Below are 542,438 nucleotides of genomic sequence, written 5' to 3'. Positions count from 1 at the left end.
TCTCTTATGATTCTTTGTATTTCTGTGGTGTTGGTTATAACTTCTTTTTCGTTTCTGATTTTATTGATTTGGGCCCTCTCTCTTTTTTTATGGATGAGTCTGGCTAAAGATTTATAAATTTTGTTTGTATTTTCAAAGAATCAGCTCTCAGTTTCATTGATCTTTTAAATTTTTTTTTTGGCTCTAGTCTATTTATTTCTACTCTGATCTTTATAATTTCTTTCCTTCTACTAGCTTTGTTGTTTTGGTTTTTTCCCTTCTTTTTCTAGTTCCTTTAGGTGTAAGAATAGGTTGTTTATTTGAGATTTTTCTTGTTTCCTGAAATGGTCTTTTGTTGCTATACACTTCCTTCTTAGAGCTGCTTTTGCTCCATTCCATAGACTTTGGATTATTATGTTTATATTTGCAATAGTTTCCAGGTATTTTTTAAATTTCTTCTTTGATTTCTTCATTTGTTATTTAGCAGTATATTGATAAGCCTCCATGTGGTTTTGTTTTTTTGCAGTATTTTCCTTGTAATTAATTTCTAGTCGCATAGCACTGTGGCTGAAAAGATGCTAGATATGATTTCAATTTTCCTAAATTTACTGAAACTTATTTTGTTGCCCAGCATGTGATCTATCCTGGAGAATGTTCCATATGCACTTGAAAAGAATGTGTATTCTACTGCATTTGGATGGAATGTCATATGCACATTATATATGCGCATCCATTCATTTAGTCTAGTGTGTCATTCAAGGCCAGAGTTTTCTTATTGATTTAATGTCTGAACAACTTGTCCATTGTTGTAAGTGGAGTGTTAAAGTCTCCTACTATTATTGTGTTATTGTCAATTTCCCATTATGTCTGTTAATATTTGCTTTAGGTATTTAGATGCTCTTATTTTGGTGCGTATATATTTATAATTGTTATATCTTTTTCTTGGATTGATCCCTGATCATTATGTAATGTTTTTTTTTGTCTCTTATTATAGTCTTTTTTTTAAGTCTATTAGGGAGATTGGCTCAAGACTGCAGAGTAGAAGGACATGCGCTCACTCCCTATTGCAAGAACACTGGAATCACAATTAACTGCTGAACAATCATCAGTAGGAAGACACTGGAACTCACCAAGAAAGATGCCCCACATCCAAGGACGGGGAGAAGCCACAATGAGATAGTAGGAAGGGCACAATAACAATAAAATCAAATTCCATGGCCACTGGGTGGGTGATTCAAAAACTGGAGAACACTTCTACCACAGAGGTCCACCCACTGGAGTGAAGGTTCTGAGCCCCACGCCAGGCTTCCAAACCTGGGGGTCCATCAAAGGGAGGAGGAATTCCTAGAGAATCAGACTTTGAAGGCTGGTGGGATTTGATTGTAGGATTTTCACAGAACTCGGGGAAGTGGAGACTCCACTCTTGGAGGGCATGCACAAAGTAGTATGTGCATTAGGACCCCAGGGAGGGAGTGACCCCATGAGAGACTGAAGCTGACCTACCTGCTAGTGTTAGAGGGTCTCCTGCAGAGATGGGAAATGGCTGTGGCTCACTGCAGGGACATGGACACTGACAGCAGAAGTTCTGGGAAGTACTCCTTGGTGTGAGCCCTCCCAGAGTCCACCATTAGCCCCATTAGGCTACAGTGCTGGGCCACCTCAGGCCAAACAACCAACAGGGAGGGAATCCAGCCCCACTTATCAGCAGACAAGCAGATTAAAGTTTTACTGAGCTCTGTCCACCAGAGCAACACTCAGCTCTACCGACCAGTAGTCCCTCCCATCAGGAAGCTTGCAAAAGCCTCTTAGATAGCCTCATTCACCAGAGGGCAGACAGCAGAAGCAAGAAGTACGATAATTCTGCAGTCTGTATAATGAAAACCGCATTCACAGAAAGATAGGCAAAATGAAAAAGCAGAGGGCTATGTACCAGATGAAGGAACAAGATAAAACCCCAGGAAAAAATCTAAACGAAGTGAAGATAGGCAACCTCCAGAAAAAGAGTTCAGAATAATAATATGGAACATGATCCAAGACCTCAGAGAAAGGAGGGAGGCAAAGATCAAGAAGATGCAAGAAATGTTTAATAAAGACCAAGAAGAACTAAAGAACAAACACTTAAAAGAATTAAAGAACAGACAAACATAGGTGAACAATACAATAATTGAAATGAAAAATACAATAGAAGGAATCAATAGTAGAATAACTGAGGCAAAAGAATGGAGAAGTAACCTGGAAGACAAAATGGTGGAATTCACTGCCACAGAACAGAATTAAAAAAACAGAATGAAAAGAAATGAAGATGGCCTAAGAGACCTCGAGCACAACATTAACTGCACCAACATTCTCATTATAGGGTCCCAGAAGGAGAAGAGAGAGAAAAAGGACCCGAGAAAATATTTGAAGAGATTACAGTTGAAAAATTCCCTAACATGGGAAAGGAAATAGCCACCCAAGTCCAGGAAACTCAGAGTCCCTGGCAGGATAAACCCAAGGAGAAACAGGCTGAGACACATAGTAATCAAATTGAAAAAAATTAAGACAAAGAAAAATTATCAAAATCCACAAGAGAAAAATGACAAATAACATACAAGGGAACTCCCATAAGGTTAACAGCTGATTTCTCAGCAGAAAAACTACAAGCCAGAAGGGAGTGCCATGATATACTTAAAGTGATGAAAGGGAAGAACCGACAACCAAGATTACTCTACCTGGCAAGGATCTCATTCCGATTCAGTGGAGAACTCAAAAGCTTTACAGACAGGCAAAAATTAAGAGAATTCAGCACCACCAAACCAGCTCTACAACAAATGTTAAAGGAACTTCTTTAAGTGGGAAAGACAGAGAAGGAAGGACATACAAAAATGAACTCAAACAATTAAGAAAATGGTAATAGGAACATACATATTGATAATTACCTTAAATGTGAATGGATTAAATGCTCCAACCAAAAGACACAAGCTTGCTGTATGGATACAAAAGCAAAACCCATATATATGCTGTCTACAAGAAACCCACTTCAGACCTAGGGACACATACAGACTGAAAGTGAGGGGATAGAAAAAAGATATTCCATGCAAATGGAAATCAAAAGAAAGCTGGAGTAGCAATACTTGTATCAGATAAAAATAGACTTTAAAATAAAGAATGTCACAAGAGCCAAGGAAGGACCCTACATAATGATCAAGGGATCAATCCAAGAAGAAGATAAAACAATTATAAATATATATGTACCCAACATAGGAGCACCTCAGTACATAAGGTAAATCCTAATAGCTATAAAAGAGGAAATCGACAGTAACACAATAATAGTGGGGGACTTTTAACACCCAACTTACACCAATGGACAGACCATCCAGACAGTATATTAATAAGGAAACGCAAGCTTTAAATGACACAATAGACCAGATAGATTTAATTGACATTTATATGGTATTCCATCCACAAACAGCAGATTACACTTTCTTCTCAAGTGCACATGGAACATTCTTCAGGATAGATCACATCTTGGGTCACAAATCAAGCCTTGGTAAACTTAAGAAAATTGAAATCATATCAAGCATCTTTTCCGAGCACAACGTGATGAGATTATAAATAAATTACAGGGAAAAAACAAAAAAACACAAACACACTGAGGCTAAACAATACATTACTAAATAACCAAGAGATCACTGAAGAAATCAAAGAGGAAATCAAAAAATACCTAAAGACAAATGACAAAGAAAACACGATCATCAAAAACCTATGGGATGCGGCAAAAGCAGTTCTAAGAGGGAAGTTTACAGCAATACAATCCTACCTCAAGAAACAAGAAAAATCTCAAATAAACAATCTAATCTTACACTTAAAAGAACTAGAGAAAGAAGAACAAACAAAACCCAAAGTTAGTAGAAGGAAAGAGATCATAAAGATCAGAACAGAAATAAACGAAACAGAAACACAGAAAACAATAGCAAAGATCAATAAAACTAAAAGCTGGTTCTTTGAGAAGATAAACAAAATTGATAAACCATTAGCCAGACTCATCAGGAAAAAGAGGGAGAGGACTCAAATCAATAAAAAGGGAAATGAAAAAGAAGTTACGACAGACACCGCAGAAATACAAAGCATCCTAAGAGACTACTACAAACAACTCTATGCCAATAAAATGGACAACCTGGAAGAAATGGACAAATTCTTAGAAAGGTATAACCTTCCAAGACTGAACCAGGAAGAAATAGAAAATATGAACAGACCACTCACAGCTAATGAAATTGAAACTGTGATTAAAAATCTTCCAACAAAAGTCCAGGACCAGATGTCTTCACAGGTGAATTCTATCAAACATTTAGAGAAGAGCTAACACCCATCCTTCTCAAACTTTTCCAAAAAATTTCAGAGGAAAGAACACTCCCAAACTCATTCTATGAAGCCATCATCACCCTGATACCAAAACCAGACAAAAATACTACAGAAAAAGAAAATTACAGACTGACATCACTCATGAATATAGATGCAAAAATCCTCAACAAAATACTAGCAAACAGAATACAACAACACATTAAAAGGATCATACATCATGATCAAGTGGGATTTATCCCAGGGATTCAAGGTTTCTTCAATATATGCAAATCAATCAATGTGATACACCATATTAACAAATTGAAGAATAAAAACCATATGATCATCTCAATAGATTCAGAAAAAGCTTTTGACAAAATTCAACACCTATTTATGATAAAAACCCTCCAGAAAGTGGGCATAGAGGGAACCTACCTCAACATAATAAAGGTCATATATGACAAACCCACAGCAAACATCATTCTCAATGGTGAAAAACTGAAAGCATTTCCTCTAAGATCAGGAACAAGACAAGGATGTCCACTCTCACCATTATTATTCAACATAGTTTTGGAAGTCCTAGCCACGGCAATCACAGAAGGAAAAGAAATAAAAGGAATACAAATTGGAAAAGAAGAAGTAAAACTGTCACTGTTTGCAGATGATATGATACTATACATAGAGAATCCTAAAGATGCCACCAGAAAACTACTAGAGCTAATCAATGCATTTGGTAAAGTTGCAGGATACAAAATTAATGCACAGAAATCTCTTGCATTCCTATACACTAGCAACAGAATATCAGAAAGACAAATGAAGGAAACAATCCCATTCATCATTGCAACAAAAAGAATAAAATACCTCGGAATAAACCTACCTAAGGAGGTAAAAACCTGTCCTCAGATAACTATAAGACACTGATGAAAGAAATCAAAGATGACACAAACAGATGGAGAGATATACAATGTTCTTGGATTGGAAGAATGAATACTGTTGAAATGACTATACTACTCAAAGTAATCTGCAGATTCAATGCAATCCTTATCAAATTACCAATGGCATTTTTTACAGAAATAGAACAAAAAATCTTAAAATTTGTATGGAGACACAAAAGACCCCAAATAGCCAAAGCAATCTTGAGGGAAAAAAAACAGAGCTGAAGGAATCAGACTCCCTGACTTCAGACTATACTACAAAGCTACAGTAATCAAGACAATATGGTACTGGCACAAAAACAGAAATATAGATCAATGGAACAGGATAGAAAGCCCAGAGATAAACCCACACACCTACGTTCAAGTGATCTATGACAAAGGAGGCAAGGATATACAATGGAGAAAAGACAGTCTCTTCAACAAGTGGTGCTGGGAAAACTGGACAGTTACATGTAAAAGAATGAAATTAGAACACTCCCTAACACCAGACACAAAAATAAACTCAAAATGGATTAAAGACCAAAATGTAAGACTGGACACTATAAAACTGTTAGAGGAAAACATAGGAAGAATACTCTTTGACATAAATCACAGCAAGATCTTTTTTTGACCCACCTCCTAGAGTAATGGAAATAAAAACAAAAATAAACAAATGGGACCTAATGAAACTTCAAACTTTTGCACAGCAAAGGAAACTATAAACAAGGTGATAAGACAACCCTCTGAATGGGAGAAAATATTTGCAAACGAATCAATGGACAGAGGATTTATCTCCTAAATATATAAACAGATCATTTGGGTCAATATTAAAAAAACAAACAACCTATTCAAAAAATAGGCAGAAGACCTAAATAGACATTTCTCCAAAGAAGACATACACATGGCCAAGAGGCATATGAAAAGCTGCTCAACATCACTAATTATTAGATAATTGCAAATCAAAACTACAATGAGGGATCACCTCACACCAGTCAGAATGGCCATCATCAAAAAACCTACAAACAATAAGTACTGGAGAGGATGTGGAGAAAACGAACCCTCTTGTACTCTTGGTGGGAATGTAAATTTATACAGCCACTATGGAGAACAGTATGAAGTTCCTTAAAAAGCTAAAAGTAGAATTACCATATGACCCAGCAATCCCGCTATGGGGCAAATACCCAGAGAAAACCATAATTCAAAAAGACACATGCACCCCAATATTCATTGCAGCACTACTTACAATAGCCAGGTCATGGATGCAACCTAAAAGTCCAATGACAGATGAATGGATAAAGAAGATGTGGTACCTATATACAATGGAGTACTACTCAGCCATAAAAAGGAACAAAATTGGGTCATTTGTAGAGAGGTGGTGGACCTAGAAACTGTCATACAGAGTGAGGTAAGTCAGAAAGAGAAAAACAAACATCGTATGAACTCTATTATGTTCTGATATAAATTTTGCTATCCCAGCTTTCTGTTGATTTTCATTTGGATGGAATATCTTTTTCCATTCTCTTACTTTCAGTCTCTGTGTGTCTTTAGACCTGAAGTGAGTCTCTTGTAGGCAACATGTATATGAGTCTTGGTTTCATTTTTATTTAACCACTCTATGTTTTATGATTGGAGCATTTAGTCTATTTACATTTAAAGTGATTATTGATAAGTATGTACTTATTGCCATATTAAAAAAAGATTTGGGGCTGTTTTGATAGTTCTTTTTTGTTCCTTTCTTCACTTGTTCTCTTATGATTTGATGACTACATTTAATGTTATGTTTGAATTTTCTTTATTTGTGTGTGGATCTAGTATAGAGTTTAGGTTTTTATTACCATGAATCTTATATATAGCAATCTCTCTCTCTTTCTCTCTCTTAGTATATATATATAACATATATGATATATATCATATAAAATATAAGATGTGATGTGATATAATATATATTATATATGATATATATGATAATATATGATATATATTGTGTATATATATGTATCATACATATATTATATATCATAATATATATATTTTTAAAATATATATTTAAAAATGATATATATCAAACATGATATATATGATATGTATATAATGATATATGATATATATAGTATATATCATATTTGTGATATATTTATTATATTATTATGTTGTATTATTATGATATATTTATTATATAATAATAAATTATATATTTATTTTATTATTATGAATAATAATAATGATAGTAATTAAATTATATAATTCAATATATATTATAATTATTATAATTAAAAATACTACCAATAGAAATTAAATAATAATTTTTATTATGAATACATATTTATAATGTTATATTTATTGTATATATATGAATATATATTTATAATGTTATACTTATTGCATATATAATAAATATATGTATTAATATATGTATTATATTATTATAATAATAAATAATTATATTTCATTTATATATTTTATATATGTATATTGTACATATATTTATAATATATGTTTATATATTATACATATATATTTTAAAAATATTTATTTTTATATTTGTAAATATATATAATATATATTTATGTATGTATATATATTATACATATGATTATTTGCTGATGTCTTAATTTCAAACAAATTTAAATAACCCTACATTTCTACTCCCTCCACTGCAGTTACTGTTCTACCATTATATAATAATATATATACATATATATCATATATACATATATACATATATATCATAGTGTATAATATGATACATATATAATTATATATTTTATTATTTATTATATATAATATATTATATATTGTATATTATAATATAATTGTATAGTGTTTTATAATAATATATGATTATTTTATAATATAATACTAGAAAATTGTTATATATTATATATATTATTATATTATTACATCATATTATAATATATATATAATTATACAATTAATACTATATTAATATTAACAATCTTATGTATAATATGATATATAGTTATATATAATATTAAATATTATACTATTAACTTTATAACTATATAAATTATAAATATTAAAATATTGTATTCATAAATATATGATTTATAAATATACCAATATAATATATTATATGTGTTATAAGATATATAATAATATATATTGCAATATTATATATTATATATTAAATTATTTTATTAACAATTATATAATATATTATAATAGCATAGAATATATTATATTAATATTCATAATATTATAAAATTACATTGTTATATAACATATCATATATTATAAATGATATATGGTACATAATTTTTATTTATTAAATTATTATCATTATTACTACATATTTATTATATAATAATAAATTGTATATTTATTTTATTATCATTAGTATATATTTATTTTATTATATTTATTACGTTTTTATTCACATATATTTATTATATTGTTATAAATATATATATTATCTATATGTTATATCTACATATATAATATATATTATTATATATTTATTTATGTTATACATATATATTAATATATACATATGATATATATGATATACATACCATATATATATGATAATTTGCTGATATCTTTATTTGAAACAATTTTTAACAACCCTGCATTTGTACTTCTACCACCACCACAATTACTGTTTTTGATGTTATGTTTTATAGCTTTTTGTTTTGTGCCTCCCTTAACTACTTATTCTGGAAATAGATGATTTTACTATTTTGTCTTTTACCTTTCTACTGCTAGCTTTGTACATTATTAATTTACTATGATTACTATGTATTTATCTTTACCAATGAGCCTTTTCCTTTTGTAATTTTATGTTTCTAGTTGTGACCTTTTCTTTTTTCCTTAGAGAATTCCCTTTTACATTTCTGGTAAATTACATTCTGGTAAATCTGGTTTGCGTGCTAAACTCTTTTAGCTTTTATCTGTCTGTTAAACATTAGATTTTTCCATCAAATCTGTAAAAAGGCCTTGCCAGGTGGAGTATTCTTGGTTGTTTTTCCCTATTATCACCTTATATATATTATGTAACCTCCTTTGGTCTGGGGTTTCTGCTGAAAATCAGCTGGTAGCCTTATGCGGGTGTCCTTGTATATAGCTTTTCCCTTGCTGCTTTTAATATTCTCTATCTTTAATTTTTGCTATTTAAACTACAATGTGTCTTCGGTTGGTCCTCTTTGATCAATCCTGTTTAGGACTCTCTGTGCTCCCTAGACCTAGAAATCTTTTCCTCTCCCAAGAAAATTAGGGAAGTTTTCAGCTTTTATATCTTTAAATATGTTCTTTGCCCCTTTCTTTTTTCTCCTTTTGGTATCCCTATAATGCAGATATTAGTATGCTTGATGTTGTCACAGAGGTCTCTTAAACTGTCCTCATTTCCTTTTTTTTTCTCGTCAGCTCCAATGATTTCCATTACTCTATTTTCCAGCTCACCTTTCAGTTCTGCTATATCTTCTAATACACTGCTGATTCCTTCTACTGTATTTTTTATTTCAGTTATTATTTTCTTCAGCTCTGTTGGCTTCTCCTGACTCTTTCTTAAATTAGTCACTTTGTTCATCCATTCTTCTCTGAATTCTTAGATCATCTTTAAATTGTTATCTTGAACTCTTTCTCAGGTAGATTGCCTGTCTCCTCTTCACTTAATTCTGGGGTCTTATCTTGTTCCTTCATTTGGAACATGTTTCTCTGTCACCAAAAATTTGCCTAATTTGCTTTTTTTTATTCCTATGTATCTGGTAAGTTGGTTATATTTCTCAACTTTGAAGAAGTGGCCTTTTGTAGGAGAAATTCTATGAGTCCTAGCAGTCCACTCCCCTCTGGTCACCAGAGCTATGTGCTCCAGGGGTACCCCCTGTGTGAACTGTGTGTGACTCTCTGTTGTGGCAGGCTGACTACTGTAGGCTCTATGGTAGGTGTGGTAGGCCACTGACTTGTGTTTGCCAGTCCTTGCCTTGTGCAGAGGCTGCTGGCCCTTGGTTGTTGGGGCTGGGTGACAAAGTGGCTGGCTGAGGAATCCTGGTGGGTTACAGGGCTAGTGCTGGCTCACTTATGGTCAGAGCAGGGTTCTGGGGTGGTTTTAGTGCCAACGTTCTCAGATATCCTGTCAGCCTGCTTGTCAAGCGGTCACTTCCTGACATGGATGGCTGCAGGTTCCAAGGTTTCCCAAAGCTGGTGCTGGCTTGCTGGTGGGTGGGGCTGGGGCCGGGGCTCAGGGGTTCTGGGGCTGATGTCAGCCTGCTGGTGGGCAAAGCTGTGTACTGGGGTCTCTGACTGCAGGGCCCTGGGGGTCCCAGGGCTGGTGCTCATATACTGGTGTGTGGGCTTGGGTCCCCGTTCCTCTGGTTTATACAGCCATGTCCCGGGGTGGCTGTGGGATCAGGAGGTCTTACGGCAGCCTGCCTTCAGGTGGGTGGCCCTGTGTCCCCTCCTGGCTAGTTGCTTGAGCTAAAGTGTTCCAGTACTTGTGACTAAAGGCCGGTGGGGCCGGGTCCCAGTGCTAGTAAACTAGAGGAAGGATTCCAAAATGACATTTGCCAGCACCAGTGTCCATGTGGTAGAATGAGCTCCCCAAAATGGCTGCCATCTGTGTCTTTGTCCCCAGGGTGAGCTCCAGTTGCCTCCTGCTTCTCTGGGAGACTCTCCAAGTTCAGTAGGTGGGTCTGAACCTCCTTTCAAATTACTGCTTCTGCCCTGGGTCCTGGAGCATCTAAAACTTTGTGTGTGCCCTTTAAGAGGGAGTCTCTATTTTCCACAACCCTCTGGATCTCCCAAAAGTAAGCCCCACTGGCCTTCAAAGCTAAATGTTCGGGTAGCTCATCTTCCTAGTACAGGACCCCCAGGCTGGGGAGCCAAAGTGAGGCTCAGACCCATTGCTCCTAGGGGAGAACCTTTGCAACTGTAATTATCCTCCTGTTTGTGGGTCACCCACCCAGGGTTATGGGTCTTGACTATACTGTGACTCTGCCCCTCCTACCCAATTCATAGCGGTTTCTTCTTCATATCTTTAGTTGTAGAAGATATTTTATGCTAGATTCCTGTCTTTTTCATCAATAGTTGCTCTGTAAATGGTTGCAATTTTGGTGTGCCTGTGAGAGGAGGTGAGCTCAGGGTCTTCATACTCCATCATCTTGGCCTGAAATCTGAGGAGCTGGAAGAGTTTTGAGGTGCTTGCTACAAAAAGCGTACATTGCTTTGAGTGGGCCTTTAAAGGCAGTTCTGGTGAAAGCTCAGAAAGAAAAGAGAAGACTCATAGAGAAAGCCTTAGTCTTTTTAAAGAATGCATAAGGAATCCTTAACAGAATGGGTAGAAATATGGACAGTAAAGGTCATTTTAATGAGATCTCAGACACAAATGAGGAATGTATTATTGGAAAATGGAGGAAAGGTGAAGTGGCAAAGAATTTGGCTGGTTGTGTGTGTGTCCTAGTTTTTTGTGGAAAGAAGAGCTTGCAAGTGATAAAATTGGATATTAACCTGAAGAGATGTCTAAGCAAAGTGCTGAAGGTGCAGCTTGGCTTCTGACTGCTTATAGTAAAATGTAAGAAGAGAGAAATGACTTAAAGATGGAATTTTTTAGCAAAGCGAAATAATAGCTAAAAGATTTGGAAAATTCTTAGTATCCATATCGTGAAAAATGAGAAAGTATGTTCAGAAGAAAACAGTAAAGATGTGGCCAGCATCTGGTTGACAAGATTAATATATATGTGAACGATAGACTCAATCAGCCACCCCAGCAGGAAACTGCCAGTTTGAACTGAAGAGGAAGTAGATAAGAAAGAATGAAGGAAGACTGTTGGACTTCTTGGATTTTATAGGACAGGATCATAGAGCTATTCAGCTCTGAATTTGCACTATTCTTCAGGACAGGGAAGAATGACCCTGAAGGTGATTCAGAGATCATCAGGCTGTGCCCTTTGTTTCAAAAAGGAGACTGACCATCATCTTGCTTTCAACAGGCCAGTTGGCTCTGCCCAAATCCCTGGGGGCTGGGCCACCTGGCAGAGTTCTGGTGGGTGCAGTACTACTGTTGCAGGACTACCACCTCAGTGGGCCTGGAAAGCAGAGCATCAAGCCAAAGAGGTTTATTCTTAAGCCTTAAGGTCTAATGTATTTTGCTCTGCTAGGTTTTGGACTTGCTTGGGACCTGTCACCCATTCTTCTTTCCTGTTTCTCCTTTTTGGAATGAGGATATCTATTCTATGTCTGTCTTATCATTGTATTTTGGAAATATAACTTATTTGGTTTCACAGGTTCTCAGCTGGAGAAGATGTAGATGATATTTATATGAAACTTTGGACTTTAGAGTAAATGTTGGAATGAGTTAAGAGTTTTGGGGTCATTAGGATGGAATGAATATATTTACATGTGAGAAGGACATGAATTTTGAGGGGCCAGGGACAGAATGTTATGCACTAAATATTTGTGTCCCCCCAAAATTCATATGTTGAAATCCTACTCCCTAATGTGATGATATTATGAGGTGGGGCCTTTGGGAAGTAATTAACATTAGATTAAGCCATGAGGGTGTAGCCCTCATGAGTCATATTAGTACCCTTATAACATCATGAGAGTGCTTGCTTCCTCTCTCTGCTCTTGCTATGTAAGGATACAATGAAAAGTTGCAGTCTGCAACCATAGAGAGGGCTCCCACCAGAATGTGACCATGCAGGCACCATGATTATAGACTTCCATCTTCCAGAACTGTGAGAAATAAATTTCTGTTGTTTATAATCCTACCAGTCTATGGCACTTTGTCACAGGAGCCTGAACTAGGATGGGTAACCATCATTTAGACATAGACCATGGTATTTTGGTTTCTGATCTCTCTTCTTTTGCCCATACCCCAATAACTCTGAAATAATAGGTGAGAATAGTAAGACAATCCCCTTAATCTTATCTTTATCAGCAGTCTCACAAAGTTTTGTAGATACTAGTCTCTAAGGATGGCTTCAGTTTGGGTATAGATATTATTGGTTATTTCATGCACTAAGATTTCAAATTCCTGGATTCTCAGTCAATTTAGACTATAGGCCAGGGGCAGTATCTTTCTTAACAAAGCTTTATTTCCCTTTGTCTCTGCTTGCAGACTAGTTCACTCTAATGTGAATTCATTGCAGAAATTTTTTGATTAATTTGTTTACTGGAAGTATAAATTGGCAGCCGTTACATAAGGCCATTCTGCTTTTTTCACTAGTTATCTACCTAATGCTACAGTCTTGGCTGGCACTTGATCTGCCTTCCAAAGTACTGTACATGATATTTTGAACAAATGCTTTGCCATTTCTTAACAAGAGTTACCAGGTTTCCAACCTCCAATATCTATCTCCTCTCTGCCTCCACTAAGTTGATGCTAACTTTTAGGTTGGTTATTTGTTATATTCTACTCCTAGTTATCAAATATTGTAGCTGATACAACTAATAAACAAATATATGGAAATTTTTCAATTTTGTTAATTTTCAAATATCTTTTTTTAAAATACTGGAACACATCATCTTTCAAATTACAAAAATAATTTTTAATTATGTTATGTGATAAAAACATGCAGCAAAACTGGTACTTTCATACATGCATATTGGGAAGACCATGCTTTAGTTTAATTAGGCAATATAAAATGACTATAATTTATATTTTAATAAAGTAGTAACATTTGTGAAAAACATTTTAAGAAATAATTAATAAAATGAAAATGATGTGCATGATTTGTTTCCTATTGCTGCCAAAATAAGAACAACTTGAATATTAAAATGAAGAAAAATGGATGAGAAAATTATGATACATCTATTAAATGGAATAGTATGTAACTGTTAAAATAATTAGGAAAACTATGTTGCTACATGAACAAGTAAGTGTAAATGCTACAGTGTAAAAATCACGATATAAAATTACATGTGTGTAAGGATTGCAAGTAAGTGAAGTAATATATGGAGAATTATTAGATTGGATTATAACAAAATGATTGTAGTTAGATGTTCTGTTGGGTGGTGAGATCATGTTGCTCTCCTATAATTTCCAATTTTCTGTCCGGGAAAAAAAACCTAAAGATTTATGACCTATAAACTGACATGACTTACCTTTAAAACATAAAAAAGTGAACCTATGTTATTAAATAATAACTTAATAAAATTAAATTATTAAAATTAAAGATTAAAAGCGGCACATCATTATAATCTGGTGGGTAAAGTTAGATGCAACATACTATTGTTTGTGTTGGACATTGTGCTATTCACAGAACAGCTGTCTTCATCATTCTATCCTTTAATTATTCTTTACAATGTATTTATTTAAATTCTTAAACAAACTGCCAGTAATTAATTATCTGAATTAATTCTTATCAGATCTCCTTTAAAAGTGTTCAGAATACAGTTAAAATTATGTTTATTTAAAGATACAAAAATTCCACAATATTTCTGTAACTTTTTATGAAATAACTTTTCATTTCCTATTCTTATTATTTATTTTTCTTACATTGGGCTGCTTCCATTTCCATAATTCTGCCAAACTATGTCTATGGTATTTAAAACACTTAACATGTTCACAAAATGATTTTTTTATAGGTAATGGGGGAGAATGTTAATATAAACTTTATAGGTAGAAGATTAAAAAAAGGCATGTTTTATAAACACATATTAGTAAATTCCCCCCATTCGGGATCCTGTTACCCAAGTTTAGTTAGGTACACATTCTTTTTGTTTTCTCCATGGACCTCTGGTATTCACTACATGAGTCTGTCCTCTATTTTAATGCTTTACTAAAAATAATTGTTGTAATGATTTATGGTGAAGCTTGTGTGCCACACATATTTTCCCTTCCAACCATGTATCTCAAGATAATTTTTTTCCTTTGAACAAATTATATTACCTTCCTTGAAAGAAGATTGCTTTTAGAAATTTTGCAGGTTGGATTCTGGATTATGTTCTAATAGTTGTGGTAGCTTCCTCAGGAATAACTATAATACTTGAGTTCACTCACCATTATCTCTCCTTTACGTTATATCTTACTACTTTTAACGGTCTTTTCCATCTCCAACCTGGGGGAGTTTCTAAAGTCTGTCTTCAAGCTATTGATTTTCATTATTACTTCATTTTTTAGTAAATTAAAAATTTTTTTTCCTCTCCCCCATTTATGTCTATCACATCTATATTCTCTTATCTGTGAACTTTGAATCTATACCTGCTTTTATAATGTTTTCTGCTCCTGAGTCTGGGTCTTTTTTTCTTAATTATGATGTCAATTTCCTAAAATTTCCATCTGGTTTAGTAAACATTGGTATTCCCCTGAATCTTTATGCTGCTGGACCTTTTCACTTGTTCTGCAATAATTTTGCATGGTCATTATGTATGGCTTTTTAAAAACTCATCCTTGGCTTCACAGAGATCATTACAGAACATGACACAGGCAGAAAACTGAAGTTAGTGATTTGCTCTGTTCATTTGGTTGATATGGACTCTTGTCACTTAAGTGATGATCACAACTAGTCAGATATATTGCTTCTGGATATCTACAGCTCCAAACCACAAAATCAATGCCTAATTTATATCTGAGGGGCAGATATGGAACATCTTAGAATTTCTTAGCATGTTACTTTGACATAAAACAAAAATATATATTAAAAAATTACCCCCTCACTGTTAATATTTCCACATTTTTCCAGTGTCTACTCTACCTATATAATTTTCTTGTGGGAACTCTGTTTCCAGAGTTACAACATGACATCACTAATATCATTCCTTCCTACCTACCTATCTCCCTTCAATAACATTGCCTTTTTCCACCAAACTCCCAACTCAATCCCCACCACCCCACATGCTTTATATCAAATACTCTTGGAATTTTAAGCCCCTGACTAGATATAGCAGGAAAAAAAAAAATGTTTAAGGGGAAAGAGAAATATGGCATTGAAGAATTAGTACCCAAGAAATTGAGGGTCAATGGTTCATTTTTTCTAGTTTATCACCCCAACAATTAAGCTTCTCTATATGCCAGGGACTGAGCTAGGTGGTAGAAATACAGCCTTAGCAAAGTAATAATAATAATAAACCAAAAAACTATGATCTCTGTGTTCGTGGACCTCACATTCTAGTAGGAAGTAAACATGAATAATTAAGATCTATTTTTCTATTTCTCAGGTTTCCTTTTATTTTTTATTATAAAGTGTGGTAAATATGACAAAGGGAAAGTATAGAATGCCATTAGAGAACAGAGTGTTAAATAGATTAGTGGTTCAGAGAATGATTCTCTGGGTAAATGGCATTTTAGCTGAGGACTAAAATATGAAAAAGGGTTAATCATGTGATGAGTACATATGTGCTTGTTAGGTGAGAGCTGGGATGGTGAGCAGGCAGAAGGAACACAGCCTGCTAAATGTCCTGAGGTAGAAAAGAACTTGGCACAAATCTCATGTCTGTGAAACAGAAACCATTTAGTGAAGGAGATAAGAAGCATGATTTTCCCTGCAAGTGAACCTGATACACATAGACCACCATCCTTTCACTATTGCTTTATTTTGTTACTTCTATTTCAACAGGTAGATTATAAATTCTGTTTAGTGATATCATGGATTTTCAATTTTTAACAGAATATTTATAAGTATTTTTGTTGACAGTTGGCAGAATTTGCAGCACAGCTTGCTAACCAGCTGGCATTTTAAGAAGACTCTATCAAGTGGTCAAACATTCCAAAAGCAGCATAATGGTTGTAACAGGCCACAGGTTGCCTTGTTACCCTACCATCAATTTGGCCAGTACAGAGTCAATGGCCCCAAATAGATTTAGACAGTTTACTACTTATGTCAAAGCAAAGTGAGATCAGCATGGTCCCAGCTCCCCAAATTCTCAGTTTCACATTATGAATCTAAACCAGAAATGTCAGATGACAGACAACACAGGTGATTGGTCACTCTGACATTGGGGATCGGTTTCTAAACCACAGCCAAGCAGTTTTGTAAATTTACACAGAAGCCTGCAGCTATACTACAGAGGATGAGGTGCGGTGGAAAGTCCTGTGCTCAGCTGAAACTAGGGAGATGACCAGGAATTAGCTCTGTGTCAGTCTTTCACAAGATCAGGATGAAAAAATGCCTTGTGGCAATTTCTCACAAGGCTTACCTCTGGTTGCTCCAAAAGGAGTCACAGGACTCTGGATCAAAACTTGGGTTAGACTATGGTCACAGTTGGCCACATGGATTATGTGGAGGTAAAATCACTAGGGCACCATGGCGGAGCCATTTCCTTATAGAATCCCCAGTCTATTTTTAATGTTGCTTTGTGTCCTTGTGTCTTTATAATCATCAGAAAAAGTATATAGAAGTGACTTACAGAAAAATAGTGTAAACTAATATGATATCAGACTAAAATGCCAACTCTCTATCTAAATATCTGTGTATTTATCTTTTTATATTTCTAAAGTAGAGGCATTGGCCCTAAGTATTTGTTGTTCAAGATGATTATATTGGATCTCTGTCCTCTTATTAGGGAGATATGAATAATGCCTAAATAATTTTAAGGCTACAGAGTAATATACAGGCAGTAAGTATAGAGGTTTGTACAATTATCTATAACCCAGAGAAGAGAAACCTTAACCTTGTTTGAGGAACTCAGGAAAGCCTTCTGGAAAAACATGACAACTAGGCTAATACCTAAAGGAAGAGGATGAATCCAGCGTGTAGTTCCCAAGCTTTATTCTTGGCATATGTTGTGGCTGGAAATGAAGTAAAAAATAAGTCAGTATATGGTCTTGCATAATAGTCTAACAATCTAAGTATTATAGATTTTATCTAGAGGGAGTGTAACTTTAGGAATTAAAATTGAAAGGGTGATATATTTGTGTGTCAGATAGCTCTGGGGGCAGGGACTATAGATTTAATACTGCACCCCCTCCCTCCCCAAACTAAATCAAACCAAAATAGAACAAATAAAGCAAATAGATTCATGGTTTTTCAAAATGGAAATTGACAACCTTATTCTAAAATTTATTTAGAAATACAAAAAACCAAGAATAATTGAGATAATCTTGAAGGCAAAGAAAGGGTAGAAAGGCTTGCTTTAATGGATATCGATGTTTGTTATAAAGGTAATACAGAGAGTGTGACTGAAGAATAGACAAATAAGCCAACGCAACAGATTAAATAACCCAGAAAGAAATCCACATTAGATATAGACATTTGATCTATGCAAAAGTTAGCACTTCCAAGAAATGGGAGAAAAATGGTCTATTTGATAAAGTGTTGAGTCAATTGGATAGCTATGTGGGGAGAAAAAATGACCTCTTCCTCATGCTTTACTGAAAAAATTATTTCCAGATAGATTTTAGATTTTAAGGATAGATGTGAAAGGAAAAACAAAGATAAAGATAACATAGGAAAGGGACTTCCCTTGCGGTCCAGTGGTTAAGATGTTGCACTTCCATTGCAGGGGGCGTGGGTTTGATCCCTGGTTGGGGAACTAAGGTCCCACAAGGCACATGGTGTGGCCAAAAATTAAAAACAAAACAAACAAACAAAAAACAATAAGAATATCTTCATGATTATTGGTAGGATATCGGTTTTTAAAATAAAACAAAAAAGCATTATTCATGCGTTTGTTAAACTGACTACTTCAAAATTAAGTAAATCTTATCAAAATATACCATTTGAGAGTGAAAAAGCAGATTATAGCGTAGGAGAAGTATTTACATCATCTATAACTGAATCCCAAGGTAATATAAAATATTCCTACCAATCAATAAGAAAAAGACAACTCAGCATGGAAAAAAGGCAGAAGGCTTGAACAAGCCCTTCACAAAAAACTCTCAAGGGCCAATACATATGCGAAAGGGTATTGATACCATCAGAGTTCTGGACAGGAAAACAGAAGCCACATTATGTATTTGGGGTATGAAGGGTTTTATTATCGTGAATTAGAAGCTTAAATAGACATTTAAAGAGTCTGAGGAGTAAAGCTCAGGGAAGCTCCCACATCTCTTCCTCTGCATCAGTAAAGTGAGCTGTGCTCAAGAGCTCATCAGAAGCTGCTGACATCTCATGTCTGTCTGTCAGTCTGACTACAGCCTTCTCTGGAAAATATGACCTTTCCTTCCCTTCTTAAAATTCTCTCAATGTCAGACTTTAATCCAGAATCAAACAGACAGGAAGTTCTTGGAAATACAATCTCTGGCTTCTCCTCTGTAACAAAGGGAACATCTTGGTAGTGATGCCAAGTTGAGAACAGGTAAATCAGAACAATGCCCAACCTCACTGGTAATTGGAGATATAAGAGCAAGCCTGCAAATAGGTTTACTACACACCCACCAGGTGGCTAGAAATAAAAAGACTGGCAATTGGAATTTTTGGCAAATATGTGGAGTGAGAGCAATTCTCCTACATCATGGGTGAAAGTGTAAATTGGTAAAACCACACTGGAAAACCATTTGGCATTGTCAATGAAGTTGAGCATAGACATATCATATGACTCATTCTATTTCTAAGTATGTATCCAACAAAAACGTGTGAAATGTGTAGCAAGGACCATGTCCAATAGTATCCACAGCTACCTGACATATTTGAGGAAGCCAGTGTGGCTGGAGTGAGGTTGTAGGAGATGAAGTGAAATGAGGAACAGGGTGAGATTGTGCAGGGCCATGTTGGCCATTGTTAAGACTTTGAAGGGTTTCCCTCAAAGGGTTGACGTAACTGTATTGTTTTTATAAAAGGATCATTTTGGCTCTGTGTTGAGAAGTGACTGAGGGGGTACAAGGGCAAAGCAGGGAGACCTGGTAGGAGGCTGTTGCAAAGAACCAGGTGAGATTGATGGTGTCTTGTACCTGGGTGGTGGGGGTGAAAGTGCTGAGAAGATGGGCAGATTCTGAATATACTTAGAAGGTAGAGCCAGGCAGGATTTATTTACGGTCTGGATGTGGGGTGAGAAAGAAGGAGAGGCTCAAGAACGACTCCAGGTTTCATGTACTGAGCAACCAGAAGACTAGAGCTGCCGATAACCAAGATGGACAAGACTGTGGAAGAATAGGTTTTACACTCCTGGCGAGCTGGGTGTTGGGCATAATAAAGTTTGAAAGGCTTATTAGGAGGCCGAATAGTCACAGAATAGAGTGTAAGTGATATAATACCTTCATAATGTAATAAAAAGCAAAATACCATCTAAACAAACAAGAAACATAGACAGTATAACAAATGTTTAGCTATGTGGAAGAACAGGAGGTAGGTGGTAGCAGGAGGAATTCGAATGTTCATTTCTTCACCTTAATAGGCAGTCAGTTACTACTCCCTGAACCTGAGATATTTAGTTCAAAAAATGATATAACATCTTTAGGTTTTCATGAACATTTAAAATTGAATTTGGAAAGATATTTTAGGATATGCTATCTTTTTTGGTGAAGAAACAATTACCAAAACTTCAATAATTCATTTAGTTTCAATTCAGCTTTTCTCTTTTAAATTAAAATAAAATGACATTGATAATTTTTAAAATAAAAGAAGCAAGTACAGTTCCGTTTTAATAACATTATTTTGGTCTCTCAATCTAGATATCTGTATCTCTATGTTTATGTAGGAATAGACAAATGTCTGGATTAAGGTCACTTAAATTTAACAATGATTATATACAGGTGATGGAATAGTTTGTTTTTTTTTAGACTTTTTTTTTTTTACACTGAATGGCTTGGATATTTTTTAAACATGCAAATTTTATCTTCAAATAAACGTACAGGAGTTTCTATATTTAAGGGTAATAACAAAGTACAGATTATACAAGTGGTTTTCTTTTATTTCATATTTTTAAAATTTGCAAAATATTAAGCAAAATATCTGACAGTACTTCTGGGAAACCCATCTCCAAGCCAGATTCATGCCTAGGTGTGTCTATATTTACCACATCGATGGTGGTAAACTTATAAACAAACACCTCTGTTATCTAAGGTGATTAATGTATTATTTTGTTTGAGAAAGTAAGTGAATATAATCACTTTTGTTGACCAGTAGTTTATCACATTAAATAATGAGTCCTGATTATTCACTAGCAGAATGTTTGACACCAAACAACATCCAGAGGTAAGAGTAAAGCAGTCAATTGGTTTATCCATTTTGGGATGAATTAATCCATTGTCTATCCATTCCTGCCCAGAGGAGCTGAGTTGCTTCAATTAGTTTCACTGTTTCTCTTTTCTTATAATTAAAAATAATTATCATTCCTTTGGTTGAGTAGGTAGGCTACAGCCTATAGCTGCAATGTCCAACATAGTAGTCACTACTCATGAAGTTATTTAAATTTAAATTTGTTAAAATTAAATAAAACCTAAAATTCAGTTTCTCCTTATACTGGCACATTCCAAGTGGTCAATGGCTAGTGGGTACCATTTTGAACCTTGAAGATACAGAAAATTTTCATTATCTCAGAATGTTCTAAAGGACAGTGCTTTGTTCCATGAAGAAAGTTTTTTGAAATGCTTCTCTAAAATGTGTTATCTCTCTTTTATTTCTCTAGATCACTTTTTTAAAATTGCCTTTGCAAAAAAATCAAGGTATGTTATGCATTATCCAGTGATTTAACTATTGTAAGAATTTGGAACAAAATATGAAAAATAACTTCTTGTGAGCAGGCGTTAAAGTTGACTTTCAATTGATGATGTCACTGTAGAAAGAGCTCTGATCCCAGGGTTAACAAGGATCTGAAAAAATCTTCAAATCTGAATATAAAAATATTGGCCATAGGGGTTTCCCTGGTGGTGCAGTGGTTGAGAATCTGCCTGCCAATGCAGGGGACACGGGTTTGAGCCCTGGTCTGGGAAGATCCCACATGCCACGGAGCAACTAGGCCCGTGAGCCACAACTACTGAGCCTGCGCGTCTGGAGCTTGTGCTCTGCAACAAGAGAAGCCGCGACAGTGAGAGGCCCACGCACCACGATGAAGAGTGGCCCCTGCTTGCCGCAACTAGAGAAAGCCCTTGCACAGAAACGAAGACCCAACACAGCCAAAAATAAATAAATAAATAATAAAAATAAAGGAATTCCTTAAAAAAATATATATATATATATATTGGCCATAGAGTTGCATATAGGGTTAATCTAACAACAAAGGATCATGAAAGTTATAATTCAGAATAAATGCAAAAAATTTTTCATTACTTTAGGTTTGTTTTTGAGGCGTTTTATAAAGCTTATGAAAATATTAATTGAACACATCGAAAGTTCATTCTTAGATGTATTGGCATAATTTTTCTATTTCTGGGAATTTAAATAGTGCCTGCATCAAGTACATTACTTTGGAAGATGACTTTTTTCTTTAACAACTCAGGATCTGAGCTAATAATGGCAGTCAGCCAACCAATTTCATAGATTAGTTTAAAATATCTCTTGCTTACTAAGCAAAATGTCAAGGCCTTAGATATTAGCATTTACTTAATTTCCTCTGCCTAAGAATAATCAACACCTCTCCCCATAACTTGGGAAAAGCATTTATATTAATGAGTTACTCTGTTGACACCCATTTAATACCAATAATTTATATTAATTGCTTTTCAAAAATAATAGTGTTTGTGGTTTCCAGTACCACATATATATCATTATTCATCAGCATTTAAAACGCATTTTTCTGTGAACTTGGAATTGCTTTCTGTAAATGTTCCAAGAACTTGTGATGAGATTGATGTTGCAAGCAGCTATGCTTTGCACATTTTAGTTCAGAATGATTCCCTCTTCTGCATTATTTCAGGTATTTGGTTTCACATTTTCCAAGTTTTAAAATATGTGCTTGCAAACAAATTCCCATCTTGTTGCATGAAAGTTGAAGACACAATTTAAGCTTTATGTTGTATAATTGAAAATATAGTCTTCCTAGTTATATTTCAGGAGTTAAGAATTTTCTTATCCGTCTTAGTATTGTTTATAGAGTAAAACAAACAAACCAATTATAAAACACAAAAAATAAAATCAGGGTGTATTAAAAAAAATCTACTCAAAATATTTGGTTGATTGATTATTGGTCTTATTTTCTAAATTGCAAAATTTTATATACACATTTTCCATCTTGAGAATTTTTGAATACTCAATAAATACTACTTGGGGTAAATACTACATTTACATAATTATCACTTTACTGCTGAAGTAGAAGTTTAGCCCAGACAGAAAAAATGTCTTCATGTCTTAAAGGTTAAAGTTCCACATGCTTGTGGTCTTCTCTTTCCAAAGATGTCATGGAAATAGTGGAATAAAGTCAGTGTTGGACAAGGGTGTTTGGGAGTGCACATGGATTCTTTAACCTAATACAAGAGGCTTGGTAGGATTCACACATTCCTGGAATCTGGGAATCCTCAAGGATCAAGACTGACCCAGTGAAAGATGTCTTCTGTGTATTGCTATTTACAACATGGCAGAAGGGAAGAAGGCGCTGAAGACCAGTGACTTATGTGGGACCTACCTCTCTGTTGAAGCTCTGAGTGAAGTCCCCGACCCTTAGCTATTTTGGATTGCCCAATTAGTTATCTCCTCAGCATATTGGAGGCTCTGCTTCCATTCTCTAGCTGCACTGAACCCAGTTATACTAACTGATTTCTGCCTTCTGAGCTTAATTGCCTTTGATCTGTGAGTTAGGAGATCTATATGTTTGACAATATCAAAATAACAATTATCTATATGAAAAAGCACCATGTAAGCAAAGATAAAAGTAAAATCATTGACTGAAAAAAGTATGCAACAACATATAACAGAAAATAAATAGCCAGAATATTCCATAATGTCTATAAGAAAAGACAAAAACACAGCAGAAAAATAGGCAAAATTTTGAACAAACCATCTGCAAAAGAGGAAATACAAATGAGTAAATACATATAAACGATGTTTGCCTTAAATAGGAAGCAAGGAAATGCAAATTAACGCAACTGTGAAAAATCTTATTCTCCCATCAGATTGAGAAAAAAAGTGGTAATATCAAGTGTTGATGAAGATTCTGGGATATTAATATTCTCGTATCTGTTGATCAATTTAAATTGCTTTAGTTTTTTTTAATCCTAGGAATATCCTAGTTATAAGTAATAATAATGAACTTTTTTTACCCAATTGTCTTGATTATTCAATATCCATGCCCCCTTTTTTTTTGTAATAAAATTCTGATATTTCTTTGGGAAGCCAACTCATTTTCATTGGATTAAATCTTGTTGGAACTACCAATCACCCTCCCCAAGGACAAGGGATTATCATATGGTTTAAGTAAGGCTCCTCAGTGCCCTCTTTGGAATCTGAATCTCAATCAAAATTACAAGGACCTAAAAATATAGGAGTGCTAAAGACATTTCAGATTTTCAGATTTCATCAGTTTAAGATGCCATACATGCGAGATGCACCATTATTGCATGTATCACCTAAAAAGGGGCACAATTACACAGATAATGCTTTCCTTTCACTTAGAAATTTTTATATTTAGTAAACAAGCTCCTTTAGATACACTTACAAATTCATTTTTGTCATATTTCACTATTGAACATAAAAAGAAAAATATAAGTGAAATAAATTGACTAAGGAATACCTAAATCCTCTTCATTTTGTGAATCACTTTTTTTCTCAGACTTATCAGTATTCTTGATTCTCTGGGCTAATTGAGAGAGGGTAATTGATGGAGTACGTTTTAGTCTCAGATATACTTTTCCAAGCCACTGCTACCCATTCATCACATGTTGGTGCCTGTAGTCATTTCTTCAATGATGAATATTAAATTCACTAATAAAACATTTATGCACTGCTGTTGCTTTTATGTGTTTTTGCATACACAATCATTTAAAAATAAATATGAATTCATAGTATAATCAAGATATTTTAAATGTAATTAAACCAAATGTGTAGGGTGTCAATCAAACTCATTAATTAACTGTAGTGAGAACAATATTGACAACATGACCAAGTTCTCGCATGCTCAGACAAGGTCATCTACTTTAAAGTGCCTCTGTCCAACCAGAATTGTGATACTTCATTTAAAATATATTAAATTATAGGGGCTTCCCTGGTGGCACAGTGGTTAAGAATCTGCCTGCCAATGCAGGGAACATGGGTTCGAGCCCTGGTCCGGGAAGATCCCACATACCGCAGAGCAACTAAGCCCGGGTGCCACAACTGCTGAGCCTGCACTCTAGAGCTCACGAACCACAACTACTGAGGCCCACGTGCCTAGAGCCCGTGCTCTGCAACAAGAGAAGCCACCACAGTGAGAAGCCCGCGCACTGCAACGAAGAGTAGCCCCCGCTTGCCACAACTAGAGAAAGCCCACACACAGCAACGAAGACCCAATGCAGCCAAAGATAAATAAATAAATAAATATTTAAAAAAATAAAAAATTCAAAGCTTGATTTGATAAAAAAAAAAAGCTTGGAAATGATTAAATATGGCAATTTATTCAGATATATCTGTATGCTGCCTAAAAGAGATTTTAGATTTAAAGACACACACAGACTGAAAGTAATAGGATGGAAAAAACTATTCCATGCAATTGAAAATGAAAAGAACGTGGGGGTTGCAGTACTTGTATCAGATAAAATATTCACCCAACTTAGGAGTACCTAAATACATAGAGCAAATATTAACAAACATAAAGGGAGAAATTGACAGTAACACAATAATAGTAGGTATTGTTAACACCCCAGTTACATCAATGGACAGATCATCCAGACTAAGAACAAAACAAAACAAATAAAGAAACAAAAAAACAAAAAAACCATTAAGAAAACACTGGCCCTAAACAACACACAAGATCATTTGGACTTTACAGGTGTATACAGAACATTTCATCCAGAAGCAACAGAATACACATTCTTTTCAAAAGCACATGGAACATTCTCCAGGATAGAACACATGCTAGACCACAAAACAAGTCTCAATAAATTTGAGAAGATTGAAATAACAGCACTATGAGACTAGAAATCAACTGCAAGACAAAAACTGCAATAAAACTACAAACAAATGGAGGTTAAACAGTATGCTACTAAACAACAAATGGGTCATTGAGTAACAAAGAGAAAAAAATACCTGGACACAAATGAAACTGAAAACAATGATCAAAAATCTATGGGACAGCAAGACCAGTTCTAAGAGGGAAATTTATAGCAATACAAGCCTACCTCAGGAAAGAAGAAAAATTTGAAATAAACAACCTAACCTTATACCCAAAGGAAATAGAATAAAAACAAACAAAACCCAAAGTTAGTAGAAGGAAAGAAATCATGAATATCAGAGCAAACATTAATGAAATAGAGACTAAAAAAGAAATAGAAAAGATTAACAAAGCTGAGAGCTGCTTCCTTGAGAAGATAAAAAAAATTAATAAACCTTTAGGGAGACTCATCAAGAAAAAAGAGAGACGGTTAAATAAATAGAATCAGAAATGAAAAAGGAAAAATTACCACTGACACAAGAGAAATACAAAGAATCATAAGAAGTTACTATGAACAGTTATACACAAATAAAATGGACAACCTAGAAAAAACTGGACAAATTTCTAGAGACATACAATCTCCCAAAACTGAATCAGGAAGAAATATAAAATATGAAAAGACTGATTACCTGTAATGAAATTGAATAAGTAATGAAAAAAAATCCCAGCAAACAAAATTCCAGGACCAGATGGCTTCAGAGGTGAATTTTACCAAACATCTAACGAACAGTTAATGGCTATCCTTCTCAAAGTGTTCTAAAATCCTGAAGTTGAAAGAACACTTTTGAAATCATTCTATAAGGCCAGCATCACCCTGGCCAAAACCAGATAAAGACACCACACAAAAAGAAAATTACATGTCAATATCACTGATGAATAGGAACGTAAAAATCCTCAACAAATATGAGAAAACCAAATCCAAGAATACATTAAAATGATCATACACCATTATCAAGCGGGATGCATTCCAGGGATGCAAAGATAGTTTAATATCTGCAAATCAATCAATGTGTTGTACCACATTAACAAACTGAAAAATAAAAATCATATGATAATCTCTATAGATGCTGAAAAATACTTTGACAAAATTCAACATCAACTTATGGACAAAAAACTCTCCAGAAAGTGGATATAGAGGGAACATACCTCAACATAATAAAGACCATATATGACAAACCCATAGGTAACATCATACTCAGTGGTGAAAAGCTGAAAGCATTTCCTATAAGATCAGGAAGAAGACAAGGTTGCCCACTTTCACCACTTTTATTTCACATAGTATCAGAAGTCCTAGCCATAGCAGTCAGACAAGAAAAAGAAATAAAAGGATTCCACACTGGAGAGGAAGATGTAAAACTGTCACTCTTTGCATATGACATGATACTATTGATATATATAGAAAATCCTAAAGATGACACCAAAAATGATTAGAACTAGAGTGAAATTAGTAAAATTGTGGGATACAAAAATAATATAAAGAAATCTGCTGCATTTCTATATATAACAATGAACTATTAGAAAGAGAAATTAAGGAAGAAATTCTGTTAAACATTGTATTCAAAATAAACAAAAAATACCTAGGAATAAATCTAACCAAGATGGTAAAACACTTGTACTCAGAAACATATAAGATTCTGATGAAAAAAGTGTAAGACTACACACGCAGATGGAAAGAAGTACCATGCTCATGGACTGGAAGAATTAATATTGTTAAAATGACAATACTATCCAAGGCAATCTACAGATTCAATGCAATCCCTATCAAAAATACCAATGGAATTTTTCAGAGAACTAGAACAAATAGTTCTAAAATCTGTATGGAAACACAAAAGACCTCAAACAGCCAAAATTATACTGAGAAAAAAAGAGCAAATCTGGAGGTATCTTGCTCTGATTTCAAACTATATTACAAAGTTACAGTAATCAAAGTGGTATGATACTGGCACAAAAGCACACATGTAGAATAGAGAGCCCAGAAATTAACTCACATTTATATGGTCAATTAATCTATGACAAAGGAGGGTAGAGTATACAGTGGGAAAAAGACAGCCTCTTCAATAATTGGTGTTGGAAAAACTGGACATGCAAAAAAATCAAACTGGAACTCTTTGTCATAACATATGCAAAAATAAACTCAAAATGGATCAAAGACTTGAAACAATAAAACTGCTAGGAAAAATAAAACAAGGCAATATGCTCTTTGATGTTGGTCTTAGCAATATTTTTTCCTTTTCAGGCAAAGGAAACCAAAGCAAAAATAAACAGTTGAGATCACGTCAAACTAAAAAGCTTTTGCACAGCCAAGGAAACTTATCGGCAAATGAAAAGACTGCCTACTGAATGGGAGAAGATATTTGTAAACAACGTATCTGAAAAAGGGTTAATTTCCAGAATTTACAAAGACCTCATACAACTCAATATCAAAAACCAAACAACTTGATTAAAAAATGGACAGAAGACCTGAAGAGACATTTTTCCAAAGAAGACATACAGATGGCCAACAGGAACATGAAAAGATGCTCAGCACTGCTAATCATCAGGGAAATGCAAATCAAAACCACAATGAGATATCACCTCACACTTATCAGAATGACTATTATCAAAACAAAAACAAATAACACGTGTTGGAAAGGATATGGTGAAAAGAACATTTGTACATTGTTAGTGGGAATGTAAATAGGCAAAGCCACTATGGAAAACAGATGGAGATTCCTCAAAAAAGTAAAATAGAACTACCATACGATCCAGCTATTCTACTTCTGGTTATTTTCCAAAGAAAACAAAAACACTAGAAAAGATATATACATCCCTATGTTCATTGCAGCATTATTTGCAATAACGAATACATGGAAGTAACTAATGTGTCCATCAATAAATGAATGAATAAAGAAGATATATATATATATATACACACACACATACATATATATACACAATGGAAAATTAATCAGTTACACAAAGAATGAAATTTCATCATTTGCAAAAGTATACATGGACCTCGAGGGTATTATTGTAAGTGAAATAAGTCAGACAGAGGAAGACAAATACATACAATTTCATTTATACGTGGAATCTAAAGAAGAAAACAAATGGATAAACAAAACAAAATAGAAACAGACTCATAGATACATAAAAGAAACAGATGGTTGCCACAGGTGCAGGGGGTGGGGGAATGAGTGAAATAGGTGAGGGAGATTAAGAGGTACAAACTTCCAGTTACAAAATAAATGAGTTATGGGGATGAAATATACAGCATGGGGAATATTGTTAATAATATTGTCATAATTTTTATGGTGACACATGGTAACGAGACATTTTTATGATTATTTTGTAATGTATAGAAATTTTGAATCACTACAATTGGAACTAACAATGTGTTGTAGGTCAGTTATACTTCAATTTAAAAAAAGCAAAAACATGTAATTACAGTGTTCTAATAGGTTCTGCAGTGGACAACATTTACATCATCATAATGATGCAAATGCTAATTACTGATGTAATTAAAAGTATGATAAAATGGTTAGAGAATGAAGAAGGACAGGTGGAGATATTAAATCTTCATCTCATACATTTATAAATTTTAAAATAGCTTTTTTCTTTTTATTGTATCTATTTGCAATGATAGATGTTAACTAAATCTATTATGGTAATCATTTCACAATATGTGTTATCCAAACCATCATGCTGTACATTTTAAACTTATACAGTGACATATGTCAATTATTTCTCAATAAAAATGGACAAAATAGCAATATGTTAAAATGATAATACATCACACCCAACTGGTATCATCCCAAGAATACAAGATTGGTTTAACTTTTACAAATCAATCAATATGATTTACAATATTAGTAGAATAAAGAAAAAACATGACAATTTACTAGTCAGCCCCTCTCATTTTATTGTATGCAAGAGCCCTCATTTCTTCTCTCATTTCTCCTTCCTTCCTCCCCCATTCCTCTCTCCTTCCCTCCCTCCCTCCCTCCCTCCTTCTTTCCCTTCTTCCTTCCTTCCTTCCTTCCTCTTTCCCTCCCTCCCTCCCTTCCCCCCTTCCTCCTTTCCTCCCTTCCTTTGTCCCTTTCTTCCTCCCTTCCTTCTCTCCTTTACCACCCTCTCTCCTTGTCTCTCTCACTCTGTTCCTCTCTCTCTGTCTCTCTCTTTTCTCATTATGGGCTCATGGATACCCATTTTTTAAGGATTTGTAATTCATTTAACTGTTCTTAATTGTCTTGTTCAAATTGTCCTGGATTTGACTACTGGTGCTGCCAAAAATCTTGGCTCCCTGTGCACTGATGACAGATAGAAATATGGAGACAGAGATTTGGAGGATGAGAAATAGAGAGACTTTTTATTTTCTTTGCAGGCAAAGGGAAGACACAGCAGGCTAGCGCCTCAAGAACTGTGCCCCCCTTTCCTGGGGAATTACAGGGATTCTTATAGGGGGAGTTCACAGTCCGAAGTGAGTGATAAGGATCAAAATGGTGAAGGTCTAGCCTTCTTCTTCTTCTTGCATTGTTTCAAAACAGTCACCGCTGGCATCAGGCAATCCAGTAATTGGGTCTGGCAGCCTGGTAATTGGGTCCGTTAGTTTCTGGATTATCTGCCTGTGACCTCCTTTCTGAAATGTAAACAGCTACAAGGAGTGATTTGCTACAAGAGATTACAGGGAGAGTGAATGACAGGTTCAGCATGTAAATTACACAGAATTAGGGGTGACAGGTTAGCTTTGTGAAGGACTAATCTAGTTAGAGAAACTACAGATTAGTAACAGTTAAAATAAAACTAGGATTGATTAACCCTTTCAGGCCAGTTTATGTTTCTTCTCTAGCCTGTTCACTGTCTCCTTTACTTTCCTTGTTTTCAGGAGAGAAAAAAACTTCATTTCTATTTTTGTTGCAACAAATTCCACACTGCTAGTTCATTTCCTCCATATCAATGGAGGAAGGGAAACGCTCATCGTTCTTGTCTGGTTGAGGACAAAATTTCAGTAGTGTAAGCATCTGCATTATCTATAGTTTGGACTTGGTTCTTTAAATCATTCAGAAACAAAGATATACTTCCTGATTCATCTGGTATGAAAGTGCAACATTCAGTATGTATGATAGCACATGTTCCCCCCTGGGCTGCAGTTAGGATATCTAAGCCCATCCGGTTTTGTAAGACAGCTTTTCACATTAGTGTAACCTCAGTATTCAATAAAGACAGACTTTTTTGAGTACCATTGAGGGCCTGCTTGGTAAATTTAGCTAATGCTTCTATATGTAATGGCACACTTTCTAGGCTGATATTTGGGACAAAGAAATTTAGGTGATCATACCATTTAAAAATGGATCTGGCCCATCTAGAGTGGATATACTGTAAATTAGCAATCTTGGTTTTGGTAAGGACTCTTGTCGGTGTCCTTGGGCCCATGGAAATCCTAACGTACATTTGCCTATCCACCCTAGAGGGAGCCAGCAGGTTCCACAAAGCCAGCGGGTCCCACTGGGGGCTCTCCAATAAATACCAGGTCTTAGACCCCAATGTGTGGCAAACCAGTCACTATTCCTTAATAGTATGATGTTTTGACAATGTTCTAGAGGCATTCAACCCAGATGTCTAGTGGAATTTATCCAGTGCTGGTATGAATGGTTTCTCTGTTCCCAGCACAACAGTGCCTGTCACTCAGGCGGCCATATTCAGGGGTTAGCCAAAATAGTCCATACCAAATTTGGGTGTGCCCTTCTATTATATGCTATAGGTTTTGTACTGACCCAGGCTTTTTTTTTTCTCTAGTTTTTTTGCGGTTGCCACATCTAAGTATATTGTGGCACCACGAGAGAAGGTGAAATTATGGCCTGGCTGATTGATTGTGTCTTTAATTGGCCATTCAGTGGGGAGGAAATTGGTGACTTCAGAAGTGACATCCCCAGCTTCCATTACTTCAAGAATGAATTCTGCCAAATGTTTCCAATCAGAGCCTTTAGGGGGAAAACCCACCAGGGCAATCTGGAGGACGCAGACACAGGTAGTTGGCAACATATCCAGCAATTAGAGTGCTTAAAAGAGTCAGCATATGAATAAGCCCATTGCAGAAAGATACTTCTTAAACTAGGAGAGAACATAGTTACCAGTATAATGCAAAGCTCTAGCCATCATTTCTTTTGCTTAAAGTGATACTTAAGGTCTCCAGTGGGATGTGAAGTCCACTCCTGAGGCTTCCTTTCAGTGGTTGAAGTCAGCTCTGAAGTCCCGGGGTGTGGGCCCGTCTCTGGAGGTCTTTTCACCCGGGCGTGGTGGATCCACGGCTTCACCCCTTCAAGCTCGAGAGACGTATGAGTGGTTAGAAGAACGTCGTATGGTCCCTTCCACTTTTCTTCAAGTTGATGATCAGGCCCTTGTTCTTTTCACACTTTTAATAGCACTTGATCTCTGGCCTTGAAGGGAGGTAGAGGAACTTCCAGGCGCAGAGGGGACCTGTAAAATATAAACTCATTCATAGAAGTTATAACATCATTGAGCTGTTGGACATAGTGTTTTACTTTGGACTCATGTAAGAGAGTAACATTTCCTAATTCCCTATGATGAGCAAAGAATGGTCTCCCATAAAGAATTTCATAGGGGCTTAAACCTAGACTGCTTCTAGGGGCCACCCGTATGCGGAGGAGAGCAATAGGCAACACTTTGTCCCATTTTAGCTGAGTCTCTTGGCATAGCTTGGCAAGGTTTTCTTTAACGTGTGGTTCATCTTTTTTGTTTTTCCTGTTGATTGGGGTCTCCAGGCTGAGCGAAGCTTCCACTTTATTCCTAGAATTCTACTTATGGTTTCAGTTATTTCTGCTATAAAGGCCGATCCATTATCACTTCGTATGGATGAAGGAAGGCCATACCTGGGTATAATTTCTTTAAGTAAGACTTTTGTCACTTCTTGAGATTTCTCAGTCCTGGTTGGGAAGACCTCAACCCAACCTGAAAAGGTTTCAACAAACACAAGTAAGTATTTTATGCAGCCCCTAGTCTTTGGCATTTGGGTGAAATCTACCTGACAGTCAGCATCTGGGTGTTCTCCAACATGTTGGGTTCCTTCAGGTAATCCTAGCTTACCTGGTTTAGGATTGTTTTTTATACAAATGGGGCAGCTTTCACTTACCCTTTGTATAGTTTGGTGTAAGTTTGGTCCACATATATGAGGTTTGATATAATCCATTAGTGCCTCTTGGCCGTAGTGAGTGTTGTCATGTAGATGTTTTATTATTGGCCACACTAGGGCAGCAGGCAGCAAGATAAGACCATGTGGGTTAATTTTCCATTGTCCACTCAGGTTTGTGGAATCAAAACCTCACTCTTTTGCTCTCTGATTATCTTCCACAGTATACTGGGGATGGTACTGTGACCAGTCTATTTGGGGAAGCAAGGGTCCCACCATTACCCTTTTTAATGCAGCTCATTTTGCTGTGGCATCTGCGTTTTGGTTCCCTCTGGCTATGAATGATGTAGGTTTTTGATGTCCTGGGCAGTGCGTTATAGCTGTAGCCTTTAGCTCAGTCACTGCTCTCAAGAGGGCTAGAATTTATGGAGCATGTTTGCTGTCCTTATTGTTTGAATTCAGTAGCCCTCGTTACTTCCATATGGCTCCATGGGCATGCAAAACCATAAAGGCATATTTAGAGTTTGTATAGATGTTGGCCCTTTTCCCTTTTGATAAGGTTAGGGCTCCGGTTAGAGCAATCTGCTTTCTGTGCAGAGGTGCCGGGAGGACTGGGGTAGGGTCGACACCTCAATTACCTGTTGTTCTGTAGCCACCATATATCCTGCATATCTTTGTCCCTCCTTCACAAAACTACTGCCATCAGTAAACAGGTCCCAATCAGCCTCGCTCAGAGGTTTATCAGATAAATCCAGTCAGCTAGAATAAGCAGTCTCTAATACCTTCAAATAGTCATGGAGGATGTCCTTTTCAGGGAGTGAGGGAAGCAGGGTAGCAGGATTTAAAGAGCTGCTCACTGGAACAGTGACATTGGGATCATCAAGGAGAATTGCCTGATATTTTCACATCCTCCCTGATGTCAACCTGTATCCACCCTTTTGTTCCAGGAGCACTAAGACTTGATGTGGGACATATACTGCTGTTGGCTGACCCAAAGTGAATTTTTCTGCCTATTTTAGCAGATCACAGGTGGTGGCTACTGAGCGTAAGCAAGGGGGCCAGCCGGCGGCTGTGGTATCCAGTTGTTTTGAAAGATAAGCCACTGGTCTGGGGATGTCTCCCAGCGGTTGTATGAGTGTGCCCAGGGCCAACCCCTGTCTCTCATGTACATACAGTTTAAATTCTTTCTGAAGGTCGGGCAGGCCCAGGGCCGATGCAGTCATGAGTTTGAGTTATAAAGTCTCATAAGCCTTTGGGCAGTCTTCTGTCCAAACCAAGGGTTCAGAATCTGCGCCTTTCAAAACATGATATAAAGGCTTTGCAATTAACCCGAAGTTGGTTATCTATATGCGACAAAATCCAGCCATCCCTAGGAAACCCCGGAGTTGCCGGCAGCTTTTTGGAATGTCTAAGTTACAGATAGTCTGTTTTCTGTTGGCTAACAAGCTCCGAGGTCCTTCTTGTAATTGGAATCCTAAGTAAGTGACCTGTCGTTGACAGATTTGAGCTTTCTTTTGCGAGACTTTGCAGCCACACCAGGCCAAGTGATTTAATACTGTGACAGTGTTAGATAAGCAGTGCTCTATATCTGAGCTTGCTATTAACAAATCATCCACATATTGTAGGAGGACTCCTTGGTTTAAATGTTGTCCCTGTAAATCTTTGGCCAGAATTTCACTGAAAATAGTTCTTAAATCCTTGGGGCAGTACTGTCCAGCAGTACTGACTGATTGCTTTTGTTCTCAGGTCTTACCATTCAAGTGCAAATAGCAACTGTGATTCCTCCTCTACCGGTATGCAAAAGAAGGCATCTTTCAAGTCAGGTACGGTGGAGTACTCATAGTCTCCTGGAATGTTAGTGAACAATGTATATGTGTTGGGGACCGTGGGATGAATATCCTCCAAGATCTCGTTAACGGCTCTTAGGTCCTGAACTAACCAGTATTCATTTGTGTGGGGTTTCTTTACCGGCAATATTGGCGTATTGCATGGGGATCTGCAGGGTCTGATGAGACCATGTTCCAAAAATCGTGTCAGCAGTGGTTGGATTCCTTGAGTTGCTTCCCTTTTTAATGGATAATGTTTCTTTCTGGGGCATTTTACTCCATCCTGTAGGGTGATGGAAACTGGGGTGGCAAATCTGGCATGCCCGGGCACCCCATTGGCCCCGACAGCTGTACTCACTTTTTCTTTGATTTGCTCCAGAATCGGTTCCGTTTTATCTTCTTCCTCTTCCAGTGATTGGTGAAATCTCAGGGCACTTTCTGGCATTATCTCTAGGCACAAAAGCCACTTTTCAGGTGAGAAAGTTATTTGAGCATTCATTTTGCACAGCATATCCCTCCATAATAGAGGAATGGGACAATCAGGCATGTAGAGGCTTTTTGTCTCCAATCTGACATTCCAGTGGTTTCAGGAACAGACAGTTTTGCCCATTCCTGCCCTGAGACTCCTGCTACTGATATTGCATTTTTGCTCAGGGAAGTCAGTTTGCAATTGAGAACTGAGTGGGTGGCCCCAGTATTCACCAAAAAGTCCATCATTTTGCTCCCCACTGCTAGTTGTACCCAAGGCTCCTCTTTTGCTGTGTTAATGGGAGCTGTTAACATAGCTAGGAAACTGAGCTCCTTCATTCACAGTCACTATACTCTTCCTCAGAGCTTTCTTTACTCTAGACCCCAATTGTTTTGTTTTCCCCAAGCTTCTGGGTCTCTCTGTATTGTCTGTTCAGCTTTGGGCATTCCTTTTTCCAATACCCTTTTTCTTTACAATATGCACATTGACCTCAGTCTAATTTGTCCCTATCCTCTTTATTCTCTTGCCTAGGCTCCCGTTTTTGTTCTTCGACAGGAGTCTTTTCCCTTGTATTTAGAATTGTTTGATTTGTCAGTGCTTACTTTTTTTTTAAGCCAATTAAATAGAGCTCATTTACAAATTAACCTCGACAATATTACCCAAAGACAAAGACACATACTGAGACATACACATATATCCAGACAGACAGAGACCTCATAGTTTCCACTTGAGATTTAAAATGTCTCTTTGCCTCTTTTTTTTTTTTTTCTCTTGGCTTGAAGTTCTACTAAATAACCCAAGGCTGAAGTCTCAGGCAAAGTGGGCTGTGTTTGTAGCTCAAGGACAGGATAAGCATTAACTTCAAGCTTTGTCCTAGGCATATTTTTGTTTTCTCAGGGCCAGAATTTTGAAAAGTATTTTAACAAGCTAACTTTTTCTAATGGCACATGCAAAAAGAACTGGTTTTGCAATTTTAAAAAAGTTTTATTTTAACCAATTTTCTCCGGAGTTTAACGAATATTGTTGCCATACTGTCAAAAATCATCTTTCTCTTTCTGTGGTCATGGTTTCATAGCTAAAATGTAAACCAGATAGTGCTCAAATTGACTCTGATAACAGGGGCAGACTGGCTGATAAAATGTTGTCCCAGCAGGAATTTTCCCTCTAGGGAGGTGGGGTCTTAGTTTGGTCAGAAGAATCTGAAGGAGGAAGGGAACTTTCAGGAGTGGGGGAAGCTTTGTTCCCTGCCCCGGAGAGTTGGGAGAAGTTAGAAGGGGATCATTTAGAATGTGAGGAGAGTTTTTCTGATTGTTCAGGCTTTTGATTATAGGAGAAAGTCCTAGACATAAGGGAGCCTCAGTCCATTTTTCCAATCCTGTGGCAATAAAGATCTAATTGTAGGAGACCTATTTTCAGGCCATTTTTCTTTGTCGTTGGGTCATAGCTATAGGACGACCAGTCATTTAAAATTTTCCCCAAGGGTTCCCAGGTAGCGGTGGAACCTTAGAGGAAGCGCTTCCCATTTTAGCTGGAGTTAGTACCAGATGTCTGCGCGCTGAAACCAAAGTAACCAAACCAAACCAAAACCTCTCCAGCAGGAAGTCACAAAGTAAAACAAACAGCAAAGAAACGCCCAGAAATCAAAAGCCAAATGGCAGAAATGCTCCAAACGTGACTTCCAAGTCCTGCTAAACCTGTGACGTTTGTCCAAAGCAGCACCTTGCAAATGGAATTTCCTTTCACAGGGAGAGTTCCCCAGATTGTAACCGAAGTAACCAAAATGGACAAAGTCAAAAGATCTCGGGGTGCACCCCCGGGGACTTACCAAAATGCTGGCGGGTGAGTCGCGTTGTACCAAATGCCCTCCTTCTGATCCTCCAAGAATTAATGCCTTCTCGGAGTAGAAGTCCGGGCCGATGTGGGGAAGGGAAAAAGAAGGTGTCCTCCAAGCAGAGAAAGCCTCAGCAGCTGCTAGGGCAACCTCTCCAGCGTTCCCCGCCGCAGACTCGGAGTTCCGCAGCCGAGTAGGCAGGTCGGGTGTGATCGAGGCAAGGTCCTGCCGCAGGGAGTCCCTGGCTATCTGGCTTCAGAGAAATCCCTCAACCCTGTGCTCTCCCAAAGGAGGCTGGTGTGGAGAGGAATCTCCAAGCATCTATTCAAGCCGAGGGGCCCTGTGGGGCCACCTGCCCGTGATCAGATCCCAGACAAGCCCCCCAAATTTTGTTGCCAAAAATCTTGGCTCCCGGTGCACGATGTTGAATAGAAATATGGAGACAGAGATTTGGAGGCCAAGAAATAGAGAGGCTTTTTATCTTCTTTGCCAGGCAAAGGGAAGACACAGCAGGCTAGCACCTCAAGAACTGTGCCCCCCTCTCCTGGGGAATTACAGGGATTCTTATAGGGGGAGTTCGCAGTCCGAAGTGAGTGATAAGGATCAAAATGGTGAAGGTCTTGCATTCTTCTTCTTTTTGCATTGTTTCAAAACAGTCACCACTGGCGTCAGGCAACCCAGTAATTGGGTCTGGCAGCCTGGTAATTGGGTCTGTTAGTTTCTGGATTATCTGCCTGTGACCTCCTTTCTGAAATGTAAACAGCTACAAGGAGTGATTTGCTACAAGAGATTACAGGGAGAGTAAATGCCAGGTTCAGGATGTAAATTACACAGAATTAGGGGTGACAGGTTAGCTTTGTGAAGAACTAATCTAGTTAGAGACACTACAGATTAGTAACAGTTAAAATAAAACTAGGATTGATTAACCCTTTCAGGCCAGTTTATGTTTCTTCTCTAGCCTGTTCACTGTCCCCTTTACTTCCTTTGTTTTCAGGAGAGGAAAAACTTCATTTCTATTTTTGTTGTAACACTGACAGTCTTAAAGCCAGTTCCCATTTCCTTGAGAAGTACACCATGTCATTTATTGGCTATCTTCTTACTTTCCTGCATAACAAGTGTTCCAGGTGCATCTTTATCTACTCTGCCTTAGCCCTGGAATTAGCCATTAGTCGGAAGAGCTCTGGTCCCTTTTAAATTTGAATGGTGGTAGAGACTAAAATCTGGGAGCTGAACATGCTCCTTGCAGTCATTGCTATTGAGGTGTCTTTGTCCTTTCAGTAGAGAGGGCTAAAAATATGTGCATGCATATTCACATACATACACACTCACATACATCATATGTATGTTCATGTAGATAATCATACATGTAAAGACATACTCATATACACACATACACAGGTAGATAAACACATATACACATTCATACATATGTATATATGTATTTATACACACACACGTATATATACATTATACACGTATTTTGGAAATCATGAATTTACACTATTATATGCAATTCCAATCCATTCCCATGGGGTTCTTTCTTGCCTTGCCCCATATCATATTTATATGTCCATTCTTCTAGGTGGGAGGGCATTTTTGTGTTTTGGTTTCATTTTTGGTTTCTAGCTGTATTCATTAAGATCAAAGAGTGCTTCTGAATAGTTCTAATTCATGGAATTTACTGTTTTTCTATGTGTGTGTGTCCGAATAGCAGTCAATTTTTGTGACTATTCAAGTATAGTTGAGAAAAAGATATATTATCTTTTACTGAGGTATAGTATTTGATATATATCAAAAAAATCTATAGTACTACATTGTGTAGAACTTATATGTCTTTATTTATTTTTTGGCCGCTTGATCTATCTTGTACAGAGGAGAATATGTTAAAGTCTCCTATAATTAGTATGTTTCTATTTAATTCTCATTGCATCTCTTGTAGTTTCTGTTATATATAGGTAATTGCTGTGTTACTTGTTGCAAAATATTCATAACTCACATCTTCATTGTAGAATATCCATGGCTTTAATACTAAAATGGGTCCTTTTAGTCATTTGGCTAATGTTGGGTCATTTGGCTAATGTTTTTGTCTTGAATTCTCCATTTTATGATTTCAAGATCTCCACTCCTGGAGGACCTTCAAGATGGCAGAGGAGTAAAACGTGGAGATCACCTTCCTCCCCACAAATACATCAAAAAAACATCTATGTGTGGAACAACTCCTATAGAACACCTACTGAACACTGGCAGAAGACCTCAGACTTCCCAAAAGCCGTGTGGCTGACAGAGTCTTGGTGCTCCGGCCGGGTGTCAGGCCTGAACCTCTGAGGTGGGAGAGCCAAGTTCAGGACATTGGTCCACCAGAGACCTCCCGGCCCCACATATCAATCAGTGAGAGCTCTCCTAGAGATCTCTGTCTCAATGCTAAGAGCCAGCTCCACTCAATGACCAGCAAGCTACAGTGCTAGACACCCCATGCCAAATAACTAGCAAGACAGGACACAACCCCACCCATTAGCAGAGAGGCTAAAATCATAATAAGTTCACAGACACCCCAAAACACACCACCAGAGGTGGTCCTGCCCACGAGAAAGACAAATCCAACCTCATCCACCAGAACACAGGCACCAGTCCCCTCCACCAGGAAGCCTACACAACCCACTGAACCAACCTTACCCACTGGGGGCAAACACCAAAAACAACGGGAACTATGAACCAGCAGCCTGTGAAAAGGAGACCCCAAACACACTAAGTTAAGCAAAATGAGAAGACAGAGAAATACACAGCAGATGAAGGAACAAGGTAAAAACCCACCAGACCAAACAAATGAAGAGGAAATAGGCAGTCTACCTGAAAAAGACTTCAGAGCAATGGTAGTAAAGATGATCCAAAATCTTGGAAATAGAATGGGAAAAAAACAAGAAATGTTTAACAATGAACTAGAAGAACTAAAGAGCAAACAAACAATGATGAACAGAACAATAAATGAAATTAAAAATTCTCTGGAAGGAATCAATAGCAGAATAACTGAGGCAGAAGAAAGGGTAAGTGACCTGGAAGATAAAATAGTGGAAATAACTACTGCAGAGCAGAATAAAGAAAAAAGAATGAAAAGTATTGAGGAGAGTCTCAGAGACTTCTGGGACAACATTAAACACACCAACATTCAAATTATAGGGGTCCCAGAAGAAGAAGAGAAAAAGAAAGGGTCTGAAAAAATATTTCAAGAGATTACAGTTGAAAACTTCCCTAATATGGGAAAGGAAATAGTCAGTCAAGTCCAGGAAGGGCAGAGAGTCCCATACAGGATAAATGCAAGGAGAAACATGCCAAGACACATATTAATCAAACTATCAAAAATTAAATGCAAAGAAAAAATATTAAAAGCAGCAAGGGAAAATCAACAAATAACATACAAGGGAATCCCCATAACGTTAACAGCTGATCTTACAGCAGAAACCCTGCAAGCCATAAGGGAGTGGCAAGACATATTTAAAGTGATGAAAGGGAAAAACATACAACCAAGATTACTCTACACAGGAAGGATTTCATTCAGATTCAATGGAGAAATTAAAACCTTTACAGACGATCAAAAGCTAAGAGAATTCAGCACCACCAAACCAGCTTTACAACAAATGCTAAAGGAACTTCTCTAGGCAGGAAACACAAGAGAAGGAAAAGACCTACAATAACAAACCCTAAAAAATTAAGAAAATGGTAATAAGAACATGCATATCGATAATTACCTTAAATGTAAATGGATTAAATGCTCCAAGCAAAAGACACAGACTGGCTGAATGGATACACAAACAAGACCTGTATATATGCTGTCTACAAGAGACGCACTTCAGACCTAGGAACACATACAGACTGAAAGTGAGGGGATGGAAAAAGATATTCCATGCAAACGGAAATCAAAAGAAAGCTGGAGTAGCAATTCTCATATCAGACAAAATAGACGTTAAAATAAAGACTATTACAAGAGACAAAGAAGGACACTATATAATGATCAAGGGATTGATCCAAGAGGAAGGTATAACAATTGTAAATAATTATGCACTCAACATAAGAGCACCTCAATACATAAGGCAAATGCTAGCAGCCATAAAAGGGTTAATCGACAGTAACACAGTAATACTAGGGGACTTTGATACTTCACTTTCACCAATGGACAGATCATCCAAAATGAAAATAAATAAGGAAACACAAGCTTTAAATGATACATTGAAGAAGATGGACTTAGTTGATATTTATAGGGCATTCCATCCAAAAACAATACAATACAGTTTCTTCTTAAGTGCTCATGGAACATTCTCCAGGATAGATCATATCTTGGGTAACAAATCAAGCCTTGGTAAATTTAAGAAAATTGAAACATATCAAATATTTTTTCCGACCACAACGCTTTGAGACTAGATATCAATTCCAGGAAAAAATCTGTAAAAAATACAAACACATGGAGGCTAAAGAATACACAACTTAATAACGAAGTGATCACTGAATAGATCAAAGAGGAAATCAAAAAACACCAAGAAACAAATGACAATGAAAACACGATGACCCAAAACCTATGGGATGCAGCAAAAGCAGTTCTAAGAAGGAAGTTTATAGCAATAAAATCCTAACTTAAGAAACAAGAAACATCTCAAATAAACCATCTAAACTTACACCTAAAGCAATTAGAGAAAGAAGAACAAAAAAACCCCAAAGTTAGCAGAAGGAAAGAAATCATAAAGATCAGATCATAAATAAATGAAAAAGAAATGAAGGAAATGATAGAAAAGATCAATAAAACTAAAAGCTGGTTCTTTGAGAAGATCAACAAAATTGATAAACCATTAGCCAGACTCATCTCAAAAAAAAAGGAAGAAGGCTCAAATCAATAGAATTAGAAATGAGAAAGAAGTAACAACTGACACTGCAGAAATACAAAGGATCATGAGAGATTACTATAAGCAACTATATGCCAATAAAATGGACAACCTGGAGGAAATGGCCAAATTCTCAGAAAAGCACAACCTTCCGCAACTGAACAAGGAAGAAACAGAAAATATAAACAGATCAGTCACAAGCACTGAAATTGAAACTGTGATTAACTTCTTCCAACAAACAAAAGCCCGGGACCAGATGGCTTCACCGGCAAACTCTATCGAACATTTAGGGAAGAGCTAACACCTATCCTTTGCAAACTCTTCCAAAATATAGCAGAGAGAGGAACATCCCCAAACTCATTCTACAAGGCCACCATCACCCTGATACTAAAACAAGACAAAGATGTCACATATAAAGAAAATTACAGACCAATACCACTGATGAACATAGATGCAAAAATCCTCAACAAAATACTAGGAAACAGAATCCAACAGCACATTAAATGGATCATATACCATGATCAAGTGGGGTTTATCCCAGAAATGCAAGGCTTCTTCAATATATGCAAATCAATCAATGTGATACACCATATTAACAAATTGAAGGATAAAAACCATATGATAATCTCAATAGGTGCAAAAAAAGCTTTTGACAAAATTCAACACCCATTTATGATAAAAACCCTCCAGAAAGCAGGCAGAGAGGGAACTTACCTCAGCATAATAAAGACCATATATGACAAACCCACAGCCAACATAGCTCTCAATGGTAAAAGACTGAAACCATTTCCACTAAGATGAGGAACAAGAAAAGGTTGCCCACTCTCACCACTATCATTAAACATAGTTTTGGAATTTTTAGCCAGAACAATCAGAGAAGAAAAAGAAATAAAAGGAATCCAAATTGGAAAAGAAGAAATAAAAATGTCACTGTTTGCATATCACATGACACTATACATAGAGAATCCTAAAGATGCTACCGAAAACTACTCAAGCTAATCAATGAATTTAGTAAAGTAGCAGGATACAAAATTAATGCACAGAACTCTCTTGCATTCCTATACACTAATGATGAAAAATCTGAAAGAGAATTAAGGAAACACTCTCATTTACCATTGCAACAAAAAGAATAAAATACCTAGGAATAAACCTACCTAAGGGCACAAAAGACCTGTATGTAGAAAACTATGACACTGATGAAAGAGATTAAAGATGATACAAACAGATGGAGTGACATATTATGTTCTTGGATTGGAAGAATCAACATTGTGAAAATTACTATACTACCCAAAGCAATCTACAAATTCAATGCAATCCCTAACAAATTACCAATGGCATTTTTCACAGAACTAGAACAAAAAATTGCACAATTTGTACGGCAACAGAAAAGACCTCAAATAGCCAAAGCAATCTTGAGAAAAAAAAACGGAACTGGAGGAATCAGGCTCCCAGACTTCAGACTATACTACAAAGCTACAGTAATCAAGACAATATGGTATTGGTACAAAAACAGAAATATAGATCAATGGAACAGGATAGAAAGCCCAGAGATAAACCCATGCACATATGGTCACCTTATCTTTGATAAAGGAGGCAGGAATATACAATGGAGAAAAGGTAGCCTCTTCAATAAGTGGTGCTGGGAAAACTGGACAGCTAACGTAAAAGAATGAAATTAGAACACTCCCTAACACCATACACAAAAATAAAGTCAAAATGGATTAAAGACCTAAATGTAAGGCCAGACACTATCAAACTCTTAGAGTAAAACATAGGCAGAACACTCTATGACATAAATCACAGCAAGATCCTTTTTGACCCAGCTCCTAGAGAAACGGAAATAAAAACAAAAGTAAACAAATGGAGCCTAATGAAACTTAAAAGCTTTTGCACAGCAAAGGAAACCATAAACAAAATGAGAAGACAACCCTCAGAATGGGAGAAAATATTTGCAAATGAAGCAACTGACAAAGGATTAATCTCCAAAACATAAAAGCAGCTCATGCAGCTCAATATCTAAAAAACAAATAACCCAATCCAAAAATGGGCAGAAGACCTAAATAGACATTTCTCCAAAGAAGATACACAGATTGCCAACAAACACATGAAAGGATGCTCAACATCACTAATCATTAGAGAAATGAAAATCAAAACTACAATGAGGTATCACCTCATACCAGTCAGAATGGCCATCATCAAAAAACCTACAAACAATAAATGCTGGAGAGGGTGTGGAGAAAATGAACCTTCTTTCACTGTTGGTGGGAATGTAAATTGATACAGCCACTATGGAGAACAGTATGGAGGTTCCTTAAAAAACTAAAAATAGAACTACCATATGACCCAGCAATCCCACTACTGGGCATATACCTTGAGAAAACCATAATTCAAAAAGAGTCATGTACCACAATGTTCATTGCAGCTCTATTTATAATAGCCAGGACATGGAATCAGCATAAGTGTCCATCAACAGTTGAATAGATAAAGAAGATGTGGCACATATATACAATGGAATATTACTCTGCCATAAAAAGAAATGAAACTGAGTTATTTGTAGTGAGGTGGGTGGACCTAGAGTCTGTCATACAGAGTGAAGTAAGTCAGAAAGAGAAAAACAAATGCCATATGCTAACACATATATATGGAATCTAAGAAAAAAAAATGGTTCTGAAGAACCTAGGGGCAGGAGAGGAATAAAGACGCAGCTGTAGAGAAAGGACATGAGGACATGGGGAAGGGGATGGGTAAGTTGGGACCATGTGAGACAGTTACATATATAAACTACCAAATGGAGAATAGATAGCTAGTGGGAAGCAGCTGCATAGAACAGGGCGATCAGCTCGGTGCTTTGTGACCACCTAGAGGGGTGGGATAGGGAGGGTGGGAGAGAGATGCAAGAGGGAGGGTATATGGAGATATATGTATATGTATAACTGATTCACTTTGTTATACAGCAGAAACTAACACACCATTGTAAAGCAGTTATACTCCAATAAAGATGTTTAAAAAATTAACATAAATCATTAACTGTATAAGGCTCAAATTGCTTATGGGAATCTATTTATTGGAATTGTCACTCTTAGAAAAGAAGTATAAGTTGAAAGAACAGATGATTTTTCTTGTAGGCTGGTTAATGGCCCCCAAAGATGTTAGATCCTTATCCCAGTAATCCAAATTTATACTTGTAAATGCTCATTTATACAGCAAAGACTTTGCAGATGTGATTAAGGATACTGAGATGGGAAGACTATCCTGGATAATCAGAGTGGCCCTACATGCAATCCCTTACGAGAGGGAGGTAGAAGGGCATTTGACTACATATAGAAGAGGAAAAAAAATTTTTTTTTAATTAATTAATTAATTAATTAATTTTTGGCTGTGTTGGGTCTTTGTTTCTGTGCGAGGGCTTTCTCTAGTTGTGGCAAGTGGGGGCCACTCTTCATCGCGGTGCGCGGGCCTCTCACTGTCGCGGCCTCTCCCGTTGCAGAGCACAGGCTCCAGACGCGCAGGCTCAGTAGTTGTGGCTCATGGACTTAGTTGCTCCGCGGCATGTGGGATCTTCCCAGACCAGGGCTCGAACCCGTGTCCCCTGCATTGACAGGCAGATTCTCAACCACTGCACCACCAGGGAAGCCCCTAGAAGAGGAAAATTTGATGTGACTGTGGAGGCAGAGATTGGTATGATGTGGCTATAGGCCAGGAAATGCCAACAGCTACCCAAAACTGGGTAAGGAATGTACAGCAAGGAACGTACCCTCCACTAGGGCCTCCAGAGGGAGTATGGCCCTGACAACACCTTGATTTTAGTTCAGTGATATTGATTTAGGACCACGGGCCTCGATAATTGTGAGAGAATAAATTTATATTATTTTAAGCCCCCAAACTTGTGGTAATTTGTTATAGCAGCCACAAGAATCTAATACAGTTATCAAAGGAGATGGTAATTATTTTCTAAAGAAATATCAATTTTGCCACCTAAGACATTATACATTGGAAGTTATCTAATGAGCTGTTACTATATGTCATCTACAATTGTATAATTCTTGGATGCCACTGGTTGCGGGAAAAAATAACAGAAATTCACTGTGAAAGTTTAAATAAGTCTATGTTTACCTTTGCACACCTTTTGGATCAGCTTCCCAGAGATAATAACTAAAAATCTAACCAAATCCTACCAAATCTGGTAGACTCTTTAAATAAATAAAGAGAAAATATATTTGTTTTAAAATAGTCTGCATTCAAGTGTGTCATGAGGTGCCCTTCAGCTCATGAGACGCAAATGTTGCCTATTACTCACCTCTCCACCCTCCCTTGATTTTATGGGTCTGCTTCTTTAAAGCCAGAACAGTCCAACCTCCAATCTTTTAAAATTTATTTTCCAAATAGCAATTGCCAGATTTTCTGTGGTTTAGTTTTTAAAGTGGCTGCATATTTAAATAAAATATTGACATCATATAAGCCCCATAGGAACTTTCTAGAACACTAGGTTCTTTAGTAGTATTATGAAATGACTCAGGTAAATGAAAGAATGAATGTTAAGATCTCCTTTTCGATAGCAGATTCTAAAGAATGCGCAGAAAACAGAAGCTGCTTAGGCACCCAATCTTAAGGCGAGCCTGTTTCAGTAGGCAGAGGCAGATGGGACAAGCTGGAGATCAAAGAGCTTCCTGAGACTATTCCAGGCCACTGAAATCTGAGGCAACGCTTTGCTTTTGGTGTTGCCTACCCACGTGGCATTTTATGCTTCTCTAGAATGGCCACCCAAACTAAGCTTTTCTGAGTGCCAGACAACAGATTATGTCATGGAAAAAAAAACGGAGATCTAACCATCTTGGTTTTGTTTGCCTTGGAGAGACTCCAATAGGAAAAACATTGTTACATTAATTAGAAATTTTAAAAAAAGGAGTTAGGGGGGAGAAAAGAAAGAAAAAAAAAATCAAAATAAAAAGCCAAAACAGATTCTTAGCAAGGAAATATTTTAGGAAGTTGGAAAGGTCACATTCTTTATTTGATCATTAATGAATGAAGATTTTGTATAGTTCTGCAGTGGCCTTGAGTCACCATTCCTCTGGTGAAAGAGAAATGATTATGCTAAATAAACAGGAAAATAAATTCATTGTAGAGTCCTGGGGATAGGTTCTTTTCCTGGGGGTGGCAATAAAAATGACCAAAATGATTTTTTTTCAAAGATTGAGACAATAAAAACAGCATTATTATATAGTGTATTTCTGCAATTGAAGCACAGAAGTAGCTTGTTTGTCAGTTAGGATTTAGCACACAGGCTCTTAGGAGCAAGCACATTTTTAGGGTGTGATGGAAATACTCTTTATATGATACGTGTGAGATCCAATGGAATAATTATAGGGAGAAATAATTTATTTCTCTTTTTGTTTAATATTAATTTTTGAGAGGTTTACTATGCGGATTAAAAGAAATTTCTTTAGCTGTAGGTTTAATGATACAGAGGAGTTGAGCCCGTGATTATTTTTGCCAACTTCCTCCTGCTACAGGGAACAAAACTTAAACCCATAGGAATCGTGAAGCTAGCTCAATATCACTAGATCTGGGACTCAGATTTGTGTTTTAAGACTCTGGTAAATTATTTGTGTCAAAGAACTGTTGTATTTCCTAAGATTTTTCAAATGGTAAAATCCTTCCCAAACTGGACTGCTTGGAATATTCTATTTCATACCAAATTAACAATTTCTAAAGTATATAATCTGTCAGTTCTTAATAGTATTTAAAAAATAAACATTTCTGTTCAAATCAAAGAAAATCATGAACATGCAGGTTCAATGGCATTTCATATGCCAAAAATGCCAATCATTAAATCTTTTCTGAAAGCTTGTTTGCCTCAGTTAGCAACATAAAAAAATCTCTCTGAGGATTGAAACTGTTTATTTTAGAAGTCTACCTCTTTGCTTTTTTGAGTACTTTAATTCTATATCAGCATGGCTGAATTGAATAGAATAATATACTGCATCTATAATATTTACTAATGTCACAAATTTTTTTAAGTATCCATATTATGCTTTACATTCTTCCTCAGATCCTTTTTAATCATCTTCTTCTCTCTCCTGTATTATGGTCACTTTGGTCTCTGTTACCTAGTGCCTTCTAGTATCTTCCAAAAGTTTCATATCATCATTATAAATGCTTTACTTACAAATGCTTTAATTCCTAACCCCTTAACTCCAGCCAAAGAGGATTGTCTTTCCTTTTCTTGAAGGTCTTTCCCTTCTCTACTTTAATTGTTTAAGTCAGAGTGTGAAAAGATCTGGTGTGCTATTCTTTACAAATATTGAATAATATTTGCATTTTAGCTCTTGCCTATCAAGACTTAATCCAGTGTTCCTCAAGCTGGGTCAAGTCAGAGAAATTGCTTTTCACAAATTCTGAGAGTTCTCAAGGAGAATGTAAAAGTTTTGATCATCTTTGGATGATAGCTTTAAAAATACTGTAAGCATGTTCTGCATCCTCTGAATGACTGCTGGATAGCTTAATATTTCCTATAATTTTAGCCCTGGAATTTGTATTTACAAGTCCATTGGTGCCAAGTGGTACTATTTTGTTGTCTCTGGATAATAGGAAATAAAGAGATATGCACTTAATGGTGTATGATGAGCTTGCACTAAGTGATGCCCAAATGTCAGCACTGCTTGCCAGAAATCTTTATTGTAATTAGCATTGAGAAATGGCCGAAGAAGTCAGTCATCTGGTACAGGGCTGCAAGCAGCAAATTAACTTTGGCAAAACAACATCAATGATCATATTAAATCAATTATTAATTTCAATATTGCTTGCCTTGTATCTTTGTTTATTTATTTATTTATTTATTTATTTGTGGCTGTGTTGGGTCTTCATTGCGGCGCGCAGGCTTTCTCTAGTTGCGGCAAGCTGTTGCTACTCTCCGTTGCGGTGCGTGGGCTTCTCACCATAGTGGCTTCTTTTGTTGCGGAGCACCGGCTCTAGGTGTACAGGTTTCAGTAGTTGTAGCATGCAGGCTCAGTAGCTGTGGCTCACGGGCTCTAGAGTGAGTGCAGGCTCAGTAGTTGTGGCACACAGGCTTAGTTGCTTCACAGCATGTGGGATCTTCCCAGACCAGGGATCAAACCCATGTCCCCTGCATTGGCAGGCGGATTCTTAACCACTGTGCCACCAGGGAAGTTCATTGTATAATTTTTAAATGTACTTTGGTGTGAGTTATAAGTACAATAAATTTATAACTAATTTTGTGCTGTATATATTTAGGTAACATTTTAATAATAATAATTTTAGTTTACATAGCTAGCTGTGGTTGTTTGATTTTAGCTGTGCTTTTCTCAAGTTTAAGGGCCACAAAGCCAAAAGAATAAATAATACAGAAGTCTAAGATTCATTAGACAGATGTCCTTCTGGCAGTTTTCAAATCACACAGTACTAGAAGCTGCCTTCCAATATTTAGCTTTGGAAATGGCCAACATGTAAGCAGTCGATGAATGTTTCTAAGGACGGCAGATTAAATGAGAGAGGGAATGTTAACTTACTCTCTTTTAAAGTATCTGTATGACCATGTTCTCAAGAGAGATCTGAAAGCTCATCATGGACAAACCACAAAAAAATTAGAGAAACTTTGGGACAATCTGATTTATCTTTGCTCACGTAGGCAAGTCTTTCCAGTCTCATGAAGGTATTTCAGACTTTTACTTTACTTCAACAGATTATCATGCATTAAGTTGTCTTCCTCCAGATATTGTATTATTTTTTTCTAGTCATGGCCATGAACAGTATGAGCATAATATAAATGCTATAATTATAAAGATTCAGTGCAAATATTTAAAAGTATTCAAAATCATTTCTGAAGTCATTTGAAAGCATTGGTTATTTTTTAGGAAAAATAGCTAAACCTGAAACAAGTAAATAATTCTCAACATTTTTCATTTCTTCTACTTACCATATCCAATCAAATGATGAGTTCTCTTAATTTGGCTTATTAGACATCTCTAAAGTCTGTCTACTTTCTTTATTTTCCTCCACGACAAAAGGATTTCAGGCCACCATCCTTTCTACCTGGATTATTGCTACTACTGGCCTCTAACTGGTTTCCCTCACTCCAGTACTGCTCATTTCCAAGCCACTGTCTACACTGTAGTCTGAACTAGGCTTAAAAGGCAAACCTTATTATTTCACCCTCCAATGTGGTAAATTAAAGCACAGTTTCATTACCAGGACTCAAGGGCCCTCATGATCCACGAAGATATCACTCCAGCCTGGGTCCTCATACATTTCAACTTCTAAATCTCACCGAGCCACTCTCAACTTGGTCCCTTCACAGTGACTTTCCCTTGCCAGGCACACTCTTCTCATCTCAGTGTAACACTCTCTCCCAGCCTCCCCCCGCTGCTACCCCACACACACCAGGTAGTACCTTAAACACTATCCTCTCTGAGAAGTTTTTCTTGATTCCTGGTCTGCATTGCCAAGCCCGCTCTACTCTGATAGCTTCTTGACTTCTCCCTATCATAGGACTTATCATACTTGATTATAATTTCTTCTTCAGTCATCTTTCTTTTTGATTAAGAATAACGCGTTATAACTCCTTTGTGGGAGATATATGTGATAGTCACATTTCCTAACAATGTTAATTTAAGACATAATGAGAAATGCAGACTTATGCACAATTAGGTTTATTGAATTTTTAACCAAATCTATTTTTTGAAACATACTATGCATATTGAAAAATGCATGAGTCCTAAGTGTAGAGATTAATGAATTTTCACACAGTACAATTACCACCAAATCAGGAAAAGCCATCACCCCAGAAGTCTCTTCATATTCCCTGCCAGTCACTACCTTTACCCATCTTCTCAAAGGTAACCAAATATACTGACTTCTAATGAAACAGATCAGTTCTCAACACTTTAATCTTGAACTTTTAAAACAGTACAGCATGTATTCTTTTGTGTCTAGCTTGAAAAACATGTGCATGTAAAATTCACTCTTATTGTGTGTAGCAGTAGAATATTCATATTATTTACTGTATGATATTCCATTATATTAAAAATACCATAGTGAATTTATCTAAGCCACTATTGACGAGCATCTGGGTTGATTCCAAGTTTGAGTTATATGAACAATGCTAACATTGGTACTTGCTAACTTGGTACACCTATGCACACATTTTTCTATCACATATACCCATGAGTGAAATTGCTTATTCACAGGATATGCATATCTTCATCTTCAAGGTTTCTATAGACTGTTAAGATTTTTTTATAGGCAATTCATAGGAGAAGAATATATGTATAATAATCATGCGAAGAGATGCTCAGGATATTTAGTCATCAGAGAAATATAAATTAAAGCACTTCACACCTGGTTAGACAAGCTAAACTTTGTATCTATATAACTTTAAGTTCAGATGGGAAAATGGAAGCCATCAGGTGCTGGAAGAAGAAAAATTGGAGCCACCATTTTAAACTGGTGTCACTTTCTTTTGTTTATTGCTATACCTTCAACCACAGGTATAAGACAATATAAGTTATATACTATAACTTAATAAACTTCCACACTGAATATATACCCTAGGAAAGTTCTCCCAGAGGCACATAAAAAAGCATGTAAAAAGATGTTTATTTTCAAATTGTTTTTAGTGAGGAGATTTTAAGAGAATGGCAATGAAGGAATGAAATGTAATAAAGGCAGCTAGAGGAATAAACTAAACCGACATAGAACAACATGGACAGATTAGAACAAATAATATTAATTGAAAGAACTGAGAAGCAGAATAAAATATGCAGTGAAGTATAATTTATGTAAATAAAACCAAATATAACAATACTACTTATTGTTCATACAACATGTGTAAATAAAACAAAAAAGATGAACTGAAGTGACAGTGAAGGCATGGCAGGATATGGAACTGGAGTTAAATGGAAAAAACATAATACAATATATAAATAAATACATAAATAAATAAATGATAAGTATGAGAGACATTGTGCTCAGACAGTACTTAGTGTGTGCCACAAATTGCAGAATATTATTGATCATATCAACCTGATCCTGTGCTCCTGAGGTGTGAACATTTAGAAATAAAGTGTTACAGAAATAATACTCAGAGAAGGAGGTACTGGCTATTCCCTGAAAGTACAAGTGTAGGTGAATTTCTTCCTCTTTGGTGATGACCTGTTCCCCACCCAGATGTTTTCACAAACTCAGACTTGTAAACACAACATTGTCAAAAGCTTATTATTCTCTTGTAATATTAGAATATTCAAATATTGCAATATTAGAATATATGTAATTATCATTATTATTATTATCAATCAAGCAATATGAAAATTATTTATAGAAACATGTACTGAAAACACTGAAAACTTAAAAATTTGTTTTTCATTCAATAATCCATTCAATATATATATATATATATATGTACTGAGTTCTTATTACATACAAGGTCTTATGCTGCTCTATGAAGATGAAAAGAAACACACTTCAGCCTGGTGGAACACTTTGAGCTGTAATCTTTATGGCAGATGTAAATGTAGAGAGGCTATTTCCCTTGGCAGCCATGCTCATCTCAGCTCACCACTGCGATTCCAGCCACCTAAGCTGGCATCTTGCTTCCTCAGTGAACTAAACAAATGAAATTCAGCATCCTAACCTAAACATAACTCTCATCTTCTTTAACTCAAATTTGGTCCAGAAGCTGTAAGTATTCATAAGGGTTGTTAAATACCATATTTTATCATTTCTAGTACACCCAGTGATTTTTACATGTTAATATCTCTGAAAATGGAATGCATCTTACAATTTATGGCATCTCTTAATTGCCGTCAGCCAGAAGACAATAATGACTTAGTTGTCACTGCCTGCGCGTATGTGACTTTGGTCATAGCTGTTTATATTGGCATTACTTCAGTTGAGTTAGGAGTATTTGGGGGATAACACATGTTGAGTTTAATTGCTTTTTAAATGTCTTATGATTCATCATTAAAACCAAAAATTTTTTTATGTACAGAAATTTACGGAAATAGAGCATCTGGACATATAAGGATAACATTTTTTATTCCTGTTGGCCAGATCAGACAATTTCATTTGCTTAAAATTCTTGTCAGCAGGAGTCTTTATTTTATTCTATGTATAACATACTACCCCCAAAACTTAGTGGCCTGAAACATCAAATATTTGTTATCTCATGCAGTTTCTGAGGGTCATGAACCTGGGAGCATTTTGGTTGGGTAGCTCTTGCTCAGTGTCTTTCGAAGACTGCAATTAAGCTTTTAGCCAAGGCTGCAGTCATGTGAAAGCTTGACTGGGACTGAGGTGTGCTTGCAAGATGGCTCACTCACATGCCTGTTGGTAGGGGTCTCAGTTTCTCACTATGTGGTCATCTTCATAGGGCTGCCTGAACGCTTCCTCAACATGGCAGTCAGCATTTCCCAGAACAACTGATCTGAGAAAGAGAGAGAGACAGACAGACAGACAGACAGACAGACCAAAATGGAAACCATGGAAACCACATGGGCTTTTTATTACCTAGTTTCCAAAGTCCTGCACTGTCACTTCTGCTTTATTCTATTCACTAGAAATGAGTCCTTAAATCCAGCACAACCTCAAGAGGAGGAGAATTAGTTTCTACCTCCTGAAGGGAGAACTATCAAAGAATTTATGGACATATTTTTTAAATGGCCCTAATAACTGTCTATTAATGCTTGATAAGATTGAGAAAGTACTGGCAGAATGAGCATCAGAAGCTTGGAATAAATACTGGAGCATTCTTTTAAGAAATGATGCATATACCAATACCACCAAAGAATAGTATTTTGTGGCAAAACACAAATATCAATTACTCAGAGTTTAAGATTGATTTAGAAGAGTCATATTCTGAATGTGGAAGTATTTAGGACTATATTACACAATTTATTTTGTACATAGTTTCCTTCTTGTCTATGCATAAGAATCACAAGTTATAAAAATTTTTGTGTAAATAACTATTTCCATAAATATAAAATAAAATTCTACATGATAAACAAACGTTGTGTTATAATTTAATTAGGAGTATTTTTTCTTTCTTAAAGGTAAAATTAATGGCCTTTTAGATCCAATGGGATTTGGTAAATGTCTGTGGTAGACTGCATCGTTTGGCTCCAATTCGTCAGTATTCCCTATATCCACACCCTTTGCTTGTAGCTATAAAGTACCCACCCACATACGTGAATGACCTGCCCTGCTCCTAGGCTCTGGGTTTTATAATGTGACTTGATTTGGTTAATAGGATATTAGCAGTCATGAGGCAAGAGAAGGCTTGAAAATGTACATGCACGTTTCCATTTGCTTCCTTGCACCTCTGCCATTGTCATGACAACATGTCAGAATTAGCCTGCTGGAAGATGAGAGAAAAGTGGAGCAGATCCAAGTTGCCCTAAAGGCCCCAACTCAAGGCAGCCTCTAACATTTGACAGTCAGCCTGCTCTCAAGCGAGTGAGAAAGCCCAGTTCACATTAGCAAAGCCACATTTCTGATCTGCTCACCCTGATGTGTAAGCAATTAATGTTTATTGTTACATGTCACTGAGGTTTTGGGGTTGTGTTTCTGCAGCATTATTGTGGCGATAAATAACTAATATAGTTCACTTAAAATGGTGTATGTGTTTTCACCACTTTAATATGGTATGCCCCTTCCCATTGATTAATTGGCATGATGATCTATGTGGATAAGATTTTCCACTGAAGTTCTAAAGTCCCTTGAAAACTTGTGCTATGTCTGGATATACACATCATTCTTTCTTAGAAATAATGAAAAAAGTGTAGACAGGACTGCTTGACAGTGGTTTCTCCTCACACCTCATCATTGAAAATGTTATACATTTAAATGTAGTAAAAGGAAGATTTCAGAGCCAACAGACCCTTTTCCTTATTCTTTTAAATTCTGCTATTGCGTTCGGTTCAACTAAATCAGCTCTACCTGACCAAGGATAGGTGACTTTGAGTTGACTGAATGCTAAGCTCTGTTCTAGATATAAACAGACAGCTATGCAATCACCTGAGTTAAGATTTTTAGAAGCCCTAAATGCTAATTTGCATATATCTGGTGAAAAGTCATGGTGGGAGAGGAAATTTAAGATTTTGGGGGAATATATTAATACTATATGCTAAGCATTTTAACTCTATCATCTTTTTAACTCATAGAATTTTAGGAAGAATAAGTGGAGTGGAGAATGTTTTTGTCTGTCCAATACCCTCCTTCTGTTAATAGCACCTGATATTTCTTTTAGGGGAATCATCCCTTTCCACTCCATGTGGCCCTGGTGGAATTTCTATTACAGTGCTCTTGTCACCTTCCAATTATTCAGAAGGACAGGCAGGAGGCCAGTGATGGCCCCTGATGGCCAACCTCCTGGGGATAATATGAGTCTTTAATGAGATTTGGTATCTGTATTAGCTCAGAAAAAGAGTCCCTATTTCTTTGGGGCCACCAGCCAGCAGAATGTAGGCTTGGAACGGTCAGCACCTGTGATTCCTGTCACAAAGAGATAGCCTGCCTAAAAATGAAATGTGTGCACAGAGACAACTAGAATCAGTGGATGGAGAGACAGTCTGCTGAGAACATTATTTAAGCCTTTAAATCCTGCCCTTATATCTGGCAGATGCCATTATTTGAGCCAATAAATTCCTTGTTTTTCTTAAGCTTATTTGAGTTGAGTATCTGTCATTTGCAACTGAAACGATTCTGAATGATTGAAAAGTGTTATCCTCACTTTATGGGAAAGGAAACTATCTTCCAAATGTCACATTACTTGCCCAAGGTCTCACAAGGTATCTCACAAGGTAATAACAGAGTTAGAACATGATCACAGGTTTGTCCAATGCCCATGATCTTCACATAACTGCATTTTAAAAGTTTTTAAAATGTACACGTAGTAAAACTCACCCTTTTGTTGTACAGTTGTATGACTTTTGACCAATAGATTTGTGTCCCTGCCACCAGTTTTGGCACCCCCAAGACTTCCCTCATGCTGTCCCTTTGTAGTCAAACCCCCCCTCCTACTCTTAATGCTTGATAACCACTGACATGTTCTCTGTCCCTAGAGTTTTGTCTTTTCCAGAATGTCATATAAATGGAATCACACAGCCTTTTGAATCTGGCTTCTTTTCATTTAGCATAATGCATTTGAAATTCATCCATACTGTTGTATGTTATCAACATAAATGTTTTATGAAAGCACGCTTAGAGCAGCTTTTCAATCATATCCTCATTAGTGTGAGTGGGGCATATACAGGTTTTAAAAAGATGAAAAGAATGTATACTGGGTTGAATAATATTCTACCAAGATTTATATCCAGCTGGAATCTATTTGGAAATAAGGTCTTTGCAGATGTAATCAAGTTAAGATGATGTCAGACTCGATTAGGGTGGGCCCTAATCCAATGACTGGTGCTCTTATGAGAAGAGAGAAATTTAGACACAAAGATACAAAGGGAGAATGTCACATGACAATAGAAGCAGAGATTGGAGACATGCAGCTGCAAACCAAGAAACACCAAGAATTGCCTGCATCCACAAGAAGCTACAAGAGAGGCACGGAACAGACAGACTCTCCCTCAGAGAACCAACCTTGCTGACACCTTGATTTCTGACTTCCAGCTTCCAGAACTGTAAGAGATAGATTTCTGTTATTGGAAGCACTCAGTTTGTGGTCATTTGTGTGGCAGCCCTAGGAAACTAATACAAGAAGGTATGAAGGTATAGGGGATTGCTTTTAGGGCAGCTTCCATCAAGCAAAAGAGCCTAACTGAGGAGATAGGATAGATGAAGACCAAGTTCTTTCACTTTACAGTTTTGCCTTAGCATGAGCCTGACTGAATTCTAAAGCCAAACTGTAATAGCATCATGGGTACTGGTATATTTCCCCAAGCATCAAATCTATTACTGGTAACTGAAAAGTGAAACCTGTTTTTAAAATATGATAAACAATGTAGAAACCTAATTTTGGCCTCCCCATCAACTAATTTTAAAGTCAACTCATTCAAAACCACCATGTTTCCCATTGTGAAGAAAAAAAAATGTTCAAGTTGGGGAGGGGGCACCTTTCATCAATCTTTTTATTAAGCATCTCCAGAAGATTAGAGACTCAGGAAATTAGGTATTAAAATTTAATTAACTTTCCAAGTTACTTGAAGAAAAAAGAAAGAAAAAAGTAAAATCCACATTCCTCTAGAGAAAAAAATCTTCTGAAGTGCATTTCAGTCTGCTGCTTGGATTTTAGACACAAACAAATTAGGGGATATTTTTAATAGACAAAAAGTATATAGCCTTTTGATACTTAAGATGTAGAAGCAAAAGAGAGCAAATGAACAAATTAGCATTTTAGACAAACCAAGAGAATGGATTTTTTTCTTAAGAGATATTTAAATTATGTGTCCATGATGTTAATATTGTTGATTCAGTTTAAAACATCAGTTAATCTACCTTGTAATAATGATGAAAATCTGTGATTCTCAAACCTGGCTCCTTTTCAGACACTCCTGAACAACCTAGAAAGATCCCTATGCCTCACTGCCCAGATTCTGATTTGGTAAGTCTGAACTAACACCTAAGGAATCTATTTTATTTTTTCAAATTCTCCAGGTCATCCTGATGGACGACCAGGTTTGAGAACAGCTAACAGGGAAAATGCTCTCACAGAAAGAAGCTTTGATCTCCCAAAGCCTGGGGAATTAGAGATGGGGTCAATCCAAGGTCAAATACCAAAAGCTAAATATTAGAATGGAAGTAATATAATCCTTAAGGTCAAGAAACAGAGGCAGGGTCTAAAAGGGAAACCAGGATGCAGGGTGGAAGCAAGCTTCATGAAACAGGAAAGGAGGTCAGAATGCCAATGAGAAATCACAATCAGAACACAGGGGAGGATTGTAAGCCAGAAACACAGGAAGCTCTGGCATTCAGAATTTGGGGCTCAGTCTGGCTCAGGACTCAGAGAAAGCTTTACCTGAACCAGATTCCTGTCTGTAGAGTTATGCTTTTATGTAAATTCTTCTATTAAGGGTATCAGTTCATTCAGGGTTTATCTAGTCTCTTATTTTTTCAGCATCTAGCAGCTTGCTTTAGTGTCCAGCATTAGATTGAGTGAAATGCACTGACCTCTCCATAAACTGAAGTTATCTCCCAGGCGATAGTATTTCACTGTAATAATGCCTGTGTGTGTGCGTATGCGTGTAGCTCTATGTTTGTGTGTATATTTTTTGTAGAATGCTTCAAACATTGAACTGCTGTTTAACATGTAATGTTTTTTTCCCATGCTATTAAACCTTTAATGAAAACCCTCTAAAAATGAATTTTCAACTTCAGGTAAATTGAAAGGACAATTGTTGTTTCTTGGGTAACAGTAAGACATTTATTTCTTTATAATTTGTTTTCATTCATAAAAAGGACAAAGCACAGTCCTATACTACTCCATTGAAAAAATGATAAAAAATAACTAAAAAAATCAATTCAATATTTATCAGTATCAAATAAAACTACTATCACCTTTCCTTGAAATACAAAGAAACAACAGATGTATCTATATCTATATAAAGTTTAATTAAGAATCTTGCGTCTTAAAGCAGATGATACATTAGTTAGTTTGACAACAGTTTAAAACTGATGGTCCCAGTCAAATTTGTACACTTGTATGAGGAAATGAAAAGCTTGAGTTATTGGTGTATGAGAGATTTTAATCTACCTTATCTCTGCCACAAATTTAAAATTAAACAAACAACCTCCAAAGTCTGTTTTCTTCTTACCTTTCAGAACCATTTCATGCAAAACCAGTTTTGCTCTTTATTATCATACATTAGAAAATAAAAGGCAAGCATGCATTTGGCAAAAGATTTAGTTGTTGACTATATAAAAATGCCCAACATGGGTCACATTGCAAAAGGAAAACCCCAAAGTGTAACAATGAAAACACAAACATTTGTACAGAAGGCTCACAGAGTATTCGTTTCCCTAAAGTATGAAGAGATTTTGTTTTTCTTTCAAATAATTAAATATTTTATGAAATCTGGTAACGATCTCAAGACTGTTGACATACTTCCACTGGAGAATCACCCCTTTCACTTACTTTTAAAAAGTTTCATTTTATAACAAAGAGTTAAATGTAAACTAATGAAATATTTATTGGTATTTTCATAATGAAAACCCTAAACATTTATACATAGATATATAGTACAAAAATTATACAAATTAAAGAAAGGGGGGTAAAATAGTAATAGATCTATTTTGCTTCCTGTAAATATTTTTTTTATGAACCTATAAGGTATCCTTTCTAAAAAGATAAACTCTATCTCTAATTAGCTAGCAAGGTTGTGCTAATAAAATAGGATTATACCTCTTGAAGCATCAGACATTGCACTATTTCATAAGCCAGCTAATCCTTTATTACTCGATTTCTTTCACATCCACACTCAAACACATTTCCGTGCACACCATGGAGAATGAAGAAATGTGCATCTTCCTTTTCACAACTTATAAAAACCTAAAGCACCAACACTTGGGAGACCACTGGACAGACACGTTATTTGTCTCCTCCCGGCCTTCCAGTTTTGCATACTCTTCAAAGTACCATTAGCAACATCTTGATTTGGTATTCATAGCCAGTTTTCGGTATTGCATTGAAGCAGGAAATGAGTTTAAAACTAAATTTAAAAAAATAGGGAATACTGTAGTTTTTCCAAGCTACAGGTGATTTCTTGATTCCATACCTTTAATAAAGAGAGGCTTTACTTAGAATGAAGAACAAAAACAAAGTCACTAGAATATTATTTAATTCTGATATTCACTTAACTGTCATTTATTCCTAGCTGTGTAAAGACTGTCACATCTCAATTAAAAAATTGAAGCACTCTACTTCTCAAAATTCATCATTTCACATATGAATAAATACAGCAACATGATGATACTCTAACACAAGAGCTGTGATTTTTTGAGGTTTGAAATTGATGATAAGAAAAGCATAAAATAATGTCAGAGTAGAATACAAAAGTAAAAAATAACTTCATGTAGTATATTAATTTTACTATTAAAAAACTAACTTAAGAGTATTACTGATTCTGAAAACCAAATATTTAGAAAATTACTTACTTCCAAAATAAGAATACTGAAAATAAGTTCTAGAATTTGGTTTTCAATATTCAAAATCATCCAACTCATTCAGTAGAATGATTTGCTATTGGAAATTATGTTAAATGCTTTAGTTATACTTTTTTTTTAAAGAAAACTCAAAATGCCATGAATGATAGGGGCCATTCAAAAATATGCAGGACCCAAAACAGAGAGGATAGTACAAGAGACTGTATTACTCTTATATTTACCACATACAATCAACGTTTCAACCTCTATTATATTTCACAACTTGTTATTAAATTTAAAGCACCTGTGTATGGTGATTTTACTTTCACTCTACAGCCTATGGTATTGAATTGAACACTGTAAATTGTCCCATTGGATTAAATCATGCAACTGTCACAGAATTAGGTTAAGTGGTGTTTATAAGGCATATTGGAACGAGTTAAAAATCATTTTACACCCATTTAAAAGTTTATTCTTTTGGATGAAGGGGTTCCTGAATGCCTCAGTCATAACATATGTTGTAAATCAGTTGGATAGTTTGTTAAAGTATAATTTATTTGGCTTAGGATGGAGTTGCAGGAATTGGAAGGAACTGTAGTCATCACAGAGATGCAGGGTGTCCTCTGAACTGGGCTGGGAGCAGCAGTTGTCACGCCACATTCAGAATTCCAAGTAGACAAGGATGCCAAGGGCAGGCAGCAGGAAGCCAAGAAGACATGGTGATAGGATGGACGCACCTATAATGTAAACCAAAAAAGTGCATATTATTTCATTGATAACAGTCACTGTTGCTCATTTACCCTACTATGGGTATTATGAAACCCTGAAACCCAAGTGGTTCCTTTAAAAAAATACTAGCTTCACTTAGTCTTAAGTGACTTAAGAAAAACAAAAATATTTGATCAAGGATTTTGCATGTGAGACTGTGTGGACTGTTTATACCAAAAGCTCATATAAATCATTTACGATAATAAGATCGCAAATGTTTCTGTTTTTCCTGTGATCCAGCAGTCCCAAACTCCTACCAGAAGGCACTAGGTCAGGAAACATGTATAAATAAGTGAAAAATCGTAAGTAAGCTGTGAAAAAATAAGATAAAGAGATGCAGCAAAAATGTTAATAACATTACATGGGGCAATGTAATCATAGGTATACTGGAAGATCCTACATGATTTCATATCCTAATGGTTTTAAAACATTTAGGGGCTTATATGCAATGATTTTAGAAATGTATTTTTGATAATAATAAATAATCTATTCAAATTTTTATCCAAAGAACAATTGCCCTGAGAGATGTTATGTAAATGAAGAATAAAAATGATGTAATATTCTACAGACTTAAATTATGTCTTGAATGACGCCTAGAAGGGCTCTTCCTGTGGTCAGGTAAGTTTATGGGTCCAAGTCCAGCTTCACTGGAATTCTTGAGAAAGGGCTGAAAAGTGGGACCAAGAAGGTACACTCTTCCTTTCAACTCTCCACAATTATTAGGTGCTCTCTTCAACGAGCAAAAAATACAGCTTGTAAATATAATAGACTTGTGTCCATTTTGGGAAATTTATTCTCTAAATTTGAAACTTTAAATCATTGTTATCTACTATATCAATAGTTGCCTAAATAGACCTTTCTTTGGAATATTCCTCTTACGTTTAGGAAGATTCAAGGCCATTTCTCTCGAATTTGGTCCTTGAAGGCACAGTCATACTCCCTGTAAGGTGGAAGATGATTGTGTCTACCTGCATTCCGCTATTGCCCTGTTAGCAGCATTCAGTGCTGCATGGAAAGTATAAGAGATTAAACATTATCAGACACTGATAAAGGGGTTCTTAGAAATGAGCAGGACAGTGAAGGTAAAAGTGAGGGCAGAACCGCAAGCACAATATAAACATCCCTCGAGTAGCTGCTTATAGCCTCTTTATGATAATGCATAACGGCATTATCGGTAGCAATGATGACACAAATAATGACCATGATAGCTGCTATTCACTGTTCTACAGCCACAAGACAGACACCACACTGGCCATTTATATGTATTATGACATTTATACAATAGCTTATGATGGCAGATCTTATTTTCCTGACTTTATAGATTATGTAACTCAGATTCAGGTAAAATGACTTGTTCAAGGCCAGTGGCCAGTAGAAGGCAGAGCCAGGATTAGATCTCAGATTGGCCTGGCTCCAAAGTCCATGCTCTTTCTACCTCTCTGGCACTTTCTATAGATAGCTTTGGAAAGGTACCAGTTCTGGAAAAGCATTAGGACACTACATCTCGCACTTAAAGTGTCAAGGCAAGGGCACAGGGGGAAAATAAATGACATATGGGAAAGCAGAGCACCTAAGATGTTTCAAAGTGTCTTTATTCTTGTAGTATTTTTCCCTCTATTTTTCTACACAGATATTTAAAAACTATGCCACAGCCCACGTATTATTTTATTCAATAAGATGACCAATAATAAACCTTAATCACACAGAAAAACATTAGCTTTCATTGTTTGACCTAATTTAAAAGATCTTTCCTGAAGACCTTTGTCTGAGAATGACTACAGGGTCTCTGCAATGCTCTGTCTTTGACCACGAATTACATCAATGATGGGTACACATTCATGTATTTGCCTGAATATGTGGGTTGGCTAAGTACAAACTGTGGCCACGGAAAGAAGGTTAGTCAATTGTGGATGCCATTTTGAAGTTTTGGTGTTAGTATGAAAACCAAACACAATTTCATAATTTGTGGCTTCAACATCAGGATATTTGATTTATTTAAAATAAAATCTTCATGTTTATGTGTGTTATATTTAATTTCTCTAATGGCTCAAGCTTATGTAATTGTGGTCTTCATCTTCAATTCTCTTCCACATTGCAAACACAAATTAGAGACCTGACTGAATTACTATTTAAAGTCATTTTAAATGTGGGATCCCTATATTCTTGAGGGGTTTAAAACATATATTTGTTTTCCATCTAACAAAATGTATATCAAGCATAATTTCAGTACTTAACGTGGTATGTAGTAAACGTATATTTTGCTTTTCACATAGCTACTGAATATCAAACATGAAAAAATCATCAGTCTGGTTAATTACTTTTGCCTATAAGAACAAATGTAAGGCCAATTTAGAATACTATGTCTCTTCCATTGGATTTCTTGATTTTTTTTAACCTAAACTGCCCAGATTTATTTTTCCCTCAGGAAGGATTCCTGCTAGAGAGAGTTATATATTGAGAAGAGAAATTTAATTAAAAATTAAGCAGTGCTTAACAATCTCTTCAGGTTTTATGCTAAATAGACAGCCCCTCTAGTCAGTTTTTAATACAAATCTCTTTTCTGATGCTTAAGTTTAGACACCATGGTCCAAACCAAATTGCTAATGTTTACTATTAATACTTGGAATTTTCTCCTTGTGGTGTCATGTTTATAATCACACCTGTTAATATATCTAGATTGTGAACAACTTCAGGACAGGGAATATATCCAAATCATATTTTCAGGTGTGTTGTCTAATACCAAGCCCAGCATATAGTGAGTTCTTGAACCATAAAGTTATAATATGAATAATTCTTCCAGTTAAAAGCCCTGAACCTTTTCTGATTGCAGAGCACAAAGTGGGAGAGAGAGTGAAGGGGTAGGACACGGGGATTTAAAGAAGACAAAGTCAACCACTGCGACCTGCATCTCTTATCAGAGAGATGATATTAAAAATCTGCAGTATCAGAAAGGCCTTATTTTACTGCTCAGTCCAAGGGGTTCTCCAGCTTGTCTTAATAGGATGTTACTTTGGATTCCTTCAAAGCCTTATAACCCTGGGCTGAGGGAAGAAAGCGTTTTGATAAGACGATTGATCCCCATGCCTAGGGGTATGCTTCATATATACTAGGTGTGTTAGGTACACATCAGTGGGTGTTTGCTGTTGAAATTTGTCAAATCCAATAAAACCCCTGCTGGGATAGCAGCAAGTTTAGAGAAATATAAGAGTAAAAGTCTGTTTGGGATTGAGAGTAAAAATCAGCTCAGAGGGAAAAAGAACACAGTCACCTGCCTTTATTCAGGTTAGTAGTATGACAGACACAGATAATGCCAGCTTGAACTTAAATGGAGACACTGCCAAGGTCATGCAGCAGCTGGAAAATGCACAAATGACCCCTTCATTGAGTGGCTAGTGCTGTGTTACCAGTGATACTCCATACCTGCTTTACTCTTCCCATCTTTCACTAGGAACACCCAATTGCTTAACTACTCTCCCCTTGAGACGGCTCCCAACCCTAGTTCATTCCTGATACTCCTGTCCTCATCTTAGAAACAGCAACTGATCCAGAACTGATTGCTTCTTCCCTTAGACCTTCCTCTGGATTCTTCAGTAAGAACTCAAACCTTACATAAGATGTTTCTCCTTCCCACTTGAGTGGTGTTCCACGACTGCTCTGGGGTACGTTTCCTTGTTACATCCAGTCAATTACAGGTAGTCCAACTATCTATCAGACTACAGCTTTGTAACTGGTCCTTGGTTGTTTAGATTTTGAGAACAAACAGGGAAATATGAGGGTCTGTAAGCAGGTCACTGTCCTAGCAGGAGATGTAAGGGAATACTGGGAATAGTGTAATGGGGCTCTAGAACCAGGCAAAGAAAGCGAGAGTCCAAATACTGCCTCTGCCTTTTACTGGCTAGGTCATCTTGAGCATGTTCTTTAATATTTTTATGCCCTAGTTCCTTCAAGTATAAAACAGGGGTAATATATCTCATGACTTTATTGTGAGTATGGAGAAGATGTGTATCAATGGTTGTTATATATATTTTAGCAGCATAACCTTTCTTCAGAAACAATCACATGTGGAAGCCCATTTACTGAACAAGCAGGGAGAGGGGATGCTTTATTTAAAGATGGGCCTGGGGCAGGAGACCACAGATTTGTTGCCTCCTTTATGTTCATGCTTGTACCTGTACTCCCCCAAGCCCATCACTTCAGGCAATGTGTAGGGCTCTGCATATCACAGTTTGAAAACAGCTGCTTTATGTAGAGCACTTCAAAAAGTGCATAGATGGTAGAAAACTTCTGTAAATGATAGTGATTCATACTACATTTGATGTTGTTCATCTCTTTATACAGTCCTACACTGTATTTTTTGAAAAGTAGTTGGATAAAAACAAAGCAAAACAATAGATAAGGCAGGTGTCCCCTGCAGACAACTTACATTTGAGACATATATGTCTACTTACTGTTCCCAAGTCACACATTGTGTCCTTTTAGATCACAAACATTCCTGAAATGTCCTTTCACCTATAAACATGGGGCATATTGGACTTTTCTGTAGTAGTCTAGCTCAAGTTGATCTCCTCTGTGACATGGTAGTCTGGGATCTTTGGTTTTAAGTAACTGGAACTCAACTGAAGAAAAAGCTGATTTTGCACTGCTTTTGGACAACTAGAGCTAGTTAACTGAATACCTGTGTCGTCTGCCACGTTTCTGACTTTCATGTCTTCTTCCTTTGCAGATTGCCTCACATTCTCAGACTGACTTCTCAAGACAGACAAGAGAGTCAAGTTCACAATCATACATTCTCAAGATCAAAGAGATGATATTTTTTTTTACCCCAATTCCAGTGACAAAACTCTCAAGTAAAGATCCTTATTTGCAAAGTCTGAGTCATATACCTACTTTCAGACCAATACTGTGGCTGAATTAGTGCATTTGTGTGATTGAACTAGCTTGGAACAGGTTCCCATCCCTCAACCAATCACTGTGGCCAACGAGGAGGGTCGCTTAAGAAGACGTCAACACTTTCTGATCTCAGGTATTGATTACGAGCTTTGTTTTTGGAGTTAGCCTGACCCATTGGCAATTCTGGGTCTATCATTTACTGGCTGTGTACCCTTTGGAAAATTATTTGTGTCCGTTTACCCATTAGATTGTTGTGAGGTTTAAATGAGAAAATGGCACTTATTTTCTTAAATTTTGTGGAAGAAATGGGTGAAAACAAAGGTTAAAGGAGGAAGAGCTGCTTTTTACTTTCAGATATTGACACATAATTTAATGTATGAATGAATTTTCTGACCAAGAAAATTTTAAAAAAAACTCGTGTACTCTAATTTTCTTTCAGGACTTAACACTTGAAGGATGTGAAGCCATTGAGGCAAAAACAAGTATTTCAAAATTTGTCTTGACTATTGGGATTTTACAGAATGTCTGAGACAAAACAATTATAGATTCTTTATTGGTTAATTCATTTCTGGAATTTCTATCTTATATGTCTCTTCTCCCTTTCATATTTTCTTTTTCATGATTCCCCCCACCCTTTTCCTGATTCACACCTGATTTTTTACCCTTGCCTAGAAACTGGTATAGAATTTGGAATAAAACTCCTGTAACTCAGTGAGGTTAATGTTAAAATTTTCTTTGGGTCATATATCAGAATTTTTATTTTTATAAATTGTCTAATGCTTATTAAGAATTAAAAGACGTATCTTTTTAAAAAGTTAGTTGGCTCTGCTTCAAATAGGTCTCTTGGGGAAAATGCTGTTACAGTATTCAATTTTAAATCCATTATTATAAGCAAAACTACCTGCTTTTGACAAAATGGAGTTATGGATATTTACCCCAATCGGTTTTAAGAGTTTCTGGAAACGAAAACAAAAGAGAAATCAGAAAATAAAATGGATTTTTTCTTTGAGATACAGTAGACTTTCTATATTTGATGATTTTTTTTGCCTTTGATATCTATTATATTATAGTGTCTATGTGTATCAGCTTGCTTATTCTGTGTTTGAGAATTTTATCTCCTTATGCTTCTTTGAGATAACAAAATACTAAGCTATGTGAAGAAGAAGAAAAAAAAAGATAATTTAAGACCTATTTGCAGTTCTGTCAATAGCTAGTTGTGTAACTTTGGGCAAAAGAGAATATTTGGACTCAATATATGGCTCTGAGGCTGGTGTGATCTTTGGCCATTTTACTTGTCAAGGCTGTGGATTTTTCCTTCTGTAAAATGATAGGGTTCAATATTATAACTCCTTAGGTTCCTAGCATTGCCATCAGCCTATGATTCTATGCAAACCATAATGTGTTTAAGAATATCAAGCACTGAGCCTAAAATTTGCAAAGATATTTGTTATATTTCCCCTTATTTATGATAAAGTTGTTATTTGTTTATATATATACATTAAAAGCTTGATCATATAAGTGATAGTGGTTATGATGGTTTTTTTCAAACTGGTGAAACCCACTAATCTTGCTGCTCCTACTTATTTGGCAATTATGAACACATATGTCAAACAAAATAGTTTTTTGGGTTTTTTTGGGCAAGGGTGTATGGTTTGCTGACAGCTTATCCTGGCAGTCATATACTTTCCTTACTCTGGTCCTTTCCCTATCAGGAAATGTTAGATTGCAAGGATGCATTTCTTCTTTGAGAAAGGATCAAGCATCTCCAATAGAGTGATGACCAATTATTTGCTGGGAAATATAAAAGTAACTTCTAACAGTCCATTCGCTAACAAACACATTCTAAATAACCTAATTTTGATATAATTTTTGGGCAAGATGAGACTATAATTCTGAGGACTTTTAAAACTGGTTTACCTACTTTTTTAGAAATGCAAGGTAAGATTTTCACAAAAGCTTGAGACTTGGCATTAGAAAGAATTCTACTTGAATACTGTTGCCCTCACTTGAGTGTGTGACCTCTGCAAGGTACTTAATCTCTCAGAGCCTCTATTTCCCTATCTGTAAAATGAGGAGTACAATATTTCCACAGCAGGATATTTGTGATAATTAAACGAAAAAAAAGTTAAAAATACATAGTAAACGCCATCTGATAATTGTGAATTTGAAATATGAAATTTAGTGTGTTCATTTAAAAATTATTATCTAGTGAATATGAGAATACACTAAGCATGGGATGAGACATAAGAGACTCAGAACTCTCTCCTATTCTATAAAATGGTCAACATACATATAATGGATTTCATGGGTTTAATATTTTCCACAACTTATACAAAATCTTTAACAAATAACACTCAAGTTCTTTATTCACAAACAACCAGAGCCAGCTTATTAGATCATCTTCTCATTTGGTATTGGAAATAGCTGTTTGGCAGAATATTCTTACGTGGCTAGCCCTGGTTTTGCGGAATGCATCAAACTAGGACTGGAATCAGTTTTTCTCAACATCAATAAAATTTAGAGAGCCTGGGGACTTTCAGATGCTCATTCTATTTTGCAATATTCATAAAAACAAATATTAAATTATTCCCTCCACTGCCCCAGCCTTGCCTTTCCCCAATCAGTTTTTGAGGCAAAGCGATAACAAGTAGAGCCAGAGAAAAAGTTGAAAAATTTGTGTGTGCTCCATGCCAAGGCTAATGGTTCCTCTTTAGTGCTAGGCTTGAGGGCCCAGTTGAGCACATCTATGACTAAGACTTCCTAGACATCTTCAGGAGCTACAGACACATACCCTACCAGGTTTACTTAAGAAGAAGTACTGCTCCCTGCACCTCTCCTACATCTGCCACAGACATACTTGCTTCTTCTATAGTTTTGCCACTTTACATTTTTAGGAGAACAACTGGTGTTTTGCGGTACTGACAATGAAGACTAAGAGTAAAACTAGTTGGTCATGACAGTCAATTTTCCTTAAACTTATCAGTGTATGTAATCAAAAGAAAGCTAAACAAAGGGAAGCAGGCAGGTATGTCTTCTCACAAAGCCCACTGAAGTTTTCTTAGTTGTTCTTTTACATAAATTTGAGTAAAGGATCTTTTGCTGATTTTAATACTCATGCTCAAGGTCATGATGGGCACAACGTTTGCTTGTAGGTGAGACCATGGAACTAAAAAGGCTTAGTCTATCATGCTCCTGGACATCATGACTATTTATTCATAGAGGGTCTATTTTGTTTAGGCATCCCTAAAATTATAGGAGAGATGACATATTTTTAGCAGACACATATTTGCATGCCTATTTCTAGTACCAATATTTGTGGGACAAATCATTCCCCAGTTCTAGGAAAGGATAGGTATTTTGCCTTTTAAATTTGCCTAGAACAGCAGGCTTTTCAAGAGATGAGAGGATGGGATGACACAGAAAAGCCCCTGTTAAGCTTTGGCATTGTGAGCCCCAAAGTGGCAACTATATCCAGTTTCATGTGACTCTTTTGTGGGACGGAACTAGAAGCCATCATTCACCCAGCTGGCCTTCCTGGGGGTGGTTTCCAATTCACATGTCAGGTTTTATCAAAGTATAGATGCAGATTAATTTCAATTTAAGTATTACCTCTGCTTTTCTTTTAAATCAAATCCTCATCTGTGAGGAAAACTCCAAAAATTTAAATGTACAGATAGCTATGATATAAGAATAATAAGAAGATTTCTTTAAATCATTTATTCATAAGTTTTCTGGACAGTCTGGTCTACAGCATGTCCTCAACAAATATTTGTTCAATGGATTATTATTATTTTTTAATTTATTAAGTGCCTATTCTGTCCAGGGAACTTTTGCAACATGTTATTTTGTTTAATTCTTATAATACAGTTGAAGTATGTCTCATTATCCTCATTTGCAGATTAAAGGTCTAAGAGTCAGATTTGCCCACCTAGCACAAGGCAAAATTTGTCATTGAACTAAAACCTGGTTCTAAGCCCAGTGCTATTTTCTCTACCCCACAGATGCTTCATGAATCCTTCTTAATAAGGCCAGACAATGCAGTGGTCCAACTTTCCTCAATGTAATGAGTTGAGAGTTGGATTTTATTATCAGTATATAAACACCCCCATGTCACAACAGCCAAGGATCCTAGTCCCCCACTGGTTTCATGTGGTGGTTCAGAGTCACAAATACCTGGGAAGCTTTCCCAGGGCAAACCAGAGCAAAAGTCCCATTTGATTTTTCTTGATTCAGCTTTGCTTTGGGGCTATGACAAATGAATGACTCACCTGTTTGAGGTGGTATTTTGTTATTTAAGATTTTCATCCCTAATATAATCCTGAACTCATTTGTTTGTCAGACCTCGGGGCCTTACTGTAGGCCCCCTACTTACTGTAGGATTCAGTGTCATCCATCTATGAGCAAGGATTAATTGGTGCTTCTCTGTTTTTCCACATGCACATGAAGTTCTTATAAGAAACAGTCTGAATTCATTGAATCTTCACAACTATTAAGAGTATCAAAATCAACTGAATCTTCTTTTTGTACTTTCACAGAAGAAACAATTTCTCAGCTATTTTCACAATAGTCTGAAACATGTAAGGAGGTACTGGCTGAAATCAACACTAATTACTCCAAAGGATTTCTAAGAGTTTGTGCTTATTCAGTAGAAGATATAAAATAATTTCAATCACTTTGGATGGCATCTACATGGAATTTTTGTTCTTTTTATATATTTTTCAGAGTTTCCAGAAGGCTCATTCTTAGTCATGTTTTCATGGTGTTAAACCCTGAAATTTTAAGTTCTTTCCAAATTCTTTTTAGGTTAAAAAAAGTGGAAAAAAAGAAGGTTGACTTTCATTACGTCTGTAAGGAGTTTATTTTAAAAAATCAACAGAGTAGTTACTCCTTGCTAACCAACAGGAATTCTGGGGAATGCTTTAAGAAACCATTTTGTTTATACTGAACAAGTCAAATTCTCTCACTGTGAGGGGAAATTGAAATTCTTTTGTCAACATCTATACTTCTAACCAGTAATATCAGTCTTCTCCCAGTCATTTCATTATAAAATTTTGGTAGTCATTATTGACTATCTCTCCATAAGACTTGTGCCTTGTGTCTCTATGACTCGTGAGAGTGTGTTTTATACAGAGGGACTTTTGGATGTTGATTGATAATGATATACTAATATGCTTAAAATAACATAATTAATTTTCAAGATATTGAAAGAAATATAAAATCTAGAAAGAAGTTTGAGACCAATGATTTGCTTTGACATTTATTTCACCTGTACTGTCTTACCTCTTGTTTCCCTTCCCTGGCTTTTCCATATTAGGTTCTTCAGAGTTTGTCAGGGCACCACTTCTCTTGCCCTTGACACCATCTGTTCCATCCTTATTCTTATAGCATTTTCCCATCCTTCTAAATTACTTAGCTCAGTTAATGATTGCCATGAAATCAGAATGTTAAACATAGAGTCATTTTCAAAGTGCTTTTTCCCCTCACTTGCAATACACTGTCTTGGTCACCAAGTACAATTGATTCCGTCTCCAACATCGCTCTAGAATCTCTCTGCTCCACTTTCTCTCCTCTCTCTGCCATAGTGATCCAGGACCTCGTCACCTCTTACTTAAACACAAGAAAAAGTAAAAAGATGAAAAAACCAAAACCCACAAATCCAATCTGCTCCCTTTTCACAGTCTGTATATAACCTATACTCCAATTATACTATCTCCCTCTACTTTTTGAATCCTGCATTAGAGACTCACTGAATGTGATGCCATTTTTACGTATTCTCAGAGTCAACACTTGTTTCCTCAAACTCATATGCCCTATTACCCCTGTTTATGACTGGAAAATGCTCATTGATCTTAAAAGAGTCATCAAAGTATCATTCTTTTAGGTAACTGTGCATGAATTTAATGACTTCCTCCTCAGTGCTTGCTTGTACAACACTTAATACATTGTGCTGCCAATTATTTTTTCACCTGTCTTATTTATCTGTGACTTTATGGTTCCTTAAGAACAGGGACCATGTTCTTATTCATCTTCCAACCTCCAGGGACCAAGTCCTACCTAAGACACGTGGTGCTCAGTACATTTTTGTTGAATGAGTTGAACTAATGGTCCTTCTTCGGACCCCCCTCTGCTGTCATTCTAACCATGATCTCTCTTTCTCTAGGCATGTATGAGAAGGACCATTCCTGAGAAAATGTGGTGCAATGAATTGTTTTCCCTATCAAATCTCCACTTCTTTGTAGACTCAAAATCAAGCAATCATCCCATTTAACCAACATCCAGTAGAGTGCTCAAGATGTAAATATGAACAAACAAGGCCTTTCACTGATAGTCCATATTCTGAGGATGACTGTTAGCCAGAGGTTATTTTATAATTTGGATCAAAAAAGAAATAGAATTCACTGAGAGAAATTAGTTGCACACTAAAACTTTGCTATTTTTTCCTCTTGTGAGAGTTCTGCTAATAAACTTGTGAGCTTTTAAGTGTTATTTAACATCTTTCTTGCTTTCTGTAGTGTTTTGGCCAATTTTAAGTTGCAACTATGTTTAGAATATAATCTTGGACCAGGAAAACAAGACTGTTCCTTTAAAGGGACATATTTAGATAATATTTTAATTTGAATACATAATTTGTGCTTTAAGAATTTTAACTTTAAATCAGATGAATTTTCCACTTGTACAGATAGAGTCTAAATAATTAAAAGAAAGTAATCTGAGTTTATTTAACTTTTTCAATGACCATTTGGATGCTGCCTCATTAGATAATGGTAGAGGCTGTGACAGGTCCTGTCTACCTAGTTAACAAAATGTGGTTTGTGTTTGGCTGCTGGAAATCTCAGTTCTTCCTATCTGGCATTTATTACTTATTCTGCAATAATGAATTACTTATAGAAAGACCTTGGTATTTCTGGTGTTTTCATTTATCCTCCATTGTGCCATGTCATTTCCCAGTATCAGGTTTTTGTTAAAAATTGCCACACAAAATTAATCTTCTCTGGACATAGTATAGAGATTAAGAGTACATGTATTAGAGCTATAAATCATTTAAATCCTGGCGTCTCACTTTAACAGCAATGCGATTCTGGGCAAGTTACTTAAACTCTGATGCTCAGTTACTTCATCAGTCAAATGAGGATAGTTTTACCTAATTGTGTCTTATAACAATAAAAGGTACAGAAAGTGCATTGCTATTATATAAAAATACTTCAGAGTTGGAAGCTCTTCCTATTGAAATTACTGGGAAGTTGTTTTTCTGATCTGTTCCATTTGTCAAGGAATAGATTGCCACTTATCTGTGGTAGCTGCAGGCCACATTCCAAAGAATTCTTTACTTGACTCAGGAAGGAAAAGGTACTGGGCCAAGCCCAAACTGAAGGGCATTTGCAAGGTAACAACTAAGATCTAGAAAACCTTTCAAGACTAGCCATGAGGCATCACAGTCTACTGACTACAATTTAACCACTCTGGATTTCCAAGGTTGTACAAACTTGAAAACCAACCTTAGGTACTGAAGTGAGGCCTCTGCTTCTTTTAAAGTAAGAGCAGACCCTAGGAGATAATGCCCCAACTAGAAGCTGAGAAGACAGAGAAGGAAGTCACTGATGAGAAAGGTACACAGACATGATCTACCTTGTAGTTAGAGTTACTGGATGTCTTAGCTAAGTAGGCAGTAACCATCTGGATGTGATTGAAATTTAATTCTGATCAACTCTGCTTCTATTTTTTTTTTCTTTTTAAGATAGCTTCTCTAAGTTTTCATAGAATAGAAAGAGCTTAACTGCCTAATATTTGTTCATGAATTCAATTTACACATAATGAGAGCCTACTACTATTTTGCCCAGTGCTAGGGCAGAAACAGCCTTTCTTCCCCCTGGAGATCACAACTGAATCACAAGTCAACCACACTGCAGTGTTTTTTGTACTCAGAATGCCCAAGACACCATGGACACAAAACTGAAATGAGGGGCAGCTGCAGGTGGTGGCACAAATGGAGTTTTCTGGAGGAAAAGGGACCTGAGCTAAGAAAGAAGAGATGGGACAAAATATATGTATGTGCTTCGCAAATGCCCTTCTATTGTGATAATAAAATGTTTACCAAGAAATGCATACTAAAAACAGAGAATCTAATGAAAAGTAATCCTTGATATTCAAAAGGAAATAAACTCTTATTCTAAGCCACTGCTTTATAATAATCTAATTTAACTTAGTTATAGTTAATCCCCTCAGAGATATTAATTTCCATTTCATTAATCTATAGAACACTCCAAAATTATAAAAACATGAAAATCCTTTAAAATTTAAGAAGATATTTCATCATGATCTTCTTGAACATAAATTTAATAGAAGATGAATATATATTTTGTTAGACTGTATTTCAAATATAGTTGCTCAATGTCAGAGAAGTTATTAACCTGGGAAAATAGCCACAACAGAAACATCTGCTACTTGGAAAAATGCAAAATCTTTTGTTTAAAACTGGCGATGTTGCATTCCATCTACTTTTTAAAAGCCTGAGGATAAGCCACAGGGGATATACTCTTCACTGACCATATAGCATATCGGTATAGAAAATATATTAAACATTAGAGACGTGGTATTTTAAAATTAACACAAATAAATAAGAATTTATCAAATTTGCACAAATGCATCCTATGACTTGACAATCTCTAAATATAAATCTAAATGTATATAAATACATTTAGTTCATCTTGTCACTAAAAAAATAATTCTCTAAATATGACATAGCAATTGATAATGTGGTATGAAGACATTATTCTGTGTAAAGTACATTATTCATGTACTGGCTTGTACTGTTCACTGTAACTGCTGAAGATTAAATAAAATTATTGAGTAATTTCTATGCACTGTGATAAGCATTCTTGCCTATGTTATCAATAGGTTAGTTTTAAAGACAAGAAATTTGCTCAAGTTTAAAGGAGAGAATACCATTTCATTTCTTGCTAAAGCAAAAACTGTCTGATCATATTCTCACTGTGATTTTCCATCTTTTACCTAGCTAACATTGCCTCATACATCTGACATGACAGCAAAACATATAATCTAGAATACTAGGCATTGACAATAATCATTGATTTATAGAGAAATGATTACAATCTAATGTGCTCTAGGAAATACTTATAACACTGAATTTAATATTGCCTGTAAAATATATGCCTTATTTTTCTTCCCAATATCAATGCTGGAACTCCTAGCATAATTTATTACTAATTACTAACTTTATTAATCTCAAATTTTAGTCAAATAAATATTCATCATTTAACTCTATGTTAAATAATTCTCTTATTTTTTAACTGAACCTAAAGTTCTACAAAAGTGTAATAACTGAATAAATATGAGATATCTTTTTTTAATGTAATTTAAATATACCTTAGTTTAAATATATTAATAATCATTTAAAATTTTTTGATAAACAGTTTTTTAATCCTAAGAAAAACACAAAATAATATGTGGCTTCAAAGAGCTGCAAAAAGATGTGTTCAACTATCAAAATCATCCATATAAAAGGCAAAGTTATTAACAAAACCATAAAATAACCAGGGTTCCCAGAAATGAGCAATCTTCTAAAGGACCAACGCTGTGTTATCAGCAGAAAAATATATTCAGTGAAAACATAAGAGACAGAAGCTAAATAACTTATCCGTGTAGTACTTTATTCTCTACATCAAATTCACTTTGGATATTAGGTACCCATGACAATATATTTATGTTTGGAGGGTTAGGCAGCCACTTATGGTGACAGTATAAAAAGAAAGAACATGTTTTCATTTATAAAAACCAAAGATTTCTCAAAAACCTTAGAATACATGAAGTTACTAAATTACTTGATGTACTTGGAAGAATATAAGAATTATGATGGCTATGTATTTCAAACGTGGTGGCATTATTTTTTTATGCTTCCAATCTTTTTTTCTTTTAAATGTGTTTGCTTTATGTTTTGGGTTGCTCCTTGGATTACAATATCTTTGTAATTTTAGAATCACATATGTCAGTTCTCCATTTGTCATGAAAATTATTATACTAAAAATATAAGCACTTTTAAATTGCGTCAATTTTTCTTCATTTTTTAGCATTTTTTCTTTAGATTTTATTGGCTCTTACATTTTACAATACATTCTTTATGACTTTATATGTTTTAAGAATTCTTTTTAACTTACATTTTAATCATAAAGCATATATTGGGAATCAGATACATGTGTCTTATAGTTCTAGAGGGCCAACACATGTTCTTAAGGCATTTATGATCTAAGTCTTTGAAGCATTTTAGTACATCAGTATTAATTTAGATCACTTATTTTTGCTAGTTTAATTGAAAAAATAAATATTGAGTCAAAATTCTTTGCCAGGTTCTTTGGAGAATACAACATAAATATTTACTTATGAGTTATATGCTACCTCATTTTAAAAAGGCTTTAAGATAGTTTACAAAGATACATAAATTATGATAAAGAAAAAATATTAATTGAGGGGAAGGGAAATAAGTTTAGGAAAAATGAGACAAAGCCGAGATAATGATACATAAATAGCAACAACACACTAATGCTACTATTAAAAAACACTTTACCCATATTCACCTATATTCAGTTAAAATATACAATGCTCTATGTACTGATACTTTGCTGAAGGTATGTTGGAAATATGGCACTGAGTTTTGGCCAGGCAATTCAAATAGAAAAATAGATCAATCATAAAGTTGATTATCTGAAAGATAAAAACAAGTATTGTGCTCAAGAAAAGTGTTCTACTTCTGGTCCTCAGACCAGAGAAAGGATGCAGATTAAGGGACAGTCTAGCTGGGCAGTACCTGAGATAAAGGATGCTACACAATACTGGAAATGCATCTTCTCCCCCTCCCATCACCCCTAGATCTTCTAAAGGAGAGTACTGTATTGAAGGAAGATATTGATAACCTATTTAGAGTATGTATGTGTGGAGAATAAGGTTCCTATTAAATATGGTCCAGTAAGTAATCTAAGGTGCCTACAGAGGACAATGGATTTATTTAGCTGTATGAATTTTTCTTGTGTGTGTGTGTGTGTGTGTGTGTGTGTGTGTGTGTGTGTGTGAGTGAAGCATGGGGTGGTGTTGAGGAGATAAATTTTTCTAGTATTCAGAAAGAAGCGGTCTTCCTTCATATACTTCCTCTAATAAGATCTCACCTTCTCCATTAAATTGTGTACAGGAATTTGAAAAATACTGATTTAATATTAAATATCAAACATTTTTTAAAATATTTATTTATTAGCCTGGCCCAGTGTGTTCACTTCTCTAGGTTCAGCCTCACCTGAGAAAATTTTCAATAATGTTTCCATAAAAGGAGGACACTGTAGTACAGCAAAACATATCCTCAACTATCAAGGAATAATATGGTAGCAGATTTCGTGTAACTGTTTTTTGCTTTTGTTGGTTTTTTCCTATAATGTTCCTCAATATAAGCCAATAGCACAATACCAAAGTACAATTCAACAAAAATCAATCCTATGAAGATGGAAAACACTGTCTTCTAAAGACACAGCTCACTGAAGTTTTGGATTGATCAGTTTATAAAATTGATGGATCTCCTGGGAATGGATGGAAGGGGGTATCTCCATAGTCCATGCATTCTCTACAGGGATAATATGGCTTCCACGGAGGTGAAAATTGGTTCTTGTGAGGTGAAAAATATCTGGGCTATTACAATGGTTTTTGCATCTCCAAAGGGCTACAGTACATAAACAGATATGCAGTATTTCTGTGGTATTAAAATTTCACGGGTGGTAACAGCTGCTAAGAAAAAACATGTAAAAAGGCTTATTAGGGAGAAAAATAATGAAAAAAGATTGAGAAACTTTGGTACAGAGTATTATCTCTCCCAATCATTCTTCTGTTTGGAATTGGGTGGCAAAGATGTAAGGTACATGAAAATAGATTTTAATTAATTTATTTATTTATTATTATTTATTACTCACAAAAAATACGGACACTATTGTTCCCATTCTACATGTAAAATATAGAACATACCTATGCTAAATAATCAAACCATATAAATAATAAAAATATATACAAATATATAAGAATATTGTAGGCCTCTTGATTAGAGGAGTTAAATTTGCAAATTTTCAAGATATTGGAAAACCAATTTAAAATCACACAGAAACAGATTTATGATTTATGAGCTAGAAAGTTAATGGCAATGACCAAGGTTGACAAAAATCAGACAGAATATAAGTATGAATATGATCTAGTCCCATTCTGAGAAGATGAAAGTCATTGGAGGTTTTTGCACAGATAAGACCTGACATATTTTAAAATGATCACTGTGGTCGTTCTTCTGAGAATGAATTGTAGGGTTGTAGCTAAGCGCAAAGCAGAGAAAACAGTTGGATGGCTAATCAATAATCCTGGAGACAAAGCATGATGGCTGGATCATGATGGTGGCAGCAGAGGTGGAGGTTTCTAGATATATTTTAGTGGTAAAACGAATAGGATTTCTTGATGAAATGAAACTAGTATATAAGAGGAAAAAAGAAGTCAAAGATGACTTCCAGGAAGACTGGAGATGCATTGTTGAGACAGGTGAAAGTGTAGGAAAAGCATATATATAAAGAAAAAAGTTTAATTTAGATATCTAAGTGGAGATAGTGATTAGACAGTTGGATAAATCAGAGATTTATGTTTGAGAGTTTTTAGCATTTATAGTCTTGAAACAATAAGATTGCTTATGGACTAAGAAGGAAAGAGTTATTGGAAGGATGATCAAGAACCAGCAAAAGAGACGTAGAACAGCATCCTATTAGGGAGGAGGAAAATCACAAGAGACTGGTGCCCAGAAAGACAAGAAGGAGAAAGTGATCAACTGTATTCAAGCTGCTAAGAAATGGAGTAGGAGAGAACTAACTCCTACATTAAAAACATGAAGGTCATTGGTGATCTTGACAAGGGCTATTTTGATAGAGTGTTGGGAGGATGCAAATTCAAAATATGATTTGAGAAGGGGAATTAGAAACACTGAAGAGGGACAAATTATTTTTGCATTTTGCTCTATAGAAAATCATAGAACAATGCATTAGTTACAAGGGGAGATTTTCCTTTTTTCTTGTTGTTGTTGTTTGTTTGTTTTTGTTTTCCCTGAACAATGGGCAATATTGCAGAATGCTTGCATAGTGATGAGACAAATCAAACAGAAAAAAGAAAAATGATGCAGAAGAGAAAAGAAAGAATGGCGGAAGCAATATTCATGAATTAACAAGAGGTGATGGCATCTGGCTCACATGTGGATGGCTGACATTAGATAAGAATATGGAACTCAGCCAGGGCATTATGAAGGAAGGCAGAACACATGGACACATATTTATGTGTTGGTTGCTTCCAATTCCTTCTATTTTCTCAGGGAAACAGGAAGCAAGTTATTGACTAAAAAGGGAACATAGGAAAGATACTTTGGAAATTTAAGGAAGGAGAAGGATGTATGTAATTGTTGTCTAAGGGAGAGAAGAATAAAGGTACTAGGAAAACCTAGTGGAATGGCCCAAGAGCACTGTGGGTCCACTTGACATGGTCATGAGCTCAAGGTGTAACCAGTCTTAATTTGGGGTATTTTTCTCTAGCCACCATTAAATATGAGAGTGTAGGTTTTGAGTAAGTGGACAGTTAGATTTAATCCACAATTTTTCCAAGTGAGTATGATGAAGTGAGAGAAGTAAAAGGGTACCGGTATGTACGCCAAGGAGTAATGATAATTTATGGCTGTACGATTTCAGTTAGATATGGAGAGATTGAGAAAGGTAGGGGACATAGGAAAAGTGGTGAGATAAAGGGTTTGTGGTTCCTGGTGTGTCAAAATATTTCAGGAATCTGAGTACTAAAAAAAATGAGAAGAAAGATAGGTGTCTTTCAGAGACGAGAATATTTGAGATTATGAAGACAGCAGTGATAAGGGTAAAAGTGGAGCCATGGCAAGGGCAACACAAATTGGAGTAAGTGTTTCAAAGAACTGAGAGAACAGTGTGATGTAAGGATCATCGACATGTATATGGAAATCAGCAAAAGGTAGGAGAGAAGAAGTGTTGGAGAGAGTGCCAGTGATCTGTGCACCAAAATCTTCAAGGAATGAGTAGGAAAGATCTCAGGTACTCATAGACAGCTTCAGGAAGGGGAAATAAGTGAGAGAAGCAGATGATATGAGGTTCTAAGCAGGGAACTTGGGGCAAGAAAGAAGGAGGATACAATGGAAGCATCATCAGGAAGGAAGGAGAGCACCTATCTTGCCACGAGGCCCAGTGTTCAAGGTGTATGAATAGACTGCAGGAGGGGCAACATCATTGGGAGTGGCGAGGGGGGGGGGCGGAAGTAAGGTTTCTGATAAATTAAGAAGGTAAAGGAAACATTCAGTGAAGAGATGAATATTATAGGAGACTACTGATGACTGATAATGAATTCCAGAGGCAGAGTAGGAAGGTTTTAAGAATTAAGTTTGGACAGAAATGATGCCAGAAAATGGGGCACAGGGTAGTATTAATCTGTTAGACTTGAGGGTCTCCAGGCAATAGTGCTGGGGAAGTAGTTAATGTTGGGGATGGGGATTGAAGAGGAGATCTTGGTGGGAGCACATGGAGTTCTGCTTGTATGCAGGCATAAAATATGAGGAAAGTTGTGTTTAATCAAAATTTGGATTCAACCATGTGAGGAGCATAAAGAGAGAATGAGGCAAGGTACAGTGGTTTTAATTATGAACTATGGAATCTGAGCTCTTTAAGGACTCAGCTGAGGACATCAAGGAGAATGAGGTAAAGGAAAACAAGTGATAGGGTCAATGGCAGGTCTGGGTGGGGGAGGGTGAAAGAACTGTTGGAGATGGAAGGAGATTTGAAGGAATAAACTGGAAAGATAACAGTTAGTGGTCAGAGAATAAAAGCTTAAATTTAAATTTTTAATTTTTTGTAGCTATTGGTAAAGCCAAGATTTGAGAGGATATTTGTGTCATAGACACCTTGGCATCCTGTGAATCTCTGAGAACACTGAAAATAATGCTTTTATGTACATAAAATACAATACATAGAGTTAAAAGGAAACACATTATATTAAAATGCATTTTTAAAATATCAAGAAAACAAATATATGTTTGTTAACACATGAAATAGTGTGCTTATTAGAACATTACATAATAAGAACTAGGATACAGTCTAATAAATATATTTTTTGAAGAAGCGATATTGCAACAGGTGAACTATTATATGAGAATATCTGGGATTGTTACTGGTGATACTGATTTGTAGCTTAAATTCATATTTGAAGAAATCATAAATTTTACTTAGAAATTAATAAAATTTTTTATTAATTCTTTCTCAGTCAAGTTTCAAGGACCATTCAAGTTCTAATTCACATTCAAGTCTGTGAAGCCCTGTCTAGACTGTAATCATGGGTGGGTGGCTGAGGCAGGCAGAGGGCAAGATCACCAAGAAACAGGAATTAAGAGGCCAGGACATTGGAAGGATCATCTCCACACATGTTGATATCCAAAGATTTCAGAACTTCCAGGTATATCTAGACTTTGAGGCAATGACTCTGGGCTAAGTGTCTTGTTGCACTACTCCTTTGTAATCTACAGTATCCTTGACTCTTCCTGAGTCCTCTGTAATGTACAACAAACACCCTTCCTTCTTTCTGCTTCTCACAGCCACGGGAGGAAGGCTGGCGATTTGCTTTAGAGATGAGAGGCAATTATTCAGGGTCTGCCTGGAGTGATAGGTTGTAGAAGAAAGACTACTGGATGGAGAAATTCATACTCTTGGATTATGTTCCAAATGATTTATTTTCTCTTTATCTGGCTCATTTTGCAGAAGGTGTCTGTAGAAAGTGCCCTTGGAATGTCATTTGCTTCATTACATTGTGTTTATACTGTGAATAACCTACCAAAGAATCTGGCTTTTAGCCGTACTCAACTATGAGAAGTACTTTGAGACCTAAACATTCCTTCATCAATCACTAAAGCTGGTCCCTAATGTATTATCAAATGGACCATTTTAATATGTTGATATATCACTTTCCAGTTTAAGAGTTATATTCTCTCTTATTGGAGCATTAAAGGTTTCCTGTTCTACTTGCGAGAATTTTGTAGGATTTTATTTTTAAAAATAACAAACTCATTTTCTTTTCTAAATGGTTTTCAGATTTATGTTACAGTGAATAAGTGTCAAACCTCAGGAGAGAAAATTTAAAACCCAACTCTCTTTCTCAGCACAGACAATTGCCTCTATATTTTCCTAAGAAGATTACAAATTTCAAGAGAGCTTATAATTTTTCATAGGAAAATTAATTTTGAAATGGTGTTTTAATGGTTGATGTATATATCATTTTAAGATAATATAATTATTTTAATTCACTTATTTGTTGCTCTTCTTTCAGGAGAGAATATAAAGTAATATCTTATAATTTGAGGGGAGGTACATTTATCCTAATATTCCTCCCTTAGGATTATAGAATATTTCCAACCCATTTGAGTGTACAGAACAGATATCTTAATGTAATATTTTAAGCCACCAATATATAAACATTCATAAAATGCAAAATTGAGTTTACTAATAATTAAAACTATACATTTAAGATATACCATTGCACAAGATTACCCATCTTATGACTAATTTGTTGATGCATAATATTATGACCCATTATAATATTTGTTGAAACTTTATATTCCACAAAACTTGGTATATGCAAACAAGGTAAAATAAACAGATTACTATTTAGTAAGACTGTAATTTTGCTGATACCCAAAATTCAGAAAAAGAAAGCCCATTTTGAATGCACCATTGGTTCATTTTCTGAAACTTCTTCAATGTACTTACATTCTTCAAAAATGTTAAATTCCTTAATTTACGACTCTGCTTTGGAAAGCACTTATTACATATGGAAATCCCTTCTCAAGCTAGGTTCCAATTTTAGTTACATCAACAGTATTCTTTCCAGATTCCATCCTCCTAGTATAATTTCCTAAATGTAGAAAATACCACCAAATGCAGCTCTTGAGGGGAAGGGATTGTCTCACAGATTTAAGTATTGTGGAGTATATAATCTAAAATGCAAAACAAAGCAAAGACATGTAGAATTCTCCTGTGACAGTAATAACTTAAACTGTTCCTATGCCTATTTACCTACTTATATGTTCTTTAACAGTGGTAGTGACAAATATATAATTTTAAGGATAAACTTGTGTTTACTGACTTTGGATTAGAGTTCTCTCAACTTAGTTTATTGACATACTCTTTGGTTACTTGTTTGACATCATAAATCTTTGTTTTAGATTTGACATCATAAATCTTTGTTTTAGTCTCAGGATCCATGTTGGTGATCACCGCTTATTACCTAAATAAAAAATAACCCTGCCTAAATTTTCTGCTTTTGAAGCTAACTTTCTATCCTTCCTATAACTTTCCCCTCTTTTCTTCTGCATTTTAATGAAGTTGCTCTTTGACCTAGTTTCTTCTTCTTCCTTTTCCTATATCCACATTTATTTACCCTGCTATTTAACTTTTAATATTAAGCAGAAATCTTTTTCTCTTTGCTTCCTTGTGAATACAGTCTCCATTTTTTGTTCAGATGTTCATTCCTCAAGGAAGATTTTACCATCCTCAGATTTGTGGTAAATTTTATCACATTGAGCAATCATGGAAATGCCATATTATTTATTTAAGGGTAGACTTGTGACTCAGTTCTAGACAATATGGGAAATATTTTCTGAGGGCCTTCTGGGAAAGGTCCTTCATTTTAAGAATAGAGTTTGAAAAGAGAGAGACCCCTTCTTTCTTGGACATCATCAGGCCTCTTTGTAATAATTCCTAGCACTGCAGCAGCCATCTTGATATCACAGAGAGCCTTAGATGAGCCTTAGAATGAACCTGATTCTGAGACCTCCCAAGTAGAGAAAGCTGGGGAGGGGGGAGGGGGAAACTGGTCCTTGATTATATGTTTGAGACACTGATTCCACGAAAGACATAAGGCCTACCTATCTCTCAAGCAATTTTGAGTTGAGAGTTTGTTACTGACAGCTGAAAATATTCTAATAGATACAAATTTTCTGTCCAGCTATTTAAATTTTTCTTAAACTAGAAGTAATGCATCCTTTTTTCCCTTGATCTCCTATTATATTAACAATAACTTTGGGCAACACCAACAACAATCTGCTATCTCTATTTCTGTATCAGGCTGGTATGGGTTGTAGATACTTATACAATTATGCCAAGTGGTTCTCTGACAAATTTATTATCTGATCTCAGCTGGATTCTCAGTTTTGCTAGACAATTTTTTTTTTAATCTATATACACCTGGATGTCTAATAGATGTAGCATGAGCTAGCATGTCAAAATTTGAACTCCTAATTATTTTCTCCAGTTATCTATTTTCAGTAGATGATTCTGTTAAGTAGATATTCTGTTGGCCATTTAAGTAGATGATTCCATTGGTTAATCTAAATTCCTAAGAGTTATGCCAATTCCTTTTTCACACCCCTTATCATCAGAAAATATTGTTAGGTCTTCTTCCAAATAAATCCTGACTATAACTATTTCTCACTTCTTCTACGGTGACCACACTAGTCAGAGCTGACTTCATCTCTTACTTGGATTATCACCTTTTGGCTGCTATTTCCTGCCCTCCTTATTTTCTGATACTTACAGAGATTTTCCCTACAATTCACAGGATTTCTGCTTCCTTCCAAAGAATAGCAAACATACAACTTGTATAATATAAATCTGATCATATCAGTCCACATTTTAAAATACTTCAATAGTTTCTTGTCACATTTAGAGTAAATTCCAAAGTCCTTAACCTTGTTATGATTCAGGTCCTATCTACCTCTCCAGACTCGTTGTGCCCACTCTCCCCATGGCTTGCTCGGCCCCAGTCACACTGGTCTCCTTGCTGGAACATTGAACATTCAAACCTACTCCTTGCTTGGGGCTTTTTAATGTTCTTGTAGAAATACTTTTCTTTCCAGATTACTGCATGGACAATTTCCTCACTTCATTTGATTTTCTTTTCCACTGTTACCCCATCAGAGCAGGCTTTTCCTGCTACTCTTACTGAAAAACATGTTTTGAAAGAATACATGTACCCTAATGTCCATTGCAGCACTGTTTACAATAGCCAAGACATGGAAGCAACCTAAATGTCCAACAACAGATGAATGGGTAAAGAAGATGTGGTACATATATACCATGGAATATTACTCAACCATTAAAAAGAATGAAATAATGCCATTTGCAGCAACATGGATGGACCTGGAGATTATCATACTAAATGAAGTAAGTCAGACAGAGAAAGACAAATATCATATGATATCACTTATATGCAGAATCTTAAAAAAAATATGATACAAATGAGCTTATTTACAAAACAGGAACAGACTCACAAACTTAGAGAATGAATTTATGATTACCAGGCGGGAAGGGTGGAGGGGAGGGATAGACTGGGAGTTTGGGATTGACATGTACACACTGCTATGTTTAAAATAAAATGCCTTTCCATGGGAAAAAAAAAGAAAAAGAAAACATAGGCTCTAGCCCTCTTCCATCCCTCCTTACCCACCTGCCTCTGCTTTATTTTCTTCATACATTATCTCTATCTGACAAAATGTTATATATCAATAGCTTGATTTTACCTCCTCCCTATAGTATGTAAGTTCTGTGTGGTTTGCTTAGAGAAATAAGACTTTCACCCACACTATTTTATGGAAGTTTTTCTCTTGAAATTACCAATGATTTTATTATGGGCTGAATTTTACCGCTGAAAATTTATATGTTGAAGCCCTAATACTTAGTACCTCATAATGTGACTGTATCGGGAGACAGAGTCTTTAAAGAGGTAATTAAGTTAAAATAGGTTATTGGGGCGGGCTCTAGTCCAATATGATTGGTGTTCTTATAAGAAGGGGAAATTAGGACACAGACCTACACAGAGGGAAGACCATGTGAGGACAGAGGGAGAAAATGGCCATCTACAAGCCAAAAAGAGAGGCCTCCAAAGAAGCCAAACCTGCCAACACCTTCATCTCAGACTTATAGTCTTCAGAATTGAAAGAAAATACATTTCTGTTGTTTAAACCAGTCTGTGATACTTTGTTATGGCAGGCCTAGCCAACAAATACAGACCTATAAAATACCAAATTCAATAGTCTTTCTCCACTCTTCAATTTCGTCAAACCCCTTTTTAGTCTTACAACTTTGAAATAAATTATGTAAATTAGTATTTTTTAAAATACTATTTAAAAACAACAGAAAACACCTGTATACTTATCAGCAGGCAAACAAATATTGATAACATTGTTACCATCCTATAAACCTCTTCCTGATTACCCCTCACAACACTGTGCTGAATTTTGTGTTAATCATTCTCTTTTGGGGGAAGTTTTACATGTCATATATGTACCTCTTTAAAGGTTGCTTTATTATATTCTTTTTGAACTTCATATAAATAAACTTACATTGTATCTATTATTCTATTACTTCTTGTTTATGTACATTAAGTATTTGAGAATTTTTATAACTATTCATTATTTTGCTTAAAAATAAAACATATCAATCTAGTGTCAATAGCATTTAAATACAAGTTTGAAAAATATTTGCTACAAATATGGCATGAAAATGTTAAAAATCTTGCTTTATAAATTGGTCATAAAAATTTAAAGAAAGTTATTAATAGCAAACAAAAAAGAATATAAACAGAACTTCATAGAACTGAAACTAAATCACTATTAAACGTTAATATATTCATCTCAATAGTAATTAAATAATAAAAATTATGAGATAATATCTTTCCTTAATTAATGAAAATTTTTTGAATAGCAAGATGCTAGTAAAAAAAAAGACTTGTTTAATGATAAAATGTGGGCATCGCTATTTGGATAGCAATTTGGCAATTGTCAAGTGTTTGCCAAGTCTTTGAAAGGTCCTGCCCTTTAATCCTGTATTTCCACTTCTAGGAATCTTTTCTAAGAAAAACTTGGAAATTCAGAAAAAAGGTCTGTATACAATAATATCCATTATGATATTATCATAATACTGAGAAAGGAAATATGGGGAGTGACTAAATATAGTAGCCACGTTGTTATCTGTGAGTCCTAGTGATCAGGTGATATTAATAATTATTTTCCATATCTTGGGCAAATCTCCCTTTTAGATATTTTCATGATATAGCTTTAATATCTGCAGCTTCTCTTATCCTATAATTTTAATGGTGCTTCTAATAATATGAATTTCTATATCATGAAGTCAGTTTAGAAGTTAAAACATATTTATTGTCTCTCTTTTATTTAATTTAACTTTCCCTAAAAATCCATATTTAGGTTGGTTCTTCTTGTTAGTTTTGATGTAAACCTACTTATTTTTGGAGGACGTATTTTTCTTGGAATTTCAGCACCATTCTTCTTGCTCCCTATGATCTCCTGACTATCTCTGGGGTAAAAATGTGAAAACAATATTTCCTAGATTCTCTTGCCACTGAGAGGCACTAGGGGGGTGAACTGGAAGGTCATAGAAAAGCAGAAGCCACTGCTGCTCTGGCTGTGGTAGGCAGGACTGTGGGCCTCAGCTGATATCAAAGGAAGGTGGTGCCACTGCCTTTGGGATTCATCTGTGGATCCCCTACTTTAGGACCGCAAGCAGATGGCACATCAGTGGGGGTTCCTTTCAACTATTTTGCTTTTCTTAAAGCCAACAGACATTCATTCTCACAGTTCTTATAAAAGGTTTTCTTTTTTAAGACTCTAATACTTGATTAAATTATCCAGAGAGGTTTCATTTTTCCTGAAAGCTGCACCATCTTTCACTGACAGAAGAGAGAGAGGAAAGAATTTTATAGTATATGTGGGTTGATCCTGATTTTATTGGAAACTAGTTCAATCATTATAGAATTGATCAGAGATCTGTAATCTGTTGATTAAAGCTATTGATTGTCTAAGGGCTGCTTGTAAAATGGGTGAATTCCCTCCTTATCACCAACAGTGTTTAAGCTGATGTTGAGAGAGCATAAGTCATCAATGTCCTGCAGAGAATTCCAGCCCTTGGGAAGGAGTTGCACAAGATGGTCTAGACATTTTCCTCCAGCAAGCCTATGAATACTTTTATAATATTTTTATCTCTAACTTTTATATTCCACCTGAAAATTCTTACAAGAAACATTCTAAAATGTACATTTTTACCCTCTGAATAGTATATAATGTCTTCTTTAGTCATTTATCCTCAAAAAGATCTTGTAATTTGCTTTGCTTTGCAGAGCAAGAAAAAACTAAACTATCCTATATATCGATTCTTTCTGAAGAAGAATCTGCTTGTGCTGATTGAGTTTCAGACTTTCTCTTTTCTCACCAGCCCCACAAATTCCCCTTTTGTTCCACTTCAATTTATTTTCTGCACTATAGCAAAAATGATCTTAAATCAGATTGCATCACTCATCTCCTAAAGGCTCCTCAATGTTTTCCCATTGAACATAGAATAAGGTACAAATTTCTGACAAAAGCCTTTAAGGATGGGATGAGGGAGAGAGTTAAAATGAGAGGAGAAGGGTATGAGATGAGTCTGAGATGGAATCAAGGCCGTTCATGGCTTTGCCCCTCTCATCTCTCCAACTCATCCCACATCTCTACGTAATGGTCACACTGGTCTCCTTGAACATGTCAGGCTCCTTCCCTGTACCTGGGACTCTTAGCCCCACTTGAGTGGTCTGGCTAGTTCCTTTTCTTTAGGCTTCAGCCCAAACATTTCCTGCTTAAGGGATGCTTGAACTGATCATCTCATTTAAATCAGTTTTACCTCTTTTATTCTCTATATTAGCCACTTATATTTTCCTTATAATCCTTAATAAAGCTAAATATAAATAAACTTTATTATTTGGTATTAGTTCTTTATTTTCCAGATATCTACTAGTTTTCTTATTTTTTTAAATTGATTTACAATGTTGTGTTAGCTGCTGGTGTATGGCAAGGTCATTCAGTTTTATATATATATATAGTTTTATATTTTTTTCCATTATAGTTTATTACAAGAGACTGAATATAGTTCCCTGTGCTATACAGTAGTTACTTGTTGTTTATCTATTTTATATAGAGTACTGTGTATCTGTTAATCCCAAACTCCTAGTTTATCCCTCCCTCACCCCCTTTCCCCTTTGGTAACCATAAGTTTGTTCTCTATGTCTGTGAGTCTTTTTCTGTTTTGTAAGTAAGTTCATTTTGTATCATATTTTAGATTCCACATATAAGTGATATCACATGATACTTGTCTTTCTCTGTCTGACTTAGTTCACTTATATGATAATTTCTAGGTCTATCCATGTTGCTGCATGTAAGCTTCAGAAGGACTTGCCAATTATTGTAACCAGTAACCTAGCAGAATGCCTGACATATTGTAGGTGTTCAGTAGATGTTTATTGAATGAATCAATTTCCTGGAGAGCAAAAGTATTATACAAATATGGAATATTTTAAGAGTAAGGTTTATTTATCAGAGGAAAAAACTATTTGCACATTGTAACACTAAAGTATAGCTTCAGAGACTAAGACCAAATTTTATAAACCAAAATTATTTTGGTAGTAAGTAAATCTTGGAGGATTATTTTTAATTTTCCCTTCTATTTTTATAATGTATTCCCCTGATTAATTTTCCTATCAAAATATGTCTGAATCTAAGTAAATGAACAAATTATGTTGGGACTGTTGTGTGAATTTACTAGTAGCTAAAAAAAACATTGGGGAAGATTCAGGAGAACCCGAGTTAATTTAGACACAGAGATGCCATCCATGGCCTGACAAAGTGGCAAAATCCGCTTCCAGAACTACTGCTCAAAGCTTCTGAAGAGTAAGTAAACCTCTGAGAACTCCCTTTGCTGGGAGTTCCTAGCCCTGTCCATCAACTGCTGAAATAACCCTGAGTCATTTATAGAGCTACATTAACAAAAATCAAGGCAGTGAGTCACTGTCCTAAGTCAAATTTAGAAATGTGAAAAAATATTAGTTTGTTCAGATAACTTATCATCCTTTTTCAAGCTTTTTGTAAAACGAGGAATGCCAAGTACTGCTTTACAGTTGGAAAGGTTTTAAGTGTGTAGTCAGGACTGAATGGTAATAAAAGGAATTTATATTTTAGAGGTAATTTTGAATGTAAGCTACTTATCAGCCTAGAAATACAGAGGTTGAATTCACCCTCTTAAACTCTTGAATCCCACACAACATGTAGCAAAGTAAAACAAAATATTTGATAATTTCAAAATAGTTATGGTGATAGCATTTCCTGAATGATAGTATCTGATTGTGTAATAATCACAAATACAAGACTTTAAAGTTATGATGGTGGACCTATAAGAATGGCATGCAACTGTAATATTATTGTCATATAATATACCGTTCCAAAATTTTAGGTTAGTAGTTAATTTATTTATGGAAATCTATTTTTCCAAATGATACAGGACATTTACAAAGTTACAGATTTGGGGATCACTTAATTATATAGCATCCTGTCATTAAAGAAGGCAGGATAAAGTAAACCTAAGACCACCATGCATATTACCCTCTCCTTCTATATACAGGTTATTGTACAAAATTAGATGCTCAAACTATTTTTGGTTTTTGAAAATGCTTACCAAGGATATATTTGCAAAATTGCTGACATTAATTCTTTATGAATTTTAATTTCATAAAGCATGAATTAAATCTAAACATTCCGACTATCCTCTTGTTCCTTTTATACCACACTACTTACACGGGTAATGGAGAAGGGAGCATGTGAGTAATGGAATCAAACATCTAAAGATTCCACCTAAAGACTGGTTTCCTAGCCCTTTGTCTTCTGCTACTGGGAAGAAAGGACAAAGTGAAAAAAAATGTGTTTTTCATCAGTGTTGAAGTCAGTGGCTTTGGTTATATATATAGTTTAATTTAATAGCTTGGAGATACCAAAAATAGTAGGTTAAATGTTTAGATTACATCATCTATGGTGACATCAGGATAAATTACAGATTTATTCGAAGACATGAAGTCAACAAAATAAATATATAGTACCTTTAAATCAAGTGGAAAAGATGCCTTGTTCTTTTAGAACCTACCCTAGACTTTACCACTACCCACTTTCCAGTCCAGACCATCATCATCTTAATCCTTCTATGACAATAACCTTGTAATTCATCTCCTTATATCTACTCCCCTACTATATATATTTTCCATAATCACAAAAGTGATTTTTCAAATGCAAATATCTGATCATATTACTCCCACCTTAAAGATGTCAAATGACTACTTTTTGCCCTCAGGAAGAAGTCCAGACTCTAAAATGTCCTTGAAAGTCTTCATTTGACTAAGATAGCTATAGTGTGTTTAAAACTAAAAGAAAAATAAAAGCTCAAAATATGTACATTCACACATTAGTAATGAAATACACGCTTCTCTGTGGACATTTATTTATGACCAAAGATCCTTGTTAATCTATATTCTAACATTTGTAAGTGAATATGTCATAAGCTAAATTAATTTATTAAAATCTATATTTAAAATATTGTAGCTATTTCACCAGATTCTTAATTTAACTCACAATGATCTATAAAAACAAAAGATTCTTAAAAGACAATATAGAATGTATTAGACATAGTATGTTTGTGACGAAACATTTACAGTATTATGTTTGCCTCACTGTGAACTATAAACATCTGATAGGGAACAATTTATTAAGACAGCAGATGACAGTGTTCAGGTCAGAGATAAGTGGAGTTACAGATTACCATGTCTAATAAGTTTTCTAGAATATCTCTAATACTGTCTTAATCTTTGTAAGAATCAAATTGTGGGTGAGTATGTCATAATGTAAATCATGTACCCAATGGGAAAGCATATCAACATTCTAGACATCTAAATTATAGTTTAATTTGCCAAATTATTCTTACTCTATACAGAAATCATGAATTCATTCAAGAATTATTTGTTAAAACCGTTATGTGCCAGATATGTACTCTGAGTGCTGGGGATTCAAGGGTTGAACAAGGCAGGCAAGAATTTGCTCCCTCAGAGCTTACATTCAAGTAAAGATAAAGATAGATAATAAACAGTATAAACTAATAAGATAATTCTAAATAGCTATAAATATTATGAATAAATTTAAAAAGTGACACAATATGACAAAACATTGGAGTAGAGGGTTATCTTACATTGATGGCTGTATAATAATTCTTCATTGAGAAGGTGACATCTGAGCAGAAACAAAAATGACAAGAATGATCTGCTGTGCCAAGAGCCAGAGAATCCCAGGCAGCAGCAAGAAAAAGTACAGGTGGTTAAAGGTAATACGAATAATGTTGGTATGTTCAAGAAGCAAAAAGAGGTCAATGGACCAAGGGTGAAATCAATTAACTGAGGGGAGAGAGTTTGGCAGGGCCAGATTATAAAGGTAGGTGGTGAGGAATTTAGAATTCATTTTATAGGATATCTTTCTAAGAGGAGAGTTATATGATTTGACATGTTTGAAAGGATCAGTCTGGCTGCTGCATAGGGAATGGACTATAGGAAGTCAAAACTGGAAGCCTAAAAAATTTTTAGAATTGTAATAGAGCCAGCGAGGAATGATAGTGATGTGGACTCGAAGGCATCTGGAAATATACAAACGGTAGCACATTTTAAGTATGTAAACTATGCCTCACATATTTTAGGCATTTAATGTATATTTGTTGAATGAATGAATGACAGCATAATGCATATAAATATGAAAATGTAGCAGTGTATTATATTCATGGCTACATATATTAGGCATGAAAACTGAAACAAAGGAAAGTACTGGGAGTCTTTTAAACTTATGAGAAAGCCTAAAATTTTCATTTGTATTTAAATGCTTTTCTCACTACAAATAATTTAAACAATTTGAAAATAAATCCAAACTTAAATGAGACAATTCTAGAATGGTGCTATTCATCAAACATCTGACATTTCCTAATGTTAATTCTACAGTTTTGTTTTTTGTTTTTTTTGGTACAGTTATGGTCAGATTGAGATAAATAATAGAAATTCTGCATTAATAAGAATATTTTCCATTACTTAGCAAAAAAAGAGGAAACTATGTTTGAGGTTTCTAAAAAATCATACTCTGTGTCTTCTGCACATGGGCTATTTACACTGGGCAATCAGACTATAAAGTTGGTGTGCTGCAGCTGGTCCATACTACCTTCCAAAAGGCAACCATTACATTTTAAGGAAGTTTATGAGTGAGTTGTTGAAAACACTGTTATTAAAATTGAAATTATGTAAACTTATTAGTTAAATGAAAAAGTTTAAAACAAAGGTAGTAAGTATTCAGTCGCTTCACTTCCTAATTATTTACTACATTTTAATTATCATCAGTGCTCTTGAGGTTATACCTATTGCGTCTGTATGGTGACAATCCTATCACAGTGTGCTCCTAACCACCTCTTTCCAACTCCACATTTAGTGACATCATGTGGGAAACTTGAAATCGGACATGATGAAATATTTACATCACAAAAATTGGCAAACACTATAAACCAGGGCTTCCTCCTACCCAGGACAGTCAATTGTTTAACATTTACCAGCACACCACTAGTTATAACTGTACTAATGCTACTGTCACTGCTACAGCATCTGTCCCTGCTACGAACTTCTATAGTCTAAATTCCAGAAACTGTGTTCTGCTTTGCATTAGGAATGAATCAAGGGTAAAAATGAAGAGAGCAACAGTGTGCCACAGCTGGCTTTTAGACAGGGAAGGTCAGTGTTCAAAAGTACTTTATTTAGTTCGTTTGTATTTTACCACCCTCAAAATAATATCCACATTTGCCTCTCATTTCCTTTAGTGAAACAGCCCTGCTAAGTGTGAAACTATTGAAGCTGTGTGTTATCAAAGTTCAAAATTTAGAAAAAGTTTCAAAAATAAAAAAGATGCCATTTTCTTCTATTAAAATAGTGATGACTTAAAAGAAAGAGACTAATGTTGGAGTGGTGCAACATTAGTACTCATACACAATGATAATAGGAATATAAGTTGATAAATATTTTAAAATATATTTTGAAATATAGAAGTAAAACTCTTTAACTTATTGTTTAAATTTAACCTGCAGAAAGATTATTTAAATTTAACCTGCAGAAACATTTATAAAAATGCACTCAAAATAGTGTTATTTATGATAGGAAAAACTGAAATGGGTAGATAACTTTTGTACATTTGAGAGAATATCATGTATAATTTTAAATAAAATACATAAAGTTTTCAATGACATGGGGGATGTTCATAAAACATAATTGGTAAAATTTGGATATGACACAATATATTCAATAGAAGCCAACACATGAAATTATATATGTATATAGGGTAACTAAAAGTAAATTCCACTGAACATTAGTTAAGCAGTTAGAGTATTTGGAATATGACTATTTTCTTTTCCTTTCATATTTTAGCAATTTTCTAAAAAGACATAATAATGTCTAAACTAAAAGTGTTTTCAATGTAAATAATTTGAATTTATAAGAAAACCTAAAATTTCCATTTGTATTTACATGCTTTCTCACTACAAATAATTTAAATAATTTGCAAATAAATCCAAACATATTTTAAAAAGTCTAGAATGGTACTATTCACCTAACATCTGACATTTCCTAATGTTAATTCAACAGTTTCTTTAGATAACCATGATTGGACAAAAAACACTGCAATTGTTTTAAAGGATTTTTATTTTAGGTTCATATGTAACATACTCATCTATTTAGCTATAAATCACCAAATTTTCTTCTACATCAATTATTACCATCTTTGTTTTAGCATCTTCTAGCACTTCATAGTCTCATAAAATTCTCAAAATGACCTCAATTTTAATTCAGTATAATTAAACTATACCATGCATACAGGGTGAGAGAAAATATCAAAATTTTTAAAATTAGTAGAGTTTTACAGGAAGAAATAACTGCCTTAAATATTTATTTCAAATTAACCAATGCTGTGAGAAGTAATTAGAGTCTGCAGAAAAGGAATAGCTATACTGAGACAAATAGACATACTGGTAAAGGAAGGAACTATCATCTACTGTCTTTCTATCTTATTATATTAATATGTGTAAGATAAAGAAAAGGGGGTGAGAAGAATCCTGATAGTTGTCCAGTGAATTTCCTTTTGATATAAGAGAAGTTTGGATATTATTATCTAATGATCTAGTATTATGTACCATTTTAATGCATTATGGTATTTTAATTGTGCTTTGCCGCCCAGATAATAACCAATAGGTATCTGATATGTTGCAAATGTACTTTTGTGACTTATAAAGGGAGAAGTTTCAAGTTTCAGGGCATCCTTACCATTTCAAATCTACTTACAAGTGATACTGATATTAGTGTGAATATCAGTCCCACATTTACCCTTGAGAAGCCATATGGGCCTAGAACTTACGAGTACTTAATTAAAACGTGCCTTAAATGATTGGCTTACCTGAAATTTTGACTTGAGACACCACTCCATCTCCTCCATCACTGTGTGCACGAACCTCTACAACATATTCTCCATCCCTGGGGATTGGGACTTCTATGGAGTGTTTATGAGTTGAATACAGCTTGCCATCATGCTGGCCATCAGGTCTATAGAGTACCTTTAAAAGTTTCAAAATATGTATATTTAATAAACTGGCAATAAGGAGCCAATGCCCTAACATTAAATAAAATAAAAATGATATACTTTTATTAATTAAAAAAAAAAATCTTAGGGAGCTGTGTGTAATACTAGCTGGAAAATTCATGTTATTTTTAATTCACAGAATTGATTTCATCTATTTTTAGGGTGATCCAAGAGGATGCATCTTAAGCATCTAAACTTTATTTTTTGAAATTACCAAAATAGAGATAAAGAATGTCTTTTATGAAAAAGGTAAAAAATGAGGGCTCTTTCAATATATTAAATTAGTCTAAAAATTGCCTAGCAATTAAAATTTTTTCACACTGTTTCTAAAAGTTAGTGTTGACTGAAAACTGTGGTAGTGTGATATAGAGAATATATAGAAATAACCTTTTTTCCATTTTTGTTCATTTACAGAGGGTACCTCATACATCAAAGAATTCACTGTGTGCTTGGTGACACTATCTTAATCATTGTCAAACAAAAATGGATTCTTTCTTTCTCTCTTTTTTAAACACTAATTATTCTAATAACTCTATTCTTTAAAGCAGTTATTCTATCTATCTTGCTCATTTGATGTAGCATTTTTCTAGAATTCACTGAAGATCGTTTCTCATTTCAAAATTTATCATGTCATCTGATTCTGCTACACAGCTAGATTAAGAGAGAGCTGGATGGGTTTTGGCAAAACAAAAAACCAAACATCAGTTGCTCTTTGTAAGAATGAAGCTTGTGTGGGAAATAATCTAGTAATCTTTTATATACCTTATATCCTGTCACTGTGGATTCATTTGATAGTGCAACCACATGATCCCAGGTGATTATGTAGCGTGAACCAGACCTTATGGAACTGATGATCCTTGGAGGCTGGCTTGGAGCTGTGAAAGTAATAACATGCAACTGATAGTCACCATATCCAATTTTAATTCTGCAAGCTGTATCACATTGGGAATTATAATACTGATAATGATGTGACAACAACAATGGCTAATTCTGATGTTTGTACTGTATGCCTGGCACTATGGTATGCACTTTACATCCATGGGTTCATTTAATGCACTCTGTGACCCTGGGAGGTAGGTAATAAAATGATCTTTTATTCTCTTCTCATCAACCTTCACTTGGATGTCTCTCTCCACCAGTCTTTTGAAACTTCTGTTTTTCAAGGTCATCAATCATCTCCACTTGGCCAAATCTAATGTCACTTTTTTACTCTTTTAAAACTTAACATCTTTGCAGTATTTCACAGAGTTGACCTTCCAATTCTTTCTTGAATATCTTTTCTTAAATTTCATAATCTCTTATAATCTTTCCTCCTATCTCTCAGGTTGTTCCTTCTCATTAATCATCCTTTGCTAGCTCCATGTCCTCTTCCCAGTTTCCAAATGGTGGAATGACTTAGGACTTGATCCTGAGCACGCTTCTCTCCTCTATATATGAATCTTCCCTAAACCTTACACCTGGGCCCATGGTTTTAAGTACACACAATTTTATCTCAAGCTCATCTCTCTCTCAACCTCTAGACATATATGTGCAACTTCCTATCTCCTCCTAAATGTCTGAAAGGTTTCTCAAATGCAATATAATCAAGACAGAACATTTACTATGTACCCCCAAATCTGCCTTTCTTTGAAACTTTCCCATATTTACTAAACGGTACAACCAAACCCCCAATTTCTCAAGCCAAAATCGATTCAGTCTTCCATTCTATTTATTGCCAACATCCAAATTAGCTGCAAATTGTTAACTCTGCCTGCAGAAAATTTTCCACTTCTTTCTATCTCCATTATCACCTAGTGTTGGTCACCAACGTTTCTTCCTCAAATACTAGAAAAGGTCTCCTAATCTGCTATTCTGCCTCAAATACTAAAAAAGGTCTCCTAATTTGCTATTCTGCTTTCACTTTTATTCCATTGTCTACCCAGAACAATTAAAAAAAACATAAATTAGATATCCCTCTCTGCCTTACTATCTTCCAATGATTTCTTATCACACTTAGAAAGAATTTTAACTCCTTACTATGATCTATAAGACCCTTCTTATTATGACTCTAGCACACTTCTTCCTCCTCAACTCAGAGCCTATGCTCTGGAACTATTGGCCTTTCTACAAGTAAAGCATACCACACTCTTTTCATATAAAGGCTTTGTGCTACTTATTTTATCTGCCTGATAGAATCTCCTCTGCAAAGACCTCCTTCTTATTACTCATATCCTAGGTCAAATGGCATCTTCTCTAAGAGAATATTCCCAACCATCAGATTGGAATTTGGCTCCCACCCAGGCAGTTTTAAATTGTATTATCTGTTTTTTTATTGTATTTTATTTATTACTTAATTCTAATTGAAGTGTAGTTGATTTACTATATTATATTAGTTTCAGGTGTACAACAGTGATTCAATATTTTTATTGATTCTACCACTTTAGAAGTTATAAAATATTGGCTATATTCCCTATGCTGTACAATATAGCTTTGTAGTTTATTTATTTTATATATAGCAGTCTGTACCTCTTAATCCTACCCCTATTTTACTCCACCCCCTTTCCCTCTCTGCACTGGCAACCACTGGTTTGTTCTCTATATCTGTGAGTCTGCTTCTATACTGTTATGTTCATTCATCTGTTTTATATTTTATTCCATATATAAATGGTAACATTAAGTATTTGACTTTCTTTGACTTACTTCACTAAGCACAATACCCTCCAGGTCCATCCACATTGTTGCAAATGGCAAAATTTCATTCCTTCTTTAATGGCTGAGTAATACTCCATTGTATATATATACCACAACTACTTTGTCCCTTCATCTATTGATGGACATTTAGGTTGCTTCCATATCTTGGCTGTTATAAATAATGCTATGAATGCTAGAGTGCATGCATCTTTTCAAATTAGTGTTTTTATTTTCTTCAGATATATATATAGGAGTGGAATTGCTGGATTTCAGTTTTTTGAGGACCTTCATATTGCTTACCATAGTGACTGCATCAATTTACATTCCAACCAATGATATACTAGGGTTACCTTTTCTTCACATCCTTGCCAACATTTGATATTTGCAGTATTTTTGATGACAGCCATTCTGACAACTGTGAGGTGATATCTCATTGTGGTTTTGATTTGACTTTGTCAGTGATTAGTGATGTTGAGCATCTTTTCATGTGCCTATTGGCCATCTGTATGTCTTTTTGGAAAAATGGCTATTCAGATCTTCTGCCCATTTTTTTACTGGGTTGTTTGTTTTTTTTTGATATTGAGTTGAATGAACTTTTTACATATTTTTGATATTAATTGCTTATCTGTCATATAATTTGCACATATTTTCTCCCACTCAGTAGGTTACCTTTTCATTTTTTCAATGATTTTCTTTGCTGTGCAAAAGCTTTTAGGTTTAATTTGGTTCCATTAGTTTATTTTTGCTTTTGTTTCCTTTGCCTGAGGAAACAGACTCAAAAAAATGTCAAATAGTGTTCAGCCTATCTTTTCTTACAGGAATTTTATGGTTTCTGGTCTTACATTTAGCTCTTTAATCCATTTTGAGCTTATTTTTGCATATGGTGTTAAGAAAATCTTCTAATTTCATTCTTTTGCATGTATTTATCCAGTTTTCCCAGTACCACTTATTGAAGAGACTGTCTTTTCCCCTTTGTATACTCTTGTTTCCTTTATCATATATTAATTGACTATAAGAACATGAGTTTATTTCTGGGCTCTCTATTCTGTTCTATTGACCTATGTGTCTGTATTGTGCCACTACCATACTGTTTTGATTACTGTAGCTTTGTAGTATAGTCTGAAGTCAGCAAGCATGATACCTCCAGCTCTGGTTCTTCATTCTCAAAATTATTTTGGCCATTCAGGGTATTTGTGGTTCCATAAAATTTTAGAATTATTTCTCCTAGTTGTGTGAAAGTATCATGGATATTTTGATACGAATTGCATTAAATCTTCTCTATTGATTTGTTTTGTTCTGAATTTTATTTATTTCCTCTCTTATCTTTATTATTTCCTTCTTTCTGTTGATTTTAGGCTCTGTTTCCTCTTCTTTTTCTAATTCCTTTAGATGGTAGTTTAGGTTGTTTATTCAGATATTTCTTCTTTCTTCAGGTAGGCCTGTATGGCTATAAACTTCCCTCTTAGAACTACTTTTGCTGTGTCCCATAGATTTTGGAAAGCTGTGTTTTTATTTTCATTTGTCTCTAGGTATTTTCTGATTTTCTCTTTGATTTCCTTCATTGACCCATTGGTTTTTTAGTAGTATGTGTTTTACTTTCCCTAGGTTTATGTTTTTCCCATTTTTCTTCCTGTAATTGATTTCTAGTTTCATACCATTTTCACTATAAAAGATGATTGATATAATTTTTATCCTTTTAAGTTTTTTGAGATTTGTTTTGTGGCCTAGCATGTGATCTATCCTGGGAAGCATGCCATTTGAACTTGAAAGAAATGTGTACTCTGCTGTTTTTGGATGGAATGTTCTATAGATATCTATTAAGTCCAACTGGTCTAATGTGTCATTCAAGGCCACTGTTTCTTTTTATTTTTAATTTTTTTTTAACATCGTTATTGGAGTATAATTGCTTTACAATGTTGTATTAGTTTCTGCTGTATAACAAAGTGAATTAGCTATATATATACACATATATCCCCATAGCCCCTCCTTCTTGCATCTCCCTCCCACCATCCCTACTCCACCCCTCTAGGTGGTCACAAAGCACAGAGCTGATCTCCCTGTGCTATGCAGCTGCTTCCCATTAGCTATCTATTTTATATTTGGTAGTGTATATATGTCAATGCCACTCTCACACTTCGTCCCAGCTTACCCTTGCCCCTCCCTGTGTCCTCAAGTCCATTCTCTATGTCTGCGTCTTTATTCCTGTCCTGCCCCTAGGTTCTTCAGAATCATTTTTTTTTTTTTTTTTTTTTTTTTTTAGATTCCATATATATGTGTTAGCATACGGTATTTGTTTTTCTCTTTCTGACTTACTTCACTCTGTATGACAGACTCTAGGTCCATCCACCTCACTACAAATAACTCAATTCTGTTTCTTTTTATGGCTGAGTAATATTCCATTGTATATATGTGCCACATCTTCTTTATCCATTCATCTGTTGATGGACACTTAGGTTGCTTCCATGTTCTGGCTATTGTAAATAGTGCTGCAATGAACATTGGGGTGCATGTGTTTTTTTGAATTATGGTTTTCTCAAGGTATATGCCCAGTAGTGGGATTTCTGGGTCATATGGTAGTTCTATTTTTAGTTTTTTAAGGAACCTCCATACTGTTCTCCATAGTGGCTGTATCAATTTACATTCCCACCAACAGTGCAAGAAGGTTCCCTTTTCTCCACACCCTCTCAAGCATTTATTGTTTGTAGATTTTTTGATGATGAAGGCCACTGTTTCTTTATTGATAATCTGTCTGGATAATCTACCCATTGATGTAAGTGGGATGTTAAAGTTCCCTACTGTTATTGTATTAGTGTCAATTTCTCCCTTTTTGTCTGTTAATATTGGATTTATATGTTTAGGTGCATACATGATAACAAATGTTATACCCTCTTCTTGTATCACTTCCTTTACCATTTTATTATATTATGCACTTCTCTATCTTTTGTTATAGACTGTATCTGTTATGAGTATTGCTACCTCAACATTCTTTTGGTTTCCATTTGCATGAATCTCTTTCCATCTCCTCACTTTCAGTCTCTGTGTGTCTTTAGCTCTGAAGCGAGTCTCTTGTAAGTAACAGATAGATGGGACTTTTTCCCTATTTAATCAACCACTCTATGTCTTTTAATTGGAGCATTTAGTGTATTGACATTTGAAGTGATTATTGACAGATATGTACTTATTGCCATTCTGTTACTTGTTTTCTGGTCATTTTGTAGTTGTTTTTTAGTTTCTTCCCTTGTGGTTTGATGATTTTCTTTACTGGTGTGCTCGTGTTCCTTTCTCTCTAGTTTTTGTGTATCTATAATTGTGGGTTTTGACTTGTAGTTACCATGGAATCCATATATGTTGACCTACAACTATAACTACTTGTTTTAAACTGATAATCATTTAAATTCAAACACATTCTAAAAGATCTACTTTTTAAACTCCCTTCCACACATTTTCTGTTTTGATGTCATATTTTGCTTCTTCATGTTTATCCTTTAACAGTCTATTGTGGTTATAGTTGATTTTATAATTTTCGTTTTTTAATCTTCATAGTTGCTTATGTAAGTGGTGATCCACAGCCTTTACTATATATTTGCTCTTACTAGTAGGGTTTTTTCTTTCATATCAACTCTTACTACTTGTTGTATCCTTTTTTTTTCCATTTAGAGAAGACTCTCTAAAATTTTTTGTAAGGTTGGCTTTGTACTGATAAACTCTTTTAGTTTTTGCTTCTCCTATCTCTCCTTCAATTCTGAATGATAACCTAGCTGAGTAGAGTATCCTAGTTTGTAGGTTTTTCCCTTTCAGCACTTTAAATATATTATGCCACTCCCTTCTGGCCTGCAAAGCTTCTGTAGAAATATCAGCTAATAGCCTTATGGGGGTTCCCTTGTAAGTGATTCTTTGTTTTTCTCTTGCTGCCTTTAGAATTCTTTCCTTATCTTTAACTTTTGACATTTCTTTATGATATGACTTGGGTCTCTTTGGGTTCATCTTATTTGGGATCCTCTGTGCTTCCTGTATCTGGATATCTGTTTCCTTCTTCAGGTTTGGGAAGTTTTCAGCCATAATTTCATCAAATACACTTTTGACCCCCTTCTCTCTTCTTCTTCTGGGACCCCCATAATAAAAATGTTAGTATGGGGGCTTCCCTGGTGGTGCAGTGGTTGAGAATCTGCCTGCTAATGCAGGGGACACAGGTTCGAGCCCTGGTCTGGGAAGATCCCACATGCCGTGGAGCAACTAGGCCCGTGAGCCACAACTACTGAACCTGTGCGTCTGGAGCTTGTGCTCCACAACAAGAGAGGCTGTGACAGTGAGAGGCTCATGCACCGCGATGAAGAGTGGCCCCCGCTTGCCACAACTAGAGAAAGCCCTCACACAGAAACGAAGACCTAACACAGCCAAAAATAAATAAATTAATTTAAAAAAAAGTTAGTATGCTTGATATTGTCACAGAGGTCACTTAAACTGTTCTCAATTTTTTTTTAATCTGTTTTTCTTTTGCTGTTCTGATTGGATTACTTCCATTATTCTATCTTCCAGATTGCTTATGTGTTCTTCTGTATCATGTAGTCAGCTGCTAATTCCATCTAGTGTTTTTCATTTCAGTTATTGCATTCTTCAGTTGTAACTTGTTCTTTTTTATATTTTCTAATTCCTAGTTAAGATTTTCACTGTCTTCATCTATTCTTTTCCCAAGTTCAGTTAGCATTCTTATTACTAATGCTTTAAACTCTTTATCTCTGCTTCATTAGTTGTTTTTTATGGAGGTTCTTTTCTTTTTCTTTTGTTTGAAACTAATTTCTCTGTCTTCATATTTAACTTTCTCAGTCTCTTTGAAATTAGGTGAAACATTTAACTATTCAGTTCTTGAAGGGGTGTTCTTGTGTTGTAGTGCCCCTATCAATCTCTGTGTGTCCAGCGGCTTTGGTGGGGGAGCAGGATCTGAAGTGAGCATGGGTCACATCTCTTATGGTGTGCTGGTAACTATCACTCTGCTGGAATGTGGGGCTGGAGACAGAAGGACTAGTTCCAGAGCCAGGTGTGTATTGGAGCTTCTCCTATGCTCAGTGGCTATCACCACCCTACTGGGGGCAGTTTTGAGTCCCAAGGTGCTGGAGCAGAAGCCCTGAGGGTCAGGTCTAAGCTGGTTCCATTCCCTCTAAATGTGTCCTCTCCCTGCCCACAGCAACAGAATCATTGCCTCAGAGGGGAGCAGTGCTAGAGCAAGGGGGCCAGAGTGGGGCCCAGTGCAGGCCAGAGCATGTGATAAGACAGTCCTGGCAAGCCAGTCAGAGCTTAACACAGCTCCCAATTTGGAGCCTCTGTGAGCACAAGTAATGGCGGCCCTTGACCCATTCAGATGCAGTGCTGGTTCTTTTCCAGTTCTTTCCCCCACAACTGCACACTCTCCTTGGCAATGTAGCCTTTGTCCTATCTGGGAACTTTTCTGAATAAGGCAACTCGTGCAGGTTGGGACACATGCTGGGAAAGTCCAAGGAAAGCCATCAGAGGATTTTCAATCTGATTCCTCTATCTTGTTCCCAGGAGTAAGCAACTGTGTGTGCACACTCTTCATGAGTGGAGTCTTGTTTTCTACAGCTCTCTTGTAAGTCCCACTGGTGGTTTAATCTGCTATGGGGACTCATCTTCCTGGTGTTGGACCCCAGGGTTGGGGTGTCTGATATGTGGCTCAAACCCCTCACCCCCCAGGAGATCTCTGAGTCTGTGATATCCCCCTCCTCTTTTATGTCCCGTACTAGGGGCATGAGTCCCAACCTGATTACTTCTTCTCCCTTCCTATTTGACTCCATGTGGATCTTACTTTACAGCCTTGGTTGTAGAAGAGTATTTCTGCCAATCTCCAGTTTGTTTTCAGTGAGAATTGCTCCATGTCTAGATGTATTTTTAATGTGTTCATGGTGGGGAGGTGAGCTCAGGTCCTCTACTCTGCCATCTTGGTCTCCTCATCCCATATTATCTGTTTATTCACTTTATTGCTCCGTCATCTGATGTTATACTTATTTATTTGTCATATTTATCTCCCTCTCTCTCTCTTCCTCTCTTTCCATTAGTTTGTTAAACCCTGTGAGAAGAGGATCTGGGTCTTTCTTCATCATTTCTGTATTGTCAACACCTAGACCTGTTCTGGGCACATAGCATATTTTTGATGAATGAATAAATTGATTTGATGTAATATGTCTACTGTCACACATTGAGTAAGTGCTAGAGACAGATTTGAAACCCCTGTCTGATACCAAAGCATGTATCTTACCACCATGTTCTATTATTTCATTAGAACTTTCTTTTTCCCCAAGTGAATTTCATAAATTTTCATACTCTAATGGTAATCATGTCTTCAAATTCTTGTGAAGTTTCCCTAAATTCTGAATATAAGTTCTCCTCTTCCATCTGTTCAACTTGGGTTCAAAAAAGAGCTATCATAGTGAAGCCAGGGAGATGGGTATGACCAAAAAATGTGAGCAGGGCAGGTGGTCTTGTTATATTAACAATGAGAACATACAGTACTAAGAGAGTGAACATAATGCTACAACATTTAACTTGCATTTGCATTGTGCAGTGACGAAGGTTTATAAATCAAAGCATAGAAAAATTATAGAATTTTCATTTTCTCATGTTGTTGATGCATTCCTATAAAACCAAGTTTAAAACAATAACAAATTAATTGTCTAATGATACAAAATTTTGTGGGCAGTCTTTACAAAGGGAGGTTCTGTAATGGAACATTAAATGTGTGAAGATATTCTCCACATTTTTTCATCATCTACAATAACTATCAATGTTTTTGTTTGTTTTTGTTTTTGTTTTTTTAAATCTTGTGTGATTTTAAAGGTTAAAATTGAAAACCAAAAGTGCTCAGACTGCTAGGTAGTAATTTTCTCTCAAATATACCTGCATCATCACTGAATCAATTGGGAGTTTTTGACAAGTATAAAATGCAAATATTGAGACTCACGTGCTTTCTTGGTGAAGGTCTCAATCATATCACTGGGAGGTCCACACCCTGCGCTATTGCAGGCCCTGACTTCCATAAAGTACTGGGTGTCAGGCAGAAGGTTCTCCAGCCTGGCAGAGTATTCTTGGCTAGTGACTTGCACTCTGTGTGCAGCTGCTTCTTTATCATGGACAGCCCAGTACCGAATCTGCAAACATACAAGTTGAGTAATATTTTTTCATGATTCAGACAGTTCAGTTGCAAATAATTCTTTTCAAGTTGTTCTGACACTTGATGTTGGCTGAGCATCATATTCTCAAATGTTACTTAATGTTACTTACATTTCTATCAGTCTTAGAAAATGGCAAGGCACACAATGCAGATCTGATTAGAAGTGTCAAAAGCAAATTAAAGGCTCACCTCATTGCCTGAAATAGTCACACACAGACGAAAAAAGAGAAAAAGGCAAAAAAATGTGCATAAGATTTGCTCTCAAACTATAAAACTGGTTTCTGTTTGGAAGTATTTGCCACAATAATTTATATCATTTATTTCCAGCTTTATTTCTGTTTACATGATTGCAAATTTGTTAAGGGCCATTGATAAAAATAGTCATGTGGCCTAAAACATGCTAGCTTAATTACTTTCTGCCAGCTTATTTCAGAAGTATGTATATAAAATTATTTCCTTTGAACTTATATAGAAGCCAGATATCAAAGAAATATTATACCTAATAACTTGATTAGTTGTAGAAATTATCTTTAAAATAAGTTTTAAAAAATTTCATTCATGTTGTGATTAGAAATGATTACTTTTACCAACCAGCATATCAATGACAGCCTTCCTTGTCTCTTAAAGTTTAAGTAAAAGCTATGAATTATAATATTCATTCTTCCAAAAAGGCTGTTTTATTGGTTAAAAATCTATAATTACATCTCAGTTATAAATAAAAAGGAGAGGATTGCTTATAAGTATACTGCAATTTTATATTTTAGATGCCCTGTCTATAAAACAATGGTATTTTAATTTCACAATTAACCAACATACTAGAAGATAATATCTAATATTTATATAATCCTGAAATTTTTATTTACGTAAACACATAAAAAACATTATAAAATGGAACTGGATGGCTCAAATTCCCTTAGTAACAAAGTGAGGTTTATATGAAGAATGAGCACATTTCAGAACAAAGGCTAGTTACTAATTGCTTATTGGTTTCCTTTGCAATATTTTTATTTTGTTTACTAGGGCTCATTTTTTCTGATGCCAATAATATATTTCCTAATAGTTTTGATGGAATCTCTTTGACTTTTCTGTCCTCTGACCAGAAGGATGACTTCAGAACCAAGGAAGTGGAATATTACAAGTGGCTCCAAAGACAGATCTCAGTTGGCAGAGAAAAGACTTTATGAGGATGGGGACCCTCCTTGTGAAGGCATGAGTTTCCTGGTGCTGGAAACATCCAGGCAGTGTTTACATTCATCTGAGAAGGAGGAAGACGGCCTATATTTTAGTGGAAATTTGAACTGTGTGACATGTAAGGCCTCTTCCACTGTTTGACTGAAGGGAAATAAAATGAACATTTATATTCTAGTGAAATGCCAGGTACTAAAGTAGGATCATCCACGTGTATTATTTTCTCAACAAACCAATAATGGTAGTATTTAGCCTGTTTTATAGCAATCAAAACTGACGTCCTCGAGGTTCAGACATTTTTATGTGGATGCTTGTTGACTGAGAGCACATTTTAAAATTTTCATTCATTATAACAACTTTTCTATCCCTTTAAAGAGGAGAAGATTTTTAATTAGACCATTTCTAAGACATTAAGTATTAAAATGAGGACTTTTAAAGTGACAAAATTTTTTGACATCTTACCCAAAATTCCATGAGGCATTTTGGTGATACAAAAGGGAAGAACAATATTTTCTTTAATTTACACTTTGCACCTATATCTTAAATGGCCAATTATTTTATTCATCTGATTTTGGCAGGGATCTATATTACACAGTCTCCATCGAAATTCACAATAAATTAAAGCAGTGCCTTAGTTACGCCCTGGTAACTAGGGAACAGAGAGAGTTATTGAGGGTATCAAATAATCTCTGACTTTCTTATTTTAGAATATGAGATTTTTTACAGACACTTTTACAGTATTTTAAACCTCCACTAATGAAAGCATCTGATAAAAAATTATTTTGGTTGAATAATCTGTCTCTCCTTAATTTAAAGCATACATTTAGATTTAACTTGCAATACTTTCAAAGAATTCTAAAATAAATAGTGGATATATGTGAAATGTAGCATTATTTATTTATTTATTTTTCATCTGAACTAGGCACTGGCCATGCACTTAGAAATAATTTCCAAATAGATAATTTGGACCACTGTGTTTGATCCCTTCAGTGAGTTGCCCATTGTGGTGAAGAACCAATATTAATCTGTGAGAAAATTGTTTGGAGTGAAGGGTTGAACCCGTAGTCATGGAGCAGAACAAATGCACTCCTTTTGATTAATCACTAGGGAGACCAAAAGGCAGGCTGGATGAACTTGTGGAAAAAAATAAATAAATGAAGCAGGTCCTGCTTTATGGACAGTAGACCATAAATTCATTTTCACATGCTAGAGCAACATATAGTGTATTTATTTCTATTTAACGCTGTGACATTATATAAATTTAACTCTATTTACATGTTCCTAAAATCTCCACAACACCCCATGTCTAGTGTTAACTTATCTTAGTGCTTATTAAACAATTATGGAATTACCTCATTACTGGTCTCCACTATTGTTAGGTTATAAACTCCTTGAGGACAGGTATTCATTATTTCGAATGCTGTGTACATAGGACTGCATTTGATGTATGGCACTCATTCATTCATTGAAAAAATATTTACTGGGTATCTACTTTGTACCAGCTATGTGCTAGATGCTAGGAATGTAGTAGTGAACCAAGCAAACATGTTTTTTCCTCCATAGATCTTATAAATAAAGTAAGAAATCAAAATGTTTAAGTTCACATAAAATTACTAATATATTTGATGGAATGATCTAAGTGTATAATTTTGTCCCAAGAAAATTTACTCTTTATAACAGTATTGGGAAGCTGAAAAGAAAAGCCTCAGAAAAAGGGCTAACTCATATAACAAAGAATAATTATAATTTCCATACATTTATGAACTACAATAACACCACTTTTGTACAAAGATAATAGTTATATCCCTTCCGAGGAAAATTTAAGAAATGTGTCTGAAAAGCAGCTCTTTAATCTCATTTTCTCCAAAGAAGCTTAGAATAAAACCTGAATGTTACAATTATGGAAGTATTTAAAGATACTTAGTACTTTTGAAAATTAGGCTTGCTCCATTTTATTATTTTCTACTTCAGTAAACTTTCGTATCAGATTTCCAAACTTTCTTCTTCAACTTCTGAATTTTCTGAAAAAAATATCTTCTGGCAGCTGAATATTCTTTTGTTATGGATTTAATACAGTTTTTAGGAAAAAAATCTAAATACGGTTATTTAAGTGAAAAAATATCTAAAAAGATATTATATAATAACTTTATATTATCCAGATCCCAGACTAATTCAAGTATTAGTACATTCTATGGGTTAGGAATAGTAATAATATATATATCACTGAAAATCTGTATTCTCACACTTTTTGGGACCTATTCAAAGTTCTTTTTTATTCTAGCCATTGGTGCAGGAACCAAACAATTCTATGTAGGCTTCAACCAGCTTCCCATAAGTACTACCAGTTAGCATTTTTCCTCTGCTATTGCTGCTAACTTCTCACTCCCTGTCTTGGGTCATCCTTGATGCTGCAGTGTGAACCTTGCCCTGTGATCAATGCAGGGAGGGGAGGTGATGCCCCTGGGGCCACTGTTAACCAATGGGGAATAGCAGTGGATGAACGCTTCCCCTTTCATTCTATGTGGGGTAATTCTCAACCACATTTATGAAGCTCCTTAAAGATCACAAGGGATGGAGTACCAGTGCCCACAGTGGTTGCCAACAAGATAAAGCATTTTTCTAACCCTCTCCTGTTCATTCTGCTTTTTCCTCATATCTGCTCCCTGGGATCATATTTAAAACAAACAAACAACAATAACAACAAAAACACTAACTTTTTCTATACCTGTGTGTCAGACTTTGCTTTGGGGAGATCCAGATGAAGATAGATGCCTTCTCCAAAATAAGAAAATACAGCACTTCCTAAATATGAACTTATGCTCACCATAATAATTTAACTTTTAAAGACATCTGTGTAAACTACTCAGGATGGTTAATCTTTTAAGATAATTGTGAAATCAATCATCTGTATTAATCTCCAATTCAGCTGCTAAGAGGTTTTGTATTTATTATTCCCGATAGAATACTTTGCTTGTTTTCATTAAGTGAATTCTTTACCTGCTGGGTGAGTAAACTAAGTCTTTTGTGGATTCCTGGGCAGGAGCCTAAATTTCTAATAAGCCTTTGATAAGAAATACTTCTTGCATTCTTCTAGTTCACCTACACTGCAGGAAATTAAGAATAAAAGTGGGGAGCTCTTTAACTAGGTCAGGGGGGGAAAAGAATAAAACTTAAACTTTCTACAAGATACACTTTAAAACCACAAGGGATTTTTTTAAACCCAGTTGCCTGCAGTTCTTACTTGAAATGTCAGGAAATTAACCTTGAGATGGGGTCAATCACACAGGACTTGGGCTTTTCCAACTTTTTATTTATCTTATTTTATTAATGTCCTGCTTTTTTTCTCTGTTTCTTTATAACTTAGACCCATAGTACATTTTCATGGGAAGTGCAGTAGGATATTAGTTTTCTTGATCGTCTATCTTGTTAAACCATCGGCTTCTTCCTTCATATTTAAAAATAGTAACAATAACGGCATTATAGTGAGTCAAGATTTTCCCCCATAAAGGGGCATTTTCTTACAGGAGAATAAATGTTACAGATTTTCTCTTTTAAGCTTTCATGCTTGTCTCTTTGATATTCAAGGCTCTGTGTGAAAGACTTAAAAGCTTTTTAAAGAAAGAATAAATGGAAACAATAATTCTATGATTTATTTCCAACATTTTTAATTAACCATTCTCTGGAGAGGCAAGACCTAGGTTCAAGTCAGTTTATACCAATTATTACTCAGATAAATGTTTTTAACTTCAAGTTCTTCATCTTTAAAATGGAGAAAATAATAGTGTTTATCCCCTGGGATAGTGTGGATTCAATACGATGAGCTTAATTAAATGTTAACATCATAGGGCTCAACAAATATTATCATTCTTATCATTATTAACATTATCATCATTGTCATCGTCATTATCATCATCATTGTCTTCAAATGTCCAATGATATAAAACAAGGAAAAGCATTAAACACAGGTTATTTCATTTATTCCACACAACAGGATATGAGGCATTGATTACTCTCAGCTTTACAAGTGAGGAAACTAGGGCCCAAAAAGTTTGAATAAATTTTCCACAAAATTTCGAAGTGACAGAGCTGAGAGATAAACCCATGTCTGTTCAGCAGCAGAGCTCATAATTTTCTAGTATGGAGTTGCAAAACGTCAGAAATCTGTGAAACTAAACTTCTCCATGACATACAGTTTTTGATTTAAGAAAATCTTAGCTGTTAAGAGTATTTTTTGCTATTTAATTGAGAATCCTCTACTTAGCTTATTCCACATCAAGAGCATATATTCTGATTATTGTCTAAATTCACTGGTACCAGTGCATTGTTTCACATTTCATATTTCCTTTTTACTCTGCATGTCAGAAGTTATAAAATAGTCAACATATAATTCTCAGACAAAGAAAATATCTATTTCTGTGGCATGTTTTTAGCAAAGTAATAATACATCTTTAGCACTTTGAGTTAATGAATGGGTTATATATTAAATAATCATTTTTTTCTCTTTTTTATTGCTTACAAATGAATAATATTAAAAAAGAAGAAATCCTATGTCCAAAATATGGCTTGAAAGCTCTAAATATTGATGTGTTCTCCCAGGATACCTCAGACTTATTTATTACAGGGCTTTCTAACATGTAGTGAATTTCTCTCTCTTTTCCATTTCCATTCCTTTTCTACCAGCTGCAAATGTAAGTTTAATAAGCTATGAATATTGGAACTTCACAGTCCACTCCTATAATGCCGCTCTCTTGGTGACAACTTCAGCTGATCACTTGCAAAGATGATCTGAAAACACTTTGATGTCTAGCCAAATCATAACCTATGATACCAAGATAAAAAGCTTCCTGTTAGCTTGTGAGTTTAAAACTTAAGATCTTGGGCTGCTTTTGTGGTTCTATCTCAGAAACATGGTCTTGAGAAAGCCAGGTTGCAGCACTTTATTTGAGCATACTTCATTATTTCTATCAGCACTCGGTGAATATTTCTTTAGTGACCACTCTTCTTGGCACTGAGAGCAAAATAGACAAAATCCTGCCCTCATGAAATGAATATTCCATGGACAGATGATGAAGCACAAGAACTGAGAGGGCAGCTCACCAGCCATGGCTCCAGAAGGCCACTCACCGTCCACTCACTGAATTAAAAAAAGGGAGTCTGTGATCTGGCAAAAAGCACTGAACTTTGAATCAGGACACCTGACACTTTTACTTAGTGCTAAGGCCAGTTGTTGAATCTCTTTTACATCCATTTTCTCATCTGCAAAGGTAGGACGATGTCAGTTCCACTTAATTTTCACTCTTTGTGCTTAAAAATATGAGATGACTTCACTTTTCCTACAAAATCAAGTCTAAATTTCATATTAAAGATCCCAGCAGAACTAGCTTCAATTCCCTAGGTCTTATTTCCGTTGACTAAGACAAGTCCTCCCCTATGCTTCTGGCTAAATCCTTCTACACTTTTAAGACTTATTTTGAAGGAAGTTTCCTTTAAGACGTTTTGAATGTTGCCAATTTTCTGCCTTCATAGATAACATAATGGGATACATACTTAGTATATTTAGAAGTGTTTCCTTTGGAGGGCTTTTTGGAAGTGGAACTAATGAGTCAAATAGGGTAAAAAAAATTAAATTACCAAATTACCAAAATGATTTCCCAAAAACTTGAGATTCACTAGCATTTTATGAGAATGTTTGTTTCAGAAGATTGTGCTTAAGCCCGAGTGTTATTACCTTAGTTTTTACTTTGGCCAATTGTTTACCTACACACAGGACTCTACATCTCTTATAGATAAGTCAGTTGGGAACCCCTGCTTTACGCATGTTAGTTAATAAATGTCCAACATATTAAATACAGAGAATATAGTGTTAGTTGTCACATAAATCAGAAGGACACAGAATGTTGAGAGATGCAACATATTTGAAAAGGTATGCTGATAATTATGAGCAAGTGTATTTAGTTTGGTAAAAATTGAACTCACCTGATAGCTTTCCACTATTTTTTCTACAACATGCTCCCAATGAACAGATATCTCAGAAGATGATAAGACTTTTACACCTACTGCTGTTGGGGCTTCACTGGGAGCTGAAATTTGATGAGAACATTACATTCTTACATAAGATGCTTATTTCGTGGTCATCAGTAATACATGCACACACACATATTCATATACATGAATATTAATACAGATACATATACATACACATGTACACACACACTTTTACAAAATATGGAAATCCATAAGGATTTCTCTGATATCTGTGAGCAAGAACCATACTAATATTTTTGTATTTCTTTTAACTAACCTGTTTATGAAAGCCTGTGGATGCAAATTAAAATTTATTATGTTTAGCTTATCAACTCTATATTATCAAAGATAGGAAATTTGGTATTTATTATAGAAAATTAGTCATTACAATTAATTTTCAACTTTCTCACACTTCCTATTTAATATGAGCTAAAGATATACAGCAATACTTCCCTCTTTCTCTTTTATATTTAAACTAAGTTTTTTTCTTTTGTTTTTTTTTTAAGATCCTTTGAAACAAGTTGTGACATCCACCGCTTCTTGTGCTCAGGAAAGCCTTTATAAGTCTAATTGTCCAACTGGGCATCTAGTCAAATATGTATCAAAAGGCTCTGTTCAGTGAAAAAAAAGTAATTTACATCCCTTACAAAAATTACACAAAGCAACTAAGGAAATCTTAAGCAGGAGTGATCAATTTTTATTGTCTTTTATTAATAAGCCATAATCCTCTTTTATGCTAAAATGTCCTGCACATGAACACTGTCGTCATTCCAAATCAAGGTAAATGTGTGGCACTGTGACTGATTTCTTAGCAGTAGCAGTGAAGATGAACACTTAAAGAAGTTTTGTCACATGCACGTTTTATGAGACTCATGAAACATTTAGGAAAGAAATGTAATTAAATACAGATGGCCATAACCAAAGAGATGACAAGCATGGCCTTTGCCTGATCACTTTAGCATCGAATAAAACAGTAAAAAAAAAAATCATATTGGGTGAGAAGGTAACTTGTAAAATGCTTTACACTTTCATTTTCTCTGTGAGATGTACTTAAGTTGTTCAAACTATTCAGTCAAGTTATCATACTTCTGCCGAATCAGAATGAGTGTGGAAAATGTGGGATTAATTACTCAGGATTAAATAGTCCTGAATTGATTATTAACTTAGAAATTTCTACTTGTTATTCTTTCTATGTATTTAACTGAGCTAAGTTTAGAAAAGTATGCACGTGTTTGTGTGTGTGTGTGTAAACATATATATGTATATATGATTGCCTTTCATGTTTGTATTGAAAGTAAAGATCATGGATGATTTGAATAGATATTAAATTTTTAACAAATATGAAAGCTAATAACTCTATGACTGAAGAGCATAAATTCTAAGGGATAGCTAAATGTTTATTGTGGACTAAAATTAGTGTAAATTGGGTAAATTAATAGATAGTGTTTTTCCTCTAAGAGATCAGAAGAGTATTTCACATAGTTTTAAGTTTTAAAACCCTTCCATTTTTGTTTCTCACACATGTGCAAAGGGAAACTTGTCCAAGCACAAATGTGTTAGGTCAGAAGACAATGAAAATCTCTACTTGCCTTTCTAGCCATTAATTATTTACATAATGCACGTGAGTACAAAGGTATAATAAGGAAGTCTTACCTTTTTAAATAGGAAAATAAATAATAAAAAAAGTGTAGCAGCTTAAATAGGAAATCATAGAAGTCAATGTAATTAAGGTTAATATAAAAATATGTATAATTTAGCAGAGATATATAAAGTCCTCCAGAAGCATGCTCAGTTCAGTTAAAGTTTCTAGAAAAACAAAGAGCCAGTATCTGTATTTTTTTTCCCCTGAATAGCCTTTCAGATATCTTTTTTCTTTCCAAGAAAAAAATTTCAACTGGCTTTCTGACTCCTTTTTCATAGAATTATGCCTAAGTTCCCTTTAATGAAATTCTAGCATGCTACTGTAATGACCAAAGAAGTTACATAAATGATACAATACACAATTTTGAGTTAAAAGGAGAAATCGTATCCAAAAAAAGTGTATGTTAAGGAGTTTGTAAAGTAGTGAATTTTATGAATGCACAGACATACTGAGATTCCCATCGAGTCTGGAGAATTTCTGACTGCAAAATTATAATCAAGAGTCCAGGAACAGGGGTCTAAGCCAAGGAATTTAATGGAGATTTCCTAACTACCATAAACATGATCTAAAGGATGAAAGAGATTTTGGCAACGTTCCTGTCATTTAAATAAAGAGATTGACACTTTAATTTGGCTCAAAATTTACTAACTCATTTACTAAATGCGTGGTATCTTAAAAAGATCTTAATAAGTAGGCCCAGAAGACAGCAAACAAAATGCCTACTGGAGAAACAGAATCCCTCATCAGGACAGTGGGGTCTTTCTTTCACCTACCGTCTTGCGCGGAGTGGATGACGGCTGTGAGGCTGTATGGTCCATCTCCTTTGTTGTTGAAAGCTTTGACTTTGACTTGAAATGCAGTGGAAGGGCGCATGGTCTCATCTTTATGAACGTAGCGGCCAGTATCTGGGTTAGTAACTGTCACTTTTTTCCATTCTTCCCCATCAAATGGCTTAAATGCCACTATGTAACCAAAATTGTTGCCGTAGTGGTATTCTCTTGACAAAGGCTGAATAGAAATTGAAATATTTAATAGGTTTAAGCAATACGGTTAACACGGGGAAAATCCTATGCAAACAATAAATATGCTACACATGGAATCATGCTTTCTGTAAAAACATTCTTAGTTCGTAAGTGAGAGCTGCCTGAAAAGGCCAGGGCACAAATGTGCTCCAACATGTGGTGACTTTATTTACCAAATTCGTTATTTCTGGAACACCCCATGGGGGCTAAAACCTTGGGCTGCTTTTGTGGTTCTATCTCAGAAACATGGTCTTGAGAAAGCCAGGTTGCAGCACTTTATTTGAGCATACTTCATTATTTCTATCAGCACTCGGTGAATATTTCCTTAGTGACCACTCTTCTTGGCACTGAGAGCAAAACAGACAAAATCCTGCCCTCATGAAATGAATATTCCATGGACAGATAGCGGCCAGTACTCTGGGCTTTTTTACTTTCAGTTCCTTCCTTCTAGGATGTTTCACATTTGTCAGAAGCTCCCTCTCTCACTTTCTTGAGGTTAAAAAGCCACTGGTTGCTTTCCCTGGCCACAGGATCTGCCATTTCAAGACTCTTTCTGCAATAATCCATATAGAATCCCCCCACTTTATTTTTTTCTCTTTAATACAATAATAATGATCTACACTACATATTTTACTTATTGTCTACTTTACTGTCTCTCTCCACTAGTATAACATAAGTTTCATGAGGGCAGGGTTATTGTCAGTTTCATTTACCTAGACTCTAGAACAAAGCCTCAAGTAGTATTTATTCAATGGATAAGTAAATGAATTTCTTTAGAGTTGAAAGGCTATGGTAAGACAGTTAACAATGCTCTGGAATATCTGTATTGTAACCAAGCAATAGAAACTGGTCAGAGGAAAAAGAATGCAAAAGGAGGAAGGGATAACATCACACTCAGCTTTAGGAGGCTGGCTATGGGCCCCGTGTGACTCCAGTGCTGAAGTAAGAGCTCTGTTTTGCATTATTTCCTCAGAGTTATTATTACGTAACAATTGCTCAATAAAGAAGTTTGTGTCAGCCCTAACAATCCATTATTTATAAATACCGACTCAAAGCAAGTTCTACTGAGTATCCATCATTTAGTCATTTTTAGCCAATAAAGTAAATGTGCCCATTGTATATTGAATTTTTTCACCAGAATATCAAAGTTAAGGTGTCTTGAGGAAAAACCTTAACTAAATACAACACAGTAGCTTGAATATCCATAGGTTAAACAGGAATGCCTGCAAATGTACAAAGTTAAAAGGGAAAAGAAGTTGTTCTTGGTTGCACGATATAGAAATCCTGAAGCATGATCACAAGGATGTACAAAATATGATTTTACATTATTAATAGAATAGCCTAACATTCCCACCATAATTTAAACATTTTTTCTTATTGATAGTTCTATACTTAATTTTTGCAATTTAGTAGATCAGAATTAGCTACGGAGTTTTCAAAAGTTAGTGATTCTCAGGCCCTAGTCTCAGAGAGTTGATTTCAAATTTTTGGAATAGTAATTTCCAATTCTGAATTCTTTGACAAGCTCCTCATCTTATTGTGAGGCAGATACCTACACAGTTTAAGAAAATCAAGCCTAAAGAAAGGAGTAAGATGTTAAAATTTTTCCAATATCTTCACTTTTGTGTGATACACTGACACTAAAACTGACAAATCATTTGAGATTTGAATGAAGAAAAGGCAATTTTTTTCTAAATCTTACTTAAAAATGTGATTTAAATGCCAAGTATAAAATATGACTACAGAGCACAGAGTGAAGTCAATTTCTGCTAAATATCCATTTATTATATAAATCAACTTAACTCATGTAAAGAATAAAACCTGTCATTTTTCCTGTAGTTCTCAGAATCCTTTGGAGCCTCAGTTGTGTTCTTTGACTTTCTGCAGTGATTAAATACTAAAAATATTTAACGGATACATAGAGCTATACAAAACATGTTACCTAGATAAATGCCAGATATCTAATTCAGACAAATCTATGCTACCAAAGCCTTCCCCACCCCCAATATCTCTCTCACTTCAAAAATTCAGCTAAGATGCATTGTTTTCCAGACATTATAGTCTCTGAAAAAAAGCTCCCTTTGGGTCATAAAAATTTAATACAATGTTTTGGACACCTCAATAACAAGTCATTTGGGGGGACTTCTAAGACTGACTAATGATAGATTACACATGGTGATGAAAATAAGTCTCAAGTGAGAAAGTAAGCTCCAATTTAAAAACAGATGATGATACAAAAGATTTTTTAACTGAATCTTCGGAGTTTTGAAAGTCCAGAGCAAATGTTATGAATTGCAATTGGGTTACCAGGCCACAGTGAGTACAAACTATCTCTGGAATGAGAGAGTTGAATGTTTGTTTAATCTTTAAACTTACAGATACTTTAGCATCAATAATCTGTTTTGGTATAAGAACTGTACTAAGCCATAGTAAGCCAGGTAAAATCTGGCATGCATTTAAGAAAAAAAAATCATTTTAGTAATTTATTCTTGTTTAGGTTTGGGGCATTGTCTTCTATTTCAATTTATTTCAGGAAGCAAAATGTGTTTGAGATTAAGTGTAGGTAAAGCAGCCTATTAACATATGTAACTTCTTAGCACTTACCGCCCATGTTATGGTCAGTTCTCTGTTGCTTCCACCCCCACCTCCTACATCTGAAGGAGCCACATTAGGTGCTGAAACAAATAAACAAATAAACAAAGCTACAAATGAGAGGCCCTGTAATTATTTTCTGACATTAGAGTTCTTATTCACTTAGAAACTGTACATTTTTCTTTCACCAGGAAAGACAAGTTGCACACATGATCCACTCAGATATACTAACAATGCCACATAGTTGCTGTAATAATGTTTTACTGCCAAGAAAAGAATTGACTCAGTGCCATAGGAAATGTACTAGTTTCCTTCAACAAAGTAGTGAAGCAAATTTGCCTTCCCATCTTTTTTTTTCTGTGTCTTTTTATTTAATATGGTTTTGAAAGATTAGACGTATTTTATTGAGAAAATATTTCACAGCTCGTTTTGAACTCTATGACCTAACAACTCACTGTTGTGTTAGTTTTATGCCTCAATCTACAAATAACTGTTAAGAAACGGTGCATGTGCATTAACATAGGATTATGCTTCCCTGAGATATTTGGAAACAGAAATCTAATGCTGTTCTTATGTTCTTATTTTCAATGCCTAAATCTCTTCTGGAACCCTGTCCCATCAGTGACTCCAGTTCTCCCCTACTCCTATCTTTTTACATCATCCTTCTATTTTTCAGTCTCTACTGTAATGACTATCCTTTTCAGTCTCTCCAGCCTTAAAAGTTATCCTGTAATACTGTTTTCCTCTTAATCTCACCCTTTCCTGTCACTGAACTGCAAAGAATGATATATGACTATTTTTATACTTCTCTCCATAATCACTTTTTAACAACCCATAATCTGTTTCCACTTCTTCATATTACTGAAATCACTCTCTCAAAAATCACAAAATTGCTTTTAACTACCAAGTGCAATGGCCTCTTTGCTTTTCTCCGAGTTATTCTCTCTCCTTGGAAGTCCTTCAAGGTGGGTGCTGTATCTTATCAGATTTGTATACTCTATCTTATTGTAGGCTTTACCTTATTGGATTTACATCTAATTGGAGTTGTACAGATAATACTAAATCATAGTTTGTTCCTGCACCCCAGGCGGTTGGAGACCAGCTACCCAGCTATGCAGATGAAGACCGTGTTTTTATTGAGAACATACATTTTCCCACACAACCGCTGTGGCTCAGTCTGAAATATCATTCCCGGCTCTCTTAACATTTTAAAGAACAGATGAAATGTCAGTTCTTCCATGACTCCCCAGATTGTCCTTCCCTAAAGGAAACAGTCACACCTTCTACAGAGTATTCATTTACTGAATTACAGATCCTAACAAGTAATTGTGATTCACAGATAAATACTTCAAAACTTCCTCTATGTTAGCCACATAAATTCTTTGCTGAACTATGTACATTAATTGCACAGAAACAAACAAAATACAGGCTTTTCTTTACATCTATAAAACTATATGGTTTCCTTTCCTGATTAAGAAATTAATGTGAAGTTTGAGAGATTTTATTTTATTATTGTATTTTATTTTATTATTTTATTATTTATTATTAACTGTCACCACTTGAGTGTTAGAAATTAAATTGAGTGCATGGGGGTGTTAAAAGGTAATTTACTTGTAGCACTTTAGATGAAATACATATTGAAGGCTGGGACATTAAAATACTGCTGGAAACCCTTTAAGCCCCATAACTCATATTCTGAGGTTAAAATTTTACATGCTATACAGAAACAAAGAACATGTTGTCTTATAATCAATGAATAAATCAAATTTTGTGTTTAAGTACAAATATTGTGGGTACAGGCAAATAATTTCAAAAATAACTCTAGAATAATTTATTATATTGCAATTTGTTGAATCAAATATTGCCTCCATCAGGACAAGTATTATTTGCCAAAGCATTTCACTATAATCCTTTTAATTATAATCAATATTAACCTTTGTTATTTAGAACAGAGCTAAAAATAGAGTATGTTTATGTTAGAGTGAATATTTTTCCCATTTCATCACTTTTAGTTTCAGGTCTAACACACTTCAAATAAGTAATTCAAGATTATTTTGCTCTTCAAAGATCATCCATTGAGTTCATGATGCTGAAAATAAGACAAAACAAAAGCACAGAAATAAAGGTAGCTATATGTCTTAATAGAATGTTTTATATCTTACTTGGAATAATAAAGTGTTTTATATTTTAATTTCCTTCTTTAAGCTTTGAACGTTCATTTGTAGCTTTAGCAGCTAAGGGACATTTTTTCACAAGTGGAATCGGCATATAACCTACATATTTGACATGAATCTGAGTACCTAACTACTCTGTATTTGTATTCAGCCCTGCAGAAACAGGAGGACTTGGCCAAATACTGATTCCTTTCAGGGAAGTAAATCACCCTGAGCACAAGGAAGTTTATTTAACTTTAGGCTCCAGGGCATCTGACAGTGAGCAAAATAGACTTTCTCTTAACAATAAATTATTAAAAAGAATTTAAACAAATATTTAGGAAAAATACAAAATTCTTGAATTAACAATGAATAAACAATTAAAAATAGTGAGGCTTTTAAACTTGTCTTTTTGCCATGATTTCAGTCTAATAATGATTCCTTAATGATGTTTATAGGAAGGCTTTCGTATTTCAGTTGTAGATCTAAAAAATATTTAAAAAGAAAATCAAGCCAATGTCATGATTATTCTTTCCTATGAAAAGAAACTGTTGCCAATTTTACTTGTAAATTTGAATGCTTAAATAATTTGCATATAAGTAACATTTGGGGCTTTGGCGTTTTGTTTAATAATGTACAAACTGCCTTGTGACAAATCCTAAATTATAAAAATCATGGAGTATAGGAAGAAAAGCCCTTGATTTAAAATATATGGACTACTCAGTTTTTGTTAATTATTGCTTTCGAGTTTTACAGAAATAAAGTTACCATGAATGTAGCTTCTCATTTCAATTTGCATCAGAATTTCACTGTGATTTAAAACAAATTTTTAGTAAGAGATTCAAAATGGTATGTAAGTAATGCTCTAGGGTCTAGATAAACAAAGGGATTAAAGCCTTACATCTGCTTTTATTCTATCTATAAATATATTTTCTTTCTGAAGAGTCATTAATAAAATCAAATGAACTGTATAATATTTGGATATTCAAATGAGTTCTTCATAATTCTTATGATCTCCTGCTCTGATGGTGGACCAGATTGCTAACATTCTTTATGCATCTACCATGTTAAAGTGATGCTCTTCCCAGGTAAAAATTATATAGGGTCTGAAATAGTTCACAAAAACATTAATGTCTTTAGATCTTATCAGGCCAAAATTGTAGTTTGCTTATTAATCTGGACTGTGTTCTCAAACAGGAAAGTTAAATGGGCGTAGCAGAGTAAATCCGTTAACTGCTCAATAGAATGATAGTCTAAAGACAAGTCATCTGGGGGAATGTTTAGTTGGGCAGAAAAGAATGCTACAAACTGAAATAAGCATAATGCATAGTAAATTTATTATAAAGAACCCAAACCGATTACGGATTTTTCACTTAAGTGAAAGAATGAACACTTCCTAGTTTATCTCAGTGTATTAAAAACAAAAGCATCTAATGCATATGTTAACCTTGTTTCAAACAAAACAAATTATATTTGGTAATGTATTTTTCTAAATTTTAATATGCAAATATCACAGTAGCTTTGATCACTACTTTTCATTATCCTCTATTAACTTACAATTGCAAGAACCATCCTCTTTCCCTTCTTGTTCCTCTCTTTTCCTTCTATAAATAATTTTAAGCACCAATTATAGACACTGTGTTGTGTTAAGCACTAAAGTTAACAATATGAATAAAATCTGATTCCGGTTCTGAAGATGCTAATGTAGTAAAATTAAATATGTACAACTGGTTTTAGTTCAAAGTGTTAAATATCCCCAATGTGGTAAAAATCCCTAGTAAAAATTTGCTGGATGAATGGATGAATGAATGAATGAATAAAAAAGCTCAGCTTACTAAAAGACTCATCTAGAACTTAGAAATGATTTTTACATATCGTACCTAATGGGATACTCAGGTAAGCACTTTAAAATAAATATACAGAAAAGTAGCATTATTCTCTTTTTACAAAAAAGGCGAATGAGTCCCAAAAGTAGTTAGTTAACTAGCCCAGGTCACACTACTCACATGTAGAGAAGCTGCAACTTTAACTCAGGCCTCCTGATGGCTTAAAAATCTACACTCTTTGCTTCTTTAAAAAAAAAAAGAATTTTCTATTACATAACTAGTGACAGCTACTAACATTAACATAGCACCTTACTAGCTATAAAACATGTTCTTAGCACCATCCGCCTCCTTTATCAAACATATCTAAAAAATAAAAAATAAAAATAAATGACAGAGCTGAATAGCTTCATTAGACATGAAATTAAAGCTCTCTACATAGTAAGAAAGTGCTGATTACAGTGTTATGTTATTTTTTCTCTTTTCCTTCTTAGTTTGATCTGGCAAATAAATGGCAAAGTTGTCAAAACAAACGTGAATGTACCATTTTAGGGTATCGACTTACCAACTGCACGTGCAGAGCTATTAGCTATGGGGGTATATCTTACAATGACACATCACTTTGAAGGATGCTTCTGTTATCTCTTATTTACAGTCAAAATTAAATGGGTTACAATGATTACAAACACATCTTCTAATTCTTCATTTGGGGCCATCCATTTTATAATGCACTTGTCTGAAACCAAAGAGTATACCCAACTGTGCCTGGCAATCTTAAAATTAAGTAATTGGACAATTAAGGGCATATGCCTCACTAGATAATGTCCTGTCTTTCAATCAGTATAATGAGGCACAGGAGCAACCTTTCCATCAAATGGGAACCAGCCTTTATCCCACATAACATATGCTGGCATCTCTTAGAGAGTTGTTATAACGGTACATGACGAGACAAACATCCCCCTGTTTCAGAAAGTATTTTTATTTTTTTGTAAGGATAAAAAATGTAAATGTCCAATTTTATGAATATTCAATTTTTCAAAAACAGGATGAAATGAAAAACAGAAATTAAAGAGAAAGTCTGTTGGATTGTATTGTATTAAATATATAAATTATTCCTTTAAGATGATTAAAATTACATGAAATTATATGATCCTCTTTTATGTTAATAAAAATGCAAATATATTGCCAAAAGAGGTGATCTATTAGACTAGACAATATTTTCTTATAAGCATATTAAAGCTTAAAATGAGCATTAATGGCATAATAAAAATTTTATTCAGCAAATACTATGCACTAGACAGCACTAACTTTGCTTTCCTTACATGTTTTTAATCATAAAAAAAATTCATAAGATAAATAATTTCCACTTAGAGGTGAGAAACCTGAGGCTCAGAGAGGTTAAGTAACATGCTTCTAATCACAGAGTTTTAAATGATGGAACCAGTATTCTACTAAAGGATCAGTGTCCCAGAGCTTTAATACTGCGTATTGCCCTCCTAGAAAATTATTTAGGAATGAAGCTTTTAGAATTGCAAAGCCCTGAATTTGAATCCTAGCTCTGCTTCACATTAACCAAGTGTAATCTTGACTTCTTTGTCTGTAAAATTAGGAACAATAATACCAGTTGCATAAAGTTATTGTGGGAATTAAGTGGAGCAATGCAAGTAGAGAGTTTAGCACTCTGTGATAACATACAGCAAGTGCATAAATGATAGTAGCCATAAAACTTGATTAATAAAGGATCCAAAAATATTTTCTTATGAAAGATTAACAAATGTATTAGAAGTTATAGGATTTATTTTTTCACAATTGAAAGGAAGGCATCATCTTACTATATCATGATTGGGCCAAATCTTGCATTGTGAATAAGACCGTTATCACTTCATATGTTTGTTTTGTGTCTGAAGGCTTTTAAGAGAAGTTATTTTCCAAGTACACTAGAGAGAGAATTAATTCCTTAACAAAATACCATTTGAGCAAACATGTTAGAGGTCATGCTTAATGAAGGTGAAGCCAAAAGTTGTTAGTTGAAAGTAACAACCTTACCAAAATTTTAGGTTTGATATCACTAAAACAAATTTTTCCCAGCATTTCTAAAGATAAGAAGACATTAAGGTTGGAAAGTCTTCAGAGTTACCTACAAACTACAGGTAGCAAGCACATCAAAAAGTATTCTTATCTTCTAAATATGATACTAAATATAAATTATATTTATAGATTCACAGATGAAAGAATCAGATTGAATCTTTCTTTCTGAAACATGTTTTGCTGTTGTTGTTCTTAAAAACATATTTAATTTAATCAAATATACACTGAGATTAAAAAAAAAATCCAAGTTATTATAATTCTGTCCAAATGATCAACTGAAGTATACTAAAGCAATCATTTTTGAAATAAATTATACATAATTTTTTGGTAACAGAGTTCCTACAATTTTTTGGTAACAGAGGGGAGGGTCTACTCCTATCATCAATGCCAGAGAAAGTATCTTCCCTCCCCATGAACAATGTTGTCTTTGGATCAGAATTAATTCATATTGTACTAGTCAACAGATCACAGAAAATTAATCAAGCTCAATGAGATAAAAAAGGCCTATATCTGAGATAAGCATGTTATAATTTTTAACTGAAATAAGTTTGCTTAGACCAACTTAATCATTTAATATTTTTGCAATTTTATTTTGAAAATGAATACTTGTTATATCAAAGCAAGTGCATGATCTCTCAGCATGGATTATGTGGTTGAAACCACCAGTCAGATAATGTGCCAGTTCCTTTGTATTTTTGTTTTTCAAGAAAGGGCAACTGTGTTCAGTCCATCACACAGAAACTTCTATTACAAACATAGGAGGCTCTAAGGAATAATCAAAACCAAACAAACACAAGGATCCTGGTTATGTGGTATCTGTGTTCTCTAAAGCTGCAACATATATTACCTCCATATCCTAATGAGATTTCTATGAGGCAGAGAAAAAGGAACAATTGTTTTCATTTCACAGGTGGATATACTAAAACAAAAAATGGTGTTTAAGTCATATCTAGCTCTGTAACTGAGAATGAAATATGAGCTTCTACTAGAACGTAAATAAAGGTTCATATAAATGGCTGTGTGTTTAGGAGTCCTGCTTGGGAAAACACCTTTAAGAGAGAAAGTTGAAGGTATCAGGTCTGTGTTTGAATTCTGAATCTTGCAAGTAGTTATATTAACCTAGGTAAACTGTTTAGTGTTTCTGAGTCTACTGCCTATTAATGAGCATTAGATTGTAATACCTACCTCAAAATATTATTGTGAGGATTAACTGAAATGTATCTGAAAATGCTCAGCACAGATCAGTATTTTAGTGTTTCTGTTATTCCTTTATTACAGAATCATCAGTTTTATCTGATAAATTACATGAAACTTTAAGAGATCGTTTATTGATGGCAGTCTCTCTGAATAACTTGGCTTTAAAAACTAAAGACAGTACAATTCATAGTTCTATTTAGAAGTTAGGCCAAGGAATTGATGTAGCCAGAAATGTGGATAAGTGATATTAAGATATCACAGCAGAATTTTAATGGCATTCTGTCATCCATTTAAAATATTTTCCCCCAAATAAAGCACTGAAGTTTGGCGAGGCACAGTAAAAATAAACTCAGAGAGTCTACAAAACATTTTCTTTTTCATAGACAGGGAATAATAAAGAAGAGTTATTATTAGAATCAGAACAATATTTTTGCCTAGAAATTCAAGGGAAAAGGAAAACAGAGTGGGGTATTTCTTGTATAAAAGGCTATTAAAATGGAGTTGGTATTCAGCATAAAAATGTGAACCTAAATTGGAAGAATAGCCATGGTTGAGCTGTGATAAAAGAGCACATTTAGAGTGACATCTAATATTAAAAGAACACATTATAGCTATTTCTGAGATGCTCTGACTCCCCAGGTGGTATAGATCTAAGAGACCCCATCACATTCCCTCCTTGCCAGGCTCACCCTAGTCTCCCGCCCATACCCTCCATCCACGTGGCTGTTCGGTTATCCATGTCTTTGAGAGATACAACAAACTGTGAGCCTTCTAAATCATGCAATCTGCTTAACCATGACTCTGCCCGGTTAAGATTCACAATTTACATTAAAGTTTATATTCTAAACACCAACTTCATTTAAGTGATGTTCAGTGGATCATATAGTTGCCTCCATTTACCTCTTTTCCATTAATTATGTAAGAATATTCTAAAGCTTTATATTTTCTCTTTTGGTTTTTGACTGTCTTGACACAGAATGCACACACCTGTGTGAGATACATATACACACATTTTTTAGATAAATTACTTACCTCAGAGCATTATTTCCAAATACATTCAATTATATGCTAAAGTGTCACTGAATTTATAAACTTTTAAATTTTAAAAAGTTTCTTCTACATACCAGCACCATCTGTTTTAATTTTGCTTGATGGTATACTGGGCTCTCCTATACCCAATGTATTGGTTGCTAGCACACGAAATTCGTATTCCATCCACGGGATTAAATCCACTGCTCTTGCTGCCTCCATATTTCCTTCAATAATCGGGGGATCTAAATAAAATAAATATTAAATAGAGAATATTAGTTGAGTAGCATCATTCTTATAATTCTCTATTTTTATTTTACTGTTTTGAGAAAATGGCACATGTTCCACTGAGTTGAAATAAAAATAAAAAGTAGGAATGACAAAATGTTAAGTTCAAGGGAGTAAGAGGAGAGGTCCTTAATAGATAACACGTTAGAAAAAGAGATGTGCACATGTATCATTTATTTATTAAGTATAGGGTGGGAGCACTGAGATTCTGCATTTCTAACCGGCTCCCAGCTCTTGCTTCTGCTGCTAGTACACTGGCTACAACCTGAACAGCGAGCGGCTGAATTCTGAATACAGAATCCAGAAAGATTTCTTGAGGCAAAGGTACAACTTGTGCAGTTAAAATTTTTATGGACTGCCACTGATATAGTGTATGGGTAGTGAATGGTTTATTACTAAGGTACCTATATGTTTATACTATTTTGTAGTTAGATTTTTAGATCTATACTCAAATCATTTGGGGCACTGATAATAAAGGTTATAATAATTCATTCAGATTTATTAAGTATTTCTCAGAATTTATGCTACTAGATACTAACAGGAAAATTATCACTTAGGGGTAAGATATGTTCAAGATTGCTTATTTAATTGAGGTATGATAAAACATACAACCAAGGCAGGACTATACATTATTTTAAGCTCTCCTAAAATATTCTCACATGTGTTTTTAATAATTAACCTACACATACATATGCATGTAAATACCTGTACATCACTTATTGGAAAATGTGTTCCCTTAGGCTTATATATGACTCATTATCTTATTACTTAAGGAATTTTTATCTGGCACTGCAGACCATGAATAAGTAGCTTTTTAAGATGTTGTACCCATCGTCACAATAAATGTTAAGCATCCCAGTGTCCAGTTTCTACTTTTAGACAAATTCTTAATGGCTCAGACTATCCCATGCCTCACACTGTCATGTGTGGCACGTGTGGCATAACTCTCCTAGACACTAATTTTGCCAACCAGTCTCTTATTTTGTTAGGAATTTGTTTTATACATTTGACATATATTTTTGACTTTCTGATTAAAAGTTTGGCTTTCCTTTTCCTCTGTTTTAATTCTGCCTCTTTATCTCCTGTTTTCTCTACCCCTTCCTCACACCAAATTGGGATTTGTTTGTCTTACTTCGTATACATAGGAAGTTATTTTAGGTAATTGGAAGAGGGAAGATGAAGTTTTGATTTGCGAAGGACTCTTCACGGAGAAAAGGAAAACACAGAACTGGTTGTATGACACTGGGTAGAGTGGCCCCCTTCTTCATTAGATACCTTTTTATGATTTTGAGCCTCCTGTAGAAGGAGCCATTGTAGTGGCTTGAATGGTGACTCCCCCCACAAAAGATATGTCTATGTCCAAATCACCAGAACCTATGAATGTGACCTTATTTGGAAAAAGGATCTTGTAGACCATTTTAATTTTAAGACAAATTAAGTTAAGAATCTTTGGATAAGGTATCCTGGATTATCTAGATAGGCCCTAAATCCAATGGCAAGTGTCCTTATAAAAGAAACACAGCAAAGAGACATATAGGAGAGTGACATGTGACCACAAAGGCAGAAATTGAAGTGATGCAGCCACAAGCCAAGGAGTATTTGGAGCCTCTGGAAGCTAGAAGAGGCGAGGAATGGGTTGTTCCCTGGGATCCTTGGAGAAGGTGCAGCCCTGTCAGCACCTTAGTTTTGTACTTCTGTTGTTTCAAATCATCAGATCTGTGGTAATGTGTTATGACAGACATAGGGAATTAATACACAGGTTTAGAGGCTGAAGCTGATGGAAATGTTTGTGAGTTTGTGAGCCTGGGGAGTCCAAGTAAAAAAGTATAATAAAAGGGTCAAGGAGGCAGTCTGGTCCTCGCTCCTGCTTCTTATGCTGCAAAACCCTAGCACCATTTAAATGCTTGAAGAATGGAAATGAGGGAACCATTCTAAAGGGTCCCTCTTGGCAAGGGCATGGTGTTCTCATGATGGTAAAGGCTACCCTGGCGCTTTTCCAAGCAGCTGGGCAGTCAACAGGTAGGGGTAGGTGAAGGCTGGGTCAGAACAGGAAGAGCCAGATGGATGTGCAGTGAAAACTGCAGCTGATAGACTGATTCTGAGCATGTATGAGGATCCAGTATGAAAATATCTCCAAACAAATGGAAGATCAGGAATATGTTCAAAGAGTAGAAATTCATACTTTACTACAGAAAACATTTGGAAGAATGGTGAGAGATAAAGAAAGAAAAGTCAACTGGAGTCATTTTAGGGTAGGTTTTAGATTCCAGATGTGGAGTAAGGCCTGTGACTAAATGAAGTCTGAGATGAAGAAAGGAAGAAGAATAAGCAGAAAGCCTTGGAGTTAGAACCATGAGAAGACAGACCTCATTGAGAAACCCTTGACCCAGTGATGCAAACAACTTTCAAAAGGGGAAGCTGGAAGTGGATGTTAGGAAGATGGACTTCCAGAATGTACCTTCTGAATGATTAAGGAAGGAATTTGATATCTATAAGTTTTTGTTTTTTAAAAAAAAAATTTATTTATTTATTTATTTAATTTATGGCTGTGTTGGGTCTTTGTTTCTGTGCGAGGGCTTTCTCTAGTTGTGGCAAGTGGGGGCCACTCCTCATCGCGGTGCGCGGGCCTCTCACTATCGCGGCATCTCCCGCTGCGGAGCACAAGTTCCAGACGCGCAGGCCCAGCAATGGTAGCCCACGGGCCCAGCTGCTCCATGGCATGGCATGGCATGCGGGATCCTCCCAGACCAGGGCTCGAACCCGTGTCCCCTGCATTGGCAGGCAGACGCTCAACCACTGCGCCACCAGGGAAGCCCCGATATCTATAAGTTAATAATATATTCTACAAGGATAGCTAACAGTTGTGAACACTTCTCTTTTTAGAACAAAACCAGTTATGATCATTCTTGTTAATACACATTAACATCAGTACTTACGAGAAGATAAGTATCTAAAACAAATAAGTTTTTGGCATATCTTTATAATACCCCCTCTATAAAACCATTTATATAAGTAGTAGGGCTAACTTAGCAAAAAATGACTAATGCCAATCATTTTAGAAAAATGTATTTAGAATTAAAAATGGTTCTGTATCTGGCCTGCTTTCCTTCCCCAGAGGGGGACAGGACTTTGGACGCATACCACATCATAAGAACAGGGTTTAAAAGTTTGCTTTCTTACTTTTTTCCAGTCCAATCTTGAGCTCAGTAGACCATATCACCACTTTACAACTTGAACTTCAAGACCTGCTATGTCCATACCAGGACACACCTATAACATGTCTCTATGTCCCCCCTTGTTTGTTCCTGGTTATTATTTATGGACATACATATGTTTCTTTTACTTCTTATTCATGTTTGGGAACCACTCAGTGCCTGGTACACCTAGAATGATGTTTTGTAAGTAGAAGTACTTAATAAATATTTGTAAAAATTAAAAATAAACTACAAATACAAAAGTTGTGCTTATTTAGAGTCGACAATGTCTTAATGCAAGAAGCACAACTGTGTGTATAACTTTATTGTCTCCTTCAACCCTGAATCAGGCAGGCAACTGGTAGAAGAAAAGAGGGCACTCTGTTACCTTGTCCCACCACAAAATATCCACGCTCTATGGCTCTTATGCCTGTATTTAGTTCATAAATCATCCTGCCTTGTCTAAAGCAGAGGGTAGACCTCGTCTCCATCCTCTTAAGCTCTCTCCCACCCTCTTTAACTCTGAGTTGATCCTTTTCAATTTCTCTCCTCCACTGCTACTGTGTTTTACCTCTAGTACACATTTTTATGTATTTTATTCTGAGCCCTAAATGTCCCTATAAAAGGATTTGTACCTTCTCCAACCCCTTCAGCCCTGGTAAGAACTAGTGGATGTATTTCATTTTTCCAAAACCACCCACACAGATAGGTTGGAAGCAAAGGTCATCTTTGCTTTGGAGAGAGATTCTTGCCCCAAGCCAAATGCACAATAACCAGGAGCAGAGGGACTTTGTGTTCCCTCTCTTCAGCCAAGTTCCTTGCAACCTGTTTGCTATTCCTGGAGTCAGAAAGAGAGGAGAGTACTTGGCAAAGTAGTGGCAAGTACCACGAATCAGGACTGTGGTCTCAAGTTCCTGAGTTTTAACTGGGTCATTTCTGAGTCAGGCCACTTTTTACAGACAATCTCAGTTTTGGAAATCAGATTTTAACTGTATAAAGGCTGTCAGAGGCTTCTTTCTATAAAAAACTAAAATGTTGTATATTAACCTGGTAGGTATTTAAATCTTGGTTTTACTTCTAAGTGTAAATTTCAAGCAAAGGGATACAGAATAAGAGACATACTTCTTACTTTAATATTCAGGTCAAAAGACCCCCTTTAGAAGGTTTTATTTTGATAACCAGCCATGAGCACTAATCTACAGATCTATTTTCAAATACCTTTAGTCCATAAGGCTCAGAATAAAAAATATTCTGAGTATTCTTTGGAGGAAAAGAGAAGCAAGCCTCATGGGTATCCCAAGGCCAATAGTCACAATTGCCTGGCAACCATGCTTTGTGGTGCTCTGCCTTCAGACCACAACAACTAGTTCCCTGAGCAGCTTCAGAACTAGGTAGAATGACCTCCAGACTAAAAAGCAGATGTTTCAAAAGTAACTCCAGGTAATATAATCACACCTGTTCTAGGTTCTTGGAAGTTGCCATAGCGAGTTCTGTTATTTCCTCTGGGTTTAAATACAGTTTGACTCCTTAGGATCCTCCATCTCAATCTAAAACCCAAGTATTTGAAACTACCCAGAAAGAATTATCCACTTGGGGATCTAGCTGAAAAAGCTGGTCCATTGTTTCAGAATGAAAATGGACAATTAAAGGTCTCTCTCTGGCTCTGACACAACTAATCAGTGTGATGTTAGAGGCTCTAGACCCAACCTGTACATCATCTGGCAGGACTCAGAGAAGAGCCAGAGTTACGACAATGTTCCTTGCAGAGAAAGAGAATCGGATTGTTCTCTGAATTCCCAGAAAGTGTGATTCATTGATTCTTCTCTATGGAAAGTCTGCATGCTGCCTCATAAAAACCCAGAAGTTTATCTTTGAAATAAGAGCAACAAAAGTGAAGCTATGGAAAGGCAAAAAATAAAACAGTAAATTCTAAAATGTAAATCTCCTACAAGGAGCCTAATGCTTTTTCATTATTTTAACCTATCAATTTGACAAAGATTTAAAAAGAAAATACTAAGTAAAAGTATGGTGGAAGAGACGCTTATATACTGTTGATTGGAATAAAACTTATTCCACCTTTCTACGGTGTAATTTTGTAGTAAGCTCATGGGCTTAAGCATGCTTACACTAAATAATTTAACTCACAAATGTCTATTCTGAGGAAATAATCTAAAATTCAGAGGAACATTTATGTGCCGTGACGATAATTGCAGAGGATTGGTAACAATTAATTCTAGTGTTCCACAAGACAGAATTTTAAATATAAAGACACTTTTCTTCTCCTTTTTCAAGAACATATCTGAGGTTCTCTCAATTGCTCCTCATAGCACAGTTTCCAGGCCATTTTATTTTCTGGCCAACATTCCTTTTCCACACAAACACACACACACACATACCATCACCAACAATATTCTATAATTTTTCCTCTGAAAGTAGCAGCATAGAATCCAGCACACATTCTAAACGTGACCTGAGCATCTTGTAGAACACCTGGAATGGTATCAGGTTTCTGTTGTCCATCCCCAAAAAAGTTCCAGAGAAGTAATACTTACAATAGATTGTTTTAAAGATCTACAGTCTATTATTTCATCTCATTATTCTAAACTTAATCACTGGAATGTTGAAAGTTGGTATGTTTGAAAAATATTTATTGGACACCTTAACTAATTACCTGCATGAAACTGAATTTAATCCTATACCTTCTTTTTTCAGTGGACACTACAGTAAATAAGAACCATGTGGTTTTTATTTCTGCAGTGGTTGTAAATTTTTTTTTTTTTCCACTTCCACTTAGAACACAGTCACAAGAACTTTACTGACCAACTAACAGGAAGAACATGCAAGATAATCTACAAAATAATAGTTTTTTCAGAGCCCAACGGAGAGCTGAGTTTGTGAAGAAATCTAATGAACTAAAGTCATCAGCAGCAGAGTCATGGGGAGAGGAGGATTTAGTCATAGACGTTCATAAGAAAAAGGCAGTTTAACTTTTCATAGATATTTAAAGATAAAGTGCAGGCTGGCATGGCTAATTTGAATCCCTGGGAGCCCCAAATCAAGGAGAGTCCTTACCTGTTGACTAACTCTTTCTGTGTAGGCTTTAACAGATGCATTCAAGAAAGTTTGGAAGCCGGACAAGAGTGCTGAGAGACCACCCTTAAAGGCACAGACACCTCAGATCTGCTCAAATCTAAGAGCAGAGAAGGAAAATTGAGACCCTGCATGCACTCTGAGGCTTACACTGGATATAAGTGAGTGCCCATGTGTGGCTGGGTGAGTGGTAAGAGGGTAACAGAGATTTGCCTCCCATCTGAGGAGCAGGTGCTTTGGATCTGTGAAGTCTGAGGGAAGGATAGGAGAACTGAGAAAATTCTCCCCCACCGCCCCAGCACTCTGTTCTTTAGACTGATTATCAGACAACAGCTGTCTGGGGCAGGAGCAGGGGAGGAGCAAGAGCCCTCCCTGATGTCCAAGCTGGAGAAGAAAGCTGAAGTCTGATAGGAAGACTGGAAAACCTCCAGACATGCAATATGGTGGGAAGGTTGTGATCCTGTACTCAAAACACTTGAAGCCTGTATAGAACTGTATTTAACAGCAAAGCTCAGATCATCTCAATGACAGATTAGATTGACTCAACCCTTGAAAGAATGACATGAATTTTCCTGGGAAAAAAACATTTACTCAGCCTCTACTGTTCTTTTACACACAATGTTTGAAAATCAATCAACATACACACACACACACAGTGTCCACAATCTGTGGAACACATCAAACAATCTAACATGTATTTCACTAGAGACCAAGAAGAGCGAGAGTGGGACAGAGGAATATCTAAAGAGTTAATGTCTGAGAATTTCCAAAGCTGAAGGAAGATATCACCTCAAAGGTCTAAGATGCCAGTAAACTGCATCTGGATAAATATATTCTCATCAAGCTGAAAAGCAAATACAAAAAGAAATCTTGAAAGCAGCTAGAGAATATGGACACACTAAATACAGGAATATAAGGTAAAAAGAATAGTTGACTTCTTGTCAGAAACAATGAAGGCAAAAAGACAAAGACACTTTATTAAGTGCTCAAAAAAAGCAGCTTAGAACATATATCCAAAAAAAATCACTTAAATATTAAAAGAAAACTATTTGTTAGTGTAAAAAAAAGCTGAAGGTCTTTGACTCCAGCAACCTGAAGAGTTAGACATGTTAAAAGAAGTTCTTTACTTAGAAAAATTATAACAGATAGAAATCCAGTTCTACAGAAAGCAATGGAAAACCCAGAAATAGAAAATATATTGGTAAATATGAAGGACTTAGAAACAGCTGTCAACCAAGAAAATAAAACTACCTTTTAAAACTGAAAGCAAAATAAAGACATTCCCAGATAAACAGAAACAGAGAATTTGCTGGGAGCAGACCTGACTTACAAGAAATACTCCAAAAAGTTCTTCAGGCTGAAAGCAGTTGACCATTGACAGTAATTTGAAAAAACCATCCAAAAAAATAAGGAGCACTGGTAAAGGTAATTATGTAATTAGAAAAGTATAAATACATATTTCTTCTTTCTTCTCTTATCTGATTTAAAGGCCATTGTAGAGAATATCTATCTATCTATTTATCTATCTTTATCTATCTACTTATGCATCTACCCATACACATATACATATGTATAAATGTATATATATGGTGTGTGTATGTAATAAAATTGTGTTGTTGGGCTTACAGCATAGAGAAATGTAATATATTTGACATAACTTAAAGGGACAGGTAGAAGCGAAGTTGTATTACAGTAAGAAAATAACATCAGATGATAATTCAAATTGACAGGAACAAATGAGGAGGATCAGAAATGTTAAATATTTAATATGTTACTTAATATAACAAACTATAAATATATACTTGTTTTCCTTCTCTTAGCTTCTTTAAAAGACATTAAAATTATAGAAAGCAATAATTTCAGCAGAAGTTTATTGAATTTGCAACATACATAGGTGTATAATATGTACAATATAGATGTATGAATAATAATCCATAGCACAAAAAAGGGGCAGAATGGAATAGTGCTGAGAGTAACATTTCTATATCTCACTGATATTGTTGGTAAAAATATGAAGTTTATTGTGATAAATTCCATTATACCAGGTAAGCTCTAGAGTAATCATTAAGTTTTTATATTTAGAGAATTTCATTAAATTAGTTGAATTTTTACACTAGAAAATATTCACTTAATGCAAAAGAAAGCAATAAAGAAGAAATAAAAGGACATAAACAAATGAAACACTTAGAAAGCAAAAATACAGTGGCAGATATAAATTCAGCTACATCAATGATAATATTAAATATCAATGGATTAAAGAATCTAATCAAAAGGCAGAGATTGTCAGACTGGATAAAAAATAAGATCCAAATATATGCTGTCAACAGAAAATATACTTTAGATTCAAATATACAAATAGGTTGGCAATTGTAAAAGATATAACGTGCAAACAGGAACCGTAACAAATTGGAGTGGCTATACTAATATTAGAAGCATCCTATTTAAATGCAACTCTTGCCTCCCCATCTCCCTTCTCTGTTGTTTTTCTGTATCACTAATCACCACGTGACTTATTATAAATTTTAATTAGTTGTTTATTACCATCTCTCCTACTAGAATGTAAGCTCTTTGGAGGTAGGGTTGTGGCTTTTCTTTTGACTTTCTTTTTTCTCTCTGTTTTATTCACTGCTGGTCAACTATGTATCTAGGACAGGTTCAGGCACACAGTGGGAGCTCAATAAATATGTATGTAATGAATGAGCACTATGGGCTCTGATCTAGTTGCTAGGGATAGCACAGTGAATCAAACAAAAGTCTTCGCCCTCATGGAACTTAATTTATAGTGGAAAAAATTTTTTTAATGGGAAGCATATTTTAATTGAGCCATATGGTAAGCAAATGTGGTAAGCATGGTAAGCACTAATGGAGATGATTGCAATCATTATTCCTTTTTCAAAGCCAATCCAAATTTTAACCATATGCTTATTTATTTCATTTGCTCTCTAGTATCTATAATTAATGTAAATTTGGCTAGATATTTATTATTATCTATGGTTTTATCATTATCATCCATTTTCATTCTATTTAGAGAAGTAGAAACTGCTCATGCTTTATGTTTATCTAATATCTAAACGGTTTTTAAAATTGTTTTTCAAAAGGTCTGATTTTGCCAAGTATATTTACAGATAATTCTTACACTCACAAGCATAATGTAATAGAAATGTTTCACTTGTTTCTAATTCATTTGAACTTCATACACTTATGTGGAGAATTACTTAATGCTAAAATATATCCTAAACCCTTGTAACAGATTTCAAGTTTATATTTCATTTATTTCCCATGTTAGGAAGAAATTATCAGAAAAAAAAGGTGAATCTAAATTAAAACTTCTCAGGGAGCAATACAAATAAATTCTGTTATGTTAAGATTAAAGTGAGCAGGTTTAAGATATGCTGGGATTAATTCTTTTTCATTTTTTAAAAAAGAGGAGCATTCTATTCACTTTTGTCTTTTTTTCTCCCCTCTGGTGACAACTGAGGACATATTTCTATGCCTCTTCTTTATGCATGTAAAAGAAATTCTGACAACTGCAAGTTTGGTTAAGAATATTGTCAACAATGACAAAGATAAACAGGTTATTTTATCAAAACAATCCTCTATCTTCTTTCATGTTCTATGAGAAAATACACTGATGTGTGATATTTGAAGACTAGTGATGACAAATGGCAATGGTAATAACTTATACACAGGGAAAAGTACCCACTTGCTCTTAATTAGTTTTTGTCTGTTAGAAAATCTTAATATGAGAGAAACAAAAAAGGTTGAGGTACTAAACTTCTTTAAAAACCTGTTTTTGAGGAAATTCAAGCCAGATAAGAACATATTCAGAAAGTAAAAAGTTATGGTGGTAAGATTTAGGTGCTTAATCTTTATGATCAATTGTGTCTTTTTTTAGAATGCAGAACTATAGTGCCTATATAATTGGATAAAAAGGGTCATAAATAATGTTATAGATGCCATTTGCCAAATCCACCTTCCTTATAATTTTTTCCTAATACATCTTAGACTTAACACATAGCTCAAATAAGAAACCCAGGAGACCTCTCTTTACTTCCCCATTATAGATTAAGACATACTGCTTCTTCCCCTATAACTTTAAAACATTTAGTTTGCTGTGGTTTTCTTTACTACTAAAACATTGGGATTGTTTGTTTTAAGAAAATTTTCAGGGTCGATGATAAAATTCTTAAAACATCCAGTTTTTTTGTTTGTTTTTGATGAAAGAATTCATCTCAAAATATGAACAGATTAATCAAACAAATAAAACTCACCCGTCTTTGCATCTTTCCAGTCATCTGAAAGAATAGTCTTGGTCTGGATAGTGTATTTAGATATAGGACTATGATTGTCTGAACCGCGGCTCCAAGTAAGTCCCACAGAAGTGGCCCTAATGTCTTCTATTCGCAGACCACCTGGAGGGCCTGGAGGGCCTGGAAAGAAAATTTGAGTAATGAATCAATGAATCCCAGCTAGTGAATTAAGTGCACATTAGAATACAAAAATGCCCTCTTTGCAATTAATCTAAAGAACATTTACACGATGAAATCAGTGGTGTCACATTCCATCTAAACATAAACTATAAGAAGCAGTAATAATGGTATTTATGGTTTTTACTAAATGATTTCATGATGTCTCTTTTTATGAAAGGAGATAAATTCTGTCCTTTAAAAATGGCGTTATTATTATATCATACATACGATACTCTTTGACTCATAAAATGCAGTTGGCATCAAAGGAACCTGACATAACCGATTGTAGCATAGCGATAGTTAATGAATGTTTGCTGAATGCATGGATCAGAGCTGACAGCACAGTCCAGATACGAGGATAGTCAGTCGTATGTTTCATTCTGTCTACCCAAAAGGAGGCAGGACATAGAACTCTAAATGTTATAGACAATTTATGTTACTTGGAGTAGAAATTTCTGAGAATGATTGTATGTACCATTTTGGATAATACATTTCATGTTAGTTAAACTAATAGAAATAAATGATATTAAAAGAAATATTTCTATTTATATAAAATGTAGAAAACAACTGTCAATTCAGGTATAAGAGGAATGATCTGAAAACATCAAATAATATACTGAAGAGTCTTAGGCCAGAAGGATTATTACTGCAGAACATAAAACAATGTTAAAAATAGGCTTTCAGAGATGCTTCATAATTCAGTATTAATATTATTCTCTAAACTGAGAACACCGTTCTGGGTGGTAGAGATGACAAGATAAATGAGACATAACTTTTAGGTTTTGAACAGCACTTTGTCTTGAAAAGGGTGAATTGGCCCGGTAAATAAATAACAGTAATAGACAGTAGTTAATGCCAGGATTATGGCATACATGGTATACAAGATACTTATACTTTGCATCATGATTTCTTCTTTGTAAAAATGTAAAAAAAAGTCCTTTAGGTGGTAATGTGGCATCTATCACTTACAATGCTAAAGAAGGCTCTCAGTTGCCAGAGAACTCCTAGAATAGACATTTCAGACAATGACATCACTTGTTTTCTTTGCACCAGAAAGGAGGCCATCCCCAACTGAATTAGGCATAGTGGATATAATAATCAACAACTTTGTTAAGTGGCAACTTTTGTTGTTGAAAAAGTATTAAATAAAACAAAGTTTTAATCTTTTAGCTGAAAATAAGTGCCTTCCTATTTAAATGTCAGATCAGATGCTTTGTCTACTTGGCCTTTTTTCTCCACATGGGCTTTGGTCTTTGCAAAGGATAGACAACACCGCAAACCTTTACCAATTTCCTTGCGGTTGGTCCCAAGGAGGAAAACGTGCGTGTAGATCAACACAACTGCATTACTACTAACATTAAAATAACACAAGACACAGCCTATTGATGGTAGTAAATTTTATTTGGAATTATGTAACAAATTAATAAAGGTAAATAAATTTTTGTAAATGTATAATCTGTAATAGTATTCTTATACTTCCTGATGTTAATTAAAAGTAATAATAATACACCATCCACAATTAATGAAAATAGCCACATAAATTATATAAAGCACATTTGATATTCAGAAAGAACACATTGTATTTTTCATATGTAAAAACCACATTGAAATACAATGCATATTCTTGATCAGAACCGCGAAGTTCCTTATTTCACATGAAGTATCATTCCAAGTCAATTACTGAGTGGAATATTTCAGAGTATTAAAATTAAAAATTAGAAATGAAATATAAAAACGATAAATTTTAAAAGGAAGAGAAAGTCTTATAGTGAAGGCATTCAGACACTTTTTCTGAGCATAAAATTATGGCATTCAGAAAATGTTAAAGGGAATTTAAGACAAAATTGCCAAAGGTTAGTCTTTTACCATTAAAGTGAAAATCATTTCCCTGCTATTATTCTCTGAAGTTCTTTGGTGGCAAATGAATGACCTTCGCAAAGTCAGATTAAAGTCGCGTACAATTAGTGTATCTGTTGGGACATTATATGCATGATAATTTATCCAGTCACCCATTCACTGAGGAACAATATTGTTGAGCAAAAGATTGTAATTATACTTATGCATTTTTTTCTCTGATATATGCCTGGCCTATAGTGAGTTCTTAGTAAATATTTGGTGAAGACATAAATAAATTTAACACATTGACCTTCAGACAGTTCTGTAAACATAACAGTCATCCACAATACAATCTGTATTGAAGTACTGTATCATCATAAGAAGGTGAAATTGAGAAAAAAAATGGAAAGGAGTTGGTTGATATTCCCAAAACCACCGTGTGGCAATGTTATTTGGTAATGGTTCACTTTGATATAAAGTAGATTTTTCCATCTAGTAATTAACTACAAATATCCCCCAGAAAATACCTGAGAGAAAATATACTATTAAATAGCAGAGATTTTAGAGTTAAAAAAGGCTTGACTTTAAATCCAGTGCCTTGATTTATCTTGGGCAAGTTTCTCAAATTTACTAAACTTTCATTTTCTCATCTATAAAATCAGAATAATAAAAATTGACCAGATAGGATTGTTGTTAGGATTGAAATAAAATCTTTAAAGAATGTAGTGTTAGGCCTGGTCCACAGGAAGTCCTTAGTAAATTTTAGCTATTAATGTTATTACTGTTACACCTGTAAGAGCTTTCTGGGCATCTGAGCGATAGGACAGGAGTAATACTTGTTAATAATTAACAGGGATTTGTTTACCAGATTGTTCATTTATCACTTGTTTCCACTCAAAAGTAAGATGTTTCTAGTAAATTTGATGGAGGTAAGGAATGGCTGGGGATGTGAAGGTCCTCTAATGTGTACTAAGGAATCAAGATGCAGCATAAATAGAGTGGTTCTATGGAGACAAACTGGGCCAGCCTTGCACTGTCTCCCAGAAGGAAGGTTTTCTAAGCAGTGTAGCTGATGTTACTTGTTCAGATTTTCTGTTCAGAATGGAGAAAAAAGTGTTGTGGTAGAAAATGAAATAATGCAGCCACTAGTTCCTCAGCACAAAGGCAGGCATTTAGGAGCCGGCAGTCCTTCTGATTCTTTCTTCAGTGACAAAAAAGCAATACATAATTCTGACTCAGAGTTTGTTTGTTTCTTTTTTAAGCTCTCATCACTGTGCAAACACTTTCAAGAAATCTTTAAGGAAAGAATTGAAGCTAGGGAAAATGTAAGCGAATGGATAGCTAGATGCAGGTTATTTCACTATTACTCTATCGGTATACCTTTCCAGTTTCTTAGGTGTCCTCAGGCAGATAGCTAATGATCGCTAAGAACACTATTTATACCAAATTTAAATTATCATGAAACAGAGCAATTGGTCAGAGGGAAAGGACCTTTGGAATTTGACCTGTATTTTAAATGCCTAAGTATATTAGATGACAAATTATTTTATTCTTCCATTTATTTCTGTCTTTTGTTTTTATCATTAATGATCCATAGTGGGAATAAAAAAAGAAGGAACTGGAATATTTTTCTGACTAGCCCTGGCAAAGGCTTTTCATCAGTTCTTCTCACTATTAGTAAATACTAAGGGAGTTGGAAAGAGAAGAAAATGAGAAAAAGAGAAAAAGAGATAAGAAGGAGAGGATAAAAAGTTATTCCAAGTATGCTTTTTGTTTTTAGTTTTTATGAATATGGTTTTATCTATACCACTTGCTTGTCGCTACATACCCCCCATGCCCTGGAGTTCTGAAATTCATTTTATTAAGCTTATATATCGTGTCCGTAAAACAGTGCTGCTATTTTTGTTTTCCGATTCTTCCAAATGCTGACAGATGTCATTAAGTGTGGACATCACTTACTGTGTTAGGCCCGTCCAGCTGACTAAATTCCTCCTTTATAAATTAACAGTACAGACTTCAATGTTGATTCTTTGCATCTTCTTTTCCTTTTCAATATCACAGTGTTCAACCACTACCTTTCAGTACTTCTTCAGGTAGAGGCTGCCACTATGGACTGTTTTTCCTTTTTTATTTGCATTACCCTCTATCTTTCAATTCTTGTTTTTCCCACATTATAACCTTTCTCTCTGGCTTTAAATATATCTCTCAGAGATTACTGACTGAGAAAGCTCCAAAAAACCTCACCTATGGGGGATAATTAGTAGTCTATCAAGATCCTCGTTAGTGTTATGTTTCTACATTGTGAGTTCTTCAAAATCAGGCAAAAGGAGTCTATAATTACTGAGGCTTTTTTCTGTCACTTTTTTTTACATAGTGGAGGACTTTGGAAATAGCCAGAATGGTCCTTTATCATCTGTGGTTCAATGCAGTTTCACATCCATATTCTCTTTTCCTAATTTTTTCTAGGTTCTCAGTGTTTTTACTATTAAATCACTGACTACAGGCAAATATTGAAAACATTTGGCTATGTAATGTAGATCACACACACTTTAGAGATCACTGAAGCCAATACCTGTACATTTTACAAAAGGATGCTGAAGTTAAGAAAGGTTATTGCCAGAATCACACAGCTGGTCTGTGACAGAGTACAGAAAAAGACAAGAGACTGGCTTTCCTGGTACAACCCAGGCAAAGCGAGAAGAAGCCCGTTTGAAATTCAAATCATGTAGCCCAAACGTGTCTGTACACAAAAAGCCTGCAGAGAACCACCTGGTAACTGACACATTTATACTGTGGTTCTCTTGGATTTGTCTGCATTTTTTAAAAAGTATGAACTCATAAGAGCATAAAATGTTAGTGAATCCAAAAAAAGAAATTTATATTGTCTATTTTAATAAAAGTAATTTATTTTACTAAGTCCTTATTATATCTGAGTCATTGCTAAATCTTTTATAATTCTTACAAATAACCCTATGATGTAGGCACTATTATTTTCACTATTTTACAAATGAGGAAACCCAGACATGGACAGATTAAATAAAATAACCACAGTCATCCAGCTAGCAAACGGCAAAGCTAAGACTTGAACTCAACTGATTTGCCAGGAGACTTTTCATTAACTATAGTAAAAACAATCATTTAAAAACAGCATTATCAGATTCAAATTCAAAAATTGTATTTACTGCTTTCCTTTAGAGACCTTTTTTGTTGGGGAGAATATGAATTACTTGGGCACTAGTGTATATTGTGGGAAAAATGACAAAAACTGTGATATATTGACTACAGCTCTTTAAATCTTTTTGTGATCTGTTAATTCAGATAAGTGAAGGTAAAGATATCACCCATTTATAAATTCCTACTACATGCCCAGTTTTTTTATTATCATGAAGGGATTTGTTAAACTTTCCTGAATTTTACTAGTGTTTTTAGAAAAAAATACCTATGTGTGAACAAAATACAGATGTGATTTCCACTCAGTTTTCTTTCATATGTAAAGTGATTAGAAGGAAAAATGAACATAAATACAATTATTTCTCGATTCTGCTATTTCCTCTTTAGGAATGTAGTAACACTCAGTGAAGTAGTTTTTAGACATTTGAGGAAAAATAGCCGGAAAATATTTTTCAAAATGATTATTCACACATTATAAGCTGACTATATTTTCTCAATCAATAACTGAGACTAATTTTCCCATAAGTCAAGTGGGATAGAAGATTTGAAACTGGGATCCTCCAGGATTAAACACGATGCATAGTAGCCATGACTATACCCCAGGCGTCACTTGAGTCAGCGCCAATACTTAGGCAGTAACCCTAACGCACTTTCTCCCTCCGAAAGGCTGACCGGCTCTCTAAATAACTGTAGTTGGAACTGGACCCAAAAAAATTGCTGGTCCTTCTGGGACTCCACTCCACATAGCACACATTTAATGCAAGCCTTGGCGCTAAGCAGGAAAGACATCTCAGTGTCATCCTATTTCCATTTGTAATTGCTCCGTAAGTAATTAAAAGCAAAGCACCACATACGAATATCCTCTGGTTCACTGTTTATTTTTACCAAAAAAGCAAATATAATGAAAAGTTTAAATGTTAAAAAAACAAAAAACTTTCAGTACAAATTACCATCCCTTTTAAAATAAAATAATCTGAAAATAGCAATGCTGAAAGAACATCAGTTATATTAAGGCACATGGCTTCTTCTTTACCAAAATATGTCAGTTAGAGTCTCTTTATTACTACCTGCCCATTCTTGCGCTGAAAATTAGTTAAGACAACAGCTTTATTATAAGGTAATAAAACACAAATTTGTGTGCTCTTGTTAAAGCGTTAAGACTGTACTAAGATGAAGCTGAATATTAAACATCTCTACCATTTAATAGGAATATAGTAGTTTTTTAACCTCTAAAATTGGTATTTTAACCTCGTACATTGTTAAAAATGAACGTAGATCCCTATTAGAAATGAGAATGAGGATAAAGGAGCTAAATGAATCTATGTAATTCTAGTTGATATTGATGCAGTTTATCTAAACAAAAATATTCTCCTTTTCCTGTCACTTGCCATACTTGTCATGTGGTTTCCTTTCTAATTTTTATTCTTTCTTTCCCAAACTATATTCCTATCTGATCTTGGTGGTATACTTTCAGTGATGGACTATGGACCACAATGCTGGTTCGTGCACATCTCCATGGCAATATTTATGGATACATGACAATCTTGAATTATTTTAAAATATCTTATTAAAATGACAATTGCCCTAGATCTCCAGTCTAAATCCTAAGATGCTTCCTTCTGTGACAATAATTAACACTAGAAAATGAAAAATGGTGGAAATAAGTAACATTTTGAGCCAGAGACATGTATTCTTTTATGATGACTAATCAATTATTTTTTAACTACATACATATTTAGGGGTCATTACATATCTCTCAAAGCTTTCCTAAGAGTTCTTCCAACCACACATGGGAATTCTAGAGTTACTAAATGAGAAGTTCATATAATATCCCACCCTTAACCATAAACCTGTTTAAGAAGAACAAATTATTTCTTGTGAAGAAATAAGAATTTTAAGCATGTCTCTTTGACCAAAGGGGGGGGAAATGAAAATATTTTCAAAAAATGAAATTTAAGCAGTTCCAGAAAGAATTATATACACTTCAATTTTAATCTGCCATTTCTGTTCATGTCCTTCCAAAAAGTCTTGACCTTCCTCTCAAAACAAAAGATCCAAGAAGGCTAATGCTAGGAGTTAACAGAATTAAATATGCATACGTGCTGTTAATGGCTTAGTCATCTTCACTTAAATCTTGCTACTGAGATGACAGTTTTCTCCACATGCTGACCAATTTCACTTCCCAGTCCCAGGAATTGTTCCAAAAACCTTACAGAGCCATGGGCAGTCTTCAGTTGTTTATTGCTGTTTTTCATCTTTTCTTGCCAAAGAATATATATGGCACCAGGATACAAAAGGCCACTGGAATAATACCCCTTAGCTTACATCCTAATTAAGATGACTCATTAGTGAATTTGACAACAACAGTGTTCATTACCTGCTTGGGTAAATCAAACAGTCCATTCAGTGGCAACACTCCTGTATTATAATTCACCAGTTCTTCATTTTTTTTTTCAGATAATGAGCTAATTTCTGAGATATGTAATTTCAAAGAAAAACAGGACATGAAAACACGAAAATTTTACTTGGCCATTATATGATGTACTGGGTTAGTTCAGTAGGCATTTTTCAGATATTAATGAAGCTATACAATTATATTTTTAAATATCATTCTGCTCAAAGTATGTTTAGATGTTCAAAAGGGAAAAAAAATCCTCTAAGAACTAGATTTTGGCAGGGGAAACTGCAGAAGCTACAAGATTGAGTTAATTAGTAAAATCTAGTATAATATGTTAAAAAAAAAAAAAAAAGGTTTTCCCACAAAGAGTGAGTGTCAACGATCACCAGGTTGGAGGCAGGCTTGCACAGACGGGGAGAAAAGGATCCGCCATGTTTTTCTCTCCATCTTTTCTGTTTTTACCTGCAAGAGGAAAGATCAAGGCTGAAGGGCAAGTGTGGATGCCCATTTAGGAGCAGGAAGCCATATACTTCAGGAATTTGCCAAGTATCCTTAATGGGTAAGTTGAAATAACGAACAAAGAAAAACATCTTCTAAACACTGTAGATGGGAGTCCAAAAAGGAGAAGGCTGAAGTGACAAACTTTGGCCCAATCAAACCTGTTTCCCTCAGAAATAGTGACTGACTTTGTAAAGAACAAGAGCTGTAACTGGATCCCTTCCTCCCCTTGAAAAAAAACTCAAATTCCTAGAGCCTTTGTAATTCCACTCCACATAGTACAAGTCTACCTACCCAAACATATGCTCATGCCTTCAAGGCTTCTAAGTAAGAAAAAAATCCTGAGGATAAATTTAAGCAGAGATTTATGAAATTTAATCAGAGGTTGGGGCTGGAAGTCATGGGAACCTGTGTCTTGATTAATATTATATTTATTGTTTATGTCTATATAGACGTTAATAGCAAAAGGGAGGGAAGTAAAAGAAAATGTTTATAGAAAGTCAACATGGGCAACGTGTGAACTGGAGTTGTTATTATTCTCTCTCATAAATATGGACTCTGAGGCTTATGATGATTAACTGACTGACCTAAGACCACAGGTTATTCAGCAGGTGAAGTGCGTTTCTAATCTATGTTTGCCTAATGCCAAAAGCCATACATTTTCCATTGTGCCATGTGGATCTTTTAATGACTATATGCATATATTAGTATAACTATACTATTATAGATAAGTATGGTATTAACAAGATGATCATCCTCTTATGTTCTCTAACCATAACTAGGGATAGTTTGATTATTATAATTAGACCACTTTATAACTACTAGCGCCCCCCTGGTTATAGTTATTTAAGTAGGAGAAATAGTATCTAGGAAAACTCCTGACTGCTTATTGCAAATTTAGTCCTATGATAAATGGTAACAAAGGTCACAAAACGCATTTGTCTCTTACATTTGTCTTTCAAACGTAAGAGATTTCCAAGTCTTTTGATGAGAACTGAAATTGCTAATTTTAAATATATTCTTTTTTTCTCCCTTTTAAATGAAGTTTTGGTAGTTTTGCAGAGAGAGGGGGCTGTGAACAGTCACACAGGAAGCCTCCCCAAACTGTTGCACATTGGAGCGCCATTTCTTGAATTAGTAACAGAGGCTTCCAACCTCTGCAGGAACATATCAAACAGTGGTCCTCTAACTTGTTTAAACCACAAACATCAGAAGTACCTGGTGTGTTCCAAACAGGAACAGTCCCTTGCCCCACAGAAATTCTCAGGGATGTGCAGGGGGGCTCAAGCACTAGCTGTTGAGAGCCACTAAGACTGTAGTGAGACGATGCTCAGAAGTGTAGTCCTCAGTGTGACAGAGGCCAGACTATTCAGTGACACACCAGGGATCACTACCTTTTAGTGGGTCACAAGTTATTTGCTACTAATAATATTGAAAATTCATAAGTTTGTACATTATTTTTTTGTCTAAAAATGAAGTGGATTCAAGGTTATCCTTTTAATTATGCTAGCTCTTGTTCACTGTTCACTTTCATCCCAATGCACTTTCAGATAAGGGAGTTGGTATTCCAGCAGTGCCCTGGGAAATGCATGTGGGCCACAACCAAGTCCCTCACCTCATCCCATGTCAACAGAGTGACCATGACAAGCATTGGGCAATTAGAAATTAAAATGGTGTTTTAATCTTTTGGAGAAAAAAAAAAACCTTTGCATTTATTCCAGAATCTGCATTCACTCATGAGTGTATTGGGCAGTTAAACATTATAATGGAAAGGTGCTGTGGCAGAGAGAAGGTTGGGAGCTCCCCGCTGTGTTGATCTAATGAGATGTCCTAAGCCAAATTTAGATAACGGATGGGAGAGGAGGTTCTGTCACACAAGGACCGGATCCTGTAGTCACCTCTGAAGAGGAAATAGGGAAGGTGCAAACTATGAAATAGCTGGATTTGTAGGATACCAATGGAGATTCCATAGTTGGTTGTATTATCCTTTTACATTTCTCCCTTTCCCTTTGAGCATGTCTCTGTTAATCCCAGTGATGATGGTAGTTTGAGGACCTATGTGATAGGAATTTAAAAGGACTAAAATCTCCTCTCTACAGCTTGTTAAACTGACCACAGGTTTAGAGGGTAAAAGTCTTCTCTGAGTTTCCTTCATTTTCATTTGCTTAGGTGTAAGAAATTCTGTGACCCAATCAAATTCCCAGGGCCTGGGCTGGTGAGGTTGGCTGGTGGGAAGGAGATAGATGGTGGTGGCAGGAAACCAGTCTGCAAAAGGCACCATGAGGAAATAATTGCACATTCCTGAGACTTGAAATGGCAGACTTTACAAAAATCACACCAAAAAAATTGTTTTGCTTAAAAGAGATTTTATACCATTGAGTCTTCTGTTGGTTATTTTTTCAATAATGAAGCTAAGGCATTTTCTCTTCTTTTTTAAATAAAATGAACCAAAAAGAGAAGATATTATCAAATTCTAATTTCAAATAACTTAAAATTTTACTCTCTGAATTAACTTTGAATTATCAGTGCTTCAGAGTTTTTGGGTGGACAATTTAACAAACAAACCATATAACAACGTGAAACAGATGTACAATAAAATTATCTGATCTGATTTTTATATTTGGACAGTTAAACACTAAAGAGAAGTGAGAAAAAGTAAGTTATGTAGTGAATTTGAAACACTGATAACTGGCCAAGTTCTGGCTTGATCATGTGAACTCTGAGGAATATTTTCATTTTCTTTTTCTTCCTCTGTTTTAAACTTCCTTAACCTATGAATGGATTACCAGTCCTTGCACGACTACCACACAGCAGTTTTGTTAGGATGACATTATAAAATTTATATGAAAGTCCTGTAGACACATACATTCTAATCTAAAACACTTAAACATTTTGAATGTACTATTTTTAAGGCCAAAGAACACATTATAAAATCAAGCTTAAAACCATCTACTATGATTTATTGTTTTTGCTGTTGTAATTATAATTGTATGACATTGACTACATGAAAAAAAAATTTTAATTATTATAGCTTTCCCTTTTTATTAGACCACTCATAAATATATTATGGGCAAAAATAAAATTGCAAAATCTGCATCAGTAACTTTTCTATAGAATAAACATTTCTTACCAAGAAAGAAAAAGGCCTACATTTTAATTTTTCCACATTGATTATTTTATCTCATTGAATATATCTGAATTAGTGTTTGATTATATTATGTTACAGCAATGAACTGGATGTTATATGTGAAGCCAGACTGCCTATATTCAAATCTTGTCCTTTTACTTAGTAACTAAATGATCTTGGGCAAGTAACTTAGCCTCCCTGGTGCTCAATTTCCTTATATGTAAAATGGGGATAATGATAGTACCCATCTCTTAAAATAGTGCTGTTAAAATAGCCTTTAGAGACTTCCCTTGTGGTGCAGTGGATAAGAATCTGCCCACAAATGCAGGGGACACTGGCTGGATCCCTGGTCTGGGAGGATCCCACATGCTGCAGAGCAACTAAGTCTGTGCACCACAACTACTGAGCCTGCACTCTAGAGCCCACGAGCCACAACTACTGAGCCTGCATGCCACAGCTACTGAAGCCCGTGTGCCTAGAGGCCATGCTCTGCAACAAGAGAAGCCAATGCAGTGGGAAGCCTGAGCACCACGCGAAGAGTAGCCCCCGCTCACTGCAACTAGAGAAAGCCCATGCACAGCAACAAAGACCCAACGCAGCCAAAAAATAAATTTAAAAAAATAAGGCTTTAATAAATATTATGTATCCTAACATAATATAATAAATATATGCTACGTAATTTGTATTTTGTTATAAAATATACTATATAATTATGTCATATATTATACATTAACTTATATAATTACATAACTTTATTTTTTTATTTTATGTTCATAATATATGTCTTTTCACAGGATAAAGATTAGAGTTGGAAACATAATATTTTGCCAGCATAATTTAAAATTATTTTTTAAAATATGAACTAATTGCCATTTATTCATGTCCGTAAAGACTTTTGGATATCACTGGTTATCTGTACTGCTTGTAATTTGATGTAATTGTCAGCTTAATTTGACACTACTGTCTGGTAAGTAGACACTGATGTATAAAGCCCATGATGGGCCAGTGAAGTGGAGTGTCTAAAACCCTGCTATTAAGTTCTGTAAATCTTTCCTGCTTTCTCTCCTGGAATCAGAGTGAGGAGAAGCAAGTTTGCTGATTATTTTTTAAGGGAATCATGGATACAGACTGACTGTGTAGCAAAGAATAAATTCCAGTTTGCCAAAAGCTGACCAGTTTGATTATAAGACAGAGAGTCAGGAGCAATTAATTGAAGAAGATAAGAAATCCTACAAGGAAACTTCTCTCACTGTACTCCAGTGAGGAAAAAGAAAAGTAATCTAAATTTATATCAGTGCATCCTTCACAGTGTCATCTACCAGTTTATAACCCTCACACAGTTATGTTTCAATTTTTGAATTTGTAAAACAAAGGGTTAAACTAAATCACTTTCAAGATCCATCTTAAAGCTTAAATATCATGACTCATTCTGAATGAACTACATACTTTGTTGATATATTTGAACACTTCCTTGAATTTATGTCAATTTACATTGAACTGACTTTGAAAAATACAATTTCAAATTATTGATGTACTTCATAACTTTAGTAGTAATTGGGAAAGCTGCTACTTTTACTAGAACTTTTATCAAATAAAACTACTTGTAAGTTCTAGCTTTGAAACAATCAAGCTACCTTCTAAATTCTGTATTTATTATAAACAGATACGCCTTTCAGCTCATTATTTCAGCTTTAGCTTACAACAGTTATGGAGAACTGGCCCTTAGCAGCTTTTGAATTTGTTGATTCTCAACGGAAATGAGAAAGCTTAATTTCTGGGCAGGCTTCGTTATTAATAGATGTATAGCTGTGGTTTAGTGCCAAGTGGGGTCAGGATGCCTCCGAATGGCGCCCTGTCAGTCGTTGTTCCAGCCAATGTGGGCAGCGAGGGCCATTTTCCTGTCTCAGTCCTGCAAGGACTGACGAGATGGAATCTTGAGTCTGTCTCTGTGGCAAACTTTCTTGGCCAAAGCAAGTGGAAAGCAGAGGCAATTATCCAAGTATCTGAGGTAAATGTGTGTTTTTCTGACCCAAATACTTGAAAAACTACCTCAACTATTCTCTTTGATTTGACTCTGATGATCTGGACACATCTTTCTGCTTGTATAAGTGAATCTCTTTTCTGGATGTCTTCACATATGCATGTGTGTGTGAGGCGGGTGGAGGTGGTAAGCTGTGTGTGTACTCGTGCATCTGTCTGGTTTTATGTGCGCACCACGTGCAACTTTTTAATCTGTTCTTCCTAATTTTATAGTGATTAAATTAATTAATTTAAAAGTCCTTTTGAATTAATTTAGGCATGCCATGCTTAAATAATAATTTCGAACATAAATCCACATTTGGTTATCTAATAATAACTTGAATATAGGAATTCTTGAGCACTGGGTAAATATTAATGCCAGATACCGCAGAAATCTAAATCCTGATTTAGCACCAAGAGTTCCACTAACTTTTAACGTGATGGCAGACTCACCGTCCTTTTGCTTTCACAAATAACCAGGGTCCCTGAGTTAGCCATACAAATAGAATGCTAAATAATCCAACAGGTGGTAATTTAACCCTTTTAAATAAATGTCTTTGGCTTTATTTTTCCCACAATGTTTTAAAAACTCAACTACTATTTATTAGCATGTGCTGGACAATGGATGGGAAAGCGAGAAGAGCAGAACTGCAGTCAGTAACTTTCACTATTTAGTAGCAGCAATTCTAGAACAGACTTGGTAATCGTTTGGGTACTATACCAAATTAACTATTGAAAGTTTAGAGTATTAAAGTATTAAAATTTTAAAGCACTAACTACAGAAGTTTTAGAAATTAACTATAGATTTTATTTATTCCTACTGTCTGGAAGAAGCCTAGGTTCCAAAATGATTGTCACAAAATAGATGGGTAATAGAAGACAAGTCTCTTTCTCTTGAAGTCTAAATTTTGTAGTATAAAGGGATGGAAATTTTCTAGATGACCTCCAGGATTAACTCTAGATTTAAAATTGTATATTCCAATTTTAACATAAATGCATATATTTCATGTAGCTACTCTGAAGAAGTTGGAAGGAAAAAAGATGTAACTTGTGCATGATTTTCCAATAATAGGACCATTAGAACCCTTTTATCTGAGACAAAGAAAATGTTTACTTCATATTTTTTAAGAAAGAGTACTAATTAATCTGGAACAACATCTCCAAGTAAGTGGTTCAAAATTGTTTGCCTGGATAGCGAAGAGAGGTCTGTTCTGGATATGAACTCTGCTAACATAGATCATCTGGGAGTAACAAATACTCAAGAGCATTTTCTGTAGAAAAGACCATTGGCCAACCATTATGATTGTTTAAAATACAGCAGTATTATTCAGACTAAAAAGTATATTGACAGCTTCCAGCAGGTTATTTATTTGGCTATATTACCTTAACTTAGCCAACACAGGATTTAAAAGTGGGTTAGTCATCAACCAAAATGACCTCCTTAAGAAAGAATCTGGTAACCATGTCATTAGGCCAAGTAATAAAACTTCAGGGGATTACATCAAATAAAGATGACATCTAACATATCCATTTCCATTCTTCAACTGTATTTTGGCATTAGAAATACACTCACACACACATTTTGGCATTCATACATACACACATGCACACACACAATATTCTAATCTAAATAAAAATCTACATAAAACTATGAATATAAGCTTCTAATATAAAAATATAAACAATACAAACTTAATTTGGGGGTACAATGATTTACACAGTTTTGTATTATCCACTGGACCTTTAGTTACACTTTTTCCTGAATGTTTCCAAATTTCACATAGCACAGGTTAGTGTTGAGAATCAGACTAAAAGTTTCAGAGAGTGAAAGTCTTTTTCCTTTTGTTTGTTTTTAAATCTCAGCCTTGTATTAAGAAATTTTGTTTAATATGGTATATAAGATGCAAAAGAGGGGGCAGAGGTGAAAAGTATAATCATGATTGCATTTTCTGTTTTGGCAATTTTAGTGACAAACGTTATGTTCAGCCAGGTGTCAGGAAGGTCCTCCTAACAGTCGGTAGCATTGCCAAGGATATTTATAATACAGCAGAAATGCCATGGAAAGTAGTAAAACACAGATGTCAAAGCCTCATTTCTTGTTTTGTGGCCTAATTTTATGGTCCATTTTTGAATGTTGTCCAAAAGTGCACTCATAAAAGAGAATTTAGATTTGGCAAGCTACATAAATGTTCCCACAAGTGCTGTCAGATAAATCCTGAAACACCTTTCCTTCTAAATGACACTTTTGTTTTAACTGAAAAGCACTAAGTCCTCCAGAAACATCTTTTGCTAAAAACATTCATACAGGGCTGTTGATGTGCACCAAAACTTACTTGATGAAACAACCCAAAATACACTTTTGTGGAACCTATTAAGTACAGCCTTTATTACAATAACAACAACAAAAAGGATATTTGTATCAATCCTCTTGATTTGGATTTTATTTTATCTATCACTGTGGCTTTAAATGTGCATTTCCCTAATGGTTAATGACATTGAACATCTTTTATGTGTTTATTTACCATTTGTATATCATCTTCAATGAAATGTCTGTTCACGTATTTTGTCTTTTTTCATATTAGGTTATTTTAATTTTGAGTTTTGAGAGTTCTTTATATATTTTACTTACAAACCTTTCATGGATACTTGGTTTGCAAATATTTTCTCCCAGTCTGTTGCTTGTCTTTTCATCAGCTTCACAGGGACTTTCACAAAGCAAAAGTTTTTAATTTTGATGAAGTTCAGTTTATCACTTTTTCATTTTATGCATTATGCTTTTGGTGTCAAGTCTAAGAACTCTTCATCTAGCCCTAAGAGCTGAAGATTTTCACCTATACATTTTTTTTTTTCTAAAAGTTTCATAGTTTAAAATTTACACATAAGTCCATGATCCATTTCAAGTTAATTATGTATAAGGTCTGAGGTTTAGATCAAGGTCCTTTTTCTTTTTTTTATTTTGGACTATGAATCCTCATTTGTTCTAGCACCATTTATTGCAAAGGCTAATCTTCCTCCACTGAATTAACTTGCATTTTTGTTAAAAATCTTTTGAGCATATGTGTATGGGTCAATTTCTGTATCCAGTGTTGATGCACCATGGTTCACCAGGCCAATCTTTAATCTAGCTTTGCTAAACCCATCCCAGAGCTATTAATTTAGAAACTTCCAAGAGGGGCTTAGAATTGTGTATTTAAAATTAATTGTAGTAGTAAATCTGATGTACAGCCAAGTCTGGCACCTGCGCCCAGAGGTTACACAAAGATTTTTCATGAATCTTTGCTGAGAAGGTTGGTGGAGAGGAAGTAGGGGATAGCAGGTCACCCTGTTTAATTAAATTAAATATATTGAGAAATATTTAACGTTTAGGTAAAGCTGTATAAAATAAGAAATGACCACCTACAAACTCACCATTCAGCTTAAGAAATAAAACATTACTTATTCAGATGTAGCCTTTTGTGGGTCCCCTCCCTCCTTAACCACACTCACCTCCTCTCCTATCTCCAACCCAGAGGTAACCACTCCCCTATATTTCGTGATTATAATTTTCATTCATTCTCTATATTTGACCATATAAAATATGCACACATATTCTATACATACATACATACATACATATATATGTCAGATTTGTTGTTTTAATAGAAACTTGAAGTAAAAGCAACTATCAACTTGATCAGTGTGCAACTTATTCTTGCCAGTTCTCAAACACAGACCACAGCATATTCTGAAGTCTAGTTTAGCTCTGTTTGCTTAGATTTGGATATGTTTACTGTTTTCTTTGTTCATCATGCTATTTGATGTCTCAGAACTTTACTCTGGCATTATTTTCCTTCTTCCTGAAATTTACCCATTAAATATTCCTTTAGACATAAGAGTCTCTTGGGAAATAAACTCTGTTTCTGTTGGTCTAAATATAACTATTTTTCCTCATTATGAAATGATAACTTGTCTGTATATATACTTCTTGGTGCAGAGTTATTTTTCTTTCAGCACATTCCATGGTAGTATTAGTTATCTACTGATGCATAACAAATTACCCCAGGCCTGAGTGGCTTAAAACAATAGTAAACAGTTATCTCTTTTTTTTTTTTTTAACATCTTTATTGGAGTATAATTGCTTTACAATTGTATGTTAGTTTCTGCTTTATAACAAAGTTAATCAGCTATACATATAAACAGTTATCTCTTACAGTTTCTGTGTATTAAGAATTCTTGAGTGGCTTAGCTGAATAGTTCTTGATCAGGGTCTGCCATGAAAGTTATAATCAAACTGTTGGCCAAGGCTACAGTCATCTGAAAGCTTGACTGGAAGATCTGCTCTCTAGATGACCCATTCAAATGACTGGGAAGTTGGTGTTGGTTATTAATAGGAGGTCTCATTTCCTCTTCATGTGGGCTTCTCTACAAGATTGCTGAAATATCCTCATGACATGGCAGCTGGCTTCCTCCAGAATGAGAATTCCAAAAACCAAGGCAGAAGCAGCAATGTGATTTATGACAATGTTCAGCACTGTCACTTCTGCTGGCACATACACCAACCCTAAGTGTTAGAGAGATTACACAGGGGCTGGTTTATCAGAAAGCAAGGATCACTGAGGGTCACCTTGAAGTCTGGATCCCCCAATTACCTTGTGACTTTTATTATTGCTGCTGAGTAGTTGGCCATCAGAATTGTTATGTCTTTGCAAAAAATATTTTTTACTCTTGCTGTTCTTATAATCTTCTATTTGTCTTGAATGTTCTGCAGTTTTATTTATTTTTATTAATTTTCTTGTGTTTCATTGTGACCCTTGAAAAGAAGTCATAATTGTCACTAATCCTCCCAAATCTATAGTCATTATCTTTTTGAAAATTATTCTGTCTTACTTTCTCTAATATTTCTTCTGGTAATCCAATGGGACTAGCATTACTTTCTCATTGTGTCATTAATGTCATAATCTTTTTTTTTTCATAATTAGTCTTTGTTTTTCTGTGATGAAGTATGATGATTTCCTCATATCTGTCATTCAGGTCCCTAATTTTTTCCTAATTGGTCTCTAATTGTTGTTTAACCCATCCATTGATGTTTTTTATTTTCAATGATTGTTTATTTTTTATAGTTCTTCCTTTTCCCCCCACACTGCCTCATTTTATAGTATCTTATTTCCAACTCATTTTTATCATTTCCTCTCTTATTTATCTAAATATTTAGGCATGATTATTTTTATTCTTATTCTGTTGATGAGAGTATCTGATGTACTCTAGACTCTAACTATATTGTTTTGTTTTTAACCCTTCCTGATTCTCTGTTGTTATGGCTTGTCATTTTTTGCATAATTCCATATTTGATTTATCTAAATTTGTTAGAATCCTAAAGGGGCTATGTTGAATGCTCACTATTTCAGGGAGTGTAATCCTTTACTTTTGTCAGGGCTGTGATGAAGAATGTTTATTGATTTATCTAAAATCTTTGGTGCTTTTAGAGCAGTGAAGTTTTTAGAACAGTGAATGAACATTTTGCCATAAGAAACAGTTTTCACTTCTTTCAATCAGTGCAGTTTGAATTCTATATATTAGGCTTCCAGGGCAACTTTGTTTAAATAAAGGTTACTTTTACAAAAATAATGTCTATACTATAGAAATACTAGGAGAAATATTTCCAAACTGAAAGGATAGAACTAGTATAAAAGGCAGTTTTGGACATCAAAAGCGAAAATTACATGGCCAGTACTACCTCATGACTTGAAATTGTTTGCATAACTGGAGAAATAGGCAATGTATGTCAATTTTATGGTCTCTTTTCCTTGAGCACCTGTGGACTCAATTAGTAGGTAAATAAATTGAAGTACTATAGGTTTTTACAAGTAAACACTTAAGACTACTGCAAAAAGACAATGGCTTATATTTGATTATTGGGCCAGTTTTTTATAAATTGTTTTTAGTTGACAACAATTGCTATTGTCTTCCTTGGTTCTCTGTTCTACCAAACATTAAACAGATAAGTGGGGGAGTGAGTTTTCTCTGGGTAAAAAGCTCCATGAAATCAGATGCAATGTTACAGAAGCACTCATATTTAACTAATTCAATGCCTCCATCCTAAACTCAATTCAGTTCAATTTCAGGAGATCCATGAACCCCTTGAAATCTGTCCATGGACTCCAGGTTATGATTTCCTAGACTAAATGAAAAAACATAATTAAGTGGATAAATGGACCAATAATATTACATTAGGCATACTATGCCATTTTGTATATTACTCATCATTATTATAAGAAATAAAGAAAACTTTATTTTTATATTCCATGATTTAAATATACAAATCATATTTGAAGGTCTACTTCATATACATTTTTGACACAAGCTATGCAGAAATGTATTTGACTATTTGAATTGCAAATTTCTCTTGATATAAAATGAATATCTTTTATATTATTAGAAATAATGTTTGGAGAATGATTACAACTTTCAGACTTTTATCAGTATTAAGCAATACTTTTTATCTACCTGTATAGTTTTTTCAACATCCTGCTATAGTGCAGGGACTTAAAATGCTATATCATATCATATTTCTACTAAGTGCACTTGCCAGGTTGCATTGCTTTAAGTTATATTTCCTATGACTAAAGGGCTTTAGAACAAAAAACAACTTTATATTTTCACATAATACCTGCTATACCTTTTTTATATTGGTTTTACTGTAAAAAATACAGAGTATGATGATTATTAATTACCTAAGTATGAGTGGATAAGATTATTAATATTCTTTGACTACATCTGTAAAACTTCATCTTCCCTGTGAATACTGGGAGCTTACTGCAGTGTAGTTATATGAAGACACTGATGCATTGTAATATAACCCTTATTGTAACACTAATGATAATCTTTTAATATGCAAATAATTTCAATTAAATATAAGCATAGACTATTGCTGGAAGTGGCTTAACAGCTAGTGGTCTGACTAGAAAGAACAGTGAATAGTCCCTCTCCCTGATAACTCTCACAGACAATAGATGTCCCAGATAACAAAATATTCCTAATGGAAATACTGAACCTAAATGAACTTCCTTTAATTTAGTATTTTGTAGCCTTGGAGTTTTATTAATTTTCAATAAGGGTTGTGTGTAATAAATGCCTAAGTTCATTTGGATAAAGAAATTTCAGCTAGACTTCCATTACTCTACTGAAGAATATATTCAACTGGAGTAAGAGGGTTTTCAATATTTTCCAATGTGACTGACGGACTCCATATTACCATTGTTCTAGAGGAAAATGCAGGAGGTGTACGAGATTAAGTGAAATTATGTTGATCTGGATCCAGAATGGGTATTAAGACAAACCATGAATATCATCTCATTTACTAATTGTTTACCTGATTGTGCAAAAGCTGACTGAAAAAAAAAATGGTCAATAAATATTTCTAGTAGGTAAAATGTGAAAAAAATACAAATTTTAACATGTCACTGAGACAGAGGGAAAAAGAGAACAATGAAACTATGAGATAGAATTCTGCAACTCACTAAATATTAATAAAAATGCATATGTGAATTTCACAACTTAGTAGAGAAGGTAACTCATATGTACAGATTGCTATAAAACACATTAGAGAAAGTAGTAATTGTTATGAGAGTTTAGAAGAGAGGGCTCATATTTGGGACATCAAAAAAATGACTCATGAGTTTGTTACTTCTTGAGCCAAGTCTTGAAGGATGGATAAGATTTGGGCAACAATCAATGAAAACAGCTTGTGGAAGGAATGCTGTGAACCAAGGAAGAGAGGTAGAAATCCTAGGGTATTTCTGTGGCCTAGTTGGTCAGGAGGAATGGTGAGAAATTAAAGCTAAACAGGCCGAGGTCACCACACCTCATGGAACTTCTTGGGCGCTTAGCTAAAAGGAATGGTCTTCATTCTGTAGGCAGGGAGTAAAGAGCCGATGAATGATTTTAAATAAAGTAAGGCATGTTCCGAGCTGGCCTCACAGCTATATAGCAGAGACCAGTAGCAAAGGCGTTGTATTTTCAATAAGCATGTATCCAAGCACATTCTCAATCATTTATAAGAACAAAAGCACTAGTCTGAAAATCAGCAACAAATAGAAACACGATACATGTACCAATCATTTTTTATTCTAAGATGATACTGGTAAATGTATAACACTTGAGGTTATAATAAACAGTACCAGTATATTTTTTCCATAAAAAATAAAAAAGGAAACAAAACTCTACTCAACACATGAAAAGTGTTAGCAGGAACTGAGAACTTCTGCTAAGTACCAAGTTTAAAAGCACAAACATTTAGTAGGAGGTATGCGGTGTAAGTTGCTAAAAAATACGTAGTTAGTAAAACAAAATCAGTTCTGTTTACTACTTGGCTGGCATAAATCAGTCTTAGGCATGGGTGAAGAACTGTTCTCAAGGATCGAGACTCTAAATATATAAGAATTCATACCAGAGTTACCAGAAGATTATACATATTTATGTAAATCAAATAGCTTTGCTTTTGTGATTCCAGAATGTTGAAACTCTTACCTCGCACAACAAGGTCAGCTGAGGCTGAAGAATTGTCCACAATTGTCTGAGCGGTACACGTGTACCTCCCAGCGTGTTTTAGCTGGGCATTTCGGATAAGCAGCTCCCCATTGGAATCCAGCTGTCGGCAAAAACAGCAGTCATTCGAATCAGTACGTTTTTTTCACCAACTAAATGGTATTTAGGATATGAGAGGTACATTTTCCCCTAAGAAAATGAACACCTGTTTTAGATGTGTTAACTGTCTGTGTGTTCTTAGGTTACTTAAACTCTGGGCTTTGGTGTCTCAAGTGAAAAATAGAGTGAATTACCTAAGGTCCTTTTTAGCTTTAATTTCTTTAGTATTCTATTATTTATATAATCAGAGGGCATTTTGAGGGAAAACACAGGATGAAACTATTTCATTGATGTCTTTTAAAAAGAAATGTGAAGGTCCAAAAATCTTGATGCTGAATATCAATGAAGATACATAAATGCTGTATGGCTAGGAAGAATTATTAATTTGGTTATGTAAAACCAATCTAAACAACTAATTTCAAGACATGCCATGGTTCATTTTACAAAGATACTAAAAGTGTGCAGAAACTGTCAAAATGGACAATTCTACTAACACGTTCTGTTTTGGCCAAGTATAACCTCCTTGTGGGCAAGGATTTTTGTCTTGTTCACTGCTCTATTCCCAGTGCTTAGAATAGTGTTTAACATATGTTTTTTTAAGGAGGCTTGAGGGAATTTTGCTTGTGAATGATAAGGCACCATCCCAATGCAATTTCTAAAAATAGCTAATATTTATCGAATGCCTCCTCTATACAGATCCTGGGATTCTCTTCTGAAAACAGTCCTATGAGATAAGTCCTATTTTGTCCATTTTACTAAAGATAAAAGTGAGACTTAGAGTATCCAAGTAATTTAACTATGGTTACTCGGTTTGCTTGGTTGGAGGAGCGTAACATAGTCCATGCTCATTATCTCCAAAATACTCTCTTAAGAGAAAAATTTGGAAAACTCGATTTTTAAATAGACATTTGGTTTTCCTGAGAAACAAAAATATTGATTTACTATTGCAATTATAGATATCCAGATAGATTAAAGGATGAAAAACTAATGACTAGGTTAATATTTCACGTAATAGATGAAGGTATTGTTTCTGTTACATGACAGACCTGCAAATTTTAAAATTTTGATTATTTAATGACTATATGTGGAATAAATGCTCTGCTCCACCATTGGTTCTGCTGGTGGCCCCTTCACATATTAAATTCCCTGCTGGTCTTGGAAAGTATTTGGGTTGCAATCCTTGCTTTATTAATAAGATTAATTAAAAATAATAGATAGTTATCTTCTGAGCAGATTGATTCAGTTGGTTGTAATAGAATACTACTATCTCCATATAAAGAACTGGTCAGTGGCCACACACCTTGTTCCTTGGTTTCAGTAATTAAAATCTCTGTAAAAATGAAACTAGAGGTCATACAATTTAATGTTAGTTGGGGTCTTCCTGTCCCTTGCGGTCTAAGATTGGGTAAAAATCCAGTTTCCAAAATTTCTTCAAATTCCTAAGGTAGGGGAATTCTTTCCTTCTGTTCTCTTGACCAAGGAGCTCCAGACCAGCCTTTTCTCTATTTTGCCATGAAACCTACTAGCACGAAGTATTCCCTAGTAAAGTAGGTGTACTAAAGAGTTAAAGGTCATGGAATTGGTTGTATCCCACAAAGTAGGGCAATTATCATCCACTGTATATTTCTATTTTTAAAAGTCCTGTTGGTCATACCTTTACTAAGGATTTCTCAGTGACCTTCACCTCTCTCTGTTCCCTATCATCTTGTTGGCACTCACTCCCACTCCCATATCTTACCTCTCTCTGCTCTTCTCTTCTTTCCCTTGGAAACAAACAACTATTCTTCTTTCCTCATGTTAAGCTGCTTAATTGTTGGGTGGTTGCTTGGATTCTGACAATACTTCTTCCTCAAACCCTTACTTTCTGTTTTTAGCTTTTGCCGTTTCTTTACCTCTTACCCCTCAGCCCATTTTAATCTGGTTCCCAACTCTTCAACTCATTTTACTTGACTTCTAATAGCATTTGACCTTCCTTCCCCAAACACCCAACTTTTCTAGTCATCTGTGATGGCACATTTTTCCAGAAAGTTTGAGAAAATTCTTAACCTCTCATCTTCTTCAACTTCCTTATAATTCCATCATAAATTATTGAATTTATCCCTTCCTTTTCTTCAACACTTCCTCTGTCCTTGTCCAAGCTACCAACATCTCTCACTGAACTACTATGTCCCATTTGGTCATGACCCTCACCCCTGTCCCATCTATTCTTTTCTCCACTTAGCACTCAGGGTGACCTTTAAAAAATGCAAATTATGATCAAATCATCCCTTTCTATAAAAAGCAAACTAAAACCTTTAAAAATGTTTCACTTCTTGGAATAAAAGCCGTAAGTGTTATGATAGTCAACTTGGCTCCATTCTCTAAATTCTGTCCAATATTCCAGCTCAACTAGTGCCACCATTTCACTTACACTCCGCTCTCCAGAAGAACACTCCCTTTTTAAGGCCTTAAATGTATCTTGTTATCGCCTATCTCTGGTTCTCCAAGGTGTTTCCTTTCCTGGAATTTGATCTCTTCATACCCCACCCTCTTACCACCTTCATCTAAATAACATTTACCATCCCCCACCAATATCAGTTCAAATCATTTCCTTAAGCAAGTCTTTCTGTTTTCTGTTGTTATATTTTGCCATAGCACATTTTACTTAATGTGATATTTATTATATATCTCATTTACAATAAAATATTTTTGCAATTATATGATTAAAGTTGGTTTCCCTGAAGGACTGTAAGTTTTATGAGAGGAGGAAACATGCCTGAATTCTTCAGCATTGTATCCCTGTGTTACATGTGTACAGCTGTATGTGCTGTATCCCTAAGACCAGCACAGTCCCAGGGATATAATAACACCAAATATACATTGTTTGAATGCACTATTCAGCATGCTTATTAAGACTTCTGGCATCTGCTCTTAAGATAATACATGTTTACTTCTTTTCAGGTACAAGCAGAGTTAGGATAGCAAGTTCATATAGCTCATCACAATGGCAGAATTTTGTAAGCACATAATGAGACACTTTGATGTCAGGACACACTCTTGCTACCTCTTTTCCCACTTCCTGTGCCCCATAAACTTACATTTTACCATGTGTTCTCTTTCCTGCAGACCTTTGTACATATCACTTGCATTGCCTGGATTCTCCCATCTCCCACTGCTATCACTTGGCTAACTTCAAGTCGTGGTTTAGATGCCCCTTTCTTCTCTAGAATCCAAAGTCCTGGTTAGGTGGTTGCCCCTTGCATATTTTCATTTTAACTATCCCTTTCTATTCTAATTATTTAGTTGTCCATTTCTTCTACTAGACTGTAATTCTTTGAGGAAGGGACTAGGTCTTATTTATTATTACATACAAATTATGTATTGTGATATCTGACATACAGGAGGAATTCAACAAATAAATATTGCATAAATGAATTAAAATACCTATTATCTAAAATGTTTTTATTAAATTCTTTTAGTAATTTCATATGATTTTTCAGGTAAGATAATAATATTATAAGATAAAATAGCTGAATTGAGAACAACTATAGCTATCTATATACCTGAGATCAGCTATCAATTAATAATATATTTCAAATTATTTGTAAACTAATTTCATGAGTAAATATAAACGTTTTAGGAATAATGTGTAAATTTATAGAGAAAAGAATGCAGTTGACATATAAGAAAATGGACACTTTTAAGTTTTTCAACCACCCATATTTGTTGTAAAGGATTAGGCCTTTACAAATTCAAAATTTGTAATACAAATCACAAATTTACAGAGAGATCTGCCCTTTCCCTCAGCTTCTGGAAGGTAACCTGTAGTATTCTTTCTTTGCCTGGGTGTCTTGGGTCATACTGAATAGTTCTAATCATGTGATTTAGGGTGACAGTTAGCCACACCTGTATAGTTTTAGAGTAGGGACTGACCATGCCAGAAAGACTAACATTGTGACTTAGGGTAGGGGCTTTGGGTCATGTGTTATCAGTCAACCTAGATATTGAGATTAATCATTTGGGCAATCAATCAATCAATCAAGGCCTACATGATTAAGCCCTGGTTAAATCTCTAGATATCAAAGCTCAAGAAAGCATCCCTGGTTGGCAATACTCTGTGCCTACTGCCACAGACCAAAGCTGATAGAGTAATGCATCCTGACTCCATGGGGAGAGAACAATGGAAGCTCTATGTTTGGTACGTCTCTTGGACTCTGCCCCATGCATTTCTTCCCTTCGCTGATTTTAATCTGCATGCTATTTGGGTAATAAATTGTAACCATGAGCATAATAGCTTTCAGGGAATTCTGTGAGTTCCCTCTAGCACAAGGAAACTGAGGGTGGTTTTGGCAACTCCTGGAACTTGCAGTTGGTTTCAGAACTGAAGATGGTCTTGAGGACTCTGCCTGACTTTGTAGTTGGCCAATACCACATATCATACTAAATAGAATTCACCTAAGGGGGGTGGTAAAGAAATATTATTTTATTACCTATAGCTCTCTTTTTTAAAATATTTAAAGTAAGAAGAGAGTAAAGTTGTGTATATGGGGAAGGTAATAATAAAAGAGTTTTTCTTGAGCCATTGTACACGCTAACTGACAAATATTTCTGAGAAAATTTCTAGTGAGAAAAAATAAAATAATATAAAATAATTATAGTAAAATAAAATAATTTAAACACTATATATTAATAAAACAGACTGCTTTAATGTGCTTTAACATCCTTAAAGTTCAATATATCATAGTACTGAACTTTGACAGTAAATATTCATTAATGGAAAGATATTAAAAAATATTTTTAAACTATTATGACACAAGATAATAGCTATATTTGAGAAAGAATAATGTTTGCATAAAATGAAAAGCACTTAGCTCTATTGCATGCTTTTATTATGTGAATTCACTATGTGGGTTGCTTCATGTATCTAAATGAAAGATAATCCTGTTGCTAAACTTCCACTATTTCAATGAACCATGGGATTAGATTGGAATTTAAAAAATAAAATACTTCAGAAATTAAAATTAAAAAAAAATTCAACCTTAAAAGAAAAAAAATTCAACCTTATAATAAAAAAATGAAAGCAGAAAAATAATATAAAAATAAACATTTGCGACACCATAATTATCCTTTGTAAAATATTTGAATGCTGTACACCTAATAATCTTCTTTAATGAAATTGCTATAATTTCCCCCAAAATCTCAGTTTGAAATACAGTGCTGTTTTCATATTCATTTATTTAATCCTGAGAGAAATAATGTGGTCATGCTTTTCATACTTTTCACATGTAATGAAAAACACAAACTATTTTGTCTTAAAATATCATATTAAAGTTATACTTATTGAATCTTCAGAATAAACTCCTTAAAAACTTTTAATTAAACTATTCTAAAAGTTTAATGCTAAACTCATTTTAAAAGTTAGCCTTGTTTTAAACATTAGGACTTAGGTAAGTAATGATAGGCCGATTTGCATAAAGCAGTAATAAGCGACTTTAGCATTTATTCTCATTCAATCTATATTTGGTGAAGGTGTGGCACTGAAACACCTCAAAAGGAAAGTAAAGAAAAAATATGCTATATCATTTCCAATAGAGTTGTGTATGTATAAAAGCTTTGCTGAAATTTTTATAAATGGCACTAGCACTTTCCATACCTCAGGAGAAGTTGAGGTTCTCAGTGGTCGACAGAACGCTTACAAAGCAAGTAAAGATCATGGCTCTCAGCACATTCTAGCCACAAATTAGATACGAATGCTCTCTATATTTTCACTAAAAACCACAGCTTGGCTGAATTACAAAATGCTTCCCTTCATATGAGGAGAGTTGAATCACATACTGGAAATTGTGATAGCACAGCTCAGGGATGTTCCAAAGTGTATATGTGGTTTACCACTTAGAAATTTCCCAAGTTTAAATCAAAAGACTTCCAAAATATAAATGCCTATTCCTTCCTTTCCACTCCCTCATGAACTAACTTTGAAAAATCAGTCCTGCAGTACAAATGAGTCTGAATTACTAAGTTGTATTAACAAATTCAGTTAATCATAATGAACAAAGAAATATGCCATAAGGTATATACAAGGTCTAGATAAAGCTTAGAGGTCATAATGGCTCTATAAAATCATCTCTTTTGTTCCATTGAAGTTCAGAATGAAGAGACAAATATGGAAGATTGGAGGAAAGCATAGCCTTTAAAGAGAATACTCTAGAAACCTGTAAGCAAAAATTATTAAATATGTATGATACATGCTATATCCATGAAAAATAAACATTTTTCTTTTTTACTTTTGGCTTGCTAGGTTAAAGAAAGAATAACTGTAGCAAATTCATCAGATGTAACTGCAAACTTTAACGCCACCATCACCAACACACGAGCAAAAAAAAAAAAAAAAAAAAAAGAAAGAAAAAATGTAAGGGTTTTATAGGTGCCAGGGACTATTATAAATATTTTACATGTGCAAATTCACTTATACCAACAACCATGGGAAAGAGGTACTATTCTTAACTGTATTTTAGAGATGAGGACACAATAATACTGTAACTACAACCACTACTACTGCTACCACTGTTGCCGTTAATAGGATACTACTACTGCTGCAACTAGTATCAATATTAAGATTGCTACTACAACTTCTGCTATTGCTACTGCCATTGCTGTAGCTACTATGAACTCCTACTAATACCTGATCTAGCTTATTAAATGCCCTTAAGATGCCTTGCAATGTGCTAGCTACTTTACATATATGTTTCCTATTTAATTTTTATAAGACTCAGGGAGATATGTTTAATCTTTCCATTTTACAGATAAGGAATTTTAGATTTTAAGTTAAGCTACTGGTAGAAGGCTCAATAGTTAACCTGTTTTCCCCAAGTTAAGCTGTTGCCAAAGTAGTGCTTCATGGATCAAACAATTGAATTTAGATTCATAGTTTGGTAGGTAAAAGTGGATATTTTCTCATAACAAGAAAAATACAATATGTTATATTTTCTTTCTTTCTTTCTTTAATTTTTAACCTATTTAAATGTTCAAACATAAGAAAATAGAAAGAATAGTACAATGACCACCCATATACTAACCAGTTAGATTCAACAGTTGTAAACTTCTTGCCATATTCACTTTATCTAATTATCTAGCTGTCTATCTATTGTTGAACCCTTAAAAAACAAATTACTGATACCATCATAATTCATTTGTCAAAACATTAAATTGAATCTCCAAAACGGTAAGACCATTCTCTTAAATAATCACAGAACCATTTTCACACACAACATAATTAACATTAATTTCCTAATATGATCTAATATTCAAGTTAGTGTTATTTTAAGTAATGCATCAGCATTAAGTTTACCTGAATGTAAAAAAATTTAAAAAGATATAACTTACAAAATCTTATGAAAATGAGTATTATCATTACAAATATACACACTTAAATATATTAGAGAAATAGTTGAGGATAATTACTGAGAGATCACCCCGTACTTACACGATCAATGGAGATGTTGAATATCCCTAAATTTGGCTATTTTGATGGCTGAAGAGTTCAATTTTGATCAATCGGACCATTTTAAATGAAAACTCACAAGGAAGGAAATTTTCTTTTAGATGTCTACTAAGCATTTTAAATGATGGACAAAACCATCAAACCCTGGGTTTAGAACCCACATTTTCAAGTTGAAAGAAAACTTGAACACTGTTTAATTTATATGGTTTTTAAATTGGTTTCCATTAGCCTTAGGGTTCTGAAGACCTTCATGGATCACTTGGTAGAAAGAAGAGATCAGAATGGGATGTGTTTTGGGATAGGAAGATGTGAGAGGCCCTACAGTTAAGGCTTTGGTCTCCTACATATGCTCACAAATGTGGGTACAATTTCTTTAGTCAGACCAACTTTACCTTCATCTTTGAAATTTATTGGGGTTCTAATTTAAATTTTCTTTGCAGAAAGAATTCTGCTGCTAAAAACCTTCTGTTGTTGTTTTTCAAAACTTCTGCTGTGGCCCAACTTCCTCATATGACATATAAGAAGCCTGAGACACAGATTGACTGTTTTGCCCTATATCATATAACTTGTCAAGGGCAAAACAACAACAAAATCCCAGATCTTTAGATAATGTTCTGTTTTAAAAACTAGCTTTTAAAAATATTAGTTAGGTTTTTGGGAATATGAGAGCTAATGACAAAATAGTATATTTCTAGTGTTATATAGTAAATAAAACATCAAAACTGACAACGTAAAATTATAAAATAAAATTCCTAAGACACCAAAAGTTTATATGTTTATTTCCCCTTCTTTTTATTTTATATACATACTGTATTTTGCAAGCATAAAGAGCCAGAATAATTATTCCAGTGATGATTAAGTATGCAAGGAGTTCTATGTAAAACAAATGGGACTTTAATTTTGAATGAATTTTTGGAAATTTCTCCAAACCGGTACATTTCTGAAAAAAAAAGACTTGCTGCTATATGTGCTTAATTCCAATTATTTAACATTATCTTTGACAAATGCTTCCTAAAGGCTAGACTCTGGGAGTCTCTGCTAGAGAATAACTTTAGCTGGCGTGATCTCTGCCCTGGAAGTGTGATGATCTAGAAGAAGCCAATCCAAGTATAGATACCTCTAGTGAGCATAGGTGCCTTCCTCCCTCCATGTTTACTGGTGGAAAATAGCAAAATAAAATAGAATAGTTAGGTGTAAGTAAAGTTTTATTAGGGTAATGAAAGGGAGGTAGAGAAAGTTCAGACAGAATGAGGGATGATAGAATTCTCTCTTTTCCAGTTAATTACTCTTAGTAGAGAAACAACTTGGGCACAGGTAGCCTGCCTTTGTGAGTTTTGTGTGGACCACAGAACTATGTCAGGGGACATTTCACACACTTCTTTCTTTCTTCCAAAATTTAAGAGTCTTGAATTCGCAAAACACATGCAATCTATCCTCTACTACTGATACTATTTTGAAAAATGTTTTATCTATCCTCTTATAATTTCTTTTTTTGTCTTCAGCACTCTCATTTGCTCAAAATAATATAACTTCTCTTTGTTTCCAACATACTATGCTTAAAACTTTTCAGTCCCTTTATTCTTAAGTCGTTTTTTTTTTTTTTTAATCTCCCTTGAGAACAGCATTTCTCAATCTTGACCCTATGGATAATTTGGACCAGTTAATTCTCTGTTGTGGAGGATTGTCCTCGGCATTATGGGATATTTAGCAGCACCCGTGCTAGACAGGTGCCCATAATACACCACTTGCCTGCAGTTGTGATAACCAAAAATGTCTCCAAATATGACCAAATTTCCCTAGGGAGAAAAATTGTTCCTGGTTTAGAACAACCATTTTAGGGCTTACATCATCTCACTGTGCCTGCTTTGTTTTCTGTTGTTTCTTCAGCTCTAATTTGATTCTTGTCTTAGTCTGGATTATGGCCTAATACTCCATTTCTGCTGTAACCTGTTGCCCCATAACTCTGGACAATCTTTACCTTCTTGTTCAATAATGACAGGGAGCCAATGAAATTGAAAAAAAAAAAAAAGACTTCTGTTTATTACTGCTTCTCTTTCTCTCTTTTTGCATGCACAGAAGCAAAACATCTGTTCAAATTCATAACATCTTCTAGTATGAGATACATGTTTCAGATTTAAACACACTTTTGTGACATGTTCAGTAGAATTAATATTTTCTTTCAGTCTTAGGGTAAGAAGTCTGTCTACTTTTGTTTTGAATGCTGTCTACACAGTCAGAACAAATGCATGTCCACACACCTGCAAACACACACATAACCTATCTCTCTAAAGGAGATCACTAACAACTGCCTAGAATTTTATAGTTAGACAATCTGAAACTCTGTAGACTTGACTTCCAATGTAATGCAAAGGTTGCTAATCGTGTAGGGAGAATAAAGTAATTTGGATAACTTTGAACATAAAAAGTTCATTAAACAAGATTATAGAATAAGTTAGGAGTTGAACTGCTGTTCAACTACTGTCTTATGGTGTTTCAAATAATGGGAGGGAGGTTATTTAAATAGATATAGACATGAGCACCAGTCAATGGATTAGAAACAAGTGGTGAAGACCACAGGGTCTACAATCAAACCACCTTGGTTTCAAATCCTCTCTCTGCCACCAGCAAGTTGTATGACTTTAGACAAGTTACTTAACGTTTCAAATCTTGTTTCCCCACCTCAGAAGTTGAGAAACAATCACAGTAATATGTGCTCCATAGAGGACTGCTATTAAGATCACCTGAGAAATACATGAAAATCATTTAATCCAATGCTGGCTAAACAGCAAGCACTCAGTAAAATGTTGACTATTATTACCTCTCCATTGCCCTCAGCAAAGAAATACCTAGAATCTTTTGTCTCAAACTAGACATCCAGTAGAGCAAGCAGTGCAAAATATAAATCATGAAAAATGAGATCTATAACCAGAAAAAAACTATCTGGCAAAAGCTTCTGGAATTTTCGATGTAGAATGTTTGCTCTATTATAAAAAGTATTAGTAATAACCACTTACAATCTGCCAGATCTTGTGCCAAGCACTTTATAGGCATTCTCTCATTGAATTCTCACAAAAATATTATGAAGTAACCAGTATTGCAAACCCAATGAAGTAACCTGAATGAAATAAGTGCATTACTAATAAAATTTTACAGAGGGGGAAATCTGAAACTTAGAGAGGCTTAATCACTGACTCTAGATTAAGCCTAATGGAGCCTAGAGCTCTGATTGTGGCAAAGTCTCTGAACAATTCATATGATATTTATGAATTCAAAGCAGGTATGTAAAATCTTCTAACTGAACTATAATTTTAACATTTATTTGTAATCAGAAAAAAAGCTATTATAGCAGCAATACCAGAATTAGAAAGTTTAAGAAAGTCAACGTGGTTAACTTAAATAATGGCTCTGACAGGGAGAACTGTCAAATAGTTGAAGGAAAATGACTCAAAGTGGGTGTCAAAAGTTAGGTAGCTCCTGAAAAAAAATTTCTGCAGATCAGGTACAACCATGAGAGAGGCATAAAATGATATATTACAAATACATATTTTTTGGTGGATAGTCTTACATCCTTTATAGAACAAAAGGGATTATAAATTAAATTGGTAAGTAAAATGACTCTGCTTTTGTATTTACTCTAAACGAGTAAGTAGCTATTGAACTGGAAAATCAAAATAGAAATCATTTTATATTTGGACTTGAAAAAATAGGTATTTGCCATATAAATTTGACAGAATAAAAGAATGACAGATAAACTACTTATAAGCTTATTGTATCAAAGCTCCAAAGTTATGAAATTTGTAATTCATATATATATGTATATATACATATATATACTTAACATCAACACATAAATTCAAGTTCAAATGAAACATTTACTGACCCTATTTACATAATGATATAACACTCAGTGAACATTTATTGAATAGTGAAAGAATAAATAACATGACAGGTAAATTAGATATTTAACTTCTTAATATTTTTCTATAATCGGTATTATTTACTTACAACTTAAAAATTAATAGCTACATTTTAAAACTAATTAATTCAAAAGAGTTTTACATAAAACAGGATCATAAATGTAATAGAAATGTTATTTATATATTTAAATTTTATAGGTCACTATAAATTCTTAAAAGAAATGCACATCTTCAAAAATATATACTTACTTTTTTCCTGATAATTATATTAATATAATTGGAAAAAGTATAAAGAAAAAAGTTTAAATCACACGTCTTAGATATAATTAATTTGATATAGATATATTAGATATATATTAGATATATTATAATTTTATATATATAATAGATATATTATAATTTGTTTAATTTCATAAAGCTTCAAGTTCCAAGTAGGTCAGGCTGTGAAATTTGAAACCTTATGCACGGTTGCCACATGGTGGTCAAGATCAAGAATAGCAAGCTAAACTCACAACATGCTTGATTATTGAATATAACGTATTATTGAAGCCAAACTTGAAAATAAAAACTTAGGTTCTTAAAATTAAAAGTTTAAATTTTTATGTCTATATTCTTCATGAATTAGAGTTTCTGATATTAATTTTTAGGAATTAAAATTATTAAAACATGATGGTGATAATGACATCAGTTTTGTTAACTGTGATAGCTACCAAGTCATTTATATTTAAATTTTAAACTCATAGGGTACCTCTGATTTATTTTGGATCAGAGCCTGTGCTTGTCTTTTTTTCCTACAAAAAGTGTAAAGGTTTTTTTTTTATTATGTGTAACACAGGCAAAATTATTTAAGTCAATAAATTTTTAAGGAATTTCACATGTTCTGATTCCTTCCACTGCCAATCACCTTGATTTCTCCAATGTCTGATCCATAATTTTCAAGATAACACTTTCAAAAAGAATTTTGTCTCAATCCACAGTAGTCATGTCATCGGTCCACAATTCTTTTAGTTGGCTTTCTTTGATCTCACGTGGAATATGGACACACTTCAAAATTCCCCACCTGTAATCTTTGGGACCCAATTTCCTCAAGCAATTTACTTTAGGACCATATTTAGGGTCAAAGGAGACGGATCTGCCTGGTACTGAATTTTAGACACCTTCTAAACATGCATTAAGTTCAAACCATATTCACTCTTAAGCTATCACACCTTAGAACAGTACAGATCGTTGGGATATGCCAATACCCAACATAAAAAGTTTGACTGTTAGGTTTTTCATAGTTTATTAGCAGCTCTGTCTTGAAGTTCTTTCCCACAGATCTAACACATAGTTCTCTCAGTAAAGGAAACCACACAGTTACTCTGTGAGGCATTTCCAACAATATAGGTCTGCAGAAAAAGTCCCATTGGGATAGACCTCAACAGTGCCTGTGTTTGTCTTATTCACTGTTTTATACACCCTAGTGCCTATCACTGTTCCTGCTGTGGTATGGGTTCAGTACTATATTTTTAAATGAACAAGTGATATTCAATAATTGAAATGTTGCCAGAATTAAATAAAATATAGAAACATGATTTAAAATACCAAAAAATTATATACTGATGTATTTGCTAGTGCAATTTGAATAACAGACAAATGCAGGCAGCAGCGTTCCTTCCTTCGAATTTGCTTTCCCCAGTACCTGCCATCCTTGTTATGTTTTCATTCACTGAGCTTTAGGTTGGAAGAGCCCTTCCTTCTGAGTGTTCTATTAGTGACCCCAGAAGCAATTACTAGCCATTAGGACTGTCTTCCAAAGGGTGGATCAGACACATATGGTGTTTTACTCAAATTTGTGTGGTACATTTAGCAGTGAAGTGTGACTGTGAAGTTTGCTTTAAAAGAGAAGGAGGATGCAAGGGAAAGCTTCAAAGATCTTTCTTAGGTTCAAAAGGCAGAATTAAGTTTAATAATTTAAAATACATTTCTTATCTGGGTTTTTTAATTATTTACAGAGTTAAATCGGCTTGTCCATCTACAAAGTGCTAAAAATGTGTCTCTGATACTTTTACTCACTGAAGTTGCCTACTTAACCAGTGAGTATGTTTTATGCCGCTGATTGTTATTATGCTCCTTATTTGGTGGAATGAAGCTGAAACTGAGCCCCTGAAGCCAGAGCATGGGCTCACAGTCAGGGTCTGCTCTGGCTTCCCTGAGGGGCAGCAACCTGAACCCCTGTGGCTAACATCCACAAAAGGAAGGAGTACAGTTAGTGATGACCAAAGTCTCTTACATTGTTATGACCTAATTTAATATTTATTTCTTAATTAGTCTTTCAGTGGTTTACTTTTCTCTTTTTTCAAGCCATGGGTCTCTTTTATCTTATTTCTCTTTTTTTGTGTGTTTTTCTCTCTTTTTTGTCTTTTTCTCTCTCATTCTTTTTCCCTCTCCTCCTCCTCCCCCTGCACCTCTCTCTTTCTTTCTCTTCTTTCCATCCCTCTCTCTCTCCCTTCCTTCCTTCATTTCTTTTTTTGAAATGTTTATTTATGTCAATCAACATAAAGTAACTTATTTTAAAGAACATAAAGAGGTTCCACATATGAAGTTTCAGCTTCATTTAGGGTCTATTTTCAGAGACTCTACTGCAGCTATAAGTAACTACTTGTATAAACTATGCTTGTTGCATTTTAGAAAATATTCAATATATAACACCAAGCAAATTCAAAAGTCTACTTTTTAAAAATAAAATCTCTGTTTAGCTCACTTTTTTTCTTCAAATGAGTAAAAACTGAGTGGTATTTGCTTTTCTTGCAAAACAAAACACAATTTGAAGAAATTATTAAGGACAATGGTGCCAAATTTATTAATGTTGGGCATTCTTATAATTAAGCACATCAAAATAGACATATAATGAAAAAATATCACATGGTATAATGTTAAAATCATTCTCTACAAATTCCCAGTTGTTTATTTTTAAAATATAAATTTGTTTCAGAAACTGAAAGACAGTAGATTCACTGTAGATGTACAGTTTTAGCTAAATCTGTTAGATTAAAAAGAAAGAAACTGGAAATACAGTTAACATATAGAAGGCACAAACATTGATACTGTATTGATAATTGTTCTATGAATCTATCTAATAAAAATTTAAGAATAAATGTTTCCATCCAGTTAAAAACCATCTTACCCTGACTGAAAACTTGTTTTGGCTTTTTAAAGTGGAAAGTTCTAGAAGAATTTTTTTAAAAGAGTTAGACAATTTGAAAACATAATATTATAATAGATACATATCAAACTTCAGAGTTCATAGGACTTGAAAATCTTAAATATTCTACTGAGTTAATTCAAACTTTTATTAATAATTGACTTCTAAAATTAGAATTAAAGTTTTCTTAACTAAGCATATGTTCTAAATAGGTCTTTAGGTTCCTGAATGATTGCCTTTCTAAAGAACAGACTGGCAGGAGCAGTGATCAGTTTGCCCTTTAAATACACTGTAATTTAGGCAGCCCTATCAGCGCAATAAGTGTGTTCCTATGCAAGTTGTTATACTTGCGTTACTTCCCAGTCTTTTTCCTCTATTTTCATTTCTATACAACGATACCACTATGCTTAATTATAGGACTTGTATCATGTAAGCTTTCTTATTCTTAAAATACAGCCATTTAAGCCTTTTAAAAATTGCATGGACTAGTTCTCCAAACACTCCCACATATATAGCTTGTCTATTTCTTACCCTCAAAGAATAAAATAAATGCCATAAAGTCATCACTATAACAAAGGATAAGTTCTGTGCTCTTACTTCGTTTAAAATGAATGTGAAGGCACTCAGAACCTGTAGTACAGATATAATGAGGCAGAGTAGACATTAATATAAAAATTGTATTATAATAAAGAGGAAATGGACCTAAAGCACAACGAATATTTATTGATTAATATCGCTACCAAAATCCTCAGGGCTAGCCATTTTTAGAAAGGTTCAGGAATACTACAATTAATATAAGGAGACCCATGAAAAAATTTTGCCTGTTTTCCAGTCTCATGTACATGATTATGGTAACAGCAGTTGCAATGCAGACACATGGTGGGGGGGCGTTGGGATGTTAATAAGATGAAAAATAAAACACATACCATAAAATTCCGCTGGTAATGAATGTTCTCTTTGTTAAAGTCGATCACATAGCCATTGAAGGACCAAACAAATGTGAGATCTAGTGCAGGATCGAAGGAAGCAGCACACTGCATGGTTGCATTTTCTCCAACAGTGATGTCGGCATTAATTGGAGCCAATATAATTCGTGTGGGATCTATACATTTTTAAATAAAGGAGTAAACCACAATTCAAAAAAATACGAGACACCATATTACCTGGTACATTAAAAAATAAAAATCAATATAGTTGAAATCTCTGTGCAAAAGAATAAGATGCTTACAAATTCAAATTCCAAGAATAGTTTCATCAAACAAGAGATTTGCCCAGAAGGCTTTTGAAATGGAAACATCAAAATGTGGATTGTCTTAGAAGCTTAGTGCTGAATCACATCTTATAGTACATTAGAAATTAAGCACTGTCAAACTTAAAAAAAAAAAGTAAAGTTAATCTAATGGTTTCTTACCTGTGATAACAAGAGTCCCAGTGCTATTAGCCTTCCCTTTATTATTTTCTACAAAGCATGTATAGACACCTCCATCATTCCTTGTAATGTTATTGATTTCCAAGCTGCCATCTTCCCAAATGAGTATTCTATTGAAATGAAAGAAATACATATTTCACAAAATTAATTTAATGAAATACGTTACTATTCTATGTCTTAGATTAAAAACACTAACATCTTAGTATCATTAAAGTTTTACATAAATTGCTTGACAGAGACTTTTTTCAAGATGAAACATTCTAGACTTTGTTTAGACTATTCTTTCTCAGCATCAAGTTTTTTTGGAAAACCACCTTCATCTTTTTCTTGGACTTATCACAGTAATCTCAAACTGCCCTCCTGCTGCCAACCTTGCCTCTACACAGTTTCTTTTCCCACATGTCAGACAGACATGAAGACATACATCGCATAAGTAATACAATGTCACTCTTTGGTTCAGTGATGTCACTCTACAGCTCAGAAGCCTCCAGTGAGTTTTCCATCTCATGCATAGTAAAAGCCACAGCCCTTGGTTTGCCCTTTTAGGCCTTGGTCATTTTCACAATCTGTTTCTCACAGTCTTCAGGGTTTTGCACAGTGACACCTTCAGTAAAGCTTTGTCTGATAATTTCTAGTTAGTATGGCATGCACACACCCACCCATGGCACTGCTGCTGTCCTGGCATTCCCCATGCTATCCCTCTTCCCAGATTTTTCTTCCTAACACATATTTCATCAGACATACTTCAGTTTTACTTATTAATCTATCCTTGCATTAGATGGTAACATCCTGATGTCAGGAATTTGTATCTGCTTTGTTTGTGGTCCCATCTCAAGGTAACATATTCATTAATGTATACAATCATTAGGAAAAAACCAAAAAACAAAAAACTATGTTCCAGGAACTCCTTAAGGAGTGAGACACAAAACAATGAGTAGGCACTCGATCAACCTGTTTTTGGACGTATGAACTACATGGAGTTTAACTGAAGCAGTGGCTCTCTACATGCCACCATAAAATGACTTTTAAACCACTGTGAGACAGACTTAGATCAGTCATAGGCCTGAAAGAAATGAGCCCAGATCTTCCAAGAACGTGACCCCAGGACTTCAGACTTGGTAGTTAGAACAGACTGTCATTTCCACAGCCACAGAGGAATACAAACATATTTTAATTTTAGGAACTTTCAAAGAATGATACTGTAAAACCTACCTTAGTAAAAGCTTCTGTAACAGATTACTTTTAGGAAATTCTTCTATGAACAGAAACTAAATGTTTCATACTAATAGAACTTAAATGTATTCCCTCTGCCTGTCTGCCTCTTCCTTGGAGTCAGGAGACCCAAAACTTATTATTTGTAACCTTATTATACCTAACTCTTACATATAATTTATATTACATTAATATTACATATATTACGATATATTACATATAATTTATATATTTATTATATAACTTTACTATATAATGTCTTGCACTTACATTCAATATTGGATTGCCTGTCATTGGATTTTACTTTATTTTTAAATTTTTGATGTTCTTTTCCATTATGGTTTATTACAGGATATTGACTATCCCGTGCTTTACAGTAGGACCTTGTTGTGTATCCATCCTATATATATACTTTGCATCTGCTGATCCCAAACTCCCAATCCATCCCCCCCACATCTCCCTCCCCCCTGGCAACCAAAAGTCTGTTCTCTATGTCTGTGAATGTGTTTCTGTTCTGTAAATAAGTTCATTTGTGTCATATTTTAGATTTCACATACAAGTGACATTATATAGTATCTTTCTCTTTTTCACTTACTTCATTTAGTATGATAATCTCTAGGCCCATCCATATTACTGTAAATGGCATTATTTCATTCTTCTGTATGGCTGAGTAATATTCCACTGTATATATATACTACATCATTAGCCATTTATCTGTCGATGGACATTTAGGTTGCTTCCATGTCTTGGCTATTGTAAATAATGCTGTATGAACATTGGGGTGCATGTATCTTTTCAAATTATAGTTTTGTCTGGATATATGCTCAGGAGTGGGATTGCTGCATCATATGGAAACTCTATTTTTAGTTTTTTGAGGAACCTCCACACTGTTTTCCAGAGTGGCTGCACCAATTTACCTTCCCACCAACAGTGTAGGAGGGTTGCCTTTTCTCCACACCCTCTCCAGCATTTACTATTTGTAGAGTTTTTAATGATGGCCATTCTGATCAGTGTAAGTGGTACCTCATTGTAGTTTTGATTTGCATTTCTCTAATAATTAGCGATGTTGAGCATCTTTTCATGTGCCTATTGGCCATCTGTATGTCTTCTTTGGAGAAATGTCTATTTAGATCTGATTTTTACTTTCCTTAAATATATAATTTCTAAAACCTTAATTTATCTCTGAAGCTTCGTATAAACACATGCCAACAATTCTCCATATATTCCATTTTAAGAGCAGAGTTTGATAAAGGAAAATTGCTACATACATACCTTATTAATAAAAATCTCCATATAAGAAAACACCAAAAATTTCACCAATAATATATTCCATAATTTCCTTGCTCATCTTTAACTCTCCAGTTCCAACTTAAGTTCATTTCAGAATACTTTTTACTTATTGAAGAAATAATGTAGTATCATAATATAAACATAAACATAAAAGTAATTATTTGATTTTGTGGAAGCTATGCCAATGGCCCTCTATGTTCTCCAACTGTGAGGAGTGTAACTGATCCACAGCTCCAGCTGCTGCACTCAGAAATCCATCACTGTGTTTGAGCCAAGACAACACTTTCCACAGGTTGCTCTCAGCCAATGACTGAGTCCAGGAGGAATTTTAAGGCTGCATATTCCAGGTAGACATCAGGCTCCTCTGACGGGCATTTTTAGCTGGAACGCTTTCCAGTGGTCTTACCACACTCTCTTAGATCTGCACTGCAGTCCATTTCTACCCAGCCTTTCTTCCTTCCTTCCCTTTCCCCTTCATTCGGAAGCAGACCTGAATCTCAGATGGCTGTCCCAGCCTTCACCAAGAGTCTTCTCTGTTTTCCTTCCTAGGCATTGCCATTAATAAATCTCTTGCATGGTTAATCCCGCATTGTCATCTGCTTCTCATAGAACTCATATTAACACAGTACTAACATTAATGTGTCTCATTTTTTCTCACTAAGCTCTAGTGTAAGTCCTTAGCCAATTTTCCATCCCCGCCCATTTAATTATTTTGTAAGTAAAGCAATGAAAATTATCATCAAGTTGCAATGGAAACAATAGCAACAATTAATCTTTCTAAAACCCACATTATATTCTTAGTTTTCTCACATATATTAGCTCTCAATTGATCATTGTCATCTTTAAAGGGTATACTTCCTTGTGTTGTTCAGCTCACCTACACTTTCAGGTACTTTGTCCATGACATTAAAATTAATTTCAGTAAGAGTATTTAGGGAACTTGATGTTTTTGAATAATGATCTATATTCTAAAGTCAATGTAGTTAAATTATCAGAATCTTACCCTTATTTTCAGATTATATCATATAGATAAACAGTCAAACAAGCCAGGAACCATCTGGTCTTTAATAAAGTAGTCACTTATTGTTGCCAAAATTATTCCAGTATAACCTCCATCTTATTTGTTAATGTTTAAAGCACACCAACTCTGGGGTAGAAAAGAATCTTGGAGAGACTCTCATATAAATGGCTCAGATAAAGACCATTTTAGAGTTGATAGCAGTCCATTGGATATAAATGAACAGCTACAAAGAAATTCTGTTGGAGAATGCATATCATTTTAACCTTAAATAACATCATACAGTTGAGAACTTAATTACAACTTATCAAGATTTATGTTTCCTCTCTCCTGATTGCAAGTACTGCATATGCTATTTTACAAACCATTTACCAGGCACAGAGATAACTTAGTAATGTGGAACAGTTTTTAGGTAATTATATTAATCAGAATGAGATTATAATTATGCTCAAAGATAGTTATTCAGTTACTCCTTGAATATTATTTTCAACAGAAATATTTCTCTAAAAGTAATTATTAGTTTAACTTTTCTTAATACATACTATTTTATAACATTCAAACTTATTTTTACATGAAATACCAAATCTATAATAAAGAGATACTTAAATAATCTGAGATACTAATGGGTTAACATAGTGAGCAAAAATTAGATTTATAGACTCTTTCATCAAAAGGTCATACAATTTGATTCAAATACTTTAAAAATATTAAGACAGGACTAAAATAATAAGATTTTAGGAGCTAGACTTTTCTTTTTTTGAACACATGTTGGTGTTTAGGAAAAACAAATCCATGAAGCATGGTTCTGAGAAATTTGTGGTTGCAGAGGCTCATGGCATGAGTCCTCATTAGAATCAGAGCAAGATTCTTTTCATTAAGGAGAGAGAGCTAATAGTGCAGCCAACAGGGAATTCTATGCTTGAGGTTGTTGCAGTATGAATACCTAAAATTGGAACTACCTTCTGATCGTGGTCTGCATCACTCATTATCTGACTGCTAAAGCTTCAACCCCGTATTGCACAGATTGACTTTTCCTTTAACACTGATTCTTCTAGTATCATTTTGTTAAAGTGTTAGTATATCTTAGTCAGACATATTACCTGTAGAATTTAATGTATTCAGGGAAGCAGCTGCTGTCCTTGCACACCCCTCCCCAACCACAGCTTTGTCTCATGCACAACCATACTTGTGATTATCCTAATAAGAGAACTGTGTTGCCATATGTTCATTCCATATCAGCATGGCACAAGTTCGAGTTCTGGCTTGGAGATTACTGATATATTTTCAGAAGGTCACTTTAACCTTTCCAGGCTTTAGATACATCAAAACAGAGATAACACCCACCTTACATTCTTTATTGGATTACTGTAAAGATTTATCTTTTATACTTTTGCTAGAATATTTTTTTAAAGGCAAAAACTACTTTTTTCCTCCCTTATTTAAGCCTTTAGACAGATTTCTATTACTCTTAGATGAAGCCACAGAAAATGTTGTTACTGATGACCTGGCTTACTATGTGTCATCCCTTAAAACTGTTCTCCATTTTACTCTAAAGACAGCCATGTTGGTTTTAGTTCTTACATTCCTTATACATCCTCTGCTCTCTGCCTTAGGGCCTTTGCACATGCTGTGCTCCCTGCTTGAAATATTTGCTGCTCCCCAACCTTCACATCCCAATTCTCCTATTTCCCAACATTCCTTCTCCCCATAGATAGTTAGGAAGATTAGAAGTTCCTGTTCACTTCAGAAGAGGGAAGAGGTGATTTGTACTTTAAAATCACCTTTTATTTCCCTACTGAAATATTTAATAGGCTAATTGCATAAAATTAAATCAAATATGAATGGCTATAGAAGCCCTTATTAGGGGAAAAATTAGAAAGACCCTATTTTATTTCCCATTGTTAATTAGTTTTGTGGCCTTGGGTAATTTGTCACAAACCTCTGAGCCTCAATTTTAAAAATTCCTTATAAACTCTAGAAGTCTAAAAATTGAATTCTGTTTATAATAGATACTGACAGTGATGGGTATTTCTGTTTACCTAAGAACTGTGATATCTTCTGGGGAGAAAAGTTAGAACAAAAAATATTTATATTATGAATATGGAAACAAGTTCTCTACAAAGTAAACTTTCCCAAGTACTGAGTTGCAATTGGATTTCTAGTTTCTGGACTGACCTGCTGCTATTGACAAGCCGCTCTGTACCTTTACTCCATAAAAATTTTGGTTTGGGTGCAGCTTTAGGTTTGCATTCAATTATAACTCTTCCTCCTTTAGCAGCCAGGATCTTTTTCTTCATAGGATTCATTTCAAAAGTTGGAGCCAAAGCTAAAAGAAAGTAAACTATTATTTGTCTCTTTTGCTAAAATAGAAACAAAAGTTTCTTCTATACTATAGCATCTTTTATTCCCTTTTGATTAATAATCAATAGAAAAGATTAATCTCACCAAATGTTATCAGCAATGACCAACAGACATGCCATGCCTAATAATAATAACTGTTTTCTTTTATTTAAAACTTTATTGAGGTATATTTTACTTGTCAAAAACTTACCCATTTTAAATGTACAATTCTTGGTGATAACTGAATTAATTATTACACATTTAAGTTGTAATCAAATGCTGTATGCATATTTACCTTGAAGGTAATACCTAATTCAATTGTCTTGACTCAGTTGCTCAAGGGAAGTTAAGTGAAAGGATAGAGGAGTTGAGCAATTATTAATATTGACACATATTCATAATCAGTAATCGTAGCCACAATTTGAATGAACTGTACCCAGCTTACGGATGAAAGAACTGATATCTATTAAGATTATATAATTTGCCAAAGGTGCCACAGGCAGTAAGATATCAGATGGGATTTACATTTGAATCTAGATCCGTCTGATTTGCAAGCATGCTCTTTTCAGTAAACAATATGACTCCTCCTTCATTATACAAACATTTATTGAGCACCAACTGCGTGCAGACACTATGAGAGGCCTTAATAAACAGAGAGACCCCTGCCTTCAGGACCAACCTACAAACAGTTATGGGAATGATGTTTTCAATTAATTGAGAAGTACATTATGCACCTGTAGCTCATCCTTACCTCAAAGTACAGATCAATAATTATGAAAACAGGCTATAGAGTCTCATAAAATGTTACTCTCTTGATGATATGCTCTAATTTTCTTTAGTGTCCCCACATCTAGCTCATTTCTCAATCTCTTTGTCATTTTGCAGACTCCAGGGGGATTCCATCTTTTTATTTCCACACATCCCAATCATCTATAAAACTGTCCTTTCTGGGGGCTTTTCTAGGCCTAAATATATCTTTATCCAGGTCTTTACCCTTCATCGTCTAGTCCCATGATTCTCAAATTTTATTTGTGCATCATAATCATCTGAGGATCTTGGTAAAATGCTATTTAATAGATCTGGGGTGGACCTGAGATTCAGCACTTCCAACAAGCTCTGAGGAACACACTTTTTATAAAAATGATTTAGGTTATCCCATTTTTCTTTTAGTCTGAGTTTTTATAATTGGAAATAAATAAGTAAACAACCAACCTGTGTTGTACACCTAACACAGCATGTGGTATTTTGTATAGGCTCAATAAATATTGTGGGTGACATATTGCTTATAAAATATGAGAGAAATTTTAATCAGATTATATTTAGAAAGTCTAAATTTATCTAGAAAATAAGACATTTTTCTGAATCTGTTCAGTCTTAATAAAATCGTTGATTTGGTGCAGTCATTTAAATGACCCATGCTTATCTAATATTTGAATTTCTAGTGACAGAATCTAGAGCATGTTCATGTATACATATATATATATATTTTTTTTTTTTTCTTTTGTTCTTTATTGAGCCTATTACAGACTAGTATCTGGTGCAGAGTAAGCACTCAGTAATCATTTGGTGGATGAATATATGAATTAACTAAATAACTCAGGAAAGAAGAGAGAGAAACACTGTTCCTAAAGGTAATAAACAAAACTAGACTGAAACAAATATAAAGATGCTCAGGAATTAATCTCAGTCTCAAAATGATCAATTTGCTTAATTACTACCTTAATAGATTAATGATTGCAAGATTTAGGTTTGAAGACAGAGAGATCTTTCAGTCTGAGCTGTTAAATTTTCATTTTATCTTGTAATATATAACAATTAACAAGAAATTTTAACAGAAAACAAAAGCGTTTACATTTGGAAGGAATTGAAATTCACCTCATATCTTCTCTAAGAGTCAAAATGATTTTATTGCACTTCATACCAAAGCGATAGGGTATGAAGCTTAAGCCTAAACGTTTCCTTGATACCCAAAGAAACTAGATTAAATATATTAGCAAGGAATTTTGACTTTAGGGGGAAGAAATGGAATATGATACTCAGCATTATAAGAAGAGGCAGGAAAAGTTAAAATCAAGAAGGCCTCAACTCTTTTTAAAGATAGCTTTCTTTAATACTTTCTTGTAACTATCTCACTGTCTTTCATGTTCTTTTAGTGTCACTCAATTTGTAGTGATACCAATGTTCTAAAATATTTCCCTTTGGTGTCTCAAGAATAAAAGAGGCTGCGCTGAGTCATTGTTTTATCTTTTCAGTAATCATTTCTAGCAGAGAAATCCTGCCCACCTGGATTCATTACTTACAATATGACTAAACTTGGTGACAGACACTTCAAATAGTATGAAAAGAACATGATAGTATGAAAAGGACATGATACTTTTAATTAAAGTAGTTGTAATGAAAATAAGAAGAAAGTAAAAAATCTCAGAGAGATTTATGGGATAAAAATGAGAAATTTAATAGATGTAAAGTGGGGAAAGTATGTAGTGGATTGTGTCATTCTTTAGAACAGTAAATATTTCAGGAAGAGACAATGTGAATGAGTGAGAAATAATGAATTCGGTTTCAGACATGCTGAGTTTGGGATATCTGTGAAGTTACCCAGATGACCATTTCTACCAAGAAGCTTTTATAGTGAGCTTGAAGCTGAGGATAAAATTCTGGGCTAGAGGTATAAATTAAGGGGTCCTTTATAGTTAATGGGCAAAGAAGAAGATATCATCCACGTTTCTTAAAAAATTTAATAATAATAATAATTGAGGAATAATATTATAAAATACGTGAAAGAATGAGTAAGAAAATGGAATGCAAGCAGAGGAATGGATCTCTGGAAGAGAGCAAGATTTCCAACTGAGCAGGGAAGGGGTAAAAAGGAAACTGAAGGCAATCAAGAAAAAATAATCTGGGAGGTACCAGAGCATGGCGTCACCAAGGACAAAAGAGAGGAGAATTCAAGAGGAAATCATGACCAGAAACAGAGGCAGCTTGAGAGATATGCACACACACTCACACACACACACACACACACACACACACACACACACAGAGACACGAAGAAGGGATGTCTGTTGAGGGCAGAGATAAAGGGATTATTTTGGGACAAGATACATCATCCTCTGGATAAAGAGTATTGAAAGGACAAGTGTAGTAAAGATTCAGATAGTTTTGAAGAGGGATGGGAAGTTGAAATATATTATTTCAATGGTTTTCAATTTTCATGGAGAAGTAAGAAAGTAATATGAAAGTAGGAGTGAGGGTGGGGTAAGGGGGTTGAGGAATGTCTTGAAGGTTTTCAATAGCAATTTTAACCCAGGGACCCAGGGAGTGATAAAGCTACCAAGTGCTAAACACTCATCTGAGGCTGGCTCACAGGCCTTGCGGAAGCATCAATCTTCACTACGTGATGTCCTGGCAGCGTTTAGCTGCCCAAACATAGGAGAGAACAAGACATAAAAACTGGCACGTGTAAAGTTTGCTTTACCATTCAAAAAATCTTAAAATCCTTTATACTCCATGTTGCCTCCAATTTATTTACTGTTCTTTAATGAAAGGAAAATAATAATATCATTCTATTCCAAACCACATTTTAGAAATGTTTAACTTTTAATTCAAGAAAGTAATGTGAAATTAAATATAATCTGTATATAACGCAGTATCATTTTAACATGTTGCTTTCTTGCTGATTGTTAACAGAAACCAGAAATAATACTGACCCAAGATCTTCAACTCCGCGTTTGCATAAATGGCTCCATGTGTATTTTCAGCTATGCACTGATACATGCCAGCATTTTCAAAGGTCACATCATACAGTCTCAATTCCCCTCTATGATACTGGAAAGAACACAAAGTAAAACACATTTTCTTGATAGACTTTAATAGAAATGGTTTCATTTGGTTTTGGGCTTGGTTGTCTTTCCATTTAGGTACATTATTTTTGCCCCCACTGTTAACTAAGTCTAGTGAAGTGGGGTTTTCATGGTATGGGGAAGTAAAACCCACTTACCATGCCCAGTGGCTCTTGTTCTATTCATCCTACAGAGCAGAGAGTCCACCTTTTTCCCTCTTGGCCCAGCTGGGAGATTACAGTGGGAAGGTAGAGAAGGACCCCACTGCTGCTACTTGTCCCCAGGGCTAAAGGTAGGACCTTCATTCTTACCTCTGTTTCTGTGGGGTCAGGGAAACAGTGGCAAGAAAAAGAGGACAATATCAGGTAGTAGAGATGGATGCATAGGAAGAGGGTGAAAAGTGGAACAAAGGAAACAATAAGGAGAGAGAGAGAGAGAGAAGGTAGACATAAGATTACAGAAAATTGTTTAAGCTGAAAAAAGACACTTTATGTTCACTTTCTGTTTTTTTCTTTTATATTTCAGGGGCTAGATGCCCTTAATCTATTGACACTCCTGCTAACTTTATCCCAGGATCACCCAGAAATGTTACCTGAACATAGGCTCAAGAACTGCAAAGCACTTGAACATACATACCGAATATCCATTCTTCAGCCATCGGATGGTAGGGATGGGCTTCCCTGTGGCCACACAAGGCCAGTAGAGATCACTACCTATATCCACCTCTGTGTCATTGATGTGTTCTACCCACTCAGGAAATGCTAAAAAGTAAAGAACATTGTAAATTGTCAAATGCAAGTCAACATTCATCATCATCTCAAGAGGACAAATATTACACTTAGTTGATCTTCTTCTGGAAAATACATCAAATACTCTGTGTGTCTTAAAATCAATGATAGAGTCAGTGAAATTGAATTTCTACAGGTCAGCAGGTAAACTTTATCCTACATTATTACAGCACTAGGTAACTGTAATTCAATTCATAATTGTTTTTCTACTTGTGAACCATGTTTTGTTGGAAAGCTAATTCATGAATAGCACTAAAATAATTGATCTTTTTCTTATAATGTAAATCTTTCAAAATGACACATAAGGTTTTAAAGAATTATGTGTTAATTTATTATGTAAGAGGGGTAGAGTGTAGGGTACAAGTGGAGATGTTGACCTCAGAGAGCAGCTGAATCTAGAGTATAAAGAGATAAGGGTAGAGATGCAGGTGTCAGTAGATGTGGAGTGGGAGTTTGTGAAAGCTCCAATTTAATTACTACCATTTTCTCTGTGAAATAGGAAGCCAAGTTATTAGCTGAGAGGAATATTGAAGGAGGAGGTACTGTGGGTTTGAAGGAAATCACGAAGGCATGAAATGGTCATCTAAGAGAGTGAGAGAGTAAGTGAATCTGGAGAAATGCAGTCTAGTTGCCAGGCAACATTAAGGATCCATTTAAAGTTAATGATGCTTAATTCAAAATGGGCTAATCAGCCTGGTAGTGCTGATCTCAAGTCATATTCAAGTTCCTTGGTTCTGGCACTAAGGCAGAGAGCTAGATTTTTCCAGGATTAGCCTTTGCCAAGGTAGTAAAGAAAAGTGGAGAGAGGAAAGTGAGCTGAGCAGGTGGGCAAGGGAACGATAATGAATGAACCCAGATTTAGGAAAGAGATGGGCAGGGTTAGGGGACATCAGAGAAAGTTAAAACAGAGTAAGATTAACTGATTATAGTTGCTGGTAGATTCAAAGGATTGTAGGAACCTGGGTATTGGAGCTTGAAGGTGGTGATCAGAGTGAAATGCTTGAACTTGAGATCGTAAAGGGATTGTAACTTGGTAACAATAAGGTCTGAAGCATGGCAGTGGGAGTGAGTTGCTGAGGAAGGTTGTAGGACAAGATCATTGGAGGAAAGGAGTTCAAAGGAACTGAGAAGGCACACTATTGGAAAAGTTATTATAGTCTACATGATTTTATGTCACCAAGAATGAAGTCAGGAGTAGAGCTGTAGTTGGTGACAGTTGTCAATAGTGAAAATCTTAGGGCAATGGGGGCTGAGGAGGGGCGACCTGACATAATATTGTAAACTGGATGATTAAAGGAAAAGAAAGATAGTCTAGCAATGGCAGTGAAGAGCAGGGAGGGCAGGTACTGGCAGTACTTCCAGTCACTCCTGGGGATGAGGGCTGTGAAAGAAAAATCAGCCACTGCTTGCATGGTCTACAGGGGAAAGTGTCTTTAAGGGAGAGCCAAGTTTCAGTTAGAGCAAGAGAATAAAGGGAATGTTCAAAGAAGAAGTTAAGAATATAAGGGAATCTGATAATGGACTATGTGCTCTAGAAGCATAGTATAAAGACTTCAGAAGCTGGGAATGAAGGGGAAATAGAGACTAAGTAGGACATGTGCAGAGCTCTGTGGGTATTAAAGTGTAGGCCATAAGGAGGCCCTGGGGTCCAAGGGCATCTTAAGGCAAATGAAATGCAAAAGGTGAAGGTAAAATGATCCTAATCTTAGTGGACTTTATGAGATGGTGGTGGTGAGGCTGCATATCCTGGGTCATCGGAGACACTTACTTTATTCTGATATAGACAGAGGCCTGGGGTGTGAGGGATGGGGGTAGGGGTTGGTCTTGACCCTGTCACAGTACCCTTTCAGCCTTCTGGTATTCCAGTTCAGCTGAGGCATCATCTCCAGTTTTTCTTATCATCCATCTTTTTGATGAGGCTAAGGTACCCCTTTGCCATATGTTTTATCAATATCATATGTAATTTTCCATATCGCACTCTCACTATTTTCTTTATAATTATATATATTGGGGGTATATATTTATTTGACTGTATATGCTTGTATAACTTTGGGGGTTTTGTATGATATGACTAGAGTATGAATTCCTCAAGGACAGAATATTTCCTTTAACTTTCCTTGCTCCTATCATAGTGTTTGCCTCTGAGGACACACTCAGTATACACTTGTTGAAGCCTTAGATGTTTATTTAGATGTGACCTGCAAATTTCACATTGTGGAACATTGTAGGGATGATTTCAGTCTGAAAAGTTTCAAGCATTGACTGAGAAACAACATTCTCTCCTCCCAAACATAAGCTTATTTTAATGTGTGAGAATCAAACACTTGTGCCAAGATAATTGTATTAAAGAAAAATTTTCCTTAGACCATTCGTTCTCTAAGTGTGGCTCCTGAACCAGTAACATCAACATCTCCCAAGAATTTGTTAGAAATACAAATTCTTGGGTCCCAAATAGACCTTCTAATTCAGAAACTCTGAGGGTGGGAACCAGCAATTTGTGTTTTTAATAAGCCCCCAAATGATTTTAAAACATGCTAAAGTTTGTGAACCACTGGGTTAAACTAAGTCATAATGCATAGGTTCTTGTACAAATAAAAAAGAGAGCTTGAAGAATGTCTACAAACTATATGAATTATATCTTCTGAAAATTATCAATAACACTACTATTGATCCATTGGTGTTCCTATGATACCAGTGGCATAAATTCTTAACTTATATACTCATATTTGTGACTTAATTAGCCATAAAGATGAATATTTTATCCTTTTGCATAATGTAATGCACATCACTATTTTTAAACTAATCATTTTATGCTAGTTTTTCAAGTATGAAAGTGGCTTTCAATGAGATATTGATTAAATGTATGGAAAATTAAAACAATATCTCTACCTTGAACATAAATTCTTGCCTGGTGTTTATCCTTTCCTCTAATGTTCTCAGCCTCACATTCATATGTGCCTTCATCTTCTAGCTGAATATTGAAGATCTTCAGGACAGCTCCAGAGGTGCTGATCTCAGCCGTGCTTGGCATTGGTTCTAGGACCTTCCGCCAACGGATATCAGGAACAGGACTTAAATAGGAGAAAGTAAGAACTAATGGTCCACAATGCTTAAAAGACAATTTACTCTATGTTTATAACTAAACATTTAAAACATTTATTTCCTAACAATACAAAATTTAATGTATTTCTATATATGTTAATAAAAACTGTGAGTATACTTACTTGCCAAGTGCAAAACACTCTAAAGTCACATTTTGGCCCATCAATGCATATATGTCCTTGAACTGAACTACAATATCAGCAGGATATGGTTTTGTTGTTCCTAATTTAAGAAAAACAAAAATATCAACTAATTAGTAAGCAGAGTAGTGTTTGTTTAACATTGTGGTTTTTATAGGATTAGAATTGCTTCAGTATGGAAGACTTTTCTCTGTACAAGTACTGGAAAATATCTGATCATGTCACAATGTATAGATTTGTTTATTTATGCATAGTATGCATACAGTATGAATTTTATTAAGCATTTTCAATCATATTGGCTCATTCTGACAAAGGTGTAACCAATTTGGCTCAAATCACTAAAAAAATCAACAATTCTTTAGGAAGCATCAAATAGGTATAAAACAAGCATCAAATAGGTATAAAATGAGCATCCCAGGAGATTCTGATGAATTGGATTTTTGATCTGTACCTTGAGAAAACATTGATCCAAGGGGCATTCCTTTTGATTCTGCCTCTAAAATACAACTTGGATCTGCCAGTTACTCTATGGGAATCAGGAAAAAAGAGAAAAAAGAAAGGAAATGAGGGATAAGGGAAGAAAGAAGAGAGAAGAGTGCAAAAGAAAGAGGCAAGGCAAGAAAGAGGAAGAAAAGAATAAAGGAGTGTCCATGGAGATGAAGGCAAAGAGAAAACAATTTTAAGAGGAAAGGAGAGAAGGAAAGAAGAAAATTGTTTATTTAAATATCACCGTGTTCATCAATGGCAACATTTATTTAGCATATCAGTATTGAAAGAGGTAATTCCCTCTATCTTACAGTGGAAGAAATAAGCTCAGAAAGGCTAAATACACTGTTTAGGATCACAACATGAGTGTGTATTTTACATTGTATAACACTAGAAAGACAAATAGATACACAAAGACCTGAAATACCAGCCAAAACAAAAGTAAATGCTCTGAAAGAGTGGCAGCCAAGGAGGATTGTTGGAAGTATATAGGGGCCAAGGGAATTTCAAGCAAAGAGGGCATTTGAACCAGACCAGTTCAAGTTGAGGAAATACCATATTATGACACAACTTCAGGAGTGTGCAGGGAATTATAAAAGGTCTAAGAATCAAAATGATACTGAAGCATATGTAGTTGAAGGTGAGCTTGAACCTACAACATAGAAGACTTGAAACTGTGATATGAAAGATTTTGAAGCTAATTTCCTCAATGGGTAACTACTAATAGGTTATGATAAAAGAAGTAATATGAATCTTAATTTTGGTTTAAGTAGAAGATCTTGTTGTCAGTTTTAAAGGAAGGAATATGGAGAAGAAAAATAGCAGAGAGTCAAAGATCTAAGGGAGTGTGTTTCATAAATTCAGAAAAATAGATGAGGGACTAAACGAGGGCACAGTTGCAGTGGGAACAGAAAGGAAAGGGCAGATCCAAGTTGTATTTTACAGGCAGAATCAAAAGGACTGCCCCTTGGATCAACATTTTCTCAAGGTACAGATCAAAAATCCAATTAATCAGAATCACCTGGGATGCTCAATGAACCTGCAGATCACATCCTAGGGGTCTAGGATGGGTCACATCCTCGGTCTGCTGAATCAGTATCTTTGGGTTCCACATTTTCCTCAAACTTCCCAAGTGCTTATGTCCTAAATTGGAACCACTGTGTTCACTGTCCTGAGGATGGCAGTGGAGAGGAGTTGATGATTAAAAATGCTCTCCCGAGTTATTGCTAAATGAGAAATATGACAGTATTGCTAAATGAGATGAAGAACACCAGAAGAGGAGGTTTAGAGAGGAGATAAAAGATGTACTTGGAATATTTCAAACTTAACATCCTTGGGAACTTTCTGTGTGTCAAGCCCAGGATGTAGGTAGAATTCAGGATTAAATACAGGGAAAAGTTTTGGAGATGCAAATTTGGAGTCATCACATAGGGCTACTAGCAAAAAAGGTGTAAATGAGTGAGAATATCTGGGAAGAGATTAGAAAGAAATATTAGAAGGAGGAAAATCTGATGAAGGATACTGCAGAGAATTTGTCAGCTAGGCAGGTGGGAGATGAACGGAGGCAGAAGTAGTCAGAAAAAATAGGAAAAGAAGGGAGAGTTCAAGAGAGGCAGAGAGATCAACAAGTGTCAAAATTCATACAGTATCACGCCTGAAAATGTCCTTTGGATTTAGCAAATAAGAAGTGGTTTCGCTTATTCATTGAATACAAAATAATACGCAGAGGGAAAGGAATGGAGGAGAGTTTGAAGATTCAGAAAAGAAAGGAAAGAGTGATGTAGTGATGTCCTTAAATGAATCAAATGGACTGTGAACCAGGGCAACTGGAGGAAGCAGCCTGAGCAGCAGGAGAAACACTTCTTCCACCGAGAAAGAAAGAAGCACTGAATTTCGAGGGAAGCATAGGGAAGAAAATTAGGGAAATTTTTACATGATGGCTCCTTTTCACTCTGTGAAGTAGTGGTGAGAGTATCTCCTAAGATTTGGGAGGGGAAAAAAAGCCAGAAAATCAGAAGATATTTATTGAATTCTAACCATGTGACTGCTATCTTGAGAAGAATAATAAAAATAGAATCTTTGTGGTATGATGGACTTTTCCCCATTGCTATACACAACTTAGGGGTAGAGGTAGGAATCAAACCTAAGTCTGCCAACAACAGTACCAGTATTTCCTCAGAAGCTTGAACTCAGTGATATGAGTGTAGCAGCAGGACTGAGATAAAAATAATGTGAAGTAAGGAAACATATTGTGATCTGATTTTCTCAGGAAGTGGTACATTAAAAAATGGAAGGTAGTTCATTCAATTGAAGCCTGAGAAAAGGCCAGTCAAGAATGTTAGTGGTCATCAAATATGGCTCCACGGTAGTCATACCCTACACTACTTACAGTAGAAAGGTAATTTATATACTTATTTGCTTCATGTAAATAGTTCCTTAAAAATATCAAAATAATCCAATTGCCTTCTTCCCCCTGCCCCCCAATTCTGTAATCACAATAGTTTGTTTTGATCTAATCATTCATTCTCTTTCATGAATTTACTAAGAAGTAGGATTGGACATGAAACAAAAAGCAGTTGCTGGTGATTCCCATTGTAAATGATATACTGGTATTTTGCTAATGAATTGATTGGTTCTCGATGCATTCCCTGAGCTAGAGGCAACCAGTCCAAACTCAACAACCTTAGGACACTTTTATGATGTAAATCTTCTCTATGGGAAAAACTAAGGAAGGGCAAGGCTTACAAAGTACATATCCTCTGTTTGCACCTACGGAGCAGTCAGCTGTTCTCCCCACTGGATATTTCTTTTCATTATTGTAAGTATGCCATAAGCAGACAACCTTGCAAAAACAGAGGAACAAATATGATACTTACGTTCAGGTAGTGGAATGAGAGGGATAAATTTGCTGAACACACTCTTTGTAATAGAGGGACTGGATACAAAGCAGGAATAATTCCCTTTGTCTGATGCCTCAACATTAGCAATGTAGAGATTGCCATTTGTCTGAGACACAAATCTTCGTTTATCCATTGTGATAAACACAGGAAATTCATTTAGAAGCCAGCGGTAGCTAAGATCATCTAGAAGAAAATATTGTTGACTAAGTGTTAAGCTCTTCTCCAAAAACAAAGATTTTATTTTCTAGTAATAAGCACATAATCTAATCTAGGCTTTTGTAGAGCCAAGAAGTTGGAAATAGGCCAAGATAAACTGCAAATTTTCTAAAAGCTACTGTAGTTTGAGTGAGTATAAAGTGATTCTAAGCAATTATATCTATCTCTCTCTCAATTATTTATGGATTACTAATATTTTTTTATTTCATTGATGGGCAAAATGAAACTCAGAGAGGTTAAATGACTTGCTTAGAATTTCATGGCTAAGAAGAATTAGGATTCTGAATCCAGGTCTAATAATTCTAAATTCTATCTTCCTTACTGCATTTAAAAGATAAAATCAAGATTACTAACCATACTGTGGCTCTATATCATTTTATTTTTATACTCCTATTTTAAATGATTGATTTAGGAATGAGTTTACATAGCCTATTCTGGCCACATTAAAAAGTGAAAACTACAGAAACAGAGGAAAGCATCTTACTTGTTTTCTTAAATATTAGGAAGCAGATCATATGGTAACTTTTAACTGTAGGAAATTCCTTTGGTTATACATACTGGCTGGCTAGGCCAAAAGTTGAATTTCCTCATTAAATTGCTGCTTTTCATGCAGTTTTCTATGCCTATCTCCCCTTCCAGCTTTGAGGAATGACCCCCCCAGTAGTCATGTGCAGCAGTAATGTGCAAGAGGGAACTCTGTGCAATGCATATTTCTCAGTCACAAAATGCTGATTCCCTTTAAAACATCATAACCATGTGAAGACAACTGCCACTGGGAATATCACCTCAGAAAAAGAGGGGATCTCTTAGTTCAAGTTAGAAAGGATTTTAGATGTAAGATGGTGGAAAGTCACGATCTTTTAAAAATGAAATAATCATGACATAATACCCTTTTGCTTTAGGGAACTCAAGGTGATTGGTGAAGCTGCTAAAGGGAATGTGAAATTGAGCTGAATATGAAAAACTATAAGAATTGCACACTATATACATCCAGCATGCTTGAGAACAATAATCCAGGGGATTCCATTTAGATTAGCTATGTAATTTTGTCCAGCAATATACAATATCATAAAAGCAAATGAAGATGATTATTCTGTTTTTTCATCTTAACTTTTTAATTATAGAAGTTTATTTTTATTAAAAAAATTGGAAATACAGATAAAGTTAAAAAGAGAAAGAAAATTAAACCACCATAATTCTCCAACTCAGAGTTATCATTGTTAGCATACATCTTTCTAGGCATTTATATCTGTGAATGATTCTGTTATCTTAATTGTTATTCTTATGCTGATTTAAGGTCAGGTAAAAACCACAGGAGAAACAAAATAAGAAGAAAATTGGGGGGCTGCTTAAATTGCTGAAATCAGGTTCTTGGAATTGGACAACAAATAATTCCATGTAATCTTTGATCCAAAATAATATTTATATGTTAAAACTGTAAACCTGTCTAATTTTGAAATAATTTTTTGTATTCTCACCTAAAAAGAAAATTATTAGTTTCGTAATGATTTCTGCACAAAACTAAATTCCAAAAAAGTCAGAAAGAGTCAGGAAAGTATAGATTTCCTTACAGAAGAAGGATTTTCTTAGTTATACAATGATTTCAAGATACCACACACAAAATGCATTCAGAATAGTCTGAGTACTCCATAGTTATGTGAATATGGAGAAGTGTATTTTAATTCTAGACTAAATATGACTTTGGTCAGTCTATTTTAATTACTATATTACTCAGTTTCTATAAATTTTAAGAAAGTTTTCTGTTTACCACTCATTAGAAAAGAGGAATGGGATAATGTTTTACCATCTGAATCTTCAAGGGAAAAAAGCTAGGTCAGAGAAGTTATTGCCATGATGTTGATAGAAACATAAGTCTTGGACTACAGAACAACTGGTCTGGCTGATTTAATGCCCAATGTGGATTCTCCAGTTTACTGAGTTATCTTCTATGTGTCACTAAACAAGACAGATTTGGTCTTTGTCCTTATGGGACTTGTAATATTAATAATTAATCTAAATTTATTTAACGAATTTTTGCCTACTGATAAGCCATCTGCTTGGATGAAAGAATAATTGCAATATGTTGGAAGCTATCATTTCTCATTAAAACAAAGGTAGGAATTGCTATTGCCATTTTTAAACAGGGACACAGAGCTTTAGCTAGTTGACTTGCCCAGGGATATAGAGCAGTAGGGAGGCAGAACAGATCTTCTAACTTCCCTTTCCACCCCAGAACTACCAAAACGGTTCCACGACTGGTGTGGTAGTGGCCCTGCTGCTCGGACTTAAGAATGAGACTGAATTTAGGCAATCAAGAGCCAAACCCTGACCCAGTTCTCACAGGGACTCAATGGATTATCTGTCTTCCCCTGCCCCATGCAGATGGTAAAATTAACCATCTCTGAAAAAGCCAACACCTGCTTTCTTCATAGCCCTGCTGTTTGGCTTAAAAAATAAATTATTATAAAATTACTTTTTTAGAAAAAGTAGTAAGTACCAGCACCTGTTTCAAAAACATTACTTTTATTGATAGATGTCTGGGATGTTTTTTCCTTTGCCTCAAGAGAGTCTGGACCATATTACAGGGGGATTTGTTTTGGCCAATTATAGTGCATCTGACTAGTTTCATTGTATTACTTTGAAATACATCACTTATCTAACCTTTATAAATACTATATATTTCTCCTTGAAATAGATTTAAAGTACTTAAGTGTTCCCTGGATGAATAATTCACAAACTTTTTAGAAGATGTTTGTATTTTTTTTGTTAATTAACCTCAACAGAACAGAATTTACCTATACCAATAAAATCACTATAGCTTCTAATTTTTCTTTGATACTCACAGTAAACTATACATTAAACTCTTTTAGAAAGAAATTTATACCAAGTTATACCGTGCGCTCATATACTCCCTACCATGCTCTGGCATTCGTGTCTATTTTTGTGCTTACCTTTTTAGTCTATTGAGATTCATTCAGTATCATATTCAACATTTCATGAGTTATTTTTCTTAGGAGTATTCCCACTTTCTTATTCATTTAAAAATTCACACCATGTCTATTACTAGGTATTCCATATTTTGTCAATAGTATCCACCCTTTGAAGATGGATTTCAGCTTTATTCTCTCACTTAATATACACATATATGATTTCTATTTTGTGAGATGTATAACTCAATTTCTGATGGTTCTGAAAATTGGCCAGAAACAAAGCATCATGTTTTCATTTCCTGAGGGTCTAAGGGTTTAGGAAGTCTTACACATTCATGAATTATTGATTGCTATTTAATAAAACAAAATCTTAACAGGAAAATTTATCTTTTCATGAAATTGTAATCACTACATATCCACCAATTTAATGAACACATTTATTTACTCTTTCACTCTCTCATTCCTCACATATTTTTTGGACACTTATTCTGTGCTAGGCATTAGGCAATCCGTTGTATATCAAATGTTGTTATAAAATTGAATCAACATCTGTACTGATATAGTTATGTATAAGTATTCTTGATAAATAAGTAAACTGGTTCAAATCAGAGTTCTCCTCTTTGCAAGAAACTGTAGAACACCGAAATCCATAGAAAAATGTCATGGATTGTAAACAATGAGACTTCTCTCCTAGATCTTTTTCCTGTGCATAAATGAGAAAGACAACATTGCTATTAATAGTGAATAAAAACTTCTTCGTAGAGTAAGAAGTACTTTATTTGCTTTAATAATAAGATTCAAAATACTAAATGTACTAAATGTATTTTATTTACTTTAATAATAATCCATTTTAATTATATATCCATTTTATCATTTTAAAATATATTATTAAATTTGAATCTCATAACAAGGTCTATGAAGTAGGTGGCACAGGAATTATTATTCCCAAATTTTAAACAAGGAAATTGAGATGTAGATATGTTTAAGTTGACTTGACTTAGTAAGGACTAAATCCTAGGTTATAAGATCACCAAGTAGAGCAACAGGGTTTGACAAATATAAATAGTTGCATATATAACATTCTTTGAGGCTCAGAATCCAAAGGCAGGTTCCTTTACACCTTCAACGCCATTAAGTTTTAAACTGCAAACACAAAACCTTAACTTAACTGCATATAGGAGGAAGATAGATTTATGGCATGGAGATGGTAAACTAGTACACATACATACACACATTATGGTTTTGAAGCATATGTCCATTCTTATGTTTGAAGATGGCATGTCTAATGTTCAAAGGGGTCATAATCCGCTAAGAACACAATTGGACAAAAGGAGATGAAGAGCTGCTCAGATTCTATTCTATGATTAATGATGTTTCTCCAGCTTATTTAAAAGACCTACTTAGTTCCCTGTCCTGCCCCTGCCCATATAAACATATGTATCTTTATCAGGATGAAGAGGTAATTCAGTCATTTGGCTTAATGATTTGAAGCTTCTATCAACCTTGTTTTGGTCCATGAAATTCTTCATTCGGCACAGTAGTAAAGATGTCACAGAGACTTGAAAACAAGACTGATCTCAGAAAAATCTCAAAGCCTGTTCCCTGGACATTTCCCCCCTTTCTATCTATACTAATTCCCTAAGTTATCACATGCATTCCTATGGCTTTTAAAACTATATAATGATGTATCACAAACTGATATTCCTAGCTCAGATGTTGCCCCTGGGTTCCACATTCACAGAACTGCCAATTTGCCAACTCCTTTTGAAAGTTTAAATCAGGCACCTCACTCTTCTGTCCATAGCTATTCCTCCAGGCAATCGCAGCTCCATCCTCTCAAGAGCTCATGACAAAAACTCTGATGTCATCCTTGACTCCTGTTTTTCTCTTATATCTCATAGAAAGTCTACCAGCCAGTCCTCTTGGCTTTTCCTTCAAAATATATCCTGAATTTAACCATTTCTTCCCACCTCCAGTGCCACTGCTCTGGTCCACCGTTCATTGCCTAGATGATTGCAATACCTTTTAACTGATCTCCTGGTTTCACTTTTACCCTCCCCTGAGTCTTTTCTTACAACAGTAGCCAGATTTAACTTTCTATAACTTAAGTGATGTCATATGACTCTTCTGCTTAAAGCCCTTCAATGTAAATCTCACTCAAAGTAAAAGCCAATGTAATTGCTATGGATTATAAGGTTCCACCCAATATATCTCTTGTATCCCTTTGATTTCATTTCTTGCTACCCTGTATCTCATTCACCATTTCAGCAACCTGGCTCACTTTATCTTCCTCCATACTCCCATTTCAGACCTTTGTTCTTGCTGTGGCATATATCTGGCATGTCCTTCCTTCAAATATCTGCATTTTAGCTTCTTCATTTCCTTCAGGCTTTATTTCAAAGTTACCATCTCAGTGATGCCCTTTATAAAAGTTTAGCCATCCCTTCAACACTTCTTCTCCACATTTTCCTGGATTATTTTTTCTCCCTTTCACTTATCTATTCATATCTAACATGCTATGTCTGTTAACTATTTATCTTGTCTATTGTCTCTCTCCCTGTAGAAGGTCTCTGAGGGAGAGTGGCTTTTTCTATTTTGCTCACCGAGGTATTTCTGTGGTGTAAACAGTGCCTGATACATAACAAGTGCTCACAAGAGATTTGTTGAGTGAATGAGTGATTGAATGAAGCCCATCCAGTGTTGAATATGGTCAAATGTAGACACTGGTGACTTATGATCATTCGGTTTGTGGGAAACACTATGAACATGATAGAATTTTTTTCAGAGTTTTGTCAGTTCTTCAAAAAAAAGACTACTCCCTCTTTGAAATATTTCTACAACATTTTGGATTCATAAATTCCTCCTATGTTTATCAATTATCTTTTTCCCATAGTTATTAGAAAGAAAATGATCAATAAGCAATCTGAATTTATATATACATAATTGGAATAGTATATATATATATGTATATATATGCCATATTAATATATTCTGTACAAAATGATTTATACTAGCCTGTTATGAATCATTCTCTATGGAGATATTTAAAGACAATTTCATGACACAATATTAAAACTATAAGAACCCAAAACATTTTTTTCTGTGAGAAAAGTGGTATTAATATATTGTTTGAAGAGGATATTTGATAAATAAAACAAGTGAAATGTAGACAGTGTTCATCTTTTAATTAACACTTTGGTGGCTTTTCTTTTAGCCATATCAAATTACTGAAAACATGTATTCAAAAGTTGAATCTTGTAATAGATGACACTTGATTTAGCCCCTTTCTAGTGGATTGGTACTCCTACAGAGATTAATAATTTATTATGTCTTTATTCCTTTCTAGTGTTTAATTACAGTTCACAGTATACTGTAGATGCTAAATTGTTAATAAAATGATTGATTATATATTTTTCCTTGGTACTATTCTATTTCAGGAGTCATTTGTAGAAAATCTACCGTGTTTTCTCCTGTGTAACAGGAACTTTAATAGGGACATAATCCAACATATATATTGTTTATAAACTGAAATGACCATAGATTTTTGGAGTTAAGGCCCAGTTATTAAGAACTTAAAAAAGCAAGCATCTATAAGCACTAGTAAGTCATGCATTATAAGGTTATGCAAATATTGAGTCTTATTTAATTATAAATGTTCCATTATTATTAAGAAAATAAAAAAAAAAAAAGAAAATAGAAATTTCCCCATTTCATTTCCTAGGTGCTTATAATCACAGAAGAGATAAGTTTACCTGGGAAATGGTATGGAGGATCACAGAGCAACACCATTCCTTTCCCTTCTTTCACTCTGACCTCGGGACGTTCCTCAGGTGGGAAAGGATCAAGATCTAATCATGAAAACAAAAAGGAAAACATTCACTCTCTGGGCAATAGAAAGATTGATACTCATTAAAGTTTATTTTTCAGCTACTAACTCACTTTTAGATACAATAGTTCTCTGTTGGTTTGGTGAAACCTATCAAAGTCAATTAATTTCCTTGTACACACACTGGGATGTGCACACACTACAGAAGAGTATGGACATTGGTAGCACCTGATAACTATTTGGACAACCCCGAAGATTGAGCATTTCCTAAACTTTGTTTCAGATTTAGGAAGAATCTCCATAAGAGTATCTGGAAATAGTGTGTTCAGACAAACCCAGGGCTCTACCAGAGAAAGTCTAAGGGAGGACTCCAGTGGAGAGAAGGAATAAAGATGAAGGGCAGGATCCTAGTTGAGGAATGTTAAGGTCAACAATCTATTGCTCTTTTTCAAATTCTGGGTTTTCCTGTTTTTATTTCCTCTACTCTCTCCTGTGTATTTGGAACTCACATTTTGCTTTTTTTTTTTGATAGCCTACTATTTGATTCTTCATTTGTTTTACTGGTTCTCATTCTGTTTCAGTCTTGCCTCATCTTCTATTCCTTACATGTGATCAGTACTCAAATTATAAAATCTAATTTTTACTTCTCTCAGTATAATTATGTCCCTGAAAATTTATCATTCCAATAACCTTTTTGCAAAGAATGCTTCAAATCTACTTTTCTTGCCCTGATGCCTCACTGGAATGCCATCCCTGTCCTCAAAACTTAGCTGACATCTATCTCACTGTAGATAACTTAATGTCACCTCTGCATGTGAAGCGACAATTTAAATGCTTCCTCCCATCCTTGAAATTGGTTTTACTTGTGCCCATTCCATTTTAAAGAGAGCAGAATGTTTCTGCCTTTTGACTAGACTTTCCTTAAGAAAATATTGAAGGTCTTTTTCTTTCAATGCAATGCAATCTGTTGTGTATTTCTTCAAGGACTGAGTTTATTATTTACATTCCCACTGTCACCACACCAATTTAATCTGACTGCACTTCCTGACCCTGTCTCACTCCCTCCTGGTAATCACTACCACTTGAGTCCTTTTAAAATGTCACTTTCATCCTATAATTCATTTTGCAGAATATTTAAATGCTGACATAAAATCACGCATGGAGAACACCCAGTCCAGCTCTTCTCCCAACACACATTCTTCTTTCAGAATAACCTCTAACTTTTAGTTTAGCACAACGTTTCTCAAAATATTTTTCATTATTATTGTCTCCAAAATGAGAAATTTTATTTAATTTAAACTTAAAATTAATTATTTAATTAATCAATTAAAATTTTTATTTAGTTTATTCCTAACAAGAAAAATTAAATACTAAGGAATAAGATTTTGTTGGGTGGGGCTGAGCTTTGGAGAGCCATAGACCATTATGTTGTAATATCTAAGATGGTTCCCCCCACTGCAAAATCCAATTTTCACTCCCTTGGGGGTGATATCACCCCCACTGAGAATGCATAACTTAGCATTTCCATTGATAGTAATCTTTAGAAACTCATTCAAGACCATTTTGAACATGGCCTTAGTTTATTTTCCAGTGTTATCTTTCACTACTTCAAGTACGTTCATAATACCCCTCGTGACATTTTGCTCTCCTGAAATTTTTTCTTCTCCACACAATTAAGGCCCACTAATCTGGTAAGACCCACCTCATCTACGGAGTCCTTCACTTTCTTTTTTTTCTTGATTTCTCCTTTTGTTAAACTCTTATGATAACATCTAAGTTTTACTTCGCCTAAATGCATCTGCCCTTTTTAAAGTTACAATTACTTACATCCAAAGCTCAAGGTTGCTTCAGTGCTTCTGACCATTCCGTAGTTATTTGATGCTAAACAGTAATATACTCCAGCATCTTTCTGTTTGTCAGGATTGTTGATCACAAGATTTCCTCCTACCATACTGTACCGATCACTTGTCAGATCAATATCCCCATTATTCATTCTCCATCTATGACAAAAAGAAATAAATGTTATATCAAAGGCCAAGAAGACTGCAAACAGTGTACCGGGCTAACATTGTTCTAAAATAATATGAGTATAGCTCCATGTGAAGTCAGATGATTAAGTAGTTGACTCAGAGTAGTATTTCTTCACATCCTATAATTCTGTGCCTCTGGGCTCATGATTTATAATTCATCTCAGGCACAGAAAGGTAAATGTTCAAGTGTATGAATAATTTCCTTTTTTTTCATGAGGCATCCCAAGGGACAAATATTTCATTGAATTTTGCCACATAAACTGGTTTCTTAGCAGATATACATGGATTATAAATGATAACCATTTATGCACTAGTTTAGATTCATGCATATAGATACATTGTATAACATATTAAAAACATTCTTATAGCAGAAATAAAAATATAAAAAATCAATATCTGATTCTAAATATGAGTCATTTTTGAAAAAAACATACTAATTGAAATCAGGATTCTTCTCAGTAAATGTCATATTCTGACCACTAGAGGTCAATCACACTATTTGAACATGATTAAAGTCAACTGGGTCTTCGTTTCCAAGCCACAAATACACTATTGCAGGTATATTTATATGGAGATGATGTTATGAATACACCAACTAGAAACAGGAGTCTAACTTTCTTGGTGAGATGATGAGAAGATTGCATATATAAAATAGTTGTCAATTAAGTTGACCACCTGCATAATTTTATAATCATGTTCTATCAGGGTTAAGGTTCCATGTCTTCTGCAATGTTATAAGACAAGAGCCATGGTCAACCAGTGGGCTGTGGTCCCATCATTCATTGCCTGGCTGCACAATTCTGATTAGGGTCAGAATCTTGCCAAAAAGGTCTATTGATTTTAGAATATTTTTTAATAAATCAAATTACTGGAACATTTTTAGTTTTAATTTTTACTGTGTAGGAAGTAATTCAAAAGTGAACAACAGAAAACTGTGCTTTGCTTCTGAAAACCTACCAAATACCAACCCAATGAGTAAATCATCCCCCTCATCCCGGCTGATGGCAATATTGTCCCTGACTGAACCAGCCAATGTCAAGTCACTTAGTACTTGCCAAGGCAATGGGTTTCCTTGTTAGGCAGTTCCAATTGTTAGGCTTTATGCCCCCTCATTATATTTACTTTAAATTTTTATTTCTTGCTTTAACTTCTTCCAAGTGGGTCTGATTCTGCCCTTGATGTCATATAATGATTAAATTTTGCTGTGTTTGGGTAAGTTCACCGGTCTATTTTATTTTTAGGAAGATTCACCTTTGTTGTAATTCCTTTTACACAGCTTTAAACACAATTTTTATTGGAGTTCTTGTTATTGTGGGAGACAAGGCAAGATAATGAAAGCCTCAAGGCTGATGAGTGAAAGGTAAAGTTCCCTGTTGTAACTTTCATGATGTTGTCACGAATAACAAATTATCACAGAACATGCCATAAATATAAAAGTACTATGTGAATGACAAATTGCATGATTACCAAGGTAAGTATGGCTTGCCCTGAATATTAAGTAAATGTTCATAACTGCAAGTGTTCTTCTGTCTGACAAGCTGCATCATGAGCTGAATATTTTTTATTTTGCTGTCAGATGCAGATCACCTTCCTAACAATTAAATGTCTACTTCTCCCTTTCAGCTCTCTAAATTAACGTGTAGATAATCAGGTTGTACTTGCCCTGGGGACTTAAGTGCCGATGCAACCTTTGGGAGGGAGTTGGTGATGTATTTGCCAAGCAAAGTTTTGCTTTTCATTGTTCTTTTTTATATTTTAATGAGAAGACTAAGTGGGACTAGCAGGAGGGAGCTAGAGAGAGGTGCTAATCAATATGTACAAAATTTTATTGATGTAAAACTTTGCTTCTTACTGCCTCTGCTGGATGGTGGTAGTGGTGGCAGCAAAGAGAAGTACATGTTCGTAGAATACTATCTGAGAACAACCTCTGCTGTTCTTTTCTCTCCCATTGGAGCCTGGAGGCTGATTTGCTTAGGTTCCATGTATGAATGTCAAGGACAGACTGTCACAGAATAATTGTCACAGAATAACCGTCACTGAAATAGCTTTTGAAATGCTATTGACCCGTCTAGATAGATAAATACTGAAAAAAATTATATGTTTCTTTGAAAGTCATAAAACCTGTATTTCAGTCCTAGATCTGTGATTTACTAGCCCTGGAGCAGAGCAAGTCAACTTACTTATTCAGGACTCAGCTTCCTCTCCTATAAAATTTTGTATTTGGATTAAATCTTCTCTAGATCCTCCATTAGTTATACTATGCCATGTCCATGGTTATGTACATAAACTCCCATTATATATGACTTAAGGGTAGAAATAAATGAAGCCCATCAAATATTTTCAGAACAAATGTGTTATTTATAATTTATAAAATATCTACTTCTACTTTTATAAAATTATAAAAATGATTTTAAAGAGATGGTGATTTTATATATAAATTTATATTTATTTTAAGAAAATTTCTGTAATTATAGCCAGAGGCGAGAGAAAATGAGTTCAAGTATAATTAAATGGGGGGAAGGGGTATTCTCCATGACAACAACTTTTTAAAACAATGGGAAGTTATTTTTCTATCCATGAAAAGAAAAATCTAGTACTAAAATCAACTTTGTTGAATGACAACCTTCAATTAACTCAGGTGACATTAACACACTAGAGCCCCAATTTCCCCATCAATCACTTGCTTTGTTTTCCTGGAACCAAAATCCATTGGCATTTGCTTAATTTTTAAATGTTATTCTTTGCATCAGGCTAGAAACTGTTAGTATACTTTTCTGAACACTCTGAAGCAAGAGAACCAAATGTTACTTTTTATAAAGTTATTTTTGATAGCATAAATATGTACTCCAGAAAAACATAAAGAGGTATGTTATATAGATTGTCCAATATGTAGAGACATTTAAGGAATTTGCTTTGTTGTCTGTAATATAGATTTGAGACTACTGAAAAAATGGTGCTTTCTAGAGTTATCTATGTAAGAAGATCTTTAAATGTAGTTAATATAGAAATACTATCCATCATCTGTAGGTATGAGTTATCCAGGCCAATACATACAAAACCAGTTTATCCTCAAATGCATATATTTAAATTGTGCATATTATTCATATAACCATTTTCTTACTTAATAGCATGATCTCCATTAGCCAGTTTTTAAGTGGATAATGTCAAATGACACTGGCATTATCTGTGCAGGAAATAGGAAGTGAATTATTTGCATATATTTGAGAAAACTGCTTATTTGGGTATTAATAACTTTAAAAAAATAACCTGTATGACAATATTTTTGTTAATGTTCCTGGACTCCGTAGAAAGCTTTATGCCATAGCTTTCTCTATAGATACAGGGTCATAGATGCTGATCTGTAATCTTTAGTCCAACACTTCATTCTGAAAAGAACAACGAGGTACATTACTTGTAAACTGGGAAAGGGCTGGCTCGTGCCCTACAGTTTAGTGAAACTTTTCCTTCCGGTGACTCCTCTGGATAAATGGTATTGATTGGTTGTTCTTCAAAAATTGGTCCAAATCCTTTGTCTTCCTCAGAAACTATAAGAAAAATACAATTATTTTACATTGTTCTATTTTACAAATCAAAGATAATTTGGGTGCATTAAAAAGTTTTTTGAAAAAAAAGGTCAGAAACATGGAATCTCCATTTTCATTCAAACCAAAGATATTTGCCACTATAATCCTGAGGAAAACGTTTAGGTTCTTTATTCAAAATTCTTTTCTGCCCATCTCTCATCATTTCTCCAAAAGCACTCTGCATTGCCATGCTTTGGCAACTATTTACGGCTCCTCATACAAGTCATGCTGTCATGCCGACACTTTGCACATACTTTTCCTCTTTCTGGAATCACCATCTGACTTTTCCCCTCTTATCAAAATTTGTACACTCCTTTATGATTTAGTCATAGAGTTAGTTCCTTCATGAAACCACCTCTCCAACCCCTCCTAGCTTTAGTTGGTCCTCATTTATGTTCTCATAACTCCCTATCAGGCTTATGACACTTAACACACCTGCTGTGATTCTTGATACAACTTTCTGTTTCACTAGATTGCAGATGCTTGGGGACAGGTCTGGAACATACTAGGTGCTTAACAACTTTTGAACAATATAATGAATGAATTTCTAGATGCTCTGGGGAAATGAGTCCTTTTTTGGGGTCAGTTCTTGTTTTGTTTTTGTTTTTATCTTGAAACATGTGACCAGCACTAGTACTTAGCAACATCTAGAACAATCAATAAACTAATTACATGATATGGGATCTGGCCAACTCGTTTAAAATCTACCACAAAAATACCAGTGTTGAGAAGCAGTTGTTCCTGACTGTGTATCCTCTCTGGAGGGCAGGTGTGACACCTCATAGCAGGATGAGGAGAAGAGAATCACTCCCATGTCATCAATGTGGCACCATTTACAGAACACAGCTAACAGCCATATGACCCAAATGAATTAATACTGATGTATATGACTAGAAATGAGGAATAGTCTTACATGGGATCATTGTAATGTCTCTGCTTGATCAAAAGCTATGGTTCAAGCCTCCAATTTATTTTTTTAAGAGAGAGTGTAAGGCAAATGCTACACTGAAAGTTTGGTTGTTCTAACATTAAACTTAAGGATAAGAGCTTTCTCCCAGTTTCTCTTAACAAGCAGTTTAATTACGTCTTTAAAATCTTGCTTTAGTACTGTTTAGCAGTGCTTTTGGAAAAATTATTTAATGTCTCCAAGACTCAATATCATGCTTTATAAAATGTGGATAATAATAAAATCTATCTCATTGGACTATTGTGAGAATTACATTGAGACAACCCATGTAGTCAGTAATCAATAACTACTGATTTTACCAACGTTCTCATGAATTTGCCAATCCTTTCAAAATTTAATTTAAATATCTTATGTATATCAGCTCTTAGACTAATTCCAAAAGCTTCAGGAGCCAAATTTTATTCATTCTTGTAGCTCTGGTTCCATAAGCATTATGTCAATACATATTTCTGTGTATATAGATGACTAACAAAAACCTTCAGTTAGTTTCTCCCAGTATGAAGCATTAATTTTTCTAAACTGACCTGAAATATTTCAAAGGGAGAAGCCTCATTTTTAGTTGGAATGTGCTGAAATTGCCATTCAAGAATTTATAGACCTTAGTTACATTCCAAAACCACCATTCTATTTCAGACCGCAGATAAATTTCTGGATCAGAATTGGAGGAACCAGAGAAACTGGGATTTAGCTCTGGCTGTGCAGTGTTCTAGCCGTTGTTTTATACAAGTTGTTTGTTCTACATGGTATCTACAGTTTAAAAAAAAGAAAGGAATAGGGGCACGTGCCCTAAGGACTTCACAGGCCTACTGCAACCATAAGTAAGACAATGAGTGCAAGGTGTTCACAGAAGTCCTCTGCTAATGCTTTTGAAGTCCTGCTCTAAGCTGTGTCTCGTTCCATATCCCTGAGGTTGTAAAAACTAGAAATGCATATAATGTTTTCTGCTTTGCTTCTGTAATTTTCCTGATGATGTCCAATGTTTTCTGGCCTTTCAGGATGTAATAGCACACCAGGGAAAAATGAGGAATGAGACCCAAATCCTTGATAACTAGACCTTCGTTTGGATGTAGGGTCTAGATTTTCTAATCTCTGAAAGAAATGACCTTGTGCTTATCTATGATAAAAATCATGTGCTATTTTTTCTTCCCACTTGGACAATCTCATAAGCTCTTCCTTGAGTCTCTCCCATTTGCACAGCTTTTCTGACTGGAGCAATTTAGTAACACTGCTGCCCTGGAGAGTCTCTTGTTTCTTCCCAATTACCAAAAAAAAAAAAAAAGCTTACAAAGACAAGCAGAGGAGTTCAATTTTATTAATATATTTTGATTCTCTTCTGGAAGGTAAGATGACTTCTATTCTCACTTTACCCCATGATAAATTATGAGCTTTGTATGAAATTTTTGAGCAATTAAAAAAAAAACCTAAATAGACTAAATATTTAGAATACTAAAAATAAATAGTGTTTAGGGGAGTTTAAAGTTCATGAATATCTTCTAAGTACATTGTATTTATATACAAGCCTGATGATTATGGTATTACTATCATTACCAATAGAAAAGATCATCAAATTTAAAGAGGAATGGATGTTTGGTGCAATTATGCATATAATTTAAACAGAAGCCCACTGATCTGCACTGGATTAGATCTTGAGTTTCCATTTGTTACATCAGTGGCAGCATAAGAATTTTAGATGGTCATCTGCGAGGCTACAGTTTGGTGAACTAGAGGTGTTGGTTGTCCTTAATTCAGTCAATGACTTGATTCTGACTTTGCATATGGTGAAGTTTTGAGATATAATGCCAAAAGCATGATCCATGAAAGAAAAAAATTTGATAAGTTGGACTTTATTAAAATTTAAAAGTTATGCTCTGTGAAAGACACTGTTTTAAAAAATTTATTTTTTAAATTAGCTAATTAATTTATTTATTTTTGGCTGCCTTGGGTCTTCGTTGCTGAGTGTGGGCTTTCTCTAGCTGCAGTGAGCGGGGGCTATTCTTTGTTGCAGTGAGCAGGCTTCTCATTGCGGTGGCTTCTCTTCTTGCAGAGCACGGGCTCTAGGAGCATGGGCTTCAGTAGTTGTGTCCCATGGGCTCAGTAGTTGTGGCACATGTTAGTTGCCCCGTGGCATGTGGGATCCTCCAGGACCAGGGCTCGAACCCCTGTCCCTTGCATTGGCAGGTGAATTCTTAACCACTGTGCCACCAGCGATGTCCCCTATGAAAGACACTTTTAAGGGAATTTCAGGTCTTTAAGGTTAAGGGTTTTTCTTTAGGTCGACTCCAACTTGCATTGGAGAATTTTGCATGAAGCAGCAAATTGAAAAGACTGTCAACTAATTAAGTATCTACTTCATTTAATAATGGTGATTACACACTATTTCACAAAATTTGAACTCATCTCAATAGGTGCAGGGTTTCATTACCTAAAGATTCTTCAACAGTATTGTATTTCCAATGTAGAAATAGTTAATCCTGGCCTGCTAGCACCTGCTTCTAGAGTGCCCTCTGGTAGTGCCAGTATAGGGTTTGTAATAATCCTGAATTCTCAATTTAATTTATAATTTTATTAGCCTTCTTGAAATAAATACTTTTATCACTTTGAAATAAAGTGAGTTTTGTTCATTCCAAGTTGTCTTGATTATTTAAAGTACTGTACAGTGCTTTGAAATCCAACAAAGACAGCTGCACACAAACACACATCAATATGGAGGTAGAGATTAGTAGATTTGCCTATTTTCATAAAATGCATGGTTTTAATGTTTCTTTTGATAGTGTATCTTTTTTTCATTTTTACTTTATTTTATTTCTTAATTTTTTTTATTGTGGTAAGTCTCATAGTATAAAACATACTATTTTAACCATATTTAACTGTACAGTTCAGTGGCACTAAGTACATTCACACTGTTGTGCAACTCTCACAATCATCCATCTCCTGAATTTTTCACATTCCTAAGCTGAAACTTTGTCCCCATTAAACACTAACAATTCCCCATTCGCCTTCCCCACCCCCTCACCTCCCGGCCCCTGGAATCTACCAATGTACTTTCTGACTCTATGATTTTAAGGTATATTCCTTTGAGATAAAAATCGGTCATCTTTTAGTAAACTGAAAATATGTTTATAGTTTCTTCATCATGATCATAATGCTTAGTTTTTTTTTTTTTTCTGGAAAAGTTACCAGCAATGAATATTTCCATTGAAAATAATGGAATGCCACATGTTAATAATGATGGGACTATATCTATTGATAGGCAATCCCTCAAAGGATAGATGTAAAGATAAAACACTTTTGGGATGAGCTGGGTTGAAGTTTATAGGCCAAACTGGATATTATCAGTGCCCCATGCTATTTTTTTCTCAATGACAAGTGCTTTTCCAAAATTATATGCAGATATTTCCTAGTACTCCACTTCTATCTGCCCTTTATAGGAAGAGACAACAAAACATTTAAGGGATAAAAACATGAAGCTAATTTCCGATAAAATATTTAATTTATTTTTCACTTTGAGAAAATATTACATTTAAGATATTTCCCTTTGCCCACTTTCTAGATCAAAAAGAAGAATGTGACACACCACATCACATTAGTGTTTCTACTCAGTATATTTTATAAATGTACATTTCTAGCTTTTGTAAAATTTTCGAGCCTGATTAAAATAATGCATAATATTCCATTAGGTGGTTTACTAATTACTCTATACATTTTATTTTGAGAACATATTTGGGCTCTGGGAAGATAAATTACTCAACACAAGGTTTTGAATTGTTGTGGCATGCTCAGTGTGAACTTCTGAATGTGAACTTCATAACCCCCTTGAAGACTATCTGAGCTCATTGCTCTGTTAGCTCAGCTAGGGAGCCCAGATCAAGGAAAAAGAACTTTCAGGGGGAATACAACACAAGGTTCAGCAAAGGATCCATTAATATAAGCATTATAATCTCCATCAACAAAAATTAAGCCATCCCTTGCTTTTCTTCTAGGGCCATGGAAATGATTAGATGACAAATTATCATGCTTTGGAAGTATTATGGGGTTAAAGGGTACAAGAAACACATGACATGGATAATATGTTAAAAAAAATAAAATTATTTTTAAAACACGTGCTCTTTTTTGTACTCGATATATTCTTCTAAAAAGGAGCACACAATTATATAGATGACTTCTCAAGCTAATTGAAGACAGCACTTCACTCTTTTTTTGATCTACTCTTAATGAAAATTTGTGTATTTTCTACCATATAGTGGTAATATATTGCAGAAGTAAGTTCACTTCTTAAATGTGATCAAGAAGATTAACAGAAAAAAAGAAATCATGTACGAATATTTGTTGTCAAATTCACAGATGTGAGCAACAGGCAAAAACTGCTGCTTTTTTCAGTAGCATTCTCAGTTTCATGGTTAATGTAATCAGTTAGTTGTATGATCTTAAATGGTATTACTTCACCTCTCACTATATAGAGATGGTCCACTGTAACCTTGCTATCCTATTTTATCTCTGGAAATTGAAAGTATAATAACTATCTGTGCTTGAGAGTTATTTTTTATTCATTTTATATTCATTATGAATCAAATCCTATTTCTCACTCTGTAATATGTCATCTCAATTTGTTAGTTTTCAAACATAATTTTATATAAGTATGCTGTAATAAGATTCTTAGGAAAAAATCTATTAGAAAAAAGCAATGAAAACAAAATTTTAATGCAGTCTAATCTTAGAATTTTTACAATATTTACAATGCTACAGTGGTTATGGGATAGGGAGTGTTGTAGGCTCTCTTGAAATACAAGAAACTCTCCAAATGAAACAATATTTAAATTGGCTCAAAGCATGCTTCTTGTCTTCATTGTCAATCGTTCCCCACTGATAAGAGAACAAGGACATTTAGGTCTTAGGCTTTGAATACTCTGGTGCCCTAATTCTTTAGTCTCATGGGTAACAGGTAACATTGCCGTAATTTATCATAACTAAAATATAAGGAGTTGGCCTTGAGAATGTGCAGAAATCCAATAATTAGAAGGAAGATTAGGATCTGGTTAGCAGAATGGTTAAGTTGACTAAATTTTCCTTAGCATGGCATTACCTGCCTAAGAAGAGCCTATCACATTTCTTGATGGCAACAATTTCCTTGACCTATGGTCCAACCCTGAAGCTCTAGACACTGTGTTTTGCATAACTATCTGGGCATCTGTCCACACTTACCTTATGTCTACCTATGTATGCTGCCACAAGCCAAGGAATGATGGGGGTACCAGAAGCTGAAAGAGGCAAGGAAGGAGCTTTCCCCTACAGGTTTTAGCAGAAGCATGACCCTGATTGATATCTCTTTGGTTTGGGACTTTTAGAACTGTGAGACAATAAATTTCTGTTGTTCTAAGCCACCCAGTTGGTGGCACTTTATTATAGCTATAGCTGTCCTAGGAAACTAATACATGTATTACACTTAATAATAAACTGTCGAACTTCAATGAACTAGCCTTTCTCAAATTTATTTGACAATGAAGTCTTACTAACATCCTGCAAAACAAGAGTTCTTTGAATTAGTGATCTAACACAGCCCATATTTGCCCACATCTGTACTTTATTTGTGCTACTGCCTCTAAGAATTAGCTCCATTTCTAATAATTGAAATACTTCAAGTTTCCCTTACCCACTAGCTCCATCATTAAATACTCATTTATTCCTCAAAGTAATTGTTTTAAAATGCTTATTTCTCTTATAAATCTGTTAATCTACTTACTTTTATTATTCCCTATTATATGTAAGGTTCTTGAAGTCAAGAAACATATCTCACTGATCTTTATATAGCCTAAATGTAGTTATTCCTAACTCACAAGGAGGAAACAGAAATAGCTTTGATGTGCTTCATGTTAGGACTGTCCTTTTTCTTAATCCCCTACAGATGGAAATTCAGACCCACTCTGGCATGAATATCTTGCTTTGACATGGAACTTGTTGCATTGGTTGCTCAGTTATTCTTCCTAATTATTCATTCTCCTACCACTATGCTGTGGCTTTTATCAGTTACCAGTTTTACTATGTTTACTGAGCACGTACTATGTAGGTCACTGTGCTGGAAGCTATTGTAACATTATTTTTTTAGTTCTCAAAAGAATCCTGTGATTTTTACATATTGGAAACTTGAGTCTCATAGAAGTTGAATAATTTGCACAAGATCACATAACTAGTGAATACCAGGTTGACTATATAAATCCAGGCTGGCCTTACTCTAGATTCTTTTTTTTGCAGTCTACTATATTGCCTATATATCTGGCAAGAACTGTTCAGTGGTTGAAATAGAATCTAAACTAGCAGGATTGTTAATTATACTCAATAAAAAGTAAACAATAAATTTTGCAAGGTCTTTGGATTTCTAATTAAACTGAATCTTAAGGTTCCAAGTTCATTAACTTTAGTTAAAGTGATGTGTGCAGCAAAGCAGGAGGCTTTCAAAATAAGCTAGATTTTTACAATATTGAAGATATTGCTTCAAAATTTAGTAGCATAGGATTGTTACAAAGCATGCAGGAAAAAATACAGGTTGCATTGAATATATTCCATCTGCTACAATCTTCTAGTTGGATATTTGTTTGTGGTGTATCCATTCATTCATTCCGGCAATCAAACAAGTTGCCTGAAGACCCTAGATACATCATCTTACAAAATTTCCAAGTACTCTAACATTAATCACTTGATTTAAGTTTGGAGAATTAATAGCTTAAAGAGGGATGAAATATGATTTATTTGAGGAAAGCTATTTAAAAATTAACCCTTTCATCAACTTACCTCCATGACCATACCTTCTGTGCCATGTAAACTCTAAAAAGAAAAAAAAGAAAAAGAAAATGAAAAATAATTAATCCCCAAAGCAGCTCTTCAGGTTGTGGTTTCAAACATTACTCAGATAACTGAGATATTAGTTAATGAAATAAGATTATTGGCCTTTCATTTTAAGGCTGAAGTATCACCATATCTTTGCAAATATTTATTTCTCGTCTTTGCAATTTTATAGTTGTAGCACTAAAATTTATGGTCAACAGAATTAGTATGGATTTTCAGTACTAATAAGATTATTTTTGTTTTATTTTATTCATAAAGGTAATACAGCAATAATAACCTTACCACAGAATTTTTCTTTCTTACATTTATATAATATATAAGCATATAGTTATATATGTGTGTATATGTGTGTATAATTATGTGGTTATATCAATGTCATTAAAATTCTTAAGTACTGATAAAATTGTTATATTTTTCTTGATTTTGAAGTCATCATAATAAAAATTACTCCCTAAATTAAAATAGCATTTTTATTTCCTTAATAATAAATAAGAAATACAATAAGATGCCTATCAAGTTCATCATTAAAGCAATCAAGGGGGACTGATAAATATAAAGATGATATCCAGCTAAGTCTTGAACTTAATAGCAACTCAACAAGCACTGACCTAAGGTAATTGAGACAAAGGTATCAGAAAAACCTGATTGTTAGAAAACATGCTGCTTCAGATAAAAATACAACGTACCTCTCCTTGTAGAAAATATTTCTGAATCTTTCACACTTGCCTTTGAAAGATAGAAATATAGTATTTGTTTGTCCTAAAACTACAGCATTCTTAAAACTGCTTTGTTATTCTTAAGTCCCTGAATACACTGTAGATTATTTCTGAATTGTTTTTCATAAGATTGACCAGCCAATAATAAAAATTAAATTATATTAACTTATAAATAAAAAAGAACAAAGGTAGCAAAAGCTTAAAATCCTTTATTTTCTAATAATTTTACTATATTTTACTTTTATGTATGCTAATGAGGTTAAGTCTATTATAACTATATAGTGAACATACTGTATAATGGTGAGCTGTTACATATCTTTTCTGCCGCCACATTAAATGATTTCAAGTTGAAATTGAGAATAGTAGGATGATTTACTCTCTAGGAATTGGCAAATGCTACACAACAGGGATTTTTCTTTTCCTCCCAGAGATCCAGATTTTAAACATTTACCAGCACATCACTATATAAGACTGATTGACTAAATCTTGTGAATAATTGAAACTAAAAAAACAAAAGAAAAGAAAACAAGGGCCAACCTTAATATATATGAATTTACTTGTCTGACCCAGGTGTCAAAAGAAAATTCTAACTTTATACACCAGATTCAATGAAGTGAACAGCATATCGTTTACATTGCAATAATTTATGGAGGTTGTACAAAGGATATTTCTTACCTGATAGACAGGTTGTAAAAGATACAATCACAAGGTGATTGACCAGCAACCACATTTTCATCTTGTGTTCAGTAGAGGTTAGGTTCAATTTTCAAAAAAAAGCTTTAACTTTATGGCAATTGGAGAATATGAAACACCTGCATAAAAAAGAAGAGACGAGAAGAGAAGAGAACGAAAAGGGAAGAAAAGGAAGGGAAAATGTTCATCATTTGGGGTCAACAACATTATCAATTCTATTTTATTTTATATTTCTTATTTGTAGAACGTTTTAGTTTATTTATGTACATTTGTAAACCCCATGTTGTAATGAAAAGAGTAGATTCTGCATCAGGGCTTCAGCTGCCTCCCAGTATTGCATTGGTAAGAAACATGAGCAAGTCACTCAATTGATATGTTTTAGTTTTTAACTTTTTAATAATTGAGCATAGTAATATCTTTTTTACAAATAGCACAGTTGCGAACATTTCAATGTCAATTATTTTAATTGAAGTTTAAATTTACTTGAAGGGCTGGTAGATTTAATAAAAGATATATTTGTATAAGGGCTTTGTAAATGCATAGACACTGTACAAGAGTTATATGTTAGCATTGCCTGGTGGTGGCTTATGCAAAATTTTTGCCAGAAATGCTAATTTTTAGACATTAAAATATATTGATTAATAATATATTCATTCCCTTTCCCCTTCTTCATTTCTTTCTTTTATTCATTTAACAGAAAGCAAATAATTACTCCTTATAAGGAAGAATCTAGGTTTTGTGTGGTCAAATCTTTAAAATTTGGAGAACCATCTTTAAAGATAAGAAGACAAAATTACTAATATAAACTAAGCTACGAAACTATGCAGCACTCTAAATAAAATATCTTGCTTTTATAAATTCTGCAAAAACTTATGACCACATGATTATACTGGTGAGGTATCAGGGCGCTGAAATAGCCCCATGTAAGTGAGGGGTCCCATGACTTAAGCTTCGTCATCTTCTTTGTAAATCCATCTGCAACCAAGCATACAGATAAAGGAATCTATAAGAAAGACATAGTCTGCTTACCCTTAAGAAGTTCACAGATCAATAGGAACACTTATGTGTACACAAGTCAGTGCAATGAAACTTTTTTGGATCTACATGCTATTAAACTTGAAAACATGTTAATCATTTTAATTAAAAGCATTGCAAAATACATCACAGTGGGAATGGGCCTGGTGGTGACAGGCAGGGCATTATGGTGGAGGTATAACAAATTTTCTAATGTTCCAGGGCATTAGAAAGAGACTTCTTCAATTGGGACACAGTAGGCCCTTCAATTTGAAAGGATATTGAATCAAGTTTTCAAAGAATATATAAGAAATAGGATAGAAAAACCTCATGACATAAAATTGAATGTAAAATATTAAGATAGAGCATAAAAGCAATTCTGAAAAGAAAATATGTAATGTTATGATGATGAATATATAAATATATTTAAATATTATCCAAAACAGCAAAAATAAAACTGTACTGATTTGTTGCATCATAATGACATGTAAAGGACTACTTATTTTTTTTAATATGATGGATTTAAAGACTATATTTACCCCCCCTAATTTGCCAGAATCTTAACATTTGCAGAGACTGGTAAAAATATTTAGTTGGTACTACATGGACCAGGAAAAACATATTTGTCCCTTTTGGTGTATAGGTTATTTTAAAGTGAAAAATCATTTATTTCTAGAAAAATTTGTGTTGAATTCTTAGAGAAAACATAGCAGAAATGGGTCAACTTAACAACAGGAGATATTTAAAATATCTTTGCAAGAGGAAAAATATTCAACAGATAATTTTTACATGCCAGGATTGATTTATGACCAATTTATTTCTCTTGGACATATGTAAGAAGGTGAGAACTACACATCTGTATAAACTGTATTAAGTCTACACTTCTAAATTTAAATTTTATTTTATTTCTTTTACTAAGCAGAACCTATCAGAGAGAAAAAGAAACAGGTAAATAAAGGTGAAGAATGAAAAAAAATTCCTTCAGGAGGCAGGGAAATCAATGAAATGATCTATGGAAGGATATTAGCTTTTTATTTTGTTATCATTAATATTTAAATATAACCTAAATTAAAATTATTGAAACCTGTGCACATTGTTTATGTCTCCTAAAGTTTGTCTCAAAAAATGTACATTTCAACATTTTCTTGACCTATTGGTTTCTAATTCCTTTCATTGAGTTATGCACACTAATTAGGACAAGTTCCTTTAATGAGGAGGAAGGTAGAAAGGCAAACATAAATTGTGCCAAAACTGCTGTGTCAATCAAACAGTTATTTTTGTAAAGATTAATTTAGATAATATATTTGCAAACATTTTGCAAATTACAAAGCATGTTCGGTTTCATGTGGCAGTAATTATTGGATTTTAAATAGTTCAAATTTATCAATTAATAAACTGTTATAAATTGATAATTCTAAAGTAATTCTAAACAGTAACTCTACATACTAATAATATTCAACGAAAGAGCAAGGAATGTTGCTGCCTTTTTTGTATTGTGTGTAGAGGAAGCAGTACTGACCAGAAAGAAAAAGAATCAGGTAAAAATGAAGGACAATTACAGTGAGAGTATCCTTCAGATTATTAGTTTTGACGAATTGTGTGAGTGAGATTTTGGTCTGTTTACCTCATTGAGTCTACAGGGAATCTGGGAAAGAAAGAGGGCAGGTCTAAAGGAAGGTTGGCTGTGTCTACAGAGAGCAAGTGATTTCAGGAAATTGTAAATAAGGTACAGAAGGAGTTTCTAGGTCAAGGATATTATTTTACATTTCCTTCTTAGACAACACCCACAGTATATGGGAAAGTGAGGTAAGGCATAGTAAAAAGAGATCAGGGGAAGTCAGCCAGATCTTGTCTGAAGTTTGGCTCAACCATTATTTAGCTTGTAACTTTGGGCAAATCACTCAAGCTCTGACTCTAATTTTCCTCATGCACAAAGTATGAAAAAATGTCTATTTCATAGGACTATTACAAGCATTGCATAAGATTGTGCAATGTGAAATGTTTACTGTGAAAATATTCGATAAATATTAACTATTGTTCTACAAGATCTTAGGCCCATCAGGCTACAGGAGAAAACAACATGTCATTGTTTATTGTTATGCCTCTAATGCCTGGCACATAGAAGCCATTTGATATATATTTATTGAATAAATGAAGAATTGACTGGACCATTCCATAACTGTATTCCAAAACACTTGCCACAAAAAAATTGAACTTTAGTTCCTTAGAATAAAGATAGGATGCTGACAATAGGTAATAAGGAGTATCTCTTACTGGGGCTCTGGTCTTTGATAGGGATTATTGCTGCATATAAATACACTCTAGAAGAGGAATATTCTAAGTAGAAATATTTTAAAGCATTTTTAATATGCACTTTATTGAGTGTTGTTGGAAGTCTCTGTCTTCTGATTTGAATATGCTCACTCTAGTCAGAAGGAAACGTTTTTCATTATTTTGAGCCACACTATCTTTTCCTTCACTCCAAAATATTGCATATTTCAATAGGATAGTGAGTCCTCATTCTGACAGCACGTATTTTATTTTATTTAATGGGTTTCTTGCTGTTTCAGTATAAAAGCATCTCTCGCATGTTGTGCACCCATTTGTTTTCTGCTGCTAATTTGTTTTCTTGTGTCACCAGTTATCCCATCACTGTGACTCCTGATCCTATCCTCTCAGCAGTGCAGTAGAGGAGAGAGGCAGCAAGGCTGTGCCCATGCTTCCTAGTGTGGAAGAAATGGCTCTTCTTAATTGTCCCTTTAGGACCTGCCACTCAGTAATCCACAGACAGATCCCAGCCCCCATGGGCCTGAAAGTGTTGCAGCAAGTGAAGTGGCATAGGAAGAAAACAAGTCGGACAAAGATGTGCCAGTTAAAAGAGTAAACATTTTCCTTCTCAATAACCAGAAGAACAGAATGGCCAGCTCCTGGAACCCGGGGATGCTTTCCTGTCCCCAGGCCATGCTGTGCTGGCTAGTTTCTCCTACTCTCAGCCTAGGCCTTACACCAGGCAGTGCAGATGCTTCCCCCCAAAACCCATCACATCTCTATAGGTGTCCAGTGACTGGTGTTTGTCTAACATGTATTGCAACTATACTAATTTCCAAAGAACTTAACTTCTTTTCTCCAACATCGTTTACTAAATCTCTTACTCATGTATTTAAACAACTACAACAACAAAAATATAATAAGGCAACACAGGGTGACAATCTTTATTCCCTTCCTGCATTCTCTCTTCTGTCTTTCCATGCTTTTCTTTCTCCAACTTTTCTCTCTTTACTTTAGATGATGTTATGGTTCTCCTTTGAGAAATTTGGTCCATATCTATGTATACATTTTTCTCCTGGACAGACATAATCTAGTTCTTGCCCTGTTTTGTTCTGTCATGAGATAACCATATAATTATTCAAAAAAGCTTCAACAGTACATTAGCAAACATTTAGCCACTAACAATTATTCACAAAGTATTTAGTGCTGCTGTATAATCAAAGTTTGTTCCATCAATATCAATAAATCTAATATTTCATTGAACCGATGTCTATACAAACATTTACATTGAGAGAGAACAAAATTTTAGAAATATTGAGAAAATACTAATATGTATTAGCAAATTGTCACGTCTCTTTCAGAAAGAAAAATGATTTGGGGGGATATCAGGAATCTATTCTGATTTATCCTCAACACAGCTCATGAAAGGCCATGTCAAAAAATATTTAACCTAAAATTTTATTTATGATACTCATCACTCTGCTCTGGTTCTAAAGAACATTTGCTATAGAGTTCAGTTTCCAGAAAATAGAGGAAGTTTGCTGGTGTTGAGCACAGATGATCCTAGGTGAAAAGACATCAATAGCTCTTACTCTACAAAACCAGGGGACATTTTATCCTCGACTCAATCTGAAATTCTGCCTTTGCGGCACACATCACTTCATTTTCCTGAGGTGTCAGTCACCCAGTCTGTAGAATGGAAATCCAAGCCCATTCTTCAGAAGATTTTTGTGAGGAGTAAATTATGTATGCATATGGATACATGTGTGTAAGTAAAAGCCCTTTGACATCTGTACATAACAGAAGTCAAAACATTAAAGTGAAATTTACTAAAATTTTCCAGAAATAAAATTAGTTTTTTTTTTTTTTTTTTTGGCTGCGCCACGCAGCATACAAAATATCTTAGTTCCCTGACCAGGGATTGAACCCATGCCCCCTGCAGTAGAAGCACGGAGTCTTAACCACTGGAACACCAGGGAAGTCCCAAAATCAGTTTTGAATTTAAAAAATGGGAATCTTTTAAAAAAGGAATATTATATATTTAAAAATTCTTATCCTTTAGAAAGGAGGTACTGTATATACTACACATTAAGCATTTGTATATCAATATTTTACAGCTCCAGTTAATTTTCAGATTATTAAAAACAATTTAAACATAGCTATATAATTGCATACTTTAGATGGTCTTCTCCAGCCTCATATTGACTTCTTTAAACTCTATTATCAAATTATTATTGTCTCAGTCTAATAGTTTTTAACAGTGTTTTAGCAGCTTACAGATGTAAAAAAATTTGAAGAACATGCTGTTCTAAGCCAAGGAATAACAGTACACAGCCAAGAAAAACACCACATTTTCTGAAAATGATTATAAACATTATCCTTCTTTTCCAGAATAGAGTCATACACTGCTCATCTAACAGGTAGAATGTGATGGTTTTCAGATTGCAACTGCCTTAGCTGCTGAAGCAGCCTGCCACTTGATTATGTGTGAAGTATATGTAAAAAGAAAAGCAATATAATAAATACATTTGAAAACATTTCAATAAATATAAAATTATCAGACTGTGAAATTAATGACTTGGAGGCTGCTGAAGGAAAAATATCTGAAGGCTTTCTGAAGATATGGGTATTTATTGCGTGCTGACAGCACACCTTGCATTTTACAGAAAACTGAATGCTCATATGTTTAGATAATTGGATTTATGATTAAATTAATTACTTGCTTATTTCTAAAATGATGTAATGCCTGCAGAAGGACTAAAAAATAATGGAACCCTGTTTGTGATATTTATAGCACATATTTCTTGCCAGCCCATGATGTCATGCAAGATTATAACTGATGTAGTCATGCTTTTTGTTGGGATAGTTTCAGGAAACCATCATTTTTATATGATAAATAAACAGAGAGTCCTACAGATATTTTGTCCCACATTTCAGGAGTATGTGTATGTGTGGTTAGATATCTCTTGAAATTCAAGAAAATGCAGAAAGTTCCTGCTGATTCTAAACTATCTCCCCAATGGAACTGACATGGTACCAATACTACATAATTATTTTGCTTGAAATTACAAAATTGAGATGCTAATGGAAAATAGAAATAGTAATAATAAGCAAATAATGCAATATGATTTCTTCATTATTTGCAGTTCCAAAAATCATTGATTCAGTCAATGAATAAGGGAGGGGCTGCTTTGTCAAGCAAGATTTAAAACTCAAACATATACATGTGGGATTCCACTCAACCTCTTTCTCATCAGTGTACTAATAAGAATCAGTTTATGAGGGAGATCAAGATGACAGGGCAGGAGGATGCTGGGCTGACCTTCCACCATGAACACTTCAAAATACATCTACACATGGAGCAACTCTTGCTGAAAACAACCTGGAGACTGGCAAGAAAGTCTCTTCTACAACCAAAACTTTAAAGAAAGATCCACATGCAATCAGGTAGGAAGGGAAAGGAAGTGATTGGGTCAGGGTCCAAGCACCTAGCAGGGGACACAGAAGAGGGATGAGGATATCACAGGCTTGAGGATCCTCCCTGGGGATCAAGTCACATATGAGGCACCCCAGCCCTGGAGTCAGACCCTGGTAAGATGAGTCCCCTTAGCTGGTTTGAAAACCTGTGAGACTTACCAGAGGGCTATGAGAAACCAAGACTTTTCTTGTGAAGAGTGCATGCAGATGTTTGCTTACTCCCAGGAGTGGTGCAGAGGCTGTAGATTGAAAATTGCCTGGGATTCTGACCAGTTTCCTGTGATCATCCCAGCACGCACCTCAGCCCATACCAGGCACTGGATCCAGCCTCTCTTGCACTGGTGCTGCTCTCCAATAGGGTGAAAGCTGCCATTGCCAAGGAGACTTTACACAATTAGAACAAAACCAGCTCAGATACAAATTTTAGGGCTTCTGCTCCAGCACCTTGGGCACCATCCCTGCCCTTGATAGGGGGCTGATTGCCACTGAGCACAGGAGAAGCCCTGGCTTAAACCTGGCTCTGGTCCTAGCCACTCCATCTTCAGTCCTACCTCCCTCCAAGGTGGTAGTTGCCAGCACACTCCAAGGGAAGACATGACCCATGCTCACTTCAGATCTAGCTCTCCCACCAAAGTCACTGGATACATGCAGACTGCATAGGAATGCTCCCACACTAGGATAACCCTTCAAGACTGGGGAAGGTAACTGTTATACCTAATATCGTAGAGACAGAGAAAGTTAAACAAAATGAGAAGACTGTTTCAAATGAAAGAACAAAAAAAGAAAAAAAAACCCTAATGAAATAGAAATAAATAATTTACCAGTTACAGAGTTCAAACAAGTAGTAATAAGAATGCTAACTGAACTTGGGGAAAGAATAGATGAACACAGTGAGAATTTTAATAAGAACTAGAAAATATAAAAACCAAATAGATCAGAAAAATATAACAGAACTGAAAAATACACTAGAAGGAACTAACAGCAGAATAAGTGATACAGAAGAATGCATAAGTGATCTGAAAAATAGGATTATGGAAATCACCTAATCAGAAGAGCAAAAGAAAAACAAACTTTAAAAAAATGAGGACAGCTTAAAGGACCTTGGGGACAACATCAAGTGCACTAACATGTGTTATAGGGATCCCAGGAGGAGAAGAGAGAAAGGGGTAGAAAATGTATTGGATAAAATTATGACTGAAAATTTCCTGAAGCTGAAGAAAGAAACAGATTTCTAGGTGCAGGAATCACAGAGAGTCCCAAACAAGATGAACCCAAAAATACTCATAGTTAAAATGGCAAAAATTAAAGATAAAGAGAGAATTTTAAAGGCAGCAAGAGAAAAACAAAGAGTCACTTACAAGTGAATTCCCATAAAGCTTCAGCTGATTTTTTCTGCAGAAATTTTGCAAGCCAGAAGGGAGTGTCATGATATATTTAAAGTGCTGAAATGAAAAACCTAAAACCTAGGATTCTCTAACCCGTAAGGTTATCATTCAGAATTAAAGGTGAGAAAGATAACTTCTCAGACAAGCAAAAACTAAAAGAGTTCATCAACACTAAACTGATCTTACAAGAAGTGATAAAAGGTCACCTTTAGTTGGAAAAGAAAAGGCTACAACAAGAAGAATTTAGAGGAAAGGTAAAATACCACTAGTAAAGGCAAATATATAATAAAGGCTGTGGATCAACAATTTAAATAAATTAGTATGAAGATTAAAAGACAATAAATGTAAAATCAATATAACCACAATAAACACTTAAGGGATAGACATGATAATGTAAAATATAACATTGAAAACATAAAGCATGGGGGAGGAGAGTAAAAACTGTACCTCTTTCAGAATGTGTTTGAACTTAAATGACTACCAGTTTAAAACAAGTAGATATAGTTACAGGTCAACATATGTGAACTCCATGGTAACTGCAAATCAAAAACATACAATAGATAAACAAAAAACAGAGAGAAAGGAACCAAAGTATAACACTAAAGATAGTCATCAAACCACAGAGGAAGAAACTAAAAAAAGAACAGAGAATAACTACAAGGACAAACTGAAACCAAATAAGCAAAGGCAATAAGTACACACTCAGCGATAATCACACTGAATGTCAACAAACTAAACGCTCCACTCAAAAGGCATAGGGTGGCTGATTGGATAAAAAAACAAAACAATGTCCTGCCTGCTGCCTGCTGTACACTGTCGGGTGTTGCTCCAGAACCCTTTGTTTTAGACTTGTAAGATCCCTCTCTCCAAAAAATCATTGATGTCTCTGTCAAAACAAAAAACAACAACAAAAAAGTGCTGCCTACAAAAGATTTACTTCAGAGCTAAAGACACACACGGACTGAAAGTAAGGGGATGGAAAAAGATATTCTATGAAAATGGAAATGAAAAAAAGTTGGGTTAGCAGTACTCATATCAAACAAAGTAGACTTTAAACCAAAGTTACAAAACACAAAAGGCAAAGAAGGGCATTATGTAATGATAAAGGGATCATACAAAAACAGGGTATAACATTTGTTAACATGTATGTACCTAATACAGGAGCACTTAAATATATGAATCAAATATTAATAGATAAAGGGAGAAATTGACAATAATACAAAAATAATAGGGTACTCTAATACCTCACTTACATCAAAGGACATATTATCCAGACAGAAAAACAATAAGGAAACAGTTGTTTTAAAAGACATATCAGACCAGTAGGAATTAATAGATATCTATAGGACATTCCATCCAAAACCAGCAGAATACACATTCTTTTCAACTGCAGATGAAACGCTCTCCAAGATAGATCACATTCTAGACCACAACACAAGTCTCAAGAAATTTAGGAGGATAGGAATTATATCAAGCATCTTTTCCAACCACAATGGTATGAAACTAGAAATCAATTACAGGAGGAAAAATGTGAAAAACACAAACGTGTGAAGCCTAAACAACATGTTACTAAAAATCCAATGGTTCAATGAAGAAATCAAAGAAGAAATCAGAAAATACCTTGAGTCAAATAAAAACGAAAACACAACTTTCCAAAATGTATGGGATGCAGCAAAAGCAGTTCTAAGAGGGAAGTTTGTAGCAACACAGGCCTACCTCAAGAAACAAAAAAAATCTACAATAAACAACCTAACCTATCATCTAAAGGAATTAGAAAAAGAACAAGCAGAGCCCAAAGTTGGTAGAAGGAAGGATATAATAAACATCAGAAAGGAGATAAATAAAATTTAGACCAAAAAAAAAAATAGAAACGATCAAAGAAACTAAGAGCTAGTTTTTGAAAAGAAAATAAAATTGATAAACCTTTAGCCAGGCTTATTATGAAAAAAAAGAAAGGACACAAATAAGCAGAATAAGAAATGAAAGATGAAATATTACAACTGTTATCACAGAGATACCAAAAATAATAAGGCATACTGTGGCAAAAAATGGACATCCTAGAAAAAAGGATAAATTCCTAGAAACATACAATCTTCCAAGACCGAATTAGGAAGAAATAGATAATCTGAACAGATCAATCACAATAGTGAAATTGAATCAGTATACAAAAATCTCCCAGCAAGCAAAAGTCCAGGACTAAATGGCTTCATAGAGGAATTCTACAAAATGTACAATGAAGACTTAATACCTATCCTTCTCAAACTATTCCAAATAATTGAAGAGTAGGGAACACCCCAAATTCACTCTATGAAGCCACAATTATTTTGATACCAAAACCAGACACAGGCACTACAGAAAAAAAAGAAAATTATAGGCCAATATCTCTGATGAATATAGATGCAAAAATCCTCAACAAAATATTAGCAAATCAAATTCAAAAACATATAAAAAGGATCATACATCATGATCAAGTGGAATTAATTCCAGGGATGTAGGGATGGTTCAATATCTACAAAACAATCAATATGACATACCATATTAACAAAACAATGGATAAAAATCACATGATCCTCTTGATAACTCTGAAAAAGTATTTGACAAAATTCAACATCCATTTGTGATAAAAGCTTTCATCAAAGTTGGTGTAGAGGGAACATATCTCAACATAATAAAGGCCATTTATGACAAAGCCACAGCTAACATCATACTCAATGGTGAAAAACTAAAGGTTTTCCTCTAAAATCAGGAAGAAGACAGGGATTTTCACTTTCACCATTTCTATTTAACATAGTTTTGGAAGTCCTATCCAGAGCAATCAGACAAGAAAAATAAAAGGCATCCAAATTGGAAAGGAAGAGTAATACTGTCACTATTAGCAGATGACCTGATACCCTATATATAAAACCCTAAAGTCTCCACCAAAAAACTATTAGAACTAATAAATGAATTCAGTAAAATTGAAGGATACAAAATTAACATACAAAAATCTGTTGCTTTTCTGTACACCAATAATGAACTTTCAGAAAGAGAAAGCAGGAAGACAGTCTTGTTTAAAATCACATCAGAAAGAATAAAATACCTTGGAATATACTTAACCAAGGAGGTGAAAGACCTATACTCTGAAAACTATAAAACATTGTTGAAGGAAATTGAAGATGATACAAAGAAATGGAAATATATCCCATGTTTATGGATTGGAAGAATTAACATTGTTAAAATGTCCACACTACCCAAAGCAATCAACAGGTTTAATGCAATCCTATCAAAATACCCAGGACATTTTTCACAGATGTAGAAAAAATAATCCTAAAATTGATATGGAATCACAAAAGACTGTGAAAGCAATCTTGATTAATAAAAACAGAATAAAGCTGGAGGTTTCACATTCCCTGTATTCAGACTATATGGCAATGCTGCAATAATCAAAACTGTGTGGTACTGGAACAAAAACAGGCAAATAGATTAATGGAACAGAATAGAGAGTCCAGAAATAAGGCCACACATTTATGTTCAATTAATCTACTACAAAGGAGGCAAGAATAAACAATGAAGAAAAGACAGTCTTTTCAACAAGTGGTGCTGGGAAAATGGAACAGTCACATTTAAAACAATGAAATTAGAACATTCCCTCACACTATATGCAGAAATAAACTCGAAATGGTTTAAAGACCTAAAGTAGGACCTGAAACCATAAAATTCCTAGAAGATCAGAGGTGAAATACTCTTTAACATAAATTGTAGCAGTGTTTTCTTGGATAAGTCTCTCAAGGCAAAAGAAATAAAAGCAAAAATAAACAAATTGGGCCTAATTAAACTTAAAAGCTTTTTCACTGCAGAGTAAAAATTCAACAAAAGAAAAGATTTCCTACAAAATGGGAGAAAATATTTGCAAATGATATGATATTATATACATATAATATACATGTATAATATAATATAATATAATTATATATAATATAATATATATATTATATAATACATATTACTCAGCCATTAAAAAAATGAAATTTTGTCATTTGGAAAAACACTGATGGACCTGGAGGGTATTATGCTTAGTGAAATAAGTCAGAGAAAAATAAATACTCTATGTTATCATTTACGTGTAGAATCTAAAAGATAAACAAGTGAATATAACCATACAGAAACAGACCCACAAATATAGAGGACAAACCGATGGTTACCATTGAGAAGACAGATGGGGTAGGGGATAAGAGGTACACACTGTTATGTATAAAATAAGATACAAGAGTATTGTACAGCACAGGGAATATAGCCAATACTTTATAATAACTTTAAATGGAATGTAATCTATAAAAAATATTGAATCATTATGTTGTACACCTGAAACTAATATAATATTTTAAATCAATGATACTAAATAAAAAAAGAATCAGTTTATTATTCAACTCCATAATTTATTCTACTTTGAATCCTCAGAATCTAGTGCTAGTTGTGGCAAAGAATTGCTGCACAAAATATCAGATGAATATTAAATGAAAAGTAAAACATAGCTGGTGAGTTTTAGTAAGACTTAGGGAAGGACAGTGGGGAGTGGAACTAATAAACCCTCTGTGGTCAATGATTTACATTATGGTACATGTTGGAAGGAACTGAACAGAGCCAGGTGGATGAATAAGAAAACTGAAGGTAACAAGGTAACTTCAGACACATGGGAACAATTAAGGAGCAATAACATGTAAATGTGCTAAAAACTTTACAAATTCCCAATCTACATATTATCTCATTAGAGCTTGCCAAATAGAACGAGTTCTGAGGATCATGGCGATTGCCCAAAGACACACAGCTGGTAACAGAGCCGGGTCTGAATTCTATTCCAGGCAGATTTAAATACTTTATTTTCTACTGTTTAATTTTTTTAAAAGATACTTAGAATCTGTTCTTGCTCTAAATCATAAGAAATGATATTTTGTACACTCAGTGATTAACATATCTTTCAAAACACTGTCAGTGTTTTCCAAAATATGGTCTAGGGACCACCTACATTAACAGTATTTGGTGTGCTTGTTAATAAAGCAGATTTCTGACAACTCCCAAGAATAATTAGAGTCTCTAAGGGAATAGTCCAGGTATCTGCATTTTAATCAAGCTTCCTAGGTAATTTGTAGGCATACTAAAGTTCAAGAACTATTGCAGTTAATGTGTTAAGTGAAGGTTGGAATATTTCCACTACTCGCAGAGAACATGCAAATGTGTTCTGAATTCATTAGGCCACATCTTTAGCCAGTGCACTCTCCAAATCAAAAGATATGCAACACTTAATAACCTACCTCTTAAAATTATGTCTGCACTATACCTTGTTGTGGCATTTGGTCTGGGTGAGAATTGAATATCCTCTCTGTCTACATCTGATTTACTTTACTTCTGATTTATCATAATGAACAAGGCATCTTGATATATTGCTTTGACAAATACCTGGAAGTTTTCCTATTTTTAAATAAGATTCTCTTGTTGGACTATAATGACATGATTGAACGTTCTATTAACCTCTCCTGTTGCCTAACTGAAGTCAAACTGATCTGAGATAGCTGGACCACTACAAAGAAACATGCTCTGTGATACCTTCCCTGTGAATCATATCTAAAAATCCAAAGTAGGATTTAATAAGTCTTTGACAGCAGAAAAAATTCCCATGCCAGCAAGATAGAACTTTTGCTTTCCCACACATGCACCAAAGGACAAGACCTGTGAAGAAAAGGTGGCAGGTTGAAACCACTCACTCAATTTACACTGGGAGTTTTATTAAAGACTTCCTGGACCCTAATCTCCCCTTTGTGTGGCTTTATTCCTCTGTGGAAATGGCCATGTCTAATAACAAGACTTCATTGCTGCTGCCACTCTGCTATTGAGGCTCCACTCTAAGTCCTTCTCCCTAAAGCAACTGCAAAGGCCCATGATGTGAGTGACTGCTCCTTACTGCACAGATCTTTCTGTATGTCCTGCATATAAAAGAGCAGACCTTTGTTCTACCTCACCAATCTAAAGGTACATAGAATTTCATACTGTTTTCTGACAAGTGACCCATCCATGATTGCAGAATGAGGCTGATGATCTTGTAACTCCTATTAGCTGCTGTTCAGGTTAAGAGAGATACCACAAGGAAGGCACAGACCTTCTGAAATAACAAGATGTAACCGCTGACATTTTATTTTAAATAACAAGGAAGAGTCACTGACTCTTGTCATTTCATGAGTACTTAAACTCATGACTGATTTCTACCCAGATAATTTAGGCCCTTATTTCTAGAAACAGCATAAGAGAATCATTTTTTAATGTGCTTCAATTCAAACAATTCAATAAGTATTTATTTTTGAAACACATGTAAGAGGATGTCTTTGAATGTTTGTGCAATTTAATAGAACTTGTTTTTTATTGAATGCTGTTCAAAGACCGAGAAATTTGTTTCATTTTCTTTTGAAGAGTATAAAATAAAATAATCATATAAAGGTAGCTGGATGGTAATTTTTAATTATTCATTCATTAATTCCATACATATTTGTGAAGTAGCTACCAAATTGAGACATTTCGCAGCAGCAACATAAGTACTGTTAAATCAAAGACGTATATTCAGTGAGGGAATTTCTAGGTTATAAATACCTCAGTAGAAGATTGTATTTTTCAATGTCCCATATTACCTGATGTGATGTCTTACACATTGAAGATGCTCAATTTAACATCTGTTGAATAAATTTATTGAGCTATTACTAAAAGTAAATCACTGGTGTACATTTGGCTCACAGAGCCAAGCAAGCAGGAGGATGTAGCAATAGTAAAAGCATAAAGTAGGAAAGTATATGTCAAATTCAGGGAACTCAGGTATTTAATATGGCCAGGGCCTATGCTCATGGGAGCATTTAAGAAAGATAAGTGGGGAGAAAATATCGTCAAATTATAGGACCTTAAATGTCGTGTGTTGAACTTTTGGTTTCTTCCACAGGCAGTGAGTAAGTTTCCATTGCTGAATTGTTCTGAAAGAAAATGTCATCATAATGTTTAATCCTAAGTGCTTTCTTTGGTTGAAGAACACTGTTCTTCAGGCTCCTTTTCAGTGTTCCATGACCAGAACAGTTATTGGTGAAACTCCCTAACTCCTGCATCCTTATGTCCTCACAGCATCAAGGTTTCAGATTTATAGTGACAACAAGGTCTTGGGCTATACCCTTTTTATTCAAATTTTTATCAAAGATTAATTAAATTGCCAGTAAGGCAAGAGTGAATATCTCTCCATTTATATGAAATTACAGAACAAAGATGTGGATTATTAAAAAACTGAAACATAAAAGAGGGATCTATAACTTCTGAAAATAATTTTATGCTCTCTTAATGTAAGTAATGACTTCTTTGTATCAAACCCAAGTCTTATCAATCAGCAAATACTGATTGGGTACCTAATATGGGAAAGTCCCTATACAAGGCCCAGATGCAAATAGAAGTAGAGGCAAGTTTTCAAACTTCAGAAGCTTTGAGTCTAATTAAGCACAAGAATCAGTGCAGTCTCAATGGATCTGCCTTTGATCCCTGCTACCAAGAGGAACTCTTGCCTGTGCGCTTGTTATTTTAATGAACATGTATCCAAATATCTGAAACCTAGTGAATAATGTAAAATTAAATTTATCTTTAGAAAATTTAACTTACTTGTACTCTCTGCTTCAAAATTTATCAGTGATACACCATCACTTCAACAAATAACTATTGAGTATCTATTGTATGTGGTACACATTATACTATGTTACAGAAATAAAAAAACTCAATTATAAGTTTTTAGCTTAGTAGTTAAGATATCCACACTCTATTACCTCTCATTTTGTAAGCCAGGCTTTGTTCTAGAAGCTTAAGCATTAACTCAAGTAATCTTCACATGAACCAATAATGTAGCTACTACTATTAACCTCAGTTTATGGATGAGAAAACTAAAACCTCTCCTATTATCAAGACCTAGATCAAGATCATCTTTGTAAGAAAAACTGTCCTCTGACAATATCCTTCTGTGAGGTCCTATCCCTTGTCTAAAGTCTTGGAGCAGCTGTTTGACTCACTGATACCTTATTATTATGTTCTTGCTTGTCTTCCAAATGCAAGGCCACTTCCAAATGAATATAGGGACATTTGATTATTAAACATTTGAAGACAATTTAAGAGGTTGAGAAAAAAAGTATTTTGGAGAAATGGTTTCTTTGCCAAAATCTGCTATTTCTTTCTTTCTTTCCTTTCTTCCTTTCTTTCTTTCCTTTCTTCCTTTCTTTCTTTCCTTTCTTCCTTTCTTTCTTTTTGGCTACGTTGGGTTTTTGTTGCTGTGCACGGGCTTTCTCTAGTTGTGGCGAGCGAGGGCTACTCTTCGTTGCACTGTGCGGGCTTCTCATTGTGGTGGCTTCTCTTGTTGCGGAGCACGGGGTCTAGGCACACGGGCTTCAGTAGTCGTAGCACATGGGCTCAGTAGTTGTGGCTCATGGGCTCCAGAGCGCAGGCTCTGTAGTTGTGGTGCATGGGCTTAGTTGCTCCGTGGCACGTGGGATCTTCCCAGACCAGTGGTCAAACCCGTGTCCCCCGCATTGGCAGTCAGATTCTTAATCACTGTGCCACCAGGGAAGCCCCAAATCAGCTATTTCTGATAGGTCTTGATGGCTTATGAAGATAATAAGTAGAGCAAAATATCTGACTATGAAACTATCCTGGGAAATCTATACATATGGTCACAGTATTTTAGATTTTTGTATTATCAAAAGGCAATGAGATTGAGAGACAAAAGTGTGGATAAAGTCAGAACTCACTCATATAGCTAGTCCATTTTGGGCAAGTTATTCCAGCATATGTCAATTGTGAGAATTATTTGAAAACTGTACACAAGACATCTGTGCTAATTTCTAATTACCCCGAACTAGATTAGAAGTTAGGGAACAGAACATACCTTATACATATATTTGTATTCTTATTAAGGATTAAATACTTTGCATGGAAGGTGTGATTAATAAATATATGTGTGTGCACTTGTGTGTGAGTATGTGTGTGTATGTGTAATGCCACAGAAGGTTAACATGTCGCAGAGAAAGCTGATAACTAAAGAAAAATCACCACAGTTATGAATGGCTATGAAGCTGCCATCATTTAGAACACTTAAAGCACAAGAATCACTGTTAAACAGTTAACCCTGACTTGAGGATAATTCCATGCATTTATCCAATTGGGAGGAACAAAATGATACCATTTCTCTTCCAAGACCTAATGACTTCTCTAATGCAGTGCAGCTGCCAATACAATTTGCAATATAGGTAGGTAAAATCAGCAATTTACTTAGCAGTAGTAGTAGTAGAAGCAGTTATATAGGCAACTTTGTTTTAAAATATTTGTGTCTATCATGTACACTGGGCTAGATCCTAGAGATTTAATAGAGCCAAAATATGTGGTCCTTGGCTTCAAGTATGGACCAGTGAGAAATTAACACTGATTAGAAGTAGGAGGTGAGCAAAAGGAAAGAGTTCAGAGATGAGTCCTTATCTTTTGGCTTGCCCATGGGAGTGGAAGATGCTTCCATTTGGCAAAGGGGAGGTAGCGTTTTGGTGGGAAAGTGAGTTGACAAAGAATTTACTTTTGAATGTGCTAGGTTTTAGTTTCCCATTAGACATCCAGGTTGTGATATCTAGTGACACTTGAGTAAATGAGACCAGAATTTGGAGACAAGCTGGGGGAGGGAACAGGTATTTGAAAGGGATCTGCATAGAGATAATATTTTTGAAGTTCAGTAATTGGTAGAACCTCCTTACCAATTTGTTTTATACAGTGGAGAAATGAAAAGAAGATAAATTAAACAATAGAAATATAAACCTGAGATTAATTTTTCACCCATCATGGCCTGCTCACTGACTTAAAAATAAAATAAAAGAACAAAGCAGCTACAGCTGTATATTGGCAGGAATCTTGCAGCTCTTTGCACTCGTGCCAGAATTATTTACTTTCTTTATGAGGTTAAAAGAAATATTTTTTTTTTTTTTTTTTAAGATTTTTTTTTTTAATTTATTTATTTATTTATGGCTGTGTTGGGTCTTCGTTTCTGTGCAAGGGCTTTCTCTAGTTGTGGCAAGCGGGGGCCACTCTTCATCGCGGTGCGCGGGCCTCTCACTATCGCGGCCTCTCTTGTTGCGGAGCACAGGCTCCAGACGCTCAGGCTCAGTAGTTGTGGCTCACGGGCCCAGTTGCTCCGCGGTATGTGGGATCTTCCCAGACCAGGGCTCGAACCTGTGTCCCCTGCACTGGCAGGCAGATTCTCAACCACTGCGCCACCAGGAAAGCCCAAAAGAAATATTTTGGCTTTTGTTCAAAATCTCTTGCTGAAAGCTCTATTTACAATAGCCAGGACATGGAAGCAACCTAAGTGTCCATCAACAGATGAATGGATAAAGAAGATGTGGCACATATATACAATGGAATATTACTCAGCCATAAAAAGAAATGAAATGGAGTTATTTGTAGTGAGGTGGATGGACCTTGAGTCTGTCATACAGAGTCAAGTAAGTCAGAAAGAGAAAAACAAATACCGTATGCTAACACGTATATATAGAATCTAAAAAAAAAAGAAAAAAAAATGGTCATGAAGAACCTAGGGGCAAGACGGGAATAAAGACACAGACCTACTAGAAAATTGACTTGAGGATATGGGGAGGGGCAAGGGTAAGCTGGGAAAAAGTGAGAGAGTGGCATGGACATATATACACTACCAAACGTAAAATAGATAGCTAGTGGGAAGCAGCCGCATAGCACAGGGAGATCAGCTCGGTGCTTTGTGACCACCTAGAGGGGTGGGATAGGGAGGGTGGGAAGGAGGGAGATGCAAGAAGGAAGAGATATGGGGACATATGTATATGTACAACTGATTCACTTTGTTATAAAGCAGAAACTAACACACCATTGTAAAGCAATTATACTCCAATAAGGATGTTTAAAAAAAAATTTCTTGCTGAAGATTTTTTAAAAAGATTTACAAAACAGTTTCTTGGGTGTTTTGAAGATTTAATAAATAACACTAGTGTCGTTTCAGTTTCTTAAAGATCTCACAAGTTTTAGAATGCAGAAATGTATCTGCTGTTTTATGAACTAATTTTGAATGCATAATATAAGGTTTATCATGGCTAATCAAGCACTTTTAGTCTTAATTAACTATCAGTGTTGAATTCAATATGTCCATATTTCTGTCCAAAATCTTGAATTATCTTGACATTTAAGGGATTTTTGATTTCACTTGAAAATTAAATTCCTTACATGACTATCATATAACGATCTCTACAGTTAAGGTGAAAAGGAAGGTTTTGTAATTAATCAGGAAACTTCAGGCAAAAGGCAATACTTTTACTTGAATTATCTAAGTGACCACTCATTCTTTATTTGTATTTGAACAATATCTGAAATCTTTAATAATAATAATAACCAGAATCTTTATGCTTAATTTTTTTGTATCTTAATAAGTATTTTTTTCCAATCAATAAATGCATTATGTTTTCAACTCCATCATATTTTTCTTTATTCACCCTCCAGTTGTTTTCATTTTTGTTACATTTGTTTTGATTGATGTCTTGAATTTCTGGGAAAGGGTATTTGTAATGATTTGTATTCTGCTGAACCAAACCTCTCAGCATTCTAGCAGAAACAAAAAGTACCATATAAAGTACCTTTATATTTCTTTAAAAATACATTATATAATGAGATGTTGGCAAGTTGCCTCACAGACAGCTCAGCTAAAAATTTACAAAATATCAGATTGCAAATCTCTTGCCCTTGGAGAAGTGAACTTCCACTTAAGAAACTATAAGTATGCAGTTGTTGAATAAGTTATGTCACAAAAATGATTAGCATTTCCATCAAAGGACAGTCAATATCTCAACTAAATCAGGTGTTATTCCTGACATACACAAGAAGGTTGGTCAGTTATTATAGGCATTCATCCTCAGGGCTTCCTTAAAAATGCCAATAGTAATGATTATTTAGTTATGGTTCTATTATCTCTTCTGTTGGTGTGTTTCCTTTTATGGGAGGATGCCATTTTGTTTTCTGCAATTAATATTTTTGAGTAGGAGTCAATAATATAGCCTTTCACAGAAAAAATTCTTAGTTGGTAAACAATGTTTTGTTGAGAATGAGAAGCTCCCCTGACTCTTCTGGAGTGTATGTAATCATATAGATTTTGAACCTGAGGTAAGTTCAGCTACACTGTAATTATGTTCTTTCTCACACTTTCTGCTAAATACTTCTAATCTATACATCCTTCACCCTCAGACAGGCCTGATGCAAAGATGCAGACTCTCAGTGGTAGAACTTTGTTTAACCTCATTAGCCAGCTGGTTATTTGGCCAGTGTTAAACTGTGGAAGGAAGATAAACTTTTGAGATATGGCTGTGGTATGGAGGAGTTCAATTTATTCTTTTATTGAACAAATATTTTAGCAAATTTTCATGCAAAGATGAAAAGATAGGGAAGAAGATTCAGTAGTGTCAAGATGTCAGTTCTTCCCAACTTGATCTATAGATTCAATATAATCCCAATCCCAATCCCAGCAAGTTATTTTATGTTATTTTGTGTGTTGACAAACTGGTTCTGAAGTTTATATGGAGAAGCAAAAGACCCAGAATAACCAACACAATACTGAAGAAGAAAAACAAAGTCAGAGGACTGACACTACCCCACTTCAAGACTTAGTATATATCTGTAGTAACCAAGACACTGATATTGGTGAGAAAAGAGACAGATGAATGGAACAGAATACAGAGCCCAGAAATAGACCAATATAAATATAGGCAACTTTGACCAAGGAGCAAAGGCATTACAGTGCAGCAATGATAATCTTTTCAACAAATGGTACTAGAACAATGAGGTATCCACATGCAAAAAAATGAATCTAGACACAGACTTTACATTCTTCATAAAAAATAAACTCAAAATGGATCACAGACCTAAATATAAAATGCAAACTATAAAACGCCTGGAAGCTACCATAATGCCTAATTACAGAAGAAGTGCTTAATAAACTTTAAAATAATCTCTGAATGTATAAATTAACAAATGCCTTAAAAGTCATAATCTATTGACCTAAAAACAAGCATAATTAGCTAATATTTGCACAATACCTGAAGGGATAAAATGAAGACTGAAAAGTAATGACATACCAAGTGCCCTTTTCCTTTCTTCAATCACATTCTAACTGTACCACCATGTTAAACTGTCTTAGTAATTTTGTTTTGTTTTAAACCACTCATAATATTCAAAATTTTTGTTTTTTCTGCTTCACATTATGGTCTAAAATTCAGTTAATGATGCCAGTGATTCTTATTGTAGGCCTAGTTACTTCTCACCAACCTTTTAATGAATCTCTCTCCTACATTAAGTGGATAGATAGGAAGTGAATTTCCTAAGACAAGGTTGAACCCTTACAGAGAATAACCTGAGAAGGAATTTTTAAATGCTTTAATTTTTTACAGCTCTAGTCAGAATACTTAAGAAATTTCAAATGACCTGCCCCATGAAGCGAATATCTGCAGGCCCAAACCTGTGCCCTCACTGGAATATTGTGGAGTGAACTGAGAGGCAGTCAGGGAAGGAAGACTTGTTCTTTGTCCTGATGCATTCCCTTCCTATGAAGGTTTTCTCCTAGCTGCTAAATCAAGAAAGGTGATCTCTTCCCTCTGATGCATCTCTCACAGGGCTCGATCTTGTTTGTTGAGAGCCACTTGGCTTATTCACCCCTTACTCTGATAAAGTGTTCCCATAGTCTCTCCAGCACAACCTGAGAAAGACCTCTGCCTTCCCTATGAATCAGGCAATTTTATTAGAGAAAATACTTTCTATCTTTTCTCTGTTTCAGCAATAGAAATGTGAAAAAGAACAAACACACACAAGGCTATTTGTATGGTTTTTATTTTATCAAATACATTTCTTTACAATTCTATTGTCTAGAGCCACAAGTTATGATTGAAAGTCATACCCCAACTTATTCCTCTGTTTCTTAGGAAGCTTAACTGATCAATCGGTGATTATGCACTTGAATTATGTTTTCAGTATTATCTTTTAACATTCAAATATTATTATTTTTACATTTAAACTAATGTATCTATAAAGAGTCCTTTTTAGGTTATTTTGGAGTTCTGCATAGGTTACTTTACCATATTTCTATGGAAAATCAGTAACTGATTTTTGAGAATGTGGATTATTTTTAATATATATACCTATAAGGAAACTAGTAGCACTATACAGGTTCTTTCACATTTAAAAAGTCTATAATAGAGAATAAGAACATTTAAATCATCATGAAGTAAAATTAATCAGGCTATAACTAAGGCTACAACTTATTGCTATACATTAAGGTTAATGGTTCTTAACTTCTTATGGCCATTAACTCTTTTGTTTATCTAATGGAAGCTATGTAACATCTTCTCTAAATAATGTAAACCCACATAAAACATTTGATAGATTGATACCATGTTAAGACCACAGGATTAGATTTAAAGTTTTATGAGGACAAGCCCTTTGGCTTTGCTGTCTGTTAGTTTATCCCAAGTGCTATCCACAGTATCTGAAACATGGAAAACACCCAATGAATATTTGTTCAATGAATTTAGCACTATTCTGGAAGCTTAAGCAAATACAGTTTAAAATGAAGTAAAAATCGGATTTCAACAATTAGAAAAGAAATAGGCAAAACTATTATTTGCATACAGTATGATTATATACCAGAATAGCAAAGAAAATGGATTTAAATGAAATACTAGAATTAAGAGAGTTCAGCAAAATGGTTAAGCAGAAGATAAATATAAACCAAACAATGGTTTTCTTGTGTACCAACAATTAACTACTTAGAAATAAGAAAAATAGATGCTATTTACAATATTAAGAACACATAATTAATTACCTAGTAATGCTCTTAATTAGTGTGAAAAATAATAACAAGCTATAAATATCTATTAATAGATCTATATGAATCACTGAAAAACTCAAGAAATATACCATTTCCCCTGATAAGAAGACTCAGTATTATTAAAATTTTCCAGAATACTGTACAGTTCAATCAAAAAAAAAAAAAAAAGATCTCTCTGAACTTGACAGAATATCTCAATTTCATTAGAGAATATAAATGGATGAAAAGGTCATTAAGAACATCTTGAAACAAATAATAGCTAATGCTACCATCACACTTACCACTAGCAACTTTAAATATATTTAATTCTCATTTAATCCCCACAGTAAATCTCTGAAATAAATGCCATAAATATCTCAGTTTTACAAATAGAGAAATTAAAACACAAAGATGTGAAGTAGTTTACCTAAGGTCACACAGTTAATTAGTTTGGATATTGAGATTCACACTGGGGTAGTTTAACTCTAGAATGCATGTGCTTAAATACTGTGCCAAATTGTTTCCCAAGGCTAATAAAATGAGAAAAATATCAACAGATAGAAAATTATAATAAAGCTCCATTAATAAAAGTGTGATGATATTCTAATATAAACAGATTCAATAATAGATAGCATTTTTCTGAGCATTTACTATGTACCAATACTTTAGATACATTACATCACTTACACCTCACAATATCTCTGTGATTTATACTTTTTCTTTGTGTTTATTTTCAGGATGACACAACAGAGACACATAGATTAAGCAAATTGCCCAAAATGATGGTGTTAGCAAGTAGTGAAGTGAGTTTGAAACCATGCTTACATTTCATACTGCTATATTCTCCATTTGTAAAAGCACTAACAGATAAAGATATGAAATATGATTTAATAAAAGGCACTAGGTAATCAGATAGCTAGCTGGAAAAATCAGTAAATGTTCTAATCTTGCTTCATACATCAACATGAACTCAGATGAATTAAACATTGAAATATAAAAATCGAACCCACTTTAAAAAGCTAATAGAAAAAGGAAATAAATGTATTAGTCCCTGACTAGAAGAAAACACAAAGAAGAATTTTTAAATTGCATATACAAAAAGGGATGAAGACATTTAAAAGTTAAAATACAAACGGGAAAAGCTTCAAAAAGATTATAGGCTCAGCTATAAGGCACCCACAGTAACAGACGTGAAAAAATATTAACGTCACAATAGATAAATTGATAAAGGACATGTTTACAAACTTATAGGAAAGACTAAATATGAATGACTAATAAATTAATCAAAAATACAAATTCTTAAAAATGCTATGTATATTTTATTTGATCAAATTTTCACAGCATTAAAAATAATAGTACTCAATGTTGGAATAGATACAATGATTGATATTTTCCTGTATTGATTCAAGAAGTAGTAACTAAGAAAATCTTTTGAGAAAATAATTTTGTACTATACATTAAAGGTTTTAAAATAGTTCAGATATTTTGATACAGTGATTCTCTACAGAGAAATCTACTATAATTAAATAATTTGAGTTATTTACATTATGATAAGGTGATATGATGAAATATTAGGGAGGCCTTAAAATTATGCTTGCAAGTGCTTTATAATAATAAGAATCAGAATCAGAGAAAGTTTATTCTATTATATTATGTGAAAAAGCAGAACTAAATATTATAGAGTATGACCTCAAAAATACAAGGTATAAAAAGACTTTCAATCAAATAGAAGACAGGAAAGGAGAAAAAAGAGAAAAGAAACAGTATGGGAAGTAAAAAAATAAATAAATAGATAAGAATGTAGAAGTACATCAAGGTGCATAAGAAATTGCAATACATGTAAATGGATTAAATTAATTTATCTGCTAAAAGGCAGGGAACATACTTTATTTTTTTTGTTTGTTATTTTTGAATTTTATTTTATTAATTTTTTTATACAGCAGGTTCTTATTAGTTATCTATTTTATACATATTAGTGTATATATGTCAATCCAAATCTCCCAAATCATCCCACCACCACCACCACCCCCACCACTTCACCCCCTTGGTGTCCATACATTTGTTCTCTACATCTGTGTCTCTATTTCTGCCCTGCAAACTGGTTCATCTGTACCATTTTTCTAGGTTCCACATATATGCGTTAATATACGATATTTGTTTTTCTCTTGGGGACATACTTTAAAAAAAAAAAATCTTTATAAACCCTAGCTAAGATGTACTGAGTATTTAGAGGAAATAAAGTATGAAGAAGTAATGCCAAAATATGGTTATTTCTGTGTGGTAGCATTATGGATGATCTTTATCTTCTTTATATTTTCCATATATCCAAATTTTCCTGTGATAAATTGTCAGAAAATTATTATTAAAGCAAAAATTAAGATGAGTTTATTTTTCATTTATGTGTATTTCTTTTAAAAGTGATTATTTTGACAAAATATTATTATATGCTTACATTTTTATCCTTACACACACACACACACACAAACAGAATATCTGGAAGTTTCAGTGTAACATAAATAAACCAAAACTATTTCCTAAATGGAACTATAACAGATTCCCTTTGGTTACACTTTAACAGATTATTTTTCTACTTTTTAAATCAGGACATGCTACCACTTTACTTTCTTGTTATGGGATGATAGACAGCTCTGTAGGACATTTCATCTGCAAACTGTGTTTCTTAGCAACACTCTTTAAGCCAGAGTGTCTTTTTCATATCTCTCACTTCCTTCTGTGGAGAATGCCTAAAAACATTTCTTTCATCCTGTGAAGAAACAATGCGAATTAGGCTAGTAGGCAGCTGCAAAGGGAGAAAAGGAATATCAATTCTGTAATCACTAGCATTCTCTTATTCACTTTGGTATACTATAATGCTTTAAGTTTGGGGGAATATATTTGAATTTTTCATTCATAGTTAGATAATTTCAGTAACACTTTTCTTTGTCAAGGATTTGGACTGAAAAAGAACAGAAACCATAACTATGTCATTGCTTTTCTCTCAAGACCTGAAATAGCCACTGATCCTAAAAAATCAACCTTCTCATTAGATCACTCACTCTCTACCTTAAATACAAGGTAGAATCACCTAGAAATCTTTTAAAACATACCAATGCCCTGGTTCAAAACCCAACTTATTATTTCTGGAGTGAGGCTTGACTAAAATCTCCCCAGGTGATAGTAATGTAGTAGAGCCTGGATTGAAAACCACTGCATTATTACAGTGTTCACAGTACCAGTGTTTGTTTCCCTAACAATGTGCAAGGCATTTAGTAAGTGATGAATAAAGTTTCTTAAAAAATGAGTGAAAGATGATACCTGGGCATATCTCAAGTATATTAATTTAAACACAGATTTGCTACAATTACTCAAATGTAAAGTTCAAATAATAAAACAATAAAGAACCCCAAATAAAAAAATCAATGCCTCATATGTTAAAAGCAAGTAAGAAATGAAGAAATAGTTTTAAAATGTCTTCATTTTACTATAAACTATTTTACTTATACTAAATATGGAGTATGTTAAATTCAAAGCATTTTAGAAGGAGATTATGTGTGCAATTGTGTGTTAATATTTATATTGGCTATAGAAAGGTGACCATACCACATGGGTTTATTGAAGATGGAATATTATTTTGAGCTCTAACATACAATTAAATGTGGCACAGATCCTAAAGGGTGAGCAATAGGAGAAAGAGGTCCAGATGACATTGTTTCCTCTGATAGGGTTAGATCCAGTGGTCTTAGAAGAGAGAAGATCTAGAATAGTGTTCATATTACTCAGTTTTCTGGGTTGCACATTCCAGCCAGTCTGTTAGAGAACTCTTTAGGAAAGTGAATTGAAAACAAAAATCATCTGGGACACTACACCATTTATTTTCACTCTACAGTGCTTTAGAGTTTTCTACTTTTATTGTTGTTAATGACGTTTCTTCTCATATGTAATAGTCTTTGAATCAAATTAAGAAGGGACACAAATAAACTGATGAGGTTTATTTAACTCATGTGTTTAAATAATCAAAAGGAATCACTAAGAGAGTTTAAAGGATTTAAAAATGCTTGTTAGTTCAACTTTTTCTCTATATATCATTCTGTATGCCTCTTTTCCTGAAACTTACTTGGCTCTTTTCTTGCCTTATCCAACCATAATCAAGGTTAACTCTTAGAAAACTAAGAAGTGACCCAGGTTACTCATAAGTTATTCTTACTCTACTTCTGTGTATCTTTCCTGTCCCTGTGCCCCTTTATCTCACCACCTATTGCCCATTGTAATGAGCCATCATCCTCCTATCCTTTGTTTCTCTATTCCCAACAAAAAACTGTTTTCTGATAATTTACAGTAAGTTATAAATGGCATAAAAATAACTTCACATGTCCAAAAACAAATCACAATTTGCAAAGGGGGGCAAAATGGTCTAGACTAATTATATAGAAAGGAAATCAATTTCTTCTCCAACTACAAATGCCTTACTTGTAAAATTAGTTTTATCAACTTTTACTTTCTAATCAGACTTCATTAACCAGAACTTAAACTGGGAAAAATTGGACAAAATAGTATATACCAATTACCTACTTAAGATCTGCATAAGTGAGTTTGATACTCTTTTATACACAATGTTACTGAACTAGTATCTGTGAAACTCTTGTACTATCTAATTTTGATTTCCTGATTACTCTTAAGAAGTAATGAAACACTTTTGTAAGTCAATAACTATAGCTGTGGTTCAAAAAAGATGGGTCCCATGGGGCATTTAAAATTTTTGGAGTGAAACCCAACCATATTATTTCTCAGACCTAAATACTTATTAAACAGATCTCTTAGGTATTTATTTTGGTGTAGGGATAACATACAAAAAATGACTCAGATACTAAGGCTGCTGTAATTTGAAAAGGTTTGGGAGCCTCTGGGCCATAGTATAACTCTAAATCATGTATAACTATGAAAATACCTACTATTGGAATAGCTAATGGATCAACAAGCTAACCATCATCATCATCATCATCACCATCACCACCACCACCTTCATTACCACCGGTAGCTAATCAATTAACAAGTTATACCAAGTCATCCTTGAAAAATTTTGCATATCGATATTACCCTTTCCATTCCAATTTATATAGATTGGATTCATACAATTTATGTCAATGGTATTTGGTCTTCCTGTTTTGGGGCTTTCTTTCTTCCAATCCACTCTACAACAACATCCTGGAGTGGTATTTTGGCACCAAAATTCACATTCCATTCTCTCTCTCTCCCTCAAGAAGAAATTTGCTCTGAGAAACAAGCCTTCCTTGATTCTTATTCATGTGGAAGTGGGGAGGGTACACAGGATCTATGCCCAATCACTCATAATAATGAATTATTGAATTATTTTATTCACAGGAGGTATGGTTCAAGAATAGGTCTGTGATCCACACCTGGTAAATCTATATAATTCTGTCCTTTTAGCCATGATGATTGGCTCAGAGATAAGTTTGTGACTCTAGAAGTTTCAAGCATAAAATACAGTAACATTATTCAGGAGTTAGATATTTCTCTCTCTTTTCTACTGGACTTAATCCTGGGAGGATGTGAGCCTAAAACTGAAGGAAATTACGATATGGATCCTGAGAATGAAAACAATGTCAAGAAAAGGATAAAAACTAATTCCTAATTAAATCACTCCCAGGATATTCCTGAAACCCTGTTTACCTTCGAATTTTTCCGTGATATGTACCAGACAAACCCCTTCTTCAGTCAACAGTAGTTGGGTTTTCTGTTCTAAGTGATGCACACTCTTTCACGATGCCGTTTACTTGCTTAAGAGTAGATTCATTTTTGCCCATAACACCAATTGCAAATATCCTGGCTAGTGATTAAAATTTGTCTTTTCTAGAACTTTCACTTCTATATTATTTTAACACAAATCTATTTGTACCCTGCATTCTAGCCAAAGTAATTTACTGCTACTAAACCCTGAGAAAGCAATGAATTTGCTTTACTCAGTAAATGTACACATACTCAGAAAGAATGCTCTCCCACTTCTTCTTCTAACCAACCTACCCATAAGAACTCAGCAAAAGAGAATCCTTCTCCTAAAAGGCTTCCTAAATCGTATAACTCACAATGACCTTTCAACCTCTAAATTCTAGTTGATTCTGGATTTTTTGATACTCAACAACAAATAGTTGTTGAATTAATGACTATACTCAGTATGTATTATCTAAATAATTTGCCTTTTCTTTATTGCTATTCTGTCTAATCTCTGTATTGCATAAATTTTACTTTATCTATGAATATTTATCACCCCAAGTAAATTTGCTCCTAAGGAGAACACTCTGTATTACACTGTGTTCCTTACATATATTAGCTCCCCAGAGCACAGGTATAATTACAGGTATTTTTACAATTATCACTAAGAATTTCTTGCTTCTACAGAATTAACTGTTTTTTTATTCTTTCTCTTGTTACAAAATTGAAGATTCCCAACAGATGGACAAACTATGAAGTAAAGTTGTATTCAAGGTAAAAGTCACAATATATGTAGAATTAATTGTAACAAAAAATTATGTATCTCTATGACCCTCTTATTCTCTCTTATTATAGGAGACTGTACTTTCCTCCTATACATGGGAAATCAAGAACAAGACTGAGAGGATTCTCTTATTCCATCCTTCAGCTAGTTTCTCTATATCCCTTCCTGCTTCCTGGAACATATGTCTTGTTATTTTGGAGTGGTAACACTAGTTGCTTCCTCAATTCTAAACTTCTCACTTCTTTCCTGATTTTCTTCTCTTGTTCCTAATCTCCAACTCTTGGATTTATTTTGCATAAATGTAAAGAAAGGAGAGGAGAACCACTCTGGGGGCGACATAAAATATTTCTCTTCTTGGGAATCCCGTATCTGTTATTTCTTCTAGCAGCAGGATCTTTGTTGTTTTCTCAGAATTTTTTAATAAGCTAAGAGATTCCAAAGAACATATGCCAGAGAAATGGAACTTTCTTTATTGTAGGGGGAATATAAGAAAATCTTTTAGAGAAATAGTAAATAAAATACTAATTAGGTGAAGAAAAGAGCAAAATGTGCTGTGTATAATATTTGATAAATGATTTAATACATGTAATTAAGATCATCTTGGTACTTTAAAATCTCAACTTGAAAAACCATTACATTGATTTAATTCCTGCACATGAGCCAACTCCAAGGCACAGTTAGTTATTAATCAATCTCTGAATAAACCAAGGCTGAGAGTTCTGACCTTACCAACCTTCAGAATCCCTGGTCATGTTGATTTTTTTTTTCATAATACTATTAATTTTAGATGGAGTACAAAAGAATTAACCTAAGAAATCTCATAGGAAGCTAAATAGTGTGAACAAATCTCATTAACTGATAGAAAGTGCATTAAGCATGCCAACTTCATAAAGATTAAGATGATTTCTTCCTTTGAATGGAAAGACTTAAAAACATGTTTAGGTTTCTCACTTTCATTCTTTCACAAAAAGAAATTCTAGGTTGAAAAACCAGTGTTCGATTAAAATTAAAATTTTAAAGAATTATAGCAAGATGGTGTGGTTGTATTTGCTAATCATTCATAAGTCTATTTAATTGAACACACCATTTTACCTATTAACCTGGAATAGTTACTAAAGGCACAGCAGCAACTGCAAGGAAACTCAAGGTATAAAATTTCAACTTTCACATGGAAAATTCTGATTAAATATCCCTGACCTTCACTGATCCCAAAGCAGGAGAATTAAACTTAAATGTTAGGCTAGTTATCATGGCACATTGGCAGATGATGAGGGCTGATGAAGGGGAAACAAGCGAAGATGTCATGATAAGAAGGTCACAAAACAAGAGAATTCACATTCACAACTATATTGGTGAAATTCAGTTCTTAGAGCAACTCAAAACCAGGTGATTAAATTTCAATAGAAAATTAAGATACACTTGAAACTTTAGGCTTCAAAACATTATATATAGGTAAATAGTTCATAATTATCTAGGCTAAATTTTAAAGAAAAATAATGCACAGAGACAAACACATTGGATTTATCAGTTCCTTTATAAATATGCTAAACTCATGAAAATGATAGCATCACAAAGCTCTTCTATTAAAGTTTTGTTAAAAGAGGAAAATAATATGTTTCCTATAGAGGAAGATAATACAATTATGTTTCTGTCTTGACAAAGCAGAGAAACCTCTGTTTGCAGCAGGTAGGAAAAGAAAAGCTAACAGCTAATATATGTTCATATATTTAGTAGGAAATGTTTTGGTATAGGAATAGACATATTAAAATATTTAAATAACTGTAATAAATTTTAAAAATTTCTGTGATAATTTAATTATATTTCCCATACTATGGCATTATGCTTTATTTTTGTTGGCTCTAGTGTTATAAAAAAAACCAACTTTGATAATAAAGGTGGCTTTATTGATGGATTAGTCAAATTTAGCAGAAGATACTACATGTTTCTAGGATGTGAATATCATTCAATGCTATTCAAGTTTTCCATGAGATTCTATAAAGTTTAAATGTCATTTTATATCCAGTTTACTCTAAAAAGTGTTTTTTTTTCTTCAAAGCATCCCTATTATTTTGATTTCAAGTCAATGAACATATTATTAGAAAAATACACTTCCTTTAATTTTGTTGTAGGAGAGTGAACACTGCTTAAGCATTTAGATTGTTTTTTCTCTCATCTGCTATATCTAGAAAACAAAGGTAGGAAAATGAATGCATAATGATATTAATTTTCTAGTAAACTAGTAGTATGCATCATAAATTAGAAAACCTTAAACAATAAATTCTGTTTTTTCATTAACTAATGCTAACAGTATTTAACCTGTGGCTATTTCATGTTTTCCAAGATCTTAGAAATAACATTTATACTCAAAATTAAAAATAAAAGGTTGGTGATAAAAAAAAAAAAAATCCTCAGAGTAAAAAAACTTAATTTTACCTTGAGATAGACACTGAATTTTACCTTCAAGTGTGATCAAAGAAAGAGGTTGGCGAGCTAACATAATTTTTTTAATGTCAAGAATAAGTCAGGATGTCTGCTTCTATTCCTTCTATACAACTTTATATTTGAGACTTGAGCCATTAGCTCAGAAAAATATAAAAGACAGAAGAACTAGAAAGGAGGAAAGAGTGTCATCATTATTCAAAGAGTATGACTGTCTACACAAAAATATCTAAAACAAAAATTACTAACTATAGCTAGTAATAGTAATAGTACAGCAATTTTTCTATAAGATCAATTATATAACTTAGTTGCAATCCTATAGACAAGCAGCAAGCAGTTAAAACGTCATAAAAATAATATTTATGTTAATAACAAAACTATTATACATCCAGGATAATATTTTACAAAAGTAGTGTGAAACCTTTCTGGAGAAAATTGCAAACTTTTCTAAAAGATTTTGGAGAAGAGCTAATTTAAATTTAGAGTTAGTATTAAATATCCTTGGATAGGAAAACTCAATATATTAAAGATTTCAATTTTCTCCCAAATTAGTCTGTAAATGCAGTACAATTCCAGTCAAAATATCAACACTATTTAGTAGAGAATGTAGTAAGATGATTTAAAAACTTACGTTGAAGATCAAATGACTAAGAATAGTCAAGACAATTTTGAAAAAGAAATTAGTATTGTAAATAGTACTGCAGTGAACATTGGGATACATGTGTCTTTTTGAATTATGGTTTTCTCAGGGTATATGCCCAGTAGTGGGATTGCTGGGTCATATGGTAGTTCTATTTTTAGTTTTTTAAGGAACCTCCATAAATGCCCATCAACAGACGAATGGATAAAGAAGATATGGTACATATATATAATGGAATATTACTCAGCCATAAAAATAAATGAAATTGGGTCATTTGTAGAGATGTGGATGGACCTAGAGTCTGTCATACAGAGTGAAGTAAGTCAGAAAGAGAAAAGCAAATATCATATATTAACACATATATGTGGAATCTAGAAAAATGGTACAGATATACCTATTTGCAGGGCAGGAATAGAAAGGCAGGTGTAGAGAACGGACATGTGGACACGGTGGGGGAATGGGAGGGTGGGATGAACTGGGAGATTAGGTTTGACATAAATACACTATTATGTGTAAAATAGATAGCTAGTGGGAACCTGTTGTATAGCACAGGGAGCTCAGCTCCATGCTCTGTGATGGCCTAGTTGCATGGGATGGGGGGAGGGAGCTCCAAGAGGGAGGGGATGTGTGTATGCATATGGCTGATTCACTTCGCTGTGCAGCAGATACTAACACAACATTGTAGAGCAATTATACTCTAATAAAAAAAAAAAGAAATAAGTGGAGTCCTTACCTCAGCAGATCCACAATTTATTATAATATTATAAGAATTAAGTCAACATAGTAACAGTGCCAGGGTGGAATAATAAGCCAACAGAACCAAATAGAAAGTCCGTAAACAGACCCACCATACAAGGAGAGCTGATCAATGATAGAAATATTCCTGCAACTAGTAGGGAAAAGAAGGATCATTTAATAGTTGGGAGCTGGGACAACTGATGATCCAAGCAATGGATGATTACCCTAACCTCACATTAATTCCAAGTTTAGTTTTCTTTTAATTTTTCTTTAAAAACATTTGAAGCATAAAACTTCTAAAAAATACAGAAACATACTTATGACCTCATAAGGGGAAATAATTTTTTTAAAGAAATAAAAGCACAAATCACAATGAAAAGAGATTATAAATTTGGCTATGTTAAAAAAAAAAAAACCCACAAACTTCTATTCATCAAAAGACACCATGAACAAAATAGAAAAATAAAAACAAGCCACAGCTCAGAGGAACCTATTTGCAATTCATATAACTAATTAAAGTTTCATGTCCAGAACATGTTGAAAAAAGTCACACTAATTAGTATAGAAAAAGACAAAAGAGAAAAGAAGTAGACAATTGGGCAGAGACTTTGACCAGGAAGCTTAGAAAAAGATGCAAAGTTGATAAATGTATAGAAAGATGTTTAATCTCACTAGTAGATTGATGCAAAACAAAACCATAGTAAAATGTCATTAAACACTCATCAATCTGCAAACATTTTAAGGTTTTGAAAATACCAAGTGATGGTGAGGAGTGAGCAACAGACTCACACACAGGAGTGTAAAAGGTCACTTTCATTTTGGAAGCCAATTTGTCAAATTCTAGTAAAGTTGAAAATGTATATGCCCTATGCCCTAGAAATGTCACTCCTAGGTATAAACCCTAGCACAATGATACCCAAATTATGAGAAGCTATGAAAATACATCAGGGCTGTTTAGAAGTTAAAAAATTAAACACATAACTACTATATGACCCAGCAATTGTATTCCTGGGCATTTATCCCAGAGAAATGCAAATATATGCTCAAGCAAAATTTATAAATGAATATTCATAACAGTTTTATATGTAACAGCCAAAAAACTAGAAATGATGGAGATGTCCTTCAACAGGTGAATGGTTAAACAAAACAAACCGCAGCACATCCATACCATGGAAAACCACTAGCAATAAAGAGGAACAAGCTATTTTGATACATGCAACAACCTGGATGAATTTTCAGACAATTATGCTAAGTGAAAAAAACTCAATTCCAAGTGGTTTTATATTGTATAATTCATTTACATAATATTCTTGAAATGACCGAATTATAGAAACGGAGAACAGAGTTGCCCAGGCTTAAGAGGGGAGTCAGTGGGAGGGAAATGGGTGTGGCTATAGGTGAGCAATAGGAGGGATCTTCATTGTGATGGAAATGTTTTGTGTCTTGACACTATTAATGTCAATCCTGGTTGTGATATTGTACTATAGTTTTGCAAGATTTTATCATTGGGGGAAACTGGGTAAATGGTCCATGGGATTGCTGTGTATTATTTTCTTACAACTGCATGTAAATTTACAATTACCTCAAAATAAAAATTTAATTTAAATTAAGATTAAAAAATATTTATCTACAGATCCTATCCCTAGAGATTTTGAGTCAACTTATCCAGAGAGAGGATTGGGCACATGTCCTTTTTAATTAAGCACCTAGATGATTCTAACTTGCAGACAGGACTGAGAGCCAGTCTTAGACCTGCTCTCACTTGTGTGCCTAAAGAGATATATGGTTAAGAGAACTGACTCTTGAGCCAAATTTTCTCATTTGATTTCTAGCAACATCATATACTAGCTCTGTGATGTTGACTCAGTTTCCTCATATGTATGTGGTATAAAATATTAATACTTATAAAACTGCTGTGGAACTAAATGATTTAATATATGTAAATTACTTAGTGCCTAAAACATAGTAAGTACGAGAAAAGTGTTTTATATTACTTTCATCATTTTATTATTTCTGTAGCAGTTTATGAAAAAGTAAAATTTTGAAAACAAATATAAATATACATCAGTAAGAGAATAGATGAAGACATTTGTTTCAATCATGAAATAGAACACTAGATAGTAGTGAAATTAAAGGAGCCAGAACTTCATATAATAATTCTGATGACTTACACAAACATAATATTTATCATTAAAATCTGGGGTACTGAATATAGTTGGTCTTAGTCATTATAAAATTTGAAACCATTTCCATATATTGTTTAATAATTTATACCCCTGTAGCAAATGAATACAAGCATGCATTAGAAGGATAAATATTGAAATTTTAAAAATAGCTATATCTGCAGAAGATAAGAGGTGAATGTAGTTAGGGATGAGTACATTTATGTTTCAAATGATTTATAATGCTCTATCTTTTCAGTTTCACTGTGACTACTTTGATATGTATTATATTATCTTTATAGCTTTTGTATATCTGAAGTATTTCACATAATTAACTTATTTAATCCTTACAGCAAATGAACAAGAAAGTAGGTATCCTTTAGAAGATATTAATGCTGAAGATGGATGGGGTAACAAACAAATAAATAATACAAACCAGAGAAAAATCTAAAATTCTTACCAGTAAAAATACATGAAATATTTATTATTTCATTGACACTTGATAGATTAAAAAAATCCTGCGTAAAATAACTACACATCCCTTGTAGTTGGTTACACAATCCTCAGATTCTCTAGTTTTCACTTACACAGCATTCACATTCTCTCTGAATTATACCCTGACTTATTTTAGAAATTAGGTTTAAACTACTATTTTTTTTAATATAAATCTTTTAATTGAAGTATAGTTGATTTATAATGTTGTGCCAATCTCTGCTGTACAGCACAGTGACTCAGTTATACACATATAGACATTATTTATATATATATATATATATATATATATATATATATATATATATATATATATATATATATATGTATTCTTTTCCATTATGGTTTATCACATGATATTGAATATAGTTCCCTGTGCTACACAGTAGGACCTTGTTGTTTCCAATTTTTATTTTAATGCAGACCAATCTGGTTACTTGAACACTCTCTGGTCTATTAATTGGATGAATTAAAGTGATAGATTTCTCAATATTGATTTACCTTTCCTAATTTAAAAAATGAATTTGAGTTAGATGTGGTTAGAAATGTTGTACATATTTTGTTTTGATTGACTGATTTGTGGAAATATCTCTATGTGTATTGGCATATTTAAATAAGGCAAGCATAGAAAATATTGGAATCATTGACTTATTTGAAGATATTTGGAGATGAATGATGTCTTAGTCCATTTGGACTACTATAACATAGACTGGGTGGCTTATAAACAACAGAAATTTATTTCTCACAATTCTGGAGGCTAGGAAGTCCAAGATCAAGGCACTGGCAGATTTGGTGTCTGGTAAATCTCACTTCCTGGCTCATAGATGGTGGTCTTTTTGTTGAGTCCTCACATGGTGGAAAGCGAAAGAGAGCTTCCTAGTGCCTCTTCTATAAGGGCACTAATCACATCTGTGAGGGCTTTTTGATCATTGACCTAATCATTTCTCAAAGGCCCAATTTTTAAAAAAAAAATCTTAAATTCTCCATTTATAACTTACACACCTTACACAAAGGAAATACAGTTTTCCAACTGATCTCTTCACAGTTCAGCATGTCAATGATAGCTGCTGAAGCCTGTGACCTCACGATAAGAGGGCTTAAAAATATTTACGTCACTAAGTACCTTGGCATAATCAGCGGGCTCTATGTAAGATATTACTTTGAAAGGAAGGTGGGGTAGATAACTTTCAAAGTTCCTTCAAATGGCAATAATATAAATAGATACACTCTGTAATCCTGTTTAACAAATTAGATCATAGGCTTTGCTTTGAAATTTTACTTACGAATTACAAATATCTGTCCCAATTAAAATCTTAATGCAAGAGGGAGGAGATATGGGGATATATGTATATGTATAGCTGATTCACTTTGTTGTAAAGCAGAAACTAACACACCATTGTAAAGCAATTATACTCCAATAAAGATGTTAAAAAAAAACAAAACATAAAATCTTAATGGCTTCTGTATAAAGAAAAGTTAGCATTCAAATGAACACCTACTAATTAATATAAAATTTCCATGGGGACAATTATTTTGGTTTATGGAGATAAAGATCTTATCTACTGGAAGAAAGGAATTACATTATAAATAAAAACTAACAAAGGAAACAGGAGCCATCATCTCAAGAAAGAATGGAATGTAAAAAATCTTAGTAAATTGTGACTTTTGCTTAATGAAACTTTTAATTCCTCCAAGCAGGTAATTTTTCAAGTAGTTATTAATAAAGGCAAAGCTATAAATTACGAGTCCATAATGTTTGAAGTTAAGAAATAATCCAAAGGTGTTTCTATTCATACTAAAGTGAACATAAAAGTACCACCAATGATATCACCAAGAAAAATTAATTATAATAAATAAATAAATAAATAAATCCAGAAAGGCCACCTCTATTCTTCTCTCCCTTTACATAAAGGAGCCAGCATTGATCCTTTATATATTATTAAATATTTAACAAAGAGCAAAATACAAATTTGAAGAAAATAAATTTTGAGTATGTTGATCTTCAGTACTAGGCTTCTACAAACTACTAACATTTTTAAAGCACTCACATATTTCTATATGCTCTAATCAAGATGACTGGGGAAATTCATTTAAGGTTTATAGGATAATTATAATTAGATGCATGGAGCTGCTATTAAGTATATACAAGTGATTCATAACTGCACAATCAAGAACATGATCCATTCAGGAGCAACTAAAATTTAACTTGATTTATTGTTTTAAAATCTGACTAGGCCACAATTATTTTCAGCCTGGAAGGCCATTATCCTTTCTCTATCCAGAAAGACAGGATTCATGTGTCACTTCGTTTGACTCTGAGAATTAAAACCTGAACTTCTCCAATAGCCCAAGGCAAAGTTAAACACTGTCTCTTCTTGTATCCGTCTAGCATTTTGGATAATGATGTACATATTATATTACCTTCTGATTATTTATATGTCTGTCCCCAGTACTCCTTATCTTTGTTTTCTAAGTGCTTCTATTGTTCTAAGCATATTGTGTGTGCTAAATAAATATTTTTTTAATAAAAGCATTAATTAATGAATAGATTAGAAAGTCAGTACTGTGCTTGACAGTACTGTGCTTGAAAGAAGGCTTTGGTAAAATAGTAGGTTCATATTGATTTTATGATGATAAAATGTTTTAATAATTGGCAGAGACTACAAACACTATCTTTTTGCTCTTCTCTTCTGCATTTATAAGTTTAGAGCCTTATGACTGCTTCTGGCCAATGAAATGTAGATAGCAATGACATAAGGCCTTTTTCTAAGCCTGGCCCTTAAAATTCTCTAGCCATCTCTCTCCCTAACACAGTGGCCTTGGAGGCCACATATTCCAAATGGCAAAGTAACAGATGTGATGTGAGTAAATAAGCCTTTTAGGTTGAAAGAGCTCTTTAGATTGTTTATAGCTACAGCATAGTTTAACATGTCTGACTAATAAAGAAATTGGTACCTTAAAGAGGGATGCTGCTGCAAATTCAAAACTCTTCCTAAAGTGTGAGACAAGAGTATAATGGTCAGATTGTGAGCAGTGGGGAAGCTAATACTGGATGCTAGAAAGACCTTGATTCGTGTTAAGCAATGGCAAATTTTGGTAAAGATGTTTCTTATAGAATCCTGGGAAGCAGATCACATGAGTACTGGCTTAGCATATAAAGTGTTGTAGTGAGTGTTGATTATTGCTGGTTGTGTTTGGCTAAGTATTATCAAAAATAAATTAGCTCAGGAAACAACTGGCCAATTTGCAAGAGGAATATAAAGGAATAGAGTAGGTCCAGAAATGCATAGTCTTTCTTGGTTGAAGAAGACAAATGCTTGTAGATACCAAATGATAAGATAAAATAATAAAACAGGTTTTAAATGACAAAGGCCCAGGAAAACTTCTCATTTAAATAGAGTAGAGAAAAGCTTGATTAAGGGTGTGGCCTTCTCATCAATTGTTCCAGATACCCTTGGTAGCTGCCATAGAGTTGATAGGCAGATGAAGGAAGTGTCATGATAAAGGGAAAAAAATAAATCAGATTTCAGAACAATGCTTAGAAAATATTTTGAGGTGTGTTTACTAGAACATGGTCAAACCAGAAGTAAAACATCAGGTCTTACTAAAATTGTGGAGAGAATTTTGTTCCAAAGATTCTAAGAACTCATGCCAACAAAGTTTCTGAATTTGAAAACCTAAACCAAACTGTCCATAAACTATGAAAGTTTTGTAGATTCCCCAACGGTATGACTCCAAAACGTGCACTCAATGAGGAAGAGGAAGAGGGCAGAGCAAGGGTCCAGAAAGGAAAACAGACAAGAAATTTTCTTCTGGACAGCAGAGCATGAGTCTTATCAGGGGACTCTCCCCACTTCCAGGGCAGAGAGACTGCACAAATTGTCAAGTTGCCACATTTCTGTAGGCAAGTCATCTTTGTATGTTATCCAGGCTTCCATTTTCTGAATGGTACATGTGGTTATACTTTTTCTGCCCCCACCCCACTGTTTATGCTAGGTGAATTTATGAATGCAGAGGAGGGGAGAAAGACCTTGTCTTTTTATTTTTCAGATCAGTAGACCAAGCAGATGCATATGCTGACCTGAGAGTTCCTGGAGTTTGAACTGGATGCAGTAATTTTGAGTGGACCCCCCCTAGAGAAGAGGGTGGTGGGCACACGTGTGTGGAAAAGGATGACTGGAAGATTGGACTGTGGCAGAGATTGTTGACATTCACCAAATAACACTAATTCTCTACCTTTCCCAGCCCCTCTGGCACTTAGGTTTGGGTCACGCATGTGAATTCTGGCATTTGGGATTGGGGCAGATGTGTATATATACCTTTTAAGTTTGGTCTTTTAAACAATTCTGCACAGAAGTAGATTTCACAGAATATTTCAACCAAGTCATTAAAAAAATAAACAAATGTCCCCCCAAATCCAAACAACAACAGTAACAACCTCCTGATAGGGGAGATTGGTATCCAGAGTTGCTATAATATTATTACCTAAAATATCCAGTTACCAACAAAAGTTTATGAGATGTGAAAAGAAACAATGTGACCCTTAAATGTAAAAACTATCAACAAAATACTAATAAAATGAATCCAGCAATATATAAAAAGGATTATACATCATAACTAAGTGGGATTTTTCCCAGGAATGCAGGTTGGTTTAAAATCCAAATATCAATAGAAACAATACACCCTATTAATATACTAAAGAACAAAACCACGTGATCAATTCAAAAGGCACAGAAAAATACATTTGAGAAAACCCAACACCTTTTACAATAATAATGTTCAATTAACTGGGAATAGCCAGGAACTCTTCAATTTGTAAAGGGCAGCTATGAATCATATTACTGCTTATATATTACTGTAATGATTAATATTACATTTTAACACTGCTAACATCATATTAATGATGAAGGATTGAAATGCTTTCCCTTTGAGATCAGGGACAAGACAAGGATGTCCGCTCTTGTCACTTCTGTTGAATATTTTGGTCAAGGTTCTAGCCAGGGCAATTAGGCAAAAAAAAAAAAAAAAAAAAAAAAAAGATTGTAAAGGAAGAAGTAAAACTAGCGGTATTTCTCTGTTTGCAAATGACTGATCTTATACACAGAAAATCTCAAGGAACCCAACTAAAAAAAGCTATAGAATTAATAGATGAGTTCAGCAAGGGTGCAGAATACAAGATCAACATATAAAAATCAATCACCACTGAAAATGAAATTTGAACAGTTACATTTATAATAACATCAAGAAGAATAATATATTTAGGTATAAATTAACAAAAGTGTAAAAATTTTCCATTGAAAATTACAAAACATTGTTTAAGAAACTAAAAAAGACCTAAAATAATGGACACCAATCTTGTTTTTGTGGATCAGAAGTCTTAACATCTTTAAGACGTTGATATTCCCCAAAGTGTTCTACAGATTGAATGTGATCCCTTTCAAGATCCTATCTGGCTTTTTTGCAGAATTTGACAAGTCAATCCTAAAATTAATATGGAAATCCAAAGGACCCAGAATAGTCAAAGGAACCGTGAAAATAAGCACAAAGTTGGTGAATTCATAGTTCCAAATTTCAAATTTACTATAAAGCAACAGTAATCAAGACAGTGTAGTCTGGTATAATGATAGACACATAAATCAATAGAATAGAACTCAGAGTATGGGAATAAACCTTTACCTTTATGTCCACTTGATTTTGAAAAGAGTGTTACGGAATCGTGATTTGTAAGTAATATACATGTGGTCATTCAGATGGCCAAAATATATTTTTCATTTTTATTTGGTCTTTGCCCACAGTTCCAGGCTCATAGCTCCCCAAACAACTGATATTTCCAAAGTGTTGAAAGTGATACAGGTGTCTTTTGCTACATTAATAAGGTGACTTTTGGAAAGCACCTGAGAATGGGGGCTGGTTGCCAAAGGAGCCAACAATGTGATTAAAGGGTTTGAATTCGATGCTATCTCCAGGGTGATGATAGTGTCAAAATTGAGTTGAATTCTTGGATACCCAGCTAGTATCTGGAGAATTGCTTGTTTTACAAGAGCTATTTCAAATATTTTTAAATGAATAATGATGAGCATGGACTCTGAATACTCTTCAGACTCTTAACGGATATATTTAGGAGTGAAACAACAGATTTATTTTAAAATGTCAAAATTTACAATATGCTGAAACTTACATCTTTTGCAACTGTTTAAACTTATGATGAGTTTGTAAGTCAGTTCATAAGTATATGAGAGAATATTTAACTTTAAAAAATTCTTTAGGGAGTGTTTAAGGAAAAAAGTTTGAAAACCACTAGTCTAAGCCATTATTATCTCTCACCAAGGTTACTGCAATATCTTCTAGTATTCTTCCTGCTTGGCAGCCATTCCCCACTCAAAAATGTCTTCAAAACTGCAGCAAGAGTGATCATGCTTAAATGCAAAAATTCAATCAAGTCACTACTTAATACAATACATGGTTTCTCAGTGTCTTTCCTTGTGTACCTTTCCAGTTACTGTTGCCACTGATGCCCTTTACCACCGTCCCATGGAAACTGAACTACAAGACATCCCAGCATCCTGTCTCTGGGCCCTTTCTCAAGTTCTTCTCCCTTTCTGATTCATTCTCACTCCCTTCCTCCTCTTCCCCTGCTTCCACCATCTGCCCTTCTCCTAATTCGCTCCTAATCATCACTCTGGTCTCAATTCTGAAATCACTTGTTTTAGAAAATATTCCTTGGCCCTCCAATTATGAGTTAGAAATCCCCTTAATGTGTTGGCATAGCACATGACTTCAGATTAAGAAACAGAAATTATAATGGAAGAGTAACACTTTCACTTGCTCATCTTGCTTTGGCTCCTTGAATCCTCATATTTTAAATGGTTAGATGTTTACATGGTGGTGGTTTTTGTTTTCTTATTTTTCCAGATGATTTCTGATCCAGGTTTATAGACAGGTAAACTTAAGTTAATTCATATCTTCATAAAACAAGACCAAATTTGTAAATCTAGAAGTATGAGAAGAGGGACTGAGGCTAACTCCTAATTATTCCCCCATGTTCTGGCTTGGAAAAAAATCCTTACCCTTCCGTATTCAAAATAATTGAATTCACACTTCCACCAAGACTCTTTCTACCTTCATCTAAATTAGGTGACAATCTATAGAGAAAAAGGACAGTATATCTATTGCTTAGCACTGAGGTTCCAATGCCTAGCATAAAATCTCACATATAGTGGGTGTTCAATAAACAGATGTTGAATGAATCAATGAAATCATACCAAGACAATAAACACATGAATGATTTCTGTTTTGTTAATTGTTGAAAATAGTTTTGACTTCATATGTGTCTTGGATTGAGCCCTCAGTTGAGTTTTTCACTAACATTTACCATATGGGTAGGTCCATTCAACAAGGACTCATCCTCAGTTTCCTATGCTATGCTTTAATTTGCCACCCAAAATACAGCCATTCTTTGAGTTTGAATGAGTGCAATCATTTGGAATCTTATCTACGTCTGCTTTCCCCCTAATTCTTAGGATCATTTGTTTGGACACTTTAATTTTTTTCAACTCTGACTTTCACTCTGCTCAGGTCCTGTTATCCCTGCTAACAAAACCTACAAAAGTTAAGGCAAAGATAGAAAAGTTCAGCAAGAAATTCTAAAGCTCAGTTTTTTTACCTATATTTTCCCCATTAATTTGAAAATGTACTGGGGAGATATCATGAAATACAGGTAAGTTTCAAGATAGGTAATGTTTACAATAACACAATGGAGGAGACTGGTTCAAGATGGTGGAGTAGAAGGAGGTGCTCTCACTCCCTCTTGTGAGAGCACCGGAATCACAACTAACTGCTGAGCAATAATCAACAGGAAGACACTGGAACTCACCAAAAAAGATACCCCACATCCAAAGACAAAGGAGAAGCCACAATGAGACAGTACGAGGGGTGCAAACACAATAAAATCAAATCCCATAACTGCTGGGTGGGTGACTCAAACTGGAGAACACTTATACCACAAAAGTACACCCACTGGAGTGAAGGTTCTGAGCCCCACGTCAGGCTTCCCAACCTGGGGGTCCAACAACGGGAGGAGGAATTCCTAGAGAATCAGACTTTGAAGGCTAGCGAGATTTGATTGCAGGACTCTGACAGGACTGGGGGAAACAGAGACTCCACTCTTGGAGGGCACACACAAAGTAGTGTGCACATAGGGACCCAGGGGAAGGAGCAGTGAGGCCAGGGGAGACTGAAACAGACCTACCTGCTAGTTTTGGAGGGTCTCCTGCAGAGGCAGTGGGTGGCTCTGTCTCACCATGAGGAAAAGAACACTGACAGCAGAAGTTCTGGGAAGTACTCCTTGGCGTGAGCCCACCCAGAGTCTGCCAATAGCCCCACCAAGGAGCCAAGGTAGGCTCCAGTGTTGGGTTGCCTCAGGCCAAAAAACCAAAAGGGAGGGGACTCAGCCCAACCCATCAGCAGACAAGCAGATTAAAGTTTTACTGAGCTGGGCCCACCAGAGCCACAGTAAGCTCTATCCACCACCAGTCCCTCCCATCAGGAAACTTGCACAAACCTCTTGGATAACTTCATCCACCAGAGGGCAGACAGCAGAAGCAGAAAAACTACAATCCTGCATCCTGTGGAACAAAAACCACATTCACAGAAAAATAGACAAGATGAAAAGGCAGAGGGCTATGTACCAGATGAAGGAACAAGATAAAACCACAGAAAAACAACTACATGAAGTGGAGATAGGCAACTTTCCAGAAAAGGAATTCAGAATAATGATAGTGAAGATGATCCAGGACCTCGGGAAAAGAATGGAGGCAAAGATGGAGAAGATGGAAGACATGTTTAGCAAAGACCTAGAAGAATTAAAGAAAAAACACCTAGAAGAATTAAAGAACAAACAAACAGGGATGAACAATACAATAACTGAAATGAAAAATACACTAGAAGGAATCAATAGCAGAATAACTGAGGCAGAAGAACAGATAAGTGACCTGGAAGACAGAATGGTGGAATTCACTGCTGCGGAACACACTAAAGAAAACAGAATGAAAAGAAATGAAGACAGCCTAAGAGACCTCTGGGACATTAAACACAGCAACATTTGAATTATAGAGGTCCCAGAAGGAGAAGAGAGAGAGAAAGGACCCGAGAAAATATTTGAAGAGATTATAGTTGAAAACTTCCCTAACATGGGAAAGGAATTAGGTACCCAAGTCCAGGAAGGGCAGAGTCCCAGGCAGGATAAACCCAAGGAGAAACACGCCGAGACACATAGTAATCAAATTGGCAAAAATTAAAGACAAAGAAAAATAATTGAAAGAAGCAAGGGAAAAATGACAAATAAAATACAAGGGAACCCCATAAGGTTAACAGCTGATTTCTCAGCAGAAACTCTACAAGCCAGAAGGGAGTGGCATGACATAATTCAAGTGATGAAAGGGAAGAACCTACAACCAAGATTGTGCTACCCAGCAAGGATCTCATTCAGATTCAATGGAGAAATCAAAAGCTTTACAGACAAGCAAAAGCTAAATGAACTAAGCACCACCAACCCAGATCTACAACAAATGCTAAAGGAACTTCTCTAGGTGGGAAACACAAGAGAAGAAAAGGACCTACAAAAACAAACCCAAAACAGTTAAGAAAATGGTAATAAGAACATACATATTGATAATTACCTTAAACATGAATGGATTAAATGCTCCAACCAAAAGACACAGGCTTGCTGAATGGATACAAAAACAAGACCCATATATATGCTGTCTACAAGAGACCCACTTCAGACCTTGGGACACATACAGACTGAAAGTGAGGGGATGGAAAGAGATATTCCATGCAAATGGAAATGGAAAGAAAGCTGGAGTAGCGACACTCATATAAGATATAATAAGCTTTAAAATAAAGAATGTTACAAGAGACAAGGAAGGGCACTACATAATGATCAAGGGATCAATCCAAAAAGAAGAAATAACAATTATAAATATATATGCACCCAACATAGGAGCACCTCAATACATAAGGCAACTGCTAACAGCTATAAAAGAGGAAATCGACAGTAGCACAATAATAGTGGGGGACTTTAACACCTCACTTACACCAATGGACAGATCATCCAAAATGAAAATAAATAAGGAAACAGAAGCTTTAAATGACACAATAGACCAGAGAGATTTAATTGATATTCATAGGACATTCCATCCAAAAACAACAGATTACACTTTCTTCTCAAGTGCACACAGAACATTCTCCAGGATAGACCACATCTTGGGTCACAAATCAAGCCTCAGTAAATTTAAGAAAATTGAAATCATAGCAAGCATCTTTTCTGACCACAACGTTATGAGATTAGAAGTGAATTACAGGGAAAAAAACCTAAAAAACACAAACACATGGAGGCTAAACAATACCTTACTAAATAACCAAGAGATCACTGAAGAAATTAAAGAGGAAAATAAAATATACCTGCAGACAAATTACAATGAAAACACGATGATCCAAAACCTATGGGATGCAGCAAAAGCAGTTCTAAGAGGGAAGTTTATAGCAATACAATCCTACCTCAAGAAACAACAAACATCTCAAATAAACAATCTAACCTTACACCTAAAGAAAGTAGAGAAAGAAGAACAAACAAAACCCAAAGTTAATAGAAAGAAAGAAATCATAAAGATCAGAGCAGAAATAAATGAAATAGAAACAAAGAAAACAATAGCAAAGATCAATAAAACTAAAAGCTGGTTCTTTGAGAAGATAAACAAAATTGATAAGCCATTAGCCAGACTAATCAACAAAAAGAGGGAGAGGACTCAAATAAATAAACTTAGAAATGAAAAAGGAGAAGTTACAACAGACACCACAGAAATACAAAGCATCCTAAGAGACTACTACAAGCAACTCTATGCCAATAAAATGGACAACCTGGAAGAAATGGACAAATTCTTAGAAAAGTATAACCTGCCAAGACTGAGCCAGAAAGAAATAGAAAATATGAACAGACCAATCACAAGTAATGAAATTGAAGATGTGATTAAAACTCTTCCAACAAACAAAAGTCCAGGACCAGATGGCTTCACAGATGAATTCTATCAAACATTTAGAGAAGAGCTAACACCCATCCTTCTCAAACTCTTCCAAAAAATTGCAGAGGAAGGAACACTCCCAAACTCATTCTATGAGGCCACCATCACCCTGATACCAAAACCAGGCAAAGATACTACAAAAAAATAAAATTACAGACCAATATCACTGATGAATATAGATGCAAAAATCCTCAACAAAATACTAGCAAACAGAATCCAACAGCACATTACTTGATCATACACCATGATCAAGTGGGATTTATCCCAGTGATGCAAGGATTCTTCAATACACGCAAATCAATCAATGTGATACACCATATTAACAAATTGAAGAAGAAAAACCTATGATCATCTCAATAGATGCAGAAAAAGGTTTCGAAAAAATTCAACACTGATTTATGATAAAAACTCTCCAGAGAGTGAGCATAGAGGGAACCAACCTCAACATAATAAAGGCCATATATAACAAACACACAGCAAACATCACTCTCAATGGTGAAATATTGAAAGCATTTCCTTTAAGATCAGGAACAAGACCAGGATGTCCACTCTCACCACTAATATTCAACAGAGTTTAGGAAGTCTTAGCCACGGCAATCAGAGAAAAAAAGAAATAAAAGGAATACAAATTGGAAAAGAAGTAAAACTGTCACTCTTTGCAGATGACATGATAGTGTACATAGAGAATCCTAAAAATGCCACCAGAAAACTACGAGAGCTAATCAATGAATTTGGTAAAGTTGCAGGATACAAAAATAATGCACAGAAATCTCTTGTATTCCTTTACACTAATGATGAAGAATCTGAAAGAGAAATTAAGGAAAGAGTCCCACTTACCATTGCAACAAAAAGAATAAAATACCTAGCAATAAACCTACCTAGGGAGAAAAAAGACCTGTAAGCAGAAAACTATAAGACACTGATGAAAGAAACTAAAGATGACACAAACAGATGGAGAGATATACCATGTTCTTGGATTGGAAGAATCAATATTGTGAAAATGACTATACTACCCAAAGCAATCTACAGATTCAGTGCAATCCCTATCAAATTACCAATGGCGTTTTTTACAGGACTAAAACAAAAAATCTTAAAATTTGTGTGGAGACACAAAAGACCCTGAACAGCTAAAGCGGTCTTGAGGGAAAAAAACAGAGCTGGAGGAATCAGACTCCCTGACTTCAGACTATACTATAAAGCTACAGCAATCAAGGCAATATGGTATACTGGCACAAAAACAGAAATATAGATCAATGGGACAGGATAGAAAGCCCAGAGATAAACACACCCACCTATGGTCAACTAATCTATGACAAAGTAGGCAAGGATATACAATGGAGAAAAGACAGTCTCTTCAATAAGTGGTGCTGGAAAAACTGGACGGCTACATGTAAAAGAATGAAATTAGAACACTCCTTAACACCAGACACAAAAATAAACTCAAAATGGATTAGAGATGTAAATGTAAGACCGGACACTATAAAATTCTTAGAACAAAACATAGGAAGAACACCCTTGGACATGAATCACAGCAAGATCTTTTTTGATCCACCTCCTAGAGTAATGGAAATAAAAACAAAAATAAACAAATGGGACCTAATGAAACTTAAAAGCTTTTGCACAGCAAAGGAAACCATAAACAAGATGAAAAGACAACCCTCAGAATGGGAGAAAATATTTGCAAATGAATCATTGGACAAAGGATTAATCTCCAAAATATATAAACAGCTCATGCAGCTCAATATTAAAAGAGCAAACAACCCAATCCAAAAATGGGCAGAAGACCTAAATAGACATTTCTCCAAAGAAGACATCCAGATGGCCAAGAGGCACATGAAAAGCCTCTCAACATCACTAATTAATAGAGAAATACCAATCAAAACTACAATGAGGTATCACCTCACACCAGTTAGGATGGGCATCATCAGAAAATCTACAAACATTAAATGCTGGAGAGGGTGTGGAGAATAGGGAACCCTCTTGCCCTGTTAGTGGGAATGTAAATTGATAGAGCCACTATGGAGAACAGTATGGAGGTTCCTTAAAAAACTAAAAATAGAATTACCATATGACCCAGCAATCCCACTACTGGGCATATACCCTGAGAAAACCATAATTCAAAAAGACACATGCACCCCAATGTTCACTGCAGCACTTTTTACAATAACCAGGTCATGGAAGCAACCTAAATGCCCATCGACAGACAAATGGATAAAGAAGATGCAGTACACGTATACAATGGATTATTACTCAGCCATAAAAAGGAACAAAACTGGGTCATTTGTAGAGACATGGATGGATCTAGAGACTGTCATACAGAGTGAATTAAGTCAGAAAGAGAAAAACAAATATTGTATATTAACATATATATGTGGAACATGGAAAAATGGTACAGATGAACCGGATTTGCAGGGCAGAAATTGAGACACAGATGTAGAGAACAAATGTATGGACAGCAATGGGGGAAAGTGGGGAGGAGTGATGGTGTGATGAGTTGGGAGATTGGGATTGACATATATACACTAATATTTATAAAATGGATAACTAATAAGAACCTGTTGTATAAAAAAATAAATAAAATAAAATTCAAAACAAAACAAAATAACACAATGGAGAAAAGAGACTCTAATAAATCAAGCTGTTATTGAAAAACTTCAGTAACTATTCAGTGAAATCACTGAAAAACTGAGATATTAGATCAAATTCTCTCAGAAAAGAAAACTATACAATGAGAATTACCTTCTCAGGAGGAAATCAAGTAACTTAGAAAAACAAGTTTAGAAGATTATGAAAATTAATAAAGTAAGATTTGACAGTGGTTTGGGGGAATTATAAGAACAGAAATAATGAAATAGTATTTGAATCTTCATATAAAGATTTTATGCAAAAGCAGGGAGAGGAGAATCAAAGACATTTTATGTATGTTCCTAAGCACAGGGACACAAAAAACTGCCTTCTCAGATCTTTCACATCATTTGTTTTAGCAATTTAATTTCAGATTCTGTAAAAATGTCATTGTGACATTAATTTTTGTGACATCTTAATTTTAATAGCATTAAAATGGGGGAAACATGCCATTAAGAAATGAAGAAAACATCATGTTAAAAAAAACACATGTGCTTCATAAATATTAATAAACATTTTTGGATAAATAAAGTGAAATCTAATAAATCTGATAAAAAGCTTGGAAGCCAAGCCACAATCATACCATGTACAGAAAGAGCAGTGATCCCAGGCAGAACTGGTCTAGATTAAAAATAATTATTGCTTCTCGGTCTCATGACGTTTATGATGCCAACTTCTCTGAATCTGTTTCCTCATCTATGAAATGGTAATAAAAATATCTTTCACACCAATCTTAGGAATAGTTGAGGAATTATTATGAGAGGATAAGATATATATATAACAACTTTACAAACTAAAGCTTGATTTAACGAAAATGAGCATGTAGCTCTGTAGCAAGATTAAGCCCAGAGAGCCTAAGATGTGAAAGGTTAAAAGTCAGATGTCCCAGGGGGCTCCCAAAATGTTGATGGAACTTCCTTTTTGACTGGTTATTTCACATGAGTATCTACTCTTTTGTGAAATATGATTTAAAGCATACACACGTGCATGCAAATACACGCACACAGGCACTGCACGTGTGTGTGTGTGTGTGTGTGTGTGTGTGTATATATATATATATATATATATATAAAAGATGTTTTTTAGTTAGGGCTTTCATCCCTAATGCACTGGAAAAGCAAAGAGCATAAGAAGGAAAGAGAAAAGTGAAAAGAGTACATGCAAATTAAAGACCAAGTCATCTCTATTTCTAAGCCTTGTTTTTGCATAAGTATTCATTGATACTCCAGGTACATGGGAGCTCTGTCAAAACCTTTCGCTAAGAGCTTGATCTGAAGAGCTCCAGTTTCCACCAGTACTAGAAGTCTATTTTTTTATTGAAGTATAGTTGATTTGCAATATTATATTATTTCCAGGTGTTACAGCATAGTGATTCAGAATTTTTACAGATTACACTCCATTGAAAGTTATTACAAAATAATGGCTATGATTCCCTGTGCTTGTATACATACATCCTTCTTGCTTATCTATTTTATACATAATAGTTTGTATCTCTTAATCCCATACCCGTATCTTGCTCCTCCCGCCTTTGCTCTCCCCACTAGTAAAAACTACTTTGATTTTTATAGCTGTGAGTCTGTTTTGCTATATACATTCATTTGGTTTATTTTTTAGATTCCACATATGAGTGATATCATACAGTATTTGTCTTTCTCTGACTTATTTCACTAAGCATAATATTCTCTAGATTCATCCACATTGCTGCAAATGGCAGAATTTCACTCTTTTTTAAGGCTGAGTAATATTCCATTTTATGTATATATGTGTGTGTGTATGTATGTGTGTGTGTATGTATGTGTGTGTGTATGTATATATATATATATATATATATATATATATATATATATATATATATATATATATATATATATATACCACATCTTTATCCATCCATCTGTTGATGGACACTTGGGTTGCTTCCGTATCTTGGCTGTTGTAAATAGTGCTGCTATGAACATTGGGGTGCACTATCATTTCAAATTAGTGTTTTTTGTTTTTTCTAGATATATACACAGGAGTGGAATTGCCGGACAACATAGTAGTTCTGTTTTTAGTTTTTTGAGGAGCAGTCTATGCAAAGCCTTTGGAAATGACTTTGTAGAAAATCAAAATTTCACTGTATGATAAATACAATCCCAAACAGAATCCCAATTGGAATATTTCCCTTTTATGTCATACAGTCTGAAAGTGATCTAGATGAGTGATGTCTAGATGAATGGTCTAGATGTCCTTGTTGAAGGCAACTAAATGGACATAACCATTAACACTGAGTTCGATTTATCATCCTTATGCCAAAAAGGGGGGTATTTTAAAGCTAAAAATGAAAAATAATAAAATAGGAGACTGGATAATTTGTAATCGGTTTTAGTTTAGTGCAGTAATAATGCAAAGATGAATAAATAGCCTCATCCACAACTCCCATTAACAAATACTTTACTCCTATAAAAAAATACTTTCAAGTCAATTGGTGTATATCTGAACCAAGTATAATCTCATAGACAGCTGAAGAATACAAAAACTATCTATCTTATTTATCTAGACAAGCAACTTACTCCAGACAAGCTCATATTTTGATATCATCACTTTGGATAACTTTGATTATGTCAGCTGAAAAGGAACAATAATAGATTCAGACTGTGTGTCTGCATTTGTGAAAGCTTCTTCTAAAATACAATGCATAATCAAGGAATAGATTGGAGGCTTTAACAATTCCATTCTGTTTTATGACACATAAAAAAGCAGAGCTTTTAGTTACTATTCACTCCTTTTGCCACACTCCTTCTGGGGAGCCCTGCAGGACTTTGGATTGCAGCTAATGCAACATTTGAAAAGTATTGAATCAATTCAGACTCTTATCTGAAAAATCAAGAGAAAAAATAATTCTGGCCAAGTTCTCAAAAACTTTAAGCTGACAGTCTTTTAAAAATATGAAATGAACAATTAGATTTGTTGTGAGTTGATTTCATAATGAACAGTATAGTATCCATAGTAAGGAATATCCATAGTAAGAATGTTAAGAAAAAAATGTGCAAATTGTGAGGTGCCTTTGTATAAAACACAATTTAATTTAAATAGAAATCAACAAGCAGCACTTATAATGCTAAAGTTGTAAGCATCAACAAATAGACAACTTTAATATCCTCTAAAGAGTTGATTGGTTGATTGATTGATTCTTTACTAATTCATCTATACATTTCCCACTAGGATAGTACTCTATGTCTCACAGCAGAAAAAATAGAGAGAGTCTTCCTAATTTGAGTTTGTTTTGCTTTGGTTGTACCTGACATGGCTGAGAAATTGTTTGAAAATCTTTATTTTAATAATACAAATCACTATTAGGTATTAATAATTATTACAAAAATATTTACAAAGGTGTTATCTCTGTTTCCCCTTGTAAATTCCAACCAAGCGCTCTTATTAGTATTTGTGAGGATAAGGAGGACAAGAGGATAGATGGATAGACTGGATTGGAGCATAACTGTGAGTCAGTTTTGCCGGAAATGGTTCAAAAATTGACTATGATTTCCAACCTACAATACACTTGTTTTGGGGGTCAATTATTAATGTAAATTTTGCATTTGTTCATGTTTTACTTTCCCTGAATGAGACTATATATATATATATATATATATATACACATATATATATATGAACATATAAATATATGTAATGATGATATTAAATTATCCTTCTTTACCAAGAGTATAAGTTTTATTGCTGCTATTAATGTTAAGTTTACTTTTTTGGTTTTTATACCTTTTCTTTTAGAGGTGTACAAATTATTAACAATTCCATGAAATTTTTATGTGTACTTCACAAGCAGTCTGAGAATTGGTGAGGCCAATATTACTAATTCACATTTTAAGATTAGTAACCTGAAGCTTAGAGGGATTAAGTTATTTGTCTAAAATTTCAAAGGGAATACATTCAGGTTTTCTGGTTCTTAATCAGTCCAGTAGTTTGATGATACTACCACATTCGTATTTATTGATACTTTTAACCGCACAGAGATGTTTTCTTTTGATACTTCATTATCTATTGCTTAGTTATATGGATCTATCACAAATGTTATCATATTATAGTCTTATATTACATTTGATTATTTTGTCTGAGAGGTCAATTCATAGAGAAAGAAGTGATTTTTCTCCTTTATAACCAGTCCCTACTGCCTTTTTTTCTTTTCCAGATGCTCTAGATTCTGTCTGTACTACAAAGCCATGATATATAATTCAGTACTGTACAACTTAAGTAGGAGTTTCATCTTTGAGAAGCCCTAAAGACTATACTGGCTGCCAGACATATGAAACACATCCAGCAAAAGTCCTGAAAAAAAGTTATAATTAATCAGAAAAGCATCTTTGAAGTATTCTTTCTTCATTTTATTACATTTTATCTCTTTTAAAGAGAACTATATGTGGTCAGATTAGTGTTGTTCATAAATTCCAAAGTAACACTTTAATCTCTTGACTCAATCAAAACCAGTGAGGTCTAGATGCTAACTCTCATAAATTGTTCACATATTTATTTGTTCATTATATATTCACTAATGCTTCCAAAAGGAATCTGTTACAGCTTACATAGTAAATGAAGCTTTTAACACAGTGATAGAAGAATGAGATCCCAGTATGAAGGAAATCATGTAACCTAGCTTAGGGCACATTACGTATTAACTGAATGGAATATTTAGCTAAAATCTGCCTAGCTGACAATGCAAAAAAAAAAAAAAAAATTCCTAACATTGAACACTAAGAAAAATTTTGATGTTATAGAAATGTCATTGGGAAAAAAAATAATTTAAAAGAAAAAATCAGATGCATTCTTCATATACATATTCTTATCTTAATTCTGGTGTCAAATTGCAGCTGTGAGAGTTCATTCTATGCAGGCATAAAGCTTTCTTCTCCTATGACAATATATGTGTATAGTTTAGAAGTTTAGAAGCTCTGGAGGAACAACTCACTCCTTCAAGCTTTAACTCTACTGCTCCCTATTTAGGAATGTGTCTGTGGCATAAATAGTAAGATATAATTCTAGTTGTTAGTCACATTATTAACTCACTATTTTTCAAGCTTTTCTTAAGATCTTTGCAAACAATAAAATTCAAATAATTTTTAGTTCACATTTTTAGTTAGCATGAGTAGGATGCACAATGTTTGAAAGTGACACAGATTGAAAGAAGGAGCAACCACTAGTAAATTCAATTTTCATTCTGAAATATGCAAGTAGAAAACAAAAAAGAAAGCTTCGGCTGATTTGAATTACTTTGTTAGAAATATTGAAAATGAAAAACTGCTCTATGGGATGATGATCCATAGGAAGAAAGGAAGTGGATACTTAAGTCTTTAAGGAAACTTAATGGAAGCATTTGAGTTGTTAACACTCTCACCCCCAATCCTTTCCATCTTTTTTTTTTTTTTTTCCAACTACTGGTAGATTTGCTCTCTTCTTTTTATATCAATTATCAAATCTCAATATGTTTTTCTAACTTCAACTGCAGTGCATTGCTAAAGTAATCTCTTCTATCATCAATAAACTGGATCTTTTCCATTGATTTGTCTGCTGAATTCATTTTATTTAGACCAGGCTCTAAAATTAACACATGATTTAGGTTCCCCAATTAACTCAATCTGTGTATAATTATTTTTACTGCCTATGTGGAATATTTGATTTCCATTCTACTCAAATGCATTTTGATATGTTTCTTTAGAGCTCAAACTTAATTGCTCTATTCTTACCAAAATAATAAATAAATAGGAGGCTATATTTCTTTGTAATTTGTCTCATATGCAGTTATGTATTGCATAAATAAAGACTTAATACTAAATTATTTTTAAATAACTAATCACCTATATTTGACACATATATGACAAAAATATCATTTCTTATACAAAATTAAAATATTGGGTTTTTTTTAAAACATTTTAAATATTTATTGTTACTCCAGTGATAACATTTTAATAAATATGCAAAACACTTATCACAATGCCTAGCACAAAGTGAAAAATGAATAAATGTTGGTGTACCAATTTCCCTCTTTAAATTATGCTTTATTCTGTCAACAAAACACAATAAACAGTAATTTTGCTGTGAAACAGTAACATCTACAGGCAATTAACAAATGTGTGTTCTTCATTCTCCCTATTTTAGCAGTTGCTAGGCACTATGATCATCGTTTTTCTGCATTTAGTATCTATTGCATATCTACACTTTGCTGGGCCAGTTTAATCCTAATCAATCTTCCATATGAGCAATAGAAATTCATATGACCTCCATTTCAGCTTTAACACATTTACTCCTGTTTCTTCCTAAGTTATAAGCTACTGAAAATTCTGTCTTTAAGTCATATAACCAAAGCATTTATTTTCAGCACATCGATTGACACATGACCAGCTCTTTTAAAGAAGAATTAAGTTTATATTGATACTGAACATGTCTCAAGGGGTGCCCATTTCCTAATCAATGTTCATGAATGAGCATTATAGTTCTGTGGTTAAGATCTAAGAATTATACATGTTCTGAATCACAGAGAAATAATTTTCTTTCATTTAAAATTTCTTTTCTTAAGAATGATTCTTGAGATAGATAATTTAGAGAAGCAAAAGCAATTCATTAAAAATATTTTTCAGATGAACATGGAGACTGTCATACAGAATGAAGTGAGTCATAAAGAGAAAAACAAATATCGTATGTTAACACATATATGTGGAATCTAGAAAAATGGTACAGATGAACCAGTTTGCAAGGCAAAAATAGAGACACAGATGTAGAGAACAAACGTATGGACACCAAGGTGGGAAAGCAGTGGGGGGTGGGGGGGATGAATTGGGAGATTGGGATTGACATGTATACACAAATATGTATAAAAGAGATAACTAATAAGAACCTGCTGTATAAAAATAAATAAAATAAAATTCAAAAATTCAAAATAAATAAATTCAAAAAATAAAAAAACAAAAAAACATTTTTCATTAAGCTAAGAAATTAATTACATGAAGAACATTACATTTGAACAAGAATTCTACAGTTAAGGGAAAAAATTACTGCAATTTTTATGTTATTATTGACTTTTTAACCATGTATGCTTTGAAACTTGTTTTTCTATATGTAGGTATGTCTAAATAGAAGGTCTTAAATTGTAACTCTCAATCATTAGAAACTCAGTTTCCACATGTAAAAATTAAGGATTAGTCACAATTTCATTTGACACATTCTAACTCTAAAATTTCATTTTATCCTTGATGAGGGACTAGACAGACAAATTCTAAATAATCTTCATCTTGGATTACCAAAAATATTTTCTTCATTACTGCATGAAGCATCTATTTAAGTTCAATTTAAATAAAAGGAGGGCTTCACCTGAAAGCATTAACATTTGCATAGGTGAGGGCTATATCCTACTGCAATAAAAAAGAGACAGAAAATTATTAGATTAGATTTTTTTTTTTGCATTTAATAACTTCAAAATAACCACTGTGCCAAAGAATTTTCTTTTTTGCTACAAAAATGATTAAAGTATATCATTTATTAAAAAATCAACAGTATTTGGTATTCATCCTCTTCTGTAAAGGTCTTATCCAAATATATCTATGCAAACAATTGGCCATGTTTTCTCTCTTCTAGCTGAGTATTCTGGCACAAATAACCACTTCTCTCAGTATCTTTATTATTATTTCTGCTTAGTTCTACTCCCCTCAAGAATTTTCTATGTATTTAACATCTTGAGTAAGTTCCAAAGAACCAATGTACAATTTCAAGTCATCTTTAATACATGATACAAATCCAGACTCAACAAGACACATTCTTTTTGGCTTGGATCTCTACTTATCTTGCAGGTCACTTACATCTAAATATTTGTTTTATATAATTTGTCATTTAGCTGTGAATAGGTCACAACATGGAATACACACACTGATATTTTAAATACTTTCTTAACATTCTTACTGCCTCAGTGTAGTCCATTTCACTATTACTATTATGAATTAATTATGTGAATGAAGAAGACCTTATTATCAATATATTAGTGACAAATATTTACCAGCTGTTTACAATATATCAGACAATGTGCTAAATGCTGGAGATATGGACATAAACAGAACAATTGTTCCCATGGTGTCTGAAAATATGTTGAACATCATTAAAAATAATTTAAAACATTTTTTATTACTTTCATCTCTGCTATTGACATAACTTCTGCATAAGCCATAATTTATCTTTAATTAAAATAGCCACAGCACTTTTGATGGACAGAATATTTGTTCAAGTTTTAAAGCACCAAATATTTTTGCATTAATATTCTAATCAATAATGTAAAAAAAAAAAAAAAACACTTTGTTCATTCTAATCACCTGAACTTGCCAATTTCAACATAGTTTTGTAAAAACTATCACAAAATACACTCACCTATTGGTGAGTGTGGTGGTGGAGGTGGGAAAGAAGGGGCTACAAGATAGAGAGATATCTAAATCTTGGTAGCCAGGTATGTTTCCTAAGGCATATATCAAAGTTGATCTTCACTGAGATTGAAAACCACACTCATAGAGAAGTTGACACTTTTGACATGACAATCAGATATCCAGGTACAGGTATACTTTAGGTCCAGCTACATCACAACCCATCCTTCCCAACATTTGCTTGTACAGCCTTGAGTCACATGACACCATATCCTTCCAATAAATCTCCCTTTTTGCTTAAGCTAGTTCAAGATAGATTTTTGCCATTATTTTATAATAACTTTAAATGGAGTATAATCTATAAAAATATCACTATGTAGTACAACTGAAACTTGTGTAATATTGTAAATCAACTATACTTCAATAAAAAAAAAGAAAAAAGAGAAAAAAATCTTCTACTACAGGATTCATCTTGCATTTGATATGTATAATTAACATAAAGAATATTATCCCCAAAGTCTATTCATTTGATAGTGTGACTTAAACAGTAGTGTCTTATAATTAATAAAATGTGATAACATTAATTCATGTGAACATTCATTCAACACAGATTTATTGAACATCTACTATGTTCATGGCACTGTGCTAGACACTGGGAATGCAGGCACCCTTTCTATTCTTCAATCAAATACAGAAGACTCCCCTGGTTAATATCATTTTTTCTCCTGAAGGAGTTAAGAAGAAGAAAAGGGTTCTAAAGCATTTCCCCCAACAAAAGAATTTTAAAATTACTCATCATTAATTCATATTTTAGAGGAACTAATAATGAACTAATTAATATAAATTTATTAAAAACATTATTCATCAGACTACTCTGCAATAAGCTGGGTACATGTATTGGACATCTTGTAAAATTTATGTATTTCTTCAAGTGTCATTTTGTTCCTTATCCACTAGTCAGATTTTCCATACTTGAGCAAAGTGACCATTTTTGACCTTATATTATGCTTATGGATAGTTTCTTTTTCAAATTAAACTTGACTTTCTTCTAGTAAATCAAAATAAAAATTAATTTTCAATTTTTCACTGCCTCCATTATGCCCATTTTAGTTAAAATGAAAGGAAGATGAACAAACTTATGAACATAGGGGTTCAAAATGTCACTGATTATATACATGCATTGACATTTGAAGATTCCTGCAGAGTGCCAAGAAAATTTAGTAAAATTATGGGGATATAGAAAAGAAACTTTAATCTCCTAATCCTGAACCTAGAGTTTTAGTAACAGTATAACCTTTATCTCTCAGTTTTCCCATCTTTAAAGCGAGGATCTCATAGTCTCCTAGAGAGGATTAAATGAGATTATTCATTTAAGCATGATCTCAGCAAAACCTTTTTTCCTTTCAAGTTGTACTTTAACTACCTATCTCTTTTTAGTGTGAACCTCTGAAATTTACAGTCAACACCATTTATTTCATAATACACTGACTAAATCATTATACCAATATTTCTAAACTATTTTAAGTATCCTTTTACTACCTCATTCAGGAAGTTATTTTTGATACCCTCCCTTAATTTTAGCTAGAGCCCAATTTATATGCACTTACTGTACCTGCTTCTATCTTTACAAGTGTTAGCTTTGTCCAGTGAGCTTTCAGTTATTTTCTCTCCTTCTTTTAACAGACTATTCTGTCCGTGGAAACAGGTAATATAATTCCCTTTGCATAGCCAATGCACATAAAAGGAGCTTAATAAAAATTTGCTGAATTAATAAATTAGTGTGTTCCTTGACCTCAACAGATTCACAATCATGTAGGGTAATATACATATCTATTACATATGAATATAACAGCATTCCATCAATTAGATTGTACCGTAGTATCTGGTATATATAAATCTATTTATTCCATCTGAATATAAACTCTTTGATGGAAAGGTTCATGTTGTACTCATTTTTGTATCCCCAAAGTCTGGCATAGTAGCTAGCATATGTGCAAGATTTGCCAAATATGGTTCTTCAGTTCAGGAGAGTTGTGTGTGTGTACACACACACACACACACATACGTACACACACATATACACACACACATGAAGTGGGCACTTGGAACTTGGGAAGATACTGCTACTAGCTTTGTGCTCAAAAGTTTAATTCAAGGGATTGAAGTTGCAACTAAATGCATCACTCAAAAAGAACAGTCATACAGTCTAGACAACTGTTGATAAATGATCTTTGCTTCTGTGTGTGGGATTAATTGGAATGCAGATATTTTAGAAATAATTATGCTGGCAATAAACATAAGCATTTTGGGCACAGTGGTATAAGTGCTTTGGCTAGTAAAATAGATAGCAATAAATTGGCCTGAGAAATATAGTTAATGTATCAGAAAAATAAGTTTATAGGTTAGATTGGAGAAAAAAGGAAAGAGTGGAGTTAATTCTAAATTTATAAACGTGGCAAATGACAGTGTCTCTTGCACTTAGAACCCATGTATCTATCTGAAGATCAATCAAGATAGCCATAATGCCAAGATTCTCATACAAATGTTACTGTATACGGCACTTTTATGTTAGTCTATAATGACAAATAAAATTTTAAAGTACTTAACTATGTTATATAATTTTACCAAGTGTTTGTAAGCATGGATAATTGTCCATGAATATACTGATTTAAGGATAGATAAGTCCGAAGACAAAAATGAGGCAAAATGACTTGTAATCATCTTCTTAATGTTCACTGAGACAGAGCTACTATCACTTTTAACAGGCAAGGACAACATAAGAAATTTTTTCTAAGGATAATATTATGTTCAGATTTTCCACAGCCTGATAAATCCTCTTTTGGTAAGGATTAAACTTCTTATTCTCTACAGGTATAACCTCTCAGTATTATTTTCCAGCCAAATCCTCCAAGCCAGGGCCAGAACTCAAATTATAGGAAACACAAAACTAGTAAATAATAAATAAATTTTATGTTCATGATAATTTCACAGAATACATTTCCTCAGTAGTAAGCATCTCAGAATTTTCTACTAAAACTGTTCCTCTGTAGAAGACCAGTGTTCATCATGATTTCAAAGCACTTTAAAAATTATAATAAAAGTCATTTCCTAGGTTCAAGAAAAGGAAAAAATTGCAGTTTTCCATTATTCTTACCTATTTATTCTGGAACTTGGGTGCCCTCATGCTGACCTACTTAGTTTATCACTAGTCTGCCTAATTCACCTCTTGGTTTCCTGCTCACTCAGTTCTTCAACAGATTTCTTCTGTTTGTCACCCAGCTTCTCGTGTTGCCAACTTTATATCATCTTCCATCTGTTTAAATTCCTATGTTCTTTCTGGCACAGCTCCGCCTCCAGATTCTCTCCCAGCCACCTACCTTGCTGCCCTTCCATCTGCTAGCATGACTAGTGTCTTTTCTAACCTGTTCCCAATCTAAATTGTCTCCAATTATCTACTTGAATTTCTTTATCAAAAGTTTATCTCTTAAAGGACTATTGTGATTGCAATAGTTACTTATAATCACACAATCTTGGAGTAGATAGGGAAGTTAAACGCCAAAACCCTCAAACATGCATTTAATGTTTTAATTCTTCTACCCTTTAAAGTCATTTACTTTTCTCAGCTTCTTTTAATGATAATGTTTTGAAGGAATAGTGTGCACTACTGAAAGATACCACTAATGTCTTTTCATATACATTTCTTCTGCACACTACTTCTGTGTGGCTCAACTCTTCTTAGTCCTGTGGTTAAGTGCATTTGTCATTGTTCCAAAGTTCTGCATTCACTGATTACCAACAACCTTTTCTTGAACACCACATTCTCAAGACAGTTCAATTCAAATTTTTAGGCTTAATGTAGCAGAAATATTTTTTTATTTAGGATGTGTGTTATAGTTGCCTACTGGATGCCAAAGAGGTTATATAAACAACACTAGTATTCGATTATTAGAGTTTCAGAATTTGATATTTAAGGAGCATAAGGTGGCATTTTCCCTTGACATTGATTTAGTTGTTTGATGAGGTAGATGCTTATTTTCATGTAGCAGATGTAACATACTACAAGTTAAAGTGGACTCAGGAAAATATTTAAAACTTTAGACCTATGTACCTTGTCATGAGACTAAAAACTAATTGTCCACTCACATTTCTGGAGTAATACCCTTCCTCTATCAACCACAACTTAGAAAAGAATTAAGCTTGTGTTTACAGGAGGTTCACTTAGAAATTACCTTTATATTCAAAATAATATTGTAACGGAGCAGGACCCTTATGCGGTCTTTCAGGACAGGCCTTCCCCCCATATCCTCTGCTTTAGCTCCTCTCTGGAGTATGTAGATTACAGTATCTGATGCACATTTCCTGAGTTGTGTTACAGATGTGAAAAACCCTTACCAAATGGAAAATATTAACTGTTTGAAGACCACAAGCACATAGCCCCCAAGCCTACTGGAGCCTGAGGATTGATAATGTTAGCCCCTGTGATACGGCCGTTACCTCATTCATCAGCCAAACAAAAGAATTGTGCACTAGCTGATCACACACCCTGCAATCCCCTTCCCTCACCTGGCTTTTAAAAATGCTTTGCTAAAACCCTTTGGGGAGTTCGAGGTTTTGGGGACATGAGCCATCCATCTCCTGTCATGGCCCTGCAATTAACCTTTCTCTGCTCCAAATTCCGACGTTTCGGTTTGTTTGGCCTCACTGTGCTGCAGGCATATGAACTTGTGCTAACAATATAGCAGTTTAATAAAAAGGTAATGATTTCAGAAAGACTTGACTGATTTATTTTAAATACTAGGAATGTAATACTTCTATTGATGTTAATTAAGATTAAAGAAGATGTTGATAAGTTTTTCATGTTTATTTTAATATGTTTTATTGTTATCTAGGTATGGTAAAGCCAATAGATCTGGTGATGACTGTCATTGAAAAAAATAGCTTGTTATATTCACAGATCCCGAGAAGGCGGGACATGCCTGGGGACACACAAGGAAGCATGAGGGTGCAGGTTTTGTCAAGAGGCAGAGGGAAAAGGGCAACTGTGGGCAAGAGCCTTTATTATGGTTTTCTCGGGAAGAAGGCAAGATAAAAGTGGATTTAGGATTGGCCAGTTTGAATTATTTTAAGGAGCTCTGGGGCATTGGGGCTGTACCTAGTTGTCTTGATGTGAGAATTCTAATAAGAAGGTTAAAGGCAGGGCTTTGGATTGGTTGGTTTGCATTTGAAAAGGGAACTTGAGGGCCAGTGGTTTACTAACTCCCATGATTGGCTCACTCTGGGAGGTGCAGTCCCTCCAGGGTTAGCAAGGCAAAGCATTAGAATACAGGAAAAAGTATATAGTTAATACAATATTCAATTCAGGATTAACAATCATTAACAAGAAATGTTGAGAATTCATCTGATTCAGAGATTAGAAATATCTTTAGCATTAAATGCCTCCAGTGTGATTAAATAATGTCTGTGAGTACCCAATAACTATAAGACCCACGTCTAAACAAGTTATTCTGGTGGTTAAGTTCTTAACAACCTGCTCCCACCTTGTTTATTCTCGTCTACACCTATACAATTCCTCTATTCCAGTCCTGACGCCAGAATATATAATATTGATTTTTGTTTCCACCCCTTTATGCACATTCTTCTCCTGGACTCCATTTAACATTTCTGAGCTTGGTTCCTCCTTTCTCCTGTGACACTAAAACTTTTAACCAAGTATTTGACCTGATGCTATGCTCTAATTTTTTTCCCTGCATTTGAACTATTTGTTCTATTGAAAGCATAGCCCTTCATCTTTTTCTTGCATCTACAGTGAGTACCTAGAAAAAGCACACAAGAAGACCTTAATAAATGCTTCTTCATTGCACCGAGTTGTCTTAAAGTGATTAGGAAACAATAAATAATTGGGTAAAATGTATACTTATAATCAGAGGGAATAAATTGGTGAAACATGCATGAAGCTTTATTAAAATGACACACTCAACAGTGTCAACTCCTAAGAGCATATATAAAGGGAAAATGTTTCATAAACTGTAATTTCTTAGGGAAAATATTTTAAGGAGGAACTAATTTTATCATTTTCTCCAATGTAAGAGAAAAGAATACAAAATCTCTTGGTATCACTCTTTGTTATAAATTCATACTTGAAAAAGTTTTCTGTGTATTTTACAAAGCTTGTAGCACATCAGGACTATTTACTAAAGAACCCTATAGGGGATTACCTTGTCATATAAATGTAAATTCAGATTTAATCAATTCGTATGTGTGTTTTAGGTTTGGAAAATGGGCATATAATCTCTCATCTTTTACTCTTCCAATCTTCCATAAATGATTCATAACTTTTCTATAATCTTATTTAATGCTGAATATAGTATAGATAGAGATACAGTTTTCTTCTTAGATTTATTATAATGTAGGTGAAAACATCCCTTATTAATATACATATTTATTCTCTGTAAGAAAATTGCTTGTTTACCAGTTTAAAATATTCTTCTCAACTGATTTATCACTCTGTCACCTTTAAAATTCATTTTTAAGATAAATTACAAAACCATATATTAGTGAATCATAATATTTCAGAATTCTTATAAATTGATTTTAGAGGCATTAATAATATATATCAACTATGAATTAAATTCACTTTTCTTTCAAAAATTTTACATTTGATATTTCACTACTATATAGGTTTCTCATTCCATTTTCCTTCTTTCCATTATACCCTTTTTATATCTTCAGTTTCCTTTCCAACTGAATTTAATACTATTATACTTTGCCATAATAATCATTATCTAAACTCATTTTGGTGTTTCACCTCATATATTGTGGTTGATTTTCAAATATTCTCATTAATCTCTTGTTATTTTCTCCCAATTGATAACCTATAAAAAATTACTTGCAACTAATGGGGGAATTGGGAACTGAGCACATCTCATTCCAGATTCCCCTCACATGACCTGGGAAATATTCTTTATCAAAACCATTAGGTAATTTCAGTGAGATTGATTAATGGCCTGGGTTGAGACTAGAACAAAGACAAAGAGGCTTAGGTAAGTACAAGTGCAATGTTACATAGACCCCTTTGTCTATAAAATCTCCCCAAGTTGGTCCATTAATTTTACTGCTATGATCTTGTCACCCACCATGGGGGCTTTTCTTCTACTGTCACCTCAGCCAGCTCCAACAAGTAGCACGTCCATTATACTCATTATTCAGAATATAGTATGTCATTAGGTAGTAAATACCTTTAAGTTTCTGTTCCCTCCATTCTTTCTCATTTTCTTTTAGATTCCATTTTAGTAGCCGTTAAGGGGCCACCTCATCCAGGAGGCATTTAAGCAGAACTGAACACCATGACTCAGCAACGGGAGACCTCTAAGACGTATAGGCAGTTACCTACCCTCCCTTTCTTCCCCTTCCTAAGTAAAAACTCCACTCCACGTGTGAGTGTCCTCATAAAACACATTCTACAGTGCTGGGAGCGCAGTGCCACACCACCACCAGACAGTTGACAGGAAAGCCAAGTAACAGAGTAACACTGTAGCAGAACTGAAATGCACTGTGAAATGCTTGAAGGGTATTTTTCCTGTGGTCTTACTATCATTACCCTATTTCCTTTTTTAATTTTTATTTTTTAATAATAATCCTTATATATTATGTTTTATAAATTATATATTATAGTTTATATATGTATGTATGCATATGTGTACATATATGCATATGTGTATACATATATATACTAGTATACATATATATACTAATAGTATAAATGTACTGTTGAAAAGCATCCTTAAAAATTTTTACTATATCTAGAGTTTCTTGCTGAATGTTTATTAAATGCTATTTTTCCACCCTAAAGAAAGGTTTAGGAATTTATATCATACTGCACATTATTTGCATATTTATTAATTATTTGTCATGATATTTAAGCAAGCAGCTTTAATTCACAAAGACTGGCAAATATAGTAGTAGATAGAACTATATTTTTCAGTTTTGCAGAGTTTTTGTAAATTTTATTTGGCTTTTATACAGTGGGTTCTGCAATTGTATAAGCTTAATTTTTAAAAGACCAAGAAAGAAAGAAAACTTTTGGGGGGGGGCATAAATTTCAAAATATTACATCTATGCATTCTTTTTGGAGTAAGGCATTCTGGACAAGAGAGAAAAAAAACCAAAACACTACAGGTAGAAGTCAAACTGTTTTGTTTCTGACAACAAGGTCTTCCTTCAAGGACAAACTAGTCCAAATTATTTTAATTCCATCTGTTCCATTTGTATGCAACACAGTATTTGAGTTTGAGTACCTCAGTGCTTTCCTCTGCTTCTGGGGAAAGGATTGAGCATTTTTGGTGTTTACCAACATTTTTTTACCATAATTTGAAATTATTGACATTAAGGAAATAATACGAGCCAAAGGAATACCACAGCCCTGCTAAAACTTCTCCACGGGAGGTAATTTTTGATTCAGCTCATACTTTCAGTGCTGCCCCTCCCCAATCTGCAGGTTTCTGTCTATCAGATGCACACATCTGAGCTCTGGTACATTCTTGAAAAGCTTTTGCATGCAAAATAAAATACCTTACGGCAACTTGTCAAAAATATAAAATAAAATCAGCTTTCAATTAAGATAAAAATTGAGAACCCTGACACTGCATAGCAATACTGAGGTGTGAGTCAATCCTACTAATACTGCATCACCCTTATCCTAACTCAGCACATTCTCCCTTGGAATTTACTAACCTAGAGAAAAATCTCGGACTTACCTCATATGTTGAATTATCTGACGTTCTGGCTATAGTATTTATCGCAAACTGTCCATTTGAATGAATGCAGCGACAGTTACACCACAGTACGTCTCTCTCCTGCAGCAGAAAGCAAGTTAAAAGGACTTCAAGCTGTGACCTCAGAGGCAGGCACAGCCGCTCCCATCCTTCAGCCAACCTTCTGGGGAGAGCAGGTTAGATGACAGTAAAGCTGGCTCTCTACATAGCAATACTTTCAAATAAAGCATTCTGTGCTGGGAGCTGTGGGATTTACATCCAAATTCAGCTGGCTAGAGTCAATGCTGCTTCTATGCCTGAAAATATTAAGCATTTCACTGCAGTCACTTAATGCAAGAAACTATCTGAGGCGACTTCACAAACCCTGTCATTCTGTTCGGAGACTAAAGAATGAGCACCGCATGCATAATTCATGCATTAAAATCTTCAATGCACTTCCTGTAGCCTCTGTTCTATCCAGTAATGGGCTATTGATCACCTCATCGCTAAGACAATTGGAGGTACACGATTGGTTTATTTCCACAAATAAAATTACAACCTAAATCACAGGCAGAAGCCTCCAACCCTGCAGCATCCACTCGAGTAAAACATTCACATAAACGAGATGGCATTTGCATACTGCAGAATGTTTAAACTGGACTCTTCCGCAGAAATGCTATTGCATCTATTTTCTTTTATTCAAAATACATACTTTCTGTGGGTTTAGGCTGAATATTTTATATTAGAAGTGAAGTATACAGAGTTGATCTTTTCCTACCCTTTCGGGAAAATCAACAGGGCTAAACGGAAAATTAAGAAAAAAATAAAACACAAAGAATGGTGTATTGGTATAAATCATAGAAGTTTTTCTCTGGTTTCATTTGAATAACATTTCTTAGAAGACTTTAACTTAAAAACAATTAATTTTTATTTCAATAATGTGGAGGAGGATTTCTTTTTTTTTTAAATCATCATAGTGGGTACATCATTGTTCCTCACTGTTAACTATTTTGGATCATGAGCACCTGTGCTCTGGGTGTGTCAGTAGTTCTGAGAGCCCTTTCTCTCAGAATTTAAGCTCCTAAGAACACGCCATGATTTCTACTAGTCTTTTTTCACTGCCTCAAAAAAGTAAGCTTTAAAACAAATTGTGCTTTTTATTATGCTAATATTCATCAGGAGAAAACATAGGTAGCATTTTAAAATATCACAGTAGTATAATATTTTTTAAAATTACCATAATGGGAGATCCATGTAAAATAGCAAATGCATTTATGTACAAGAAATGTTTGTCTATTTCCCAAAGTATCTTAATTGTAAAAACGAATTAAGCTTTATACACCAAAGAGGACTGATGTTATTGAGATCATTTAGAAGCCTAATGCCATGTCTTTCCAAAGCCTCTTCAATGGTGATTTGCAGTCAATAAGCCAGTAACAACTGATACCAGCATGAGAGGGTAGTAGGAGCCCTGATGACAATAGCAATGGAGTTCAGGGATGTTCAGGGAGACGGCTCTTCCTTCCAAGTACAGTAAGAGCATAATCCCTGCTAGGCCATTGAGAAAATAGGTGCACCTAGCTGATAAAGATTATGCTAAAATATTCTAAAGGTGTCTGAGAAATTAACTATCCAATTACTAGGTACATTATATATTCCATATTCTGCAATGTTTTGTTTTGCCCAAGCCAGATTCTTTTTGTGTGTTTACATATATACATAATAAAATTTACATAATAAAATTCAAGTAAACTACAAGACCTTATTTTATAACATTTATCAGAGTAATATTCTTTATACGGAAGATCTCAAACACTTAAAAATTACAGAAGGTATAGTTAAGGATTAATTTCCTGCCAAGAGTTGTATCAATTTAATCATTTAGAGAAGCAATTTTATATGAAGATAACATCTCTTTTAAAAATAGTAGAAAATTGAAAACTTTGAAATTTAAGTTATCATGTGTAAGGATATAGAGTACATTCATTTAAGAGATATAGATTGCTGAAAAAACCAAAAATAATTACAAACGTAAGCATTGGAAATTTAAGTTCTCTGAAATGACATAATTCAATAGTGCATAACCAGGTGGATAGGAAAAGCATTAGCTTTGTCCTTCTCTTCTTCTGCAGTGAGTGAGAGGAAGGAAAATATCTTTTCTCACATACAAATATCCAAGACCCAAGTCTAAAATGGTGATGGCAACTTTTCATCTACTTCGTGAATTTTCAGATTCAATCGTTTTAAAGTTGAGGAGAGAGATGAAACACACACACACACACACACACACACGCGCACACACACACATCATCAACCGAGAAAAGACCAAGATTAGAGTCAGCAAAGAAGAGAAGAGTATGGCATAAGAAAGGCTATGGAGATAGTAAGTCCCTAAGAAATCAGAGTGGGGGCAGCAAGTAAACCTTGAAGGGAAACACCTGAGTAAAAATAATCAGTTGTACTCCCAGATAAGATGAAGCCTGAGAATGTAATAAGAACCAATTTCCACTTTCCAGAAGTCTGGCTATGCCTGAGAAACACACTTAACCAATCTTTTCAAATGGATGGAAAACAGAGATGGCTCTTTTAGATGAATTTGATCTCTTTGCAGATCTAGAGGATTTCCAATATTTTAAATTTATAATGCATGTAAAATATGGAGTCAACTCTGTAATGTACAATGGGTCAATAAAATGAATCAAAATTTGTGAATAAATCAAAACATATTTAGTTGCTAATTTTGCAATATCTCTATATAATAAGATATATACTTAGCCTGCCTGTCATTTGGAAAAAATGCATAATTTATATCCACTATAAGAATACATAATGCCATGTAGAAGTAGGAAAATAATTTAGCCTGCCAAAGTTTCTACATTTCTGAACTCAAGGGTTGTGGGAGCAGACTGCATTTATTCTCTGAGATTTAAGACATTCTTTCCTCTTTTCTCAAGCTGTCCTACCCATAACATAGTTGTCCCCTAATCATAACACATTCATTCAATCAAAAAATATTTATTATGTACTTTCTGTATGAAACAAATTGTACTATATGCTAGGAAGACAAATATATATAGTGGTTGCCCCCAAGGTATTCATTCTTTAGTGAGGAAAACAAGAAAAGACATAGATACAGAATGATGAATACAATTACCTCTGATACATGTTAAGGTATGCAAATGAGGTAATTACTAAAGTATGCTGTGCCTGTATGCTAAGTAATTGATAGATAAGTGTTATATACGAGGCATAGAAGCAGAAGAAATATTGGCATCACCAACTGCTCATAGGGCATTAGGAAATGATTCATGGAGGGGGTGCTATTTAAAGAAACTGTGTGGTAAATAGAACTAACATGGGCTTTAATGTTTGACAAATTTGAAATTAAGTTCAAGCTTCCTCAGTTTGCTACCCAACCAAACTTGGGTCCGTTTGCCCTGCACAGTAAAGCCAAGGTTGACACTGGGTTATAGTGAAGGAAAGTGTAGCATTTATTGTAAGGCACCAGACAAGGAGTCTGGGGCAGCAAATGCTCAAAAAACTCAAACTCCCAGATGAGTTTCAGGGAACATTTTTAAAGGCAAGGTGAGGGAGGGGAGTCCTGGTGTATGTGATCAGCTTGTGCACAATTCTCTGATTGGTTGATGGTGAGTTAAGAGGGCAGTGTCACAGGGGTTAACATTATCAATCCTCAGGCTCCAGTAGATCAAGGTCATCAAGTAGTTAACTTCTTCCATTTGGTGGGGGTGTTAGCATCTGTTAGAAAACTCACGAAATATGTTTCAGATACCGTTATCTAGGCATTTCAGGGAGGAACTAAAGAGTCTGTGAATGCCACATGGCTGATTTACTGTTAAAATTGTTACCAGTTCTCCTGGTTCAACTGCTACTTTTGTCACTACCTGTTCACATCTTTTTGATCATTAATTCTTTTTTTTTTATTGGAGTATAATTGCTTTACAATGTTGTGTTAGTTTCTGCTGTACAATGCAATGAATCAGCTATATGTATACATGTATCCCCTCCCTTTTGGACCTCCCTTCCACCCACCCCCCCCCCATCCCACCCATCTAGGTTATCACAGAGCACCAAGCTGAGCTCCCTGTGCTATACAGCAGGGTCCCACTGGCTATATCTTTCACACATGGTACTGTATATATGTCAATCCTAATCTCCCAATTCATCCCACCTTCCACTTCTCCCACTGTGTCCACCCTTCTGTTCTCTATGCCCGTGTCTCTATTCCTGCCCTGCAAATAGGTTCATCTGTACCATTTTTCTAGATTCCACATACATGCGTTAATATATTGTATTTGTTTTTTCTATTTCTGACTTACTTCACTCTGTATGACAGACTCTAGGTCCATCCACATCTCTAAAATGATTCAATTTCATTCCTTTTTATGGCTGAGTAATATTCCATTGTATATATGTACCATGTCTTCTTTATCCATTCATCTGTCAATGGACATTTAGGTTGCTTCCATGTCCTGGCTATTGTGAATAGTGCATAGACATTTCTCCAAAGAAGACAGACCAAGAAGCACATGAAAAGATGTCCAACATCACTAATTATTAGAGAAATGCAAATCAAAACTACAATGAGGTATCACCTCACACCGGTCAGAATGGCCATCATCAAAAAATCTACAAACAATAAATGATGGAGAGGGTGTGGACAAAAGGGAACACTCTTGCACTGTTGGTGGGAATGTAAATTGGTACAGCCACTATGGAGAACAGTATGGATGTTCATTGAAAAACTGAAAATAGAGCTACCATATGACCAAGCAATCTCACTACTGGGCATATACTCTGAGAAAACCATAATTCAAAAAGACACATGTACCCCAATGTTCATCAATCATTAATTCTTGAGCCAGGCCTTTGTGACTCAGGGGATGCCTGGAAGACTACAGCTTTTCAACAAACAAAAGGCAGGGAGAAAATATGGGCGGAGGGATCTGTTGCAGGAAAGCACAATAAGGTCTTGTTCATGTGACCTTCGACATGCTACCCATACTCCATGAGCATGAGTTTTATCATGTAGAAATCTAGTTAAATATCTATCTCTTTATCTTTTTATAAGAATTAAATAAATGGCTTACAGAACAATAATTAAAAATACAGTTTTTGTAGTCATCCAGATGAGAGTTTAAATCTTGCCTTAATTTCCTCATCTCTAAATGGAAATTTCATTGCCATCACAGAGTTATTAGAAAATTCAAATATTAAAATGTCTTTGTATCACTTAACACAGTTTCTGACACAGTGAGGACTTTAGAAACATTAATTTATTTTCTACAAAATCTTAGTCTTGAAGAAAAGGCTTGAAGGGAAAGCCATTTTTAGTAAAGAGAAAAGTATGCATTTGTAGAGACAGGACATCACATGATATGCTTGAGAAACTGAAGTATTTATATTATGACAATTTTGGATACAATAAACATTTTGTCAGGTGATGAGGCAAAATTATACAAAATCCGATAGTATAGGACTCTTTTTAAAAACTGTTAATATCATGATTATATACCACATTTTTAATCTGGGAAGGAGTTTGAAGCTATTCTACAGAGAAAGAGATATTTAAAGATTTCACCAAGAGAGTAAAACGACTAGATTTTGTGGCTAGAGGATAGATTGGATGCAGTAACCAGATTAAAAAATGTGTTTAATAAGATATGATTTTAGTCTACCAGAAGTGATGAGGGCCTGCACAAAGCAGAGATAGGGATATTCTAGAGATATTTAAACATTAGAGCATAGGACTAAGTAGGATTAAGAGACAGGGAGAAATGATGGAAGACTTTAGGACTTTAGGACTTGAGTCACTCAGTGTCCTTCTCTCATCCTTATCCAAGAAAAAAAAAAAAAGAAGAAGAAAAGAAGAACCACCGATATTATGAGAAGATGGTGAGGTAATGAGATTATAATATTAAATGAAACAAAGGAGAGGCAAACCAGAAGAAAGATGAAGAGTTGGTAAAGAATTGGACACTTATAGAGCTTCCAGTAGACACTTGGATAACGAAGCTATAGCTCACTAAATAGGTTTGGAAGTGGCCAGAATTGTTTAAGCTATGGAAGTGGAGGAAACAACTCAGGGTTGAAGGTGTACAGAGAAAAGAAGGTGGAGGATGAAACCCTGAGATGTAGATAAGAAAATGTACATAAAAGCCTTAAATTAAATAAATATCTTGACATAATTAATAAGTTGACTACAAAAGGGAAACCTGTTAATATATGTTAAACATATACTATAAGGCTAGAACATGCTTAGTACTTTAATAAATTTTTTTGATTTGATCATCACAAAGCTCTCATGAGATAAGTAACATTTACCTCCACTTATCAATGAAGACTCTGGCTCAAAGAAAGGCTAAGAAATTTGACCAAGTCACATGACCAATGAACAGGTAAGCCTGAAGTCACATCTAGATTTTCCAAGTTCACAATTCACACCTTAAACCACATCAAGCTGCTGAACCACTTCTAAGAACCACAGTCCTAACAGAATGCATTCTCTCCATCTCTGCTTTTATACATCCCAGAAGATCAACAAAAAGTAAGTTTTGTATTAAAAATATACAAAACAAGTATGTCTGGTAATCACTACTTGTTTTAAAAATAAGAGAAAAAAATTAAAATATGGAAAAGAAAAATCATTTATTATTGTTCCAAATACATAATATTTTATATATCTATATATTTATCTCCAAATGCACAGTATGTAATTATGTCTAAACTAGTTTATAAAGAAGACATTACCATTGCTTTCGATAGGTAAGAAAACAGGCTGAAATAGTTTTCAGTAACTTTCTTAAGGGTACATAGATTAAAGAATAAGACAAATTTCCACATGACCAAAGCTCAGGGTTATTACACTGTAATATCCTTTAACAACATTGTTTTTTAATTCACCAAGAAATGAACAAAATAGAGCTACAACCATCAACATAGATGGAGCTTGCATGCTTAATGCTGAAGAAAAAAAGTGCAGAACTCATATATCATAATTCCAATTACATAAAATTTAAAAATAAGCAAATGGTATGATATTATATTTTGCCTAAAGGTATATGTAAATAAGATACATGAAAATTAAGGTCTGGATATAAATTCCAAATTCTGGATTGTACTTACTTCTGGGGAGAGGAGGAAGGGTATTATTGGGGGGGGGGAGGGTATAGAGAATTTTATTTGCATAAATTACTTTTATTTATTAAGCTGGTAGTGGGCACACATCTTTCAGTTAAATAAAGAAGAAAATAGCTATAGGGAACAGGTATCCAAACATGTCCCCAAATTTGAGATACTTGTACATTGTCCATACAACATTAAAGAATTCTTAGTTCCATTAATATACCCAAATTTTCTCAATATTTCAGTTAGCGTACAGCGCTTAATATACCCAAATGATTTCCAAGGTCTCATACAAATCACCCAACTGTAGTTCAACTTGCATATAAAATGAACCTAATAAGATTTCTGCTAATGGTTACAAGTATAATTGAAAAATATAACTTGAAGTTTTTTCAGTCTATGAAGTTTTTTAAGTCTAAATAATTATAATAATCCCTATTTAATTATATTTACTTTTAGTTACTTTTAGAGAAGCAGTTTTCCTTTTTAAGGTACTAAATACCCTTGGAAGAAGACATATTTAACTTCAAGTCAGAGATACCAGCAACCAGTTCCATCCCATGAGATTCACTGAACACCTCAGTGAACATGCCAGTATGTATCTCTAGATACACATTAAAAAATAATTTTACAAGTTTAATCCTGCTTCTTTTTTCTAGTAACAAATTTAAATATTTGCAAAATAGTCTGGTCTAAATAAATATCTAGTCTCAAGACAATTTAGATTTACTTCATTATGTTCAATTTATTTTATTCAAGAAAAGTGTGTACTCTCTTAGGTCTTTAAGATTTTGAGCTTTTGAAAAGAATGACTTGACTCGTAAGTAACTTCTTTAAGAAGGTTTAGAAAAATAAGGTTTATTGTATGAATTCACAAATGAATAAATGTCAACAACAAAATAAATGACACATTCACTACAATAGTTGATCAACCCATTAAAAACACAGACTCCTTTTATGGACTTTATACAAGTTTTAGCCTCACTATGACTAAAAAGTACTTAATTAAAAACTTCTAAATAGATGTATTTTAAAAATTACCACATCATGATTATACTGCAGAAGTTTACATTGTGTGCGTATATGTGGATGTGCATATGTATACAAATATTAAAAAAAATTAATGGCAGTATACTATATTTTACATTAGTGTACATGTAACATCATACAACTTGTTGAATTGTCACAAACCAGCACAGCTATGTCACCGACACTCGGATCAACACACAATACATTACTAGGAGCCCAGAGGCCCTGTATTCTCCCTTCCATCCTCCACCACCCACAAAGATAGCTATTGTCCTGAAGGCTAACATCCTAGATTAGTTTCACCTGAATTTTTACACAACCTTTAAAAACCAATGTCTAGTGCTGTAGAATTCTCTAGATAGAAAATCATTTCAGAAATAAGTTTGGACAGAAGTTTTTATTCACACTCTTTCTATTCTTTTTTGACCACAGGTTCAATGTAAAATGTAAATGTTATACTTTCATTTAATAAGGCAATTTTGTATAAGTTCTTTTTTATATGAATATTTTGCAATGCATTTTATTTTTCTACCAAAACTAGGTCTCATAGCAGGATATTAATATTCCAGCAAGTCCTTTTGTAAAATATTGGTTTTCATAGAGTCATTGCATAAGGCAATCAACTTTGCTTCTTCATAAGGAGTTTTATCTTTAAACTTGCAACTGTAATTTCCTGAAAAATATTTCGTTATAGACATTTGTCCTGTTAAATTGAAGAGGCACTCATAAAGTATCTTTAAAATATAACTAATATTTTATTTGTAGGGAGTGGGTATGGGGATCTTTCTGAACAAAGTGACACTTAACTGAAATAAACAAGAGTTTAAATTAAAAATAGATGATTGATTGAACATAGGGATTGAAAGTCTTATTTTAAATATAAGAATAACATATGATCTAGACTGACCCTTGGTGCAAAATTGTCAGATGCAAAACTCTTATCTAGCATATGACCCAGTAAAAATTATGTTGAAAAATCATCCAAATAAACAATACAAAGAAAAACAGGTATATGAAATAGAAGGAAAAAAACTGGCTTGGGGCATGCAGGTATTAATGCAAAAACACCTTTCTTCCAGTCCAGTTAACATTGACTTGAGCACTTGTTTTTTCTAAAAATATTCATTGACGTGGGAAATATTCACTGACATGGGCTATAGGTCAAAATCTAACTTAGAATCAGTAGTCTGTTGGAGCCAGCCCATTGTTAGATACCATTTTAAATTTCAGGATTTTGCAAGATAGTTGTTAAAGACAGTCATCATTAATAATTAACTGATATAGACTTTACCTTATGTACTTGCATAACTTGACAGATAATGTATACTGAATTTAAACTTATATCTCCATCCAAAATTTCTTTTCTGAACTCCAGACCCATCAGCCTACTTTTGTACTTGATGTTTTATACTTGTATATCTCAGGCAGTTCACAAATGAACTCGACTTCCTTTCTCTAAATTTAGTTTTCCTTTTTCTCCTCTGTGCTAGGAAATGGTACCATCATCTACTAATCTACTCATTCCAGAAACTGAGATATCACCTTTTTTACTTGAAAGATCATCTATATGCTGATAAACTCAAATTTTGTCTGTAGGCAAGAGATCTTTTCTGAAATTCAACACATCAACTTCATAGTTCTACTTGGTTATAGCTCACTCTTAGATAACTGAATTCCCAATATTTCCCCCAAATCTGATCATCTCCAGTCCTTCCTATCCTAGTAAATGATATCACCCTACACCATCCTATTTATGCTTAAAGCCTACAGCTTCAACCCTCTTTTCTACCACCTAATTATATACTGTATCCATCTACTTTTTCCTGTCTTTATTGTCAATAGCAAAGTTCAAGCTATCATCATCTCTCACTTAGACTATTGAACCAGTCTTATAAATGAGCTCCCTATATCTACTCTGCTGCTGTCTAATCCATACCAAATACATAGTGAGATCACCTAAAAGGATATGTTAAAAATGCCAATGTCATCATATTGTTTACTGGTATAAAAATATTCAGTGTTTTCCTGAGCTACAATTAAGATAATATTCAAAATCTTCAACATAGCATATAATGTCCTGTTCGTCTCTAGCCAACCCTATAGCTTCATCGTGTTCTCTTTTCCCCTTCCTTCACTGTATTCTAGCAACTCTGGCCATCTTCCTGTTTTTCCTAACTTTAAGACTTTATTCTTCCTCTGTCAGGAATTTTTTTTCCAAATATTTGCTTGGCTAACTGACTTATCTTTCAGGCTGTATATTCTACTTTACCAATTTGCAAACTTGGATACTTCCTTCTGTAATTCACTCTTGCAATACTCAGTAACTTTCCTTTATAGCTGATCAAAATTATAATTAAAACCACACTTTTATAATTGTTTAGTTAATGTCTAACTCTTCCACTATAATGTAATTTTCACTACAGCAAAGATCATATTTGTTTCATTTGCCTTTCATTTATCACAGGTATGATGTGCATCACTGTGATTACTACACAGGGTACCAAATATGTGCTGAATGCATGGAAGAATGAATCAATCACAGTGTGTGCTTATATTAGAGGGTCTGATTCTTTAAGTTTGAATTATCAGGCACTATGATAGAGTTGAACAGATAGAACTGAGCTGCTTGCCTTTGAATAAATGTTTCATTTATTTCAGATCTTTTGCTAAGAATTCTTGTGTATTAAACTGCTTTCTAAAATTCTGCACCACTTATCTCTGTCCCAGGATTTTGACTCCCTAGCTTGTCAAACCTGTACCGGTCAGTAGACTTTGACCTGTTGTTACTCATGCTGGACATTCTGCTCTGATTTTGTGTCCAAACTCATTTATCCTAAGTGGAGAAGTTTTATTATCTCCACAACCTCACCTATGTCCTGACCTACTTGAATTCTCTGTTGTCTTATATACCCACTTCGGTTCAGCCTAAAACAGAACACTGATTAACTTCTATTAATTCTAACAACTTTAGCTGTTGTTTTAACTTTACTTTCTCTAGGGAGATTCTCCTTAGCCTTTTGATAATTTTCTTAGCTGGCTCTTAAATTTCTAGTAGTTTAAAGCTGATGTGTTCAAATTTGGTGTGGCAATAACTGCCAGAGATGTTGAAAGAGCCTTGATGGCTTGAATATATCTAACTTATGGTTTTCAGGGTGTGATCTATTTCTGTACTCTCACTGATTAAGCTGTCTGTTTCCTTCTTCATTAAAACTGGGAAAGCCCTAGTTGCTGAAGATGCTTATTAATAATATTTTTCAATTTAATAAGTTCACAAGTATTGCTTAACAGTAGAGAATGTTGTCTAAACAAAGAAAAATAATAGAGTATTTTTTCTCCTAACTTGCATTGTTCATTGTTTTCAAATATATTTTTCCTATGTGTTGTAAAGAGAGAGGTGGTGGATCTAATAGTTGAAAGCATAAGCTTTAATTTCTTACACCCTGGAGTTTAGTATCATGTTTTACATTTACTTGCTGTTTGTCCATAGCCAAGTTACTTAAGCCCTTTAAATCTCAATATTTTTATTTGTTAAATGAAATAACAATAATAATGCCTCCATAATAGGAATACTGTGAGATTTAATTAAATGAAAGAACATGAAAAAAACTTACCTCATATAGCACTTCAACATAGTGAGTGTTAACATTTGTTAATTACTTTTATCGCATAAACTCCTTGCAATCTAGCATCATGCTTTATACTGCTGATAATAGGCATCTAACACAGAGCTTACATAAAATAGGTTTATGACAAATTCTTATTGATTGATTGATAAATTCAACCAGATTTTCTTTCTGAGTCTTTTTGTTTTATCAGATTTTAATGACTCAGAAGATGCTATCTCAGGAAAAGGCCATCACTCAGATTTGAAAGAGAGATTAAAAGCTAGTTTACAGGAAACAAAAGCTAAAAGTGTTCAGCACCACTAAATAGGCCTTACAAGAAATGTTAAAGGGACTTCCTTAAGTGGAAAAGACAAGACTACAACTAGAAATATTAAAATTTTGAAAGGAAAAATCTTATTGGTAAAGGCAAATATACAGTAAATGTAGTAAGTAAACACCTTTAAAGCTAGTAGGAAACTTAAAAGACAAAAGTAGTAAAATCAACTATAGCGACAATAAGTAAAGGGATATACAAAACAAAAAGATGTAGAATATGATGTCAAAAACATTAAATATGGAATGGGTAGTAGAAATGCAGGGTTATTAGATGCATTTGAACTTAAGGGATCATCAACTTAAAATAATCATGTATACACATATATAGGTTAGTATATGTAAATCTCATGGTAACCAAAACCCAAAAATCTGCAATAAATACACACAAAAAAAAGAGAAAGGAATCCAAATGTAACACTAGAACAATCATCAGATCACAGGGGAAGAAAGAAAAAAGAAGAAATACGAAAATAAGCCCAAAACAATTAACAAGTGGCAATAAGTACATACCTATCAATAATTACATTAAGTGTAAATGGACTAAATCCTCCAGTCAAAAGACATAAACTGGCTGAATGGATAAAAAAACAAGATCTATATATATGCTGCCTATAAGAAACTCACTTCAGATCTAAAGACACACAGACTGAAAAGGAGAGAATGGAAAAAGGAATTCCATGCAAATGGAAACGAAAATAAGCTGGAGTAGCAATACTCATATCAGACAAAGTAGGCTTTAAAACATAGAATGTAACAAGAGGCAAAGAAGGTTATTATATAATGCTAAAGGGATCGATCAAAAGAAGATAAAATAATTGTAAATATATATGCACCCAACATCGAAGCACCTAAATACATAAAGTAAATATTAGAAACCATAAAGAAAGAAACTGACAGTAATAAAATAGGGGACTTTAACACCCCACTTCCATCCTTGGGGAGATCATTCAGAAAGAAAATCAATAAGGAAACAGTGGCCTTAAAAGACACATTAGGTTATACGGCCTTAATAGATATATAAAGAACACTCTATCCCATAGCAGCAGAATACACATTCTTTTCAAGGGCACATGAAATATTCCCCAGGAGAGATCACATGCTAGGCCATGAAACAAGCCTCAATAAATTTAGGAAGACTGAAATCATATCAAGCACTTTTTCCAACCATAAAATGCTATCAGACCAGAAATCAGCTACAAGAAAAAACTTACAAAAACCACAAAAATGGGGAGAGTAAACAATATGCTACTAAACAACTGAAGAAATCAAAGAGAAAGTCAAAAGATACCTGGAGACCAATGAAAATGAAAACACAATGATCCAAAATCTATGGGATGCAGTAAAAGTAGCTCAAAGAGGAAAGTTTATAGTGATACAAACCCACCTCTCAAAACAAGAAAAATTTCAAGTAAACAGTATAACCTTACAGCTAAAGGAGCCAGAAAAAGAAGAACAAACAAAACCCAAAGTTAGTAGAAGAAAAGAAATAATAAAGATCAGAACAGAAATAAAGAAATAGAGACCAAAAAAATAGTAAATATTAATGAAAGAGCTATTTCTTTGAAAAGATAAACAAAAGTGATAAACCTTTAGCCAGACACATCAAAGAGAGAGAGAGAGAAAAGAGATGTAAATAAAATCAGAAGTGAAAAATGAGAAATTATAGCCAACATCACAGAAATACAAGAGATCATGAGATATTACTACAAACAATTATACACCAATAAAATGGACAACCAAGAAAAAATGGACAAATACCTGGAAATCAGATCATTTACCAGTAATGAAACTGAATCAGTAGTTAAAAAAAAAAACAACTCCCAACAAACAAAAGTCCAGGACCAGACAGCTTCACAGTTGAATTCTACTAAACATTTAAAAAAGAACTAATGCCTGTCCTTCTCAAACTATTCCAATATATTGAAGGAGGGATGCTTCCAAACTCATTCTGAGGCCAGAATCATCCTGGTACCAAAACCAGACAAAAACACTACAAAAATAGAAAATTAAAGGCCAATATCACTGATGAACATAGATACAAAAATCCTCAATGAAATATTAGCAAACTGAATGCAACAATATATTAAAAGGATCATACACCATGATCAAGTGGGATTTATCCCAGAATGCAAGAATGGTTCAATATCCATAAATTAGTCAATGTGATACACAAAGGATAAATGAAGGACAAAAATCATATGGTTATCTCAATAGATGCAGAAAAATCTTTTGACAAAATTCAACATCTATTTATGATGAAAAACTCTCAACAAATTGGGTGTGGAGGGAACATACCATATAATAAAGGCCATATATGGCAAACCTAAAGCCAGCATCATATTCAATGATGAAAAGCTGAAAGCCTTTCCTCTAAGATCAAGAACAAGACAGGGATACTCACTCTCACCACTTTTATTCAAAATAGTATTAAAATCCTAGCCACACAATCAGACAAAAAATATAAATAAAAGGAATTCAAGTTGAAAAGGAAGAAGTAAAACTGTCACTGTTTGCAGATGACATGATATATATATAGAGAGAAAATCCTAAAGATGCCACCCTAAAACTATTAGAACTAATAAATAAATTAATTAAAGTTGCAGGATAAAAAATTAACATACAGAACTCTGTTGTGTTTCTATACACTGAAAACAAACTATCAGAGAAATTTAAAAACAATCCCATTTACCATCACATCAAAAACAATAAAACACCCAGGAATAAATCTTAAGAGGTAAAAGACCTGTACTCAGAAAACTATAAGAGGGTGATGAAAGAAACTGAAGGTGACACAAATGACTGGATAGATATATCATGCTCATTGGAAGAGTTAATATTTTAAAAATGACCATACTACTCAAGGCAATCTAAGATCCAGTGAAATCCTTATCAAAATACTAATGGCATTTTTCATACACTAGTGCAGATCATTCTAAAATTTGCATGGAAGTACAAATGACCCCAAATAGCCAAAACAATCTGGCAAAAGAAGAACAAAATTGAAGACATCACATGCCTTGATTTCAACCTATACTAGACACATAGATCAGTGGAACAAAATAGAGAGTGCAGAAATCAACCCACACTCATATATGGTCAATTAATCTACTAAAAAGGGGGCAAGAATATACACTGGGGAAAAGACAGGCTGTTCAATAAATGGTGTTGGGACAACTGAACAACTACATGCAAAACAATTATACTGGGCTACTTTCTCACACCATATAAAAAAATAAGATTAAAATGGATTAGAGTTAAATCCATTCAGTGAGACCTGAAACCATAAAACTCCTAGAAGAAAACATAGGCAGTGTGTTCTTTGACATTGCTCTTAGCAATAGTTTTTTGGATATGTCTCCTCAGCCAAGGGAAACAAAAGCAAAAATAAACAAACAGGACCTAATCAAACTAAAATGCTTTTGCATAGCAAAGGAAACTGTCAACAAAATGAAAAGGCTGCATATTGAATGTGAGAAAATATTTGTAAATGAAATATCTAATAAGTAGTTAATATCCAACACATACAACTAAATATGAAAAAACAAACAACCCTATTAAAAGATGAGCAGAAGACATGAATAGATATTTTTCTAAAGAAGACATGCAGATGGCCAAAAGACAAATTAAAAGATGCTCAACATCACAAATCATTAGGGAACTGCACATCAAAACCACAATGAGATATCACTTCACACTTCCCAGAATGGCTTTTACCAAAAAGACAGCAGATAACAACTGTTAGCAAGGATGTGGAGAAAAGGGAACCCTTGTGTACTGTAGGTGGGAAGGTAAATTGGTGAAGCCACTTTGTAAAACAGTATGGAGATTATTCAAAAAATTAAAAACAGAACTACCATACAACCTAGCAATTCCACTTCTGGATTTTTTTTTTTCCAAAGGAAAATACTAATTCGACCAGAGGGCACAGAGCAGAAGTAAGAGAACTACAATTCTGCAGCCTGTGGAAGGAAAACCACATTCACAGAAAGATACATAAAATGAAAAGGAAGAGGACTTTGTACCAGATGAGGGAGCAATATAAAACCCCAGAAAAGGGGGTCTGGGCAAGATGGCGGAAGAGTAAGATGCGGAGATCACCTTCCTTCCCACAGATACATTAGAAATACATCTACACGTGGAACTGCTCCTACAGAACACCCACTGAACGCTGGCAGAAGACGTCAGACCTCCCAAAAGGCAAGAAACTGCCCACGTACTTGGGTAGGGCAAAAGAAAAAAGAAATAACAGGGACAAAAGAATTGGGATGGGACCTGCACCAGTGGGAGGGAGCTGTGAAGGAGGAAAGGTTTCCACACACTAGGAATCCTCATCGCGGGTGGAGACTGCGGGTGGCAGAGGGGGGAAGCTTTGGAGCCACGGAGGAGAGCGCAGCCACAGGGGTGCGGAGGGCAAAGCGGAGAGATTTCCGCACAGAGGATCGGTGCCAAGCAGCACTCACCAGCCTGAGAGGCTTGTCTGCTCACCCGCTGGGGCGGGCGGGGGCTGGGAGCTGAGGCTCGGGCTTCGGTCAGATCGCAGGGAGAGGACTGGGGTTGGCGGCATGAACACAGCCTGAAGGGGTTAGTGCACCACAGCTAGCCTGGAGGGAGTCCGGGAAAAAGTCTGCAGCTGCCGAAGAGGCAAGAGACTTTTTCTTGCCTCTTTGTTTTGCGGTGCGCAAGGAGAGGGGATTCAGAGCGCCACCTAAACGAGCTCCAGAGACAGCCACGAGCTGCGGCTATCAGCGCGGACCCCAGAGATGGCCATGAGACGCTAAGGTTGCTGCTGCCACCACTAAAAAGCCTGTGTGCGAGCACAGGTCACTCTCCACACCGCACCCCCAGGGAGCCTGTGCAGCCCGCCACGGCCAGGCTCCCGTGATCCAGGGACAACTTCCCCGGGAGAACGCACGGTGCGCCTCAGGCTGGTGCAACATCACGCCGGCCTCTGCCGCTGCAGGCTCGCCCCGCATCCATACCCCTCCCTTCCCCTATCCTGAGTGAGCCAGAGCCCCTGAATCAGCTGCTCCTTTATCCCCGTCCTGTATGAGCGAAGAACAGACGCCCTCAGGTGACCTACACGCAGAGGCAGGTCCAAATCTAAAGCTGAACCCCGGGAGCTATGCAAACAAAGAAGAGAAAGGGAAATTTCTCCCAGCAGCCTCAGAAGCAGCGGATTAAAGCTCCACAAACAACTTAATGTACCTGCATCTCTTGAACACCTGAATAGACAACAAATCATCCCAAATTCAGGAGGTGGACTTTGGGAGCAGGATATATTAATTTTTTCCCTTTTCCTCTTTCTGTGAGTGTGTGTGTGTATACTTCTGGGTGAGATTTTGTCTGTATAGCTTTGCTTTCACCATTTGTCCTAGGGTTCGGTCCGTCCATTTTGTTTTGTTTTTTTTAACTTAAAATTTATTTTTTCTTAATAAATTTTTTCTTAGTAATTTTTTCCTTATTTTTTATTTTAAAAAATTAAAAAAAATTTTCTTAATAATTATTTTTTATTTTAAAAAATTAAAAAATTTTTTTCTTAATAAATTTTTTCTTAATTTTTTTCTATTTTTTATTTTAAAGAATTTAAAAAATTTTTTTCTCTTAATAATTTTTGTCTTAATAATTTTTCTTATTTTTTATTTTAAAAAATTTAAAAAAATTTTTTCTTAATAATTTTTTTTATTTTAAAAAATTTAAAAAATGTTTTTCTTAATAATTTTTTTCTTATTTTTTATTTAGCTGGAAATAAAACAAAGCAAAAGGACGTGTTAGCAAGTGGGAAATCTACCTGCTGGGTTATAGTCTGCTTCTGAGTGGACTTGACTGCTCTGTGGGACCCAAGTGAACCTGTAGGTTTGTTTCTGTTTTTGTTTTTTTAAGCTGCGCCGCACAGCTTGTGGGATCTTAGTTCCTCAACCAGGGCTTGAACCCTGGCCCTTGGCAGTGAGAGTGATGAGTCCTAACCACTGGACCACCAGGGAATTCCCGAACCTGTAGGTTTGACTCCAGAGGGGGGTTGAATATAAATGTTGCCAGCACTTCATGGCTGCTCTTCACTGGTATTGGCCACTTGCCAGATTCTGCCCCCTCAGATCACAGTCTCCCAAAAAGGAGAGTCATATGGGACCTACCAGGCTGCACTGAATTGATTTGGTTGTGCCTTCCACACACAAACACACACAATGATTGATTGCTTAGAATGAGTTCCTCTAGGATTACTGTTTTTTAAATTAGTTTTTTCTTTAAATTTAACCTTCAGTTTTGAGTCTCTTAGTTGGCTGCTGCGTCAAATGATTCTTTGGTTTTATAGATTGCCACCCAGTGATGCCAGCTGGGACCAGCACAGCTCCAGGTGCTAGTTGTTAATTCCTATAAAATACCACCCTCCCCCACCAAAGGAGAATCATTTAAGAGTTCTTTGGACTTCATCTTCAAAAGTAGTCAGAGAATTCAAGTGACAGGGTATCCCAGAAGATCTTTTGCAGTTAGTGAAATTAGGGTATAACTAAGAAGATTCAGAATACTACACACACAGTTTAGGTGATCTTGGTATAGTGGTGGGACAGCAGTGATTATAAAATTTAAGTAATAACATGTGCATGCTCTGTTGGGGGACACTAAAGGGAAAAAGGTGTTCAGCCTAGAATAACATTTCTCAGTGTACTTCCTATGAAGTCAATGTGTCTTGTGTTTAACTTTGAAACAAATTAAAAAATTTAAAAACTGGAAAAAAAAATTAAAAAAATTTTTTTCTCTTAATAAATTTTTTCTTAATAATTTTTTTCTTATTTTTTATTATAATAGCTTTATTTCATTTTATTTTATTTTATCCTCTTTCTTTCTTTCTATTTTTTTTCCCTTTTATTCCAAGCTGTGTGGATGAAAGGCTCTTGGTGCTCCAGCCAGGCAGCAGGGCTGTGCCTCTGGGGTGGGAGAGCCAACTTCAGGACACTGGTCCACAAGAGACCTCCCAGCTCCATGTAATACCAAATGGCAAAAATCTCTCAGAGATCTCCATCTCAACATCAAGACCCAGCTTCACTCAATGACCAGCAAGCTACAGTGCTGGACACCCTATGCCAAACAACTAGCAAGACAGGAACACAGCCCAATCCATAAGCAGAGAGGCTGCCTAAAATCATAATAAGGCCACAGACACCCCAAAACACATCACCAGACGTGGACATGCCCACCAGAAAGACAAGATCCAGCCTCATCCACCAGAACACAGGCACTAGTCCCCTCCACCAGGAAGCCTACACAACCCACTGAAGAACCTTAGTCACTGGGGACAGATACCAAAAACAATGGCAACTACGATCCTGCAGCCTGTGAAAAGGAGACCCCAAACACAGTAAGATAAGCAAAATGAGAAGACAGAAAAACACACAGCAGATGAAGGAGCAGGGTCAAAACACACTAGACCTAACAAATGAAGAGGAAATAGGTAGTCTACCTGAAAAAGAATTCAGAATAATGATAGTAAAGATGATCCAAAATCTTGGAAATAGAATAGACAAAATGCAAGAAACCTTTAACAAGGACCTAGAAGAACTAAAGAGGAAACAAGCAACAATGAAAAACACAATAAATAAAATTTAAAATGCTCTAGAAGGGATCAATAGCAGAATAACTGAGGCAGAAGAATGGATAACTGACCTGGAAGATAAAATAGTGGAAATAACTACTGTAGAGCAGAATAAAGAAAAAAGAATGAAAAGAACTGAGGACAGTCTCAGAGACCTCTGGGACAACATTAAACGCACCAACATTCAAATTATAGGGGTCCCAGAAGAAGAAGAGAAAAAGAAAGGGACTGAGAAAATATTTGAAGAGATTATAGTTGAAAACTTCCCTAATATGGGAAAGGAAATAGTTAATCAAGTCCTGGAAGCACAGAGAGTCCCATAAAGGATAAATCCAAGGAGAAACACGCCAAGACACATATTAATCAAACTATCAAAAATTAAATATAAAGAAAACATATTAAAAGCAGCAAGGGAACACAACAAATAACACACAAGGGAATCCCCATAAGGTTAGCAGCTGACCTTTCAGTAGAGACTCTGCAAGCCAGAAGCGAGTGGCAGGATATACTTAAAGTGATGAAGGAGAAAAACCTACAACCAAGATTACTCTAACCAGCAAGGATCTCATTCAGATTTGATGGAGGAATTAAAACCTTTACAGACAAGCAAAAGCTGAGAGAGTTCAGCACCACCAAACCAGCTTTACAACAAATGCTAAAGGAACTTCTCTAGGCAAGAAACACAAGAGAACGAAAACACCTACAATAACAAACCCAAAACATTTAAGAAAATGGGAATAGGAACATACATATCGATAATTACCTTAAATGTAAATGGATTAAATGCTCCCACCAAAAGACACAGACTGGCTGAATGGATACAAAAACACGACCCGTATATATGCTGTCTACAAGAGACCCACTTCAGACCTAGGGACACATACAGACTGAAAGTGAGGGGATGGAAAAAGATATTCCATGCAAATGGAAATCAAAAGAAAGCTGGAGTAGCAATTCTCATATCAGACAAAATAGACTTTAAAATAAAGACTATTACAAAAGACAAAGAAGGATACTATATAATGATCAAGGGATCGATCCAAGAAGAAGGTATAACAATTGTAAATATTTGTGCACCCAACATAGGAGCACCTCAATACATAAGGCAAATACTAACAGCCGTAAAAGGGGAAATCGACAGTAACACAATCATAGTAGGGGACTCCAACACCCCACTTTCACCAATGGACAGATCATCCAAAATGAAAATAAATAAGCAAACACAAGCTTTAAATGATACATTAAACAAGAGGAACTTGATATTTATAGGACATTCCACCCCAAAACAACAGAATACACATTTTTCTCAAGTGCTCATGGAACATTCTCCAGGATAGATCATATCTTGGGTCACAAATCAAGCCTTGGTAAATTTAAGAAAATTGAAATCGTATCAAGTATCTTTTCTGACCGCAACGCTATGAGACTACATATCAATTACAGGAAAAGATCTGTAAAAAATACAAACACATGGAGGCTACATAATATACTACTTAATAACGAAGTGATGACTGAAGAAATCAAAGGGGAAATAAAAAAATACCTAGAAACAAATGACAATGGAGACACGATGATCCAAATCCTATGGGATGCAGCAAAAGCAGTTCTAAGAGGGAAGTTTACAGCAATACAAGCCTACATCAAGAAACAGGAAACATCTCGAATAAACAACCTAACCTTGCACCTCATGCAATTAGAGAAAGAAGAACAAAAAAACCCCAAAGCTAGCAGAAGGAAAGAAATCATAAAGATCAGATCAGAAATAAATGAAAAAGAAATGAAGGAAACAATAGCAAAGATCAATAATACTAAAAGCTGCTTCTTTGAGAAGATAAACAAAATTGATAAACCATTAACCAGACTCATCAAGAGAAAAAGGGAGAAGACTCAAATCAATAGTATTAGAAATGAAAAAGGAGAAGTAACCACTGACACTGCAGAAATACAAACGATCATGAGAGATTATTACAAGCAACTCTATGCCAATAAAATGGACAACCTGGAAGAACTGGACAAATTCTTAGAAATGCACAACCGGCTGAGACTGAACCAGGAAGAAATAGAAAATATGAACAGACCAATCACAAGCACTGAAATTGAAACGGTGATTAAAAGTCTTCCAACAAACAAAAGCCCAGGACCAGATGGCTTCACAGGCGAATTCTATCAAACATTTAGAGAAGAGCTAACACCTATCCTTCTCAAACTCTTCCACAATATTGCAGAGGGAGGAACACTCCCTAACTCATTCTACGAGGCCACCATCACCCTGATACCAAAACCAGACAAAGATGTCACAAAGAAAGAAAACTACAGGCCAATATCACTGATGAAGAAAGATGCAAAAATCCTCAACAAAATACTAGCAAACAGAATCCAACAGCACATTAAAAGGATCATACACCATGATCAAGTGGGGTTTATTCCAGGAATGCAAGGATTCTTCAGTATATGCAAATCAATCAACGTGATACACCATATTAACAAATTGGAGGAGAAAAACCATATGGTCATCTCAATAGATACAGAGACAGCTTTTGACAAAATTCAACACCCATTTATGATAAAAGTTCTGCAGAAAGTAGGCATAGAGGGAACTTTCCTCAACATAATAAAGGCCATATATGACAAACCCACAGCCAACATTGTCCTCAATGGTGAAAAACTGAAACCATTTCCACTCAGATCAGGAACAAGACAAGGTTGCCCACTCTCACCACTATTATTCAACATAGTTTTGGAAATGTTAGCCACAGCAATCAAAGAAGAAAAAGAAATAAAAGGAATCCAAATCAGAAAAGAAGAAGTAAAACTGTCACTGTTTGCAGATGACATGATACTATACATAGAGAATCCTAAAGATGCTACCAGAAAACTACTAGAGCTAATCAATGAATTTGGTAAAGTAGCAGGATACAAAATTAATGCACAGAAATCTCTTGCATTCCTATACACAAATGATGAAAAATCTGAAAGTGAAATTAAGAAAACACTCCCATTTACCATTGCAACAAAAAGAATAAAATATCTAGGAATAAACCTACCTAAGGAGACAAAAGACCTGTATGCAGAAAATTAAAAGACACTGTTGAAAGAAATTAAAAATGATACATATAGATGGAGAGATATACCATGTTTTTGGATTGGAAGAATCAACATTGTGAAAATGACTCTACCACCCAAAGCAATCTACAGATTCAATGCAATCCCTATCAAACTACCACTGGCATTTTTCACAGAACTAGAACAAAAAGTTTCACAATTTGTATGGAAACACAAAAGACCCCGAATAGCCAAAGCAATCTTGAGGACGAAAAATGCAGCTGGAGGAATCAGGCTCCCTGACTTCAGACTATATTACAAAGCTACAGTAATCAAGACAGTTTGGTACTGGCACAAAAACAGAAGCATAGATCAATGGAACAGGATAGAAAGCCCAGAGATAAACCCACACACATAGGGTCACCTTATCTTTGATAAAGGAGGTAAGCATATACAGTAGAGAAAAGACAGCCTCTTCAATAAGTGGTGCTGGGAAAACTTGACAGATATATGTAAAAGTATGAAATTAAAACACTCCCTAATACCATACACAAACATAAACTCAAAATGGATTAAAGACCCAAATGTAAGACCAGACACTATCAAATTCTTAGAGGAAAACATAGGCAGAATGCTCTATGACATAAATCACAGCAAGATCCTTTTTGACCCAACTCGTAGAGAAATGGAAATAAAAACACAAATAAACAAATGGGACCTAATGAAACTTAAAAGCTTTTGCACAGCAAAGAAACCATAAACAAGACCAAAAGACAACCCTCAGAATGGGAGAAAATATTTGCAAATGAAGCAACTGACAAAGGATTAATCTCCAAGATTTACAAGCAGCTCATGCAGCTCAATAACTAAAAAACAAACAACCCAATCCAAAAATGGGCAGAAGACCTAAATAGACATTTCTCCAAAGAAGATATACAGATTGCCAACAGACACATGAAACAATGCTCAACATCATTAATCATTAGGGGAATGCAAATCAAAACTACAATGAGATATTATCTCACACCGGTCAGAATGGCCATCATCAAAAAATCTAGAAACAATAAATGCTGGAGAGGGTGTGGAGAAAAAGGAACCCTCTTGCACTGTTGGTGGGAATGTAAATTGATACAGCCACTATGGAGAACAGTATGGAGGTTCCTTACAATCTACAAAAAGAACTACCATACGACCCAGCAATCCCACTACTGGGCATATACCCTGAGAAAACCATAATTCAAAAAGAGTCATGTACCAAAATGTTCATTGCAGCTCTATTTACAATAGCCAGGACATGGAAGCAACCTAAGTGTCCATCATCAGATGAATGGATAAAGAAGATGTAGCACATATATACAATGGAATATTACTCAGCCATAAAAAGAAACGAAATGCAGTTATTTGTAGTGAAGTGGATGGCATACAGAGTGAAGTAAAACAGAAAGAGAAAAACAAATACATTATGGTAACACATATATATGGAATCTAAGGAAAAAATAAAAAAGGTCATGAGGAACCTAGTGGCAAGACAGGAATAAAGACACAGACCTACTTGAGAATGGACTTGAGGATATGGGGAGGGGGAAGGGTAAGATGTGACAGGGTGAGAGAGTGGCATGTACATATATACACTACCAAATGTAAAATAGATAGCTAGTGGGAAGCAGCTGCATAGCAGAGCGAGATCAGCTCGCTGCTTTGTGACCACCTAGAGGGGTGAGATAGGGAGGGTGTGGAGGGAGGGAGATGCAAGAGGAAAGAGATATGGGAACATATGTATATGTATAACTGATTCACTTTGTTATAAAGCAGAAACTAACACACCATTGTAAAGCAATTATACTCCAATAAAGATGTTAAAAAAAAAAAAAACAGAAAAACAACTAAATGAAGTGCAGATAGGCAAACTTCCAGAAAAAGAATTCAGAATAATGATAGTGAAGATGATCCAGGACCTCGGAAAAAGAATGGAGGCAAAGATGGAGAAGATGCAAGAAATGTTTAACAAAGACCTAGAAGAATTAAAGAAGAAACAACAGAGATGAACAATACAGTAACAGAAATGAAAAATACACTAGCAGGAATCACTAGCAGAATAACTGAGGCAGAAGAACGGATAAGTGACCTGGAAGATGGAACGGTGGAATTCACTGCCGTGGCACAGAATAAAGAATAAAGAATGAAAGAAAATGAGGACAGCCTAAGAGACCTCTGGGACCACATTAAATGCACCAACATTCGTATTATAGGGGTCCTGAAGGAGAAGAGACAGAGAAAGGACCCGAGAAAATATTTGAAGAGATTATAGTTGAAAATTCCTTAACATGGGAAAAGAAATAGCCACCCCAATCCAGGAAGTTCAGAGAGTCCCAGGCAGGATAAACCCAAGGAGAAACACGCCGAGACACATAGTAATCAAATTGGCAAAAATTAAAGACAAAGAAAAATAATTGAAAGCAGCAAGGGAATAATGAGAAATAAATACAAGGGAACTCCCATAGGTTAACAGCTGACTTCTCAGCAGAAACTCTACAAGCCAGAAGGGAGTGGCATGATATATTTAAAGTGATGAAACGGAAAAACCTACAACCAAGATTATTCTACTGGGCAAGGATCTCATTCAGATCCAATGGAGAAATCAAAATCTTTAAAGACAAGCAAAAGCTAAGAGAATTCAGCACCACCAAACCAGCTCTACAACAAATGCTAAAGGAACTTCTCTAAGTGGGAAACACAAAAGAAGAAAAGGACCTACAAAAACAAACCCAAACAATTAAGAAAATGGTCATAGGAACATACATATCCATAATTACCTTAAACGTGAATGGATTAAATGCTCCAACCAAAAGACACAGGCTTGTGAATGGATACAAAAACAAGACCCATATATATGCTGTCTACAAGAGATCCACTTCAGACCTAAGGACACATACAGACTGAAACTGAGGGGATGGAAAAAGATATTCCATGCAAACGGAAATTGAAAGAAAGCTGGAGTAGCAACATTCATATCAGAAAAAATAAACTTTAAAATAAAGAATGTTACAAGAGACAAGGAAGGACAGTACATAATAATCAAGGGATCAATCCAAGAAGAAGATATAACAATTATAAATATATATGCACCCAACCTAGGAGCACCTCAATACATAAGGCAACTGCTAACAGCTATAAAAGAGGAAATCGACAGTAACACAATAATAGTGGGGGACTTTAACACCTCACTTACATCAATGGACAGATCATCCAGACAGAAAATTAATAAGGAAACACAAGCTGTAAATGACACAATAGACTAGATAGATTTATTTGATATTTATAGGACATCACATCCAAAAACAGCAGATTACACTTTCTTCTCAAGTGCACACGGAACATTCTGCAGGATAGATTGCATCTTGGGTCACAAATCAAGCCTCAGTAAATTTAATAAAACTGAAATCATATCAAGCATCTTTTCCGACCAAAACGCTATGAGATTACAGGGGAATCTCCCTCTCCAATTACAGGGGAAAAAAACGTAAAAAACACAACACATGGAGGCTAAACAATACGTTACCAAATAATCAAGAGATCATTGAAGAAATCAAAAAAATACCTAGAGACAAATTACAATGAAAACATGACAAACCAAAACCTATGGGATGCAGCAAAAGCAGTTCTAAGAGGGAAGTTTATAGCAATACAAGTCTATCTCAAGAAACAAGAAAAACCTCAAATAAACAGTCTAACCTTACACCTAAAGGAACTAGAGAAAGAAGAGCAAAATAACCCAAAATTAGTAGAAGGAAAGACATCATAAAGATCAGAGCAGAAATAAATGAAATAGAAACAAAGAAAATGATTGCAAAGATCAATAAAACTAAAACCTGGCTCTTTGAGAAGACAAACAAAATTGATAAACCTTTAGCCAGACTCATCAAGAAAATGAGGGAGAGCACTCAAATTAATAAAATTAGAAATGAAAAAGGAGAAGTTACAACAGACACTGCAGAAATACAAAGTATCCTAAGAGACTACTACAAGCAAATCTATGCTAATAAAATGGACAACCTGAAAGAAATGGACAAATTCTTTGAAAGGTATAACCTTCCAAGACTGAACCAGGAATAAATTGAAAATATGTACAGACCAATCACAAGTAATGAAATTGAAACACTGATTAAAATCTTCCAGCAAACAAAAGCCCAGGACCTGATGGCTTCACAAACATTTAGAGAAGAGCTAACACCCATCCTTCTCAAAAACTCTTCCAAAAAATTGTAGAGGAAGGAACACTCCCAAACTCATTCTATGAGGCCACCATCACCCTGATACCAAAACCAGACAGAAATACTACAAAAAAAGAAAGTTACAGACCAATAACACTGATGAATATAGCTGCAAAAATCCTCAACAAGATACTAGCAAACAGAATCCAACACATTAAAAAGATCATACACCATGATCAAGTGGGGTTTATCCCAGGAATGCAAGGATTCTTTAATATATACAAATCAATCAATGTGATAAACCTAATTAACAAATTGAAGGAGAAAAACCATATGATCATCTCAATAGATGCAGAAAAAGGTTTCTACAAAATTCAACACCCATTTATCATAAAAACTCTCCAGAATGTGGGCATAGAGGAAACCTACCTAAACATAATAAAAGTCGTAAATGAAAAACCCACAGCAAACATCATTCTCAATGGTGAAAAACTGAAAGCATTTCCTCTAAGATCAGGAACAAGACAAGGATGTCCACTCTAGCCACTATTATTCAACATAGTTTTGGAAGTCCTAGCCACAGCAATCAGAGAAGAACAATAAATAAAAGGAATACAAATTGGAAAAGAAGAAGTAAAACTGTCACTGTTTGCAGATGACATGATACTATATATAGAGAATCCTAAAGATGCCACTAGAAAACTACTAGAGCTAATCAATGAATTTGGTAAAGTTGCAGGTTACAAAATTAATGCACAGAAATCTCTTGAAATCCTATACACTAACAATGAAAGGTCAGAAAGAGAAATTAAGGAAACAATCCCATTCACCATTGCAACAAAAAGAATATAATACCTAGGAATAAACCTACCTAAGGAGGTAAAAAAACCTCTACTCAGGAAACTACAAACACTGATGAAAGAAATCAAAGATGACACAAACAGATGAAGGGATATACCATGTTCTTGGATTGAAAGAATCAACATTGTGAAAATGACTATACTACCCAAAGCAATCTACAGATTCAATGCAATCCCTATCAAACTACCAATGACATTTTTCACAGAAGTAGAACAAAAAAATTCACAATTTGTATGGAAACACAAAAGACCCTGAATAGCCAAAGCAAGCTTGAGAAAGAAAGATGGAGCTGGAGGAATCAGGCTTCCAGACTTCAGATTATACTACAAAGCTACAGTAATCAAGACAATATGGTACTGGCACAAAAACAGAAATATAGATCGGTGGAACAGGATAGTAAGCCCAGAGATAAACCCACACACATAGGGTCAACTAATCTATGACAAAGGAGGCAAGGATATACAATGGAGAAAAGATAGTCTCTCCAGTAAGTGGTGCTGGGAAAACTGGACAGCTGCATGGAAAAGAATGAAATTAAAACACTCCTTAACACCATACACAAACATAAACTCAAAATGGATTAGAGACCTAAATGTAAGACTGGACACTATAAAACTCTTAGAGGAAAATATAGGAAGAACAATCTTTGACATAAATCACAGCAAGATCTTTTTTCATCCACCTCCTAGAATAATGGAAATAAAAACAAAAATGAACAAATGGGACCTAATGAAACTTAAAAGCTTTTGCACAGCAAAGGAAACCATAAACAAGATGAAAAGACAACCCTCAGAATGGGAGAAAATATTTGCAAATGAATCAATGGACAAAGGATTAATCTCCAAAATATATAAACAGCTCATGCAGCTCAATATCAAAAAAACAAACAACCCATTCCAAAAATGGTCAGAAGACCTAAATAGACATTTCTCCAAAGAAGACATACAGATGGCCAAGTAGCATATGAAAAGCTGCTCCACATCACTAATTATTAGAGAAATGCCAATCAAAACTACAATGAGGTATCACCTCACACTAGTTAGAATGGGCATCATCACAAAATCTACAAACAACAAATGGTGGAGAGGGTGTGGAGAAAAGGGAACCCTCTTGCACTGTTGGTGGGAATGTAAATTGATAGAGCCACTATGGAGAACAGTATGGAGGCTCCTTAAAAAACTAAAAATAGAATTACCATATGACCCAGCAATCCCACTACTGGGCATATACCCAGAGAAAACTGTAATTCAAGAAGACACATGCACCCCAATGTTCATTGCAGCACTATTTACATTAGCCAGGTCATGGAAGCAACCTAAATGCCCACTGACAGATGAATGGATAAAGAAGATTTGGTACATATATACAATGGAATATTACTCAGTCATAAAAAGGAATGATATTGGGTCATTTGTAGAGACGTGGATGGATCTAGACTGTCATACAGAGTGAAGTATGTCAGAAAGAGAAAAATATTGTATATTAACGCCTATATGTGGAACCTAGAAAAATGGTACAGATGAACCAGTTCGCAGGGCAGAAATAGAAACACAGATGTAAAGAACAAACATATGGACACCAAGGGGGGAGGAGGTGGCAGGGGGTGGTGGTGGTGGGATGAATTGGGAGATTAGGATTGACATATATACACTAATATGTATAAAATAGATAACTAATAAGAACCTGCTGTATAAAATAATAAATAAAATAAAATTCAATAATTCAAAAAAAAGTAAAAGTAGTAATTCAAAAAGGTATATACACCCTTACGTTCATTGCAGCATTATTTACAATAGCCAAGATATGGAAGCAACCTAAGTGCCTATCAATAGACGAATGAATAAAGAAGTGGTATAAATAAAAACTGGAGTGTTACTCAGCCATAAGAAAAGAATGAAATATTGCCATTTGTGACAACATAAATGGACCTAGAGCATATTGTGCTAAGTAAAATATATCAGAGAAAGACAAATATCATATATTTCACCTTTATATAGAATAAAAGAGCAAAGTAAATGAACAAGCATAAGGGAAATTGAAAGGAGTGGGGGATGAGTGAAATGGGTGAGGGAAATTAAAAGGTACAACCTTCCAGTTACACAATAAATGAGTCATGTGGGTGAAATAAACTGTGTGGGGAATATAGTCAATAATAATGTAATATCTTTGAATGGTAATATATGGTAACAAAACATTGTGGCAAACATTTTGTAATGCATAGAAATATTGAATCAGTATTTTGTGCACCAGGAAGTAATATAGGATTGTAGGTCAATTATACTTCAAAAGACAAATAAACAAATAAACAAACCCATTTTTCAGATTTTTGGTTACCAGAGGCCAAGAGTGGGAGGAAGAGAAATTAGAGGAAGGTGTTTCAAAACATACAATCTTCCAGTTATAAGATAAATAAGTACTAGGAATGTAATGTACAACATGATTAATATAATTAACACTGTGGTACATTATGTATGAAAATTGTTAAGAGAGTAAATCCTAAGAGTTCTATCACAAGGAAAAAAATATTTTTTTCTTTTATTTTGTACCCACATGCAATGATGGATCTTCACTAAACTTATTTTGGTAATCATTTCATCATGTATGTAAGTCAAATCATTATGCTGTATACCTTAACCATTACAGTGCTATATGTCAATTATATCTCAATAAAACTCTAAGAGAAAAAAGAAAAATAAAATACTACCTCCCACTAGGAAAGCCATTTGTAGAAACACAAGGGTTACTTTCTGCCAAAAAAAAAAAAATGATATGAACACCTTTTAAAAGTATTTGTTATTCAAATTTTATTCAAATTTTCACTAACTCCTTAATGCTAAGATGAAAAAGAAATTATCAGGGTTTTAAAGTAACTTAAGTATTGAACATAACATAACCTTATTTTATATTCTGGCATGGTGAAACAACTAATCTTAGTGCAAGTTCTAAGTAAGAGATTGTATTATGTATACACTATTAAGTAACTACTCAATAATAGATTTTATTGTGCATAAAATATCAATTACATATAAGACATCAAACAGTGGATTTTATTATAGGTAACAGATTTTAGCATGTACCTTTGTCAAGTAATAATGGGCTACAAATATTGAATTTTTTGTTGTGAGGAATTTTCCTAAGTACCTTACATGATTTACCAAATCTAATAATTCCATCACCAACCTTCCAACGCTTTGTTTTCATTCAGTAATGCTCCAATAATCTGAGACTGATACATTAATTTAATTTACTAGTGTTAATTTATAAATATATAAAAAGTTAAAAAATAAGTTAAATGACAACTGGGTTTATGCCCATATCGCTTTCAGCTTGACGCAAAAGTAGTGTAGATAGAATATGGGCTTTGATACTCTGGGCTTCTGTATTGCACAGCTCTAGGGAGCACCATCTGGTATCATTTTCCCTCTGCCTGAAGAACTTCCTTTGCCATTACTATGGTACAAGTCTGAAGGCAATGAATTTGCTTAGCTTTTTTTTATCTAAAAAATTATTAAGTACTTATCCTACATTTTTGAGAGATATTTTGTTAGGTATGGAATTCTAGATTGACAGGTTTTTTTTTTCCATTTTCTTTCAGTATTTTAAAGATGCTATTCTTTAAAGATGTAGGTTGTATGTGGGAGATTAGAGAGAAGATGTTACAAATGACATTGAGGATTCTGGCTTGAAACAAATCAGTGGATGTGGACACGTGTAACTGAGATTGATTAAGAAAGTACAATAAATGCAGGAAAATAAAGGATTGTAAATTGGTCAGTCCTATTCACTTCATTCTTTTTAATCCTTTTGCTCTCTGTCTCGTATTTACTGACTCCTTCTTAGTTGAAACATCTCTTCAACTGGTTTCTGTTGCACTCATCTTTGCCTCTTGTTTTTCTAACCATTCCTTTTCAGTCTCCCTTGCCAGTGCAACATTTTTATTATCATCCTTTAGAGACTGAAAGATAAGAGATCTCTTCTCATTTCATTTTCTCTTCCTAGGCATTTTCATCCACCCTAAAAACTTGACTTTCCAAGTACAATGAATCCAAACTTACATCTTCAGGCAAAGTGTCTTTTCTGAGCTTCAGACCCATCAATCCATTGGTCTACTTTATATTTACATTTATATTGGGTAACTGATAGGTATCTTAAACTTGGCCAGTCCAAAATTGAATTCTTGACTTTTCTCTGAAACTTGGTTCCACCAGTCTTCCCTATCTTAGTTAATGGTACAAATCTCTACTCATCTGCTCATACCAAAAACCTAGATTGTATACTTTATATTTTCTTCTTCCTCTTTGGCCACTAGCCCATTGGTTTGTACTTGGTAAATATACATATATTGAATCTGTCTATTCTTTCTTTCCTCACTACCATTAACATAATCTGAGTCATCACCATGCCTTGCCTGTGCTAGTATGATAACCTCCTAAAAGTTTTCCCTGTGTAATTCATGTCAAATACCCTATCATATCACCTAGAAGGATATATTTTTAATGCAGATGTCATCATATTATTTACTGGCTTAAAATTGTCCTGTGTTTTTCTACTGCAATTAAGATGCTATTCAATTCTTCAACAGGGCATAACGGGTCTGTATCATCACTCATCTCATCTTGTGCATTCTCCCTTTATTCACTACATTCCAACCACCCTGGCCATCTTCATGTTTTTCCCCAATGTACAGACTCTGTACAGACTGCCCTCTTGGCCTAGAACGCTTTTTCCCCAGCTCTTGTCTTAATCAACTTCATCTCATCTTTGAGGTTATAACTTAAAATTTACTTCCTCTGGGAACCATTCCTGATCATCCTCCTACCCTTCATCTTTGCAGGCTAGCTTAGGTATCCTGTGATTCAGTCTCACAATACTTGTACTTTTTCTGGGTAATACTTACAGCAATCATAATTACTTACTTGTATAATAACTGTGTATTTAATGCCTGACTCTCCTAATGGCAGAGATCACACTTGTCTCACTTAATTTTTTATCTCTGTTATTTATCACTGAACTTGGCACATAAAGAGTTCCGAAAATACTTTTGTGGCTCCATAGACATATGATTCAGTGGCACAATTTGTGATAGTATTATCTATTAACAAGACCTAATTCTTCAGGATGGAAAATTGGCAACTGTGATGTGGTTGGCCTAACAGATCTGGGCTGCCTGCTTCCAAATAAACAGTTTATATTCAACTTCAGACCTTTGGCTATGGATTCTTACATTTTTAGTCACACTCTAAAATAGCTATTCTTTTGTCCCAGGATTTTTGTCTCCTCAGCTTACCACATCTGCCCTAATCTTTAACTCTGCTTTGATCCTTGATGCATATCACCCTGACCACTTTCACTTATGTTATGTAACCTATTCTTTGTGTCCAAACTCATCTTCACCTGAGTGGGAGAGTTTCATCTTCTCCATGATACTACTTAAGTTCTGTCCCTTCTGGATTTATTGTGGTCCCAGATTCTTATCTTGTATCATACTAAGAACATTCATCAACCATTGTTAATTCCGGTTATTTCCAAATTGGTATTTTTATTCCAGTGTCCTGGCGAATCTCACCTCACATCTTGTTTGTTGGTCCTTGCTACTGTAGTGCAGTGCTTTTCAAACTTTACATGACATGGATCATTTGGTAAACTCTTTTAAAATACAAATTTCCAGGCCTCATTCTAAGAAATTCTGATATGTAAAATCTGCGTTGAAGCTTCCAAATTTGCATTTCTAGTAAATTCCTGGGTCATGATGCTGATGTTGATAGTCTTAGAATCATACTTTGAATAGCACTACTGTAATAGTTTGTCAACATTTGTTAAAATCTGGTGGAAGGTGGCTGTCTGAGGTTGTGAAAACACTACAATTGCTTTAACTTTTCTTAGGTCTGGTAATCACGATCGAAGCTACTTCCCTATTTTCACTGTTGAAGCCATCAGACTCCTTCTACCACCCATGAAGACTTATCTGCTTAAATATTCTCTTCTCTAACAAATATACCTGTTTATGTTTTCTTTTATGAATATTTAAAAGCATAGTTTTATTCTGATCACGTGTCATTGACTGCAGCCAATTTGTTTTATATTAGGAGAAGATGTGCACTTTAGTGGTTAAATACACAACATTTCATGAGCTGTAGCATGCAGTTTGGCCCTGAGTCTCACATAAATTAGCTGTAAATTCAGTTTATTCATTAGTAAAATTAGAAAGATAATAATAGCCTCATTATTAATATCTGTCTTATAGAAATGTTGTGTTGATTGGTTAAATGAAATAATTTGGAAAAAAGAGTATTTTCCTGCCACACAGGAGTGCAGAAAATTACTAAAACTGGTACTATATTTTATGCTTATTTTTTCTCAAAGTATTTAAACCTGGCATAAATTAATGTTCAATAAAAGCTTAAAATTACAAGACTTAATTGTGTCATAATAGTTATAAACACAGTTTTGTTTAAAATTTGTAGTAAGTCTTGATTTAGTCAGGCTGCTCCAGAGAAACAAACAATAGAACCAACAGAATATGTGTGTGTGTGTATAACATATAGAATATATGTATAGCATATAGAATATATATGTACAGTATATAGGATATATATGTGTTTATATATAAAAAGATTTATTCTAAGGTATTGGCTCAGGTGACTGTGTGTGGCAGGCTGGTAAGTAAGAAATCCCTAGAGTAGACAAGAAGGCTGGAATCTCGGCAGGAGTTGATGCTACAGACTTAAGGCAGAATTTCTTCTCTGGGAAACTTCAGTGTTTCCTCTTAAGGCCTTCAAATGATTGGTTGAAGCCCTCCCTCCTTATGGAGGATAACTTACTTATTTAAAGTCAACTGATTTTAGATGCTAACCACATCTACAAAATATCTTCACAGCAAAGCCAAATTAGTGTTTGACTAAACAACTAGATGTTACAGCCTAGTCAACTGACACATAAAACTAGCCATCATAACTCCTTTATATCTACAGGACAAAAGTCAAATTCTCTCTTTGTATTTAAGGATCATCTCCATGATCCAACTCCATTTCTCTCTTCTAATTTCTCCCTCCTCAGCTGTGAGACTCCTTTTCCAAGTTCCATCGTTTCCAATTATTCATCTCCATGGGAAGTACTTTCTCTTTTTTGTCTCATAGTCATTGTAACTTTCCTGCATCCCTCTGTAATAATCCTCTGTACATGTAATAATTTTTCTCTATTTGTTTAGAACTCCTTGATTGTGGGAACTATGCTTTCTTTTTATGTCTGTCCCCTACAGAGTCTTTTCACTGTGGCACTCAAAAGACATTTGTTGAATTTATTATCTCCCAGCAAAAAAGTTTCAAATAATGGCTTTATCAATGATGTAAAACTTAATTCACTTCATTTGAAGGAACATTTTAAAAGTGTAACACACTGGCAAATTGCCCATTCCCTGTTTTATAATGATATAATTTACTAAAAATATAATATTTAATAAATAAGACATTTAATATTTTGGCAATATATTGCATGGATAAAATACTAGGTGGACATAATTTTAATGACAATATTATGAGTTGAGTTTTACTGAAATTATATATTTTCTCACTATCCATTCAGAAAAAAAGGAGCAGTTGTTCATTTTCAAATTCAAAGGGCAAGGTATAAAACAGCAGGAACTCAGGCAATTCAGCAATCCATCTAGCTTGAGAGGAATAAAACATTACCCCACTCTGTACTGGCTGGCACAGCTCTTCACCAACAATCCCCCATTTAGATATAAAAACAAACTGGCCTTTGTGTTTTGTTTATGCTGTCACCAGGACATTACTCTCAAAGCACTTCAGCAATACAAAAATAATGTTGCTGTCTCTTACAGGAATAGCTAAAAAATATTCATGAATAGTGCTGCTCAAAGAACGTATTTATCTCAGGTGGTTTCTTCATTGTGCAAGGACAGCGATATTAAACTAAACTCCTTATTTTGTCAAGGTCCTGAATATTTTTTCATTTTACATACTCCTAAGTAAAATCCTGAATTGTGGAACATTTATTAGATATGTATAAGAGAAGTGATATAAATTTACTGACATGAACCTCCTCCAATATGATAATTGAATCAATGTCCTAGTTTCAAAAGAAATAAATCAATGCCCATATGTATTTTAACTGTCTTGCTAGGGAAAATGGTCCAGCTTTGGTCACAAAGAGCATTCATAAATGGAACATTGGGAATTCCAGACCATAGAAGAGAATTTGAGATGCATTGAGGAGTAATAGAGATGAGCACTAATGCTGCCTGTACTTATTGCTAGATCAAGGTGATAAACCAGGAGTAATACAGTGACATGGCTTAAGCAAAATCAAAGATAAACTGATGACATTTTAAAAGTGATCACCTTTTCATTGGTTAAAATGTAAAAAGGAACCAGTTGATAAACTACATACATATCATGTGCATCAACGTGTGTAATAATTCTAAATTTGTCAAATATAGCACTTAAAAGAGTAGAAAATTATTAGTTCTAACTGCAGTAAGTAATAAGAATTGCTGTAACAACATAAAATAAAGATTTGAGGAAAGTGCTCCTTCCTAACCTCAGCCATAGACTAGTGGTAAGCCTCTTTTATAAGTTGTGTCTGAAAGGAAAAGGCAGGGTTCAGTCCTGTGGTGACAATCCTCAGCTGGCTGAGAATAAAGGCCCAGCCCTTAACTGCTGCAAAGGATCCTCCCTCAAGTTTGGGTTAGGGTCGTGGTTCCTTGGGAAATAGGCAGAACTGATTTCCTAGGATCTTTTAACATAGAAGAAATTTTAAAAGAAGGTTAAGAAAGAGAGTTGGAGACAAGAATTTATGGAGAAATAGGAGACTCACATTGCTCCCCTGACTCTGTTGGGTGTTGGTAGGGTGTAGGAGAGGTGGACAGAAAACCCTCCCTTGAGATTTGGATGTGATTTTGAATGTGGGGTGCTGGCTCTCCTTCCTGCTTGCAAGTTACTGAGCAGCAGAATCCCAGATATTTCCAGTACTGTCAGAGCCTGGAAACTGGACAGCTGGGAGATGGCCAAAAGGCACAGACAGGGAGAAGAGAGCAAAGCCCACTCTAGTTTCCTGTGGGACTCCATGATGCATGGCAAGAACTGTAAGTTTTCTATGAGTTAGGTAGTCTACGACCACAGTTGGAAGCTGTAACTTAGGGAACAGTCTTGTAAGAGGTTTCCTGGTAGAATGAAGTGATAGTATCACAGAGGTAGGGATGGTTCTCTGAGATAAGAGGGGAATGTGGTTTCCTATCCATAAGACTGCCCATCTCAGAAGCTGCAGGGGGAACTCACTGACTCCTAAACATCATCTGTGTTACCCTTTAGAGGCAGCTAAGGGTATCAGCTGGATAGGACAAGATCCAAAGACCAACTGGACGCAGGCCTTAACAGCAGGAGTCATACATATTTGTAAGAGTCTCTCATATACTAGAATTTGCTGCTGGAAAGAATCTCAGAAACATGGTGAGAAAAGTGCCACCCTTCTTCTGATTTATAAACACAATGTATTTTGACACGAGTTATATCAGCAGCTAGTGTGCTTTGTTGGTATGTATACTTGTGGTCCTTCTAAAAAAGTACAATTATTTATTTCATATAAATTGGTGTCAAGTCAGATCCCTTACCACCCCATATTTATAGAAATATATTTTCAAGTATAAAAGAAAACATTTTATATTTATGTCTGTAATATTTTTTCTTGGTTTGAGCTCAGTGTTATAATTGCTGCAATAAATTGAATATTGATTCTGTTTTCCAAAGTATTATCTACTGGGCTATGTAATGGCAAGTTGTTATATTTAACTTTCCCATGTTTTCACTATACTCTGTAGAATATGATTTAGGCTACCACTTTCATTGTGTAAACCTAGAACTACAGCTCTGACACCAAACTTAACAAGCAAAGCACAGAAGGGAGAAAATATAGATGTGATTTTAAGTGCTAAAAAATAAATAAATAAAATCCTAGAAAATCAAATGAATTAAAAGAATACTTTTTGGGTGGAAGCACAGTTTGATGAATTATTATAACACTCTAGTAAAGATAGATTCAATGTGGACCATAGAAAGGGGAGAAAAATTAAGCTGAGTGAGAGAGGGGCAGGCAGCCACTAGACTTCAATAGATGAAGTAAGTACTATTAACACTAGCCCAGGGCAGCACCCAAGTGTGGACTTCAGTAAAATAAATAATAGATTTGTACAAGTCATGGGTCTATGGAGGTATTTCAAGATTAAATGGATCAAGGAAGGTTAAAGTAGCAAATATTAAGGATGTAAATCTAAAATGTAAGAATCTTACAAATGTTCATATACATGAATATAAGAATATTGCAAGGATGTTAAAAATAAAATTATCTTTAAGTGAAACATTAGAAAAAAACTTACGTAACTAAGAGAAGTGGCCAAATTATATAAGTTATAATATTAAAAAATGGTTTTGAAAATTTTTTGACATGAAAAGTTTCAAAATTCAACACACTATAAGATGAACTAAAAAAATAGAATGTTAAAATTTATGTATCTGTGACTTCAAAATATCTCAAGATGTTAACAAAAGTTTATATTTGAGATGTGAGATTATGAGTTATTTCACTTATTCTCCATTTTTTTTCAAAATAAGTGTGCATTTTTTAAATTAAAGGGCTCCTATTATAGCGCACTTACACAGTTATTTCCTCTAATCATTATAATAATGTTTTTATTGTTTTGTTGCCATAGGAGGCACATTGAATGGCTTGCCTATACTCTTACAGGTGTCAGCAGAGACCTAGAATTCAAATTTAAGTTCCTTTCAGTTCCTTTCACTGCAACACATACAAATGTATTCTTGTCTCACCATTTATGAGAAACCCATCATTTCAAGGGTTTGTGAAAATTTCTAAGCAATTTAAGTGCTATTGACTGATAGGTGATTCAGTAATCAAAATGCAAATATATATGTTAGAATTTCATATCCTTTCCATGCCAAGCTTCTGCTCAGAATAATAATTTAGTATGATAGCAGAAAGTCATACAAGGAAATTTAAAAAGCAGACTATATTATCTGCATATAGAAAAATAAACTTCAAAGTAATAACTAAATCAATAATTACATAGCAATTAATATTTTTCTGTAAGGTATTATGCTGAGGCTTAAGAAATGTACAAGACATAACTCTCTTCCCTTATCGGTTTTTTAATCTCACTTATGAAATATATGTGAATAATCAAAATAACAGTAAAGATTTAAACTAAAAATTAAGAATATAAGACAAAGGAGAAAATTAGAATCTATTAAGTGTCGACTAAATAGTGGGAACTGTTAGGCATTTGCTATGTGTCATCTCATTTACTCTCTCAGCAACAGGGTGTACAATGTAACTGATGAGGCAGAACCTAAGAGGAAGAGAAGAAGCTTCTCTAGTGAAGTCAGTGAGTCATCTAGAGAGAATCTCTTTTTAAAGAGTCATTTGATTTGTCCTTAGTAACCTAGTAGGTACCTATCTTCCTGGGGAAAGATTATTTAGAACCTTTTACGACCTGCTAAATTATGGCTCACCTCCCACAAGAGCAGGTCACTGAGTAAGTTTTCCAAGAGGTTACTTGGGGTTGGAGAATATCCTTTTGTGATTTAGTGTTATTGAAACCTCCTTAAAGGATTTCTGTTTCTGACTGAGGTTGTCAGCAGGAAAGGATATCAGGAGCCTCAACAAGGTCACCCTGTGGCAAGGGAGCGCAAGGCCATTGACCCAAGCTCAGAACCATGGTTTAGAGATTCCTGGAGAAAGGTTGAGGCTGGCAGCCTTTCCTGTCCTGGCCAATATATGATGGTGGGAATTGCAGGAACGATAGCTGATGACAGATAGAATCATTAAGTCCACAGTGTGCAGGGATCAGTTCAGACAGGACATCCCTGTAGCAGTGCAAAATCACCAGGTGGAATCTGCTGGGGGACCAGTTTTCCATAGCAGCTCCATGTATGCTGATGGAAAGCAATGGATGGACTCCCCTGTTTTCTTTCTGCTTGGGATTTGGAAGCAGGGCAGACTACATTAGATAGAGTGATCCTCTGGGAATCTTCAGCAATAGGAGTGAGGGCAGCAAGGACCTCAGGAGGGAGGCATTGGACTTCCTGCTAATATGGGCATGCCAAGTTTCAAGTTATGTGAAAAAAAATAAAAGAGATGTGACTGCATTTGAATTCCAGTTGCTTTTATTTTTTTTATCATGAGAAGAAGGTTCAAAAATGATGCATAGCTTGCCTAAGCAGCCACAGTTAGTAATTTGCAAAGCTAGAATTCAAACCAATTCTGTTTGACACTAATCTTCTATCCTCTACAAAAGAGATGTCATAAGACATTATATATTTTCCAGATAAAATTATACCTCTAGCAAAATTTAGTAAATTATTATACACTAGTAATTAGTAAAATGTTTTCTTAAACTCCAGATGAATGCTGTTGTGCAATTCTGGGAGAAAATAAAGCTTATGTTTGCTTTATGAAAAGTTCACAGTCATTTTATTTTATTCTTCATTGAATCTCAGGCACTAAATCCCCTGTGTCTTCCTGGATTTTCTTTTATTGAAGAAAACAATTATTGTTTTGATGAAATGGAATAAAAATTCATGCAGTTTTCTTACATTAGCCATGCTCAAAAAATAAAGCCACAGCTTTTAATATCTATTCAATAATTCATTCTAATATAATTAATGAGAAACTTTATTAAGCATCTAAAATAATTCAGTTGTGCAACAGAAGTAACAAGGCGAGTCTGCCAAAATTCATTATAATAGATAGTACTTAATGGCACTGAAAGATACACTAGGGCTATAGTGTTTTTCCCATTGTTCCCAAAAGTGCCAAGTACAAGAGTGAGCACATACTTGGCGTTAAACAAACTACTTTTGATTGATGATAGCTGCTAAGTCCTGAGTAAACTGTAGCATTTAGGAGAGTGCATGGAATTGTTGAAAATCATATAAAAGTTATAAAGATATCAAGGTTTATGACCAGCAAGCAAATGAGAGGAGTTACCTTATAAATAAAAAAGGTGTGACTTTATGCTTACAACCTCTAATTCATGAAAGATTGATATAAGTAGATAACTTGACGGGGATAGATTTTTTTTTATATCCCCAATGCCTAGAATAGAACCTGCATTCTAGTAAGCATCACAGGGAGCTGATAAGGAATATTTGTTGAATAAATCGATAGTTATATGTGTTATACTTTTATTTATGCTCATATTTGTTAGATATTAGAAATACTACACAGTATTTAAAGGTCGAGTGAAGAAATACAAATAAGCCTTCACAATAACACCCATAACTGGAAGAAGAGAGTAGCGTGAGGTACGGGCTGCTCACAGAAAAATGGAATCCTCTCATAGATCCCATATCCCGGTAACTCTGGCTTCCATTTTAGCTACTTAGAAGTTGTCCATTAATCTAATTACCTTCCATTTAACAGTGCTGTCTTGTTTCTCTAGTTGCTTCCAGTTCTTCTTTTAGTATTGGCATTCTGCAGTTTCATTTTTATGTGTTTACATGTAAACTTTCCTATAATTTATCCTGTCTCAGGTTCCTTAGGCTTCCAAGATCTGAAGATTAAGTATTTTTCAACAATTCTCTGCTGTTACTTCTTTAAGTCTTTCTTCCTCTTCCTTATTTCTATTTTCTGATTTTAGAACACTGATTACATGTTTTACATCTTTTCATTCTGTTCATCATCTGTTCCATGGTCCATAGTCTCTCTGGTAATTTGCATTTTTTTCTTTCTGTGATGTTTCTCTCTTTGATAATTATTTCTTTGGATCACAAATTTAGCTGGGTCAATTCTATTAAACTGTTCTTTAAGTGTATAATTTCAATTATAATATGTTTCATTTCTATTATTCTTTTCCAAAGCCACTTCTCATTTTTACATTATCTGGTTCCTTGCTCATATTTTCAGACATTTTCTTCTTTAAATATATTTTTGGTAGTTAGAATAATGGTCCTCCTTCCACTCCCAGGATGCCCATGACCTAATCCTCAGAAACCTGCAAATATGCTACCTTACCTGGGAAAAGGGGCTTTGCAGATGTGATCAAGGTAGTGTCTTTGAAATGGTGAGATTATCCTGGATTACCTGGATGGTCCCAATCCAATCACATGAGCTCTTAAGAGCAGAAGAGGAAGGCAGAAGAACGGGTCAAGAGATGCCATGTGAAAAGGACTTAGCCCAGTGTTGCTGGCTGTAGAAAGGTAAGGAAGAGGCCATAAACAAAGAAAGGCAGCAGCCTCTGGAAGTTGGAACAACCTTCAGTTTATAGTCAGCATGAAAATGGGGACCCCAGTCCTACATCCACAAGGAATTGAAGTCAGTCAGTAATTTGAATGGGCAGAAAACTGATTCTGCCTTACAGCTTCCAGAAAGGAACATATCTGCCACCCTTAATTTCAGTCCAATGAGAACTGTACTGGACTTCTGTTCTATAGAACTATAAAATAATTAACTTATGCTGTTTTAAGCCACTGTTTGTAATAATTTTTTAGCAGCAATAGAAAATTAATATAGATTTTAGTACTAGAATTGAGGTGTTTCTGTAACAAATATCTAAAAATGTGAAATTGATTTTGGTATCAGGCAGTGGGTACAGGCTGGAAGAATTTTATTAAGTATGGAAGAAAAAGCCTAGTTTTCTTTGAATAGACTGTTAGCAGAAATATGGACATTAAAGAATGTCCATGAGGGCTCAGAAGGAAGTAAAGAGCCTTACAGAGAAGTCCTAAATTGCCTCATAGAAAATATAAATGGTCATGAACAAACTATTAATAGAAACATGGATTTTAAGAATGCTGCTGGTGAGGGCTCAGAAAGAAATGAGAACATGTTATTGGAAACCAGAGGAAAAGGGATTTTTGTTACATAGAAATCTTAGCAGGCTTGTGTCATGCAGTTAACATGGAAAACAGAACTTGTAAGCAATGAACTTGGATATTTAACTGAGGAGATTTCCAAGTAAAGTGTTGAATGTGCAGACTGATTTCTTCTTTCTCCTTAGAGTAAATGCAAGAGGAAAGAGATAAACTGATAGAGGAACTGTTAAACAAAAAGGAATCAGGACTTGATGATTTTGGAAATTCTCAGCCTTCCCATATGGCAAAATGTTAAAATTAAGATATTCATTTAAATTTAAATTTATTTAAAAATTAAGAGATTATTTTTCTGAGCTATTTCAGAAAGATCGAAAGATCAGAGTAATCAGTAACATAAAAGACTCTTTGAAAAAATTAAGAAGTTATCATAAATCCCATCAGTCATCTCATCAGAAGCCAAAAGTAGAGATTTTCTTGGAAAGATCTGCGCATGAGCCTCTTGTCTAATGGATTGAATCCTTGTGACATCTATGGAAAATCCACAGAGCTCTTGAGAATCTTATACAAGCAGAGACACTGCCAACTTGGACTGAAGAGGTCAGAGAGATATGATGTGAGAAAGTCTCAACCTGCCTTTGCTGGCTTTGAAAGTAAAAAAGGGGCCCAAAGTCAAGTCATGTGGCAGCATCTGGAAACTGGGAGAAACCCTCAACCTAGAGCCAACAACAAAACAAGGAGCTCAGTCCTATAACCACAAAGAACTGACTTGTGCCAACAACCCAAATGAACAAGAAATTAATTCAATTTCCCCTAGAGCCTCCAGAATGAATTGCATCCTGCCTATACTTTGATTTTCATCTGGTGTACACTTGTACAATGTGTTGTTTTATGACACTAAGTGTGTGGTAATTTGTCATAGAAAATAAAAATGGCAATAGAAAATTAATTTCTCTTTTAATTTTAGAATATTCAACATACTTCTTTTCTGAATCTGATCATTCCAATACAATGTATCTTTGTAAGACTGTCTTCTGTCATGGTTTTTTTCAGCCTTCTCTCAAGTCTAATTTATTCTTTATGCTTTGTAATTTTTAAATTGGTAACTAATTATTTTAGAAATTTATCTTGGAATCATTCAATTTGGATTCACAAAGCAAGTGATTTATTTTGCTTCTACTCACTGACTGTGAATCTGGAACCACTCTAAATTATTGGATAAAGTTCGTTGATCACACAGGTAAATTCTGCCACCAAATCTCAGTGAAAGCCATCTAATAATTCTGAGTTCTAAGGACAAATCTGTGTCCCTCCACCCAATGCAAGGTCTAGATAGGCATGTTTCTTTGATGTACCTTCTTGGTGGTAGGTTTATTTTGTGTAGACCCTTATTCTTAGAGTGTTGTCCTTAAGGGTTCTGATTCTCTGAGAGAGACACTTCTATCAGACTACAACTAGAGTTAGCCCTTTGCTTCATATTCTGTCCCAGTGTTACCCTTACTTACATCTTGGGTTGCTTTTTTCACTTTGTTTTTATCCCCTTTGGATTCTTTGCTTTCTTACCCTTTCAGAAAAGCATTTAAAAAGAAGTATTTTATAGTCATATTTTTAGAGTTTTTCATTCAACAGCTGCCAGAAAAGGAACACTCTATAAATTATTTTTAATCCTACTTAAATTTATTTTTAAAAAATTGAAGTAATACAGTTTGTTGCCTGTACAAGGGTTTTATTACCTTAAGTAAAACTGTTATCAAAGTGATAGTTTTTTCATTCAATTTCTTGATGCATTTAACAAGTACAGGGCTTCCCTGGTGGCGCAGCGGTTAAGAACCCGCCTGTCAATGCAGGGGACACAGGTTCGAGCCCTCGTCCGGGAAGATCCCACATGCTGCGGAGCAACTAAGCCCGTGTGCCACAACTACTGAGCCTGCCTGCCACAACTACTGAAGCCCGCATGCCTAGAGTCCATGCTCCACAACAAGAGAAGCCACCACAATGAGTAGCCCACGCACTGCAAAGAAGAGCAGGCTCCACTCACCATAGCTAGAGAGAAAGCCCGCGCACGGCAGCAAAGACCCAACACAGCCAAAAATAAATAAATAAATAAATTTTAAAATAAAAAAAAAAAAAACCCAAAACAAGCACAGTTCCTGATGGTACTAATGTCAAGAAAAATAAGTAGCAGACCACAGGCAATATGTTTCACATTTTAAATCTCTACTTTCTAAAAATGTATTGATAGCACTATATAAAGACTCTCCTCCAGACTCCAAATATAGAAAAAAAAAAAAAAACACATAGTCTTTGAGAATCAAACTCTAAGAAATTCAATTAGTCTTTGTACTGCTTTTATATTTTAAATAAACATAATTAAGCTCAAGTCTTTAGATTTAGAAAGTATATTTACTTTTTGGTTTGTAAATTAAAGATCTACATTTCCTTGATGATATTTACGACCAGTCTTGATCCACTCAATCAGAAGTAATCCAATCCTTTGTCCTTCCATAACAAGGGATTACATTATGATGTAATAATTTGTTTATATATTTGGGTTTTGTTTTTTTTTTAACTAGACTGTGAGCATCTTGAAAAGAGAAACCATATCTATTAAAAGTATTGTAATGGGCCCAAAATTTAGCACTGAATTTAGGTACTGAATAAGTATTTGATGAATTTAATCTATGAGTGAGTATGTTTAGTAAAATGTAAGAAGTTTATAATTCTGTATGCATATTATTTTAACCTGTATTTTAAACTAATATTAGGAAAAATTGTTTTAGTATTATTAGAAATATTATAGAATTGTAGGCCAGCATTAGTGAGAGAGATAACTCCAAATGAAGTAATTTGTACTCTAAGTAGAGATTCCCTTCTTTCTTTCTCTTCCTGTTTATCATCTAATTCACATATTTCTTTGCACAATGAATGAATGAGAGCTTAGATTCTTAAATAAAAGTAATTTAAAATTGTATTTTGCCTGAAACATTGTTAACAGGATAATGGTAATGCCCAATGAAAGAAAATCCTTAAAGTAAAAGAAGTAACATTGCCAACATTTAAAATAAATGTTTTCCAGAGCTGACTTTTAAGTAATTTGCATTACTTACTTTTAAAAGAAATACACTATGTTGCCAAACAAAGAAATAAACAAATCCCAAACAAATAAAACCTTTGAGAATTTAGTGTTACATATAGAAGGCATACAAGTTACATCTTCTTACATATACTTTTCAAGCTTACAACCCTATATTTTGTTCTTAAAATGTTCAACTGAAAATGGTGTTTAAATATCAGCCCCATGTGCTTCTATTTTTATACTTATCCTTCCATAGTAATCACCCCCTCTAAAGTAATAAATACATTTAACGGAATTAGGACCCAATCTTCACCCCTTTCTTCATTTAACTTTCTATGTCCTGTAAGAACAGTGAATGTGGGTCCCCTTCAATATTTCAGATGCAAAATAGAGAAACCAAACTCATTCTGTTCTCTAACAAAATTGTTTATATTCCCTTTCTATCAGTTTTAAAATTTTTCCTTTTTTGCTGTGAGAATAATCTTAAAACCCTCTCTGTTCTTCCTCCCTTTATTCCTTTTGTCTAATCTATCATAAAGAGCTGTCATTTTTGTTTGCTTCCAGGTCTTCAGGCCTCTATTAGAATTAGGACATCATTTCATGCCTTGACAGGACTAGATAATTTTCAAAGATCCCTTTTAATTCAATACTTTTTATCTTTTTTAACTGATCACCCTGACCACATTGTGGATTCTTGTACCCAACTCCAATGGTAATAATCCAATTTAATAGTTTGCAGGTAGAGGACACTAGAGATGAAACTGGAATAGTCACTCAATATTATCCATCAAAGTATGTCCGTAATCTCGGTCTGCTCTGGCTATACAATTTTTATTACATTTTTCTCAAATGCTCTTCATTCCAACTTGTCACTCTAGCACACTGCATATCTATAGGATTTTTCACGCTTTTGTTAGTGGTCGTCATAGCACAAAACGTTCCCTTCTCATTGTCTCCTCAGTAGAAAATTTGCAAAATTCGGTTTAACTCTTATCTTTTCCAGGTAGTTTACACAGTGATAGAAACCAAAATTTGGGCGTTAGTTAGGCCTCAGCTTGTAACTATGCCACTTACCAGCTACATAACTTTAACCAGCCTCAGGTTTCTTATTGTAAAATGAGATTAATAATAGTAATAAGAATAATACTTTTGCTTTGTAAAATTGTGAGGATTGTATGAGTTAAAGCATATAAAGTGTTTAGTAGAGTGCCTGTGTTATAACATTAAGTAAATAGTATGATTATTGCTGATGGTATTACTATTATTATCATCATCATTATTATTATTATTAATTCCATGATGTCCCCATTACTCCAGCCCATATTTGATAACTCATTCCAACCTCTATTAACTCAGCAATATTGAGCACTACATAATTCAGTATTAATTGTCCTTTACTTGTTTTATGTATTTGCACAGTGATTTACTTGCATGGCTATTGTGCGAGAGGGCACTGAGAGGACATTTAATAAGTAGTCATCAAACAATTTATCACGTTTTGATATTTTTGAAGTTGAGAAATAACAAAAAGATAATACAGAACCAATATCATTGAGTGTTTATCATGAACTGGAAAATTTCTCAATGCTCAGTTACTAAAAATACATTTGAATATTCTATTACACACGGTTTTGGCATATATTTTTATTCTTTAAAACTAAAATACACACACATAAACATACACATCCCCCAAGTAAACAGCTTACCTTAAGATTGTTCTGAATTTAGCTTCAGAAACCATCCAAAGCAGATATCTACAAATCAATAATTATGAAACTACAGTCAGTTAGCTTGAATATAAAGGTGCTTTTACTTTTAGCAATGATTTTTAATATTTTCTACAAAAAATTAGTAGCATGTTCATCATCTAGAAGTTTTTGTTTATTGCCTTGACCACTAAAGTTTTGGAATATTCATAAAATATATTTTAAAAATCAGTAAACACTTTTAAGCTAAAGGAATTTGACTTGTTTCACTATTTGCAAAGCCTATTGATGGGTTATATCCCAAATATCATCTTATTAAGCATTATTGAATTGTATTAAAAATTAACATTTTAAATAAAGCTATAATAATAGGACTGCTGAACTTGACCCATTTTATGATAATGAACACTAGACTAAAATATATTATAGGAAGCATGTGTATATACCATATGCACCACATATACACCATATATATATGTGTGAGTGTGTATTCCAAATGTATGTTTACATATTGATAGATAAAACAGTATTACACACACACACACACACACACACACACACATAACACGTAAATTTATGGAAAAAAACACAGGTAGACCTAAATAATTTGCTAAAGTAAACCAAGTATTTGGGTGTAATCTAATGTGTCAAATTCAACCGAGCTCAAGTGTTTGGATAAACTGATATTTTGGTGATACTAACAATAACAGCAGCAAAAATCATGTTGTGAGTTTTATAGCTTATAGAACACTTTTTCACATTCTTGTTCAGGTCTTCAGTAACCCTCATGATCACAGATGTGTTCCCTCCCAAATACTAATAAGATAAGCTTGGTCTGAATTAACACAGAGGTAGTTACATAGGAAGCTTGCCCCTCAAATCCCCATTCTGAGATTAGCCTTTACATTTAAAATGCAAGCTATGTCATATTCCCTCATAAACAAAACACATTTGAAATCTATGAAATCTAACTTTTCATGTGGCTGAAGCTCTTCTTTTAGATCTTGTCTCAAACATCCCTTCTTCAGAATGATGGCAGATATTATTCAAATAATGACTCAAATCAATACATAACTATATGTTATATTAAATGTGATGAAGAAGACTCATATGGTACTTTGAGTATAATGAGGATCCTGATTTAGTTTGGAGGGAATAAAATTTAAACTGAGAATGATCAGGCAAAGACAGAGCAGGAAAGAGAGAGAGTGGCCAGTTTTGAAGGAACGGCAGGTGCACAGTGCTGAGGCATGAAGGAGCGAGGCACCATGGAGGAGCAAGAAGAAGGCCATAGGGCTAAAGCCCAGACAGGGAGGGGTGAGTGGGGGTGTACAGAGCTGGAGAGCTCCAGCAGGAGCATGACAGGTTATGAAGAAGATTTGTTTTTATCGTACATATTACAAGAGGCCATTGAAAAGATTTCTGCAGATGAGTGACATAATAAGGTTTCCTTGAAGACGGTAGCTCTGAGAGGAGGAAAAAAGTGGAGGAAGAGTGAATGTAGGAACCCAGTGAAGGGTTATTGCTCTAGTTCAGGAAAGAGAGGTAGTGGCTTTGACTTGAGTGTTTGCAAAAGATATTGAGAAAATGGGTTTGTTTTGATAAGTTTTGTGGGATACAGTATAATCTGTCTCTCTAACTTGATTCTAAGTTCTATGAGGGCAGAGACTGTATCTTTTTACCGACCATTATATCCTCTGCCATCATATGCTTTGTACATAGTTGATACTCAAAAAAATATTTTTTTAATGAATGAATGGTAGGAAATGGAGAGAAAATTGGAAAGTATAAGGAACTTCATGAAATGGTACTATTTACTGTGATAAGAATCACTAGAAAAGATCAGGTTTACAAGTGAAGTCATAAGTTTAGATTTAAAAAGTACAATTTTTTGGAAGAGCAATATTTATCATAAGAATATCAGTAACTGTGTGAAGCCATGGGAGTGGATGCAATATCTATGGGGAGAAAATAGATTAATAATGATAACTGAAAATTTGCAGGCTCTTACTATGTATCAGGCACAGATCTAAGGATTTTACATGTATCAATCCCATTAATCCTCAAAATAATTCCACAAAGAATATTTTATTTATTATCCCACTTTAAAGATGCAAAAACCAAGGTACAGAGAAATTATATAACTTGCCTAAATTCATACAGCTAGTAAATGGCAGAACTAGGATGTGATAGGCAGAATTCTAAGATGGCCTCAAACACTCCTAACCCCTGGTGTATGTACCTTGTACACACAATTTCCTCTCCTGTGCAGGGCAAAAGCTGTAAATGTGATGGGATACAATTCCTACTGTTTAGTTATTAATCAGTTGACTTTGAGTTAAAAACAAAAGGGAGATGTTGTAGGCCTAGCCTAATCAGTTCATCCCTTTAAAAGAACGTCAAATTGGAAGTGTTAGAAGGTCTAGGTAGGGGGTCACGTGGCAGAGAATCACAGGCAGCTTCTAAGAACTGACACTAGGCCCTGGCCAACAGCCATCAAGAAGATGGGGCCTTCAGTTCTACAATCACAAGAAATTAAATTCTGCCAGCACTAGTGAGCTTGGAAGATTCAAGCCTCTCAGATGAGTCCTCAGCCCTAGCTTCCAGCTAGATTTCAGCCTGTTGAGACCTTGAGCAGAGGACCCAGCTGAACTCCACCCAGACTTCTGTGCTGCAAAATTGTGAAATGCTAAATGAGTGTTGTTTTAAGCCACAAAGTTGTGGGAATTTGCTACACAGCAATAGGAAACAACTAATGCACAGGATTAAACGTAGGTAGTCGGTTTATGTAGCCTGTGTTGTTAAAGACTTAGCTGTACTGCATAAGGTAGGAGAGTTGGGAAGTGAGAAGAGAGGCTAATGCCAGCAGAGCCCTGGAGAATGCAGACATTTAAAGAATGTGCAGAGGAAAATGAACCAGCAAGGGAAACTGAAGAGAAACAAAGAAACTCAGGAAAATCCAACAGAGTACGGCATGATGGAAGACATGAAGAAGAAAGATCTGTGGAAGGAGGGACCTTGACTGGGCAAGGGTGTGGAGGCTGCAGAGAACAAGTCTGATGAGGACTGAAGCATGTTCGCTGCATTCAGTAAGATAGAGGAGGCTGTTATGGGCTTTCCTCTGGTCAACTGAAAAGTGCAGCTGGCATTTAGAATACCCCCCCCTTTTTTTTTTAACTTTTATTATTTATTTATTTATTTATTTATGGCTGTGTTGGGTCCTCGTTTCTGCGCAAGGGCCCTCTCTAGTTGCGGCAAGCGGGGGCCACTCCTCATCGCGGTGCGCGGGCCTCTCACTATCGCGGCCTCTCTTGTTGCAGAGCACAGGCTCCAGACGCGCAGGCTCAGTAATTGTGGCTCAAGGGCCCAGCTGCTCCGCAGCATGTGGGACCTTCCCAGACCAGGGCTCGAACCCGTGTCCCCTGCATTGGCAGGCAGACTCCCAACCACTGTGCCACCAGGGAAGCCTTCCCTTTTTTTTAATTAAGGGGAAAAATCATGTGATTGGCTGGGGAGAAAAATCTTTTCCAGATAGACTTTCATTGCTGGATATTTTCATACAGGAGAATTATAGACCTCTTCCTCAAGAACTAGACACATTTGGTTAATTACAGAAGATTTGAAAAGTAAACCAATTAAAATGTTGTTTTGTCACAAAATTTAACTTCCAGGATTAACAATTTCTTAAGTGACAAGGCAAAATTACATCCAATTAGTATTCTAAAGAAAATTTAATCTCCTGAGATGACTAATGAAAAACAGTAGAAGGAAGAGAACAGAAAAAAAGAGAACTTAGTTTCCAAAGATCTGTTATTTTGATCATTTACATTGCTACTCTAAGGGAAAGCTATTCTTTTCTCCTTATGGAAAATGACAACAGATGCAGAAATCAAAATATAAGCAGACATTAAGTAAATCAATAAGAATCCACTTTGTAATAGGGTACAATTGAGAAGACAGTGTACACACAGAGATAATTAAATTTATGGCCTTTTATGCTGCTTTATTCACCTAATGATGTTGTTTTGAGTACTATTTTTCCAGTACTTCACTTTGGTGACTAATTTTATGGAAGGAAGAAATAACAATGGCCAACTCTCCCCTTAACCCACATAAGATATTAAAAAAACAGAATTCATTCTACATGTAAGTTGTTCCTAATACGTGGGGGGAAAACTTGTCTCCAATGGAACCCTTAGGAAATGAGAGGTAAGTTTACCCAGGGATCTCTGCCACATATTCAGCATAGGATTGGGGCCATGTGTAATGGCCCAGCCTGAACTGAGATTTAACATTTTCTATTTTGACTGATCAAGACAGATGCCCAATGAGATAGAGACCCAAGTGTGAGAGTGCAGTGTTAGTGTTTCTTCTGGTGGCTTACAAAAAATCTCTTCACATCTGACTTCATCCCTTTGTCTCTTCTGAGACCCTTTGTCCCAGACATGGTTGTGGGTTTGCCTGTTCCTAGCACTTTACCCATCTATTCAAAGATAGCTTAATAGACCTAATACAGTCATTACTTATATTCCAAGATTATCATTCCTTTTGTTGATCACTTACATTTCAAGATCTTGAGTTTGTTTTGCATTCAATTTATTTTCATGTATTTGGCTTCCACTTTTAGCTGCTTATGGGTGAGACAGTTCTTGCTAACAGAAGCAACCTTACTAGTGAGCATGTGATTGCTGTCTAGTGTAAGACAAAGACTGATTCATTCATGAGTCATACATCTTCATAAAGAAAAGAGGCTTCTGTCATCCTTGCATAAAATTCTTTAAAAAGAAAGTCTACGCTTTAGTGCGATCGGTCATTCCAGAAAACACATCACATCTTCTTACTCAATAAGCCCTGAACCTCTAACCAAAACAAGACGCTTGACTAGAGTGCCTTGACCTTTCCTTAAAGTCCTTCTCTTTTCATTCATGGAATTTTGAGATGAACCTTAAAATGAGGCTTGGTCTTTTTTTTTTTTCACCTCAAAAAAGAAACTATAAAAATATGAGACAAAGACAAGTGTGAGAAACAATTTCAAATTTTATTTTCTATGTTGGATATCCCAGAACCATATTGTATCAATAGTTTCCCACATTATTGACAACTAAATAAATTCTTGGCTGATGTTTCAGATCTTTCATCTCAGACATTCCAAATCCCTAATGGCCTTAAACTTTAAAGCCTAATCATTCAGGTGATTCTTTATCCCTTTTCCCAACTGCAATGTGGATACAGCAAGTCTATCTGTCATCTTTCCAGTATGCCTTTCTTATACAAAATGAGATAGATAACTTCTCATGGTCATCTTGTCCAACCCTAACTTCTTATTATTTTCCCGAACTATAGTTTTTGTCTTAGGCTGTGTTCACTGTGTGTAAATACTTCACATTGGTTTCCAATTACTTGAATAAACTGATTGTTTTGGTGAGCAGCACTCCTGGTATAATAAGAGTGCAGAAAAACTCTTTCATATCCCTGTGCTGATGAGCTATAGTCCCCAAAGGAGATAAATTTTAAGCTTTGTAGGACCACAGTCTAGAATACGATACAAAATATAGACTAAAATTTGGCCTGAAGCTTTTTCAGGAGAAAGATACATGGTCCAAAAGATCTTAGGAATCCAGACTAAATTCTAACCTCAAATTCTTTATATTTGCCCCAAGAACTACTGTGACTTTTGGGAGATTTATATTTCCAGCTAAAATGAATCCTCATAACAATGGCAGGAGCAGGAACCAGAACTAGATTGCTTTGAACTATGCTTGTCTATGAATATCTTTCATAATCCAGCTAACATGCACCCTGTTGTGCTTTGTACCTATATTTTGATATCAGTGGAAATGCTACCTTTTTGTAATCAATTTCTTCTTTTAAAAAGAGATTTCATTTCTCCTACTAATTTTATTTAACTTTGAGGATTTTCTATATTGGATCCCAAAGTATTTCTTAACTGCGTCACAGTTAATAATAGGAAAACTTAACTTTCATGACTTGACTCTAAAACACACTACAAAGAATGTCTTAACTGACAGCAAACTTCTTAGAGGATGTTCTTATAATTAAGGTCCATTCCCTGGCCATTGATATTCAGGAAATTGGAAAGCCTGATAAAAAATAAATCTCTTAAAGTTTGCTGTATATTTCCTTGCTCCATAACTAATTATACCTTTAGGTATATCTACACATCCAAATGACACCAGACAACTAGCTTTTAAATTGTAAATGTCTTTGGTAGAAGTCTTTTAAGTTACAGGTGAAAAAAGGTGAGGAGTGTTAAATTCTTATTCATTTTTGAAAATGAGAAGTAGCACACAGAAGGAACAGTTAAGTAATTCAAAACAAACTGATGCGGAGTTGAGCATTAAATAGACTTTTTGAAGGGTATGCTGAAATAATTTGACATATTTTACTGAATGAACTTAATCTTTATAATAAAAAAAATAACTACTATTGAGAAACCATTATTTACTGAACTTTTAATGTAGATTATTAATTTTTTTAAATCTTGCAAAATAGGAATTGTTCTCCCATGTGAAAAGTATGGTTTCAACTACTTGCTTTAATGAAAAAAATAGTTAATCACGAATTCCCTGAATTTCATTCAAAAATAGTTTCCAACAGGAAAATAACTCCATCACTACGTCTTCAAATTCATGGCTCTTCTGACTATTAAATGGATGTTTCCCTACTATCACTTTTTAATGTTAAAAGAAAGGAAAATATCAGTTGTTGAAAAGCTTATTTCTGACAGGAAACATTTTCTAGGTAATGCCAATAAAAATCTGGTGAAGAGAAACAGGTTTTTGTTTGTATTGTTTTCTTTTTTGAAAAAAATACCCTGAGAATTGTACATGTTTAAGGCAGCATACAGAAACTAGCTTTCCATTGTTGAGCCATAAAATATACTTTGGAAGGAAAAATAAGGCTCACCATACTCCAGATTAATACAATCTTTTTTCTTCATATGTGTAAAATTGAGCAAAATCGAAGTTCAAGTGAATTAATATTTTTAAAGTGACCAGAAAGGCAGGGATCAGCAAACATTTTAGGAAAAGGGCCAGATAGTAAATATTCTATGCTTAGTGGACCAACAGTTCTGTGTGACAACTACTCAACTCTACCATCGTGGTGGAAAAGCAGTCTAGACAATGCATATAAAAATGTGTGTGACTGTGTCCCAATAAAACTTTATTTACAAAAAGATTACATAAGGCCCATGGCCTGTAGTTTGCTGATTCTAAAATAAAAGAATAATAAAATATAATCATAACATGGAAATGATGAATCTAAGACACTTTCTTCTTTGTGTTAAAAGCCTTTTCATCATTTTGTCCAAATAGCTAACAGCAACTTTCAGGTATAAACATTAGGCTCTGGGCTACACCTTTAGTTATTGGAAAAATAGGACATGTATTCTTCTAATTCTTTTGAAATGTCCTCCATGAAATATTCTCAGAGATAAAAATTTTAATGATTTATAGTGAGCTGTTAAAATCAACAGTATTTTCATCTCATCTTTATATTAGTGTAAGGAATTCCACAATCTGGCATCTTTTAATGATTTGTACTATTGGGGCAGTAGATTGAGAATGTATGCAGGTAAACTTAAAGTTGTTAATTTTATATATATATATATATATATATATATATATATATATATTCTTTTTTTTTTTTTTTTCGTATTTACCCTTGCTAAAAACTCTGAAAGAGATAGTAGGATTACTCACATTTTATAGGTTGTAAATCTGAAGTTTAAAGTGGTTAAGTATATTACCAATGTTACATAGCTGTAGGGCCGGGATTTGAACAATGTAGACCCATGCAGTGCTACCGTGTATGGTTGTGTAATTTCTGCACTTGTTAGAACACTACATATAAGGGTATAGATGAGGTAGATTGGTATATTTATTATTGAAAATTTCCCACAGGTGTCAATAGAGTTCGTCTTGCAAAATCAATATTATGACTATTTTTTGATAGAAAGATGTATATTTTAGGATTATTTTTCTAATTTCCAGCCATGCACCATATGTGATAGCTCCAGTCCTGGCCTGATTCTAAAGACATTGTTCGTTCACATAATGCTGAACTTTGTGTCAGGACAGCCTCCTGGAGTGTTACAAAAAATAAGGTCTTGAGGGAATTCTGTGTTAGTAGACTGTATATGTAACCATCCCTTCCCTGCCTTAAAGTCCTGGGAATAGTTTATAACTATGAAAACAGAGAAAGGTTTTATATAACATGAAAGAAATTTCAAGATAGAAATGACAGGACCTGGTAACTGACTGGATACACAGAATAAAAAAGAGATAGGAATTATAGATAATATAAACATCATAAGATGGTTGACTAGATGTATGAATATATTATTAATTAAGATTGGGAGATAAAGTCTGGGGGAAGAGGAAAGATGCCTTTTTTGAAGTTCAGTATGAGATGATGGAGAAATCAAAAAGAAAGTGGAAAATATGTACCCAAAGTTAAGACAGTGAGTAAGAATAGAGCTGGGGATTTGGGTGTCATTTTCATAGAAGTGTGAGAGCTAATGCCAAGAGAATGAGAGAATGTAGTTGGGAAGCGTCTAGGATTGGGAGAAGTGGGACCTACAAGATAAGCCAAAAAAAGAAATAACACTGTAAAACTCTAATTAGAGAAGGGATATGACAAGTTAAAAATAGCATCACTGAAGCCAAAAACAAAAAATGTGTTAATGAAAAGAGATTCTCAAGAATGTCCCTTACTTCAGAGAGTTCCAGGAAGATAAGAACTGTGCAGAAATCACTACATCTGGCAATCCAAGAACAACTAGTGAATTCTGCACAGTCAGTCTCAATCCAATAGTAAAGTGAGGGGCCAGAACTTAGTGGGGGGTAAAGATGAAGAAATAGAATGTGCAGACTTTTTAAAAAAAATCTAAAACCTAAGAGAAGGCAGAAAAGGAGGAAAGAGGAATAAAGATTTGTTCTGTTTCATATTTGTTTTTATGAGCTGAAGCTGATTGGACATTTTTGAAGCTGGAAAAGTATCTGGAGGAAAGAAGCAATTTAAGATAAAACATTGGGGATAAATAACTGGCACTACTGTATTTCACAGAAGACCCAAGAATCCCAAGCCATCAATCAGTAGTGGCTTCAAGTGATATCCTGTCCTGCTCCTATCTTTTTTTTTTAAGGAGCTTTATTTAGATATTATTTGCATACCATAAAATTGACACATTTTAAGTGTACAATTCAATGGATTTTAGTATTTTTATGAGGCTTTACTTTTATGTGTCCAATATTTGACATAGCCATAAGATCTCATCTGTCTTAGAATATGGTAGAACCTCCCAACTTAATCATGATGATAGAAATATAAAATAAAAGAATAATAGAGAAATGTCAGTGCTATGGGCTGCATCAACATTACAGGTCACTGTGTGGAATGAGGTAAATGCCCTAAATAGTTGCATTTGTAGCTTTCACAATAGATAATAATAAGCCACACTTATGACTCAAATAAACTTTTTTTTCTACCATTAAGATCTATTTAGATCTGTAACTGACCTATAAAGTAACTATGCAGTAATGTACTAATTACAGTACATTTGTGCCTTACATTGACCGCTAAGGTTTGTTTTTGTTTGTTTGCTGGTTTGTTTTTGGCCATACTTCTCAGGGCAATTTTGTATCATTTCAAGTAGCCATTGTAATAATTCTTTGTGTTCAACCTTGATCTTAGGTTGTGAAAACTTGCTGGTGCCTACAAATAACAAAATATCATGTATCTCTCTGTAGTCTTGCATTAAATTCATGGATGTAGATATTTGTACACTTTTGTTCCTGAGTGATGATTTCTAGTCTTACAGCTCATTGCTTTACCTGGAATTGGGAGGAAAGGTTCTTCAAATAAAGTAAAATGTAAACAGTACAAAAAAGAACATGAACCATGGCTTATTCATAATATACTTATATATGTTACCCCTCATCAGGATATAAGATTTAAAGAGGACCTACAAGATGGCAGAGAGGTAAGATGTGGAGATCACCTTCCTCCTCACAAATACATCAAAAATACATCTACATGTGGAACAACTCCTACAGAACACCTACTGAATGCTGGCAGAAGACCTCAGACTTCCCAAAAGGCAAGAAACTCCCCACATACCTGGGTAGGGCAAAAGAAAAAAGAAAAAGCAGAGACAAAAAAATAGGGATGGGACCTGCACATCTGGGAGGGAGCTGTGAAGGAGGAAAAGTTTCCACACACTAGGAAGTCCCTTCACTGGTGGAGACGGGGGATGGGCGGGGGGGGTTAGCTTCAGAGCCACGGAGGAGAGTGCAGTAACAGGGGTGCAGAGGGCAAAGTGGAGAGGTTCCCACACAGAGGATCAGTGCCGACCAGCACTCACCAGCCTGAGAAGCTTGTCAGCTCACCCACCGGGGCAGGCGGGGCTGGGAGCTGAGGCTCCAGATTCGGAGGTCAGATCCCAGGGAGAGGACTGGGGTTGGCTATGTGAACATAGCCGAAGGGAGCTACTGAACCACAGCTAACCAGGAAGGAGTCTGGGAAAAAGTCTGGAAATACCTAAGAGTCAAGAGACCATTGTTTCGGGGTGCACAAGGAGAGGGGATTCAGAGCACTGCCTAAATGAGCTTCAGAGATGAGTGTGAGCCACAGCTATCAGCGTGGACCACAGAGATGGGCGTGAAATGCTAAGGCTGCTGCTGCAGCCACCAAGAATCCTGTGTGCAAGCACAGGTCACTCTCCACACCTCCCCTCCCAGGAGCCTGTGCAGCCCACCACTGCCAGGGTCCTGTGATCCAGGGACAACTTCCCTGGGAGAACACACGGCACACCTCAGGCTGTTGCAACATCATGCTGGCCTCTGCCAGTGCAGGCTCACCCCACATTCCATACACCTCCCTCCCCCGCGGCCTGACTGAGCCAGAGCCCCTTAATCAGCCGTTCCTTTAACCCCCTCCCGTCTGGGCGAAGAACAGACACCAGAGGGTGACCTAAATGCAGAGGCAGGGCCAAATCCAAAGCTGAACCCCAAGAGCTGTGCAAACAAAGAAGAGAAAGGGAGGTTTCTCCATGCAGCATCAGGAGCAGTGGATTAAATCTCCACAATCAACTTGATGTACCCTGCATCTATGGAATACCTGAATAGACAACGAGTCATCCCAAAAGTGAGGCAGTGGACTTTGGGAGCAACTGTAGACTTGGGGTTTGCTGTAAATGACTGACTAGTTTCTGATTTTTAAATTTATCTTAACATAGTTTTTAGTGCTTATTATCATTGGTGGGTTTCTTTACTGGTTTGGTTGCTTTCTTCTCTTTTTTTAATACTTTTTTAAATTTTTTCATTTTAATAATATTTTTATTTTTTATTTTAACAAATTTGTTTATTTTATTTTACTTCATTTTCTTTTTTCTTTTTTTTTTCTCCATTTTCTTCTAAGCCATGTGGCTGACAGGGTCTTGGTGCTCTGGCCGGGTGTAAGGCCTGAGCCTCTGAGGTGGGAGAGCCAAGTTCAGGACATTGGACCACGAGAGACCTCCAAGCCCCATGCAATATCAGTCAGCGAGAGCTCTCCAAGAGATCTCCGTCTCAACGCTAAGACCCAGCTCCACTCAATGACCAGCAAACTCCTGTGCTGGACACCCCATGCCAAACAACTAGCAAAACAGGAACACCACCCCACCCATTAGCAGAGAGGCTGCCTAAAAGCATAATAAGTTCACAGATACCCGAAAACACACCACTGGACGAAATCCTGCATACCAGAAAGACAAGATCCAGCCTCATCCACCAGCACACAGGCACTAGTGCCCTCCACCAGGAAGCTTAAACAACCCACTGAAATAACCTTACCCACTGGAGGCAGACAGAAAAAAACAATAGGAACACCAAATGTGCAGCCTGGGAAAAGGTGACCCCAAACACAGTAAGTTAAGCAAAATGAGAAGGCAGAGAAATACGCACCAGATGAAGGAGCAAATTAGAAACCTACCAGACCAAAACAAATGAAGAGGAAATAGGCAGTCTACCTGAAAAAGAATTCAGAGTAATGATAGTAAAGATGATCCAAAATCATGGAAATAGAAAGGTGAAAATACAAGAAACGTTTAACAAGGACCTAGAAGAACTAAAGAGCAAACAAACAATGATGAACAACACAATAAATGAAATTAAAAATTCTCTAGAAGGAATTAATAGCAGAATAAATGAGGCAGAAGAACAGATAAATGACCTGGAAGATAAAATAGTGGAAATAACTGCTGCAGAGCAGAATGAAGAAAAAAGAATGAAAATAATTGAGGACAGTCTCAGAGACCTCTGGGACAATATTAAATGCACCAACATTCGAACTAGAGTAGTCCCAGAAGAAGAAGAGAAAAAGAAAGGGACTGAGAAAATATTTGAAGAGATTATAGTTGAAAATTTCCCTAATATGGGAAAGGAAATGTTCAAGTCCAGGAAGTGCAGAGAGTCCCATACAGGATAGATCCAAGGAGAAACATGCCAAGATGCATACTAATCAAACTATCAAATACAAAGAAAACATATTAAAAGCAGCAAGGGAAAAGCAACAAATAACATACAAGGGAATCCCCATAAGGTTAATGCAGATCTTTAAGCAGAAACTCTGCAAGCCAGTAAGGAGTGGCAGGACATATTTAAAGTGATGAAAGGGAAAAACTACAACCAAGATTACTGTACCCAGCAAGGATCTCATTTAGATTTGATGGAGAAATTAAAACCTTTACAGACAAGCAAAAGCTAAGAGAATCAGCACCACCAAACCAACTTTACAACAAATGCTAAAGGAACTTCTCTAGGCAAGGAACACAAGAGAAGAAAAAGATCTACAATAACAAGCCCAAAACAATTAAGAAGATGGTAATAGGAACATACATATTGATATTTACCTTAAATGTAAATGCATTAAATGCTCCAACCAAAAGTCATAGACTGGCTGAATGGATACAAAAACAAGACCCATATATATGCTACCTACAAGAGACCCACTTCAGACCTAGGGACACATACAGACTGAAAATGAGGGGATGGAAAAAGATATTCCATGCAAATGGAAATCAAAAGAAAGCTGGAGTAGCAATTCTCATATCAGACAAAATAGACTTCAAAACAAAGACTATTACAAGAGACAAAGAAGGACACTACGTAATGATCAAGGGATCAATCCAAGAAGACAGTATAACAATTGTAAATATTTATGCACCCAACATAGGAGCACCTCAATACATATGGCAAATGCTAACAGCCATAAAAGAGGAAATTGACAGTAACACAATAATAGTAGGGGACTTTAACACTCCATTTTCACCAATGGACAGATCATCCAAAAAGAAAATATATAAAGAAACACAAGATTTAAATGACACATTAAACAAGAAGGACTTAACTGATATTTATAGGACATTCCATCCAAAAACAACAGATTATACTTTCTTCTCAAGTGCTCATGGAACATTCTCCAGGATAGATCATAACTTGGGTCACAAATCAAGCCTTGGTAAATTTAAGAAAATTGAAATCATATCAGGTATCTTTTCCAACTGCAACACTATGAGACTAGAAATCAATTACAGGAAAAAAACACAAACACATGGAAGCTAAACAATACAGTACTAAATAACCAAGAGATCACTAAAGAAATGAAAGAGGAAATCAAAAAATACCTAGAAACAAATGACAGTGAAAGCACTATGATCCAAAACCTATGGGATGCAGCAAAAGCAGTTCTAAGATGGAAGTTTATAGCAATACAATCCTACTACAAGAAACAAGAAAAATCTCAAATAAGCTATCTAACCTTACACCTAAAGCAATTAGATGTAGAACATCTAAAAAAAGAAAAAGAAAAAAAACCCATAGTTAGAAAAAAGAAAGAAATCATAAAAATCAGATCAGAAATAAATGAAAAAGAAATGAAGGAACCAATAGAAAAGATGAATAAAACTAAAAGCTGGCTCTTTGAGAAGTTAAACAAAATTAATAAACCAATACCCAGACTCATCAATAAAAAAAGGGAAAAGACTCAAATCACCAGAATTAGAAATTAGAAAGGAGATGTAACAACTGACCCTGCAGAAATACAAAGGATCATGAGAGATTACTACAAGCAACTATATGCCAATAAAATGGACCACCTGGAAGAAATGCACAAAATCTTAGAAAAGTGCAACCTTCTGAGACTGAACCTAGAAGAAATAGAAAATATAAACAGACCAATCACAAGCACTGAAATTGAAACTGAGATTAAAAATCTTCCAACAAACAAAAGCCCAGGACCAGTAGGCTTCACAGGATAATTCTATCAAATATTTAGAGAAGAGCTACCACCTATCCTTCTCCAAATCTTCCAAAATATAGCAGAGGAAGGAACACTCCCAAACCCATTCTACAAGGCCACCATCACCCTGGTACCAAAACCAGACAAAGATGTCACAAAAAAAGAAAACTAGAGGCCAATAGCCCTGATGAACATAGATACAAAAATCCTCAACAAAATACTGGCAAACAGAATCCAACAGCACATTAAAAGGATCATACACCATGGACAAGTGGGGTTTATCCCAGAATGCAAGGATTTTTCAATATACGCAAATCAATCAAGGTGATATACCATATTAACAAATTGAAGGTTAAAAACCATATGATCATCTCAATAGATGTGGAAAAAGCTTTCAACAAAATTCAACACCCATTTAGGATAAAAACCCCCCAGAAAGTAGGCATAGAGGGAACTTACCTCAACATAATAAAGGCCATATATGACAAACCCACAGGCAACATTGTTCTCAATGGTGAAAAACTGAAACCATTTCCTCTAAGATCAGGAACAAGACAAGGTTGCCCACTCTCACCGTTATTATTCAATATCGTTTTGGAAGTTTTAGCCACAGCAATCAGAGAAGCAAAAGAAATAAAAGGAATCCAAATCGGAAAAGAAGAAGTAAATCTGTCACCATTTGCAGATGACATGATACTATACATAGAGAATCCTAAAGATGTTATCAGAAAACTACTAGAGCTAATCAATGAATTTGGTAAAGTAGCAGGATACAAAATTAATGCACAGAAATCCCTTGCATTCCTATACATTAAGGATGAAAAATCTGAGAGTGAAATTAAGGAAACACTCCCATTTACCACTGCAACAAAAAGAATAAAATACCTAGGAATAAAACTACCTAAGGAGACAAAAGACCTGTATGCACTAAACTATAAGACACTGATGAAAGAGATCAAAGATGATACAAGCAAATGGAGAGATATACCATGTTCTTGGATTGGAAGAATCATCATTGTGAAAATGACTATACTACTCAAAGCAATCTACAGATTCAATGCAATTCCTATCAAACTACCAAGGGCATTTTTCAGAACAAGAACAAAAAATTTCACAATTTGTATGGAAACACAAAAGACCCCAAATAGCTAAAGCAATCTTGAGAAAGAAAAACAGAGCTGGCAGAATCAGGCTCCCTGAGTTCAGACTATACTACAAAGCTACAGTTATCAAGACAGTATGGTACTGGCACAAAAACAGAAATATAGATCAAAGGAACAGGATAGAACGCCCAGAGATAAACCCATGCACATATGGTCACCTTATCTTTGATAAAGGAGGCAAGAATATACAATGGAGAAAAGACAACCTCTTCAATAAGCGGCCTTGGGAAAACAGGACAGCTACATGTAAAAGAATGAAATTAGAACACTCCCTAACACCATACACAAAAATAAACTCAAAATGGATTAAAGACCTAAATGTAACGCCAGACACCATAACACTCTAAGAGGAAAACATAGGCAGAACACTCCATGACATAAATCACAGCAAGATCCTTTTTGACCCACCTCCTAGAGAAATGGAAATAAAAACAAAAAGAAACAAATGGGACCTAATGAAACTTAAAAGCTTTTGCACAACAAAGGAAACCATAAACAAGGCAAAAAGACAACCCTCAGAATGGGAGAAAATATTTGCAAATGAAGCAATGGACAAAGGATTAATCTCCAAACTATAACAGCAGCTCATACAGCTCAACATCAAAAAAACAAACAACCCAATCCAAAAATGGGCAGAAGACCTAAATAGACATTTCTCCAAAGAAGACACACAGATTGCCGACAAACACATGAAAGGATGCTCAACATCACTAATCATTAGAGAAATGCAAGTCAAAACTACAATGAAGTATCACCTCACACTGGTCAGAATGGCCATCATCAAAAAATCTACAAACAATAAATGCTGGAGAGGGTGTGGAGAAAAGGGAACCTTCTTGCCCTGTTAGTGGGAATGTAAGTTGATACAGACACTATGGAGAACAGTATGGAGGTTCCTTAAGAAACTAAAAATAGAACTACCATACGACCCAGCAATCCCACTACAGGGCATATACCCTGAAAAAAACATAATTCAAAATGACACATGTAGCACAATGTTCATTTCAGCACTATTTACAATAGCCAGGACATGGAAGCAACCTAAGTGTCCATCGACAGAGAAATGGATAAAGAAGATGTGGCACATATATACAATGGAATATTACTCAGCCATGAAAATAAACGAAATTGAGTTATTTGTAGTGAGGTGGATGGACCTAGAGTCTGTCATACAGAATGAAGTAAGTCAGAAAGAGAAAAACAAATACTGTATGCTAACACATATATATGGAATCTAAAAAAAAAAAAAAAAAAGATCATGAAGAACCTAGGGGCAAGATGGGAATAAAGACGCAGACCTGCTAGAGAATGGACTTGAGGACACGGGGAAGGGGAAGGGGAAGCTGGGACAAAGTGAGAGAGTGGTAGTGTATATATGTCCATATATGTCCCTATATACACTACCAAATGTAAAATAGATAGCTAGTGAGAAGCAGTCGTATAGCACAGGGAGATCAGCTCAGTGCTTTGTGACCAGCTAGAAGGGTGAGATAGGGAGGGTGTGAGGGAGGGAGATGCAAGGGGGAAGAGATATGGGGATATATGTATATGTAGAACTGATTCACTTTGTTATAAAGCAGAAACTAACACACCATTGTAAAGCAATTATACTCCAAAAAAAATGTTAAAAAAAAAAAGACACAGACATAGAGAATGGACTTGGGGATGAGGGAGGGGGATGGGTAAGCTGCAACGAAGTGAGAGAGTGGCATGGACATATATACACTACCAAATGTAAAATAGTTAGCTAGTGGGAAGCAGCTGCATAGCACAGGGAGATCAGCTTGGTGTTTTGTGACCACCTAGAGGGGTGGGATAGGGAGGGTGGGAGGGAGACTCAAGAGGGATGGTATATGGGGATATATGTATAAGTATAGGTGATTCACTTTGTTATACAGCAGCAAGTAACACAACAATGTAAAGTAATTATGCTCCAATAAAGATGTTAAAAAAAAAAAAAAAAAGCAAGGGTAATGTCTAACAGTTGCTACAAAGTACTTAGAATAGCAACATGAACAAAGCAGGGTCAGAACAAAACTTTAAGAATGCTGAGCACCATCTTAAAGCTAATACATTTTGTTTAATTTTTGTTTTGGTTTTGGTTTTGGTTTTTGAAGTCTCTGAAACTCTCTACTGTTCACAATAGAAGAAATTTAACATACAAAAGTCAATAAAATGTTATACTATGAATAATTAAATCATCTCCTAGTTTTATACATCCATTCTTATATTTTAAAAAATAAATATAGATTTTGAGGATTTGAAAGGATGGAAAATGTCTGAATCCACACTATTGTGGAGGATGAATATGAAAGTAAAATTTAAATGCACTTAACCATATTGCCATTTTCTCAAATTGGAATTGCCAAGCCCAGTCAGTGCAGAAAGGGAATAGGCTACAGGCTCACATAAAATGTTTTATCAGCAGTTTGTTTCATATAACAAGTGTGGAATTCAGTTTTCTTTAATTCAGGTATCAATTTTCATGGAGTTAAAATTTATTGAAGGTGCTATTTTATACAAATATTAAGATCAGAGTCAAGAGATACGGTGGCTACATTGTAATAATCTTTAAAAAGGATGATATACCAACCAAGGTTCAAAATTTTGCACATTTGCCTATGAAAGACCAACTATGGAAAGCTTGTGCAAATGTCTACATATAGATAGATGGATAAATAGATATTTATATGGATAAAGATTAAGATATACATATAGATAGGACTTATTTTGTTGTTAAACATTTTTAATACCACTCTGATTCATATATATTTTATTCTCAAGGAAGAGGACTCAAAGCATAATAATATAATCCATTTTGGCACTTTTAAGTTTTTATAAGCTATAAAATTAATTTGGGTAAACTGTGTAATTCAAAATTCCATGAAAGGAGTACTTTTAAAACCTTATGTTATGTCTTAGGTGGAGGAAAGACAAAATATTCTGGCCTGGTTTGAATAGCAGGAAGATAAGGAAAGTGAGAAAATAATGAAATGAAGGAAGGATTATGGTAAAACTGGGATTTGTCTGCTTTTAGAAAAAAATAACTCACAATAATGCTTCTTCTCTTTCCTGTCCACAGCCTTTAATAACATTGCAAACCAAAAACAACCAAACAAACAAACCACAGTTAGTGCTTTGGACCTGGCCCTTTATCCACAGTCACTCCACATAACAGGCGTCAGTTTGGGGGATCTAATATAATAATATAAACTTGTAGCCCTGTTTCATCATCCAACACCCAACTTCTAAAAAGAGGAGCTTGAACTCCTGGCTTCTATTTGAATCTTACATCACTCCCCCCAACCCTGTCTCGCTTCCCCAACATGCTCACTGACTCTGAGAGTTCAGTTTCCACCCACTTCTTAACACTGCAGATAGCTCCCTCCTCCTTCCCTACCCTGAACTTTCTCTCATCAAGGTCAGTGGCCTAAATAAAAGCAATTCTAAAGGTACATATGTATTTAGTTCTGATCTTCTTTGACCTTTATGCAGCTGTATCACCCTTAATTTTTCCTTCAGCAGTGCCATACTCTCCTTATTTTGTCTCCACTCCCTAAACCACTCCTTGGTTTCTTTTGTGAGCTCCTTTGCCCATCCTTTAGCGAAGACATTCCTCAGACATGTATCTGTCCTTCTATCTCCTGCCTATGTATATTTCTTGTGGGCTATTTTATTTCCCTTCATGGTTTTAATAAGCAAATCTAGGCTGATAAAACCCTTATCTCAATGTTGCTAGTCCAAGGCTCTTTTCTGAGATCTGCCTACTGATCATCTTTACTTGGATGGTCCACAGAGATAGCAAATTTAACAAATTTAATGCTGAACTCATTATCATATCATTACCCATCCCCCAATTAATCCCTTTTATATTCTCCTGCTTTGTCTGTTGGCATCATATTTCATCCTACTGCTCAAGTCAGAAATCTGAGCACCATCCCAGCTCCTCCCTCACTCTTACCTCATACTTCTGATAACCAAGTTCTGGTGATTCATCAATTCAAACATCTCTCAAATCTACCCACTTCTCTTTATCTCCACTTAAACAATCATGGTTATTTCTTCTACAGCTCTCGTATATGTTTCTCAATAGCCTGGCTGTTTACAATCATTCCCAGAGCAAACCTATTCCTTATTGCAGACAGAGTGACCTTTCTAAAATATTATCCTAGTCGTTTCATTCTCCTGTTCAAAACGCACTATTTTTCATTCATTCACTAAGCTCCTGCTTCATTTACAGACAGTGTATTGTGCCACGCACTTTGCTGAGGACCAGGGTTACAGAGACCATAACATATTACCCAGCAAGGCACAGTTTCTTTCCTGCAGCAAGACATTGGTTCTTCTTTTAAACCCAGAATCCACATTTGCAGTATCAGAATTCTTTATTGATCATAATCGTTCATTTGCCTTTTTTGAACCTTGGTGAGTGAGGTTATTCAGAATTTCTCATCCCATAAATGTTACTGATATCTATTTCCCTGATTTGCTTCTGCTTCATCTCTCAATCCCTTCCAGATTGAACCTGGACCTATTTTCTCTAAGTCTATTAATCAAACAGTTTGAATGCCTTAGCTTGGCTGTATTCCCCAATGGTGCTCCCAGAAGTTTCCCATATGGCATTTTCAACAAGATCCTCTGCTCAAAAATATTGTTTGGCATTAGATCTGCTATATCCTGGCCTGGTCTGTGAATTGCTGACTTTTCTCAGAAGGGGCTACAAATTTGTTCCTGTTTTCTCAAAGTTTTGTATCACCAATTATTTTCTAATTTCAAAATATAAAGCTTTGTCTTAATCCTCTTTCTCCTCATTTTCTTTACAGCATATATTGCTTTTGTTCAATTTTTCCTTTTTAAAACTCTCTTTTTCTCTGGTTTTTATGATACAGCACTATTTTGGACATTCTGCTAGCTGTCTCTTGGCTTATCTGTCCTTATCATTGGCCTGTGTTTTTTCTGTCACCCAATAAAAGTAACAGACATTAACTAAAATTTGGACCAGCATTCTCTTATTTTTTTCTCTGAACATACATGAGTTATTTTATATACTTTCAAAGTTTTAATGATCATTTCTAGATGTTTCCTTTTAGTTCCAGAATCACTGATGCTCAATTCTTGAGCTAGGGGTCTTCTCCAAATTATGCTAGAGGTCTTCTGTGTCTGAAACTCATGGTGCCCCTCTTTGTTAATCCCCTTCATAACTTCTTTCTTTTCCTGTGGACTGTACTTCTGTTACTATTTGATGAAATAATATGTGTAAATGGCATACTGTGGATGGCACGCAGTAAGGCTCAGTATTCATTCATCCCTTCTTCCTCACTATCTCAGCTTGAAACAGTGCATTTTGCTTCTACTTCTCTTAGAAGGTAAGTGCATGTAAAGTGGCAATTTTCATGGAGTCTACACCATTTTAGTCTCACTGTCCTGCCCTAATGAAGCACTCCTTTCTATTGTTTAGATAATCACAACTTTCTAACTAGCCTCCTCATTCTACTTTATCCAGCACTCTATTTCCAGATAAAATTCTTATGTCACAGCCTTAATCACCTGATTGACCTGTTCAGATACATTGAATGGCTTCCCAACACCTGCTGACTATTAACTTTGAGCTTATGAAGGTACAGAATGATACTCACATGCCTTTTGGTGACCCTAAATATTCAACTCAGTGTGTTGGATTACTCAGGTGACAGGAAACATGGCAAAAATCCTGCAGGTATAAAGTTAATCTTCAAAGCATATAGCACTTGAACAAGTATTACATTCCTGCCTTCTATTTTTCTTCTTTCCTAATGTTAATTCCAAAGTAGATTTTAGTTATTTAATTTTTGGCTTTAAGCTCCTCATATTATAATTAAAATTCCTATTCCACATACTTGCCTATGTAATTCATCTATCATAAAGTGAATGCAACAGAGAGTATGATTATAGACAAATGAATGTGATTGTTTCAATCAAGGAAAGAACATATTCTCCTTGTTTTTACTTATACAATATGCAAAAAATACATTTATCTTTAAGACTCAGAAGGCAGTTTAGAAACAATTCTATTTAGAATCACTTGAATAACTCACAGTTCTATATAACATCTACATTATTTTACAGATAAAACATAAATATGAGAAAAATGTTAGAGGTGATATTAATATTAATATTCCAATTTCTGGCTATCCAGGTTTCTTCTCAAGCAAACTTACTTTAACATATAAAAGTATACACATGCTTTCCTGAGAAATCTGAGGCATCAGCAGCCCTTGAGACTTCGGTTCTAACCATCCTCTGACATTTGCCATGTGACTCCATCCAAACTGCTATTTGTGTATATCCCATATGTCCTAATTTAGAAAGCAGTCTACTCTTTCAGTATTACTGCAGAAGTGTTGAGAAGACCAATAGAATGCATACAAAGTAGTCTAAGATGAGGGATAAAGACCTCAAATGAAGAAAATATGTATTTAATTTATTTTCCAAAGGAATTTCATTGTTTTTTCTCCCACTGCTACCTTACACTTTCTTGGTGCTATAGAGGCCACTCCCAAAGGGAAAGAAAAACACTCCCCCAACCACTTCCATGTTTACATCTTTCCTCGAATAGATAGCAGTTGGGGTGGAGGGAGAAGATAAGGAACATTTACATTGTTTTTGCAACCACTAAAAATCTTTATAAAATTGTTATATTTAAATAATTAGTATCATTAAATAATAACAACTTATTCTATATTTTATTTTCAGTCACCTATGCTAGAACTCCACCACCCACCCAAGCCAATTTTGCTTTTACAATTGGCCATTCTCCTCCTGGGATAGTGCTCTAGGCAACCTCAGCTCATAGTTGCCCATCCTGCTTGTTAACGCTGCAGGTCAGATGCTCACCAATACAGAAATGCAAACCTTTCTCACTTATTACAATTATATTAATTGATCCCAAATTAAGGACTTTCCACAGCAACGTAGATTAGTTAAATATTCTTACATTTCTTATTTCTGAACTGTCTAAACTCTATATCCTCTTAAATATACAGAGTTTCCCATCTCTAGCAGAATACATACAAGAATAATATTATAAAATAAATAACACTAGACATTGACTTTAGCTTAGTTGAAAATTAAGCTGCTCAGTTAACTATACTAAAGCCAATGTGAGAAACGTACAGACTGACCATTCAAGGCAAGACTACAGGGAGTAAGGCTGGTGAAGAGGAAAAGATTCTGGTTTGTAGCCCATAAGTGATTTCAGCCCAGTTTCTAATATGTTCTAACTGTGATTCTGAGTAAGTCAACAATATTTCACAGGCAACATTTTTTTTTTTTTTTTAGCTATACTACATTGAGATTTATTTCTAATGTGATTTCCTATTAGAATAACATACAAGTCTAAGGGTTTCATGAGACCTTATTGGATATCTTTTCCGAGTTTCCCTTGGAGCAAGTTCCTTCAGTATGTCACAAAATATTTTATCGACAAATGAAAATGCACTGAGACTTCTGACTTGACAAGCAAAGCAAGATTCAACTCATGGGATTGGAAAACAATTAATTAAAATTGAAACCCTAATAAGGAAGTTTCCATACCATTAGTTTTATAATGCACCTGCCTTGGCTTATTTCACTGTCACTAGTAAAATATAATTGCTTCATATTTCATATTTATTATTTTGCACACAGCATGTGCTTTAGATTATCCAATATATCTCAAGTAATCTAAAAAGCATTAATTAAGCCAAGCCAGTCTCATCTCTTTTGCATAGTCTCTGATCATCTCCTTTTATACCCACATTCTGGAAATTCTTGTGATTATATTTTTAATTATATGTTATCTCTTAAGGCTTTATGACAGCATCTAGCTTCTAAATTGTCAGTTTGAACCTTGAAATGCAAATTGGCATAAACTGCATTAAAAATTATTTTCATGACTTCAACATCCAAAGTTCTGACTACATACAGATATATAGTTAATAAATCTAATGGCAATATTTTATACAAGTTTTGAAATAGAAAATTTCTGGTTTTATTTTTATATACTTTTTCAGACAAATTTAATTCTTCTAGCACAAGTTTTATTTCCAGTTCCAAACAATATCACAACTAAGTAGCTCAAAAGAATCTTAATTCCTCTGAAAATTTTCTGAAAAAACCAGGTCAGAGAGCTATTCTTTTTCTAAATGGCAGACTTGGCGAATCTGCCTCTCCAGAATGATTGGGCCTGCAAAGACTGCCAATGTGTTCCACAAGGAACCCTCTTTCCAGGTAACTTTGACATCCTTTGTGGTGCTAAACTAATTTGATTGCTTCGTAAAGAAGAATGATTTGCTAATATTTATTGAAATTCAAAGCTTGGCTTACCTAAGGCTACAAAGTTTCTCCAAACTTGATAGGATTATGGTTTCAGTTTCACAACCTCTAAAAAGAATGCTGTACCAGAGTACAAAATAATTTGGCAGAACTCTCTTCTCACTTCTCTGCAGTACAATTCTGAAACACTTGTGTCTTAACCTCTCGATATATAGTTCTCTCTCTCTTTTTTTTTCCAACTAACATTGTGTCAGAGATATTTACAGACAACTAGTTAAGATAACAGGCTAGGAATGAAACCTTTCCTAGAGGTATATTTTACAAATATCAAAATTTATTATTGTCTTAAAAATATCTAAACACAGTCCAGGGCCAGGACCACAGTGATAAAAATAAGGCACTTGCTCCAGTGCAAAATTTAAGGGCAACCTCCCAAAATTAGCAATCAAGATAAGTAACATTTTAATGTAATAGTCTAAAACCTCAAAATTAATGCAAAAATCCATGATGAACAAAATATTAAATTTTTAAATAAAGATCTTAGACACTATATCTAGCTAAATAAGTCCTTACACTTGTCACTTGTTTCATTTTAATTAATTGTAGAGTAACTACAGTTCAATTCATAAATGTTGGTACAAATATCATTAAACACTAAATCTACAATTTTATTGTTTGTCCTCCTTATAAATGGAATTTTAATTGTTGGCCATGGGCAAATGTGAGATGCACTTTATACTCTGCTGTTGTTTCCAAAAAAATCACAATTCTTTGTGATATTGAATAATATTAAAATCATTTTACTAGGTTGTCCAAATTAGTATATTGCTATTCTCCCATTATTAATAATAATCAAATTGTGCATGTGCTTGAGATAAAGATATAATTATAACTACTTAATTTCACCTTGATGGACTTATTACACTTATTTTAGTTTTAAGATTTTTTAACAAACATTTTGAGTCCACAAATAAAAATAACAATAATAATTTTTTTATACTTCCACACAGAAGCACTACAGTAAGTGTGACTTTGTAATTTACAAATAATAAGTCACAACTAGAGGACCCTGACATGATCTCAGACCCTTTGTTGATGCTGCTTTTGGAGGAGTGGCTCACACTGACCATCATAGCACACTGTTTTGGAAAAGACCACCAGAGCTTGTATAGTTACATATAAAGAACACAGCCTTATGTATAATAATATCAAAATAGACAGTCCTTGATAGCAACAAGCATCAAAGTTTCAATTATTTAAAATTTGAGAAAAAAGTAGACAACGGGCGCCATAGAGATATTTTCTTGCTGAAGATCCACTTCCTTGTGTAAGTTTCTCATTTTGCTTTGAACGGAGGGGGCAGCCTTTCAACTGACATAATGAAAACACTGCTGCAAAAACGAGAGGCCAACCTGTGTGCAATTGCAGTTCACCCAGAAAGAATGCTAATTCTTGGCTTCAGTGCTTTCTTTAACGAAATTATTCAGGCCTTTCTGTGGCATGGAACACTGTGATCAGCCAGAAACTGTTGGAGATGAAAATAACCTTTCTTTGTTATAACCCCAAATATGTAGTACTCTTTTCAATCTCATCAGAGACCTTTGTACCTAGTTAAAAAAAAAAAGTCAGGGATGGGGTGGGATGGTGGAATCAATTATGTCATAGCTATTTTCTTTAAAGGATACAATTTTCTAATTTAGTATGTGTTCACAAGGGATTTGCAAAAGCAGCATGAGCAAGTGCTTTAATAAAAATATGATATCATTTTGAAATTGCTCAGGTGTGGTCAAAGTACTCTGGACATATAAGAAGAGGAGCTGATCTGAGGGTCCACTCTACCCTTATGAGCTGTAAAACATTGACTTCTCATTTGAAGTGTCCTTTTCCATAAAACGGCATTACTAATTCCCATGTCACCAAGTTGTAGTAAGAATTAAGTAACATGGTAACTACAAATAATTTGTAAATTATGAAATGTTACACAAATGTCATGAGGAATTTAAAAGATAACAAAATAGAAGAAGAATATGAAGTAAGATTGTAAAGCCAATCTCCATTTGTAATAAAAAGAGAATTAATTTTAAAATCATTGTTATCAGTCTACAGAAGTATAAAATGGTAAATTAAGATACTGCAATGAAGTCATTTCTTACATTAAGATTTTCCCTCCTGGGAATATGAATTCAAAGATTGAAGAACTATTCATGATTCTTACAATTTACTAGGTTAGGAAAGTCACTTCATTAAGAAAAAACACTTTAAAAGCTATTTTCAGTTAAAAAAAACAGGAAAAAATTAGAAAAGTGGATGGAAAATTATCTTAGTTTGATAAATAGTTATCTTAGTTTGGTAACTTTCCAAGTAGTATTTAAGTAACATGAAAAGAATAGACACTAAAAATAAAACAATTCCATTATTAAGGAATACTTGAAGAGTAAACATTTTACATCATAGTACTACTTGACCACTAGTAATTACCAGAGTAGATATTATGTAAAATAAAATAGAAATTTCCAAATACCCTGATTGAGTATATTAAAAATAAACAGTTCCTTGCATCACTACATTTACTTTCCTTAAAACAACTTTATAAAACACAGACAAGTTTTGTATGGCAAAAGAATTTTGAATAAAGCATATAGAATTCTTAAAATTTATTTTTTATCTTGATTAATTTCTCTTTTTTCTTTATTTTACTAACTCTCCCTGAGAAATGTTACCTACTCTGGGTTTCCTTTAATATTAACATATGATTTTCAACTCTATTTCCATTCCCAATCTCTTCTGAAGTCCACATTCCTATTTTCAACTATCTGCTGGACATTATACTTGGATATGTACCACAAACCCTTTAGCCTGTTCCAAAACAAACTCATCATCTCCCACTCTATGACATCTGCTTCTGTCCCTATATTTCTATCTGATTGAAAATAACTGCTACCCACACAGTGATTTATGTCTAAAATGTGGCAGTCACAACCTTGCGTGACCTCAGACCCATCTGATCTGTCATCAAATTAAATGGATTCTACTTCTAAAACATTTGTCATATTGGATTTCATTCCCACTCTCCAAATACTCATCCTCTCAGCCATGTAGCATACTCCACTCTAGTGTTTCTCTGTTTAGCAATGCTCTGTTGGGGTTTACTGGATAAGTTGAGCAGGAGAATCCACTCAAAGATTCCAGGAAATTTAGTATTACTACCCCTTACTAAATGCTTGTAACACCCTATAGTCATTGGCACGACCAACCTCCCTATCACACACATTTCTACATATCTCAGAGGGTGAATGTACGGTTCTCTAAATATCTCATTAAATGTCCTGCCTCTGAGTCTTTAGAACCTACTCGCCAGTGCCTTTGGGAACCTCTTTCCTCCAACATCTGTCTAGAAAACTGCCAGGCACTTCTCAAGCCTCAGCCTGCAGGACCTTTCCTTCTCTGAAAGCTTCCCTGAGCTACACTGGTCATGCACATCTCCATCTTCCATAGAATGGGATATATCTTTAGTATAGGACTTGTGAAATTTTATTTTAATTTTTTTGCGTGTCTTATTCCCTTCAAAACTATGAGCTTAAGGTATAAACTATAGTTTTTAATCTTCCATTCATTCTTTCATGATTAAATAATGTTATAAATTTTCTATTGGCAAAAAATATAGATAAATGTTATATAAGCTTTTCCTAACTGTTCTTGTTAAGGTTACCAAGGATCTCCAGTTATCAAAACCAATGGTCACTTTTCTATTCTCATACTACTTAACCTCTTGGGAGCATTCAACAAAGTTAACCACTTCATCTTAAAAACACATTTTTCCTTGACTCTGTTAGCCAAACTCATATGGTTTTCCTTTTGCTCTGCTAACTACTTCTTCTTGCTCTCCTTTGATGGTTCTTTCTTCTTGTTCTATCTCTGAAGATGGAATGCTTTAGGATTCTTCTCTGACTAAACACTCCCCCAACATGACCTCTTTAAATCCATGCTGCTAAGGATCATTTATATGACTCCTTAATCTATATATCCATTTCCATCTTTACCCCTGAGCTCTGAACTCCTACTGCTGTGGATCGACTTTTCCACTTGGATGTCAAATAAGTATCTGAACTCAGCATGGCCAAACTTAACATATTCTTCCAACTAGTTCCTTTCTGAGTCTTCTCCTCAGCAAATATAATCACCATTCACACTCTGGCTCAAACCATAAAACAAGAATCAAGTTACTCTAGATTCCTTTATTAACTCTAGTCTCCCCATACACAATCTATTATCAAGTCCCATTAGCAATATCTTCAGTTGACCTAATATCTTTATATAAACGTGTATTGCATGTTATATTTCTGTGTGACCTAAAGTATATAATATGAAACACCACACCTAGTAACTGTAAATATACATTCTTTTCAAGTGCTTATGGAACGTTTAAAAATATTGTTCTTATGTTGGACCATAAAGCAAGACTCACAAATCAAATAGAGTGTGTTCTCTAATCTCAATGGAAGTTTAACAAAAAGGTATCTAAAAAATCCTCAACTGTGGAGGAGTTAAGCAGTATGCTGCTAAATAATCCATGGTTCAAAGAAGAAATTAAACAATGCCTGGAAGTGTATCATTTCATAAAGAAAGATTATAAGGGATATTTCTGAGTTGCTTCTAACTGTAAGCTTGTTCATCCTTCTGACCAAGACAGCCTTAAAGTTCCTCTCAGCTTGATTAAACTTTAGACAGATATCTTTCGATAGGCCCCTTACCTCCCTTTTCTTAGAGCATTTACTTTAGAAAACTTGCAACTGTTAATTCTTTTTCTTTTCCCCATTGCAAGTTTCTCTCTTCTGTTGCAACAGTCTTTTTTTTTTTTTTAATTTTTATTTATTTATTTATTTATGGCTGTGTTGGGTCTTCGTTTCTGTGCGAGGGCTTTCTCTAGTTGTGGCAAGTGGGGGCCACTCTTCATCGCGGTGCGCGGGCCTCTCACTATCGCGGCCTCTCTTGTTGCGGAGCACAGGCTCCGGACGCGCAGGCTCAGTAGTTGTGGCTCACGGGCCCAGTTACTCCGCGGCATGTGGGATCTTCCCGGTCCAGGGCTCGAACCCATGTCCCCTGCATTGGCAGGCAGATTCTCAACCACTGCGCCACCAGGGAAGCCCCCTGCAACAGTCTTTAATAAAGTCTTCCTTGCCTGTTTTACTGGCCCAGGGTAATTTTTCTTTCATACTTCAACCCATGGTTTCTAGAAAAGCCCTGTGGCAGATTATATTATTGTTCACCAAATAATTACTCCCCTGCCCCTATAGAAGGAACATGTTTCCCACTCTTTGAATTTTGAACTTGGCCATGTGATTAGTTTTGGCTAACGGAAGCAGTGGTGAAAGCAGATGTGAATGAGGCATCTGTGATCAAAGCATTTAAAAGTGTTTGCCTGGTTTGGCTTGGCCCATGCTATTCCTGTCCCTGACTCCTATCCACCACCCACACCTCCTCCACCCCCTGATATAAGAAAGGCATGCCCGGGTACATACTGAATCCCTAATGAGAAATTCTGAGAGACTCCAAACTTGGAGACTGAAGCTTGGAGCAAAGCTGCTCCAGGCAATGCCAGACACATGAGTGAGAAATAAGTATCCTTATAAGCCACTGAGATTTTGAAGATAATGCAACCTACTCACAGTAAATACATGTGTCTTTCAATTAATATACCATGGATGTTACATCCTTCTGAAGCCCCACTCTGTTTTCCTCATCTTGTTCTGTGTGGCACCTTGAACTAAGGTCAAAATCCTGAACATGCCCCTGCAAAGCCCTCCATGATCTGTCGCCAGTCACCTCTTTATCCTCACATTCCTTCCATTTTCTCTTCTTTCTCTGCACACTGGCCACAGTGACCTTCCTTCTATTCTCCCAATACACTATGCTCCTTTCCTCCACATAACATTTGCTCTCACTATTTTTTCTGACCCTGGAATATTCTTAGCTGCACGACCTCCTCCCGCCTCACCTCATTTACTTAATAAAGTTCTACTAAACCTTCAGATTTTCACTTAAATTCCTCTATCAGCAAAGTGTTTGTTAACCTTCACTCAAGGTTAAGGTTCCTTTAATATGCAGTTTTATAATCTGATCTTATTTGTCTTCAGATCACTCATCTCACTATTTAACTATATATTTTCATTATTATTATTATGTGATTGAGTTCTGTCTCATCCACTAGATATAAGACATAGAAGACAAGGGACCATGCACGATTTTACTCACAATTGTACCTCCAGACGCTGCACATGGTGCAGCACAAAGCAGGCTCTCTGTCAGTTCTTATACATAAAGAGTGAAGATTCAAACTGAGCTCCTTAAACACAAGTCCATTCTTTTTCTCACTATTATATGCAGTAGAGTATTTACCCTTGGACGCTATATAAGGAGGATTACTTTTTTGCTTTTTTTTGTTTTATTTTTAACCCATGCTCAGTTTTTGTGATTGTACATATTACTCATCTCAAATATTGCAGATGTTTTTTCTGCTTAAGTAGAACTTTATGTTGGATAAATTCTGATCATTTCTTTGAATTTTTAAGATCATTTTAAATTCTAATCTGTTCTCTAAGGTGATAGTGTCTACTGTGTGCCCATGGACCAATTCTTTTCTTTCTCATCTTAATTATTACTTACAAAGTTAAAGAGTGCACTTAGCAATCCATCTCTGATGAATGAATTCCATAAAATGTCAAGAGCTTGCCCTCAGTCTTTCTTGTGCGAAAAGTGAATTTCCTCTTCTTTGGAAATTGTAGATGGCTAACTTAGGAGTGAACTTTTTGTATTTACAGGAGTGAAATACATAATGTAGGTACTCAGTATTCTTCTCAAGGGAAAAAAAAGGTCTAGTTTAAGGTAAATACATGCTTAATTGTAGTAACCCAAAGGGTAATACAGTCGAGCTTGATTATGAACTAAAGAGGGATCAAAAGTGTATAGTCTGGAACGTGGAGACCTTGTGGTGCCCATGCTAGTCAAGGTGCATGGTAACAACTGATGCTGACAAACACAGAGCAATCAGCTATCCCCCATGCCACTCAGCTTATATTAAAGTTCTGCTATTAATTTGAAAGTTTGATTAAGCTTACAAATTTAGCATATTCAAAACAACACTCTAATTTCTCTATGATTCCAGCTTTTAATGATTATTTATTGCAAAACCAGAGCTCCCCAAAATCCAAATGAACAGAAAAAAAAGAAAAAAAAAATTCTAGCTAAGGTAAAAATGATGTTTAAAATAATAATCATAATAAAATGAATACCAAATGAACACTAGTATTTGCAACTCCTATAGATCAGAGGTAAAAAAAATTCTTACTCTTCAGAGTATCTTAACCTCATCCATCTAAGAAATAACATAAAACTCAAAATATGGTCTAATGCTACATTTCCAATGCCAAGTTGAGAGCCAGTAATCAAAATTCATTGACTCATATATCTTAGAAATAGTTTACTAAAATTTTACACTTTACAAGGCAAAAAATAAAAAGAAAAGAAAGAAAAAGGAAAACTGCAGATGAAAGAGTAAAAGTATTCTAGTGAGTATTGAGAAAAGATAAATCTTATATTATCATAATTTTCAAAGATACTTTAAAAAGATACCCTACTATTTTATGAGAAAATAAAGCATTGCATAAATAAAAGAATGTGTTACTGCACTAATTTGTAGATTATATTTTTCTAAAAATTGGTACAAATGGAAAAATACTAAAAATTGAATGTGTTTATATAAATTTGTTGACAGTTCCATAGCAAATGAATTAAGTCAATATCTTCCAAATTGTATCTCAGAGATGTTAATGTGTTTATTGTAGAAATGTTACTTGTCACATACATTTGTGAAATGCTACAAATATGCTTCTCTGAAGAAGAACGCTACATGTAATCTTCTCTGAAGATTATAATGCACATTTTCAATAAGCCTGCTTAATTTGACTAATCTAGCTTTTTTTCTCAACTTATTTTATAGAGTAAGTATTTTACCAAAGAAACATTTCAATGTTCTGTGGCACATAGTTTGGGTAAAGTTGAATTTGGGGAACCCAGGTAACAGAGTGCATCCCTAGTCTTTGACTATGAGATCAAAGAGGAAATACTGTGTAACATACCTATAATTAGAACTAATAAAATTCTGATTGTATTGGCCAACACTGATCGCATATGGTAAACCTTATGTTAATCACTATTAACTGAATAATTTGACCTGTAGCTCATTTATATCCTTATAAAGTAAAAACAAAACATAGAACAAATACCAAAAATTACAATTCTAAAACATTTCCTGAAAAAAAGGAAAAAGATTTGAAACTATATTTTGAAAGTTCATACTACATACCTTGGAAAATAATCTACCCCACACCAAAACATATCCTAGTAAAATTATCAGACTTTAAAGAAAAAGAAAAAAAATTGGGGGGAGGTGAATCCATATACAATGACCAAATCACTTAGAGAAAGAAAAGCAGATTGTCATTTCAATAACATCTCTCTCTCTGTCTCTCTCTCTCTGTGTCTATATATATTTATATATGTGTATATATATATATATACACATATGTATATATATATACATACATACATATATATATGGCCTATTTGGGCTACCATTCATCTACTGATATGTATGCGTATATATATATATATATATATATATATACATATATATATATATACACACACACACACACACACACACACACACATATATGACAATGTAAGTGGAAACATTTTTTGATAAATAAGGGGATGAAAAGAATGGAATATAAGACATGAGCTACTAGTTAGTTTTTTTTAATATAATTTGTTTTACATTTTTGTCACTGACCCATGTAAATATTTCAGGTGACTATAAAACAAAACCAAATTTTAAACAAGGAGATTCTAAAATTAAAACTAAAATGAAACCAAGGATCCCAAATGTGTACCCAGTTGGTGGTATGACCACACTGAGAGGAACTCTTCCAAATGGGGAGTTGCTAACCAATGGGCACGAGGTCTCAATTGTGCAAGATGAATACGTTCTAGAGATCTGCTGTACTACAGTGTCCTTATAGTTAGCAATACTGTATTGTACACATAAAAATTTGTGAAAAGGGTGATCTCATATTCTTTTCACTATAAAAAAGCTTTTTTAAAATACACATACACAGTAATTTGACTTCAGATTCCTAGTGGGCTATTCTACGGGCAAAACAACTGCAAATTACCTTCTATCAGTAATAACAATGTTGGTGGTAGTGTCGGCATTATAGACACTGTTATATGTACAACGTTAGAAGAAATAAATATGTGATTTTGTGATAATATAAATTTATCACCCCTGATTTTCCTGACACAGAGATTCTTGACATGGGAGAATATAAGATCGAAGTAATTAACTAAAATTCCTCAAATCTTGAATTCCAATTGTAAAAATCAGTAGAAACTAAGAATATATATGATTTTCAAAATCAAAACAAAACATATTTATCTTACTCTGTCAACTGAAAAACAAGCAAAAAAAAAAAAAAAATAACCAACTTAGTAGCAATAAAATCCCCCAGTAGCAAAATTGAAAACTTGAAATACTAAAGAAATAATAGAACTTGGAGACAATGATTGATTCCAGATTTGCGGTAAGTTGCGTACAAGCGGGTGAAGTATAGAGAAAACCACATTCATCTTGAGTTGATAGCTGTTGAAACTGGTCATGTGTTTATAAGGGTTCATTAACTTTTCTGTCTAGTTTTGTACATATAAAAACTTTTTTTCATAAAACAGAAAAACGAACAAAAATTCTCAGATTGCATAGTCCGTTTGGATGCAAAACCTTATAGTGTAGAGTGCCCATAAGTGTTTCATAATCTATAGAAAACATAATTTTCAAGCAGCTGTAAAGAACCACATTCCAACAGGAAATCTAAATAGTGGTAAACTCTTGCAATTGCAATCTAACTGATTTTTACTTCAAAAAAATAGTGTGTGTTTCTTAGTTTAAGGTCTACTCTGGTCTGGATTGTTTCCCCTAGATTTACATGTTGAAGCCCTAACCCCCCAAAGTGATGGTATTGGGGATGAGGTCTTTGGGAGATAATTAGGTTTAGATGAGGTCATGTGTGTGGAACCCTCACAATGGGATTAATGTCCTTAGAAGAAGAGACACCAAAGAGCTTGTTCTCTTCTCGCTCTGTCATGTGAGGAGACCCTGAGAAAGTGGCCATCTGCAAAGTAGGACGAGAGCCCTCACCAGAACCCAACCGTGATGTTGGACTTCCCAGCCTCCAGAACTGTGACAAAATAAGTTTCTGTTGTTTAAACCACCCAGTTTATGGTATTTACTATGGCAGCCCAAGCTGACTAATACAGAGCCTTTCACTTGATAGGTGCTCAATAAATGGCAGCAGAATTGAAAATAGAAGCAAATTTCTCTTTCAGTTGTCTATAAAATACTCAAAACACCAAAAGAACACTTTGTTTTGAACTTGAAATATTCTGAGTATATAAACATAAATCAACTACTGTGTAAAATATTCATAATACCAGAGGCTTAAAATGTAAATGATTAGAAACATTAAATTACTGATGTGATTACAGAATTACACTTTATAAAAATAGGACAGCAACAATTAGAATCATGCTACATAATAACCATATACAATGTGGAAAAAATTTCTTGCCTAGGGCATCAAATTAAGGTGGATAATTTTATTCTGTGTAAGAAGATAAATAACACATATTTGGTATGTTAAAAAGAAAAGAAGGGAAAATTAATTTACATTTGTTATCTTAATTAATCCTTGACAACACCAAGAGCTCATTCTTCTATACCATGTTATTTCTAGTTTATTATACATAAACTAAATAGCATGTTAATTATTTACTTGATATTTCTAATTATAGTCAAAACATAAGAACATAAGTTTATCTCTAGTACTTTGTATTTAGCACAAAAATATAAAGATATTTAGATTTTTGTATAAAGAAAGAACAACTGAAGACAGATAAATGGGTTTTTTCCTTCTTTTTTTCTAATAAGATTTTAAATTTATCTTTAGTCTGATTTCCAAAAAAAAGTGAGCAAAGGGTATAGTCATACTGAGAGGAGCATCAAGTTTACTGTTGTGGAGTGTTAATCTTTGGGCAGTTATTTGCTAGGTATAACAGTATAGTGATAGTTGAAAACAATAAATCAGAAGATAACTATACTTCAAGTTCATTATCCCACTGGTGAGTCTTTCTTGAAGTAATGAGTGACAACAGCTTTGAGTCCTAACTTTAATAACTATCACAAGGCAAACAGAACAAGCTTACTTTTGTACCTTTTCCTACTTGTGTTTTTCATTCATCTTTCTTGAGGAGAGGATTGTAAATAGGAATTTTTATAAGAATGAATACTCTGAATTGGAAGGTGGCCTTAAGAAAGTGTATTTGGATTCTGGAAGAAGTCACAGGAAAGTGGGAGACACTATTTAACCCTATGAATATCCATTCATTCATTCAACAACTAATTATTGGCTGCCTACTATGTTCCAGAAATCTTAAGTCTGGGAAATCAGCCACAACCAAGATAAGAAAAATCACTGTTTTCAAAATATTTATATTCTATAAGAGAACCAGTGTATAAAAAGAAGTAAAGAAACAAGATATTTTCAATTAGTTATAAATGTCATTAAAATATAAAACAAGTAAAATACAAAGTAGAGCATGCCTTGAGGAACTATTTTAGATTAGAGTATGTGGCAAAGCCTCTTGAAGGAGGTGATAGTTGAACAAAGACCCAATAAATGAATAAGAAGGAGCAAAGTATTGGGAGGTCTGGGGGGAAAACATTCTAGGCATAGGAAACATCTAGTGCACTAGGTCTTCTTAACAACCCTCAGTTTTGAATCTCATAATATTAAGTCGCCCATCCAGTACCCGTACAACTACATATCCATTTCTCACAAATCTTTGCTTATTGTCACAATCTCCAACACTAATTTTATATCAGCTTTTGGTGGTTTTAATATCTATACCCATAACTCCTTCAACACACTGGCCTCTAGGGTCCTTGATTTCCACTCATTCAGTGATCTTGTTATCAACACTACTTCATCTCCTCTGGTCATAACAATAAAAAAACCCCACCATAGTCTCAGTTTATAGCATCATACTCCTTGATTACCACCTTCTTTCTTCCCAGTTCACTCACTCTAAGTACCCTGACTCCAGTGATTCTCCTCCCCACCAGGACCTACAATCTATGGAGGTACCACCTGTTTTCTGTCCCTCATCCCCAACTCAGCTCCTCACCACTTTCCTTACTGGTGATAAATTTCATGATACTTCACTTAAATCACTTCACTGTATAAAACTCCAACTCCCTTGTCTCTTTCTTGCTTCACTCTATTCTTAACTAAATCCAACCCAAGTCAAAATCAATTCCACCTGTTTTCCCTACAGCCGTGTATCTAAACATGGTTGGAAAAAAAAATCACACTGTATAATCATACTGAATGGTTTCACCTTACATTCATGAACAATATTTTGAAAAGGGCTATTAAACCAGGCCTTTCGCTCTCTTAGATTCTCCTAGATTACTGTTTCGTACTTACTTTTCTCTCCTTAGACTGTGAACATTTCCTCCCCCATAGCCATCCTTACTGAGTAAACACCATGTGTTATTCTACAGAAGCAGAACTTCCACTTGTGCATAAGATCCCATTGCTCTAGCTTACTCAATTAAGTCTCCGCTTTTCTTCCTGTAGCAAAAATTTTTTTCAACACCTACTGTTTGTTTCCATTAACATACAAACTTGCTGTTACTTCTCTTTTCCAAACTATATTTTTTTAGAAGAATAAAGAAATAAGTAAAGTAAGAAATGAGTAAATAAGAAAAAAGAAAATAAATAGGTGTGTTTTTTTTTTTCTGGAAGAATAAATGAATAAATAGCAAGAATAATCAAGCAATTTAAAAAACAGAATTTATATGGGTGTGGTTGTATTAAAAGTATTAGACTCTACTATAAAGCAACAATAATATAAAAATGGTAATAAAATAGAAATAGAATTTTTTTATGGACTAGAAGTATGTAAACAGACCTAACATCAGACGAAATAATTATGGCATTTCAAAACAAAAAAGAAAGCAGGTAGATTTTTTTTAAACTATGAACTTTTTGACAATCTGGGGAAAATTTGCAACATACTGATAATAGGAAAAGGAAAATATCATTAAAACACAAATAACTCTTACAGATTATTGCTCAGAAGAAAAAATTGGGCAGCACACATGATTAATAATTTCAAAAGAAGATATAGAGATAGGCAGTAATATATGAAAGTTTCACTTTACAAATATTTAATAATATAAAATAAAACAAAAAAAAAACACCATCATTACTTATATGTTTTATATATTATATTTTATCATATATACACATATATACATACATACACATATACAACATACACACACAGACTTCTTTATTTATATATCTATCTATAAGTATAGTGTACTCAGTATTGTGAAACATACAAGGAAGTGAGGATTTTCATACTAAGTTGGGATATCAACTGATAATTTCCTGTAGGTAACTTGGCAATATGAAGCAAAGTCTAAAAAATATGGTTATTTTATAACAGCAAAAAATTAAAAACAATATAAATTTCCAACAGTAGATTAACTAAATAAATTGTAATGCATCCTTATGTTAGCATGTGATAGAACAATTAAAAATCATAATCTTGAAGAATATGTAAGGATAGATGATGTTGCTCCAAGCACACTGCCAAATCTAAACATAGGTTAAAAAACAGTATCAAGTAAGTGGTCTAATTTTTCTAAAATATTCATTACAGTGTTCATTATAAATAATATACCAAAAGATGATTGGATAGAGTATTAAGACTGGTTATTCTGAGTTACAGAGCTATGAGTAATTATAGTTTTCTTTAGTATTTTCCACCTTTTTTATAGAAGTATAATCAGTATATAGCAGTTAAGAAAGCAACAAATATTGAAGATGAAGATGGTGAAAAGGGAGGAGGCAAGTTGGGAAGGAGAATAAAGTTTCTTTCTCTTCACCCTGTTTAGGGGGAACTGGGCAGAATCACCAGAGCCTCAGGGTAGACACATGGTTTGCAGCCCCTTGCACAGGAAAAACTAGCTTATTGCAGGGTTGAGCCAAATCTCACTCTATCCTCACCACCATATTTGCAGAATTAATTATTAAAACCACCAAAAGCAATGACATATACTGCAGTAGTGAAGAGATTCTAGGCTCTACATTCCAAACATGTAGCTGGGCAGTCATAGAATATTTCTGAATTTAAGTGTTTATTTGTTTACTTAGTAATATAGAAGAGATTAAGGGGAAAGAGCATTACTGTTTTTATAAATCAGATGTTATATGTCTAAGAAGATTCTAAGGCATTCTAGCATTTAAAATATTACACTTCAAATTTTTTGTCTTTAACTTTTGTGATATCATTTTAAAACATAAGTAATAATCTCAGAATTATTGGAAACTCCCAGTAATAGTGATTAGAATTATAAAAAAGTTAGTGTATCATGGAATTGTCTTATTTGGAATTAAATAGAGTAACGACAAATTGAAATCCACACTCAGATGACATTCATTAATGCTTGCACCAAGAGGGAAAATGAGGGATAATTCTCATCCTATACAGATTACATAGTTATTTTTCAAAATCGTATCAGATGAAGTTTCCTCCATTTGAACTATTTTAATGTCTTTACGTATTTCAACATTTTAGCAGGAGTTTCTAGAACCTATAAGAAAAGAACATTAGAAGTCTTAAGTTTATAGTCTCTTGACTCAAGCCAGAGAGTATTATTCACAGGACAATGAATGTACTATACACGTTGTAGCTCTGAAACAGTGAATTTAGGACAAGTTCAACTGCACCAAGGCATGGGCTAATAAACATCAGACAAAGCAGTCCTTGTAAGTCAAGGCTCATCTATTGTAACATGTGATCATACAAGGCATAATAATGTCTTTGTTCTTGTATTAGTGCACAGTTGTCAAGGGGAATTATATATTGTAAATTTATTTTGTTAACTTGCTCATAATAAACAATCAAGTGTTTTATAAATGTAAACGTATTTTACAAATATAAAAACATTAAAATATCAAATAAAAATATGAATTTTTACTACAATTATAGTCTAATAAATTAAAATAATGATTATAAAAATTAAATTGTAAGAACCACAAAATATAGGTCACAAGATTTGCAGATGTGCCCTGTCAATTACCATTTTCTTATAATAAAAGTTTTGACTTATAAGGCTCTTTAGAGAATCTATAATCTCATTTAACCAATGTAAGAACACCTTGTTATTGAACAGATACCTTTAATTTACACAGAAGCAACCATGGTCCCTCAAGGGCCTTTCCTCTGTTTGTATAGTTAGTTAAGTGTGGGGATAGAATCTCAATCTTCTGAAACTTATTATATTGTTCTCACTGAACCACTGTGTTTCTGTACAAAATCCTTGTTCACGTAAATGCCATAAACTGAAAATCCAGGTTTTTTTTTTTTTTTTGCATTTTATAGTGGCTTCCTCTTATCAATGACTCCATGCACTTTGTGAACTTCCCTTCACTCTGTCACGCCTTGAATCACCCCTCTTTTATTCCTCTCTCTCTTTTGACTCTTTCTCCTAATATAAAATTTAAAAATGCTCAAGGATTCTCAGGCTAAAGAAATAACCTAAATTAGAATGTAGGATATTTGAGGACTGGTGTTTTGTCACTTCTGTTTACAGCATCCACTTTGTTCAAGGCCGCCTTGGATGGTGTCTGGCACTGAGGGGATATTTAGTAAACTTTTATTAAAATCTAAATAATCCCTGGAATCCACCTCATTTTACAGCTACTAACCTCTTAGGATGTTTCCTTCCACAGTCATGGCCAAATACCTTAAAACTTCAGCCAATTAGATTATAGCTTTACACCCACCACTCCTCAGAAATAATTGCCAGTTAGATAATCAATAGACTCCTAATTTTCAAAATGCAATGGTCTATTTTTAGTCTTCATCCTATTCGAACTCATTTAAGAACCGAACACTCGGAAGAGCTTCAAGATGGCAGAAGAGTAAGACGTGGAGATCACCTTCCTCCCCACAAATACATCAGAAATACATCTACATGTGGAACAACTCCTACAGAACACCTACTGAGTGATGGCAGAAGACCTCAGACCTCCCAAAAGGCAAGAAACTCCCCACGTACCTGGGTAGGGCAAAAGAAAAAAGAAAAAACAGAGATAAAAGAATAGGGACAAACCTGTACCAGTGGGAGGGACCTGTGAAGGAGGAAAGGTTTCCACACACTAGGAAGGCCCGTCGCGGGCAGAGACTGCAGGTGGCGGAGGCGGGAAGCTTCAGAGTCACGGAGGAGAGCGCAGCAACAGGGGTGCGGAGGGCAAAGCAGAGAGATTGCCGCACAGAGGATCAGTGCCGACCAGCACTCACCAGCCTGAGAGGTGAATAGGTGCTTCCTTCCCCCTGGGGGGTGAGGGCAGGGAGCTGAGGTTCCGGCTTCGGAGGTCGGATCCCAGGGAGAGGAGTGGGGTTGGCTGCGTGAACACAGCCTGAAGGAGGCTAGTGAGCCAGAGCTAGACAGGAGTGTGTCCGGAAAAGGTCTGGAGCTGCCGAAGAAGCAAGAAACTTTTCCTTGCCACTTTGTTTCGTGGTGTGCAAGGAGAGGGTATTAACAACACCGCCTAAACGGGCTCCAGAGACAGGCGCGAGCTGCAGCTATCAGCGTGGACCACAGAGACGGGCATGAGATGCTAAGGCTGCTGCTGCACACACAAAGAAGCCTGTGAGCAAGCACAGGTCACTCTCCACACCTCCCCTCCTGGGAGCCTGAGCAGCCAGCCACTGCCAGGGTCCCGTGATCCAGGGACAACTTCCCCAGGAGAACACACAGCGCGCCTCAGGCTGTTGCAACGTCATGCCAACCTCTGATGCCGCAGGCTCGCCCCGCATCCCATATCCCTCCCTCCACCCGGCCTGAGTGAGCCAGAGCCACCTAATCAGCTGCTACTTTAACCACATCCTGTCTGAACAAAGAACAGACGCCCTCAGGCGACCTACACGCAGAGGCGGGGCCAAATCCAAAGCTGAACCCCAGGAGCTGTGCGAACAAAGAAGAGAAAGGGAAATCTCTTCCAGCAGCCTCAGGAGCAGCGGATTAAATCTCCACAATCAACTTTATGTACCCTGCATCTGTGGAATATCTGAATAGACAACAGAGAAACACACAGCAGATGATGGAGCAAGGGAAAAACCCACCAGATGAAACAAACGAAGAGGAAATAGGCAGTCTGCCTGAAAAAGAATTCAGAATAATGATAGTAATGATGATCCAAAATCTTGGAAATAGAATGGAGAAAATACAAGAAACGTTTAACAAGGACCTAGAAGAACTAAAGAGCAAACAAACAATGATGAACAACACAAGAAATGAAATAAAAAATTCTATAGAAGGAATCAATAGCAGAATAACTGAGGCAGAAAAACGGATAAGTGACCTGGAAGTTAAAATAGTGGAAATAACTACTGCAGAGCAGAGTAAGAAAAAACAATGAAAGAATTGAGGACAGTCTCAGAGACCTCTAGGACAATATTAAATACACCAACATTCAAATTATAGGGGTCTCAGAAGAAGAAGAGAAAAAGAAAGGGACTGAGAAAATATTTGAAGAGATTATAGTTGAAAACTTCCCTAATATGGGAAAGGAAATAGTTAATCAAGTCCAGGAAGCACAGAGTCCCATACAGGATAAATCCAAGAGGAAACATGCCAAGACACATATTAATCAAACCATCAAAAATTAAATGCAAAGAAAAAATATTAAAAGCAGCAAGGGAAAAACACCAATAACATACAAGGGAATCCCCATAAGGTTAACAGCTGATCTTTCAGCAGAATCTCTGCAACCAGAAGGGAGTGGCAGGACATATTTAAAGGGATGAAAGGGAAAAATCTACAACAAAGATTACTCTACCCAGCAAGGATCTCATTCAGGTTCAATTGAAAAATTAAAACCTTTACAAACAAGCAAAAGCTAAGAGAATTCAGCACCACCAAACCAGCTCTACAACAAATGCTAAAGGAACTCCTCTAGGCAGGAAACACAAGAGAAGGAAAAGACCTACAATAACAAACCCACAACAATTAAGAAAATGGTAATAGGAACATACATATCAATAATTCCCTTAAATATAAATGGATTGAATGCTCCAACCAAAAGATATAGATTGGCTGAATGGATCGAAAAACAAGACCCGTATATATGCTGTCTACAAGAGACCCACTTCAGACCTAGGGACACATACAGACTGAAAGTGAGGGGATGGAAAAAGATATTCCATGCAAATGGAAATCAAAAGAAAGCTGGAGTACCAATTCTCCTATCAGACAAAATAGACTTCACAACACAGACTATTACAAGAAACAAAGAAGGCCACTACATAATGATCAAGGGATCAATCCAAGAAGAAGACATAACAATTGTAAATATTTATGCACCCAACATAGGAGCACCTCAGTACATAAGGCAAATACTAACAGCCATAAAAGGGGAAATCGACAGTAACACAATCATAGTAGGGGACTTTAACACCCCACTTTCACCAATGGACAGATCACCCAAAATGAAAATCAATAAGGAAACACAAGCTTTAAATGATACATTAAACAAGATGGAATTAATTGATATTTATAGGACATTCCATCCAAAAACAACAGAAAACACTTTCTTCTCAAGTGCTCATGGAACATTCTCCAGGATAGATCATATCTTGGGTCACAAATCAAGCCTTGGTAAATTTAAGAAAATTGAAATCATATCAATTATCTTTTCCAACTACAATGCTATGAGACTAGATATCAATTACAGGAAAAAAACTTTAAGAAATACAAACAAATGGAGGCTAAACATAACACTACTTAATAACCAAGAGATCACTGAAGAAATCAAAGAGGAAATCAAAAACTACCTAGAAACAAATGACAATGAAAACACAATGACCCAAAACCTATGGAATGCAGCAAAAGCATTTCTAAGAGGGAAGTTTATACCAATACAGTCCTACCTTAAGAAACAAGAAAAATCTCAAATAAACTACTAAACTTACAACTAAAGCAATTAGAAAAAGAAGAACAAAAATCCCCAAAGTTAGCAGAAGGAAAGAAATCATAAAGATCAGATCAGAAATAAATGAAAAAGAAACAAAGGAAGCAATAACAAAGATCAATAAAACTAAAAGCTGGTTCTTTGAAAAGATAAACAAAATTGATAAACCATTAGCCAGACTCATCAAGAAAAATGGGAGAAAACTCAAATCACCAGAATTAGAAATGAAAAAGGAGAAGTAAGAACTGACACTGAGAAATACAAAGGATCATGGGATATTACTACAAGCAACTCTATGCCAATAAAATGGACAGGCTGGAAGAAACGGATAAATTCTTAGAAAAGCACAACCTTCTGAGACTGAACCAGGAAGAAATAGAAAATATGAACAGACCAATCACAAGCACTGAAATTGAAACTGTGATTAAAAATCTTCCAACAAACAAACAAAAGCCCAGGACCAGATGGCTTCACAGGCTAATTCTACCAAACATTTAGAGAAGAGCTAACACCTATCCTTTTCAAACTCTTCCAAAATATAGCAGAGGGAGGAACACTCCCAAACTCATTCTATGAGGCCACCATCACCCTGATACCAAAACCAGACAAAGATGTCACAGAGAAAGAAAACTACAGGCCAATATCACTGATGAACATAGATGCAAAATTCCTCAACAAAATACTAGCAAACAGAATCCAACAGCACATTAAAAGGATCATACAGCATGATCAAGTGGGGTTTACCCCAAGAATGCAAGGATTCTTCCATAAACGTAAATCAATCAATGTGATACACCATATTAACAAACTGAAGGAGAAAAACCATATGATCATCTCAATAGATGCAGAGAAAGCTTTCAACAAAATTCAACACCAATTTATGATAAAAACCCTCCAGAAAGTAGGCATAGAGGGAACTTACCTCAACATAATAAAGGCCATATATGACAAACCCTAAGCCAACATCGCCCTCAATAGTGAAAGACTGAAACCATTTCCTCTAAGATCAGGAACAAGACAAGGTTGCCCACTCTCACCGTTATTATTCAACATAGTTTTGGAAGTTTTAGCCACAGCAATCAGAGAAGAAAAAGAAATAAAAGGAATCCAAATCAGAAAAGAAGAAGTAAAGCTGTCACTATTTGCAGATGACATGATACTATACATAGAGAATCCTAAAGAGGCTACCAGAAAACTCCTAGAGCTAATCAATGAATTTGGTAAAGTAGCAGGATACAAAATTAATGCACAGAAATCTCGTGCATTCCTATACACTAATGATGAAAAATCTGAAAGTGAAATTAAGGAAACACTCCCATTTACCACTGCAACAAAAAGAATAAAATAACTAGGAATAAACCTACCTAAGGAGACCAAAGACTTGTATGCAGTAAACTATAAGACGCTTATGGAAGAGATCAAAGATGATACAAATAGATGAAGAGATATACCATGTTCTTGGATTGCAAGAATCAACATTGTGAAAATGACTGTACTACCCAAAGCAATCTACAGATTCAATGCAATCCCTATCAAACTACCAAGGGCATTTTTCACAGAATTAGAACAAACAATTTCACAATTTGTATGGAAAAACAAAAGACCCCGAATAGCCAAAGCAATCTTGAGAAAGAAAAATGGAGCTGGAGGAATCAAGCTCCCAGACTTCAGGCTATACTCCAAAGCTACAGTAATCAAGACAATACGGTACTGACACAAAAACAGAAATACAGATCAATGGAACGGATAGAAAGCCCAGAGATAAACCCACACACATATGGTCACTTTATTTTTGATAAAGGAGGCAAGAATATGCAATGGAGAAAAGACAACCTCTTCAATAAGTGGTGCTGGGAGAACTGGACAGTTACATGTAAAAGAATGAAATTAGAACACTTCCTAACACCATACAAAAAATAAACTTAAAATAGATTAAAGACCTAAACGTAAGGCCAGACACTATCAAACTCTTAGAGGAAAATCTGAGGCAGTACATTCTATGACATAAATCACAGCAAGATCCTTTTCGACCCACCTCCTAGAGAAACAGAAATAAAAACAAAAATAAACAAATGGGACCTAATGAATCTTCAAAGTTTTACACAGAGAAGGAAACCGTAAACAAGACAAAAAGACAACACTCAGAATGGGAGAAAATATTTGCAAATGAAGCAACTGACAAAGGATTAATCTCCAAAATTTACAAGCAGCTCATGCAGCTCTATATTAAAAAAACAAACAACCCAATCCACAAATGGGCAGAAGATGTAAATAGACATTTCTCCAAAGAAGATATACAGATTGCCAAGAAACACATGAAAGAATGCTCAACATCATTAATCATTAGAGAAATGCAAATCAAAACTACAATGGGATATCATCTCACACTGGTCAGAATGGCCATCATCATAAAATCTACAAACAATAAATGCTGGAGAGGGTGTGGAGAAAAAGGGACCCACTTGCACTGTTGGTAGGAATGTAAATTGATACATCCACTCTGGAGAATAGTATGGAGGTTCCTTAAAAAACTAAAAAAACTAAAAATAGAACTACCATATGACCCAGCAATTCTACTGGGCGTATACCCTGAGAAAACCATAATTCAAAAAGAGTCATGTACCACAATGTTCATTGCAGCTCTAGTTACAACAGCCAGGATGTGGAAGCAACCTAAGTGTCCATCAACAGATGAATGGATAAAGAAGATGTGGCACATATATACAATGGAATATTACTCAGCCATAAAAAGAAACGAAATTGCGTTATTTGTAGTGAGGTGGGTGGACCTAGAGTCTGCCATACAGAGTGAAGTAAGTCAGAAAGAGAAAAACAAATACCGTATGCTAACACATATATATGGAATCTATAAAAAAAAAAAAAAAAAAGGTTCCGAAGAACCTAGAGGCAGGACAGGAATAAAGACGTAGATGTAGAGAATGGACTTGAGGACATGGGGAGGGGGAAGGGTAAGCTGGGACAGAGTGAGAGAGTAGCATTGACATATATACACTACTAAATGTAGAACTGACAGCTAGTGGGAAGCAGCCGCATAGCACAGGGAGATCAGCTCAGTGCTTTGTCACCACCTAGAGGGGTGGGATAGGGAGTGTGGGACGGAGAGAGATGCAAGAGGGAAGAGATATGGGGTATATGTATATGTATAGCTGATTCACTTTGTTATAAAGCAGAAACTAACACACCATTGTAAAGCAATTATACTCCAATAAAGATGTTAAAAACAAAACCAAAAACTGAACACTCTCTTGTAAATGTTCATCTAGTTACCTTATCCTAGTTTTCTTTATCCCTCTCTGTTTTGTTGTTGTTTTATATTTTCTCCTTTGCTGGCACTCTTCCCTTACCTAAACAAATGATGAAATACTTTAATTATGACCTTGGCTTCCTCTCTTCACTTTGCTCATTCTCTCTGGCCATATCTTTTACATCATGGTTTAAATTACTATAACTATGCCACTAGTACCCATATCTGTTTCTAGTCTTCATCTCCTGACTAAGCAAAAGGATTGCATATCCTCTCTTCTTGAATGACCCACAGGACCTTAAACATAACATCCTCAAAATACATTTTTTTCTGTATAATTCTCTTTCACCAAACTGAGTTCTCTTGACTTTTCTCACTTCTATCCCCTCTTTAGAATTTTTCTCTATTTTTGATTCTCAGCTATCTATGATTTCTATTTCTTTAAAAAAAATGCAATCAAGAGAGAACTTCTAAATGTTGCTAGTACCACATCCACCCACTTACTTTCATCTGTATCCATATATTACATATTTTCTTTGGTTAATTTGCATGAGCTGCCCTACTTCTACCTAAAGCTAATCCCTCCTCTACTTGGAAGCCATCCATACCTGTTTAGCTACTCAAAGACAATACTCCAGAATATCACCCTACCTCCTGTCTCCTTGATTTTTCCTCTTTACTGGATGATTCCCATCAACAACACGCAACCTGATTTAAGAAAATTTTTCATCTTAAAAATTACAACAAATCTTCCTTGATGCACATTCCTATCCAACTACTCTTCCATTTCTCTGCTTTGTTTTATAGCAAAACTCAAAGAATTGTTAATACTATCTCCCCTTCTTCTTCTCATATCGTCTTGAATCAATTCAATCAGGCTTATCTTCTTACCAATCCATACAATAGCTTTTTCAAGACCCTGGAGACTTCTACACCATCAAATTAATGGTCATTCCTTTGTTCTCATTTTATAGGAGGTAGTAGGAGTCTTTGACATAGTACATCACTCCATCTATCTCAAGACAGTTTCAAGACTTCCCTAACCAAGTATAAAAAATAGTGAAAATCCTGTCCCCAACACCCCAACCCCAAAGCCCCTCTTCTGCATGCTCCCAGCTCTTCACAGCACCTATTACCACCTGACATGCATTTACTTTTTGTGAAATGTAAGCTCAATGAGATTGAGGACTTTGTGCTTACACCAGTCTCCAGCCCATACTAGGCACTCACTAAATATTGTTTATACTACTTGTTTTTACTATTTACACCAGTCTACTAATTAATGAATTTATCTCAGACCCTCCTAATTTTTATCTGCACTATATCATGTGACTACCAAATATATATTTCTATATCAATTTTTTCCCTTTAAATCTACTTCCCACGCTATTATCTTTCCAAAGAATAGACCAAATTATTTAGTAAATAAATCTACAAGAATGGTAACATTCTAAGGAAAAGGAACAATCAATATAATATCTTGCATGGCTTGATCAAAATTTAGGAAAATTCTTATTTTATCGATCATTTTCATTAGCCAATTGACATACCTTTTAATTGCTTTAAAAATATAGTACTTAAGAGCATTTTATAGCACTCATGGTCATACATACTTGGATTATAATTGTGGCTCTGCCATCCCATTTTTTTGGTCATGTTATTTAACCTTAGAACCTCATTTTTATTATCCATGAAAATGGGGTGATCATAAATAGGATCAGGTTCCCAAGGTTGTTAGGAGCATTAAATGAACTAATGTGTGTAACTATCACTATTGTTGTTATATAGATATTCTTTTTGTTCAGTGCTCACTCAGGACCTCACACCTACCAGGTTATTAATGAAAAAAATTATTGAACTGAACTTATATTCTGGCTCATAGCCACCCAACAGAAGCCTTATTTCCTTCATTTGAAAGCTATCTCAATTAGTATTTACATAATTCACAATACTATTTGCAAAAACATGTATAAGACTAAGCATAACAATCAAAAGAAATATTTTTCAGTCAAAAATATCATTGAAAGGTGGACAATGAAGATATAGGCTGTCTACTTTAAATATACTGTAGATCTACTTTGCTACAATACCTGGTCCACTGTGTGAAATCAATAAATATTAATTTATGGTGATTTACATTAAATATTTAGAAAGGGTCAGTTCTGTACAATTAGTACATAATTCAGTCCCTGAACTGTTCTTACAAAATGGAATCAAATTCCAGAGAGATAATAAAGTATTAGTGCTCTTTAGATAGAACAAATAAGTCAGAACACCAAGTTCATCATTTCTATAATAACTGAAAGAATTAAATTGAAATAGTTCATTAATATCAAAGAATGCTATTGTATAAGACCAGGTATAAGAACCTAAGGGGTGTTCTATCTATTTTCAGGTCTAACACATTTTAATATTAACTTGGCAAGAAAAGATAGATTAAAAACACATATTGCACCTATAATTTTTAAACTATTTTAAGTTATAAGTTTAAACTATTTAAACTTATTGTAAAAGCATTTTCTCTTCTACTAAATTGTTTCCTCAATTTGATTCCTTTGACTTTATCCCACTTTTTTATCTGTGTGTTGGTTTACAATAAGAGTGTTATAGTTGATTAAATCAGTAAGGGAACAGATGCAATAAAACATATAATATATAAGACATTAGAAACCAATACATTAATATTATTTTTGTGATTAAATGAAAACAATGAGAAAAGCCAAATTTCTATTTAAACACAGTTTTGATTGCTTTAAATATCTGGAGTACACCATCAACAGTATTTGTAAATGAGCACAGCAGTTATCAAGTATAACGACTATTCCATGAAAATAAATATCTTGAGAACACAATACAATATGCATACACAATCAATCTTTAGAAACGTTAAATTATTTCAGAGCATTTTGGGCACAGTGTTATATAATTTACCTGGGTTTAAAAATCCCATCTGACACTCATTAGCTCTGAGAACTTGGCAAGCTATTATGCCTTGAGCACCTCAGTTTCTTCATCTGTAAAATAAGAATATTACCTACGTCATCAGTTTCTTGAAGAATTAAAGGTGATACGTATATTCTATATAAACTTGGAGTTACCTTTCATCCTTCCTTCTCCTTCAACCCATTACATTAATACTTTCTTTCCATTGTCTCTCACCTAACAGTGAAACCTGGCCTCTGCCCAGATGCTAACCTCATATCCTCAGGATACTTTTCTCCCTAGTAGATCCTCTTGCATCCAATATAGTACCTCAAAAAATACTACAAACCACTGCTAGATCAACTTGTCTAAAGCACCAAACTGTGCATTCCATTGTCCTCTTCAGATATCTACAGTTATTTCTGCTGCCTACAGAATGAACTAATTCCTAAACTTGTATTTTATGTTCTCCACAATCCGGGTCTCTTGGCTACACAGATTTATTGCCTAATATTCTTCTTCATAGATACTCCATTTCACTCAACTAGTACTACTCATTGCCCAGAAAGAGGTAATGTAAACTCAGACCTCTTTTACCAAAACAGTTTTCCATTGCCTGTGATGGACTTGCCCTTCTTTGTATCACAGACTCCTATTAAGGAACATTTCTTTAACACAAATCAAAGTTAAGTCCATTGGCATTAAGTATGACTTACTTTTTCTCATAACTTATTTGTATTGTTGTTTATGCTATTATTTTACTGCAATAGCCTTCTGACTAGACTAGTTCTGCTTTTGCCCTCTGCAATTCATTCTCCATACAGCAGCCAAACTGATATTTTAAAAATGCAATCATATCAGGTCACAACCCTGCTGAAAACCCTCTAGTGTGTTCCTATACTTAGAAGAAAAGACAAAAGCATCACACATCACTCTGTACCTACCCACACTGCCTCCTCATTTCTGCTCTGGGATTTGTCATTCTGCCCTTACTCACTAGGCTCATGGGCCCCTGCACTGTAATCCTTCTTTGTCTTTAATTTCTCCACATCTTTTCCTGGCCTACTTCTCTCATGAGACCTTCTCTGACCATCTTTTGTAAAATATTCACCAACACACACCCAAACACACACACACACACACACACACACAAACACACACACATATTCATGCACACATAACCACTCTCTACCCTTCCCCTGCTTTTTTGTCTTCTTAGAATTTATCATTATCTGAACTTACTTTTATTACTTTTTGATGCTACCAAACACCCAACTCCTCATCTTTTTTACAAATGTGTCTCTAATTCAGTATATTGGAAATGCTCAATAAACATTTGTTCAATTAGTAAATTAATCCTTCTGCCAAAAAGCATATAGTCTGTTTCCTTAACTAGAATATGAATTCCTTAAGGAAACAGAGTTGTCTGAATGCTCTAATATTCTTGAATCCAGTAGAGTGGCTTGAACATGATAGGTGCTCAAACGTTTGTTTTTGTTTTTGTTTTTAATTAAGTAGAATGACAGGTTAAAGCAAAATGAATGTTAAGAATTGAATTATGTGCAAACAAGTAGAATTTCCAAAGTGAAGCAGAAAATAGAACATAAAATAAAAATACCCCTCTACCAGTTTTATAAAAGATCTGGTTTCTCATTCAGTGTGTTATGAGAATCTATTTTACTTTATGTTGAGGTTTTATTGGCAAGTCATCAGCCATATTTTGTACAAAATTTCAACCCCATTGAAATCTAACTAAACCACAAGACTCTGCAGATCCTAAACGAATTGAATTAATTAACTCCAGGTCCTGTAAACCCTGCAAGGGAACTTTCTGTCAAGTGTATATTTCTAAACCCAGACAATGGCTTTTAAACTTTTTTTTTGTAGTGTCATCAAACAAATTTCTCTTTGTGATAATATAGAATGGGGGGAACACAAATCAGTAAAAACACAAACAGTATTAAAACTTCAAAGGAAACCAAAATAATTCACACCAAAGTATTTTCAAAATCTTCTAACAGCAAACTGTTTTGCTGAGCTATTTTTTTCCTTCCCCCCACTCAAATTTGATGCTAAAGTTTACACTGAAAAGTTTAAAAAAGTAGACAAGAGTGAGTGAGTGAAAGCTGGGCACATAGTTATCATTTAATGATTATTTTAAATGAAGAAATGAAACAATTTAAAAGATCCTCAATACTATTAAGAGGTCCCAGGATATTATTACAATATATACAAAATTCAAGTGGTTTGAAAAAATGAGATAGAAATGTGGTAGGTGATTATTTCATTTGTAAAAAATGCAACAAGTGAGACCAAAGGAAATATGACTTTTTTCAATGGGAAACGAAATGATAGAGGCAGAATGGGTTTTTATGTTGACCTATGTTATCAAATTAATTTCCTCAATTATGCCTATTTATCCTATATTCATATACATTTGTGATTCATATAGTTAGTTCTTTAATAATGAATAAAGAATTAAGTTTTTTAAACAAATATCTAAGATTATTTGAAGCAGTATTTTTTTTTAACATCTTTATTGGAGTATAAATGTTTTACAATGGTGTGTTAGTTTCTGCTTTATAACAAAGTGAATCAGTTATACATATAAATATATCCCCATATCTCTTCCCTCTTGCATCTCTCTCCCTCCCACCCTCCCTATCCCACCCCTCTAGGTGTTCACAAAGCCTGGAGCTGATCTCCCTGTGCTATGCAGCTGCTTCCCACTAGCTATCTATTTTACATTTGGTAGTGTATATATGTCCATGCCAATCTCTCACTTCATCCCAGCTTACCCTTCCCCTTCCCCGTGTCCTCAAGTCCATTCTCTATGTCTGCATCTTTATTCCTGTCCTGGCCCTAGGTTCTTTAGAACCTTTTTTTTTTTATTATTCCATATATATGTGTTAGCACTCTGTATATGTTTTTCTCTTTCTGACTTACTTCACTCTGTATGACAAACGCTAGGTCCATCCACCTCACTACAAATAACTCAATTTCGTTTCTTTTTATGGCTGAGTAATATTCCATTGTATTTACGTGTCACATCTTCTTTATCCATTTATCTGTCGATGGACACTTAGGTTGTGAAGCAGTATTTTTTAATATTTTGAAGTGTTTTAACAATTAAATACTATTTGGTAATAGTAAGACTGGCCAAAATATGATTTTTTTTTTAAATGGAGCATTTGATGTCAGTACCCATATCTTGAATGAAAACCACTGAAAAATGAAGGGATTGAAGATGACAATAATAATTAAGTATGAAAATGGTAATTGTTGGAAAGTTTTATGTGGTAGTTTATTGTAAAAGTAAATAGTAATTCTGTTGAATAGACATTTTATGATCAGTGTTTGGTCTCATAAATAGAACTACCTAAGAAAAAATGAGAAATTTAGAAAGGAATTTTAGGTCTGAAAATATTTGCCAGAACAAAATAAATAAATAAATAAAATTATATCTCCCAATTAAAAATAGTTAAATAAATATGGTACAATTCAACATGGACTATTATAGCTGCTAAATGTGCTGATTATGATTATGTGACAATATGGATCATATTAAGTTTTTTTGGGGGGGATGATCATATTAAATGTTAAGTGAAAGAAGCAGATTGTAAATTATTATAATCCAATCACAAATATGTAAAGAAACATTTGTTTAGGGAACAGAAGTTTAAAAAAACAGAAGTTAAAAACAGAAGTTTAAAAATAGAGTTGTAAAATGATAGTCATGGTTGTGATTGGAAAAGTTATTCCCTCTAATGTTCTATTTAAAAAGTGATTTTATTTTTCAAAAATATAATGTTGCATATGTGTTATGCTTCCATGTAAGTGTCCTTGCACTGGAATACCTCCATTTCTAATATATCTATAAATTTATCTTTAGAAATTTCTCCCCTGTCCACCTTAAAAACTGGAGTACCCTAGTGATTCTTTCTATCTCTTACTCCATGCACTCATTTTTGAATGGCTTAAACAATCTTCCTCCATTCTCACTAACTCCCAAGTCTTTCTATCCCAACGACTACCTCTATGCTAAGTTCCAGTCCTCTGTATTTCAAGATGAACTGAATGTGCCAGAGTTTTCTTGAAAATATTTTGTACAAAAGTGTTAACAGTAATTCCCTCAATCATCCCTGGCCTCCTGTAAGCTTTCATGTGACCATACTTGTTTCTCAAGCTGGAAACCTTACTAACCTTAATAAGTAACTTCATTTCTTTCTCTACCTCTCCTATCAGAAGCAACCAGTAACCAATTACAGGCTCTTTTACTCTAGAAAGTTCCTTAATTTGATGCATCTTCTCCACTCTCACTTCATTTATTCATTCATCTACAGTGTTTTTTAAATTTTTTTCCAAACACTCATTCTAAATACTTAGTCTTTATTATCTCACTTAATCTTTACACCAATCATACACATTAGCACTATTTTATAGACAAAACTGACACACAAAAAGGATAAGTAATTTGTTAACATAGCTAGTAAGAGGCAAAGCTGGCATTCTTAATTATTGCAACTATCTCCCTTTCTCTATGTCACTCTTTCTAATTATTTTTTAAAATATTTTTTGTCCCCCATTGCCCATTTGGTAACAATTCAAACTCATTAATGTTTCAAAGAAACCTCTTGAAAGCCTAGAGCAAGTGTAATTGTCCAAGCTTATCTCTTAACACTCCCTACCCAACCCCGTGTGTTCCTGCCAAACTGAACAGAAAGACTCAGGACATGTTGGGTCCTTTCTCAACCCCATTAGTTTATGCATGCCTCAACATCTGTCTCAATCACTGCCTGCAAAATACAAGACTCAAAGTTGCTTCTTCAATGAAGCCTCCCTTCCCTCTGTCAGCATCCTGCAGAATAATTTTTTCTGCTCACCACATTTCCATAACACTGTATCTGACACATTATCTATTGTAAGGTAACAGAATTTAATTATTGGCTAATATAACTTTCTTACTAAACGATAGTCTCCTCCAGAGTAGGGACTGGGTCTTATTCATCACTGTATCATTTTCTCTTCCAATAATATTAGTTGAATATCCAACACATGCTAACACTTAACTCAATTTCTGGCATAACAGACATTTGATAAACTATTGACACGGAAAATTATCAGAGCACCATATTATAAAGCAGATATTTATGGAAAGGGTAATTCTTATCAGACAGTCTTCAAGGTCAAGGAGACTTAGAACTAGTAGCAAAGCCTGAAAAGTCTCTAGGGATATAAGGCAAAGGAAAGAAAGAGGATGAGATATAGAGTGACAGAGAGTTGAAAAGCAGCAAAGACAAACTATACTCCACTGAAAATTTTGTCATTTCTGAAGTATTAAGTAATCAAATGCAAGTTAATTTGGATAGAATTCTCTGCAACAAAGACAAAGCATTTTCCTCTTTCCTTCTTTGTGCAAACTCTTGGTTCAGCTATTGATCAATGGAGCTACTATGGTGAAATATCACTCCACCAAATGTTTTTAGTTTTAGACCATTTAAACTATTGTGAAACTCAGCTTGGCAGTCACCTTGCTGCATAGTGAAAGAGCAGGATAAATGCAACTTCCCTGAAGTTCTTTTTGTCATCAAACAGTAGGAGAACATTATTGGCTCCCTCCAGCTGTGGCTAGGTTACACAGGTTATATTTTAAACATTTTAAGCCAAACTTTCATTGTAATGTGATATTATTGGGCCAGTTTGTCCAACTTGAGAGAAAGGCCTATTATAAGTAGAAGTAGTTTTGCTTCATTTCTTGAGAGTATACATAAAACTTTGGAAAGATTAGAAATCTAGATTTTTTTCCCCCTAGAATGAATAGAGAAAAGAAATTCTGCCTCTCAAAACAAATTAAAAAAACCAAAATAACAAGTTCAAATGTATTTTATTAGTAATGATAATATATTATGAATCTATTTCTAGAATTTTCAAAATTTTTCTATTAAAATTCAATTCATATAGTAATAGTTATACTCTAATATACCTCTATCACAGAAGGTAAGTAAAAACAGGATCATACTTGTGATCAAGAAAAATAAGTCTGAAGTAAAATGAATTAGTCTACTTTGCTTCTCTGAGAGTTGACATTTACTATTTGTTACACTGAACATTTACTTCACCACTCGATGTCATACTTCTTCACCAGGAAAGTAAAAATAGTATGCAACACACAGGTTGTTTCAAGTATTCAGTTGATATTTATGTTTGGTACAAATAAGTAATCAATAAATGTCATTTAAAATGAAATCTAAGTATATTAAAGTGATCAAATTCAAAGTCTTATTGAGGGGGTTAGTCAATAGCCTTTAATTAAAGCTAAAAGGTCAGATTATTTCTAAATAAAGCCATTGTTTCAGTTCATCACTCATATCTTTTTGTGGTAAAATACATGATACTTTACAGAGCGTATACAGACAAGAAAGACGGGTGGTCCAAAAAAAGAGGGAACCTTGTTCATTAGAGATTTTCTTGGGACCACATTTGGAAAAATGAAGAAATACGGATTATGATTGATTTATTTCATGTATAAGTTTAATTGAAGTCAAAATCAAAATTATTGAAGCTGATTTAAAGTAAAATAAACAAATAGATGTAAGGATATAGCCAGTAAAACTAGAAATATTGCTATCCACCTTCCTATTCCAGGAATTTTAGTGTGTTTGTTTGCCTGCTTGGTTGTTTGTTTGAGATATCACTTGTCTGAGCACATGTGTGATATATTTTACCGAAAGGACTTCAACTGACATTCAACAAGTCACTTCAATATTTATTAACCATAAGTTATGTATACAGTATGCTGGGAAGTAAGTGTAAAAAGATAAATGAAATTTTGTCTTGAGGAGTACATTGAGTAATAAAAAAAGACTGGTATATAATTTAAAAATTCCAAGATTCAGTAATGAGCTGTAAAATAGACATTTACAGGGAGATACCCAAAGAAGGTACATTTAGTCCAACCCACTGAGGAGGGCAGGTATAGTAGCTGAGTTAATTTTTTAGATGAAAAAAATTGGCCAGGTGAAGCAAGTTGAAAAGAAATTCCAGGCAGTGAGAAATAGTGTGGTATGTGGAAGGAGATGGGGGAAAGCTTTCTGAGTTATGTGAGTGCTAAAGACAAGACTGAAGAAATAGGTAAGGCTGGGTCCTAGAGTGTCCTTCATTCCATGCTAATATGATTACATTTGTCTAGGATGCAATGGAGAGCCTCAAACTATTTTACGTAAGGAAGTTAACACATTATGTGTGTTTGTGATAGATCATTTTGACCGACGTGGAAGAAAAGACCTGAATAAAAGACCTGCCAGTACTAAGAGCAGTTAAAGAGCTATTACAATTTTCAGATGAAAGGTGATAAAGAACTGAACTGTTTTATGTTTTGTTCTTTTGGCCACGAAGCATGTGGGATCTTAGCTCCCCAACCAGGGATGGAACCTGCACCCCCTGCATTGGAAGGCGAAGTCTTAACCACTGGACGACCAGGGAAGTCTCAAAGAACTGAACTGGAGCCAAAAAAAAAAAAAAAAAGATAAGAAAGATAGCAAAGACTGAAAAATATACTATGAACAACAAGGTCCTACTGTATAGCACAGGGAACTATATCCAATCTCTTGGGATAAACCATAATGGAAAAGAGTATTTTAAAAAATGTATGTATGTGTAAAACTGAGTCAGTTTGCTATACAGAAGAGACTGGCACAACATTGTAAATCAAGTATACTTCAATAAAAAATGTAAAATATACATACATATATATATTTACTGTGGGTAAATCCATGTTATGCAATGATTATCACAATTTTATTTCTATGGCCATTTCACTCAAATGTAATTATGGGACTTCCCCGGTGGCACAGTGGTTAAGAAGCCGCCTGCCAATGCAGGGGACACGGGTTCAAGCCCTGGTCTGGGAAGATCCCACATGCCGTGGAGCAACTAAGCCCGTGTGCCACAACTACTGAAGCCCGCATGCCTAGAACCCGTGCTCCGCAACAAGAGAAGCCACCGCAGTGAGAAGCCCGCTCACCGCAGTGAAGAGTAGCCCCCGCTCACAGCATGTAGAGAACGCCCGCGCGCAGCAACGAAGACCAAATGCAGCCAAAATTAAATAAATACATTTATTTTAAAAAATGTAATTATGATACTTCTGCATAGCCCTCATTTTAGCAACAGTAGATTTATATTTTATTACAAGGTTGGGTTATCTCCTTTATTATTCATCATTCTCAGATTTATCTGGCAGTTATTGCAAATTTATTTATTCTGATGAAGTTTAGAATCTCTTATATTGTCTAGTTCACAAAAAATTTATATTGAGTTTTTGTAGGGGAGTTCATTAAATTTATTGATTCACATAGAAAGCACAGGTTTTTTTACATCATAAGTTTTCCTATCCAAGAACAAAATATAGCATGTTTTTCTATCTATGCTTATCTTCCTAACCCTCAGTAGTGTAGTATGTTTTCTTCATATGGGTCTTGGACAATTACTGATAAGTTTATGCCAAGGTAGCTTCTCCTTTGTGTTGTTACTACCAAAGAAGTCTGTTCACCCATTATATTTAAAATTATGTTTACAATAGTAAATAGGACTACAAGACAGATATGCCTGTACTAAACACCAAGCTCTATCAAATTCTAGCATTTGATTATATTTGTTTCTGATTTTCCTTAAGGAAATCAAACATCACAGATATGATTGGAACCTCTGTACACCCCTCTAGACCACTTCCCAAGTAGGGTTGCCATATAAAATACAGGACTCTTTGTTAAACTTGAAATCCAGATAAACAATGACTCAATTTTTAATATATCTCATGTGATATGCAATTTGAATGTATTTTTATTTGCTAAATCTGACAACCTTACCCTCTGAGATATAGAAATGGCCTGAATTTGTTTTGTATCATTCTTAAAGATTTAAAAACTCTACTGCTATACATTTTGTGATCTTAAACACTTTACAGTATCATTTTTAATGTCTTCAAAACTTATATAAATGGTTTAAAAATGTTTCCATTGGCTCAAACCAAGGGTTGTTGCTTTTTCTCTTTATCATACTCCAATTGTCTGAACAATGTTTGTATCTAGCTGGCTGTGTCTGAGACACATAACTGCATATGTCCTCTGTCAGGATCTTCCCGTACCCTGGATTGATATTTACTGTATTTGACAATGCTGTTTCTTAAATTGTGATTCAAAACGACAGATATTCCTAGTTTTGTTAAAAACATGGTTTATATTTTTTTGTTATTCTTTTAATGATTTAAGAGTAGAAAAAGGGAAAGTGTCTTTGATCTTTCTTTTACAATTGAAATTTCCTTGTGTCTGAAAATTATTGGTACCTTGAGTTGCATTCTAAACAAATGGAATCAGAATCTTCAAGGGTCAGTCCAAAAACTGTGTAAACTGACAAACACCACAGGTAGCCGTTCTGCAGGAGCAAAACCTGTGTCTTAGCCAAACAAAGATAGAGGCCTTTAATATTATTTAAAAGATTCTACTTAACTGTCCTTTCTTTGTATGAACCAAATGTACATTTTTAAGCATATTGCCATATATTTTTAAGATTCTTGCTGCTTCTAAAAAACAGTACTAAATTGGCTTTCATAAAACCTAGCAGTTTTCATCTCTATAAGTTTATAAATGGCTTTAATTATTAAACAGAGGCTAACTGAGATTTTATAGGAGGGCTCAGTCTGCTTTGGTTCTGTTGGACTCTCTGATATTGGAATATTTTGGCCTGCAAAAAATGATCAAAATATCCTTTGAAACTTTCTACAATCTATTGATGATCTAAATATATTCAACTCACAATATTTATCCAACATTTCCTTGCAGAATAATCTTCTTTTGCTTTATTACAAAATCTTATGCTCCAGTAAAATGAATGCTTTACTGTTCCTCAATTATACATCAGGCTTTTCCTGCTGCATGATTTTGCTCATACTCTGTAACTAAAATAGATATCCTCACCTTATTTGATAAACTATACCTATCTTTTTAAAGAACATCTCCAAAATCAACTTCTCCTCCTCCAAGATTTCCCAGCCAAAACATTGGTTCTCCATTTCTGAAGCCTAAGGGCAATTTGTTTGTATATTTCTTAACATGCTTATTATATTATTATATTATACTTTAACAATTTGTGTACTTGGCTTTTCTCTAAGTAATAGATTGTGATAATAATAGTTAGAGTTATAATACATGATAATTATTTAGCATCTACTAAATGCCAGGCAGTGAATTAAGGTCATTTTTTGGTTTAACCCTCAAAATAAACATGCAAGGTGTGTATTTTTTTCCTAAGTTTTTCATGAGAAAACATGGGCAGAATAAAGTTGAATAATGCTTCCAAAATCATACAACTAGCAAAAGGCCAGTATTTGAGCATGTCTCACTGCAGAGGCAGCACTCTTAACCACAAAGCCCTGTAGTGCCATAGATGATCTACTGTTTCAGGATCTCGCTCAGAAACATTCACATGGTAAGCCCTAGGATATTTATTACATTGACTCTCATTTAACCCCTACTGTCAATTTGATCTTATTTAGGCTGGTTTATATAATTATAAATATGTGAATCTCAAGTCAACATTTTTGAATGTTTCTGTTTCCTCATTACACTTCAGAATTTTAATTAGAATATGTTCCCAGCTAGAGAACACGGACTAATCACTAGTTTTTATGCCTCCCCCCTCCCTTTTAGTGGACTGCAATTGTTTTGTAGATCTGAATTGACAGCCATTACATAAAGCGGCCAGAAGAAGATTAGCCTGGAAAGCTGAATTTTGTCAATTTAATTACAAGTGGTACACACTGACTTTGATTCATGAATATGACTTTTAGCAGAGCTCTTAAAGTGAGATGTTAATCAGTAAACACTAATTTTTATTGTTTAATGGAAATGTCAAAAGGATGGTTTCAGGGAAAGCCCAGTCAAGAAGGACCCTGATGTGCACTAAAAGAATCACCAAATAGAAAAGAAGCATTCATTTTAAGGAAGCGTTTTCAAGCTACTTGATCATGAAATGAACACTCCTTTAACTGCTGGAGCTGCAATCAAATCAGTCGTCAGTGCTCTTGACAAACACAGAGATCAATTGAGAGATTGTATTCTGTCTTTCAGGTACAAACTTTCCAAATTAAATGGAGCTATGTGGTACTAAGGGTGAATGTAAAAAGGCAGAACAAAGAAAAAAATGTATTCTTATTAAATATAATTTTTAAAACTTATTATATAATTTTTTATAAAATTGGAAATATTCTGCAATTTTTTCCCTAGTTTAATGTTGAAAAAATACTATTGGAAATAAAAACTTCTTCACAATCAATCTAAGTCCTCCATGCTGCTTTTTAAGCTTGTTGACTTTCTTTGTCTCATGGTGACAAAAATCTCTTGGAATTCTTCCTCTCGGGAAAAAGATCTCCTTACCTGAACACTTTTGAAAATGACAGCATGATAGGAAAATATGAGCCTTGTGTTTTGCTGCCAAATATTGCCACTAAATATATTTTAATATCTGGAAAAAAATCTAACTTTTATAGCATATAAGGAATCCAAACTTTGAATGTATATTTCAGTCTTCATTTTAAGCTATTTTTTTTTATGACCAAGAAAAAAACAATACTGGAAAATAAATGGAATCTCATTTGGGTTTATAAGCTCTTTGTTACTGGACAACATTGTATTCCAAGAACACTGTATTTTATATTTCAAAAATTGCAAATCAAGTATGACATCAACCACAAAATATAAATGCATATACTTAAAATATTCATAAATACCCTCTCCTGGTCTACCTATTTTCACTCAGAGCCCAAGTTCATACCCAGGAACTGTATCTCTTTTATAAATAGAATGCAAAGAATGCAAAAACTCCTAATTCTTCGGCAGGTTACCACATCAATGACGGAAAGAATAAGTTTCCTAGTAAAAATAACAAAGCAGTTGTATTTTTTGTATCTAATTAAAGTATATACCAACTCTATGAGTAAGGCCAGAGAATGATTCAAAATGCCTGCATCATTTATTAATATTATGTAAGCAAAAATTAGTGTTTTGATATTTAAAAGAATTATCAAAGAATGCTACTGGATTGGAAGTTTTACATCAGTGAAATTATTTGAAAGAAACGAATTTTATGTAAATAACTCCTGTCAGCTTATCCAAACACATGGACAGAAAAAAATCTGCAGGCAAATCATTAACACCTCAATACTTTTTTCTGCCTTTTCTTCAGCAGAGGCACTAATAGGATTTCTGAGCGAATGTGGATTTCAACCTTGTTTTGCACTAAAGACCATCACAGTCAGTGGTTTCTTGTGCCACTCTTTACATTAGAGAAAATAACTGTAGTGCTGAAATGCAGTTTTCCTGGCAGGCCATGAGCATGGTCTACAAAGCTGTGGAATACCTTCCAGGACACAATTTTTGAAATTTGAGAATTTGAATAATGAATCAGTAAAATGTATCTGATACAATTTCATATACCACTATGATTATAGATTCAAATACTATGTTACCATTCTATTCTGAACTGTTGGGCAGACATTTTTCTCTTGAGATTGTATCTCTCCATTAATCATTGGTGTTTTCATTATTTCTCACATCAAGTTATATTTGTGAAACTTAATTGGATGTTTTCAAAGAGAACCATAAAGTCGATGTAACATCTCATAATAGCATCTTATCAGATACTAAACATATAGAATACATTAAGGAAAAATAATTGCCTAAATTGAGCCATGATAGGCTTAAAATTGCTTTAACCCTTTCACATGGTGAGGCAAATAATTTAAGGAGCAATTTCTCTAGCTCTCCTCATTTGCAATTTAAAATCTTTTATTTTATAGTATAAATATTTTTTCAGTCATTGATTCAACAAATATTTGCAGGGCTCCTCCTGCACCAGGAATATAATGATTACTAAAACCAAATGCCTGTTCCCCAAGAGTGCATAGTTTAGTGGAACATTACAAAGTAATACATGCAAGTTATGTGCTCATTTTGTTCATTTATTAGAATTAATTAGACAATTAAAATCACTAATAATCCCCCCACTCAGAGATAACCACAGTTAAAATATTGGGGTATATAAGTGTGTGTATTTATAAGTTTGGAGCATATGAAATCATTGGTTTTATATAATAAATTAGAAATGGTCGATAGCAGCAATGTCATACAATTCAATCTAATCTATTTGACTGCATGTATGAACCATGATCCTCTACATTTGTGTATTTAAATAATTTCTCATATTTTTCTATAATATATAGTGCTAATGAATGGCACTACATTGCATATCTAGTCACATAAAGTTATATATACACCTCTCATTCTTCCCCCAAGAAAAACATCTGTAAGCAAAATATCTAATCTAGAGGATATGTACTTTATTTTTAATCTTTAAATTTACTTTTAAATTGTGCTGAGAATACTTTGCTCTATTGTTGGTTCCATTTCCATCTGACTTAAGTTGTTTTGAAACTAAGTTACTGCTTTAACCATTTTCCCCATGCTATTCTATTATCTATGGGATCAATTTTGGTCATTTGTCTTTTACTAAAAAAAACTTTCACTTCATCCATATTTTTGCCTTTTCTTAACATATAATTGTCATAGTATTTTCTTTATTAAGGGGAAAAATCACCCAAAATATGTTGTTATATCCCCTACGTCATTCCTAACATAATATAGTGCCTTTCTCCCTTGTTTCCCTATAAGTCTTGCCCAAGGGTTGGTCTATTTTACTGACCTTGTAAAGAACAAATATCGGATTAAGTTTACAATGGTATTTCCCCTTCCCCCTTTTCTTTTTTCAAATTTGTAAATGTCAGCTTTTGCATTTGATGATTTTCTTCTTTATTTTCCTTAAGCATATTTTCTTACTTTTTTTCTTGCTTAGCTTAATACTTAGTTCACTTATTTTCAGTCCTTACTATGTAACATAATTTTTTTCTGAATATAGCTTAGGCTTATTGCATAATTTTATATGTATTTTTTACTCTCTTACTTTTAATATCATATTATTTTAGAACTGGATCTCTGTTTTCCTAAGGGTTAAGAGAGTCATTTAACTCAAATGTAAAATTGTTCAGTTTGGCAAATGCTGTGGGTGTTTAGAGCCATCCCAATCCTCCTTCTCATCTGACCTCCTTTCCTACAAGAAGGTGGACAGCTAAAATTCTCAACAACTAGGCGTGTATGTGTGATCTAGTTTTAACAATGAGATGTTCACTGAAGTCACTGGGTAGTACTACCAGGAAAGCTAAGAGATTTTTACCTATAGAGCTTGTATACTGATTGGCTTGTCCCTTCGGTCCTCTGCTCTTCCCCTTGTTCCTGCCTGGAATGTGGTCATATGTACAAAGATTTAGCAGCCATGAGGATGAAACCACACACTTAGCAGGACACTATAGAAGGAAGGGAGAAAGAGTACAGATCCTTGACATACTGGAGCCGTGCACAGGTCTAAACTGCCTATCTCTGGACTTCTTGCTTCACAAGAAAAATAAAGCCTTTACTTTGTTTTAACCACTTTCATCAGATTTTCTCTTTCTTGCAGCCAAAATTAATCTTAACAGAAAACATGTCTACAGTAGATGCTGTCGGCCCCCTTCAGATCTCCTTTACTGGTCAGTGCATGTCCCCCAGCTACTGTGAGTTCATGGCTTCACTTTCTCTGGAAAATTGTCCTGGACTAAGAAGACCTGCCTCACCCTGGGCATGGCCCACAGTCAATAGTTATTCCTGTACTTTGTTTATTATTATTATTATTAGATGCTTATTAAATATCCTTTGAATCAAAAAGATCTGGCTTTGATGTGTCAAAGTAAAGTTGTACTGGACAAATTTAAGCAGGCAAGGAAGACTTTATTCAAGACTATTGCAGTAAGAAAAGAAACTGAACTCAACTCCATTGAAACAAATGGTGCGAGAGTTTTTAGAGCTGGGGTGAGCTAGTGGAATAGTACTGAAAGATGTTAGTGGGAGGGTCAGTGTTATTAGGCCATCTGTTTGCTAATTTTTGCTTATTGAGCTTAGTTTCCTGCCCTCCCACAGAAACTGAGAGATGGGGTGCCATCTTTCTTGATGACTATATTTCAAAGGAATGATTCCCAGGTTTTTGAGGAAGACATTCTTGGATTATAAAACTGGATAGAGGCTGGGGACTAATTTATATACATTTCATGGGGGCAGAGAAAGAATTTTCAATTATAAGTTTTCTAAAGTAAATCTTCCAAGAAAAGGGAGATCAGAGAGGCCAGCAGTCAGGAACAAGCCTGTCTAAAATTAGTCACTGATGGGAAATTTAAGGCTATCTTGGTCACATATCCTTTGTCTTTTGTTTTTTGGTCTCTTAATACTTTTTCCCAATTCTGGGAGAATTTCTTTTTTTTAAAACATCTTTATTGGAGTATAATTGCTTTACAATGGTGTGTTAGTTTCTGCTTTAAAACAAAGTGAATCAGTTATACATACACATATGTTCCCATATCTCTTCCCTCTTGCATCTCCCTCCCTCCCACCCTCCCTATCCCACCCCTCTAGGTGGTCACAAAGCACCGAGCTGATCTCCCTGTGCTATGTGGCTGCTTCCCACTAGCTATCTATTTTACATTTGGTAGTGTATATATGTCTATGCCACTCTCTCATCCTGTCACATCTTAGCCCTCCCCCTCCCCATATCCTCAAGTCCATTCTCTAGTAGGTCTGTGTCTTTATTCTCGTCTTGCCACTAGGTTCTTCATGACCTTTATTTTCCCTTAGATTCCATATATATGTGTTACCATACTGTATTTGTTTTTCTCTTTCTGACTTACTTCACTCTGTATGACAGACTCTAAGTCCATCCACCCCACTACAAATACCTCCATTTCATTTCTTTTTATGGCTGAGTAATATTCCATTGTATATATGTGCCACATCTTCTTTATCCATTCATCCGTTGATGGACACCTAGGTTGCTTCCATGTCCTGGCTATTGTAAATAGAGCTGCAATGAACATTTTGGTACATGACTCTTTTTGAATTATGGTTTTCTCAGGGTATATGCCCAGTAGTGGGATTGCTGGGTCGTATGGTAGTTCTATTTGTAGTTTTTTAAGGAACCTCCATACTGTTCTCCATAGTGGCTGTATCAATTTACATTCCCACCAACAGTGCAAGAGGGTTCCCTTTCCTCCACACCCTCTCCAGCATTTACTGTTTCTAGATTTTTGGATGATGGCCATTCTGACCGGTGTGAGATGATATCTCATTGTAGTTTTGATTTGCATTTCTCTAATGATTAATGATGTTGAGCATTCTTTCATGTGTCTGTTGTCAATCTGTATATCTTCTTTGGAGAAATGTCTATTTAGGTCTTCTGCCCATTTTTGGATTGGGTTGTTTGTTTTTTTGTTATTAAGCTGCATGAGCTGCTTGTAAATATTGGAGATTAATCCTTTGTCAGTTGCTTCATTTGCAAATATTTTCTCCCATTCTGAAGGTTGTCTTTTGGTCTTGTTTATGGTTTCCTTTGCTGTGCAAAAGCTTTTAAGTTTCATTAGGTCCCATTTGTTTATTTTTGTTTTTATTTCCATTTCTCTAGGAGCTGGGTCAAAAAGAATCTTGCTGTGATTTATGTCATAGAGTGTTCTGCCTATGTTTTCCTCTAAGAGTTTGATAGTGTCTGGCCTTACACTTAGGTCTTTAATCCATTTTGAGTTTATTTTTGTGCATGGTGTCAGGGAGTGTTCTAATTTCATACTTTTACATGTACCTGTCCAGTTTTCCCAGCACCACTTATTAAAGAGGCTGTCTTTTCTCCACTGTATATGCTTGCCTCCTTTATCAAAGATAAGGTGACCATATGTGTGTGGGTTTATCTCTGGGCTTTCTATCCTGTTCCATTGATCAATATTTCTGTTTTTGTGCCAGTACCAAACTGTCTTGATTACTGAAGCTTTGTAATATAGTCTGAAGTCAGGGAGCCTGATTCCCCCAGCTCCATTTTTCGTTCTCAAGATTGCTTTGGCTATTCGGGGTCTCTTGTGTTTCCATACAAATTGTGAAACTTTTTGTTCTAGTTCTGTGAAAAATGCCAGTGGTAGTTTGATAGGGATCGCATTGAATCTGTAGATTGCTTTGGGTAGTATAGTCATTTTCAAAATGTTGATTCTTCCAATCCAAGAACATGGTATATCTCTCCATCTATTTTGTATCATCTTTAATTTCTTTCATCAGTGTCTTATAATTTTCTGCATACAGGTCTTTTGTCTCCTTAGGTAGGTTTATTCCTAGTTATTTTATTCTTTTTGTTGCAATGGTAAACGGGAGTGTTTTCTTAATTTCACTTTCAGATTTTTCATCATTGGTGTATAGGAATGCAAGAAATTTCTGTGCATTAATTTTGTATCCTGCTACTTTACCAAATTCATTGATTAGCTCTCGTAGTTTTCTGGTAGCATCTTTAGGATTCTCTATGTATAGTATCATGTCATCTGCAAACAGTGACAGCTTTACTTCTTCTTTTCCGATTTGGATTCCTTTTATTTCTTTTTCTTCTCTGATTGCTGTGGCTAACACTTCCAAAACTATGTTGGATCATAGTGGTGAGAGTGGGCAACCTTGTCTTGTTCCTGATCTTAGTGGAAATGGTTTCAGTTTTTCACCATTGAGGACAATATTGGCTGTGGGTTTGTCATATATGGCCTTTATTATGTTGAAGAAAGTTCCCTCTATGCCTACTTTCTGAAGGGCTTTTATCATAAATGGGTGTTGAATTTTGTCGAAAGCTTTCTCTGCATCTATTGAGATGATCATATGGTTTTTCTCCTTCAATTTGTTAATGTGATGTATCACGTTGATTGATTTGCATATATTGAAGAATCCTTGCTTTCCTGGGATAAACCCCACTTGATCATGGTGTATGATCCTTTTAATGTGCTGTTGGATTCTGTTTGCTAGTATTTTGTTGAGGATTTTTGCATCTATGTTCATCAGTTATATTGGCCTGTAGTTTTCTTTCTTTGTGACATCTTTGTCTGGTTTTGGTATCAGGGTGATGGTGGCCTCGTAGAATGAATTTTGGAGTGTTCCTCCCTCTGCAATATTTTGGAAGAGTTTGAGAAGGATAGGTGTTAGCTCTTCTCTAAATGTTTGATAGAATTCGCCTGTGAAGCCATCTGGTCCTGGGCTTTTGTTTGTTGGGAGATTTTTAATCACCGTTTCAATTTCAGTGCTTGTGATTGGTCTGTTCATATTTTCTATTTCTTCCTGGTTCAGTCTCGGAAGTTTGTGCATTTCTAAGAATTTGTCCGTTTCTTCCAGGTTGTCCTTTTTATTGGCATAGAGTTGCTTGTAGTAATCTCTCATGATTGTTTTTATTTCTGTAGTGTCAGTGGTTACTTTTCCTTTTTCATTTCTAATTCTATTGATTTATGTCTTCTCCCTTTTTCTCTTGATGAGTCTGGCTAATGATTTTTCAATTTTGTTTATCTTCTCAAAGAACCAGCTTTTAGTTTTATTGATCTTCGCTATTGTCTCCTTCATTTCTTTTTCATCTATTTCTGATCTGATCTTTATGATTTCTTTCCTTCTGCTAACTTTGGGGTTTTTTTGTTCTTCTTTCTCTAATTGCTTTAGGTGCAAGGTTAGGTTGTTTATTCAAGATGTTTCCTGTTTCTTGAGGTAGGCTTGTATTGCTATAAACTTCCCTCTTAGCACTGCTTTTGCTGCATCCCCTAGGTTTTGGGTCGTCGTGTCTCCATTGTCATTTGTTTCTAGGTATTTTTTGATTTCCCCTTTGATTTCTTCAGTGATCACTTCGTTATTAAGTAGTGTATTGTGTAGCCTCCATGTGTTTTTATTTTTTACAGATCTTTCCGTGTAATTGATATCTAGTCTCATAGCGTTGTGGTTGGAAAAGATACTTGATACGATTTCAATTTTCTTAAATTTACCAAGGCTTGATTTGTGACCCAAGATATGGTCTATCCTGGAGAATGTTCCATGAGCATTTGAGAAAAATGCGTATTCTGTTGTTTTTGGGTGGAATGTGCTCTAAATATCAATTAAGTCCATCTTGTTTAATGTATCATTTAAAGTTTGTGTTTCCTTATTTATTTTCATTTTGGATGATCTGTCCATTGGTGAAAGTGGGGTGTTAAAGTCCCCTACTATGATTGTGTTGCTGTCGATTTCCCCTTTTATGGTTGTTAGTATTTGCCTTATGTATTGAGGTGCTCCTATGTTGGATGCATAAATATTTACAATTGTTATGTCTTCTTCTTGGATTGATCCCTTGATCATTATACAGTGTCCTTCTTTGTCTCTTGTAATAGTCTTTATTTTAAAGTCTAGTTTGTCTGATATGAGAATTGTTACTCCAGCTTTCTCTTGATTTCCATTTGCATGGAATATCTTTTTCCATCCCCTCACTTTCAGTCTGTATGTGTCTCTAGGTCTGAAGTGGGTCTCTTGTAGACAGCATATATATGGGTCTTGTTTTTGTATCCATTCAGCCAGCCTGTGTCTTTTGGTGGGAGCATTTAATCCATTTACATTCAAGGTAATTATCAATATGTATGTTCCTATTCCCATTTTCTTAAATGCTTTGGGTTTGTTATTGTAAGTGTTTTCCTTCTCTTGTGTTTCTTGCCTAGAGAAGTTCCTTTGGCATTTGTTGTAGAGCTGGGTTGGTGGTGCTGAACTCTCTCAGCTTTTGCTTGTCTGTAAAGGTTTTAATTTCTCCATCAAATCTGAATGAGATCCTTGCTGGGTAGAGTAATCTTGGTTGTAGGTTTTTCTCCTTCATCACTTTAAGTATATCCTGCCACTCCCTTCTGGCTTACAGGGTTTCCGCTGAAAGATCAGCTGTTAACCTTATGGGGATTCCCTTGTGTGTTTTTGGTTGTTTTTCCCTTGCTGCTTTTAATTTGTTTTCTTTATATTTAATTTTTGATAGTTTGATTAATATGTGTCTTGGCGTGTTTCTCCTTGGATTTATCCTGTATGGGACTCTCTGTGCTTCCGGGACTTGATTAACTATTTCCTTTCCCATATTAGGGAAGTTTTCAACTATAATCTCTTCAAATATTTTCTCAGTCCCTTTCTTTTTCTCTTCTTCTTCTGGGACCCCTATAATTTGAATGTTGGTGCGTTTAATATTGTCCCAGAGGTCTCTGAGACTGTCCTCAGTTCTTTTCATTCTTTTTTCTTTATTCTGCTCTGCAGTAGTTATTTCCACCATTTTATCTTCCAGGTCACTTATCCTTTCTTCTGCCTCAGTTATTCTGCTATTGATCCCGTCTAGAGTATTTTTAATTTCATTTATTGTGTTTTTCATCGTTGCTTGGTTCCTCTTTAGTTCTTCTATGTCCTTGTTAAATGTTTCTTGCCTTTTGTCTATTCTTTTTCCAAGATTTTGGATCATCCTTACTATCATTAATCTGAATTCTTTTTCAGGTAGACTACCTATTTCCTCTTCATTTGTTAGGTCTGGTGTGTTTTGACCCTGCTCCTTCATCTGCTGTGTGTTTTTCTGTCGTCTCATTTTGCTTATCTTACTGTTTGGGGTCTCCTTTTCACAGGCTGCATGTTCATAGTTCCCGTGTTTTTGGTATCTGTCCCCAGTGGCTAAGGTTGGTTCAGTGGGTTGTGTAGGCTTCCTGGTGGAGGGGACTAGTGCCTGTGTTCTGGTGGATGAGGCTGGATCTTGTCTTTCTGGTGGGCACGTCCACATCTGGTGGTGTCTTTTGGGGTGTCTGTGGCCTTATTATGATTTTAGGCAGCCTCTCTGCTTATGGATGTGGCTGTGTTCCTGTCTTGCTAGTTGTTTGGCATAGGGTGTCCAGCACTGTAGCTTGCTGGTCGTTGCGTGAAGCTGGGTCTTGACGTTGAGATGGAGATCTCTGAGAGATTTTCGTCATTTGGTATTACGTGGAGCTGGGAGGTCTCTTGTGGACCAGTGTCCTGAAGTTGGCTCTCCCACTTCAGAGGCACAGCGCTGCTGCCTGGCTGGAGCACCAAGAGCCTTTCATCCACATGGCTCAGAGTAAAAGCGAGAAAAAATAGAAAGAGGATAAAAAAAATAAAATAAAATAAAGCTATTATAAAGCAAAGCTATACAGACAAAATCTCACCCAGAAGCATACACATATACACTCACAGAAAAAGGAAAAGGGGAAAAATTAATATATCCTGCTCCCAAAGTCCACCTCCTGAATTTGGGATGATTCGTTGTCTATTCAGGTATTCAACAGATGCTGGGAGAATTTCTTAAACATGTCATTTACATTACTGATTTTGTGAAATGCCATCAATGGTCACTATTCTTATTTGAGTTTTAATTTGGCAGTTGTGTTTTTTACTCCATGCAATTTTTCTTGTTTTAGATCATTCTCTCATCATGATTTTTGCTCTTAAATTGCAATGTTATGATTTATTTATTTGATTAAAATCAAAAGTTGATTCATTTTAAAGTCAACCTAACATATCCTAAAATTTTCTACTGTGTTGAAGTAAAAAATGCATAAGAATATACTCTATCTTATTTTCAAATGTCATTGTCTTTTGAACCAAAGTGTTCTTTTGTTTGCTTGTGATCACAGAGGACGGTCTATGCTTTTTCAATACTGAACATTGAGGATCTATTTCCAAATCTTCTGAGTACAAATGAAAAGACAAGGGAGTCACTTTCAATTACTTTACTTTCATTTTGTTAAGCCAGAGTCGCAGTAGCCTGGGATGGTGATGGAAAGAAATTAAGCTGAACTGCACAAAGTCAGGACAGGATCTGTCAGTCTATGTTGAAGATGAGTTTTCTTTTTCTTTATTGAAGGAACCGCTGTTTGGCTGGGCCATTCCTGTATTCTATGCCTGTTAAATGCTCTTGTAGAAATCCATGTATTGCACTGATACTTGGCTTTTAAGAAAAAGGATTGGTGAAGTTCTACTAGCATCCAGGATAGTGCTTATCCATGAGGCAGACACAATGGGCACAATGCCTATGGTCTGTGTTACTTTTAGGAGTTCAAAAAAATGCTTTAATTTTAATTTGCTTTAAAAGAAGAGAAAATAGATATACTATTAATGAATATATAATAATAAATCCAGCCTGGATTATATTTATCTTTATAACAAGTCTGGTGTAAAATATCACTTGTAATTATTTTTTATTGAGGAAGGGGCCCATAAAGGTAGAAGTGCCTGGAGTCCATGAAAGTCATAACGTGGCCCTGCTACCATCTCTTCCACTTCCTTTTTTGATGAGTCTTTTTAACACATACAGAGATTCTTGGTCACATTAGAAGTTCCTTCATTCTAATATGACTTCACTATGTCTAGCAAAAATATGTCAAAGTTTCTATTATGAATATTATCCCTTTCCGTTTTACCACCTAGTTTTATACTTTATTGTTGCTTATTTCAATGAGATTCTTATAGGGCAGAGGGTGTGATCACCTTATGAGTGTATTGAATGGCTTAGCTATTAAACTTGAGCTCATCAGGAGTAAATAACACATCAAGTATTTCATAAGACAAAACACTTTGCTGTTCCAATTTCCTCTGCTTCCTGGAGAAATTCTAGAAATTAAATCTAAAAGTCTCATGTGAGTCAGCTGAGAGACTTCCAGTAATAAACATAAAGGCCTAGAGCAGCTGAAGATGGCTTCTTCACCAGATAACTACTTTCATTATTAGATATGAAATCTTAAAAGATTATAGAAAAATTTATCCTATCAAACAAAAATATAACATGCAATGAAAATAACTCCCTTGAATAGCTAAGAATGAATTACATAGAATTCTATAGCCTAAGACTATCTTTATCCACTGGGCCTGGATAAGAACAGTTTCATATTAAGCAGCATAAATGTGCTTCCTATGTGCCAGACATCCTCCAATACATGCATCACCTGATATAATCCTCTAACAAGTCTATGTGGTGGCTGCTTTTATTATTAATATTTTACAGATAATAAAGCAGGCTTAAAGATTTTAAGTAACTTACCTAAAGTCATATCTAGTAAGGGCAGTAATGAAAGTCAACTAAATTCTATTTGTTTCTTTGATCTAAACTTGTTACACTGATCTATCCTCAAAACAGCTTTCTATTATATGGAAAGAAAAACACACTTACTGGAGGGTTTTCATCAAAATTTTACAGGCTTATTTGTTTTTACCTTCAGTGTACATACAGAGGTTTCCTTATTGAATGAGCTTTTGCTTTATTTTATGAAGAAACAAATTCAAAAATGATTAAGAGAGAAGTTCTACTACTTTCTGAAACCCTTTATATCACTAGACTTTTTCTAAACTAGTACTACTTTTCTCTTATGTTGCAAAATTAACATTATATACATTATATATAAAACATAGTTTTATATTATGCATATATATATACATATACATAGAATATATACATATATCTGTATGTGTGTGAATATCTGCCAACTGGTAGACTTTCAGTAACTACTTGTTGACTATGTGTTTGAAGGTGGTGTTCCTGTCATACACCTCAATAAACTACAAGCTGCTGGAGTGCAAGGACAACGTCTAACAGACCTAGAATCCCTTTTCCAAAGTCCATGGGGCCATATATGTTTTGGATTAAAATATGTTTGGAGTTTTTGGAATTCTGGAAGTGTATATATCTGTTTGGAGTAGCAACATGTAATCAAAGACATCAATATTTCTTTAGCAAAAATTGGGTATATTCACTCCAGATAGAATAAATAAGATAGAAATGGCCTCAAATCAGTTCAGAACATGTTTTGCTACCAAATTAGTTCAGGTAAAAATCAGGTTTTATCACCAAATGAATCACAATGCTGTATGTTTAGAGCTTTTTTTGAATTCCAGAATTATAAGAAAGGAAATGTTGACCTGTACTTCTCTTGTATCCTGAGTAGCCCCACCATGAGGTACTTATTAGTTGATGGAGAAGTGTGATGTTCCCCACAGTTCAAATTTACGTAACATGCTCCAATAGCAATCAGCATCCTTTGACAATAAATTACAAAGAGAGAATATATTAAGTACTAGGATTGAGTATCAAAGTCGTATTGGCATTTCTCTTTATCAGTGAAAATAAGATGACGTTTTAGAGTTCTCTATATAACATAAAGAATTTTAAAACTTAGAAAAAATATCCAGGGACTTCCCTGGTGGTACAGTGGTTAAGAGTTCGCCTGCCAATGCAGGGGACACGGATTCGATCCCTGATCTGGGAAGATCCCACATGCCATGGAGCAACTAAGCCCGTGCACCACAACTACTGAGCCTGTGCTCCAGAGCCCTCAAGCCACAACTACTGAGCCCACGAGCTGCAACTACTGAAGCCCGCACTCCTAGAGCCCGTGCTCCACAACAAGAGAGGCCACCACAGTGAGAAGCCCATGTACCGCAACGAAGAGTAGCCCCCACTCGCTACAACTAGAGAAAGCCCGTGGGCAGCAACGAAGACCCAACACAGCCAAAAATAAAATAAATGAATTTATATAAAAAAAGAAAAGAGCCAACATAAGAGAGAAAATAGGAGCTGGTCCTGAGTGATTTTATGGCCATCACCCATTTAGCTTATTCTGTTGACTTTTTTGGGCAGGGAATGTGATGGGAAAGGTGAAAAGTTGAGTCTGGAGATGCTCAAGGAGGACTGAGATACAAAGTATTGCATTCTTTATGTGGGCTTCATTGTCTTAAACAACTCTGATAAATGAGGACATTCTGATGAACTGTGATGCTTGGGGTTTGGAAAGAGAAGACAGAGGATCAACTTATAATGTTCTCTCAAAGGGCAAAAATGTATTTTCCTTATTTTATATTTGACACAATCACATTTGAGCTTCAGCTTAAATAATCTAACAAGATTATGTTCAAAAAATGTTGAATTACATAAAAAACTAGTTGATAATAGTTAATTTTTCAAAGGGATTTATAATAGGATTTAATTATCTGGCAACCATATTACCTTCACATTTCAAATAAAATTCAATTTTCAAAAACACAAAACAGCCATACAAACTAAATGTTATTTGACTGTGTGTCATAACATTTTTTATACTGCTCTTCTCTTGCGTGTGTATACACACACAGACACACACACAAAACCTTTGAGATGGGTATCTATTACTTAGACTGAGATCTATCTATAGTGTTTAACAATGAAACATACTCTGAACTAAATCTTTAAAAGACAGTGACTAAAGCTAGAACTTAAGAGATCAAATTACTGCTAATAAGTATGTTCTTCTAAACTCACCTTTCTGAGTTTGACATTCTTTAGAGATAAATTTGAGTAAAAAATATAGAGAGTAGATTCATAAGTAGATTAGTCTAAGAAAGCCACATTGCTGAATGTCAGTGTTAGGACCAACAAGGTATATCTTTTAACAGAATTCTACTCTTTTAACTTTAGCATGATGCTAACACTTGGTAGATACTTAATACTTACTTTGCCATCTAAGAGCCTCTGCACTTATGTAGCTAGCATATTATATACTTCCTCTGAACCATGAAAGAATATACTAAGCAAATAAGAATGATTTATTTTTCTGACCTCAAAGCACAATGAGATAAGTTGAGTTCTACAATTTCCCATGAAATATAGTCAAGTTTCTGGTCCTGATTCAAAGTTGAATGCTCATTTCCTTAAAAGCCACTGCTTCCCTTCTTTCAACTGCTATTTTTAGTATCTGTATTTTATACGCCAGATGATCAGGTTAAGAAGGACTGTTATTTAGAAGTTGCTTATCAAATAGCTTAGAAATTATATAGCAAATTCTTGGGCTAAAAAGATTTTGTGGTGACTAAATGATTAGGCTTCTATATAAAGTTTCTCTAAATACTATACTCTGAAAATGTAACTATCCTCAATTTTAAATCAAAGTGACTATTAGTCCACCTTCCCATTGTGTTCACATATTACTGATTTATTTAGCATTCTCTATTATTATAAAAGAATATCCATAAATATGCATTATTCCATGTGATCAATCAGCAACTGTTAACTTCTCCATCTTCAGCACATTATTTCCAGCTGAATGAGCAACACTTCTGTCTTCAAGGGACAAATAACCATATAATTAACTTTAACAGTCCAATGTTTAAAAAGTTTTGAACTGTAGTAACATGCAGGTAGTCAGATAACGGTGATTTCAAATAGCATCTCCTAAAAGACGTAACACCTCATACCATCTAAGGTGAAGGGAAATAAAATTCAATGAGACTGTCTTCCTAAGGACACCTTTGGAAAATATGCTTTGATGGAAAGAAATGCCAAATTTTTATCAGATGGATAGCCAGGGCCTAGAAATACACAAGCCAGTCTGTCTGAATAAAGAGAACAGTAGAGCCTGGGAAAACTTTGAAGGATAGGTGCAAAGTCCATCAGATCTGAGTCCAAATGCCAGCCTATGATTTACGGCTCTAAATATGTAGCCTCAGGTGTCCTCAGTTTCTTCATCTGTAAAGAGGGGATAATCTCTGCCTCATAGTGCCACCTAAGTACTCTATTCAATCATGCTGTTCCAGAATGCTGGGCTGGTAGAGTACTTCAGCCATTTCCCCAGAGGCCTCTTTTCTGTACTTTGGGCTCTACAGACAGGCCTGAATTCATTAAAGCCAACTCTTCCTGTTGACTGGAAAGCTCCAGTTTCCTTACCAGAGAAGGCATTGAAAAAATTTCATAACCCTCAGGACCACCTTTAAAACTATTCAGCAAGTTCTTGGTTTCAAATGAGACTGTACATTGCTTTAAAAAGAGATATCCATCAGGTGGGATAAAAAACATTATAAAGGCTGAATTGTACATGAAAACAATTTTAAAAACAGAGAAAAAAATTAAACCATAATCTACTGTACTTATGTCAGTCAATTAAACATTTAGAATCTTTTCTTGAAAGATAAAATATACAACCAAAGAAATCCCATTTTACTTAGTATCTTTAAACCTGATTAAAGAATAATACAGACCTAAATATGTAAACCAAATATTATAAAAAATTCATAAACACAATTACTTACAAGAGGCCCCTATTTTGCTTGAGAAATACTAAAAGAGATTCCTCCAATTCACTAGGTACACTGTGCTTACAGGAGTGATTTTATCCAGTGGTGATTGTAATGCTAAATTTCAACCTAAACCAATGCAAGAAAAACAAAGCTGTATTTTTTATATAGAGCTATGAAACTATTTTCCTTGTGAAGTTATAGTTATAATGCTCCTTCAAGGAAACAATAGAATTGACCTGAGATAGAAGAAAGAGGCATCTAGTACCCATGCAAGGAAATGAAGAAGAATGGACACTGGAGCCACCACAGCCTGGGTTCTAGTGACCAATCTCCCACTTATTAAACAACCTCTTGCCATGAGAAAGTTCTTTTATCCCTTTATTCAAGTCTATTCCTTAGATTTTAAAAAGCTCTTAATTGATAGTTATCTTGTGAGTTTATGTGAGGTTTAGGGACAATATTCATAAAATGTCTCATGTAGTTCCTGACATATGGAAAGCAGGTCTTGAGAAATGGTAGTTGGCTTCCTGTCTGGACTTCCCTCCGTAATCTTTCTCCTCTACCCATTTCCATATGTCAAGACCAGACCCAAACCAATTAAATTTGACCGTCTAAATTGTGGGGCCCAGGTATCAGTATTGTTAAATTACCCGGGTGATTTTAATATGCAGCTAAGATTGTGAGATACTCTATCATCTCGACTTTCAAAATATTAGAAATATTTGTGGGATTTTATCATTAATCTCAAGGGTACATTTACTAGTTTTCATAGCAAATTACATTCACCCTCATATTCTCTAACTACTAGACTATAAGGAGCTTGAAATTACTTGTTCATGAGAAAGCATCATGGGTATCCCACTTGCTCCCCCCAGACTTGATTGTAATAAAAACTTGAGACCATAACAGATTTATTTCTCAAAATCAACAGGAATATCAATATTTTCTCCAACACAAGAATCATCAAATCAGGCCCTAGAAGATTACCTTTGTTATTTTTTGATAGTAAGGAAAAAATGTGTTAGTAATGTTAAATCAAGGCAAAGAATCCTGCTAATGCAGCATCATCCTATACAATAAACTAAGTTGTTTTGTTATTTCTTCCATTAGCTAATACTCTTGGTGTGGTTATCATTGTCTGAAGGTAAGTGTTACCAGTTAACAAAGAATTGGTACCAGAGGTAATTAGAGGAATACCCAAAAAGTGGTTCTTGAGAAGGCAGCATCAGCATCACCTGAGAGCTTGTTAAAATACAAATTATCAGGCCCCACTTCAGAACACTGAATCAGAAGCTTTGAGAGCATTGGTTTTAACAAACTGTTCCAGTGATACTTATTTTCATGCTGGAGAATCACAGGCTCAGAGGATATCTAAAGCAAATAAAATTCAGTTCATAATCCATGATGTTATAGATTGTCATCTCATTCCTTTCTGCATCTATTTTTCCTTTTCCATAAAAATGCTTACAAAATAATTTTCACGCAGAGGGAATTTCTTCAGTCGGCTGCAGAATGACCATGAGGACTTGATGAGGTTCTGATTTGAAAGGATCAATATTTACCTTTTTGTAAGAAACAATACACTTGCAGTCCATTTTTGAGTGGATTGAATACAGAATAAAGTTTAATATCAAAGTCATATTCTATTTCATCAGGTCCTGAAGAAATCAGAATCCCCTGGGAGCTGGATAGTACAAAAATACAAAAGTTGCATGAACTGCAGAATGTGTAACATAATAAACACATTTTTAGCTCACTGAAATTAAGCCTTACATTTTGGTTGCTTTATGATGAATGCCTATATATGTGTTTATAAAGCAATTCATATTAGAGTTCTTGACAATTTACATCTTACAAGGTAACCAGTTCAGAATTGAATAAATGCCTGCAGGAAAGCTAATTCAGTGTCATTTCTTAAAACAAACAATATATAATATTGTCCAGCAACATCTATTTCTGAGAAGACACAAGAGATGAGAGCATCCTTATAATAAAGAATTAGTAATTAGATATGCCACTGTATCTTTTCACTTTCTAATAAAGATGGATAACATAGCACCATTAATGATCAACATTTTAATCATGCCTGAAATGGACAGGGGGGGGGGGTGGTTATAATTCAGTAATATGTGATCCTCTGAGTAAAATTTTACAATTGCTACTTCCCAACCTATTAATTCCAGAAATCCCCCATACTAAGAGTCTGTGAAGTCTGTTCCATTTTTTCACGAATTGCCCAAACTGCGAAAACTTCCTGGGTTTGCTAATGGTTAAAATGAATATCTAGTTCTTGAAATGCTGAAAATCTTTAGTGTGCCTATCAGTGGAAAATTTTCAAACAGACAAGATGCTTAAGTCAACTCTCAGTTATCCTCATAATTAGAGAAGACCTATTATATGGATAATCCAAGAAAAAACTAACAATTTTAAACTTTTATATTGACTTTAGACTACATACTTATATTCATATGTGGTTAAGCCTGAATTTTTTTTAGTTAGTACCCCAAAGTCTAACAACAGAATAGAATGAGGTCATAATTAATCATCCCATCTCTTACCACTTAGGTAGTCAAGGAGAAAGAAATTCAGAAGAATCCCAATTACTACCCAGTGAGGTCATTTGAACTCATCTTGTTTCTCTTAGCAGGGAGAAATAGAGCAGAGTGTAATCTGAAAATATCAGGAAAAAACAGTATGATTCTGCCATTTAATAATAGATTAAACCAAAGTACTAAATGTGGAAAAGACATATACATTTACTTCCCAACGGTTCTTAAGGTAACAGAACACAAGAGTTTTTGGTTGGACGTTTTATTTACTTTTTCACTTATTTTACTATGTACATAGAGAATTCCTCGGTATTCTCCCTGAATAATGACTATCTTCTCTGCCTTCATGATACTCTTTTTTTTAATGTGATAGAACCTTAAAAGCATAACATCTTCAGCATGACCTCCCCAGCGTTTCTATTATCAAATGCTTCTTTTGTGAGAAACTACACTGAACAATTTACATCTGTTAGGCCATTTCATAAGTAGAAAAACTTACCTAAAATATGTCAAATAATCCAGAAATTGTTAGCATAAAGAAATAGAAATCACAGAGTGACTCTATTCTACTTTTCACATACTTTATTTAGTCTCATATAAACAAGTATGATGAAGACCTTGATAACTAAGCTCCTTGAGATTGCAGCTTTGATTTTGGCTAACTTTATTTACATTTACTTAATAACATAAATAAGTCAATTCCTATAATTATTTCAATGAATTATATAAATCTATGATTTGAGAGAGAGAAATAGCTCTCTAGGTGATATGATACTTCAATGATATTTTTGAGAGAGCAGTAAAAGAAAAAGCAATAATAGGGGTTAAAAATAAAGTACTCAGTTCATTTAAAATACTCAGTTCAACTTTTCAATGAAATGTACTTGGTGTTGAAATGAACACAAAAGAGGCTGACCACAAGTCTTTGTGTTCAAGACACAACTAAAGAAACTGGAATATGAAACTATTAAATAATATATACAAGTTATATGTTAGTAATATTTCACTTGCATAATTTTACTTGAAAATTTCTGTGGGGTCGATACTATTTATATATAGTGTAAAAGCTTCCTTATGATTAAGATCATGCCTTGCAAGTAATTTGCAATAAATCTTAGTTGATCTGATTAGAAAAAAAATACTATAGGGGTTTAAGAAATTAACCACTGTCATTAGAAATAGTTTGAGAATCTCTTAAAGCCTTAAGCTTTAAATGAAGTGCATCTGAGAAGGAGAGAATCTGGATATATGTGGAGACAGCTACCATTATTTACAATAAATAATATGAACAAAGACACAGAAGCAGTAATGTGGGTGGTTTGTGTGGAGGATAGCAAAAAAGTTTTTTCTTGAGGGAACAGAGGTAGTTATTGTTGAATAGGTAATATGCGTATGCAGTACAACACCTTGAAAAGATCACTGGAGAGTCTGGTCCTTAAATTTAAATTTTAAACAAGCAGCCCATAAAATTTTATAAGTAGGTCCACACTATGGGGTCAGACAGATTTGCATTTGATCTGTTTCACTCCCTTACTAGCTATTGATCTTATTTTATTTAATTGGACTTCATGTCCATCAAAGGAGGGATAATAATTTACAACCCATGGAGTTGTTGCAACAAGTCAGATAATGCATTTAAAGGCATAAAGCAAAAATGCAATAAATCATAACCTCTATACTAATTTTTGTAACGTTGGTGGTACATAGCTGTTTTAGTTTTATCCCCGCTGTGGTTGAGTATGAAATGTATTGTGGAGCAGAAGCACTTCGTTCAGGAAATGGAGTTTGGTGTGATTGTGAAACCACCAAGTGAAGATGTCCAATGCATTTTTGACAAGATGGGTCTGATGTATAGGTCAAATTGAAGCTAATTATTTAGAAGTTATCAGCATATAGATAGCAATCAGAACCATCACTGGGAATATGATCTCACAGTAAGTGTATTCAAACTGAGGTAATGGGTTTAGGGCAGAAGCCTCTGGAAGAAAAGATTACAAAAGGCTACAAAGGTTTATGAGACTTAAAAGAAAAACCAGAAAATGGTTTCATGAAATCTCAAGGAATTGAATTATATCAATCAGCTATTGCCCAATAACGCTGCAAAACAAACATCCCAAATTTACAATATTTTTTTTTCTTGCACATGGGTCCACAGTTTGACTAGGTCAATCATGCTTTAGGCTGTACAGTAACTGGGTCTGGCTCCAAGCTTTGTATTGCCCTCGTGCCTGCTCATATGTTTCCACTTTCACCTTGGATCAGCAGATTCCCAGAATATGTGCTTCTCAATGCAGATGACTGAGTGTAAGAACCATGCCAAACTCAGATTCATAATCTTTGCTTAGTACACATCTACTACTATTACATTGGGCAAAGCTAGACGTATGACTGAACACAACATCAATTGGTACAGCTGTATGCTGTATTAACAGTGGGTATGGAAGAGAAATGACTATTTGCTTAACAATAAATCCAAACTATGAAAAGACCTTTCCAAGAAGGAAAATTCAACAGTGTTAAATTTTCTCCTGAAAGGTCAAGTAGGTGATATTTGAAAGATACCCACAGAATTTAGGAACTAAGGGGTGTTTTGGAGACCTTGTAAAGTACAGTTTTACTAAAATGTCTGACTTAAGAACCAGGTTTCAAAGGTTAGAGAGAGAATTGAAGGCAAAATATGGTAAAGCAAACATAGATAAATGTTCAAAGAAACTTGGCTGTGAAAGAGAAAAGGGAAAAGACTGCAGTAGCTTGTGGGAGGCAAGAGTTGGAGGATGATTTTGTTTGTTTAATTTTGTCTGCATTGTTTCTCAAATGAAAGAGAATTAGGCATGCCTAAATGCTGGCATCAGGAAGCCAGTAGAAAGATCAAAGTTGAAGATCCAAGAAAGAGGTGGTAATGAATATAGTGAGGACCCTAAAAAGATAGGAGGGTGTAATCCAAAACCCAGGAAGAGAAAAAAAATTTATGAAGAAGTTGGCTTTCCTCTTCCATTACAATGAATCAGACGAATGGAAGGAGAATGTTGCTATAGCTGAGGTCATATTTAGAAACTGTAGACTAGTAATTCTGGAAGAGACAAGAAAACATGAAATTTTAAAAAGAACCTAGAAAAGTTAGTAGAAAAACAACTGAAAAGTTTGAAGGCAGGGGAATATTAGGGAGTTAAGAAAGAAAGATTGGCATTTCTGGGGAGGAAGCATATGAACATAAGAGCAAATTTTCTCTCATGTTGTAGAAAATTGAGATCCAGAAAAAAAGTAGAGGCACTGGAATTAAGAAAGAGGAGAGATCCCTCCTCCTGCGAAGGCTTAAGGATAGCAGTAGAGATGAAGACATGCTGAGTGCAGCAACATTTAATTAATTAAGGCATTCCACTTCACAATGATATTTTTAGTAACATAAATATTAATGTCATCTTCCAGAATGTGTTACAGAAGGGTTGTGGAGGAAGGCTGGATTTAAAACTCAAAAACAGAAGTAACTAGGTTATGTGTGAATTACACTAAGAAATCTAAAAAGATAAATAAAATAAAATAATTGCTGAGTCCAGCAAGATTGTCTCCTTACCCTACATATTAGCAAGAATCCAAATTCCTTTGTTCTGCAGTATTCTTCTTAAAAATAGAAGGCAATATGAATAAACATGATTTGTGGTAACGTTTGTAACACAGTTTCTCAGTTGGTTCTAAAGAAATATTTCAATTTACTAGCAGTTATTACATTCACATCTACCACCTCAGATCAGACAGTATGCAGTGGAACATTTTAAGCATATTGTCAGAAACCAATAGGTATTGAAAAATGTGAACAGAACATTTTAATGATACAATTTTGATTTCCAAAAATAAAAGTATAGCCATGAGTAATATACCATGTTTTCTCTCAAACATAAAATCAAATAAATGGAAGAAAATGTAACTTCAAATTAGACTGAAAATTCTAGTACATAATACAATTTACACTGGAGAAAAGTACCCAGGATTAAAAAGCCACTGGAGGACATAATATAAAATAATGCATCCATTTTATTGATATGCATGTAAGAATTAGAGCAAGTGATCTTTGCTCTTTGCTCTGAGTTTGTAAATAAAATATTCATTTTTCTCAACCATCCTGAGAACTGGATATGCTACAAAAATCTAATTTTAATATTCTTAGCAATCCAGTAAACTCCAAAGATCACCCAGGAAGCTAAAGACTCCAAAATATTGTTCTCTCTTCACATTTCCCTGTTCCTTCACCAACAAAACACCTTTTGGGAGTACTACTGGACAACATTTTTAGTGATTTAGTCATATTACAAATGGCTATTTTATATGGCCCTATAACAAATACAGTTGTATTCAAAGAGTAAACCATGTGTGTTTATAAAATAAGCATGGTGGTATTCTCAGCCATGGCTGGAAATGACATCCAAAGTCCAGTGAACTTCTATGAACTTCCATGCACTTCTATGGCTTTTAAAAAGATATGTAACAGATTGCCAACAAAAACATGAAAGAATGTTCAACATCACTAATCATTAGAGAAATGCAAATCAAAACTACAATGAGGTATCACCTCACATCAGTCAGAATGGCCATCATCCATAATTCAAAAAGAGTCATGTACCACAATGTTCATTGCAGCTCTATTTACAATAGCCAGGACATGGAAGCCAGGACATGGAAGCAACCTAAGGGTCCATCAACAGATGAATGGATAAAGAAGATGTGGCACATATATACAATGGAATATTACTCAGCCATAAAAAGAAACGAAATTGAGTTATTTGTAGTGAGGTGGATGGACCTAGAGTTTGTCATACAGAGTGAAGTAAGTCAGAAAGAGAAAAACAAATACCGTATACTAACACATATATATTGAACCTAAAAAAAAAAAAAAAAGTTTCTGAAGAACCTAGGGGCAGGGCAGGGATAAAGATGCAGACATAGAGAATGGACTTGAGGACAGGGGGAGGGGGATGCATAAGCTGGGACGAAGTGAGAGAGTGGCATGGACATATATACACTACCAAATGTAAAATAGCTAGCTAGTGGGAAGCAGCCATACAGCACAAGGAGATCAGCTCAGTGTTTTGTGACCACCTAGAGGGGTGGGTTAGGGAGGGTGGGAAGGAGACACAAGAGGGAGGAGATATGGGGATATATGTATATGTATAGCTGATTCACTTTGTTGTAAAGCAGAAACTAACACACCATTGAAAAGCGATTATACTCCAATAAAGATGTTTAAAAAATAATGAGAAAAAAATTTAAAAATTAAAAGATATGTATGTCTTAGCAGAAATCTAGCTCTCAAAGAAGCTATGGGAAGATTGAGATGAAAATATATATTTAATTTTCTCTCCTTATTTACTCAAAGGAAGTTTTATAACATACTAATAGCAAAATAAAGTCAAAATGAAATTATTAGGAGAGCTTTTTAAAAGAGATGATTTGGAGGGTACAGCTCTGCCAATATTGTAGCAATATTTCTTATCAAGAATTATATAGACATTCTGCTTCAAATCTAGTTAATTTCCTTAACATTTTTTAAATTACAAAGTCTTCTCATACCTAATATCTTTATTTTACTTCATTAAATTCTCAAAAATCATTTTAGGATATTCAATTAAATCACTGCCTTACTTGGAACTATTGCTTCTAGGGTAAAATACAAACACTTTAAAAAAACTTTCTTGATCTACCATTTTCTCCTCTTTGCCCATATGTCTTGCTACTTTATAGTTTATAATCTATCCTATACTAGATTTCTTTCAGTTATTTTAACCAGTCATACTCTCCTAAATGTCCCTGGCATACAATATTCACTTATCATGTTGAATCTCCTTGTATTAAAGCACTTATCACACAATTTGGGGTTATCTTTTCATCTATTTTCCCCACTTACCTTAGAAGCCTCTTGAAGGCAGGAAAAAGTCTGACTTATTCATTACCACAAAGCCTACCACATAGGAGATGTGTGTTTCTGTTCTCCCTCCCTCCCTCTCCGCTTCTTCCTTCCCTCCACTTACAAATACAATATATAATAAATGAAGGAAAAAAGTATTAATCACATTATTTCTTTCCATTTCTAGCAGAAGGACCTACTTTATAGATTGTTCATGGGAGACAGTCCTTTTTCATACCTGGAAACTGTTTTCCTTGAAGAACAAGTAACATTGAGAGGGTCATAAATAGGCAAGTGAAAGAGAAAAGGCCCTGCCTAACTAGTTTAATCACCTTAATCAAACCTAGTAAATAATCAGATGACAGACATACAGCAAACTTACTTTCATACCTATTTTCCTCAATTTAGGAAATGAAGCCACTCAGAGTTACAGGAGTTAAGTAGATTTCTTAAGAATACACGTCTACTAAGTGCTAGAATTTAGATTTAAATCTATGTCTACTGAACAGCTAGTACTATACTCTTTCCTGCATGAGCAAACATAGCCATATATTATATTGAAAATCTATGATACTAAAATAACAAACAATGAAGGCAGGAGAGTTTTTTAGCACTTAAATTTTATAAAACCAACTTAGTGTCAAATTTAATTGAAATCTTTTACAATCCCAATAATAGACAAAATATTTTTATGTATAAAAGAAAACAATCAATAGGGAAATACCAAATTCATGTTTTATGATGTCATTGGTGGATAATTGTGCTTTATTTATATATTTTTTTTAATAATAGTCTGATTTGGAAAGAAAACATCTGAAAGTATTTGAAAGATTGATAATACTCAGTACAAGGGAGGATATTCAAGAGCAAACATTCTTATTTATGTCACTAGGATTATATATTGTTATAATGTGTTTGAAGAACAATTTGGAAACACTGATAATCTGCAAAAGATGTGTCTCTTTGCTAGCAATTTCACTCTAGAAATGTATTAGGGAAATATTGGAATGAATGTACAAATGTACATGTAGAATAATGTTCTTGTGGCATTCTTTTAAAAAAAATTAGAAATATCCCAAGGATCCAATAAGGGGGACATAAATAAATTCTGTTTCATGCAAAGGGATATTATGCAAATACTAAAAAGGATGTGTTAGCACTATAATGTGTGAAAATAAAAATTGGCCAAGATAAAAAAAATGAGTGACAGAACATTACATATAGTATGATGCATTTTGATAGTAGTAGCAATATATTTAAAACTATATTCTATTCATAAAAATCTTTTAAAATATATATAAAATGTTAAGAATAGTCAGCTCTGTGGGTGGATTTAAATGAATGAAAAGGCAGTCATCATTACAAATCTTATACATATTAAAAAGATTGTATGAGACTATTTTGAAGAACAATGCCCAATATATTTGAAAATTTAGATGGGCAAATTCCTAGAAAGGTACAACTTACAAAAAAGATTAAATAATATTTAGGAAATATGAATAGACTCATAACACATAAAGTAACTGAATTTTTAATTTAAAATACTGCCACAAAAATATTTCTAGGGCCAAATGGCTTCACTAGTGGATTCTATAAGAAATTAAAATGTATCATTCACAAACTCTTACCAGAATAATCCTAAATAAAACATTGTCAACACTAATCTAGTAATATACATTAACAGGTAATAAATACATAATGAACTAGTTAAATTTATTCTAGGTAATAAATACATAATAAACTATTTAAATTTATTCTGGGTGGGGATTCTAGTTTAACATTTGAAAATCAATCAATATAATTTGTTTCATTAACAAAGATAAGATAAAAATCATATGATCATCTGAATAAATTTAAATTTAAAATTATTAAAAATATTTAAAATTTTAACAAATAGAAATAGGAGGGAACTTCCTTAACTTGATAAAATTATGCATTAAAAAATCTAATACTTAAGGATGAACTTTTGAGAAATTTTCTTATGAGATAAGAAATTATTAATATTGATACATGAGTTTTACAGGTTTTGTTTAGATGAAAACAATATAGTGTCTCGCACAAATACTATATTGAAAAATGTTTCTGGGGGCTTCCCTGGTGGCGTAGTGGTTGAGAATCTGCCTGCCAATGCAGGGGACACAGGTTCGAGCCCTGGTCTGGGAAGATCCCACATGCCGCGGAGCAACTGGGCCAGTGGGCCACAATTACTGAGCCTGCGCGTCTGGAGCCTGTGCTCCGCAACAAGAGAGGCCGCGATAATGAGAGGCCCGCGCACCGTGATGAAGAGTGGCCCCCACTTGCCACAACTAGAGAAAGCCCTCGCACAGAAACGAAGACCCAACACAGCCATAAATAAATAAATAAATAAATAAAACCCAAAAAAAAGTTAAAAAAAAAAAAAGTATCTCTCTAAATGCCTTTAAAAAAAAAAAAAAAAAAAAAGTTTCCATGATTGTAATAAGGAAAGACTTATTAAATAAAACACCAAAAATTCTAACTATGGACTACATTAAAGCTGAGAACATCTGTTGATTAAAGATAACATTAAGAGAATGATAAGGCAAATTATAGAGTGGGAAAAGATATTTGCAAATATTTTCTAAGGGCTCAAACTCAGAATATATAAGGAACCACTTATGAATGAATAAATAAAAGACAAATAACCAATAGTAAAATGGACAAAATCTTTGAATGACACTGCAAAACATCATATTCAAATGGCCAAAAAATATATAAAAAGGTGGTTAACTACATATTAATGAAAAAAAATGCAAATTAAAACCATAATTAGATATCCAGCTCCACACATTCCCAACTACTATAATAGTTTAAAAGACTATTAATACCAAGTGAAGGCAAAGCTAATGAGTAACTTGAAATCTCATACCCACAGATTGAATTGGAAATTGGCTCAACCTCTTGGGAAAATCTAGCAATTTCTACTAAACATTAGCCATTGACTCAGCAATTTTAATCTTAGTTATATCCTAACAAAAATGTATACACATACATGTGTACAAAAGACATGTAAAAGAATGTATGTTCATAGGAAAACTATTACACAAAACTGAAAAGAGCCCAGATATCTAACAAGTAGAAGAGATAGGTACATTTTTGGAGTATTTATACAATGGAATTCTATAAGACAACAAAAATGAACTACTATTACATTCAAAAACATGGATATATCTCACCAAAAAGGTTGAGCAAAAGAAATTTGATACAAAAAAGTCACATACTGTATGATTTTGTCTGTATGAATTTCAAAAAAGGCAAAATGATTCTATGGTCTTGAAGTCAGAATTAATGATTACCTTTGGGGAAAAGCAAGGTGGTAATGATTGGGAGTGGCTGGAAGAAGGATTTCTGGGGGCTGACAAGGTTCTTTATTTAGAACTGAGTGTTGATTTCATGGATATAAATACTTTGTTATAATTCATTGTGCTGACTCTTTTCTGTGTGCTTTTCTATATTTCTGTTACTCTTTAATTAAAAAGGTTTAAAAAAACAATGCAACGTTTTATTGAAAATAGATGTCTTAGTTTCCAAATAACATTTTTGGGAAAAAATGAGTTAATTTTCTAGTACCAAAAGAGTTGTTATGACCTCTAAAATAATATTTGAAAGCTAAAGAAACATACAGTAAATCAATCCAGTAGGTATTTTTAAAGATTTTCAGTTAAAATATATTGTGTTTAATGTACAAAAATAATATGCAATGGGAATTTTCATCTGATATAAATTTCTATTATATTAAATAAGTTGAGCCTCAAACTGGAATATTATAAATATTATTTATAATATCTTAGCAGGCAATCTTGCCTGTTACTGATAGCAAATCTGTACTTTCAGTAACCATGACAATTAAATACGATCTGATTAGATGTCTTAGGATAGAATTACTGTTTATGGTTTGTAATGTCAGCAAGCAAAATTAGGGCAGAAAAGCATACAAAATTCTGTTACTTAGTTTAAAGTTAAAATAATGAATTTTAAAATAGCGCATTGTAATTGCTTAATTTATGTTTGGAAAACTGCCCCATGTAAATCACTGTAGTGAAAGACCATTTTGTTTATGAGATTTCCATAAATAAAACATATATAAATTTAGAATGATTTAATCTGTTGTGTTGATGTTAAGTTCATGTGAGAGTCTAGGGATAGATGGTCACCTGAAATGCAGGAAATTTAAACTGTGACTAACAAAATACTAAAACTAGATATCATGGAGAGCAGAATAACACACTGATTAATAATCTAGGTTTAAGAGTTAGTTAACCTGCATGTGAATTCTATCTTCTCTAATCATTAGCTTTTTAATATATCTATTTTTTCTCATCTGTAAAATCGTAAAAATAATAAATAAAATCCATTTCATTGGGTTTGGTTAAGTTATGAGATATCATGTGCAACACATTTAAAACAATGCCCAACACAGAGTGAGCACTCAATAAATGGTTGTTGCTGAAAAGCTGGATATTTTCTACTTAATTAAGAATATCTAGAAAAAGCATTTTAATATTCTAGTAAAAATAATAAGGGAAAGGATATTGTACTTGTCGCCAAAAATAAAAATAAATACACTCTGAAGTTTTATATATATGTAAACAAATATATATAAATATACATAATCAATCAATTAAACAAATACAAGATTTTACAATATGTTGAAATCAAAAATCACTGTCAGTGCATTACTTCTCAGCTATTAAAAACCAAAGTGACAACTATACATAGGTATTAGTGCAGTAAATTTTTACTGGATTGTTCAGGACTCTCAGTGGATTATTTATATCTTTCAATACCAATGTCTTTGACCTGGACAGAATGGTGGACTGCACCTCTCTGTGAGATATTTTGGCTGAGCATAATAGACCAAACATGCAAGTATGAGTAAGATTACCTTATATCTTGTCCAGATTTGCCACTAATGTGATCTTAGGCAAATTACTTATTTCTCTGAGCTTGTTTCTTTATCTGTAAGAATGGATAACCACACCTTTCAATCTAACTTTCAGAATTGTTGCAAAGGATCCAACTAGGTTATACATGTAACCATGTTTTATAAACTTCCAGAGACCACACCAATGGAAGATTTTTATTAAATGAAGAGAAAAGGGATTAATTTCACCAATATTTAGTTCAAACACAGCTAAGCTTATATATCTACATTATCCATGTAACTATATATTTCTTCCTCCTTCTAAAATGGAGAATTATTTAAAAGAGTTACCTACATATTTAGCATTTGGGAATTATTCAATGTCTTAGACATCTCTTATCTTGACAAATTGCTTATTACAAGACTCTGTTTTACCTATCTTGCTGTATAAATCAACAAAACCAGGAAGTTAATCCTTGACAAATTAAGAAGATTGACATAGCTTCTAGTTTTATTTCTTGGTTTCCAAGGTAGAGATATAAATTCTTAACTTGTTGAAATCTTAAAAAGGTGTTTAATCTTAACCTTCTTTAATTCATTTCTTCAGAAAATATATGTCAAGGTCTTCATTGGGCACAAAGAGGAATACGGCATTGTCTCTGTCTTCAAGGGCTTACAAAAAACTCAGCCTGGAAGTTCAGAGAAGTCCTCCTTAAGATGGTGGCAGCTGACCTGAGCCTTGAAGAGGTTAGGCAGATAAACTACAGGGCAGACAAGGGAACAGGTGATGTCTGGCAGAAAATAGAATGTGGAGCGGAAGTGGAGTTTGGGAAAAGAGAGAAAAATATATGATGAATAAGGGGAAATGCAAACAGTTTAATGTGATTGGCATTGTGGGAAATTGGAGATAAAAGAGACTGGAATAATTAGGAAATGAATTTAGAGAAGTAAACAAGGACCATTTAGTAAAGGACTTTAAGTACAACCTAAAGGACTTCCGGCATCTTGTTGTTAAAAAGAGAAAGAGAGAGAGAGCTCTATCAAAAATTTTTCAGCAGAGGAGGCACCTGTTGAGATTGGTTTCAGAAAGGCAATTGATTATAGTGTGGAGAATGTTCTTGAGAAGACTACAGAGAGGGGGACTGAAGTAGGGGCTCTGAACTCTGAATATCCTCAGAATATCCTCATTTCCTACACAGGAAACAAAGGCTTAAAGAAATTAAGTAACTTGCCCCAAGTCACACAGTTTGTAAGTGGCTGAGCTAGGTTTTGTGCAAAGCTCTGCATAACTCTAAAACGTGTGCTCTTAGGACCATAGAAACTGCCTCTCATGAAGAGAGATGAATGTGAAAAACCCTAAGCATTTAGAGAATAGCAACAAATAAAACAGTGCAGGAAAAGTGACGACACAGTCAGTCTATATCATCAAAATCAAGTACAGGGGTGAGCAATTATCCAGTGAATTAAGGACCATCTGGATAATCCTGGCAAAAGCAGATTTAGTGCCTGAGTCATTCAGATAATTGTGCAAACAGTGTGCCCTGCTCTGGCGGAGTAACCTGGTCTTTAATATCTTCCAAAGTACATTTTTCCCTGTGGCACTTTTAAAATGGACAACAGTAGCTCAGAAAGAATAAAGGTACTATTCACTTCATGGGAAAGTCACATAAATAATAATGGGATCTCAATAGACTGTGAGTGTATTTATGTCCCCAGGAGCCATTTCACACAGAGATACATGATATACATAAGCCAAATACTACTTCAAAGAAGAAAAGAAGTTCAGCAATCGCACCCTCAAACGTGTGCTTTTATGTTCAATTCTTTGTCAGGTAGCAGAAAGTTTTCTGAGCATTAAAGAAATGAAAGCTATTACTGCAAATAGATTTATAGATTAAACTACAGTAAGGTTACAAATTTCTGTGTGTTCAACACATAAAAAATTAAAGGCAAAAAAACAGGGTGGGGAAAATTTTCACAGTTTACAACAGATTTCTAATTATATGAAGAAACTATGAATACCCCAATAAAGAAATAGTCAAATGAAATCCACAAATTAAGAAATACAAAGGGCAGATAAACAATTTGAGAAATGAAAACATTTCTCAAACTCATTCAAAATCATAGAAACACAACTCAAAGAATAACTAGATACCTAATTTCTGCTATCAAAATAGTCGCAATTGTTTTAACCACAGTACCAAGTATTAATAAGACTATTGCCAAATCAGCTTAAACTGAGTACCAATTTCTGTACAAATTTTTTTGCTGGGGCAATTTGGCTATAAGCATTAGGAGTCTGGAAATATTTATATGTTTGATCCAGTAACATCTAAGAAGTTACTGTAAGGAAATGGTCATAAAGGTAAAGATTAATGAATATTTATGTTCATTTCCATAAGTGTGAAAAACTGGAAACTATCTAAAAGCTCTATATAAAAATTATTTGGCAGCCATAAAAAAAACATGGTTAGTAAGAATATTAAATAAAATAAATTAATATTTATGGTATGATGTTAAGTGGCAAAAAAGTTGAATGTCAAAATGAATATTCACTCTAATTTCAAATCTGTAAATTTAAAATACCTATGCATATTCATAGAAATAAAACTATAAGGTTGATAGTGGATCTCTGTGCATGATGATGGAATTATATTTTATTTCCAATTTTTCTTGAATGATCCCGTATTTCCTTATAATCATAAAAATGTTATTTAAATGTAATATTAAATGAATATACTTTCAAATACAACTTTACACAGTAAGTCATCCAGACAACCATAGTGAAATAATGCCCCATTCCTTCACCTGCTACATTTCCAAGTTCACACAACTGGTAAGTCCTATTCTCAGGATTTGAACCCAGGTATTCTTTCTCCAAAGCCAGTGCTCTTCAAGATACAAAGTCGGGAGGGAGGGAGATGCAAGAGGGAAGAGATATGGGAACATATGTATATGTATAACTGATTTACTTTGTTATAAAGCAGAAACTAACACACCATTGTAAAGCAATTATACTCCAATAAAGATGTTAAAAAATAAACAAATAAATAAATAAATAATTTTTTTTTAAAAAGATACAAAGTAAAGTACAGTGAAAGTTTCAAAGCAGAATTGAATCAATAAGAGACATTAAAAATATATTATACCAATAATAATACCTGACAGATTAAAGCAGAGAAACTTATACACTGGGATATTTGATAACTGCACTAAGGGAGGCATGCAATGACAGATGAAATTGGTATTAAGGAAAACAGAGAAAAATACAAATTAGGTTGAGAATAGAAATGAATAAATTTATTACTGAATGGATGGTAGGCATTTGGAGGTAGAGAAAAGGAAATCTAAAAAATAAATAAATAAAACTGATCACAAATCAGAAAAGCCTAGAAAACTGCAGTATCCTTTGGTAAAAGCCAACTTAAGGGTGATGACAACTGATGGAGGAAAGCAAAAAATGGTTATCACTATGTACATTATCATTACTGTAGCTATTGCTACTACTAATAGCTATTGCTTATGAGTAATTACTATGGGCCAATACCTATTTTAAATGTGTTACACGCATTATCTCACTTAATACTTGAAAAATATCCCACAAAAATCTCTGAGATAAGTGCTGTTGTAATTTCCAATTGACTTACTGACATTCACTTATCTGCCTAGTGATATATGAATATTAACACATCTAGGCTTCCTTCTAATACCTGTGCTCTTAGCCACCAGGATAATATTTTGGAATGACTCATGGAAGAGAGAATAGAAATGGAAATGCAAAGGAAAGTTTTATTTCTAATAAAATTGTCATCCATTTAGGGGATTCATTTGAAAGCTAGGAGCAGGAAGAAGACATAAGAGGGGCACAAAGACAGGGTTATAAAAAGTAAGAGAATAATTATGACATCAGATCATTGTGGTACAAAGAAGTAAAATTTCAAGGAGGAAATGGACAATACAGCAGAAATGGCAGATCAAAAGGGCAGAAAAATGAATGTACCAATAAAAAGAAAATGAATACTGGACTTGAAGAAGAACTTACTGATGACTTAGAGAGGATTGGTTCTTGATATGACATAGATCATGGCCAATTTATCTGTAGAAATGGATGGACCCTGTCGATCACTTTTTTTAAAATAAGGTACATGGCATGGCATGCTTCGTGTAGAGAAATATGGATTGTCTATCTTTCAACTTGGTCTCAAGGGGAAGAAGATATGAGAGTATATATAGAATAACCTGTACACAGTCATAACCTCTACTAGGAAATAGAATCATTCTGTGGAAGGATATAGAAATGCCTCATGTCATTCATTCCTGCTCATGGAGAAGACAATGGAGCCAAAGGAAGTTTCCAAAAGTAGTTCTCAACACATAGCCTTCTATCAATAAATGGATTACCCAAAATCATTGCTGCATCCATCCAAACAATTCCTTATGATGATACTTCCTCAGTAAGAATATTTGAGCCTACTTAGAACTGTAGGCTATACAAAATGTAGGTCATGGTCTTTTTCTGCAAAGTACTAACTGCCTAATTAGAAGACAAATCAGACATACAAATAATGGTCAAGCAACAAAACAGACAGTGTCTGAATAACTGAATAACCTTGGTCTATACTGTATCAATATTGATCAAATATTGTTACCAGGACCAAAAACCATGGGAAACTGAAGAATTCTATTTGATGGTAAACTGCTATGCAATTAATTCACAGTAGGTTGTTGGAATATTAGAGTTGAAATAGTGGACTTTCAGAAGATTTTAAACAAATTACTTATGTCCTCTAAATCTTAGTTTTCTCATCTAAGAAAATAAAGGTTTTCATCAAGATTAACTAATTCCAGGCAATGGGAAAAATAAATGCACATACATCTATAAAAGAAAGTCCATGTCGTGCAAATAGATATGATATAAAACAGCAGCACAAGTTTAAATATCAGGTCCACAAGTAAAATTTGTACAAAGAAATATAACAAAATTACCCTCCAAGATTCCAAAGGTCCCTTAGTTCTATATCCTATAAAGTGGGTGGATCTGGGATTTTCCCCCAGATCCCCTAATGCTGCCAGCTGTGATTTACTACCCAAATAAATTTACCACCGAACAACCAAGGTACAGGCATAGGGAAACCATTACGCTCTGATGAATTTAATAAAATATCCCACATATGACTCATATTTATTTGATATATGTGCTACATTTCAGGCTGATAAGGCTCATGTGTACACTGTGAAGCTGAAAAATGCAGGGAAATAGATGAAGATCAAATAGCACTCTAAGAATGTATTCAAAATAATATTTGGAAATATTGATCTTCATGTGCAATACAGAAACATTATTTCATGCAAGGTTTCCTCAGTCTGAGTGCATCTTCTCAGGCTTTTCCCCTAATGGAGAATTTGATTCCCTCTTTCCCCTCCCACTCAGTGCTTCCAGATTGCTTCAGAAGACCAAGGCAGCCTGCTCAGCAGCAGGCAAACAGGGCTGGGTGAGCAGGAGCTATATATAGCTCCACCTTGGAGATATGCACACACAAGTACGTGTACAAATGCCCATGCTGGATGTGGCATGAATAAATGAGAAAAGGTTGCAACTTCTCCCCTCACCCTCCTTCCCATCACCCGAATGTTTCAGCAATTGTCAAAGCAGGGTGTCATCAGTCGCTGAGAGTGATGCAGCGTCTAATTTCTCTGCAATTCTTCTGCTTACTGCTTCCAGGAGTCTGACTCAGGCAGGAAACGGCACTGGGCCAACACCTACTACCCAGATGCGGTCACCCAAGGAGGCTGCCTTGCAGCCCCTGGGAGCCCATTCCGGCACGATTACTTGACTCTCCGCAACTCCCCCAGGATAAACCCATCTTTTAGGAACTAGGCGAGAAGGTGGTTTCCGACAAACAGCGTCAGGCTAGGAGAGAAGAAGCCAAGCCTTCCTGGCCTCTCCCCTCCTCAGTCTGCCGCAGATAGGGGAGAAGGGCTGATGTCTTCTCAGTGGAGACGTAATTAACTGGAAAATGCCCTGCGAGTTGCAGGCTTTTTTCCCAACCCCCCACTCCCGAAAGGAGCCGGTTCTTAACAGGGGCCAGGGAACATACAAGTCCTTCTTCCCCTCAGCGCAATCGTTCCCAGTTTTTCAGGGTTGTACTAGTCTAGAGGCAAGGGAGGAGAGGGGAAACGAGTGGGTGCGGACAGGCGTGGGGAGAAGCAGATGCTCTTCTCTTCTCGATTTAGGAAGACCTGCAGGTTCCCTGCTGCTGACAGGTCTGCTCTCCCAGACCCTCCCCTGCCAGGTCGACTTGGCATCCCTTGGGCGAGTCGCCGGCGGTGGCGGCCGCAGCCTCCGAGAGGAAAGTTGACGAGACGGAGAGGGGGCTCGGTCCCCTCTCCCATAGTACTGCCGCCCTGCCCCGCCCGTCACCCCGGGCTCCGGCATCCCGTAACCCTCCTTCCCAGCACCACACACCCTCCACCCAGTCTTTCCTGCCGTCCTCCTCGACGAGAGCTGCGGCGACTACAGGAGATCTGGGGGTGACGAGGGCGGGGCGGGGCTGGGGGAAGGGGAAGGGAGGCAACAGCAGCAGGAAAACACGCATTCTTTATTCTGTCTGCAAAGAAGGGCAAGTCCTGCCTCCTACCTGTTCCCTGCTCCTGCTCGCCTTGGCGCGGCACAGCTGGACCATAACCTACAGGTTTCCCACTTCCGCCACAGACACCTGGGAGAGCATCTCCCCACCCGGCGCCCCTCCTCGCCTCGGCCGAGCCCACCCCAGCTACTTGACAGCAGAAGCCCGGCCTTTTAGAGCGCTTATTGGGGCGGCGAGGGAACTGGGGCGGGCGCCGGAGGGAAAACCGAGGCTCTGATTGGACAGGCGGAATGTCACTCTCACGCCAGGACCAGGGCTCGCTGCGGACCCGGGTAGCTGCTAAACCCAACCGCAAAGGGTCTCTGCAGTCCCTGGAACCAAACCCTGCTGCTACTGGATCAATGACCCCTAAGAGGAAGGAAACTGGTTTGTTGACTTGTCATCTGAGACCCCAAGAGGGAGGGAGGGACCAGCCAGAACCAGACACCCAGCGCTTTCCAGAGCTTCCCTGAAGGGACCATCTGCTCTGGGAGATTTGACAGGCGAAAATATCAGGAGCAGTGAGTGCCTCGACAGAGAGGCACGCACTTCGGTAACGAATGAAGCAAAATAGAAAAATACTTATAATTAAGTGAAAAAAAATCATGAGAAAAAGAAAAAGCATGAGGATTTTATTTCAAGTTTCCATTCTTTCCCCTAAATGTAACATGGCAGTATTTCATGTGGAGAAAATGTTGAACTGCTTATTATGTAGCGCAGGGAGACTCCAAAATACCCGCTGGTAGGAACACTGTTTTCGATGGAAAAGTGTTACGATAATAACCTCTCAAAAAAGAGTAAAAGAAGGCAATTAAAGCCAAACTGCATAAGAGACTTGCCTTGGGCAGTTCATTTGGTGGCAAAAGTCTTCAAACAATCACTACCAGGCTGACTAATCTGTTCCCTTTCTTCTGATACTGGGCCATCATTTCTTTTGTGCTCAAACCCTGAGGAGCAGAGGATGGATAAGCCAACCCAAATCTATATGATCCCAAGCTTGCCTTTTAGGTGAAGGAGGACGAGGGTAAAACCATTTTCTGCCCACATTCCATCTCTGCCACTGGTCCAGGTGGAGTCAGAAAGCTGTGGAATTCAAGGGACTTCTTAGATGAGGAATAATCATAGAAAATCACAAGTAAAATTGGGGGTAGGGAGGTGTCTTATTCTAATGCCATATAAGGAAACAGTATTCTCCCTCACAGGCTGCTTCCTTTCTGCAAATAGCCAAGTTCCTCATCCACCTAAATTAAGTAGCTGTCTTAACTAGAGCTGAGCATGACTGAGCTCCCATCCTCAAAGAGCTTATGATGGACGCGGCTCACTGGACAACTGTGGAGATGACATTGTTATCAAATGTTAAGCAAGTGTAGGCTCTTAGTGCATATGGTTGTTATCACTGTTAAGCCAGACTCTTCAATGTTCTCTTCATGAAACTGGAGGAATCAGATTAATGTATTTGGAAGTCAGAAGGAATCTTAGAGATAATTTATAGTGAACAATAGATAAGACTCTTATGTCAGAAACCCTCTTAACACTGAATAGAAATAACTAAAATGTAATGGCAAGTTTCAAGATCCCATCATTCATGTTTCTACATAATATTCCTGTTAGTCTTATGCCTCCACCTATGCACCCACACCAGGTGTTCCATTGAATTGGACAAATTGTTCATGACTTACTGCATTTACTGAGCACTTAATCTGTGCCACACGCTGTGTTAGGTGTTAGGGAATGAAGTAAGAATAATACATTGAACTTATTAAAAAGGGATTCAAGAAGCAATTAAGACAGTAAAATATTGTAGAGGAAGTGTGTATAATCAACACTAACATCTTTTGATCCCTGAGCATAGATTATTTTGAGTCACAATGAACTATAGCACACCCTCCTCTAGACTTAAGCAGTGAGAAGGCAGAGTATCAAGGAAAACCACTGAGCATTGAGGTTAGCATGGGATTACTAAATTATTCTATCCTCATTCTTTCATTCCTTCATTTCTTCAACAAATATTAGTGAAAAATGAAATAGGCAAGCTGGTGTGGTGCCCACACACATACGCACACAGACAACTTGGGAACAGTATTAGGTTAAGTCCATCTGGTCATAGGCGCCTCATATATTTTCAGATAAAGCAAATTGCCTCCAGGTTATTGGTTATCATGTCAGAGAGCAAAACTTCCATATCTGTTCCTGGAATACATGTTTATTATGTATGTGAATATATCAGAAATATCTGCTACAGAGCATTTTACATTTTCCAAATCACTTTCAGATACAATCCCCATCTATGTTCTTAAGTAAGAAGGAGAGTCATTATTAGCCCCATTTCACAATTGAGGAACTTGAAGTAGCCATGGAAATGTATTCCTTTGAAACCAAAGGTAATAAAAAATAGTTGTGTATAGAATGCTTCATATGTAGGAAATATCCAACATATACTTATTGATGAATACGTGCCTTACAAAATATGAAAGTTTAAAGAACATTAGAAGTCATCAATTTCCACCCATTATTCTATGAAGAAGAGATTCAGGCATTATAACTTGCCCAAGGTTGTGTATCTAGTTAGGGGCAAAGCTGGCTCTAGAACCCAGTTCCTTACTTTTTCCACCTCAATGAACAATACATTTTTCTGGTATATCTCGTCCAGGAGAGTTCTTAGCCGTTCTCCTCCCCAAACCACACAGTCTATTGAAGTTTTCAGAACAGACACAATGGTATACTCATCTTCCAGCATCTATAAATATATATGAAAGCATGCCGTTTTAACTGGAAATTAAGCAGGGCATAATCGGTATCTGAGACTCAGTTTGCTTTAAAGTTTGGGGTCTGCCTCACGAGATTGGGATCAGAGTAACTGGGGCTGGTGTGGGAGTATAAAGAAAGCTGATGGAAATGGGTGGTCAGCTAGGCAGATTGCCTCTAGCACACATTGTCCCTAAAGTGAGGAAGAAGAGAACTGCAGAAACATGTCTCAATCTCCCTTATCTGGCAGCCTGGTATTATTTGCAAATCTTCAAAAGAAACACTAGGAAAATTTGCCTTGTTCCCTGGATGGCTCTGCTTCCCTAATCACTGGCAGAGTTCCATAGCACAATTTACTGGGCATTACATTTCTAATCTCCCCTTGGCCCTATTATTGAATTCTCCTGCCATCCTCTCCTTCTTCCACCCTGCACTGGCCCTCATTATTGAAACATTCCAATTTTCTCCAACCAGTGATTAAATCTCAGTGAGAGGAAAGGAAACTACAGCAACAGTACAGCTTTCCACAGCATGTATTCCTTTTCTTTCTCCTCTGCTCAACCCACCATTTCCTCACTTTGAAGCTTCCCAGGAGAAGAGTTGCTAACAGCCTGTTATGGGAAAGAGGTGGGAGAGTAAGAAAAAAAGGGCTTTTCCAATCAAAATTTTAAGCAAACTTAACACAGCAGAAACTGGTTTGAAGACAGTCATGCTAAACCCAGCCTGCAGCATCTCAAGGAAGATCACATCAGCCCACTGACCTAGCTTTTACAGAGCCGATTGGGAACACAGGCAAAGGGATGCGTGTGCATGCACACCCACACCCACATGCACACCCACACACACACTGTCAGTACCACGTGGTGGGAAGCAGGCTGGGCAGATAGTTTTCAAGTGCTAAAGACTAAAGATACAGTCAACAGCAGCAGCTTGCTACTCACCCAGAACCACTGCAATCTTTTTGGAGGTTAAGAGTAAGAATAGATTATTTTTTTGTTTTGTCAGTGACTGCTGTGCACCAGAAGGTCAGATTTACAAAAAAGCCACATGCTAGCATTGCAAGGATATCTTCACACAGATTCCATTGTTTCACAATAAAGTCAACTATTTCTCTTTAATATTGCTTAATTTGTATAATAAGAATCAATGTGTAATGCAACAAAAGAGCGTTACTCCTTAATTTATAGCCAATATGTCCTCCAAATTCTTTTAACTCAAGGAACTCATAAGAAGGGGCCAATTCTCAATTCAGTTATTAAATTGTACCTTCAATCTCTCTTCATGGAGAGCAGGCAGTCAGATACAATTATGAACTCTCACTGACAACCTTAATTAGCATGTCCTTTCCCTTCTTTCCTAACTGCCGTTATAGATACTGAAAATTCTGTTTTCTTCAGTATGTCCTTGAAATGATGGACACCTTCACCATCTGAGATGGACATAGGACCATAGAACAGGGTGTTAAGAGACCTTCGTTCTACTCTAGTAACTTGAGAGGATAGAGACTGGACATTAAACCTCAGTTTCCTATGCCATAAGATGAGGGGCAAAGTTGCACAATACAAAACTATTTGCTAAGAATATAGTATCAGCATCTTTATAAAAGGTCATCTACCCAAATATACATCTTACTCTCAAAACAACCAAAAGAAGCAAGGAGGGGGGGGGCACTTCCCTGGTGGTCCAGTGGTTAAGAATCCACTTTCCAATGCAGGGGAGGCAGGTTCGGGGAACTAAGATCCCACATGTCCTGGGGCAACTAAGCCCACGTGCTCTAGAGCCCACGCACCACAACTAGAGAGCCTGCACAGCACAACTACTGAGCCTGTGCAACACAACGAAAGATCCCACGTGCTGCAACTAAGACCTGATGCAGCCAAATAAATAAATAAATAAATATTTTTAAAAATAACAGAAAATAAAACTCTGGGCACCAGAGCAAAATATTATATATATGATTCCTTTAAAAAAAAAAAAAAGCAAGAGGAAAAGAACAAAGGAATGAATTTGTCAATTTTATCCAAATTTATTGGCCTCAAATTATTCATAATATCCCTTATTATGTGTTTAATATATATTAGATTTGCATATACAATCCAATTTTCATTCTTAATTTTGATAAATAATGTTTTTTTCACTAGTCAGTGTTCCAGTGTTTAAAATTTTATTAACCATTTCAAATATCAATTCTGGCTTTATTATTTTATTCTTTGGTATGTTTGTTTTGTATTCTATTGATTTCTGCTCTTACCTCTATTACTTCCTTTCTCTTACTTTACTCAATTTTGATTTGGCGTTCTTCTCTATTCTTGATATCCAAGTATATGTCATTGATTTTTCAGCCTTCCTCTTTTTTTTTAGTATTTGCCTTCAGTGCTATAATATTTTCTCTAAGTGTATCTGACAAGTTTTAATATGTCTTATCTTCATTATCATTCAGTTCAAATATTTTCTAAACTCTGTTTTTTCTGTTTTTCATGTTTTTTGATCCAAAGATAATTTTAAAGTATGTTGTTTAGTTTATAGTCACTTCGGGTACTTATCTCTTTGTTTGAAATTTTTAGTTTAATTTTATTGTTGTCAGAAAAATATTCTGAAAGGATTTCAACCTTTGGCAATTTATTGAGGCTTTGTTTATAATACAAAATTATAAGGCATTTTTGGTGAAAGTCCCATGTACTCTTAAAAAACATAGAAGTTCAGCTTCTGGTGACAGAGGAATAGCTATTGTGGAACCATCCTCCATATAGGTACAAATGATAAGCTCTGGCAAAAAGAAAAAATAAAACCTGTTTGAGGCCACTGGAAAATAGCCAAAAGCAGGCAGAACTTGACAAGATGTCTACACTTGGGAAAGGGAAATGACAGAGAGTGAATTTCCCATTTTATACAACTTTGGTCTTGAGGAAAGGTTCCCGTATGTTCCAAACAGGATGGATAAAACTAAAATAAATAAATACACAAATAAATAAAACCTTTCTGCCTTGAAGAATCAGAAGACAACATGATAAATCTAAAAAAAAAAAATTTTTTTCTGGTTTAAAGAACCAGAGGACAGAGTTCTGGATAATGATGGAACAAAGAAAATGAGAGAGAGGGAAATCACAGAAAGGAGAGATACAGAAAGAGAGAGTCCTCAATTGAGAGTATAAGCCAAATTTTAAACTGACTTCTGAACTGTGGATACACAGGGCAGACTCCGAGCAGCCCAAGTAAGGCTAACAGAACTGTAGTAGACGGAATAATGCTCTTTAATCTCTGGAACCTGTGAATGTTACCTTGTATGGCAAAGTTTTTGCAGATGTGATTAAGGATCTTGAGATGGGAAGATTATCTCAGATTATCCTGCTCCATCCTAAATGCAATCACATGTATCCTTATAAGAGGGAGACAGAGTGAGATTTTACTATGCACAGAGCAGAAGACATGCGAAGACAAAGCAGAGAGAGAGATTTGAGAATTCTGGCCTTGAAATTTGGAGGGATGCAGCCATATTCCAAGGAATTCTCAAAGCCACCAAAACCTGGAAGGAGCAAGGATCATATACTCCCTAAATCCTCTGGAAGGAGGGTGGCCATGCTGACACATTGATCCTGACCCAATGATACTGATTTGGACATTCTGGACTTCCAAACTATGAGAAAATAAATTTTGTGGTTTTAAGTGAGAAGATAATTGTTTTGTTTTGTTGTGGTGATAATTTGTTACAGTAGCCAAAGGAAACTAGTATAAGAACTTACCAGAAATTTCAACTGCTGCCTGCCAAACGGGACACAGAGTTTGAAGTTTGAGTTCAGCTAAGGTAACTGCCTTCTAAAACAAAAAGTGAACCATATTAATACTCTTCAAAAAAAAAAAGAAAGAAAGAAAGAAAAAAGAATCCAGAATCTCCACAATGTATTGTCACAATGTCCAGGATATAATCTAAAATAACTAGACAAACCTATCTGCTCCTGATACCCCTCCTCCAAAAAGAAAAGAAAAAAGAAAAAAAAAAAACAGGAAAAGGTGACATACTTAAGAGTAGAGGCAGATATTTGAATTAGCAGACAAAGATTTTAAAACTTCTACTACAACCATGCTTGAGGGCAAAAAAGAAAATTTGTCTAAATAGACATTTACCCCCCACCCCAAATTTTCTGCACACAAAGTTTGATTCTAGAATCAGTTTCCTGGATAATCTAACATAATGTAATAAATCATTATGCTTATTATAGAAACTATAAAAAGTTAAGAGACATAAAAGTTGAAAAGAAATCATCTATCCAGAAATTGGCAAATTATTGTTTGATATTATTAGTTTACTAGGCTCTTGTAACTACAGATTTTTCCTGAATTTTCATGGATGTTCTGACTGAAGCCTGACTAGTTTCAATTATAACCAAAAATATTGTTTTCTTCTCCACCTTCCTCCTTCTGTCTCCTTTTCAGCAGTTGTCATTTATATCTCTTATCCTGACAATATCCATTTTTCTAGACCTCCTCCTTTCGTAAAAGCATGTTTAAGTCTATTTCATGAAAAATTACTCTGACCCTGCATTTCCCTCTAATTACAGTACAAGACCTTGAGAACTGAAAATTTGCCATTGTGGCCCTCACATATCCTTATTACCTTTTAAATTCTTTCCTGGTTCTCTTCCTAGTTCTCTAAGAACTCTAAAGCTCCTTCCCCAAATTCTTTTTCTCTTTCTCTCTGTTTCTCTCAATATTAATTTAACGAATAATTGTATATCCAGTTCTTGACTCTTTTATCTCTTTACCTTTTCTAATGTGTGATATTATAAGTTCTTCTGGTTCTAACATCCTCCTATAAGATAATTTTTTAAATCTCTGTCTCAACATTGGATATGCTCTGCATTGCAGACTCACAAATCCATTTCTCTAGTAAATTTTTCTACTTGGATGATTGAAAATCACATAAAACTCAAAATACCCAAACTGAAATAATTATCTTGTTTAGTGGCACAAGGGAACATTATGAAAACAGAATCTCAGTATGTCTGAGAGAGGAAAAACAAGATGATGTTTAGGTGGACTTTTAAAGGAAGAATTGTCAGTATCCAGAGTTTAAGAAGCTATTTCTAGTTGGAAAAAGAATGTGAAAGATATATACTGTAAAATAGCAAGTCATGCTTAAGAATTGAGAGAACTTGATGATGCCTAAAGCATAAGGATGAAGAGAATAAAAAATGGATTGGAACTTCATTGGCCTCCTTGCTATTCTTCCAATAAATGAGGCACATTCCAATGGTAAGGGCTTTGCACTTGCTGATCTCACTTCCTGAAATGTCCTTCCTTGTTTTCTGTATAAACTCTTTCAGATTTTTATTAAAATGTTATCTTCTTAATGAGCCTACCCCTGATTGCCTCATTTAAAATTGACATCCCTCCTGTTTTCTTCCCTACTTCTTATTCCTCAGTGGCACTTTTCATCAACTACAATATTATACATCTTTTGTATTCCTTTGGTTTATTGCCTGTCTTGCAGAATATGCCCTTACTTCTCTCTAGAATTTAATCTCCACTAGGGCTTAAATTGACTCTCTTTTGTTCAGTGTTGTGTGCTCATTTCTAGAACAAACAGTCCATGGGACATAATAGGTACTCAAAAAACGTTTGTTGCCTGTGGGGGGAAAAAAAAGGATGGAGAATTAGGAACACAAACAAAACAGAGCACCCATAATACCATGCTTTTTGTTTGACCCTGTCTTCACATCCAGTGTTCTCTCAACCTGTGAACTATTCTTCCCTCTTCCCTACCCAGACTGTTTTCAACCAGATAAACTCCCATGTATTCTCCAAAACTGTGTAAGCTGCCATTTCTTTTGTGAAACCCAAGCTCTCCTCTCACACCCACACCCAGATACAGTTACTTCTCTTCTGTACATCTATGCTTTACAAATAAATTTATTATGATACTATAACATTTTATTGTAGGCTTTTGCTGTTATATCTCTCTTCATTACAAATAAAAAGCTTCTTGAAGGCAAAAGCTATATTTGGTTGATTGGGAATCCTGGTAAGAACTAAAGAAAAAGGAAGTTACTCCCTTCTACCTTCTGTTACGTGTTATCTGAGAAGTCTTCAAGGAAAGTGGCAAATGAATTCAAGCTTTAAAAACAAATATAAATTAACTAGACGGAAGGTAAGGAATAGCATAGATACAGTTTTATAGTTAAAAATTGCAATTTTTTTGTTTGCTTATATTTGAAATGGAAAGCATAGATTTTTTTTTTTTAGGATCACATTAATAGTTACTTACTATGAAAAGAACATATAAATCATGTTTTACCTTAATGAACTATTACCTTGAAAGTTAATTATGAGAAATATGGCAATTTGCTGATAAAAGAACCAAAAAAATATAAATCCATCTAGACAAAGAGAGAATGTGTAAAACTTATATTTTGGGACTCTGAATTGAAGAAAATTTGTTTGTTTTTGAAGAAAATTATGTCAGAAAAGCCATTTCATTAGTGCTATTGCCCTTCCTTTGAGTATTCAGTGATAATATGAGGAACATATAGCATAAGTACCTCAGTACACAAAAAAGCACAAAGCATAGCTTAGGAGTAAATTATGACCTACTACCAGTAAATCTGAACATTTCACTGCCATCCAATTACCAAATGAGAATCTCTGCTTAAAAGAAATTTTACTTTAACCTTTATGTGGACATAATTATTTCTTTTCCCAAAAATCTGTACCATTTGACATTGAAAAAAATTGGCTCAAAGCCGGGACTCCTCTCCAACTGGTTTTCTATCTGGGGGAGTTGATATATATATCATATATTTCATATATATTAGACATACTTGTATATACATGACATATTTTATATATTTAAAATATATGTATGTATGTTAATCATATGTATATGGCTAGAAACCACTTAACCTACTTTCCCAGTTTACCTGAATGTTTTCTATGTTGCCATTGCACTTTACAACCTTATTAGTCACTCCAGGTTAAATAGGTAGTTCTTACAGTATCAAGAATTCCTTTGTTGACTAGCAGATTTCTAGTATGAACTCAAAGGACATAGACCAAGTCATATACAAAGGAAAAAGATGCTACAGTGGTTCGTTTGTACCGTGGGCTTGAAAATCATGAGTGGGGACTGAAGTTTTTTATGTGCTCCACAATTCTTTGGAAAGGATGTGTAGAAGAGGTCAACAGAGTTGATGGGAGATCCAAGGTTGTTGGAGCCAGATTCCTCCACCAGAGGATGCCCTCATATTCTGAAAGTCCCCTCCCATTAAAGTCCTCCCTCATTTTAAATTCTCTGATGGCCTTGCATTACAGTTCAAATGTCCAATTCTTTTTCCATTACATATGTCTGTCTCCGCTCTACCTCTCTGACATCTCAGATCACTCAGTTTTTTGCTTAATATGTTCCAGCCATACTGGCTGTTCCTTAAATTCTGTTCTTTAAATGAGCCAAACTCAGTTGCTGTTCCTTTTTTCTAAGAAGCTCTTCTGCTTCTTCATATGATTAGCTTTCTATGAGTTTTCAAGTCTAATCATACTGTATAGCACAGGGAACTCTACCTAATGCACTGTGGTAACCTAAATGGGAGGGAAGTCCAAAAGGGAGAGGATATCCGTATGTGTATGGCTGATTCATTTTGTTGTGCAGTGGCGGCTAACACAACATTGTAAGGCAACCATGCTCCAATAAAAATTAATAAAAAGTCTAATCTTAAATGTCATCTCGCAGAGAAGACTTCTGTGATAACACTCCTAAAGGACATCCCCTAATTCAGATTCTCTATCATATCACACTATTGTTTTTCCTTCATAGCACTTTACTGTAGAAAATATCTGGCATTTAAATGTTTATTTGTTTATCTTATTTATTTATCTCTACAGGATATATGCTACATGAGGAGAAGGACCTGGTTTGTCTTATTCACTGCTGTCTCTCCAGTGCTAGAACAGTGCATGGAACATGGTTCATGCTCAACAGATATTTTAGCATAAATAAAAATCATGACACCGTAACTGTTTTTGTTTTTTTAATATCCATGGCAGGCAGTAAAATAATCAATTAATATTGTTGGTGAGCACTCACCCAGTCACAGACAGACAGCTCTCCCTGGATGCACTGTCCTGTAAAGTTGTCCATCTGGTCTCCTCAGAGCAGGCTGCTTGATTTTGCTCCTTTGGCAGTTGATGGGCTCAGGAGAGTTAGTTATCACTACACTGATGCAGACAGTCCATCTAAGAAAAGCCTTCTGACACTTTTATATTAAACAACCTGGTGTTTTATTTCCTAATGATAGTAATTTACTAATTCCTTCAAATAATGGAAATGCCCTCATAATTTCTGCTTATGTAGTCAAACTTTCACTCCGCTACCACACACTAAATTTCCCTGAAGCTAGAGTAAGCCTAAACTTAATTTATGGGAAGGGAGGAAAGGAAGAGCTGAAAAGCTACTCAGTTAAACCATAAACTGACCAGATTAAGTACCAGGATCACAAGATTGAGTCCAGAGATACTAACTCTAATTTATTTCTGTTATATATTTATGAAAAACATTTCTTGAAACATATTAACTTATTCAGAGAAAGGTGGTTTTCCAGGAAAACAACACAATATTGGTCTGTTAAAAAGAAATGGATATTTTCAGAATATAACCTGCAGACTGAGAGATTTTTCTTGCTAGGACAGTACATTGGAGGCTTTGCCATGTATTTTCTGATACAATTTTAATTTCAAAAAAAAGTATCTATTTAAAACTTTATGTATGGAGGATAATGGTGACTGCCAAATGTGAATCTCTTCACACACTACCCCAAAACAAAACAAAACCAAACCAAAAAAGAGCAACAAGAAGGCAAATAAAATATGTGATCCAAATTTTCAACATTATTAGAAGACTGAGAATACCACTAAGTTAAAATTATTTGTAACTGAAGAAATAAGTACCAAAGCCCAAGAAAGTTCTCACTGCAGCTACATGCCTGTGGGTGTGGAGAATAAGAGATTCCTTGAGAAGAGGGACAGAGTATATTCATGAAATACAGAAAAAGCACCCCTAGAAAAAAATTTCATTACCAAATGCCCAAATATTGGTCTGAGACTTGGAAATTCACTGCACCAACCATTGAGAAGGTACTTAAAACTGGGAAGAAAGGGAGGTAGCAGCCTTAGAGAAGAACTGCTTCTTCAGGAGAAAGGTAAATAGAGAAGAATGGTACCCCTTAGGAAGATGTGGTAGTAAAGGGAAAGGAAAGGGGAAGGGAATGGGAAGTAATAAGCTTGTAGAAACAAAAGGGGGCAAAAACAAAACAACTTGTCACCCTCTATCATCACCAAAAGAAACAAGAGTATCCATTAACTAACATATTTTGATAAACTGAAAGAAGTAACCCTCAAACCAGGAATCTTGTCCATTAGATACTCAAGAGTAGAAAAAAAAAAAAAAAAAAAGACAAATTTCATACAAAGCTATTAGAAGAAGAAAAATGTGAATCAAAAATTTCAGTTGAGAAAATTTCTACTCAAAAAATAAAAAATATACACAAACAGGAGAAAACTGCAACACAACACTTTAATCTGAATTTTAAATCCTCAAACAAAAATTTGAAGATTTTTTTAAAAAATCAAGAATCATAAAAAGGAAAAAAAAAAAAAGGAAAGAAAGAAGAGAGCAACCAAACTGAAAAAAAACGAGATATCATCTCATATCAGTCAGAACGGCCATCATCAAAAAATCTACAAACAATAAATGCTGGAGAGGGTGTGGAGAAAAGGGAACCCTCTTGCACTGTTGGTGGGAATGTAAATTGATACAGCCACTATGGAGAACAGTATGGAGGTTCCTTAAAAAACTAAAAATAAAACTACCATACGACCCAGCAATCCCACTACAGGGCATATACCCTGAGAAAACCATAATTCAAAATGACACATGTAGCACAATGTTCATTGCAGCTCTATTTACAATAGCCAGGACATGGAAGCAACCTAAAGGTCCATCAACAGATGAATGGATAAAGAAGATGTGGCACATATATACAATGGAATATTACTCAGCCATAAAAAGAAACGAAATTGAGTTATTTGTAGTGAGGTGGATGGACCTAGAGTCTGTCATACAGAGTGAAGTAAGTCAGAAAGAGAAAAACAAATACTGTATGCTAACACATATATATGTAATCTAAGAAAAAAAAAAATGGTCATGAAGAACCTAGGGGCAAGATGGGAATAAAGACACAGACCTACTAGAGAATGGACTTGAGGATATGTGGAGGGGGAGAGGTGAGATGTGACAGGGTGAGAGAGTGGCATGGACATATATACACTACCAAATGTAAAATAGATAGCTAGTGGGAAGCAGCCACATAGCACAGGGAGATAGCTTTGTGTTTTGTGACCACCTAGAGGGGTGGGATAGGGAGTGTGGGAGGGAGGGACATGCAAGAGGGAAGAGATATGGGGATATATTTATATGTATAACTGATTCACTTTGTTATAAAGCAGAAACTAACACACCATTGTAAAACAATTATACTCCAATAAAGATGTTAAAAAATAAATTTAAAAAAATCAAGAAACAAAAATTTAAAAAGTAAAAATAGAAATGGTGTAAAAAATAACTACCAAAAAATTCCTCACATGGAAGAAAGAAACCATAGTTTAGTGAACTCAGGAAAGAATTTAACAAAAAGATAAGTCATCTCTGAAAAGAAGAATAAATTACAAAGTACTTAAAAGATAATAAATTCAAAAGAAAATTTAACAAGGGACATTGAAGAAGGAAAAAAATAACCAAGAAATTGAAGTAAGATAAGGAAATAAAAGTGATTAGAGAGATACTGAATGAAACAGAAAGCAGGCAAAGAAGGCCCAGCATGCATACAAGTAGTTTCAGAAGAAGAAAAGCAAAAAAATCTAACAGAAGTAGTATTTAAACATATAACCCAAAAAAACTTTCAGAAGAATGCTAAATGTACATACTGTAAGGGCCCATTGTATACCTGAGGAAATTGACTCAGAACAATAAACTCTGAGACAAATCTTAGTAAAACTATTAGGCTTTAAAGACATAAGCAAAATCATCAGGATTCCTGGACAAAAATATCAAACTATAAGGACAAAACCATTACAATGGTGCCAGAGTTTTCAGGAGCAACATAAAAAGCAAGGAGATAGCAGCATTTTTAAAAGTCTGAGAAAAGTGTGAGCCAAGGATTTTATATCCAGCCAAGCAATACTTCAAGTAACAAGCTTCTAAAAATAAACAAATTTGTATGAGAAGGAACTCACGATATACTGTAACCATGAACTCTCTTCATGGGGATTCTACTACCAGATGAACTTCATCAAAACAAATAATGACTGGGGATCATACCGGCCAGGGTTCTTGGCCTTCCCCAATGAAGAGAAATTGACTAGAGGCCAGACAAGAAATTCAGGCAAGGCTTTATTGGGGCCCCTGCTGCAGTAGGGGGGAGCAAGAACAAACAACAGGTTCCCTTACTTGCTGGCTCCCTGAGGGAGGCACGAGCTTGTTCCTTATATGGAGTAAGGGTAGAGATGTGTCCAGGGGTCAGGCCGGAGGGGTGGCTTGGGTGGTTTCCCACCCCTTAGGTGATGTTGTGTGCAGGGGTCATGCTCAGTACCCTGCTTTTACTTCTGACCCCCTGCTTTTGCTCGAGGCTTTTCAAAAGTGGCAGTTGGGTTTTTTCATCTCTATGTATCTTTTGTCCAGAATTTACTCCAACAGCACATGCATGCAGTTATTTTTAGTCCCATACAGTTTCTTTATATTTTGTTGCTCCAGGAGAGGTGTGTCCAGATGCAAGAACTGCAGCACTGCAGCAAAGGGCCCCAGGTCCCAGCCTGTCTCAGGGAGGTTTCTACAAAAGAACAGAAGGTGAGCATACAGTACATCTAATTGTAGAACTAATACGGGATTAGATATAGGTTTAGGTACATGGGTGAAAAAATACTATGTAAACATTACATATTCTGAAAAAGTAGAAATAATGTAACTAATGAATAGAAGGAGAAAACAAGAAAGGAGAAAGTAGACTAAGATCATTGACTGTTGTTAAAGTGAATAGCTGGGAATCAAAGACTATCATTTAAATTTCACAAACTGCATACTGCAATATTAAGCAAGAAATAAGTGGATTAAAGGTAATATAAAAGGTACAACTTGAATAGGCAATAATTAAAACAAAATATAAAACTTCCTCATAACCAAAAGAAATTTTTTAAATAGAGGAAAGAAGACTCAAAAAAAAACAGAAAGAAGTACAGTAAAGATACCACAATAGACATAGTAATTATAAATAATATGAAAGAAGCAACATATCAATCATATCAATAAATATGAACAGGCTTCAGTCACCTACCAAAGAAAAAGATTTTCAAATTGGCTCATAAAGCAAACCCAGCTCTCTTCTGTGTACATGTGAAACACTTAAAACAGTAAGTCAAAAGTGTTAAACAAAAAATCAAATACCTAGGAATAAACCTGTCTAAGAAGGTAAAAGACCTGTACTCAGAAAACTATAAGACACTGATGAAAGAAATCAAAGATGGCACAAAGAGATGGAGAGATATACCATGTTCTTGGATGGGAAGAATCAATAGTGTGAAAATGACTATACTATCCAAAGCAATCTACAGATTCAATGCAATTCCTATCAAATTGCCAATGGCATTTTTTACAGAACTAGAACAAAAAATCTTAAAACTTGTATGGAGACACAAAAGACCCTGAATAGCCAAAGAAACCTTGAGTGAAAAAAACAGAGCTAGAGGAATCAGACTCTCTGACTTCAGACTATACTACAAAGCTACAGTCACCAAGACAATATGGTACTGACACAAAAACAGACATATAGATCAATGGAACAGGATAGAAAGCCCAGAGATAAACCCATGCACTTATAGTCAACTAATGTCTGACAAAGGAGGCAAGGATATACAATGGAGAAAAGACAGCCTCTTCAATAAGTGGTGCTGGGAAAACTGGACAGCTACATGTAAAAGAATGAAATTAGAACACTCCTTAATACCGTACACAAAAATAAACTCAAAATAGATTAAAGACCTAAATGTAAGACCAGACACTATAAAACTCAGAGGAAAACATAGGAAGAACACTCTTTGACATAAATCACATCAAGATCTTTTTTGAGTCACCTCCTAGAGTAATGGAAATAAAAACACAAATAAACAAATGGGACCTAATGAAACTTAAAAGCTTTTGCACAGCAAAGGAAACTATAAACAAGGTGAAAAGACAACCCTCAGAATGGGAGAAAATATTTGCAAATGAATCAACGGACAAAGGATTAATCTCCAAAATATATAAACAGCTCATGCAGCTCAATATCAAAAAAACAAACAACCCAATCGAAAACGGGCAGAAGACCTAAATAGACATTCCTCCAAAGAAGACATACAGATGGCCAAGAGGTACACGAAAAGCTGCTCAACATCACTAATTATTAGAGAAATGTTAATCGAAACTACAATGAGGTATCACCTCACACCAGTTAGAATGGGCATCATCAGAAAATCTACATACAACAAATGCTGGAGAGGGTGTGGAGAAAAAGGAACCCTCTTGCACTGTTGGTGAGAATGTAAATTGATACAGCCACTATGGAGAACAGTATGGAGGTTCCTTAAAAAACTAAAAATAGAATTACCGTGTGACCCAGCAATCCCACCACTGGGCATATACACAGAGAAAACCATAATTTAAAAAGACACATACACCCCAATGTTCATTGCAGTACTATTTACAATAGCCAGGTCATGGAAGCAACCTAAATGCCCATCAACAGATGAATGGATAAAGAAGATGTGGTATATATATATACAATGGAATATTACTCAGCCATAAAAAGGAACAAAATTGGGTCATTTGTAGAGATGTGGGTGGACCTAGAGACTGTCTTACAGAGTGAAGTAAGTCAAAAAGAGAAAAAAAAAGTATCGTATATTAACACATATATGTGCAATCTAGAAAAATGGTACAGATGAACTGGTTTGCAAGACAGAAATAGACACAGATGTAGAGAACAAACAGATGGACACCAAGGGGGGAAAGCTGGGGATAGGGTGGTGGTGGGATGAATTGGGAGATTGGGACTGACACATATACACTAATATGTATAAAATAGATAACTAATAAAAAAAATTGAAAAAATAAAATTAAAAATAGTGTTAAACATAATGGCAAAGGCAAAAATATAGATAGCAAATGGAAGCAGTAAGGAAGCAGGGCTTGTGTATTTTTTATATCTAAGTAAAATTCAAGTCAGAAAACATTAAATGAGAACAAAAAAGAGACTTTAAAATGCTATAAGCCACAATTCACAATTAAGAAATAAAAATTGTAATATCTATGGTCATATATTAATCATTTATTTAAAACAAACTGTGAGAGAGAAAGATGAAGTAGATATTAAAAACTGGAGACTTTAACACATTATTCTCAGTTCAAGACAGATCAAATGAAAAAAATTGGGCCATGGAAAATCTAAACAACATAATCAACAATATAGAATATATGGGGATATATCAAACATTACACAGTGCTATGGAGAGTATTCTTTCTTCTCAAATGAACAGAAAATATTCACAAAAATTATCCATATATTAGGTCACAAAGAAAGAACCAGTAATTTCCATAAATTAGAAACAGTTACAACTACACTCTGATCACAGTGCAAAACAACTAGAAATTAAAAGAAATTCCACATGGAAATAAAAGACCTTCTATTAAATAACTCCCAGGTGGAAGATGAAATATAATCATAAGTTACAAAATTTCTGAAAAAAGAATGATAACAAAAATACTATGTATTAAAATGTGTGGGCTATATTTAAAGTAATAATCAGAGGAAAATTCATAGTCTTAAACATCTATATCAGGGGTTAGAAAACTACAATCCCAAGGGGAAAATTCAGCCCAATGCCTGTTTTGTGTGACCTGTAAAAACAGTCAAGCTTATTCTCTTATGACTGTTTTTGCACTACAACTGCAGAGTTGAAACAGCTCACAAAACCTAAAATGTATACTATATAGGCCCTTTACAAAAAAAGTTTACCAGTTCTTGTTCCATGTGAATAGACAGATGAAAAGTAAATAAATAAATTCACAACTCAAAAAGTTCAAAAAAAGTAAGTAAGAAGATAATAGAGATAAAAGAAAATAATAGAAAATAAAGTGATAATAATAGAAAATAAAAGAAAATAATAGAGGAAAAAGTAGAGATTAACTCAGTAGAGGACAGAAAATAGCCTGTTAAATTCAGTCAAACTCCTGACTTTTAAAAAAATCAACAAAATAGACAAAACACTAGCTAAATGAACACTTTTTTAAAAAAAAGAGAAGACATGAAAGAGATAATTATTGATACAGAGGGAGAAATATATATTATCATAATATAATACAGTATAATATAATTAGAAGCAAATTTTGTACACCTGCATAAAAACTGAAAATGTAAATAAAATTGATTATTCATTAGTAAAATTAAATTTATCAGAATTATCAGGTAGACAGTAAAATAATTTCCATAATGTTATCAACATAAAAAATAAAACAAAATAGCAAATCAGGAGAAATTTTTTGCAATATATATTACAGATAAAGGGATAATATGCCTAGTAAAAATAAACTTTTTTTTTTAATTTGGGGAAAGAAAAAGACAAAAATTCTATAGAAAAAGTGGCAAAAGATATGAACATAGATGAATTCATAAAAAGCATATGATCCCTGAACACATGAAATGCTGTTCAATGTTATTTATAATAAAGAAAATGCAAATTAAAACCTCACTAAGATATCTTTTATCAACATTCAATTGGCAGAAATTCAAAAGCTTAATAATGAACTCTATTGACAAGGCTGTGGAGAAACAGGTATTCTCACACTTTGCTTTGGGAATGCAAAATTGTACAATCCTTTTGAAGAATTTGGCGATATCTAACAAAATTATATATACATTTACACTTTGTACCAGAAATCTCACTTCTAGAAAGTTACCATGAAGATATGTTTAGAACACTATGAAAATACAAGTTGCATATTATTTGTAACTGCAAAATACTGAAAGCTACCTAAATGTCCAAACATGGGAATTGTTTGGTTAAACTACTATACATCCACACAATGGAAGACTACACAGCTGTAAAAAGATCAAGGAAGACTTATATGAATAAATATGGAGTGATTTTTAGGTTACAGTAATGAAAAAGCAAAGTGCATATCAGTACATGATACACTGTGTGTGTGTCCTTACTTTTGCAAATAGAAACAGGAAGAATAAGCCATAAAATAATGAAATCAGTTACTTGAAAGGGGTAAAAAGGAGCAAGAAGCTAGGAGAAGGTTCATAGCTGGGAATGATACTTCTCTAGCTTAATTTTTGTATAGTTTTGAAATTTAGAAGCATACTAATATTTTCCATTTTAAAATATGAAAATTTTAAAAAATGAGAAAAAACCCTAGAACTGTATGTAATCAGAAACAAATGAACTCAAATTAATAATATAACCACACTCAACAAAGGAGGCAAAAATATACAATGGAGAAAAGACAGTCTCTTCAGTAGGTGGTGCTGGGAAAATTGGATAGTCACATGTAAAAGAGTGAAATTAGAACATTCTCTAACACCACACACACACAAATAAACTCAAAATAGATTAAAGACCTAAATGTAAGACCAGATACTATGAAACTCCTAGAGGAAAACATAGGTAGAACACCCTCTGGCCTAAATAGAAGCAATATCTTTTTGGATCCATCTCCTAGAGTAATGGAAACAAAAACAGGAAAAAAAAAAAAAAAAAAAAAAGAGTCCTAATTAAATTGAAAAGCTTTTGCACAGCAAAGGAAACCATAAACAAAATGAAAAGACAACTTACAGAATGGGAGAAAATATTTGCAAATGATGCAACTGAAAAGGGATTAATCTGAAAAATACACAAACAGCTCATACAGTTCAATATGAAAAAAAAACAAACAATCCAATCAAAAACTTGGCAGAAGGTCTAAATAGACATTTCTCCAAAGAAGACATACAGATGGCCAAAAGGCACATGAAAAGATGCTCAACATCACTAATTATTAGAGAAATGCAAATCAAAACTACAATGAGGTATCACCTCACACTGATCAGAGAGGCCATCATCAAAAAGTCTACAAATAATAAATGCTGGAGAGTGTGTGGAGAAAAAGGAACCCTCCTACACTGTTGGAAGGAATGTAATTGGTGCAGCCACTATGGAGAACAATATGGAAGTTCCTTAAAAAAACTAAAAATAGAGCTACCATATGATCCTGCAATCCCACTCCTGGGCATATATCTGGAGAAAACAATAATTTGAAAATGTTCATTGCAGCACTATTTACAATAGCCAAGACATGGAAGCAACCTAAATGTCCATTGACAGATGAATGGATAAAGATGATGTGGTATATATATACAGTGGAATATTACTCAGGCATAAAAAAAGAATGGAATAATGCCATTTGCAGCAACATGGATGGACCTAGAGATTATCATACTAAATGAAGCAAGTCAGACAGAGAAACACAAATATCATATGACATCATTCATATGTGGAATCTAAAAAAAAATGATCAAATGAACTTATATAAAAAAGTGGGTATACAAAATAAACCCACAGACAGAGAAAACAAACTTATGGTTACCAAAGGGGAAAAGTGGAGGGAGGGATAAATTAGAAGTTTGGGATTAACATATACATACTACTATGTACAAAATAGATAACAAACAAAGACCAACTGTATAGCACAGGGAACTATACTCAATATTTTGTAATAACCTACAAAGGAAAAGAATCTGAAAAAAATAGATATGTATGTGTGTATAACTGAATCACTTTGCTGTACACCTGAAACTAACACAACATTGTTAATCAACTATATTTCAATTAAAAAAAAATTATCCTGGGATGATACTCTAGATCATTCCTTTGTCCTTTTCTCTATTATGCCCCGAAAGTTTTATCCACCAGAACACATCCTTTGCTACCACTTGATCACTGTGGATCAGAAGCATATTTATAAACTTGTCCTCTCTCTTCTTGTCCCAACTAAATAAACACACAACATTGGAGATTTCTTGGAGGTATTTAGTGCTAATAACTATAATGAAACAGGTGTAAAAGTCATCGCATGAGAAATACTTTCTAAGTCTTAAGACTTAATATTGCTAGTCTTGGTCATAATTGGAATGCAAATAAAAGTACCTTATTCTGACGCTAAGCTTTCACTGACCCATATCTTGACTTTCTTTCTGGGAGTCAAACCCACTTTTCCATTTATCTGCAATGGCAAAAAAAATAAAATTTTAGAAATGCAAGTCTCATGAAGTATACCACTTATGTATCATTCCAAGGGGAAAAAAATACAAAGATGCTGGTCAAGAAATAAATTAACATAAAGAAATCAAGAAAAGGAAAATCAGAGCTAAAAGAAACATTTCCAGGCAGGAGGGAGAGGTAGAGGGATCAGGTACATCGCCTGTTGGTTGCAACCTCAGGAGCTTCCCAGGTGAAATCTGAAACAGGCCCTTATACACAGAGGGCAAGGAGAAACCAAAGAAAGAAGCAGACCACACAAGACTGGTAGGTGCCAGGTTTAATAAACAAGGAAACGTAAAATGAGACTTGTCTTGGGTGGTCACAAGATGAGGAGATGTCCACCCACCCCGGCCTGCCAGAATCTTAAAAGTTTATATAGAGACCTTAACTGTGTTCAGTCATGTATACCATCCAGATGGTCTCAACACTAAATTGTTCTCTCAAGACTACATCCTTGAAGTGGCACCTAGTGCAGGAATTGTGGGCAGAACATGCATTCCAAGACCAGGGGAGGGGATGAGGACCCTGCGATTGCCTGGGTCCAGATCAAGTGTCAACTGGGGATCATGTCCTCTCAATGACCTCTTCCAACATCATCTTAGGGGCAGAATATTAGAAAATCTAGAAATTGTAAGTATTAAAGCATAACTATAATTTGAAAATGCATCTTCAATTTTATAATAATTATTATTTGTTTTCAATCATAAATTTCTACTTGTTTTGAAAAATCAATTAAATATTTTATGCTCCTCAAACATATCTGGATGATAATTTTTTTAAAGCTGGGGAAAAAACTGTTATAAAATACCTGACAGTGAGCAACAAAAGCTGTCTGGATCAGAAGCATCAAATAATAGTGACAAAGTAGCAGAAGTCAATAGCTTTACACATGGATAATTAAATAAATTAGTTGAAAGACAATTTTCAATGTATAGGCAACCACCAAAAGAATAAAACAAGACATACACTTTCCAAAACTTTAGGTAAACTTTCTAGAAAAAGAAAATAGAAAAAATAAATATACAGCTCATTCAGTATCCTTCCTTTTAACTTCAGCTTACATTGGAATTACTTTGAAGTGTTATAGTTAAATAGTTAAGCCAAAACTTTCAAAGATAATGAAATATAGCAGAAGCCAGGCAACTTGGAATAAAAGAAAAATGAGTACTCAGATTCAAGTAGCCTGTGTGCCAGTTTCCTTTTGAGGCAGGATTTCATCATAAATCTTCAAAACAAGCATCATTATTCTCATTTTTACAAATGAGGAGACTGAAACTCAGGGAAAGCAAGTAGCTTGCCCAAGGTCATAAATCTACTGAGTGTCAGGGCTGTGGTTCAAATCCAGATATTTAGACTCCGATTCCACCATTCTCTCAATTACTTTGTGTCACTTCACTACAACTTATTCAAGTTCAACAGTGCTCAAGTTCAGTAAGTCAACAATTACTTTGAGGTAGTTTTGTTTTCATTAAAGCTTTTCCATTTATATCCTAAAGTGTTTACATTTTCAGAAAATACATGTGTTTCCCAAGTCAGACATTTATTTACCCAACAGTAGTATAGGTGAGTTCACTGTTAAGACAAAAATGAACACATGCATAAACCATAACTTATATGGTTTATAACTTTATCCACTTTGGTAACTTTAGTGTTAAAGAGTCCATTTTTCTCTTTTCCTAAGAAAAAGAGGCAAAGAAAAGCTAAACTGATGACTAATAACTGTTCTCAGCCCTTTTGCAGAAATGCTCACCAGTACAACACCGTGCCCTTTTAAGCTTTCCCTTATGTTACTAATTACCAAATGAGAGAGGACATAAAGTAATAATTTCAGAGACTAAATTCAAGTTTTTATGTAGCAAAAGTTTCTCTCATGCCAGTTATATGGTTTATGAGAAATATATGAAAATATTGGTTTGGCCAAAAAGTTCATTCGGGTTTTTGTAACATCTTATGGAAAAACCAGAACGAACTTTTTGGCCAACCCCAATACAATATATACTAACGCCTAGCGTTTCTTACCACCCCTACTAGTAACTTTAGGTCAAGCTACAGTCAGTTCTGGCTTGATAACTGCCCCTGGCTGCCTGCCTCCTTTTGGATCTCTGCCATCATTTTCCTATTCAGCTGTAGAAAGAATGATACTTTTACAATATAAATAGATCATGTCATCCTATGCTCAAAAATCTCCTAACTTTCCAGCTCTCAGAAGAAAAGAATAAACATCTTTTCCCCCATGGCCTAAAAGTCTCTAAGTTATCTGCCCCTGGCCTATCTCTAAGTGAACCCAAAGAAGAGATGCACATGACAAGGCATAAGGCATAGGCCATAAAATGCTCCCAGGAAACAGGCCTACGGAAGACATTAGGGTTGTGATTTTGATAGTAAATTTGATTCTCTAGAAATAAGGAAGAAAAAGGGATGGGCATATGTAGGTTAAAAAGAAAGAAAAGAAAGAAAAAAGAAAGGAAATGTTTTCAAGCAGACATAAAAACCTTTTACTTATATATAACTGAAATGAAGGAATGCTGTGGATGTTAAAGAAAAACTGGTTGTATTATTTGGAAATGACTTATGTGCACATAATCTCAATGTAAGCTTGCTTGGCCATGTTACGCTGCCAGCTCCCCAGGCAGTTTTCAGTCTGCTGTCTCCGCAATGTGACTGGGAGTAAGCAAGCATGTGTGCTCACTCTTTAATAGCAGAGTCTCAGTTTCTTACAGCCTTCCAGTAAGCCCCACTGGTTTTCAAACCAGCTTAGGGGGCTCCTCTTCCCTGTGTGAGACCCCAAGGCTAGGGTTCCTAATATGTAGCTCAAATGTCTCACTCCCCAGAGAGGATCCCTGAATCTGTGATATACCCCTCCTCTTCTGTGCCTGTCTCCTGTGTCCCCTGCTAGGTGTGCGGGTCCAACCAGATTGCTTCTCCTCCCTTCCTTCCAGACTCTGTGTGGATCTTTCTTTACAACCTTCGTTGTAGAAGAGCTGTTCTGCTAGCCACTAGGTTGATTTCAGTGAGAGTCGCTCTATGTGTGGTCGTAGTTTTGATGCATTTGGAGGGGAGGTTGGCCCACCATCCTCCTACTATGCCATCTTGACCTCCAGAAAAGTCTTTACATTGAGTCAAATGCCCCTTTTTAATTTTCACTTACTGATTCTAGATTTGTCTTCTTGACCAATATAGAATAAATCAATTTCTCATCCACCTAATGTTGCTCTGTATATTTGAATACAACTGGCATTTCTCTTACATATGCTTTCTTCTATGGTCTAAACATTCCTAGGACCCTCAATGCTTCTTCACATTAAGTGGTTTCCATTCCTTTCACCATGTCATTTTAATTCCTTTGGAAATAACATTGTTTATAGACACTTCTATTAAAATATCACATTAAGTACTAAATATAATATACCACATGTATCATGACCACTGAAGATTAAAACTATTTTACCTCTCTGGGTTTATACAATATCTTTAATAGTCGTGAAATATTTATATTAATCTCGTCAATTAAAACTCTTTTTTTCACATAAACTTCTATGAAGTCAGGTACCTCACACATTATACTTTCTTTTTTTAATTAAAAATTTTTTTATTCAAATGGAAAACCTTAATCTTCCTTAAATGTAAGGTTGTTAGTAGCAATCTTTTGGACTGTTGAGGTCTTGGACAGTTCTTTGTAATTTTTATTGTATTATCCATTATATTACTCTTCCAATTTTGTTTGATTAGCAGATTTGGGAAGATAGCTTGTGTCACTTTGTTCTTGATACAATGTTAAATAGAAGCAGATGTCTTAAGGTACATCTTACTAGAATATATTTGGAAATAATTGTTCACCAACTTTAAAAATTCTATCTTTATTGTCATCCAATATACATTGCTGTGAGGATATTCCTCAAGAATATCTTGAGACATTTTGTTTAAAATTTCAGTGAAAGTTATACATAGTAGTATATATAATTCTCTCGATTCAGCTATTTATTCAGCTATTTATTGGAATCTATTTCCAACCCCTCATAAAAAAAGTATAATTTAGGTTGATTTACACTTCATAAATCCATTTTCTAAGTAAATAACACTTATTCTAAATTCTCACAAACCAATTGTCCTGAATTTCCTGTTCTTTTACTGGATGTTTTAATCCAGTATGATTCCATTATTAGCCGAAGAATTGTTTGAGTCTATCCACACCATTTCAAATGTTCAATCCTGAAAGCCCTAGTATACTTCCTGGTTTAACAACTACTTCGGAATCAATAAAATAATCAACCCTACATTCCTGTGGGTGAAAAGATAAAAAGACACACAAAAAAGAGGTTTTTTTTAAGTGCTTGGACTGATGAAGTATGCACTGAATGCTCTGTAGAGCAGTGTTAAAGCAAGTTTTGGACATTATTCAGACCAGAGTTAAAGGACTCATCACTTAAAATCAATTTATCAACTTTCACAGATGTTTGTGTGAAATTTTTAAAAGTTTTCCAGGTAAGATTTTAGTTTTACAAAGAAAAAATATGGTTTAAACAATAATAAAGGTATTTTTAGACCAGGAAACTCTTCATTCTATTGACATCATCTGCTCCCACATTTAGCGTATAGTTTAAATAAAGAAAGGGAGATTTTTTCTTTCCTGGAAAGTATCAGTTTTGCAATGATAGATTAGGTCAGGCTTCTGAGAAAAACATGCTTCTAAAGCTTCTAAGTTATAATTGATCTGATAATTGATTAGCATTCAGTTCATAATTGAACTCGGCTCTCCTGGTACCCACCATGCAATAGGAGCAAATTCTTACAGAAAAAGAATCACACACTCTAAAGAAACCATCACTCCACAGAGGGAGAATTTAGCAGGTTATTTGGGGGGAGGGGGGCCACTGGGCCAGGAGATCCAGAAGCAGCAGCCAGAAAAATAGTGAGTCCTGCACTCAGGTGATAGCCATTGGGTTGGTGCCATCTCTTCTGGCCATTATCTTGCCCCTCACCAGAACCCTCTTCATTAGGCTTTGCAGGAAAGGTGGGAAGAGTCATTGTTGTATTTGGAGTCAATTATATGACCCTGGCTCCAGACTTCAAAGCCTAAGCCAAACTCCCAGAATGTAACCTCCCTAAGGCAGGGCTTTTTGTCTCCTTTGATCCCTGCTGTGTCCCCACAGCCTACATCAGTGCCTGGCACAGAGGATGTGCTGATCAGTGTTTGTTGAAGTATCACTTGGGATATCTTGGCACTGAGTTAACAAGCAAATAATCCTATTCCATATTTATAATGTTTCTTATTTCTTCCTACTCTAATTCTCTTTTAAAAATTAAATAATACTATCACTATTAGTAGCTAACATTTGTTGAGTGCTATGTGCCAAATACTGCTCTAAGCATTTCACACAAATTAGCTCATTTACTTATGCAAATTCAGTAAGCATTCATAGCTTTTCTCCTGTCGCATGTTTCACAATCGAAATTTCACTCACAGAGGTTGCTGCTTTGACAACTAAATGTCCTCTAACTGCAAAGTACTTCAATTTGCCCAACTTCACATTTAGGGCCTAAACCAGTGACCCCAAAATCTGGCAGAGCAGATAGCTCTAGTTCTAGCGACTGTCTTTCTTTATTGTGTCAATATTGAGTGAGTCATAAAAATTCAAAAGAGGATCAAAAGGAATGTCAACCAGAACAGACTTTGTTTGCAAGTACGTAGTTTATACATTTCAGGCTTTCAGTATATGAAATGGCCATCAGAAAGAATCACACTTGCTACAGGGTAAATTCCAGACCTTTTAATAATTTATGCAAGGCATATATGATCTGGTCTCTGCTTTCTAATCAGCCTCATTCCCTGGCATGTCCCACTCCTGAACACACCATTCTATTTCCTGTTCCCAAGTTCCTTAGCTGTTCTGCTAATTATGCCTTAAGCTGGAGTCCCTGACAGTTTTCCCAGGCCTTAGCATGGTAATGTGCGCTTGGTACTCGTAAACCTTTATTAGATAAATGAGAGAATGGATAAAGAAGATTCAGTTCTAGAGAATGGTGAACTTCTTCTATACTTGTCAGCATGAATGCTAGCAACATATTTTACCAGATACAGTGTAATAAATAAAACCTCCTTCACCTCCAACATTGTGGGATTTTTTTCTTCACAAGAATTCTTCCGAGGCAGCTTTCAATTCCATCTTCCAGACACTCTCTTAACTCTCCAAAGGCTAGGTCAGTTAAAATGTTCAGCATGAAAAGGGTTTGAAAAGAAAAGAAGAAACAGCAAATATGTTCTCAAGAATCCTTTGTGAATGCCTTCTCCTTTCTCTGTCACTGCCCAGAGGAGCCAGCTCTGTGCTTTTAGAGTAAGTAATCCAGTAGACACTCTGCTTCACACACTCACGTTCGTGTATGACATGGCAAGGGGGGTGAAGGGCACATTTCTTTTTTCCCCCGCTTCTAAGCATTTAACACCTGATTGCCATATATTTGCAAATACAAGAAATTCCAGAAAGAAACTTTAGTAAACATAGTGAAACATCTGGAATAGTTTCAGCTTAATAACTTACATAAGCCTGGATAAACATTAAATATGGACCCTTAAATGTCAAACTATTTTTCCTACTTGAAACGCATTAATGATTTCTGAATGACAACTTTCAAGAACCAGCTGTTAGTATGTCAAATTTTTTCCAGACTTTTTATTTTCTTCCTCTATCCTAACATTACCTTCTTCACACCACCAAACAGACTGACTTCTGAAGCACAGCCCTGATCATGTCCCTCCCTGGCTGAAAGCTTTTAGTAGAACCTTATTATTATGAAATAATGTATGCTTATTATGAAATAAGCATATTTGTGTGATCCTCAAAGGTCTCCAAGGTCAGTTCAACTTATCTTCCCAGTCGTATATTCCACCTTCCATTTACATGTACTCCATTTTTCCAGATAAATTATTCCCCTTGCTATTCCTAATTCTGCCTTCTTTCTGTGCCTAGAATGGCTTTTCTCAGAACTGCCTAATTATTTTCTACCTTTCCTTATTGTATGTATTACATGATAGTTTATTTAACAGTCCTGTGTGCATGCATGAATATGTATATATATCTAATGTCGATAAACTGTTAGCTTTTTGCACAGATGGTTTCTTGTTTATAGCCTCCACAATTCAGAAAATTACACATAGTAAGTACTCAATAAATTGTGCATTGAATAAAAGAGAAAATTATTATATTTTCTAATACAACCACCATTTGAATTAGACATAAAGGTTTTCAGCCTCACACTTATCATCCAAACATCAGTTGTCTCTCCACCTGTTGCTTGTTATCCACCAGTTAAAGACTGCAGAAACCTTGCTGGACAAAAGAAACCCTTCTGTTTTGGAGAGTAGCGCCATCTTCTGACATTGCATCTTGCTTCTGCTATTCTTTCAGTTTAACATGGATATTCAAACCCTCAGAAAGGGAAGCATTATTTTCATAATTATATCAATGTAGAACTACTACAAACTATGCTAACAGTTTGCAAACGTAGACTCTGGTAATTCACTTTCTGCTCCAGAAACTTCCAAATCATTCCAATTTTAGAAATGGCCTATAGAAAGAATTAGAGATTTAATTGTGGCAGTCATTTACTCCCTAAATTCACAGTGATATATTTTCATATTTGAAAGTCAGGATCATTCTAAGAGACTAACAAAGTCATATTCATGAAAATGAGAAGGTACATTGCAGTCTCTTGTATCCCCAGAGAGGCTTAAGTTTTTTACATTCATTTCTAAAATGTGATTCATTATCTTAAAATGTATTTACTGAGTTCTCCTCTTAAATATTGTTAACATGCAACTTTGCATGTTGCTTTTGTGATGGAAACAGAATTCTCTTTCATGAAGATTGTGTATGTGTTATATATGTATGTATGATTGGATTTGGATTGGGAAACTCTTTAAGGAGGCCTTTTAGATATGCAAGTATAAATCCAATTCTGTTCTAGAAAGGAAAATTTCTGAGTACTGAAGTACCAAATGTTCTGCACAGTTATCTCTTGAGTTTACACATCTGGACTCTGTGTAGGAAAGTCCTAATGGAAAGATCATGGAAGGGAAATTGGTGCCTGTAACTGAGTGGCAATCTGGGGGTTAGGAGAGTGATGGCAGATCCCTGGAGGAAGGGTGTGGCATATGTATTCTAGAAACTATTCTGTCTACTACCTGATAAAAGAGGGCATGGTGGGATTTCCATGATTCCCTTCCCTAGTCTACATTATAACTTTTTCTGTTCTCAGTCCTTTGAGTAAAACTTTCTTAAATAGTAAACTTTAAGGAATCATTGGTTGGATGTGTTCGTACACATAGGAAGGCTCCAATATCCTGGAAGAGTAATATTGACCTGGCAAGATGTGATCTATATAGAAGCCCAGACAAGCAGCCTGAATTGAAGATGCCAAGTGACATACAGGAAGCATTCATGGAACAAGAAAATGTTCCTAAAACTTACCAAGAAAACTTTGGGGAGGGAAACTTGGTAAAAGACATTATTTCCTGTAAGTAAGGCAAGAGAGGAAAATGCAAACTACCGTTATTTGGGTTTTAAAGAGAGGAATCACACAGAAGGCTAAAGAATTGAAGGATATCAAGTTCTTATAAAAGAGTCAGGCATAAGCAAAATGATTCACAAAGAGTAAGAATTCATTGTCAATAATACTTGATGTAATCATTTAGTGTTTATTGATTATGTGATGTTAATTATGTAATTATTTATTGTTTATTAATGATGTAATTAAAGTAATCATTAATGTTTATTTTCAGCAGTTCCTCATTATTCAGAGAAATTCAGTTTGGCTTCCAGGACTGAACCACAGGTAATTAATGCTGTATCCAGTACATTCTTTTCACTTCCTGTTAGATAGAAGCAGTAGTACAAAGGAAAGGATACATCATCAGCCAATAACCCCAAACCTGATTGCTTTCTTTTCTACTAAAGATGTCTTTACTTCCTACACTGGAAGAGAAACATCTCTTAATTAACTGTTAAAGAAATAAAAATAGTCAAATAGAAAAAGTGAAAAATAGAAATAGTGAAATATAATTTAGACAATAATGGGTTCTATGGAAAACATACACAGATAATTTTATAACTTTAAAAATCAGAACACAGTTAAATGGTAAATCATTTTTAATACATAGAAATTATTTGTGTTTTATTTTTAATTTTTTAAAATTTTTATTGGAGTATAATTGATTTACAATGTTTTGTTAGTTTCAGGTGTACAGCAAAATGTATCTGTTATACAAATACATATATCCACTATTTTTTAGATTCTTTTCCCATACAGGCCATTACAGAGTATTGAGTAGAGTTCCCTGTGCTATACAGTAGGTCCTTATTAGTTATCTATTTTATATATATGTGTGCATGTGTCAATCTCAATCTTCCGATTTATCCCTCCCCAGCCTCACCCCCAGTAACCATAAGTTTATTTACTACATCTGTAACTCTATTTCTGTTTTGTAGATAAGTTCATTTGCAACCTTTTTTTTTTATATTCCACATATCATATTTGTCTTTCTCTGTCTGACTTACTTCACTCTGTATGACAGTCTCTAGGTCCATCCATGTCCCTACAAATGACCCAATTTCAGTCCATTTTATGGCTGAGTAATATTCCATTGTATATATGTACCACATCTTCTTTATCCATTCATCTGTCGATGGACATTTAGATTGCTTCCATGTCTTGGCTATTGTCAACAGTGCTGCAATGAACATTTTCAAATTATGGTTTTCTCCAGATATATGCCCAGGAGTGGGATTGGTGGATCATATGGTAGTTCTATATTTAGTATTTTAAGGAATCTCCATACTGTTCTCCATTAAGGTCGTACCAATTTACATTCCCACCAACTGTGTAGAAGTGTTCTCTTTTCTCCACACCCTCTCCAGCACTTATTGCTTATACATTTTTTTGATGACAGCCATTCTGACCGGTGTGAGGTGATACTTCATTGTAGTTTTGATTTGCATTTCTCTAACAATTAGCCATGTTGAGCATCTTTTCATGAGTTTTTTAACCATTTGTATGTCCTCTTGGAGAAATGTCTATTTAGATCTGCCTATTTTTTAATTGGGTTGTTTGTTTTTTTGATATAGCTGTTTGTGTATTTTGGAGATTAAGTCTTTGTCAGTTGCTTCATTTGCAAATATTTTCTTCCATTCTGAGGGCTTTCTTTTCGTTTTGTTTATGGTTTCCTTTGCTCTGCAAAAGCTTTTAAGTTTAATTAGGTCCCATTTGTTTATTATTGTTTTTATTATCATTACTCTAGGATGTGGATCAAAAAAGATCTTGCTGTGATTTACATCAGAGAGTGTTCTCTCTAAGTTTTCCTCTAAAAGTTTTATATTATCTGGCCTTACATTTAGGTCTTTAATCCATTTTGAGTTTACTTTTGTGTATGGTGTTAGGGAGTGTTCTAATTTCATTTGTTTACATGTAGCTGTCCAGTTATCTCAGCACCACTTATTGAAGAGACTGTCTTTTCTCCATTGTATATTCTTGCCTCCTTTGTCATAGATTAGGTGACCATAAGTGTGTGGGTTTATCTCTGGAAGTTCTGTCCTGTTCCACTTATCTATATTTCTGTTTTTGTGCCAGTACTCTACTCTTTTGATTACTGTAGCTTTGCAGTATAGTCTGAAGTCTGGGAGCCTGATTCCTCCAGCTCCATTTTCTTTCTCAAGATTGCTTTGGCTATCTGTGGTATTCTTTGTTTCCACACAAATTGCAAAACTTTTTGTTCTAGTTCTGTGAAAAATATCATTGGTCATTTGTAGGGATTGCATTGAATCTGTAGATTGCCTTGGATAGTATAGTCATTTTCACAATATTGATTCTTCCAATACAAGAACATAATATATCTCTCCATCTGTTTGATTTCTTTCATCAGTATCTCATGGTTTTCTGAGTACAGGCCTTTTGCCTACTTAGGTAGGTTTGTTCCTAGTTTTTTTTTTTTTTTTTCTTCTTTTTTTAAGTGCAGTGGTAAATGGATTTGTTTCCTTAATCTCTCCTTCTGATCTGTCATTGCTAGTGTATAGGAATCAAGAGATTTCTGTGTATTAATGTTGTATTATGCCACTTTACCAAATTCATTGATCAGCTCTAGTAGTTTTCTGGTATTGTGTTGAGGATTTTGTATGTATAGTATCATGTCATCTGCAAACAGTAACAGTTTTACTTCTTCTTTTCCAATTTGGAGTCCTTTTATTTCTTTTTCTTCTCGGAAAGCTGTGGCTAGGTCTTCCAAAACTATGTTGAATAAAATTGGTGAGAGTGGACATCCTTGTCTTGTTCCTGATCTTGAGGAAATGCTTTCATCTTTTCACCATTGAGTATGATGTTAGCTGTAGATATGTTGTATATGGCCTTTATTATGTTGAGGTAGGTTCCCTCAAAAATAACTCTGGAGAGTTTTTATCATAAATGGGTGTTGAACTTTGTCAAAAGCTTGTCTGCAAGTATTGAGATGATCATACGGTTTTTATTCTTCAATTTGTTGATGTGATGTATCACACCGATTGATTTGTGTATATTGAAGAATCCTTGTATCCCTGGGATAAATCCCACTTGATCAGGGTGTATGATCCTTTTAATGTGTTGTTGGATTCGGTTTGCTAGTATTTTGTTGACGATTGTTGTGTCTATGTTCATCAGTGATATTGGCCTGTAATTTTCTTTTTTTGTGATATCTTTGTTAGGTTTTGGTATCAGGGTGGTGGTAGCCTTGTAGAATGAGCTTAGAAGTGTTCCTCCCTCTGCAGGTTTTTGGAAGAGTTTCAGAAGGTTAGGTGTTAACTCTTCTCTAAATGTTTGATAGATTTTGCCTGTGAAGCCATCTGGTCCTGGACTTTGGTTTGTTGGAAGATTTTTAATCACAGTTTCAATTTCAGTACTTGTGATTGGTCTGTTCATATTTTCTATTTATTCCTGGTTAAGTCTTGGAAGGCTGTATCTTTCTAAGAATTTGTCCATTTCTTCTAGGTTGTCCATTTTATTAACATATAGTTGCCTGTAGTAATCTCTTATGATCCTTTGTATTTCTGTGGTGTCTTTTGTAACTTCTCCTTTTTAATCTTATTTTTCATTTTTAATCTAATTTTATCTATTTGAATCCTCTCCCTTTTTTTCTTGATGAGTCTGGCTAAAGGTTTATCAATTTTGTATTTCTTCTCAAAGAACCAGCTTTTAGCTTCATTGACCTTTGCTATTGTTTTCTTCACCTCTATTTCATTTATTTCTGCTCTGATCTTTATGATTTCTATCCTTCTACTAACTTCAGGTTTTGTTTGTTCTTCTTTCTTTAGTTGCTTTAGGTGTAAGGATAGGTTTTTTATTTGGTTTTTTTTGTTTCTTGAGGTAACATTGTATTGCTATAAACTTCCCTCTTAGAACTGTTTTAGCTGCATCCCACAGGTTTTGGATTGTCATGTTTTTGTTGTCATTTGTCTCTAGGTATTTTTTGATTTCCTCTTTGATTTCTTCAGTGATCCATTGATTATTTAGTAACATATTGTTTAGCTTCCATGTGTTTTTGTTTTTTACAGTTTTTTTCCTGTAATTGCTTTCTAATCTCATAGCATTCTGGTCAGAAAAGATGCTTGATATGATTTCAGTTTTCTTAAATTTACCGAGGCTTGATTTGTGACCCAAGCTGTGATCTATCCTGGAGAATGTTCTATGTGCACTTGAGACGAAAGTGTATTCTGATGCTTTCAGATGGAAGGTCCTATAAATATCAGTTAAATCTGTCTGGTCTAATGTGTGATTTAAGGCTTGTGTTTCCTTATTAATTTTCTTCCTGGATGATCTATCCGTTGGTGTAAGTGGGGTGTTAAAGTCCTCCACTATTATTGTGTTACTCACGATTTCCCCTTTTATGGCTGTTAGCATTTGCCTTATATTTTGAGGTGCTCCTATGTTGGGTACATATATGTTTACAACTGTTATGTCTTCTTGGATTGATCCCTTGATCATTATGTAGTGTCCTTCCTTGTCTCATGTAACATTCTTTATTTAAAGGTCCATTTTGTCTCATATGAATATTGCTACTTCAGATTTCTTTTGATTTCCATTTGCATGGAATATCTTTTTCTATCCCCTCACTGTCAGTCTGTACATGTACCTAGGTGTGAAGTGGGTCATTTGTAGACAGCATATATATGGGTCTTGTCTTTGTATCCATTCAGCCAGTTTGTGTCTTTTGGTTTCAGCATTTAATCCATTTACATTCAAGGTAATTATTGATACGTATGTTCTGATTGCCATTTTATTAATTATTTTGCATTTGATTTTGTAAGTCTTTTTCTTCTGTTGTGTTTCCCGCCTAGAGAAGTTTCTTTAACATTTGTTGTAGACCTGGTTTTGTGGTGCTGAATGCTCTTAGCTTTTGCTTGTCTGTAAAGCTTTTGATTTCTCCATCAAATCTGAATGAGAGCCTTGCTGGGTAGAGTATTCTTGGTTGTAGGTTTTTCCCTTTCATAACTTCAAATATATCATGCCACTCCTGTCTGGCCTGAAGAGTTTCTGCTGAAAGATCAGCTGATAACCTTATGAGGATTTTCTTGTATGTTATTTGTTGCTTTTACCTTGCTGCTTTTAATATTTTTTTTCTTTGTATTTAATTTCTGTTAGTTTGATTAATTTGTCTCAGTGTGTTTCTCCTTGAGTTTATCCTGTATGGGACTCTCTGTGCTTCCTGAACTTGGATGACTATTTCTTTTCCCATGTTAGGGAAGTTTTCACCTATAATCTCTTCAAATATATTCTCAGAACATTTCTCTTTCTCTTCTTCTGGGACCCCTATAATTTGAATATTGGTGCATTTAATCTTGTCCCAGAGGTCTCTGAGACTGTCCCCATTTCTTTTCATTCTTTTTTCTTTATTCTGTGATTTCCACCATTCTATCTTCCAGCTCACTTATCTGTTCTTCTGCCTCAGATATTCTGCTGTTGATTCCTTCTAGTGTATTTTTCATTTCATTTATTATATTGTTCATCACTGTTTGTTTGTTCTTTAGTTCTTCTAGGTCCTTGTTAAACATTTTTGTATCTTCTCAATCCATGCCTCCATTCTATTTCAGGTATCTTGGATTATGTTTCCTATCATTACTTTGAATTATTTTTCAGGTAGATTGCCTAGCTCCTCTTTATTTAGTTGGTCTCGTAGGTTTTTACCTTGCTCTTTCATTTGCAACATATTCCTCTGTCATCTCATTTTGTCTAACTTACTGTGTTTGTGGTGTCCTTTCTTCTGGCTGCGGGGTCGTAGTTCCTCTTGCTTCTGGTGTGTGCCCCTGGTGGGTGAGGTTGGTCCAGGGATTTGTGTAGGCTTCCTTGTGGGAGAGGCTGGTGCCTGTGCTCTGGTGGGGGGAGCTGGGTCTTGTCCCTTTGGTGGCAGGCCCATGTAAAGGGGTGTGTTATGGGGTATCTGTGAGCTTAATACGACTTTAGGCAGCCTGCCTGCTGATGAGTGGGGCTGAGTTCCTGTCTTAGTGGTTGTTTGGCCTGAGGTATCCAGCACTGGAACTTGCAGGCTGTTGGTAAGAGCCAGGTCTTGGTGTCAAGATGGGGACCTCCAGGACAGCTCACCCTGATTAATATTCCCTGGGGCCAGGAATTCTCTGGCAGTCCAGCAGCCAGGACTCTACGTTCCCACCACAGGGGCTCAGGTTTGACCCCCAGCTGGAGAACCAAGACCCCAAAGGTCACGCAGCATGGCCAAATAAAAGGGGGGTGGAGAAAAGAAAACAAACAAACATATGAACAAAAACCAAGACAAACAATAGAAACAAAACTAAACCAAAAAAAAGCAAAAACAAAAACAAGAAACAAGAAAAGAACCAAACAAAAAAACCCCAAAACCAAAACAATCAAAACAAAACTAACAAAAACAACAAAAAAAGCAAAGCAAACAAAAAATAAGCACACGAAAACAACTAAAAACAAAAAAGAGAAAGAAAAGAACAAAGCAAAAAATCAAAAAAAAACAAAAAAGACAACAAAAACAAAAAAATTAAAATAGAAAAATAAAAAATAAATTTAAAAATTAAGAAAATAATTAAATAAAAAATTTATAAATTAAAACAAAACAAAAAAATTAATTGGGGCCTCCACTATCGGTGTCCTCGTCCCCACAGTGAGACATAGCTAACCTCCACCTCCCCAGGAGGCCCTTGAAGACCTCTAGGTAGGTCTCTGGACTTGCTGTGGGCACTGTGGGGCCAGCTAAGACTCTGACCTGGCCCAACTCCTGTTTGTACTTGCCCCCAAAGTTCACAGCTGCTAAAGCTAGACCGGTCTCAGTTGTGGGAGCACTCGTTGTCCATTCAGGTGTTCCGTAGGTGTTGGATATACCAGGCTGATCTCAGGGGTTTAATCCATGGCTTGTGCAGCTGAATGAGAGATTTCAGTTCCTCTTCCTCAGCTGCACAGCCCCTGGGGCTCAGCTTTGCTTTTGGCCCCACCTCTGCATGTGGACCACACTCAGGCATCTGCTCCCTGCCCAGGCAAGAAGGGGCAAAGGCAGTGACTGACTGGAGCATGCTTGCTCATTTACGTGGGAGGTGCAAGAGGTGGCAACTGACTGGGGCATGCATGCTTGCTCAGGCAGGAGAGGGATAAGGCAGCCATGACTGGGGCATGCACTTGCTCCTATGGAATCCCCCTCTAGTGCCCACAGAGGTAGGGGCTGACAGGAAGAGGCAACAGACCGGGGTGCATGTGCTCACTCAAGCATGAGGGGGACAAGCTGGCAACACCTGGGGCACTCACACTTGCTCTGTTGGGAGTCTCTCCCAGTGCCCACAGAGGCAGGAGCTGGCATGTGGGGAGAAAAGCCACAATGGCAGCCCCACCCCTTGCACACCACTCAACAATGACACCTCACTTCCAAGGCAGTCTGTGATTCATCCAGGAGCATTCTCAGCTGCAGAGCTTCTCACTCCCACTCCCTCAGGCTGACTCCATGAGCCAACAGCAGTCCTCTCCCTGGGTCTACTCTCCTAACCCCATGCTTCAGCACCCAGCCCCCACCAGCACTGGTGGACTCCTGTCTCAGGCTGGGGCATGCAGAGCTATGGCACAGATAATCCATGCAAGTCTCAATCTGTCCTGCCTGCCACAGAACAGCCACTGCACTTTCTTCCAATAGCCCCTGAGGCCCCCTCTATTTCAGTATATTTTGCCACTGGTGAGGGGCCCTCTCTGGGTACAGTAACCTCTCCTCTCCTTCAGCTCCCCCCAGGGCTGCAGGTCCCATCCCGTTTCCTCTTTTCTTTTTCTTCCCTTTTTCTCTTTCATCCTACCTGGTTATGCAGAGATCTTTTCTTGTCCTTTTAGGTTTCTGAGATCCTCTGCTAGTGTTCAGCAGGTCCTCTGTGCAAATCGTTCCACTTGTAGATGTATTCTTGATGTACTTATGGGGAGAAGTGACCCTCAGGCCCTCCTATTCCACAATCTTGACTTCGACTCTTTATTTTCATTTTTAAGCAATTAAATACTTTATATTTTCACAAATTTTATTGAGAATTCATAACTCTGATATTTCTCTGATATCTTGAGTTTAGCTAGTTTTAAATTAATATTCTATTTTGGGGGAGCACATTCTTACCTGCCACTCATGTGGAAGACAAAAGAAAAAGGTGGTAAAGAATTACTCTTTTATCTTTTAGTTTGATGTTATTCATTTGTTGCTTTTTACTGACATTCTAGGTAAAAATAAATATTACAATAGCATCCTGTCCACTCTCCACTGGTATCTTTACCATCTCTGAGCATTCCTGGCACACAAAAAGAATTCTCTTTTTTTCACACATCAAAAAGCTTTCTTCATGTGAAACACCTGTCGTTCTGAATTTTTATTGCCTATGTAGTAGATGTACATTGTTTTTATCTGTGAAGCTTTTCCTCCTTATTCTGTAATAGAATTCCTCTTTCCTTTGGGGAACACATTCTATGTGGTTACGTGAGTCTGGTCACCCCCCCAAAACATGGAGAAGGAAATATCATCCAGGACTGGCCAAAGTTCTCCCATCTTCCTGGACCTTGTGACTGGCTCAGGAATAAGAGTGCAAGACTCAAGCCAGGCCAAGAAGAATCTCCTCTGAAACTTTTCTTCTGGAGCGATCAGAAAAGACCTATCCTGTTGGGGTTGATAGGCTGGTGGGATATCAGGTGGGGTTATGGTGAGCCATCTGACCTACCATGTAGCCACTGGCTGCTACTCTGAATGAGTTGGGAAGTCACTGGTCAGAAATGTACCTGACCTTACATTTGTGAAAATGTCATTCTAGCTGCTGTCTAGTAAATAAACTGAATACTGAAACAAGTGTAGAAATAGTAAGACTAGTTAATAGCTTATTGCTATAATGCAAACAAGATTGGACAGTGGTGATAATGGTAGAATTGGTGATAAGTAGTGAGATTCTAGATGTATTTCAAACAAAGATCAAGTAGGATTAGTTAATTGGTTCATATTGTGAAAAAGAATGGAAATAGTAATGTTTTGTCCTGAGCAATGAAAGAATAAAATTGCCATTTACTGAGATAGAGTGGCTTGCAGGAGGTTGGAGGTATGGGGCAGAGATGTGGAAAATTAGTATTTGGTTTGGACATGTTAAGTTTAAGATGCCTATTAGACATTCAAGTGGACATGTCAAGTAGACAGTTGGGTGTATGAGACTGGAGTTCAGCAGAGACACCTGGGTTAGATGTATAATTTTGAAATTTACAGCATGTTGAAAGCTTTGAGTTTGCCTGAGATCACCTGAGGGGTGATGAAAGACATCTGAGAGCTATGTCATGGAGCTCTCCAATTTAGAGTTAGGAGAGATAGGTAAGAACCAGCAAAGGAGATTGTGAAGGAATAGCTAATAAGGAAGAGAAAGGAGGGAGAGACGAACTGAGAGAGGAGGTGGGGGAGAGACAAAGGGAGAGAGACAGAGGGAGAGACAGAGAATGAGAAGGAGAGAGATATCCCAGACGGCAAGTGAAGAAAATGAGAATGCAGAAATGTTCAATCCTATTAAATATTACATGAGAACAGAGAATTGGCCATTGTACTTGGCAATGAACAGGTCATTGGAAACCCTGACAAGAGCTGATTCAGTGAATTAAAAGCCTGATTGGCTTGGATTCAGAAAAAGATTAGAAGAGAATAACAGAGGCAGCAAATATAGACAACATTTTTTAAAAGTTTTACTGGAAAGGGAAGAGGGAAAGGGACAGTAGCAAGAGAGGTATAGATTAGAGATATAGCTTATTAGTATAATGTTGGGAAAGATTTATTAAAAGGGAAAATTGATGATGCCATAGAGAGGAGACAGCAGCTGAATTAATTTATTTGAATTGGCATGAAAGGTTGGGATCTAGTGATCAAATATAGGGATTGACTTTAATTAGATAGGATGGTGTATATTTCATCCATAGTGATGGGGCAAAGTCAAATTACCAGTAGGTTTTTAGGGATGGTATTGGAAGCATATGAAATTTCCCCATCTGGTTTCTTCTATTTTCTGTGGAGGAGGAAAGGCCATCAGTTGAGATTGGAAAGGGACAAGGAGGTACTGGTAGTTGCAGGAGAAAAATGAAGGCATAAAATAGTCATCTTTGGCAGTGGAAAAGTGAATGTACTAAAAGAAAACATGGTGGAGTTGCTGGGTGACATGGAGGGCCCCACTGGAGAATGAAAGTCAGAATAATGGAAGGAAAATGGGGCAAGAGTGTGCAAGAGAATGCTAAAGTCAATATATTCTAGAACAGTCATCAGGTTCATATTGTTCACAGAGTCCCAACTTTAATGAGGCCCCCAGAGATTTTAGCATGAATGCAGAAAAAAGGAAATCACCTAAGATCCTGGACCCTGATTCCAAAGTGTGTTTTGGGGGGGAGACAGTGTGGCCCAAACCAGAAAACAGAGCAGGACATAAAATAAAAGTGGGTCAAGAGGCAAATCCAGATAAGTAGTCAAGGTGGAATCAATGATGGGAGGATGCAAAAGACAAAGCAGGGATTAGAGAGATCAGATAAAAAAAAAAAGGATGTGGAATGGGAAGACAGGTTAGTAACTAAGAGTAGAGATTGTAAGGGAGAACAACTTGGCATAGGGAACAAAATCAAAGAGAGAGAGAGTAGTATAGAAAATGATTGAAATCCTGGGATGAAAAGCCAGTCACATCTTGTCCAGGAATCCAGAGGTTAATTACAAAGGAGAGTGTTTCTCCACAATGACATTCTTCCCTCTCAGAAGCTACACTACTCTGTATCTTAAAGGGAGATCACTATCCCTAACTCAGAAAACAGCAGCCATCACAGAAGGATTTCTCCATCAGTACATTCTAACAGTTTGACAGTCAAGTCTCCTTGGATTGCCTCCGCTGGTTCCCACATTGTGGATTCCGCAGTTAAAACTCCCTGTACATGGTCTGGAGCCAAAAACACAGAGGTCCCTTTGGAGATTCAAGATCTGAATGGAAAATGAGCATCTCCAGGACTTAAATGCCCTTCACTGAGCAATGATCAGTCATTTAAATGCATAAAGATTAATCTTTATGATTTCTAAAGGATGAATTATGAGAGCATGGAAAATGAATGAGCTTAACAGTCAAAATGAATTTGAATCCTGGCTTCAGTTTACTTTAGTTAATTTTTCATGGGTCTCAGTTTCTTCATCTATATAAATGGGATAATAATATTTATCTAGAAAATTATTTTACGAATTATATCTTGTGACATACGTGAAAGAACCTATCACAGTGCCTAAAGCATAGTAAGTCCTCGGAAAATGGTTTATTTTCTTTGCTATCCTCTTTTTTTTTTTTTTTAACATCTTTATTGTAGTATAATCGCTTTACAATGGTGTGTTAGTTTCTGCTTTATAACAAAGTGAATCAGTTATAAATATACATATGTTCCCATATCTCTTCCCTCTTGCATCTCCCTCCCTCCCACCCTCCCTATCCCACCCTTCTAGGTGGCCACAAAGCACAGAGCTGATCTCCCTGTGCTATGTAGCTGCTTCCCACTAGCTATCTATTTTACATTTGGTAGTGTATATATGTCCATGCCACTCTGTCACTTTGTCACAACTTACCTTCCCCTTCCCCATATCCTCAAGTCCATTCTCTAGTAGGTCTGTGTCTTTATTCCCGTCTTGCCCCTAGGTTCTTCATGACCTTTTTTTTTTCTTTCTTAGATTCCATATATATGTGTTAGCATATGGTATTTGTTTTTCTCTTTCTGACTTACTTCACTCTGTATGACAGACTCTAGGTCCATCCATCTCACTACAAATAACTCAATTTCATTTCTTTTTATGGTTAATATTCCATTGTATATATGTGCCACATCTTCTTTATCCATTCATCTGTTGATGGACACTTAGGTTTCTTCCATGTCCTGGCTATTGTAAATAGAGTTGCAATGAACATTTTGGTATATGACTCTTTTTGAATTATGGTTTTCTCAGGGTATATGCCCAGTAGTGGGATTGCTGGATCGCATGGTAGTTCTATTTTTAGTTTTTTAGGAACTGGACAGGTACATGTAAAAGTATGAAATTAGAACACTCCCTAACACCATACACAAAAATAAACTCAAAATGGATTAAAGACCTAAATGTAAGGCCAGACACTATCAAACTCTTAGAGGAAAACATAGGCAGAACACTCTGACATAAATCACAGCAAGATCCTTTTTGACCCACCTCCTAGAGAAATGGAAATAAAAACAAAAATAAACAAATGGAACCTAATGAAACTTAAAAGCTTTTTCATAGCAAAGGAAACCATAAACAAGACCAAAAGACAACCCTCAGAATGGGAGAAAATATTTGCAAATTAAGTAACTGACAAAGGATTAATCTCCAAAATTTCTTATCCTCTTTTCCTTTCGTTTTCTTTTTGCTCATTCCCTCCTTCCCTCATTCTCAAACAGTCCCTGCCCTTCTCTCCTTTTCTTCCTTTCCTTTTTTAGGTACTAAATGTCATTACCAAGAGATGTTGACTGGGAATATTTTATTTAAATATATTATTTTTTCTATCCCCCATCTGTCATTAGAAAGTGTGATAAAGGTCTAAATTCATTTACTTACAAGAAACATAAGTCTGCTATTTGTCACAGAATCTTGTTGCTTAAATTCTGACTTGCATTTGAAATTTCTTAATTAAATTTATTTCATAATATCTCTGCCCCTGAAATTTAGCATGATTTCCCAGAAAGTTCCCCATTGACCCTGCTTTTGTGAATGTTATTTTGGGGTAGGTAAAGTGAGAATGCACTTCCTACAATATATCAACCACTTTCTTTTGAGCTAACAGAAGCTTTTTTGAGTAGGTATGGTTATTATATTTTTGTATATTGCTTTATAAATGTAAGATCTTAGATATATCAAAATATCTCAAGTCTGCAAAAAAATAGCTGTCTTTAAGCAACTACCCTGAAAGTAAATTCAAGTCTCCTCTTCTTCAAGTCTACATGATACCTGTTACTTTTCCTTGGACAAAATATTCTTGAACATTTGACAGCCACATCATCTTTCCCATCTGCCTGGCTTTCCATCATCTCAGAAACATCACGAGGGTGTGATATTACCTCTAGCATGGTGATTAATGGCCTTTGTTGTTGATTCCTGTCAAATTCTCTTTGTTGAAAATCTCTCAATAGTTTGCACTTAGCTTGATTCAAATAATTTTATTCAAGGTAACAGGCCATTTCAGACCTAATGAAGGTGCCTTTTTTTGTGAAACAAAGTATTCCAGGCGATTCTTGCCTTCTTCAGGGCATGAGGGAAATACAACTTTGCACTTTCACAGGCATTGTTAAGAAATGATGCGTTGGTATTTTACAGAAGAATACAAAATTTTAGATATAAAATATGGCATTGCATTAAATGATCAGCTTATTAAGATTATTATTTTTAAATGATTTTTCTACAAAGAGTTGATTTTTATAACCATTTTGCCAAAGCATGGTAATTTTGAAAATATAAGGAAATAGACATGGGAGAAGGGGACACGGGGGATTGTTACTCAATGGGTGTGTTTCAGTTATGCAAGATGGATAAGCTCTAGAGATCTGTGATAAACATGGTATCGTGTACTTTAAAATATGTTGAGGGACTTCCCTGGTGGCACAGTGGTTTAAGAATCTGCCTGCCAATGCAGGGGACACAGGTTCAAACCCTGGTCCAGGAAGATCCTACATTGCTGCAGAGCAACTAAGCCCGTGCACCACAACTACTGAGCCCACGTGCCACAACTACTGAAGCCTGCGCACCTAGAGGCTATGCTCCACAACAAGAGAAGCCACCGCAATGAGAAGCCCACGCACCGTAATGAAGAATAACCCCCGCTCACTGCAACTAGCAAAAGCCCACACGCAGTAGCGAGGACCCAATGCAGCCAAAAATAAATAAATAAATAAAAATTTTAAAACTAAATAAAAAATAAAAATAAAATTGAAAAAGTAGAAATAATAAAATAAAATATGTTGAGGAAAAATCTTACGTTGTGTTCCTAACACACACACACAAACAGAAGGAAATTTTTGAAGATCATGGAGATGTTTAGCACCTTCATTGTGGTGAAGGTATCACCAGTGTGTGCATATATCCAAACTCATCAAAGTGTATATGTTAAATATGTGCAATTTTTGCATATCAATTTAAAAAAGAAAACAGACAAAAACTCAAATAGCTGTACTCAGTTTTATGTGAAACCATCCACTATTCAAATAAACTATGAAGTAATACAAGGGAAAATAAAATACATCAAATAGCAGTAAATGAGCTTTTATAACATAGTTCTAAAAATGTGTAGGTAATCTAAACTATTATGGAGGAAAAGAAATTAACCTTTTGTTTAGGGAACACTGCTTTAATATCAAATCAGAATTAACACTAGAAAATATGAGATCCATATCTACAGAATTTCAAGAGAAAGGTCTTGAGTGGGCAGAGACACTGCAATCTTCCTAAAGGTCTCCATTCAGGGGGCTCTGTTGTTGAAGGCAAGAAAAGGGTGATTAGGAAAATAAGGGAATAAAATTCCAGAGGAAAATTTCTCTTACTTTCTTTTATTACAAACAGACAAAATGGGAATGGTCTATAAACAAGTGATGGTATGTCATTCTGAGAGTACAGACCTGCTCATTCAGGCAAACTGCCCTCCTATAGAAACCATATGGCTGGCTTTAGATTTTAACCATGTACAAAACACATTAGCACTGTCCAGGTGTAATCTTTGATGCCAGACTTTTTAAGAAGTTCATCCTTAGCTCCTCTCTGAAGTTTAAATTAGCCAGTCATTCTTAGAATGATTAAAATACATTTAAATAGGTTAAAATATGTTCTCTACAAAAATAATGTTATTCCCTTGGGAAAAGAGCAAATTTTTAAAATCTCTGCTCTAAATCCTAAGACTCTCACCTGCTAAGAAACATCACCATTATCCCAGAAACACAGAAAAATCATGGATGCCATTGTTCCTTCCAGTTTAAACCGACAACATTAAACACTGACAGTTTGTGCCAATTTTCCTGTCTTCAAGCATTCTGTCTAAAATAACTTTGAACAACTAAGAGTAATTTTAGGGCTTGACAAAAGGTTTTGACATCTCTTCCCTGTGAGGGTAAACATTGTCAAAAAACCAAAGTTATTAAATTTGTTGAAGGCACAAAAAACATTAGTTTTTGATGCTAAATTAGTGTGGATTTGTTTATCCAGTCAATTCATCGGGGAATTAAAATGGCTAAGAAGCCTGGTGGAGGAGATGAGCTGACATCAGGAAACCTGTCACTGATAATTCCCTGGAAGTTGTTGGTGGGAGCTTGGCAAGAGCATTTGTTTCATCCATGTGTTCTTCTGTGCACAGTCTCTCGGCTCTGCGCTAGTCCTCTCAGACATGGAAGAGAGAGTGGGCCATTGCATTCAGTGGTCCATTTACTTTGGAGAAATAAGTGATTTATTCTAGTATGGGTATGTGATCTTAAAATATTTGTAGAGCATGATGACATTTGGCCTGTTTAGCATGTTCTCTGAAACCCAGGGTTTAAAACTTAATTCTTCTTGGAAACTTTTCCAACATAAACTCATTAAAATTTCTATGATTGATTAGATAAAATTATATCTCTGGGATAAGCTTTATTTTTCAACAAAACATTGACAAGATCAAAAAATGCACGGTCAACAGGTGTCAGAAAGTCTGGAATTATTTAGGCAATCAGCCATTTTTTGTTACTATTTTTTTGCCTTTAAATTTATTGTAATTGAACTATGACTTAATCCAACATTAGTTTGAATTCCAAGAGATTTTAAAATGCTTCATTAATTGAAAATTGTTTTTTATATTCTATGATAACTTGGTTGCCAGACTTAGCAGAGTTTGGGATAGTTTGGCTTAGATACCACCATTGTAAAGTTCTTCCCTACACTTAGGTACTAAGACTCTGTCTCCCATAACCTAACAAGGTACACATAACCTTCCCAACCAAGAGAAACTGTGGTATTTGCTTCCTGTCCCCAGTACCTCAGTTTTTACTTCTCAAAATGTTCTTAAATATATTTGACTCAGTAGTTACTAATTTTTAAAAATAATATCAGGGACAGGAAACTCACGCTTTCAAAAGGTAATGCCTGGCATAGATACCTTCTTTACTGGCCACTTGAAATCTTAAATACTTTTATTCAATGGTCAGCCCTATGTAAATGCAAGTGTAAAAGGTTATTTTTAACCAGCTGCTTGCTAGTGTAGACAACTCCCTAAGCACATGAAACATACCCACATTCAGATACACTCTTCCTAAATAAATAACGGGTATCAATTAGTCTCCCTTCATGTCTTTATGTCCAAGAGAGATTTTGTGGGGACAAAGTTTACTCTGATAGAAGTTTCAAACATAATTTAGAACATGACAACCATGAGAGAGATAGTGAGGACTTTCTCCTTTCCCAGGTATTTGAGATTGGTTTTCAGCCAATAATGAATTAAAACCAAAAGCTTATACCCCTACTCCAAGGGAAGCTGTGAGGCTATGAGCACAAAGAGAACTACCTTGGGGGTCCATGTTGAAAAGTGGGGCTCAGGGCTGCATTAGGGTGCCCACACAATGCCAAGCTTGTATCTCTGCAGAGAGCCCTGTGTTCTTTGGATACGTGGATAGTGAAAGCTGCGGTAGAGTTCAGTCAACATCCTTACCATAGACATTGGAGATCTTATGATGGACAGCCCTGGAATACTGAGGCTTCTACAAAGGATTTGGGGCTGTCCTAATATTCTAGAGCAGAGATTGGCAAACTTTTTTGTTGAAAGACCAGATGGTAAATATTTCTGGTTTTCATGCACATGCTATCTGTCACATTGTGTCTCCTCTTCCTATTCCTGTTCTTCTGCCTCCTTTTCATTCTTTAAGCAAATCCTTTAAAACATTTTTTTTTAAAAAAAACACATTTTTATAGTGCAGGCTGTACAAAAAAGAGGCCATGGCTGTATTTGGCCAACAGTCTGTGGTTTCCTAAATCCTGTCCTAAGGGGTAAGTAGAGAGTGGACAAATGATTTGAGATAAGGGCACTGTATTTTTCAAAGTGTGCTAACTTTTGTTACAGATAACTCCCAAATCCCAACCCTTAACAAAATTGTGAACTACTTTTGATTCCTCTCAAGGTCCAGTGTGGAGGTGGGTTGAAGTAGAGTCAGTGGGGAAGGGGTTGCTCTGCCCCACATAGTCCTTTGGGTACCCAGGTTCTTTTTATCAAATGGCTATCACCGAGGGCCTCTGAGTCTTCCACTGAATGCTTTGCATCTGGTTAACAGAGAAGGGAAGAGTAAGAGAAAGGGGATCTCAAAGGAGATTTTAAGGGCTAGACTTGTAAATGTCGCACATCACTGAACTCAGTCTGATTGCCATACCTGAGAAAGGGGCTGGAAAATGTAATTAGCAGTGTCAGTGGGAAGCAGAGGTGAACATGGATATTAGAAACATCTAGCCATCTCTGGGAACTAGTGAAAGTAGACTGTCAGCAGCAGCATGCAAACCTTTGAAGATAAGGGAGGTGGGAGTCAGGAGGGGAGGTAGGAAAAGGTAGAAAGGAGGGCGGTGAAGATAAATCTCTGCCTACTTAATAGAAATCTTAAGAGCTGGTTCTGTTTACATGCTGCATGCAAGGATACAAGTATCACTACAGGAATTTAAAATGATAGATAGAGGATGGATAAAGATAGATAGATAGCTAGATAGATAGTTAGATGATAGGTGGTAGTCAAATTAGATGTATATTGAAGTAAAAAATTAGAAAGTAGTATTCTCCAACTTGATAATTTCCATCAGCAATCTTTCCAATGCAGAATGGGAATTGGGGTCAAGTTAAGATAAACAATCTCTAATATTATTTTATTTTGATCAGGGCATGAATGAAAGTTTAATTATTTTGCTAATATTTAAAGCATATTGCTTCTTGGCTAGGATATTTTGTTTACAAACCTTGGTTTTGTCATTACACATGAATATTTTAATTTCATCTCATTTTCTCAGTCAATAAGAAATGACCTTTGTTTGACATTGTTTATTGTGTTGCAAATTGTACTTAAATAACATCTATTAATATCACTGTGCCAGCCACTATAGCAGAAAATTACACTTATAAAACCATAGTTAAAGCAGAAATATCTATGTAAGCATTTGCTAGTAATAGCAGCCCCATAAATCAGTACAGTTATATAGGATGCTTTTGAAGAAAAAAAAGTATATCAGGCAACATTTTCACTGTTTTATGTATTTTCCTTAAGATAGAAATTACTGCTTTTGACTTTCAAGAGCCCAGGATATCTTTCTAAGCTAAGAAAACTCAGTGACTTCAAAAGATGCTTTAAAATTACTGCTTATTTTCTATAAGCCATTGTAACCATTTGAATTAAAAATCCATCCAAAAGAATTACCATTGTTTTATTTGTAATAGTATAATGCCAAGTCTCCCTAAATTGATTTATAGATCTAGTGCTATTGCAATTAAATTATCAGCAGGTTTGTGTAGGTATCTATGTGGAAGTTGACAAACTGATTCTAAAATTTATATGAAATGAAAAAGAGGCTAAAAAAAACCCCCACAAGTATGTCAATTATATCTCAATAAAACTGAAAGAAAGAAAAAAAAACACAAGACAATCATGAAGAACGTAAGTAAAGGACTTACAATTCCAGATGTCATGATTTATGGTAAAACTACAATAATCACAACAATGAAGTGTTGCACAAGGACAGTAAGTAGGCCAGCAAAAGAGAACAGAGAATCCAGAAGTAGACACATACGTATACAATCAAAGATAAAAGTGTCACTGAGAATCAGTGGAAAAATGATTTTTTTTCAATAAAACATGCTGGGCCAAGCACTCTCCATATGAAAAAGCAAATGTTGACTTCCATAGTACATCATAAACAGTAATTAATTCATAAACCTAATTGTGCAACAGAAATAACAAGTTTTAGAAGAAAATATAGGAAAATAATCTCATGACCAGTGGTAAACAAAGATTTCTTTTTTTTAATTGTCTATTTTTATGAGAACCTTGTTTATTGCAAATATTTGTTGTGCTTCAAATTTATGAATATAACAGATATTTAACTAACTAGTATATACCCCAAATTTTTTTTCTGGGACTTCTGGTTCTTCTTTTTTTTAGCTGAAGTATAATTGATTTACAATGTTGTGTTTGTTTCAGGTGTACAGCACAGTGATTAAGTTATATATATATTCTTTTTCAGATATTTTCCCTTATAGGCTATTACAAAAATATTGAGTACAATTCCCTACGTTGGTTATCTATTTTATATATACTAGTGTGTATATGTTAATCCCAAACTCCTAATGTATCCCTCCCCCTCCCTTTCACCTTTGGTAACCATAAGTTTGTTTTCTATGTCTGTGGGTCTATTTTTGTTTTGTAAATAAGTTCATTTGTATCATATTTTTCAGATTCCACATATATGTGATATCATATGATATTTATCTTTCCCTGTATGGCTTACTTCACAAAAATTTCTAAACAGAGCATAAAGCACCAACCAAAGAACAAAAGATGTATAAATTGTCCTTAAATAAATTAAGAAATTCTGTCACTAGGAGAGTGACATTCTGTTCACTCTCTAAGAGAGTGAATGGTGAAGTCACTTGTTGGAAGAAGATATTTGCATTACACATGGCTGCAAACTCTCAGGCAGGAACTGAGGCCGCCATCCACAGGCAGAACTTCTTCCTCAAGAAACTTCAGTTTTGCCTTTAAATCCTTTCAACTGAGTGGATGAGCCCCACCCAGATTATCAAGGATAATCTCCTTTACCTGAAGTCAACTGATTGTAGATGATGACAACTTCTACAAAATACATTCACAGCAAAACCTAAATTGTTATTTGATTGACAACTGGGTAGGATAGCTTAGCCAAGCTGACACATAAAACTAGCCATCACAGAGGGGAGTCAACCACTTGGGAAACTGTTTGACAACATCTGTGAAAGTTGGTCATAGCGGTACTTTATGACCTAACAATTCCATTCATTGGCATATAGCCAACAGAAATAAATACATATATCTACCAAAAAGCATACACAAGAATGTCCCAAACAATTTTATTAGCCAAAACTAGTAACTAAAACCTAGAAACAGGTCAAATGCCTATCAATAGCATCAAGTTAAATAGCTTGTGGTACATTCACTTAATTTCATACAATATAGAAATAAAAAACAACAAACTACTACTACATGCAAAAACATGAATGAATCTTTCAGGTAGAATATTGATACAAAGGTCAAAACCCAGCAAAACTAAAGATAAATGTCTGAAAATTTGTTATCTTGAGGGGCACTATTGACTGTGAGGGAGCATAAGAGAGCCATTGGAGGTGCTGATAAAATTCTACATCTTGATATTGTTGGTGGTTTCACAGATGTATACATATTTACATCAAGCTATAAACTTATAATTTGTGCACTTCATGGTACATAAGTTCAACCTAAATAAAAGAAAATAAAAGTTCTTGGCTTTGCATTTCATTTTATAAATATATACAGAAGTAGTTACACTTATATCTCTATATTAAATTAATTTCAATTATCACCACCAAATCTTTTTTTAAATTAATAGACTTTATTTTTTAGAGAAGTTTTAGATTTATAGAAAAAATGAGCTGAAAGTGCAGAGTTCCCATATTACCCCTCCCCACCATGTCCCAGTTTCCCCTATTATTAACATTTTGTGTTAATTTGTAACAATTGGTGAACCAGTGTTGAGATTATTAACTAAAGTCCATATTTTACATTAGGGTTCACTGTTTTGTAGTTCTATGGGTTTTGAGAAATGTAAAATGACACATATCTACTATTAAATTATCATACAGAATAGTTTCACTTCCTTAAAAATTCCCTGTGCTCCATCCTTTCATCCCTCCTTCTTCCTCCCAAACCCCTGTTAACCACTAATCATTTTACTGTCTCTGTAGTAAAATGTCATATAGTTGGAATCATATATTATGATTTTTACAAAATGTCATATAGTTGGAATCATATATTATGTAGCCTTTTCAGACTGTCTTCTTACACTTAGCAATATACATTTTAAGGTTCCTCCATGTCTTTTTGTCACTTGACAGGTCATTTCTTTTTATCACTGAATATTATTGCATTGTATAGATGTATCCAATTTATCTATTCACCAATGAAGGACATCTTTGTTGCTCTAATTACTGGCAATTATGAATTAGGCTGCTACAAACATTTGAGTGCAGGTTTTTGTGTGGACATGTTTTCAACTCATTTGGGTAAATACCAAGGAGCAAGATTGTTGGATTGTGTGGTAACAGTAAGAAACTGCTAAACTGTCTTCCAAACTGTGTGTACCATTTTGTATTCCCACCAGCAATGAAGAAAAGTTCCTGTTGCTCCACACTCTTGCCAGCATTTGATGTTGTCAGTGTGTTGGATTTTGGTCATTCTAACTTGTGCGTAGCTGTATTTCATTGTTGTTTTAATTTGCAATTCCCTGATGACATATAATATGGAAAATCTTTTCATATGCTTATTTGCCATGTGTATACTTTGGTGAGATGTCCAAATCTTTTGCCCATTTTAAAATTGTCTATTTTTGTTTTCTTACTGTTGAATTTTACAAATTCATTGTATATTTTGTATACCAGTCCTTTATCAGATATGTGTTTTGCAAATATTTTCTTCCAGTTTCTGGTTTGTTTATTCTTTCTCTTAATGGTTCCACTTTTTTTTTAATTTAATTTTTTATTTTATATTGGAGTATAGTTGATTTACAATGTTGTGTAAATTTCAGGTATACAGCAAAGTGATTCAGTTATACATATACATATATCCATTCTTTTTCAGATTCTTTTCTGATATAGATTATTACAGAATAACAAGTAGAGTTCTCTGTGCTATACAGTAGGTTCTGTTTACTAATATTTTGTTGTGGATTTTTGCATCTATGTTCATCAGTGATATTGGCCTGTAATTTTCTTTTTTTGTGGAACCTTTATCTTGTTTTGATATCAGGGTGATGATGGCCTCATAGAATGAGTTTGGGCATGTTCCTTCCTCTGCAGCTTTTTGGAAGAGTTTCAGAAAGATAGGTGTTAACTCTTCTCTAAACATTTGATAGAATTTGCCTGTGAAACCATCTGGTCTTGGACTTTTGTTTGTTGGAAGTTTTTCAATCACAGTTTCAATTCAGTACTTGTGATTGGTCTGTTCATATTTTCTATTTCTTCCTGTTTCAGTCTTGGAATGTTTCACCTTTCTAAGAATTTGCCCATTTCTTCTAGGTTGTCCATTTTTTTGGCATATAGTTGCTTGTAGAGGTCTCTTATGATCCTCTGTATTTCTATGGTGTCCATTGTAACTTCTCCTTTTTCATTTCTAATTTTATTGATTTGAATCCTCTCCCTTTTTTTCTTGATAAGTCTGGCTAGAGGTTTATCAATTTTATCCTTTCAAATAACCAACTTTTACTTTCATTGATCTTTTCTACTCTATTTCATTTGTTTCTGTTCTGTTCCTTATGATATCTTTCCTTCTACTAACTTTGAGCTCTGTTTGTTCTTGTCTCTCTAGCTGCTTTAGGTGTAAGGTTAGGTTATTTGTTTGGGATTTTTCTGTTCCCTGAGGTAAAACTGTATTGCTATAAACTGCCATCTTAGAACCACTTTTGCTGCATCCCATATGTTTTGGATTGACATGTTTTTGTTGTCATTCGTCTCTAGGTTTGTTTTTTTTTTATTTCCTCTTTGATTTCTTCAGTGTTCCATTGGTCACTTAGTAATGTATTGTTTAGCCTCCATGTGTTTGTGTTTTTACAGTTTTTCTTTTCTTGTCATTGATTTCTAACTCATAGTGTTGTGTTCGGAAAAGATGCTTGATATGATTTCAATTTTCTTAGATTTACTGAGGCTTACTTTGTGACCCAGTATGTGATCCATCCTGGAAAAAGTTCCATATGCACTTGAAAAGAATGTATTCTCTTGCTTTCAGATGGAATGTTCTATAAATATCAATTAAGTCCATCTGATCTAATGTGTTGTTTAAGGCCTGTGTTTCCTTACTGATTTTTCTGTCTGAATGATCTGTCCATTGATGAACATGAGCTATTAAAGTTCCCCTCTATTATTGTGTTACTGTTGATTTCTCCTTTTCTGGCTGTTAGCATTTGCCTTATATATTGAGGTGCTCCTATGTTGGGTGCATATACATTTACAACTGTTTGTATGTGGATGATTTCCTACCTTTACTGTATGTTTGCCTTTACTGGTGAGCTTCCCATTCATAATATTTTTGTTTCTAGTTGTGGCCTTTTCTTTTCTGCCTAGAGAATTTCCTCTAGCATTTGTTGTAAAGCTTGTTTGGTGGTGCTGAATTCTCTTAGCTTTTGCATATTTGTAAAGCTTTTGATTTCTCCATCGAATCTGAACGAGACCTTGCTGGCTAGAGTATTCTTGGTTGTAAGTTTTTCCTTTTCATCAGTTGAAATGTATCATCCTACCCTCTTCTGGCCTGCAGAGTTTCTACTGAAAAATCAACTGATAACCATATGAGAATTCCCTTGTATTTTATTTGTTGCTTTTCCCTTGTTGCTTTTAATATTTTCTCTTTGTCTTTAATTTTTGTTAGTTTGATTAATATGTGCCTTGGCATGTTCCTCCTTGGTTTATCCTGTATGGATAAACCATAAACTATAAACCATAAACCATAAACCATATCCTGCACTTCCTGGACTTGAGTAAATGTTTCATTTCCCATGTTGGGGAAATTTTTGGCTATAATCTCTTCAAATATTTTCTCAGGCCCTTTCTTCTCTCTTCTTCTTCTGGGACTCATATAGAGGTCTCTGAGACTGTCCTCGTTTCTTTTCATTCTTTTTTCTTTATTCTGTTCCATGGCAGTGATTTCCACCACTCTGTCTTTCAGTTCACTTATTCGTTCTTCTGCCTCAGTTATTCTGCATTTGATGCTTTTTAGTGTATTTTTCATTTCAGTATTGTATTTTTCATCTCTGTTCTTTAATTTTTCTAGCTCTTTGTTAGACATTTCTTATATCTTCTCGGTCTGTGCCTCCATTCTTTTTCCAAGATCTTGCATCATCCTTACTATCATTACTATGATTTATTTTTCAGGGAGATTGCTTATCTCCACTTTCACTTAGTTGTTCTTCTGGGTTTTTATCTTGTTCCTTTGTCTGGAGCATATTTCTCTGCCATCTCATTTTGCCTAAATTTCTGTGTTTGTGGTCTCCTTTCCTCAGCCTGTAAGATTGTAGTTCCTCTTGCTTCTGGTTTCTCCCCTCTGGTGGGCAAGGTTGGTCCAGGTTCTCATGCAGGCTTCTTGGTGGGAGGGACTGGTGCCTGCCCACTGGTGGGTGGAGCTGGACCTTTTCCCTCTGATGGGCAAGATTGTGTCAAGGAGTGTATTTAGAGGTGGCTGTGAGCTCAGTATGACTTTAGGCAGCCTATCTGTTGATGGGTGTGTCTGTGTTCCCACCCTGCTGGTTGTTTGGCCCGAGGTAGCCCAACAGTGGAGCCTGAAGGCTGTTGGGTGGGGCCAGGTCTTGGTGCCAAAATGGCGACCCCTGGGAGAGCTCACCTGATCAATATTCCCTGGGGCCTCTGTCACCAGTGTCCTTGCCCCCACAATGAGCAATCTCCCCAGGAGATCCTCCAAGACCCGCCAGTAGGTTTAGCCCAGGCTCCTATGGAATCACTGCCTTGTGCTGGGTCCCAGTGTATGTGAAACCTTGTGTGTGCCCTCCAAGAGTGGAGTCTCTGTTTCCCCCAGTCCTGTGGAGTTCCTGCACTCATGCCCTGCTGGCCTTGAAAGCCAAATACTCTGGGCGCTCCTCCTCCCGAAGCCAGACCCTCAAGCTGGGAAGCCTGATGTGGGACTCAGAACTCTCACTCCTGTGGGAGAACTTCTGTAATGTAATTATTTTCCAATTTGTGGGTTGCCCACCTGGCTGGTATGGGAGTTGATTACATCACAAAAGCACCCCTCCTACCATCTCACTGTGGCCTCTTCTTTGTTGCTGGATGTAAAATATCTTTTTTTGGTAGGATCCAGTCTTTTTTGTCAATGGTTGTTCACCAGTTAGTTGTGACTTTGGTGTTTTTGTGAGAGGGGGTGAGCTCAAGTCCTTCCGCTCCACCATCTTGTCCAGAATCAAGGAGTTGCTTTTAGTTTGGATGCTAGCTGCCTTTTTCCTCAGTGCATGCTGGCCATTATCCCCTTGATATGAGGGTGTGCAGGGATGGCAGCCCATGCATGCTCTTGGGATGATGAGGGCAGAGATTGACATCCACTCATGGGTCTCCCAGTGGCATCAGCACCCTGCACGCTCCCAGGTCAGCAGGGGTAGCGATTGGCACCTGTTCCTGTGTCTCTTAGTGGTGGCGGCCCACACACTCCCAGGACAGCAACCAAATCTTGATTTTAATTCATCCCTTGTTTGTAAGGAACACTTCCAAGTAGTTTTCTCAGTAAGAGTATATTCTTAGGAATACATGTTCTGAGACCTTGCATACTTAAAAATATCTTTTGTTGAATTCACACAGAGATGAAAACATACACAGTTATGTCATAACCAGGGGTGCTATTAAGCCAGTACTTAGTTGTAAGGCCATGCCAAACCAGTGCTACCACTTATCTCATTGATTTGGTTCTGTGCAATATTGGTTGTTAAATACATCATTTTGATAAACCCCTCTTATGGCTACTTATTTTTTAGTTTTTGTTTTTTTGAAATCTAAAGTTGATGGGTCTTTCCTTGTTTGTTTTTTCATTGCAGTTGCCTGGAATTTGGTGAGTACATTCAGTCCACAGATGCAATTCTTCTTCCCCTCAGAAAAATTTTCTATAAGGTAATTGCTTATTATGTCCAGTCTCCTTTGGAATGTAAATTGTTCTTAGATTGGAACTCTATTTTTCTCTCCTCCTTAGATGTCATTTTCCCTTAATTTTCAACTGTGTCTTTTTCCTCTGTATAATGAAGGAGTACTAAAATTCTTCTACCATATCACTGATTTGATATTTTGCAACTTTATTGTGTTCTCTTTTGCAAAATTGATTTTTGTTTGGTGATTGATTTTGGTATTTCTATTTATACCTTTTTACTTCTGCTGCCTCCCATTGCATCCTTGCCTCCACTTCTTCTTACCTCTAGGTTTCTATCATTTCATGTCTGCTTTAATCAGGTGCCTTCTAACAATTTCTAATGTTCTGTTTATACTGGAAAAGAATGTTCAGAACTATACTGACCTCTCAATCATCAGCATTTTTTAACATAGCTATAAATTATTTTCTCTTTACTAATTTGGAATAGGGAGCAACCAACCCAGGCCTAACATTTGCTAAAAAAAAAAGCAGAACATCTCTTATGCCATTTATTGTCCACTTGGATGCTGGTAGCACTCCTGTCCAAATGGAAAAAAAGCCTGATGTACTCAGTTTGTGACACCTAACCATAATCCAGTGTGGTTTTGTTGAGTCTAAGGTCAGATCTTATATTTTCCTTGCCAGTATTTCTTACTAAGACCAACATGCACTGTTCACATTGTTGTTTGTGCTTTCCATTGAGAAAATGGGGGTCGGGTGTATTTCTTAGACAACCAAATATCTTAGAATGCACTTGGCCTTTGCTTCTCTTTCTTGGCATGTAGCCTATTGGGAGTTATGGTTTCTGACTGATGTATAGAAATAGGCGAGGACCAGACAGTTTTCAGTTGCAGGAAACAGAACACATTCTATATATATTTTAAGCAAAAATTGGTTTAATGTAAGGAATTGAGTGCTTACAAAAATCACTGAAGGAGTAGAAAAGCAGCCTTTAGCCTGGGTCTCCAGGAATGACTCCCAGATCAATACCATGGAACTGACCCACCAGGAACTACAATCTTTACCAATTAGGAAGAAACAAGGAGGCCAATTCTGAAACTGTGATCCAAAGAACACCTGTGATTCAGAGATAAGAAGTCAGCGCCTCCACAACTATCCGCTGTCACCCATGAAGTTAGTGACTAGAGAATGAAATGCTAATTTGGACCACAATGTTCCTTGCATCTACCTCTCCAAATCATGCTCTAGAAATGAGCTTCCCAGGCCAAATCCAGTCACCAAACACAGCCACTCACTTCTATTTATACCTTGTCTATGGCTTCTTTCATGACAACAGTAGAGTTGAGCTGTTGAGACAGAGCTTCTATGTGGCCTCTTGCTCCAAAAATCGTAGCATATATACTATGAGGACCTTTACAAAAATATACCAACCTCCACTCTACAAGTCAGTGGTTAGAACCCAGTTTTAGAAAAAACCAACAAGTATACTGTGGTGCCTGCCAGAAACAACACCCAAAGGAACAGGGAGACTTCTTCCTTCCATATTGGAGGCAGCTCCATCTAATAGACATCTAACTGACAGAACCTACTTCTCACCCTCAACTTCAGCTTCAAGAGAGTTTTTAAAGTGTCATTTTAACTTCCCAACCTTTGCAGTATAGGAAACCCACTTTAGGAGAAAGTTGGAGTGAATGAATGTGAGTGCCATTTCACTGTATCTGCCATATCCAATCTCTTTGATAAGTAACGTTTATACACACATTTCTTTCTATACTTAACTTTCAACAATAACAACGGTAACCCAAAATACCCTTTGCCAAAGAGATATAAATGCAGTCACCCTCTCCCCAAGAGGAGAGAATCAAAGTCTCATCAGTTACTACAGTCGTCTTTGGGTGATACTCATTCCTCTTCTGTCCAGGTAAAATGACATCTTAAATATGTTGTTCCCCTTTTTCCTTCCTCTTTCCTCCAGGCTGAAATATGGATGTGAGATTGGATTATTTTTGGCATGACACACAGTGAAAGCATTCTAGGAATGGGAAAGTTGACAATGAAGGAGTGCTAACCCCTGGCAATGGCTCAAACTACCGTCCAGCCCTAGACCACAACCCAGAATAATACATGAGAGAAAAATAAACCTTTACCTTAAGACACTTTATTTTGGACTAACTATAGCAGCTTAGATTATTCTCTTATTTACAAACCTATAAGTTCAATTAGAAATTTAACATCAATGATACATCCTACATAAAAGAGTAGAAGAGGGAATAGGAGAAAAAAATTACTTAGGTGTAGATATATACACAATACAGAAATAATTTATGTATTTCTTTAAATAGTCATTTCTACAAGTACTTATGAGACCTATGCCATATCCTCTTGCCTTCATCCAACATCTTAGCTGGTCAGGTTTGTTTCTTTGTGTGGTTTTGTTTTGTTTGATGGCTTATATTTTTGGTCTGTAGGTTGATCCAAGTGTTTATCTTGAGCTGTCTGGCTCCTTCATGGTCTTGCCTGAATGTTCATTTGGTGAATGTAAGTTATTTTATCACTACATAAGCAAGTAGAAGAGGTAACGCAGAAGATCACTTCGCTCCATACATACACCTCATTGTGAAAAACTAGCCCTACTGCCATTTGGTAATTAGATAAATCATTGGAAAATACAGTTATTCTACTCCCATCCCATTTGATGTTGTTTTATTTTATTTTGTTTGGCTTGTTGCAAGAAGAGCCTAAAATGTAACCATTGCTATGTCCCCTGTGGAAACATTTCTCCTTTTGATAATTTGAAAAAAAATATTGCTCAAACCAGGTCTGGTATAATTTCACAACCTCTTTCTGAGAAATTACAATTTCTAATGAAATTGCTTAGGTACCATTGCATACTTGCCTGAAGAACTTTAATAAGCATAATATCTGTTCTAGAAAATTAGTCACCCGTCCACCATTTAACTGCCAGCTGAGTGTCAGTTAGAAGTCTAATGACCTCCAACCAGAAAGCCAGCCTTCTACTGATTATCTAACAACTCTTTTTTCTATAAGTGTCACCAGCAAGAGATTAACCTTTAAATTGGCCTGCTTAGTTCTCATTCTTTGAACAACCTTGAAATAAAATTTTGACAAGTCCACATAATTAAATTGCCAGAATAGGTTTTTTTTTTTTTTTTTAATGGCAGGGATTTCTTTGGAAGGTGACATTGGTGCAGTGGGTTAGAGCATCACTTTTATTTCCACTCCTTATTTCCTTGACTTTTATATTATGGCTATAAAAGAAAAAGTATCATTAACCTTATCTTTCTATTTTGTCTTTTCCTTTTTTTTAAGATTTTTATGTCTCTGACATTGGTCTGCTTCTTACAATAATTGCAAACCATTGTTTACTTGGTAGCACTTTCTTTTCTTTCCTTTTTAATGGTATTTAATATAATGGTGTTCCTTAAAATCAAGGCCAATTATAGCATGAATCACTGCTTAAGTTCATACAATACATTCTCCAAAAAAGTCTCTTAACCTCACAAGGTACTACTACCTTCCAGAAAATGCCATAACTGAGTCTTCAATATATTGTTTCATTACTCTATAAGGATATCTTCTTTGCAGTAACAAGAGACATAGTACAACCAGGAAATTCCTCAGGCTCTAGCACATTGTCCCATTTTTCCCCCTAGAAAATGAGTCCTTTGGTTAGAAACAACATCATGAGGAATTCTGAAATTGTGACTAAGGTATTCAGTAAGTCCATGGATAAGTGCCTGTTCCAGGGAGAACAAATCAGTATCATATGGTTCAAAGTGATAACCTGCCACCAAATGTTTTCTGGTACCTCTGAAGTATGTGGTATATTAAGAGCAGCATCAATCTCTGCTTTGGCAAGTCGGACATTTAACAGTACTCTTAACCAGATTAACTTTGGTGAAGCGAAGCCTGTATGTAAATGTTACCCTCGCCACCATGACCATTTTTCTCCTGAGCTCCCCGAGAGTCTGACAGACATGCATGGATCTTATTCATGTGATTTACTTTAAGTTCTCACATTTGTGATTTTATTAAATCAGTTGCTTTACAAAACACTACAGATGCCACAATAATAATGATACGAATTTACCGATCTGTGGTTAACTGATAGTTTGCTGAGCATGTTTTATAAAGGAAGGGAAATGCCAAATCCCTGAGATAGTGGCTCCATTGCAGCTTAAGAGACAAAGGAGATTCTGTTTCTCAGACATTTGAATAGAGCTAACAAAGCAGGAAAAAGTTTCTCTCTCCCATTTGAAGAGCTGCTTCAGAAGGAATATTCTAGTGAGTATAAACTACACTCTTTATAGTGTAGTCCTCAGTTTAGTTCATAAGTTGTAATGCCCCTTTGTTGGACTTCAAATTTGGAGAGTTTTGGTCTCTTCATTTGTGTGTCTCAAACTTTTGGACACTTCAGCCTCAATATCTTCCCTCTGAAATTTAGTCTACTACACAGTTTCTTTTTAAAATTCAGACACAGTACTTTAAGCCAAACATTTAATACTATGCACACACCACATACCCTATTGCAAACTTTTTTTTTTTTTGTTCAGGGAGGCTGTATATCTGAGTGGTACTGATAAATGCTATACAATATATTGATACATAAAAACTTGTTTCCAGTTTGATGACTGTTACTCTGTAATCAAATAGCAATTACGAAAACATATTAGGATTTCTCTTTCTATGATCTAGTAAAAACCTCTTTTACTAATTTTAATTCTGTAACAGCAAAATCCAAGTTTTTTTCATTGCATAAATAACTAATTGTCAAGTAGTTAAAAATCAACACTTTTTTTCTGTACCATTTGGAAGAAAGAAAAAGAAGTCATGCTACATGTTGAAGAAATTATAGGTAATAGGAAACAGAAACAAGAAAATAAGATATCTTAAAAGCTAATTTATATGCTTCATCATAGTCACCATGGTCTAGGATGACCATTCATAAAGGCTTTATATCCACTTCCCAGAATAATTCATTTCTTCTTTTTGATTTTGCTTCACTTTCTAATTTCTGGATTTTGCTGCATATCATTAGCAATAAATCATTTTTAGCTTGTCACTGTTCAATAGAATGCATGCATCTTGAATAAATGCCTACATAAAAAACCCTACTGCATAAAAAGTGATTTATCACTTAGTAACTTTCTTAACTATGCAATCATTTCATGAAGATGCACTCATGGCATCTATTTCATGTGTTTCATTAATAACACAAAAATTATATTTCCATTTCAAACTTTCCAGGAATTCCTTTTAGTTAATAACAACTTTATCGAGATATAATTCATATAACATAAAATTCACTCTTTTAAAATACGAGGATTGAGAATTCCCTGACGGTCCAGTGGTTAAGACTCTGTGCTTTCACTGCCGAGGGCCTGCTTTGATCCCTGGCTGGGGAACTAAGATCCCACAAACCGTGTGGCATGGTCAAAAAAGAAATGAAATAAAACATGAGGATTAATTTAGGCAGATTATTTTTAAGAAACCGAAGACTCAGGAAGTCTTTCTTTTTATCTCCCCTTTAGCTGCCTAAAGAGTCTGTTCCTGGAATCGAGCTATCACTGGAGATATCCACAAAGAATATGGGCTAGTTGTGGTGGGAGAAATGCAGCAAGGCCTAGAGATCAGAATCCACTCTGTGTCCCATAGTCTGTGCATTGGCCAGCAAACATTTCTTTACCAAAAATTCGCTTTTCCATCTCCATGTGAATTGCCTTCCTCCCCTTTGAGGTCCCAAACCACTACCCTCAATATCCTCTTTTATTTTTAATTGAAAATAGTATTTAAGGTGAGGGTTTTAGGCATTTTGGTGAGTTAGTTTTCCTGGGTCTCTGTCATGTATACATGTTAGTAAACTTTTGTTTGAGTTTCTCCTGTTAATCTGACTCATGTCAATTTAATTCTTAGATCAGTCAGAAGGGTAGAGGGAAATTTCTTTCTCTCCAGCGGTACTTACATATGATTAAGGCCACAGGAAAAGTCCATATCTAACCATGGCCATTTTCTTCCCTTGTAAGCCTTTGCCAAGATATATATGATCCATATTAACCTTGAATGATCTCCATCCAGCCTCTCTGCCATATGCTGCTGCTATCCATGGTACTGCCTTGCTCTTCAATTGCCAGGACAATATAGTTCACTCCACATATTCCTCATCCCAGCCCCAAGGCATGCCACCTGTACTTTTTCAGCCTTCCTCTGTATCATTTTCAAGGGGACATGGAAATCATTCAGATGCTCATCCACACTGGACCCATGAAGAACAGGAGAAAATGGGTAATATTCTCTCTCTTCCTAGAACTGCCCTGTATCCATTCTTATCCATTATGACTGAGGTGATCTACATAACTCCTCCCTCCTAACAATCCAGATAAAGAATAGGACACAAGGCATCCCTGCTCTCCAATGCTAAACCTACTTGAAGGTATCTATCAAGCCCAGATTTTGGCCTTGAGAGGGGGAAAAGCAAGATACCTTTCCCAGATACCCACATGGGAAGGTTCTTGCTCTTCTCTCCCAAATTTCAAGCTCTTTTCCCTTGAACATAGAGAGCTTTTATTATTTAGCTTCTGTGCCATGAAAGAGGAAGGTGTGTGTAGTGGACAGAATCAGAAACTGACTCTTCATGCACACACTTTCCAGTCCAGCATTACAATTTCTTCCTTCAAGTTATGTTTCAGGAGAGTCAAAGATTCTATTTTTATATTTACTTGTTTATTGTGGAAATTCAAAATTATTTTTCCTTTCCTTGCATTTTGAGATCATTCTTCCTCGTATTTTTTTTTTTCTTAGAAATTCATTCCGATATTTATTTCTTCTTTAGCATTTTTAGTGCCTTCCGTTTTCAGAGGCAATTGAAAGGTTCTGAAGGCAACAAGGACCAGTTGCATCAATAGGTAAATGGGTAGGTGGATGAATAAGCAATTACCTCTGTGTGAAAAATTAGAGGAAATAGCTCCAAATTTTATATCAATCTCCAGATAGTCGTCTCATAAACTCTTTTATGATGTGGAAATATTCTCCTGAATCCCATGAATGAATGTAGTGCATGCAATTAAAGTCTCCTCCTGGGTTCTTCAGGACTCTTGTCTACCCCAACCCAACCTGCCCCAATTTTCTTGAATTATGGGGATGGGGAGGAAAGGCTGAAAAAACACCTCTGATCACTTCAAAATCAAAATGAAAATAACACAGAAATTATTTTCTTTTTTTCTGGTTGATACAGAATGTGAACTGCTAATGAGAAGATAGACCATAGGGGAAGGATGAAAGATCTTGCAATTTTTTGTCAGATGGGTAGGAAGGATGAAAGATCTTGCAGTTTTTTTTTTTCAGATGAGTGGGTTTGCATTTTTCCCTTTAAAAACTGGGCAAATCACTGTATTCCTCATTCTAAATCCCTTCAAACTTAAAATTAATGGAAATGTCTTAAGTTCCTGGAACTAGATGATCTGTCAAGGAATAGATTGTCTACCCGTCTTTTCTGGGTCTTCTCAGGGTTCCAAGTAGGAAATGCGGGTGTGAGCATATGCTACGTTAGAAACTGCTTGCCTTTTTTCGGACTAGGAATATTTTTATTGCAATTTTACTTAGCACTTTGTTGGTAAAGTTAAAATTCTGGAACCAAAACAACAATGCAGCCAGTCTGAAGTAACCTTACTGAGGTAAGGTTTTTTTTTTTTTTCCCACTATTTTAATGGCCCCCTTTGTGCTCTCTAAATGGTAGTCATCTTACCCCATCTCTGCACCTGGAAGTAAAAGAATTCAGCATTATGTGGAGGAGAATGCTCGCCGTGACCCAGTTCTCATCCTCCGCTGCATAACTTTCTCTCCTGAAAGCACTGATTGATTTCAAAGAGAACGCTGCAGAGAGATCGTTTGCGATGTGAAGAGAATTAGAATTGGACCCAAAGGTACAAGTGTAACTGGTGCTAAAAATAGCTCACACTTTAGAAAGTTGATTAACGCAAAGAAAAGATGTTACTAAAATGTTCAATTAGAATATCTGCAGCTTGGAGATTCTATTTTTAATTTTTAAGGTGTTATGTATGCACAATACAGAAGGTTGTGAACCTTACTAAAAACAGGAAAATAAAGAGAGAGAGCTACAAATGCTTCCTTTGAGAAGCAGCCACAGAAAGAGCTTGATAGCAGGAATTATTATTACTGCAAATTTCCCAGTCCAATATACACATTTATTATCATAACAGAAAATTTTAACTATTCATATTTCTTTGGAAAGTCTTTTTAATATGCATTTTAGAAATTCCATATCCTAGATTTAATGTATCATTACATTCATTCTTATTATATACTTCTTGACCACATTAAAAAATAGAGCATCAATGTAATTCTAAATATTAATTGGTAAATAAAAATCTTTCACTCCTAGAATTAGCAAGACTGTCTATCCAGCTGCTGCTCAATCTAGAAACCGTGAAGCCTCCCTGGATTGCTTCTGCTTTCTCACTACTCACCGCCTATCACCACGCCCTGTCAATTTGCCTCCTAAATACACGTAAATCACTCCACTTCCTCTCCATCCACATGGTTAAGGTCCTTGTACAATCACAGAAATCTTTTGCCTAAACTATTACTATAACCTCCTTATACTTCCCTAAACCTTCTGTGTTCTCCTCTATTTGTTCTGCACTTTGCAATCAGAATAATACATCAAAAACACAGTGTCTGCTTATTTTATTCCTCTGCTTAAAAGCTTCTGTCATTTCTCCTTACTGTTGGGTAAAGTCCAATATCCTCAATAAGGCTTTAAGCAACCTTTACAAACTACGCCTTGCCTAACTCTCTACCTTATCTGAATGTCATTCTTCCCCTCAATCTCCCTGCTCTGGCACACTGAGTCCTTCCTTAAACTAATATATGTCATCTTCTAACTGAGGGTTTGCACACATGCTCTTTCCTCTGCCTGGAATGCTTGTCTCTTTAGCTAACTTCTATTCATTCTTAGATTCACTGCCCAGGAGAGCCTCTATTATATGCAAAAGACTTGTTTTCCTAAAGGTCTTCATAGCCTTCATCATTCTATAATTGTCCATATAATGTCTCCTTACTCTGCTAGAGTCTTTGCCAGCAGTGACACAATTGTTATATTTCTTGGCACCCAGTAAAGTGCATGGCTAATTAAATAATAATTTACTAGACGAATGATTGAATGAAGTGCCATCTCTCTCTCTCTCTCTGTATATATATATATATATATATATATACACACACACACACACAATATTATAGAAATTTAAATTTCACTGCAGGACAGTGAAAGGACGAAAAGCTTTTCAGAGGAAGTGACATCTGAGATGGATTTTGAAAAATAAGTAGAACTTGTCAGGTAGAAAGAGCTGGTGAAATTATTCCCAGAACTGGGACTAGCATGAGCAAAAGCACTGAAGCAAAAGAAGTGTTTGGGGAACGGTGAGTTTTCCGTGACTAGAGTAGGTGATGAAGAGGGAGGTGATTGTAGTTACTGTTGGTAAAGCTAATTCAGGTTCAAAATGTTAAAGGCTTTCATGCAACCTGAAGTAGTTCAATTCTAACATGGGAGCAAAATAATCATAATAACTTATAAAATTACACAGGTGTTAGTGCCTTACTATTGAGAGTACCTAATGCAAAAACACATATTTTCTTTGAGTCAAATTGGTGTCAAGTGAGTTAATTCATTTTCAAATATAAAATGTTTATATCATAACATTCATCATATATATCCTATGTTTATTCTAAGATCTTAGAGAAAAAATAATTTTTTAGAAAAGGATAACCTGTCATTTTAAGTTCAATAAATTTGAAATTTTGAATTTTTTTGTTCTGAAGATACATTTTTAGGCAATGGAGTTTTCCCATTGACTCTACAAATTGGTACTGTTTGAAATAAACAGATATAAATACTATATGGGGAAACCCATTAATGCTTTAAATATATTTGGTAAACAATCATATTTTAATATTCTTAAATGTGGGCAAAGTTAATAGGTAACCATGCAAGAAGAAACAACTATTTGTTGCCATCTGATGGCAGCCCATTTTACCATTAGACCATCTCTTCTGGTCTCACTTCCAAACCTCTGTGAAGCTATTAGGCCAGCTTTACCAACAAACAGTCCATTGTGAACACAAGAAAATTTGCCACATCTGGCGCATGGCTACTCTGACCTCCATAGTTCTTGAAATGTTCAATGACCTACTTCTTCTTTAACAGCTAGCAGATGGAATGACGGTAAGATTAATTAATATAAGAGATACAACAGCCTTTGATCAAGACAAAGCTGACAAGGAATCCTGGAGGAACTCCTGTTCCTGAATGTTGTCAACCCAGAACTCCTTGGAAACCACCCCTAACCAGAGAAGTTTCTCCTTGTCCATCTTCTCAAATGTTCCTTCATACAAACAAATGAGGCTTTTTGATCATTCAGAAATTATTTATTTTATTTAATCATTCATTTAAGAAATGGTTGAGATACTTCAGTATACAAGGAAGACATGGAGCTTACGTTGTAGTGAGAGTAACAGTGGGAAAAAGGAAATAAATAAATTAACAGTTGCAAGTTATAATAATAGTTTTGAAGGAAACGAGTGTGCAATGTGATATCAGATGAGACCCTACATTAGGAAAGGTGGTCAGGGAAAACCTCATGAGGATATAACATTGAAGTTGAGACCTAAAGAAAGAGAATGAACTAGTCGTGTGGAAATTTGGGATAAGTACATACCAGGGGAGAGCATGTGTAAAAGCAATGAGACAGGACAGAGCTTGGAATGTTCAGAACATAGAGGATGTTAGGTGTGGTGGGGTGGGAAAGATGAAGCTAGGGCTAGATAATTCAGGGTTTTTAGATCACTAAAAGGTTTTTGGATTTTATTCTGAATTCAGTAAAAAAAAATTTTAAATTTAGAAAACCATGGGAAGGTTTAAGCAAGAGAAAAACGTGGTACAGTTTATATTTTAAGTTACTCACTGCTGGCTAACAGTGTGTCATAAGGGGACAGGAATGAAAGGAAGAAAATGAGCTAGTCAGTCTCCTAAGGCAACAGAAATAAAAGCAAAAATAAACAAATGGGGACCTAATCAAACTTACAAGATTTTGCACAGCAAAGGAAATCATAAACAGAATGAAAAGACAACTTATGGAATGGGTGAAAATATTTGCAAACAATGAAACTGACATGGGCTTAATGTCTAAACTATATAAAGAGCTCCTACAACTCAACAACAAAAAAACAAACAACCCAATCAAAAAATGAGCAGAAGAACTAATTTGACATTTCTCCAAAGATGACATACAGATGGCCTACAGGCACATGAAAAGATGCTCAAGATGGCTAATTATTAGAGAAATGCAAATCAAAACTACAATGAGGTACCACCTCACACCAGTCAGAATGGCCATCATTAAAAAGTTTACAAATAACAAATGCTGGAAAGGGTGTGGAGAAAAGGGAACTCTCCTACACTGTTGGTGGGAAGGTAAGTTTGTGCCGCCACTGTGTAAAACAGTATGGAGGTTCCTCAAAAAGCTAAAAATAAAGTTGCCATATGATCCATCAATCCCATCCTGGGCATATATCCAGACAAAACTATAATTAAAAAAGATACATGTGCTCCTATGCTCATAGCAGCACTATTCATGATAGCCAAGACATGGAAACATCCTAAATGTCCATAGATAGATGAATGAATAAAGAAGGTGTGGTATATTTATACAATGGAATACTACTCAGCCATAAAAAGAACAGAATAATGCCATTTGCAGCAACATGGATGGAACTAGAGATTATCATACTAAGCGAAGTAAGTCAGACAGAGAAAGACAAATTCCATATGATAGCATTTATATGTGGAATCTAAAATATAACACAAATGAACTTATCTAGGAAAGAGAAATGGACTCACAAACATAAAGAACAGACTTGTGGTTGCCAAGGTGGTGGGGAGGTGGGAGAAGGATGGAGTGGGAGTTTGGAGTTAAGAGATGCAAACTATTAATATTAAATACAGAATGGATAACAACAAGGTCCTACTGCATAGCATAAGAAACTATATTCAATATTCTGTGATAAACCATAATGGAAAAGAATACTTTAAAAAAGAATGTATGTATGTGTATAACTGAATCACTTTGCTGTGCAGAAGAAATTAATACATTCTAAATCAACTATACTTCAATAAAAAAAATTTTTTTTTAAATAAAATGAGCTAGGAGTTAACACTGTGATCTGAATAATTGGTGATAGTATCTTGAACTTTGTAGTGTCAATGGACCTTCAGAGAAATGAGTCGTGAAATCTTTTGGAAATAAAATCAATAGGACTTAGGTGAGTGAAGAAAAGGAAAGACATTTGAAGTGAGCAATTGGCAGGAGACTGCTGTTTCTATTTACTAAAATGAAGAAGAGTAGAAGTGAAAAGTGAGTCGGGGGAAAATGAAAGATTTCTTTTTTAAAGACTATAACTCTGACATCCTGGTGGAGACCATATGGGCAGAAGTTTCTGAAATCAGTACTCAAAAGGGAGATATGGACTTGAAATATAAATTCAGTCATGACCACCCTAAAGATGTTATTTTAATCCATGATAATTGAAAATGTCATCTAAGGAAGATGTATAGCAAAAGAAGATAAGACAAAGCAGGACTGCAGGAATCATATCATGTTATATTGACTTAACACTTGGTTTCTTTCTCCCAAACCAGTGTGACCATATAGTATCCCACTCATGTTCTTTCTAAAGTCCCCAGCTCTATTCCAAACTGTAATCTCTATCCCATCTCCCAGGTTTGACCTCCAGCCTGCCTCTCTCTAAGAATCTATCATTAGCGAATTAAGGTGAATTAGATTTTCTATCTGTGGGCCCTGGCTCCTGGTTGCTTTTACATCCAGAGTCTTGAATCTAAATTACTGTCCATTCTGGCCTCTGACCAGGATCAACAGAATTTAAGTCTACTGCAGCATATTGGGTGACCTGGAGACTTCCAGGAAGAAAGGGTGTCATGAAAGAACTTCATGAAAAGTGAAATACCTCAGGTTCCATTCTTAGAAGTCTGTTCACTTTGGAAAGAAGGAATTTGCTAGTAAAAAGAAAATGACTGCATGAAATTAGTGATTTTTAATCTTTATTTGTATTGCATCTAGTCATGCCATTTTACTATGTTGTCCTACATCTATATACTTCTCTAAAAATTATCTCAGTTACTCTGAGAGCAAATGCAATTTCTATATCTTAATTACTTGAAAAGAGATAGAAAGCTTTTTGTTCTATAGACCACATAGAAATGTTTTTCTTGTAGTATACAATTTGCCACAAAAAAATGACTTCTCAAATTAATATTCTAAAAGTTCTAAAACATTTGTTTGGCACTTTCAACCAGAAAATTGATCCTGGAAATTGCAAAGAAATTGTCTTCCTATTGTACTCCAAGAATGTCTGGTTCAATCAGCAATAAAGATAAGAGGGTCAAGTTTAAATGTACATTGAGTTCACTGTCTACAAAAATTCTTATAGACCATGATTTTAAACAAAACAGCAATCCCTTCTGAAACCCTTTATTCACTAGCTGAGATAGTGACACATCTGGCTTTAGCTTTCTTTCTTTCCTGACTGAGACATGTCATTTGAAATGATCTAGCAATTTTAACTAGATAATATTTTTTTTTCTTTTAAATCACATTTGCATGCTACTTAACTTTCCTTTCTGCCCAAATGAATGCTGATAAGTTGGCTTAAAACATTTTGTTTTCAAGTAAGTAAAAAATCTTAGCAATTGAGAAAGAGCTGAAAGTCAGAATGACTAGCATATACTAAAAGAAAATTCATGGAAATCTTTCAAGGACTTTCTCTTCTTTTCTGACTTTTGAAAATGTTAGAGTCCAAATACTGTTTTGTTTTGTGTAAATACAAAGCTTGTTTATTATTTCAGAGGAAAAAAATCCCTACAGATAATAAATACAAATTAAAATAACGTTAACTCCTGTTGTCCATGTATAAGTGAGTGACATAGGAGCTGGAAGAATCACACAGCAAGTTGATTTTAGGTTGTGGAATGCAGGTGTGCCTGGAGACCATGGAAGTGACACAGGCTTGGATATCCAATGTGCACTTCTACTGGGCTGCACATCCTTGGGCATCTCAATTAATCTCTCTAAGCCTAGGAACAAATCTGTTAAGTGGGGAAATAAAACTTACATGTGGGTTTTGTGAGTATTAAAGATAATGAACATAAAACATCTTGCATGTAATAGATGTTCCATAAATGGTATTAGACTGATGCTTTCCTGATCAGCGTATGTAGGTAAAATAAGCTAAGCATCACTCCAAAGATGTGTCTCTCCACCTTTCAAAGGCAGTCTTTTCATGATTGTGTTTGTGCTGCACATAGGAAAGATTTACTACCAATTCACTTTGAACAAGTTAGACATGACCCAATTTCCTCAAGCCAGATGGCAAAGGCACTTCCGGTGGGGCAGATGGGCCTATTGACTCTCAGTTCCGTGAAAACATCAGGCTTGGAAGATGCCCTGGGATTCAGATAATGCACCAAGAAGATAGAGGAATGCCTTTGATATTGGCCTGGGTATCATGGAAGCAAAAGACTATCTGAAAGACATGTGCAGTTTTAGACACTCACACAGTATTTGGGGCATGAAATAGAGTATTCAGAGGGAGCCAAGTTGCTTTCATTGGTGCTTGGGATATTCAAGAAGCTTCATCAACTAACCCTCTTTGTGTGAGATTGCAGCAATGCTTCTGAGTACCAGATGTGCTTTGCCTGAAAGGAAATGGACAAACTGGACACATTCATATTCATTAGTTAGGTAATATCAAAGTTAATTTGTAAAGGCAGCTATTTGCTGGAATCACACTGGCAACAAACATTGAAGAGAAATATTACTGCAATGGAAAACATGTCGGGAAATATTTTGCCTTTGAAACAAATAAATTATATTGAAAATAATAACAACCCCAAATACAACACTATGAATAGAAAGAGGTCTACTTATCATACAGCACTATTAAATTCCAAGAGATGTTCTTATTTTGTAGGAGCCTTGGCTATAAAATAGAAGACAGATCTGAGTCAATAAAGGAAAGAACTTTACAACAGTCAGATAGCTAGACAATAGAATTAATTTCTTAAAAACTGTGTTTCCCACCTCTGGAACTCAAATAGGCCTAACACAATATAGAGAGAATTAGAATAAGCTCCCTGTGGATGGCTAAACCATACGACCTTGTTGGTAATTCCAGTCCTACATTTGTCTCTCTATATAGGTCACACTTCATAGCCTTATCCTTTTTTAAGAATCACCAAAAACCAGGTATTTTCATTCTTTTCAGAGTAGAAGATAAGATGGGATTAAAACCCAGGATTGAATCCAACCATGCTTTTCCCACTATGTCATGACTCTGATATCGTTTAGGTACCAACTTGCATATAATCATTAGGCATATACACCTATTTCCAAATCAGTCTTTTAGGCAAGGTACAGCTGAGTAATAATTAAATACAAAATTCAGCATACATTGAATCTACATTGGACACTGCCATTTGCCTACACAAAATACATTCTCCCCTTGCTTCTTATTTATTATCAAAACCCCAATTTTATTAAGAGCAGAGTTCATTGGCAGTTAGAAGTGACCTGACAACTCCATGCAGGGCAAGGTTATATAAATGGAAGTGTATTTTGTTAAGGTTTCAAGGAAAGCTAAATTTCCCCCTTTAAAATGGTAACTTTTATTTTATATTTGCATTATGAAAAAATGCATACTGGTTACATAAACTAGAGATATAGAAAAATAAAACTAAATACATCTACAGTTCAACTTATACAGATAACCACTGGTGGTTTATTTTTTCTTAAATCACAAATTTTGTTTTATATTTTTAGTGAAATATAGTTAACATACAATATTGTGTTAGTTTCAGGTTACAACATAGTAATTTGACATTTAAATATATTACAAAATGGTCACCACAATCTAAGTCTAGTAGCCATCTTTTCCCATAGAGTTATTACAGTATTATTGACCATATTTCTTATGCTATATATTACATCCCCGTGGCTTATTTATTTTATAACTGGAAGTTTGTACCTCTTCATCCCTTTCATCTATTTCACTCAATACCCCCACAGCCCTCCCCTCTGGCGACCACTTGTTTATTTTCTGCATCTGTGAGTTTGTTGCATTCCTTTGTTTGTTCATTTGTTTTCTTTTTAAAATTCCATGTGTAAGTGAGATCATAGAATACCTGTATTTCTCTGTCTGGCTTATTTCACTTAGCATAATACCCACTAGAACGATTCATGTTGTCACAAAAGGCAAGATTTCAATTTTTATGGCTGTGTAATATTCCATTGTGTATGTATGTATGTATGTATGTGTATATATATATATACACATTATAATAGTGACTGGACACTATTATAGTGTATAGTGTATGTATAATTATATATAGTGTATAGTGTATGTACATATATATACACTATTGTAATAGTGATTACAGGAGTGACTCCAATACATGCCTTTGTATGACCATAGACTCTCATGAGCATGAGGAAGAGAGTCTCATGTTAAGGTTAGGAAATCAGGAAGCTAAAAAGGCCCGAGGTCCTTGATGACTGCATTCAGTCACTGCACCAATCACGGACTACTGAATTTTGGACTCATTTATACATGAGAAAAATATACCCCTAATTTAGGATGTTACCAGGTATCTGTACATGATTCTGAGCTTTATCCCTAAGTTGAACAGGAAATAAGTTGTTGAAGATTTCAAGAAGGTGTTATCGATCCTTTAATGTGAAGAAACTTTGTGAGTTTACAAGTTGCAAACAGCTCAGTAGGTGGGATAAAGCAAATAGAAATGATAAGGTTATTGTATATATGTGATATGTATATATGTGATACAATATATTATGTATATGTGTATATATATTGTTATAAGGTATAACAGAAGAATTAATTTTGCTGAAAAAGCCTGTTATACTTCTCAAGTAAATTTTCTATTCCTTTTAATAAAAATAAGCCAATGGAGTTCATAGATTTCAAAAAAGAATGTTTTGGTATATATTCTAGGAACAAGTTTAGACCACAGCAACTCATCAATATCAATAACACAGAAATAATTTTTTTAATGACAATATATTATCAATAAGAAAAGGTTAAATTCAGTTTGGTAGTGTCAACTAAAAAATTATTCACAACATAAGAGTTGAGACCTATGTTTTATTTGGTGGGAATTTTTAGGACATCAAGCCCGGGAGGCAACATCTCAAGTAACCTTGAGAAAACTGCTCCGAGGAGGCGGGGGAGGGGGGAAGCTAGGATATATAGGAGTTTCACAACAGGAAGCAGGTAGTAGGAAAAAAAGATTACTGTTAATAAAAGAAAACTAGATATCTCAAGTTAAGGAATTTAGTGCTTTTCTATGTATGGGAAGATTCAAGAGACTGGGCTCACTGAAATCATTCCTTTGATAAGCACCTCAGTTATCTGGGGCCAGTATCCCGTGTTTTCACGTCCTAAGTTTCCTCAGGGCTCACTAGGGAGTGGCTGCAGTCTGATGGTTGCTAGACAGCAGGTATTCTTTTCTTTCCTGAGTTTTCTCAGGGCTCACCAGCTCACCGTGCTGTGGCTGCGATCGCTGATGACTGTGACATCCTTGGTTTACCGATATGGCAGGCAATATTCCATTTATCAGTAGACTCTGTTCACAAAAGTGAGGAAAGGTATAAACTAGTTTAGAGAAGTATTATTTGCAAAACTTCAACACAGCCTCCAAGTTGCCACTAGTATGGAGATTTTTGTTACAAAAGCAAGAACAAAGTGGGAATCTAACAAGATACCATCAGAATGACTTTAGAAATGTGGTGACCTACATGGGAAGAACAAAAATAATGCAGGACTCAATCAGACAGTTAATAAATATATTGAATCATATTAAGTAGAAATAAGTGTTGATGTATGAAAGAATTAAGCAAGTGGCCACTTGAACATGGTGAACACATATTTGCAAAACCAATCATATCTAAGGCTGTGAACATGAACGTTCATATTAAAGATCCATAAAAAGGGGCTCATTAACTCCTGTACATAAGTGGCACCTGTTCATATATCCTTATCTTAATCTTCAGGTGAAGAAGCAATTGTACCAGTAACTTCAGGCTTCCTGAGACTGAAAAGATATTCAACAAAATTGTTTGGGTTACTATCTTTCAACCCTGGGAGGATTTACAGTTAAATTTAGAAATGTTGAAATAAATAAAACTCATAATATGAACATTTTAATGTTAAATATGAGAGTAATTTGAATTTTTATTAATCAATGATTTTAAACAGAATTTTATTTAGTTTGTAAACAGAATTGGAACAGTTTCAAGAAACTGATTTGATATATTTATAACCTTAACTTTTTAAAATGCTTAAATAGGAATCAAGTATATTGTTTTTTAACATATTTATGAAGTGTGGTAGGCAGAATAATTACCTTCAAAGATATCTACATCCTAATCCCTGAGACCTATAAATATGTTATCTTAAATGGCAAAAGGGATTTTGCAGGTGTAATAAAGTTAAGGATCTTAAGATGAGGAGGTTTATCTTGTGTCGGTGTGCTCAATGTGATCACAAGTGTTCTTATAAATAAAAGAGGGAGCAGAAGTCAGAGAAGGGGTTGTGACCATGGAAGCAGAAGTCAGTGATGTGGGACCATGAGCCAAAAAAGGCAGGCAAGCCTCTAGAGTCAGGAAAGGGCAAAAAAAAATTTTTCCCTGGAGTCTCTAGAAAGAATGTAGCCCAATTTTCTATTATGAATGTAACAAATTACCCAAGATTAATGGTGTAAAGCAACACAAATTTATTATCTTACAGTTCTAGCAGTAGAAAGTCAAAAATGGGCCTTTTAATACTAAAATCAAGTTGATGACAGAGTTGTTTCCCCTCCAGAAGCTCTAAGGGAGAATCTGTTCCCTTGCTAGTCATTTCTTATGTAATCTGTCTGTAAGCAGTAAGAACAAAATCTGACTCCATGTTGGATCTGTTTCTTTTACTTTAACCTTTGCTCTCCATTGCTTTTTGTTACTATAATCACTAAAATGATGTTGTATATAGCTATTGGCATACATAATGGCCTCCCTCGGGGAACACTGTCCCTCTGCCTAAATGTTAAAGTGTCTTTGTTCAGCTCACAGGGAAACATTCTGACACTGCCCACCTGTGAATGGCTGTAAGAAAGAAGAAATTAGCACATCTCCTCCCCAAGGCTGGCCAAACCAGGAGGTGTTTTGCAAGGTTTATGGCCTTTTAATTTTACTCCCTCACCTCCTCCCCCTCTCTGTTCTATAAAAGAAACTGGCATCCAGACCCCAAGAATATAGTACTCTAGGACGCTAGTCAACCACCTTCTCAGATGCTTGGCTTTCCGAATAAAGTCGGATTCCTTGCCTTAACACCTCGTCTCCTGATTTATTGTCCTGTCGTGCGGCGAGCAGAGAGAGCTTGGACACAGTAACATGTTCTCTAGCTTCTAGAGGCTGTTAGCATGTCTTTGTTCTTAGCTAGCCTCTTTCTCCTTCTTCAAATCCAGAAGCATAGCATCTTCAAATTTTCCTCTCTGATTTTGACATTCTTGCTTTCTTCTTAATAAGGACTCCTGTGATTATATTGGGCCCAACCAGATAATCAAAATAATCCAGAATAATTTCCCCATCTCAAAATTCTTAACTTGATGACCTATGCAAAATTCCTTTTGCCGTGTAAGATAACACTTTCACAGACTTTCAGTATTAGGGCATGGACATCTTTGGGGGCCATTATTCAACTACCATGTTTCCCTTCCATATGCAGCCCCTAATCTAATTTTATTTCTATGGAATATTTTTCCTAAACATTTCATATAAATGGAATAAAATAATGTATGATCTTTGTGTTTGGCTTCTTTCATCCATGCTGTAATATCTCTCCTTTTTATTGCTGAGTAGTATTCCATTGTATGAATACACCACAATTTGTTTGCCCATTCATGGTTGATGGATATTTGGATTGTTTTCACATTTTGGTTATTATAAATATGCTGCAGTTATCATCTACATAAAAGCCTTTTTGTGGATATATGTTTTCATTTTGGTTGGCTAGGTACCTAGAAGTAGAATTTCTGAGTCATATGGTAAATTTATATTTAACTCCTTAAGAAACTGCCAAATTGTTTTCCAAAGTGACTGCACCATTTTGCATTTCTACCTGCAATGAATGAGGTTTCCAGTTTCTCCATATCCTCACCAATACTTGTTGTTGTCTTTCTTTATGATTATCATCATTATTGTGGATGTGAAGTGATATCTCTTGTGGTTTTAATTTGCAATTCCCTAATGACTAATTGTGCTAAGCATCTTTCTATGTGATTATTCATAAACCTGTTCTGGTGAAATATCTATTCACAAATTGGGTCATTTGCCTTCTTATTGTGTTATAAAAGTTCTTTATGTATTTTGGATACAAGTCCTTTGCCAGATATATGATTTGCAAATATTTTATTTCTTTCTGTGCCTTTTCTTTTTATTTTTTAAATGGTGTCTTTTGAAGCACAAAGTTCTTAACTTACTATTTTTTTAATCACCTGTGCTTGGCATCAGTCCAAAAAATTTTAGCCTAACCCAAGACCATGAAGATTTACTTCTATGTTTTCTTCTAAGAGTTTATAATTTTAGCTGGTAGAGTTAGGTTTATGGCCCATTTTGAGTTAATTTTTGTGCAGTAAGAGTGTGATGTAAGAGTCTAAATTCTAAGAGTATGATGTAAGAGTCTAAGAGTGTGATTTAAGAGTCTAAATTCATCTTTTTGCATATGGAAAACCAATTTTCTCTGCATTCTCTTTAGGAAAGACCACTATTTCCCCCACTGAAATTGACCTAGCACGTCTAGCTGCATTCAGTGGTCAAATACATAGAGGTTTATTTCTGGACCCTCAATTCTTTTATTGATCTATATGTCTGTCTTTACCACACTGTCTTGATTACTGTTGCTTTGTATGAGTTATTGAAATTGGGTAGTGTAAATCCTCCAACTTTGCTCTATTTCAGGAATTTTTTGCTATTTAATACAAATTTTAGGATTGGCTTGTAAATTTTAGCAATAGAGGTCAGTTGGGATTTTTATAGGCTTTACATTATATTTGAAGATCAAACTTGGGGACAATTGTTATCTTCATAATGTTGAGTCTTCTCATCCATGAATATGGACTACCTCTTAAATTATTTAGATACTATTTAATTTCTTCCAGCAATTTTTTTTGTAGTTTCTTTCAGCAATGTTTTGTAGTTCAAATATGTTGTATTTTTAAAAACAGTGTAAAATGCTCCAGGAAATTTAATTAATTAAATTCATAAATGAGACTTCTTGTTTAAAGGAATTTATTCTGTTCAAATTAAGTTGATCAAACACTAACACAAGAAAACTTTAAGGGAAATATTCACGTTTTATTTTTTTCCATAATGAGATTTGTAAACAGAACTTCAAAGCATAAGGAAAATTAGGCTATTTTATTTTTATCTTTAATAAATTACATGTTGATTTAAATCCTGATTACTGTAAGTAGTTCCTTCTATGAACAAAAGAGCAAAAGCTTTCTATGCTTGGATTTTTAAAATCACATTGATCTTATTATTCAAAACATTTGCTTTTTAGACTTACCTTTTGAGAGTTTAACATTTTTTGTGTAATAGCATCTGTTGATATAAAAATTAGATTAAACATATACATCCATCTAGAAATATTAAAATAGAGACAATATTGAGAAAGAAATACTATAAGAACAAACAACAAACAGGAAATTGCATCCTGCAGAGCTGACCGATTTCCCCTCATCATTCTGGCTCCACTTTCTCCACTAGGTTTTTTCATACTCTATATTCTACTACATTATATCAAACGTCCCTTAGTCACATCCTGATTTTAAGAGAATTCTCCCCAGGACACTCCTTTTCTCTCTCCGAAATCTTTTTTTAAAGCCCTCAGATCTTCTTACACCTAATAGATGTGTTCAAAAAGAAAGAAAAAAAGCAGTAACCATGGAGAGGTTCAGTGACATGCCTAATGCTGTTCAGAAAATCAGTGGCAGCCCTTTCTGTGAGACTTATTTCTTTCATATTAAAGATGTTTTGGCAAAACTAATTTTATAAACTTAACATCTGTAGAAAATGATATGCTATCCTTGGTATGCTTAGGATCAGGCACAGGACGATCAGATATCAGAAATGGTAATAATGTGCTCAAAGGAAAGCAATTATGTGAAAATAAATGTGGGGTTATAGGAGATTCTAAGCTATTATCTTACCCTGAGAAGTATGAATTTAGTTTGAATTTTAAAAAGAGCGGTATATACTAAGAGAATATGCAGGTATAAAAAAGTTTAGTATGAGACTATTTGGGAAAACATAATGTATACCAGATGCTTGCACTATTTAAAGTACCCCCTCAAATTTATATTCCTCTTGTGGATTAAAAGAGTGTTTTGATTGTAGCAGTTCTAGTAAGAACAATTGAGCAATACTGCTCCAATTACTCCAGGAATATTGGAGGTTAATTTGAGTGATGATTTTCTCATTTTATTATTTTTCTGCTAGGCTTATGTATGTACTACAAAATCTATACGTATTCCCAAAGCCCCAAATTAAAATGAATCATTTAAATTAATTATTGGACTTCCTCATCTATTCAGTGTTTCCTTTTTTGGCTGGAATGTGCATCTGTAAGTCAGTGATAAATTGTAAATTTCGAGGGAAAACTTCATATTTGTGATTATTTGATCAGAAAACTCAGACATGAATACTCAATAGTTAGAATTAAAGGAATACAATATGCCATAATTTAACTTTAATAAACTAAGTTTAATAATGTTAATAAACATACATGCACATTTATATCCATATATATACTTGATGGATAATCTTTCTAGAAAGATAACGTTGACAAAATTTGACAAAACAGTTTGCCAGCTATAACTTTGACTTTTCCAGATTTTAGTTTGGAAGTATAAATATAATTATAATTATGAGTAATTTCCATTCAAAACTTGATCATGGTAACAACAGTACATTTGTTTTCCTGACTTGGAATATGAGGAGGCAGTGCTATAGGGGCAGAACAGTATTAGAAAGGGGTGGACTCTCCATCTCATAGAATCATGCCACATTACAATTTTTTTTACTTCCTTTTTCTCCTCTATTCTCAATCCTACTGCATTATTCATCCTTGAATTCCTGCCACACAGCAGAAAATTGGCATACACTATCCTCTCAATAACCGTAGAATGAAAATAAAATGAAATTTTATACTTTCTCTATCATGAGAAAACTGTGTATGACTTTGGGTAAATCACTTACCCTGTAATTTACCAGGAAATTTGACAACATTGTTCCCTAAGAGCCCTTTCACATAAGAATTCTATAAATACAAATTTTCATGTACTCCAATTCCATGTCCTACCACAGATATTTTCATGATGTTATTTTTTTAAATTTTTTTTACTGAAAACGTTTATTACAACAAAGTGTCAGAGCTACGTGACAGTAAGTTCACAAACTGGTGGGTTCGCCGCAGGTTAGAACTGGGGCAGGGGGGTTATTATTATTTTTATTTCACAAAAGTTTTAACTTTTTTATCAGATTATGCCATGAATAACAAATTAGAACATTAGTCCAGCTCTGAAACTGATTTGCTTTGTAATGTCAGGCAATATTATATGTCTATGACTCAGGAGCGATTGCCTGTATGGTACAGTTAGTGATGCCTGCCACTTTCTTTAATGTAATAACATTTTGTTGAAAAGTTCTTTGAAGACCAGCAAAGAACTCTATTATGGGCAACTGAAAATTAATAGTACAGAAGATCTTCTTAAGGATTTCTCTAAAATACCTATGGCTGAATAATCAAAATGGTTTTGAAAGGAAAAGAGGACATACAAGCATGCTTTATTTGTTGTTTTGATATGAACACTTTTAATCAAATTGTTACTACTAATATACTGTTGGACTATCCAGGGAAACACATACTTACATGAAACTATGTTAATTCATAATAGAAACTCCCGAATTGAATTTCAAGATTAAAAATTTTCTGAATTAAATCAGATATTAATTACTACTAGTAAAACATCCCCCCAATTAAGAGAAATTTGACTTACCCAGGCTGTCTCTAATCTGATACCCACCTTCTCTTTAATTCTACCATCTTCTCATTAAACACGTTTCTTACATGCAATTAATTACCTGGGTGTTGTTCACAAAGACCAGCATGCTATCCCAACTCAGCAGTGATCAAATAAATCCGTAATTGTGCAGGGCTCTGAAACACAGTCAATGATTTGCTGGAGAGCCCTGGTTGTTGGGGGAGTTATATGTTTAAGAATCACTAGAGCTAATGACCAGTTATTAAGCAAGAACTAGAGATTGCTTTCCTTAGTTTTATGTACCATACTCTTCGTTAAAAGTTACTACTAAGCTAAATGAAAATGAAATTTTAAAAAAACAAACGTAAAGGAATAATCTATGTTACATGCTGATAAAGAAAGTGGGCTCTAAAATCAGACTGAGTTTAAATCCCAACTCTGCCACTTCCCAAATTAATGACATTAAGCAAGCTACTTGGTGTCACTTTTCCTCAGTTTTCCTTGTAAAATGGAGATGATAATAATTACCCTACCTCACAGATTTGTTGTGAAGATTAGATGAGCTAGTATGTTTGTAATATCCTTAGAAGAGTGCTTGGCTCAGCACAAGTGTTCCACAAATAAAAGTTGTTGTTATTGGCATTATTATTGGTTTAATGCTATGGACTGAATGTTTGTGCCGTCCCCAAATTCATCTACTGAAGCCCTAACCCCTAATGTCATCGTATTTGGAGGTAGAGCCTTTGAAAAGTAATTAGGTTTAGAGGTCATGAAATGGAGTACTGTTGATGGGATTAGTGCCCTTATAATAAGAGCAAGAGACCAGAGCTCTCACTCTCTGCTCCATGTGAAGATACAGCTAAAATGTAGCTGGCTGTAAACCAGGAAGAGTATCCTCACTAGATATTGAATTTGCTAGCACCTTGATCTTGGACTTCCTAGCCTCCAGAACTGTGAGAGATATAATAAATGTTTTGTTGTTTAAGTCATTCTGTCTATGGTATTCTGTTATAGCAGTCTGAACTAAGACAGAAACATTGAAGATAGAAACAGAAAATAATGTAAAATTTCAGAATGAATAAAGTAGAAAATTAGTTGCATGTGACTTAAAAGGTTAGCACAATTTGAACCTGGTGAAAATTGCCAACATCTTAAGGATAGATATTTCTGCTTTGGAGACGTGTTTAAAACGGATTTGAAGTACTATGCAGTAATGCATCTTTTAACAAAGCAGATAAATTCTAATGATATTCTAATGTCTGACACTTTGCTTTCAAGAGTAGAAATCATATAGTAGCAGAGAGTTCAATCTAGGATAGCAGAAATTAAAGTGAGTTAACAGTTTTCAGAAGAAAGTACTTTTTCCTTTCTTCTTGCAATTTTAAAAACTTTGACACATCCTTAATGCTGATTTTTAGAATATGTTGAGCCACAAATTTTTCTACAGCAACATAGATTCATAATGGAAAAATACATATTTGCATTGCTAAGATAATTTTCAAAGCATCTTTTTTTTTATCTTAATTAATTAATTAATTTATTTTTGGCTGTGTTGGGTCTTTGTTTCTGTGCGAGGGCTTTCTCTAGCTGCGGCGAGCGGGGGCCACTCTTCATCGCGGTGCGCGGGCCCCTCACTATCGCGGCCTCTCTTGTTGCGGAGCACAGGTTCCAGACGCGCAGGCTCAGTAGCTGTGGCTCACAGGCCCAGTTGCTCCGCGGCATGTGGAATCTTCCCAGACCAGGGCTCGAACCCGTGTCCCCTGCACTGGCAGGCAGATTCTCAACCACTGCACCACCAGGGAAGCCCCACATCTATTTTTTAATTAAGAGAAATTTGTATTACCTGTCCAACTCTAGTATAAATAATTGCTACACCTGGAATCCAGCAACTCAGTGTGAGGTTACATCATTCAAAATCAAAGTATCCATCGAGATCATCCAGAGTGAATAGACCAAACCTAATTTTATATGCTTTGCTTTATAACTCCTTGAATGACTTGGAAGTTGTTGTGTATTGGCTTGATATGATTTAAAATCCACTTATTTGTTTCTAAGAATGAATATGTTTTGTTCTAAGAGTGAAAATGTTTACACTGAGAAAGCTGTATCAGGATGTTGTCATTTACATCTGTAGCTGTTGGTAAGCACTCAGTAGCTCAGCTAGTGACCAGCACTGCTGGGGGCTTGAGCAACTATGGCTAGGGGGCATTTAGCTTTAAATACAGAGGTCTGACCAGCAACTCCAAGTGTCTGACCTGGGCAAGTTTACTCTTTGCTGATCTAAATTTCTCTCTGAAGACCTTGGGGGCATTAGCTTCAACCCGGGCATAAAAACTCTTTGTTGGCAGTGATGAAAACCTGCAGGCCCCTCCAGGGAGGCCACCTTACCTACCAACATCAGTGCCTTTGTTCCCAGCAACACAGTCTAGCAACAAGGGATTTCACCTTTGCTTGGGCAGCTGGCTGATCCCTCCTAGCTGGCTAACCCACTGTCCTAAGAATCAATTCATCGAAAGTTACACCTCAACTAAATTTGGACTTTATTCCTATCATCTTCCCCTTGCCTGGAGCAATAGTGCAATTAATCTATTATTGGTTTGGAGTATGTTATTTCTTTATTGGCTTACTAAGAGACATTATCTTATATGCTATTGGCTTGTGAAATATTATAATTCCCACAGTGAACCTGTATTAAATAAATTCTTGCCAAGGACAATCTCAATTTCTGAGCATAATTTGCCACCCAGAAACAAGACAGAAGTAGAATTCAAGGATGCTAATTTGCCATCCCATGCTTGGAAAGCTATTTTTTAGACAGTATAACCTTCTTTCATCAGTGAAAACTAGTTGGCCATGCCAGTAAGCCATCACACCAAGGACACATTACAATAATTTCCAGGTTTTAAAGCAATTCATTTGTTACAAAAAATAAGGAGAAAGAAAATAAGAAAACTAAGGAGTATTAAAGAGGCAGATTAAGCTTTTAAAAATTTATCATATTTAATATTCCTACCAGCCGGTGTTCTCATATGTCTCTGAGGATATTTTCCTCAAATTAGGTGATTTTAATAAAGGAAATGGCATCTTGTCGGTAAAAGTAATATTTTTATGAATATTTATATAATTTCCAGTGGAATTATATTTATATAATTTCTCATTTTAGGAGATTTAATGGCCCTTATGACTAATTTCTTTCCCAGAGACTTCTTTCTATTAAAAAAAAAAAATCAGTTTTTTCTAATGGATTGAATTAAAGTTTTTCTAAATCTCTTCAAGGGGATTTGACAAAATCATACATTTTTCAAACAGCCTCAATTTTTAGTATATATTTAACCTTTTAATTTTTTTAGCTTTTGCCATATTTTAAATGTTTGCTTCTAATAACATTTCTTTAAATTGAATCTATTAAATCTGTTGGAAATTCCAGAAACTGAACAATGGTAAACAAATTATGAAGAGCAAAAAAAAAGTCAAATAAAATTGAGATTATCCACAATTGAGCATTTTTGGATAATCTGAGTCAACTTCAGACTTTCTCATCACCCTGTTCTAGTTGCTTCTAGATTATCAGTACACAGTATCTGACTATCACACAATATGAAGCATGGAAAGCACCTATGTATGTATGCTAAGTGCTCATTACTGTGTGTGCATGAGTGAATCCCCACACCAACCATAAGTCTTGTTTGGAATATCTCTAATGTGTTGTGTTTACTCTCAAAGGAGTGAGAGTTATACATATTTAATATACAATAAGTTTGGGGTTTGGGTTTCTTTTCCAGTTTAGGTTTAGAATTTGATCGGGAGTGTCTAAAGGAAAAGTCAGTTTTATTATTGTTTTTTAGTTATTGTGTGGAAGAGAGAGATGGACAAGTTGTCTCAAAATTATTTTTATTACCAATATTTTATTAAAAACTATTGGCATAAATATTTGCTCCTAATATTTATGAAATTTAGAGATTTAGAGAAATAGTGATCAAGTCACATTCTATTGATAGATTGGCACAGCAAAGATATTCAGGGTATATGGTTAGAGGCCCAGGGTTTTCTCCTCCCTTACAAGCCATTTCTTCTGGGCTCTCGTTCTCTGCTTTTTGGAGTGCCCCAGAAATCCAACCTCAAAACTTCTCTAACTAGACTCAAGCTGTAGGTGATCTTGTCTACTACCATGGTTCCAAAAATTATCTATAGTTTGCATATGACTCCCTAATGTGCATTTCTAGTACAAACCATCCCTTGAACATAAGGCTCAGATACCCAACTCTCTCTATGGCATCTCCACTTGGTTGTTAAATGGGCATCTTAAAGTTAAAATATACAAAACTCTCCCCACAACACTCTTCCGCTCCCGGTATTTCCCACCTCAGAAAACGGACACCACCCAATTATTCAGGACCAAAACTTTAGAGTCAACATTACACCTTTTCTATCCCATCCTTTCCACTTCTCACTTTCTCACGGCCACAGCCACAGCCACAGCCACAGCCACCACATTTTGCCTGAACTACTGCAAATCAAAACATTGTCTTCTTGCTTTCTCTTCGGAGGTCTTCACACTACAATCCTCACTATAAGGATTACTAACAATCCTTTCAAAATTTAATTTGTCATGTCAGTTTTCTGCTCTCAACCCTTCTATAGTTTCTCATAAAACTTAGAAAAAAAAATCCAATGTCCCCCCACCATCATCTCCAAAGTCCTATATGATCTGATTTCCTGCCATTGTCCTCTCACTCACTCTTCTAGCCACTCTTGCCATTTTGGAAAATATCAACCATATTCATAATTCATTGCCTTTGAACTTAAGTTTTCATTGCCTAGAATATTTTCCACCAGATACATATAAGGCATGCTTCCTCATTCTTTTTATGTACAGATTCAATAATCAGATTCTAAGAGAGGTTCTGTTGAAAGCCCAATCTAAAATAACCTTCTTTTACCTCCTCCCAACTTTGTTTATCCCCTGCATTTTCTTTATTGCTCATATCACAGCCTAATATTATAATTGTTTGCTTACTTAACTAAAGGCAGTTTCTTCCATCATAACATAAGCTCCATAAGGGCATAAACTAGTAATTAAAAACAATGTTATATTGCCAATACTTAGAACAATGCCTCCTACATAGTGGACATTCAGTAAATAGTTGTTGAAATTATCAGTGAGGTAGGTTCCTCAGAGCCCAAACTTCTAATCTAATAACACCAGTACATAACAAATAAAACGAACCATCCAAAACCACCTTACCTATGGGATATCAGGAACATGTGTGATTAAGAAGTTTCCTGGGGACTTCCCTAGTGGGGTAGTGGTTCAGAATCCACCTGCCAATGCAGGGGACATGGGTTCGATCCCTGGTCCAGGAAGATCCCACATGTCGCAGAGCAACTAAGCCTGTGCGTCACAACTACTGAGCCTGCGCTCTAGAGCCCGCGAGCCACAATTACTGAGCCCACGAGCCACAACTACTGAGGCCCGTGCACCTAGAGCCTGTGCTCTGCAACAAGAGAAGCCTCGGCAATGAGAAGCTCGCGCACTGCAATGAGGAGTAGCCCCCACTAGCCGCAACTAGCGTGCAGCAATGAAGACCCAATGCAGCCAAAAATAAAATAAATAAATAAAATAAGTTTATAAAAAAAAGAAGTTTCCTGAGCAACCAAGTTCCAGTGAAGATATGTATTCAAAGTCTCACTTTGTCATATATAACAGTATTGACATACCCAAAGGGAGGAGCTGGCAAAAGAAGACAGATCACATAGCATACAGGAAAAAGGAGGAACAGAAACAGAAATCGGTAAGTAGCTTAAGCATCTTTTCAGAGATGCAAACTTGGTCAGTGGTTTCAAGTTCCACAGGTGCACTGGCAGGGGAATTTTATGGCAGGAAATAATGGTTCAGGATACATCAACTTGTTTGTTTTGGTACTATCCTCCCCAAGTAATGCTTATATTATGGTTTCTCATGAAAACTACTTGTGTTGAGAGACTGCTAATCTCATGAAATTTTATTAATGAGTGTAAGTTCCTCAGCAGTTTATCATTTCTGGTTCCATTAGCCAAAATCATACTTTATTTTTAGAATATGGTACATGAAGGACCCTACTGAGTAAAGTCTTGAAAAGGCCTTGATGGATCCAATATGTGTAAATGATCACAGCATTGTCCATGATATATGCATCATACATCTATAATTAATATATGAAACAGAATTTTAAGAAAATACAGATCCATAAATAAAACATTTATTTGTTATGAATAGTCCAAACTATTCACAACCTTAAATCTCTTATTGTCAATAAGCTGGAACCTGAATTGTTGGACTACTACGGGGATTCTGAGGACCTAGGTTGGGGCTGGATTGCCTGAAGATAGAGATATGGGCTACAGCAGATGGATTAAAGGATACTGAGACAAGGCTTTCAATAAATAAAAATTGAAATTGCATCCTTGGTCTGATTCTGAAGAGGCAATGCAAAGAATACAGAGCAATGAGAAAGAACTGAATATCCAAGAAAGAATATTCAGAGAGGATGCTAGAAGCAGAACCTGGAAATGTTTCCTGAGTCATAAGAGAGAATCTGCAGATCTTCTTTATGGGGTGCTGCTCACCTTGCCCATGAGTAGTAAGGGAACAGTTAAGGGCACTAAAGTGACTTCTTATATTTTTCCTAATGATAAAATTACTTAATCCATAAAATATTGAAAACATTTGTATTAAGAAATCATGGCATAAATCTGAGCATCTTTTTAATATTTTATGAGCATATACTTTGTTTTTATACCGTTTTAAAATAACCTAATAGTTTTCATTTGTATCATTTATTTTAGATTCTACAAAGTGATACGATATTTGTCTTTCTTTGTCTGACTTACTTCACTTAGTATGATTATCTCCAGGTCCATCCATGTTGCTGCAAATGGCATTATTTCATTCTTTTTATGGCTGAGTAATATTCCATTGTTATATGTACCACATCTTCTTTATCCATTCATCTGTCAATGGACATTTAGGTTGCTTCCATGTCCTGGCTATTGTAAACAGTGTTTCAATGAACATTGGGGCACATGTATACTTTCAAACCAAGTTTTTCTCTGGATATATAACAAGGAGTGGGATGGCTGGATCATATGGAAGCTCTATTTTTAGTTTGTTAAGGAACCTCCATATTGTTCTCCATAGTGGCTGTACCAATTTATATTCCCACCAACAGTGTAGGAGGGTTCCCTCTTCTCCACACCCTCTCCAGCATTTATTGTTTGTAGATTTTTTGATGATGGCCATTCTGACAGGTGTGAGGTGATATCTCATTGTAGTTTTGATATGCATTTCTCTAATAATTAGTGATATTGAACATCTTTTCATGTGCCTTTTGGCCATCTGTACGTCTTCTTTGGAGAAAGTCTATTTAGGTCTTCTGCCCATTTTTTGATAGGGTGGTTTGTCTTTATGATATTGAGCCACATGAGCTATTTGTAAATTTTGGAGACTAATCCTTTGTTGGTCACATCATTTGCCAATATTTTCTCCCATTGTGTGGGTTGTCTTTTCGTTTTGTTTATGGTTTCCTTTGCTGTGCAAAAGCTTTTGAGTTTAAAGGATTATACACCATGATCAAGTGGTATTTATCCCAGGGATGCAAGGGTTTTTCAATATCTGCAAATCAGTAAGTGTGATACACCACATAAACAAATTGAAGAATAAAAACCATATGATCATCCCAATAGATGCAGAAAAAGCTTTTGATAAAATTCTACACCTGTTTATGATAAAAATTCTCCAGAAAGTGGGCAGAGAAGGAACATACCTCAACATAATAAAGGTTATATATGACAAACCTACAGCTAACATCATACTCAATGGTGAAAAGCTAAAAGCATTTCCTCTAAGATTAGGGACAAGACAAGGATGTCCACTCTCGACACTTTTATTCAACATAGTTTTGTAAGTCCTAGCCATGGCAATCAGAGAAGAACAAGAAATTAAAGGAATCCAAATTGGAAAAGAAGAAGTAAAACTGTCATTGTTGGCAGGCAATATGACAGTATACATAGAAAATCCTATAGATGCTACCAAAAAGCTACTAGAGCTCATCAAAGAATTTGGTAAAGAGGCAGGATACAAAATTAATACACAGAAATCTGTTGCATTTCTATATGCTAAAAAAAAAAAATCAGAAAGAGAAATTAAAGAAACAATCCCATTTACCATCGCATCGAAAAGAATAAAATACCTAGCAATAAACCTATCTAAGGAGACAAAAGATCTGTACTCCAATAACTATGAGACACTGATGAAAGAAATCGAAGATGACACAAACAGAAGGAGAGATATACCATGTTCTTGGATTGGAAGAATCAATATTGTGAAAATGACTATACTACCCAAGGCAATCAAGAGGTTCAATGCAATCCCTATCAAATTACCAATGGCATTTTTTGAAGAACTAGAACAAAAAATCTTAAAATTTGTATGGAGACACAAAAGACCCCAAATAGCCAAAGTAATCTTGAGAAAGAAAAACAGATCTGGAGGAATCAGGCTCCCAGACTTCAGACTATACTACAAAGTTACAGTCATCAAAACAGTATGGTACTGGCACAAAAACAGAAATAGAGTTAAACCCACACACCTATAGTCACCTACTCTATGACAAAGGAGGCAAGAATATACAATGGAGAAAAGACAATCTCTTCAATAAGTGGTGCTGAGATAACTGGACAGCTACATGTAAACAAATGAAATTAGAACACTCCCTAACACATACACAAAAGTAAACTCAAAATAAATTAAAGACCTAAATGTAAGACCAAATACTATAAAACTCTTAGAGGAAAACATAGGCAGAACACTCTCTGACATAAATCGCAGCAATATTTTTTCGATCCATCTCCCAGAGTAATGGAAATAAAAACAAAAATAAACTAATGGAGCCTAATTAAACCTAATAGTTTTCAGCTTTAAGAATGTTTTTCTCTTCCGTTGGATAAAGAAGATCTACAAAAAATCAACACTAACATCATATTTAATGGTAAGAAATGCAAAGCTTTCCCACTAAGACCAGGAAAGGGACAAGGATACGCCCACTTATCACTCCTTTCCAACGTCATACTGGAAGTTCTAATTAATGCAATAAGACAAGAAAAAGAAAATAAAAAGGTATACAATTTGGGAAAGAAGAAATAAAACTGTCTCTGTTTGCAGATGACATGATTATCTATGTAGAAAACTGAAAAGAATCAGTCAAAAAAAAAAAAAAAACCCTCCTGGAATTAATAAACAATAATGGCAAGTTTGCAGAATACATGGTTAATATGTGAAATTCAATAGATTTCCTATATATCAGCAATAAACAAGTGGAATTTGAAATTGAAAACACAATACTATTTACATTGGCACTCCCCAAAATTAAATGTTTATTATAAATCTAAAAAAATACATGTAAAAGATCTATCTATATGAGGAAAACTACAAAACTCTAATGAAAGAAAACAAAGAACTAAATAAATGGAGAAATTTTCCATGTTCATGGACATGAATACTCATATTCTCAAGATGTCAGTTCTTCCCCACTAGACCTACAGATTCAACACAGTGCAAACCCAAACCCCAGTAAGTTATTCTGTGAATGTCAAGAAACTAATTCTAAAGTTTATATGGAGAGGCAAAGACCCATAATTACCATAAAGCTATAGTTATTTAGATAGTGTGATATTGATGAAAGAATAGACAGATTAATGTAACAGAATAGAGGACTCAGAAATAGATCCACATACATATAGTAAACTGATCTTTGACAAAGTATCAAAGGCAATACAATGGAGAAAAGATAGTCTCTCCAAAAAATTGTTGTGAAAAAATTGGACATCCACATTAAAAATAAATGTTTAATTTATAAAATTTAACCCAAAATAGATTATCAGCCTAAATGTGAAATGCAAAACTACAAAACTCATAGAAGATAACATAGTAGAAAAGCTAGATGATTGGGATATGGTGATGACATTTTAGATACAACACCAAAGGCACAATCTATGAAAGAAATAATTGATTAACTGAACTTCATTATAATTAAAAGCTTATGTTTGGTGAAAAACGATATTAAGAGAATGAGAAGACAAGCCACAGACCGGGAGAAAATACTTGCAAAAGATACATCTGATAAAGTTACTCTTACCAAAAATATGCAAAGAGCTCTTAAAACTCAACAAGAAAACAAATAACCCAACTAAAAGACCAAAAGATCTGAATAGATATCTCATCAAAGAATATATACAGAGGGAAAATAAGCATATTAAAGGATATGTCATATGCTTATATGCTTTATATCATATGTCATCAGGGAATGCAAATTAAAACAGTAAGATCCCATTACAAATCTATTAGAATGGTCAAAATCTGGAACACTGACAATAACAGATGCTGGTGAGAATATGGAGCAACAGGAATACTCTTTCATTGTTAGTGGGAATGTAAAATGGTGTAGCCACTTTGGGATATGGTTTGGCAGTTTCTTACAAAACTAAATATACTCTTACCATACAATACAGCAATCATGTTCCTTGGTATTTTACCCAGAAGGGTTGAAAATTATGTTCACACAAAAACCTGAACATGGATATTTATAGTATCTTTATTCATAACTGACAAAACTTGGAAGCAACAAAGATGTCCTTCAGTAGGTGAATGAATAAATAAATTGTGGTTCATCTAGTCAGTGAATATTATCCAGTGCTGAAAAGAAATGAGGTATCAAGCCATAAAAAGACACAGAGGGACCTTAAATGCCTACTACTAAGTGAAAGAAGCCAGTCTGACAAGGATACACAGCATATGATTCTAACTGTATGATATTCTGAAAAAGGCAAAACTACGGAGATAGTAAAAATTAGTGGTTGCCAAGGGGTAGTGGGGAGAGAGGATGAATAGGTGGAGCACAGAGGATTTTGGGGGGCAGTGAAACTATTCTGTAGATACTATAATGGAGGTAAAATGTTGTTACACATTTTTCCAAATCTATAGAATGTACAATACCAAGAGTGAATCTAATACAAATTATGGACTTTGGGTGATAAAAAATAAGTCAATGTAGGTTCAGCAAGTTAAAAAATGTGTTGCTCTGGTGCAGAATGTTGACAGTGGGGAAGGATAAGTATTGGGATGTGGGGTGCAGGCAGGAGATAAATTGGAATGCTTTATTCTTCCTGCTCAGTTTTGCTGTGTTGACAAAAATTCAATTAACTATCAAGTGAAAAAGAAAAAAGCAAATTTTATTCAAGCCAAACTGAGGATCATAACCTGGGGAGCAGGTTCTCAGAAAGCTCTGAGAACTGTTAGAAGCCTGTTAGAAGTCAAAGGCACAGTCATATACATTTTTGAGACATAGGATCATACATCGAAATGACATACTGATATTTTACATAAAGTTCACTAAGGGTACATAGTTCAGGTAAACATGTACAAAGCAAGCAGCAAGCAAGTCACCATGACCCGCTACAGTGCTGGAAAAGAACACTGTTCTTTTGAGCAATTACATTGCTAGCTTTGGAAGAAAGAAAAAAAATCTTTACAGTTGAGCAGGCACTGCCATCTTTGAGGAGCTCTGGTTAATGTGTAATGCAGATGCACACTGCACATTAGGGAAGTAAGGAGGAGGCCCATAAAACACAGAGAGAGAATTTTATGTTTAATTTTTTCTTGTCCTGCCTTAAAATATAAGTTTTAATTCATCAGTTGTGAATCTAAAATTGCTCCACAATGTAAACCCATTTAAAAGAGGAAAAAAGCTTTTCCTGATATTTATAAGTTCCTGTTTTAAAATATACCCACACTTCTAGTTAATTCCCAAATAATCAGATAAAACCCTCTTTTTTTGATAATTGCATCCTATTCACATGTTCTTTCTTACATGACAGTGTACACTTTCCTTCTAGGGTGCTTGAAGGTCTTATCTGGCATACTGTAATATCGATATTTGGCTTCAGCAGTACTTCTTGGTAAAAAGCAAGAGAGGTTATGATAAATTTTGGGTCCATTCCATTCCATTCTTCCTGTATTCATGCCTTTTTAATGTAGCTTTGAAATTCCTCCTACAGAAGGTAAATATACTTCCTGCCCCTAGAGTTTGGACTTGGCCATATAATCTACTTTGGTCAGTGAGTTAACAGATTTGATGCAGGTTATGTGCTTGGCTGGTTGGGTCACCACCATTCTTCTGCCATCACCATGAGAAAAAGCTGAGAGACACATAAAGCAAAGCCACCCATCTGACATGAAATGTGAAGCTAAGCTACTCCAGCTGACCTGAAAACTTGTGAGCTAGATAGAATGTTCATGTTGTTCGCCACAGAAGTTTTGAGTTTGTTATGTAACACTGACTATTACACAGGCCAAGAGCTAACTCTCTACTATCAACTCATATGCAACTCCATCCCTATCTGTGTATATAAAACATTGAGTAGTCATTCAATTTATTCATTTATTCATGCATTCATCCATTTATATATTTAAGATTCTTATTGAGTTTCTACCCTGTGCCAGGCATTGCATGATTCAGATATTGGCTAGAAATGCATATAAGCATATATATCAACTACGTATGTGGATGCACATATTTATGCATATATGTGTGTGTATAAATTTTATGGCATATATGTGTATATACATGTGCAATTTTTTGATCTCTGCTTATAACAAATTACAAACAAAGAGTGACTTAAACCACACAAATTTATGATCTTACAGTTCTGGTGGTCAGAAGTCCAAAACTGGTCTCGTTGGGCCAAAATCAAGGTGTCGATAGGGCAATATATATATATATATATATTTGTAGATTCTAGGAAAGAATCCGTTTTCTTGGCTTTTTCAGCTTCTAGTGACTTCTTGCTTTCCTTGGCTCATGGCCTTCTTCCTCCATCTTCAAAGTCAGCAGTGTTGGTCTGAGTCCTTCTCACGCTGCCATCTCTCTGGTTCTTCTACTCATAAGGACCATTGTGATTACATTAGCCCACTCAGATAATTCAGGATAATCTTTTCATCTCAAGGTCAGCTTATTTGCAACCATAATCTATCTATACCTTAATTCTCCTTTGCCATGTAACCTAACATATTCATAGGTTCCAGGGATCTGGGTGTGTACATCCTTGGGAGGCCTTTATTTTGCCTACTACAATACATAAAACCATAATAAATTCACATGTGTGGTCAGATTTCATCTGTATATCTTCTTTGAATTCTCTGAAAGTAAGAATAAAAGTTTTAAAACATTTTTTAAAAAATACATAAAGCTATATATTAAATTCTTAGGGCCAGATGTATTTTGGAACTCAGAACTTTTAGTATTTAAAAGATAATTTAAAGATTGAAAACCAGTGATGTCTGCAGCAATATTCCATATTCAAGCACATTAGTCTTTCTGTGAGAAATGTATGAATATTCACCCTAAGTGGGATAAATAAAAACTATAAATAACCTCATAACAGTCGAGGCCAAGATTTGTCACTAAATGAATTCTGCTCAGGTCAGAATTTTGTTGCTATATGAGCTATGAAAAAAACTTAGTTTTGAACTTTGGGGATTATAAAAGTGCAGATTGTATGTATGCAGAAAATACAGTAGAAAATATGCAAAAATATTAATAGTTGATTTCAGCTTGTTTAATATTTTCTGTGAGTTCCTAATTTTCTACAGATATTATTTACCCTCTCTTTAAGATAATTTATACTTTAATAAATTTACCAAAAAGTACACTCCATAGAAAAATTTATAACACCATGAATTTTCATAAGGTAAACACATTGTGTAACCAGTACCCAGATCAAGGAACAAACCATTACTGAAAGTCCAGAAGCTCCTTTCTGCCCTGTAGTCCTTCCTCTAACACTACCACCTAAGGGGAACTACCCTCTGTTTTTATTATAAGTTTAGCCTGTTTTGAACTTTACAAAAGTGGAATCATAAAATATATACTCTTTTGTGTCTGGCTTATTTGCCTTAATATTACTTGTGTAAAATTCATCTGTATTATTATATGTAGTTGCTAGTTTGTTTTTTTGACTCTCAATGACTTATGTAGCACTTTATTTTCTAAGTATGTATGGTTTATTTATCCATGTTAGTGTTACTGGACATTTGAGTTGTTTCCATTTGAGGGCTATTAAAATTAGTGCTGCTATGAACATTCTTGGTAAACATATGTGCACATTTCTATTGAGTGTATACCTAGAGTGGAATTTCTACACTACAGGGTTTCCAATGCTCAGCTTTAGTGGATACTGCCAAGCAGTTTTCCAAAATTATTGTATCCATGTATTGTTTGTATAATCAGGAAAAAACAATTAAAAATATAAAACAAGGGGACAAAATTCTTTTTTATTTTATTTCCTAGAAAGAGCACTTGATTGTATCACCCGTGATGTATATTTCAGGTCTGGCCCTGCACCAACTAATTCTGTGAATTTGGGCAAGTCACTTTTCCTCTCAGGGATGAGTTACCTTTAACAAGAAGGTTGGAGTAGATGAATGCATGAGATCCATCCAAATCTGAGTCTATGAGAAAGAGTAGAACAGAGGCTCTGAAGTTTGATGTGCTACTGTTCCAGCTTCCACACTACCCTGCAACCTCTGCTTCCAGGGCCTGGGACTATCTCTGGGGCTATTTTGTTATTTATGGTATCTTTTTAAAATTTTCAGTTCCCTTTGCTTAACTGGACCAGTATGTAGGCTTTGAGACACAATGATTTGAAATTTAAGAAGAGAAGCCAAAGATCAAGATCAAGGGAGATTTAGAAACCTGGCATGAGTATTAAAGTAGAACTACCTTCAAATTCCCTGGGACAGAGAGACTCTTACATGAATAAAGGTAACAGTGGCAGTTGCTGAAAGTAACACTGACAGGGTGATAACTAAAAAGGATTTGTGGGATTTAGCCATTTAAAGCTCACTCATCTTGGAAAAAGTAGTTTTCCTACAGTAGAAGCAGTCCGAAGTCAAATTATCTGAAAACATGAGTTCCCAAACATGCTTACAAATACAAATGTACAGCCCACACCTCTGTCCCACTAAATTTGAATTTTTAACAACTTGTTATTAGGCTACCAAGTAAGTACCTACTTGTGGACTAGAATTGGAAAACACTAATATAGTATAGAACTTCTAGAAGGAAAAAAGAGAATGATAAGAAGAAAGCATGGAACAGAAAGAGAATACACAGTTGAGATTTTTAAAGTTTATTTTATTTACTCATCCATTCAATCTTTCACTTACTTATTCCATAGGCATTTATTATTGTGCAAGTTATGTGCTTGGCACAGTACTAGGTGTCAGAATATAAATCTCAAAAAGATAGAATTCACCTCTTAAGAACTTTACCATCTAACATAAGGGAGACAGACACATAGTTCATCCAGCAAAGGTTTATGGGGGTTGTGAAAGAACATGTACAGGATGTATGAGGCACCTGAGAATAGAGGGACCTTTCCACTGGGGAAGGATAGGAAAAGATAGGTGTTCTGGAGAGAGATGGCTGCAGAACTGGAGGTGTAGAATTGAGGTAAATGTAGAAGGACAGTGTTTTGATCAAAACTAATCGATGAGCATAAAATTTCAGTTAAGCAAGATGAATAAATTCTAGAGACCAGCTGTACAACATTGTGTCTATACTCTGCAATACTTTATTGTGCACTTAAAAGTTTGTTAAGAAGGTAGATCTCATATTAAGTACTAATACTACAATAAAATAAAAAATTTTTTAAGACAAATTTTTGTTAAGTACAGAAACCCACTCCAAATACTCCAGTTGAAAAGGAATTTAGTAAAAAATATGGAAGAAAATCAATCTCTCTCTGCAGAACAAAACAGCTTGGCCTCTTGAGAATGGCACATTGATGTATTTGCTCTCTCAACCTCTTTGTCTAAGGCAACATCGTCTCTCAATTCTGCTTCTTTCCAGTCTTTTCACTTCTCCTCCTTAAGACTCTTAGTTTCTGTTTTGCCATCATTTCAGTTTCCATGATGCTTTGGCTTGCTGGTGCCAACTAAACTCACTTTAAATGATCTTTCTGCCCCCATGACCACTTCTGGTTTTGTCCCTCTCCATGTCTGTTTTTGTACATCTTGAGGTTGTTTGGTACAGCCGCTCCATATCCCAAATCTAAAATCCTGGGAAAGAGAATCCTATTAGCCCGGGTTGTATCAGTTACCCATCCTGATATAGTCAGCTATGCCCAGATGGAGCAGGGTCTCTGGATATATAAGACTTTTTTTTTCCATGAGTTATGCATTCTCATGAGAAGGGCTTGCAGGCAGGCGGGCAGGCAATGATAGGCAAGTTGGTATTTATCACTTGAACAAAATAGGGAAAGAGAAAATAAATGATGACACAAAGATGACATAGAAGATCATGTTCAAGAAAATCTAAGCACTTCATTATGATTATTTAGAACGGAGAATGCTTGAGTATTTAAAGTAACTAGAAAATTGGTAGAAAAGAATGAAAGAAAAAGTATTGGTCCAACTCTTCACATTTAATTACTAAAGAAGAGTATCTATCATAAAGTATCTCTTCCTGAAAAGGCAGGCACCAAAAGAAGTAGCCCAATGAATTTGCACTAAAAAGAAAAATAAAAGGTGTGAAAGATGGCATTGAGAGTGGGATCATTTGTATACCCTACACTAATTCTTTGATTATTTGCATGTGGTTTATGAGAACTGCCTGCTCATTCCACTGATTAAGATGCCAAATGTGGTGTTCAGAAAGTATTTTCTTTCTACTATTGTGGTTAAATTTGACCCTGGATTATAGTACTTGTTAATTTGCTATTTAGTGTCTATGTCTTGTTAGTTTTTAACTAAACTGAATAAGTTTTTGGGTAACAAGAGAGAACACCTCTGCAGAAACACACATCAATATTTCAAAGAATGTGAAAAAGTTTTGAGGGTACAAACCACAGGGGGCTTCCTCTTTCTTAGCCTTGCCGTGGCAATAGACAAAGTTTCAGTAATATTGCATACATTAGTTTTTGGGTCAATGTGAAATAAATTAACCTGCTACGTTATTGCTCTGGAGATTTCCTTAGCTTGTCCAGGTAGTAGATAAAATAGTTTCTAAAGTCCTTCAAATGTACACTTGCTGGTCTTCTGTTTTTTAATAAAACTGAATGTCATAAGAGAAGGACCTATTTGCCTATACTTGATCTTAATTCTTTTAAATATCTCTATTTGAAAATTGAAAATATACAAATTTAAGTAAAAAGACTGGGAAATATTAACTGCTGTATTATTCCTACAAATGAATGGATTTCTTCCATCATGTTTCAATTGTCTACATCACTGAATTTGATTACTAATCACTAAAAGTTAGATCTGGGATGGACTTGGATCCTACTTTACACTAGAGTTTAGGTTGTTATTAAGTTCACTTAGACCTTGAAATCCAGCCTTCTTAGTAAAATGTCTCTGAGCTTTATTTTAATTGCTTCATTATGCAAATATTTTCTCTCTTTCCAAATTAATCCAATTTAGAAAATGAATTCTTAGCCCAATCTTCAGCATAGGGAAATCCAAACTATTTTATTTTTACTTATAGGCACTTACAATAATTTGTCCTTGGGGAGAGATGTCAGTTTTTATGCCCCCCCTGCTCTTATTCCACATTTCTCCATGACAGAGATCATGACTGGTTCACACTGATTGTGTCTGGTTGAATTATGACCAACTCATCAGATGGATTACTGACTTAAAGACGTATGAATGCAAATTGAGAGTTTAGAGAAGACATAAACATATTTAAATAATTCTGGCATTTGCGGATTCATCTGCAAGCAACAATGATTTTGTTGCAACCTGAATTCAAGAACACTTCACTGAGTAATAATAAGAAAAACACTTATCTGTAAACCAAAGGCTGTATCTGTCATAATTTTCTCCCTGTAGATGTGTAATGCATAAATACTAGGTTTAGCATTTATGTTTCCTCCCTTGCCCTTTTCCAATTTATTTTCTGTGTAGCATCCAAGTTCTATAAATATATACATACATACAAATTATAATTAGAATAAAATACAAAAGCCATACTTTTACCTGTAAAACCTTACATGTTTGGCACCTGCCTGTTCTCGGCTTCATCTCAGGATACTCTCTGCCTTAATAAATTAAGTGACATGAGCTGATTTTCTGGGTTTTGAAAATGCCAAGATTCTCTTACGTTGTTTCTTCTGCCCATAATGCTCTTCTCACTATTCTTAGCATGGCTGGCACTTTCTCATTTTTCAGGTCTCATCTCAAACCTTATCGCGAACAAACCTTATGTTGTGCCATATTTAAAGTAAGTTCCTTTTCATTTCCTTTGCAATCACATCTTATAACCATCCATGATTGCAAGAACATGCTCATGACACGTTTGCAGAGCAAGGCACAGAGTAGATGCTCAGTAAAATTTTAACAAAAAATAGATAATAATTATGACAAGCATAAGCAGAATGAGCATTTGTCTCTTTTCCTGAGATACAATCATTCCTAATAAACTGTCAGAATAAGTTATATAAACAAGAAGAGTTTTTGCACATAATTTCCTTCATAATACTTACATTCTCCACACCTATTTCTTTTGAAAAAGATTAAAATGAACTCCAATAATCTGGTGAAAAATTCTTCTCATAGTCCAGAACTGGGGCAAAGTTTGTGTCTTCACATGTTCTATACAATTTTGTATAAGATGATTAGAGCTATATAATTTAATGTTTCCTTTTGGTAAGACAGCCAAATAGCCCAGGTATGAACTCTGGTATAAGTTTTCTAGGCTTCCCTTCTTTCCTCTGGTCTTTTTTATATTTTGATGATTTGGTACTATAGTTGTCTCTACACCTAAGATTCTGGTCACCAATTATAGTGTGTGGAGGTTTTTTGCTTCTTCCCATATCTAGAACAGCACTATTACAATCATTGATCTTGTAGAACTATATATTTGGTCAATCATTTCAAGTCGCCTAGGCATTATTATTTTTATTGGAGGTTCAGTCCAAATTACATATTTGGTAATACAAGAAACAATAATTTTATAAAACAGTCAGAATAAAGTAATATAGTAGTACTACCTTATAATAATAATAAGGTCATAAGTAAGTATTTAAGCTAAGAACTTCCATTAGGTGTGACCCAGCATCTCCTCAGGCCATCTGACCAGTCTTTTCTGCACCAATCACTATCACTGAGGAAAATGATATATTGGCATTGTACATAACGTTCAACAAAGATTTCTGAACATACAAGGTGAGTGGTTGGCCATTGTGACCCCTTACAAGATTGAGAAAAGAATGTTATCTTCTAAGAAGTTACATGGCTGGTGCCAGAAGAAAAAAATTGGTCATTTTAATTGAGCAGGTGTTTTTGCCATTGGAAAGATCTGGTTAACACATAATGCAGAAGCACAATGCACACTAGATGGAAGGGAGGAGGGCAAATGGGCAGAGAAAAAAATTTTTTTAAATTTTTCTTGTCCTGTCTTAAAAGATGAATTTTTATTTCATCAGGCCCTATCCCTTCTTCTCTCTTTCTCACATCTATCAGGACCTTGTTCGAACCACAACATAAAGTGTTTATAATTTTATTGAAAGTTCTTGTAAATAATTTTATTGCAAGAAGATGGAGATTAAATTTAAGTCAAAAAAAGAATTATTTACTAAAGGCTTCATGTACACAACAGTAATTTAGAACTCTCTCCAAAAACTTCTAAAGTAATAAATAAATCTCTCCAATATACAGGTATAGATTTAAATAGCATATGGAAATATATGGAATTACATTTCTTTAACCATATTGACTGACAAAAGCAGTCATTAAGTATGATTATACCAAGACTTAACCAATTCCCTTACATAAAGTGCTTACATGATTTTTATGATGTGCCATAGGTTATTAGCTTCCAAGATGCTTCTGAATTTTAAAAGAAATAGCCTACAGGCTATTCCAAAGGAATTTTTTGAGCTTTAACCATGTCACATGGCTCATTTCTCTTCAATATTTTGTTGAAGGGGAAATCAACTTTAAATATAAGTAGCTCTATTAGTGGGAATGTTTACCAAAACAGGTACAGTAATGTGACCTTGGGTACTCAAATTGCTTGCCTCAAACATTTCAGGCAGGCTATACATTCTTGTTCCTTGTAAATTAATTGAATATCCATATTATAATGGCAATGTCAAACAGTGAAACTTGCAGGCTGACACCAAAAATAGATCTTATTTTTATTGAAATATTTAAGAACTTTTGACATGTGAATGGATAAGAGGGCATGGTCAGGGCAATAAACCACAACTTACAGTGCTGAAGGGCAATCAAGGCAATAGTGTGGTAAGAGTTGATGCTCTACAAACATTGTGAGTTATTGTCACACTGTAAGAGTGAATGTTCTATAATGCTGTGGACTTGTATCATGTCATATTGGGTCTTTTAATCCCTTCAAGTTTACAATAGCAATTGTAATATTTCAAAGTGTGAAATGAACACAGAAATGTTGAGAACCTAGTATAACTTTCTTATAAAAAGAAAAAAGCCATGGTTTGGGTATTTCTCTGAAGTACAAGTGAATTTTATTTCAAACCTTTGTGTAGTCAAAGCCAGATATTAATCCCTTTATGCCTCATTGTCTCCAGAGAATTCCTTTTGCCAAACTCCATCCAGCATGTGTCAAAGGAAACACTCAAGAGTAACATCACTTTTTTTTTTTCCTGGAGATTTTAAAGCATATCAGAGACATCATATCATTCACCAATATATACTCGAGTATATATGTCTAACAGATATGGATTAAAAAGAAATATATAATCACAATATAGTTATCCCTCCATATCCGTCAGGGATTGGTTCCAGGACCCCTGTGGATACCAAAATACACAGATGCTCAAGTCCCTTATATAAAATGGGGTAATACTTGCATAAACTTACACACATCCTCCTATATACTTTAAATTATCTCTAGATTACTTATAATACCTAATAAAATGTAAATTCTATATAAATAGGGGCTGGCACGTGGCAAATTCAAGTTTTGCTTTTTGGAATTTCTGGAATTTTTTTTTTACTATTTCCAATCCAAGATTGGTTGAACTCATGGATGTGGAACCAAGTGATAACCATCCTGGCAGGTGTGAGGTGATATATCATTGTGGTTTTCATTTTCATTTCTCTGATGATTAACAATGTTGAGGATTTTTCAATGTGCCCATTGGTCATCTGTACTTGTTCTTTGGAAGAACATCTATTCATGTGTTCTGAATCAGGTGTTTGCTTTTTTGACACTAAGATGTATGAGCTGTTTATATATTTTGATATTAACCCATTGTCAGTCATGTCATTTGCAAATATTTTCTCCCATTCAGTATGTTTCCTTTGCTGTGCAAAAGCTTTTCAGTTTAATTAGGTCCAATTTGTTTATTTTTGGTTTTTGTTTTGTTTTGGTTTGGTTTTTGCTTTAGGAGACAGATCCCAAAAAAACTGCTATAATTTACATCAAAAAGTGTTCTGCCTATGTTTTATTCTAGAATTTTTATGGTTTCTCGTCTTACATTCAGATTTTTAATCAATTTTGAATTTATTTTTGTATATAGTGTTAGAAAATGTTCTAATTTCATTCATATGTTGATTTTTAGTTTTCCCATCACCACTTATTAAAGAGACTGTCTTTTCTCCATTTCTTTTCTTGCCTCCACTGTCATAGATTAATTGACCATAAGTGTGTGGGTTTATTTCTGGGTCCTCTATTCTGTTCCATTGATCTATATGTCTGTTTTTGTGCCATTACCACACTGTTTTGATTAATGTAGCTTTGTAGTATAGCCTGAAGTCAGGGAGCATAATAACTCCAGCTCTGTTCTTCTTTATCCAGATTTTTTTGGCTATTTGGGGGCATTGTGTTTCCATACAATATTTAAAATTATTTCTTCCACTTCTGTGGAAAATGTCATTGGTATTTTGATAAGAATTGCATTAAATCTATAGGTTGCCTTGGGTAGTATGATCATTTTAACAATATTAATTCTTCCAATCCATGAACACAGTGTGTCATTTCATCTGTTTTTGTCATCTTCAATTTCTTTCTTCAGTGTCTTATAGTTTTTTGAGCACAGGTCTTTTACTTCCTTAGGTAGGTTTATTCCTAGTTATTTTATTCTTTTTGATACAGTTGTGAATGGAATTGTTTCCTTTGTTTCTCTTTCTTATGGTTCATTCTTAGTATATAGCAATGCAACAGATTTCTGTATATTAATTTTGTGTCCTGCAACTTTACTGAATTCATTGATAAGCTCTAGAACTTTTTGGTGGCATTTTTAAGATTTTCTTTGTATAGTATCATGTCATCTACAAACAGTGACAGTTTTCCTCTTTTCCAATTTGGATTCCTTTTATTTCTGTTTTTTCTCTGATTGACATGGCTAGGACTTCCAAAACTATGTTGAATAAAAGTGGCGAGAGTGGATATCCTTGTCTTGTTCCTGATCTTAGAGGGAATGCTTTCACGTTTTCACCACTGAGAACGATGTTAGCTGTGGGTTCGTCATATATGACCTTTATTATGTTGAGGTAGGTTCCCTCTGTGCCCATTTTCTGGAGAGTTTTTAATCATAAATGGGTGTTGAATTTTGTCAAAATCCTTTTTTGCATGTATTGAGATGATCATATGGTTTTTATACTTCAATTTGTTGATGTGTTTTTATTCTTCAAATTGTTGATCAGTCAATGCGCAAATCACATTGATTGATTTGCAGATATTGAAAAATCCTTGCATCCCTGGGATAAATCCCATTTAATCATGGTGTTTGATCCTTTTAATGTATTGCTGGATTTGGTTTGCTAATATTTTGTTGAGGATTTTTGCATCTATGTTCACCAGTGATATTGGCCTGTAATTTTCTCCTTTAGTCTGGTTTTGGTATCAGGGTGATGCTGGCCTCATAGAATGAATTCGGAAGCGATCCTTCCTCTGCAATTTTTTGGAATGGCTTGAGGACAAATGTTTGTCTTCTAAATGTTTGGTAGAATTTACCTCTGAAGCCATCTGGTCCTGTACTTTGTTTGTTAGGAGTTTTAAAAATTATTATTCAATTTTATTAGTGGTAATTGGTCTGATTGTATTTTGTACTTCTTTCTGGTTCAGTCTTGTCTGGTTGTACATTTCTAGAAATTTGTCAATTTCTTCTTGTCCATTTTATTGACATATAATTGTTCATAGTAGTATCTTATGATCTTTTGTATTTCTGTGGTGTCAGCTGAAACTTCTTTTTCATTTCTGATTTTATTGATTTGGCCCTCTCCCTTTTTTTGCTTGATGAGTCTGACTAAAGGTTTTTTTAATTTTATTTACTTTTTCAAAGAACCAGCTCTTCATTTCATTGATCATTTCTATTGTTTTTTAATTCTCTATTTCATTTTTTTCTGCTCTGATCTTTATGATTTCTTTTCTTCTGATAACTTTGGGTTTGTTTGTTCTTTATATAGTTCCTTTAGGTATGTATTTAGGTTGTTTGAGATTTTTCTTGTTTTCTGAAGTAAACTTGTATTGCTATAAACTTTCCTTTTAAAACTGCTTTTACTACATTCCATAGATTTTGGATTGTTGTGTTTTTATTTTCACTTTTCTGCAGGTTTTTTTTTTTCCTTTGATTTCTTCAGTGATCCACTGGTTGTTTAGTAGCATATTGTTTAGCCTCCACCTGTTTGTGTTTTTTGCAGTTTTTTACTTGTAGTTGATTTCTAGTGTCATAACATTGTGGTCAGAAAAGATGCTTGATATGATTTCAATTTTCTTAAATTTACCAGGACTTTTTTTATGACCTAGCATGTGATGTATCCTGCAGAATGTTCCACATGCACTTGAAAATAATGTGTATTCTGCTGCTTTCGGATGGAATCTATTAAGTCCATCTGGTCTAATGTGTCATTTAAAGCCAATCTTTCCATACTGATTTCATGGTTGGATGATCTATCCATTGATGTAAGGTGTTAAAGTCCCCTACTACTGTATTACTGTCTATTTCTCCCTTTATGTCTGTTAATATTTTCTTTATGTATTTAGGTGCTTCTATGCTGGGTGCATGTACATTTACAATGGTTATATCTTCACAGATTGGTCTTTATATAACTTTCTTCTTTGTCTCTTGTAACAGTCTTTGTTTTAAATTCTATTTTGTCTGATATAAATATTGCTACTCTGCCTTTTTTTTAATTTAATTTAATTTATTTATTTTTATACAGCAGGTTCTTATTAGTTATCTATTTTATACATATTAGTGTATATATGTCAATCCCAATCTCCCAATTCATCCCACCACCCACCACCCAATTTCCCCACTTGGTGTCCATACATTTATTCTCTACATCTGTGTCTCTATTTTGCTCTGCCTTTCTTTTGATTTCCATTTGCATGAAATATCTTTTTCCATCCCCTCACTGTGTCTTTAGATATGAAGTGAGTTTCTCGTAGGCAGCATATATACAGGTCTTCTTTTTGTATCCATTCAGCCACTCTATGTCTTTTTACTGGAGCATTTTGTCCATTTACATTTAAGGTAATTATTGATATGTATATTCTTATCAACATTTTGTTAATTGTTTTGTTGTGGTTTTTTTTGGTAGCTCTTTTATTTCCCTTTCTTCTTCTTTTGTTCTCTTCTCTTGTAATTTGATGACTATCTTTAGTGTTATGTATGGATTTCTTTTTCTTTTGTGTGTGTGTATCTATTATAGATTTTTGATTTGTGGTTACCATAAAGGTTATATATAGGAATCTTTATACATACATGATTGTGTTAAATTGTTGATCTTTTAATTTTAAATGAATTTTAACGACCCTGCATTTGTACTCCCCTCCTCACAATTAGTGTTTTTGACATCGTATTTTACATCTATTTATTTCATATATCTCTCAAATGCTTACTGTGGTTACATATGATTTTACTAATTTTGTCTTTTAACCTTCCTACTAGCTCTGTGTGTGGATGATTTACTACCTTTACTGTATATTTGCCTTTACCAATGAGCTTTTTCCTTTCATAATTTTTATGTTTCTAGTTGTGGCCTTTTCTTCTTCACTTAGAGAAGTGCCTTTGACTTTTTTAAAGCTGGTTTGGTGGTGCTGAAATATTTTCACTTTTGCTTCTCTGTAAAATTTTGATCTCTCCTTCTCATCTGAATGAGAGACTTGCTGTGAGAGTATCTTTGGATTTAGGTTTTTCCCTTTCGTCATTTTAAATATATCATGGCACTCCTTTCTGGCCCACAGATGTTCTGCTGAAAAGTCAGCTGATAGCCTTTATGAGAGTTCCCTTGTATGTAAAAATTCTTGCTCTTCCCTTGCTGCTTTTAATATTCTCTGTTTATCTTTAATTTTTGCCATTTTAATTACAGTGTTTCTTAGTGTGTTCCTCTCTGGGTTAATCCTATTTGGGAATCTCTATGCTTCCTAGACTTGGAAGCCTGTTTCCTTTCCCAAGTTAGGGAAGTTTTCAGCTATTATTTCTTCTAAGCACATTCTCTCTCTTTTCTCCTTCTGGAACCCCTATAATGTGAATGTTAGTGCACTTGATGTTGTCCCAGAGGTTTCTCAAACTGTCCTCATTTCTTTTCATTCTTTTTTTCTTTTTTCTGTTCAGCATCAGTGATTTCCACTATTCTGTCTTCCAGCTGGCTGATCCATTCCTCTATATCATTTAGTATACTGTTGATTCCTTCTAGTTATTTTTCATTTTAGTTATGGTATTCTCCATCTCTGTTTGGTTTTTCTTTGTATATTCTTACTCTTTGTTTAAAAATTCTAATTTCTCACTCTGTGCATCCATCCTTCTCTCGAGTTCTTTGGTCATCTTTACAATCATTACCCTAAACATTTTCTTGGGTAGATTGCCTATTTCCACTTTACTTCATTCTTCTTCTGGGGTTTTATCTTATTCCTTCATTTGGAACATGTTCCTCCATCACCTTATTTTGCCTAACTTCCTTTTTTTATTTCTATGTATCTGGTAGGTTGGTTACATTTCCCGACCTTAGAGAGGTGGCTTTCTGTGGGAGATGTCCTAGGCATCTCAGCAGCACACCCCTCTTGACATCAGAGCTACATGGTCTCGGGGTTCCTCTTATATGGGCTGCATGAATTCTTCTTTTCTGGCAGGCTGACTACTCTGGCCAGTCTGGTAGGCTTGGTTGGCCCTGGTCCAGTTGGTTGCCTGGCTTTGCCTTGTGTGGAGGTTGTCAGCCATTGTGTGGTGGGGCTGGGCCATGATGCAGCTGGCTATAGCACCCTGGGGGGCCCTGGGGCTAGTGCTGGCTCACTGGTGGGCAGAGTTGGGGAACAGGAGACCCCAGGGCTGGTGCCTGCCCACTGGTTGGTGAAGCCAGATCCTGAAGCTAGTACCAGACTACTGGCTTGCAGAGCCACATCTTGGGGTCTGGCTGCAGGGGTTCCAGAGGTGGTGTCAGGCTGCTGATTGGTGGGACTGGTTCCTGACACAGCTCGCTGTGGGGCCTATGGTGTTTTGAAGCTTGTGTTGGCCTGCTAGAGAGTGGGGCCAGGGCCCAGCCAGTCCCAGGGTAGGTGCTAGCCTGCTGGTAGGTGTGCTGTGTCCACAGGCTTCAGGTTTGTGGCTGTCCTGTGGTCTGTGTCTGCCCACTAATGGATGAGGCTGGTCCTGAGGTTAAAGCAGGCTAGCTGGTGGGCAGGACTAGGAATTCTGGGGTTAATGACTGCCCACTGGCGGGTGGAGCTGGGTCCCAGGTCTCTGAAGGCAAGACCCTGGGGTCCCCTGGTATACTGCATACACACTGGTGTGTGGGGCCAAGTCCTAGGCCCTCTGGTGGGCTGGGCCATGTCCAGGGGTGATTTGGGGTCAGGGGATCCTAAGGCAGTCTGCCTGCTGGTGGGTGGGGCTATGTCCCAGCCCAGTTAATTGCTTAGCCTGAGACATCTCAGTGCTGGTGCCTACAAGCTGTTGGGCAAGGGTGGGGCTAAGTTCTGAGGCTAACAAGCTAGAGAAAGTATTCTAAATTGGAGATTGCCAGAACCAGTGTCCATGTGGTAAAACAAGCTCTCAAAAATGGCTGCTGCCTGTGTCTATGTTCCCAGAGTGAGCTCCAGTTGCCTCCTGCCTCTCCAGGATACACTCCAGATCAGCAGGTAGGTCTGACTCTGACTCCTTTCAAATTACTACTCCTGCCCTGGGTCCTGGAGCATGTGAGATTTTGTATGTGCCCTTTAAGTGTGGAGTCTCTATTTCCTCCAGTCCTCTGAGACTCCTGAAAGTAAGTGCCACTGGCCTTCAAAGCCATCTTCCAAGCACAAGACCTCCAAACAGGGAAACCTGATATGGGGTTCAGACCCCTCACTCCTTTGGGAGAACCTCTGCAATTCTCCCATTTGTGGTCACCCTCCTAGGGGTATGAAACTTAACTATATCATGACTCTTCCCTGCCTACCAGTTTCCTTGTGGTTCTTTCTTTATATCTTTAGTTGTAGAAGATCTTTTCTGGTAGGTTTGGCTTTTTCACCAATAATTGTTCTGTAAATAGCTGTAAATTTGGTGTGTAGTGGAAGGAGGTGAGGTCAGGATCTTTCTACACTGCCATCTTGACCTCTCCCTCAAATACTTGATTCTTTCCCTCTATCAGTTTCTAGAAAAACCAACTGGTATCTAACAATTATCCTAAAGTTGCTAAAGATATTTTTTTTAAGTATCATTATAAACCTATATATTACATTTTATATATATTTCAGTGCATTTTAATAATTATTGTTTTGATGCTCAAACTGATCTATCTTTGGCCAATGTAAGCCCTTTCAAACTGGCTTTTGTGCCTTTTTGACATGATCTCAAGAGTTTTGGAAAGCTTCCTTGCTTTCAGAAATGACAAGATATCTCAGATCCATCTTTTACATTTAGTACCCAGTTGAAGAATCTGCCATTTCTCTAAGGAGACCTGTTCCTTTTAGTAGGAAATGTTTGAAGATGAAAATCTGTGCACAAGGTGTATTTTTTTCTACTAGTTGTTATTGCTTCAAGAAAATTGGGTGGACAAAACTAGAAAATATGCATGCTTTTAGAACGACGAAACTAAATTCTGAGTTCATACTGATCCTTCCAATTAAAAATGAAAAAATAAAGAGTTTTTGCCTAACTTACTTCATTTCATATTTATATTGCATACCTTTTAACATTTTATCTCTTAAATTTGCTATGAGATATATGTTTTTCTGTGGAAAAATAATAATGATAGAGAGTAAATACTGTGTAAATTTGGAGCATTTGATTTGTTGGTATTATGGATAATTCTGTTGTGATCTACCCCTTCCCTACAGATGACTTACTCATCTTAATAAATGATACTAAAACCCTAATATCTACCTTTGATTCCTTTCTCTCTCTTACTCTGTATCTAAACTATTAGCAAGTCCTACAAGCTTTACTCCCAAAACATATTCTAAATCCATTTACTTCTTCCATTTTTAATACTACTACTACTACTGCTACTACCACTAGCTGACAATCATTAGTTAGCTTTTGCCGCATAGCAAACCACCCAAAAACTTAGTATCTTAAAACACCAATAATTTATTACTTTTCACAATTATGTGGGTTACATGGGTGGTTCTTCTAGTGTGGCCTGGTCTGGCTAGGACTGAATGATTTAGAATTATCTTGCTTACACATCTGAGGCCTTACATGGGATCGCTGGGATGGTTGGGATGACTGGAACACCTGTCCTGTGTTCATTCATCATCTTCAAGCATGTCAGTCTGGGGCTTGTTCATATGATAGTGGAAGAACATTCAGGATCAAGATAACAAAACCTCCATCAGACTAGTTCTTTTTTCAAGCCTCTGCTTGTAACACCAAAGCTAGTCATCAGGTCAAACCCAGATTCAAGTTCAGAAGAAATAGACTCCACTTTTTGATGGGAAAAAAGGTAAAGCCTTGTGGCAAAGGTTGTGCAAAAAGGGATGGGAGGAATCTGTGGCCATTTTTCAGTCTACCACACCACATGAGGCTAAACAACTACTATTTCTTATGTGGGTACTTGCAATAATACCTTGGTTCCACTTTTGCCTTTATGCAAACAATTGTCTGTATATGAATCAGTCTGCTATTGTAAAATATAAATCAAAACACATCATTTCTTTTTATAAACACTGTCAAAGATTTCTTATCATATTTACTTGCTCTTTGTGCCTTATGTGATCAGTCCTTTGCCTTCCTCTTTGACATAATCTATACCACTCTTCCCTTAGTGCATTGGTCTTTCTCTTCCAAAATTAGGACACTTGCTCTCCCTGTTTCTTCTCCGTAGAATGTTACTCACCTTTATCTTCACATAGCTGGTTTTTCTTGTTATTCAGGTTTCAGAGAGAACTTCCTATGTGGCATAAATATCAGTAGTGCCCACCTCTCTTTGCTAGATACTTGGAAGATTATACTTCCAGACTCTACTGGAACAGCTTAAGGACATTTGACCAGTTCTGGTCAGCAGACCATGAGCAAAAGTAAAATGTGTCATTTCTAGGTTGAGTCCGTGAGAAGTGTTCTAATCTCTCTTCTCAGGATTCTAATCTCCCTTCTTCCCTTTCTGTCACAATTGAAGAGTCTCATGTTGAGATGGCAAAGCACAAGATTAAAGTAGCTTTGGTTACTAAGGCAATACATGAAGGATCGCTGTCCTGGAGAGTTTATAAAACCCAGGGTGGACTTTGGATGAGTGAGAAATAAACTTGTGTTGCTATAATACACTACAATTTTGGAGTTAATTTGTTATTATAGTATCCTCTTCTGTCGTGACTGACACACTAAGAAAAGTTTTAAGTAGCTGTTTCATCATGTTCTCATTCTCTGTACTAACAATCTGTTTCACTTTCCACATAACTCCTAATAATATTCACTTATATCTTGTTATACTCCCACTTATCTAGAATGTAAACTCTGTATAAGGAATCTTATCTGCTTATGAATCATTGTATTTCCAGGGCTTAGAATAGCAGCTATTCAGTAAATATCTATAGAAGGAATCAGTATGGTGTCTATTACATAGCACTCTCTGGTATACCAGATTGGATTACACAGCTGTGCATGACAAGAAGCAAAATACAGTAGGTGAATTCTCACCCAAATATATTGTGGGAAATTTATAGGAATTAAATGATATTTTTTGATACTTCATAATTACAGAAGTGTGTAAAGACAACAAGTAAAATGCTCGTTTTATTATTAGAACCAAGTGGACACATAGGCACAATGCAAAACTCTTCAGCCTTGGAGAGAGTAGAGAGATGCTAGGAATCTGGCAGAGTTCCAGAGGGACAAGAAAAGGAAAGCAGAGAAAATAAATATGCTAGCAGTATTTCCCTGATACTCACTTACTTCTTTTCTTTTCTGAGACAGCCATACCCTAATTGACCATACACTTGGTATTAAGTCCACTGAATTAACTCAAAATGAAGAGAATAGAGAAGACAGGAGAACATTGCCTCCTTAACTGACCTCTACTTCCATCCATAGAGAAGGAACTATTTCACACATGCCACCAGGACAACTCTGGCTAACAGTGTAAGAGCAGCTTACATATCATTCTCATTGTTCCTAAAGCATGTAGCTCTCTCATGAGCCTCATAAGAAATAGTGGCTAATGCTTTGTGAAGATTCTCACATCATTAAGAGCTCAGTCTCTAATATAGTTGAATATGATTCTAACCTGCATGGAAAGACCAGTCCATTCATGACTGAAAACCTCATAGAAATCTCATTTTCTTTGGCACAAGATTCCTGAGCTCATGTGAATCAAGGAGCATGGGTGGACAACTCTTTCAATGTCCATGAATAATCTGTAGCAGCAAAGAAATTTCCTGAGCATTCTCTGACAGAAGAGCTATTGCCTAGGGCAATAAATATACTCTTGGAGGGGGAGGTTCAGTGTTGCCTAAGTCACATACTAATTAATGAAATTACCTAACTGAGCCAAAATGTGTTTGGAAATCAAGGCAGACAACAAGCAGAAGAGGAAAAATTGGTTAGTAAAGAGCAGAATCCAAAACCCAGAGAGACACAGACAGATAGATAGAGAAAGAAAGGGTGGGGATGGGAGGTACTAAAGTAGCAAGGTGAATCCCTAATTGAGATGGTGCTATGTGCAAGTTACCAAGAAAGAAATCCAGTGCTAGGAAAATAAAGTGTGTTTTCTCAAAATTGGAAAAGAAGGTGGGTCCATTTCAAGAACAAGGTGAAAGTTCAGCTATCAGAGTCTAATTCAGCACGAGACTCACAACAAAGATGTAGAAAGTTGAATGGGAGCTGCTTAATCATTGGTGCCTGGTAGAACTTACCCTAAAGACTGTGCAAGGCTGGTGCTAAAGGTAGGCATCAAGTAGCTCCAGCCCTGAGGAAAGTAGATAGAGGTTAGGAACATGGCAGAGTCTTAGAGAGACAAAAAAGGAAAGCACGGAATGCAATAAGAATGGCAACAAAGCTCTTTCCGTGTGACTAGGGTTTTCACAGGAAACCCCAAATATCAAGTATATCATTTGATTCTTACAACCACACTATGATTTAGGCGGTGTCTCTATGTCACAATTGAATGGAAAGGAATGTCTCTCCATTCCTTTTTCCCATACAGTAACAAATTTGGCATTTCTTTACCCTCAAGTTTGGATTTCTACAGATAAGTGAAAGTGAAATTGGCTTTTGATAATTCTGGAAAAATGTCAGATGTCCACATAGTTTTAGCTGGATTAGTTACCAACCAGCTTAACAATAGGATTAAAATGAACAAAAATTATTTCCAAACAAATTTTGAAAATATAGTCATAGAATATTGTCTATGGAACACAATAAAATTATTACAAGTGTAGCTGAAAATTTTTATTTTCATATAATATACTTTGTAGAATAATGGCAAGTGCCACATTTAGAGCATAGTAGAACATTTTGTTGCCCTGTATTTCTTCATCTTCTCAACCCCCAAAGATTGAAATATTTCTTTATGACAAAACTCAGTTATGATAATGCCTCTAATTTATATATCCTTTGAAATTACTATTATGAAATAGTTATTTCCTATATACTTAGGAAAGTTATTTTCATCTCTGTTTTCTCAATTTCTAAGTTGAAATAAAGTAAGCAGTGTGGAAGTCACTTTATAAAACTGCCATAAGATTGACCTGCAGTGTTGAGGAAAGGTAGAATAATAACACTGATTGAAAAACAGATGTTTATACATTATCCATATTTCTCATCCCATCCTCAAACAAACCTATGAAGCACATATTTTTATTAGTCCTATTTTACAAGTGAGAAAACTGGAGCTTAAAGCGAGGTTAAATAAGCTATAGAATGACTATAATAAAAAAAGAGAGACAATAACAAGTGCTGACAATTATGTAAAGAAACATTGCTGATGGGAATGTAGAATGGTGGCTGTGGGTTTTCAAAATCTGTCTGGTCTCATGTCTTAAACAATAGTCTGGTCATACTGCAGTAACTTCGCATGTAGTATGCAAAGATTGCATGCTACTTTCTAGGTAGCTCTTACCCCGTAAATTGACACAACTCCCTCATTTCATTCACATCTCTCCTCAAATATCACCTTAACAAAGAGGTCTTTCCCAAACATCTTGTCTAAAAGATATGCTCTCTAAACTTTCACCCTGCTTTATTTTTTAATAGCACTTATCACCACCTGACATATTTATTTGCTTATTGCCCTCTTCATGGACTACTCCTAAACAAGTGGAACTACATCAAACTAAAAATCTTGTGCACAGCAAGGAAACAATACCTAAAATATAAGGGAAATACATACCTCAATAGCAAATAATAATAATAATAACCCAATTGAAAATAGGATAGGGACCTTAAAAGACAATTCTTAAAAGAAGACATACAAATGGCAACAGGAATATGAAAAGGTGCTCAACATCACTAATCATCAGGGAAATGCAGATCAAAACCACAATGAGCTATCACCTCACACCTGTTATGATGAATATTATTAAAAATAAAATATAAGGGTTGGTAAGATTGTGGAGAAACAGGAACCCTGGTACATTGTTTGTAGGAATGTAACTTGGTATATTCTTTATGGAAAAAATATGGAGGTTCCTTACAAACTTAATAATATAGCTACCATATGATTCAGTAACCTCATTTCTAGGTATTTAACCAAAGGAATATAAATCAAGATCTTGAAGAGATACCTGCCCTCCCATGTTCATTGCAGCATTATTCACTTTAGCCAAGATATGGAAACAACCTAAATATTTATCAATGGATGAACGGATTAAAAAATGTGATATATAAACACAATGGGATATTTTTCAGCCTTAAAAAAGAAGGAAATCCTGTCATTTGTGATAACACGGGTGAACCTGGAGGACATTATGCTAAGGGAAATAAACCAGACACAGAAAGACAAATACTTTATAATCTTGCTTTTATGTGGAATCTAAAATAGTCAAACCCATAGAAACAAAGAGTAGAACATTAGTTGCTAGGACCTGAAAGGAGGGGAAAATGGGAAGGTGATGGTCAAATGGTACCAATTTACAGCTGTGCAAGATAAATAAGTTCTGAAGATCTACTATACAACATTGTACTTCTAGCTAACAATAATGTATTGCAAACTTAAAATTTACTAAGAAGGTAGTTCTTATGTTAAGTGCTCTTACCACACACACACACAAATGATGATAATAAAGGGGGCAGGAGGAAATGTTTGGAGGTGATGGATATATTTATTTCCTTGATGGTGGTGATGGTTTCATAAGCGTACACTTTTCTCCAAATTCATCAATTTGTATACATTAAATATGCACATTTTTTTTCGGCTTTATTTGGATATAATTGGCTGGCCTGCAAAGTTTCTGCTGAAGTCTGTTCATAATCTTATGGGGGTTCCCTTGTACATAAAAAGTTGCTTTTCTTTTGCTGCTTTTAAGATTCTCTTTTTGTCTTTAACTTTAACAACTTAATTAGAATGTCTGGGTGGAGCCTCTTTTCTTCATCTTTTTTGGAAATTTCTGAGCTTCCTGGATCTGGATGTCTGTTTCTTTTCCCATGTTTAGGATAGTTTTCAGCCATTATTTCTTTAAATAAACTGCCCCTTTCTTTCTCTCTCTTCTCTTTCTAGGACCCCTAAAATGTGTATATATATATATATATATATATATATATATATATATATATATATATATATATATATATATATATATATATATATATTTATCCTCTTGCTGTTATCCCATAAGTTCCTTAAGCACTCTTCACTCTTTTTTCACCCTTTATTTTCTTTTTGCTTCTCTCATTGAATGAATTCCACTGCCCTGTCCTTGAGTTCGTTGATCTTCTCCTTCACTTGATCTAGTCTGCTGTTGAACCCTTCTATTGAATTTTTTAGTTCAATTACTGTATTCTTCAGCTTTGTGACTTCTGTTTGATACCTTCTCATATTTTCTATCTCTTTGTTGAAATTCTCAATTTGTTCATATATTGTTCTTCTGATCTCTATGAGCATCTTTATGACCATTATTTTGAATTCCCTATCAGTTAAATCACATATCTCCATTTCATTAAGATTTATTTCTAGAAATTTTCTTGTCCTTTTGTTTGGAACATATTCCTATTTCTTCATTTTCCTTGATTTTTGTGCTAGTTTTTGCACATTAGATAAAATAGCCATCTTTCACAGTTTTGACAGAGTAGTCTTTTGGAGGAGATTGGACTTGCCAATCAGCTGAGCCCAACTCCTGTCCAGGCTGACTTCTTTGTTCTTAGTATCTCCCAATAGTTTAAGGTGTGCCAAGACCTGTCCATGTCCCAACAGGTAGGATTGCAGTCAGCACCTAGATGCAGGCTGATTAGAAAACAGACTCTCTGGAAGTAACTGGGAAAGTATGTAGTTAAGCCCTTTCCAGGGAGAAACTGAGAGATGGGTGGTTTTGCCTGCTTCTTCTACGCTGAGCCCAGGTATATAGCTGTCGGGGGCCGGTGGTGGGGGGGTCTCTCCCACACCTTTTTAGAACTGCTTCTTCGTTTGCTATAGTCCTGTGGGACTCATGAATGTAAGCCCTATTGGCTTTCAGAGCCAACTGATCTGGAAACCTGTCCCTCGAGTGGCAGCCACAGATGCTGGGGTGTCAGATGTGTGTACTAGCTCCTTCTAGAGAGATACTAGAAACTTGGCCTTATTGTTGGAGACAGCCAGAAGGAGAATGCAGAGGAAGTGTCTGCCAGCTTCTCTGGTCTCCAGGGAGGTCACAGCCAGGTCCTAGACACATGCTAAATTTAGAAGCCAGACTCTCAGACCGCAGCTTATACAGTATGCAGTTAGACCTCTTTCGAGGAAAGCCTGGGAGATGGGCTGCTTCCTCTGCACTGAGTCTTGGGGGAATAACCACGGTGACTGCTAGTGTGCCCATCACTGCTTCTTTGTTTGCTATAGACTGTGGGTCTTGTGGATGCACACCCCGTTTGCTTTCAGAGTTCAGTGTTTTGGGGGCTCAACCTCAGGTCAGAGTCTTGAAAGTTGGGCACCACATGTGTGGTCCAAACCCTCTGCTCCTCAAGGAGAACCTGGGAGTTGGGGGTTCCCCCCAGATTGTATGGCTCTGTACTGAGTGGGGTCTATGACAAGAGTGTATCTCAGCCTTTCCTATTCATTTCACTGTGAATATTTTCTTGTTTATCCAATGTGTAGGAATCACTCAGCTAGTTTTTGAATTTCTTTCAAAAGGAATTGCTCCCTGTGTAGCTGTGCATTTGGTACATCCAAGTGGAGAAGGGAAGTTAGGAGCCTCCTATTTCACCATCTTACTCAATTCCATGTACAGCTTTTTACTTGACAATCATCTCTCAATAAAGTGATATTTTTCTAAAGTATATGTAGGACTATGAAGTATATAAAGGCAGATGAGGAAAGGAGTGTGACCGGTATATGTGGGATGAATTACAGGTGGGAGAGAAATATTAGAATAGTCAGGAATATTGATTGAGTTTTAAAGGTGTTCTGACAAAATTATAATTCTAGATTTTGAGTATTAATAATCAACTTTCTTTCCTCTCATTAATTTTATGGTAGGACCATCTGTCTTTTAAGGCCATTAAAAGTATCTCGTTGGCATATGGGAAACTTTTTTATTATATAAGGGAAAGACTAGGGGAGAAAAGGAGAGATAGAGGCAGTGGTGGAGGATTCATATGTTTAGCTCATTTCAAGGCCACCATCAAAAATGAGAGACATAGGTAGACTCATTTCTGCATTCTTCCCCTATTCAATTCTCAAGCTTGAATGTTACAATTGATCCGCCCTAGAGAATGATGCTAAATTTCCATAAGTAATGCGGAATCAGTTCCCTAGGATCAGACTCTGAGATGGATATTAACAAAGAGTAGGTTTATTAGGGAATGCTCTTGGAATCCAAAACTGTGGAAGAGAAGGAAGGAATCAAGACTGGATAGAGGGAGAAGTCAAGCCATTATGTGTCTTCAATGGAAGGCTCAGTCAACCTTTCAGGGCATTCTTAAGATGCAAGTTGTGATGAGAGGGCCAAACCTTTCTACTGCCCCTCATCAGTCACTGGATGCTCCTCTTTTCTCCAGAAAGGGGATAGGACATTGAGAGTTGTGGCTTTCTTTAGCTGAGGCAATCCCTGAAGGAAGCAGACAGCTGAAAGCAATCTTCTGGCAGCACTCTCAAAAGCTGGGAAAATAAATCCTTTATTTTTGAAGGGGAATCTGAGCAGTGCCTCACAGTATCCCTCACAATAAGCTTAGTTTGGTGATGACTGAATTGCAGCTGCTCTTCTAGATGTTTCTGTAACCAAATGAAACAATATGGACTCCAGAACTTTGTTTCCAAATATTGGTTTGGAATCAATATAAATATTGATTCCAATTTAGTACCTGCTTTCTAATCTACTGAATTGGAATCTCTTGGATGAAGCTCATAAATCTATATTTTTGCAAAGATCCCCAATGCTTATGCTATAGACAATCCATAGGCCTTCATTTTAGAATCAATTGTTGTGGCTCCATAGGCAGTTGTGGCTCTGTAATTCTGGCAAATAGTATATTAGTAGAAGTATGTGTACAACTTCTGGGTCTTGCCTTTAAAAGGAAGGCACATACATTCCCCTTCTTCCATTCCCCTTTTTTGCTGATTTGAATGAGGCTGAAATGCTAGGGCCTGGAGGGAACCATCATGAGCTACAGATGGAAAATGAAAGATGCATGTTGAGAATGTCAGAGAAACAAGATAGGAGATACTAGGTGAGTCATACTTGTTCCAGATCACATACCCAGTCTTGTGCATGAGAGAGAAACTTCTGTTTTTTTTGCGTCACTTATTTTGGGTTTTCTGTAATCAGTTGAATTCCTAATAATACAGAGATAGTGGGCCATCACTTCCAAAGTGAAGGACATGCTGCTGTAAATTGTTCCCCTATACTAGGAGATAGACCCATTAGATTTTGGAAATATAAAACCTATATGGATGCCTTTCTTAAGTCCTTTTACTGGATGACCTAAGAGCTTCTAACTCTAGAGGGACTTTGACCAAAAAAACAGCTGTTTACGTTATCAAGTTTTTGGTGAAAACTGCCTTGATTTTAACTATTACAACTTGTGCTGATTTAATGGTTCTAGAAGAATCTTTAGCAGAAGAACAAAACTTCGGGAAGCCAATGACAGGTTTTAATATAATCATAGCAATTGCTTTGGGAGCAAGACCACATCAGTATCTGGAGCACCTATGCTATTTTCAACAAATACAAGCTTTTTACTGGTATTTAGCAATAACAGGTAACCATGACCAAAGCACCTCATCCTGGACTGGACATTTTCTTGTCTATATAGCCATGAAGTTAGGCATTCCCAGCAGCAGTCAGAAGTCATATATACAAGATGGGTGCCCCATGACACATTCAGATCTCAAAGGCAAAAGTCAGATCCATGAGATGGTTTCTTAGTGCCTACAATATGATACCATATCTGGCTGTCACCTTTGTCTGAATTTATCTGGCTGTCACCTTTGTCTGAATTTATGCCTAATGCTTGGACGGGAGGACTAGCTTATGACCAGTTGGCACAAAATGAAAACACTCAAGGCTGGATTACCAAATGACCCCAGTATCAGTGAAAAGTAAGCTCTGTGTGGTATTATAGTCTATCTCAAGCAACGCCATGGATGACAACTGGAAAGGATATTTCTCATTGGCTATTGTGCTTAGTAGAAGGTTGGCTCAAAGTCAGGTTTTACACTGATTTCAGGGAAGTAGCAGATAATTGATAGAAATAACCAAGGACTTAAAAGAAGCAAAATTGGAGGATGACACAAAGAAGATTAAGAAAAATCATTTGGGTCACCAGAATAGATCCAAGTCTGAACATAAGTAAGCATATAGTTACCAGAGATTCCTTACCAGGATTTTCATGCAAGAATCAGATAACAAACAGTATGTGTTAACTATGGTTATCACAGTTTATGGTTGTCAGTAAG

General features: G+C 35.0%; 1 protein-coding gene across 8 annotated transcripts; it reads right to left on the bottom strand.

The window, feature by feature from the left end:
* Positions 1-60,855: 60,855 nt before the first annotated feature.
* CNTN1 (contactin 1) lies at positions 60,856-424,381 on the bottom strand. Of its 8 annotated transcripts, none has more exons than XM_082349364.1 (26): positions 424,225-424,378; positions 406,818-406,929; positions 328,158-328,205; positions 213,841-213,977; positions 212,396-212,428; positions 204,474-204,606; positions 200,859-201,031; positions 198,958-199,053; positions 192,036-192,242; positions 188,656-188,755; positions 188,321-188,502; positions 185,280-185,404; positions 184,512-184,629; positions 180,637-180,787; positions 174,924-175,051; positions 174,439-174,614; positions 158,815-158,935; positions 137,063-137,221; positions 126,315-126,464; positions 117,942-118,012; positions 115,089-115,323; positions 112,626-112,729; positions 105,252-105,438; positions 96,374-96,486; positions 95,429-95,585; positions 60,856-61,058 (listed from the first exon to the last, which is right to left on the bottom strand). In XM_082349364.1, the coding sequence occupies exons 4-26, from the start codon at positions 213,899-213,901 to the stop codon at positions 60,982-60,984; spliced, it is 3,057 nt and encodes a 1,018-aa protein (XP_082205490.1). In that variant the 5' UTR covers positions 213,902-213,977; positions 328,158-328,205; positions 406,818-406,929; positions 424,225-424,378; the 3' UTR covers positions 60,856-60,981. The 8 variants fall into 8 exon arrangements, with proteins under 8 accessions (XP_082205490.1, XP_082205487.1, XP_082205488.1 ...); XM_082349361.1 differs by lacking the exon at positions 406,818-406,929 and adding an exon at positions 377,273-377,355; XM_082349362.1 differs by lacking the exon at positions 406,818-406,929 and adding an exon at positions 280,721-280,819.
* Positions 424,382-542,438: the final 118,057 nt, after the last annotated feature.

This window comes from Balaenoptera borealis, assembly GCF_965194805.1.
Source record: "Balaenoptera borealis genome assembly, chromosome: 13".
Lineage (NCBI taxonomy): Eukaryota > Metazoa > Chordata > Mammalia > Artiodactyla > Balaenopteridae > Balaenoptera > Balaenoptera borealis.
Note: the sequence above shows the minus strand (reverse complement) of the source record. Positions and strands in the feature narration are given on the sequence as shown.

Coding starts and splice junctions, on each gene's coding strand:
- CNTN1 (XM_082349364.1), bottom strand. CDS start 213,901: ATGAAAATGTGGTTGCTGGTCAATCACCTTGTGATTGTATCTTTTACA. Junction 199,054..200,858: donor AGCAACCTTGAGCTTTGGAT/GTAAGTAATTGT, acceptor TTTCATGATTAG/ATCTTGATCCTTTCCCACCT. Junction 61,059..95,428: donor GTCTCAAGTCAAAATTTCAG/GTAAGCCAATCA, acceptor TTTACATTATAG/GTGCGTCCATCCTATCACCA.